Source organism: Sus scrofa, chromosome 7, assembly GCF_054392235.1.
Source record: "Sus scrofa isolate SSC_HxYL_T2T_F1_AM1 chromosome 7, Sscrofa_HxYL_maternal_Yorkshire_Landrace_v2.0, whole genome shotgun sequence".
In the NCBI taxonomy this organism is placed as follows: domain Eukaryota; kingdom Metazoa; phylum Chordata; class Mammalia; order Artiodactyla; family Suidae; genus Sus; species Sus scrofa.
In genome coordinates this window covers 12,279,591-12,856,306 of record NC_139389.1, presented here as the reverse complement: position 1 = coordinate 12,856,306, position 576,716 = coordinate 12,279,591, and the positions used below count along the sequence as shown (strand labels likewise).

Here is a 576,716-nt window from a genome sequence, read left to right as displayed (position 1 = left end):
CCAAGAATTCCTAATGCCACCTCAATCACAGCAAGGATCCCAGAAATTAAGAAATAAGTAATGCCATTTCAGCAACATGGATGGAGCTAGAGACTCTCATACTGAGTGAAGTAAGTCAGAAAGAGAAAGACAAATACCATATGATATCACTTATATCTGGAATCTGTATACAGCACAAATGAACCTTTCCATAGAAAAGAAAATCATGGACTTGTAGAATAGACTTATGGTTGCCAAGGGGAAGGGAGAGGGAGTGGTTCTTTTTTTTTTTTTTTTTTTTTTTTTTTTTTGTCTTTTTTGCTATTTCTTGGGGCCGCTCCCGCGGCATATGGAGGTTCCCAGGCTAGGGGTCAAATCGGAGCTATAGCCACCAACCTACGCCAGAGCCACAGCAACTCGGGATCCGAGCCGCGTCTGCAACCTACACCACAGCTCACGGCAACGCCGGATCGTTAACCCACTGAGCAAGGCCAGGGACCGAACCTGAAACCTCATGGTTCCTAGTCGGATTCATCAACCACTGCACCACGACGGGAACCGGGGGAGGGAGTGGAATGGATGGGGTGCTTGGGATAAATAGATGCAGACTATTGCCTTTGGAGTGGATTAGCAATGAGATCCTGCTGTATAGCGCTGAGAACTATGTCTGGTCCCTTATGATGGAGCATGATGATGTGAGAAAAAAGAATGTATGTATGTATGTGTAACTGGGTCGCCATGCTGTACAGTGGAAAATTGACAGAACACTGTAAGCCAGCTATGATGGAAAAAATAAAAATCATTATATATATTAAAAAAAAGATTTAGAGACCTTCCTTATAAGCCATTTATCTCTCTGTCAGCTCATAACAACACTCAACTAAAGTGAAAAGAAAGCTCTGCCCCCAATTTCCTTCCTCCTTCCCCTAACTCAACACGAGCCTCAACAATCTTTGGGAGACTATAACTCATGTTCCGAAGAGCATGGCGCCCAACTTAGGGCCTTAGCATGGTTGTAACTTTTCTCATTATCTCAGTCAATAATTGTGGTTCTCCTTTGAAATAATTTATGCTTGGGAGTGATTAGTTTGCTCTCTTTACATATTCATAGGTTTTTGTTAATTTATTATATGTAGCTATGTCTTTACCAGTTCAAAGCACCATTTTCAGAAGAATACACATTGGTTTCCTAATGGTAATATTTGATTAACCCCAATAAATGATCCAGCACATTGTTTGCTTTTAAAGATATAAATGTAAACATGGAGGTGAGTTCTCTTTCCAGAATAATTACAGTGGTGCCCAGGTGACTTAGCCAAAATATTCCTACACACCTAGGCCCGGCCTCCACTTTGGGAATCAGACTAGACTAATCAGGGACTCAGCCTCTTACTTTTAGACCGATAGCTATAAGTTGTCTAACTGCAAATGTCCCGACATTTCAGAAGCTGAGACAATTTCCTTTCATCTGTAATTATAAATGAATGAATGTCCATCTTGTATAATTTTAAGACAGAGTCAAAAAAAAAAAAAAAGAATTGGTAGCATAATGAACTATCTCGAAAACATATCTGAAAGGTAGGCCTATAAGCAGGTCCTTGGGGAGACCCATAAGGTCTTTTTTCTTTTTTTTTTTTTTTTTTTTTGCTGTTGTTGCTGTTGTTGTTGTTGTTGCTATTTCTTGGGCCGCTCCCGCGGCATATGGAGGTTCCCAGGCTAGGGGTTGAATCGGAGCTGTAGCCACCGGCCTACACCAGAGCCACAGCAACGCAGGATCCGAGCCGCGTCTGTGACCTACACCACAGCTCAGGGCAACACCGGATCGTTAACCCACTGAGCAAGGGCAGGGACCGAACCCGCAACCTCATGGTTCCTAGTCGGATTCGTTAACCACTGCGCCACGACGGGAACTCCCATAAGATCTTAAAATTGCCTACCACAGCAGAAATGATAGATATCAGGACAAGAGGATGCCAGGGAGATACGAAACATTTCTTTCTGTTAACTGTTGATCCGCTGTCCGTGTTCTCACATTTACTTTAGCATGATCCAGTCCACTGTAGTTAGAAGACCTAGGTTGTATGCCTGGCTCTGCCTTAGGCTTGCTACTTGGAAATTTTATATCATCTCTGAGTCCCAGGCCCTCTTCTGAAAAATAGGAATAAGAGTGTGCTCACTGTCCACCCAGGAGGATTTTCATGAAGATAACTTGTGTTAATCTTGGAACTCACTTGGTATCCTTAAGAATTCTCTGCCTGCCATTGGCAAATTAAGTCCAGGAGACTTCCCCAAAGCCTCCATCCCTTTATCCACAAAAGGCGGTGGATTTTGTCCATTCTCCTAGCTGTGTGTCACCCAGCCCCAGTTAGATTTGTTTCTTTTTATTATTTAGTTTTTACTTTTTTATTACTCAATGAATTTATTACATTTATAGTTATACAATGATCATCACAATCCAGTTTTATAGGATTTTTATCCCACAAGCCCAGCACATCCCCCCACCCCCAAACTGTCTCCTTTGGAAACCATAAGTTTTTCAAAGTCTGTGAGTCAGTATCTGTTCTGCAAAGAAGTTCATTCTGTCCTTTTTTCAGATCCCACATGTCAGTGAAAGTATTTGATGTTGGTGCCTCATTGTATGGCTGACTTCACATAGCATGATAATTTCTAGGTCCATCCATGTTGCTAAAAATGCGGGTATTTCGTTCCTTTTAATGGCTGAGTAATATTCTATTGTGTATATGTATCACACCTTCTTGATCCTCTCCTCTGTTGATGGACATTTAGGTTGTTTCCATGTCTTGGCTATTGAAAAGAGTGCTGCAATGAACATTGGAGTACATGTGTCTTTGCGAGTCATGGTTTTCTCTGGATAGATGCCCAGGAGTGGGATTGCTGGATCCAATGGTAGTTCTATGTTTAGTTTTCTGAGGAATCTCCATACTGTTTTCCACAGTGGTTGCGCCAATTTACAATCCCACCAACAGTGTCATAGGGTTCCTTTTTCTCCATACCTTCTCCAGCACTTACTGTTTATACACTTTTTGATGATGGCCATTCTGGCTGGTATAAGGTGGTACCTCATAGAGGTTTTGATTTGCATTTCTCTAATAATGAGTGATATTGAGCATCTTTTCATGTGTTTTTTTGGCCATCTGTATGTCTTCTTTGGAGAATTGTCTGTTTAGATCTTCTGCCTGTTTTTTGATGGGATATTTGTTTTTTTGGTATTGAGCTGCAGAAGGTGATTATAAATTTTGGAGATGAATCCCTTGTCAGTCGATTCATTTGCAAAGATTTTCTCCCATTCTGTGGGTTGTCTTTTTGTTTTGTTTAGGGTTTCCTTTGCTGTGCAGAAACTTTTAAGTGTAGGTCCCATTTGTTTATTTTTCTTTTTACTGTCATTACTCTAAAGAGGTGGATCTGAGAAGATGTTGCTGTCGTTTATGTCGGAGAGTGTTTGGCCTGTGTTTTCCTCTAAGAGTTTTATCATGTCTGGTCTTATATCTAGGTCTTTAATCCATTTGGAGTTTATTTTTGTGTACAGTGTTAGGAAGTGTTCTAATTTCATTCTTGTACATGTGGCTTTCCCAGCACCACTTATTGAAGGTGCTGTCTTTTCTCCATTGTATATTCTTGCCTCCTTTGTCAGAGATTAGTTGACTGTAGGTGCATGGGTTTAATTCTGGGCTTTTTATCCTGTTCCACTGATCTATATTTCTGTCTTTGTGCCAGTACTGTACAGTTTTGATGACTGTTGCTTTGTAGTATAGTCTGAAGTCCAGGAGCCTGATAACCTCCAGCTCCATTTTTCTTTTTCAGGATGTCTTTGGCTATTCTGGGTCTTTTGTGCTTCCAAACAAACTTTAACATATTTTGTTCGAGTTCTTGAAAAATGTCCTTGGTAATTTGGTAGGGATTGCATTGAATCTGTAGATTGCCTTGGGTAGTATAGTCATTTTGATAATATTGACTCTTCCAATCCACGAGCATGGTATGTCTTTCCATCTATTTGTGTCATCTTTGATTTTTTCTCATCAGTGTCTCGTAGTTTTCAGAGTACAGGTCTTTTGTCTCTTTAGGTAGGTTTACTCCTAGGAATTTTATTCTTTTGGATGTGATGATAAAAGGGATTGCTTCCCTAATTTCGCTTTCTGATCTTTCATTGTTCGTGCGTAGAAATGCTGTCAATTTCTGTGTATTAATTTTATATCCTGCGACTTTGCCAAATTCATTGATGAGCTCTAACAGTTTTCTGGTAGAGTCTTTAGGATTCTCTAGGTAGAATATCATGTCATCTGCAAATAGTGATAGTTTTACTTCTTCCTTTCCAACTTGGATTCCTTTTATTTCTTTTACTTCTCTGATTGCTATGGCTAGGACTTCCAAAACTATGTTGAATAGTAGTGGCGAAAGCAGACATCCTTGTCTTGTCCCTGATCTCAGCAGGAATTCTTTCAGCTTTTCGCCATTGAGAATGATGTTTGCTGTGGGTTTGTCATATATGGCCTTTATCATGTTGAGGTAGCTTCCCTCTATGCCCACTTTCTGAAGGTTTTTTTTTTTTTATCAGAAATGGGTGTTGGATTTTGTCAAAGGCTTTTTCTGCATCTATTGAGAGATCATATGGTTTTTATTCTTCAGTTTGTTAATGTGGTGTATCACACTGATTGATAAATCCCACTTGATCATGATGTACAATCCTTTGAATATATTGTTGGTTGTGGTTTGCTAGTATTTTGTTGAGGATTTTTGTATCAATGTTCATCAGTGAAATTGGCCTGTAGTTTTCCTTTTTCGTGGTATCTTTGTCTGGTTTTGGTATCAGGGTGATATGGTGGCCTCACAGAATGAGTTCAGGAGTGTCCCTTCCTCTGCGATTTTTTGGAAATAGTTTCAGAAGGATAGGTGTTAGCTCTTCTCTAAATGTTTGATAGAATTTGCCTGTGAAGCCATCTGGTCCTGGACTTTTATTTGTTGGAAGTTTTTTAATCACAGTTTCAATTTCAGTACTTGTGATTGGTCTGTTCATCTTTTCTATGTCATCTTCGTTTAGTCTTGGAAGATCATACTTTTCTAAGAATTTCTCCATTTCTTCTAGGTTTTCCATTTTCTTGGCATAGAGTTGCACATAGTAGTCTCTTATGATCCTTTGTATTTCTGTGATGTCCATTGTTACTTCTTCTTTTTCATTTCTAATTTTATTGATTTGAGTCCTCTCTCTTTTTTTCTTGATAAGTCTGGCTAAGGGTTTATCAATTTTGATGATCTTTTCAAAGAACCACCTTTTCATTTCGTTGATCTTTTCTACGGTTTTCTTTGTTTCTGTTTCATTGATTTCTGCTCTGATCTTTATGATTTCTTTCCTTCTACTGACTTTAGGTCTTGTCTGTTCTCTCTCGAGCTGCTTTAGATGTAAAGTTACCTTGTTTATTTGAGCTTTTTCTTGTTTCCTGAGGTAGGCTTGTATTGCTATACACTTTCCTCTTTGAACTGCTTTTGCTGCATCCCGTATGTTTTGGAGTGTCGTATCTTTGTTGTTATTTGCTTCTAGGTATTTTTTAATTTCCTCTTTGATTTCTTCAGTGATCCATTGGTTGTTTAGTAGCATGTTGTTTAGTCTCCACGGGTTTGTGTTTTTTTGCAGTTTTTAAATTGTTGTTGATTTCCAGTCTATAGTATTGTGGTCGGAAAAGATGCCTGATATGACTTCAGTTTTCTTAAAGTTACTGAGGCTTGATTCATAGCCCAGGATGTGATTAATGTCAGAGAATGTTCCATGTGCACTTGAGAAGAATGTGTATTCTCTTGCTTTTGGATGGAATGTCCTATGAATACTATTAAGTCCATCTGGTCTAATGCTTCATTGAGGGCCTGTGTTTCCTTTTGATTTTCTGTCTGGATGATCTGTCCATTGCTGTAAGTGGGGTGTTAAAGCCCCCCACTATGATTGTGTTATTGTCGATTTGTCCTTTTAAGGTTGTTAGCGGTTGCCCTATATGTTGTGGTGAACCTATGTTGGGTGCGTAGATATTTAAAGTTGTTATATCTTCTTCTTGGATTGATCCTTTGATCATTATGTAGTGTCCTTCCTTGTCTCTTAAAATCTTCATTTTGAGGTCTCTTTTGTCTGTTATGAGTATTGCTACTCCAGCTTTCTTTGGATTCCCGTTTGCATAGAATATTTTCTTCCATCCTCTCACTTTCAATTTGTATGTGTCCCTAGAAGTAAAGTGGGTTTCTTGAAGACAGCATATATATGGGTCTTGTTTTTGTATCCATTCATTCAGTCTGTCTTTTGGTTGAGGTGTTTAGTCCATCTGCATTTAATATAATTATTAATATCTATGTTCTCATTGCCATTTTATTAACTGCTTTGGATTTGTTTTTGTTGCTTTTTTTTTTCTTCACTTCTTCTCTTGTTCTCTCCTCTTGTGGTTTGATGACTATCTTTAGTGCTGCATTTGAGTTGATTTTTCTTATTAGTTTGTGTATCAATTGCAGATTTTTGGTTTGCAGTTATTCTGATGTTTTGATATAAGAGTCTATATATATATATATGAATGAGAGTGTTTTATGTTGTTGGGCTCTTATTTGCAAGTGCATCTCCAGTGTCCTGCATTTGTACCCCCCTCTTCTCATGATTTCTGATTTTGGTAGCATAATTGTGCATGGATGATTTTATATCTTTACTGTGTATATAACTTTACTGGTGAGCCTTGTCATTTGTGGTATTTTTGTTTCCTGTTGTGGCATTTTCTTTTTTAGCTAGAGAAGTTCCATTAGAATTTCTTGTAAAACTGGTTTAGTGTGGCTGAATTCTCTCAGCTTTTGCTTATCTGTGAAGCTTTTGATTTCTCCTTCAAATCAGAATGAGAGCCTTGCTGGGTAGAGTAATCTTGGTTAGATGTTTTTTCCTTTCATCACATTAAGTATATCTTGCCACTCCCTTCTGGCCTGCAGAGTTTCTGCTGAAAAATCTGCCGGTAACCTTGTCAGGGTTCCATTGCATGTTGTTTCTTTTCCCTAGCTGCTTTCAACATTTTCTCTTTGTCTTTAATTTTGGTCAGTTTAATTAATATGTGTCTCAGGGTGTTCCTCCTTGGGTTTATTTTATTTGGTACTCATTGAGCTTCCTGGATTTGAGTGAGTGGCTCCTTTCCCATGTTAGGGAAACTTTTGGCTATTATCTCTTGGAATATTTTTTTCTGTCCCTTTCTCCCTCTCTTCTCTTTCTGGCACCCCTATAATATGGATGTTGGTGTGTTTAACATTGTCCCAGAGTTCTCTGAGATTCTCTTCATTTGTTTTCAATCTTTTTTTCTTTTCTGTTCTGCATCTGTAATTTCCACTAATCTGTTGTCCACCTTGCTTATTTGTTCTTCTGTCTCCTGTATTCTGCTGTTGGCTGCTTCTGATGAGTTTATAACTTCAGTTATTGTATTTTACATCTCTTCTTGCTTAAGTTTTATATCTTGGATCTCTTTGCTCAGTGTTTCCTGTAAGTTATCCATCTTTGCCTCCAGATTATTTCCAATGTCTTGCATCATCTTCAGCATCAACAGTCTAAAGTCTTTTTCCTGGAGGCTGAGAATCTCCTCATCACTTAGCTGTTTTTTTGGGGGGTTTTCTTTCTCCCTCATCTGAGTTATAGTTCTCTGTCTTTTCATTTTTATAGGTTTTTGGTGTGGTGACCTTTTTACAGATAATAGAGTTGTAGCCTCTCCTTCTGCTGTCTTCTCCTCTTGTGGCTGAAGTTGGTATGGGGAGCTTGCTGTAGGCTTCCTGATGGGAGGGACTGATGCCTGCCCACTGGTAGGTGGAGCTGATTCCTATCCCTTTGGTGGGTGGAGCTTTGTCTCTAGATGGGATTAGAGGTGGCTGTGTGCCTGGGGGGTATTTAGACAGCCTGTTTACTGATGGGTGAGGCTGTGATCCCACCTGGATTGCTCTTTGGCTTGGGGCTTCTCAGCTCTGATGGGTGGGGCCAGATTTTCCCAAAATGGCCACCTCCAGAGAAATGCATGCTGATGATTATTCCTGAGAGCTTTGCTTCCAGTGCCCTTCCCCCACCACAAGCCACATTCACCCTGTTTTCCCAGGAGGTCCTCCAAGAACTGCAGTCAGGTCTGACCCAGATTCCCATGGAGCCTTTGCTTTGCCCTGGGACCCAGTGCACCTGAAAGTCTGTGTGTGCCTTTTAAGAATGGGGTCTCCATTTCCCCCAGTCCCATGGAGGTCCTGTGCACGAGCCCCATTCACCTTCAATGCCAGATGTTCCAGGGGCTCTTTCTCCCAGTGCCAGATCCCCACATGTGGGAGTTTGATGTGGGGCTCAGAATTCTCACTCCTGTAGGTGAGTCTCTGTGAACCAGTTAGTTTCCAGTCTGTGGGGCTTCCCACCCAGCAGGTATGGGGTTGTTTACATCATGTAATTGCCCCTCCTATCTCTTGATGTGGCCTCCTCTTTGTCTTCTGGAGTAGGGTATCTTTTTTAAGGTTTCCGGTCCATTTGGTTGAAGATTGCTCAGCCTTTAGTTGTGAATTCTGTTGTTTTTAGGAGAGAAGTTGAGCTCCAGTCCTTCTATTCCACCATCTTAATCCCATCCAGATTTGTTTCTGACCAGTCTCTGTTGCTCCTCTAAGTCCCCTTTGAACACAATCTTTTCCAAAACACTTTGGAACTTCCTAAGATGGCCTTCATCCAAAAAGTTCTGTTCAGCCCCTTTTTGATCCATACCCACGAGCCCTAAACTATACCAGTTCAACAAAGACTCAACCCCTTCTCCTAAAACTCTGCCTGGGCCAGAGCCTCAGGCTTCAGCTTGCCTGGAAGGGATTTAAGACAAGAAGATATGTGAAGGTGCTGTAAAATGTTATGATCCCCTGCTATTGTAAAGTAGCTATCATAAAGATCGTTTTAATGAATTACCCACCTTGTCCTTAAATTCCCTTTACAGCTTGTATGGTAGTAGTGCATTCACTGAACATTTTGAGGCAACCCATTCTGCCTTTGAGGCAACCATAGCTTTGATGGATGAACTGGGATCTGGGTACCTGTCACTCTTCTCAGTGTGGTCCAAGTGCTACTTGTCAATGCCATGTCTAACCACCCTACCATGTAATAACTATGAGTGTGTGTGTGTGTGTGTGTGTGTGTGTGTGTGTATACACACATATATTTCTTTTCAAAATCTGGTTTTATCTGTTTTTTCTATTGTTTCATACATATTGCCAAATTCTTTGTTGCTCTGTCTCTTCCCTCTTAACATCTCTAGTTTTTCTAACTTTTTGTAATAACTAATAATAATGACTAGTATTACTATTCGGCTAATAATTCGCCCCCCCTCCCACTTGACAAGATGATTATGAGTAATTTTGTGCCTTTCTTAATGAAGTTCTAAGTACAGACTAAGAATGGAAGTCTAGGTCTAGCTGATTTTCTTATCTGCAAGCCTGACACATGATCCATGAAAGAAATGAATTTTGTTTGATAGGATTTGTTCTTAGTGAATTGTCTTGGTTCCTGGTGGTCACTGCTTCTTCTCATAAATAATCCATTCCAACCTCTGAACTAGAATTCACTTCATTCTCTTTCTGTAAATCAGAATGTTATCCCAGTTTTTTAAATTTCCTTGTTCTCTATAATTCCTCAGAGGTTAATGACAATGATTCAGTAATCTCTTTAACAGCACTTCTCATTTTTATCTTTTCATAAAAGATGGAGGAGGAACACCATTTGAATAGAAGAATAAAGACATCTAACCTGTGCGCCTGGTGTGGACATTCCTTTCTGTGTAAACTTGCTCTTTCTCAGGTTTCAGAAATCTCTTTGAAAGATTGTTTACATTCTATAGTGCTTTACAGTTTTCAAAACTTTCACACACATGATTTCGTATCCTCCCATAATAATCCATTTTTTAATCCCCTATCCCTGTTTTTCCCTTCCCCCTTCCCTCTCCCCACTGGTAACCATTAGTTTGTTCTCTATATCCTTGAGTCTCCTTCTTTTTTGTTTTATTCACTAGTTTGTTGTATTTTTTAGATTCCACATGTAAGAGATATCATACAGTATTCATCTTTCTCTGTTTGATGTTTCACTTAGCATAATGGCTTCCAAGTCCATCCATGCTACTACAGATGGCAAAATTTATATATATGGTTTATTTATATATACCACAGCTTCTTTATCCATGAATCTGTTGATGGACACCTGGGCTGCTTCCACACCTTGGCAACTGCAAATAGTCAATGAAACATTGGAGTGCATGTATCTTCTTAGTATTTTGTTTGTCTTCAGATATGTATACCCAGGAATGGAATTGCTGGGTCATATAATCCAACCAACCATTTTTAGTTTTTTTGAGAAACTGCCACACTGTTTTGCACAGTGGCTGCACCAATTTACATTCCCATCAACAGTGTAGGAGGGTTTCTCTTGTCGCCACATCCTCCTGTGTTTTAAAACTTCCCAATGTGCATCACCCCCAGAAAAAAAGAGAGAACTATATTTGCCTCCACATATTCCTCTATTTTAGTTGGGTATAGTCGGTGGTATCTCTTCACTGGGGGAGAAGGCAAGTGTCTGCTGGTCTGCATTAAGACACGCTAACAGGGAAGCATATGGCCATTTGCCCAGTGCTTATCCCCACACTGCACCAAGGTTAACAAATCAATGAAAAGCAATGTTGAACCTAAACCTAAATGTTGAACCTTGTTAAGCATGAGGTCGTCACTTCCAGGCATCTTTATTTTACCAGAATCTGAATGAAAGAAACTCAACCCCTACTTCCATACGTAACACTGAAAATCATCTTTGTAATAACGGATCGTACTTTCAGGGAAAAGCAATAGCAGTTTTTAACTGTAAGATTATAAGGATAGATTCTGTACTAAAAGAATCTTTATTGAGATGGTATTGGAAGAAACTGTAATTTAAGTACCACGTTGCATTTGCCTTTGTTCTTTCAACAGGTTAGTAATTAACAGAAGTAGTGATTAACCTTGACAGAGAGTACACAAAAACGATAAATGGAGAGTGTGTTCAGTGGAGGGGCTCTGTGATGCCAAGCTTATTATTTTCAGTTGGAGCTAATTATCCTTATTATATCACATGACTCGCTTTTCCTGAATTATGAGTGGAAAAGTGCTGAATAGAAATTTTTCTCCAAAGTGCCCTCAACTGTGGATGGAAATGAAAATCACAAAGAATGACAATCTTGTTAGACCATAAGTTCGAGCATCTGTAAAGGGATTCTGAAGGAACTTCTCTTTTCAGGCTAGAGATAATGGCACAGGCTTACTGCCAAAATGATCTGGGTTGGTCTTGTTTTACCACATGGATGATGGGAGAAAAGAGTGAGATTCAGCCCCAGTCTCAAGGAAACCAGTGGCAGGAAAGGTAGAAAGTCTTGAGCTCTTGAAAAAGGCCAGTAAAGTGTGGGAAGGGGTGCTGTGTTTAGACACAGGGGCAAAGCAAATTCGAGGTAACTTCTTCATTATGTCCCCTTGGCCCAAAGGCCACCTGTGAACTGATCTGAAATAAGAGGCTTCAGTTTTAGATCCAGTCGCTATGCAATCCTTTATCAGACTTTCCCCCCTGTCTATTGCCCACCCCCCATGATAGTGATGCATATGAGCAAAATTCCACAGATGGTGCATGCTTTTATGAGCTCAGTCCTGAAATTTGGTTTGAAATTTCCCCAGTGTCCTCTGAGCTTCTGTCTTTGCAACAGATGCACTTAAATGTTAGCAATTTATTTGCGGCCTGTGCTACAACCAGAGCTAAAGAGGGGAGAGAGAGAGAGAGGACTGTCACATCATGATCACAACGGCTGCAGGAGCTGGCGGAGGAGAGCTTGGTTTCTGCGGGCACAGCCAGTAAGCCACATAAAAATCAATTTTGTCTTCTCCTCCAAATCAAGTCTGTTCTACGAACAAGACGTTAAATCCAATTATTCTCGAGGAAGTTCTTTGCTTTCTTTAGCCTATCACGCTTAGTATTCCCACATGACAGCATCTCATTTTCGGTTGTTACCACTTAGCAGGCCTCTAGATGTCGGAGGCACAGGAGGTAGAAATTCATGAGAGTCCAGAAAGAGGCAGATTCTTTTTAAGGACACCCGAGCGCTCTAAGGTGACTCCGTCTAAGAATACAGCACTGGTTCCAGAGTAACGGGTGAGTCAACTCTTTTGTTGAGTATGTCAACAGTTAGATGCTCATTTAGTTGCACTAAAATATTCTTGAACAGAAAGTTATGGGCTTTCTGTGTGGGTTTAGAAATGTCAGCCCAGAGAAGTAGGCAATTAACAAAAATACAATGCAATCTTCCTCTAAAGCAACCATCACACATGGGATTAGGGGATGATATGTCATTTCTCAGATAGGGCCATGCACTGATAGAAATTCATTTAGGTTGTTAACAAAGACTGGAGAAGCATCTCCAGTTGTCTAACTAGGATAAAACCCCATGGAGGCTTGTGGTATTACACAGGTCAGCTGTGTCACCAGCCAAGCCATCCAGATGCCGCCCTCAGCTCAGTGGTACTGGAGAATTATTTTACCCCATGGTTCACAACCTTCCATCTTTTTAAAAAAATTGAAGAATGATTGATTTACGGTATTAATTTCTGCTATACAGCAGAGTGATTCAGATACATATACATTCTTGTATGTATATATACACATACTTTTTCATATTCTTTTTCATTATGATTTATCACATGATATTAAATATAGCTCCCTGTGTATAGGACCTTGCTGTTTATCCATTCTGTACATATTAGTTTGCATCTGTTAATTCCAACATCCCAATCCTTTCCTCCCCAGCCCCCTCCCCTTGGCAACCACAAGTCCGTTCTCTATGTCCATAAATCTGTTTCTGTTTCGTAGATGTGTTCATTTGTGTCATATTTTAGATCGCACATATAAGTGATACCATGTGGTATTTGTCTTTATTTTTCTGACTTACTTCACTTAGTATAAGAATCTTGGAGTTCCCGTCATTGCTCAGCGGAAACAAATCTGATTAGCATCCATGGGGACACAGGTTTGGTCCCTGGCCTCACTCAGTGGGTTAGGGATCAGGTGTTGCCCTGAGATGTTGTGTAGGTCACAGATGCAGCTTGGATCTGGCATTGCTGTGGCTGTGGGATAGGCCAGCAGCTACAACTCCGATTTGACCCCCTCACCTGGGAACCTCCATGTGCCATGGGTGTGGCCCTAAAAAAAATTTAATTTAATTTAATTTAAAAATAAGAATCTCTAAGTCCATCCATGTTGCTGCAAATGGCATTATTTTGTTCTTTTTAATGACTGAGTAGTATTCTATTTGTATGTGTGTGTATATATATACCACATCTTCTTTATCCATTCCTCTGTTGATAGACACTTAGGTTGTTTCCATGTCTTAGATATTGTGAGCAGCACTGCCGTGACCATAGCAGTGCATGTATCTTTTTAAATTATAGTTTTGTCTGGATTTATGCCCAGGAGTGGGATTGCTAGATCATATAGTAACTCTACTTTTAGTTTTTTGAGGCACCTCCATACTATTCTCCATAGTGACTGCACCAACTTACATTCCCACCAGCCATGTAGAACACAATCCTCCATCTTTGATACAAAGCTAATTCTGTCACCTTCTTAATAGTTTTAGTTCACTTTTCCCACAGGGATCTTCATTAAAATGAAGATATTCCAACATCACTAAGTCTAAGTTTTCTATTGTTGTTATTCCTAATTAACTTGGTTGATTATGAAGTTTCTTTAACAGCCAGTGGTGCAATTCCGCCTCTGCCATGTGCTTCCTATATGACCTAAGCAAATGACTTAAATCTGATCCTCAATTCCCTCATCTGTAAAATGGAGACACTAATAGATCTTATTTCCAAGTTCCTTAAGCCACTGCACCAGAATATGGCAAATAGCCCTTCAGTAAGAGACTAAACTGGTATCTACTCTCTGCATACACACAGACTGGATCATAATGCCTGCCTGACATGTTTGGTCTCCAATGCTCTGGTTGGTGAGTACACAGCTGTAGGGAAATCAATCCATCCATTATTCTGGTGAAAGTTACTTTTCAAAGAGATTATATTAGATAATTTATAGAAAGCTTAGCCCTGTTCCGGGCATTCTGGAAGCTCATAATAAATGTTTGTTGTTATTTAGGGAGTTCCATTGAGGCTCAGCAGGTTACAAGCCTGACTAGTATCCAAGTGGATATGGGTTCAATCCCTGGCCTCGCTCCCTGGGTTAAAGAATCCAGCATGGCCATGAGCTGTGGGGTATGCTGCAGATGCAGCTCAAATCTCTCATTACTGTGGCTGTGGTACTGAGGCCGGCAGCTGCAGCTCCAACTTGACCCCCTAGCATGGGAACTCCTGTGTGCTGCAGGTGCGGCCCTAAAAGCAAAAAGCAAAAAATAAATAAATTAATTAATTAAAAGTTTGCTGTTATTTATCAAATAATAATTATTCACATTTATATGCATTCGGGTCATTTAAAGCATGACCTCATGCATTCCATAAGAATGCCAACATTTACGCCTGCATGCAGCATTATGCAAAGATGACAGTGCAGCCAGTGACAGTTCTCATTTGCAAAATGTTCAGTAGAGTATCAGTATGAAATCAGCTCTAAATGGAAAGTGGTTTTTCGAAAATTCAGATCTCCTCGTGTCACTGATCTGCTTCAACTTTTCAGTGGCCCCCATTACTCTTAGCATCCAGCCCAAATCTCACAAGACTCTGCAAAGCCCTGTGGGACCAATGGTGTCTTGCCTACTTTTCGTGCTGCCTCCCCACCCACATCTAAGCAGGGCTCCCCTCTGCCTGCAGCTATTCTTTCCTCCCCTCAGCCACTCCCATAGTTACCACCCACACAGCCTTCAGGATCCCAGTCCCATAGGACTCCCTCCTGGAAGTCTTCCCAGCTTCTGCATGCCTGAGTTGGATATCCCTCGGGTCTGATCGGCCTCGTGGAGGTTGTTTTGTGTTCTTTTTTCTCTATCCAAGAATTCTTTCTCTTTTCTTCTCCCTGGCCAGCTTGGGAGCACTGAATTCACCACTGTTGCACAGGGCATTTATGTACTCATGATTCATTTATGTAACGAATGTTATTGAGTCTCTAAATACGCAGTGCTCAATCTTCCACCCTCCGAAATGTGAGCTGCATAGCTCAAATGGGTTAGTAATTGAAAATTAGATTTTGCCTAATACACATACATACCATACTACTCAGACTGGCTTATTCTATTACCGTATGTCATTAGGAAATTCTAGGTGGAGGTCAAGGTTTGGGACATCTGCCAATAACTAAACAAGTCAGGTTGTGCTTTTACAATTAACCACAAAATATCTTTGTGGGTAGAGCTAATGAGAGACAATCTGGTGAGAGGGGGTAGGAGTTTCCCTAAGGCTGTATTTGCATAGCAAGTAGGCTCATTTATTCATCTGGGGTGCTCCAGGAGGAGAACGGAGCCCCTCCCAGGAAGTTATCCTGGTGCTTCCACCAGACTGTGCTCCTGCCACACCCTCTGTGCCCTGGTGAAAACTTTGGCTGGCTTGGAGGCTTGGCACCTTTAGCTTTCAGACTCCATGCTGGCCTCCAGCTTCCCACTTGCACTTCTCAATGAAGTGTGGAAAGCCAGCTTCCTGGAAATTCTAGAACACGGGGACAAAGAGAGCTGAACCTCCGGACGTATTTCGCAAAGCTGTTCATCCTGTGAAGGTAGATTGTCAGGCAGTCCTAGCAGATGGAGCAGCTGAACTGAACTTCAACACCTGAAACGCAGATTTTCTGATTAAGGGAATACGGCTTTGTGTTACTTGTTGACAGTTATGAGCTATAATCGTGTTTAAATCTCCCTGCAAACTGTATCTGTTATGCCAAAATCATTCTGCTTAGGTTTATAGCCTGCTCAGAAGGGTAAGTCCTGATGTTATTAGATTTTTAAACAGCTGAAAGGTAATGCTCAGGGATTTATGTCTGTGGAAATTTATAGATTTTGTGAAGTATATTCCTCAACTATAAAAATGAGAGGGACCAATTTTGTTTATGCTCTCAGTTTATTGTTTGCTTGGCTAAAAGTCAGGTCGCCAGCAACCGAGAGGATAAAACATGAGTCAATGGCTAAGAAAACTTTAAAAGGCTTAGATATAGCTGCTTTTAGCTTTCCAAATCACTGGTGCCCACTTAAAATAACAGATGCACTAAGATTTCCCTGGTGTTACACAAATGCTAAGGGCAGTGGAAGGCTGACCTTCTCATGCTTCTTAACAGTTTTCGTTCAATTATGACCCTACCCTGCAAATGCTAAGATCTGCTGGTGGCTTTTTACTGTAATTATTCTGCTACCATGCTCAAAGCTGGCATGAAATCAGTGAATGGAAGAAACAGGCTTTCCTTCTCTAAGAATATAAGGAGCCTGCTAATTTCTCCAACAGGACAGATTAATTGTAGCAATGTGTTAACCTAATTATGATAAGGATAGAAATAAAATGAATGTATAGGAATAAAATGTACTTGCCTAGGTACTGTTAATTTTGCCCCAGGGAGAAAGAGGTCTGGTGTCCATGTTTTCTAAAGTATTTTTTGTCTGTCTTCACGGCCTGTGGAAGTTCCTAAGCCAGGGATAGAACCTGGGCCACAAAAATGACCCCAACCACAGAAGTGACAATGCCAGATCTTTAACCACGAGGCCACCAGCAAACTTCTATGTTTTCTAATTTTTTTATCTCCAATCTGTCGGAAACAAAGATCAGATTGTTACAGTTACATTGTTATTCACCTTCAGGCAGACAAGCAGAGAAGCCGTGTCTGCCCCAGACTACCTCCAGCAAGGAGCACCCATGCTGGAAAGAAAGACCAGGGAGATGGTGTTGGGGTCATTAGTAGAGTTACAAGGTTAAGCTTCTCCAGATCTTCTCTTGCCCAATCACTGCCTAATCCTGGGGTTGCCATGTAGGACTTGAAGAGTGTCCCTAGATTGTCAAATTGATTGTTTTTAGTTTTTATTTTTTTATTTTTTACTTTGTTGTTGTTGTTATTGTTGTTGTTATTGTTGCTATTTCTTGGGCCGCTCCCGCGGCATATGGAGGTTCCCAGGCTAGGGGTTGAATTGGAGCTGTAGCCACCGGCCTACGCCAGAGCCACAGCAACTCGGGATCCGAGCCGCGTCTGCAACCTACACCACAGCTCACGGCAACGCCGGATCGTTAACCCACTGAGCAAGGCCAGGGATCGAACCCGCAACCTCATGGTTCCTAGTCGGATTCGTTAACCACTGCGCCACGACGGGAACTCCAAATTGATTGTTTTTAGATAGTACAGAATGCCCTTTCACTTGCCAAGCATTGTAAACAAAGGCAAGCGAAGGTCTGCCTGCTGGAGGAATGCAACAGTCACCTTGATGCTGTGAGGCAAGGGACTCCACCTCTCTGAATGGAGCTACTCAAGTTCAGGGATGGCCCAGTGCTACACATGACCTGCCTTGGCTGACCTTCTCCCTTTTGTCCACAAAGAGGTGTTTTATAGTCCATTGATTCTTCCTGACATGTTATAGTCCATTTGTTCGACTTTCTTCTTTTTTAAAATTTAACGTTTAACTTTATTATGATAAGAATCTTCATTGGGAGATCTACCCTCTCAACAGATCTATAAGTGTACCAAACTGAATTGTTAACCATAGGAGCAAGAGTATACAGTAGATCTCCCGGACTTTATTCATCTTGTGTTATTGAAATTTTGTGCCCATTGATGCTCAACTCCCTGTTTCCTACTGCCCCCTACCCCTTCTCCCTGGCAACCACCGTTCTGCTCTCCTTCTCTGAGCCTGACTGTGTTAGGTACCTCAAATAAGTGGAACTGTGCAGTATTTGTCCTTCTTTGACTGGCTTTCCTCTTCCTTTTGATTCAGCAGTAACTTTAAGACCCCGGGTTCAAGAGGTAGTGGCAGATAGTAAGTGGAACTCAAAAATACAAGCCACTTGAACAGTGACTTGATGTGGGGAGTTGATTTTATATTACACTTTGGAAACACACATCACCACCTCCTGAAGCAGCTATGCCACTGAGCACACTGTTCTCACTGACCCATGATTCTACCATGACCGGAGAGTCTTTGGACCTTAAAACCAAGGCTACTGACAGAATATTTTTACAATATTCTAAGATATTTTTACAATACTGAAGTTCTGTCCTTTATTCTCTAAATTGCTCTGTTTTATTAAGTATAGAATAGCTCTGTGATGGATCTGATGGTTGGGTCAGGCACAGACGTCTTCCTTGGAGAGCAGAAAAATTCTGGTTCCATTACAGGGGAACTTCATTATTTATCTAAATATTCTGGGGGAAAAAAGAGAATTTATTTTTGTTCATTCTGTTTTAATTGAGCAATAGCCTTTTACATGAAGCTCCATGTTTACTTTAAGATTTTGAGATGAAATAAATTTGCAGGAGATTTTTGGTTTTGTTTTATGACTTTTTTCCAGTGAAAAAAAATTTTCTAATTGGCATGGCCAAGAGTCTCAGTTAATTATGACTGTTAGCCTGTATGATGTAGTATGAGAGTCAATGGGGAAGTCGTTTTGACATGTACTCTAAATACACATCACTAAAATCATGATGAATAAACCATAATTTAAGTTCTAAATGATACTAAGTACAATATCCTGAAATTTAGGAATTAATTTACAAAAACATTTCAAATCAAGCTTTTTTTTTAAAGCAGCACCATAAATTTATTAACTTAAAAAACCACCTAACCACCTAAGATTTTTTAATTGAGGTATAATGAATGTGTAACATTATATTAGTTTCAGAGGTACAGTATAATGGTTCAATATTTGTATATATTGCAAAATTATCACCAAAATAATCTAATTAACATCTGTCACCACACAGAGTTACAAAAATATTTTGTTCCTTGTGATTGAGGACTTGTAAGATTTATTCTCTCGGGAGTTCCCTTCATTGCTCAGCAGTTAACAAACCCGACTAGGACCATGAGGATGCGGGTTTGATCCCCGGCCTCACTCAGTGGGTTAAGGATCTGGCGTTGCCGCAAGCTGTGGCATAGGTCGCAGACATGACTTGGATCCCTTGTTGCTGTGGCTGTGGTGTAGGCCAGCAGCTGTTGCTCCAATTCAACCCCTAGCCTAGGAACCTTCATGTGCCTCAAGCGCTGCCCTAAAAAGCCAAAAAGAAAAGATTTACTCTCTTAGCCACTTTCGAATATGCAGTACAGTGTTAGTAACTATTATCACCACACTGTGTATTACATCCCCGTGGCTTATTTATTTTCTAACTGGAACTTTGTACCTTTTGACCCCTTTCACCCATTTCATCCAAATTATCTTTTGAAATGTACTTTTTCTAGAGTCTGAGTAAAATATTTCCTATTACAGAATAATCCCAGTTGAAGAAATAAATGAAGTAAATGGGATACTGTTTATCTTACAATGATACTAACACAGTCTTTAATTCGTATTTTAAGCACTGAGTAAAATAATCTTATGGTGTCTCATCATCACAGAAAATCAGCTGAGTCCCTGAGGGAAGGGTTACTGCAGTTTCCTCCCCCACGTGGTGCATCCTTGGACATTAGCCTGGAAGGCATCTCTAAAGGTACTTAGCACTAATTAGCACTTTTTATAAAGATCCTCATTTGTGGAATTACTTACAGGGAGTCAGGCATCTCTTTAAAAGGGTGCTGAGTATTCTTTAGTAACTCATAGAGAAATGTTGGCAGCCATTTAAAGATAAGTTCCATTAAAAAAAGGAAAAACAAGAGTGGGGACATTTACAAAAATTTCTGAGAAATAAGTGTACGTTCCAGAAAATTCATGGTGTAAGTTCACTAACAGTAGGAGGAAGAGAACTGTGCTCAGATCTAAAAGACTTCTGCTCTGGTCTTTGTTCCACTGGGAACTGGCTGTGACATGGGAGCCCAGTCTCAATTTACGGAGCCTCATTCTCTTTACCTGAAAAAATGGGATGACTTCTTCCTTACATCGTGGGGTTACTGTGAGGATACAATGAAAAGACTGACGTGAAGTGCTTTGAAAAGCTGGGATCACTGAGTAAACACAACCTCTTCTTACAGAAATAACCCTGAAATGTCTGAGGTCATTGAAAAATAAATATTTGATTTTTTGTAAAAATCATATGCCATGAAAGGTCAGGCAATAAGTTCTATGGCTGTACTTTTTTTTTTTTTTTTTAAATATAGATTCTCTCTTTGTTATTTTTGGATCGTTGGGCACCTCTCCAATTCCCCCATGACCTCTTGAGGAAAAATGTTTGGTGTTTCTGGGGTTAATTTTAGTCAATTCCTTAAATCATATAAGCCTAAAAATTGAAATACAATCTTTTTCTAGAAATTCAGTTTAATGAGACACTTTCCAATCCTAGAACAGTTTTCTAGTCTCGACTTTTCTTCCTTTTTAAATTTTTTTTCAAATTACATAAGCAACATATGATTATTTTAGAAATTTGAAAAATAGAGAAAAGCAGAGAAAAAGAAAAGAAAATTACCCATAATCTCATCATGTCTTTGAGAAAGTTACCTAAAGCCATAAGTAAAAGACCCCTCTTCACATCACCAATCCCAATAATGCCAGAGACCATCACTGTTTTTCCCAGGAGTGTATATATCCTTTCGTACCTATCCAAACATTGCCAGCCCATCAACAGAACGTGCATATATAAACAACAATAATTAAATCCAATTGCTTGATAGTCTTCCAACTTTCTATCATAGAAAACCATAGCTTTGCACATATTTTTTCGATTTTGTCCATCTCGCCTTATTTTCGTTAACAGCTTATTAACTTGATTTACAGCTTTTATGTGTGTCCACAGATGGTAAGTGGCCTCCATTTGTGCTCTGGCCCCAGGCTCCGCAAAGGTTCGGGGCAGGGCTGCACCAGGGAGCCAGCTACAGCCTGTGCCTCCTGGTCCCCTGGCTCCAGCGGGCCCCCCAGGACCCCTTGCCGCCATCTTGCACTTCACGTTGGCCCCCAGTCCACGTCCTTCCTGGAAAGAGCTGATGTGAGGGAGAGGAGAAGCAGAGAGCAGAAGACTCAAAGGAAGTAGAGCAAAGGTGAAAAAGTGGGAAAGGGATCCAAAAGTACATTTTTTCCCTAACAATTATTATGACACTCTCTTAGAAAAGCGTTTTTAAGCATCCGTCCCTGCATTAGACTAGGAGCTTTTAAGGGCATCAGCTGGGTCATGTCCCGGGCACAGAACAGGCACTCAAACAATAGCTATTGAAGGGACTGAATGGGTGACCGAATAAACAAATAAGACTTGAAACCCTGCAATGCAAAGTACAGAATTATGGATCTCATAAACTGCAAGCAGACTTCTAAAACATGATGAGTAAGATGTTTTCTGCCACCTCATTTTACTTTTTGTCTTTTTGTCTTTTTAGGGCCACATCTGTGGCATATGGAGGTTCCCAGGCTAGGGGTTGTATCGGGAACTGCCAGCCTACACCACAACCACAGCAACACGGGATCCTAGCCGCGTCTGCAACCTACACCACAGCTCATGGCAAGCTGGATCCTTAACCCACTGAGCCAGGCCAGGGATCGAACCCACGTCTTCATGGACACTCATCGGATTCCTTAACCACAGAGCCACGACAGGAACTCCTGGCCACCTCGTTTTAGATATATACCTTCTGATACATTTGTGAAAATATCAGTAGCCTTAACCTATAGTCAAATGATGTTTACACCCTAAATATGACGACCAACATGGAAAGCTCTTGTGGAAGTTGTAACTGCCGTTTTAAATGAATACAGCCACATGTATAGCAGAGATTAAACTTTTTTTTCTTGACCCTGTGGATATTTTATGAAATTCACTGTTTGCTTTTGAGTTTCATGACATATCCTAGAATTGTGATGTTTGACCCTGTGATGTAATGCAGCGAGGAATCAAAAGACAGTGAGGTAAGGTTACGGGAGGATCTGTTCCTGCAATTTAAAGGCAGGTAAAACAAGTTGAAATGGCAGCCAGCATCTGGGAGAGCATTCTGCTGACAGACCCACAATGACCATCTTTATTTCTAGGATCAATGTTTACGTAATAAAAAGGAATCAGAACAGAAACACAAGCATCTCTGAAATTTGGGTTAATTTCTCATCTTGTCTGTTTTCTTTTCTTTTCTTTTTTTTAGGGCTGCACTCTTGCATATAGGAGTTCCCAGGCTAGGGTTCAAATTGGAGCTGCAGCTGCCAGCCTGCATCACAGCCATAGCAACGTCAGATCTGAGTCATGTCTGTGACCTACACCACAGCTCTGGGCACCACCAGATCCTTAACCCACTGAGCAAGGCCAGGGATCGAAGTCACGTCCTCATGGATACTAGTCGGATTCATTACCGCTGAGCTGCAGCGGGACTCTCTTCTGTGTTTTCCAATCAAAATATCAGCCATGCTGCTGGGCTTGGATTTCCATACCTATAATCCTATGTCTAAGGAATTTATCCTGAGGAAATAATCAGTAAGGTATACAAATATTTATGTGCAACTATGTTCAAAACACCATTGTTTCTATTAGTAAGACACCGAAAACCATCTCAATGTCCCATTCTAGGAGCCCAGATAAAGAAAGTGCAGAGTATCTGTAGGACAAAACATTACATAACGATTAAACATCACAGTGTAGGAGGACTTAAGATCATGTGGGGAAAATTATTATAGTATATTTCACAGCATGTTGTTAAAAGGAAAAGAACTGTTTATAAAACAGTATATATTATTATTCTACTGTTGTTTGAAAATGCCTAGATATACATAGAAAAGTAACTAGAAAGACATACAGTGATCTTTTATAGTGTTTTTCACTGGGTAACATTAGGAGTGGTTTTTAATTTTTTTAATTTTATTTTTTATTGAAGTGTAGTTGATTTACAATGTTGTGTTCATTTCTTCTGTATAGCAAAGTGATTCAGTTATACACATATATGTGTATAACTAATTTGCATCTACTAACCCCAGCCTCCTACTCCATCCTTCCCCAAATACCCTCCCTCTTGGCAATCACAAGTCTGTTCTCCTTGGCCATGAGTCTGTTTCTGTTTTGTAGATATGTTGATTTGTGTCATATTTTAGATTTCACATATAAGTGAGCTCACGTGGTATTTGTCTTTTTCTTTCTTACTTCACTTAGTCTGAGAATCTCTAGTTGCATCCATGTTGCTGCAAAAGGCCTTATTTCATTCTTTTTTATGGCTGAGTAGTATTCCATTATATACATATGTACCACATCTTCTTTATCCATTCACATGTCTATGGACATTCAGGTGGTTTCCATGTCTTGGCTCTTGTGAATAGCACTTCCATGAACATAGGTGCATGTTTCTTTTTGAAAGAAATTATGTCTGCATACATGCCTAGGAGTAGAATTACTGGATCGTATGGTAACTACCCTTAGTTTTCTAAGGAACTTCCATACTGTTTTTAATAGTGGCTGTACCAACTTAAATTCCCACCAACAGTGTTGGAGTGTTCCCATTTCTCCACATCCTGTCCAGAATTTCTTATTTGTAGACTTTTTAATGATGACCACTTTCACTTGTATGAGATGGTATCTCATTGTGGCTTTAATTAGCATTTCTCTAATAATTAGCGTTGCTGAGTATTTTTTCATGTGCCTATTGGCTATTTGTTTTCCTTCTTTGGAGAAATGTCTCTTTAGGTCTTCTGCCTGATTTTTACTTTTGCTTTTGTGCTTTTATCTATTTTATGAATATCCTACAATGAACTTGCTATCAAAAAATATTTATGAAAGAATTATATTTTGTCAGCATTTTAATTTGTCATGTTGAAGAATATCACATTCTACATGCAACTCCCTTTTACAGAGTTTCCCACCCAAAGTCCTCTTACCTACTTTGTATTATTTGGGTATCTGCCTTACTCAGTGGATTGTATGCTCTTTTTTTTTTTTTTTTTTTTTTTTTTTTTTTTTTTTTTTTTTTTAGGGCCTCACCCATGGCATATGGAACTTCCCAGACTAGGGGTCCAATTGGAGCTGCAGCTGCTGGCCTGCGCCACAGCCACAGCAACTCGGGATCCTAGCCACATCTGTGACCTACACCACCACTCACACAATGCGGGATCCTTAACCCACTGAGCAAGGCCAGGGATCAAACCTGCATTCTCATGCATCCTAGTCAGGTTCATTAACCACTGAGCCATGGCAAGAACTCCAGATTGTATGCTCTTTTGCTGGCTGAGTCTGTCTTAATTCTTTTTGATAGTCCTCACAGGAAATAAAAACCCATGAAGCAATCCTAAGATTTCTCAAAGGTCCAGACAAAATTAACCCAGAGAAATCCTGAATTCCATGCCACCACTGAACACATCTCTCCGACCTCTCACCTGGTATGTGTCACGAAGCAATCACAGAGGTTAAAACATAGTAAATATGATAAATCATTATAGTGATGGGCTCCAACTGTATCTGTCTAATTTACAAACATTTTTGTAAGCATTTTACTATTCGCTCTATAGGCATAGCACCCAGGGTTAAATAAATAGCAGATTAAAGATGTTAATGATCAGCATTTCAACAAGTCACCGTTAGTCCCTTGTTCAGAATTTAAGCCTCATCGTTACATTATTTCAAAGAGAACATCAAATCATTTTTATTTTTTTCCAGGAAAGGTTGCCACTTAGGGAGAGGATTGCACTCAGATGGGGGATTCCTGTGTTCTTCTCTAGGGGAGGGTGGGGGAAGGAAAGCTCATCTCTCCACCTGTGCCCTCAAGGGGCCCTGGTTGTAAAGATGCCATTGACATGCACCTTAGGTGATTTATGAGTCTCAGTTGGAGTCATGGTGACTAAGTGCGTTCCCTGGAGTGTCTACTGCAGCCTTAGACACCAGTGCACGTAAGCCTCTGGCAGGTAATTAGGGACAACACAACTAGTCTAGGCTCTGGGATTGTTCTGGTTTCAGCACGCCCAGCAAATCAATATGCATTAATCATTACATGCTTACTGTGAACATGATTCAGCCTCAGTGACTCATGGGCATCACACACAAGGCAATCTGTTGTGACTTGGGTTGGGCCAAAGAGTCCAAGGACTTAAGAAATGTTTTATGCCTAAAGGGGCAGAATATGCCCGTGCTGAGTGATGAGAGTACAGTGGTGAGGTAGAGAATGAATGCAAACCAATAAGGAATTTTGTGCAGCACATGGAAGCCTCTCTCCTAGCATTGTCTGCATGGCTAAGTTAGCACTCAGCAGAGGCTGCTTAGCATTGTAATTATTTGTCATTTATAGATTCCTGATCCTTCCAACTTTGCTCTGTGCTCCAGAAGGGTAGGGGCCATATGGCTCACGTCTGGGTCGCCAGCACCTAACACCCAGGCTCAGGGAGAAGAGCCCCTTGGCTTACATGGCAGATGACGGTTGTGTTTTGGTGATTATGCTGGGGCTCCTGGCAAAATCTGTTCTGCTGACCAAATAAAGGTAGAACTTTTAGAGGTGCTGTCAAGCTTGATTGCCCAGCGAAACTTCTTTGGCCTGCTAATCACTGAAAAACAGGCTCTCTCACTCATATGAGATTTCCCCTCCTTCCTGTTCTCAGCTAGAAATACCATGAGAACAGACTGTCTCACAGTGTTTTCAGATTTCCACTTCGAGTCCCTGCCAAAAGCAGGAAGTGCAGAAGTGGGCGATAATTCTTTTTTTCTTTTTAGAACACTTTATTAAAGAGTTTTGGTTGTTACTTGTTTTTCCCCCTGAACCTCATTAGAATTAATTTGAGCAGTACTTCGAATTTACATAATGATTTTCTTACAAGGCACACAGAGTTTTATTTATCAATGCCCTTTCCTAGTAAGGTAAAGTAGAAAGAGGTACAGAGGTACAGTATAGTACAGATTGAGGGCACCTGGAGGATTTTCTACTCCAGTTTTTTTTTTTTTAAGAAACTGATAAGAAAATTGAGACCTGGAGTTATTACCTGGGGTAGTTCTTGCTCTGTGCCGGTGCCTACCACTCCATTCTCTTGCTGTCATTCCCCTTGCCTCCCTGCCATGGGATAACGCAGTTGTTTCTCATGTCTTACATCAACCCCACCCAGCCCTCCCACCTATTCTGCCCACTCTGCTTCCCCACTTCTTACCCAGACGTCAACCCCTTAATTGGGGGTGGGGGGAATTGAAAGCAGGTCGCATCACGAAGAGGGCCAAGAACTACTGTGTCTGATGATACACTATTAAAAATAGAGAGAAAGGAGGGGGGAACAGGAAGGAGGAAAAAGAGCAGTAAAATATGAAAGCAAAAAGCAGGATAGGGAAGAGAGTACAGCTTCAAAGGGGGCCAAGGACCATGCTGGCCTCTCCTTTCAACACCTTGCATCTTCTCAACATCCCTGCTGAAAAAACTGCCCTGTGGGGGATGCCATTTGGTTCCACTTCCTGGAGGTTATTTACTCCACTCTGCTCTGCTCTAATGTTATCCCCGGATCTGATGAGCATATTGAAGCCTAAAGAGGTAAGTGAGTCTTCAAATTAAGAGCCAGAGAGGAAGCCAGAAGTAGGCTCAGTAGGTGCTATGGACTGAATTATGTCCCCTGCAAAATCCACACATTGGAGCCCCACCCTCAATGGGACTGTATTTGGAAACAGGGTTGTTAAGAGGTAATTAAGGTTAAATGAGGTCACAGTGATGGGGCCCTAATCCAGTAGGACTGGTGGCCTTATAGAATGGGCAAGATTCTCTTTCTCTCTCTCTCTCTTTCTGGGAATTCACAGGAGAAAGGACATGTGAGGACGTAATGAAAAGTTGCCCATTTACGGTACAAGCCAGGCAGGTGACTCTCACCAGAGATCAAATCATCCAGTACCTTGATCTTGGACTTCTCAGCTTTCAGAACTATGAGAAATAAATGTCTCTTGTTTGAGACACCCAATCTGTGGTATTTTGCTGTGGCAGTCCCAACAGATGGATTGTAGGTTATTGATAAAAACCAGATTCTGAATATGGCTATCCATCCCACACCACCTGGACATAACTTGTGGGTGTAATGGTTTCTCATCATTAGTCTGCACCTCAAGTGACAGACCTAAATTGAATTGTCCTAGGACCAAAACAAGGTGCCAGCAAAGGACAAGGTCACAAAAAGGCTGGCGATCACTCATTAATAGTTCTCAAGACCATGGTCACTACCCCAGATAAGGGTTAATTTACACACAAAGCTTTAGTTTCAGGGTGCCATGATTGCATGGGCTCCTTCCTAAGCCCTGAACCAGAGTCTGCATTTGTGGCTTTTTAAAATTTTTAAATTATAGCCCCCATCCTAAATTCTGTGTGCCTCATACCCCCACATCTCACCCCTGCATCCAAAAGTATTTATTATGCAGCCCTTATGCAAAAGCCTTGAGAATACAGTAGGGACCAAGATGAGGTCATCACAGCACAAACAATTGAGTTTCAGAGTAAATAGATGGATTTAGGGGAAAACAATCAAAATATGTAATAGTAGAGATGGGGGAAGAGGAGGAGTTTATGTCCCTTCACAAGGACTCATTAGATGGCAGCCTGGATCTAGTTTGCTCCTTCCTGGCCCCAAAGGCTCTGACGATGCACACTTCTCAACTGCAGGACAACATATTTATGAAGAATCTGCAGTGCTATGAGCCAGGAAAAGTACCCAGTATCTGGCATATGTCATCTCAATCATTCCTTACGACGTCCATATACAAGAAGGCAGTATTATCTCCATTTAGTGACAACACCGAAGCTCCTCGAAGTTGAAGAACCTGCCCCCATGGTGGAGCTCACTTTTTAATCAGGCCCACCGGACTCTAAAACTTGCAAAGCTTCCAGTTTGCTAAGCCTTCTACTGATACGCAACCCCACCTCCCAACTGAGGCTGGGCTGAGAGTAGGGAGAAGGTGATGAAGAGTGGGGCCAGGGATAGTCAAGCCTTCCAAATGATCACTGCACAATTCTCCATGTGGCATGCTTTTCACATCGCTTTTAACCCATGAAGGGCCTGACTTTCCAGTCCTGTGCAGGAGGGCAGCACATGAGCATAGGCTTCAGGCATCGCCATGCCTTTGGGGGCTGAGCTCAGAGATTTTTCTACACTCTGTAGGGCTTTGAGCTCTGTGTCATTAGGAATTTTAATTCACAAACCCCCTGTCTATTGATGCAGACTTTGGACATCTGATTCTATGAGAAAAGAATTCAAATTTTTTAAATGTTGGCACTGAATTCATCATGCTTGACTATAAAATCCTTACCCTGCAAAGCCCTTATGTAAGCTCTTTGGTGGAGGTTTCCCTGAGCAGACAGGGGGAAAAAAGCATCAGATGATGATAAACCGCCCTCTCCTTTGGCTAGGAGTGTGACAAAAAGTACTAGTATGACATGGAGTTTTTCTCCTTTTATCTTCTTAAAAGACCAACCAGAAATCCAGTGTGAAAAAAGCTAATGTGATACTAAGTTTGCAAATTTCAACTAAGAGTTCTGCAGTCAAGACATGGAAAAGTTTCCATAGCAACATTAGCTCCCATCTTTAGGATTTTCAGTCCTATTAAAGCCATTAAAATCATGCTTTTCTATATACAAGGGTATATGCAATGTGGTTGGATTTAAGGTTGAGGTTTATTTTCCCTGTTTTAATTATGAATGGTTCCCCGTGTAGCTTTGTGTGCCTGTTCCCTGAGTGGACTTTTTGTAAATGGATAGTATTAAAGCAGGTTGATGTCTTTTGTTCTTCTCTCATTTTTTTCCCTCTTATATGTTCCATTCCCTCAATATCCTGGGTGCTGAAAGGAGGGAAGAGAGCAGGCCAGACTGCCGTAAATGACACAGGGGATCCACCTTGCTCTCGTCATGGTGCCACCTCCATGCATCATGCAAAGCCAACCTCCTTAGGGAGGAAAGATGGAGAAGACAAAGACTATACATTCTCCCCAATGGCCACAGACTGATCTACTCACGTAGGCTGCCCCCACAGCGGGCTTCCTTATCACTTTTAAAAGCTAGAAAGGAAACTGGCTTTGCCCAGAGCCAAGAGTCAGCCAGCCCCAGGAGGAAAAAAAAAAAAAAAAAAGTCTTCTCAAACTAAGTCTGAGTAGAGGATCTGGTAAAATCCTGCATCAGCGGAAAGGGTAGTTTATGCTCCGAATTTCATGAGCTAGCCATAGAAAATCACACATGTAATGAACATTTCCTTGAAAAAAAAGCAAAACCTTAATAATTGTAGACTCTTGCTTGCAACGTGGAATGGTGTTTATTTTTCCAAAAATGAGTGAAGCAGATGGGGATGGTGAGGATGCCGGAAGATTCCCGTGAGTTCTAGTATGAAACAGTGTTGGACAGTTGGGGACATCTGGAGTGAACATGGGGGAGGGAAAAGCAAACATTTCTTCAATGTACTTTTCATCTGAAATAGTATCACGGTGTCATAGACACGCAGAAACCCTGAATGAAACAGACAAATGGATGTGGCAGAAGGCTTAAAGTGAAACCAGCCTGCAATGATCGGGGCTATTTTTAGCTTTCTAATGAAGAAAGCAGCTGTATTCAGAAAGGCTGTCCCTGGCTGCTTATGAGACCAATTTGTTCTGTTCCAGGGTTCCAGCATTTATCACCAATGAACCTCCCCTGGGATCCTCAGAATGGGGCCCCCAGCAGCCATTACCATGGATTTGAGTTGTTGTTGTTGTTGTTTTCCCTAAAGGAATTTGGAGAGATTCTTAAGAATCTTGGTGTATGGCTCTATTAGAACCAGAGAATAATACGCTAAATCATTGCCTGTTCTTTGCTCTCTCGGTGCAAACCTGGTCCCATGCACATCAGTTGCAAAGTCTTAGGGAGCAAAGGACAAAAATGCCAGCGTACTCTTTCAATGACCTAAGTGGCTAGTCTCTGTCTCTTTCATTCTCGTGGCTAAACAAGAGGAGGGAAGACAATAGACATTTCTCAGAAACTGAAAGGCAAGCCCTGAAGATGACCCACTTTTAGAAACAAGAGCCAGAGAGAAAGGGTGATTTACTGTTGTATGAAAGGTATTGAAGAGGTCGAGGTACCCTAAATGAGAGGATTATTATATAATCTGATAAAGTCTGTTTTCAGTGCCCATCCTGCCATCCTCTCTGGGGGCTACCCCATCCTACGTGCTCAGTTCTCCCTACGTGACGACATTTACACATCAATTATACACAGAATTTTGTCCAACACGTCAGGACCCACATATGACCTTCATTAAACTGCTCTTATCAGGCAGTAGAGTGTGTCCTCTTATTTCTAAATATTTAAATTGCTGGCAGAAATTGCCCATTATGTTAGCAAGAACTTGTGAAAATGTACCAGCTTTGCAAATGTGGGTTATAAATCACACCCGCAGATCTAAACCCTTCTCTGTCTCAGAAATGGGCTGGAGAAGGGCAATCAGGGAGTGGACAGAGATCCTCCCATGAGCAGCTTTAAGGGGTGGGTGGAAGCCATGGTTCCTTATCCTCTGTACCCAGCGGCAGGCTGTACGTATGTAAAGGTACCTAGATTCAGCCCATGAGAAACCAACAGTGGTCATTCAGAAGTGGGTGGGGCTGTGGGAATCATCAGCACATACCCCTAAGTTCAACCCAGACTGAAAGGAGTCCGAAAAAAAAAAAAAAAAAAAAAAAAAAAGTCTCTTCTGGGTGAAAAAGGAAAAAGGTACAGGAATGTACTGAGGATGGGAACAGATAAACAAGCAAACAAAATTATCCATAAATACCAAACAGTGCTACCCAATACTGGCCTTCCATCATTTGTAAAACAAAATGAAAGATTCCATGATATTGAAGTTTCCTTCCGATTCTTAAATGTGGACACGAGAGATGATGGAAAACTCCCCTGTCCCCCGTCCCCCCCATCAAAAGCTTTTGTTTTAATGTGGAAATCCTCTCGTTCTGTGGATATTCTTCCTCTAGCCCAGTAACGCAGCCTTGGCTACACATTAGAATCACCTGGGGAGCTTTTAAAAATACAAACACCTATGGAGTTCCTATCACGGCTCAGTGGTTAACGAACTCGACTAGTATCCATGAGGATGCAGGTTCGATCCCTAGCCTCTCTCGGTGGATTAAGGACCCGGCATTGCTGTGAGCTGTGGTCTCGGTCACAGAGGCGGCTCAGATCCCGTGTTCCTGTGGCTGTGGCCAGCCACTGTAACTTTGATTTGACACCTAGTCTGGGAACTTCCATATGCCATGGGTGTGGCGGGGACAAATAAATAAATAACTAAATGAAAAATAAAAATACAAATGCCCACACCAAAGAAGTCCAGATCAATAAAGTCAGAACCTTAAAAGTGGAGATACCTAGACTTCCATACCTGTGTAACCACCTTCACCTGCCCAGTCTAAATTCCTTCTTGTTTCTTCCTCACGGATATTCTGAATAGCTCATCAGGCCCCTCCTCCGTAGCCTCATTTAGGATCCAGGCCTGCACTGCTCATTATATCACACTTAGCCACAAGGGACCACTGCACCCAGGAAGTGTGGCTTATCCAAATGGAAATAGCTGATGATAAAATGCACACTGGATTCCTAAGACTTAGTGTAAAGAAGGTAAACTATCTCATTAAAATAACTTTGTATTGATTACATATTAAAACGGTAGCATTTATATATATTAGGCTAAATAAAATGTTAAAATTACTTGTATCTATGTCTTTTTACACTGTTTAATGTGGCTGCTAGGAAATTTAAAATTATTTATACAGTTCACTTATATTTCCTCTGGACATATTTTAAGCGACTGCTAATCATTCTTCTCTAGCGTTCTTTTCCCCACCTAGAAGAGTCCTAATTCTTTTCACTTTTTCTCCAATGTGAAGGGCTTTTTTTGGTTCTTCTCTGAACCTCTTTCACAGTGGAGCTAAGAGTACACATGCTTGGATTTAGGATTTGCTCAGCTCATGTCCAGTGTGGGGATGCTGAGAAAAGGAGGAGTGTTAGAAAACCTTCTCAGCCAGAAGCACTTTCTCCAATTCCTTTAGATCATTGCAAATATTCCCTTGGGTTAAGGTACTAGTTCCCCAAGAGCCTTGCAAAGAGTAGTGAGGGAAAGAGATACAGAACAGGTGGTTTTCCCATAGGAGTGTGCAAATCAGAAAGGACCTGACGGGTGGGAGTGGTGAGGGTGGGTAAGAATAAAACAGATTGGAGCCCTCACAAATACACAGAAAGCCTATGAGGATCTACAGCTCTCGTAGGAAGCTAGGGAAAGTAGAAACGTACTCAGGAAAGATTTTGTCCACTGAACAATTATGCTGAAGGAGTGTCCCACTCTTCAAAAAAAAATTTTATTTAATTCACTCTTTAGAAACAGGTAAAATAAGAGGTGATGATTCATTTTGCCAAAAAAGTCCTCCTTTTAGATAAAAATTGAGGAGTTCCCGTCGTGGCGCAGTGGTTAACGAATCCGACTAGGAACCATGAGGTTGCGGGTTCGGTCCCTGCCCTTGCTCAGTGGGTTAACGATCTGGCGTTGCCGTGAGCTGTGGTGTAGTTTGCAGGCGCGGCTCGGATCCCGCGTTGCTGTGGCTCTGGCGTAGGCCGGTGGCTGCAGCTCCGATTCAACCCCTAGCCTGGGAACCTCCATATGCCGAGGGAGCGGCCCAAGAAATGGCAACAACAACAACAACAGCAAAAAGACAAAAGACAAAAAAAAAAAAATGGCTCTCTTTTGCCTTTAAAGAGCAACTCCCCAGACGTATTTTGAAAAGACATTCCATTTACAAAAATTTTACTTAGGCACACCCACAGCATAGAAGGAGGCATCTTGGATGCCAGAAAGGATCAGAAGATTGTGAAAAAGTCATGACAGTTTTGCTTTGTGAGCTGTTCTCATCCCCCTGCACTGGTCTACATGCATCTCAGGATTTTGTTTAATCTTTTACCACTTGGTAAGTACTGTGCCTTCAGTCTCAACATCCAGCTCTCTGGCCAGTTCTTCCCTTGGGCCTGGGCATTTGGCAGGGGTTTTTTTTGTTTGTTTCTTTTTTAAAAAGTTGATAATTGCCTTAAATGCTGTGTTAGTTTCAGGTGTACAGCAAAGTAATAAACTCCAAATTACTTTCATATATATATTTTTTTAATTCTCTTCCATTATAGTTTATTACAAGATATTGAATTTAGTTCTCTGTGTTATACAGTATATTCTTGTTGTCCATCTATTTTATATATGGTACTGTGCATCTGTTCATCTCATACTTTCAATTTATCCCTCCCTACCTTTTTCCTTTGGTAACCATAAATTTGTTTTCTATGTCTGTGAGTCTGTCTCTGTTTTGTAAATAGGTTCACTTGTACTATAATTTTAGATTCTGTGTATATGATATCTTATTTATCTTTCTGACTTATTTCACCTAATATGATAATCTCTAGGTCCATCCATGTTGCTGCAAATAGCATTATTTCATTTTTTATGGCTGAGTAGTATTCCATTGTATATATACACCGCATCTTCTTTATCCATCTGTCTTTTTTGTTTTTTTGGTTTTTGGGGAGTTCTTTTTGCTTTCTTTATGGCCGCACCCACAGCATATGGAAATTTCCAGGCTTGGGGTGGAATGGGAACTACAGCTGCAGGCCTACATCACAGCCACAGCAACTTGGGATCTGAGCCATGTCTGCGACCTACACCACAGCTCATGGCAACGCCAGATCCTTAACCCACTGAGTGAGGCCAGGGATTGAACCCGCATCCTCATGGATCCTGGGTGGGTTCATTAACCACTGAGCCATGAAGAGAACTCCCTTTATCCATCTGTTGGTGGGCACTAGGTTGCTTCCAAGTCTTGGCTATTGTGAATAGTGCTGCTGTGAACATTGAGGGCCAGGTACCTTCTCAAATTAAAGCATTCATCTGGATATATGCCCAGGAGTGTGATTGCTGGATCATACAGTAACTCTATTTTTAGTGATTTTTGTTTGTTTGTTTTTTTAACAAATCTCCATACTGTTTTCCATGGTTTTATTTGTTTCTGACATCCCCTTCTGACCAAGGCACTCTTAGATGCCAGGGGCTCACTTTTGAGGTGCTGGTGGCCACCCTGAGGTCATCTTCCCAGCAGGGGACCAGCTGCAGGGTCCCAAGCACTATCTCTGTTTTCTCAACAAGTCATCATAGAAAATGCAGAGCAGCCTAGGGCAAAACCACATGGTGGGGACTGGCCCTCAGCAAAGTTAGGGCAATTCCAACCTACCGCCTCTGAGCTTTTCTTTACCCAAGAGAAGCTCTCATGTATGGTGGGTGCTCCCTTCCAGTCCACTCCACCAGCTTCCACTTCCTAACCTGGTTCTGTGGGTATAGCCCTGAACCTGAGGTCCATCTATCATTTCACACTTAGTATCTGAAGCGCCCCATTCTCACCTCACACTTTATGTTCCCTTTGATAGCCCTTCTAAGGCATGGACTTTCTATGACCCTGCACAGCATATAGCACACTGCTGGGCGAGAAAAACTCTGTCTCTTGTATGTGTGTGTCGCTATTCCTATAGAGATAAATCAACCTTGTATTGCCAAATGGTCATGATTAGCAACCTGCAAGCCCTGGTCCCAGGAAAACGGAGGACCTGCCCACCGCAGCTGGGGCAGACTTCAACTGCATCCTCCGGCCAGATAAACCACTCTATCTGGCCCATGATTTGATTTCTGCACCCATCACACTGAACTGGGATTCCTATTATAAGCCTATCTCCCCTTCTCCTTCCTCCTTGAGGGAAGGGAATGTGGGGAATGTGTCTCATTTCTCTCCTTGTCTTTAAACCTAGGATCATGCTGGTCACATATTAGCTAATCAATAAATGTTTAGCAAATAGGTGAACAAATTAAGTATGTTAATCAGCTCTGCCCTATTGACTGAAAAAGAGGTATCTCTTCGATCGAAATCAGAGATCGAGTTAGTGAGCCATTAGGAATATGAATATCTGAAGCGGAAATGACCAGTTTCTTCGGCTTAGATCTCTGTAAGAAAGTATACTGAAGGCAAAAAAAGGCCAGGCAGCTGGCCATTGAATATTTTCAATGCACAGCATGAGGTGGGAAAAAGGGCCGGGAGACTAGCACGCTTCCTGAACCAGGGACACCACGTCTTGTGAATGTGAAGAGAGGCAGGGGTTAGGTTTCAACAGGACAGTGCACAGCCCAAGGAAAGACTCTTTGGGGTCCAAGGGAGGGCCTTGGACACACAATGACCCGGATGTCAGATATGGTGGGGCCCTGAGACCAAAGACCAGGAGAAAGTGCTGAAGGAGACACCCAGTCCTCCAATCCATCACACTTCCTGTCTGTCAACTGTGACTTGAGACACAGGGTTGGCTTTTCTCATTGACCAGAGTTCCTGAGTCACTGACCAGGGGCTGATTGGAGCATGTTGAAGTGGGCCAGGGAATCAGCGACTCACCTCCCAGCCAGTTTCTCCTTTGCTAACACACCCATAAAGGTGATTCCCAGCACCAGTCATTCCCACAATGGGTCTCACTTAGGCAGCATCAGTATTACCTTGCTCAGGAACTTGTGCATGTTCTTGGGTCCACCCAGGTTTTTTATCAGAAACTCTGGGAGGTCCAGCCATCTGTTTTTTAATCAAGACTCCAGGGGATTCTGATGAAGGTTAGATTTTTTTTTTTTTTTTTCCTTTTTGGGGCTGCTCCCGCAGCATATGGAAGTTCCCAGCTTAGAGCTTGAATTGGAGCTACAGTTGCCAGCCTACACCATAGCCACAGCAATGTGGGATCCAAGTTGTGTCTCCAACCTAGGCCACAGCTCATGGCAATGCCGGATCCTTAACCCACTGAGTGAGGCCGGGGATCAAACCTGCATCCTCATGGATCCTAGTCGGGTTCATTAACTGCTGAGCCATGAAAGGAACGCCCTGATGCAGGTTAGATTTGAAAAACACCATCCTCAGAGACCCTAACCTGATCGCTCTGAAAGCTTGGTCCCCAGAGGATTCCAATTCATAGCTAAGGTTGAGAACAGTGGCTTATGGCTTCTATGCATTTTTGTGCCTTGAAGCCAGTTTTTTTCCTCTGCCTGGGCTTGTTACCTCTTCTCTAAAATGGGGATAAAAGTGTCTGATGTAGGGGGTTCCCGTTGTGGCTCAGAAGCATCCGTGAGGATGCAAGTTCAATCCTTGGCCTCACTCAGTGGGTTAAGGATCTGGCACTGTCGCAAGCTGCAGCGTAGGTTGAGATACAGCTTGGATTTGGTGTTGCTGCAGCTGTGGTGTGGGCCTGCAGCTGCGGCTATGCTTCAGCCCCCTAGCCCGGAAACTTCCATATGCTGCAGGTGCAACTGTAAAACAAACACCTTCGACGCAAGGTACTGAATTAGATGATTTCTTGAGGTCCCTTTCAGCTCTAGAGAAAATGATTTCTTGAGTTTTTAAAACAGAGAAGGAAAAAAAAGAAAAGAAAGAATTAGAAGAGGCTAGTGTGATGAAGAGCCAGCTAGCTAATGCTCCAAAAGACAAAGGCTTCTAGAGGTGGCCATGGAATATATTTAGTAGAATCAAATATGTGGGACAAGCAGCACTTAGTATCTCTCCGTTGGTGACTGAAACAAGCTTGCTTAAGATCTCAGAGGAAGATGTAAATGGATTTTGATGAAAGGACCATTTCAAAATACTTGCATATCAAAACAAAAGACTCTTTAGCTGTATGCAAGTTCCATGACAAAAACTATGCTAAGGGCTAGATCAGCATTTGACAAAGTAGATTAGCATGGGACAGGCTTGGGTCTTTGAGGGAAAACTTTGGTGTTTTCTTCTTTCCTCTTCAGCATCCCTCCTCTACCTTCTAAACAGGGGAGAATTCTGGGGACCTTTTTCCTATTTCTAGACATGCCAGGGACAAAGTGGGACTAGGCACACAGGAAAGTCTAGGGCAGGTGGTTAATAGCATAACTGGAAATAAAAACATAAACAATAGACTCATTGATGACCCAAGAAACAGAGTTCTGACTGGAAGCCAGGGCCACACCAAGACCTCACTAGGCCTTGCCGGGAACAGAGGAAGTATCCAAGTTTCTGTCTTCAAATGGGGCGAACCTAGTAGAACAACTGATTGGGTGGATGGGCCCTCAAGGAAGCAGGCTATGCCAGGCAGGGATGATAACTACACTGGCTCAAAAAGGACTCACTTTGAAAACTGCATACAGGTCATAGCTAGGGAGGGAAGGCAGGCTAGGGTTCAATGCCAGAGAAGAAGCGTCAGTCCTCCAGTCCATACACATTGAACATAAGGGGAAAGGTGCCCTCCTTGGTTGTGCAGTGCTCGAACTGGATAACTGTGCCTGGTGGCACTGCATGATAGCTAAGACATCAGAAGATATAATTAGAGGTGGCCACCTATTTCTTCTAGAAAATAGCTTTTTTTCAAGGCTTGAGATAAAATGCCTGTTACGTTAAAAATATCCACATGAAGGGAATGGATTTATCTTCTAATTCCTTTTTCCCTCCTGCTTTTTCCCCTTACCTTCTTATTCACTAGTTGCTTAGCATCTCAAAGTCTGACTGGATAACAGAGATAGGCCTAAGCATTAGCAAGAGCCATTTGAGATTTAATTAGGTAACCCTTTGGAGAATATGTTAACTTTGCATCACTTTGGCACAGAGTTAACACAGAGAGCTCAAATCTCTTATACCTGTTAATTTGATTATTTTGAGCTGAAAAAAGAAAAGCAGATGACTAGATCATTATGTTTTGCAAACTTCTTTTCAAAGACGTTATGCAAGAGCCCCAAAGCGTGTCCCAAATAAAATCCTGGAGATAAATGAAATCTCTATTTTCATTGTGGTAGTTACTAGTGAGTGCCGAGAGAATAAAGTCATTTCAGGAAAGAGAGAAACGTGAGCCAAAGGGTGGCTTGGAATGTGTCTTGGCATGAGATGGCCAAGATACAAAGAAAAAGAAAAATATACCTGGCATCTTGGCCACCATCCCTCCTTAGAACAGAACTTCATTTTATGGAAGACATAATTATCTCCTAACTTCTCCAAGGCTGGCTGTCGAGCTAATTCTATAGAGACAGGCTATTTAAATGTTCTAGGAATGCCTGCTGGTAGTGCTTGCATCTGATATGCATGGCCTCCCAAAGATTTTACAGAGCAGCGGGAACTGCAGTGCATAATTCTATGGAGGGAATAGCTTGTCAGACCTAAAAGTAGGTACCTTTTCCTTTTTTCTAATTCTATGCATATTTTGGAGACTGTATACATTTGCTTGTTATACTTATGGTTATATGAGGGTTAAGGCAGAACTCAGGCTGATCTCTGCAATAAGAAATAACTTAGTCATCTGGTGAGCATCCATACGACCTACAGCACAGGGCCTTTCAGCACAAGGGGTATTGAGTGAAAATAGCCTTGCTAAAAAGGCTCCTTTGAAACTATGGCTGTGCAAACTCTCAGGACAGGGGAAGCCTGTATGGGGGTGGATCTTATCTCCCACATCAGTCAAGGCTCCATCCCACTTTCCAATAGCTCCAGCTCATGGCAGAGCCAGAAAAGATTGTCCACGTGATCTTATGGCAACTTACATCTCTACACGGTCTCATAAATGGGACCCATGATTCTTGGTGGACAACAAAAGCATGAGCAAAACTTCCCAGGCTGTCATCAACTCATGTTATGTTCAGCAAGAAAGTCTGAATAACCTGGGGGTTGTGCCTTCATGATAATTCTGAAGATGTATGAGGAATACAGACATCTTGACTCTTCTCTGAATGCTTCCTGGACTCGGTAATCTACCCTCCTCTCCTCAAACATGGGAGTATGATGTTTGTGGTTCCGATGTTACATCTCAAGAACCCCAGAGAGGCCTCCATGTTCTAGAATGAACCTTGTCTGGGGATGGGGAGAAGGAGCGCAGAGGGTATCAGAAGAAAAGGAAGAGTGCCAGTTAGGGTCTTGGGAATCCCCAAGAAAGCAGTTCAGGAATAAACTCTAAAGGGGCTCCTTGCTCCTCCCTGTTTCCTCTTTCTGACAAAATGAATCAATGCTTCTCTCCTTTTTTTTTTTTTTTCTACTGAGTTTCAAAGCAGCCTCCACGGATCAGCATTAGCAGAGGCATTAGACACATCCGCATCTGAGAAGCACTTTAATTACAGTGAAGCTCAGAGCTCATCCTCCTCTAATCAGAGCGTGTGTCTGAGTATAGAAAGGAGAGAGACAAACACTCTCTTGGATGAGGATTTTCTTAGGGCTAAAAACAGACCCGGCAGTCACCAGGCCAGCACTGTCCTGCCACTTCCGGGTTGTGGGGGGAATTTCCTCCTCTTCTCTAATCCACTTGAACATCACCCCTAACCCTCTGCATCTCCTCATTTAGACTAAGAGAGGTGTGTGTGTGCAGGTTGCCAGTGCTTAAAATCAGCTCTGCCCCTTCCAGTCCTAAACTTGGGCCAGGTCACTTAACCAGTCCTCATCTGTAAAATGGGCACAGTAACCCTGCTTCCTGTGCAGAGTTATCATAAGAACTAATCGAGTTAATATATGTGCAGTGCTCAGAGCACTGGCTGGTGAGTAACAAACACTTAGGAAATATTGACAGTTATTCTGTTATAATTTTATGTTTTTCTCAGCATTACTGAGGTCTCTAGCGATAAATATTTTTCTTCATTGGGAGCAACTTTGCTAGTAGAATAGAATCTTCATGGATGACCAGTTGGGGATTAAATACATGTTCTATCCAAAAGAAAAAAAATTGTAGGAGTTTCCGTCATGGCCCAGCAGGTTATGAACCCAACTGTTATCCATGAGGATGTGAGTTTGATCCCTGGTCTCGCTCATGGGTTAAGGATTTGGTGTTGCCACAAGCTGTGGTGTAGGCCACAGAGGCAGCTCGGATCCTGTGTGGTTGTGGCTGTGGCTGTGGCCAGCAGCTGCAGCTCTGATTTGACTCCTAGCCTGGGAACTTCCATATGCTACAGGGGTGGCCCTAAAAAGCAAAAAAAAAAAAAAAAAATTTGTAGGCTTGAAACTTAGGTGTTACCCTAGTACAAGGGCTGACAAACTTTTTCTGTAAAGGGCCAGATGATCAGTATTTTAGACTCTGCAAGCTCTGCAGTTTCTGTGCAGTATTCTGATTCTGCTGTTATAGGGTCAAAGCAGCCACAGGCAATATGTAAATGGATGAGCAAGACTGTGTTCCAATAAAACTTTATTTACAAAAACAGGGAGCAGGGGCCAGATTTGGCCCACAGCTAGAGTTCTCTAACTCCTGTCCTGTCCCAGTTCCCAGGGTCCAAACCCAGCATGTTGACCTGACATCCTGCTGCTCATCCCTGAGACTGGCACACACTTGCTACTCACATTCTGATGATTTCCTAGTGAATGAATAAAACCTCCAGAGGAAAGGGTTTTTCATTCCTTTAAACACTGGACTTTGGGCACACATGTTCAGACTGTGAAGTGCACAACTGAAAAGCTCTGCCAATAGACATGACAAAAGAATTCCTGGGGTTGATACACCATGTCCATCCAAGGAGTTTAGGCTTTCTGGCGAATAAGTGTTAATTCTTAGAAAAAGAAAAAGAAACTGTAAGCAATCCACAACATTACAATCATAAAGCTTTGACTGCCTCAGATGTGTCAGTAATGGCTGGGCATCTTGTATCATTAGGCAGCCCATTCTTGAGGAGAGTGAGACTTGATACTTTTGCACATGCTTCTGGGTGTGGGGGTTGGGGGAGGGGAATTCAGTGATGAGTTGCCTCTGGAGTCAGACAGGCTCATGGGCCCTGTGAGCTTACACACATGACCTTCCCTCCTTCTGCTTGGGGTTCCTTATCTGCACAATGGAAATAGGAATATGACTGGTTCCATGGTTGATGCGAAGACGAAAGAGGATGCTATTCAGCCCATTGTCTATTTCACAAGCACTCAACAAAAACTAGTTGGACGATTTCTGGACCAGCATCTAGCCCTGGCTGAAGTCATGGCTAAGGGCAGCCTGGTCCTGATTCCGAATAGACAGTTGATGCCTGGGAAAGAAGGGGCTAAGAGGCGGTGCTCCCCACTTCCCTCCCACCTTTATTGAACCCCTTCCTTCTCTTCCCCCTCCTCCCTGGTGGTTTCCACATCAGCAGAAGATGGCAGTGTCCCAAATACTTTGGGAAACAGGCATCCTCAGGAAGCTAAGAAACAGACCCTCCAGAGTTCAAACAGGAGAGAAGAGGCACACACTGAAGTTTGCTTGAACAGGTCGTTAAGACCAGGGGCTCAGGGATCGCTTTTCCTAGCCTTACAATGAGCAGTCTCTGAGACTGTGAGAGCTAGTGAGAGGTCCTCTCTGTGCCTCAGTCTCCCTGTTGGAGAGCAGGAAATAATCAGCTTAAGACTGTCTCGGGTATAATTAAAACGAGGGTTAAAGCACTTCGCAAAAATAAAACATGCTCTATGTAGGGTGGCATCATTAAACAGTCATGCTTATACAGATAGCAGGATAACGATATAAGCCACCATAGCTCGAAAATAGTTTTAGGAACAGCTCTGCCTGGAGGCTGAATGACCTCAGAGCACCTTCTAACCGATTCTCTGTGACTACAGCACAATCTCATCTATTTCAGAATAACAGGGCAGAAGCCCATCTGAATTAGTGAAGAGCTGGGCAATCAATCCATCAGATCCAGCCCTTTTAGAAATTAAAAAGTGGGCCTAAAATAACCCAGTGTTCCTATGAGATGTTTGCTGAGAAACAGATACAAATTACATGCAATTGCTTGTACTTAAGTAGGTATATATAGAGTTCCAGGGTCCTGGAAAACTGTTTTATTCTCTTAGGAATATAACTTCAGCCTGCAGTCTCCGACCCCTAATCTCGGGGGTATCATTGTTGTTTTGTTTTTAGCTAGATATAAAAAGAATTCTATAAAGGTATTTCTTTATTTTGCTAGGCAAACCCTACCTTCATAGAGGCTGCACATGTAAACCTCAGGCCTACCTTAATCACCACGACTTCAAATGTATGGAATCTGCATTCTTAAGGGCTGTGGGCCCCCACACTGCAATTAAAATCCACGGGAATGCTGAGGACTTGGTTTGCGGCCTTTGCGGAGGGAGTGTGGGTTAGAACACAGGAACCCCTCACTTCCTGCTCCTTCACACTGACCACAGGGGCAGATGGCAGCTGGGCTGCAGAAAAATGCCTGCCATCTCTAATCAACCAGCTGGGAGAGAAAAGCAAACAAGGTGACTGGTTTTCTAGTCTGTGTGCGTGTCCAGGTCCATGGGAACTTTAGTCAAGGTCCAGACCTTTCATTCCTGGGTTGAAAGCTAGGGCCCTGTGAGCAAAGTCACGTAGTTTATTGGGCCCATTGGGGTTGCCCCTCAGTGACTCCTGGGTTGAATGGACCAGGGTTTGTAGGGAGCAAGGGCAAGTTCAGGATGGAGGTACAAATTCCACCCAGCAACTCCCACTCTCCCAGGGATGTGTGCTGGGGAGGAGAGGCATGGAGGGTGCTGGCCAATGCATACGGCCAAAGAGTTCATCCAGGGAGCTCCTGCGGTGGGGCAATGGTATCAGTGGCATCTTGGGAGCACTGGAACGCAGGTTGGATTCCCCCATCTGGCACAGTGGTTTAAGGATTCAGCGTTGCCACAGCTTCGGCTTAGGTTGCGACTGCAGCTCAGATCTAATCCCTGGTCCAGGAACTTCATATGCCTCAGGGCAGCCAAAAATAAAAAAAAAAAAAAAAAAAAAAAAGTTCAGACAAGAATCAGAATAGGAAAGGGGCTCGGCTGATGACAGCAAGGTGTGATCCAGGCTCTACCAGCAGTTTGCTTCCCATCACTCTCCACGGTCCCTAGTTCCAAGTCCAGGGCCTGTCACAGAGTAAACCCTCAATAAAGTGAGGGAGTGAATGAATGAATGATTGAATATTTGTAGGGTTTTTTTCTTTTTTTATCTTTTTAAGGTCACACCTACAGCATATGGAGGTTCTCAGGCCAGGGGTTGAATCGGAGCTGAAGCTGCAGGCCTACATCTCAGCCACAGCAACCCCAGATCCGAGCCAAGTCTGTGATCTACACCACAGCTCACAGCAATGCCAGATCCTTAACCCACAGAGCGAGGCCAGGGATTGAACCTGCGTCCTCATGGATACTAGTCAGATTTGTTTCTGCTGAGCCACAACGGGAACTCCTGAATATTTGTTTCCTTGTTTAATGAATGGAAGTTTCCAGACCACACAAAGCCATGTGTTGGCACATCTGGGGCAAAGCACATTTACAAGGGTTGCTGCAGAGGGAATTCGTCAGTGTGTGCCCTTCCTAAAATCGTTTGTTTAAGGGCCCAGGTTCTAAGTGTCACCGTCCACTCCTTGTTCAAAAGAGAGCCCGTCACGTTGCCTCTTCTGAGTCACAAGACTGTGAACTTTATCAGGGTCTCTCATCTTGCGAGTAGAAATGATCATTTTTTTAAGAGGATGATACACTGGGGGCAGTTCAGCTGTGCTGTAAGTCTGCTTTGCAGGATTAGCCAAATATTAGCTTGCATCCAGTAGATGGCACTTTGACAACGAAGGTCCCTGAACTCCTTAAGGAGTTTGATGATAGCTTTGGAAAATCCATCTTCACTTTTAAAATGAGAAGAATCAAGCCGCAATCCATAATCGTGGTTGTGGGTGGTCAGGATCTGGCTATAAATAATACCATAATTCTCCAAAGGCCCCTCATTTCAGCCCAAGGTTCAGGCAGAGGAAAAATTTCCCGTGAAAATCTAAGGCAGACCAAATCATTTCAAGTCCTGAGAATCCCAAAAGAAATAAGGTCACAGGGCCTTCCCTGGTGCTATGGTATTTATGTTCAGTGATTTCTTTCTCACCTGCTAAATATACCATCTGGAAGTGAGCTTACCATCTGGAAGGACTCTAAGTGGGTTCCAGATGGATCTCCCTTTGATCCAATCAACATGGACAAGAGAACACGAGGAAGAAACCCCATCCCGTATTCTGAGTTGGCTGCTAGAACATAAATATTTCAGCACATGAGCTAAAAGCAAATCTGGTCCTGATAGGTCAGGAGCAGGCTCTGCAAGAAGAAAGGGCAACTCAAGGGAAAGACAGACATCTGCAGAGAAGGGCCAGGTGGGGTACGACAGCATTTGAGGGACCCCCAAGGACTCGCAACACCATAGGTAGGTCACTGCCTGGGCGGACTGTGTCATCATTTCTGGTTTTACTTTGTTTTAACAGAAAAGGTCACAGTCACATTGCCTGGCACGTTCGAGAGGAGTCGAAGAAGAAAGTTAAAGATTAGCTCAATTTGTTCGCCCCATGGCTGTGCCAAGCGGCTACGTGCATGATGCTACGGAGCAGAGGAGATACAGCCAAGGGCAAGGTGCCTGATGCTTCTTCCCAGCAGCCCCAGAAACAGGATTACCAGGATGGGAAGGCAAAGAGAGGCTAGGGCAGCATAGTAGCAGCTCTATCCTTCCATGGCTCTAGCAATACTCACTTCCCGAGGTGGTTGTGCAGAATAAAAGTAGGCATAGCACCTGGTGCAATGCCTGGTACTTAGAAAATAAACTATGGGGTTGGTTTTCTTTTCTTTTTTTTAAGTTCAATAATGCCTTCCAGTCATAGTTTACAAAGCACCTTTATAACCTTCACGTATATGTGTGTCGTAATAACTTCACGAGACAGGAGGGAACTCTATTTTATTTTATTTTGCTTTTTAGGGCCTCACCCGCAGCATATGGAGGTTCCAAGACTAGAGGTCAAATGGCAGCTGTAGCTGCTGGCCACAGCCACAGTCACAGCAACACAGGATCCAAGCTGTGTCTGCAACCTATATTACAGCTCACAACAATGCCGGATCCTTAACTCACTGAGCAAGGCCGGGGATCAAACCTATGTCCTCATGGATGCTCGTCAGATTCATTAATCGCTGAGCCACGATGGGAACTCCCCTTTTTTTTTTTTTTGAATTTTATTTGTTTCCCTTTTTTATTGAACTATAGTTGATTTACAACGTTATGTTAATTTCTGCCATACGGCAAAGTGATTCAGATATTTATATATATGTATATATATCATATTATTTTCCATTATGGTTTCTCACAGGATATTGAATATAGTTTCCTGTGCTGTACAGTAGGATCTTGTTGTTTATCCACCCTGCATATGATAGTTTGCATCTGCTGATCCCAAACTCCCCACCCTTTCCTCCCTATACCCCTCCCCCTTGGCAACCACAAGTCTGTTCGCTCTGGCTGTGAGTCTGTGTTTGTTTCATAGGTAAGTTGACTTGTGTCGTATTTTAGATCCCATATATAAGTGATATCATTTGGCATTTGTCTTAGGAGGGAAGTCTTAATACTGTATTGCTCACGAGGAAAATGGTGCTCAGAGAGTTTTCATGAATTATCCAAAGTCACACGTTAGATAAATGGGGATATTGGACCTGAAAGTGACATGGTTAGATTCCAGCTTCAAGTGGTCTTTCTGCTATGCCAAGTACATCACCTTTTGTAGAACTTCAATGCTATTTGTTCCTTTTTTTTTCTGAACTTACTATAGTTGTGCATCTATGAGCCTAGAAAAGTGGCAAAAATACTGCGACTATGTAGTCTTTTTTCAGGTGTGCTTTTCGGGTTGTTCCCAGTAGTTACATATCATATTGAGTAAATGTTTCTGATAATTAGGAGATGAGGTGATCTGTGTTTGAGTGGATATGTCTCTACTCTGGACTGAAACAGTGAAAGTAGCAGGAGATACACAATCCTGATATTATTTAAAAAGAGAGAGAGAATCGCTACTATAATTTGATGCTACACATGAAATATGATTCACTATACATTTGGTAAATTGCATATAAAATAAAATACTTGTAGCATTTAAAATAGGTAGATAATGGTGTTACATAATTCAAATTAGAAAACAATAAAAGAGAATTCCCCAAAGGCGGCGTGGGGGAGAAATGTTTAATAATTATCCAGTGTTAAGGTATATGATCCTAATTTGTTCCTTACTTTCACTAAAGGCTTCTGGAAATTCTCCTCATAAGGCTCTATTTATGGAAAGCTGAAAAAAAAAAATTAAAGAGTGAACCGTTTTCAAGGGAGAATTTTCTGTGTACTTGGTCATAGTCTAATTTTTGCCCCAAAGATGGATTTTTTCCAGGCATGTTTAGCTGTTGGAACAAACCTGGATGCCTCTGCCACAGACATTTATTCTGTCTAATAAAAACATTGTGGAATTTGCACAACATATTTCAATACCCAGGAGGTTTTCATTTATTTCCATTTATTTATTTATATATTTAATCCTGTTTTTGAAAGGAAAAAAAAAAAAAAAGAGAGAGAGAGAGAGAGTAATAAAAACCAGAAGATAGCACCAGAGAGGCCTCAGTTGGAATCATTTTGTTTAGGGGTCTTCGGTATGTGTGGCGGGGAACAAAAGTGCCCCGTCCTTCTTGGCACGTGATGCACCTCGGGCTCTTTTGCAAAGTTGAGAGACTCAGAGATCTGCGGTTCCTGGTGGGAAAAATATGATTTGGCTCTCATAGCCTTTCCTTCCCTGGGAGTAGTGGTTTAATTAATGATGTTGGAAAACTACACTCAACACAGACACTATGGCAGTAGGAGGTAGGAGCAGCATAAAGGCCCAACCTCGAGTTGTGGGCCTTGGGCCAGTAGGAATGCAAGAGAAAAATGGTGCCATCTGCCCAGCTTCTTTAGGAATTGCTGCAGCCAGGCGACCAACTGTGGGATGCTGGTGCTTCCCCCTCTCTTGTGTGTTAAGACTGGTTGCCAGTGTTTCTCCACCTTTTGTCCCATCACCACACATTGCAAACAATAGTTGTATAAGGACAGTGAGGAGTATGGATGCGGTCCTTAGACCAGAGGTGCTGCTTCTAAGACCTCACTTCTCTCCCTCTCCATTCACAATAGCCAAGGAGACCAATTCTTGTGGTGTTTCTCTGACTCATTCATGGTACACTGGGAATGAACTTCAAATCTGGGTCCCAAGGAGAAAGGAAGAAAGAACAGCAAATTATATACATTTCTACCTAAAATGCAATTGAGGTTTGGGAACACTATCAATAAATCTCTCTCATTACCACTTTTCAATGATTCCTTTCAACTTAAAATATACTACTAATCCAGGGTTGAAGTTAGAGAAAGGAGACATGAAACTACCTCGGGTTATCCATGCAGTTGAAATATCCTGTAGTAATCAAGACATTCTAAAGTCTGGTCTTCAGTTTTGCAGACCTGGATATTTGATTTTTTTTTTTCAATGTACCTAGATTGAGGAAGGTCCAGTTCTCATTAACCAACCCTCTAAGGGACTGATGTGTAAATGATAATATCAGTTTAAAAGGCTGTGAAATTCCCTTACAGTACAGCAGGCTAGGGATCTGCCATTGTCACTGCAGTAGCTCTAGTCACTGATGTGGCATGGATTTGATCCTTGGCCCAGGAAACTTCCACATGCTGCATGCATGGCCAAAAAAAAAAAAAAAAAAAAAAAAAGGTTATAATAAAAGTTCTTCCTTTCTTATGGCTAAAAATTTTAAGTTTATCATCTAGACCACCTCCTTCTCAGTGTCAGAAAAGTCCATTTGGAACCAGAAAATTGTTTGGGGAGCAGAGAATCAGAACAAAAATAGCAGCTGGATAGCCTTTGGAGAATCTTGTGTAGGCCATGGGAAAGCCTGGCGAATGAGCCATCCTTGCCTTCTTTTTGAGTACCCTTCTCTAGTGATCATGATGCCCATGAATTCCAGACCCAGTGGCTCAGTCCTCAGACAATACTGAATAAATAATTACCCTCTAATTTTCTCTTTTAGAGATTCTAAGCAGATTATCCTCTATGGTATAATACAACTGATCAATTTAGTAAAATCACATGCTACTCATATGTCCCTGAGATTATAACCAAATAACTTCAAATAATCTTGATGGCTTTTCATATTTTCTCTAAGTGACTCCTACAGTTGGTCTCACCAGTTATATATGAATTCTTCATGTTGTCAAGCTGACATTTTCAAGGTCATGGTGCACCTTATTTCAGTTTACCTTACCAGCCCCCTCTGATGCTAAGTGGTGAACAAAGAGAATAAAATCCATATTCACCCTAATGTTGGCGGGTCACTGCTTTCTAATAAAAATTGCAGAAGTTAAAAAAAGCTACAGCTGTAGCTTCTTAATTCAACTTAACTAGAAAATAGACTAATTTGATTTAGCAAAAGTTTTAATCACAGCTTTTGTTTTTTAAAGCTCTGATTTAATGAAAACTACTCTGAATTGGAATGAGATCTCTATTCTGTTTCTCTCCTCCATTCACATTGGCCAAGATCATTAACCTCTCCAGGTCTCAGTTTTCTCATCTATAAAATGAGAATATTGAGCCAACTTACCTCTAGGGACCTGCCAACTCAGCATTTATTTTCTTTAATGTGTCCATCTGTACCCCTCAAGTGAACGAATTGCCATTTGCAGACAAGTAAGAGTAACTTGCAATAGTTATATGGTCCTGCCCCAATGAAACAGTTTTCAGTCCCTGAAACTCAAAAGCTTAATGATGACAAAAACAATAAACATTAAGTCCCAAAATTAGTTCTGTGTTTACCTTTAAAAATATACAGCCTCTCACAATGGGCTTGAATGAATGCCAATTATTTAAGCAGCTTTACTTGGCACTTAATACTTACTTGAGTTTGGGAGGTAAAGGGGAATTACTAAAGATAAAAACCAGTGTGGTCCCTGCCTTCAGAGCTCAGACCCAGCAGGAGATACAGCACATGCACATCTGCTCTGTAATATGGTACCAAGTAGATTTTCATATATGAAGCCCACTGAAAAAGCACAGAGGATGGAGCAATTAACTCTGTTTAAAAAGGAAAGCGGGAAGGAGGCTTCCCAGAGGAAGTAACATCTGAACCAGGCCTTGAAGTTTGAAGCAGAGAAAGACAGGGGACAAAACATGAAACAGTGTGGTCTGGAAAGAAGAGGATAGGGAGGATGGTGAGTCAGAAAGGGGAAGAACGGCCACAAGATATGTCTGGAAAATGTGATTAAGGATGTGAGTGGGCTTTGAATGATATGCAAAAGCTTGTGGGCTTCATCTTTAACCAGAAGAGTTCTAGTATTTGGGAGGCTAAAATGTGGTGTAGAGAGATTTTGAACAGGACAAATCTGGAGGTCCAAAGAATGACCTCGAGACTGTTATAATAAGCCAGGTAGCAAGTGATAAAGGTCTGACGATACCAGGAGGGATGGATTTGAGAGACATCCCAGAGAAAGAAGAACTCACACAAATTTGGCAGCTAATTAGATGTTGGAGCTGACAAGGAGGGGGGGCATGAAAAAAGACTCAGGCTTTGTTTATACTGGTGGGACCCACGTGACACTGGTTTATTTTATGCTTATAGACATTGATAACCTGTGCTCTACAGAAAAGTGGTATTTAGGAAAGTTAACTGAACATCAGAAAGGCCCAATATATAAGACCCCTAAACCAAAAGATTCTTAATATCTATAGACTCTATGTGGCAGTAATAAATTAATGACACAAGATAATTTAAATGATCCAAAGAGGGGTTCTCTCTGTGGTGCACTGGGTTAATGATCCAGCTTGTCTCTGTGGAGATGCTGGTTTGATCCCAGACTAGCACAGTGGGTTAAGGATCCATTGTTGCTGCAGCTATAGCATAGGTCCCATCTCTGGCTCAGATCCAGTCCCTGGCCTGGGAACTTCCACATACTGCAGGAGAGGCCATAACATAAAGTAAAATAAAATAAAATTCCAAAGAAACCATGAGCTTTTAAGAAAAAGGGGTTTTGGAGAGTTTACAGTTATGTTTGTTTAGGATTTTATTTACTTCCTGTGTGTCTTTTTGTTTTGTCTTTTGGTTTTTTTCCCATGCTTATGTGCTTGCATAAAATAAAGTTATTAGCCTTAGAATGGAAATGATGCAATAATAACACAACAGAGTTTGAGTTTGATCTCTGGATGAGCACTCCAACATTAAAAGAACCAGCATTTCTTCACCACACTATTTATGGTTTCAGGTGGAAGGTATGACCTCCAAAATCTTTTGTCTAACAAATGTTCAGGATTGAGTTTTCCCACAAATAGAAGACAGAGCACATAGTATAGGATGTTGCTGTTACCCTTGATCATAAAATGAGAAGGAGAAGCAACCAAAGCTGGCAAGCCAGCTAATACAATAATACTGCCCTTTTACCCCCAGAAAAATTACCACAGGGCAAGTACACACAAGTAGCATGCGATGATATTAAAATTAATTTTGCCAATAAAATGAGATAAATGTGTGCATAAGCAATTGTTCTAATACTCTTTATTGTTCTGCCCAATCCTCACAATAATAAGAGTTATTGTTCTTATTTAACAGGTGAGAAAATGGAAAAGATAAATAATTTGCCCCAAGATCATGTAGGACAAAGGGCTAAATTTTGAGCCAAGTAATCTAATCCCAGAATTTATGACTTTAACCTGTCTGCTATGTTTCCTCCAATTAAATTAGCAAAATAAATAATGATATGCTCATATGACCAAATATTTTGCAACATTTGCAACTAATAAACATTTAAAAGTAAGAACAGTTGCTTACAAAGGGAAATATATGACATATTGCTTTGTGGGTAAACTTATGAAACTATGGATAGTATAGTGTAATTCTCTTCAAAATTGTTTTATATATATTAAATACACACACATTACAGGCATAGATATAATATAAATCCACAATTTAATAGCAGTTATCTCTGGGTAGTGGAATTATTGGCAATTTTTATATTCTACTTAAGAATGTTTATATTTTTCATATTTTATAAAATAAACTATAAACATTGTATTTGAACTACTAGTTTCCAGGCCAACCTGTAAAGAATTTAAAAGTTTCCACTTCTGTCTTAACAATAAGAAAAAACTGCACAAACTAAAATTCAATGACTCTCCTACCCAAGATCCATCAGAGAACAGAGGTCACAGAGCAAATTCCTGCCCCTAGATTGGAAAGGCAGACAGATAGATACAGAGAATCACAGCTTACACGGAATAGAAGCCCCTGACAGGAGCTAGTTAACTATGGGAACACCTAAAACTGTAATTAATAAATTACTGGAGGCTCCCTGTATTCTAGCTTGAGAGTTAAAAATTTCTAGAAGCCTAGGCTTAGAGGGCCCCTACACTTTCCTGAGTTTTACCTCCAGGAACCCTACCAGGTTCACACTGTGAAAACAGAGGAAAAAAATCCCCTCATGCTTCTAGCAGGCGTAGGGGGAAATTAAACATTTTGAAATATGCCCAGAACATTCTGTTCCTTCAGTAAAGCCTACTCTCAAGGGAGATTGTTTAACCACGTGTAAATGACTAGGGTTTTACCAGATCATAATCAACCCAGGAGTAGGGAAATACCCAACTCCAGTCCTGCCTAGCCTTTGACATGAGGAAGGGAAATACCCCCTCAGGCTCACAGGAAGACTGAGACCTAATGATAAGGCACTAGAACACCTTCCCTCCCACCATACCTCACCACCACATCAGTTTGGGCTCCTGTACAGTAATGGGATTACAGCAAAAAGAACTATAAGTCTCAGATGCTATTTAAGTAGTCACTAGGAAAACCCAAAGACAACAAGGGAGGCAAAAATAAGGACATCAAAGGAAACTTGAGCCTCTGAGACCACAGTTATAACCAAGAGTTATAACCAGCCTAACTCCTAGCCAGGTAAACATAAAACCTCATGTTAAAGTTCTGTTTTTTTTCCTCAATTCCTTTTCCCCCATAGATCATGGCTAACTTTTAACAGAAAATTACAAGGCATAGCAAAAGGCAAAACACTTGGTCCGAAGAGACAAAACAAGCATCAGAACTAGACTCAGAGATTTGAGAATGGTCAGACCAGGAATACAAAAATTGCTTTGATTAATATGCTAGGGAATCTAATGGAAAAAGTAGACAACATGCAAGAACAGATGGGTAATGTAAGCAGAGAAATAAAAACTTTAAGAATGAATCAAAAGGAAGCGCTAGAAATAAAAAATACTGTAACAAAAATGAAGAATGTCTTTGATGGGCTCATCAGTAAAATAGACATGGCCAAGAAAAGAATCAGTCAGCTTTAACATACGTCAATAAAGACTTCCAAACCTGAAATGCAAAGAGGAAGAAAAAAGAATGAACATGACAGAATAAAATATATGACAACTGTGGAAAAAGTACAAAAGGCACATAAAGGGATTACCAGAAGGAAAAAAAAAGAGAGGAAATAAAGGAAGAAATATTTGAAGTAATAATGGCTGGGAATTTTCCAAAATTAATAATAGACACCAAACCACAGATCCAGGAAGCTTGGAAAACACCAAGTAAGATAAATACTCTCAAATCTACACCCATGTATATCATATTCAAACTGCAAAAAAAGAAAGAGAAAATCTTGAAAGAAAATAGAAATGAAGATAAATCAAAGAGAAAACAAAACCCCCTTACCTACAGAGAAACAAGTATAAGAATTATGTCAGACTTCTCTCCAAAACCATACTATCAAGAAAGTGGAGAGAAATATATGCATTGCAAGAAAAATCCAACAACCTAGAATTCTGTATCCAGTGAAATGATCCTTCAAAAGTGAAGTAAAGACTTTCTCAAACAAAAATTAAGGAAATGTGTCAAAAGTAGACTTGCCTTGCAAGAAATGTTAAAAGAAATTCTTCAGAAAGAAGGAAAATTATATAAGTCAGAAACTCAGGTCTGTATATGGAAATGAAGAGCATTAGGGAGTAAATGAAGGATGCCAGGAGCCACACGCACACTGAAGATGCAGCAGACCATGAGCCCAAAGTCACCTGCCAGTGTCATTACCACTGCCAGAACTGCATGAATGCAGGATTATTCTGCCTTAGTATTTTCTGGAACTGCCCTGTCTCAGAAGCTCTATCAGAAGCAAAAAATAGAAGAAAAAAATGGCTTTTCCTTCCTTTAGTCCATTTCCTATTGTTTTCCCATAAATAACCAAAATAGTCTACCCTATGACTATTCAGCACCATTCTTAACATTCTACCAAACTTAAACTTCCATATAACAAGAACAGTAGCAACATCAGGCATCCTCCTACTTGCACGCAACTATTGCCATTAAGATGAAGACATCCTGGGACTTCCCGTTGTGGCACAGTGGAAACAAATCCAACTAGTATCCATGAGGATGCAGGTTTAACCCCTGGCCTTGATCAGTAGTGGGGGGTGTGAGCTGTGGTGTAGTTTGCAGACGTGGATCGGATCCCAAGTAGCTGTGGCTGGGCATAGGCCAGCAGCTGAAGCTCCAATTTAACTTCCATATGCCATAGGTGTGGTCCTTAAAAGCCAAAAAAAAAAAAAAAAAAAAAAAAAAAGAGAGAGAAAAAAAAAAGAAAACATGAAAACATTCTCACCCTCTTTTCGTAAAGAGAAGGTGCAAAATCTTATCCATTACCACCTTGTCATCTGGGAGATATTAATGCTGCTTCTAGTTCAGTCACAATCCCACCTGGATATTTTATAATCTAAAGACCAATTGTAAAATTTCATCACCAACAAAACTGACAGACCTGTAGCTAGATTCCCCATTAAAGAGAGAGCGAGAAGACTCAAATAACTACCAACAGTCCTTATATAAAATAGGAGAAAGAGAAGGGAGGAGGAGGATTCGTTTTTACACACAAACAAGTATTGTGAGTTGAACTGTGTCCCCCCCCACCACAAGATATGTTTAAGCCTGAAGCCCCCAATACCTGTGAATGTGGCCTTATTGGGGAATATGATCTTTGCAGATAAAACCCAATTTAAAAGAGGTCATGCTGGATTAGGGAGGGCACTAGCATGGCTGACGGGTGTCCTTAGAGAGAGAGATTTGGAGACCCCGAGACACACCCAGAGGGAAAAAGGCCATGTGCGGACAAGGACAAGAGGGAAGTGATGCAGTTAGAAGCCAAGGAAGCTGAGACTTGCTGGCAACCAGCTCAAGCTGGGAGAGACAAGAGCCTTCAGAGGGAGCATGCCCCACCAACACCTTGATTTTGGATTTCCAGCCTTTGAAAATTGTGGAAAGGATCAATTTCTGTCTTAAGAGGGAAAAAAAGTTGTATTTGCTTTATAGTTTTTAAAAAGGGCCCCTGGGGTTTTGTACTCGGAACCAGGCTACACTTGGGAGTCTGGATCCCCTTCTCTGGCTTAGCTTAACTTGGAGCCTGTTTTTACAAGAACTCAATTACGCTTTTCATCCTCTAATCTGCTGTAACCTGCCTTGGTATCCGCTCACTCTTCAAACATAAGTCTAATTTTCAGGTAAACGATGAGCCACTGTGACATTAGAAATTTAATGAGGCGTTCCCAAAAAAAAAAAAAAAAAAAAGGAGTTCCCGTCATGGCGCAGTGGTTAACGAATCCGACTAGGAACCATGAGGTTGCGGGTTCGGTCCCTGCCCTTGCTCAGTGGGTTAACGATCCGGCGTTGCCGTGAGCTGTGGTGTAGGTTGCAGACGCGGCTCGGATCCCGCGTTGCTGTGGCTCTGGCGTAGGCCGGTGGCTACAGCTCCGATTCGACCCCTAGCCTGGGAACCTCCATATGCCGCAGGAGCGGCCCACGAAATAGCAACAACAACAACAAAAGACAAAAAAAAAAAAAAAAAAAGAAATTTAATGAGGCGTTCCCTTCATGGCTCAGCAGTTAACGAACCCGACTAGGATTCAGGAGGATGCAGGTTCGATCCCTGGCCCCTCTCTGTGGGTTGTGGATCCCAGGTTGCTGTGGCTGTGATGTAGGCTGGCAGCTGTAACTCCGATTCAACCTGTAGCCTGGGAACTTCCATATGCTGTGGGTGCGGCCCTAAAAAGCAAAAAAAAAAAAAAAAAAAAAGGAAAAGAAAATATTAAAATGGTTAAGAACATTCTGTCTATGCTTCTAGAACCACTCATTTTTTCATCTGAACCATTAATTTGTGTGTGTGTGTGTGTGTGTCTTTTTAGGAACACGCCTGAGTCATAAGGAAGTTCCCAGGCTAGGGTTCGAATCAGAGCTATAGCTGCCAGCCTACACCACAGCCACAGCAACGCCAGATCCAAGCTGCATCTGTGACCTACATCACGGCTTATAGCAACACCGGATCCTTAACCCACTGAGAGAGGCCAGGGATCAAACCTGCGTCCTCATGTATGCTAGTCAGATTCATTTCTGCTTGAGCCATGACAGGAATTCCTGAACCATTAATTTTATCTTTTAATTTTTACTCACCTAATTTTTACCTATCTCAGTCAGCATTCCAGCAGGGAACAAGTGACACACCAACATCAGGATAATTTTTGGAGGCATGAGCAGGGCATGTAGGAAGAACAAGGGATGGAGGAGAACCATGGGATCAGTGACCTTGGAGCCATTACTGCCCCTGGGGGCAAAGGGACTGGTGACAGGTAGATGCAAGAGTATATCTTAAAACAGATACTTGGATTCTACCATGTGGTAGAATGCAGGGTGCTAGATGCAGGAAATAGGGTAATACACACACCACTCCCTCCTCATGGGATTTGACGAGCAGGTGGGAGACACTCAACAAATGATGCCACAAATAAATATCACAGACAGTGGTAAAGTTCTATGAATGAAAGAAGAGGAGGCTGTAAGGGACTTTTGCAGAGGGCTGAGACCTGGTCCCTGCCAGTCAGGGAAGGCTCTCCTAAGAAAGTGATGTTAGAGCTGGGATCTACAGGATGCAGGGGTTTCCAGTTGCAGGAGTGGGCAGAGAGGGACATGTGAGATGGTGGGAACAGCACCTGCAGAGACCTTGACCTTGGAAAGCATGTGGCACGTTAAAGTCTCCAACAGAAGCCCAGTATGATTGAAGATGACTCCCAGGAGGTAAAGGGAGGGATGAAATCATGCCAGGTCTCAAAGGCTGGGTTGGGATTTGGAACCCACAGGAAGAGAGAAAAGTGACAGAAAGATTTTAAATGGAGATGCCAGGACCTGGCTTGATTTCTAAATGATTCTTAAAGACAAGGGCTGTAGCTTGCTTATTTTCTAACCTTACACACAATCGGTGCCTAACATATTTGTTGAACTGCACTTCAGTTCTGTAGGAAAAGTGTTTTAGAAATTGTGTTTAGTGGTAGAAGTGAACCGAGGGGCGGTGTGGAATTAAACTGGGGGTGAAGCAATGGTTGCTTTCCTTCCAGAAATCTGTTTTCTCTGATTACCATATGTTAGGGTCACAGAAAATGAAAAAGATACACTTGCTTAAAAGAACATAAAATCAGCATAAGGAAAATGTTACTTCTCATGTATTACTGGTTAAAATCAACTGCTATGAAATGAGACTGCCTGAATGCGAATCCTGGTGTAATTACTACTTACTAGCTACGGGTCCTTGGGCAGCTTACTCAGACTCTCTGTGCCTCAGTTTTCTTATCTGCAAAAGGAGATTTATAATCGTACTCATTTCATCTCTTAGTTGTGAAGATTAAGTGAGACTACATGAGAAGCATGTCAAAGACTGCCAGGCACAGAGTTAAGGGCTCAGTAATGCCACCTATTATTAATTGCCTGCAGATTCCCTGATGCGTATAAAAAGTTGCTTTCCCCAACTGTAAAATAATTTGCCCTTTAAAATGTTCCATTTCCTTGATTCTTAATAGTGGCTGTTGTTGATGTGTTCATAATAATTACATATAATGGCAAGATGAATTTTACGGAAATATTTAATGCATCAGGTTTTGCTGGGCTTATTATACTAAGTAATAAGATCGCCCCCCAGTATTAAATTGTTTTCTGATAACATTCTAGATAATGCACCTTAAGAAATTTTTTTTTTTTTGGTCTTTTTGCCATTTTTTGGGGCTGCTCCTGCAGCATATGGAGGTTCCCAGGCTAGGGGTCGAATTGGAGCTGTAGCCGCTGGCCTACACCAGAGCCACAGCAACTGCGGGATCTGAGCCTCATCTGCGACCTACACCACAGCTCACGGCAACGCTGGATCCTTAACCCACTGAGCGAGGCCAAGGATCGAACCCGCAACCTCATGGTTCCTAGTCGGATTCGTTAACCACTGAGCCACGACAGGAACTCCAAGAAATGTTTAAAGCTAACGTATAAACTCCTGGCACATAATCTTCCTTGATTTCCAGATCATTTGAGGCATTACTAAACATGTCTGGGGTTTCCATGAAGACATGGTTTTGCTTTTTTTTTTTCTTCTCCTCTTGCCCTCCTCTCAACTTGCAGAGAACTGTACATTTTAATATTTTGTTCTTCCCCACCCTCCCCCCAGATATTCCTTAGTGAAAATATGCACATCAGTGCACAAACATCACATGGATTGATTATTAAAGATTATAAAGGTTAAAAGTTATTCCTTAGCTCAGTAGACAAGATATTCATTCACCTTCTCGTAGCTCTAAAACAAGACTCCTGATCTGTCACTTTCATAAGTCATTCTCCAGTGAGTCCATGCCAGACAAAAATCAAAGAACAAGTTAGCACTGAACCGGTTACAGATTAGAAGTCAGGTGACAGCAGGCCCCATTGTTTCTTCTAGAATGTCCCCCAAGCTGGTACACTGCTGTGCATGGGTAAGCACGCCCATACTTGTTGACAGAATTATTTTTAGAAAGTAATGCTTTCCCATTTATAAAACCCAGAGAGAGGCAGCATGATGTGTAGGCGGTATTTCTCAGCCCCGGCTTCCGATCAAAATTACCTGTGGAGCTTTTAAAAATCTGCAGATGCCATGACCTCACTCTGCACCAAGGGTTCTCAGCCAGGGCTGCACACATGAATCACCTGGGGAGTTTTTGAAAACTAGGACACCTGCCAAGGGGCCCCTCCCCGACTGATGGCATCAGAACCTCAGGAGATTGGACCAAGAGAGAGGCATTGCTTAATCAGCACTCCAGGTGATTCTAATATATAGCCAGGCCTGAGAACCACCGATGGAGAAGGATTGAAGTCATTTATTCATTTAACAAATAATTGCCAGCTGCTATGATATGCCAGGCCTTGCTGGCAACATAGCATTGAAGGAAATAAACACTCCCTGCTCTCCTGCACTTAGAAATCTGAGGCAAAATCCTCAGGAGTGTGGACTAGGCAGCTGCAATTTCTAAAAGCTTATCTCCCAAGGTTGAGAATCAGAGGGTAAAGGGCCGGATTTGAATCTTGGTTCTTCTGCTTATTGGCTGTTTGATCTGGGGTAAGTTATATAACTGTTCCAAGCCTCTGCTTCCTTATCTTTAAAATAACGAAAAGCAAATCTTCCACTCTAGGGCTGTTATGAGTTTTAAATGAAAAAAAAAAAAATCGATAGAAATCTTGGTGCAGTAGCTGGTACCTACTAGGCATCCAATAAATGTTTGTTTTCTTTTTTCTTCCTCCTTTTCATTTCTCCCATTGTTCTTAAAGCAATATATGTGCTAAGTATGTGTGATGTACAATTGAAATACAAGACATTAGCCCTGGCTCTCCAGGAGTTATGGTGTAATAAACAATTAAAGAGTGGCCACCTCATACCTAAGCTATTCCTAAGTGTGTGCTATCAGCCACTTTTATTGCTGCAGCGTTTCTGAATGGAGAGAAATAATCACTGAGAATCAGAAGCCAGAGGTTTCCTAAAGAGGAAGAATTTAAGAGAGGGTTTAAAGGCGGGTAGGTTTTGCCAGTGGAAGAGAGGGGGAGGCATTGCAGGTGGAAGAAACAGTATGGCCAAGGTAACTTCGAAATGATACCTGAAGGTAGGTCATCTTTAAAGGTAACACGGATCCTTCAAACATTATTGGACACGTTTCAGCATGTTATTGATCATGAAGGTGGAGTCATCTTATCAGTGTGTGCATGAATAATAACATACGCATTTTATGTGTTTGATCATGTATGAGGTTTATGTTTTTAATGAGAAATGCATTTGTTTTACACACATATTCTAGAATATGTTCTTTAGGAAAAGGGTGCATGCATCTGTCTTTTTCTTGCATTCTCATTGGGTGTACCAGAGGCCTTCTTAGACATAACTCACTAGCTTCATAAATAACAATGAATTTTCGCAGCACAAAGAACAAAGAACTGAATCGAGATGACGTCATCCTCCCTATAGTGAATTTTCATTCAGGTTAACATTTAAGTCCTGCTGGAGGTTTGTCCACAATGGTTAGTCCCTCACCAATTGCAAACGGCCAAGCAAGTGGCTTTGCTTAAAAGCAAGCCTGTCTGGCAAGCAAGCGAGCACCTCGGTACAGCCGCTCCCCCGGAGGGCAGTCCTGTGTTCTGTTCCAGCTCTCCACTGCAAGGTCTGGGCCTCCACGCAGGCTCTGTGGACGGTGGCTGACAGCGTATCCCTCCTCTGCTGAGATTACTTGGAATGACCTACTTTGAAAATGGTGTGAACTCGGCCGAGTGCCGAGGTGTTAGGGGCAAACAGGCCTGCCCAGAGAGCTTCCGGCAGAAAAGAGCACGCTCTGTCTCGGGGCCCTTCCAGAAGCTGTGTGTCTGTTTTGTTGGGGGGGGTGAGGAGGTAGTTGATCTTTTTTTTTTTTTTTTTTTAGTTCCCAGAGCCTTGGCTGTTGCAATTCATTTTTAATGCTCTTGAAGTACCGGCTATTGATTGGCTGGGCCTGCTGTTACGTCAGAGAAAGGTAGCCAATCAGAGCAGGACTCTGTCTGCCTCTTTGCTGCAAACTGCTGAAGTTGTAATAAACAGGAACTCCAGGTTCAGCCTGGAACTGCTCTTTCCAGGGCAAAGCCGGGAGACACTCGGGGGCTCAAGGCTGAGTCATAGCTCAGGGACCTCCTGAGGCCTCTACCTTGGCCCCACGTGGAACGTTGGCTAAGCCTCCCTTCTGCCCAGATTCATTTTTCTCTAAGTGTCTGACTTTTAAAACCAACATGGATGTCTATGGGGCGTGGGAAAGGAAGAAACCAGAGAAGGGAACAGAAGTGTTGGTGATTCCATCACTTTAACTGATGACTCTAGAAAACCCCTTTTTTTTCTCTACCTTCAGGACTGCCTGCATAAAAAAAAAAAAAAAAAAAGGCTAGCTTTGAATCTAGGGAAATTATCGGCGCTTGGAAATCAGCTTACAAATGAGTTTTTTATTTTCCAAAGCAGCTGTCCTGAACTCAGAATAAGTAAATCCCAAATCTTTACCATGTTGACAGGACTCTTCTTAAGATGAAGTATTTGTTTATACACATATGAAGAGAATGGGAGCTGGCTTATCTAGTTTTTCTTCAGAATACTTACAGTGTGATGGTTTCTCTTTGTTGAATCAGCTTGAGCTGTTATCAAATATGAAGGAAGAAAGTTTACTTTAACTTATATTTGAACCTAAAATGGACCATTCAGTATTTAATCTGAAAACACCACTTAAAATTTAAGGCATGTAACAATTATGACATAACTGCCCAGAGTGCTTCTCTATTTTTTAAATATTTTATAAAAGTTGATTTACAATATTCTGTCAATTCACCATACAGCAAAGGGACCAGTGTGACACATATACACTCTTCTCACATTATCTTCCATCACGTTCTGTCACAAGGGCTTCTCTATTTGTTTACTTGTATTTTTTTAAGCTGTAAAGGTATTTTGTTTCCATGATTTTGAACCTTGAAGTCCTCTCAGTGGCCAAGGACTCCTGTGAAATCCATCACCTGCAATTTCACCCAAACATTCGGGTCTTTTTCAGACCTTAGTTTATGGAGTACAATCCATTGAGGACTAGGGAAATTTTCCTAAATGAAAAGCCTAGCAAAATGTTAAATATGGAACTATCACCCCCAAATGCATGCATAGATTCTTCACATAAATTCACAGTTGGTAGCACATTGGTAAATGTTGGCAAAAATGTACTATAAGGGTTTTAAAATAGAGAAAGATGAGCAATTTTTTTTTTTTAACCTATCCTGAAGTGTTTGGGATCTCTTTCATGCAACAGAGATTCTGGGGTGTTGGTACGGCCCTTCTCCCACTTGTTCAGTGGACAAACTGCATGGGGGAAATGAGGAGAAAAGGGGGGAACGTGTTCGAATTAGAACACGAGTTTGACACACGACAGTTGCTGGCTGTACTTCCAAGACAGTCCAGATCTTTACATTATCTCTGGCAAACCATCCTTTCTTTCTTCAACCTCCCTCCTTGGGGACTTCTGTCTGACAGATGTAGGAACAGAGGCTAGAGTGGAGCTGACAATTTTTTATCAGCAGGATCACCCACACAAGCCTCACCCCGCCCTGGGTTTTAATTTTAAAAGCTGAATGAAGGTAGTTGTGCTCAAGACGTAATGGCTTCTGGGCCCAAAAGACCCAGACTCTATAGGATAACAGGTGAGGGGGCGGTGGTGGATCAAACCCTAGACTGAGGATAGCCTTTTGGATTCAGGAGTAGGGCCAAGCTCTGAAAAAGAGAAAAGAATCTGCAGTGGAAGACAAAGTTAGGAGGCCCTGTGTCTGTTTGTGTCCTAACCTGGAGAGCAGTCGTGATAATGGAGATAGAGAGAGTTCTGTGGGCAGTTTAACCCGATGGGATGGAGAAGGCTAATCGGATTGAGCAGATATGTTTGTTCCTTTTTTTTTTTTCCCCCAAAAGAGTTCAGAGTGGCTTCCATTTTAATTTTACAGTCCAAGTAAAATGCTGCAGGCTTTGTGACATGATTGCTCATTGTTAGCTAATATTCATTAACTTATTAAACACCTGGGTGCATGTGATGCTGTGTGATGTGTCGCTCCCAAGAGTGTGGCAGCCCTGAAGGAATTTGTAGCGACAAACAAGAGGAGAAAGCTGTTTGTTGCAGGACCACACCTTCCTCCTCCTTTCCCCCATGACGTTTTGTAGATGTTTCTATTTAGAATGGCCATTTTGGCTTTCCCTAGATTAGCACAAGAGTAATAACTACAAAGAAGAAAAGAAGGGTCAGGAAAGGGTGATGGCTTGGGTCCCAGGACAAACCATGGGGTGCTTGAGCATCTCCCATAGTGTGGTAAACCCATCCTACGTGCCTGATCAAGAGACCACCCACCCACCACTCAAAAGTCCCTCTCACTTCTATTTTCCATCTGACACTGGGGTCAGAGGTTTTGCAGATGACCTGCCACTGTCCCCTCTGGAGTCCAGGTAGTCTGGCCTGCCTGGTGATTCTACTCGCCTCTTCTCTGTCCTACACATCAGCTACTTAACCACATTGAATTAAGTGGTAGTCAAAGGAAATACTGTAAGACAGATTGGCAGGGAAAAAATTGTCGTTAAAGATCCTAGGGATTGGGCAAGAGCAGGACTTGGGAAGGAACATCACTCGACTCTAGGGGAAGGCTTCCATTCAGTAGAAACACCATGAGCCGGAAGAAACTGATTCTAACTTAACGTCTGGGATTACCGCCGGTGTGAAGCCTTCCAAAGAGACAGGCAAACAGAACCCAAAGCATGTTTGGAGAAATGACTGTGATTAGATTTTGCTTCATCATCTTCTGCACAAAGAAGCTCGTTAGTGAGCAGACCATGTTAGTGTGGTCACATTTTCCCTGGGGTGTACAAGAACAATATTTCCTTGATGCCTAGCTCCCAGGAATATGCATAAGGGCAGATAGGAATCTATACCCAGTGCATAGAAACAGGAACAACAACAGTGCCAGGTCTTATCCACAAAGGGTAGTAGGTAACAGGGTACAAAGATCAATTTATGCTTAGCAGGGACTTCATATTTACTGGTAACAGAGCTATGGTTTGGCAAGGAATTCTCTTTACTTCCGTGATTGTCAGGGTGGTGGGGAGGATGGGTCTATGTGTTGCAGTAATGTCTAAACTGCATCATTCTGGAAGGATGCTCATTTCATCTAGGAGAGAGAAAAAAAAAGAAAAAAAGCAAAGAAAGCTTGGCCATCAGGTATCAGAGCTGCAGGAAAATGATTTTCTTATTTGGATTCTGTGCTGAGTTCTGCTGGCACCCCGCATCAAGATGAAATTAACAACACACTCCTCACAGAGAACTTAGCATCTAAAAAAAGCCCACATTGTGTCTTAAGCCTTTTATTACAAAATAATAGCAATCCCGAGGTTAAAGTTCCCACGGTTTTCTCCAAAAACATCTGTATGATTCTATATTGGGGGTGGAGGGGAGTGAATGTACATTCCACGTGGATCCTCTGTCAGTTCAAAGTGTGTTGAAGAACTAGGGCTTGAATATAAGCCTCGGTCCCCACCCCATCACACACACATGCTTTCCTCTCTGCACGCGCGCTCTGGAATTTAAAAAAAGAAAGAAACACCTTTTATGTTCACATTCATTGTCATTATTATTATTTGCTACATCTGAACAGTGTGACTCATTCCAACTCAAAGCCCCCAGGAGACTAGAAGAGGAAGGCTAAGAAGCAAATTCCATTCAATAAATTACTATTGAGTACTTACTATGTTTGGCTCTAAAGCGTGCCATCCCGCCGACTCTGTAGGGCAGATACACAAATAACCATCAGTCAGGGCCGAGTAGGTAAGATTCTTCCCAAAGTTGGTGAAAACATGGAGGAGGAGGTGCATCACCATTTGAAAAGACTCCGAGGTTTCCTAGGGACCTTGACAAAGGAAGAAGAGGAGATGGAAGCTAGGGTCAGCTGGGCCCTCCCCGCCGGGAAGCTCCAGGTCTGACAGGCCTGAATCCCCACTCCAGCCCCCCTGGAAGATCCAGCCCCCCCCCCCCGCCCCCCACCAGGTGCCCATGGTCAGCTGGGCATCGTTCGCCATTCATGCATTCCCTCCACTGAAACCCCGCCTCTTTTCCTGATGTCCACTGACAAGCGATGTCCTTATTACTTCAGGGGTGAGGGAGACAGATTACAGCCCAGTAAGGTGCACACTTTCAACTGAACATTAGTCATCTCTGTTTTTGAAAATCCTTTGGGGAGTTTCCATGGTGGCTCAGTGGTAATGAACCTGACGAGTATCCATGAGGACTTGGTTTGATCCTTGGCCCTGCTCAGTGAGTTAAGGAACTGGCGTGGCTTGTGAGCTGCGGGTTTAGGTCAAGGATGTAGCTTGGATCTGGCGTGGCTGTGGCCAGCCCCGATTGGACCCCTAGCCTGGGAACTTCCATATGCCCTGGGTGAGGCCCTAAAAATACAAAAACAAAAAAAAGAAACAAAGGGAAGAAATCTTTTGGGAGCTCTGCCTTGTTGCTTATTCTCCCTTTTGCTGACTCTCTTTCGGAGGAAGAGGAGAACCAAAAAAAAAAAAAAAAAATCAGACTTCCATTTATTTTTTTAGACACAGAAATGTCATTCTGTATTGTACTTTATGCTCTACCCTGGAATTGGGGCCTACTTTTCTTTTTCCAACAAATGATCCATTGATATATTATTTATTTTTTCTTTTTTTGCTTTTTAGGGCCACACCTGTGGCCTATGGAGGTTCCCAGGCTAGGGGTCAAATCAGAGCTACGGCTGCCGACCTACACTATAGCCACAGCAATGCCAGGTCCTTAACCCACTGAGCGAGGCCAGGGATCGAACCTGCCACCTCATGGTTCCTAGTTGGATTCATTTCCCTGTGCCACAATGGGAACTCTCAATATATTATTTTCTTGAAGATTGCTTTTCCCCCTCTGAGATAAATTCTTATTGCTATCATTTTATTTTTAACATGCCACAATGACAATTTTGCAAGGCAGCTCCGGAAAATGAAGATATTTTGTAGGGTCATATATTAGAAGACCTAGAAGAATCTTAGAGGTTTTTTAAAATACCTGCCTCATGTTTTACAAGTAAGAAAACTGAGGCTCATCTCTCCTCAAGTGCACGGACTGAATGGTGGAGAACTCTGCCAGTTTAGGGCTTTTTGTCCTGATGGTGAGAACTTCCGGTTGAAGGTGTAAGATTGGAGAACAAGGCATTTATTATCCCAAGTGTTATTTGGAATGTTGCTGGATGGCAAAGGTACTCACTTTTCACTAAGGGGTGCATCGTAAACGTAGCTTTTTTATTTTCTAGTAGGTGACCTCATAAGCCACCTACCACACCCCACTGGACGATAGGAACAATGCAGACTTTTCAAATAACAATATCTCCATCTCTTCCAGTTTTGTTGCTTTGACGGTGAAACACTGTCCATTTAAATTTCAGCTCCCCACTAGCGTGGGCTGACTAGACTCAGCAATCAACCACTATCTTAAGAAAAGCGTTATCAGGTTCTTACAGCAGAATAGGAGGGTCTTTCTGGACTGTTGCTAGATAGCTTCTGGAACATGGTAGAAACTGGCTATTCCACACACTGATGCCCATGAAGGTGCCGCTATTTCAGACTGGCCCTCTGAGGGTGACGTGCTGGCACCTCAGAGTGTGTAGGGGTATCTAATTTCTCTACATCTTCACTAGTATTTGGTGGTATCACTATTTTTTTATTTTAGTCATTGTGATAGATGTGTAGTGATACCTGATGATTTTAATTTGCCTTTTCCTAATGGCTAATGACATTGGACATATGTTCATGTGCTTATTTGCCATCTGTCTGCCTCTTTGGTGAAACGTTCCTTCATGCGTTTTGCCCATTTTCTAATTGGATCATTTGGTATTTTTACTGTTGAGTTTTCCAAATTCTTTACATATTCTAGATCCTAGGTCTTTTTAGACATGTGGTTTGCAAATATTTTCTCACAGTTTGAATCACGTCTTTTCACCTTCTAACAGGGTCTTTCACAGAACAAAAGTTTTCAATTTTGGTCGAGTCTAATTTATCAGTTTTTTCTTTTGTAAGTCATCCTTTGGTATCAAGTTCTTTGTCTAGCCTAGATTCCAAAGATAATCTCCTGGTTTGGGGGGGGGGGTTCTTCTGAAAATATATAGGTTTCTGTTTTATTTTTTTATACTGTATTTTCATTTTGAGTTAATTATCGTGTCAGGTCGAGTTTCCATTTTTTGTCTATAATTAGCATACTACTGTTCTAACACTATTCATTGTAAAAGCTACAGAGGTTCCTGCAGAGTTGGAATCTAAACTGTATAGCTCTTTGTCAGGTGATTACAGCTAAGGACCTTCAGAAGCATGAGGACATCTGGGTGTGCCCTGCATCCCACCGTGTCTGCAAATGGTTCTTCTTATGGGTTGAAGGTGAGGTTCTTCATATGAGGATGGTTAGGTGGGTGAAGCCAATATTCGTAGTCAGGACCCCGAGGTGCAGAAGGAAACCATATATGTGATCAGAACTCAGGTTTACACAAACCAAGGTGCCCCAGCCTTCAAAAAACCCCCATCCTTTCTCAATCCATCTACGCTCATAGAAGGGCTCAGGAGCAGCAATTGAGCTTGTCTCAGGGATTCAAGGGCCTGTTACCAAGGGGCAGGGAAAGGACAGAAGAGGCAGCCTCCATGGTGGACATTGACTCAGGAACTACTCTGCTTTTGGATGGCCCAATGGACTCCCTCCACCCCTAAGTATCCCAGTTGACTTAACCCTGTTTGTAAATAAAACAGGAGAACAATAAAAATACGTCGTGCTCTTTAGATGTGGGAGCAGCAAGAGAAAAATGGAAAAGAAAGGTGGCTTCTCAGGACAGCTGCACCAAAGTGCCAGTGAATCCAATCCAATTGTTGGAGTGAGAAAAATTCTCAGCAAGGAGTCCAACATCCTTTCCAAAGTCTTGGAGAAACTTTGCGTTCTCCTGCTCTTGCCATGTAGGGATTCTGGTCTGCTAGCTCTGGAGTCTCACTCTCTTCCTCTCCTTTCTCCTCTTCCTCTCTTCTTTTTCCTTTTCTTCCCCTTCCTCCTTCATCTTTCCTCCATGGAATCACTTTTATACCATGTAAAAAATCAATCAGGCAAATGTGTGGATCTAGTTCTGTGTTTTCTGGCCTATGTGCTGGATTACATTGATTAATTATTGAACCAGACTTGAATCCCTGGACTAAACCCTACTTAGCTATGGTGTATAAGTCTTTGTATATATTGCTGAATTCTATTTGCTAATATTTTGTTAAAGATTTTTGCGTTGTTATTCATAAGACATAGTGGTCTGCAGTTTTCTTATTTTGTACCGCTTTTGGTTGTAAGGATTATATTAGCTTTGTAGAATGAACTGGAAGTGATTTTTCCTTTTCTTTTCTGGAACAGATTGTGTAGAATTGGTATTAATTCTTCCTTAAACATTTGACAATTTCCAGTAAAACCATCTGAGCTAGGAGATTTCTTCAGGGAGAATTTTTTTTAATTACAAATTCAATTTCCTTAATGGGTGCTTGGGTTACTCAAAGTATATGTTTCATAGTTGGTGAGTTATTGTAGCTTCTGGGGGTTTTTTGTTTGTTTGTATGTTTGTATGTTTTTAAGAATTGGAGCATTTCATCTGTGTTGTCAGATTTATGAGGCTTTTTAAAAAATAATATTCCCTTATTATCTTTTTGATATCTGTAGTGATATTTTCTGTTTCATTCCTGATATTGGTCAGTTGTGTTTTTCTCCTTTTTTCTTTGTCTGTCTTGATAAAAGTTGTCAATTTTATTCATCTTTTTGAAGAGCTAAGATGTCGTTTATTTTCTCTATTGTTTTTCCTGTTTTCAATTTCATTATTTTCTGCTCTTGTCTTCTTATCTCCTTTCTTCGGCTTACTTTGGGTTTATTTTGCTCTTCTTTTTCTGTATTCTTGTGGCGGGATCTTAGATGACTGATTTAGGACTTTATCACTTTCATAAGATATGCCTTTGGTGCTATGAATGTCCCCCTCAGCACTACTTTAGCAGCACCCCACAATTTTTCTATGTATTATTTTAATTTTCATTCATGTTGATGTATTAATTTCTCTTGAGATTTTCTCCTTGGCCCTTCAATTATTTAGAACTATGGTGTGTAGTTTGCAAATGTTGGGAGGTTTTTTCAATTGTCTTTCAATTATCAATTTCTAGTTTAATTCCATTGTTGTTAAAGAACATATACTGTAAGATTTGAATTCTTCTAAATTTGTTGAAGTTTTTTTCATGGCCAAGGATATGGTTAATGTTGATAGATAGATGTTCGGTGCATGCTTGAAAAGCATGTGTGTTCTGCTGTTGTTGGCTGCAGTGTTCTGTAAATGCCAATTAGAGCTTACTGTTTGATGGTATTGTTGAGTTCTTATATTTCCTCGCTAATGTTCTGCCTGATTGTTTCATCAGTTTTGTTTTTTGTTTTGTTTTTGCTGTGCTCATGGCATGTGGAATTTCCTGGGCTAGGGATTGAATCCACACCACAGCAGTGACCCAGGCTGCTGCAGTGACAACTCCAGATCCTTAACCCGCTATGCCACAAGGGAACTCCCTGGTCTATCAGTTGTTGAGAAAAGTGATTGAAGTCTCCAAATAAAATTGTGGATGTATCTATTTCTCTTTTTGTTTATACCCAATTTTGTCTGGTATGTAGATATTTTAGATTCCTATATAATATCCCTGTCTCTGTTAGTTTTCTATGTTCTAAAGTCTGCACTATCTGATGTTACTGTCGCATCCCCGCTTTCTTTTAACATTTCCATGATGTATCTTATCTGCTCATTTTACTTTCAACCTGAAAATACAGTTATATTTGAAGCAAGTTTAACTTATGAATAGCATAACCAAGTCATTTTTTTAAAATCCTCTCTTCCAATCTCTATTTAGACCATTTACATTTAATGTAATTATTGATATATTCAAACTTAAGTCTGCCATTTTATTTAAGTTTTCTATTTGTGTTCTTTATTTCCTGTTTTCTGTTTTATTTCCTGTATTCTTTTTTTTCTGCCTTCCAATTGGTTATTTTTGAATTCTGATTTGATTTACTTATAGTATTTTTGAAGATCTCTTTTGTTCTAGATCTAAATAATTCATCATCGTCTATTATCATCATCATATTACCCAGCCAAGTATAGTGTAGAAATGCTACCTCTCTTTACATCCTCTTGCTCTTCCCTTTTAAGAAAAAATTTTTCTGAAGTTCCCATCACAACTCAGTGGAAACGAATCTGACTAGTATCCACGAGGACACAGGTCTGATCCTTGGCCTTGCTCATTGGGTTAAGAATCTGGCATTGGTGTGAGCTGTGGTGTAGTTTGCAGATGCAGCTTGGATCTGGTGTGGCTGTGGCAGTGGCATAGGCTGGTAGCTACAGCTCCAATTCACCCCTAGCCTGGGAACCTCCATGTGCCACGGCTGTGGCCCTAAAAATAGTTTTATTTCCTCTACACATATTTAGAATCAGACAATGTTGTAATTTTTGCTTCTCTGATCAAGCATAATTTAGAAAATTCAGGAAGAGAAGGAAAATCTATTATATTTACCCATATTTTTGCTTACCGACTCCTTCTTTCTTCCTGATGTTTATAGAACTTCTTTTAACCGTTCTTTCAGGACTGATTTTCTGGTGACAAATTCTCTTAGTGTTCCTTCATCTGAGAGCATCTTGATTTCACTTTCATGCCTGAAGAATACTTCCCCTGGAGATAAGATTCCGGATAGATTTTTTTTTTTTCTTTCAGCATTTAGTAATGTTGTGCTACATGATTTCTGATGAGAAATCCATTGCCACTTGAATTTTTTTCCCCTATAGGTAAGATGTTGTTTCTCTCTTGCTGTTTTCAAGATTTTTTTTCTTTGGCTCTTGTTTTTAGGAGTTTGACTATCATGAGGCTTAGAGGATTTCTTTGAGCTCATTCTGTTTTGGGTTTGTGTAGCTTCTTGGATCTATAGTTTTACATCTTTCATCAAACTTTGGAAGTTTTTAGCCATTATTTTTTTGGGGGTACTTTTTTTGGTCCTTCCCTCTTCTCTCCTTTCCTCTGTTTTCAGAGATGTTCTGATAACATGGATATTAAGCCTTTTATTATAGCCCCACATCTCCCTGTGATGTTTCATTTTTTTAATTTTGTGTATTTTTAAAATTTTGCATATTTTTAAAATTTTGTGTATTTTTTTTTTGTTATTTAGGTTGGTATTTATATTCTATCTTCCAGTTTACCATTTTTTCCTCTGCACACTCTACTATTCAGCTCATCTACTGAAACTTTCGCTTCAGTTATTGTATCTTTCTCTTCTAAAATGTCCATCTATGGACATTCCTATGTCCTTTGTTCTTTCCTATATCTTCTTTTTGTTTGATAAGGTTTTCTTTTTTGATGTGTTTTGTAATTGCTCATATAAGCATTTTTATCATGCTTTAAAATCTTCATCGAATAATTCTAGCATATTTTTCATCTAGCTGTTGCCATGTTCTGATTGTTTTCTTTCATTCAGTTTGAGACCTTTCCAGTTCTTGGTATGATGGTGTAGTGAATTGAACACTGTCTCGCATTAATTCATGTTCACCTGGGACCTCAGAATATAACCTTATTTGGAAATAGGGTCTTTGCGGGTGTAATTAGTTAATATGAGGTCATACTGCATTAAGGTGGCCCCTAAATCCTCATAGGGTGTCCTTATAAGAAGAGAACACACAGACACACACATAAGGAAAACAGCCATGTGATGAGACAGTCAGAGATTTTTGAAGTAATGTAGCTACAAGGAATATAAAGGGCCACCGGAAGCCGAAAAGAGGCAAGGAAGGATCCTGCCCTAGAGACTTCAGAGGATGCGTGGTCCTCTTGACAACTTGATTTCTGACTTCTAGCTTCCAGAACTGTGAGCGAATAAATTTCTGTCGTTTAAGCCACCAGATTTGTGATACTTTGTTATGGCTGCCCTAAGGAACTAATACAGACGTTATGACAAGTAATTTTTATTACAACCTCGACTTTTGGGATATATGTTATGAGACTTTGTATCTTATTTCAGCTTTCTGTTTTAGCTGGCTTCCTCTGACACTGCTCTCGGTGGGGGTGGAGGGGCAGACACTGCTTCATCACTGCCAGGTGAGGGTAGCATCTCGGTTCCCACTTGGCCTTGGTTGACAATCAAGGGAGGAAGCTCTTCAATTCTCCTAGGCCTCCTCTGACACCACCTCAGTGGAGAGAGGGGAGAATGCCTTGTTACTTCAGGGTAAGAGTATTAGTCTGTGCTCTCTATCTAGTCTCAACCAATCCTAGTGGTGGGACAGGGTTGTGGGGGGCGCAGTGGAGGAGTCAGGAGGAGGTAGCTGCTACCCAACAAGAGTGAAATTCCAGCAAGGGGGTTAGGATGCCTTGCTCCAGCCTGGTGATTGTGGAAATCTAGGCCCCTACTCAGCCTTTGCTGGTGGAGGTTGGGGGGGTCACAGGTTTTTTTCTCTAACATTTGATGCTAGTAAAGCCATTATTGTCTAAAAGTTCTCTGTCTTTCTAGACTGCCTTTTTCCTGTCCCTAGAGAAAGCAGACCTTCGTTTTGGCCTTTTTTGGCTGTGCCCACTGGTATGTGTGGGTTGCCAGCCTCTTCTACTCTGAGTCTGCAATATATAAGAAGAAAAGAAAACCCGGGGAGCTTATCACCGTGTCATCTCCCCAATCTCAAGATCCCTAGTGGGTCTGCTTTCTTTGCTTTCAGTCTTCTTACATTTGCTTTGTATATAACATCCAGGATTTTTTAGTTGTACTTAGCAGGAAGAACAGGGAAAAGTATTCTACTCCGTGTCCCTAAAAGTAGAAATCCTCTGAGCTCCTAACTTTTTATTTCCTTGACCTCCTCAACTTCTTTCCCTTTGTCCTTCATTCTCATCCAGCAGCAAAATCCAAACGTTGTAACAACCTAGTTCTCTGCCTTCTTCTATATTTAGGAAGCTAAGTATGAAGGAGAAAAAGTGCACAGTGGAGGAAAATGGTACACCAACATTCCATGGTATACAACTTCCAGTTGCCCCCATGCTGCCAGCCATTCCTGCTTTGTTTATCGTCAGCTCTCTGTCCCTGTCTCCCATTCCTCACAGAAGTCCCTGAAGCCATCTCCTCCAATCCCTTTTCCTAACATCTCACCACCCACCTCACTCTCACCTCCTCCCTCACAGAGAAAACAGAAGCCATTGGAGAGGATTGACTCTACACCTTCAATCTTGCACATATCTGCACTCATTCTTAACTTCCTCCCATGATGGAGGATGAAGTCTCTCCTTCTAAAGCCAGTCCCTGCCTCTGAGCAATGGAGCCCAGCCTGGCCTGCACACTCAGTAACCTTACTCATGAATAATTGCCTCTCTTCTAGTACTTCCTCAACATCACCCCTTCCTAATGTTTCATTAAAAAAAATCCTCCTGCTTCCCTGCTTATTTCCTCTCCACTTCTCTTTCCCATTTCAAAGCAAGGATTCTTAAATGTGCTTTCTCTCCTAGCTGTCTATACTTCTTGACATCCCATTCTTTCCTCAACCAGCTGTGGTATCACATCTTCCCCTTACAGTGTTTAAACAATTCTTGCCAGGATCTTTAAAGGCATTTATCACTGAAGCCATCAAACACCTTTCAACCTTATCTTGCTAGATATCTTTATAGTATTTGCACAATTGAACATTATCTTCTTTTTGAAAAAAAAAAAAAAAAAAAAACTCCCTTCTTTGGCCTCTTCTATTTTCTCTTAATCTCTCTGGCTACTCTCTTTAGCCTCTGCCAAGTTTCCCTTTTCTCTGTCAGTGTTCCCTATTTTAGGCTTCTCTCTTTTTCACACGAAGCCTGGACACTCCTCCAACCCTTGGTTCCTCACTCTCCTTATTCCCTACATTGAACACATCATCATATCCTTCATTCACCTTCCGCTGTGTATTACTCAGCTCGAGCTGCCATAACAAAAATACCAGACTGGATGTCTTAAACATAGAAATTTATTCTCACAGTTCTGAAGGCTAGACGTCTAAAATCAAAGTGTCAGTCATGATCAGTTGCTGGTGAAGACTCTCTTGCAGGCTTATAGAAGGCTGCCTTCTTAATTTGTCCTCACGCAGTGGAGTGAGAATGAAGGCTTTCTGGTGTCTCTTCTTATAGGGGAACTAATCCCATTATGCAGCCCATCCTCATGACCTCATCTAAACCAAATTATCTCCCAAAGTCCCCATCCTCCAAATACGATCCCATTGGGCCTTAGAGGTGGAGGGGTACTCAATTCAGTCCATAGCACATTGCTCTGATATTCTTTTACCTTTTCTAGCTCTCCTGCCATTTTTTTCTCGCCCCAGTTATTTATTTCACTAGTTTCCTAGCTGGCCTCCTTGCCTCCGTTCTCGCATTCAAAGCTAGTCCTCATACTGTAGATAGACTGATATATCTGAAGCAGAAATATAGCCTCCTAACTGCCTTGCAAAAAATACTTCAGTCATTTCTGGTAGACTTTCTGTACAGTCTACACACCTCAATAGAGCATGGAAATCCCTTCATCATTGGGCTTCTGCTTCTCTCTCTGGCCCATCTCTCTTTCCACCCCCTGTACTCAGTGTACCTCCGTAGCACAGTACTTAGGGTTTGCTGAACACCACGATTACTAAATGTCTTCATTCTCAGGACTCAACTTAGAGGTCGCCTCTTCTACCAAGCCCTCCAGGACCCTTAGGCTGGCTTAGTGCTCTTCCTAAGTAGCTCACTGTGTTTCCTTCCTTCATAGCACTTAGCTCACCTTTTTACCATTGTGTTTTCCTTTTCTGTCTCCCCCATATGGCTATGAGCTCCTCGAGGGCAGTAACTAGTCCTAACTCTTCACTCTCTTCCAAGCACATGTGCGATGCTGTACCCAAGGAGATGGTTCATGTTTACTTCTTAGGTGAAGGCCGTTTGGTGTAACTTCTGCTTTTATTGATGAAAAAAGTAACAAAGAGAGCATAAGCTGTCACTCCAACACAACCAAGCTAGCAAGAAGCCCAGAAACCAAAGAATGTCACTATCAGTGAGCCAGCTGTCAGAGTTTCCAGGTCCACCCTGACATTACAGAAAAAGATGACCTTCAGCCAATTATTTCACTTCTTTGGGGCTTCATCTGTAAAATGAAGGGGCTGGACTAATCACTTATTTTCTTTCTAACACTAACATTTTATAATTCCATTGTAAGGAGACCATAAATGTTTGGTTGGACTTTCTCAGAAATCACCAATTTGGGATATTTCTTAATCTACCCAGAAGAAATCTAAGGCTAATCTGGGTTTATAAAGAAGCTAGGCAATCAGGGTGTCACTTTACTACCTACACATTCCATTCTGTATTAATTTAACATTTATTGAGCACCTAGTGTGTACCATGTATATAATACTTTTCAGTTTGGACTCTTCGTAAGTGCTGATAAATAAAAGCAAAAAGGACAAAATTCTCTGTGATGACAATTTGACATATAATTTTCCAAAGTTCAGACAGAAACTCAATGACTTCATAGGGAAAAACTATAGAGAAGGCACTAAGAACTACTCTATTCAGTTGCATTTAGACATGGTTATATAACTGTTACATTGAACAAGCATGACTCATAGGATGTAATCAATCATAAAACAACACTTCAAATTTATTCCACAGAGTTAGCACTTTCTCTGCTCTTGGGTGAAATTTAGAGCAAATTTTTATTCTTCTAGTCACTTCCAGGTAATATATCCTTTGGTCAGTAATTAAAGTGTCTGGATTCATGTCACAGTAAAAGCATCAACATTTAGGCTTCTCCTGTCCCCAGCTCAGCCTCCTACAACAGGCTGCAGCTGCGGCAGGAGAGCAACCTGTATTCCCCCTTCTTCTGCATCCCTGCCCCTTGCAGTTTTCAGAAGATGATCTCACACTTCTCTGGGGTTAGATTACTGGAAGGGAGATGAGGAGAGGGGAACAGGAAAGTTCTTACTTATCCGGTAGTCTTGTGAAGACCTGATATCAGAGTTCTCTGGCCTCGACAGGTATTCAAAGTTGCCGCTCTTGTTGGTGTTCTATGAGGTTTTTGGAGATGCTGCAGGGCGGGGCTTCTCTCACCTGTATTTTCCTGCAGACAGATGAATACATCTTAATATGGCTGATCACCTACTCTTTCCTGGACCCCAGGAATCTGGTACCAACCCCAGCTTTTGGATTCATATGGTCACCCATCAAGATGGCACTCTTCCAAAGGATGCAAGATAACCCCTGCCTGCTTTCTCCTGTGGGTGACCCACCTCTGATCCCAGGGAACTGCTCACATTTTATTTGCCCCCAAAGATTTAGAAATGGGGGGGACCCAGCACACAGACTACTCTAGGCAGACCAATCCTCACCTCAACTCTCTAGTGTTCTATTTTTAAAGTACTTTCTATGTAAGGGGTTGAAAAGCCACCATGTAAGCAGATTTTGACAACCTCTCGTGCTGATTTTGCAAACGAGAATCTTATACTTCACTTTAAAACATGATATCAGTGTCTTAGTGCTTTAGCTGAAACTTTCATTCTTTTACACGTCTACCTACCTTGTGAGGCTAGAATGACAAATTTCAAATCCCATCTTTGATTTAGACTTGCCATGTCACCATGACATGTAGCCTTTTCCTCCCCTGGTTCTACCATCTAAGGGAAAGTTAATATCAAGTCTCAGTGTAATTTAAAGTACTTACTTTCAGAGTTGCCGTCGTGGCTCAGTGGTTAACGGATCCAACTAGGAACCATGAGGTTGCGGGTTCGATCCCTGGCCTTGCTCAGTGGGTTAAGGATCCAGTGTGGACATGAGCTGTGGTGTAGGTCGCAGACACGGCTCAGATCCCGTGTTGCTGTGACTCTGGCGTAGGCTGGCAGCTGCAGCTCCAATTAGACCCCTAGCCTGGGAACCTCCATATGCTGTGGGTGTAGCCCTAGAAAAGACAAAAAGACGAAAAAAAAAAAAAAGACAAAAATAAAATAAAATAAAAATAAAGTACTTACTTTTGTAAGCTGGAAATTGGATGTTATACTACTCTCCTAGGGCTAGCATAACAAAGTACCACAAAGTGGTGGTTTAAACAACAGAATTTTATATCTCATAGTTCTGGAGGCTAGAAGTCCAAAATCAAAGTGTCAGCCAGGTCACAGTCCCCCAAAGATTCTAAAATTAAGTCTGTTCTAAGCCTCTCTCTAGTTTCTGGTGGTTACTGGCAATCTTTGGCTTATAGCGACATCATTTCAATGTAGGCCTCTGTCTTCATGTGATTATTTTCTTGTATATCTATGTCTCTGAAGGATTTTTTTTTTTTTTTTAATGGCTGTACCCACAGCATATGGAAGTTCCCAGGCCAGGGGTTGAATCCGAGCCGTAGCTGCAACCTATGCCACAGCTGCAGCAATGCAGGATCCTTTAATCCACTGCGCCAGGCCAGGGATCGAACATGTGCCTCTACAGCAACCCAAGCCACTGAAGTTGGATTCTTAATCCACTGCCCCATGGCGGGAACTCCTGAAGGACCTTCTTGTGTGTGTGTGTGTGTGTGTGTGTGTGTGTGTGTGTGTGTGTGTGTGTGTGTCTTTTTGCCTTTTCTAGGGCTGCTCCTGCGTCATATGGAGGTTCCCAGGCTAGGGGCTGAATCGGAGCTACAGCTGCCAGCCTACACCAGAGCCACAGCAACATGGGATCTGAGCCGCATCTGTGACCTACACCACAGCTCACAGCAACGCTGGATCCTCAACCCACTGAGCAAAGCCAGGGATCAAACCTGCAACCTCATGGTTCCTAGTCGGATTTGTTAACCACTGCGCCATAACAGAAACTCCTGAAGGACCTTCTTATTAGGACATTAGCCATTGGATTGAGGGCCCACTCCAATCCAAGAGAACATCACCTTAATCTGATGATGTCTGCCAAAGCCCTATCTCCAAATAAGGTCATTGTATCCAGATTCTGAGTGGTCATGGATTCGGCAGGGAGTAGGGGTGGGGTCAGTGGGGGTGATGCTCCACAATCCAGTATGGGTACTGGGACAGTTTCTCTAGAAAGGGTCAACATCCGCTCACATATGATGTTGCATATTTTTTCCCCCAAATAATGTTTTTCAAACCAGGGGGATGACATCAGTTTTTGGAAAGGCCTGTGGCAGTGGGTAACTCTGCATTTCACTGGAGTCTGCCACACAGCAATAGTCATATTCATAGAGGAATATGACAAAGGAGGCAAACAAACAGCTTAATAAGCATGGGTACGTATCGTATGAGAGAAATCAAAGCAAGCTAAGAATAGCTACCCTAGAGATGAGCTAGCGGATGCTTTTTCCACAGCTGAATCCTCAGAGGGATGAAGTAGTATTTGTTGATTTTGCCACGTGACTTGTGAAAACAAAAGAGAGACAAAGAAGACAAATGACATTGTAATTTTGAGTGGTTTGACGGTAACTGCACATACTAAAGTTATGACAGCACTGGTAGTGATGTGTTGTTCTCTATGCTTACCCATTTTAAACCTCTGCAACTTTTTAGACCTTTTTCCTGAGCACATTCTCTCCCCTGTGCCAGGTCTTCCGATTTCCCAAAGCTGGAATGGCTGGTGGGAATTATTCAACCCTGTTGAAATAATGACATAATGTCAGGCGTAAGCCTGAAAGTAACTCATGGAGAACGTTCATGATGTCCATCAAAGCTGGGTTTTTTACATTAACTGCAAATAGAGTTGCTTCATGATTTATCAACTAAAGTCTATCCTGAGAAAATGTGGACTTTCAGAAAGGTGCAATGACTAGTTCCTTCCCCATGTGTCTTTTATTTCCTATCCATATACTCTTGCTAGTCTTGAGTAAATTCTTCTTAGACCTTTGATTTCACTTGGCCAAGGGTGCCTTTTGAAAAATAATAGATTTATCCATCCCCACTAATTCAATGAAATCATCATGCAACTTGAGAAACTTGGAATGACTTCTTTAAATAGCATGAATCTCAAAATGCTTTGAGACAATTGTATTTTATTTTATTTTATTTTGTCTTTTTTAGGGCTGCACCTGTGGCATATGGAGGTTGCCAGGCTAGGGGTGAATCACAGCTGCAGCTGCCAGCCCACACAGAGCCACAGCAATGCCAGATCCAAGCTGTGTCTGCAACCTACACCACAGCTCACGGCAATGCTAGATCCTTAACCCAGTGAGCAAGGCCAGGGATTGAACCTGCCTCCTCATGGATAATTAGTCATCAGGTTGTTACCTCTGAGCCAGGATGGGAACTCCTGATTTGAGAGATTTTAAATGATTGCTTTTCCTTCTGTTTTACATGTAACTACTTTTCTGACCCTGGCAAATGCCACCACCTGCCTACTTTTGTCTGTGCAAACAGTCTATGGATACTTATCTATTCTTTTGGTGCAAATGATTTGTGCCAAATTTAAATCTTCCTTTGGATAATTGTTTTCTTTGTGTCTTACTGTGTTATCGCGTCTTTACTGCAATTTGTATTTTCTTTTGTAAGACATTTGGATTCTTGTGAAAGTGTTATGTATGTAAATAATGGAAACAACACCCACACGATTACTTAGCTACTGTGGCTGCTGCCACACTTTCTTTTTGTTTTCTTTCTTCTTTTTTGTCTTTTTTTTTTTTTTTTTAATCACCATAAGAATAGTTCTTAGGAATAGAAATGATGTAACAGTCTTAAAGATATAGGCAGTGCTGTATTCTTAATTAAAGATTGGCCTCTATAACTAACTGATGGCAAGCCTGATTGTTTGAACTTCATGCCATTTTGTGGTGGCTTAAAACACAATAGCAGATGTCATGCACTTTGTATAATGTCCCACCATAAACTGAGCATGATGGGAGGTATAACACCATCAGTCAAAGTGAAATGGTTGTATGGTAATCATTATAGAAATAATTGAACTTCTATATGTATTGGCCTGCTTTTATAAAGTCAGGCCAGAAAGATTTTTTGCCACCTTGGAAAAAGGACCAAAAAGTACAAGTTATGCAAAACCACTGAGCCTGTTTATACTCAGGGGTCTTCTAGGACTTTTAGGTTATCTTTCACCTAAAGGCCTCCAAGAGCAGTGTTTGGAATCTCAAGGTCTACACAGAAGCAGGCCCATGAAATCCAGAGCCATAGATGTTAAGAGAGAGAAGGCCCTGCTTCCTTTGCTCTCTGCTGGCCTCCTTCTCTTTTGTAGGAGGCCTTGTATATAAGGCAGGCTGGGACCACATCAACACAGACCATGGGAAGGGGGAAGAAGCTAAGGTCCAGTGGGATGGAGGGGACAGCGTGTATCTTCAGAAGCTGGCCTGTCCCAGAAGGCAACTAGGTAGACCAGTATGCAGGGGTCAAAGGGCCCGGCTGTCTCAGATTAGGCCTGGCTATTTGGCCATCTGAGTGCATCCTCTCTGCTAGCAGAGGACAGTTCTAGAAGAAGGCCAGGTGACAATATTCAAAATCAGACACAGTTCCAGGTGTTGGGTCTGTTGCAGCAGCTCCCCAGCAGAAGCTGAGAAGGGAATAGGAAATCACATCCTGCTTTCTAGAAGAAGGGGCAGAGCAAGAATTTGGCAAAGCATGAGGACCAAGCTGAGGAAGCTGGGGCCCAGGGCTTGCAGGATCCAACCCCTGCAGAGAAGTGACGCACTTAGCTGAGAAGCTGAGGCCCATTGGAGTTGCAAGGCTTTAGCCCAAGTAGTAAGAGAACTCTGAGACTCCTGTCTACAGGAAGAACCAGCTTTCCAGATCTCTAGGCAACCAAACCAGTTTTGTCTATTAATAGGTCTAAGGCTGATGACACCAATCAGGACTGGCTCAGACTAGTTGGGGGCGACTGAGAGCTTCTAGAACTTTAATGTGCATAAGAATTACCTGGGGATCTTGTTAAAATGAGGATTCTGACTGGGCAAATCTGAGTTGGGGCCAATATCTTGAATTTCTAACAAGATCCCAAGCGCTGCTGCTGGTTTTCTAGAAGAGCAAGACTCAGAGAATCCGCACTTGCTATCATTTTCTTCTCCCTACCTCACGCCTTTCCACCCACTTCACCTGCCCAAACAGTAGCACTCCTTCTCCCCAGCCCTCCTCCCAGTCAGATCTGATCATCTTCTTGTCTTTTCTTTTTCCCATCTTCCCAACCCCGTTTCCCCCTGTGGCATTCCTCTGTCAAGCCTACCAACAGTAAAGGGAATTTCATTTAGGTACCAGAAGGGGCAAGAGGGCAAAAATGAGGGTTCTCCCCATTGTCAGCACACAACTAAATGCTTTTATGTTTGATAGAAATAATTAGTCCAAATTAATCTTTTTTTCCAGTTACTGTCCACAAAGAGCAGGAAGAATATCTGACCTTTCCCTCCTGATATAATCTAACAGTTAAGAAATTTCTTCTGACTCCTTGCTTTGACAGCGCAGATACTAAAGTTGGAACCGCTCAGAGAAGATGATCATGGCCCCTATGCAAATTTCTGAAGCATTCCATGTTTTAAAAAAGATATTAAAATAGACAGAAATTAATGGAGAAATAGACAGAGAGGAAACCAATATATGAAAGAGAGGAACCAATATAGAAAAAGTTTTAATTCTACTCCAAATCATCTATAAAAAGAATGCAAATCCAATGAAAATCCCAACAGAGTTTTAGTGAAACCTAATTCTAAATTTCAAATAAAAGAGCAAAAGTCTAAGAATAGCTCAGAAAAAAAAAATTGAAGATAAAAAATATAGAATGCAGGAAAGGAGTTCTCACTCTAGAAAAGCCCAAAACTTAATCTACAGCCAGAATTATTAAATTGGTATAACAATAGATATTCTATTTCACATGATCATAAGCAATTTTGATTTTTAGTTGTGTTCTTTGGATTTTCTGCACCAAACATGTACTAATTTTGTGGTGAGAAATAAAGCTAAAAAATACAGAGTTCCTATCATGGCTCAGTGGTTGATGAATCCGACTAGGAACCATGAGGTTGTGGGTTCAATCCCTGGCCTTGCTCAGTGGGTTAAGGATCCAGCATTGCCATGAGCTGTGGTGCAGGTTGCAGACACGGCTCAGATCCTGCGTTGCTGTGGCTCTGGCATAGGCTGGTGGCTACAGCTCTAATTAGACCCCTAGCTTGGGCACTTCCATATGCCGCAGAAAAAAAGACAAAAAAAAAAAGAAAGCTAAAAAATAAATGCTTTGGGGGGGAAAAAGGAAATCGCCTCCAAAGATTAAAAAAATCAGAATGGTGTCACACACTTAATTTCTATCCTTCCTTAAAAATACTTCTGTATATGGAATACGCCGGATGTCTTTCCACTTCCGGCCATAAGGGGTCGCCAGTTCCAGGCTTACACCAAAAAACAAGAATATGATGGGAGGTTAGTTACTTAAACCTCCTCAGACAGCTTTCTTAACTGTAAAACAGTGACATTAAGAGCTTTCCAGTTCACCTCAGAGGATTCGTTGTTGCAATTGCACAAGATAATATGTGAAACCACTTAAATATCAAACACAATCCAAATGCAAACTGCTATTGCTAGTAAGTATTTGAAATTGAGCAGTTGTAGGTTTTAGAATTTTGTACCATCCTGTGTTGGTTTGACTGGACTCTTTGAAGCCCTTTGTGTTCAACTGGTGAAGGGAGTGGGGAAAGCATAGTTTAAATCACGATCCCTCTCCCCAGGCCTCACCTCATTTCACAATTGGTTTTCGTTCATTCCATGACTTGCGTTTATTGAGTGCCGATATGTACTAGGGCCTGGAGTTATGCTGGTGAGGCAGATACTGTTCTTGCATGCATGAAGCTTATGGATTAGCAGAGCATTTGTGGACAAGAAAGTAGGCAAGTTCAAAATAAGGTGACCAGTGCTTAGTGTGGTAAGTCCAGGTGCCATGGAGCTCTTGCAGGGTCACAGCCCACGCTTGGATGATTACAGATGGTTTCTTCAACCAGGTAGTGAAGAAGGTGATGAAATGTTCAGAGGATGAAAAGAGTAAAGGAGAAGAGTGAAGGATGCTTGCAGATAGGGGAAGGGGTGAGGCAGCGTGTTCCAGGCAGAGGGAAGACGAGTACTGCCCCACGGGCAAGAAAAAGCAGTGGAACTACTTTAGCGTTGTTTTTTTTTAAAGCATCCAATCATTTTTTGATTGATTTCAACATTTCATAATGTTGCCTAGGCCAGGTTCAACATAGGCTCAGCATGACACACATTGTGATACATTTGCACATGACCCCCACAGCCCCCCAAGCCTCCAGACCACTCCCCTCCTGGCCTTTCCCCTTATTGCCTGGCCTTTCCTTTTGAAAAGATAGCACTCTGAAGAGGTGGAAAGAGGCTTTTCTCTTTTGAAGCAGCAGCATTATTAACAGAGAAGGAAAAGTCTCCCATGAGCTATGGCAAAATCCTGCAGATTGGTTTATGAATCACTGTAGCTTAGGCTAAAGCAACCTAATTTCCTGAAAGCCACTCCATGGCTTTAGGCTTCCAGAGGGGCATAAAGCTTGAATGATATTTACTCTTAGTTAAAATTAAATGAAATGGAAAAAAAAAAAAAACTCAAAGAGGAATTCTTCTGGGGTGATCATATCATTAAAGAGAAAAAAAATTAAAGGCTACAAAGCAATGTGGATAAAATGCATATATATATATTACATTAAAGAAGGTCTGGCAATATATATATCATGGTGTTAAATAGATAAATATCTGAGTAACTGGGTTTCATGTGATTTTTATACCCTTTTCATTGGGAAATATACACTAAGGAAGGTGCATGATATATAAAAGTATGATTTAATAAATTTTTATTAAGTGAGCCCTCACATAGCCACTGCTCAGAACAAGAAATAGAATATAGCCTAGAAGCCCTCCATTCACTTCTTCCCATTCATACCCCACCCTTACTTTAAAAATATTTTTTTTTTTGTTCCTTTTTTTAGAGCCCCGTTCATGGCATATGAAGATTCCCAGGCTAAGGGTCGAACCGGAGCTACAGCTGCTGGCTTATGCCACAGCCGCAGCAAGGCAGGATCCAAGCTGTGTCTGTGACCTACATCACAGCTCATGGCAATGCCAGATCCTTAACCCACTGAGCAAGGCCAGGGCTCAAAACCACATCCTCAGGGATGCTAGTCAGGTTTGTTGCCACTGAGCCACAACAGGAACTCCCTGCCCTTACTTTTATAAACTTTATTCTTTTTTTTTAGTTTTACCACCAAAGTGTATTATGATACTTACATGTATTTTTCTTTTCCTGTATTTTGAACTTTAAGTAAATGGGAGCAGATGATTTTTTAAATCTCTTTAATATTAGGTTTAGGTTTCTCAGTTTCATCCATGCTAAGGGTACTGTGGTTATTCATTTTCAGTGCTGTATGGTATTCCAAGGTTAAATATACCACACTTGACTTAGCCACTCTACTGCGGAGGGACAGTTTGACTTGTTTTCAGTTTGGAGCTATTATGAATAGAGTTGCTATTCTTTTGGGGCTCACATGCACATATTTCTATTGGATATATCCACAGGGGTGGAAATCTGGGTCACCAGATATGTGTATCTTTAATACATAACCTCAGAGAGTTAACCAAGCAGAGCAGTAGTGATGGACACTCCCTGCAGCTGTAGAGGAGTGTTCCCCTTGCCCATCACTGAAAGGTTGTATATTTTTTCCTTTAGCTTATCTGAATTTTCTGTTTTTCATTATAATAAATATCCATTGGTTTAATTAGGCAAAATGCTTTTCTAATATTTCTTAATTTTTTTGGGGGGGGGTCTTTTGTCTTTTTAGGGCCACACCCATGGCATATGGAGGATCCCAGGCTAGGGTTTGAATCAGAGCTGCAGCTGCTAGCCTACACCACAGCCACAGCAACATGGGATCCGGGCTGTGTCTGCAACCTACACCACAGCTCACAGCAACACAGGATACATAACCCACTGAGCAAGGCCAGGGATTGTACCTGTGCCCTCATGGATGCCAGTCAGATTCGTTTCCACTGAGCCACGATGGGAATTCTGAATATTTCTTCAATTTGTCTTTCCCAATGGGGATATTCTTTTTAAACTTTTAAATTGAAGTAAGTCATTCTTATAGAAAAATCACAGGTTTAATAGGTTATCACAAAGTGAATCCACCTCTGTATTCACCACTCAGGTCAAGAGATAGAATATTCTAGCTCCCTAAAAGCCATCTTCATGCCTCCTTCTGAGCATAACCCTTTCCCTCCTCACCAAAGGTAAACTGTATATTTAGTTGGAAGGTAGCTAAATGGATTAGTCTGTGTGGTTTTTGAACTGGATACAAATGGAACAATACAGGATACATTATTTTGTGTGATTTTATTTTATTTTCCAACATTGTGAGATTCATCCGTGTTGTTATGTGTCATGGTAATTCGTTCATTTTTCTCTTTTCTTGCCACAAGGAAGACATATTGGCCTAAGAGAACTGACCTACTCAACACTTTCAACTCTTGGGCTGTACTGACCCATGCCGCATGTGGATGCGAAGCCTTTACAGCCACTTGTATTTTTGTTTCCACACGAATAATAGGCTTTTGAGTTAGAGATGCTCTAGGGAGAGTGAGTGTGGTACCCCCCAAGCTGCCCTCTGATTTCTGTAATAATGGCTCCCCTTGGAATTGTCTCTCAGTGATAATGGATATTTTCTTTCTCTTTTCCTCCACCTAAAATGCAAAACAGTATCACATCCCCAGGCTGCACACTTTTATGTAAAACAGAGCTGTCACAGGATTTTACTGGAAAGTTGATTTATTTCCGATGATCATGAGAGTCCAAGGATAAAACTGGCATCTGGCCACAGGGAGAGCCCTTGACCTAGAAGCAGAGACAGCTTCAAAGCCGTGTTGGTACATAATGGAACAAGGCACTTTTAAACATGAATCAGAGCCTCGAAACTTTCTAGGGGAAAAAAATCCTAAAACTGTCCTCCAAAAGGAAAGGTAAAATCAATAGCTTATATTTTTTACTCTTTCAGAGAAGCAATGCTAACTCCTTCTACACCAAACAGCTGCTCAAATCTAGCTTTGGGGGCTTTTTTTGGTAAAGAACAAAGTGTCAATTGAGATTGAACTCTTAAAGCAGAATCTTGATATCAATCTATTTTTTTTTTTTTTTAAGCAGCCAAACAGGCTTTCAGATGGTAACTCTCCGAAAGGCTGAGTGTGAATGTATAGGAAACGCAATGTCTCCCCCCCCCTTTTTTTTTTCTTTAGGCTTTGAGATGTAATTATTAAATCTTCAAAGGTCCCTAGTGATATTAGCTAGATAATCAAATTTGGATCACAGGAATGAAATAACCTAAAGTGTGCCTTCATTACGGGTCTCCTCAAAATAATTCCTTTAAGATAATTCTGCCCTCCCTCCCCCACAGATCCGTCACTACACCATGGAGATAGGCAGTCAAATTAGCAAGAGGAGTCAAAATGGTCAGATCGGTTCTCAAAACAAAGGATGTCATGGGTAAGCACAACAGGCAACAATTTCTCCACCATAAAAGTAGAATAAAACATCACAGAAACCACATGTTAATAACAACAAATCAAAATGCCGAATAGAATCGCAAAATTTGGGAGACTTTATTGCTAACGTGGTTATGGAGAAGCTTACCAGGAAAGAATATTTCTTCAATAGCTGATTAAGAGTAGTTTTTCTTAGTGAACACAGGTACCCATTGGAAAAATTATCAGAAGGTATAGGTCATTTGAACAAGAGTATAATTAGTCTTGGAGAAACTCAAACTAAGCAAAATCAAGATTTTCATCAAAACATAATTTCTTAAATGTTTTGTATCCTTTCTTTCACTGAGAAGATAAAAATCTCCTTTTGCTCCCTACACCCCCCCCCCCCGCCCCATGTGTGCGCACGGTTCAACTGAGGCTAGGAGAAATTCTCAGACCAGGGTGGGCAGTTATTGTATAAGACTCCTCGTTCTCTTTTGCCAAGGCTTTTTAATCCCTATGTACCAATCTTCCCTGCTAGTTCATGAAAAGAGGATCCCAGCTGTGCCAAATCGTGTGATAGCTATATAATCTAGACACAATCCACAGGGGTTGAGAACAGAAATTAACAAATATATTTAAGCTTGAATCTTTAAAGAATGTCTGCTAGTTTCCCAAACATTCATGGACCAGAGAGTCTATCTTCTTGCTTGAGAAGAACACAAGAATGAAGATGACTATGAGAAAGGTCTTCCAGAATTGGATTTTGCTTATGCCAAAAATGTCCACCTTCTGTGGGCACTAAAGCAGAACAAACATTGGACTGAGAAATAGATGTCTTGGGTTCCAGTACTGAATTTGCCACCAACCAGTTGTATAATCTCTGCCAATTTCCTGCAATTCTTTGGCGGAGATTCCTGTCTATAAAATGAAAAAAAAAAAAAAGAATCAGATTCTTAAGGATCCTTCCAGATCTAGTAATTGTGTAAGTCCTATTTCTAGACCATGATTAAGTAAGAGACCACCCTCTCCTCATTATTCCACAGCCACTTGGCTTCATCAGTAACTTTTCTTTCTTGCTGATGCACCGAGAGGTGGGCCTGGGGTTGAGAACCTAACTTAGTTCCTGGTACCCACATCAGGTCACTTCTCAGAAGCAGGTCAACTGAATATGCCTTAGCATCCTATCTCCTTAGCTTCCTTTTAGATGGAGCCGTTATCGTATTTGGTCTTGTTCTGGCACCGAAATTCCCATGTTGTTCCATGGTAGCATTAAGCCAAAGCGAAAAGTATGAGAAAGGCCAGGTAGGTAGAGTGCTCCAGGCTGCCGTATCTGTGATGCTTTCTGGAGGACTTAGAACCCACAAATAGATGGATCGCGCTCCTTTGGACCTCTGAGAGTTACCAAGTGGGTTGTGTGCACATTTAATACTTGCAACTAGAGCTCTGAGGACAATTTGAAATAGTATGTTTCAAAACATCATCAATGAGACCTGACATGTGAAAAAATCTTCCTGCACTAAGAACTACGGCGGATGCCACACGGAGGAGCTGCAAAGTGGGAGCAAATCCACTCCATCCTACTATGAGCCCTTCCTGTTTTGTCAGCCAGCATGGTTTCCTAAATCTCAAATTGCAGCCGAACTGTTCTGCAATTCCATGGCTGGCTATTTCGGGAGCCTAACACAGCAGGACAAATGTGTACAAGTCCACACAGTATGACAGAAGAATTAAAAATGTATTTACCATCTGTTGGTAGTTTCCTTGTGGGACTCTTTTCTTTTCCTCTCCTGCAGCCATGAATAGGGTCGTCTTACTTCCTCTCATCCTCAGAGAGCAGAGTCCTCTCTTCATATCTTTGGAAATCAGGGCTACTCCCCACCCCACCCCCTGCCTTTGAATTTCCCAATCTGTTGAACTTTGGAAGTATTTCAGCATCAGCATTCTTTTCTTCAGATATAAAGTGGAGTGAGTCTGCGAAGGGGTGGCAGGGATTGGTATTTTTTTTTTGTGGCCAGGTTACTTTCAGATCCTCTATCTGAGTTCTGTCCACAGTGGCCTCTGGGAGGTGCAAGGGTAGAACAAGAGAAATCCAACACAGGTCAACGGAAAGGAAATTAAGTCCTTCACTTGGGCTTGGCAACTCACATGGGCCCTTCACAATCTATCTAGTCCTTACTCTGATGGGCTGTACCAGATGCAAGTCAAAACTTCTAAGAGGAAATGATCCTCGGAATGTGACCATGGACTTCAAGTGAGGGTCCTTCCAACCACGTAGCAGGGGGGATAAAAATCACAAGCTGGAGTAGAGTTTTGTCAGTTGGGAAACCAGTCGGGTGGTTCTGAAGCCATTTGGTTTATGGAGAAATACTCAATTCTCAATACGAATCCCTGGCTTTAATTTCTGGGATACTTGTACTATTCACTCATAAATAAAATCTAATGGAGATTAGTATTAAAATTGTTGCCTTAGCCAAAATATTAGAATGCAGTGTTATGACGTCAACTGGTCTATTTCGATCAGGTAGTGACTTGTTAAAAATTCCCAGGCTCCGTAGATGGATAACTTACCTTGGAACCAGTACTGGGTGACCTTGGGCTTTGGGCAGGTCCTCTGATCATCTAAGAAATGGGACGTGTGATCTTTACCTCACCGGAGAATTGTGGGGATTAGCTATGACGAAGTCCAAGATCAAGTAAATAGAATATGTACCACAATGCGGACAAGATCCATCGGTTTGGTTTTGGATGAGCTTCTCATGAGAGAAGTGTCGTGTGTTGTGGCCTAAGGCTTTGCACATCGGAGGTCCTGAAAAATATTACTGATTCATTAATTCATGTAATGGTTGATGAATCTTTAGTAGGTCTATCAGTGAATAAGACAGACAAGATCTCTGCTCTCCTGACAATAAACAAACAGGAAATGACTCAGAATGTTCTAAGGCAACACATCGATGGAATACTAGAGCAGGGCAGGGTGGATCAGGAAAACTGGGGGATACAATTTTAAGTAGGGAGTCGTGTGAATATTCAGGGAAAAGCACTCCAAGCAGAGGGACCAGTGAGTAGAATGACCCCGAGGAAAGAGAGCGCCTGGCTTTTTTTGCGGAACAGCAAAGGGGACAGTGGGGCTGGAGCTGTGGAGTGACAAGAAAAGAGAGGGGACACTGGATCTGAAAGACAAAGAGATTGGGTGGGGCCTTGGAGGCCATGGGAAGATTTTGACTTTGACTCCAAGTGGAAGCGCAACATCAGATGCTTTTGAGCAGAGTTGTGGCATCACCTGATGCAGATGCTCAGTCATGGTGTGAGCTGGTCCTGCCGGAGGCAGAGACAATGCAGGAGGCCAGTGCAATAGTTCTGATGAAGGATGGTGGCAGTTCAGTTTTCCAGGAGTAGCAGCCCAAGTAAGTGAGAAATGGTCAAATTCTGGATACATGTGGAAGGTAGAGCCAGTTGGCTTTGGAGGCAGAGTGGATGTGGGTGGGGGATGTGAAAAAGAGGAGTCAAGATGCTTTAGGGCCTGAGCATTTGGAAGGATGGAGCTGCCATTTACTGAGATGTGTGTGCAAGAGCTGTATTATACATCTCACAGTGACTCGGAGAGAACAGCTGCCTTGGGAGTGTGGGCTTGAGTGTAAGGCTTCCTTCTACCTGCTGGGGAAAACCTCTTGAAACAAATGAGCTCCCGGCTGTGCTTTGAAAGATGAGGCTCGGAAAGACTGAGGTTTTCACAAGTACTTTTGTAAGACTCAAATGCACAGTTTAAAAAAAGCATCAGTTCGGGGGTTGTATTTCCTCCTCTGTGCCAAACAGTTCATTTAGTTTTTTTAGTCTTTTCCTCACCCCCACCCCAACTCCACAGGCTGAAATGCCACTTCTGAAGAGCAGAGCTGCTGGTGCATCCTGGCACCAATAGAGGGAGCTGAGAAGGCCTCCGGAAGACCTCTGAGCTGAGGCCCAGGGCTGGACACTGCCTTCTCTCCAGCCTCTAGCAACCTCTGTGCTTCTGGCTAGAAGCCAGGTGTTTCTGGGAGGATGGGGAAGTGGTTCTAGAACTCTCTTGACAATTTTCCTATTCTACTGAAACTTTTGTTTATGGCCGTTGTCATGGGTAAAGGACCAAACACATATGCATCCAGAAGTGATCACCTGTGTGTATCCATAGAGGAAAGAGATAAGGCCCTAGATGTAAATAAAGAGAAGAAGGAAGAATGCAACAGATGGAATAAAGAGGGTGTATGGGGCTGCTATGACAAGTGACCACAAACAGGGTGGCTTAAAACAAGAGAAATGTACTCTTACAGTTTGGGAGGAGAGAGGCCCCAAATCAAGGCATCGGGCCTTGCAGGGCCTTGCTCCCTCTGAAGCGCTAAGGAAGAATTCTTCCTTGCCTCTTCCAGCTCCTGGTGATTGCTGGCCAGTCTTGGCTTTCCTTGGCTTGTGGCTAAATCACTTCCATCTCGGCCTGTCTTCGCAGGGCCTTCTTCCCCTTCCCTGTGTCCCCCGGTCTTAGGAGAATAGCGGTCAGGTGGGATTTAGGGACCACCCTCATCTGGTAAGACATCTTAACTAATTACATCTTAATTCCAGATAAAGTCACTCACTTTCCTAGGGTGCAAGGACTTCAACATATCTTTCAGGGGAGCACAACTCCACCCACAACAGAGGGCAACAGGAACTTACCCTGAGAGCCCACCTGTGGGGGAAAACACATAAATGGAGCAATAAAAGGAAAACAGTTACATGTGAAATTCTAAGTGGAGGTCAAATGGATTTGGGAGTAACAGGAAATATTAGATAAGAGAAGCTTTCACTTGGGATACGCTCTCCATCTGTGCTTATGGCCTTGATTTTTTTTTTTTTTTCCCTCTCAGAGTTAAAAAAAATACTGTATAAATAAAAAGAATAAGAAAATAGCACTTCTCTGACTCACACATTGGGCAGAGCCGCAAATTCTTGTGATAATCAGGAAAGACTCCACGGAAGGGTTGGTGCCTGAGCTGGATCTCGGAGGATGAGGATAAAATCGCCATGTAAAGGAGGACTTCCCAGATAGAGAGAAAGTATATGCCAAAGGCCCAGTGTCACTTCAGTGATCCACCCTTTACTGCCTGAAATAGGGTGAACAACCTCTCAAGGCAAGGCGCAGACCGTCTGCTTGATCTGTATTACTCAGAAACAGGATTAAATACAGGAAGGGGCAAACATGTTGCTGGTTTTAATAAATGCACACAGAAGCACACAGTAACCTAAAGAGACAGGAGAGCAGCATCTCTAAGGAAGACTTCATTCTTGGGCACATTTGCCAAAGCACAAATATGGAAACCCCACCCTCAGCCAGAGCTGGAGAAATCAAAAGGCTGATGTGGTATAAATTCCTCTGCCCTGATTGCATAAGGAGATCTGCCAACATTTTTTTCTCTGATATATTCCTTGCTGCACAAAGAGCTGAACTGGGTTTTTAAAACCTGATCGTGAACCGAGATAGGCAATTCTGAATCATCACCAGGATCTAGGAAAATTAACCCTCACCGATCTTCCCAGATAAGCACCCAAGCTTGCTGCCTCTGAGATCTGCTGCGGGGTTCTGGCTAGGTTCCTGTCACAGAGAGACTCCCCTTTTTTGGCATAAGAATGTACAAGATGCCAGTAAAGTTCACACTGGGTCATCGAAGGCTCTTTAAATGCACGGTGATTCATTGCTGGGGGTGGGGGAGCGACGAGAGGGAGGGGGAAGGAAGTGCTGAGCAGAGAGGCGGAGCGAAGTAATTATGAAATTGACTGCAGAAAAAGCTCGCGCTGGGAGTGACGGGGGTCACGTGTTCCTACTATTGGTATTTCGGCTACAACTTTCAAACCCGAGGCAGGGGGGAGGGGTCGGGAAACCTCACCTTGCCTCTTGATTGGCTTTCGGAGGAGATGCTTCAGATGCCTGGCATATTTATTAGAATTACAACGGAGCATTAATTTCTCTTTTTATCTGACAAAGAAGAAACGCTCTCCCATGACAGTCCGGTTAGCAGAACAAAAATCTGGCTGTACTGGTATGAGTGAACAATTTGTCTTCTTCTTCTTGATTTACTCCGCATTCTAGCTGACAGGGTCTTCCATTCTGCGCATTCATTTTGTACTTAAAAAGGGATTGTTTGTAATTTACAGTTTAAGGCTGAGGGCCATTATTCTGCGCTGTCAGAACGCATCTGCCGCAGGAGCATCGTTTCAGCCTGTGCCAGGGCACAAAGCAAGCCCTGATCGCCAGTCAGCTTGAGAGCTCCCTGGAGACTCCAGCCCTTAAACTTTGGAGAGGCCTGGCCCACAGGGGTTCTGCAAATATCAAACTGCCTGACAACCCCCGCTGAAATCCTGACACACAGTTTCCTCTTTGTGTCCAAAAGCAAACTTGGCCAGTGCCTCTTCTCTAACTCTTCCTCTTTGGGGTAAACTTGGTAAATTCCTCATAAAATAATTGTCTTAAACTCGGACCCTCCTGTGGGTCAGTTTTCCTAGCTGATGGGTGACTCAAGAAAAACAAACCGACAGAGCTTACAGCTAGATATTTTAATATCCTGTAGTTAGAGTCACAAAGACCTTCCCTCTTTCCCAAACAGTTTGATGTGTTTTGTTTTGTTTCTTTCAGTCCGTTGTAGCCCCTGATCTCAGTCTGCAGACACCCTAAGCTTAACCCCTACAACCCATCAACTGCCATCATCTTAAAGTGTAAACAGTGGTGGCTTTGGGCTTTGATTTTAATTTGGAAAATGTATTTCTTTTGAGGAAACAAAATGCCAAGATGTTAATGAAATGCTTTTAATAGATTTCCAAATGCTCCCAGCCAATACCAGGCAAAGTTCAACTCACTCATTCTAAGCCTCAAACTGTTGTTCATTTTCTTTTCCTGTAAGAAGGGCTATGTCCTATAGATGATTAAAACCATAAATTCTGTTATTTCATAGGTCATTACATTACATTCAGTCTTGGTTGTAGTTACATTGACGAAAATTTATCTAGGTCTTGCTTGAAAAATAAATAATAATGGTTAAAAATTATCTCATTTCCTTTTGACGTGTCCTATTAGACTAAGTATATGAGAAAGTGTTATATATAAAAAAAAAGACAGATTTCCTTTTGGTGGCCTTGATTTGTTTTCTAGTTAAGCAGCAACTGTATACTTTTCATTATTCATGCCCAAAGCCATCTGTCATTAAAAGGTAACACCCCCAACCATTCAGCCACAAGCTGCAAATCCAGCTATAACTCCAGAATACATAGCTTTCCATCAGCTTCCCAGGGTGGCACAGTGTCTGGGATCCTCTCTCCCCTTCTCCCCCCCCCAAAAAAAAACCCACACCAGATCTAACAAATTTTTAGTCTAACAGACAAATCTAATAAATTTCTATTTTGTGGGCCCATGCCAGATCTACCCAGGAGATTATTCCTTCACCACCAGCTTACTCTCAGAGATCATTTTAACAAAGGTTAAGGTCCATGTTATACACTGCAAGGGGGAAATCTCAGGAAGGTTAAAAAAAAAATAACCCAGTTATCTACTCCACTACTGCAGAGTCATGCCAGGATCTTAAGGTCTCCAATTAGTTCTTAGAACTAATTCCTGCACCTCCCCAGCCTCATTATTTATACCAGAGTGGTCCATTAGAAAAATAATGGACACATGTCATTTTAAATTTTATAATAGTCACACTCGGAAGTAAAAAGAAACTGGTAAATTAACTTTAACGGTATATTTTATTTAACCTGACTTAGGCAGAATATTTTCATTTTAATCGATACGAAAATTCTTGAGATACCTGTATATGTGTACACTTGTGCATTTGTGTGTATGTTCTAAGTCTGACATTTAAAGTGTATGTTACACGTATAACACATCTCAATGGCTGAAGTCATATTGAACAGTGCAGACCTATCTGAAAGCACTTGTTTTTGGTTTTAATTGTAGACAGAATCTTATTTAAAATTCCCTACTGTGTGTACTGTTACATCATAAACTGTTGGCAGATGTTTAAGTACAATGATTTTAATTTCACTCTTGACTAGTGGTGATGTCATTTTCATTACCCAGAAGCCTATGCTGCTACAGTTTGGTGGAGGGTCAAGAAAGATGATTCAGAAGTATGTACTTTAAGAGTCTCTGTGCCACAAACAGAGGCCAGTGACTTCAGTCTGGGTGTGGTGAGCTGACCTCAGAGTCTATTGTGTGAGTGGTTTTCACTTTTGTTTTTAGTTTATTTTACTTTTCTGGTGTCTCTAGCTTTATTTGTCAGTGCAGTCTAAAGAAAGTATATTGGTTTTGCAAGCACACTGTCATTTGCTCGGATTTTTAAATGACATGTGTGGGATAATATCTTCCTTATAATACCATGGTTAAAGGTCTGTCAGTGTTTCCATTAAAAATTCAAATCTTTGGATTTATTACCCAGCCATAACAAATTGCTCCAGGCAAATCTTTCTCTAGCATAGGAGGAAATTCTTTTTAATAATTTTTTTGTTGTTGTTGTTTTTGTCTTTTTGCCATTTCTTGGGCCGCTCCTGCGGCATATGGAGGTTCCCAGGCTAGGGGTCCAATCGGAGCTGTAGCCACCAGCCTACGCCAGAGCCACAACAACGTGGGATCCGAGCTGCATCTGCCACCTACACCACAGCTCACGGCAACGCCAGATCCCTAACCCACTGAGCAAGGCCAGGGATCAAACCTGCAACCTCATGGTTCCTAGTCGGATTTGTTAACCCCTGAGCCACAACAGGAACTCCTTTTTTTTTTTGTAAAGGCATATGGAGGTTCCCAGGCTAGGGGTCGAATGGGAGCTGCAGCTGCCGGCCTACACCACAGCTGCAGCAACACAGAATCCGAGCCTCATCTGCGACCTACACCACAGCTCATGGCAACGCCAGATCCTTAACCCACTGAGTGAGGCCAGGGATTGAACCAGCAACCTCATGGTTCCTAGTCGGATTCCTTTCTGCTGCACCATGATGGGAACTTCCTTTTTAATAATTTTTAAGGAGAGATAAATAAGTGCTTCTCACTTAAATTTACTTGTGATGTGTTTTGATATAGAAGGCCTTCAGAAAATACATGTTATATCTTTACATTGTGTTTGTTTTACAGATGTGAAACATTAATATTACCTCGGTGAATACATTCTGCTGAAGAGTTACACAGTTGCCCTCCCAGCACCCAAATTTGCAATGATTCTAGAATTTGATTCTCATATTTGTAAGTCTGATCAGTATAATGATTTGAGAAGGGCTGGCTCCATCAACTATGAACCTTTAAGTTTCATCCTGGTAAAAATGGACATTTTTCCAAAAAATAAGATTTGTTTTGCTGTGAATTCCTCACAGCAGATGGGAATGTCTTTACATTCTCGCGGCCTAGTTATGGTAGAAGCACAATGAATGGCTACTGATAAACAAGTGATAAACATATAAAAAAGGAGGTTGGCAATTCAGTCTGTCCCTATCCATATGCCCCTTATTTAAATATTCACCACATATTAACTTTTTTGAAAAACCTTTAAGACTGTAAAGAACATGCTGCTGGATCTTTCACCTCTATAATTTCCCTCATTTCTGAACACCTCAATGGAGTATTGTTATCATGAAATGACCTAAGGCTATGAAGGCACAAGCCACTTGCAAAACTTTTTTGAGGCTGAGCTCTACTATGTCTTATCCACCTCACAGGAGCCCTTGACAATGCAAACCGAGAGGGCTGTAAAAAGCATGAAAAATTATATACATGTAACTGAAGCATAAATCCTCCCCACGGCAAACATGAAAGATTAAGCCCTAAAGTTACTGTGAAAATAAACATGGTGAGAAGGTACATATCCCTTCACCAACAGATTTGACTCCAAATGAAATGAACTTATCTGATGCAGTATTGGGGTCGACCGGCCCCCAGGCTTTTGTATAAACAGGAGCGACTCTTACTTGCTTTCCTCTGGGTTGGGCAAACTTTAATTTTCATTGCAGAAAAACAAGGCATCTTTTTCAAATAGGACTGCTGAGGTCCACTTTCTTTTACGAAGCCAAGCCTAAAACTATAGTCTATTTAACGTCCGATCCATTTGGTTATTTCGTCGTTACAAGCTGGTAAGCTGTTTGCGTTCGCTTGTCTTTGTTTGGTTTTGTTGTGAACGATGAAAGAGGCTACTTCCCATGAAGACATATGCTACAATTAAAAATCCCTTACGACTGGGAGGGCCTGTACACTTGCTTGATTAAGTACTCTCGTGCTCCCTCTGCTGCCAGAAAGAAAACCTTCATCCTCAAGACCCCCGTGCTCGCCTTCCAGAGTCTTCTCCTGGCAGTGATAATGCAGATTGGTGTGAGCATCAGGGCCCTTCTGAAATGCAGTGCTATTTGACCAAAGCATAAAAGGGAATACACGTTCATTTAAAAAGTGCAAATTAATAAAAGAGGAAGGGCGAAAAAAAGAATAAATAGAAGAATTAAGTTCGGCAACCGGGGCCGAATTCCTCTAGACAGAGCCTTGTAGTTTTAGGCAGTTTTCTTTCCATTATAATGCGCTCAGGAATCACTTGAAAAACGCGTTCTGATTCGGTAGGTCTGGGGTGGAACTAGCATTCTGAATGTCTAAAAAGCCTCCAGATGCTTCTGGTGCTGCTCTGAAGACTATGCTTTCTGAAACAAGGTGTGATATGTAATTATTTGATATAAAACATACTTGAAAGGTCATTTGAAATCTTCAGAAGTAGATATTACCAAAACAGTGAAATAGATATGAGATAAACATGATTTTCCATGGTGTTTAGGCAATGCAGGACACAGATTAGGAGTACGGCTCAGCAAGCCTTATTTCTCAATTTCCTTTAATTTCCAAGTTTGACTTATGCTTGTATGAATATAGTATCAGGTTTATGAATAGGACCATAGTACTATATATTTGTTTACTGGCTTCTTGAAAGCCTTGAGTTTTTATTTGTATGAGAAAGTACTGTTTTTAAAGCATCAGTACCAGTTTTTTGTGATTGCACATTTAATATTTTGCCATCTGAAAATATAACATTTCAGTACTAAAGGTAATGAAACTGTATCATGAGTATTTTTTCCTTTTTAAAAACTGAAGTACAGTTGATTTACAATGTGTTCATTTCTGCTATACAGCAAAGTGATTCAGTTATACATACATATCTATATATATATGTATATTCTTTTAAAAAAATATTCTTCTCTATTACGGTTTATCCTAGGATATTGAATATAGTTCCCTGTGCTGTACAGTAAGACCTTGTTTTTTATCCATCCTATATATAACAGCTTACACCTGCTAACCCCAAGCTGTGTCATGCGTTTAATGTTTATGTTGGACCTTGCATGAAGAAATAGTTACAGATTTTAATGGCAGTTTATGGCTTTAACCTTAATGGCTAAGTAAGTAAATGACACAGTTCTTATTAATTGTTCTTACTGTTTGGGTAATAAACATATTTCGATTCCTTGAGGGAACATTTAAATTAATTGACTGACTCTAATCTGAATTATGTGTTTTAATTTGTTTAAGGTTGTTAAAAGACATTAACTGCATCAGTGTAATAATTAAAATATTAGCTCTTTTTCCCCCCTAAATTCTCTAAATGTACGATGTCTAAAAATAGAGTGGAGGTGGATTGGACAGGCTGCAGATTAGGAGTTGGAATGAAAACATCTCCGTTAAGCCAAAAACATGGCAACCAATATTTTCTGTTATAAAAATATTTTAGATGAATTTATTTTTTTATGAAAGCGGTCTGAAATTGAAATGAATAGCAGAAGTTCTCTGTTTATTCACAGGCCAGTAATAATAATAATACCTGCCTCACAAAGCATACGTCTTTTCCGTGCAGAGCCAGCAGCTTCTGCTCCTTTCAGAAACAGGCTCGGCCAACTGGGGGGAAGAGATATTACCCCGTTATAGTCTGAGATATTAACCTTCACCTTGATAATGCTTGTCAACAAACACAAGGCAGAGCCTTTTCAGGAAACTGATTTTAACTGTCCACTAGAGGCTGTAATGAGACCAACAATGTCACTTTAGACCAGCCCAGGGTTTAAACTGTAACCATCATTGATTTTTAAGTGAAAAAATAAAAGTTGTAGAAACGAGTCAACAGTAGTAGTAGTTTTTTTTTTTAAATAGCCACGTATATGTGCATGGTATTTCAAAATGCGAGAAAAAAATTATTTCCGGGGCTCTACACCTTCCTAGTGAGTGTGCTTATTTTTATTTCTGCAGCATGTTGGCTCTACAACACAGTTTTTGAAAAGCTGACACATTTCTCTTTAGTGATTTCTGTATCCTGCTTCAGTTGGTGACTAACCGTTAGGTCATAAGTAAATCCAGCCAAAAGGTTTCTCAAGTACAGCTTACAGTCAATGGTGGAGGCTTCCAGTGAGAAACTTACGTGAAGGGATCATGTTTCTAGTCACTTGGTTCTAAGCACCTGAAAGAGGTCAAATGCTGCCCCGACACCTACCGGTCTTTCCAGAATTATCTGCAGCCCGCAGAAGGCGCACTGAGCTCCCTTTAGCGTGGATGAACCTTCTCTTCTTTCCAGGCGCTACACCTGTTGGCCAGGTACCACCCCTCCCCCGTTCGAGCTAACTCTCGGCGGTGGTACCTGCGGAGGGGCGGGGTGGTGAGGGGTTGAGAACCGCACTTAGGAATTGAGTCCAGAGGAAGTCCTTTAGCGTGGATTCACGAGAACTGCCATTTGATGCTCGATTTGCTTTCTCTGTCTCCTGCACTGGTTACCTCATTTCCGATGAAATTAGTGATCCTGAATGGGCGGCGAGAGAGGTGCGCGGGTCGTCTACCCGGGTCGGAGCTGGGCAGATCCAGACCCAGAGCAGATTTCCGGATCTGCTGAAAGAGAAAGGAGGACCGGGAGGTCATCAGCTCTCACTGGCAGGAAAGGTCAGGGTGCAGGTGCAGACGGGGGGACCCTTAAAACTTTCCTGAATTGCACGAAAGGCGATCCCCGCGGCTCGGCGAGCTGGGTTCCGGAACGCCGAGGCGAAACCGGTTTGAGGGTTAACAAGCATGAAGATCAGAGTCAACCCTCCTAGACGCTTCACGGAGCGCCTGGGGACGAAGGGCACGTCGGGATCAGAAGTGGCCCCCCTCCCCTCCCCGCTGGTGTATTTCAGGGGTTCGGACTGGCAGATCGACACCCCTCGGAGAGTCCTCCGGGGTGCCCAAGTTGCACCCCGCTGTCGCTCTGTCCCCTCCAACTAGATGCAGGGACCCGGGGAGGCGCGCGAGGACCGACCGGTCACCACTCAAATTACCTCATCGCTTCAGCTCCCCGCCCCTTTCCCAAACCTGGAAGAACTGTCCCCTCCGGCTTGGGTCTCCCCTCCCGCCCCGCGGCCGCGGATCCCGGGCCGGTCTTGGGGAAACGCGCCGGCTTCCCCGGGGGCCGGGAGCCCGGGCAGGCAGCGCGCACCGAAGGGTTAAGGGCGCGGGCCGGCAGCCGCGCAGTGCGCTCGCGGTGCTCAGAGCGGCTCGCCCAGCCGCCCGCCGGAGGGTGCCCTCCCCCCACCCCCCCAAGTCGGATCCTTGAGCTGCGGCGGCAGCAGCCAACTGCTCCATATTTGGCTTCTATTACACATTTACATACTGGAGCGAGCGAGCGAGCGAGCGCGAGAGAGCGCGAGGGAGGGCGGGCGGAGGGAGGAGGGAGGGGAGGGGAGCCGGGGGGAGGAGGAGGAGGAGGAGGAGAGAGCAGAGTATACCGCAGACATCATTTCTACTACAGTGGCGGAGCCGTACAGGACCTGTTTCACTGCAGGGGGATCCAAAACAAGCCCCGTGGAGCAGCAGCCAGAGCTACAGCAGCCGCAAGACACTGTTTCTCTCCCTCTGCCCCCCCTTCCCCACGCAACCCCAGATCCATTTACACTTTACAGTAAGTGGCTATTTTTTTTTTCTCCTCTGATTCTTTCTCTCCCCCCCTCCCCCAATCCCCTTCTCCCCGGATTTAGATTCCCCCCCTACCCCCGCTCTCCCGAGAGGGGCAAAAGCAACAACCAGCAAACAAACCCCAAACCCCAATCGGCGGCACGGAAAACAGCTGGAAGAGGAGCGAAGGAAATCGACGCGTCGTGTTGTGTTGTGGTGTGTGTGTGTGTGTGTATGTGTGTCTGTGTGTACACATATAACCTTCCCCTGCTTCAGCCTTGCAAGCCTACATCCCCTCTCTGGGCGCAGGGACGGCCGGCAGGGGGGTTGCCAGGGCCGGGTGGGCGCCCGCTAGGCGAGGGGGCGCGCCCGGACTGGGGGTGCAGGCGGGCGGGGAGAGCGGCGGCGCCCCGCTCCGGCGGCTGCCGGTCGGGCTGCGAGTGCGGCGAGCCATGTCCTCCTCCCTCGAGGTGGCGTAGGGGGAGGCGGCGGCCGGGGGTCCCGCCGCCCCCTCCTCACCCCTCTTCCCAAAGACGGCGGCGGGATCGAGTGGGTCTGGAAGAGGGTTGGGTTTCCCCGCTTGGGGCCGCCCGGCCTCCGAGCCCCGGGGCGGGGGTCTCCCTGCGGAGGCAGGCCTGGCCCGGCGGCGTGTGGCTGCGGACCCGGAGGGGTCTGTGCCGGCTGCCGGGCCGGGACTTTGCGCGCGGCCGGGCGCCGGGAGCGCTAGGGGCGCCGAGGGGTGGGCGCCGGGGGGAGAGGGCATGCGGTGCCGGGAGCGCGGCTGGAGTGGCCGCGGCCGGCCCTGGCCGTCGCCGCCGCCCTGTTGGTACGGCCGCTTCCTGATCATGTGCAGCCGCCGCCCGGAGCCGGGAGCCCGCGAGCGCCCCAGCCCGGGCCGGCGCACCCGCCAGCGCCCGCGGCTTAAGCCGAGGAGCCGCGGTAGGCGCTGCCCTGCCCGCGCCGGGAGTGAACGGCTGCGCGGCTGCTGGGAGGGTGAATGAAGCCAGGAGGAGGGGGAAGGAGGCGGCGGCGGCGGAGGAGGCGCTGCGGGGACTGGGATGCGCCCTGGAGCCCCGCTGCTCGCTCACTCTGGGCCGGGCCAGAGACTCCGCCACTCCCGCGGCCGCCGCCGCCGCCTCCTACGTGGTTCCAGCGCTGCGCGCAGGCCGGTCCCGCAGGGGGCAGGGAAGGGGGCCGGCCGGGCGGAGCGAGAGGTGAGGCGGTGGTGGAGCGCGGCGTGAGTGTGAGTGAGTGCGTGCGTGTGTGAGTGCGTGTGCGCGTGTGTGTGTTTGTGTGCGCGGGGTGGGGGGAGGGGGGCGGCCGGGGCCGTCGCGGTGGGGAGGGGGCCCTCTCTGTGGCCACTTGGCTGACTCGGCAGCGCCCCGACCCCTCCTCGGCCCACCGCCCTCGGGCCGCCTTCCTAAACTCCGTGGCTGGTGCTTTCATTTTATTTCAGACCACGTAGGGGGCTGACTGGAAGCGACGAAACAATTCAGGTTTTCTAGGGAGATGGAGCAAGAACCTTAGTGGGGGGTGGCAGTAGGGTGGTGGTGGAGATCCTGCCAGAAAACAAACAAACAAACAAAAACAATCAGTTTCTAAGGACTGCGGGGTTCGGTTCAATCCCGTGGCTGCTCTGTTTTGTTTTGCTTTCTTAGTATATATTCCTACAGATAACAGGGTAATAGAAACACTTCGGAAGATTGGGAAATTGCTGAAGAGTAGTAAGGGCAAGAGAGAGAAAAAAAAAAAAAAAGCCAGTCGGAAGCTGGTTATATAATGCTCGATGTGGCTAACGAGAACGGCAAGCTATTTTTATTTTGTTTACCGTATGCTGTGCAGTAGGGACTCCTCCAAACTGGTTCAGTCCCCGAAGAGATCCTTAGCTTCCCTGTGAGATCCGCAGGATACAATTAGCAAAATTAGAAGACCCTATTACACCCACAGAATAAAAACTAATGGCTTAGAGTGGCATACTCCGTGCACATCCTGCGGTACGTTGTGTATGCAAATAAGGTCTCCTTTGGCAATCTAGTAGTCACATCCCAATGACATTTGTGTTTTATAATGCAGGCTGTTCTTAATATTTAAACATCATCGTTACATATCGCTCATAGCAGCGGGTAGTTACTTGATGGTTATTTTTAGGCATAGCTAGTTACTTTTTCGACAGCGTTAGCTAAGCCTTTCTGTTTGGAGCCCTGCAGTTCCTAGAAGCCCCTGTCTTAAGCCCACCGTGTGGTTTCTTTGGTGGGTGAAGACAGTTGGATCCTTGAGCTTTTTTTAGAATGAAGCATTTGCCTGAGGAAACCACCAGAGAGAAGGATGAGAAAATCCTGCATCTGAACTCTTGGAAAGGGGTTGCACTGTAACGGCTAATGCTCTGGCATTTAATCTCCTCTGATTGCCCTCTAACTGTGCCTGCATCAGTCAATATTTTAGCAGCTCCGCAGACAAATGGGCTAGAATGCCACGTTCTACATAAAGCAGAGGTTGAAGGGCTCCCCCGAACCTTCTGCCTGCCTGCCTTTCTCATCTTGTAGATACCTGTCAGCGGGTGTAGGTTTTCGCTGCACTTACTCCAGCCCTGATCACTCATGTAATTAGATCAGGCTGCCATGGCAACAGACAGTGTTCCTCGGTCCATTCAGGTGGGTTTGTCTTGTGCCTGGACTACTACCAAGTGTTTCATGCACAGTATTCGTGCTGCCCCGGCCAGATGAGAGACTTTACTATTTCAGTGTTGGATGGAAGACACTGCATGAGGCTTCTAGCTCCTCAACTTTTCTAAAAGGGAGACCAACAAGCTGTTCTTACTGAGTGCAGTATGTAAATGCATCTCCCCAGACAGTGAAAAGAGCCTGACAATCCTGCTGGTGTTTATTGTGAACAGATCAACAAGTATTTGGTACTTGTTAGAAACCTTTCAGAGCTGACTAAAGCAACATTTCTTTTGCAGTCTGTCTGGTGCCTTTGGCCTGGCCGGCACTTAACCCTTTCAGGTGCGAAAGAACTCATCCTTTAGAACCCAAGGCGCCCGTAGCCCTGACTGGTTTTCCAAAGGATTTATTCAGCCGCAGTAACTTTTTTGGGAAGGATAGCCCCTGCTGAGACATTTGAAAACTTTACAGCTATATCATAATAACAAAAAATGCTACCAGCAGTAGTAGGCAGCCATTCTGAATGTCTTCATTCTTAACTTGGACTTCAGGGCCTGTGGTGGTAAGTGAAAAATTTTTTGTCTCAGGTTGGAGAGGACACAGGCCTATAGCTGGTAGACTGATAAGGTCTGGTGCTTTTGCACGATAAACAGCTTGCGCTCTATTTGGGGATATAATTTAATGAGCACTTAATAATTTAGAGGCCAGCCTTGTGCTTTTTGCATTAGGGGATCACCTTAGTAAGCCCACTAAGCCAAGCAAAAGAATACTGTTGGGCGGGACAAAGAAAAGTAGCTTTGGTTGCTAAAGCTGTGTGTTGCTCTGGCAATCCAAATCAGAAGGGAGCATTTTAATAACTCCTATTTGAAAGAAAAAAATAATTAAGAATAATAATGTCTGCTAGTAGGAACAGGCTTACAGCCCCGCAGGTAAATTGGTAAATCTTTTTTTTTTTTTTTTTTTCCTCTGGGGCTAGGATTCAGAGAGCGACTCACCCCTCCTCACAGGGAGTTTATGAGTTTCTACCATTTAGTGAGTTTATGCAGTTGGTCACTGGATTGTGGCCTACTCAGATTAAGCTTTGCTGTGTTTAAAAATGAGCTATCATTTCTAGGAGATAAATAGATGGGGAGGCAAGGAGATAAAATAAAAGCACAGAAGTTTTTAAGTTTTACACAGCTAAGTTGGAGGTCCTGGATTATATTTTACAGTATGCAGAAAATCGCTTTATTTGTAGCCAAATGTGAACCTGTGTTTTTGAGTGCAGAAATAAAATCATGCTCAAATAAGTGTGAACCATGTACTTGATTGGGAACTGTGAAAGTCAGTATTTTCCCTTCTGGATTTCGTTTTAAGAGGGTTTGGTAAACAGATGTGATCCTTTATCAGAAATATTAGACCAAGGCTTCAGGGCCTCTGAATTGTCTTTTATCCTTGAAGAAAGATTCGAACTCTTTAGCCATCGGGTTATATGTGAAATGTCTGTAGCTCACCTTATGTTTCAACATACCTAACTCAGTTGTCTGGGAGTCCTGGGAAAGGCCAGCCTTAAGAGATTATTAAAATATTAATAAGCATGTTTCTGTGACTCCTGGTTTTGTTGTCGTTACAGGGTTTGATTCACATTCCATTTGTATAATGTGCCTTTATTTTTTTCCATTCTGAAATGTCAAGTGGATTTTATGTTTGCACTTACCTTGAATGACAGTTTTTGATGACTAACGCATGGTAACACCGGCTCATTTTGTTTCCTATGAGAAGTTAGTCAATAAACATGTTTTTACTAAAAGCCTGAAATCTAGTAAAGGTAGGAGTGAATGTTAATTCTTCTAAACTGTAGTTGTCTGCCAGTAACACATAGTTTAGGCTCTGAAAAGCTTCAATACCTGCATATGTAAGATGACATAGTACAGCAAGACAGAAGAGTATTTTTATGGGGGACATGGACGATTTGATTTCTCTTGCTTTTCATCTTTTGATATGTGCAGCTTAACTGCTTCAAAGAACAGACTTAGTTTTGCTCATACTTCCGAGGTTATGAGAATCAGGCTCTCCTTAATTTGTAGAAAGCATTGAAAATAATAAATCATAGAAATCCCAAAGAGAAAATCATTTTTGTTCTAGGGCGTTCCACACAGAGCTGCTGCTGCTGCTTTTTTTTTTTTTTTTTTTTTTAAGAATGAATTTTGTAGTCCTCAATTATGCTGTTCGGATTTTAGTTTCATTTAGTCCAGTTTAACAAAATCCTCACGCCAAAGTTCTTTAAGAGATGGTATAATAACGAGTATACTGAGTGCTACTTTTAGAGAATGTTTTTAAATGTTGGCTGAAAGAGTTGTATTTGGAGCAAGGTTTTAAAAACATGTAAATTCTTAAAATTGCAGGAGTGATAAAAAGGTTTAGGTAAATAATCTCTATGGAAATAGTTTTTAGAGCTCTTTTTCTTACTCCATAACTTATATATTTTTGTCTTCATCAGTATAGTAATGTATAGTATAAGCCTTATAAATCTGAACTTTTCATACTCATGTACTATACATATCTGTAACACAGGTTACCGTCTCAAATATACTAAAACAAGTTTAGAACTTTTAAAGACAAAAAAAAAAAAAAAAAAAACAAGCAGTATATTCTCCTTGACATATTGGAGGTTAGCAGAAATGTTTCATTGATTTTTTTTTATAACTTTTAATGCATCCCATTTGTGGAGTAATGAAAATGTGATGATAATGGCTATGGTGTAAGCAAATTTGTATCCTTAACCTGAAAATGACTTTTCAGAGGTTTCATTGTAGTGGAATCAGAATTTGAGACTTGAGAGGGCAGAGGTTTCCCCTGATTATGGTGTTTAGATTTGGGCTGAGAACTCCTTTTTCTCTACTTAGGTCCTCTTTAACTGACACGGTTTGAACGAGTTGTTTAGCAGAAGTTTTTAGTGCTAATTGTCATAGCTGCTGAGCTGTAAACATTTACGCTTCTAACAGTCAAAGAAATTTTTTTGTGTGTCACTGTGCATGGCACATTGTCCTTTATCACACCCTGAGCTTTGGCCTCCTCTCCCTGAAGTATTTATAGTATCTTCTGTATTTATATTATTTCTATATTTTCTTCTCATTACTGACTTTCACATTAGTATTATTTAGGCCATTTAATCTTCCACTATTAGTAATATTCCACTATTAGTAATATTGTGTTACGTTGCTCTGCTGGGCTTTTAAAATATTAAGTATTCCGTTTCTTTAGTGGATATGTATTGTATAAGTCTGTAAGCGATTTTCTCGTATATTATTGTTGCAACAAATCCACTCTGCTTTGCCTTTATTCTTGCGTTTCTTCTCTGATGGAACACAGCAAGTTGTCTTAACTCTTAATTACTCTAACTAGTGTAGCAACACAAGTGCTTTTGAAATAAGTAGGCATGCCAATGCGAGAGTGAATTAATATTTTACAGCCTTTGCCTCATGTTTGACTGTTCTCTGCACTTGAGCAGAGACTGTAATTTGGACTCTATAAAACCTTATCTGCCAGGTGATATGTAAATAGGATTGTGTGTGCACACGTCGATTTGCAAGCCAGCACTCTCTCAACTGTTAGCTCATAACGCAAGCACTCTGCAAATCCCTGGTCCCCGCACCTTGTTCACAAATGATGATCAAGTATTTTGATGCCTTATTTGAAAACGACGTTACTAGATAACACCAGGATCACCCCACCCCTTAAAACATGTACTGTGTGAGAGTAAACGGAATTCTGTGCGCTTCTATTTAACGTGACCCCTATTTATATTTGTAACTCAACAAACTTCTTAACGGAGGGATAGTGTCTGCTAAGGACTTCAAGGATGTTACAGTCCAGAACAGCTTTCTTCTTCCTTAACGCTTACTGATTACCTGTGGGGAAACCAAGGCCCAGAAACCTTACTTCTGCCTCTAGGTCCCAGGCATGCAGTAGATGCTTAAATAAATACTTGGTGAATGGGTTAGCTTGAAGGAAGCCTATTTTGGCTACTGTTCATTACTTTGAAAAGTGTTGGAAGGCAATCGAAATTATTTTCCTTTCCAGCTGGGCTGTGCTCTTAAAAATAGTGAGTGTGTATGGATGAAAATAATCATGAGATGTGTTGCCATGTACCCAAGGATAATTGGCTCACTTACCTGTTTACAGATTATTCACATTGGAGATCATATTCATAGCTCCAGAATAGTTTCTTTCTGACACCCAATATAATCCTGGGCCTTCTCCTTCCTACTGTTACCTGGCGTGGGCTTAGGAAACCCAAACTAAATTTAAAACCAGCCTAAACAAATATGCAGATCAGCTCCAGTAATCAAAGACTAAAAAATCAGCCCAGCCATGACCAGTTGGGGGAGTCTTTTATAATAACAGTGCTACCGATTCCATGTAATGTGGACAGTTGGGAACCACCAGTATTTTAAAATATTTTTTGAAGAGATAGGGCTGGCACCTATGTGAGCCGTTCAAGTCCTCACCTTCTTCCATTTCTATGCGTAGGTCTTTACCTCACAAAAACTACTACAAGCACCAAGCTCCCTGATGGAAAGGTATATGGAAGCTTGATTCTTTCTCTCTTTCATTCATCCATTCACAGATTCACTCATTCATCATACAGTGGGTAATTTTTCCTTAACCATGAACAGGATGTTGTGGCAGAATGAAAGTCAAGTAGACATACATTCAGTAATTAAATCATTGACAGTTTAGCGGAAAGTCTAGTGAGTCTGTGCATACTTAAAATTTTTTTTTTTTTTCCTGCATTCGATTCTTTTTCTTTCTATCCCATTAGACTGGTGTGCTAATAACTGTGGTGTTTCATGATTCTCCCTCAGGTTGCATGTTGATGGTATAATATATGCCTCATGAAAATTAGACTCTGGCTCAATTACTATTCAATCCATGCCCATTTTCACCTGATTGTCCTGTGATTACTCTGATGTGTTTATGAGGTGATTGGTTAGAATCATTACAGAAAAGCATGACAGTAGCTGGCGCACATGGGGCGACCACGCTCTTAATTTGATTGAAGGAATGACCTTTTTTTGTGTGTGTTGGCCTCCCTCCGAGCCCTATGGAATAGAACCAGACCTGCCTTTTGCGCTGGCTGGTAGCTGTGTGATTCTCAGAACACCATGCAAAACGTGATGTTCTTCAAATTTAGATGTCAGTGCTTGGACGCCTTCAGGTGGAAATGGTTCTTAAGGCCACGTGTTCTGTTTTTCATTTTGGATTTCCTCTTCTGCATCCCCCGGACCCTTGCAGGCCGATCGTGCAGCAGATCGCCAGGGTGTCCCATTCAAGCTGCAGATTTGTCTGTCATCGTCGGACGGCGGCGGCGGCGGTGGCGGCAGCGGTGGCGGTCCCCTCTTCCTCGTCCGCGGCAGGGAAGTGTGTCTCACATCAGGTGAGAGTTTTGCCTTGCTCTCTAGTTTCCATCCGAGGATAAAGCCTGACGTGGGAAGATGTCCTACTGGCCACGTTTGCGCCCTTTGTAGCCGTGGAAGATCTTTGCAGACCGTATGTGTGGGAATTGGAGACATCGCCGAGGTTTTTTTCAAACTCGGATTCGAAGGATCTCTCTTTTTGACTTCTTTGGTTTAGGAAGTGGTCCACGTTTGACTTTGCAGTGGCTGATTGTCGTGTGTTGGGCTCGAGCCCGGCCATATGCTGTGTCCCTTGTACCGAAAGCCGGTGAGAAATGTTTTGCTCCCCAATAGCTCTCTTAAGTCAAGGTTTTCACGTTTTTGGTTCTTGGTGGAGTGTGGCCCGTGTGTGGGGAGACGGGCTTGTTTGTTCAGTAGCAACCAGTGTTTGTTGGATCTTGAATTCCTCTGTGTCTGTTCGGATTTTACAACTTCCTGATTTCTTCGTGCACAGTGCATTTTTTTGACCTGGAGAGTCAGGCAGACACAGGGTATAGGCAGGGTTGATGACTCATGGTTCTGAGTTGCAGAGAAGACGAGGAAACTGCCTAAGTGGAGTCGGGAGAGCATGGAAAAGTTAGTTAGACGTGGGGGCAGCAAGGGCTTGGGAACCCTGGTCTTCGCAACTGAAGGAGATTGTGAAATACCTCCCCTGGTTCTATTTGCCTCGGGAGCCGTCCTGCTCCAGGCTGTGGAAATAGCTTAGTTCAGTGGCTCCCAAGCCTGGCTGGGCCCCAGAAGCACCGGGAGTGGTGAAAAAAGAAATAGAATGGGGACTCCACCCTAGACCTTCTGGATCCACATGAACCTGAATGGTCTGATGTTGTCGGCTTTGGGAATGGCTGCATGGGGTGGTCTCTGGGCGGCACTTCCTGAGTCATGCTCTATTTCCTTACTCTGTGAGAGGCAAGGTCCACTTTGACCAAACTTCCCATCCCCAAATCTGGATTTTCAGCCGATTTTTTTTTTTTTTTTTTTTTTTTTTTGCCCGCACCTGAGGCATATAGGAGTTCCCAGGTCAGGGATCGAATACAAGCCACAGCTGCAACCTACACCACAGCTGCAGCAACACTGGACCCTTAACCCATGACACCAGGCCCCGTGTGGAACCCTAGCCTCAGCAGCCACAGGAACTGCTGTAGATCCTTAGCCTTCTGCACCATGGTGGGAACGCCTCAGCTCATTTTTAAAAGGTGTTTACTTGCTTTGTCCAAATGTTCATTTTAAAACCGATTCACTAGATGACTTTAAATAAAGAGCCCCCTCTGTGCCCCTGAGACCCAGTTCTGAAGTTCCATATAAATTCCATGGTATCTGAGGTAAGAGCTTGAGGGTCTGGAACCAGCCCTTCTAGATTTAAAATCTAGAGCTGCCGCAGTGACCTCGGGCAGTTCTGTAACCTTTCTATGCTTCAGTTTCATGTGTAAGGTGGAGATAATGTCAGCTCTTTCTCTAGGGCTGCTATGAGGACGGAATGACATAATATTTGTACACTGGGCAGAATAGTAATTGGTATATGGTTTATGACCTATGAACATAAGCTCTCATTGTGATCATGTGATGGGGTGATTGTAACGTTCTTGTTTGGTGATGGTTGTGCCTCGAACATACATGACTAGGAATAAGTAAATATCCCTGTACCTTGGTCTTTGGACCAACTCTGTAGCCCTTTTTTTTTTGGGGGGGGGGGTCTTTTTAGGGCTGCACCCGCAGCATATAGAGGCTCCCAGGCTAGGGGTCGAATCAGAGCTGCAGCCACCTGCCTACACCACAGCCATAGCAATGCCAGATCCAAGCCTCATCTGCAACCTACACCACAGCTCATGGCAATGCCGGATCCTTAACCCACTGATTGAGGTCAGGGATCAAACTTGCATCCTCATGGATACTAGTCGGGTTCGTTACCACTGAGCCACGACGGGAGCTCCCTTGTAATCTTTTGTAGCTCTGCAAAGCCAATGAGCCTTGTATTTATTTTTTTCTGAATTTTGTGTTTGTTTACCTCTCTTACTGACACCGGATGCATATATGTTGGTGGGTTTTTTGAGGGGGGGTTTTGGGTGTGAAGTTTCATTCATATATGTTGTTTTTATATTGTAGGGTAAACTGATGACTTGCAGGCATAAATGAAGTGAGTTGAATGCCAGAAGTGCTGTGCCTCCAAAAGTGGGAGGAGTCAGTAAAGTCCTGTGGGGGGGAGCAGGGGAGGGAGGAAGTTATTACACACATTATATCCTTGTGAAATACGGAACTGGGAACTTTGCATTTTATGGGCTGTGGGTTGGGGGGGGCATTTTGAAAAAGGAAATAGAATAACTCCAGAGTTATGTGCCAAGGTAAGCGTCATTACGGTCTGCAAATGTTAGCTCTGTCAAAAGGGGGTGTGATGTCTTACTACTAATTTCTTTCTTAGGGGTAGGATCCATTTTAGGCGGAAAATCTTCACATTTAAGTTAGGGGGAAAATAGCGTACTTGCATGTGTGGTCCATACACATGCAATTTTTTTTAAACCTGCGGTGTTTAAAGAGAGTCATGGGTTAAAACAGGAATGTCTCAAGAATTTTATTGTGAAAACAAACAAACAAAAAACAGGCAGCAAACCATCCTGATCTCTCAGTCAATATGTGTACCTTATTGAGAAGAGGTCCACATTTTTATAGTGTATTAAGCAAGCCTATGTGTGGTATGAATACTCGTATTGTATTACTGACACAGTAGTGCGGAGTCACCTTGAGTTTTAAGCAGCTGACATTTTCTAGGATTGCATTTAAAGGGAGCTCAGAAGCATTAGCTAAACATTTTGCATAAATAATGGCCTCATTACAGGCCTCACAATTGATGGCTAAACGTGGGCAGGAAAACAGTATCACTCATGTTGTACTCTGTTAGACTCGTAAAGGTTTTAAAACAAAACCCGGGTCACACTTGTTTCTGGTGCTGGTTATTTTATAAAGATGATATCCCTATAGCAAGTTAGAACCTGCCTCGTTCACAGGCACTGTCTCTGTAAAGAAATGATTCATTCATTTATTCACCGTGTATTTTTTATACTACTGCACAGAGGAAGTAAAAGCTAACAGAAAGAGGTTATGTTTTTCGTGGCCAAGGAGGGGAAAGGAGAAATGCTCTGAAATAATAACTAATACAAAGCAGAATGGGGCGGGTTGTCCTCCCTGGGGTAGCTTCTAACACAGAAGGAATGCAGAAGAATGATGCTGAGTAGGATGAGGAGAAGAGACTTCGAGAAGGAGGGGCTGTTGGAGTTGAACCCTCAAGGCTGGTTAGCATGTCTGTGGGAAGAGATGGACAGAGTGGGAGGATGACCACAATAGCAAGCGTGCGGTATGTCACTGTCAAGGCCATTTTGATGGAAGCCCAGGTGCTGATGGATTTCTGAGTTGCTGGAGCCTGGCAGACGGTAGAAAGTGTGGGAATAAACTTGCTGAGGGGTCCGGTCTGGAGATAAATTTGGAGGAGCCATTGGCATAAAAGTGATTGAGATTGGGCTTTGGGTTCTTGTGCCTGGCAGCAAGTTTGACAGGCAGGCAGGGATGGGTACCTATCACGATGACGTCATCCCAGGTGGACTACGCAGCGAGAAGGTACGAGGCAGTAAGTAGGGCAGCAGAGATGGGAGGCTGGTGTGTTACATACAGCCTTTGTATGTTTCCTGTTTAAGGGAGGGTGGTGGAGAAATTGGGATGATGAATGGGTGGATAATTGGGATAATTGGGGGGGGGGTCTTCTCTAGATGCTCAGGCACCTTGGAAACTGAGGGCTGAACTTCAGCTCAGCGGAATCTTGTTGACACCTATATTCTTTAAGACCTCAAACAAAATGGAAACTTGAGCTAATATTAGCCAGATCTAATGTGTGTGTATGAAAATGAATGCTGCTTTTGAAATTCAGCACATGCAGTAGTATCTCCTTTCATTTAAACAAATGATCCCTCTATTTTCCTCTAAACAGTTTTATTAAGAAGATTTTCAGGGAAGCCCTGTACATAGTAACAATTTCCAGCCTTGCCTTTGATCTTTTCCACCGTGCATGTATTCATCTCTTGTGATGTGCATAAATCCTGTTTGACTCTGGAGCAGTTGTTCATTTGTGGCAATTCATTTACTTACTGTGATAAATCACATTAACGTGGGTGTGGCTCCTACCTTTATTGTGGACTCTTAAATGTGATGAGTGTGTTTGTGCGTACATGTGTTTGTATTTCCTTCCAGCTTCTAGCCACAGCTTTCCAAACAATTTAGCTTATTTCTACTTAATAGAAAATACAGAATTTTTTAGTGAGCCTTGGCTCTGGCGAGAAAGATCCTAAGACTCCATGGCTCAAAGTGAAGGGGAAGGCTGGAAATTATCACGTTATTTTGCTGTCACTGGGGAGTCTTTCCTGATGTAATTAGAGACTATTTGAGGATTGTATGAGGTTTTTGTTTTGTTTTGTTTTGCTTTTGATTTGAGTTATTTCGGTGGGCTGTCTAAATGGTCCAGAATGAGTCTATGACTTACCTGCCTCTCATAAAAGACAAGAAGGTTAGGACAGGAGTGATGGGAAGGAGACAACAACTCCACAACTCCAGTGGTCAGACCATGCTGCCTGCAGATATTTAATGAGCATCCAGCGTGGCCCTTACAGGAAATGATCAGTAGTCCATACGTCTGGGTATTAACTCTTTTCATCCTCACTGCAGTCCTTTGCGGGCAGGCACTGCTCTTATCTCCATTTCACAGATGAGGAAACGGAGGCACAGAGAGGGTGAGTAATTTGCCCAAGACTGCCCAGCTATTAAGTGGTAGAGTCACGCTGGACCCTAGCCTGTACTCTGTGCGCTGTCAAGACCTTAGCCCTGTCCCTAAGAAGCTTATAGTCCAGTCCAGAAGGCAAGGCGTGCCCAGGAGTAGCAGTTAAAGACCCATGGCAGAGGAGCAGTTAAAGACTCATAACAGACATTCTTAAGGGTCAGAATCCGAGAAGGTTCACAGCAATGAGCTTCCCTTTGCGCTGCTCGCCTGTCCCTTCGAAGTCACATACGAGCTGTCTTTGCGGTGTTTACTCTCTTTCTTTCACTCTTCCTCATACCTCCCTGAGATCCCTATGCACTTTCAATAATTATTAATTGAAGAAAATGATGACAGCGGCATATGCTTATCTGAGTCTCCGGGGATTGGCTTAAGTTGGGCTCCAAATGTTTGGCATCCAGAGGCCCAGTGAGGTGATGAACTTTTGACTCTTGAAAGAGCTTCACTGGGTCAACACTCAGCTTGCAAGATTTGGCCGATAGGAACTCATTCCTGTTTGATAGGTGGTGGTGATGGGGGTGGGGGTGGGTGGCGCTAAGTCCCAACGCCCAGGACAAAATGTGCGGGGAAAGGAGGTCACCCTTCAGTCCTGGCAGCCCTCAAAGCTCAGAGCTGGGGTCCCCTCCGGTCCCCGCCCCTCCCAGCCTCATTTTCTCACCTTCCCCGGACCCGTGGATAAATCTTCTCTCACTCATGTCACAGAATAGAGAGGAAAGACCATTTTTCTCTTAGTCTGCCCAGGGGAAAGTAAGAGTTTGCCTTTCTTCCGTTGAAGGAGAACTACCAACGTAGCGTATAGAAATACAGAATCGCTCTGTTGTGTCAAGTACACTGCCATTTAAAAAAAAAAAAGAAAGAAAGAAAATTACCACGGGTGTTTATAAAAAAAAAAAAAAAATGCCTTCAGAGGCAAGTCTTGCTTGCTAAACACACAGAACAGAAGGATTTGCGATTTACTCTCCATGCTCTAGCCTGGCAGCCCCAGCCTACAGCCCAGCTGTGATCATATGTGGTGCATTTTTATTTACAGATTAGGAGGCTCTGACTCTGACATATGACTAACGGGGAAGCTCCTCCCCTTACAACAGTTGTATGTCATCTGCTGCAGAGAACTAATTGCTTGGCAATTCCCCTTTGGTAATTCCCTCTTTATTTTCTGATGAGTTACTTAACAGTGATGGGCTTGTTGAGCGGAGCGTTGAGTTTAATGTGTGCTCCAGAAACTCCACGGTAAGCCTGGGGGATGTGTTTTTCGAATTCTGTTTAGCTTTACTGAAGGAACACTGAAACCATTATATGGCCTGTTAATATTTCACTCAATCCGAGGTTAAACTCGGAGCGGTGTGCCGTTTTCCAAAAGAAATCAAAACCAGGCTTCTTCTTCGTTGTCGTCGTCATCTTTTTTTTTTTTTCCTCCAGTGTGCCCCTGTGCGTTTGAAAATTATGAAAAAGGAATTTAATATTTATAGAATATTCAGTGCTTTTTTTTTTTTTTTTCAAAATGAGATTGCAAATGGAGTGGCTTCCTGGAACACCGAAGTGTGAGGGTGTGAGGGTGGCGTGGAGGAAAGCTGTTGCCCTGGTGTTTGGGGAGACCGAGTTTCTTTTAACCACCCTGCCAGGGGGTGCCCTGGCCCTTCCCTCCCTCACTCTCCTTTGCTGGGCCTCAGTTTCCCCATGTACAGTCAAGGAAGTGGGTGAATGACACCACCACTCAGGCCCCTTCTGTCTCTACCAGGGCACAGTTCCATGAATAGCTTTTATTGTAATTCTTCTCCTGGGCTCCCACCTCTCCCCCTACCCCTCCCGCCTGGAGACCTTTGGTCTGTCAAACATCATTTGCTGTTGTTTGACTTTGTTCGGTTTTGTATTTAATTAGAATTTACATTTTTGGCTATTATTGTGTCATTATTTATAAAGGAAGTCATAAGGGGTGCCTACAATCATCTATCACGCCTTTTCTATGAGTTTCAGACCTTATTACTCCCCTGCTTCTCTTTCCTCTTCTTTCTACCATGCCCCAAACAACATCCATTTCTGGAGTGGCTGTATTACCACTGGAAGGAATCTCTGTGCTAATTATGGAATAATTTTTTTTGCAAGAAGCTCTGCTCTTGCAGTAGCATCAAGGGTCACATTCTGCTTTTAATTTGCAAATAGAAATCCTTTGGATGCTTTTTGGTTTTCCCTGCAGGTGCCGATTTGAGGCTCGGGGCAATTCCTTCTTTCTTCTGCACAGGTTTTCTCAATCAGTGTGGGTCGCATTACCTTGTCTTTCTGGTTAATTTGTAAGCAGTTTCTCCTGATGTCTCTTGACTCATTGAATAGCGTTGTTAGGCAGCTGGTGCAAATAGAAGAGGTGACATTTAAGAGTGTTTTGTTGTTTTATTTGTTTCACAGGCAGAACGAAGGGAAGAGGCAGTCGGTTAACAGTGAGGGCTTTGAAGACAGGGAGATGGAGGGTTGAATTCGGGCTCTGGCTCCAGGCTGTGTGTCCTGGGCCACATTTCTTAACTCTGCGATTCTCAGTTTTCTCATCTGTAAGATGGGAAGGATGACATCTGTCTTACAGGACTGTTGGAAGGATCAAGTGAGGCATCCCTACATATTGCAAAGGATAGGATCTCAATGTGTGATTGAAGAGAAAGAAAGAGGGGGAAGGTGTAGAATTTAAGGGCGAAAAAAACCAAAAACGAAAACAAAACAAGAGCAAAGAAAAGAGCTGCGTCTTTGCAGGTACTCATGGTAGGAGCCCTTCAGAGCCCCTCATGGGCAGGTCTGAATCCCACATGGACCACTGAAACTGGGGAGAGCCTGGGCATCCACTGATCTGGCTGTAATGTTCTCCTAAAGGCCGACCGACGGGCTCCACGGAAGAGGGTGTTTGCTGCTATGCAATGAAAAGCAACATTACATTTTAAACATCTCTTGCCTATATTTTACAATAAGAGAACGCCAATAAAAGCAAAAGTTCCCTTTGATTCCACTGTCTCGGACCACACATCACACTTAGCTTAGATGTTGTCGTTTAATTCTTGACAATGCAACATGTATCTTTTTTTCACTTTGCTTTCTCCATTTACCATACACGTTCTCCGTCTTGACTGTACAGCTATCCTTTGCAAGGATTATATACTATCCTATTGAGCTGTTTTCTTTAAGTTTTCTCTTTGGGGACCCTTGAGTTTGTTTCTGATTGTTTGCTGTTAAAAAGCTGCAGTGAGCACCTTTGTACCCTTAAGTATTTTCTTAGGACATGATCACATCAGAAGATTAATTCCTGAGGTAGAGGGGCCTGGCTGTGAATTGCTTTCTGAAAGACAACATTTACGTTGTAACTGATGATATATGACTGAGTCTTGCTTCAACCTGATTGATGGTGGGTGGTCTTTTTTGGCTCATTTATTAGGCTTCTTGGTTTTAAAATTTGAATTCCTTGGATCCCACTCAGTCAGAGGATGTTTCCAGAGGTGCTTGTTTACTAATTTCCTTTTACACAATGAGCAAAAGGGAGTCTTTGATATTTCCTAACCTGTGTCTTAGTGCCCTTTATATGTTTTAAATACTGATCTTTAAATTTTAAAGTCACATGGGCTGCAGCTGTTTCCCCAGCGTGATTTTCTTTTATTGGGATTATGTGACTTTTTGCTGTATGAAGAGCTTCTGTAGGATGTCTCTCTTTTCTTCTGTGGTCGTACCCAGGGCCAGCCTGGAAGGAAGAGGGGAGGTTACCGTGGCTCATGTCCTGTACCAGGTGGCCGGCAGCTCAGCTGGGCTGGGCGCATTCTCGTGTCTGTCCTCCGTACCCCCTGGGAACTATTCCTATTCACTGTGGGACCCTAGGGCTGTTCTCTTACTGAGGGGCTCCTTGCCACTCCCCCTTCTCACCTGTTTCTCCCTCCTTTTTTTTTTTTTTTTTTTTTTTTTTTTTTTTTTTTTTTTTTAAGGGCCGCACCTGCAGCATATGGAGGTCCCCAGGCTAGGGGTCAAATCAGAGCTGCAGCTGCTATCCTACACCACAGCCACTGCAACATCAGATCCGAGCCAAGTCTGCGACCTACACCACAGCCCACGGCAACGCCGGATCCTCAACCCACTGAGCGAGGCCAGGGATCGAACCCTCAACCTCATGATTCCTAGTCGGATTCATTTCCACTTCTCCACAACACAGGAACTCCTGCCTCTCCCTCCTTGACCTTGATTCACCTTGGGTCAGCTTCCGAGGTGTCAAGTCTACCTCTGCCCACCTTTGGGGTTCTCTGCCCTCTGGACCCCCGTTTCTCTCCGGGAACTCTGCCATGGGGACCGTGCTAGAGGCAGGCAGCCTCCCTCACATGGACCTGGGGAGATCAGTCAGGGGTTCAGGCCTGGCAAAGTTGGACTCTTCTCCGAGGATCCTGGGTTGGGCTCATCACACTTGCTGCTCACTTAGTCCGACAGGCCCCCTGTTGAGGAGTGGGTGCCGTGGGTTTGGTTTTTATCTGGATTAGAGTAGAGGAGCCCACTGCTGCTCGGCTTCCCTTGCTGTTGCAGCTCTTCCCCGGGGAGAGATCCTTGGGTCTGGAGCTTCCAGGGGACAGGTCTCCAGGTCCGAACTGGGGCCAGTGGCCCAGCTGCATTGCGGTGGTTGGGGATCTACTGTCCCCTCCTAAATGGCCTTTCTAGGTATGCGCCTTTTCTGGTCCAACCCATTTTCCTTTCTGAAGCTAAAATGAACATTTCTTGCTGTTAGCCATCTGTTTGCATCTCTCTCTTCCTTCACCCCTGCCTGAATTTTCATGAAGTCCAGAATTCTTAACCTAGCTCAGCAGGTTTGGAGCCCCTTGCTTACTCTCGGGCCCTGTCACTCATCTGTTGCCTCTTATTCACTGCATCCATTAGCATGTCCTCCTTTGAAGCGCCTTGCCTTTTCATGTTATGTTCCAGCTTTTACTCATGCTGTTCCCCTTCCTTGATATCCACTTCCTCGCCTCCACCAGTCTGGCTCATCGCATCCAGTTTGTAGCATAAGCATCCGCATTGTAAGGGAAACACTTATATTTGTTTATTTATTGTTTATGATACAAATTGGATGGGATTCCACCTATTCCTATAGATTCTGACTTCTAGGTCTGTGGTCTGGAAGCAGCCTGGGGCCTAGTGGACCACAGTGGTGGAAAACGCTGTGGCATCTGTTGGTTTGAGCAGCTTCGTGCATCCCACAGTGGGTGATAAAGGTGACCAAAGTGTGAGAAGGCTGGTGCTCAGGAGAAGGAAAGGAGGACAGGAAAGGCCCAAGGATGAATGTTCCAGAACAAAAGCTACATGGAATGCAATGCTGGATTTGCTCCATGATTTTTCAGTTTTATATACTATACTTAAAAACACGCCAAACAGTATTCTTTTTGAACTTTAACACAGGAACAAAATTGCTTTGTTTTTGAGTGTCCCAAACTGTCTTTCTTTGTAATGAAAACAGTTCCCGTTGGCTCTCGATTACATGAGAGGATTCTTAGAAACACCACTGTCGGGTGGGATGAATGGGTGGATTTGAGGTTCACCTCCTGACGCCTGGCCTCTGCCTCCATTCGTGTCCCGTGGAGGCTCTTGCGACCTCGCGCTCCAACTCAGGTCAAAGTTCCTGGCAGCCTAATTTTCCCGAGGAGATCATTTTATCTGGAAGAGAGGCGTTCTGGAGTCTTAAGGCAGGGTTGGTCAAGAGAGGGTACCGTGCCCCCTGGACAGGGAAGCCTTGGAACCCTCTTCTGCGTGACCCTGCTCGGGGGAGTGAGAGGACAGTGCGACCACAAGGTACCTTCTCCTTTGAGGTGGTGCCTCTTCTCCTGCATATGAGTTTGTCCGGAAGTTGCCCTGTTGGTAGTTAAGTGAAAATACCTCTTCCAGGTGGAGGATGTCCATTTGTGATCGTTGACGTGAGGGTCTTTATGCTTCCCACGGCGGATCTGACAAGTATGGAGGAGGACGTCTGGCTTGGAAACCAAGTCCTGGGCCTCTTATCCACTGCGGCACCTCATAGCCTTTCCACTGTGTTCTGGAAGGTTCCAAGTGGGAGCGGAAAGGACTCTGGATGAATTTTGTTTTGCTTGCTCTTCCCCTTTCCAAGGCTCCATTTCCAGTTCACCACTGGAGCGGCCTTGATCACTGGGACCCAGACTCTTGAGAAGTATGAGCCCAACTTGTGGCTTTTGCAGGAGCCCATCTTTATTTAAGGAGCTGTGAAAAGAATGTTTCCTTTTGGTTGCTGCCTCTGGTGCCTGATCTGACACTTTTCCTAAGATTCGCAGGAGGTTTTTGTTTTGTTTTGTTTTCCTTTTATAAGTGGTCATAGGCCCATAAGACAGTTATCTATTATTTTTTGACAGGGGAAAAGATAATCTGGTTACTTATTTAACAATTTCTTTCCATAAAATGTTGCTTTCTATCGCATTTGAGGGAAATACAGGGATAGCATCTAAGCCTGAAATTTGGTGTTTTATTTTGGCTTTCCTGTTCTATTGAAGCTTCAGTAACCTTTTGTACCTTTCTTGGCTCCTCAGAAGAAACAGGTTTTTTATATATATACATATATAAATATATATATATACATGTATTTATATGTATATATATATTTATATATGTATATATTTATATTTATATATATTTATATATGTATATATTTATATTTATATATATATTTTTTCCATCTGAGTGTCGTCCAAATGAATGTACTATTTTAACAATCCGTGTAAACAGATACAAAAGAGAAAGACTGCTTTCCTTTTTTTCCCCTCTCAGCAAGCTTTATATCCATTTGGGTCATCCTGGAGATTAGAACAGGCCAATGTGTGTACAGAAGCAATGTGAAATGAAGAAAAATATTTTTGAGTGTGTCCTTGCAACATGGGTCTTGCCCAGGTGTATATGAGCCTTTTCCAAACAGTACTCTGGAAGTCGCAGTTCATATCATCTTTAAGTCCTGGAGAGAGGGTTATTAATCTATGGAAATGAACAAACACTAGCTGTTTGCTCTTCTGCTGTGCCGAGAACATTCAGTGACCTGACTGATCTCAGAGTTTCTATCTCTAAATGGTACAGTTTTTCTCTTTGCCCTGAAGTTTCAGGAAAGGATTTCCCCCCAAAAAAATTTTTTTTAAAAGCATTGCCATTTTCACTGTGCAAAGTCTTCAAAGATGTCACTGGGATGAAAGTCCTGTGTTTTCCTGTTTCTCTTGTAGGTAATCAAAACTGCCCTTTTCTCTTGGCGGTGTTTTGCCATTCTAGCCTCTGATTTAGTAAGTGCAGCCCATAAGAACCGCAGTCATCTAGACCACGTGAAGTATCTGGTGTGTCGTGGGTCTGCCTCAGCTGAGAATAGCCTATCCTAGGAGTCAGAGCGCTTCGGATGAATTGGTGCCTGGGATGGTCATGACAGTTCCTTGAGCAGAGGGTATCCTCTTCATTTCCTGGAAGAATCAACCCAAGAGGCTGACTGATTTGCTAGGTTCCCAGCGCTAGAATGCATGTGGCCTGTGCTGTCTGTCCCTCTGGCTTTCAGACAGGCATGAAGTTCAGTGCTCTTCTCCATCATTTGTGGAGCCAGGGTACCCCAGGCCGTATGCAGCTGTGTCTCAGAATCTATAAACTGAAGATTCAGACTTTGCTTAATTGGAGTGGCCCAATAGAGCAGTTTCGAGGTGGAGCTTGAAAGATGGAGAAAGGCAAGAATACAGCGCCTTGAATGTACGTACTCCCCAGGGCGCCTGGAAACATTGCCTCATCCATTTCGACGTTAGGAGTTTTTGTAGTGCCTGAGCCTGAACTTGACAGAATAGGTAGAGAGTGATTTTTCTTTTGCAGCCACTGCACCTTTAAAGTTGAGCTTCTCAAGCTATATTTCCTTTAATGCACCAGTGTCAGCAAGTTGAAAAACATCAGGAAATCGAATTGATCTTGTCTATGGAATCTTGAAATCCGATCTCGTCTTCTCTGGGAAGTTCTTTGCACGGGATGGGAAGGCGTGGCAGTCAGATAGCTCATTTCCGTATTGATAGGTCCCTGCTTCTTCATGCTTCTGGATGCTGCAGAAGAGGGTTAAGGAAGCTCATGCAGCCACGTGATAAATCAAATCCAGCATCAGGTTTATGCGTCCTGGTCTGGCGAGAGCCAGTAAAGGCCATCGAGTCGCTTTCCCGACGGGTATCTGCTGTCCTGTGACATCTAGCAGTTAGTCTTCTAGAAATCACCATCCATCTCTTGAGGCCAGAAGCCTGTAGGGTAACTGTGACGAAGGCTTTTCCGTCTTTGCAGAAGTCATGTGGTGGCTGATGACCGTGCTGTTGGTTTCAGAAATATTTGGACTCTTGACTCACTTTGAGTCTTCCAGACGCTCGATTTTATACGTGGAATCCTCCCTGGGGATTCTGCACGTGAGACGGAGGCCATCTCTCTTGTGGGCCTCCTCCCCTCAGTCTCCGGACAGCGTTTTCCTAGGAGCCAAGGCGCTAGAGCCTGGCTGGGGAGTTTTGCTTGGTGATGGAGAAGCTAAGAATGTTTCTCTCTAACAGGTCCCAGAGATTGCTGGTGGACATCCGTCCTTGCCCCAGGATCTTCGTTGGAAGTCCCCGGGACTTGGTGTCTGTGCCGTTCACAGTATATATGAACTCACCAGGAGGCATAATGCGTCACCATTTTGTTCTGGGCCACCCTAAAGGATGACACCCAGCTCCAGAGACCTCCTCTTGGACATCACCCCTGAGATCCAGTGTGTTAGCTCCCCATTGTCTGAGCTCCCTTTCCGACCGAGTGTGAGCCGCCTCAGGCTTAGGCATGCAACTGCTGAAAGTGCCCTTTGATCAGCCGGCAATTGCACACCTTCGTTGCTTTGAGCGCAGCGACTCCCTCTCTCACTCTTGTTGAGTCCTTACCCAGATACGCTTGAAAACAGGCACCAACCCATTCTTTCCATCTTGGCATCTGCCCACACGCTTAGTCCTGGGATGACCTGGAGCAGAGGCAGTGAAGGATGAATGCATCTTGTACAGACTTGTTCCTGCTAGTTCTAGCCTGTCTCTCGCCTCAGATCTAGCTTTTAAATCCTCGATTGGTTTTGGGTAGGAATGTGTGGATTGTTGGATTGGAATAATTTTCTCCCTGGGTTTCTAGTGTTTATATAAATAAATAAATAAATACACACACACACACACACACACACACACACGTGCATACAGTATATGTAGGTTCTATCATTGATATAAACAGCAGGGCTTATTTTAAAAAGTTGCCCTTACTTAAAGTTGATACAGAATAAAAATGTGAGCTTTTCTTTTTTTTATTATTAGTATTACAAGTTGTAACACAGCCAAAAGGTCTATATCAATGTTTTGCCAGGAAAGGGTCAAAACGGAAAATTTGCAACAAAGACCAATTAGAATAGAACCAGTGCAAACAGAAGCTGACAAATATATGCCCCTCGTTGGGAGTTCAGCCCCTGGAATGTTATGTAGGACAAAAGGAATGGAAGAGATATTTCAGTAACATTTTGTTCTGTGTCAAAAACCTTCTGAAATATAAATCTGCTGTGTATTGGAGAATGGATACAGCAATTGATTCAAGTTGAATAGCTTTCATTTAACTAGAATATCCCACAGAAAGCAGTTCTTGTTCTGACAGCCATATTTTTGCTTTTCTTGACTTAAAGAAAATTGAATTCATGTTTACATATTTTATAGGATTGTTTTATGGACAAAGACACAGGTCAAATCCCATCCCAGCGCACTGGCTTTTGTTATAGCAAATAGAAACATTTCTAAATGAAATAAAAACCATTTCTAAAAGCCATGGCCTGTGGCCCATAATAAGAATACTACACTGATATTATGAAACCATTTACAACGATCAATAATTCAGTTGTAGATGTGCTTTTTTCTTTTCTTTACTTTTAATTTTTAATTTTTTTTTGGGGGGGGGCACTCCTTTGACATGTGGAAGTTCCCAGGCCAGAGATCTAACCTGAGCCACAGCAGTGACAACGCTGGATCCTTAACCCACTGTACCACCAGGGAACTCCTCTAAGTCTTTAAAAAAATGTTTTTAGTCTCTTGCCAACATACATATCCATGCATGTACTTCACCGATTTGCATAGCAGAGTAGGAAGAATATGAATGTGTATAACAGGGGTCAACTTTATTTTGGACTTTCTGGAACAGATCACCTTTTTATCCTCCCCATGATGGCTCCCTGAATTGCTTCCAGTTACTGAAATTTCGTAATTGCCCACAACTCCATATGTGTCCGTCTAAGGATCTTGCCATGTCCACCAAACCCAGCCAAAAGCTGGTCATCAGTGCTAATGATTTACAAAGCTGAGCTTCAGAATTAAGAGCCCCCTGCAAATAGGGTTCTGTTCCTCCATTGCCACACTTTTCAAGGAGAAATTAGGTGCTTGTTTTGTTTTTGTTTTTTTTTTTTCAGTTCCCCAGATCATCCTGGGCTCATTTGCAAATAAGATGTTCGGCAAGAACTATTACTCCTGAAACTTTTTTTGCTCTTTGTGGCCTATGCTTCCATAGAATCTGAGATATTCCAGGTGCATTAAAGACTTACCTACAGAAAATTTTAGGGGACTCGATCAAAAGAACGCTTCTCTAGGAATAAAGGTCTTTTTAGGTTTTAGTCCTCCCTTCAAGGTTCTTAACTGGATATGCCACATATTTTATTTCCTTTCTGTATGTACATTGATTTACTACTTGGGTTTACTGTTTTCTATTTGGAAACAGCTTTTACAAACGAACGCATCTCTTTACAAATGTGAATTCCAGCTGGCTCCATTCTCACCTTGACTCTCGTTTCTGCTTATTGCTAGACCCCAGCTTCTCTTTCTGCTTCTCTCCTAGGATTTTATCTTGCTCAGCAATTCTTGTGTGTGATTCTGAATTCTATGGTTTGCGTTTCCTGACCAACCTCTCCTTGCCTCTGAGTCCATTTCCTGTACTTTAAGCTTTGGCATTCCATTCTCCGATCCGGGTCAAAACTGAAACTTCAAGTGCTAATAAGACTGGTCCTTGCCACACCATTGATTCTTTTTCCTCTCCGTTTCTTGTTTCTCACTCCACTGTTCTTTCTCAAAGATGCACCCTGATGTGTCGTTAGGGTGTCATTAGGATATGGCAGCTAGACTTGTGGCGAGCATGTCACAGTGGACACAAATATTGAACCATGATGTTGTAAACTGAAATGAATGTAATGTTATATGTCAGACATACCTCAATTAAAAAAAAAAAAAAAAGGAGAAGGGAAAAAAAAAAAGTACTTCACTTTGGTGGCCCTTCCTTAAGGGCTCCTGGTTTTTTCTCTTTCACTGATACACTCTGCAGCTCCAAACTGCAACAGCCATCAACAGGTCTTTGATCAACAGGCCTTTGACAAATTCGTTGTTTCTACACACGGTTTACAATAGTACACTCGCTACTTAAAAATAATTAAGCTTCTCTTCGTGTTCTTTGCTGGGGGTCAGGAACTTGACTTGCTTTGCCATCCCAGCATGCAAGTGAATCACAAATGGGTCCTCTGAACCAAATAATTAAAAATAGAGCAAAGTTTCTGAACCAGGCGGTTGGCAGAAAAGTCTGTACTTCCATCTGTGCCTGGTTAGGAAAATATTTCGTGATACTGAAATAGCATCAGCCTTGCTCTCTTTTGTGCGCGTGTGTATCTGGACTGTATGTCATTCAGTGCTCTGAAGGTTTGTTGCTATCTAATCTTATATATATATATATATTTATAAAGTCACTGGCAAGGAAATGGGACAGCCAGTCCAGGTGTTCTGTGCATACATTCTTTATTTGCTGGTTTCCGTGAAGGTTGGTCTCATTCTTGCATTTTCTCTTTAATGAAAGTTTTCTCTGACCATGTGTTTCAGAAAATTAGAGGGCATGGCATTTTAACTTGGGAATCTTTCTATCTTTTGCTTCTCTCTCTGCAAATAACCTTTGCTGCTAACTTTTAGGAGCTGTTCTTAGGTGAAATGCTCATGGATTTATTTCGGTTTGGAATGTGGGCGATTAGGAGTTTCTGCTCTCTGGAAGGCGATATATGCCTGCGATATGTATCAAACTCATAAACACTTTATGACTGAGGTACAGACATGTGAGTGACTGATTTTGGAGAAATTTAATCCTTCCACTCGGATTTTCCTTTATGCTCACTAGTAATCAGTAACTCATCAAATAGGATCAGTTCTGGCCATTTCTTAACCTGTGCTGATATTTTAAAAATGTATTTTCTATTTATAAGATTCTAGTTGCTCTGTAAAATAAAGATTGTTCCCCTCTGGTATTATCTATTGTAACTATCTCTCTTTATCCATGGAAACTCTTGTCTTCAGGTTGATTTCCTTTCTTCCAGGAGGTCTATTGCATTAAATAACAACTAGTGCTCAATAAATACACCAAAGGGAGATTAGGAATTAGTAAGAGAAAAGAAAGGGAAATGTCTTAATTTTATGCCTTTATTTCTCGGAGTTTCCTTATGCTTCTGGAGACTTGGAGCCTAAGCAGACTCTCAATATTTTGATAATAGAATTAAATACTGAAATCAACAGCTGGGGTTGACCATACTCACATTAACCGAAATCAAGGAAGGAGGAATATCTGTAATAAATGTCATTATTAGTGTAGCAGCTGATTCTTGAGTTGAGCTGTGAAGATCAAGTTGATGATAGTGTGAACACTTAGGTATTTTGTCATTTATGAAATTTAAAATGTAATAGTTTGATCGTTGAGGCAGTTTGTCATTCATGAAATTCAAAATTAAATAGTTTGATCCTTTGGGCAGTTTTTTTTTATCATTTGTGACCTTTAAGGAACTCTTCACATCTTCTTGTCCAACCTCCTCATTTTATATGCAACTTAATTTTGTTTATTTCTTGTAAACCTACTGTGTGCACAGTGCAATGCTTGGGGAGGGGGGAGACAATAAAGTTAAATAAATTGTTGGTCTGCGGCTTCCAACTGCTTTATCTTTTGATTTTCTTTTCAGTGTTACTTGGGGAGACGGCTTTTAAAGAGATGTACCTGGGTTTTGTGAACCATTGTTCTTTGCTAATGTAAGATATTAGGATGAAACATATTTTTTTTTTTTTTGCATTCTTGAGTACTCAAAAGAGTGAATGGTAGATGTCTTTTTTATTTTAAGTGATTTTTATTTTTTCCGTTATAGCTGGTTTACAGTGTTCTGTCAATTTTCTACTGTACAGCAAGGTGACCCAGTCACCCATTCATATGTACATTCTTTTTCTCACATTATCCTCCATCATGCTCCATCATAAGGGACTAGTTAGAATTCCCAGTGCTATACAGCAGGATTGCTTATCCTTTCCAAGATGTCTTTAAACTTTAATGTTCATGCTGGATTCATTCTCTTATGGGAGCTAGCTGACATTGCTAATACTAATTAGTCTCCCTGGAAAGACTCCTGGCTACTCAGGGCACACTTTTCATGTGGGAGTGTTCGGTTTGTTTCTCTCATTGATTTCTGCATCTTCTAGACAGCAGCATACAGAATTTCAGTTTTAAAAACTGCCTTTGATTGTCGATTGGTTGATTCAATAAATCATTTGGTTGAAGAATATGTATTTATGATCGAAAACCCAAGAAACAAGAAATGACTCACGAAAGGTCATTATGCAGGGGAACTATCCTTTTAATAATAGTAACGGCTAGCTGGCATACTGGGGATTTGGGGTGCGTTGGTCACTGTGCTGATCGCTTAATCCTTACAGTAAACCTAGTTGGTGGTTATTATCTGCACTCTGTAGATAAAGTAACTGGGTTAGTAGCTTGCCCAAGGTCACACAACTAGGAAGGCATAGGACTGGGATTCAACTCACACCATTTTAACTTCAAACCCTGTGCTCTTAGCTAATGATACTTCATTGCTTACCGCCCATATCATTGCGAGACTTGCAAAATTGCTTTCTTAGGAGTTCCTCTGTGGCTTAGTGGGCTAAGGACCCAGTGTTGTCACTGCAGTGGCTTGGGTTACTGCTGCAGTGCGGGTTTGATCCCTGGCCTGGGAGCTTCTCCATGCTGAGAGCCTGGACCAAAAAAAAAAAAAAAAAAGAAATTGCATTCTTAAATGCTGAGTGTCTGCAAAAGCTGAGCCACAAAACTAAGGTCAACTGTAAAGAATAAAGATCCAGTGAGCGCTCAAGTAACTCTCCACAAATTTCATAATCACCACGAATTTGATGTCCTTTCTCTGCCCCACCCCGCATCGAGTCACCCTTCTTCCCACTAAAGAGAAATAATGGTTTACAGCACTTTAAAAGAAGAGTACACAGGCATTCCTATTGTGGCTCGGTGGTAGTGAACCCAGCTAGTATCCACAAGAACGCGGGTTCGATCCCTGGCCTCGCTCAGTGGGTTGAGGATCGGGTGTTGCCAGGAGCTGTGGTGTAGGTCGCAGATGCGGCTCGGATCCCGCCTTGCTGTGGCTGTGGTGTAGGCCGGCGGCTGCAGCTCCCATTCGACCTCTGGCCTGGGAACGCCCATCTGCCACAGGTGCAGGCCTGAAATTAAAAAACAAAAAACAAAAACAAAAGCGCCCAGAAATGCATCCCAGCCAGATGCTTATTTTGTTTTCCCTCCTTTTTCTTGGCTCTCCTCCCTGCTCGGTCACCTCTCTTACTTCTTCCTCCTTTTTCTGGCCATCACAGGCCACAAAGAGGAACTGAATCAGACGTACAGAGAAAAGTTAGGGAGTGTTCTCCGCTGCGACGTCCAGGCCTAAGTGCCATGACTGGCCTTGGGGTTTGTGGCAGGGGTTGGGGGGGGGCAGGGGGAGACAAGAGGTTCTCTGGTGCTGTCAGATGGTATGTCCCCTCCCAAGCCAGGGTTGGTATGGAGGAATGCCTGCAAACAGCCCCTCCGAGGGGGTGGTTTGTTGGGCCTTTGCTGACACATCTCTAAAAAGCTTGTTGGGTTACAAGTCACAAATGTTAGCTCTACAGACATGTGGCCCCTTAATAAAGCATGACTCTTAAAATAGCGATACATTTTTGGTCACCAATGTGAGGGCACTTCATAACACAATCAAAAGCTGTTGAGTGGAACATATTAAGATAATGGAACCTTGTTGTCCCACAAGGCTTTAATGCTATCTTTCAGCAAGTGCTGATACTTGGTACGGCATGTAAAAATCAAAATGGGTGCGGGCCTGGTGGGAATATAATTCTTTCATCAGTTGGATAATACAGTCTGATAATTAACCTCATTAAAAGAAATCAGCAAAGGAGGCTTTTGTTTGTTTGTTTGTTAATCACACTCAGTTGCATGGAAGTTTTTCCAAGGGTCCTACAATTCTGTAGGAGAAGGTGGCAATTTAATGCAGTCCCAGCTATTAAGGACTTAGGGCTAGGTTATGTTTTAAGTTAACAAAAATAATTACAAAAATATGCAAGGAATATAAAAGATTAAAAAAAGAATCACATCTAGCAAAACATAAACATGCTTGGAGGGAGTGCCCTTCTTGGCTCGGCGGTTAACAAACCTGACTAGGATCCATGAGCATACAGGTTCGATCCCTGGCCTTGCTCAGTGGGCTAAGGAGCAAGTGGGTTAAGTTGCCGAGAGCTGTGGCGTAGGTCACAGACACGGCTCGGATCCCATTTTGCCGTGGCTGTGGTGTAGGCCAGTGGCTCTAGCCCCAATTCCATCCCTAGCCTGGGAACTTCCATATGTCGCAGATGTGACCCTAAAGAGCAAAAAAAAAAAAGCTTAAGGGGCATATGTTTGTATCTCTCTGTATGTAGTCATTTTTAACATACATATTTACATATGTGTGTATTGTATTCATATTTTTGCTATTGTTGCATGTGTTTGCATGTATAGATACAGTATGCACTTTATAGAACTTGTGTTAGGAGCCCATTATATAATTTGGAGCTTTAAATAAAAAGCAATATAGTCATGAGGTTCAAGCGTGAGTATGTGTCTGTCTATATCTTTTCTCTCTCATTTTTTAGCTTAGAGAAAAAAAACCTATGTTCCAAGATACTGATGCGCCTATTAACGAGCTTCAGATATGGAAAAAAAAGAGCTGCATATGACACTTTGTTGCAGTTTTATACATTGTCTCAAAAACATGCTGTAAAAATATGGAAACTAGGAAAATCTTGGCAGATGCAGCCTAAGAGTACAGCCGATTTAAAAGCTGCATTTGAGTATTCTAAGTACTCTTCTGTGACAGCTATTACTATAGGAATTGGCACAGCAAAGAAAATGTACAGTTTAATACTTTAGAGCAAATAATTGCTTAGGATGCTTTAAATAGCACAGGAAATGTGTAGAGTGTTTACTTGACATTTGTTATATTGAACACTAATACTGAAACAGATTCTTTGACCACAGAGAATGCCAGTGTAGGTGGAGTGGGGGTAGATAGGAGAAAAAGACAGACAAAAAAACAGCCAGCATGATTAGATAAAAAATTAAATGGCAAATGAGCTTTTTCATGATAGAGAGATACCAGGAAAAAAAAAAGTGCCCATTTGTTCGATCAAGTAGTCTTCAAGCTTGATAGCAGAAAGCAAAGTAAAACAACTCCTCGAGATTCGATGTCTCCTGGTTTTAAGGTCCTGAATTAGGCTTAAGGCCCTCTTCAAAGCCTTTCAGCCCTTGGCGACTCTGGTTTAATTTTTAAGGTCCTGAAAGCGAGAGGAGTGACCTCCCTTTTTATAAAACAGAAAGAAAAAATCCCCCGTGTTATCTTGAATCTGCACATGCTCCTAAGTGGTTTTTTTTTTTTTTTTTTTTTTTTTTTTTAATGACAGCTCTGGCGCCCTCATTTCTCAGTCCAGCTCAGTACTTGTGATTTTTTTTTTTTTTTTACCCCTGAATGCATCTTCTCTTCGCCCTGGCCAGGCACTGTTCCTGCGGGCTTTATCTTAGGATGGGGTCTAACGACGCAGTTTAGAGCTGCTGGGAACGCACAGCATTTCTTTTGGCCCCAACTGCCTGCCCTGCATTATGATTGAGCTGCATTTAGTGGGAAAAAACTGCTTAAACTTTGGGCTGCTAAACCCTCTCCCATTCACATGTATTTGAGTCAATTACACAGTATCTTAAAGGGAGTTTTCAAGGCATAGGTTAAAAACGCCTTGGCGTGTGTGATAGGTGCAAGAACGTGAAATCGCACGGTGTTAATGACACTTGTTAAAAGCCTCTCCCTTCTAGCTTGTCAACATGAGCCACTTTAAAATACCCAAGGGAATTTCAAGAAACAACAATTAAGAGTCAAAACTTCACTGTGCAGTGGGGTCCAGCACCCAGAACACTCCGGTGGAGAGGCTGTATTTATGACTCTTCCACTGACTTGAGAGTTGACCTTGAATAAATCATGTTTAACTTCTCTATGCTTCAATTAGCTTTTGAAAGATATGTGTGGTTGTGTATGGCCAGTGGGAAGGCAATAACTGAAGTTCACAGCAAAAGGAGAACTTGTAGGAAAATTTTATTAGAAGAGAGCAGTGGGTATGAATGCCAGCCTTATGTAGGGTACTGTTAATAAGTCTTGGTACACGTGACTCCTAAGAAAGGTAGGGTTTTTTCCCTAATACTCTTCTTATGTTTTGTAGAAGTAAAAAAAAATATGTATATGTATTGTTTCACCTTTTAACTTCAGAAAGCTTTGTTTTCTGTAAGTTCCACCTTATAAAAAGGGATTTTTTTTCTTTAGAATGTTTTAATTTTTTTTTTGGCCACATCCACCATATATGGAAATTCCTGGGCCAGGGATTGAATCCAGCCCACAGCTGTGACCTATGCTGCAGCTGTGGCAATGCCAGGTCCTTTCACCCACTGCATAGGGCTGGGGATGGAACCCATGCCTCTGCAGTGACCAGAGCCCCTGCAGTCAGATTCTTAACCCATTGCCCCACAGCAGGAACTCCTAGAATGTTATAATTTATATGGTAATCAAGCAATAACAAATTTCATTTACTATGCAGAGACATTTTTTTTTAAAGGAAATTCCAAGTTATTATTTATCATAAAATGTTTATTTCTTTTTAGTCTGTAGCTACCCCTGAGATGATCTCAATGGTTTTTCATTCATTTGGGGAGTCAGGAAGAAGAGCATTCAACATTTAATACGCCAAAAAAAAACACCCTGGTAAACACTAAAACACTGAAGTACCCATGTAATTTATATTCAGGGCATGTTTCCTCTTCCCAAGCATTTCTCAGGGCTCAATTGGAAGGACCAGAATCCATAGGAGAAAATAAAATATAACCATTGGTGACTGATGATCCAAGGAGGGCTTTTTAGTTAGTGGTACCCAAAGATGCACATCGTTGCATGAGGTTATGGGGTCTCAGTAAGGCAGTCGCTGATAGGTTCCCTCCAGCTTGGAGACCTCCACAAGGGATGGAAAGCTAGATTGCAAAATGGTGCTAAACCACATCTCCCAAGTGGCAGTTATTGCCTCAACTAAGTTATGTTGTTATAAAGAGGGCATAGGTAGTACAAATTGGGATGCCTGCCATTTGAAGGAACGATTCTGAGCTTTCGATGTTATTGCGAGTCGAGATCCTAGCTCCGGAGTCTCAGGTGGAGTTCTGCAGGGGGGAGGGGTCAAAAGAAGCCAACAGCTCCAAGTTTAAAGAAAACATTTCAAAAAAAGAAAAAAAAAAAAAAAAGAAAGAAAAAGAAAGAAAGAAAAAGCCAGAGAGAAAAGGCTTATAGATTTTAGCCCTATGTCCATGACTCACTTTCTTGTTGCCGTCTCTGTCCAGGTGTTACTCATTTTACCTGTGAACCCCACAGGAAGGCTCCTTGTGATGTTTCCTCTTTGGCTGCTTTGCCAAAAATATACACACCTTGGGAGAATCAGGGTGACAGAAAAGACAGAGGGCACAGGTTTTAAAATCCTGGTTCTACTGATAACAAACTCCGTGAGCAGATACTTTGTACGGCTGGGGGGAGGATGGTTTTAAACACCTGTTCTCAGTTGCCAGATGGCAGCCATCACCCCATAGAAGGGCTTTCCTTCGATGTGCATTGTGTTTGGCTTGCGGAGGTACCATTTGGATCAGCTCTCCCAGGCTTTTGGAAGTAGCTGTGGAGGTGTGACAGCCTCCTTAAGAATCCTTAGCCATTAGGACTGAATTCTCAGGAGAATGGGCAGGAGTGGAGGGCGTGTGGCGGGGCAGGGGGTGCCCGGTTATTCTGAAGCTGCTGTTCAAACTCATTGGCTTTGCCTCCATGGTCCGTTAAGAGTTGGACATCCCGGAATGTTGATGTCTCCTGGGATTCGAACACCAGCCCTGCCATTTACTGGCATGGCCAAGTTGCTTAATGCTTCAGTTTCTCCATCTGAAAAGTGGGGATTATCATCAGCATGAGGAGTAAATAAATCAGTATCTAGAGGGCACCTGGAATGGCCATTGGCACCTAGTACGTGTTATTTATGCTTTACTTACCCTTCTTGCGCTGTTGTTCTCCTTCGGGATTTTCTAATTTATTCGAATCGTGTTGAGGGCAAAGTACCAGGCATATAGGAGGTGGGGAGGGTGGAGGGGGGGTAGTGGGAGGGAGCCCCAGGGTAATAGACAGTGTGGACACAATCTGGTGTCCACCCAGGTCTCAGACGTTGCCTGTACATGTCATGTTTATTCCTGCCCACCAGGCTTTGCTCAGATTCTTCCCTCACCCCTCTGCCTTCACCTAGCCACATTCTGTCCTGCTGTGGTCTGGCATGAGCCTCGCTTTCTCCAGGACGGAAAGGCTTCCCCAGCTATTTCAGCCCAAACCAGTCTCTGTCCCCACGCCCCTCCGTCTGTGTACTTGTCTGCACAGCTCATTTGACCATGTCTTTATTGCTTCGTCCTGTTACTGAGATGTGTTGCTTCCCAGGCAGCATCCATGGGACGGGGGGCCAGGGCAGTGAGTAGAAAGAGCAAGGATCGGGTAGGAAGGGCACCTGCTTCCCTGTGGCTAATAAACTCAGCATGCCCAAGGCATTTGATCTCTCTCATTCCCAGAGCTTCTAGGTCAGACAGGGGGCTAGGGCAACTGACCTCTAAATTTGCCCTTAAAGCGTCATCATGTGAGAGTAGTCCAGATATGAATAAATATGAGTGGAGGCAGTGAACGAATGTCCAGTCACCAATTTCGTCTTCGTCCAGCTTTAGCTATTTTTGTGCCCGGTGGCATCTCTGCTTAGTGAACGGAGGAGACGCCTGTATTTTGAATGTTTCACTTTCATTGGGCAGAAATTTTATTCATTTGGATCCTTTCATGGTCTGAATTTATGTCTACCTCTGAGTTTCTATTAGTAATTTACCCACGAAAAAAAGATTTTCTGTGCTAAAAAGTCGTACAGATTATATCACAAACAAAATAGTAAGGAAAAGAGTACACAAGAAAGCAGTTTAGAAGTCCTTGTTTACATGCATTCATTCTATGTATTATAAATATACAAGCTTGGAGTTCCTGTCGTGGCTCAGTTGTTAACAAATCCGACTAGGAACCATGAGGTTGCGGGTTCGACCCCTGGCCTTGCTTAGTGGGTTAAGGATCTGGTGTTGCTGTGAGCTGTGGTGTAGGTCAAAGACACGGCTCGAATCTGGCATTGCTGTGGCTCTGGTACAGGCCAGCGGCTACAGCTCCAATTAGATCCCTAGCCTGGGAACCTCCATACGCTGCAGGAGCGGCCCTAGAAAAGACAAAAAAAAAAAAAATATATATATATATATATATATAAATATATGTGTGTGTGTGTGTATATATATATATATATATATATATATATACAAGCTCTCATAGTATGTGCAGTTAGTAATTCACTGCTCATTTTGAAATTTTTCTTTAAGTAGTTGAGTGATTTAAAACTACCTCTCTTTTTTATTTTCCTTTCTTTTTGTATTTTTGGGCCACACCTGTGGCATTGCAGAACTTCCCAGGCCAGGGATCGAACCCGTACCCCATCAGCGAGCTGAGCCATTGCAATGACAAAGCCAGATCCTTAACCTGCTGAGCCACAAAAGAACTCCTTCATCTTTTTTTAAAATTAAAATATAATTGATGTATAGTTTTATGAGTTACAAGTGTACAATATAGTATTTTCACAATTTTTTTTTTTTTAAAGGGCCACATGTGCAGCATGTGGAAATTCCCAGGCTAAGGGTGCAATCAGAGCTGCAGCTGCCAGCCTACGCCACAGCCACAGCAATGCCAGATCCGAGCCAAGTCTGTGATCTACACCGCAGCTCACAGCAGTGCTGGATCCTTAACCCACTGAGCAGGGTTGGGGATCCAACCTGTGTCCTCATGGATAGTAGTTGGGTTGGCTATAGTTGGGTTGGTTATTGCTGAGCCACAATAGGAACTCTGTTTTCACAATTTTTAAAGGTTATGCTCCACGTGCAGTTATAAAACATTGACCATAGTCCCTGTGTAGTACAATATATCCTTGTAGCTTCATTCATACAAAATAGTTTGTGTCTCTTACTCCCCTCCCCTCTTTCCCGCTGGGAACCTCCAGTTTGATCTCTGTATCTGTGAGCCTGCTTCTTTGAAATGACATCTCTTTTGAAGAGTTTATATTTGGGGCTTATTTTCTTATTTGTATTAGGCATCTTGTCTGAACCCAATTGACTGAGCACATACTGTTTTCGGTATGTTAGGAGAATTCATAGATATGGTGGCTGAAATTTTTAGCATCGAGTCTCACTTTGGAATTATTTATGCACTCATTTATCCCTCTTCCCTGATATCTACATCTGGATCCAAAATTGATTACTCTTTATCCTTTTTAAGGCAACTTTATGCTTTTACTAATATTTGCACATTTTAAATAATTAGGAAAGATTTGGAATTCACCCATCTTAATTTACTAGGGAAAGAGAGAGGGAGGGAGAGAGGGAGATGGAATGGAATTGGCCATTTATTTATGGCTTGTAACCATCTTTGTATATGAGAGAAATGACTTCATAATTGAGGAGGCTTTTTAGCCATAAACCACAATTTTTTCAAATGTGCTACTCTCTGGAAAAAAAAATAGCTTTTGAGATAGTATTTGCCATACAAGTTCAGACTAAGGAGGGGGCAAGCTGACTCTCTAATTAGGTTCCATATGGCTTGAAGTCTTAGGAGATCCACCTGAAATAGGACCCTGTTAAGCAAGTATTCTGTGTCATCCATAATCGTGTTCAAGAGGTCTTAGTAATTTACATTTAAAAATGATAATGGGGAGTTCCTGTCCTGGCGCAGTGGTTAACGAATCCAACTAAGAACCATGGGGTTGCGGGTTCGGTCCCTGCCCTTGCTCAGTGGGTTAAGGATCCGGCGTTGCCGTGAGCTGTGGTGTAGGTTGCTGACACGCCTCGGATCCTGCGTTGCTGTGGCTCTGGAGTAGGCCAGTGGCTACAGCTCCAATTCAACCCCTAGCCTGGGAACCTCCATATGCCGCAGGAGCAGCCCAAGAAATAGCAAAAAGACAAAAAAAAAAAAAAAAAAAAATGATAATGGGCCTCGTCCTCAAAGATGAGTTCTGTGACCTGAGATGCTTTCTGATGCAGCTTAGCAATGACACTAAGATTTCTATGAAAACCTCCTTTAATATTAGTGGGAACCTTCCCCCGACCCCCCCCCCCCAGTCCTAAGTGTAAGAGGCGCCTTCCTAGTTAGGAGTCATCTTAATCCAGTGATCAGCTTCCATGTTATAACCCACAGGAAAACGTGGGTGCTGTGGGGAAGGGGACCTTGGAGGACACAGGGTCAAGAGGGTCGAGACACGTCAGCTGCTATTCTTTAGCAAATATGTCCCCATCCTTCCTGCCTGTGTTCATTTGCTCCTTGTGTGCTTGGATCCGAATAGATCAGAAAGGGCAGCATTTATGGAGCCTTGCTTCTCAGAAATGCCTAAGCCTTACTTTGATGTTTCTCCTCTTTAAAAAAAAAAAAAAATGTGCACAAAAGTGCTGGCATGCAGGTGGTCCGCTTGCATGAAGATGACTCTGTCCCTTATCTGGGCCCCAATTTTGTTGGAGGGGAGAAGGTGGGAGTAGGTACTAGCCTCGAATATGTATCCTGAGTGCCCTGCATGGGATCGTTGACCTCAACGACCAGAAAAAGGAGGGAACCAGAGTTCAAAATTCTTTTTTCACAGGCTGTTTCAAGCAAGATGTTTTGCTGAACTTGGTTTCTGATGTGAAAACTGGACCGGGCTGTTGTTTTGTTTCGTCTGAACAAACCGACTGTGAGTTGAAGGCTAGAATGTTTCTTAAGCCTCATATCTTTCGGCAGTGAGTCATTTCCATGTTGTTGAGACATTTTCTAGCCTTTATTGCCGTGTGTAGTTCAGACTTTTCTCTGGATGTCTTGACTCCTTAAGCAACTCGCAATAACAAATTAACAATCACACTCCTCTGGAATGAAAACACGCAGTGGCGGAGTAATAAATAGCAGTTCTGGAAACCTGAGTAAACAGAAAACTCCGCTTTCGTGCTTAAGAAGGCTCTAGAGAAGGAGCGCGGCATCCAGCAGGTACAAGCAGGATAGGCCGTTTAAAGCACAAAGACACAAAGGTGCTTTTCATTGTAATTCTCCAAGGGATTGTGGTGTAGACACCATATGGCTACTCTCATTCTTTAAAACTTACCAAGGAAATTGTTTTCAATCTTCTGATCCTCCTTCCTTCAAATGGACCATAATGGATTAACAGGTTGGACTTAGTTAAGTGAGTTGCATTTATTTGGGAACCCCATAGTGGCCCAGGCTCCTCCTCTTCTGTCTTTCTCTGTTGACGCTGGGAATAGCCCTGGGCCTAGACCTTGGTGGGAAGGATGTGAATCAGCGCAGCCTTAAGACAGACTGCCGCCCAGGTCCTGCATGGCCAAGTGCAACCCTGGTCTGTCCCCATGGAGTGCCCCATTGGAATTTTTCAATCAGCATGAGATTGCAACTCATCAGCTCTGGGGGTGCTTCCCATCTGCCCTGTTTAAGGGGCTGCTGGCTCTGGTGATGGAGGGATTAAACATGTGATGTCCCAGGGGTGAACACGTGATGGGGTGCGAGGCCCTCGCCGTGAAAGATACGAGAGCTCCCTCATGACTATTCCTGCTTAGAGGACAGCCTTGGTGCCCACGGAATGTGAACACCTGGGGATTCTGAATTTTCCACCAATCACAAAGCTGCCTTAAAGAATTTGCTGAGAGTTCATGAATTTTCTCTCGATTCCTACTGAGGAAATGGGGCTAAGTGATTATTTTTCTCCCTCTGTGCCTGTTTTGGTGTCTCATGACGTGCGCCCATACTTCGCAAGTCCAGTTGGAAGGGAATGCTGTCCGCTTTGTGCTTAGGACGGGGATGCTAAAGGGGCTTTGCTCACCTGGCTGGAGGGGTTGATTTGACTGAACTTCCAGTCTGAGGCATGTGAGTCAGACAGAGGCGAAGATTCAAATGTTATGAACATGAGAAAAATCTTTTGAACATGAAGTCATCACAGTTGAGGTTACTTTGAACATTCCTCATAGTTGCTTTTATGATTTGTACCAGAATCGACAAGCTTTAGTTTTAGGCTAAAAACAACCATAGAGTAAAAATGGACATGAATTTGAAATTACACAATAGCCCGAAACTTTTGTATTACAGAAATGTTATACTGGGGTAGATATTTAGTGAAGCTCCTTGGCTCATGGGCTATTTTTTAATGGCTTTGGGGTGCAGGAATTTTGAAAGTCAGATTCTTTGTAATTTGAATTTCCTTCTAAGCAAGGAAGTACACTATGTTATTAATTTTTTAAAAATATATACTTAAAAGTTAAAATTGTGTAATTATCTTAATGCTCCAGAGCCTCTTCTCTGACTAAACATTGGAACTTATGCTGTTGAATGCAGGAATTTGTCCAGAAAAGCTTAAGGGAGTTTAGCCTACGCAGGGAAATTTGCTAGATTTATAAATAAAAGGTTTAACTAAAGGGATAATACATAATTTTATTTTATCTAAAAAGACTGCATTCGAGTTTTGTCTCTTAGTCCTTCTTTTAGGATTAATTAATAATTGTAGCTTTTTTTGATAGTTGATTTATAGTAGTAAGTTTTGTACAAGTTGACAGTGGGTAATGGAACTCATTTCAAGTGCGTAAGGATAGAATGCCTTTTAAAGGACCACAAAAAGGTTTGTGTGTGTGGTTTTTGTTTTTTGTTTTTTTTAATAAAGTGAAAATGAAAATGTCCCCAGCAGTGGCCCACCTGAGATCTTAAAATAGGCAAGAAATATAATATGGTAAGCCACTCTGTCTCTTAAAGGAATGACCTCTTCTACCGGAAAATAACTCTAAAGAATTCCAAGTTTAGAATTTTTAGTTGAAATAATTTATAAATCATGGCAATGTCTTTTAATCCTTAGTGGAATTCTCCTTTATTTCTAAGAAGCCTGCATAAATGTTTATATGAACATAACCTTAAGTATTTAAAATGTAGCATACCAGCCTTACTTAAAGACAACTTTATGCATGACAGTCCACATTCAAAATTTCTCAGATAAAAAATACTTTGTACCTTTTTTGGAAGAAAAATTTTAATGTAGGTTTTTTTTTTTTTTTTTTTTTTTCTTTTCCATTTAACTCTTACCGTAAGACCTTTTGAGCAGAGTAGGAAACTAGTATTGTTACACTTACTGCTAGTATTGTTACTCACACTTACTGCTAGAATTGGTACTCATAGTGGGGGAAGCAGCAATACATGCTCAACTGTAGCAAGTTAGATGCATTAAATCACTCATTTAAAGAATTTGAATGACAGGAGTTTCTATCATGGCTCAGCGGTTAACGGACCTGACTAACATCCATGAAGATGCGAGTTCGATCCCTGGTCTAGATGAATGAGTTAAGGATCCTGTGTTGCCATGGCTCTGGTGTAGGCTGGTGGCTACAGCTCCAGTAGGACCCCTAGCCTGGGAACCTCCATATGCTGTGGGTACAACCCTAGAAAGACAAAAACAAACAAACAAAAAAAAACTTGAATGATAAAACCTTAATTTTTATTGTAGAAAATGTTAATAGTGCTTAGTAAATCAGATATAGAGTCAAGTTTAGTTACTATAATAATTCAGATTGACACTTTTTCTCTATAATCTTAGACTTTTCCTGTTATTTGCATTTTTTAAATTATTATTTACTGTGGGTTTAGCACCCACATAAATAAGGGGAGAGGAAGCAAGAGAAATACAGGTGGGTGATCAGGCAAGGAGGCTGGACAAGGACCCTTTGATTGACACAATAATATGGTTGGGAACTCTGCATTTCTGGTCACTGGACTTTCTCAGAATGTGTCATGTCTCCCCAGTAACTGTGCTTACATGAGGCTGTTGGAATATGTGTTTTTCTGGAGAGGGAGTTGTAGCTTTCATTAGATCCTCAAAGAATGATCTGCCCTTCCAGAAGTCTGTAGGAACCATTAATATAGAATTGAAAGCTCTGGATATCTTCAGGGATAAGCTGTTGAGTCTGAGTTAACAGAAAACAAGCCGTGGGCTACCTTTTTTATGCAGTTAAGAATGACTGCAGCAACCATTAGTTGGTTTTCTATGTTTGTGAGTCTTTTTCTGTTTTGTAAATAAGTTCATTTATATATTTTTTTTACATTCTACGTAGATGGGGTATCCTATGACAACAAACTTTATGGTTACCAAAGGGGAAAGTGGGGGAGGGGAGAAATTAGGAGATTGGTATTAACATAGACACACTACTGTATAGAAAATAAACAAGGACTTACTGTATAGCCCAGGGACCTATAATATCTTATAATACCCCTAATGGAGAAGAACCTGAAAAAAATATATACATGGAGATATATATTTATGTATATGTGTATATATATGTACATGTGTATATATGTGTTAAATGTATATGCTATGTATATATTTATATTTATATATATATATAGAACAGAATTACTTTGCCATACACCAGACACTAACACAACATTGTAAATCAACTATACTTGGGTAAAAAAAAAGGTGACCATGACATGGCCACACATGCGCTCCGTTAAGGTGCCATTGCAAACACACCTGGTATCTATAGAAAATGCAGTGTGTTTAATTTGAAAGAATAAGAAAGTAGCGTCTTGGGGTTTGCTGCATCCCCATTTTGAGATGACTCGATGCGCTCACCTTCTTCTCAGTAGCTCTGGATTTTTTTCTCTGTGGGAAATTGCTCAGGGGGAGACAAATGAGATGCGTTTGGGAGATTGTGCAAGTGATTGAGTGAAGAGGGTAATCGCTGTCTTCAGAGACCTGTCTTCTGGTTTGCATTGGGGTTAAGACGTATGCAGAGAGGAATGGTTTGGAAATGGGGAGCTGCTGCCATGGGTGTGTGTCAAGTACGCATCGCACCTCCGTTTCCATGTGCACAGCATTGTACAGTTTACAAAACTGTACATTTGGATCTATGCTCGATCAGCTTAGACATTCCTTGTCTGGGTCCTGGCTCTGTCCCCGTGCTGGCGTCACATCTGGCCTGCACAATATCTGAGGAAATACTTTGTTGAATAAATGACCTCAGTAGGTTCTCAGGGCTGTCTTGTTTATAGGGACACAGCAAGTTTTGCCATTCCATCCTCTAGGCAGTTTTTTAACCTGGAGTCACATAGCTGGTAGCTAAAGGATCTAGGCTTCCCCTGTGCCTTCTGCTTTATCTTAACCCCAGTAATTAAAGTAGAAAAGCCACGTTTTGATCAACTGTGTTTTGAAAGAAGAGAGGGGAGAGCGGTTGTAACCCACAGAGTCTCAAAAATCATAGTAGCCTGTTCGATGTGTAACAGAGAAAAAAATCTTAAGTATCTCTTGATGGTGCTGTCAAGTCAGGTTTTTATAATTTAGCGGAAGAACAGAATACTCACCCCTTCCTTCTTATACAACCAGATACTTACTGAATGTCCGCTCTGTATCAGGCATCGTGTGTGTACGGGGCATATAACTGAACAAATGCAGTGCAAACACCTGCCCTTGGCGAGCTTACCTTCTCGTACAGGCACCAGGCTACTAGTAAATCTGTGAGTATGCGCTGTATTTCTGACAAAAATCAGAACAGGCTGTGTTAGGGGAGAGAGAGTGGTGGGATGGTTTTATTTGGAGGAGTCATGGAAAGCCTTTCATAGGATGGGACACTTGGGCAAAGACCTCAGTGATGTGTAGGTGGGGGGGGCAGACAAGGTGAGAATCAGGGGAGGAGCAAGGCAGGTGGAGAGAATGGCACAGCAAAGGCCCTGAGGTCAGGAAGAGCCTTTAAGTCTGGAGTGAGAGGCAAGAGGACTTGGATTTTGTTGTATGTGTGATAGGATACTGAGTTACTTTCCTAGGGCTGTCCTAACAAATTACTACAAACTTAAAGCCGCAGAAATTTGTTCCCTCACAATTCTAGACAGCACAAGTCTGAAAGCAAGCAGTCAGGCTCCCTCTCAAGGTTCCAGGGGAGAATCTTTCCTTGCCACCTGCAACTTCTGGTGACTCCAGGCATCCTTGGCTTGTGGCTGCATCACTTCATCTTTGCCTCTGTCTTCACTGGCCTTCTGTTCCGTGTCTGTGTCTTGTCTTCTTCTGTCTCGTGTAAGGACACTGGTCATTGGATTTAGGGCCCACCCAGGTAATCCACGATGACCTCATCGAGAGAGCCTTAACTTAAGTTCATCTGCATCTTTTTCCATATAAGGTCATGGTCACAGGTTCTGGGACAGGAGCACATCCTTGAGGGGCCCAGTATTCAACCCATTACAGGAACTGTGGAGGATGTTGAAGCAGAGGGAGTGATGGCATCTAGTATGTTTTAAAAAGAGAGCTCTGGTGCTGCAGAAGCACGATTTTAGGTGGATGAAGAACCGCCTGAGGAGCCTGGTAGTGGGGGGCTCTTGCAGTGGCCCAGATGAGATAAGGTTGAGGGGGGGATGGAGAAAAAGCATGGGTTTCAGTTCTTCAATCCCATGGGAGCAGGTGCGACTTGTTGATGGCTTAGAAGTAGTTAGGAAAGAAAGAAAATCCAGGATCATGGTGCCCTTTACAGAGAAGGGGAAGATGGTTTTGGAGCGGGAGCACACAGGGGCAGAGGTGGTGCCGTCCAGAGTTCTGTTTGGGGTATGTGAGCTGGGAGGAAGGGAGATGTTGGGCATTAATTTACACGCATGGATCTTCAGCTCGGTGTGTATATAAATTTGAGCTTTTGGAGTTTCTGTTGTGGCTCAGAAGGTTAAGGACCTGATCTTGTCTCTGTGAGGATGCGGGTTCTATCCCTGGCCTTGCTCAGCGGGTTAAGGATCCAGCGTTGTTGAGAGCTGCAGTGTAGGTCACAGATGCTGCTCAGCTCTGGTGTTGCTATGGCTGTGGTGCAGGCCAGTAGCTGCAGCTGCAATTTGAGCCCTAGCCTCAGAACTTTCATATGCCCAGGGCCTGGGAACTTTCATATGCTGCAGGTGTGGCTGGAAAAAGGAAAAATAAATAAATACATAAATAAATTTGAGCTTTGTCAGTCTCAAGGTGGGTGGCACTGAAAGACACCCTTATCCAGGAAGAGGGCTTTCCTGGCATGGAAACTACATTCATTAGGATGAAGATCACAGGGCTGATGACCAGCAGTTTCAGTCTCTCGGCCCAGCCCCTGGCATTTATGTCAATGCCTAAAGCAGGGAGGGCATGTGGGTTGCAGGCCACCAGGAGAACCTGGCTCAGTCATCCTAGACTGTCACAAATCCCCTTGTGTGGTTCATTTTTATTTCATTGTTATCATCATTTTCTTGGAAACCTTTCATTCTAAGCCCGACAAGCCTGACTGGCAGATTCACTGTCTGATAGGTCTAGTTTTAGATTATATGCTTTTTCTTAAAGCCGTCTTCATCTGTTAACCTGCATTCATTTTTAATCTTCAGGCTCCAATCAATAATTATTCACTTGACAGTTTTTGACAGTCTGCTGCTTCATGTAGCTGTTTAGCATGAATTCAAAAGGCGATTTCTCATTCTGCACAAGTGAAGTAAAGTTGCTCTTTCATCCTCTAATTTGGGGGGTATAGAAAAATATTCATGTTTACTCTGCCCTCGGGAGTTTTTGGTATAAAAATGCTTAATAAATATTTAATAATTTTCTCTATAAGAAGATCTGTAAAACATTAACATTTTCTGTTGCATTTTGCTTATGTCAGAAATTCACTTGAGAGTACGGATTTCTGTTCATGGGAATTGATACTATGAGGTTAGCTCCTCAACAAATGTTTATTGAATACTCATTGTGTGCAAGGCATTATGTTAAATGTGATGGGAAATTAGTACATGGCCCCCAGGAAATGTAGTGGTCATGGAAACAAAACCACTACCAAAATGATGATGGGTAGAAATACTTAAAGAATGATAATCTTATCTTGCTGCCTTATCTGCACTTAGGATAATCCTACTTGGAAATTCCACGTGAAAAGTAGGAACAAAAGTGCATGGTTATCTCTGTGTCTACATTATACATACACGCACATGTGAACACATTGTAGTCAAGGGCAAACCTACCCCAAGTCTAAACAGAAGGGGGAAATGTTCTTTTTCACCAGAATCATAGTGTTAGAATTCTTGGCAGTTCAGATGATCTCTGCCATAGCTGTTGGTTTACATTTTGATAATTTACCAATGAGCATGTAATGTTTAATTCTTAGTTGGGTTGTGGCACCAAACACAGCATTTCCAATGAAACACACTGCAAATGTGAAAGTAAGAGTTTTCCTTGGGAACGAGCAGCTCACTTACTCATCGGTTCTTCTGGGAGTAGGAGTGCGACCTAGAGGTTAGAAGTTCTGAAACAGAAGAAGGAAATCAGACCATGTGACAGTGAACAGGAAAGGAGGTGCTTAATACTCCCGCTCCTTTGCAGTGAGCTTGGCTTTTCCTCCTTGGTCTGGGGCCCTTTGGCTTCCCATATCCTGGCATGATTTAGGGAAGCAGGCACTGACCTTCTGGTGCCCTCTCTTTCATTTTACTCCAGGCATATTACTAAGCAAAATACATTGTCATATTTCTGTGGCTAAAGCGTTTCAGATTTTGGTACTGAGCCTTTGTATTTAAGCTTAATAGGGCAAAAGAGCTAGCATTTTGTGGACGTCACTGACCCTTTACCACAATTGAGGTTTTTTTTGTTTTTGTTTTTGTTTTTTTTTGCTTTTTAGGGCCCCACCTGCAGCATATGGAAGTTCCCTTGGCTGGGGGTCAAATCAGAGCTACAATTGCCGGCCTACACCACAGCCACAGCAACATCAGATCTGAGCTGCATCTGCAACCTACACCACAGCTCACGGCAACACTGGATCCTTAACCTATTGAGTGAGGCCAGGGATCTAACCCACATCCTCATGGATACTAGTCAGTTTTGTTACCTCTGAGCCACAACAGGAACTTCCACAATTGAGATTTTTATAGAAACCTTACATAAACTTCATTGCACCTGATGATGGCAGCTGAGCCGGTCACTAATTAGGACTATGAGTACTTGGCTGTTGCTCTTTTTGACTCTGCTCTGGGTTTTGTTTATTTATTTTTTATGGCTGCACTCATGGCATATGGAAGTTTTCTGGGCCAGGGATTGAATCTGAGCCACAACTGTGATTTACGCTGCAGCTGTAGCAATCCTAGATTGTTTAACCTGCTCTACTGGGCTGGGGATCAAACCTGAGTCTCTGTGGTGACCCAAGCCACTGCAGTCAGGTTCTTAACCCACTGCACCACAGTGGGAACTCCTGCTCTGGATTTTAGCTTATTTCATTAAATCTGCTGCTGATTTTCATTGTCTGCACGCACATGGTTGCAAATGTAACTCTCTCCTGAAGCAGCCAGTGCTTTGGCTCCATTGTCCTGTAAAGGCTGGGGAAATCAGTTGAAAAGAAGCTAAGGTAGAAGTGGTGTGTAAGCCACGCTGTCAGGCTTGCTCTCCATGCGCTCACCACCTTCAGGCCCTCAAGCCCAGAGATGGCTTCAGGTCTGTGCCTAGGGCTGGGTCACACAGACTCGGAGAATTAAGTGACATCTGAGCCAGAGCTGGCACCGTTATACCGACTTGCTAATAATTCACAATGAATCATCACTGATAGATCCTCAGGCCCCTGCGATTAGCACATGCTCTTTGTCAAGCTACCTGGGAATGTAGATAATACTTGGAAGCTCCTCTGTTGATTGATTCACCTTGAGAAATTGCTGCTCTCTGGATGCTGGTAGTGCATGGGTCATAGCACCCAAGTGTCCTCAAGAAACGCTTTATAGGGACTTGAGTAATTGCTCAGTGAGCAAGGAGCCAGAATAAGGAAGTGGGTTCAGGAGTACCAAGCCTGCTGCTCTGTTCATCTCAGGAGAAGGGTATCTTTCTTTCTTTCTTTCTTTCTTTCTTTCTTTCTTTCTTTCTTTCTTTCCTTTTTTTTTTTTTTTCTTGTCTTTGTGTCTTTTCTATGGCCGCAGCCATGGCATATGCAGATTCCCAGGCTAGGGGTCTAATCGGAACTGCATTCGCCAGCCTACACCATAGCCACAGCTACGCAGGATCCGAGCCGCGTCTGCGGCCTACACCACAGCTCATGGGAACGCCGGATCCTCAACCCACTGAGCAAGGCCAGGGATCAAACCCGCAACCTCATGGTCCCTAGTCGGATTTGTTGACCACTGAGCCATGACGGGAACTCCAAGGGTATTTTTGTAGTGGGACCAAACACCCTTCAGCATTGGCTATAGTTATCTCACTAGGGCGGTCTAGACAGTGAAGCTACTTTCTAACTCCCAACAGCTGTGACACTGTCCATATTCACTTTAGTATCTGTATTTCCCTACCTGAGCCAGCCCAGGCCCCCTTTTGAAGACATAATCTATTCTTAAATATAGATGAAGTATAGTTCACAGGTATTGGCTGGGGCAGGGGGCAGCAGCGGTGGTGGTGGTGGTACTTTGCTTTCTCCATTCATGTTGTAGGTTCACATTCTAATCCCTGGAGTTTTTGTTCTTACCATAAACCTCTGACTAGGCAATCTCTTGCCCCATTTCCAAGTTCCTGGTGGGGCGTAGTGGTGTCAATCTTCTTATACTCCTCACTGTACTCTTTCTAAGACCCTTGGACACTTTAATAAACGTCTCAGGAATTATACCTTCAGAGCAGGCACCGTGACCTGCTGAGCAATATGGAGGCATTCGTCCAGAGCAAGAGCAGGCAAACCACATTGGCCTGCTGCCTGTTTTTGTCAATAAAGTTTTATTGGAACACAGCCATGTCCATTCATTTATCTAGTGTCTGGGGGTGCTTTCGCAGTACAACCACAGGCCTGAGTTGAGTAGTTGCAAAAGGGATCGTGAGCCAACAAAGCCTGAAATTATTTACTCTTGGGTGCATTTCAGAAAGCATTTGCCAACCTCGGTCTATAGAATTTGCAAGTCATAGAATTGCAGCAAGTAAGAACTAGAAGCCCGCCCCCCCCCCCCCCCCCCCGCCAAATTCAGTGAGCACATGGAGGATTAGAGAAAGAATGAGACTTGCATAAAGGTCACGGAGGTGCTTAGTTGGAGAGCCAGAACCTGAACTCAGATTTTCCAATTCCTGGGGTAAAGACTGGCCTCCTGCTTTTGGAGGTGGGGTATTGTGAGTTTTACGGTTTACAGATGATCCACCATTACAACATACTGAAATAAAGCTTCTTGAGTGGCAGGAGCTATTTTCCATACTGACTTCGCCAGCTAAGGTCACCAGCCAGGCATCTACCAGACCCTAAGGGCTAGGGACACTGATTAATAAATAGCATCCTTTCTCTCAGGAAATGTGGATGAGAGAAAGAGTCAGGCATTTGCACATCCTTTCATTTGCAGTGTGTTAAATGTCATCTTAGGGCCACGGTCATGTGAAAGGAAGGATGTGTTTGTTCAGCCGTGAGGGGTAGGGGGGTTGTCCGATGTGGCTCTACAGAGTTGGAGACGTTTGAGTTGGGTCTCAAAAGGATGGAGTCCTTCAGGCAGACATTTGCAAATGGACGTGGCTTGGGGGCCTGTAGGCCTGAAGTCCAGTAGTTTGGGAATACTTGATGACCCACAGCCAGAGGTGTAGGGTATGTGGCAAGGGTGGGACAAGAAACCCAGCTGGAAATGAAGGTTGGATGCAAATTGTGGAGCCCTTGGCGTTCATGAGAAAGACTTTCGTTTACATTCTGGAGGTTTCTCACCTATAGATCTCAGAGCCCATGAGAGATTACCGTTCTTATACAGGAAGGCCTCTCTATCCACATGCATGGGAAACATTGTCCATAGATTTCATACTATCACTAACAGGCGTTCCCACTGTGGCTCAGCCACCTAAGGACCCAACGTTGTCTCTTGAGAAGGTGGGTTGGATCCCTGGTCTTGCTCAGTGGGTTAAAGAGCTAGCATTGCCACAAGCTACAGCATAGGTCACAGGTGGGCTTGGATCCAGTGTTGCTGTGGCTGAGGCATAGGCCTGCAGGTGCAGCTCCAATTCGGCCCCTAGCCCAGGGACTTCCACGTGCCACAAGTACAGGTGTACAATAAACAAATAAATAAAAAGATGTGGTACATATATATATATACAATGAAATACTACTCAGCCCTAAACAAGAACAAAATAATGCCATTCGCAGCAACACAGAGGCAACTAGAGATTCTCATACTAAGTGCAGTAAATCAGAGACAAATACCACATGCTCTCACTTATATGTGGAAGCTAAAGTCTGGCACAGATGAGCCTATCGACGAATCAGAAGCAGATTCACGGACATAGAGAAGAGACTCATGGTTGCCAAGGGGGTGTGGGAGGTTGGGGTTAGCAGATGTAAGCCATTATCTAGAGGATGGATAAACAACAAGGCCCTGCTATACAGCACAGGAAACTACATGCAGCATCCTATGATAAACCATAATGGAAAAGAACATTAAAAAAAAAATGTAAAAAAAAATAAAAAATACCCAAGACTACCCCCCCACCACCACTCCCCGCCAAGGAATGGATGAGAAAGGCTAAAGGGAATTTGCCATCCCTGGTCTTTGGAGTAGCTGTTTACAAATGCTGGTGGTAGTGGGTGCCCTCCCAACTGTGTTTCATTTCAGTCAGATGGTGTTCTTCTAAATCTAGTGATCCGGGGGCCAGCTCTTCAAGGTGGGTGGAAGTGAGAAATTAGAGTAGCAGTAGTATGTGCTGATAGGGCCAGTCAGAATTTGGCTATTACATTGTATTGAATTATTTTTAATATTCGAGGCCAGGCTAAGACATGATTCCTGCTATTTCCCATCATTTCTCTGTCTGCAGATTCTCACACGCGTGGGGGCTGCACCCACACGTAGGCACGCAAGACAGAAGGGCAGGGCCCTCACCAGGAGCAGTGAGAACACTGATCCAGATGTCGGGAAATGGGGGCTCTCGAAGTCTCAGCGCGGTCCTGTAGTTTAGTCATGAACTTGATTCAGTCATTAACCCTCCCACCCCCCCACTCCCCCCCCCCCCAAGCCCGGCTTTTTCTTCTGTGAATAAAGGCTCATCTTCACAGATCTGACTCCCTCGCAGGGTTACTTTGGCAATCGATTTTGAACAGATTATGAAGCACTGAGCATGTGAGCGTTGTTTTTAATGCTGCTGTGGCCCCTCTGCAACGTTGTGGTCATGGGCGTGTGACCTTGACTCTCTGGACCCCAGTACTACAAAACCAAGGCAACTGAATCTTGAATTCTTGTCCATCCAACATGGTGGGGAGATGGGGGCGTTCAGAAGCTGTAGGTTCAAGGAGTATTCCCCGGGGCAGTGCCTGGAGGGCTTGTGAAACCACAGATTCCTGCCCCCTCCCCCTGTTTCTTATTTAATCTGTTGGAGCCTGAGGATATGCATTTCTCTCCACCCCCCCCATGGTACTGATGCTGTGGTCCTAGGACTGCCCTTTAAGGGTGAGGGTGGGTAGTAAGAAGGCAGAACTGTATGCTTTATGAAAAAACATCCAACTGCATTTAATGTTAAGTGCTTTCGCCCCCCCCCCCAATACACACATGCACCAAAATCCCCTCCATTAGATGTTTTCTGAACTTCTTTCCTTTTCCTGAATATTTGGTTTCTTCTTGATACCTCCTCAGCCAGTGGAAACAACAAGTGACTTTGGGATTAAGCTGTCCTCACACATGTAGCCTAAATAATAACATTGAAAAATTGTTATTCCAGGGCATCAGCTCGAATCCAGAGATGCTTTTTCACACATGTATGTGCACCAGAAGCCAATGATGTCTCTTGGCTCTGTTCTCTTTTTTTTTTTTTTTTTTTTAAATTCAGTGAGTAAGCTAATTTTGTAGGAATATCTCAGAAAGCTATTCCTGCAAAGCCAGCATTGGTGAATTGAAATAGAGGAAGCAGTGCTGCTGAATGCAGTCTTACTGAAACTGCATCATGTGGAGGTCCTGCTAGGTCTAGAGAATTTGGACAGGAGCCCTCCTGCTTGTCCCTTATCGCTCCATGGTGTGGTAAGGTTGAGTTTGCTCACATGGTGTCTACTTTTGCAACCAGGCTTAATTCTTTCACTAGAGGGGATGAGTAAGAGAGAGAGTTGGCATTAATCGCTTCATCAACTGTTGGTGTGAGTCACCTCCTGCTTGCCTTATTAATTCAGCTGGAAGGAGGAGAAATCTTATCTCTGGTTCTGAGGCCAGCTTGGGCCTCCGTTAACTAGGATGCTCCCTTGGAGGGGTTCGTGTTCATAGTTTCATTCACTTATGAAGGGAATGAATAGATGGCGAATCTCATTATCCTTGCGTGTTTCTACAGAAATATATAAACGGAAACGTGTGACCTCATGATGTTTATCAATGATCAGATGCCGCAGGTGGGATGTTAGCCCTGGAAGGGCATTCTGTAGAAGGCGGTTGATTTAAAAAAAAAAAAAAAAAGAAAAGAAAAGAAAGAAAAAGAAAGGGTTGTGTTCGGGTTCGTACCTTCCCTGAATTCCCCTCTCCTTGTTTCCCATTTCATTAACAGAGGTGTGGAGGAAAGAAGAGGGCAATTTCCAAATTAAACTTGCCTTCGGTTCTTTTTTTGGGTTTAACGCAGTCGCTGGATTATTTTGAAACACAATTGTGTGTCTGTTATTTTCTACTTCTTACGCTCGGCTCACTCGTGTCTTCCTGTTTGGCTTGTACCTTCCCCTTCTGACTCAGTCTTCTCGATTTCTCTTCTCACTCGACCAGACCACTGTTCTTCCTCTGCCTTTGGCTTTTCTTACTTGGTCTCCCTTGCACGACCTTTTTCACTGAAGCATGTCTCTCTGTTCCCTTACAGAGAATACGGGTTATCCCCAAGCAGATGCTCCAAATGGAAAGTACATCTTTCTTTTAACTAATAAATTCATTTTTATTCAGGAAGCGTTTACATACAGTGAAATGCATACATCTCAAATGCGCAGGTCAGCGAGTTTTGATAACTGGATATGTCTGGGGAGCCAGCACCCTAATCTAAATACAGGGCATGTCCATTCACCCTAAAGAGTCTTTTTCTCTCCTGTTTGTTAGTTCCCATCCCCCATACTCAGCCATTGCTCTGATTCCTTTCGTGGTAGATGTGTTTGGTCTGTTCTTGAACTTCGTACAAATGGAATCCGTCAATAGATTCTTTTAAAATTGTTGCCTCCTTTTGTTTAACCCAGTCCAGTGCATACACGCGCACACGCGCGTGCGCGCGCGCGCACACACACACACACACACTGCTGTTTATTCATTCACTTGCTGATGGATTTGGGTTTTTTCCACATTTTGACTATTATGAACAAAGCAGCTGTAAACAGTCTTGTGCAAGTTTTTTTTGTGGACATACACTTTCACTTCTCTTTGGAGTGGAATTACTGGGACATAGGGTAGATGTGTAACTTTATGAGAACCTGCCTGTTTTCAAAAGTGGTGGTAGCATTTTCTGCTCTCTCCACTAGGATATCAAAGTTGCAATCACTCCCCGTCCTCACCAGCATTTGCTCTCCTCATTCCTTTTAACTTTAGCTATTTGAATGGTTAAATGAAGTAGTATCGCATGGTTTTAATTGCATTTCCTGATGGCTAATGATGTTGAGCATCTTTTATGTGCTTTTTGGCCGTTTGTGTATCTTCTTTTCTGTAGTGTCTGTTAAAGTTCCTTGACAATTTTAAAAATGGGGTCATTGCCTCTTTTTTGATGTATGAGTTCTTTATATATTCTCCGTATAAGTCCTTGGCCGGATGTATGTATTACAAGATTTTTTCCCAGTATTTTGGCTTATCTTTTTTTAAACTGTCTTTTGGGGTAAGCAATTTTTAATTCTAATATGTTCAAGTTATCATTTTTTAAAGGTATATTTTTTTTCTGTGTCTTTTTGGATCTTTTGCTTACCCTCTGGTTATTGAGATATTAGTAAATTTTACCATCTGGTTACTGAGATATTAGTAAGGTTTACCCTTTTGTTCCTGAGATATTAGTAAATTTCCTCCCAGAAGCTTTTTAGGTTAGCCTTAATATTTAAATCTGTGACCCATCTCAAATTAGTTTTAATGTATGATATGAGGTAGAGGTCAGGGTTCAATTTTTTTCATACATTTATTGAAATAATGTATGAAATACATTATTATTGAAATAATGTACGAAATAATGATTGAAAAGGTTTTCTTTCCACATCAGATTGCCTTAGTGCCTTTGTCAAAAATCAATGGACTATCTGTTCTGTTTCAAGACTATTATATTCCATTGATCTGCATGCTAAACTTATGTCAATATCATACTGACTTAATTAAAATAGCTTCATGCTATGTAAGAAAATGTGTGTCCTCTAACTTCATTCTTCTTTTTCAAGATTATTTTGGGTGTTTTAGAGCTCCGTCTAAATTTTATAATTGACTTGTAATTTAAACATTTTTATTTTTACCTTTTTTTGGTTTGATGTTTTGCTTTGGCTGCACCCATGGCACGCTGAAGTTCCCAGGCCAGGGATCAAACTCGAGCCACAGCAGAGACAACACCAGTCCTTAACTGCCAGGCCTCCAGGGAACTCCAGGCCTTGCAATTTTGTAAGAGACTTTTGGAAGTCTGGATTGCATTGGATTATGAGGGATCAATTTAGGGAAAAGTGACAGAGTCACACCATTGAGATTTCCAGTTCACATAGTCTCTCTCTCGCTCCGTCCTTTTGGTGATTAGTTCATCTCAATAATGGCTCCCTGGTTTGAGTGCAGAGGCGTTGCCTGTCTTTTATAACCTGTACCTGTATTTTATCTCTTTTTTTCATAGTGTCATACATTTAATTTTTTAGACTCTCATTTTCAAATTGTTTGATGTTTAGATAAGGAAATTCAGCTGATTTTTGTTTTGACCTCATGCCTTGTGGACTGCAAGCTTCACCAGTAAGTGAAGCTAGATTACCATGCCTTGTCTTAAGGGGAAAGCACTCTTTAACATTAACTATGATGTTGACTGTAAGTGGTGCTTTGTTGGATTGAGGAAATTTCTTTCTATTCCTAGTTTTCTCAGATGTTTGTTTATATCAGCAATGCCTTTTGAATTTTATGCATTTCTCTTTCTGCCTCTAAGAAGAAAGATATCGTACGGTTTTTTCTCCTCTGTGTGATGAATTACTTTGATTGATTTTAAACTTTAAACCAAGTTTGAGTTCCTGGGATAAGAACAAGTTTTATTATGCATTATTCTTTTCACCTATACTGAATTTTTTGGCTAATATTTTATTAAGTATTTTTACAACTATACCCATTAAGAATTGCCTTTAATTCTTTTCCGTTGTATAGTATTTGCTACCTTTCAGTATTGGTGTTATGCTGGTCTCAAAATGTGTAGTGAAGTGTTCCTGTTTTCACTGTTCTCTGAAAAAACTTTTTATACGATTCCATTTCTTTTAAAAATAACTGGTAAAACTCAATAGTTGAAGGCATTTGGGCCTGGAGTTTTCTTTGTGCAAAGGTTCTAAAAGTATTTAATTAAAATATGCAGCAAAATGTCCTCTCTTGGTTATAGTGCCGAGTTTTAACACATGTACAGAGTTGCACACTTACTACCACAATCAGGAACAGACAGTTATATCATAGTATGTGGAGGATTTTGATAATGAACTCAATTTTTCTTAACAGATAGCAGACTGTTCACATTTTTCATTAATTTTTAGTAATGCTTCGGTAAATTATGTTTCCATTTTTTCAAGAAACAGTTCATTTGATCTAAGTTGCAGAAGTCATTGGCATACAGTTGTTTGTAATGTTATGTGTTTATTGTCTGTAGGCTCTGTAGCGATATCACCTTTTCCATCATTCTTGTTTGGTGATGAATCTTGCTAGGGGTTAAAGAATGAATCTGGTTTTCTGTTTCATTGATTTCTACCGTTATGTTTATTATTTCCTTCTTTGCCCTTCCTTTGGGTATAATTTTCTCTCCTTTTTCCAGATCATTGATTTGAAATTTTTATTTTTTCTTTTCCGAGGTGTACAGGTACATACGTTTCTAGGGCTCTAGCTTCCTAATGAGTTATGTCTTCCTAGTGAAAACCCTTAGATTATTAGGAAATTTTTCTTTCGCTCTGGTAATTCTCCTTGTCTACAAGTCTGCTGATATGGATATGACCATAAGAGCTGTAGCCTCTTCGTTTAAAGATTGGGAGTAAATCCTCACGTTTTAGTTGTACCACACAACTTTTGATATATAATATTTTATTGTTATCTAGCTCAGTATTTCATTATTTCTATTTCATTTCCTCTCCAGTTGTTTAACGGTATTTTAATTCCCAGAAATATGGGGGATTTTTAAGCATTCCTTTTTTTTTTTCTTGATTGCCAAATGCATTTTCTAATTTACCTGATTGTGGCCATAGTTGTTGCCTTCATAATTTTGAGGCCATTTTGTTAGGTGCATATAAGTTCATGATAGTAAAATCTTCTTTATTGATTTTTTTCCTTTCGCCAGTATAGAATGTTCCTCACGGTCGTTTGTAGGGCTTTTTACCTTCCATTCCATTTGTCTGATATTAAAATTCTACCCTAGATTTTGTTTTTATTTTTGTTCATATTTTCTTTTTTTAATCTCTTATTTTCAACTCTGTTTTATACTTTCATTTTAAATGGGTCACTGTTTCTTTTTTTTTTTTTTTTCTCTCTACATGTTGTGGTGTATAGTTTAAATGCAGTACTACTCTCTGTTATTTGGTTAGTGACTCTACACCCACTTTTACTTATTTTATTTAAGGCTTTTAGCTAGCCTGGCTTAATGTTTTCTACTCGACATTTCTTTTTGCCTTTTTTTTTTTTTCTTTTTTTTTAAAGCAAAACTCCTTCCTTCCTCTGGATAGATGAAGGTTTCTTTTGCTCGTTTTAAAAGAATTCATTTTATTTTATAGTGTTTAGATTTATCTTAACACACAGTTCGTTTTTCTGAGACTTATCAGTAACTTCACTGTTCCCCCAATCACTCCCCACTTTGTAACCATTTGACCTTTCCTGTCTCAGTCTATTAGTTTTCCTAATTTTCTCCCTCCTGAGACTTGACAACCTTCTTTCCTCCAAGAGTTTCCCTGAATACTTCAGTTAGTCCGTGCATCAGTCTCCAGCCTGTGCAACTCTCCCGTCTTGTTTGGAACTAGAAATGAATGGTACTTTCAGAAAGTTCATGCTTCTGGCAGAGTGGCTGATTGAAATGAGGAGGGTGACACTGGAGACAGAGATACTGCTGTGGGGCCTGCTGCAAACATTCAGGAGAGTTTCAGAGGCTGCAAGTTAAGACAGTGGCAGTCAGAGCAGGAGGAGTGGTGGATTTTGACAAATGTGAGAGGAAGAGAAGTTGATGGTGCTAGGTCAGCATGAGTGGCAAATACATTAAGTTTCTTTGTCTTTTTTTTACCCTATTCCCTTCTTGAATTCCTGTTACACAATTTTTTATCAGGGTCTTGTTGGCAGAGTTAAACGAGGCAAGAGGTAAAATATATGACATATATCCTGCTATAGGAATGATCATTTTAAAAAATTGAATCATTTTTTTAAAAGGGCTAACTTCTCCATTTCTGTCTCAGGTGAATGACTGTATGAATGGACATAGGGAGGCTCGAGTGACCTAGAAGGAAGAAGTGTTTTGCTTTTGGGGCTGTTTTGTTTTGTTTTGTTTTTGCTGGAGATGCAATTATTTTATTTCTTATTATTTTAAATTTGAGCCACCAGTGGGACCTCTAGGTAGGAGATAATTGAATATATAAACGTCCAGAGCTTATGGGAGAGGGGGATTTGAAGGTAGTTAGTAAAACTATAGGGGATCTTCCAGGAGGAGGAGGCGATAGGATGAGAAACAGTAGTAATCCTTAAAAAAGCATTGATAGGATGGATTTGGTGGACGAAGGTCCATCAGAGGCATCAGGAGACCTGGTCTCTTAACCTAGCTCTGACGCTAGTGGGTTTACTTAACCATTGAAAAGCACTGAATTTTTTCAGGGGCTTCTCTTTCTTTTGAGCCCTTTCCCCTTTCTCCTTCCCCCATCTTCCCACTCTCCCCTCCCTCTCTCTAGTCTTCATTAATTCTGCAGATCTTTCTGGAATACCTAGTCTATGTCAAATTCTGCTCTAGGTGTTGAGGTTAAAGCATCAGATAAGACATGGCTTTTGTCATGTATCTGGATAAAACTATAAGTCAAAAAGATACATGCATCCCTCTGTTCATTGCAGCACTATTCACAATAGCTAAATGTCTGTCGACAGACGAATGCATTAAGAAGATGTGGTATAGGAGTTCCCGTCATGGCGCAGTGGTTAACGAATCCGACTAGGAACCATGAGGTTGCGGGTTCGGTCCCTGCCCTTGCTCAGTGGGTTAACGATCCGGCGTTGCCGTGAGCTGCGGTGTAGGTTGCAGACGCAGCTCGGATCCCGCGTTGCTGTGGCTCTGGCGTAGGCCGGTGGCTACAGCTCCGATTCAACCCCTGGCATGGGAACCTCCATATGCCGCGGGAGCGGCCCAAGAAATAGCAACAACAACAACAACAAAAGACAAAAAAAAAAAAAAAAGAAGATGTGGTATAAATACGCAATGGAATACTACGCAACCATAAGAAAGAACAAAATAATGCCATTTGCAGCAACATGGATACAAGTAGATATTATCATACTAAGTGAAGTTAGTTAGAAAGAGAAAGACAGATACCATCTAGTGTCATTTATATGTGATATCTAAGATATGGCACAAGTAAACCAATCTATAAAACAGAAACTGACTCACAGACAAGCAGAACAGACTTGTGGTTGCCAAGGGGAGGAGGAAGGGAGGGGGATGAACTGGGAGTCTGGGGTTAGTAGATGCAAACCGTTACATTTAGAATGGATAAGAAATAAGGTCTTACTGTACAGCATAGGGAACTATATCCAATCTCTTGGGATAGACCATGATGGAAGATAATATAAGAAAAGGAATGTGTATGTATATATGACTAGGTCACTTTGCTGTACAGCAGAAATTGGCTCGACATTGTAAATCAATTATACTTTAATTAAAAAATAAATTTAAGGGAGTTCCCTTCGTGGTTCAGCAGTTAACTAGGATCCATGAGGATGCAGGTTCGATCCCTGGCCTTGTGCTCAGTGGGTTAAGGATCTGGCATTGCTATGAGCTGTGGTGTAGGTTGTAGACACGGCTCAGATCCTGTGTTGCTGTGGCTGTGGCTCCAATTCGATTCCCTAGCCTGGGAACCTCCCTATGCTGCGGGTGTGGCCCTAAAAAGCAAAGATAAATATAAATAAATAAATTTTAAAAAGATACGGCCTTTGACCTCTGGTGCTGAGAGCAAGCAAAAAACTCAACCATTACTCTGTGTTAAGTGTCGCCATGCATGTATGTTATGGAAGCACAGGCAAAATCCGACTGTAAATCCGACTGAAGGGAGGGAGTCTGAGAAGGCTTTCGGGGAACATGTCCATCAAACTAAGCTTTTTGGAGTGAGGGGTAGTTTAGACAAGCAGCATGTGCAAAAACAAGCAAAAAAGTGTAGAACGGTACACAGATGGGCTCAAGGAGCAGCTGGAGTGAGGCTGGCCTGACAGCCTTGAGAGGTCCAAGGACTAAAGCAGGAGGGACCTGGTGTGCCAAACCCAGGACTTTGGACTTTCCCTGGAATGCAATGCAGTCCCACCCAAAGTCTTGAAGCCTGGATGTGAAAAATTAGGGGTGCCTGCTTTAGAAATCCCCTTGTTCTAGTGCTGTGCATTTGGTGTGATGTGGGACCAGGTAGTGAACAGGGAGACCAGAGGAGAAACGTTATAAAAATTCCAGGTGACAGAGGAATGTTTACTCGGTAACCGGAAAGCACCTGTTCCATGCTAATCGCTGGCCTCTGTGCTAGGCATCCCACCTGGACCCAGACAGACAGGTCCCTGGTTCTCCGGGAGCTTGTCATAACCGTGGAAGTGATGATGGGAAGAGCTGCTGGTTGGAGAAGTGGAAATGAGGCAGCATCCAGAGGACTTGATGACTCAGTAGATGTTGGAGGTGGATGCGAGGGAGGAGTCTCTGGTTTGGATAGCTGGGTCCACGATGCCACCACTTACTGTGGTGGGGGACCCAGCAGAGCTGAGCCGGGCCTCCAGGTAGAGGTGTCCAGCACATACTTGGATAATCAGGCCTCGAAGTCCAGAGGGGCCACTTTTTTACTAAATGGGTCTTTCACTTAGTAAACATGAACTAGATGTTTTACGTACGGGTTCCCTGATTCAATTTCAGTCTGTCTGTTATAGTCACTTCATCGAGAACCAGACTTCCTTATGCATCTCCCATAAGTTCGTCTGGGGCTGGGCAAAGGTTTTTTTTTTTTCATTTTTCTGGATAGATGTGGGATCCAGTCCCATGGCTTTCATTACTCACCCTCTGTCTGGTCCCTTTATCTCTCTTGTCCCAGTGGGAGCTCACTATCTTGATTTGACTTATTATGTAAATTGCTGTGGGCGGTGGTGGTCAGATTTGTCTGAGTACTGGGGCTTGTAGGGATTTTAGGATGATTCGATCCAATCTGTGCATTCTATAGATAAGAGAGGAGGCCTGGGGGAGGTTGTGAGGCTCCCAGAGTACTACAGGGCTGAGATTAGATCTCTCTGGTCTCTTTGGTCCTGCCTCCCCCTTACTTGGTTCCCATTGCAGTGCTTACGGAGCAGGGCAGAAATGTTCTTTGGTGCATATTTGTGCAGCAGTTTGGAAATGACTAAGCTTGTGTATGTAACTTTGAGATTTCATGTAAAGTTCGTCAAGAAGAAATCAGATGCCTTGAGCTCTGAAACCGTTTCCTGGGGTGTCACCCTTGAATCCGAGCAGCTCCCTCTGCCTGCACACACGCCTGCTTTGGGATGCCCTCCCAAGTCTCCCTGGAAGGCATCCTTTGACCCTAGGTGGAGAATCGCATTGCCCTGCCACTTCAAAGAAAAAGTCAAAAAGTGCAGAAACTACCGGCTGAGTGTGGGAAGCACTTCTTGGTTGGTAAGAGTTTCAAGTGCTAGAGGAGGAACGTGTTGAAAGGACATTTACTTTCATCAGCTCAGAGCATCTGTTTTTTATTCTTTAAAAAGAAGCAACACCTCGAATTATGGCAGTCCCTAGGCGAGCAAGCACTTGAGATTTTGATCTGTACAGATTCTTCGACGGAGTACCTCATCGGAGCTTTTAGTAGTGATTTGTAGCACTTGACTGGTTCTGCAGAATGACAGCCAATCTTGGTGGGGAAGGGGAGAGAGAGGCAGACAGAGCTGAGGAAATGCTCTGTGAAACGGCAAAGAAGCATCCCTCTCAGATGCGGGGAGAAGTGGAAACCGGGCTTAGCCGACCCTGGAGACCAAATTAAAGGCGATGGGAAGTGAACACTCACTCCGTGTTTTTTATTTTTAACTCGATGCCCACCTCCACAACATTCATGCAATGGGAGCCCCTTCATGGATTTTACCCCCCCTCTTTTATACAGATTGATACTTTTTTGCTGTGGTGAAACACACACAGCAGAAAACCTGCCGTGTTAACCACTGGTAATGTGCACTTCAGTGACAGTAAGTGCCCTCACGGTGTCGTAGGCCACCTCGGTCCTATCGCTCTAATTTTTATTTTAGGCCCAAGTTTTCCCAAGTTCAAATTGAGAAGGAGGGGAGCATTGCCCTTAACCCCACGACACGGCATAATCGCCGCGAGAATTAAAATCTCGGTCTCCGCCTCTTTTCTTTCTCGTTCATATGGTTTTGTTCAAGCCTAGTTGCAAAATTGTTCGTAGACGTCATAAAGAGAATTTTAGAGTTTTTAGGGAATGTAAAGATAGTTCTCTTCATTCTCCCATTTTTTAGGTTAGGAAATGAGTGGCCAGGGGGGACAGTGGCCTGCACGGCTGCACGTGGCTGAGCTGGCTTTCGCGTTCAGGTGCCCCATTCCCCGGAATCTCGTACCCAGGGCTCATCTGTCTTTAGTTTCAACATGTGTTGTAAAAATTCATCTGCGGTTTATTTTTAGGGTAATCTTTTTTCCCTTCTTCTTTCTTTGTGTGGTTTCTGTGTCTGGATTTTTTTTTTTTTTTTTTTTTTCAGTGGCGTCTTCAAACGGGAATTTGTTTTAAACAAGAAAATCATAACATTCCTGCTCTTCCCAGGGCTTCTCACCCTTGACCGAGACATACACTCCCTTCTTGCCTCTGTTCACATATTCCTTTATCCAGGAGGTGACTCCCCCCCCCCTTTTTTTCCATGTGTTTCGCTGATTGTAGTAAAATCCAAGTTGAAAGGTGGTAGTCATTTTCCCAAGTGGAGATTTTTTTTTTTTTTTTCCTCCAGCTAGTTTCTTCTCCTTCTTAAGATCTGTTTTCCACTTCCAATTAGGTGAAAATTCAGGGAAGCGGAGCCTTGCAGCTAAAAACAGAAAGTCTGCTGACCACTTTACCCCCTCAGGGCTGACCTGCCTGTTGGATCCCTTTCAATCCTCTCCAGCTTCTAAATTCCTATCAGCAAGTAGCTCTCGCCTCCTCTCCAGGCCCACGTTGGAGGTCTGTGGGAGGTGGTTAGGAAGCCGGGGGAGAGAAGCTGGGGCATATTGTTTGGGTCGACCATGGCAACCGCAGCAGTACAGGGAGCGAACAGGGCTAGTTTTGTGCTGCTCTGTCAATGGCCAGGATTCAGGCTTTATCTCTCGTCCTCTGCTCGGCACCAGACAATCTGATCTCCTGGTCAGCTTCAGCTTGGCCCTCCTCTCCCGCCCTTCTTTGATCCCATCCTCCGCCAGGAGTGGACACGGGGAGGGAGTCCAGAACACAGCGAGACGTGTACCCCGCAGAAACATCATGACCGCAGAGGCAGAACAGGGAGTGTTTTCTCCTCCGTACCCCAGATACAGAGAAGTGCATTCCCAGCTCCTTGCCAGCACTCGCTCTTAAAGGGGTGAGCTCTTCCCAAGAGCCTGTGCAAATCACCAGCTGGATCAGTGGGACGGAGCAGCAGCCGCGAGGAAAGTCAGAGACGATCCCAGAATGTGCTCAGTTAGGGAAGCCGAAACGCATGAACTGTGCCACATGGGTTTCATGGAAATGTCACTGAAGGGGAGAGTAAGCCTCCATTGCTTAATAATAGCTTATTTTTCCTTGACTCAGAATAGCTCTTCTTTTCATTCAACAGATCATTTTAGGTGTCATTCAGTGTATTTTAAGGAGTCTCTTTCATCCTGAGCAGATGAAGAATTTTATGTTATTTTTCCAACTCTGGACTGTGTTGCTTCCTCCCGGGGAATGGCACATACAGCTTTTTTTTTTTTTTTTTTTTTTTTTTTTTTTTTTTTTTAATGCGGATAAGCAAAATCTATGTGATAAAGTCCTGAAATTCGAATATTTTTCTGCTAAGGGGCACCGTAGATTTTTTTTCAACCTCAGGCCCGTCTGACATTTCATTTGGGGAAGTCTGAGGAAGTTGGTGAGGGCTTCTGTTAATAAAAACAAGTGCCTCTCTTTTTTTGCTTATCACCTCCCAGTATCTGCTCTGCTGGCTCCCGCAGTGTGGTCTGGCTTCGCTCTCCCTGGATGTCACATTGTGTTTTAGAACTCTCTTTACTATGACCCACAAACAGGTTTCAGACTTTAGGCTGAGGAGCCAAAGGTAAGACCATGAATCAACAGTGAGACAACATCTCGGCTTTTCTGACTTCAGCCTTCCCTGAAAGCCGCTTGGAATCTGCCTCTGAATTCAGCTAGATGTGTTTATTTCCCTCCTGCTTTCCTATCCTCTCCTACTTCCAACCTACTGTGTCCTACTCCCCTTTAATTTTAATTTTTGTCCTTTGAGTATCACTGATGGGGAAATAGTTACTCAGTTCGTCAGAGGCTGGGTGGTGAGGTCACAGATTCTGAGATTAGCCTGTAATTTGTAACCGTTTCAGACGGATGACAGCAAGATTTTGCTTGCTTATTTCTGAGCTGTTTTTGGTTGGTCTTTTAAATGCAGTTTAATAGTGAGTAATAAAGAAGTGGGGTTTTTTGTTTGTTTGTTTATATCTTATCTATCTGTCAGGGAGCTGCTGAACCCCGGAACACAACAAATCAGCAAATAGAGATGAGCTTCAGTGGGCATATGTCACATTTCTTGTCTGGTGGTGAACTGGACATTGCACAAAAGAAAACAAAAGTAAGGGAGTTCATGATGTGGCACATAGCAAATGAATCCGACTCGGAACCATGAGGCTGCAGGTTCGATCCCTGGCCTCGCTCAGTGGGTTAAGGATCCAGCGTGGCCGTGAGCTGTGGTGTAGGTCGCAGACGTGGCTCAGATCTGGCGTTGCTGTGGCTGTGGTGTAGGCCAGCAGCTATAGCTCCGATTCCATCCCTAGACTCCATGTGCCATGGGTGCGGGAACCTCCATGTGCCATGGGTGCGGCCCTAAAAAGCAAAAAAAAAAAAAAGAAAGAAAGAATGGGTTACATTTTAAAAATGTTTCTTCTGGCTGTATTTTCTTGACCTATTTGAGCTTTTCTGCCTTTGAAAAAATTCTAGCTTCAGTGACAAAGCAGGCCGTATCTAAGAGTGTACTTTATTTTATTGAATCAGAAGGGCAGTTCAGAGAATCAGAATTTTAGAGCTGAAAGGGCTTTAATCTCACCTCATGTTCTCATTTCACAGATGAGAAACCTGAGGCGTAGTGAGGTTTACTGACCAACCCTACAACACACAGCTTGTTTGTACTCAAACTAGGACTGAAAAAAACAGCTCTCCAGAGGCACCTCAGTGAGTGTTTTCTGTTCTTTGGACACAGACTTTGAGCTTCACTTAGAATTTTTTTTTTTTTTAAATTGAGATTATTTTTAACATTTTGTGGCCTTGAAAATTTATTATTTCAACTTAATTGACATATTGATGGCTTACCATATAACCTGGGATGTGTATATACATATGTTGAACAGATTTTAATGACTGCAGATGTGCCATAGCTGTTGGGTATTTTAATCCTCTTTAGAAAAAAGGTCTATTTGTTTGAGAAAAGCCCAGTGTTGTGTTAAGTACAGACTTAGAACAATGAAGCATCACCTCCAAGGTATTGGGAGTGAGGGTGGGAGGGGCAGGGAGGGGCCGGTCCTGTAGGCAGCTCAAACACATTTTTGTTCTAGCTTCCTCGCAGGTTAACACAGTAATTTATCAGTGAAGTCCTTCTTCAGCCAGACTCGCTAATGATAGAGTGATGTGTTTAGACTTGAAGGTTCTAGGCGCTGCTCAAATAAATAATGAACGTCTTCAATTTGCAGTGCAGGTGAAAAGTAAATCCCTGGGAGGTGGGACAGGTTGCTGCATTTTTGTTTGTTGATTGATTTTTTTTTTCTCTTTATCCTTTTTTATTTTTGGCTTTTCAGGGCCTCACCTGGGCACATGGAAGTTCCCAGGCTAGGGGTCAAATAGGAGCTATAGCTACCAGCTTACACCACAGCCACAGCAATGCTGGATCCAAATCCGAGTCTGACCTACCCTGCAGCTCACAGCAACACTGGATCCTTAACCCACTGAGCGAGGCTAGGGATCGAACCCATGCCACGTCCTCATGGGTAGTGGTTGGGTTCATTACCTCTGAGCCACAATGTGAATTCCTCTTACATTATTCTTTACATTTTTTTTTTTTTTTGTCTTTTTTGTCTTTTTGTCTTTTCTAGGGCTGCTCCTGTGGCATATAGAGGTTCCCAGACTAGAGGTCTAATCGGAGTTGTAGCCGCCCACCTACACCACAGCCACAGCAACGCAGGTTCTGAGCCATGTCTGCAACCTACACCAAAGCTCACGGCAATGCCAGATCCTTAACCCACTGAGCAAGGCCAGGGATCGAACCCACAACCTCATGGTTCCTAGTTGGATTTGTTCACCACTGAGCCACGACGGGAACTCCTATTCTTTATATTTTTTTAAATTGAAGTATAGTTGAGGTACACCATTATATAATTTTAAGGTGTACCACATAGTGATTCACAATTTTGAAAGGTTGTACTCCAAAAGGTTTTACTTTTTATATCCCCTTGTCACTTCCGTGGCATCCTGAATTGCTGTGCCTCTGGAACAGATGATAGGAGTGGGCAAACACGCTCTCCTTGTGCTCCTGGCAACAAGGAAGCATTGCTGGTGAGATGTGTCTGCAGAGTGGCCCCGTGGATGGACCTGATTCTGTTCCTTGGGCAAAGCTTCCCAGGGCCTCGTGGATCTCCTCCTAGTAGGTGGGGCTGTGAGAACAGTGCCCATTGGCTAATAGGACTTGACTACTTATTTGTACATAGGTGTAATGAAGAGGCTTCCTTTGTGTTGTTGAATCCAGGTTTGGTTTTGTTAGAAGTGTGTCAGCAGTTCAAAAGGAAGAAATGTTTGATCCGTTTGGGAAGGCACAGGTTGGCCATTTCTCTCTTGAGAGCAGCTCCACACGAGTAAATTCAAAACATTTGAAACAAACTAAACACTCTTCTGTCGTCACAGGACCACTAGCCTAGATGATGAGGTCAAGTCCTAACACAAAGTGAGGGACGGAAGAAAACAAATCAGTTCTAGGCTTGAAAACTAGCTCATTCCTTTACTAATGGAAAAACCTAGGGGAAATTAGGAGAAGTGTTTGGAGCCTCAGTTTTCTTCATCTGTAAAATGGAGATAATAATTCCTGCCTCATTTGTGTCTCGTGAGGATGAAATTTGCTGACATGGTGTCTATCTGTGGCGGGCATTTGTAAATATAGTTTTTCCCTACTCTTTTAAATTTCTCTACCTAAGTTTATCGACTGTAAAAAAGATGTTTTGCAGATGACCATTAAGCTGTGTTTTAGTTCTAAAACACCAATAAATTGTGCTCTTGGTAATAATCAGAGGAAAAACAAAATGAGGATTAAGTCCAGTGAGAGTTTTGTGTCTTTTATGAGAGATTTGGGGGAGAGGGGGCAACTGTAGGGCAAAAATTAGAGAAGAAGGAATTTTTAAAGAGGAAAAAAAATTAGGCTTTGCTCTCCAGAGATAACCCCCCCCAAAAGAAAAGACTTCAGTGCAAAGAAACAGCTAATAAAAGCTCGAAAGAGCTTTCAGTACCAAAAAAAAAAAAAGTGTTGTTAAAGAGATGGATAAGCAGCTGTACTCCAGCTAGCATCTCAGTAACAGGAATTTAAAGGACTAGACAGCCTGAGAAGGGCCCTCATGGAGTCCAAGGGCAAAAAAGGAAACAGATATTTAAAGAAGTAGAGATGGATAACAATTTGAAAATAACGGACTGTCTTGTCCTTAGAGTTATTTCATCCTTGGCACTTACTAACAAGTCTTCCCTTGGATTCCATGGGAATTGGGTCCAGGACCCCTCATGGATACTGGAATCCGAGGATGTTCATTCAATCCTGCTGAGCCGCTGTTCGCTCTTGGTTGAGTCTGTGGATGTGGAACCTGAGGTTATAGGGGTCCGACTCTATGCTAATCATATGCTAAGGATGTTTTCTAATTTATAACCTTGAGTACAATTATCTAGTGTTGTGTGCCGCTGTTGAAATCTACTTACCAAAAAAATGCATCCGTAGGTGTATTGGTCTCACGGCTCCCCACTCCCCACCCCGTGGGGGGCATTTCCACGTTATGGTGATGTTGGCACTATTTTAGTGCTGGGCAGTGTCTTAGAGCAAGATATACATGAGCTTTGCCAGACTGTCCCTAAAACTCTTATTGATGGGCGTATCATAGCCACATAGCAAGGGTGTTTAAGAGAGAGATGAACTGAGAAAGTACTGCACTTAAAACAACCCTCGTCTTTCCTTCTCTTAGCTTTAAGAGTCAAAACTAACTTTTTCTTGAAAATGAGAAGGGGTAAAGAACCCTTTTCCCACTGTTCCTGTGGGAAAGATTTCAAAACTCACTGGCTCCACCTAAAACCCAGAGGCTTTATGACAGCTGGACCTCTGACCAGTCGAGGTCCAAAAGTAAATTTCTTTCTTTCTTTCAAATGTTCTTCTCCACATGAGGAGGCAAAACTGTACTTCTTGAGAGTTCCTTAATAGTTATTCACTTTTCTTCATGTTTCTCTAGGAAGGATGTAAATATTTAATTTCGTGTACTCCTGGAATTAACTGTTTTCAGATAGTATATTGACTCAGAATATTTAAATACATCAAGTGCTGACATTGTTAGAAGGAAAAAAAAAAAAAAACAACCACACATCTTCAGGCAGGAACTGAAATGTGTACGTTTCCTAAATTGAATACAATAGAGTGAACATAATTTAGGTTTTTTTTTTCCTGGAGATTTATTGTCATTGCTCTGAAGTTATTACCCTGATATAGTAAAGTCATGATGCTCCCGAAGCTCATAATTCTTCTTGTCATCATGGCCTCTGTCATTTCCACTTTTCTTGGTTGTCATGTCTTAAAGCTCCTTTCATTTGCCTCTATCTGATCTGCTGTAAAGTTAAGGGAAACCAGATGAGCAAGCTTATAAAATCACTGGGCTGGATTGTACACCCCTCGTTCTAACCCCTTACTTTCCCCAGCTATTCAGTTTGGTCCAACGTAGTCATGGCCACGTTCTGGATGGTGACAGCTGAAAGATTTGGGAAGGATGGTTCAAAGCTAAATAGAACATTCGTATATAAAGTAAGAGCTGTCAGTGTGCACGCACGATATTTTAGACAATTAGTAAACAACCCAGTGAGCCTTGGATAAAATAAGAAAAGTAAATACAGTCACTTATCTAGTTAAACCCTTTGCAATTTAAGACGAAGCCACTGGTAAGACATTTCATAGGACTTTGTTTAAACTTCTGCTTTATTTTATTGTTTACTTCAAGGTATAGATGGAGGCCTGTTAGGTGTAGGCCAGGAGCTTCAGAAGCAATCTCAATGCCAGTGGGACCCAGGGCTCTGGATTTGTCCCACATCGCTGGCTGTCCCGGTGGGTGCTTCAGTAAACACCTGGACGACTGATGACTGATGGCATTTCTCTTCAACCCCTGTGACCCCAGGAAGCAGAGGAGAGGTAGTCATTAGAATGGTAGGGTTTGCTAGCTCTGCCACTTCTGCATCTAGTCAGCTTCTTCTTTTTTTTTTTTTTTAAATTAAAGTGTAGTTGATTTACAACATTGTGTTAATTTCTGCTGTACAGCAAAGTGCTTCAGTTATACATATATATACATTCTTTTTAAATTTTCGTTTTAGGGTTGCACCTGCAGCACATGGAAATTCCCACCATAGGGGTTGAATCGGAGCTGCAGCTGCCAGCCTACACCACGGCTACACTGATCCTAGCCACTTCTGTGACCTATGCCATGGCTTGCAGCAATGCCAGATCCTTAACCCACTGAGTGAGGCCAGGGATTGAACCTGCATCCCCACAGAGACTATGTCAGGTTCTTAACCTGCTGAGCCACAGTGGGAGCTCCCATTCTTTTTAGTATTATTTTCCAGTATCTGTCTCAGGATATGGACTGTAGTTCCCTGTGCTATACGGTAGGGCCTTGTTGTTTATCCCTTCCAGGTGTAATAGTGTGTATCCACTGACCCCAAACTCCCAGTCTATCCTGGCCCCTCCCCCATCCTCCTTAGCAACATAAGTCTATTCTCTATGTCTGTGAGTCTGTTTCTGTTTCATAGATAGGTTCATTTGTGTCATGGCTTAGATTCCACATATAAGTGATATCGTATAGTATTTGTCTTTCTCTTTCTGACTTACTTTACTTAATATGATACTCTCTAGTTGCATGCACGTTGCTGCAAATGGCATTATTTTATTCTTTTCCTTTTTTTTTCTTTTTTTGTCTTTTTTGCCTTTTCTTGGGCCGCTCCCCCAGCATATGGAGTTTCCCAGGCTAGGGGTCTAATCGGAGCTGTAGCCACCGGCCTACGCCAGAGCCACAGCAACGCGGGATCCGAGCTGCGTCTGCAACCTACACCGCAGCTCAGGGCAACGCCGGATCCTTAACCCACTGAGCAAGGCCAGGGACCGAACCCGCAACCTCATGGTTCCTAGTCAGATTTGTTAACCACTGCGCCACAACGGGAACTCCTGTTTTATTCTTTTTAAAAACTAAGAAGTATTGTATCATATATATGTACCACATCTTTTTTTTTGGGGGGGGGGCATACCCATAGCATATGGAGGTTCCCAGGCTAGAGGTTGAATCAGAGCTGTAGCTTCCAGCCTATGCCACAGCCACAGTAATAATGCAGGATCCGAGCCAAGTCTGCAACCTACACCACAGCTCACGGCAATGCCAGATCCTTAACCTACTGAGTGAGTCCAGGGGTCAAACCTGTGTCCTCATGGATACTAGTCAGATCCATTTCTGCTGAACCATCATGGGAACTCCTGTGTCCTAATTTTTAATTGGAAAAGATAACATAAGATAATAGTGTTGAAGTCATTTTAACAAAATAAATAGCCATGCCCCAATACAGTATAACTTTTTGTTTTATGTATTATGCTCCTCATTAGCAAACACAATTTCTGGAAAACAGGACAAAAATGGACAAACAAAGGTTATTTCCCTACTCTGAGGAATGTAATATTCACTCTGACACATCTGTTTTTATACTGCTAAATATTGAGACTAAGCTCTTTAATGGTATGTTTTTATGTTATTCTTCATTCAAATGTTTAAATTCCTTACTAGCAAAGCCAAAATTCTATTCGAAACACGTAGGAATCTTACATAGTTGAAATTTGTCATTGTTTCAAGATTTTTGACGTTAATATTTCTGTGCATTAGTGATCCTTGAGGATTATGCAAGGGCACCATTCTTTCAAGTTGTGTCATTAGCATGCTGGATTCCCAGTTTTTCTTATCCCAGGGTGGGCTATATTTTGGAGGCAACGCTGAGAAAGGACACTTGGGGGGCGGATGGTGAGCAGAGGCTTCCAGAGACTAGAGAACCTATGAATTACTCTCTGTGCTTTTCCTCAGTCCCCAATTTTCCAAGCCTTCAAGGATAATTAAATGCATTTCATAATAAACTAGGCTGAGCATAATTTAATCTCTCCCTGAAGGTACTTCAGAGTCTTGGAGTGCTCCGGGGTCACAGTGAACATCAATTACCTTCTCACGGTGGGTGTGCAAAAGGAGGTGGTTAACACAGTTCTGTTTCATGGAGTCTGGAGTGACCAGACCTTTGTTCTGTTATTATAGGGAGTCCAGGGTTAAGACTGTGGAACCAGCGCTTCCTGTTGAATTCTCAGGTAGGAGAGAGCATGTCATAAAGATGACCTCTTTGGTTTCGAGAGGCTGAAAGCTGATACTAATAAATCACACGGACGCGGCAGTATATCACACTTTTTTGTTTCCTTTAAAGCACTGTCGCACACCTTATCGGTCCATCGTTTGTTTCTTATGACAATCCTGGGAAGGCTGCAAGGCAGTTGGCATCTCGTTTTTGCAGATGAAGCTGAGAAAGGTTAAGTGACGGGGGAACGGTCTCATGGTATACATACATATAGGTGGCTGAGGCCACTTGGCTCCAACTTCAGTCTTCTCCGTAGCATTCCCGAAGGTACTACACCTTTGTACACGGTGACAGTTTTGAATACCTCCTGTTCTCTGTGCTATGGGTGTATCAACTCATTTAATCCTCGCAGTAGCCCTAGGAATTGGTAGATAGCAGTTCCTTTGGTTCATTATAATTACCGTGTTTAGAGAAGAGGACACAGAGGGGGCAGGGCATGCAGCTAGTGAGTGGCAGAGCTGAAATGCAAACGTGGGCTTGGGTTCCAAAGCCTAGCCCTTGCCATTATGCCACATGACTGCTTAGTATGCAGATATACCACCATTAAGAAAATCAAGAGAGGGAGTTCCCATAGTGGTGTAGCAGAAACGAGTCCGACTAGCATCCATGAAGATGCAAGTTTGATCCCTGGCCTCGCTTAGTGGGTCAGGGATCCAGCATTGCCGTGAACTATGATGTAGGTTGCAGATGTGGCTTGGATCCCACGTTGCTGTGGCTGGCAGCGGTAGCTCTGATTCAGCCCCTAGCCTGGGAACTTCCACATGCCACATGTGTGGTGCTAAAAAACAAACAAACAACAAAAAAGAAAGAAAAGAAAACCAAGAGAGATGCATCTCGATGAATGGATAAAGATGACATGGTGTATATGTATACAATGGAATATTACTTAGCCATAAAAAAGGAATGAAATAATGCCATTTGCAGTAACATGGATGGACCTAGAGATCATCATACTAAGTGTGAAGTAAGTCAGAGAAAGACATATCATATGATATGGCTTCTATGTAGAATCTAAAGAAAGATACAGATGAACTTATTTACAAAACAGAAATAGACTCATAAGACATAGAAAACAAACTTATGATAACCAAAGAGGAAAGGAGGGGGAGATATAGATAAGGAGTATGGGATTAACATGTATGCACTAACTGCTATGTTCGTTACAATTATGCAATTGATAAACAGCAAGAACCTATTGTATGGCACAGAGAGCTATATTCAGTATCTTTACATAAAGATCTATAATAGTAAGAGACATTAAACACAATCTTGAAAATGAACACAAAAGAGAGTTACATCTATAGGTATCTAACTATAAAGACCCATACTACATGTGGGATCATTCTGACTGAAGTTTTGAACCCAGATCTGCCAGTTTGAGATCTTAGGTCCCTTGGTTAAGCCTCAGTCTCTTCATCTCTAAAGCAAAAATGTAGAACATCCACTGTCTTTGACAGAATGAGATAAGATATGTGTAAAGCCCCTGCTACAGTCCTTACTCCTTTATTTTTTAAAGTGGTTGCTGCTATTGTTGCTATTATTAGTTTTTAAAGTTGTGTTGAAGTATTGTTGATTTACAATGCTGTGATAATTTCTTCTATCCAATAAAGTGGCTCATTTATACATATACACACATCCATTCTTTTTCAGGTTCATTTCCCATAGAGGTTATCCTAGACGATTAGTAGAGTTCCTTGTGCTACACAGCAGTTCTCTATTACCATCTATTCACCGTGGCCAAAACCATATGAAAAATTTTTAGGAGTTCACGTCGTGGTACAGTGGTTAACGAATCCGACTAGGAACCATGAGGTTGTGGGTTCGATCCCTGGCCTTGCTCAGTGGGTTAAGGATCCGGCATTGCCGTGAGCTGTGGTGTAGGTTGCAGACACGGCTTGGATCTGGCGCTGCTGTGGCTGTGGCACAGGCCGCTAGCTACAGCTCCAATTAGACCCCTAGCCTGGGAACCTCTATATGCCGCAGGAGCAGCCCTGGAAAAGGCAAAAAGAACAACAACAAAAAAAATTTTTAAAGAATAAGCTACTCGCATTTACTTCCCAATGTGTGACTATGTGTGTATTAATTGGGTCTAATTGTCTTTCTTGAGTCCTTAAAGTAGGCAGATCTTATAATTACATTTTAATATTATTAAACCTACCTATACTTCATTTATAAGTTTATTTCATTAGAGAGCTCGCAAGTTGTCTAAGGACCCAAAGTAATTGTCCAAATTATTTGTCAGCTAGTGTGTTTGTGGCTGTGATGTAGCTGCTAAAGTAGAGGTTCACATTTAAAAGAATAGTTGTTGTAAATAGGTCAATTATATGAACTATATAGAGCTCATTAGAAAATACACAGTGATCACCTTTTTTCTGTCTGAACACCCAGTGCCTAGAGCTTCCATTTATACTCTATTCTGACTGCACTTATTTGTTTTTGAAATTTCTTTGTTCGGGGTATCTTCCCAGGGACTATTTATTTATTCCCCTTTAATTAAAATGTTTTCTTGACATTGTGCTTTGGGCTGTAAGCTCTTTATAAGACAGGAACTGTGTTGGCTTAATGAATGGTACCTACTTAATAGATGGGAGTGATGATAACTGCTTAATAGGTGCTTTAACTTACCTCGTCTTTTTATAAATGCACAAAAATGCTTATCTTTTCATGTGTTTACATTACGAATAGGTACTTTTGTCATTTCTCCTTACAGAAAATGACAACACTACATATGTAGTTCCAAACTGTGCATATTTCTCCTTCTTTCCTCTTAGGAGTTTATATTCTTTCTGTAAGTAAAATTTGCAGAGTACGTGCTTTGGGCTGCATATTCCCGAGGTTCAGGGAATATAATAGCGAACAAGGCAGACCAGGTTCCTACCCTCAGGAGCGTTGCCATGAGACCTAATGATGACAGTGCTGAAAGGGGCAAGACATGCTTTGCTGATGCCAAAGGAATATTTCTACGATACTTTCCTTGAGAATCTGGCCAGAAATGGTTCTCCTCGCTACAGAATACACGATGCTTGTATCGTGTTATTGCATCATGCGCCTAAATGCAAGGAAAGACCCAAGTCATGTTTGCAAGCCCTAAAATAATTTGCCTTTTGATCCTTTTCTTTTTGTCTCTCTTCTTATCTTCCCCCTATTCCTTCGTGTCATTCTCGGTTTTCAGAGCTTAGCTTGTCCAATAGTCCTTTCCTAAAATGTAATCGGGTGACCCGAGGCAGGGGCATGGGTTGTTCATACAGCAGCAGCGTGATTTATGAAGGGGATTGGATGGGAAGGAGCTTGCCATGCCGTGTAGTCAGGTCTGACTTCAGACAGTGCCCCCCCCCGCCACTTTGTGTCCCGTAGAACATTCTGGGCAAGTCACTCTCCCTCTTTGTTACCTCCATGGTGTTGCTATTGGTATAAGAAGTTGCGATAGAGTGATTTCCTAAGGTCCCTGCCAGTGCTGCAATTCTGTAATTCATATATTCCTGAAAAGTTGAGTGTCCTTTTTTTTTTTCCCCCAATAAGTGGAAATCCATTTTTCCACTGAGCCTGGAAGTCTATTTTGCAATTATCTTCTCGCCTGGTTTTTACCATAACTCCTAACACTGTGGCTGCTCCAAGCCCATCAAGAGATTAATGACCTGTAAAGAATAAGGAACTGCTGGAGACCCTGTCAGACGTTCAGGAGAAATTTGGAGTTAATCTCTTCAGTGATGCGCATAAATAAATGTCCTTCATGTATGCATCCAGTTTCCAAGTGAAGGCATGACAGCGCTGGGCTATCGAGACTGGACAAAGTCAAGGTGCTGATGGCATTGAGCACTGAAGAGCGTGGTCCAGCTCAGCAGGATGGTGGTCTTCCTCCGAGAGGTTCTCCAATCAGAGCACAAATAATACTTTTTTTTTTTTTTTGACTTTTTAGGGCTGCATCTGAGGCATATGGGAGGTTCCCAGGCTGAGGGTTGAATCAGAGCTGTAGCCACCGGCCCACGCCACAGCCACAGCCACACCAGATCCGAGCCGCTTCTGTGACTAACACCACAGCTCATGGCAACGCCGAGTCCCTAACCCACGGAGCAAGGCCAGGGATCGAACCTGCATCCTCATGGATACTAGTGAGATTCATTTCCGCTGATCCACGACGACGGGAACTCCACAAGTAATACTTTTGAAAAACAACTTATTTCTCCATGCTCCCGAATAGTACCATTTTTGTCTTTTTTCAGTTTTTAATTTTTAAAAATTGAAGTAAAGTGGATTTACAATGTTTCAAGTGTACAACAAAGTGATTCACTTCTATATAAGTGTTATGTTGGTGTGTGTGTGTGTATATATATATATATATATATATATGTTCTTTTTTGGATTCTTTTCTATTATGGGTTATTACAAGATATTGAATATAGTTCCCTGTGCTCTGTACATAGTAGTTGCTAAATAATTCCATTTTTAAAAAATTTTTTTTTATTTTCTAAATAATTCTATTTTTGATGGTTTTCCTCTTGTTCTCCCAACTGTGGCTAAAAACTCCAAATGAGGAAACAAATGAGGACATTATCAAAAAAACCATTTTAATTGCCAGCATTATTCATCTTCTTTCCCATTGTTTTCTATCTGGAATGGAACAGCCCCAGGGCTTTGAAACTTGCTTTCCTATGACTTAAGTAGACTCAAGCATTTTAGTCCCGTAATACTGCCTGACTCACAAGCTCTCTCCTGAAGAGTATTGTCTTAATTTGCTCTAAAATACACCAGACAGGAAATCCCTGCTGCATATAGGAAAGGTATTGTGTTTACACACACACACACACACACACACACACACACACTCACATGCACACATGCACACACACCAGCAGGCATACCTGTTTCCATGCTTCCTTTCAGTAAAGCATCCAGAGAAAGGAAAAAGAGCTGTCTAAACCAGCTTTTGATGGTTGTCAGGTATCTCATCAGTTAGACTCAGGGTATTAGATTTAATTTTATGAAGTAGTTTATTGGTGGTTTTCAGATGGCACCGCATTTCGGTTAGCCTCATTTGGCATTGAGCAGGATACCAACTGCCACCAAGAATATTCTGGAGAAAGTGGACATAGAAGCAATCCCTTCTTTCCCCCATTGCCTGTATTGTATTTTTTGGTTTGCCTGTGTTGTGTTGAGTCAGGGTGGCCATATTCCATCAACAGCATGTTATAACTCGTCAGAAATCTTCAGCCTTCAGTGTTAATCTGCTTCTACCTTAAACAGATACTTCCTTAACCATTTCTGAATTTTGTTGGTGCCCAATGGAGAAGACGAAAGTTGGAAGTTGTGCCTGTCACTGAGATAGAGGCCCTAACCAGGGAAGACCTGAACTCCTAACTTGGTTGATTTTCTAGTACCGACTTACATCTGGAGTTAAGCTTAGAGCTTGCTATTTTTTAATTTAATGTATTTTTTTTTTTTTTTTTTTGCTTTTCAGGGCCACATCTGCCGCATATGGAAGTTCCCAGGCTAGGGGTTGAATCAGAGCTACAGCTGCTGACCTACACCACAGCCACAGCAATGTCACATCTGAGCCGCTTCTGTGACCTACATCACAGCTCACGGCAACACCAGATCCTTAACCCACTGAGCGAGTCCAGGGATCAAACCCGTATCCTCATGGATACGAGTTGGGCTCATTACCACTGAGCCACAACAGGAACTCCCTTGCGCTCTCTTTCCACTTAATCTTTCTGGGATTTCAAAGCGATTTCAAGAATTATTTCTTTATTTCCTTGTACTGAGTGTGTATTCTCAAGTATAGGGATGGACGGACTCCCAAGAGACAGACATTGCGTTAGTCTTTTTTTTAAACAAGAAGGTTTTTTAAAATTTTTTTATTATGAGTTGATTTACATTGTTCTGTCAGTTTCTGCTGTACAGCAAAGTGACCCAGTTATACATCTATACAGATTCTCTTTCTCATATTATTCTCTTTCTCATATTATCTTTCATCACATTCCATCACAAGCGATTGGACGTAGTTCCCTGTGCTATATAGAGCAGGATCTCATTGCCTATCCATTCTTTTTTTTTTTTTTTTTTAAAGATTTTTATCTTTTCCATTATACTTGATTTATGATGTTCTCTCAATTTTTGCTGTACAGTAAAGTGACCCACTCATTCATATATATATGAATATATATATTCTTTTTCTCACATTATCCTCTATCATGTTCCATCACAAATGACTAGATAAAGTTCCCCGTGCTATACAGCAGGATGTGCCTTTCCATTCTTAATGTAACAGTTTGCATCTATCAAGAAAGTTTTTTTTTTTGTCTTTTTTTTGTCCGATTCGTTAACCACTGAGCCACAACGGGAACTCCCCCATTAAGAAGGTTTTTTAAGGGAGTTGCCGTCATGGCACAGAGGAAACAAATCCAACTAGGAACCTTGAGGTTTCGGGTTCAACCCCTGGCCTCGATCAGTGGGTTAAGAATCTGGCGTTGTCATGAGCGGTGGTGTAGGTCGCAGACACGGCTTGGATCTGGTGTGGCTGTGGCTGTGGTGTAGGCTGGCAGCTGCAGCTCCGATTGGACTCCTAGCCTGGGAACCTCCATATCCTATGGTTGTGGCCCTAAAAAGCAAAAAAAAAAAAAAAAAAGATTTTTTAAAGTAAAACCACCACATGATAAAAAAGTCTTATGTTTATGGAAATTCATCAAAATTGTTTTTGCCTACTGCCTAGTTTTTTACTTGAGGTAACCACTTGTCATACATGTACACAAATCCCTGGAGCTCGAAAATAAATTTAAGAGCTAATGTTAGTGGTTAGTTCTCAACTCCTAGTGATATAGGAACCCAGTGACACATAATCCGCAAGAGGTCCCTGGAGGAACTGGGTTTTCAAGGGACTGTCACTTACCCTTGCTGCTCGAAGCATGGTGGCATTAAAGGCGACTGTATGAGAGGACTGTTTTTTTAATGCCTTATATTGTGTTTGGTGAGGATTCCTGGCCGAGGACTTGGTTTTTTTCAACCTCCTGGTTGCTATGGCAATCCTGATTTTACAGCGCTTTGGTGACCTCTATAAGTGCCAAATAAAGTTAGGTAAGATAAAGGAAGCCATGCGTGTCCTAAATATGGATATATAGATTGAATTTGTATGTATCTTTGTCGTCATTTCCCATGGTGCTTGTTATCCTCTGTGTGTGTGTGTGTTTTCTTTCATCCAGGCTGCTTAGGTAGGAAAAAAAAAAAAACAAAAAACAAAAAACCACACCGATTCATAGTATCATTGTCTTTTGTTTTCTCAGGGAAATCAGGTTTGTTTCTGAGTTCATTTTTCTACAGCCGCGGGTTTAATCTCTCTAGATAAATCTTTATTTTTCTTCCCCCCTCTTCCAGACACCAGGCACTTTGCTTTATTTATGTCAGGTTCCTCTCAGAGAACTAGGAGAAATGCCAGTAAGTTCGAAGGGCTCTTGAGTGGGCTGTTTCCTTGGTTTCTTAATATAGTGCCCTTTGCAGACGTTACCTTTTAGGTGTCTGAAGGTGATCGTAGAAGATTTTAAGATGGTACTGGTAAAAATCCAGAGAGTCTTGTCACCACCGATATATATGCACCCAACTATGAAGTAAACCCTGGTGCATATTTTCTTTTTTTTTAATTAATTAATTTATTTATTTTATTTTATTTTTTTTAATAATTTTTTTTTATTTTCCCACTGTACAGCAAGGGGGTCAGGTTATCCTTACATGTATACATTACAATTACATTTTTTCCCCCACCCTGGCGCATATTTTCTTATCACGGGAGTGGGATGTTTAAATCTGGAGATGAAGAGGGTTTTTTTCTGTTATATTAACGTAGATGTTGTTGCAGTGAGGTGAGTGGTGCTTTCAATGGGGCCTTTCTCACGGACTAGCCAGGAGATGGCTTGGCTTCCTGGTTGTAATTACATGCCAAAGGCCTGGTGGGTATTATTTTAGGAGTTGAGTTCATCATGGATTCCCCGAGCATGTAGAGTAGCACACCCTGATTGTCCATATTAAGATTGTAATTCCATCCCAGGTTGATAGTGTCATCATAGAAACTAGATGGAATTACAGCCCCAGGCACATTTTTGGAAGACGGCATTATTTATTGAAAATACTTTCTAAAGTCGAATACTTTTGTAAAGCTCCTGAAAGGTCATGGGACTTAGAAACACAACCTGGCCACACACAAGGTTCTTGGTAAGTGTTTGTTGTTTATTTGATGGACTTCATTTCTATCTTTCAATAAACTGGGTTTTTTTTTTTTTTTTTTTTTTTTTTTTTGGAAAGAAACCATCTGGGGAAGTTGTACTTAAGTAGTGGCAGGGCTTAAAAAAATCTTGCCTTAAAATGCTCATAAGGTTTTCTGCTTGTTATTGATGGAAAAATTGGCTCCCTGTATGAATACATTATTTAATCCCTTTTGTTCCAAGCCTGGAGTATAATATCGAGTGCTTCTCGTGGCCAAGAATCTGTATTTTGTACAGTCCGCCTATCCTAAGTAACTCCTTTTCTGTAAACTTCTCTTTCCAGCCTAATGCTCAAAAACCTGTGTCTCCTATCTTTGAGGTAGACCCCTAGGAGGTGACTAATGCTGCAACCAGAAACTTTGGCTGTCTCTTGGAAGATGGGATGAATGCCTTTCTGACTGGTCTTACTTAGGACGAGAACAATGAAGCTAATTCACTAATTCATGGTGTGTTACCAGATTTGAAATGGCCTCTGTTTTTCATGCCTCTGGATGTACTACTTCAGAAGACTCTAAGGTTGGAAGTTCAGAAGGAGACAGTATATATTTCAGAATCCGATATGGTTTTCAGATTTTAGACTCTGTTATTTACTGTAGGATGATTATATATAATCTGTGTTAAGACGGCATTACTGGAATCATTAGTGCCTGTGCCATCATGTCCTGTGAGATACAGTATCAGGAAGCTAAAGTCAATATGCTTCAAGGAATTTTTTTGAATTTGCATTTTTGGGAATTTGCAGACATAGGGGGAAGATTCTTCAAAAATTCAGAAGTTTCAAGGTAATTTGGTATTATAATATTTTTTAATATTCTGAAATATTTAAAATTATATAGAATTCTATTAATTGTCTATTCTTACTTTTTTTTTTTTTTTGGTCCCTGGACATGTTCACTTTTTAGAAGTTTGTACATAGAAAAGAGATGGCAAATAAATATATGGGTAGAGCTAAAGTCAGTGCTTTCTGCTCTCGGAAGAGTTTTTTTGGAAAAGAAAATATCTGACTTTGTGAAATCATATTTTTATTTAAGGGTTTGGTAATGTATGGAGACTGTTTCAGCTTTTAACAGTTTAAAGATTGAGCAATGACTGGCTTCTCTTTCCTGATTTGTTTCGATGCAGTAAACTCTTAACTTTTTTTTTTTTTTTAACCACCTGTAGTAAACATGTCATGTTAGCTCTGTAAACTAGATGCAGCTTTAACTAAGTGTCACTCCTTGATGCATCTTCCCATGAACAAAAAGCAGCATTCTCTTCTTTAGCTTCTAACGGGGAGTGCTGCCGGATTTTCTGTAAGAAGTTGACTTGAAAAGTGGTGGTTTTCTGGCGTGTGGTGTGGGTGCAGCAGCGATTCTGTGCCTGCCTTTCAAAATGTGCAAAGATGCATCCAGGTCTGTGGGTGGGGGAACTACCTATGTGCCCTCAGTCGTTACTCATTCAATTGTTCCTCACCAGTAAAGGGAAAACCCAGCGCCCAGAACGCCACTCGTTCTGGGTGGGGGTGGGGGTGGGGGGTGGGGGGTGGTGGGCTGCAGATGTCACTGTCATCTGACAAAAGCCTTCATTTTAGAAGAGTGTAGCAAAATCAAGTTGGATTCCTTTACTCTGAGTACAGATTACAAGCTAGTACACAGACGGCCCTAGGGATCAAGATGGAATATTAGAAGGAATGGAATTTACAAGGCACTCACATAGTCACCTGACAGAACAGCAAAAGCGTTACATTTTATTCCCACATAAGAAGTAATTCCTGGAGGCAGAAGCTGAAGGGTGTGTGTGTGTGTGTGTGTGTGTGTGTGTGTGTGTGTGTGTGTGTGTGTGTTGTTTGTAGAACTTCACAAATATATGACTCCATGGATCATTTGCTTGGTTTTCCAAAAGAAGATTTCATTCAGTTCACTTGATTTGTTCCCAGGAAGTCTCTGTCACCTCTAGAATATAAAGGTAAAGTAATGAAGAATCCTTAATTCTCTTAGAAAACCACCCTGAATGGAAGAAAGGTGACACCTAACTGCATAGAAGACTCTGACAGTATGGAGGTTGTATAATAAATTCAAAGAAATTGAATTACACATTCATTAAGAAGATACTATCTTTATTAGCAGAGACTAAATGATTCAGGTTTTACAGAATACTCAATACTTACAAAGTATTGGAAAAGAAAGTCATTGGTCTAGCATACCAGGAACTATGTTGAAGTCTCAGGCCTGTCATTAACCGTTGTGTGGCCTTTGGCTAATAACCTAACTTCTCTGGGCCTTAGGAAAATGAGGAAGTTGGATTATATCAGTGGTTTTCAAATGTGGCTTCAGAAACCCCTGGAGAATTCTAGGCCTCCCACCGGCCTCTACTGAATGAGCCAAGAACTTGGGGTGGGGGGGTGGGGGTGGCAGGTTGAGGCCCAGGGATCTCTCTGTTATAGTAGCTAGACTTTCAGTTCATGAAACCATTATATCAAATGGTCACTGAGGCCATTTCATTTCCTGTAAAAAGGAGCCCTTAGTCATTGGATGTGATCTGAGAAGGAACGGAGCCTCTACTAAGGAAAACTTTAATGTGGGAAGGGGGATGGATTTGAGCATCTCCAGGGGCCACTGTTTTCAGAAGAGTCTCTCATCTTCCCAAAGGAATAGAGATGAGAGCTCCATGAGGGGTGTGATTTTTAAACCCCCCCCCCGACCTTGGGATGGGGGGAGAGAAACTAGGAGATAAGAGAAAAAGAAGTTCCTGGAGTCAAAGATACTTCTGGATGTCCCTGCACCTTCAAGCCTTCCATCATGGGCTAGATTTGTCCACCCCAGGGTCTGCATCTGAGTTAACAGACACATGATGAAAGAGTGGCCACAGGGTCACTGCGCCAGACCAAGGAGGGGCCAGGAGAAGAAGTGTGGCATGAACCTGCTGGAGGCGCTGACCATTCCTTGGCATCAGGATGCATATCCTGTGCCCCTGCAGCCTGGGCACAGGGTGATGGGGGAGCGGGGGAAGACAGGGGAGTCGCAGGGACCCAGAAGTGGTGATCTCCATAGTGGCAGCAGAGCAGCCAGCCAAGAAGAAAACTCTGGCACTGGGTGCCAAGCATGTTTGCACTAGAATGGGGTTCAGAAACTCAGACAGAACACTGTCTGTTTTTAAGGGCTCATGTGAAAGGTTTGTTTGTCCTGAGCTTAAATCCAGGAGTCTGTCTGTCCCCAATGCCCTCAGGTAGTCCCCAAGCCCCTCCAATAAAATCTCCAAAATAGGAAAGACAAAGGACTCCGGTCTTCAGCTCTCTGAAGACGAGTAAGAAATTTTTCTTCTGGATGGTTCTGCTTGGGAATATTAGGGAATGCTCTCTGTCAAAAGTTCCTGCAGGAGAGTGAACAGAGGTAGAGAGTTGAAATAACCCGAAAGGCACTGAAGCTGAGAAACTGCCCTCTTTATCCGCACGGCCACAATTAGTTTTGGAAGCCTGTCCGTGGAGAGACTCAGGGTGTTAATTTAGAAAGCAACTGTGTTGGATGCCACTGGTGTGTTGGCCCGTTGGGTACCATATCTCTTCCACACCTTGTCCCAGTCCAAGGTGAAGAAAGCTGCAGCTCGCTTGAAGCCAGACTGACAAACGGACCTCCAGATCTGCACCCTGAATCCATGAGGAAGTGGTGGGTGACGTTCTAAAAGGATTTCTTTTTGGTAAATAACCTGGGGTGTTGTTGTTGTTGTTGTTGTGTTCTTGTTTTTTTGTTTTGTTTTGTTTTAAGGCCAGATGGAAGAAAGCAAATGTTGCCTTTACTTTAGTGTTTTGGAAACCTGGATCTCATCAACTTTCTGGTTGGTTTTGGCTGTCAAGGCGCCTTATGCCAGAGTCACTGCAAGCCAGGTTTCTGAGGTCCCTATTGACCTGTGTTGGCAGCCTCTTAAAAATAACTGTCATTGCAAGTTCAGCTAAAATATATAACGCAACAAATAAATACATATAAAGTATATGAATAGAAGTAGGAAAGTGTGGATTAACAGACCCCAAAGTATCAGACGTGCCATGAAAAATACTATAAAACACTCTGAGGAAGGTGCTTGCTCATGTTATGACTTGTCCAGTAAACGTGGAGGAGCTGACCCACTTCTCATGGTCCCTCATTTCCCATTTCTCCGCCGGAAGGTTCCGAGTAGCCGATCCCTTTTGCACACACACTTGTCACTGGCTTTTCTCAAGCAGGGCTCGTGGCCGCCGTTCAGCATCTCGATAAAAGAAATTAAGGGCCGCTTTATCATGCTCCTTTCTTTTCCTTCTGTGAGTTGTTCTTTATTGCTTTGGATGAGAAATCCTCGAATATAGAATTACAGAACTTTTGCTGGTTTTGAAAATGAAAAGTGAGAACTAGGAGCAGAAAGGAGAAGGGAAATGCTTTGGGGGGGAGTCTGATACAGATGTGAGCAGGTGTCGGGGGGCTCTCAAGGGGAACTTAGCTCTGCACAGAATGAGGTCGAGACTCAGTAGTTCTGTGCCTTTGATGGCTGTGTTGCACCCCAGGTTCCTGGGGACAGTACGGAGAAGAGGGGACAGATGATATGGAGCACTGTTTTCTGGGAGTTGTTGGTTGCACAGGGAGTTCTCATTTTCAGATCTTGGCTGTGTTCAGAGGGGATAAACATGGTTGCTTTCATCATTGATCTTTTTTTCCCTCCCCGCTTTTCCTTATCTGCCACGCATATATTTCTTCTGGCATTGAAGCACACGGTCCTTGAAATTGCTGACACATAATCTCCATTTCACATTTCCCTGGCACCGTGGTCTCACTGTAAATGCTCCGGGTATGTTCTCGGGAAGTTGCATAATTGCAGCAACTCTAGTTCACTGTGCAGTATGCTTGGTGACTAATGGCCTAATCAGGACTTGAAAAATACATAAACAGTTCAACAGCAGCCATTGATTCACTGAGCTCTTTTCGCCAGACGAGGGTGAGCTCATGGGAGCTGGAAGACGGAGGTGTGCGGCGGCGGTGGCGGCGGCGGCGGCAGCAGCGTCTGGGGTGTACTGAAGCCAGAGCGTTCCCGCACATCCCGCGCAGCCTTGCTCAGCAGCGGCACATCCTTGTTCATATGCATGAGTCTGGGGTGCCCCAGGCTTGTCCTGATTGGCTCTTACGCGGGGTTCCTTAAAGTGCGTTTACACGTGTGACACCTTTTTGCCTTTCCTCTAAATGCTGTTGGCAGTGGCAGCGCTGGAGAGGCAGCTGGTCTCTCGTGTCCCCTGTGGTGTCCCCCTTGATTCGTAAGGGAGAATGCCAGCGGAGGCCGTGTAAGCCGGACTGCAGGGCTTACCCCAGTGCACTGTTGATTGACAGGTTCTGTGGTCCTCTGCGGCACCTTTATTTCCAAGATGTACAGCTGAGATGCACAGAGATGCAGACTTTCAAAGGGACCGCGTTTCCTCTCAGAGGACCCCCAGGTGTCTGCTTGGAGCCCAGTCCAGTCAAGGAGGAGTTATAACAGTCATCGGTGTCGCGCCCCCCGCTTCCTTTGGAATTCGTTAGATAGCTCCCCAGTTCTACTCCTCGCCCCACCCCCAACCTTTTCCGGAGCAGAATTTTCTCTTCGCTCCACCTCTAATTTAATCTTTCAGGTTGTGGATGACGTGATCTCTAGATGCTCGCCTCTCCTGATGTCATATCTCAAACCATTCCTCAGGGAGTAATGAATGATGGACATTTGTGTTTTCTAAAATAATCGACTCTTTCCTTAGGCACATGCTGGTTCATTCATAAAAAACAAAAAGAGCCCTTTCACACATTCCGTGTCCCACATTCATGTAATACTTGCCCGTTTCTCTGGCTGTTTAAGAATGAAATGGCCAGCGGGCTTCTTTATGTATAAGCGTGAAGAACACTCATCAGTGTCATTAGTTTCACGTTAAGTTTTAAGGCACTGGAGGACAGGTACCGGGTTTCCATGCCTGATGTCCCTCACTCTCCCTTGGGTGACACCTGACCCTTACCCTGGGCTGCCCTGGGCCCTTCTTCCCTTGAAGGATCAGATGAATGTACTACACGTTGTGATATTTTTACCTTCCCGTGTTAGTCCTCCCAGAGGAATAGAAAAGAAGCTGAAGGAGGTCCTGCTGTGTCTCAGTGGCACCAAAGCCAACTAGTATCCATAAGGATGCAGGTTCGATCCCTGGCCTCGCTCAGTGAGTTAAGGATCCGGCGTTGCCACGAGCTTTGGTGTCGGTCAAAGATGCGGCTCAGATCTGGTGTTGCTGTGGCTGTGGTGTAGGCCGGGAGCTAGAGCTCCTGTGCAACCCCGAGCCTGGGAACCTCCATATGCTGCAGATGCGGCCTTAAGAAAGCACAATCAATTAATCAATCTGAAAAGTACAATAGATGAGAATTCATTGTGGCACTCAGGACGTTGTGGATTAGGGAATGAAAAGAAAGAAAGGGGCATTTTCACTGGCATTCTTAATTCATGATCCAACTGGGGCTCTTTAAAGCAGTAGCCTGATCCCAAGGCTGCCTGCAGCTCAGTCCCCTGCCCCTGCTCACAGGCCAGTTCTGGGGCTGCTCTCTCTGGAGAGCCGGGGTACAGAGCCAGGAGCCCCGACTGCATCATCCCGAACTTACTTAAGTTCTGCACATTCTTTTAGAATTTCATTATCTGGACTGCATGGGCGAGACCAGGGTAAACTACTCCACAACAGTGGAGAGCCAAGGGGGTGAACAAAAAAGAGGCATGAAGAGCTTTGGAAAATGTTTGGCATGTATTTGGTTATGTGTTTAATTTTTTTAAAAATAACAACCAGACGAAATCCTTAAAGGCATGACTTTTAAAGTTATTCTTCAGACCATGACATGAAGGACTCAAGGTGTGAAGCCACAATGTTTTTCAACTATAGCAACAATAAATTTCTTAATAGGCATTCAAGTTCAAGAAGCTTCCTACTCCAGCAGAATGAAGTAAAACCTGCTGGAAAGCCCTAGCCCTTTAACCTTCTTCAGCTAAGTCTTCCATTTCACTCAAGGGATGTGATACTTATATTAAGAGAGGAATGATTTGAATGTTCAGACATTACTGTGTGACCCTCCAATGAGTTCTTCCGATGGGCTAATAACTCAGTAGGTGCTAGACTTCTGTGTACGTGAAAGTTGCTGTCAAGAGCTGTCTACTCAAAACCATGTTCGCAGTGGCTTATGGGAAAGTTAAGGGATCTTCAAAGTGAATTTGAATTATCTATGACCTTTGCTTAGCACTTGAACTTAACCTCCCACACAAAAACTGACTCTTTTTTTCCTCCCTCCCTCCATTTCTACCTCCCTGCCTTACTTTTTTTTTTTTTTTTCTTCCTTTCTTTCTTCTTTCCCTCCCTTCTTGGTAAATTAAATTCCATAGGGGTATGTGTGTGTGTGTGAAATTAAAATAGTGATGTCTATTTTTATTCAAATCAGAAAGCTACTAGCATGCTGACTATTCAGATCTCTTAGAGGAAAAAAAAAATTCTGTAAAAGTGTATGTGAATTCCCCATCCTGTGTTTCTACTCAGCTTTCTGTCTTCGATTTCTCATTTTTAGCTGGAAAAGTGTACCAGCCAAAAGGCAGCCAGGTTCTCCATGCGGCAAAGCATATCAAACCATCTGTAGATAAAAAAAGTAACGTTTTGGCTTAAAAGCCACCTTCTGATACAAGACAGAGAGAAGATGATGGTGACGGAGACAGTAGAGTCGATGGCATATTGTTACTAAGAATTTGAAAAGATTTTTCCCACAAATAAATCAAGATATTCCATAATGGTTAAGACCTACGTGATACAAACATGTGCATTTTCTCAAAAATCGAAAGAAATTAGACAAGATACCCAAGAAGTTGGATTATGAAGTAGGAGTGCCAGTGAAACTCCTGAAAGTAATTTAAACATTGGCATAGACATGTTTCATGCTTCCTTTATAGCTCTCTCATGGAAGAGTAACTTAACCTGCATTTTTGCCATGTGACATCAACCCCATACACTTACTTCTATCATTTCTGACCAATAAAAGTGAAAGTAACTGAAGCCAGTAAAGAAGCCTTTTTTTTTTTTTTTTTTTTTTGCCATTGTTAAAGTTAAGTTGGCACTTGTGAGAGCTTTTGTATTGCCAGAATTTAGGAAACAAACAAACAACACTTTGGCTTGAGTGAAAGGTCTTTGAGGCAAATGGCCATGGAGGAAAGTTGCCAAAAAAAAAAAACTAAGTTCATCACCAAACACTTTTAGACAACCACGTTAAAAAATTTCACAGACAATTTAAAGTGCAAGGTAGATACAAAAAATAGGGTGTGATGAAAACAATGAATTAAGAGCAATAATTGAAGGGAGTTCCTGTCGTGGCTCAGTGTTTATTGAACCCGACTAAGATCCATGAGGATGCAGGTTTGCTCCCTGGCCTGGCTCAGTGAGTTAAGGATTCAGCGGTGCTGTGGTATAGGTCGCAGAAGCAGCTCAGATCCTGTGTTGCTGTGGTTGTGGTGTAGGCTGGTGGCAATAGCTCCCGTCGGACCCCTAGCCTGGGAACCTCCATATGCCACAGATTCGGCCCTAAAAAGCCAAAAAAAAAAAAAAAAAAAGAAAAAAGAAAAAGAGCAGTAATAGAAAATTATAAACAGTTATATCTGAATTTCATCCATTGCCTTTGCTTGCATTCACAATTACTGCAAAACAGATGTAGGTGAATATTTAGCTGCTTAAAAAGGAATTAGTTGTTTGATAGGACAAATGTCATGTTGAATTTACCTGAAGAGTAACCCTCAAAACACTCCTTTGAAAATGTGTCAACTTTCAGTGGTATCAGTGAAGCAGAATACAGGTAAAATGGGTAAAATAAACAGGATTTGGAGAAAAATCTTCACATATAGGTTTTTAAAGCCTTTTTTTTATTGTAAAGCCTTTTATTTATTTATTTATTTATTTATTTATTTATTTTGCCATTTCTACTCACGGCAACGCTGGATCGTTAACCCACTGAGCAAGGGCAGGGATCGAACCCGCAACCAACCTCATGGCTCCTAGTTGGATTCGTTAACTACTGCGCCACATCGGGAACTCCGGTTTTTAAATTTAAATTTTTTAAATTTTTTAAATTTAAATTTTTAAAATTATAGTTGATTTACAATTTTGTGCCCATTTCTGCTAATATACAAGTTTTTAAGAAACTTCTCCTATAGTTAATTTGACTGCCCTAATACTGTTTATGCATTTGTAGCAGCGTGCTGCAATAATAAGTTTGTGACAAAGCATTCCTGTAGTAAAATCTTTTTATACATGTTTGATCCTAGTCCTAGGACAGACTTGCCTAGAGGCTGCCTGGCTAGAACTTTCAATAAACACATATTGTGGCTTTTGATCTTACATATTGCAAAATCATCTCTAGGTAGTATATAAAAATTTACCCCCCCCATATTGTGTCTTTTTTTCCCATAGCTAAGCCATTTATGAAAACGCTACTTGAAACTGCTCCAGACCTAATGAGAGTGTATAGAGGGAAAATAAGCCAAGAACTGAAAAATAATTTCATCTCAAGTATTGTAATCAGATGTCTCAAGTATTATATGACTTTTAAAAATAAGCATTGTGGGCTAAGCGTTATATGACTCCCTGTCTTCTTATCTAGGTGGGGTTTTCAAGTATGGCTCATTCTGGGGGGGGAGAGGGGATTTAAAAATAGAAGACTCTCCCCCCCACCCCCTACATAATTAGTACCTGTTTCCAGCTTGGAGCCCTTCCCCCGCCAAGTTCATTGCTTGTCACCTCCCAGGACTCATCCACATTCCCCTGATTCACGCCTTATTGTTTGTTTACAGGTTTGTCTCCTGGACTAAGGTTGGAGAGCTTTTTTAAGGACAAGGACAAACCCTTGTTCCTTTTTGCATTTCCCTTGGTGCTTGATGCAGCACAGTCAGACCTTAACCATTGATTAAAAAAAAAAAAAATTGTTAGCTCATACGTGAAAATTAAAAGAGCCAAACGAGACAAAAGCTCAGATCTGAAATGTTAACCCCATAGTGTAGGGGGTGCCTGGAACACAGGATTAAATGAATATGATATTCTTGATCCTGGGGTGGAATCAAAGAAAATCAAGCACTAATGCCGGTGTAAAACATTTCTTTGTCAGCTGCATGTTCCGGAGGAGAGGCCAGTCTTGTAGTTAAATCTGTTCCAGAGATGTTTCCAACCAGAGAGAATCAGACTGAAATTCTTTGGTCACCACGAGCCATCCGCAACAGAAAATGTAATTTGTGAATTGGGAATATAGGGCAGGAAACCCACATTTAGATCCTTTTGAGTAGAAAAAAACGTGTATCCATTCTGCCCCTTGTACGGCTTTCTTTTATGGCCCCGGCACACTCTTCACCACTGTTGATTATCCTGCCGCATGGAGAGTGCAAGGGCCATATTTTATTCATCAATATCCTTGGGACCTAGCACAGAGTAGGCACTCAGCACGTGCTGCATGAAGAAATGAGATGTTTCGGGTGTCCCAGCCGCTCGAAGACATAAAACCAGTGCGAAGACTAATGAGAGTTGGTTTCAGATGCTAGTAACTTGGGGTTTCGAAATAAGGAGCGACTTTAGACATTATTTTTATAAAAGTGGGTTGCATCCCTGAGTGACTTGCAAAGTAGAAATTACAGTTACAGGATGTTCAGTCCGGCAGGGTCTGAAGCTGGATCCATTTAAGAGCACCGCTCCTGCTCTTCTCCACTAGCCAGATAAAAGCAGTGAGTGGAGGTGAGCAAAGACTCTTTTAGACATCTTAGCTTGGCTGTATTTTGGTCACATTGCAAACTCACCCACTCTTCCTGCTTCTGCACTGAAGGTGGTGTCATTACCTGATGAAGGTAACCTGGGTGGAGACCTGGTCTCCGTGCTGTGGTCTGTCTTGATGTTTTCATCCGTAATGCAACGCTTTGGAATTTAGTATTTTTACGTATTGGAGACAATGTGTAGCGATGTCCAAGTTTCTTTTCTCTCCCCCATCTTCTTCCTTGGCAGTTCCCCATTTTAAATAGCATGTAGGATTCATCTCCACCTCGCCCTGAAAACTCTTTCCTCGCCCCCTTCCCTTTCAGGTGTCAAGAATGCTTGAACGTCACATGTTCAAAACAAATTGAAAATGCAGTAGAAAAAAAAAATAATGTATTGGGGAAATTAAAAAAAAAAAAAAGTGCATTACAAATCTCCCAGGGGGAAAAAAAAAAACAAAAAAGAAAATGAGTAACACCTTCCCAAAAGGTGAAAAAAAGCATATTAGTGTGTGGCTACGAGTGTTGACTGCTAACAGGCCAATATCATTACATAAACGTGGAATACAAAAGGAATACAGTGTTTGGTTCCGGACCTTGGCCCTCAGTTCTTCAGAGTAACAGGATATTATTTACAGGCTTTATAAGAATATTGTGTACTTGGAGGCAGGGCTTTGAGAGAAAAATGTAAAATTCTGAAGTCTTAGAATTAATTAATACGGCAAGAGTAATGGAGACTTAATGTACAAAGGTTGCAGTTAAGTTGATCTGTTAAAATGCTAATGGTTACTTGTAGCTACCAAGGCTTTGTATGCTAATATTCCTGGAGAAACATTCTGCAGAGTCACCAGTCTCTGCAATTTATCTGAATAAATGGCCACCTCCGTCTAGAATAGACTGATGGTGATGCTGTGTATTTAATATCCAATCTTAGAAGCTGTGGGGTTTTCTGTGAAGATTTTATTTAGAACAGGAGCTGTGTGTTCCATTTACTGTTCTGCTGTTTTGACATTGAAGTGGAAAGTCTGAGAGGAATTAAGAACTACGTAAAACAGGATCTTTGAACATCCTTGTTGAAGTCATTTTCTTAGAGAGACCTTGTTGAGGAAATTTTTGTGTTTCTCTAGGAGACTGATTCCTTTTTGTGGGATGGTGGCTGTTTCCTGGGATCCGATTCCCAAACATCTGTTCTGCTGTCAGAGTCTGGCTTTCCATCAATCATCTGCATATTTGATTTACACCTTGTTAAACCTCGTGATGGAAAGGATTTTTTATTAATGATGTGGAGATCATAAATTTCAGAGCGCTTTAGAGTGTTCTTTGTAAGAGTCAAATAGCAAACTTTGGCTTTTATAGCAGCAAAATGGATTGTGAGCTCGCTGGCAGGCTTGGGTTGTGGGTTATTGTGGATCGGCCCTGTTTCCATGGCGTGTGGCTAAGAGTTGTGTAGCGGGGCCATTAAAAAAGGCCTGTGGTTGAGTTTTGACTTGGAGCCGTTGTAAAATGTCAAATGGACGGAATTCATGGGAAACTTAGTTTGAATGGGACCAGCTGCAGTGTACATGAAATGGACATGCATGTTGGAAGTTTCCCCCTCAGTTGGGAGAAACTGATGGAAAGATGGAGAGAGCAGAGAGGGCCAGGTAAGCTGACATAGGCCTTAGACCAGCAGATCTCAGCCTGGGACCCCTTTGAGCCCGCTGGGGACACTTGGAAAGGTCTGGAGACATTTTTAATTGTCAGAACTGGGAGCTGGGGGAGTTCTGGTGGGGACAGGCTGGGGATGCTGCTGAGTATCCTGCCAGGCACAGAACAGAGCCCCCAACAAGAGAATTCTCTGGCCCTCATGTCAGTAGTACTGGAGGTGAGAAAGCTTGACCCTGTCCCTTTTTGTAGTTGCCAAGGTGGTAAATCAGAATGTCTTGGTGGAAGGTGAGCAGATGAGTGCAGGTCTGAGTGGGGAGTGCAGGACAAAGGAGAGAGATGGATAAAAGACCTGGTAGGGTTGTTGGAAACTGGGCCATATCTCATGTGTATGCAGATGAACACTGGGGAGCCTGTCTTAGGTGTTTGGGAAGGCTGGAAAGTATGTGGGCTGCTGGGTCATGGCCTTTGTCTTAGAGGTAACCTGGGTGTTTGTTTCCTTTTCTTCGAAGAACATGTATTGGTTTTCTAGGGCTGATGCAACAAATGACTACAAATGGGTGGCTTAAAACAACACTGATTTATTATCTCCCAGTTCTGTAGGTCCAACCCAGGTCTCACCAGGTGAAATTAAGGGGTCAGCGGGGCTCCAGGGAGAAGCCACATCCTTGCCTTTTCCAGTTCCTAGAGGCCACTTGTATCCCTGGGCTTGTGGTCCCCTTCCTCCATCTTCACTGCAGGCAACACAGCATCTCCCTTCCTTTCCCCTGCATCCCTCGCTGGACTCCCTTCTGCCAGCCTCTTCCACTTAAGGACTGTGGTTACACTGGGCCCTCCCGTACAATCCAGGACATCCTCCTCATCTAAAGGTTCTTAATTGAATCACACCTGGGAAATCCCTTTTTCGATGGCAGATGATTGAATCACACCTGGGAAATCCCTTTTTTCCATGGGTTATGGGGACATCTTTGGGGGTGGGAGGGCATTCTTTTTTGTTTGTTTTTAATGAATTTGATTGACGTATAGTCGACTTACAAAGTTGTGTTAGTTTCAGGTATACAGCAAAGTAAGTCAGTTTTACATATGTCCATTCCTTTTCAGATTCTTTTCCCCATATGTTGTTACACAGTATTAGGTAAGTTACCTTATACTGTACAGTAGGTCCTTGTTCCCTATTTATTTTAAATCTAGTAGTGTGTATATGTCAATCCCAACCCTCTAATTTATCCCCCCTGCATTTCCCCTTTAGTAACCGTAAACTTGGTTTCAAAATTTTGTAAGTTCTTTTGTATCATTTTTATTAGATTCCACGTGTAAGTTATCTCATATGATACTTGTCTTTCCCTGACTTCCTTCACTTAGTGTGATAATTTCTACATTTATCTATGTTGCTGCAAATGGTATTATTTCATTCTTTTTTATGGCTGAATATTATTCCATTGTATGTATGTACCACATCTTCTTTGTCTAGTCCTCTGTCGATGGACATTTAGGCTGCTTCAGTGGGGCATTATTCTGCCTACCCAGAACCCATAGCATGTACCAGTGCCATGTTTTGCTGACTCAAGCTAGATATAGTGAAAAAGGTTTATAAAAATTGTTTATAAAAAGTGTTTTAGAAGCAATTTTTCTTCTTGTTAGTATAGTAATGTGACTACACTATACTAGAAGACATTTGGAAGATAAAAGTAATTGTTTAAATTGGCAAAGACTTTCTGATGGAAGAGAAACCAAGAGGGAAACATGTAGCAGGAGAAACTGCAGACCAGAGATTTTAAAAATTGAATATTTAGCAAGTACTCCTGTATTTGGGGAAGGCTTGTTCAAAATTCAGATTCCTGGGGTCGAAGTGCCTGGCTAAGTGGCTTAGGGGTGGGGCCCCAGGATTGCATTTTTTTTTTTTTTCTTTTTATGGCTGCACTTGCAGCATATGGAAGTTTCCGGGCTAGGGGTCAAGTCGGAGCTGCAGCTGCTGGCCTCAAACCTGCATCCTCGTGGATACTAGATACTAGTCGGATTCTTAACCTGCTAAGCCACAGTGGGAACTCCCCAGGGTTGTATTTTTAATAAACACTCTCCTGTGATATATTTAACAAAAAAGATTCTTAGGTCACACTTTGAGAAACAAAATGTAAACCATGATTTTAAAACGAAGACGTAAAATAATTTAGTGTAAAATGAAGCCATTGCATAATATTGATGTTAGGAGGACAGAGCAAGTATATTAAGTATATTAAATCCTTGGCATTCTTGTCATTTCAGTTTCTTTTGGAGGATTGTGGTTTGTTTTTGGCATATTTGCATCTGTATTATATCAAGCTGTATTTATATTCAAAGTATATAATGATTTTGACCCTTGATTGTTCTTGTTAAGACTGTCATCTTCTCTGTGTGATTAATTGTTATGTTGATATAAATGCGATTTGGGGCTTAACTAATATTCAGCAAGAGCTAATGACTCCTGGGAATGTCAGTGACTCGCTGAGTCCTTTGTAAATCAGATATAAGTGAGTTCTCATTTCAGGTTTGTGTGAAAACTTAGAGACAACATTCATGAATTTCTTAACACATAATAGTTGCTCCGCAAATACTAATTCTAGAAACAGAGTGATGAGTTTGAGCTTTTCTTGGGCTTTTCATTTTAGGACTAGAAACTTAAGAGTTCAGGAGTTCCCATCGTGGCTCAGTGGTTAACGAATCCGACGAAGAACCATGAAGTTGTGGGTTCAATTCCCGGCCTTGCTCAGTGGGTTGGGGATCCGGCGTTGCTGTGAGCTGTGGTGTGGGTCACAGACGTGGCTCAGATCCCACGTTGCTGTGGCTCTGGCATAGGCCGCCAGCTACAGCTTCGATTAGACTCCTCATCTGGGAACCTCCACATGCTGTGGGAGCAGCCCTAGAAAAGGCAAAAAGACAAAAAAAAAAAAAAAAAAAATCAAAATTGCTATCCAGTCCTTAAGGCCCACCTTTGCTATGGCATCTTCTCTGATATTCTCTCCTGCCCAAAGTGTTTTGTTTTTTTTTCTTTCCTGAAGTTCCAGAGCTCTTCTTATATTCTTTTGCATTTTTGCAAAGAGGTTGTTGCATGTGTGTATACACTCTCTTCCCAGATGGAGAATAAACTTCCCAAGGGCATGGTCCATCATACCAAATACTTTGTTCTCCAGACAAGCACCTGGCAGAACTTCTGTCCAAAGCACATGTTCAGTATGGAGGCTGGTGAACTGACTACCATTTCATAGACAATGATGGTACCGTCGTACAACTTCTCAAACATTGTTTCTCTCTTCTTTAGAAATGGAAAACTTTGCGATGACTTTTGTAGAGTTATGTACTTTCTTAGGTTCATGATGTCACGATATCAAAAATTAGCTAGAGGGAGTTCCCATCGTGGCACAGCAGAAACGAATCCGACTAGGAACCATGAGGTCGCAGGTTCAATCCCTGGCCACGTGCAGTGGGTTAAGGATCCAGCGTTGCCGTGAGCTGTGGTGTAGGTTGCAGATGAGGCTCGGATCTGGCGTTGCTGTGGCTGTGGCCTAGGCCGGCGGCGGTAGCTCCGATTAGACCCCTAGCCTGGGAACCTCCATATGCTGTGGATGCGGCCCTAGAAAAGGCAAAAAGACAAAAAAAAAAAAAAAAAAAAAAAAAAATTAGCTAGAGCATTTCCATCCCAAACCATGCTATAAAATTTGGCTGTAAATGTAATAAAATTCATTAAGTAAAAAAAAAAAAAAAAAAAAAATCACTGTAGTAAATCTACTTTGATGAGGATGGTTTGTTGTTTTTTTTTTTTTTATAATGTTTTTTATTTTTTTCATTATAGCTGGTTTACAGTGTTGTGTCTGATGAGGACGGTTTGTAATCTAGATTATATATTCCACGTGAAACATCCAAATGAACTGTAACATTGAATTGTTGGTATGTGGTTGTGGCGAGCAGAAGCCGTTATTATATATTACTTGGTAAAATTCATATTCATATCTTGTCAGTTTACAGTGAGCCAGAGATTAAAAATAACATTTGTTTCCATTTTAGTAACTGCCTTCCAAAATATCTCAAGTCATTTTATTTTCTTTAGCTTGACTTCTAGTAGTGTTTTTAATATATGGCCTTTCAAGAAGTAATGAAATGCATCAATGCAACTTGGCAATGCATAACAGGACCTGCTTCTAGGATTATTTTTAATGATTAAACGTCAAATGGAGTGTATTTTTTTTTGTTTTGTTTTAAACTCAAAATACAGATGAGCTACGTACACCCAGAAAGAAATCTGAGTGGAATATTGCTTCTTGGCCCTTTGCATTTTCCCCACATCTTTTTTTCTTCAGATCTCTTCTTTCTTGCCGATTCACAATGAAAGGGGAAGCTTGGTGGGGAGCGCAGAGCATGTTCTATTGATGTACGTTGCTCATTCCCCTTTCTCTTCCGTGCTCATTCGAGGGGTGTACTGTAGCGGTCCATGGTTTTTGTTGGAGGAGGATGGCCTTCAGGCCCGTGTTTTCTAGAGGCAGCTCTGGTGGCTTCTGGAAAGTTGACTGGAGGACCATGAGCGTGGTTGGAATGCTCCATGGTCAGGCAGCGGGGGCGGTGAGAGCAGAGGCAGCCGTGCTGGAGGGATCGAAAGGGCGGGATTCAAGGAGTGTAGCCACGAAGTTAAAGCGTTCGAGTTTGGTACAGCTCACTTGAGCAAGAAGGGGAAAGGCAGAGGTGTGGACGCTGGTGTTTCCAGTCTGGGCCCCTCCGTGATCTGGGAGAATCAGGAATGGGCTTCATGGATCCCATGCAAGTGACGGGCCCCCAGAATCTCTCCTATCCCCCAACACTGCTTCTCTGCTTTTTGTGAAGATCCCTTAGCTTACCCCTTCTTGGCTGGGGACCCTGGCTCATGGCATCTGCCACTTGTCCTGGGTGGTCTGGGGTATCCGGGGCTCAGAGGTGAGAACAGGGGTGTGTGGGCGCCACTGATGTAAACGTGGGGGTGAAACAAGTGGGAGTCCAGAGCTGTCCTGTTGTCTAATAGGAAAGGCGGTGTGAAACATGTTGCCCAACGGAGATTACTCACTTCGGATTTCAAGAGCAGTGGGAGAAATTTGGTATTTAGCAGGTACACCCGTTGGCCCTTCCCTCAGTAATGCCTGATTCAGAGAACTTTCTTTGGTCAGACAGCACACCGAGGGGGTTCTACCAAGATAGAAAAGGAGAACAGTGCTTCCTAAACTATAATTACTTACGTGTTGCCATAAGTAAATATTTAAAATACACGAAAATGGCAACATCAGGAAATATGACTAAGAAGTCAAGATGTGACACACCCTTTTGCCCCCACCTTTGTGGTTGTTGAAAATTTCCACCAAGAATGAGATATGCAAAGAAGTTTAAGGTCAGTCCGTGAAGCCTCAGAGAAAGGCCAACATTTTCATGGTCTTTAATTTGACAAAATTAAAATCCAGGGCTGGAGCTTGCAGGTGGGAATCCACTATTTAAGCTAGGTAGCCTGTCATAATTAGATATGCGCTAGTACAGTGGTTTCCCTTTCTTATTAACTTCTGTACGGGAGTTTGGCATGGTAACAGAACAAAACAAAACAGGTCTGCTCCTAGCCATGTTGTTTGCACACACACGAGCCTTGAATTTATTTGGTTTGAGAGAAAGGGAAGTTTGGAAGGAGAATGAAATAAATGCCTCATGAGGTGGGCATAGTCCTGAAGGTTCGTTATCACTTGATATTAAATTGTATAATTTTTTACAAAGTAGGTAGCGCAATTTTTTCTTTTTTTGTCTTTTTGTCCTTTGAGGGCCACACCCAAGGCTTATGGAGGTTCCCAGGAGCCCTAGCCACCGGCCTATGTCAGAGCCACAGCAACACCAGATCCGAGCCACGTCTGAGACCTACACCACAGCTCATGGCAACGCCAAATTCTTAACCCACTGAGTGAGGCCAAGGATCAAACCCACAACCTCATGGTTCCTAGTCGGATTCGTTTCTACTGCGCCATGACGGGAACTCCTGTAGCACCATTTTAAAGAGTAATTATAATACCAAGAATGAGCTGGATTCTTCTGTATCCTGTAGTCTACAGACTTTTTCAAATTCATTAAAAAAAAAAAAAAAAAAAAAAAAAAAGAACTCTGTGTTTGTGGCATTCATATTGAAAACAGAGGAGTTCCCGTCATGGCTCAGTGGTAAAAAACTGGCTAGTATCCATGAGGATTCAGGTTCTATCCTTGGCCTCTCTCAGTGGGTTAAGGAACCGGTGTTGCAGTGAGCTGTGGTATAGGTCACAGATGTGGCTTGAATCTGTCATTACTGTGGCTGTGGTGTAGGCTGGCATTTATAGCTCCAATTTGACCATATGCCACAGGTGCAGCCCTAAAAAGCCAAAAAAAAAAAAATAATAATAATAAAAGGAAAAGAAATCAAAAAGAAAACACTTCAGCGGGACCTGGGACTGAAGGTAACAGATGTCATTAAGAAGGCCCGAGCCTTGCGAAGGCACAGGATATGATCATTGGATTTCTGGGTTGTACCCCAAATCTATCTTTTTTTGCCAAGACTATATACCATCTTAAGTAAGATGGTATATAATCTTACTTCTAAAATCAGGTCACATTCAAATGGGTCTCATTTTCCCTCCTCTGAGAATGTCACAGGTACACCGGCACGCAGCTTCTCAGTGGACACCATTGCTTGTCCTATACAGGCCATTATTCTCTTTAAAAACATCGAAAACTTCTGACTGACTGACCCTGCTAATTTTGTTTAGTTTGGGGATCGAAGGGAAAGATGTTCAAAAATAAAATTGGTACACAACCACACTCCGGCATGCTTCCGTGTTCACTTAAGTGAAGAGCAAGAGGAGCAAACGTGATGTCTTGTGTTGAGCACTGTGGGAAGTGCCGTGAGAGATTCCCCAGAAGGTCTCGAGAACCCTTGCCATCTTCTGAGAGCTTTCAGAGATGAAACGCACACACATGAAGCCATGTCAGCCACCATGGGGTCATGCAGGAGGAGGCACTTGATGGGGGTCCCTACCAGAGGCACTTCATGAGAAGGAAGAGCTGGCCTAGCTCTAGAAGGAGAGACATCTTGAGCTGGGTGTTGGCAAAATGATGAAGACTAAGCTAGAAGGGTATTCACTATGTTTTGAGTGACGCTGGGTTAGCAGAAGGGAAGCCATTGATGGGAGAGGAATAATGGATGGAGATGTCTAGTGAGTGGAGGGACCTAAGGGTTTAGAAAGCAAGTGAAAAGGATAATACTGTCTCCTGGCCTTCCTGGAGTGCCATAGCGATGGCAGGCATTTCATTGCTTTTGTCTAATAAACGTGCCTTCTGAGGAGTAAAGCAGGCATATGAGTGGAGGGTACCTGGGGGGTTGTTGACACAACCTCATTCGTCCTCGTGACCTTTTAAGCATCAAAAGATTGGATTTTTACAGCCCAACCTGCACATGTGGCTTTTGAGTGTGACTTCATTTCCCACGGAATTACCCAGTCTGCCTTGGAAGGCAAAAAAATCTTCCTGCTGTGTACATGTATTGGGGTGAACTCTGAACCAGTTCCCTGAGCACCTCCCATGTTGCAGCAAGCAAGTGATGCGGGTATGTCATGAGTTCTGAATAACTGTCAGAGGAAGAATCTGGATTGCTGGCATTCCCTAAATGGTTAATTGGAAAGGGGGCAGCAGAAGGAGGAATTCAGAGAGAAACTTTCATGTCAGACATATAGAAGTCGGGGTCCTGAACCTGTCATTTAGTTATTTAGCCCCTGGAGTACCTTCTTTCGCCTCATTCAGTGTCATTTCTTCATACTATTACATTTTGAATGGATAAGCCATGAGGTCCTACTGTACATGGGAAGCTATATCCAGTCTCTTGGGATAGACCGTCCAGTCTCTTGGGATAGACCAGGATGGAAGACAGTATGAGAAAAAGAATGTATATGTATGTATGTATGTATGTGTGACCGGGTCACCATGCTGTCCAGCAGACACTAACACAACACTGTAAATCAACTGTACTCTAATAAAAAAATAGAAAGGTGTCCGCCATCTAGGATGGTTGTAAGTATTAATGAGATACTGTCATTCGAAGGCTTCACACTGAAATATTAGGTATCATCATCATCATCATTATTATTACTGCCTCTGTATATTGACACCTACAGACAACCAGTGTTGTTTGGTTCTGAACCAGATAATGGTTTATAATTACAGGTATTACTTCAGTAACTGATTTCATGAAACAGGCTTTTCTGAATCTCCTTGGAGGAACTTCAAAAGCTCATTGTTTTCAGTTCAAACTAATCCTCCCTAGATTATTAAGGCCTAGGTGGGAAGAAAGGGTTGGCCCAAGCCATCTAAAAGGTAGACCTTTCATAGGTTCCTACCCGTAGAATCCAGGTAACCAAATGCTTTCTTCATAGCTAACTCTGCCCTACTGCTGTCCCCTCAGGGTTTTTGTCATGGTCATGGCCAGCCTGGGTGAACACGCCTTGTGTAGACTCACAGAAGCCAAGGGCAAGAAGAAAAGGAAGTTCTGTGCTTTTCTTCTGGGAAGGATCTGTAGAGCTTAGAAGGTCTCTTTAGTTAGCTGTTCTCACTTTGAGGACCTTGCCTCCCAGACCTTTTGGGCTGAGCGAGGGGGAGCCTGCAAGGTCAGAGCTGTTTTCTATAATCGTACTAGGTATTCCCATTCTCTCACAAGGGGTTTTCCAGAGGCTACTTGCGGTGGAATGATGATGTGTAATGAACATTTAGGACTCTGCATAGCTCAGGCAGCTAATATTATCTTCCAGGAAGCAGTGCCTGGTGTTACAAAACCCAGCATTGAAAAAGACCCATCCAAAAGGCAAGACAAACCAATGCATTTTAATACAACAGCGTACAAAGGGTTCCTTGCTACGTTTCAGATTCCACTTTGCTGCCATCCTTGAAGCAACTAGCACGTGTCAAGTTTTGGCGTAGCAGGAAAGAACAACATATCACAACAAATGGAATCCAGAGGCACTTTTAAGAGATTTGTGGAATGGTAAAATCAGTGTAACTCTTCTCACTAGTTTTTGATTTTGAAAGAATACAGTTATTTTGCCATTTCATGTAACATGCAATGGGTATATGGTTACTTAAACTAAATGAATGAATACGTATTTCATTATTTCATTTCATTTTATTTCATCTTTTTTAGGGCCACACTCACGGCATATGGATGTTTCCAGGCTAGGGGTCCAGTTGGAGCCGCAGCTGCCGCCTTATGCCACAGCCACAGCAACAGGGGATCTGAGCCACTCTGCGACCTATACCATAGCTTGCAGCAGTGCCGGCTCCTTTAACCCACTGAGCAAGGCCAGGGATCGAACCTGTGTCCTCATGGATACTAGTCAGATTCATTTCCACTAAGCCCCAATGGAAACTCTGAATATATATTTTAAAATTCAGTTTTAATTTCTAATATGATAAATATCATTAAGTGTAATCTGTGTAATTAAAAGCACATTGGGGTCCTCGATACATTTTAGGAGTGTGAAGGGGACTTGAGATCAAAAGCTTTGAGAACCACTGGCCTAGTGTATTGTTTACCCCAGTGTATTCTGGTCAGTGCAGGTCTACGGGTTGCTTATTTCATCTGGAAAAAGTCTTCTGTGGTCTAATATATTTTGGGCCAAGATGCATGCTTTTTCCCCCTTGGAGATTTATCAGACATGGTAATACACCAGCGTCCCTCAAAAGTGTTTCCCAAATTTATCCCAGCCTTTTTTTTTACGTTGTGTTTTTAGGATAACAAAATGTTCCATGATAGAATCTGTCAGCTCGTTAAACACATCAGCTCATGTCTGATATGTGTTCCCCTCTTCTCATCTTACAAAAATAAAAAGCAGGAGTTCCTGTTGTGGCTCAGCGGGTTACAAACCTCCCTAGGATCCATGAGGATGCAGGTTCGGTCTTTGGCCCCACTCAGTGGGTCAAGGATCCAGTGTTGCCGTGAGCTGCGGTGTAGGTCACAGACCTGGCTGGGCTGTAGAGTTGCTCTGGCTGTGGCTGTGGCTGTGGCCAGCAGCTGCAGCTCCGATCCTGTCCCTGGCCTGGAAACTTCCGTATGCCACAGGAGCAGCCCTAAAAAGCAATTTTGGTCAGGTACTTTCCTTGAAATTCCTCCTTTATTTAGAGGAAGACCCATGACACTTTACCACCTAGTGATTAAGTGATTGCCTCTCTTTTTTCAAAAGAAAACCACTATGATCCTACTTTGCTTACAATCTTGGAAGCTGTTTTTAACTTGTTTCCAGATTCCTATGTTTTAAAACTCTATTTTAGACCCTTTTGTGTGTTAATTCGTAGCATCTGCTCCCATGTCATAAGACAGCATAATCTCATCTCCATACTGTCGTCCAAATTGCAGGTTAAGTCCCAGCAGCCTCACTCTGGAGGCATCACGACTGTTTGCTGTTTCGAAATGGCAAAAGTTACCTTCAGGGAGGCCTCATGCGCCTTTAGAAAACGCAGTGGCTTTTTGTAACCGAAAGATTTATAAATGGCCATGGATTGGGTTGTATTTCTTTTTACGAGTCTGTCTTCCCAGCTTTTGGCTGCCATTGGTTGTGGGCACAACCCTCACAGTTAAAACAAAAGTAAAGTACTGCACAGTGTGGATGGGGGCACGTGTTGCTGGCTGCTACTTGATAGGCATTTCCCTCCCAAAAAATAATGCTGCATTAACCAGAAACAGGCCTTTCTGACAGCAGTGCCGTTGGAAATGTGTGTGGAGGCAGAAGCACAGTGACCATTTCTTCCCCTTTCTGTATTTTGTGGGTCTGTGTCAGGGGAAGAATGGAAGAGTCTTAATTTATTATAATAATTAAATCAAAGGACAGCAGCCATTGTATTTTAGACAGCTCAGGAGTGTTCTCTTTTTTTTTATGTTTTGGTCTTGCCACTTCCTACTTAAAAACTTAATATTGTTGGAATCCTTAGTGACTTTCTGTTGCCAACTGAAAATTGGCTTTCCCTTAGTATTTTAAAAACTCAAGGCAGAATTTACGGTGGCTATCGTATTCAGTATCTTGCGCTTTTCCTGACCTCGTAGTAGTTTGAGAGAGCCAAGTGTGAAAGGACTACATTCAGTCTATAGGAATATATTAGAGCATTGGCAGACTGTGCTGGAAGTTCTTCGATAATCAGATCAGCTGGATTAACCAGACTGAGGTTACTCTTCCAACCACAAGAGGCTGCCTTTCCATCTTCTTTGACCATTGAGTACAGATGGTAATCTATTTGGGATATCAAAAATCAAAGAATTGTAGAGCTCTGTGGCAGACTTAGAAGTGCGGTGTGAAGATGCATATGCATTGTGTATCGCTGGTGTAAACCAGCGATACACAGTGTTAGCCCTTTGGACAGTATAAAGTCAACTTTCAAATATGCACATCCAAAGTAGGAGAATAGGTATTCTAGAGGGGACTTGACATGCAGTCATTAAGAGGCGAGGCTGTGGAGTCAGATGACGTGAGTTTGAGTCCTGTCTCCATCCCACATGTGTGGGTGTTGGGCAAGTGAGAGGTAACATCTCTGTGACTCAGTATCTCCGACTGCAAAATGTCATGTCAAATTTCCAGACAGCGCCTTGCACATTGTAAGTATTAGTTATCTGTTGATATGTAACCAATTGCCCTAAAATTTGGTGACTTCAAGCAACAAATATATACTATCACATTTCCTTGAGCAGGAATCAGGGCACACCTTAGATGGGTGTATCGGGCTCAAGGCCTTTCATAAGGTTATGGCTAAGTGGTTAGCCCAGGCAACAGTCTCATTTGAAGGAGGGGGGACGGGGGGTGTGTGCTGGGGATCTGTGTCCAGGTTCACTCACACGGATGGCAGCAGGCCACGTGGGCCCCTGCACAGGATGACCTCACAACCTGGCAGCTGGTCCCCCCCCCCGCCCCCGAGTGAGCCATCCAGGGCATCCAAGATGGAAGCCAGCCTACGTGTAACCTCGTCTTGGAAATGATGGTCCCCCACTCTGTTTACTGGAGGCAGAGGCACTCAATCCAGTCCATGCTCAAGGGGAGAGGATTCTCTAAGGGCATGAATACGAAGAGGTGGAATCAGTGGGAACCATCCTGGAGGCTGCCTGTAACAGTAACTGATGCTTTATCTTATACCATCTATCCACGAGTTGGTGAATTCTAAAGTCTATATCCATGCATCTACTTGCTACCTCACTAGGGCATCTCACTGGCCTCTTAAACGTAACATGGGAAAGTGGAACTCCGCTGGAGTTCCCATTGTGGCTCAGTGGTAATGAACCCGACTAGTATCCATAAGGATGTGGGTTTGATTCCTGGCCCTGCTCAGTGGATTAAGGATGTGGCGTTGCTGTGAGCTGTGGTGTAGGTTGCAGATGTGGCTCAGATCCCGCGTTCCTGTGGCTGTGGCGTAGGCCAGCAGCTGCAGCTCCGGTTCGACCCCTAGCCTGGGAATTTCCATATGCCATGAGTGTGGCTCTAAAAAAGACAAAATTAAAAGAGTAAATAAATAAATATTAAAAAGAAAAATGGAGCTCCCTGACACCATTTTTCCCAATTTCCATTCACCAGCTTCCATCTTGGTGAATGGCAACTCCATTCTTAGAGGTGTTTGGATTCAAAACTAGGAAGGATCCTTTTTATGTCTTTTATACCATTGGTCAACTTGGCCTTCAAAATATATTCAGAACTCCACCAGGGCCCACAGCCTCCTCCCCCGGTGTCACCTCTTTGGTCCATGTTTTGCATGTCTCACCTGAATTTTTGCAGTAGCCTAAGTAGGCTTTGTGTTTTCAACCCTGTGCTTTTATAATCTCTTTTTCACACAATGGACAGAGTGATCCCTTAAAACACAGGGCAGATCCTCATCCTCCTCCATTCAAAATTCTCTAGTGTCTTCCTATTTTACTTAAAGTAATAAGCCAAAGCCTCTGCAATGGCCTATAAGGCTTTTTGTGATCATAACGTTATTTTTCTCTATCTTATTGTATATGATGATGTATATATGTATAATAAATGCTTATAAATGTATATCTATGCAAACACATATTCATATGTTTTATTTATCAGTAACTTATTTTCTAAGTGGTGTAAGGGAGGGGAAATCTCTTTCCAAGCAGAAGGCTCAGGAGTTCCCATTGTGTCTCAGTGGTAACAAACCTGACTAGTATCCATGAGGACGCAGGTGTGATCCCTGGCCTTGCTCGGTGGGATAAGCATCTGGCCTGGCTGTGGCCGTGGTGGAGGCCAGCAGCTGTAGCTTAGATTCAACCCTTAGCCTGGGAACTTCCATGTGCTGCATGTGCAGCCCTACGAAGACAAAAATTAAAAATAAAAATAAATAAGTAAATGGAAGGTTCCTTTTCCAGTTCTATTTGTGGGTTGGAACACCCATTCCCCCACTGACGGGGTATTCCATCGTGAACCTATCACTCGCTTTCTATCTTTGTCTAATTGTTGAGTTTTAGGAGAGCTATCCACTTGATAGATCATACAAGATAAACTTGTGTTTGTGTTTGATTTGGTACACTCAGTTCTACACGTGAAACTATAAAAACAACTTGAATTACCATTGGGAACTCATTATGGAGAACATTTACTTATGTCCCTTTAGCTGATAGGTCAGGAACTAATTCTGCTTAGGAGATGGTGACTTAAATTTAAAAATCCCCTTAGCTGCAAAACTAAGCCTAAAACAAAAACAAAAACAAAAACAAAACCCAACCAAAAACAAACCCTCATGGCTTTGAGGCCGCTGGTTTTGATTTACTTTGGTATTCTGTACTTTGCTGCTTTGGCTGCTTCGAAGAAAATTATCACAAAAATGCTTATCAAATTTTAAAAGCCTGTAAGGATGTCATCTGGAGCGAAATCCTTGTTTACGTAACTCGCGTTCAGTGTTCAGGCATATCAATGAATGCTCTAGGCCTCTGGTGTTCTTTTCTCCCTTCTGGACTTTTAGTCTTATCTCTATTTATAACTTCAACTGGCAAACAAGAACCCGGCAGGCAAAGGAGATTAAACTCCAGCCAGTTTGTTTTGTGGGTGATGAGCAGCACTGCTGAAAAGTTTGCTGGAGCAGGAACGTGTACTGCAATATTTGCTTAAAAGGAGGTGTGTAGAATTTTCAGTGGTTTTCTTTTGATAAAAATTTTTCTCCTGCTTATTGCTCTATGTATAACTGAGGGTCAGCCATAAATCACAAAGTGAATCACTTCCAACTTACCCACATCCACAGAGACAAGAATGGAAAATCTGGTCTCTTAGATGAGTCTTTTTTTTTCTTCCTCTCCTCTGCAAAGAGTCTAAGTCTTACTCCTCTGGACACCTGGCATTGGCAGCCAGAGAAGGGCCTGGAGTTCATAATATATACCTCTCCCAGATAATTTTGCTTTACTCGGTGGCAAGAATATAATCCAGAAATGAAAATTTTTTAGGGCAAAAAATAGACAGAAAAAGAGAGAAAGGATGCTATGAGAAAGTATTGTGCTTCTGGTAAACTTTTCAAACCAGCGCATTCCTTTCCATTCAGTGACATTATGTCCATTAAGAGTCTGTTGGCATTGGTGAACTTGATGAAACATTGTAAATCAACTATACTTTACTAATAAAATAATAGAGTTGGTTGGCATGAGTGACTAAACCCAGAGTCTAATCAAACATCAATTAATTTGCTGTGTGGCTTTAAGAGGTCCATCAACCTCTCTGGGTCAGCAGCTTTATTCGCAGAAGAATCTTGGACTAGGTGACACAGACAGTTCCAGTTCTAAAATACCAGGACCTAAAGCTGGTAACAAATCAGAGAAATGCAGCAGTTTATTTTTAGTAAAAGAAGATTGATAGCAGCCAACAACTCTCAGTGGGCCCGCTTAAATCCTTCTCTCTCCAAATTCTGTTTTTACCAAAACTGTAAACTAAAGAGGGTTTGTCATGCTTTGAACTTCCTGGCTGGAGTTGATTTGTATCAATATGTTACTGTTACACATTTGAGTGGGAGCCCAATTACATTTCATGAAAACTGCTTAGGAAAAACTAATAAAATTGTAACAACCCCACTTTCAGTGGGTATTGATGGCATCAAGAAAACAAAAAAGCCTTTGCCATTTTCAGGCAGTTGCTCTTCTAGCTAGACTGAAAATATCATGGCCTTAGACTCCACTCACTTGTTTAAACATTAACCAGCAGTGGCTTTCTCGGGCCCCTCCTCGAAATCTTGAAGTGCCTACATGATTTGAACCAGGTACTCACAACCCCCCAAAAGTCCTTTTAAAAAACAGCGCACATTCTATAAAGTCATAGCTTCAGAAGGCTTTCAAGGAATTGATTATTCACTCAGCCACCAGTGAGGCACAAAAAGTGTACCCTCTCTCTTACAGTGGTGTCATTTGATGATGAGATCTTTGGCAGTTGCCTCAGGACCTTTGGCGATTCCTAGAGGGTTTAGAGTTACCAGGAGGATGCAGTCACTGTGGTTAGAGAATGGGAGTGACAACCTTCCAATGGGCTTTCAAAATAGGTGCCTGCGGAAGAGCTCAGAAAAGCCTCCAAAAGGATGCAGACATCGTTTGAAGACCATTTTGCAGGCTCTCAGATGCCCCTGGTTCAAAGTACAAACAGAAGGGTGGATTTAACCAAGCATCAGAAGAAGCTAGAACAGCACCCTGTGACAAGGGAGCCTCGGACGCTCCCAGGGCAGAAGAGAGCTTTTCAGAGTGACCTTGTCACACGCAGCTCTAGTGTGTAGGCTTTCTCAGCTGCTCTGAGTGGGGGCGAAGAGGCATGCATATCTTACCCTTTCATTTCATATTCAGTGTGTAAAGTCAAGGCTGCTTTCCAGCTTCGGGGGAGAAGGTGTTTTTCTAGAGGTCCCAAGAGTCAGAACGAAAACCCATCGATTACCTATTTGTAGTGCAAAATGGAAAATTTCCTCTCTCTCTCACCTTTTCGGATCGGTCTGACTAGCCCTTTGTTTAATATCGCCTCCTTTAATATCGTCTGAGACTTTAACAGGCAGGATCAGATGAATTGTAATTTGAAACAAAACTTTTCCCACTTTCTGCCCTTTATCCAAGCGTCTACTGTTTAAACAAGGGAGTTGAGCGTAAGAGAATGGCGCACCAGTAGCTCTATTTCAATGTGGTGAATCCTTCTTTCTGTATTTATTTCGGTGGGTAAACTTGGAGTTTTACGAGCACATTCCCAGCAGTAGGTATCATCATATCAAGATGCAGCACCTAGCCTAGCAGGTACTTTGTTGTCTTTCTCCCCCCGCCCCCCATCTCCAGTATTTTAGGGCACCATATGGAGATCAGTCGTGTGATAGCTGCATTCTGGTAATTAACATACTTGTTTGAGGTTATAAAATATACATCTGAGAAAAGCCAGGGATTTCCCCCTGAATATCAACTTACTGCTTGAAGTGGCATTTATTTTTCACTCTGACTTGGTGTTTTGTTTTGTGTTACTGCAGCATTCTGGAGCACAATGGAAGAGTTTATTTTGAGGCTTCAAAAGTAGTGCTGCTACAGATGAGGAGCAAGAGAGAAAGTGTGGACCTCAGCCTGCAGGAGCGGTCTTGAAAGTGATCTTGGGTAAGTCATCTGGAGACCTTGGCGTTCGTGAGCTTTCAGTATCATCAGCCATCATTTATTTGGTGTCCCAGAACATCTTACTTGGGCGCATGGCTGTTTCTCTACAATCTGAGCAGCAGGATGCTGAGAAAGTGTTGTCCTAGTAATGAAGAGCTGAGAGAGCCAACTCAGTTTACTTAGTGTGTTTGTTTCTGAGGTGTGCAGAATAACAGGATTTGAGCAGAATGCATTTGTGGTTAGAAAAGACAAAAGGTCTACCTTAGAGAACTCTTCAGATGTGGACATAGTAAGTAGAAGACTGTGTACCACAGAATTATTAATAAAAGTGAAATGCATAAACAGATAATTAGTTGAATAAATTGCGGTACTTGGATTCCTAGAACATCCTATATGTAGCAGTTCCCCCAAAGCAGGTAAATACATATATGTATATGTGTACACACACACACATATGTACTGACATTTGAAAAGCTCCAGAATCTATTATTATACAAAAAAGCAGCTTTGAGAAAAATAAAGGCACCAGCTAACCTAAAAAAGAAAAAATCACACCCCGCTGTGTGAACATGTATGCCAGATGCATATAAACCAAATAGAGTTGTGGCTCTCTTCAGGAAAGCATCTGAAATGTGCACACACTTGTTTCAAGTATATATATACACACACACATACACATACACACACACATACATTCATGGCTTTCTTTTGGTGTGTACAGTTAAGAAAGCAAATAAATATATGTCTTAAAAAACAAAAAGAAAAAACCACAACCAAACACACAAACAGCAAGCTGTCTCTTCTGTATATTCCGTTTGAGTCGAGCGCATAAAGGATAGGTCATACAAGAGGCAGTTGCTTCTGTCTGAGGGCAGGGGTGTTATCCTGTGTGGGGGGTACTGCGAGGAACAAGGTGCAAGGCGGGAGGCCTGGGGAGTTGCCAGATGCGGTTCCGCAAGTGTTTATGGAGAACCTTTTCACTAAATACGGTGCCCTGAATGACAGTCTTGGTTTGGCGGTGGGACTCAGGTTATAAAGAAATAATACAGGAGGTCCTGCTGTGCAGCACTGTCTAATCACTATGTCTCATCACTGATGATGGAACATGATAATGTGTGAAAAAAGAATGTATACATGGGAGTTCCCGTCGTGGCGCAGTGGTTAACGAATCCGACTAGGAACCATGAGGTTGCGGGTTCGATCCCTGGCCTTGCTCAGTGGGTTAACGATCCGGCGTTGCCGTGAGCTGTGGTGTAGGTCGCAGACGCGGCTCGGATCCTGCGTTGCTGTGGCTCTGGCGTAGGCTGGCAGCTGTAGCTCCGATTCGACCCCTAGCCTGGGAACCTCCATATGCCGCGAGAGCGGCCCACGAAATAGCAAAAAAAAGACAAAAAAAAAAAAAAAAAAAAAAGAATGTATACATGGATGTGTAACTAGGTCGCCATGCTGTACAGTAGGAAAAAAAAATAATGATGTATTGGGGAAATAAAGACATAAATTAAAAAAATTTTTAAATAAAATAAAATTAAAAAAAATAAAAAATAAAAAAAGAATACAAAAATTCTAAACTAGACACCAAAATAATGTGGACGTCCAAGGACGTTTTATCAGCCTAGTTCAGTGTGTTTCTTGGAAACGAGGCCTCAAAGGGAAGCCCAGTTCTGCTCACATATCTTGGTGACCTCAGACAACTGACCCCTCCTTTGGAATGAGTCACCTGTAAAAACACCAGTAGGCCCTTTCCTGATGTCCAAGGTCGATTGCAAATTTAAAATCCCACCGTTCACACTAATGAAGTGAATTAAATAATGATACCCTTTGGTTCCTGCTCATCTGAATTTATTTGCTCCGAGCAAACCATCACTTGCAGTGGGGCTCACTGGACACCCCCCCGCGTGAAGAAAAGCGGGTAGGCACCCAGAGTTCCTTCTGCCTTCTGGCACCGATCTTGCGACGGAGCCCTTTGGTCAAGGAAGCCTTGCAGTGTCTGGCTCATAATTTATTCCCTGTGCAGCTTTAAAGAAAACATGGCACAATGTTATGTGAACAAGATAGGCGAATAAACAAGATGGGTTTGTTCTGAAATGATCTATTTTTCTGTTGGGGATCTAACTGCTTCCTTCTCTGTGCTTGCTGTCACCGTGTTATGGGTTATCTGCCTGCCCTTTAACTTGTGGAGCCCCAAGCCTTGTTTTACGTTGTGCAGAATTTATTGTTTTTCTTTCTTAGTAAATAGCCCTTTTCCGAAGCAGTGCTGGGAAATGACACTTTAAATGATGCTCAGATGTCACTCTTGTTAGCAGCTGGCTGTCTGCTAACAAGAGTGGTGCATTATTTGGGTTTCAGAACAGCACTTTTTTCTCTTACAAATGTTAAATTGTGAAGTGCAGGAAACCACATGAATGCGGCAGAATGAAAATGCAAACCCGGCATTATCTGGAGATGCCAGTTTTATGATTCTTCTGGTGACATCTCCTCTGTGCAGTCAGCAGAGGAAGCCTCTTTACCTGTTTGGTGGTGGCCTTGTAGCTGTGTCTCTGTTTCATTGATGGCTTGTTCTGCTGAATCGGGGCCAGGGGTTGGTTAAGATGATTGCATGGGGCTGATTCTTTCCAAGTCCTGCCTGACCCCCACGCCTGGCTCACATTCGCAAAGTCTGCCCTGAATGCTTAGAACTTACTGCCTGGCCCCTCCTTAGGAACCCTCATAAAGATTAGAGCTTGCATCTTGAAAATGAAACTCAGTGGCTCTGTGTCGCTATGTGGGTTGCAGATTGCTTGAGGGTAGAAATTGGATCCTAGCCCCACCGTGTTTCTCAAAGGTGGTCTTTGCCCCAGAATCACCTGGATGTGTGTATGAGAGCTGCAGTTTCAGCAACACCAGGCTGGATGAGTCAGAATTTCAGGGAATGCTGAGCCCAGGAAACTCACCGCAAAGAGCTCTCGTGCACTGAGCTTTTGAGCCACCACCTGAGGCTACTTCATTCTCCTCTTCGCCTCCTCGCTCACAGCGGAGGGGCGGGTCCAGATCTGAGCCCATCACATCGTCGGTACCCAGGAAATATTTGCTCTTGATCTAAGCAGCATCAAACCATGATGGCTGCAGTCACTCCTCAGTCCCTTAACCGTGTCGGGATGTGAAGTCAGCATAGTCTCTGAACCCTAAGAACCCCTGTTTGTCTAAACGTGTGAAGTGTTCCCCTAGGTCAGAGGTGCCCTTGGAAACCTTTTTGTGTCTCTCGAACTCTTGACTTTTGACTGTCCCTAGTCATGGCAGTGGCCCTGATCTAGTTAGGGGAGCAGGGACGTCAGCTGCGGGTGATGGACCGGCGGGAAGAAGGTCTGAGGGGGGGCGTGGAGCCGTGGTGACCTTGGAGCCCTACCCTCGGCTCCCCCAGCCACACCTGCTGCCCTTGGCACTTAGTTTTGAATGGTATTTCTTTCAGCTCTCAGGGCTCGCAGGTTGTCCGTTTGGGTGGCAGGAGAGCGGTCCTATTGCTGGAAGGGATAAAGGCAGTGGACACACATCAAAGTGCCCACGATGGCAGCGGCAGATTCAGGACTTGAAGCTGAGGTTAACTGATGGCTGTGGTGACACTTGCCCCCCCCTCCGTTGGACAAGGGCCAGCCTGGCCTTGGATGATCCAGAAGACTGGTTTTGCTTCTGGTGCAGTTCCTGAAGGCCGTTGGGTGGATCCAGAATTGGTAGAACATCCGATGGTTAGTTCATATCGGAACCCAAACAGAAGAAGTCACAGAAGCCTAGACAGCCTGTAAGGGAACTGATGGGATAATCAGGAAATTTATTAGCTGTTAAGATCACCACCACCAAATGGGTTAAAACTTTCTTTTGGTAATTTTTTTTTTTTTTTTTTTTTTGACTCTTGCTCTGTCAAAGCCGAATTGTGCCAAAGTTGAATCAAGTTTGTGTTAAAAGGCACATTCAAGCACTGCGACAGGGAGACATCTTCTGGGTGTCCATCTAGTATTTTTTGTTTGTTTGTTTTGGCTTTTTAGAGCCCCACCTGAGGCAGAGGGAGGGTCCCAGGCCAAGGGTTGAATCGGAACTACAGCTGCCGGCCTGCACCACAGCCACAGCAACACAGGGTCTGAGCCGTGTCTGCCACCTACACCACAGCTCACAGCAATGGCAGATCCTTAACCCACTGAGCGAGGCCAGGGATCAAACCCGCAACCTCATGGTTCCTGGTCGGATTCGTTTCTGCTGTGCCACAGTGGGAATGCCTCCATCTAGTTTTGACTACGGGAAGTTTGGTTAGCAGGAAGGGGTAAGGGAATGGGCTGAGATTGGGCTTTTTCTCAGATTCTCAGCTAAGGGAAGGAAAAAATAAATAAATAAATAAGAGCATGCATTCCCAGAGCAATGTTAAGGGCAAAAGCGGCTTCTTAATATGTGCTTCTTGGAGATCTGATTAGATGTTCCTCTGCTTGGCTTCTTCCCAGTATCTCCTGGTGATACAAGTGTCTTTGAGCTCTTGCCGAAGGCTTTAAGCTGGAGGAATAACAAGGGAGAAAATTAAAGGAATGATAAAGCAAGTGATTTCAGCCGCATCCCAGATGCTGGCATTGGTGTTTTGGAAGTCTTCAGTGGCGCCTCGGATATTTCCTTACAAGTAACCATCCATGGTTGGAAAAGAGAAAAACTGGTTCTAAGAGAGCATTGTTTCCTTTGTGGTGCAGCAGAAACAAATCTGACGAGGAACCATGAGGCTGCGGGTTGTTGGATCCCTGGCCTTGCTCAGTGGGTTAAGGATCCAGTGTTGCCATGAGCTGTGGTGTCGGTCAAAGACATGGCTCAGATCCTCCATTGCTGTGGCTCTGGCAAAGGCTGGCAGCTATCGCAGCTATAGCTCTGATTCGACCCCTAGCCTGGGAACCTCCATATGCCACGGGTGTGGTCCTAAAAAGACAAAAAAATACTACTAATAATGAATATCCAAGGTGTCTTCAACCTGAATCTAAACCTGTGCCTGTCACTCTCCTGTCTCGCTTTACGAGTCCTTGTTTACAGAAACAGGATCACCAACTAGCCAGTCATTGATGCTGGTCGCCGTCTCTTCATCCCTTGACCACATTCGGCAGTTTTGCTCCTTAAATATGTTAGAGTCTTGGGAGTTCCCTGGTAGCCTAGTGGTTAAGGACCCCGCACTGTCACTGCTGCATCTCGGGTTGATCTCTGTCCTGGGAACTTCTGTGTGCCGTAGGCATGGACAGAAAAGAATGTTAGTCTCCCTGCTCTTCTCCATTTCCTCATCTTTGTTCTCTTGCTGGCCATTAGCATCATCGCCTGGACCATTGCAGCCACTCCAAAAGAGTATTCTTGCCTTAAGTCTTTCCTTTCTGTATTCCATTCATCCTGCTATTTTGAGAATTACCTTCCTACAAAAAGGGTCTGATTGAATTCTTCCCATTCCTGAAAATCCTTGCAAGTATGTGGAATGATGGTAAAGTGTTTCTAATAAAGAGTTAAGTGCAAAATTCAAATTTCAAAATAGCATAGAGATCTTGGTCACATAGTAATGATGAAAATGGGTGCCTGTCAACAAAGACTGGAAGTAAAGAAAGCAAAAATGAAGATGTTTGCTGTATGAGGGTGATTGATACTTCTTTCTTTAAAAATAATACTCTTTAGTTATTTTCCTTTTTTCCCCCTTCTTTTAATGGCCACACCCGCAGCATATGGAAGTTCCCGGGCTAGGGGTCTAATCGGAGCTGCAGCTGCAGGCCTACACCATGGCCAAAGCAATGCCAGATCCTCAACCCACTGAGCAGGGCCAGGGATGGAATCCACATCCTCGCAGACAGTATGTCAGGTTCTTAACCTGCTGAGCTGCAAAGGGAACTCTGTTGGTATTTTCCATAGTAATGAATGAATATGATCAAGTAAAAGGAAAAATTTAAAAGGATTTCATGAGCTTTTCCTTCCCTAGAAGATAAAATGTGAATTTCATTGCCTGATATTCGAGATCCCTAGGAATTCATTATCAGCCTATTTAAATTTCATCTGCCATTCTTCCCATCTCTCCATATAAAACTTGTTTCCTTTCTAAACATGCTGTGTATTTTTTTTTTTTTTTTGGCTGTGCCCACAGCATGCAGAAGTTCCCAGGCCAGGGATTGAACCCACACCACAGCAGTGACTTGAATCGCACCAGTCACAATGCCTGGCCCTTAACTGCTAGGCCAACAGGGAGCTCCCTAGACATGCTATGTATTTTGATAATCATGCCTTTCTTCATGTTGTTGATTCTTCTGCATGAAATTCTGTTTCTCTACCCCATGGACTCTTCATTCATTAAGTCCTAATGGAAATGTCCCTTCTTCCTCTACTGTGTACTGTGGTTCTTTGTTTATGTAGCTCTCTCTGTGGGTGGCTTATGAGGGTGGAGTGTGGTTTATTTTTGACCTTGTACTCCAAGTCTTAAGCCCATTCCTCACATAATATAGCTGAATAAATATTTAGGGAAGATGAGAAGAAAGGAAAGAATTCATTTATAAATATACAAGTAATCCTTGAGTTGAGATTTAACATTTTTGAGATAAACTCAGTGATAATTACTTTGTTGTAAAAATGACAAAAAGTAGATGTTTTTGGTTCAACAGGTTTTACAAAAGTCATTGAATTCAGCATCAGACCATTTTCGGTAAACTACGACAATTTTGGTGTTTGAAAATTCTAACCAGAGAGAATCACGGCAGCTTCTCAGTAGCCGTATTTATGAAGTTACTAGAAATGGCTTTTTTAACTGTTTGATGTCATGAAAATTCATATCGGCCAAATCAGAAATCTGAAGAAATAACACATTTGGTGCTGGCAACATAATGTGACTATGTGGATTTTTTTTTTCTTAGGGGAATTTAGAAAGCCAAGACAGGGTAGCAGGGGAGGACTAATGTAACATTTTCATTTCTGAAAGGCTATTCTACTCTAGAAATATGCTGTTACTATTTTTTCATTTCTAAGAATTCTGGTCGGTTAAAATATCAGAGGCGAAAAAATATCATGGCTTAAATAATATGAAAAGTCATCTTCAAAATTAATTTGGCAACTTTGAAATTTTCTTGTCAAAGGGAGGAGTAGGATGGGTTTTTAATATCGCATGTTAAAAATGCCACACACCAAAAATCGTTCACACTTGTTAGCAAGGAATTCAGAAAGAGATTTGATGGAGACAAATAAGTGAGGCATGTTACACATCTTTTTAAACAATATTTTGTCATCAGGGAAAGATTGTTTAATACTATATATTATATTATATTGTATATTTTTTGAATGTTTAGTGTATCTCATGATATATAGATTTCCTTAATATTTTAGAGTCTGTAAGTTGGGAATAGAGAATTTCAATTTGAGGTTTGCTAGGGGTTTTTTGCATGATATTCTTACCCAACTTTCAGGGTTTTTTTTGCCTACAAAAATTATGCCAAAAGTTGAGCCATCGTTAGATGGCCAGATTATGGAATTGGTCAATCAGTAACATTGACTGCTGATGAGATGTGTTAAATTCCACATTATACCTCTCAGCCTTACCTTAAATGTAAGTTGGCCTTTGTCTGTTTGGCACAGTGAGGAACCTTTGCTCAATTTTCTTCTCTTTCTATCCTGAGTATTGCATTTATATAAAAGCTCCACCCTTTGGCTGTCTAGACAATGCATCAGGAAATAGACTTAAAAGTTCCCTCTGTGGCACAGCAGAAACAAATCCGACTAGCCTCCATGAGAATGCAGGTTCGATCCCTGGCCTCTCTCAGTGGGTCAGGGATCTGGCATTGCCCTGAGCTGTGGTCGCACACATGACTTGGATCCTGTGTTACTGTGGCAGTGATGTAGGCTCCAATTCAACCCCTAGCCTGGGAACTACCATATGCCACGAGTGTGGCCCTTAAAAAAAAAAAAAAAAAAAAAAAAAAAAAGAGACTTGGGCTGAGATGGATGAATCACTATGAGTGATTCTCTGGGGGACTGTCCATGGGGCAGCAGCCTTTCCTGCTGACTGGTGCAGTTCCTTTACCAGGAGGTACTGGCCATCACTTTGCCCTTTCGTGAGAGCCAGTACTCCAGGGCCTCCTACGTACCTATGACAAAAAACTCCAGCAGGCAATAGACGACCACGGTGTTCATTACAGCTTCAGGCACTACCCACTGTAGTAGGTGCTTAGGTTAAACTGCCCTCTGCAGACCGTGCAGATGGGTCCACGTGGTGGTTCTGTGGCTGCAGCTTCCTGCGGTTGTTTAGCGTTGGTTAGCACTAGCAGAAGTGTCTGTAAGCCATCGTAGCCTCAATGAGGAAGTCTCATCCTGTGACTTGAAGAATCTAAGTACAGAACAGGATACTCTGATGGATCTAAAGTTTTAAAATCCAGCCCGGAGAGAACTGATTACAGTCATCATGGAGTTTGTTGTTTGTTTGTTTGTTTAAGTACACAATAAATCGCTATAATGCTATCGGGGATCAGTATAATGAGGGTAAGAGCAGAGGTGTTTGAGGCAGACGTCCTGAGTTTGACGTCTGCCCCTTACTAGGCGTATAATGTTGAGCATGTGACTTAACCTCTTGGGGTCTCGGTTTGATCCATGCTTGGAATAGGAGAAGTAAAGCAGCCTCTTTCAGAGTTGTGAGAACTAAGTGAGTTCATGCACATAAAGTCTTAACAAAATGTTAACTGTTATTGGGGGTTCCCATTGCATCTTTTTTTAAAATGATTTTTATTTTTTCCATTATGACTGATTTACAGTGTTCTGTCAATTTCTACTGTATAGCAAAGTGACCCAGTTATACACACACACACACACACACATATTCTTTTTCTCACATTATCCTCCATCACATTCCATCATAAGTGACTGGATATAGTAGCAAACCCGATTAGTATCCACGAGAATGCAGGATCAATCCCCGGCCTCGCTCAGTGGGTCCAGGGTCCTGCGTTGCTGTGAGCTGTGGTGTAGGTTGCAGACGGCGCTTGGATCCCACGTTGCTGTGGCTGTGGTGTAGGCCAGCAGCTGCAACTCCGAATGGATCCCAAGCCTGGGAACTTGCATATGCCGAGGGTGCAGCCCTAAAAAAAAAAGAAAAAAAAAGGCGTTGTTCTCACGCCACTTTCCTGGTAGTCAGTTAGATGATTCCTCCGTTGGTAACAAAATTTTTCCAGCCTTTGCCTTCCTTCAGAGGAGCTTGAGAACGTACGCTCAGTCAGGGAAGGGCAAGCTGGGTGAGCTCAGTTTGGGAGCATGAGGAAATTCGGTGGGAACACAGAGGTGTGAGAGATTTGGTCTCGCTGGGGAGTGGGAAAGACACGGAGGAGGTATTTTGAACTCGACCTTGAAGCCAGGCTGGGATCCCAAATGACAGAGGTGGGACAAGGCGTTCCAGACGGGAGGGCAAGGGACACAGGTGAGAAGGGAGGGGGCACTGTGTGCTGGAGGAACCCCCGGGACCCATCCGGACCCAGTGTGAGGTGGACTAATGAGAGATGGGGAGGAAGGAGGTTGATTTAATCATGAAGATGGAAACAGTAATTAATGGAAACTACTAATTGAATCTTCCACCAGATCCTGTGATTGGTGTGCAGTGTAACCAGTTCTGATCACAACTCCCTGTGACTTCATCCCCCTTTTACAGATGAACAATTGAATTAATTCCATACTAAGTGTTGGAATTTTTTCTTTTTCCTTTCTTTCTTTCTTTTTTTGCTTTTTAGGGCTGCACTTGCAGCATTCGGAAGTTTTCAGGCTAGGGGTCAGATCGGAGCTACAGCTGCGGGCCTACACCACAGCTCATGGCAATGCTGGTTCCTTAAGCCACAGAGCGAGGCCAGGGATCGAACCCACAACGTCATGGTTTCTAGTTGGATTTGTTTCTGCTGCGCATGATGGGAACTCTGGAATTTTTTCTTAAGTGATGGAGAGCCACTGAAGGTTTTGGAAGGGGAGCGGGTCATGATCAAACTTAGCAGTGAGTTACTTATCTGCTGTTAGACTCCAGTTCCCCGAAATTCAAGACATCTCTTACACTCCTGTGTGTTCCCCCCAGGGAGTAGCCCTGGACTTTCAACATGAGGGATGCTCCATAATATTGTTGGAATCTCTTTTAAAAGCCTCTCGGGAATTGCCATTGTGGTTCAGTGGTAACAAACCCAACTAGAATCCATGAGGACTTGGGTTTGATCCCTGGCCTTGCTCCGTGGGTTAAGGATCCGGCTTTGCCATGAGCTGTGGTGTAGGTTGCAGATGTGGCTTGGATCTGGAGTTGCTGTGGCTTCGGCGAAGACAGGCAGCTGCTGCTTCAATTCCACCACTAGCCTGGGAACTTGCACATGCCACAAGTGCGGCCCTAAAATAAAAAGCAAAAAACAGAAGCCAAAAACAAACAAACAAAAAACTTCCTCCATCAAACTTGGGAGACTTTTTTCTCTTTTGGCCTCGCCCAGGGCGTGTAGACGTTCCCAGACCGTGGTTCAAGCCCACACCACAGCAGTGACTCAAGTCACAGCATTGACATGGACGGATGCTTAACCCACTGAACCCCTGGGGCACTCCCTGGGAGACATTTTTGTACATTTTTCCCTTTGAAAGAGAAAACTAATTTAAGAATGGTTAATAAATCAGTTTCTTTGGGCCGGCCCATGTTTCATCTCATCTGATCCTTACAAAGATTTTAAAGAACAGTGAGCATGACGTTTTCCATTCAGATTTTATGTTATTATAATGGACGAGGCTGTTGGTGCTAAAGAGTATCACAGAGTTTGTAGGAATAAAGCTAGGATGAAACCCTTGGACTCGCTGACCCCTTGCCTGCTGTCACCCCCTACCTCTGTCAAGCCACTTCTGATTTCCAATCTCCACTAGGATTGTTTCTTCCACTGGCTTAAGGCCACTTTGCCAGCACTCTGCTGCTTTCAGAGAAACCAAAGCCCTGCAAGGACCTAATCTACTTTGCTGGAGTTGATGGGAAAGAAATTATTTTCAACTGTCCTCAGGACCAGCATCCTTCTAAATGACACTGCTGGCAGATGGCCATTTCTAGGAGCCCGTCGAAGAAGCCACTTGTGTAAGAGCCTGGAGGCCTTTGTTGGGTGGGCATGTAGAGTGACCTTGCACTTGACAGTAAAATGGAGTTAGGGAGTGAGCCCATTGTAAGAAGCCTAGATGCTTTGCTTCTTCCACCAGATGCAAACCGAATGTATTATACTAAAAGACACTTAGCAACTGGCACAGAGAAGAGTTTGCTTCCAAAGGCTGCCTGGAATTTGGAGTGACATTTAGTGAAAGGGGAAGTTCAAATCCAACTATCAAAAGGTCATGGCCAGTGAACCTTCAAGCGCATATTATGCAAATTCAACCCAAATCTGTATTTATTAACTTGACAAATACCGGAGTGGTTATCTGCTTTATGAAATTGAGTAAGACGTTCCGTAATATCAGATCCACTTAATGACTTTAAATCAGGACTTCTAAATATTTATCGCACCTGCGCTGGTTCTCCTGCACACAGACTGAGCCCACCTGCAGCTGCACCCCATCTGCAGGGGTGGACATGGCCTTCTCCATTTCCCGGTGAGCATCCGCGTCGGTCTCACCCCTCCCTTTGCCTGCACCACCCTCATCGAGCTCCAGCAGCCCTCTGGGTTCTTGGGAACCCAGCCACGCCTCCAGCACCCCACTTTGAAAGTGTCCTGAATTTGATTTTTAAATACATATATAATTGCCGTAAGTCTGTATAATGTCAAGTTTACCATTTGAACCAATTTTAAGTGTACAATTCCCTGGCATTAAATACATCCACAGTAGTGTGTAACTATCACCACTGTCTTTTTCTAGAGGTTTTTGATCTTCCCAAACAGAAACCCTTTACCCAATAAAAACTAACTCCCTGTCCTCCCTCTCCTAAGTTCTTAGTAATCTCTACTCAACTTTTTACCTCTGGGAGTTTCCTTATTTGGGGTACTGCTTCTACCTGGATTCATACAATATTTGTCCTTTTGTGTCTGGCTCTTCATTTACTTTTTTTCCATTTATTGTTATTTTTTTAATAGTTATTTCCCCAATACAATTTTTCTTTCTACTGTACAGTATGCTGACCCAGTTACACATACATGTACGCATTCTGTTTTCTCCCATTATCATGCTCCATCATTAGTGACTGGACATAGTTCCCAGTGCTGCACAGCAGGATCTCATTGCTGATCCATTCCAAAGGCAATAGTTGGTATCTATTCACCCCAAGCTCCCCAACCACCCCACTCCCTCCCCCTCCCAAAACAGACATATAGACCAATGGAACAGAATAGAGAACCCAGAAATAAACCCGGACAACCTATGGTCAATTAATCTTTGACAAAGGAGGCAAGAAAATAAAATGGGAAAACGACAGTCTTTTCAGCAAGTATGTGTTGGGAAACCTGGAGAGCTGCATGTAAATCAGTGAGACTAGAACACACGCTCACACCATGTATGGAAAATAGACTCAAAATGGCTTAAAGGCAAATATAAGACAAGACACCATCAAACTCCTGGAAGAGAACATAGGCAAAAGGTTCTCTGACATCAACCTTATGAATATTTTCTCATTGAATGCTTAACACAGTGTTTCAAATGTACTTTTTTGTAGGCACTTATTTCCAATACTATATTGTTTCAGTAATCTTCAATAAGATCTAATTCTTCTTCTAATTTAAGAAACTAAGTTTCTTAAATTATCCGAAACTCTATAAGAATATGGGTAAGCAGAGGCTAGAGGAATTTTTCTCGCATTAGTCCCTGAGGAAAATAACATTTCTAAGACAAAAGTCCAACTCTACTAGGTAGTTTCACGTTCCCTCTTTGTCGAAGACTCTTCCTCTCTTTGGTTTTAGCCCCTCTTTGGCCTGAGTTCTTCGCAGCATTTCTGCAAGCAGGCTTGCATTTCTGTAATAGCCCACTAAGAAGAGTCCAGAATTTTCTGGATTCCATCTTTTGACCAACTTTTCTTCTTCTTTGGGTTGATTTTGGAATTAATCACCCTGTCTACCTGTCTCTGTCCAACAACAGGCAGAAACATGTGATGGCTGCTGTTGGGAAGAAAAAATGGTGAGTCACAGCCCTCCTCTGGTCGCGATATTACGCAAAGCAGAAGTCTTCCTTTCTGCATAGAAGCAGAAGCAGGGTAATTTTACTGCAGCCGTGAAATTGTAGTAGAGGTGAACATAATTCTTCTTCTATTTACATCTTTAATGAGCCACAATTAAAAGTCGTGAGTTGGCGTGTCAGAGCGATTGTGTTATTTTCAGATTCCTATTCTAGCCACGGCTGCTGATCTAAGCTGCACTTCACTGCCACCCTGGAGCTCCAAGAGCCTTAAGAAGCCCCAGAAGGGGTGAATCTACTTCCTGCAAGTTAATGGAACAGTAATGACTTTCCGCTGGGCGCAGGTAGAGATTTGCCTCAAATCCCAGAAGCCTGTGAATCTCGAATCTTCTTTCAGGGTACATCTTTTTTTTTTTTTTCTCCTGGTGAAAGGGCTCTATGGATTGATTTCCAGTTGAGGTCAGAGCTTTTTCTCCCTTCTGATTTTCTCGGTCCATAATTAAGATGTACTGGAGGGCTGTCCCTGCGCTGGTTCCTGGTGTGGGGGAGGCAGAACAGCCCTTTCCCCAGCCGTGCCTGAACCCAAACCTAAGCTCATTGATTTCCCCCCCCCATCCATATTTAATTGTAATCACTGTGTTTAGTTACATGGTGACTCAGATCTGAGATACTTTCTTAGGAAGCTTTTGATGGGTTTCCAGAGAATGGGCATCATAAATTACTGTGGACGACAGGCTTTCCTGACAGTAGTAAAGCCACGTCCACGTCCTGGAATTCATTGATCAGCTCATCCAAAACATACTGTGTAAACATTTCTACCGTGGCCACCTGGACTCAGCAAAAATGGGTGTGGAAGTATTTACAATACACTTGAGGTTGAAGAGGATTGTAATGAAATGTATAGAGCCGGGCCAGGTGACCCCCCGCCTTGGGACGCATGCGTAGATGGGAGTGTGTTACAGTCGGGGCACAGTTGCCTCAAAACTAAGGCCACTTCAGCTTCAGAGCCTGTCACCTGAACAGGCCCCTTCTAAGGCCCGGGATCTAATTTTTGGCAGATGCTCTTGTGAACTCTTTAAAAGACCCACACCTTCCGCTACTCGCTCCTCCATCCCGCGCCTAACCTTATAAGCTTGGGACCCCACCAACTGGATCCACCTCTGATTAGCAATATGTAAAATGTGCTATTCATTTCCCCCTCATACCCATATAAGAAATTCGCCAAAATGTGCCAGTCCGACAAAACAGAGTAGAATGGAGAGGCTGGGCAGAGCCTTCAGTATCTTGACGAGTTGTTTCCAAAGAAATTTCTCTCTCGGACATCTAGCAAAGAATAATGCTTTTAACTGAGAGTAATTATTTCCTGAATTTCCCAAACTGATGACTAACAATTATGATTCACCTATTCCTGGGAATCCCCCCCTCCCTCCGCTGCAGCTTCCCATTTGCCTGGAGCATGTAAGGTATATGAGGGTTTAGTAAAATCGAACTACATAGCTTCTTATCTTGTCCCCACGCCACCTAGAGAAAAATCAATGCAATGGCTAATTTGTGAAACATTTTTTTTTTTCCTGAGCACGACATGGTTACTTGAGGGGAACTAAATCTCCTTGCTAAGCAGTCATTTGTTCGAGGGAACTTTGATTTGGGAAGCAGCTGTGGATTTCTGTACGCTAAATTGGTTTCTTTCTTCCTTTTCCAAAGAGTTCTTTTATTGTTCCAAGCCTGTTGTTAGGTATAAAAGCTAATTTCATTAGATTTTCTTTTTTCTTAAATGCACCTGGCATTCAAGGTATGACATTGCCTGCTGAAGTAGCCCTGTTACAGCCTGGGAGGAAAAGGTCCCAAGAAAATATAACTCATTTTCTAAAGAAATAATAAAGTATTCGACTACAAAAAGGTTTTAAATTAACTTATGATATTATTTATCGGCCGCTTGACTTCGTTATTTAGTTAAAAATCTTGGGGGGCTGTGATGTCATAGACTATTGAGAGTGAATGACAGTTGATGTGGGCAGAAGGTCCCCATGCCTGACGCCATGCAGAGTGACCCTAGAGTAGAAACAGCCAAATGGAATTTGTCACCCCCAAACCAGGAGCCCTGTTCCAGTGGCCTACTTGACAGTGAGACTTAACTTGAGAACCTAGCAGCCCCAGTGAAGCACTAGGAAGGGGGAGATGCAAGCAGACAGGATGCTGCAGAATTGGAAACTAGATTCTTGGGTGGAGGAGGCTGGTCCCACAGTCCAGGTCTCAGTTCTTGCTCTGCCACTACTTTTGTGACCTTTGGCTGGCTGTCTCCGTGGGCAGGTGACTTACTGGGAGACCTGAGCACTGCCTGAGGCTAGGGTTGAGCCCTGGAGTAACTAACTTGCACCTGGAAACACTTGCCAAGGAACCGTATTTCCCCTGCGCAGCCTTTGCCCCTTGCCCTTCTGCCAGCAGGAGGGCCTGCCTTTGTCCTTGCGCTCAGTGCTAGGCTGGCTTCCTGGCCACCTTCCCATGTTTTCTCCAGTCGTATCTCCGAGAGGCTTCTGGAAATGTCCGAGGGCCAAGTTTTCTTTCTTGTTCAGAAGCCCTCTTACAGTGCCTCTCTCGGCAGATTCGAACGTATTTATTTATCTTACCACTGTCCTACTTCAAGAATCAGATATGATTGTATTTGGTTTTGCATGACTTCACGCATCTGAATGAGCCTTTGTCATCCGCAGTGTAGGTTGAGTCTGAAATACCTGAGTCGTGGCCAAGTTGCTGCTTCATTGTTGAGTTAACACTTGCTGGGCTTCGGTCAGATCCTCAGTTTCTGGACACTGTGTAAGAGCAGCTCGTCTCAAGAGTTTGCTCATCAAGTGGTGGAGACCAGTGTGAATATAAGGACAAACCACAGAATCACAGTGACAATGGACATGCACTAGACTTTTTCGGAGTGCTAAGTACCCGAATACTGTGCTAAGCACTCTGTGTGCCCGAAGTGTGTGTGTCCACATACACACACACACACACCCCAACCATGAACAATAAATGTTAAATTCTTACAACAGCTCTCCGATAGAGGAGTGATTGTTATCTGTCTTCTACAGATGAGGAAGACTGAGGCCCAGAAAGAAGTAACCTGCCGAAAGGTACACATGAGGCATGCGTTGGATTCATGTTTTTGCTGTAGAGACAGCTGTGTTAGTGGGAAGTAAGAGCTGAGTTGATTGCTGGCATGGATGCCAGAACTCGATAGAGTTCACTTAGATGAGATGAGGGGAGAAGGTGGTTTAAACTGGGTTTAATCGGAAGAAAGAAAGAGTCTTGGTGGTGTGAAGGGGAGAACAGAGGGCCATTTCAAGCTGGAGAGGATTCCTTGTCAGGATTGGACGTACAGAAGCTGGACAACGAATGGGCTCGGAAGAACGTCCTGCCTGTGATGGCAGCTAAGTACGAACGAATGCAATGCACGAAGAGCTACTGTGTTCGCTGTAGTGGAGGCACTGCGAGAATTAATAGGCGGTCAACCCCTTATGAAGTCTCTCCAGAGTGTAAAGACATGTTCGTAACAGAAGTGTGTTAGTCTGCAAAGCAAACAAGAGGCAAGCACGAACGTCCTGCCCTTAGGAGATTTCTCCTCGGGGTCTCTCTCCCAGATGACATGAGCTTCGCACCCTGGCTTTGAGCTGTCACCGTCTTTGCTTCGGTTTCCATTCATTAGCTCTGAGTCGTAAGTCTGTCATCACTCGAAGCTGCTCAGGACGTACTCGCTCCAACCGCCCCCTCGTCCCCCCGACAGGGTGGGAGGGTTGCCTTTTCCGACATGTCTCTCTTGTCCTGGCAGCCGTGTTTACACACTCTAGTGAGCAGGTGCCTCTCAGGGAGGGGGCTGTGCGGCAGCATCTGGAGGCAGACACGCAGCACAGTGGCAGCCCCTCGAGGGCTCCAGATGGTAGGCATCAGGTAAGAGATTTAAACGTGGACAAAGACCTGGAAGCGAAGTGGGGTGACCTGGATTTGTGAGTACGTGGGGAAAACAAATTAAAATAAGGAATTGTGTGTCTAGTAGGTCATGTTTATTTCAAAGGTTTTGCCCTCCCAAATAGGAAGAAGACAAAAAACAAAACAAAACAAAACAAAAAAACCTGGGAGGGATTTCCCCAGGCTTGTCAATGGCTAGTTTGTTTGTGTTTCATTAATGAATTAACTGATTACTTTGTTGATAATCCCCCTTGTTTGGAAAAGATTTATGGCAGTGCCTTAAATCTCTAAATCTATCAAATAAGAAAATCTTAGGAAGTAGCCAAGTTACCAGGCTGTACGTGCCTCTTTTTCAGTGTTTCTTTATAGCAAAATGATTGTGTATCATTAAGAGAGTCCAAAAGTGAGTACTGAATGTATTGGCAGTTCTCAGCTCTTTTCCACTTTTCAAAAGATGCTTTTCCTTTAAACTTGAGATTGCCTCGCCATTTCGCATTTTCTAGTTTCTGCAGAGGTCAGTGTGTGTGCCACGCTGGTGCCGATGCAGTAATTCTTGGGTTTTGTTTTTCTTAAAGCCCCTCCTGTCTTTTGGAGCCCTGTGAATGCAGCACCAGTGGGGGGCACCCCCTCTGACTGGGGGGCTCTTACTGCTTTCCCAACCACTCCCCCCCCCATCCCCGGGCTTTAGTATCCGGTCTTGCTCTGCTTCGTTGCCTGGTTCCCTGGAAGCTTAAGTGGTTCTGGGTCATTGACAAAAATCTTGCCTGCAGGAATTCAGATCAGAAGAAATTCAGGAGAGCAAAGACTCAATCTTCTGCAAACTAATCTCTTGGATAGACAAGTGTAACCTAGCGTTTACTTCCTGCCTTAATTTATCAGGCATGTTGCCACGTGACATCCTCTTAACAGCTCTGTCTGTGTGGAGGGGGTTGGGGTCGGGGTGTTTATTGACAGAAACAAATTTTGCAGGCCACCCTTAGTAGGTGACAAGACTATCTCGGTTCCTCTCCCACTGCCCCGGGCTGGGAGGGTGGAATACCTCCAGCTTGTGGGACACAGGCCAGGGGCTGGGGGTGGTACTGGGGGCAGTGTAGGAAGAACCATGAGTAGAGGAAATCCATTCTTCCTTGACCAAATAAAGCAGAAAAGGAGCCTTACCCTGGGCAGGGCACCCCACTGAGAGCGTTACCTATAACGTCCTAGTTAAACCTCACAACCACCCTGGGAGATGAGCCTTCCTGCTTTTGTTTTACAGAAAATCCAAGACAACAGTTAAGTGATAAGATCAATAGCCACCCCAAGACAACAGTTAAGTAATAAGATCAATAGCTACCCTATGGTATATAGGGCAAGGGTGCGAAACTAGACCAACGTTTAGTCTAACGTTCAACTCACACTCTGCTTTCAAGCATGTGAGTCTTTCGTCTTTTCCTTTCCTTCTGATGTCAATTTTTAGTTATTTTTTATGGAGAATTGAGAAATTCCTCAAAGGATGTCTAGGGGAAAGAAGTAAAAGTGTCTGAACCAAAGCTGCTACTGATGGGCCATTCTAATGAGGGGTCTGTGGCTGAGCTGAGAAATTTCCCATCAGCCACCTTGGGGTTTCGGAACACTGGTTTTACTCATTGAGACCCAAGGAAGGGAGCATCCTGCAGAAACGTGGATCCTGAAACCAAGGATCCAACCGAGGAGGGAATCCAGTTGACTTCGGAGATTGATGGGGTGTCCAGGGGAACCTCCGGGGTAGATGTGGGACAGGTGATTTAGCCTTGGAGTGATTTGGGATTTCGCCTTGTGACACCTGTGCGATGTGTTTGGCACCATTTCAAGAGCTGACCAGAGTTGGCATTAATATCTGGGGTCTCGGGTGGCAAAGATGGGTGCCACAGAGTGGGAGCAGATAGTGAGATTTACACACGAGGTGACCAGATGTGCCCATTTTTCTAGACCCATCTCTTCCTATATGTAAGGGTGCTGTATGCCTTCTGAAGCATTATGGTCGTGATACCACCCGAGCTGGGACCATTCGATATTCAGGGCAGTGGAAAGAAGCATGGGCTGGGGGTCCATGCGCGAGAGGAGACTTCACATCGAGCCTCCGTTTACATGTGAGACCCGGGGCAAGTGAATTCATTCTCTCAACAATGAAATTGGGATAATAATCAGGCCTCATAGGACTTTGACATGTAGAGCAGTCAGCACGGTGCCTGACCCATAAAAGTGCCTAATTGTTATTATCATCTAGGAGTATTGTATTGTTACTGTCTAGGAGCAACTAAGAGCACGGGTGGTCTTTTTTATTGTGATCGTGAAAGCCACGGTAGACCCCTGAAAGAGTCCCTCCTAATTCAGCAAGAGAAATCCTTGACATTTCTGCTACAGGAAAAATGCAGATTACTGCTGGGTGCATTTCTGGCGGGCATATAAGCCATTTGCATAATGAAACCTCTCTAATATTATTTCTATTAATAGCCATGCTTGTAAGTATCATCTGACCATTTTGTATTTAGAATCATTCTATGAACACAATCTCTTTTATTGGCCTGCCTTCTTAATATCTTCTGACAAGTCTCATTATCTCCTTACCTTCTAGTCTAATGTTTCTGATTTCATGAAGGCTTCGGCTGTTCGTTTACTACCGAAGCAGCTCATTTTTTGTAATGCCTGCTTTTAATGTCAGAGCTTGGGAGGTGTGAGCCTTACTTATTTTCTCAGGTGCAGATTTTCAGATGAACATATAAAGCTCTGGAAAACCTGGTACTTGGAGAAGAGGCTGTCTCTACCTTTATGCATTGAAATGATTGCTTCCATCAGCTTTTCTCTAACGAATCTCCTGTGGGTCAGCCTACCTGGTCTTCAGCATATATGTTGGTGTGTACATTTGGCCCACACTGTCATGCACTCTTTTAGGCCCTTGGATTTGTTTATCTGTATGTGAGGTATATTGTTAAGTGATAAGGCTGATGCCCAAAGTTGGCCTCCTCACTTTAGCTTACCAACAGGATGGCTTGGGGTCTCCCCTGGGAGGAACTCCCCTTGGGCGTATGTGATTTTCTCCTGTTTGTCTCTGACCCCCAGCAAGAGAGTCACAAAATACAGAGAGGCTCACATAAGCATTGAAGGAATGAATGAGTGAGAAAGACCTCATGGGTTCCTGTGGTTGGAAGGCAGTTGCCCCAGCAGGAGGAGTCTTGAGACCCAGTCTGGGTCTGTGATGAGTCTCTCGATGCAGACGTGGCTAATAAGACAGGAAAAGGAGTTCCCGTCGTGGCGCAGTGGTTAACGAATCCGACTAGGAGCCATGAGGTTGCGGGTTCGGTCCCTGCCCTTGCTCAGTGGGTTAACGATCCGGCGTTGCCGTGAGCTGTGGTGTAGGTTGCAGACGCGGCTCGGATCCCGCGTTGCTGTGGCTCTGGCGTAGGCCGGTGGCTACAGCTCCGATTCAACCCCTAGCCTGGGAACCTCCATATGCCGCGGGAGCGGCCCAAGAAATAGCAACAACAACAACAACAACAATAACAACAACAACAAAAGACAAAAAAAAAAAAAAAAAAAAAAAAAAGACAGGAAAAAACAAGACAGGCCCCCTCTCAAGAAGTATCCCCGTCCTCAGCTTGATAATATTGAATAAAGGGTCAGGATTTTTTTTTAAGTTTTATTGAAGTATAATAGATATGCAAGGTGGTGATCACTTCTGAATCAGGATTTTTTTTTTTTGAATTGGCCTTTCTGCCAAGGGGTGATAAAGGCTCTAGGCGGGCAACATTGATAAACAGTTTTTTTAAAAATCAGGTGTTTTTTTTTTTTTTTTGGCCTCTTTTTTTTGGGGGCTGCACCTGTGGCATATGGAAGTTCCCAGGCTAGGGGTCAATTAAAACTGCAGCAGCCAGCCTACCCCACAGCCATAGCAGTGCCGGATCCGAGTCACATCTGTGACCTACTTCACAGCTCAGGGCAACACCAGGTCCTTAACCTACTGAGCGAGGCCAGGGACCGAACCGTATCCTTATGCTTACTAGTGGGGTTCATTACCACTGAGCCATGACACAGGAATTCCAAAAATCAGGTTTTATGTTCAAGAAAATCTTACTGCCTTTCTGTTTGTTTTAGAAACGTGATTGTACTGATTGGTCCCCTTTGATTGCCACTAAGAGAATCAGAAGCAGCTTCAAGGAAGTGGGCATTTTGCTAAGGACACCAGGGTCTCTTCTCATGGATTATAGGGAAGTGTGGGGTAGCTGGGCCTTCGGTGCTGGAAGACAAAGTGAGCAAACAAACAAACCAAAAACCCACAATCCATGGTGTATCTGGGTTTGAGTCACAAACGGGACTGCTCCCACCTGTGTGGCTAGGCAATTTCCAGAAAAACAGATGCTGAGTAGGCAGTCCAGTGCATGTCTCTACTGAGGTTGTACCAAGGGTGTGTGATTGCATCTTTACTTGTACTTCTGTTGAAGATCTCGTGATCATTAGTGCTAATATTGCTGGAGGAGAAAAATTAATTAGGATGTCTATAGTTCTGATGTGGTAATTTCTGCTTGCAAGGCTCATTAACATCTTTGCTCAGAATGATCAGTTCTCTTGTGGTTGGAAGATGCTATAATAACCCAATGTGTGGAGCCATTCTTCAGCTTGTTCTTATTTCTTCTTCAAACCTCTCTTCAGCTTGTTTCCACGAGTTGACCTCCCCCAGGGGGGCCTGGGTGGTCCAGCAGAGCTAAGTCACAGGGTCTGTCCCTTTTGTGATAAGATTTGCCGAGCGAGGATCTTGAACTCGGAGTCGTGTTGGGTGACGCTGATGCGGTGGTTCAAGAAGCAGATGAGAAAACATTTGTAAGGTTGATGTCAGAGAATGTTTTGCCTATGTTCTCTCCCAGGAGTTGGATGGTGTCTTGTCTTATATTGAAGTCTTTAAGCCATTTTGAGTTTATTTTTGTGCATGGTGTGAAGGTGTGTTCTAGTTTCATTGATTTGCATGCAGCTGTCCGGGTTTCCCAGCAATCCTTGCTGGAAAGACTGTCTTTTTCCCATTTTAGAAAATCATGGACTTGGAGAATAGACTTGTGGTTGCTTAGGGGGAGGGAGTGGGATGGATGGGGAGCTTGGGGTTAATAGATGCAAACTATTGCCTTTGGAATGGATTAGCCATAAGATCCTGCTCTGTAGCACTGAGAACTATGTCTAGTCACTTGTGATGGAGCATGATAATGGGAGAAAATAGAATGTGTACATGTGTATGTAACTGGGTCACCATGCTGTACAGTAGAAAAAAAAATGTATTGGGAAAATAACAATTAAAAAACACTTAAAAAAAAAAGAAGCAGCAGATGAGGCGCCTCCTATAACAGTGAATGTAACGAAGGAAAATAAATTCACTGGTTTAAATTAGGGGGGGGAAAAAGGATCTCTGAAAAGCCTGTTGAAGTGGTCATTTAAAGATTGGGTAAACTATGCAATACAATGGTACGTTTCTATACCCTTCAAAATGCAATAAAATGGTACATTTCTATACCCTACCCTGTTGTTTCTGTCACATCCTGCAAGGCCACATTGAGTTCATTGCTGGTGTCATACAGACTTAGAGCTCGTGTGATCTCAACTTCTACCTTCAAAGGAGGAAACAGACCCGAAGAAAGACAATGACTCGACCAGGAGTTCAGACTAGAGCCAGAAATGGGTAGATAGGCCCCAGATTCCTGTCCTGGAACCTCTTTCTGTCATTTCACGTCCTGTTTCCGAAATGACCATTTCCAGGGCCATGGCTCCCACCGTAGCAGGGTCTCAGCATCTCTGATCCTCTGCCAGGGCCTCCATGACAAAGTACCACAGACTGGGTGGCCCAAACAATAGCCATTTGTTTTCTCACAGTTCTGGAGGCTGGAAGTCCAAGATCAAGGTTTCAGCAGGGTTGTGTGTTTCTGAAGGCTCTCTTCTTGGCTTGCAGATGGCCATTTTCCCCCTGTGTCTTCCCAGGGTTTTCCCTCCCTGTCTGTGTCCTGATCTCCTGTTGTGAGAGTACCAGTCAGAATGGATTAGGACCCCACTCATAGCACCTCAGTTATCTCTTTAAAGGCCCTTCCTCCAAGCACAGTCCCATTCTGAGAAACTGGGAGTTAGGACTTCAACCTGTCCATTTGGCAGTGGGGCATGGGAGGGGTTGGGGGGGTGGTAGGGGAGGGTTGACAGCACAATTCAGCCCATCACAGTATCAGGAAATGGATTTGATTCATTCACTAAATTCATCATTGATTATGGATTATAGTCATTACCCAGACTTTTTTGTTTTTGAATGGTATAGAAATGTATCATTGTATTGCATAGTTTACCCAATCTTTAAATGACCACTTCAACAGGCTTTTCAGAGATCCTTTTCCCCCCCTAATTTAAATCAGTGAATTTTTATTTTTTTATTTTTATTTTTTATTATTATCTTTTTTCTTTTATTTTCCCACTGTACAGCAAGGGGATCAAGTTATCCGTACATGTATACATTTTTTTTTCCCCACCCTTTGTTCTGTTGCAACATGAGTATCTAGACATAGTTCTCAATGCTACTCAGCAGGATCTTAAACCAGTGAATTTAAAATGCTAATGCCATGGAGTTCCCATTGTGGCACAGCAGAAGTGAATCTGACTGGTATCCATGAGGACGCAGGTTCCATCTCTGGCCTTGCTCAGTGGGTTGACAGATCCAGTGTTGCCGTGAGCTGTGGTGTAGATCACAGACTTGGTTCGGATCCCATGTTGCTGTGGCTGTGGTGTAGGCCAGCAGCTGTAGCTCTAATTCGACCCACCCCTAGCCTGAGAACTTCCATATCACTGGGGTACAGCCCTAAAAAGCCAAAAAAAAAAAAAAAAAAAAGCTAATGTTTTAAACATAAATGTTCTTAATTGCTCACTCTGTACCAGGCCTGATGCTACCCCCTGGAGAGAGCTCTGCATACAAGACACACTTCCTGCCTCTTTTGAGGTTAGAATCTGTCAGGGAATGCAGACAGAAAAAAAAAAAAAAACCAAAAAAACGGGATTTGTGAAGACTGTTATGAAAGAGGAAGTACAGATGCCACCCCTAGATTCTCTTCAGATCTTACATGGGGGCAAGGGTGCCATAGGGTTGGCTGGTCATTTGCTTTGCAGTGGGTACCGGAGTGTTCGTGTGTCTAGAATGTTGATTCTAAACCAGAGAGCAAGACACGGTATCAGTGTGTTCATTCCAAATATATTCTTTCATGGCCAGAACGCTCACTCAGTAACTGGATTTCTTATGTTTGCTCAGTGCATTTTTTTTTGGAGAGGGGAGAGCTGCTATTTTTACCACCTACTAGTGTTCCGATGGCTGCATGATAAAACAGCTCTACGCTGAACCCCATCTGTCTCTCCCCTGGGCCCACATCTTAGTCGTATTTTTGTCCCGAATGGCTGGCGGAATGCCTGGCATTTAGTAGGTCTTCAGTAAATATTTGCTGAATCAGTGTGTGTGGATTGAAAAATCGCCTACTATTACTAGCTCTCTGCACGTGATCCGTGCCTCTCCAGAAAGACCGTGGGCTTCTGAGCTGGAAGACTGTGAGTCATCATGAGTCTGTTTGACTCAGCACCTTGTAAGTGACAGGTAGCTTATCCGAAATCCTCAAGCCCCTGAACTGGCCAGTCACCCCTGCATATAGGTTATTGCACAGGCACACATTAAAAATGTGATCTGTGCAAAATAGACTCGCCGACATAGAAAACAAACTTATGGTCATCAAAAGGGAAAGAAGGGATAAATTTGGAATTTGAGATTAACAGATACACACTATTGCATATAAAAGAGATAAACAACAAGGACCTAACATAAAGCACAGGTAACTATATTCAATATCTTGTAATAACTTATGATGGAAAAGAATCTGAAAAAGAATACATATGTATAATCTATGTATAGATATATATGTATATATACATTATATGTGTATATATATGTAATTGTATCACTTGACTATACAGCTGAATCATTGTAAATCAATTGTAGTTCAATTAAAAAATTAGAAATTTAATTTCAAAAATTATCTCAGTGTCCTTCTCTTGTGGCGCAGCTGGTTAAGGAGCTGGCATTGTCACCTCAAGCAGCTTGGGTTGCTGCTGTGGTGTGGATTCAGTCCCTAACCCAGGAACTTCCACATGCCACGAGGGTGGCCAAAAAAAAAAAAAAAAAAAAAAAAATCATCCTTTGGGGTTAGTGGATGCAAACTATTCCAATTTGAGTGGATAAGCAATGAGGTCCAACTGTATAGCACAGGGAACTATATCCAATCTCTTGGGATAGACCATGATGGAAGCTAATATAAGAAAAAGAATGTATGTATATGTATGACTGGGTCACTTTGCTGTGCAGCGTAAATTGGCACAAGATTGTAAATCAACTATACTCTATTAATGTGAGAAAATGGAATGTGTACATGTATGTGTAACTGAGTCACCATGCGGTACAGTAGAAAAAAAATGGACTGGGGAAATAACAATTTAAAAAATATGTATATGTATGTATGTTTAAAAAAATAAATTTAAAAAATCATTTCAAGGGGAAAAAAGTAATCTGTGCAGTTTACCCCTTTTCGACATGTGGACATACGTGCACATTTCATTCCTTGCCCCCCAGGGTCGGTAGTGCTCTCATCTCTGGTTACTTCGGCTCTCCTCACAGCTGCCTGCATCTCAGAATCCCAGAGAAGTGAATTAAGGTGAACTTTGAAAGAAGGAAGAGCTGTAGCTCGCTTGATGGACGTGGGAGTGGGAGTGGGAAGGTTGTTCTAGGCAGAAAGATGGCATCAAAGAAGGCTGGGCTGTTTTTCCATTTCCAGTCATCGTTGACCGTTTTTACTGTTCAACGTTTTTGAAAGTGTCCCCTGAACCTCAGGGCTGTTCGAAAACAAGCATTGCATGGTAGAGATTATGTCAAATGATAAGAGATGCATTATATGATCAGTGGCAGACATGAAGGTTGAAGCAGCAGGGTGATGAGAATTTAAACATACAGAAAGTCAAAAAATTCAGATGGTAAAGTTAAAACTGCCGGCGTGACTCAGTCCCCTCGGGCATATGGTAGTAGCATTTTCTGAATCGTGGCATAGTCTGTTAAATTTAAGCCCTTGTTTTTGCAAAGTCGTCCTGTCAAGGTTGCAATGTGAGCAGTAACTTTAAACTCGCATGGTTTTTTTAAACCTTCTTCTCACCCACAGTATATGCTGTTGTAGCATTTGTGCACTGGAATTCGGTATTGCTTATGAAAATTAAAAAAAAAAATCTGCAGCAGTGCTCGGTCTGTGGTGCATAATCTATGTGACTTTATGAAAAAGAAATCTTATCTTTGCTTGAACATGACCTCATACTGAAACAAAACACAGCCGCCTTCCCTTCTAATATATATGTGGCAAAATACACGCAACATGAAATTTACCGTCTTAACCATTTGAGAGGGGACAGTTCATTGGCATGAAGTACATTCATATTGTTGTGCAACCAGTACCATCATCAGTCTCCAGAACTCTTTTCGTTTGCAAAACTGAAATTCTGTACCCTTAAACAACAACCCTCTCTTCCCTCCTCCCCCAGCCCCTGGTAACCACTGTTCTGCTTTCTGTCTCTATGAATTTGACTATTCTAGGTACCGCATATAAATGGAATCACACAGAATGTGTCCTTTTGTGACTGGCTTCATTTGCTTAGCTGATACACTCTTAGCAACAGCTTTATTTTGTGTATGTGTGTGTGTGTTAAAACCTTTTACTTGAAAACCTTTATTCTCAAGCCAACCAAAAAAATGGAATGTTATAAGGTCACCCCGCCCCACCATCTAGCACATCGAACCATGAGTGACACGTTTCCATATTTGCTTTTGTCCAAATGTTTTAACATAAATGCTAGACATAATGCCTCTTGCCACTCACTCACTCTTTTATCTGCCACTGTTGTCACAACAGACAACACAACGCAAGGTATCTTTTGCAGTGTTCATTTATTCCCAGAGGGTTTGGTGAAGTGAAAGTGTTTGGTTATTATATTCAGGTCAAAAAGCCGATTTTTCTACCAGTTAATTTAGTTTGGAGACAGACCTAAGTGAGCAGGAAGCAGAAGAAAGGGTCTCTGGCTTTGCCAAGGGGACAAGGGTGGTCCCAAGAGGGAAGTGGGGCTTGGGGACCACTCAGCAACAGCTTTATTGAGATATAATTCACATACTGTGATTTAAAACTCATCCTTTTAAAGCATACAGTTCTAAGGTTTTTAGTATTTTCATAACTCATATATATGTATTTTTTTCTTTTTACAGCCACACCTGCAGCATATGGAAGTTCCCAGGCTAGGGGTTGAATGGAAGCTGCATCTGCAACCTACGCCGAAGCTTGTGGCAATGCCAGATCCTTAACCCACTAAGCAAGGCCAGGGATTGAACCTGTATCCTCAAGGATACTATGTTGGGTTCTTAACCCACTGTGCCAAAGGGGAACTCTGAATATATATATCTACACATATATTTTTTGTCTTTTTGCCTTTTCTAGGGCCACACCCTCGGCATATGGAGGTTTCCAGGCTAGGGGTCTAATTGGAGCTGTAGTCGCTGGCCTGCGCCACAGCCACAGCAATGTGGGATCCGAGCCGCATCTTTAACCTACATTGCAGCTCACAGCAACGCTGGATGCCACTGAGTGAGGCCAGGGATCAAACCCACAACCTCATGGTTCCTAGTCGGATTCGTTCACCACTGAGTCACTTGACGGGAACTCCCTGACATGTTTTTGAAGAGAGTAAATTCAGTACTTTTTCTTAGTTCTCAAAAATGCACACATGGTTTTTATCTGGTACGTCCAGTTATAAAAATGCCATGAAATGAAGGCAACTTTATTTCATAAAGCGGTAGGGATAGATTTCTGGATGATGCTTGGTTTGATTTAAGTTTATTCAGATTACCAAAATATTTTTGTCAGCATGTTTGCTTTCATTGAACATCTTTACTTTGCATCCTGGCACCAGCAATATGTGATTATTTATTATTGTTCTCCTGGGGGGTATTATTTGCTTGCAAAGTTTTATGATGATTGTGACGAGTTAGCCAGAAATTGAATAGAACTGGAGTTTCTTTAAGTCTGGATTTGTTCAAAGACCAGTTTTGAATTGACTGAGGCTATAGATGGAACTGGCGCTTGAGTTATTTGAGGTCTGGAATCCCCAGTGGCAAAGAGGATATTTTGGTCTGAGTTAGAAAAATGACATTTCATGCTTATCTACTTCTGGTGGGAGTGTTAATTGGTACAAACATTTAGGAAAACAGTTGAGCATTATCCAGTAAAGATGAGTGTGTATACCCTATGCTTAGGCAATTTTCCTTTCAAGCTTCTTCCCTGGGAAATCTTCTGTTCTGCTGTCTATCACAGCTTTTCATATATTAATAACGGTTTACAAAATAAACCCAAACCACCCAAATGTTTCTCAAAGTAGAATGAATAAGCAAATTGTAATATAATCAAATAACGGAATAGTGTCTACAAATGGAAATGAAATGATCTCAAACTAGGTAGAACAATACAGATAAATTTCAACAATCTAATATTAAGCAAAAAAAAAGTTAGGTTGTGCTGGAGTTCCCCAGTGGCCTAGTGGTTAAAGGCTCTGACACTGGCATTGCTGTGGCTTGGGTCACTGCTGTGGCATGACGTTGATCCCTGGCCCAGGAACTTCTGCATGTGGCAGGTGCAGCCAAAAAAAAAAAAAAAAAAAACGAAAAAGTTAGGTTGCAGAAAAATTCTTACAATATGAATGAATCTGTTTGTAAAACTTCAAAAATATCCGTAACTAAACAAGTAGAATTTCATCCTGAGACAGTTAAGAAAAGGGTAAAAGCCTAGAAAGACATGTATTGAAACTTTTTCCCTCTGTCTGAGAGTAAATGCGGAAAAGAAGGCTACTAGCTATTTCTGCCATTTAAATGTGCCTGTGAAATTTCTAAATACCCTGCATAGTAAGTAACTCTTTAAAATACCATATACACGCTACACTAGCAGACGAAAAACCAACAGAAAGAGGACTTGGTAAAAAACAAATCATGCATAAAGAATATTTGTCTTTAAAACAATTTCACATTCCTGAAATAGAAGTTTCAGAGAGAAGCTTTTTGTGAATGAAGTTAGATTAAAGGATAGAACTAAAAATAGAGCTGAAATTTTTAATAAATGGAAATTAGTCCAGATCCTAGTCAGTATCTCCTGTGTTCAATATGAATTTTTGTCACTCTGTTAAAATATCCCTGGGCTGGGCCTGTTCCCGTATCCCTTGTACTCGGTTTGGTTACCATTATGATCGTCACTATCACTTTCTCCCACCCATCATCATCATCACGACCATCAGAACCATTACTACCACCACCACCACCATCATCACCATCATCACCACCGCTGTCACCACCACCATCACCATTACTACCTCCTCCACCACCACTATCATCACCATCATTACCACCACTACCACCATCATCACCACTATTACCACCACCACTATCATCATCATCATCATCATCACCATCATCACCACCACTACCACCATCATCACCACTATTACCATCACCACTACTATCATCATCATCATCGCCAACATCATCGCCATCATCACCACCACCACCATCATCATCACCACCATTACTACCACCACCACCACCATCATCACCATCATCACCACCACTGTCACAACCACCATCACCATTACTACCTCCTCCACCACCACTATCATCATTGCCATCATTACCACCACTACCACCATCATCACCACTATTACCACCACCACTGCTATCGTCATCATCATGGCCATCATCACCATTACTACCTCCTACACCATTACCACCACCACCACCACCATCATCACCACTGCTGTCACCACCACCATCACCATTACTACCTCCTACACCACCACCATCATCATCACCACCATCACCATCATCATCATCACAACCATCATTACCATTACTACCTCTTCCACCACCACCATCATCACCACCACTACCTCCACCTCCACCACCATCATCATCACCACCACTACCTCCACCACCACCACCACCGTCATCATCATCACAACCATCATTACCATTACTACCTCTTCCACCACCACCATCATCACCACCACTACCTCCACCACCAACATCCTCATGACCATCATCACCATTATTACCTCCTCCACCATCATCATCGTCACCATCATCACCACCACCACCACCACCACCATCATCATCAACTGCACATGTGATTTTTTGAGCCCTGAGTTAATAAGCTTCTTACAGGCATCCCACTGGATACAAGCTTGTTCCTGCCTCAGGACCTTTGCTTTACTGGTCCCTCTACTTGATTTTTAACCCTTTCCGATGACTCACTCTCTCTCTTGATTCAGGTATCTCTTCAAATGTCACTTTAACTGAGATAACACCCCCATCATTTTCCATCCCTTCAATTGGTTTAGTTTTTTTTTTTTTATTGCACTTAACATGTATTTCTTTGACTCTCTTCTTCCGCTAAAATCTAAGAAAGACTTAGAGTCTATATAAGTGGAGGCTTTGCCCACTTCTCACTCTAGTGACTCCAGCATTTGGCACTGGGCCCGGCACATCTAGAAGCCTAGTAATTATGCATTGAGTGAATGAGTGACTGAATCATTTCAGTAACTCTTTGAGATAGATATTGCTACTAGCATTCTCCAGATTTAAAAAAAAAAAAAATAGAAGTTCAAACAGCTTCAGCTTTCTGTCCGTATTCACTCAGCTGGTAAGGGGTGGGGGCTGGAATTTAAAGCCAGAGTGTCTAACACCAAAGGCTGTTCTAACTGCACAACTTTTCTGCTTTCTGTCATCTGTCACTGATCCTGATGTGACTTTTTTTTTTTTTTTGCATAGAGCATCTTTCCTTTATTTTTCAGATGAATGCACCTGAATGCACCTTTATAACAAATAATTATGTCCCCTTTTAGAACTGTTTTTGTTTTGCATGTGCAATGATTTCCTCTGCATTTCAATTTTTTTTTTTTTTTGGTCACCTTGCCTTCTCCAGCTAACACGCCGTGCTCTGTTTAGTGCCATTGTCTAGGCTTGGAGACCACAGCGGGTGTGTAAGAGCAGCAGACAAGACCTTGAGTGGCAACAATTTCTAGATAACCCACTGAGTTGCACTATCTCTCAAACGCGTGTGTCATTGGACCATTTCTGATGGTATCTAATGACCTTGTCTTCAACATGTGCTACCTTGTAATCTGCACTCATTTGTCACTTCTCTGCCCTGTTAGATTTACTGAAACAACATGGATGGAGACAGCGAAATAAATGCTATGGATGCCTGAAATGCTTTATTTATTCTTTTCATTTTCTTTGGCTTGTTTTGGGATACAGGTGCCAGCTTGGCAATTAAAAATAAAACAACTAACGTTCCAAAACCATGGTTGTCACCCTTTTTGATGGAACCTCAGATCTAGACAGGGCCCCGGAGCATTCTCATTTGGTCAGTGAGAAGAATATGCGATCTTGCAGGAGGAGTACATGCTCAGAGTGAGCAGAGTGGTGGGGGCTGGAAGCTGGGCACCCCGACTCCATTTCTGGGGCTCCTTCCACAGAGCTGTGCTCACCCAGCTGCAAAGCCTTAGGTGCCACGGAAGACTGACAGCCTTTTCTTGGATCACGTGTTGGCTAAATTCTTAGCAGCAGCTGCTGCTCTCCTAGGTGATCTGGCTTCCTTATCAAAGCCATCTCTTTTTATGGAGTTCTCATGCGCCTCAACCAGTTAAGAATCTGGTTTTGTCACTGGAGTGGCTCAGGTCACTGCCGTGGCACAGGTTTGAACCCTGGCTTAGGAACTTCCACTAGAAAAAAAAGCCACCTCTTTTTGAACTTGGTGACCGTGGAGGATTGTTGGCAGAGCTCAAATATCACCTTTAGGGCTCATGTTAGCTATTGCCCAAACTTGTCAGAATCCTAAGACATGAGAATCTTTTTTTTTTGTTTTTAACTTTTTTTCGGGGGGGGGGGGTCTGCACCTGTGGCATATGGAAATTCCCAGGTTAGGGGCTGATTGGAGCTGCAGCTGCCAGCATATGCCACAGCCACAGCAATGCCAGATCCAAGCTGCATCTGCGACCTGCCCTGCAGCTTGCAGCACCGCTGGATCTTTAACCCACTGAGAGAGGGGCTTGGGATCAAACCTGCATCCTCATGGATACTAGTCAGCTTCTAAACCTGCTAAGCCACAACAGGAATTCCATGAGAATCTTAATCTCAATGTGTGTGTATATGTTTGTGTGTGTGTGTGTGTGTGTGTGTGTGTGTGTGAGTGAGAGAGAGAGAGAGAGCGAGAGAGAGAGCGCTAGAGACAGAAAGAGAAAGAGACTAAATATGAATATTTAACATTTTGGAGACTATACAGCCTTTGAAAGACTTCCACTTTTCCTCTGGCATGGGAATAACTTCAAATAACGTTTTTCCTAGTATAAAAGTTTTTTAGGTGTGTGCGTGTGTAATTATTGTTTTAAAACCAAAATCATACTACTGTTTATTGAGCACTTATTTTGTTCCAGCTCCTGTCCTAAGTGCTTTACTACGCTATGAAATTCGATTGTCACAGCAACACAGCAAGGTCATTGCTGTTGTCAGGCTGTCTGAGAGATGAGGGAGTTGAGGCTCAGAGAGGAGAAGCTGCTTGCCCAGGGTTGCACATCTTACAGGGACAGCGCTGTGATTTGAGGCTGTGCAGTCTGAGTCCAGAGCCTGCTCCATCTCTTGTTCCCCTGATCACAGAAATAATGTACATTCACTTAGAAAAACTGGAAATTCAGAAGAGAATGCAGGGCAAACAAGATCACCATGGATATTCTTAGTGGTTCTCGGCATTGGACGGTTTGGGAGCTGCCTAGACCCTTGGTCCCTGCATCATGAACATGTCGCATTGCCATTTCATTTCCACGTAGCATGATTTTACTGCCTGTATAGTTTCACATCTCTTAGAGATGTTCTAATTTACATAAGTAACCTAATGTGGGGAACATTTACTTCTGCAGAATTTTTTGCTATTGTTAGTAAGGCTGTGCTGGATTTCCTTGAACGTGTATCTTTTTTGGACATTTCTGATTATTCCTTATGATTCATTTCTAGAACTGGAACGGTTGGTTCAAAGAGTAAGAGCTTTTATAAGATTTTTTTTATATATCTTATTAAAGGACTCTATTTTAGCATTCGCCAACCATGAAAAAGCATGTCCACGTGTCTGCAGTCTTGGACAACACTAAGTACTATAATTAAGCAACAGAAACAAAGAAAAACTTGCTAATTTGATAAGTAAAAAATTGCATCTTATTTTGATTTGCTCTTTTTGGTGTGGTTTTGAATGAGTTTGGATATTTTTTCTGGTTTTCTATTTTTATATTTCTTTTTAAATTGGCTATGTTCTTTGCTTATTTTTGTATTAGGACATACATCTTTAACTCATTATATATATTACGTATATAGATATTTAGACACATTTTACATTAAAAATATTAACCCTGCATCAATGATGATATGTCTATGTCACTTTGGTATTTATCTTGAATTTTATTTATGGTGATTTTGATGTACGGCTATTCAGAATGTTTGTGTAGTTAAACATATTAATGATGTTATATGGAATGCCTTCCATTGAGTAGGATCAGTTAAATATTTATGTGTAATTTCTTCTAGTCTTATTACTCTAGGCTTTATATTTAGAGGGTTTTTTTTTTCTTTTTGTCTTCTTAGGGCCGCACCTGCTGCACATGGATGTTCCCAGGCTAGGGGTCCAGTCGGACCACAGAGCCACAGCAACGCCTGAGCCACAGCAATGCCAGATCCAAGCTGCATCTGCAACCTACACCACAGCTCACGGCAATGCCGGATCCTCACTGAGAGAGGCCCGGGAGCGAACCTGCAACCTTATGGTTCCTAGTCAGATTTGTTTCCACTGCGCCGTGGCGGGAAATCCTAGAGTTTATTTTGATACGTGATCTCAGGCATGAGAACCAAATGATCCTTTGCCGAATAGTTTATCAGTTCTCATGGCCATTTATTTCATACTCTTTTCCCTACTGATGGGAAATGCCACCTCTATCATGTACTAAATACTTTTAAAAACCTGAGTATATTTCTGAGCTTTATATTTTGTTCTCTTGAACTTTGTGTTCTTGCACATTAGTTGTGGTTCTGAAGTTTGAATAGTTTGTAACATAAGCAATCTTAGATACTTTCATATAACTCCCCCCCCCAAATTTCTGAGCTATTTTCAGCCTATGCATAATTATTCTTCCATGTGAGCCTAAGACTAATTTGTTCAAAAATTTTTTTCTATTTTGTTTTGTTTTATTTTATTTTATTTTAATTTCTTTTTAGGGCCACACCTGCAGCATATGGAGGTTCCTATTCAGAATTTTAAATCCTGTTTAAAATCTGAACTCCCTATTCAGATTTTAAAACATTTTTTTTCAAGATAAATTTTAGTTGCCTTAGATAACATATGTTAAAAACTTTTATTCAAATGTAGTCGACTCACAAAATTGTGTTCATTTCAGGTATACAGCAGAGTAAATCAATTATACATATACATACATCCATTCCTTTTCAGCTTCTTTTCCCATTAGGCGAGCACAGTACTGAGTAAATTTTCCTGTGCTATATGTAGATTCCCATTGTCTGTCTATTCTATGTATAGTAGTGTGTATATACCAAACCCAACCCCTAATTTATCCCTCCCCCTGTGTTGCCCATTTGATAAACATAAGTTTGATTTCAGAATCTTTCAGTCTAGGAGTTCCCATTGTGGATCAGTGGAAACAAATCTGACTAACAACCATGAGGACACAGGTTCGATCCCTGGCCTTGCTCAGTGGGTTAAGGATCTGGCGTTGCCATGAACTGTGGTGTAGGTTGTAGATGTGGCTTGGATCCCACGTTGCTGTGGCTGTGGTGTAGGCCAGCGGCTACAGCTCAGATTGGACCCCTAGGCTGGGACCCTCCATATGCCACAGGTGTGGCCCTAAAAAGACCAAACCAAATCAAACAAACAAAAAAACCCACCACCACCACCAACAAAAAATGAAGAAAAACCCCCAAATCTTTGAGTCTGTTTTTATTTTGTAAGTTCTATTGTATCATTTCTATTAGATTCCACATACTAGTGATCTCATGGTCTTTGTCCTTCTCTGTCTGACTTACTATGATAATGAAACTGGAGAGTATTCAAGTCTCTACACTCCTGCAACCTTTGATCCATGTGCACAGTCTTATTAAGACTTTTATTGTTCCATAGCTTACATTCCTGTTTTCACGGGCTTTGGGTAGTTCTTGCTAAGTTTTCCTTAGAGATTTTGCAGTGTTGGTTATAATTGTGCATTTGATCTTTATTTCCCATATATTCTTAGCTTATTGCTGGCTTATAGAAAACTATATGTTTATGTTTGTGTGCATGCAGGTACACATGTGTATCTTTTAATGATTAGCCATTTTATTGATCTCACTAAGTTTCAGCACTCTTTCGGCTAACTTCCTTAGATGTTCTAATTACAAAATAATTGCATTTCTAATGATGAAAATATTTACTCCTACATTTCACTGTTTTTAGCTTTCATTTTTTCTAGACCATCCCAATGCCATGTTAAATAATACTGGTTGAGCAGATATACTTGACTTCCTCATTTTAATTATTGACTCCTATTTTTAACTTTTTTATTTTTATTTTTTATTTTTGTCTTTTTGCCATTTCTTGGGCCGCTTCCGCAGCATATGAAGGTTCCCAGGCTAGAGGTCCAGTCAGAGCTGTAGCCACCGGCCTACGCCAGAGCCACAGCAACGCTTGATCCGAGCCTCATCTGCAACCTACACCACAGCTCACGGCAATGCCAGATCCTTAACCCACTGAGTAAGGCCAGGGATCGAACCCGCAACCTCATGGTTCCTAGTCGGATTCGTTAACCACTGAACCACAACGGAAACTCCCTTTAACTTTTAATATGATCTTGGCTTTTGGTTTATGGCAGGTATCCTTTATTGTGGCATGTAATTAGTAGCATTCTAATAGAATTTTTTTATAAAATGTGTCTCAACATCTTTTTTAATTTTTTTTTTTGTCTTTTTGCCATTTCTTTTTTTTTTTTTTTTTTTTTTTTTTTTGTCTTTTGTTGTTGTTGCTATTTCTTGGGCCGCTCCCGTGGCATATGGAGGTTCCCAAACTAGGGGTCGAATCGGAGCTGTAGCCACCAGCCTACGCCAGAGCCACAGCAACGCTTGATCCGAGCTGCGTCTGCAACCTACACCACAGCTCACGGCAACGCCGGATCGTTGACCCACTGAGCAAGGCCAGGGACCGAACCCGCAACCTCATGGTTCCTAGTCGGATTCGTTAACCACTGCTCCACGATGGGAACTCCTCAACATCTTTAGTAATGATAGTTTTTTTTTTTTTTTTTCTATTGAACTGGCAATGCTATACATTGCATTTATGTATCATGTCCATTTCTGGAAGTTTTGAAATTCCTTGCCTTCCAAATTATTTGACAGAGGTCCTTTTTTATTTTTATTTTTAAATAAAAGCCCACCTCCCTCCCACCTACAATTTTTTTTCTGCAAAAATTTCTCTGATCAAGATTTTTACGTCTTTGTGTGTGTGTGTGTCTTTTTTTTTTTCCTTACGGCCTCACCCGCAGCATATGCGAGTTCCCAGGCTAGGGATCAAATCAGAGCTGCAGCTGCCAGACTACACCACAGCTACAGCATTGCCAGATCTGAGCCACATCTGCAACCTACACCACAGCTCACGGCAATGCCGGATGGTTAACCCACTGAGCAAGGCCAGGGATTGAACCTATGTCCTCATGGATACTAGTCGGATTCGTTACCACTGAGCCACGATGGGAACTACAAGATTTTTACTTCTGAAATTAATATTAAAAATTTTGATTTTTCTATAAAATCTACCATTTCTATATTTAAAATTTTATTAACATAGAGTCACACACTACGTATTCTTAAAATTAAAAATATCCTCAATATTTTTGGCTTTATCCTACTTCACTTTTTTTTTTTTTTTTTGATTTGATTGTTTTTTCTTCAGAGCATTAGCTTAGCTAGCAATAAATCTATTTTACTTCTGGATATATATATATTTTATGGCCACAACCACAGCATATGAAGTTCCTGGGCCAGGGCTTGAATCTGAGCTGCAGCTGTGACCTACACCACAGCTTGTAGCAACGCCGTGTCCTTTAGCCCACTGTGCTGGGCTGGGGATCAAACCTGTGCCTCCACAGCAACCCAAGCTGCTGCAGTCAGATTCTTAACCCACTGTGCCACAGGGGGAAGGCCTACCTATGTTTTTTTTTAAAGACCACCTTTTGAAATCTTTCCTATTTAAATATTGGAACTTGTGTATGTCATTATTTTTGTGTTTTACCTTCCTTTTTCTTTCCCTAAGTGCTTTCCCTTTTCTAATTTCTTGAGTTGCTTGTTCTTTTGTTTTGAATTTTTCTTGATGAAAATATTTCAGGTCTTTACCTCTGCGTGTTGGTTGCTTACATTTTTTTTTTTTTTTTTTTTTTTGCCTGAGCCACGGCTTCTCTGTATATTTATTGAACGTTCACCATCATATTGAGTGCCTGCTACATAAGCCAGACAGCTGGAGGCAGTGGTGAACAGACCTATTTCTTACCTGGATGCACCTAACCGTCTGGTAGGGAGGGCAGGTGAGAGAAAAGGACAAGACAGGAGCAGATGGTGGTGGAGTTCCTGTCGTGGCTCAGTGGCAACGAACCCAACTAGTCTCCATGAGGACTCGGGTTCGATCCCTGGACTCAATCAGGGGGTTGGGGATCCGGCGTGGCCGTGTGCTGGGGTGTAGGTCGAAGACTTGGCTCAGATCCTGCCTTGCTGTGGCTGTGGTGTAGGCTGGCAGCTGCAGCTCTGAATCGACCCGTAGCCTGGGAAGCTCCATGTGAAACATGAGAGGCCCTAAAAAGTCAAAAAAAAAAAAAGCAGGTGGGGGTAAGCTCTGTGAAGAGAGTACACAGCATAAGGATGGAGGTCACTTGGAGAGGGACAAGGAAAGCCTTGCTGAGGATGGGTCTCGGAACAGCGCTCTGGTTGCTTACATTTTGATTCTTCATGTTCTCTTATCTTTATTGTCTCAATCTGCAATTGCATAATGTAGTGGTTCTCAGACTCTAAACCTCTTTAAGAGGGATCCATTTTAAAGGTACACGTTTATTTGAATTGTTTATGCTTTTGTTTATTACTGGGGGGTTTTTACTGCCTTGTAGTTACAGGATCTTAAGACGTAGTAAAGTTGCTTTGATGTCCTGGTATATGCTTCGTTTTTGTTAATGTTCCGTGAGTCCCTGTACCAGAAGAAGCGTGCTCTAATTATCAGCTTTATCGAGTCACCAGATCAGCCTTGTTGATGGTTTTACCCTGTTTCTCGGTCTCCTTATTAAATTCTCATCTGCTTACTTTTCCAAGGACTAAAAGCAACAGCGTAGATTTCAACAATTCCATTGCATGTCTTTTAGCCTCTGCTTATTTTATACATTTCCAAGCTATGTTACTTTGGCATATATAGTCTTCACTTTTCCTTAGAATGTACCCTTCATCAGGAAAAATGACGCTTCTGTTGAATGCTTTCAATATTTAATTCTGATTTTATAGTAACATTGTAACTTCTGCTTTTCAATGTGCAGTTTCCTTTGCCCCAGTCCTTTCTCTTTTAACTTTCATGGGTTTCTTGCAGATAGCCTAGAGGCCATACTTAATTTATGACTCTACCTGATATATATTTTTTTTTTGCTTTTTAAAAGAGAATTAATACCTACCTTCCATGTTGATATACTTGTTCTAATTTTTGTCATCTTTTTATTCTTTTTCGCTTTAATGATTCCTTGATGTTTCCATCATTTTCCACGTTGTGCGATATGACTTCTTCTCTAAAAGTTTTCGTTATACAGTATGTTTAATTTTCTAGTGATTAAATTTGAAAAACATAACCTGTATTTCTGTATGAAGAATGTAAAGAAGCTTACAGACCATATACCTCCTTGTATAAAATGAGATTAACACATTTTCATTCTCCTTGGGGATTCTGCTTTCCCTTTCAAAGATATAGACAAATAGATGTATATAGATAGATATTTTGACCCAGTTTATTATTATTTTTGAAGTATTATGTACATTTTCTTATAAGAATTATCTAGATAACCTATAATCTGTTTTCTACCTGTATCTAGTTTGTAATTTACCTGGTGTGGTTACATATAAACTCTTTTAAAGCACCTTTTGCTTTATTTTTAAAAATTAAACTTCTTGCTTGACTAGAAACTTCTTCAAATAATGTTTGTAGGAAGTATATTTTCTTTTTTCTTTTTCCTTTTTTTTTTTTTCTTTTTAGAGCCACACTTACGGCATATGGAAGTTCCCATACTAGGGGTCCAATTGGAGCTGCAGCTTCAGGCCTACCCCACAGCCACTTAACCCGCTGAGTGAGGCCAGGGATCGAACCCACATCCTCACGGAGGCTCTGTCATGTTCTTAACCCACTGAGCCACAATGGGAACTCCCGAAGTATATTTTTTTATTGATCCTTTGTATTCAAGAAAGCCTTGTTCTGTTGCCGCAACTATGGCACAGGTAGAAACTACGTGTGTGTGTGTGTGTGTGTGTGTGTATTTCAATGTTTATTAATTTTTTATTGTACAGAATGAGGGTTTTGCTTCGATCCCTGGCCTGGGAACTTCCACACGCCATGGGTGTGGCCAAAAAATGCATTGTTCATTTTTTAGCTCTCACACCTCAACAGAAAACTTTAGCTTGTAATTCTTATATCAAAACCCTTTTCCATCAGAACTGTACAATTTGTTGTTTTATTTCTTCTGTTGTCACATAGAAGTCTGAGGTCAGCCTGATTTCTCTATGACCTGGGTACTTGTATTTTTTTCCCATTGTCATTTGATGCTTATGATCTTCCTTCCTTGATCAAAATTCAAAAGTTTCACCAGAAAGTAAGTAGAGGACAACTTTCATTAATTTATGTATGTGTGTGTGTGTGTGTGTGTGTGTGTGTGTGTGTGTGTGTGTGTGTGTTTCAATTTTTATGAATTTTTTTTCTGGTACAGAATGAGGATTTTGCTTCCGTTTTTTTCTTTGAGAATCAAGTATTCAGTTCAGTTCAAAGAAGTTTCCTTACCTCTTGCTTCTGTGGTATTGTGGTTACCTCAGGAACCACAGTTATCTTGGCTTCCTACTCTGTCTTCAGTATCCATTCTCATTTATCTTATTTGGTTATCCTTTTTGACTTTTTGCTCTCCATTCCGGTGGAGTTTTTAAGTGTGTTCTTCACATCACTGATTTGATTTTCCAGAGTGTTGTCTTTCCTTTTCATTGGTCCTAATACAGTTTTAAATTGTACTTTTAAAAACTGAGCACTGAAAAAATTCCTAATTTTTTTTTTTTTTTTTGTAATTCAGTTTTTTTGTTTGTTCGTTTCCTCCACTTGTCTTACCTTATCCTTCTTGTCTTGTTACAGGGTCTGGGCTTTCTTCCTCTTTCTTTTTTTTTTTTTTTTGCAAGCAGAAGTCAGATCTTCTCTGAAACTGATTTCTATTTCCAGTAGTAAATCTTTTTCAAAATTCTCTTCTTGGAGTTCCTGTTGTGGCTGAGTGGTTAATGAATCCGACCAGGAACCACGAGGTTGCAGGTTCAATCCCTGGCCTTGCTCAGTGGGTTGGGGATCCGGCATTGCCATGAGCTATGGTGTAGGTCGCAGATGCAGCTCAGATCCCGAAAAGTTGCTGTGGCTGTGGTGTAGGCCAGCAGCTACAGCTCCAATTCGACCCCTAGCCTGGGAACCTCCATATGCCATGGGATTGGCCCAAGAAATGGCAAAAAGACCAAAAAAAAAAAAAAAATTCTCTTATTCCTTCATTTCTTGGATGTTTTGTGCCTTTTTTTTTTTTTTTTTTTTTTTTTGCCACATCCACAGCATGTAGACATTCCCAGGCCAGGGATCAAACCTGCACTACAGCAGCTGCCTGAGCCACAGCAGTGACAATGCTGGTCCTTAACCCACTGAGCCACCAGGGAACCCCACTCGCTCTGTGTTGTTTTGTCACCAAGTCTTTATAGACCAAATGTTGCCTATTTTTGGTTTACTCATCACTGAGTAGTGAAAGGTCTAGGCCAGTCTAGAATTTGTTCTTGAATGAGCCCTGTGCTTTCTGGAAAAGAATAGATTTGTTCTCTCAGTCTGAAGCTGGAGGCTTGGTTCTTATCACTTTTCCAGACCTGATGTGTGTTCTGGCAGCTGTACGGACTAGGAGGGAGCTGGGGCCATGGGTGGTCTCTGTTGGCATTCCTTGTCACACGGTTTGTGCTTGGTGTTGGCTGAAGCCCCTGTACGCAAGACAGTTTTCTACTCCTGGATTTGTCCCTGACTTTAGCTTCACTCCAAGCCCTCTGTGTAATGGTACACGAATCCTTCTCAGGCCAGAGCCCTGCTGTGTGGGGAGACATCCCACAAGGCACTAGGCAACCACAGGCATGGCGGAGCTCACGCTCGGTTCTCCTGCTTTTGTGCCTTCTGAGTGCCAGTGGCCTGGAGCCTGAGAATCTCTTTATTTCCTAGCCAGCCCTCATCTCTTGCTTCCCATCTTCCATGTTAGGACTATTAGGTACCAGATTCCTGTAAGGATCTCTTGTTTTCTGCTCTTGTTCAAGGAGACCCACAAGTCACACCTCTGGATCAGCCTTTCATGTTAGGCCTTCCACGGTCTAGCCAGGAAACACGTCTTACTAGTGATCTGAGACCCCTCTCTATTTTCTAGCACTGGCGTAACATCCTTTTGATAGTCCATCCTAGATAGTAGATCCTCTTGTTACTGATGTTGAGCTTGGGGATGGGTTCTAAAGGCAGAGAGCATGGAGTGGACAGCGGGAAGACTTCTTGAAGAAAATCTGATACGCAGAGATCATTCTCATACATCAGAGATACCTTGATTCATTTCCAAACCCCAAATGAAGACGACTTTGAATTTTACCAAACATTGATGGAGTTCTTTGAAATGACGAACTCCCCCAGGGCACTCAGCACACAAGGTAATTTATAAAAGTTGGGCTTACATATCCATCATCAGACACACAGTCTTTGTATATACTGAGCTACACCTGTATCCCATAATGGTACCCACGAGGGGTCAGGCTGCGTGGTCCAATTAGATGCAGAAAGACATGTGAGCAGCTGCCGGTCACTTCACCTGCAATGATGCCGGGGATTCCAAGCGATGCCCATTTCACCCTGTGTGCTTTTCCTGGCGGCTGTGGGTCTGGTTTTCCAGTCTCGCTGGAAGCTTCACCCTAGAAGCTTCACCCTAGAAGCTTCAGTGATCCTTGCAGTCTGTCTCCTACAAGGAAGAGCAGGAATGCCAACATGTTTGCAGGAAACAAAGAACAATAGTGTCACATGTCTTTGAATAAGCGTAAAAAAAAATAATCCTCTCCACATCTGAACACAATGTCGTCAGAAGCAACAAAACAGAAGTGAAGTGCACACGGGCAGAGGGTGGGCCAGAGCTTAATGGATCCAGAGGAGCCTTATTTACTGGCTTGCATTTTCTCCCTTTCACTGGTGGAGCTTTGCTTATTGTCAGCAAAAGTGACTCAGGAAAGAGAGACCTTGGCGGGGCAGAAAGAGAGAGAGAGAGAGAGAGAATGTGTGTGTGTGTGTGTGTGAAAGTGAGAGAAGACAGAAGAGGAGCTGGATTGCTTGCTTGCTTGCCAGAACATCCCGGTCATAGACAGTTCTAGAACAGAGGGAAGGCAGTATTGCTGGGACTGTGGGAAGAGACTTGGCTTGCAGACAGTCAGAGGCTCCTACCGAAATGTCACTGTGCCTGTGGCCATTTCAGCGGGGCAGTCATTGACAGCATAAGACCAAACTCCTGACTTCTTCTTCTATGAGATGTTAATCACTCATTTCATGATACATTTATATATGGGGGGGGGGCATGGTAAGAAGAAAGGTGTAGAATCTTGTGGGCTAACCATGGGTGGAGGAAACTTTGTCTACAGACAAGGGTAGCTGCCTCTTCCTTTGCAGTCATGGGTGTTTCAAACTATTCATGGGTCCCCGCAAGGACATGTCTTGAGCTGTGTTCCTGTGATGGACCACATTAGGGTGAGGGATGAATTTCTTAGAGACGTTGCGTGTGAAACATGGTCAAAGCGCCATCATCAGGGATCAAGAAGACATGATTTGGGAATACACTTCAACTGTGGTACCTTTGTTTTCTACAAATACATATTGATGGAAAGCAAGAGGAGGGTCCTACTGATAGATCAAAGTTGCCTATTTTCAGATTTCACATGCCAGATAGAAATAGACCTGGCTTGTCCAGCTCTCCCTTAGCTTTTTCCATCCTAACAGTCAGTGTTGAAATTATACATCAGGAGTTCCCATTTTGGCTCAGCAGAAGTGAATCCAATTAGTGTTCATGAGGATGCGGCTTTTTTTTTTTCTTTCTTTCTTTCTTTTTTTTTTTCAGGGCCACACCCACAGCATATGGAGGTTCCCAGGCTAGGGGTCTAATCGGAGCTAGAGCTGCCGGCCTACACCATAGCTACAGCAACACCAGATCTGAGCCACGTCTGGGGCCTACACCATAGCTCACAGCAGTGCCAGATCCTTAACTCACTGAGCAAGGCCAGAGATCCAACCCACAACCTCTTGGTTCCTAGTGGGACTGTCTCTGCTACGCCACGACAGGAACTCCAGAATGCGGGTTTGATCCCTGGCCTTGCTGGGTGGGTCAAGGATCCACCATTGCCGTGAGCTGTGGTGTAGATCGCCGATGGCTTGGATCCTGAGTTGCTGTGGTGTGGTGTAGGCCAGCAGCTGCAGCTCCGACTGGACCCCTAGCCTGGGAGCTTCCATATGCTGTGGGTGTGGCCCTAAAAAAAAAAAAAGAAAAAGAAATTATACGTGACTATAACTCTGACACTTTGGAACAAGATTTCCAGGGCTGCCTATGACAGCATATCCCTGGCCTTGGAAGCTCCCTTTGTCATCCAGGTACCTACCCCATGTGCCAGAGGTGAGGCTTTCTTAGCAGCACCAGGCAGGGAGAAGAGTAAAGAAATACTGATTGAATGTTGAATATTGATTGCCTACACATGTTGTGCTAGGTGTTCTAAATCTATCATTTCATCTAATCCCATGACTCTTTGAAGAACTACCATTATCATGCCCATTTTATGGCTAAGGCTTGAAAGTTTTTATAACGTCCTAGACTGCATTTTAAGGCTCATCCTGGGCTCTTTGACTCGATAACCTACATTTCTCCTACTGTACCACACTGACTCTCCTATTGATTTTCTTTACCGAGAGAGACTGTAAATTCTCCTACCGATCACATCATCCAAAAGTCACTTGGAATTCCCATTGCAGCTCAGTGGGTTAAGAACCCAACATAGTGTCTCTGATCCCTGGCCTCCCTCAGTGGGTTAAGGATCTGGCATTGCCTCAAGCTGTGGCATAGGTTGCAGATGCCGCTTGGATCCCGCGTTGCTGTGAGCTGCGGTGTGGACCTGCAGCTGCAGCTCCGATTCGACCCCTAGCCTGGGAACTTCCATATGCTGCAGGTGTGGCCGTAGAAAGAAAAAAGCAAACCAAAACAACCAAAAAAAAACAAAAGTTGCTTATCCGAAAGCTCCAACGTCTCTATTCCTGAGCTTCCCCCTTCCCCGAAGCGTCCTACCTCTTTTCCAAGCTTCTTGAGCAACTCTGACCTGTAAATGGTACCGCAGAATGAGGGAGACGGGATGATGTGTCTGCCACGCTGGTGAAGTGCACACACACATTTTAAGGATAGCCTTGGAGCAGGGCAGGGGTCCTGACCAGCGCTTGTATCCCCCTGCTCTATTCTCAGCAAATCATCCCCTGGCCTTGGAAAAGCTATACCCACTCTAAGCCCTGGCTTCTACATCTCGGTTTCATCTCAAGTGAAGCGGTTAGAGGAAAGCATGTCCCCAGGTCCATTCTAGCTCCCAGACTCTGCAATTATATGCATCGTGAAATAGGAAGCCTGAGCACATAAAACAGAATTTAATGTTGTCATAAAATGTAACTTACACAAGTGAGTTCATTGAACACACAGTTCATGATACATTTCATTGATATTGCACCCAGTGGTAATTGGGCATGAATAGAAGCAGTTCTCCTAAATGACCCTAATTTGTATTACTTTTATACAATTAAAACTTTGTATCATTTTTCACTCCTTGATTTGCTTGCTAATGCTAGTAATTAGTGAAGATTTCTTTCTCCCAATACAGTATGTAATATGATACATACATGTGTGTGGATATAGTCTGCAGAGTATCACATGTAGACATCCTGGCTCCCACCTGTCACAGCTGGGCTTCCCCGTATCCCCCCCTCCAGAACCCAGGTGTGAAGCATTTTATTTTTGTTTGTTCTTTTTTTTTTTTGTCTTTTTGTATTTTTAGGGCCGCACCTGCAGCATATGGAGGTTCCCAGGCCAGGGGTCTAATTGGAGCTGCAGCTGGTGGCCTACACCACAGCCGCAGCAACGCAGGATCCAAGCCGCGTCTGCGACCTACAGCACAGCTCATGACAACGCCAGATCCTTAACCCACTGAGCAAGGCCAGGGATCAAACCCGAAACCTCATGGTTCCTCGTTGGATTCGTTTCTGCTGCGCAACGATGGGAACTCCATTCTTTTTGTCTGTTCTTTTGAAAATAGATTTCCTTGGAGTACAAGTGACTTACAATGTTGTGTTAGTTTCAGGTGTACAGCACAGTGAATCAGCCATACAACCATAAAAATATAGATATAGATATACTTACTTTTTCAGATTCTTTCCCCGTACAGGCTATCACCGAGTATTGAATAGATTTCCCTGAGCTATATGGTAGGTCCTTGTTACTGATCACTTTTGTATGTAGTAGTATGTATATGCCAATCCCAACCTGCTAATCCACCCATCCCCCTACCTTTTCTCCTTTGGTAACCATAAACTTAGTTGCAAAATCTTTGAGTCTATTTCTGTTGTGTGAATAAATTCTTTTGTATCATTTCTATTAGATTCCACATATTAGTGATTTTAGATGATAGATGCCTTTCTCTGACTTACTGCACTTAGTATGATAAGCTCTAGGTCCAACCATGTTGCTACAAATGCCATTATTTTGTTCTTTTTGTGGCTGCGTAATATTCCATTGCCTATATGTACATCGTCTTTATCCAGTCCTCTGTGGATGGACATCTCGGTTGCTTCCAGGTCTAGGCTGTTGTAAATAGCAGTGAACCATTTCCTTGATCCCGTTCTTCTTTCTCTTTTTATTGAGGGGTTCTCGGGAAGCACTTGAAACTGCTCCCCACTGTCTTCTCGCCATGTTCAGACCTGGTCAGAGGGCCTTGGCCAATCTCCCCTCTGCGAGGTCTTGTCCCAGGAGACAACCAGACCCGGGGACTCCTGGTTTGTGGATTCGGCTTCCGTGGCCCTTCCCACCAGGTCCTGGTGCTTCCAGAGGAGACTGTGCCTGCAGAGGCTGAGCTGGAAAATCCTAGCAGAGACACAGGGACCAATGGGGACCCAAGCCCGCGTCCCTCATGCCACTGTTCTGAGATCTCCTGGGGTGCTGCTAGCAGGCGGTCCCCTTCATTGCCTTCCATGAATCCCACCCCGTGGTGCCCTTCCCACCCTGCTGTCTACCCCAGTCCGGTTGCTTCTTCCCCTTCACTCTGCCTGGCACGCCATGCCTGCCTGGCTTCTGGTTGGAGCCTCCCGTTCTGTTGTGGTTTTGCTCTCGCCTGCCTCTCCAAACCTTGCCAAAATGTGAATATTTGATTTGTCAAATTCTGCCCAGACCTCCAAAAGGAGCCTGAGCCAAACCTAGGGCTTTGCAACCCCTCCTCCCCTTAGTTACGGTGGGGCCGGGCTCTCTCTCTCTCTCCAGTAGGTCATCTGCTCATTTCAAAATGTGCCTCTCCTTACTGGAAATTTGTTTTAAATTAGCCTCTGGCTGCCAGGGGCTCAAGGCTGTGCGAAGTCAAGGCTGTTGGAGGTTTCCCCGTGAAAAATCCATCACAGGCAGACCACGGAGATCCTGCTGGTTCGGCTGGTCCCAGATTGCCACAATAGAATGAATATTGCAATAAAGCCAAACACACAAATTTTGGGGTTTCCCAGTGCCTATGTCAGGTCTGCCCTGCTGCAGGATGGAGGGTGGGGCTGGGAAGGGGAGGTGGCACTGTGAGGAGTGGCCTGTGATATCTCTGGGCTTCCTGGATCAGGGGGAGGGGGAAGGAGAGGAGAGGAGCAGGGATGCTGAGAAAAGAACAGTACCAGAGAAGGACTATCCCCAGCCTGCCTGTAGGGGGCGCCTGGCTCCATGGCCCGAGGCCACACAAGCTTTGAGAAACTGGTGAGAACCTGGCTCTTCCAGTTCCCAGTGACTTTTAAGTTCCCAGTGATGCCGGCCCTTAGCGGGTGTGGCTCCTCAACCTGGGGCTGCATTTCACTACCCTTGGGAACCACAGTGTCCTTTCTGATATTTAAGATAGCAGTGTGCCAGCCCTTTTATATTCATTGTCTCGTAATTATTATAACCTTATCCTCTCTGACCGTACTTCCTGCTCTAGACATGAATCACCGAGGCTCAGTTAGAGGTTTTGCCCGTGGTCATAGTGGAGTATGAACCCAACCTGCGATTTCAACGGATTTCTATCTTTACGGCAGGCCCCAACATGAAGAAAAATAAGCTTTTAAAAACAGGGGAGTTACCCTACCCTGCCTCCCCATTCAGCAGGTTGGCTGCCCGCTGATGCTGGAATGTAAAGGCATCTAAAGCTTTGGATTCCTCAATTTAACAGTTGAAGGTTTAAGCGAATATTTTTTTAGGAGGGAAAGCCATGAACCCCATGCATTCATATTAAAACAGTGTATCTCACTGGTATTAATATTGATAGAGTAAGAGCGGAAACGACAAAGACGTACACAGCAGAAATCCCTGGGGCTTAAGAGCAGGCACCTTAGGGGACAAAAGGGGAAGGATCCGGTGACAGACTTTACCTACTTGATGATTGGAGTCTGGACAGCTCTGCTTCACCTTCCTCTGGGATCAGAAAAATAGATATTATATTGGCATGTGCTTTGCCGTTTATGCTTTAGCTCACAAAGGCTAGCTTAGCATGGGGGTGAGATCCATCCCCTTGGCGTGCATTTTGAGAACTTGAAGGGTGACGCTTTGAGACCCCTCGCTCGGAGATGCAGGAGAATTTTCTCATAGAAACAGATTCCGCTTGCCAAATAGATTCCGCTTGCAAAAAACCTTCTAGTTCTCTTTCTCCTCTGAGTTATTGAAACAAATAGATTTTACATGTCTAGCTGGCTCGTGGACTGCATCCTGTTAGAAGGTCAGAACAGAAAAAGAGGGGTGTTAGCCATGTTCCTGGAAGAATAAACTCGAAGACTCCTGGGGAAACTCTGGGTTCCACCTCTCATCCGGGATCCTGCAAGCTTGTTTTTTCTCACTCTTGGTGTCACATCCGTTCTAGGACTGAGCAGCTTGCTGTGGGTGCCTTGTGCGAGTGGAGACGTTAATATGAATATCAAGCATTTTATTTTTAGTTTTGGCATTTTGTTGGGGGTTTTCCTTTTTTCCCCCTCCTTCCTTCCTTCCTCTCGCCCACCCTCCCTCCTTTCCTCCCTTCCTCCTGTAATAATTTCCTCCCCCCCAGCTTTTTTATCCTTCCTTCATCCTACCTTACCTGGCCTAGATAACATGCATTCCAAATTGTATTGAGAGTTTGCAGGGAGGCAACTAAGCAACAGGCCCAACAGCTGGGTCATTTTCTAAGAATTGAAGGACGTAGCTTCAGTTTCCAGGTCTGGCTTTGGTGGGCTTGGTGAGAGCTGCTTTTTAACCCTTCTCAGCTTGTGAGCTGGGGGGCGATGAAAGTTGCTGCTTGATTCATAACTTAGAAGTGATTAAACTTGTAAAGTATTTTGAGGTCTTTTCTTTCATTCATTTATCCAAACAAACAGTTATCATTGAATGAACAGTGACTTTGATTTAAAAACACTCTACAGACATAAAACACTAGCAGCTTGTAGATAGCCTCTTTTAAAAAAAATTCACTCTCCTAAAGGAATTTCATTACCAAATCCTCATGAATCTTGAACCTCAAGAAGAATAATCCTTGCCTTTGTTGGAGTTTTAAATTTAGACTAATCAGACAATAGTGAAGCATTCTGTTCAAAGCATTCCTTTTAGAATACCCATTTATTATGCTCTGCTCTTAAGAAGAGATGAATTTGATTAGCGTTGAACATTCAGTCGATATTTTTGCATAGCTAATACCGGGGAGAAATTTTCCAAAAGTTGTGCCTGCTGTTTAGTATTATTCTATAGTCAGCTTTTAATTATCTGTACTGAAGGAATCTAATCAGTGATATGACTCCAAAATCATTTCCTTCGGCTTTGGGAGGCATCGCATGTATGATGCTCTTATTTACCTTCCATAATGGTTTCACTGAGACCCGTGTTCAAATTATGCCCGATTCTTTGCACACACAGCTCCTCCAAGGAAGGAAGGAGGGTATGGTTCAGAAGTATACTGGGGGTTAGGGGAGGGTCCACTGGAATTTTCAAATTTGTTACAGATAAGACACAGTATGAATCAACCTGATTATTCATCTGGATTATTAAATAGACGCTAATAGCCAATAATTCACTGCAGTTGCGTAAGGAAGCAAATACAAGAAACCGCTTAAAAGATTTTTCATGCGTGTGTATTACTGTTGCCCAGTTTTGCATTTTGAGCCGCTGTGGGCTGGGTGTGTCAGAGTGGTGGTTCTCCCCCCCAGGGTGCTGGGGTGCAGATGGGGAGGAAAAGGGAGGCAGGCTGGAGCAGCTGCCCGGCTGTCCAGCTCTCTAGCCCTGCTCCTAGAGGTGTGCGCCCCCATCAACAGGACAGCCGTTCAGAGAGCGGGAAGGTGGCCACGTGGCCAAAAGTATGAGAGAGGAAGAGCCTAGAGGAATGCATGGTCGGGTGGTCCAGCTTGCCGGAATGGCGCCTTTGCAAAGTCTTACTGTAAATGCTTAGCTTTTTTTCATACTTTGTGCGTGACAGTGGCGAGCATAACCCTTGATGAAGATTTGTCCTCACACGTTTTTGGTCTTGCGAAAGAGCTGCCCATGGTGCCACTGTAGTATCTGATGCTTCCTCCACCTGGTGGGCGTGACTGCATTTCCCAGAGGAGTTTAAAGGGATGTGGGGAGGACTAATTAGTCCCTCATTAAGCACTTACAACGAAGTACGATAATTCTCCTGAAAAGATAATCTAGTCGCTGAATAGAAAGCCAGACACATTTTTAACGTGACATCAGAAGACAGTCATTTTCAATAAAAAGCTTTTTGTAGTGGTGGAAAATGAGTGTTTTAATAGGATCTTTACAGTGTTACAAAGGGATCCTGTAAAATGTGATGATTTCAGGATTTTTTGCTGATCTTGAAAGCTGTCTGATAATCTGGAATTCCACCTGAAACAGGCACATTTTTCATCCCTTCCTGTTTGTGAGCCTCCAGCACCAGATACAAAATAGCAAGATTGTGTTTACCAATCTCTTAGGAGAAAATGAATGGGAGTTGGAGTGCTCGCTTGACCAAGGAAAGGCTGTTTCTTAACACTGCCTGGCTAGGCTCCAGCTCACTGGCCGAAAAAGAGATGTTATCACGGGTGTGATTAAAGTAAGACCTGTTGGCCGTGCTTAATTAAATCAGTGTGAGAATCTAAGAAGGAGCGTAAGACGATACTGATAGACAACAGAAATTCTCAAATAGGTGGGTTAAGGCACTAGTGACATTTATTTGTTGGTTTTACCTTTAATTAACTCTGGTTGCTCAGAGACACCCACTGGATAGGTGATGGGTTCTCCTCCTTCCCTCACTGTCTGCATCTCACACATCTCCCTGCTTGTTGGGATTAACCAGTAAGAAAGAGACCAGCATGGAGAAAGGCTGCAAAAACATGGTCAAGACAGTTTAAAATTCATAGAGTGGTTTCCACCAGTAAGAAATGGCCGTGAGGGAGAAAGCTGAAACTGTTGACAGTAGTAGCCAAAGCTGACCATGTTTCACCAACTGTCACCCAGGTCCCTGTTGCTGTGGATCAAAGGTTGACTAGGTCCTCTTCGGATTAACTTCGGGGTCTACTGTGGTGGTGTCCTGCCACTGTTACCATTATGCCAGTACGGGGTTTGTTAAGTTCACTGCCACTCTTCGAGCCCTTAACTTGCCAAATCTACACCCAAATCCAGCCAGGTCTGTAGAGACACGGGGAAAGATGTAGAAGTGGATGATTTGAATCTCAGATTTGGAGCCAACCAAGGTTTCAGGAGTGCCCAGCTTTGACCTTGGTCTTATGGAGAGGGAAGAAGACTTTTCCTCTAAGCCTAAGCCCGGCAAAACCTAATTACAGAGATTTTGTTTTTTATTTTGCTCTTTTAAAATGAAAACTCGTGTACCCATTGTGGCTCAGTGGTTAACAAATCCAACTGGGAATCATGAGGTTGCGGGTTCGATCCCTGGCCTTGCTCAGTGGGTTAAGGATCCGGCGTTGCCATGAGCTGTGATGTAGGTTGCAGACGTGGCTTGGATCCTGCGTTGCTGTGGCTCTGGTACAGGCTGGTGGCTATGGCTCCAACTGGACCCCTAGCCTGGGAATCTCCATATGCCGTGGGAGTGGCCCAAGAAATGGCAAAAAAGACAAAATAAATAAATAAAATAAAATAAAATAAAAACTAATAAGGCCTTTCTTCATTTGTTTGTTATCTCCCTCTCTCTCGTAAGATTGAAGGAAATGAAGAATTCTCTCAATTTGCCATAGTTTTGTGTAGTTTAAGTTTGTACGTGACTTCCTATTCCAAGTGGGCAGTTGTGGTCCCTGGGAACCTTTGTATTCTAGAACATTCTTTGACACCTTTGGTGGCCACCTTGCTTAAGAATTGAGTGATTGGAAAATGAAACCATGTGGCGCCTTCAAATCATTTGTCTTCCATCCAATCTAAGTGATTAGTTAATGCTCCATTTGCAGGTAGAAAAATAAATGTATCTTAGTTATCATTTGTTATATTTAGTGAGGAACAAAGTTTAAACTCACTCATGTGAAAGTTAGGTATAAGATGTTTATTTGTATATTTTGAATATTCGTAACTTGGGCCTATGAAGTAAAAACATCAGCTTTAGATCACATAAATCCCCTTGATTTTAAAATAACTTAATAGTTTAAAAAATGTTGGGGTGCACTGCTCGTAGGAGTGTAGATCAGCAGAGCCATTTTGGAAAACAATTTAGCAGTATTGTGTAAGAGTGAATATTCATAAACCTTGTGACCCAACAATTTAGCAGTATTGTGTAAGAGTGAATATTCATAAACCTTGTGACCTTCCTAGGCAGTGCCCCAGAGAAACTTGACTTATGGGTATTGTTTCTCCTGGAAACAGCTCTATTTCTGGTAAAAATAAATGAATAAAACTAAAACTAGAGACTAAAAGTTACAAAAATCCAGTAGCAGAAGAACACTGAAAAATTCACACAAGGGAATATTATACAGCAACGAAAAAGAATGGCCTACAGCTACTGGCAACATAGTTAAATCTTAGAAGCAACAGTGTGTTAAAAAATTAGCCACAGAAGACTACATACAATGTGATAGGATTATTTATAATGTTTAAAATCACACAAAATTAAGTGGTTTATTTTTGGGAATGATGCATGCAAAACAGGATTGTGGTCACCCTGGAAGAGAGCTTAGGGAAGCAGCAAATAGATTGATGCATCAATATTGGTAATGTCTTACATAAGACTATGGGTTTATGGGTACTCTTTATTGTTAGGTTTCATGGATTCTCTATGTATTATGTGCATTCTTTTGTAGGTGTCAAATTTTGCATGATACAAATACATTTTTTTTGGATTAAATTTTTTTTTCAGCTTTGAAATATAATTGAGGAGTTCCCGTTGTGGCTCAGCAGTTAATGAACTCAGCTAGTATCCATGATCCCTGGCCTCGCTCAGTGGGTTAAGGATCCGGCATTGCTGTGAGCTGTGGTATAGGTCACAGACATGGCTTAGAACCCTTGTCGCTGTGGCTGTGGCTGTGGCAATTTAACCCCTAGCCTGGAACTTTCATATGCTGCAGGTGCCACCCTTAAAAAAGGAAAGAAGGAAAAGAAAGAAAGAAATACAGTTGAAATTCAGTACTATGTCAGTTTAGGATATCCAGCATAATGATTTGACTCTTGATATATCCTGAAATGATTACCACATATGTAGTTAACTTTCAAGGTCCCATATAAATAGATACAAAAAAGAAAAATAGAAAAAAATTATTGTTTTCCTAGTGAGGAGAACTCTGAGGATTCATCTCTTAACTTCATCAATATCAAACAGCAGTGGTGACTAGAGACATGTTGTAATGATTAGGTTTGTAAAATATAAGTATTTTTATGGTGATAGCAAAAGCCAGAATTTTCCCGTGTTGCTCCCACATTCTACCTATTTCGTATCATAGTCTCTTTTTATAGTCCCCGGTGTCTTGACATCACACAGGAGTGACTAGAATATGTGGTCCAACCCAGAAATCCCTGGGGTTGTTTGGGTAGCTGGGGATACAGGTGAGGCTGACGACAATGCCAAAGTGATGAGTTTGGGGACACAGAGCCCTCTGTCCTCCTCTTCCCGCTGGATGCCTAGAAAATCTAGGGCCATGGCGAAAAGAGAACCCATGAAGTCAGGCTTGGCGTGACCTCCTGGAAAATCCCTATTTATTGGCCCAGCAGTGACAAATAGTTCCAATGTGGACGATCGGCTTGGAGAGCTTCTTATGAGACACTTGGTTCTTTGCTGCCTCCTGCTCTTTTCTGAGCAGAACATGGTCTTTTGAGTGAGGTGGGATTTGGCATGAGGATGATGACGTCAGAGGTGATGCAGCCAGGCAGATTGTCCCAGGCTCCAAGGCTTATTAGTCTTAAAAAAAAATTAAAAGCGGATATGTGAGAAACTGGTCCAGGTGGAAATAAAAATGACAATAAAAGTGGGAAACGTATGCCAGGACTGCTGGGGTGCTTTTCTGAGTACTAAAGTTCTCTCCTGCTAAGATGCATTATTGCCGAAGGGCTGGCCAGTGCTGGGGGATGCAGGGGGCGACCTCTCCAGGGAGTCGTCCACTTATTCAAACCCAGATGCGTGGGGTCACACGTGTGACACGCCGCGTGGTGCAGGTTGCGTCTTACTCTGAATTTCCACTAAACGAGTGTGTGGAGTCAACACCCAGCTGAACAGTTGTCCTGAGAACACCCAGAGGCCCCTGTGCCGCTTGGTATTTTTCAGACTAATGCTCAGACAGGAAAATGTGCAGAATGTCTATTTTCTAAAATAGTTTCAACATCTTTTATGTAATGCTGATGCATCTGGAAGTGAAAATGCTAAGAGTTTCATTTCACTAAAAATGGATTTTTTTTTCTTTAACCTTTAACCTTGGAAGACTCTCAGCACCATTTTCACTGTAGTCTTACGAGTATCCACGTGTGTGCGTTCACTGACCCATCAAACCAGTCTTTACCGAGAATATTGAGGCTCAAAGACATCTGCAGGTTGTCATGACAAATGCAGGGACCTGGTCAGTGATTCTAAGGATCTCCCAGTCTAGAAGGGAAGATGGATCATTCATCACATGTCAGGACAAATACAGTATATGTGGAAGCAAGTCACAGAGGAGGTGACAGCTGAGCTGAATCTTAAAGGGAGACTAACATGTGAATGAGAGGAAGCGCGTTCCCAGTTGAGGAACCAGCATAAATAGAAACGAATTTTGCTTTATACATTTCTAAGAATTCACCAGATTTTATGACACAAATGCAAGCATCACAGCAATGAAATTAATAGGAAATTCAGATAAAAATTATCTAAGTAAATTAAGACTTTTTTTTTTTTTTTTGCTAAATTTGTTTGCCTTACCTTTTCATCTTAATTGCGTTGCAGAGAACAATATCGTTACAGCCAATGCATAGAATTCTAATTCAGTTTAAAAGTTAAGAAGTGAACGTTGAATCCTTGGCCAGACTCAGTGGGTTAGGGATCCAGCGTTGCTATAAACTGTGGCGAAGTTCACAGATGCAGCTCCAATCCAGTGTTGGGCCGTGGCTGTGGCAAGGGCCTCAGCTGCAGCTCCAATAGGACCCCTGGCCTGGGAATTTCCACATGCTGCACGTGCAGCTGTTTACATTTAACTAAATTTAGATAATTTGGTGTTTAGATAAATTTTGATGAATTACGAGTTTGGGATTAACAGGTACACACTACTATATAGAAAAAGATAAAGACTTACTGTAGAGCACAGGGAACTATAGTCAATATCTTGTAATAACCTGTAAGTGGAAAGAATCTGAGAAAGAATTGAGGATAGAACTCTCCAAATACAGCAATGGTAGTACTTCTATTTCAGTAATGCCTAGTATATAAAATACTTTAGGATTTGTTATTTAAATCAGCCATGCAAAAGAAAGAGCAACGTAAGACTAAATTACAAGTTTTGCAAAAGAAAACATTACCAGTACATGCTGCTTTACTGTGTCCTGGTTTTATATTGTAAATAATTCATTATTAAATTATTTTTTCCCAAAAAACTGATGCAAAATTGTCTTGCTGCTTTTCCCCTCTTTGCATAGTCTATTAAATTTTAGCAATTCTAAATCAGAATAGCATCTAATAGACAACACATGGGATGTGTTTGCTATTAATTCGCATGTTTTATGGCATATTCATTAGACAAATACATAATATTTATAAAGTGTGTCCAGTAATTAAAAGAAACGGATGAATATGTATTACTGTCTTGTTTTTTTAGCAAAAGAAATAATCCACCGTAAGCGTTTCTAATTATTTCTGCTAAATATTTAGAGCACTTCAGTGATAATATTTGTTGTTTCTCTCATTTAGACTTTATAGATAATTTTTTGCACAGAGTTACTTCTTTTCCATTGAAGCGTCTGTGCCTCTACACATGTATTGCAGATTATTTGAAACAATAATTTGCCCATCAGCTGTAGTGAATAAAGCTCTCCTTTCTCCTTAGTTTGATGAGGGCCTCTCGGATGACCTCTCTTAGGGCCTTACAGCGATGCCAGTGCTAATTTTAATTGAAGTTTTAATAGGAAAAAGTGTTGGCAAATAAAACTGTTAAATTTGAAGCATGAATTACAAATTCAACTTGGTTGCCCTAACGATGATGTTTAGAGAGTGCTTCCAGTAGGCTGAGCTCCATGTTCTACTTATGTGTATTATTTCATTTTCCCAACTACTTGGCGAGGTGGGTGGCATTATGCCCATTTTCCAGATGAGTTTGTAACCATGAGGCCTCACAACACTTATTAGTAATTTTTTTTTTTTTGTCTTTTTAGGGCTGCACCTGCAACATATGGAGGTTCCCAGGCTAGGGGTCGAATTGGAGCTGCAACCGCCGACCTACGCCACAGCTCACGGGAACACCGGATCTTTAACCCACTGATTGAGGCCAGGGATCGAACATGCATCCTCATGGATACCAGCCAGATTCATTTCTGCTGAGCCACGATGGGAGCTCCTAGTAATTTAAATATACTACATTGATAATATATTTTATCAAATATGTAAACTCTGGAGCTTTATACACATTACATACATATCTATACACACACATATATATACACATAAATGTAAATCCTCTCTTATTCATTCAGCAAAAATTTATGTATTGACTATGTGTCAGGCTGCTGTGCTAAACTCTGGAGATAGTGAGATCAGGTATACCCACCCCGTCTTGCCTGTAAGGGACTTAACAATGAACTTGGAGAGTTCAGTGGGAGAGATGAACTTGTCACTAAGACACAAGTCCAAGAGCATATGCTCATGACTTTAACAGGATTAGGTAGAGGATTGTAGAAAAAAATGGGGAAAGAGGCCCTCAGCTTCCCAGAAGATATTAGACAGGTCTTCACAGAAAATCAGCCAGAGCTCCAACACCTGAAGAGTGAGTCTGAGTTTGAAAAGATGATCAGAGGGAATTGTGCCGAGGGAACAGAACAGACCAGGGTGTGGACAGGAGGCAGAGCCAGGCAGGCTTGGTCAAAGAGATTCAGAGGGGCCGAGGGTCAAGTGTGGCTGGAGGAGGGTCACTGACGGCTGGGGTCAGATCACAAGGAGCATGGCCTGCTGTTCAAAGGAGGGCAGACCTTATGTGTGTGTGTGTTGAAAAGCCATCAGCAGATTAATTCAACACTCCTTAAGTTATAATAAGGGATGTCCTTCTCCCCTCCCTTCCTCCTTTTCTCATTTATTCACTCAGCAGATGCTTAGTGAGTGCCTATAACATGCCCAGCATTGTGTCAGACACTGAAGATAAAAGCACGGGCAAGAACTAACACATCTCTGCCTTCCTGGAGGCTTACTTCTTAGCTAGGGAAAGAAGCATTCATCAATTAATCTAGCAATAACAACAAAGGTACCATTACAAAGGTGATCTGTATAACAGGGGAGAGAGGGAGTCTATGAAGTAGGGGCTAGTGAGCTGGCCAAGGAAAAGAGGATTGAGCTGAAAGAGGGAAGAATACAAAATCATTGGTTGAAGAAGGTGGATGATTTGAGAAGTCTCAGCAAGGGGGGGGGGCGGATCATGTGCAAAGGCCCTGAGGCCTAGGAGAGCATGGTACTTCTCAGGAATTAAAGGTAAACCAGAAACACTGTACACAGCCTGGGAAATGCAAGGACTGGGCCCTGGGAGTTGTGGTGAGAATCCAAGCTCAGTAGAAAGCCACTGCTGTAGGCAGGCCCTGAGGACAGGGTGTAGGGTGGCAGAGGGTGGAAGCAATTGAGAGGCCAACGGAATAGTCCAGATGAGTCGTGAGGGTGGGCAGCCTAGAGTGGAGGTGATGGTCAGGAGAGAAAGAGAGGTGTGTGCTGGTGGCAGAATCAATGGCTGGATGGTTGGGTTCCGGGCGTCATTTGGAAAAGGAAGCTGTCAGGATGACGTTCGTGCCATTGCTGAGCTAGGGAAACACAGGAGAGTCCGCAGGATCCACTCTGCTTGGATTTCCAGAAAACTTTCACAGGAGGCGGAGGAAGTCGAGATTGGAGGTTGGCCGTGGAGAATGAGTAGGCATTTCTGTTGGCAGGGAGGGGAAAGGGCATGCAATTCAGAGGAAATGGTGTGTTCAGAGGCACAGAGGCTTAACCAGAATTGTGCAAATAAATAACTACGTTATATACACAGGTATGACAAACAAATGACTATGTGATCCGCAAATAACTCTGCTGGTTTCTTGATAACACTCTAGTCTGTTTTGTGTAGCAGTCATCCTAAGACCCATAGCAGGTGGAATTTATAACTAGATTAAAATGTTTAAGTATCTTTGTCACCATAGACATATTATAAATATATAGAAATTCCTCTCTTGACTTCCGTGGTTTAACTTAGAGATTCACCTGTGGCTCTTGATTTTCTCATCTACCTTCTTTCCAATAAAATGTATTCATGTGGGGAGAATTTGGATTTTAGGTCTTTTTCCTTGGTGCTTTGGCATCTGGATTTGGGATCAATTGGCATTTTTCATTTGCTGAAATAACTATAAACTTACTCCTGATGGAGATGTGAACATGTTGATTTTTGTTTTGTTTTGTTTGCTTTTTTTTTTTGGTCTTTTTGCTATTTCTTTGGGCCGCTTCCGTGGCATATGGAGGTTCCCAGGCTAGGGGTCTAATCGGAGCTGTAGCCGCTGGCCTACGCCAGAGCCACAGCAACGTGGGATCCAAGCCACGTCTGCAACCTACACCACAGCTCAGGGCAACGCCGGATCCTTAACCCACTGAGCAAGGGCAGGGACCGAACCTGCAACCTCATGGTTCCTAGTCGTATTCGTTAACCACTTTGCCACAATGGGAACTCCTGAACATGTTGATTTTAATTTAGCTTGGGAACTCAAATCAAAGGACAGTCCGATCCCAAAAGACTTGAGTCATGCGAAGACTTAGGTGACATGTCAACTCTAGGGAGAAATAAGTTGACGTTGATTTCCTATTTAACTTTTCTGTAAGAGTACAAGAAGGTCAATAAGTCAGTTTTGGAGAGATGATATAGCACCGGAATTATGAGCGTGGTTTCTGTGAAATACAGTGGCTTAAATACTGCCTTTAATATCCACTGGCCACACAAGTGCCCTGTTCTCTTGTCAATAACAGAGGTCATAACGCTGATTGGCTGCCTCACAAGGTACGATGGAGTCGGGTATCGTATGCAGAGTGTTCGGCCCGTGCCAGAAACGTTGTCTGTGTTCAATAAATGTCCACAATGACCTTGAGTATCACTGACACCATGTTTCACCTGCGTCATCAACAGAGAGGACAGAAGGTTTCGAAAGTGAAAGTCAGGCAGTGATGGTAAATGCATGGGATGATCTTGCTTGTCTCCGTGGTTAGAAGGAGCCTTAGAGAGCATCAGCTTCAGTAATGCTTCTGACACTTTCTGGAGAGGAACCAACTGGTTTTCATTCCTCGGAAGTTTGGGGATCGTTAGGCAGAGAAGGAGGGGGAGGGATGGGATCATTTTGCTGGTGTCGTGCCTAAGGTCAGGAGCTGGGATGGGAACAGTAAGCGCTGGGCAGAGCCCTCTCATCTGCAGAGATGAGGACTTACTTGCTATGTGTCGGCTTGCTGAGGTTTTGACCTTCTGAATTAAGACCTGTGTGTGTGCGTGTGTGTATGAGAGGGGGTGGGGGGGAGATTATGCAAATGCGTTTCTCTTTTCTGAGAATTCAGCTCATGTGAATGGAGACCACAGAAAACTGCCTAACTCAGTGGGAATATTGTTTTTCTAATTACAGGTCTAGGCATTTTACATTGAGTTTCTCCACTGCCTCCCTTTCTGCTCAAGCAAAATCTGTGCGAAAAAGATCTGCTGGGAAGGAACCAACTGCTTGGGATTCTCCATTGTGATGAAAGCACGTGGTGCAGGTAAATATCTCCGAAATCCTTCCCCAGCAGTAACTATCATTTAATCGTAAAATCACCAAGATCCTGGTGGGGAGGTATACATATTTATTCCTACACACACACACACACACACACACACACACACACACACCCCTATATCTTTAGATTCATGTCTTCTCCATCTGTGTATTCTTTCTGTCTCTTTATAAAAATGGAACCCTTTCTTTTTTGTGAAATCACTGACGATGAGAATGACAAGGCATTGATAAGAAAATGATAATTCTGATGATTGTGTTTATAAATCGTGTCCGATGGTCGGAAACAATACAGCGTATGTTAGCTCTCAACCTTTTTGTTCTTCTAAACAGTGCAACAATGAATATTTACTTGTTCATAGCACAGTTATTTATCTACAACTTGATTTTTGAGGATTATATACTATACCATTGAATACATATCCTAAAATACACTTAATTGATGCTCTCTAGTTGGACTTTAAGTCTCTTCTATTTTTATTTATTTATTTTTTCTTTTATACTACCCAAACTGTTCTTATGGCTTCGTGTTAGTTGCCATGGCTTCCTTGGTAGAGTTCCTTAGCAGTACGTTGTTGCATTTAAGTTTTCAAGTCTTAAGACTCTTGATACTTGTTGCCAAATTACTTTCCAATAAAGTCATACCAGTTTATATTTCCAGAGGCTCAGTGTATGAGAGACCTACTTCCATACAATTTTGCTGGTGCTGAGGATTTTAGAAACGAAAAGAGTCTTTGCCAATTCATAATGAGAAGTGGTGTCTCCATGTGTTGGGTTTTTTTGTGGGGCGTGGTGGTGAGAGGGAACCACTTATTGGTAAATAACACTCTTTTGAAGAACCTTTCCTCTGTAGACAGTAGCATGCTTGAAACTTACCAATAGCTGACATTTGAGAAATAATACCAAATCAAAAGGCGTGGAAGGATCCTGGAGAATTTTAGGTTTTTTTCCCCTTGTTTTGGTCAAGTATGCATAGACACGCATGAGATCGCTGGATGCTTTTTCAATGGAAGACAACTTAATTTTTCCATTTTTAATAAGAATAAAAAGAATAAAAAATTTAATAAATAGCCATCATTAAACATGGGCCTGAAGTAGCACTGCTCACTACTTAATATGTGGATGGGTGCACACACATAATTTATGTGTGTGCATATAACTATACTTGCATATACGTGTGTGTATGTCTATGCACATACATATACCATCCAACACTGGGAGTCTGATGAAATACGATTATGGCATCGCCATAGGATTCACAGGCTACCGATCACAGTGGATAAGACTGCAGGCTCCAGGCTGCCTGGGCTCCAATTCCAGCTCTTCTTTTCTTGAGGTGTGACCTTGGGCAGGTTACTTTTTACAGCTCGGTGTCTACACGTTGATCAAATTTAGATAATACCCCCATCTTGCAGGGTGTCGTTGCAAGCAACTTTATGTGAAATCATTAAAAATCCTATTTCAAGAGAATATTTAATGATAGGAGAAAATGGTTATGATCCAAGCAAAAAGCAAATTATAACACCAACCGTGGTGTAATCCCATTCTTATAAAATTGCTTTTTCTCCTTCTTCCTTCGTTTCCTCCCCCTTTGGGATCCAGAGAAGGTGCGATATATTTCTGCATGGCTTTCATTCGAATTAACAGTGTAATCCCAGTCCTGGAGAAACGGGAGGTCTGCAAGTCAGAGAGCTGTGAAGTTGATGATGTCTATGCTGCCTGACCAGTGGGGCCCTTGATGCAGCCCTTGTATGAGAGCAGAGCCTTCTCCCAGTCCCGGGCTGCCTTGCTCCTGAGCTATAGCGAGTGCCTGGGTCAAGCCAGCTTCCTGGCCTCTTGGAGCCGCCCTGAATGTCTAACCGTCCATCTCCAAGTATGAGCTGCCCTACTAGGCTCATCTTATTCTCCTCTCATTAAATACATGCAAGAGAAGTTAGAATCAGAGACCCCCCACCTCTTAGGAAATCTGTACTTGATCCTACTTAAGCACCAAAGGAAAAACTGTGAGGTGTGAGTCCTTCACCCTTAAGCCACATCATAAGGTTGAAACAGAAGGAAAAAGCCTCTGAGCATGACCTGGCATTAAGGAGACAAACCCAGTGCTTGTCTGACTTCGGTTAATGCTTTTCACCAGAGGCTCTGCAAATCTTGTCTGTGTGCATTTGTTTTGGCCCAAATTTCCAGTCTAATTTGAACAGCTTTGTACTTTTTTCAGTAAAAGAGGAACATCTGAATTCCTAATTAAGATGGTTTTGCTTAAGAATTCCTCTTGAATGGGCCAGAAATTACTCTCCTATGAATGAGGAGGAAGACGAAGAAGAAAAGGAGACTTGTATTTATGCACATACATCTATCATTTGAACAAAACTACTAAGTTCATAAAGGGAGAAAGGACAGCAAAGGTGTCAGCAAATACAGTGCAGGGAAAGAGTTGTGTCCTGCCAGCCCCCAGTGAGTGGCAGGAGAAAGGCCGAGCCTCTCCTTGGTGAGGATGGTGATAACAGTACCATATGGAACATCTGGAATTTGGGTAGCACTTCGATTCCTCCCCAACCGCAGAATCAAAAGGGACTCAGACACAGAGGAGGAAGCAGTTCTGTTGCTCCGCATTCCTGGCTGGTGCACAGAAAGGCAGGCGTGTTGATTATTAGGGACTTACCAGGATGAATTTCTGCAGGGAGGCCGAAGAGTGGGGAATAGTTAACCCTATGTGACAGCAGTTTGGGGCTGTCACCATGAGCCAAGCCATTTTTGCAATCATTTGGAAAATTGCTCTGCAGGACCAGGCCAAATCATTGTTGAAACTCAATTTCCAGAGTCCTGCGGGATCTTTGGTGTGTCTTTGCGCTTTGGCAGTATAGAGCAAGAGCACAGGTCTTGAAATGGAAGAAACTAAGACGATGTCTTTTTATTTTTTTATTTATTTTTTGGTCTTTTTAGGGCCGCCCTTGCGGCATATGGAAGTTCCCTGGCGCAGGCTCAAATCGGAGCTGCAGCTGCAGACCTGTGCCACAGCCACAGCCACGTCAGATCCAAGCCGCATCTGTGACCTACACCACAGCCCACAGCAATGCCAGATCCTTAACCCATTCAGCAAGGCCAGGGATCAGATCCATGTCCCCATAGACACTAGTCAGGACCTTAACCTGCTGGGCCACAGTGGGAACTCCCTAAGATGGTGTCTTTAAATGCTGCTCTCTTTTAGTCATTTATCCCTCATTTATTCATTCGGCAGTCTCTTTGGGGGCTACTAGGTACTAGCACAGTTCTAAGCACTGGAGATTATGGACTGGACCATGGTAGACTGAGGCCTGCCCTGATGGAGTTTGCATTCCTAAGGGAGATACAGCAGTAATCTGACTTGGGTGAAGAGGGGCGCTGATCTGGCTCATTCTAAAAGGAGGCTTAGCGTGCGTCTGAAATCAGAGAGTGGAGAGATCGATGGAGAAGGACCTGTTGATCTGGAAGGCATAGGCAGAAAGAACCAGAGACTCATCAGGGGCTGGCAGTGAGAGGGTCATAATTGACAGCAGGACTGGATTGGGAAATGAAGAAGGTGCAAGTGCGAAACCTGGCTTGGCTGGATGGATGCACAACTGCCAGGGCCAGTGCAAATCATGCAGCCATTGACCTCTCAGTTCAAGGGATGAGAGAAATGCATGCTATTGACACTCTGTATTTTAACAAACTCGGAGAGGAGTGTCTTACTTTATGGCTAGGCAAACCTTTTAAAAGAGGGGATGGCTCATGGTGTATTCTTTTTGGAGCCACCACCCAAAAGGAAGAATAGAGGTGGTGGCTTCGCCAGAACACATGTACCTTTTCCTTCAACATTGGCTTCCCTGTTCTTACCTTGGCCACCATCGTTCACGTTAGAGAGTGGGATTATTTATACCATGAATTCTCCCTTCTGTGCACAAGCACACTTCACCTTATTTAGTTGACTGTAAACAGCTTTAAGTTCGGGATCAAAATAATAGTCTCTCCAGTTGTCACCTCTCAGCCTCTTTAGTATTTTGGTATCTTCCATTCAACTGGTTTGTGGGCTTGGGTACCCTTCCTCCTTCCATTTCCGGATGCTCTCAGTGGTCTCTTAAATGGTAAAATCCACTTAGAGATTTATTTTATCTCCTGTGACCTTCACCATGGTTTGATAAGGCTACTTTTTTGGCTTTGGGTTTACTATCATTGAGGGACCCTTTTTCTCTATATTTTTTCTCCCGAGTCAATTGCTTTATTCTGGGGTTCAAACTGCTGCCATATGTTTTACTCAAATGCTTTTTCCTTTCTTTGACAAGTGCCGTTCTTCAGTCTAGTTGTCCTTCCCACTCCCCAGGCCAACCCATCCAAGCCCCAACACAGCTATTGGGATTTGCATGGATTTCCACAGTTAAGAAAAACCCTATGGATATGCCTTCAGTCTTTTTGATTGAATGGATATCCATAGGGCCTAAAAAGGACCGCACCTGCAGCATATGGAAGTTCCCAAGTTAGGGGTTGAATTGGAGCTGCAGCTGCCAGCCCACACCACAGTCACCGCAATGCAAGATCCATGTCTGTGGATCTACACCACAGCTCACGGCAACTCTGGATCCTTAACCCACTGAGCAAGGCCAGCGATTGAACCTGCATCCTCCTGTATCCTAGTTGGGTTCATTTCCAAGGAGCCGCAACAGGAACTCCAATATTCATTAAATGTTTAAAATAGAGATATTCTCCATGATTATCTTTTAGCATAAATATGTGCATCCCTTTTCCACTCCATTTTCTTCAACCTGAAGGTAGTCTCTATAACTCACAAAAAGTTTGGGGGAAAGTATAATTTTGAGACACTTGAAGACTCAAGGGTACATAGTGTTTTATGTGTAGGCATAGCTTTTCAGAATGATTTTGGAGTGTATTAGAGTATCTAAAATAATTTACTAGACTTCTGTACAAAGCATTTTATTCTTGCAAAGGTTGTGTGAATAATATAATTTACTGTGTCAGTGTGCAAACAGTCTCATAGTTCTTTGACTTTTCATGAAGTAAGGTGAACTATTTTATCATCTGATAGAGTCAAACACATGAGAAAATGGTCGATCCCAAAGCCTTCTGGCTCACTATTTTATTTCTCCATGATGGGATCTTTATGCAGAATCCCTCCTTTTTTTTTTTTTTCCTTTTTTTTCCTTTTTAGGACTGCGCTCAGGGTATATGGAAGTTCCCAGGCTGGGGGTCCAATCAGATCTACAGCTGCCCGCCTACACCACGGCCACAGCAACTCAGGATCTGAGCCACATCTGTGACGCACACCACAGCGCACAGCAACACCGGATCCCCAACCCACTGAACAAGGCCAGGGATCGAACCTGCATCCTCATGGATGCTAGTCAGATTCACTTCCACTGTGCCACAGTGGGAACTCCGAGATTCCCTCCCTTCTATGCTGCTGTCAGTGTTGGCAGACTGAACTATTCAAAGTGTGAGCAATGACTGCAGGTGGAAATAGCAAAATTACTTTCTTTTTTTTCTCTTAGAGTTCATCAAATGACATGGAGCATTTCCTTTTTTTTTATTATTTTTTTGGCTAAATTCTAGAGCATTACAGTATTTAGCGGTGTGTTCTAGTATTTAGCGGTGGAAGGGTGCATGAAGATCATTTAGGCCCCTTTGCCCACCCTGACCCAAGACCTCCTGACTATCATTAGTGCCTTTCACTCTGCCAGGGTTCATACAGCAAGTTTATGGATTGTTCATTGTTTGTTGAAAGAACCATGATCATTATAAGATTTAGAAAGAATGCACAGAACTCCTGGAGAGTCATGTCCTTTTTGTTTGAATTAGTGAGAAACAGGAGGCTCACGCCCCAGATGAGAAACAATATCACGAAGGATTATCTCTTTCGATTAAACGAGAAGTGTATCTTGATATTTATTTAGATTTTCACTAAGTGTGTGCGTAAAAATTGGGACGGTAATTTCTATGACTTGGCAATTCTGTCTCACGTGTTCTCTTTGGAAGTATTCCTTCTTCTCCCTCATTTTTTTTTTCTTTAAAATGAGGACAAGAAGTCACTGTGAGAATTATGTACATATAAATTTTTAGACCGTTTCCTAGCCTGACACACCGTTAAAGCATCTGCTACTTCTCTTCTGTTGTTCTTCCTTGTTATTTCACACTTTTTTTTTTTTCCTGGTGGAGATTTTCTTGAGTATCTAAAATAAATAAATATAAACCAAACAAAACAAGAAATTCAGTGCTGGTATCATAGGCTTTAGAAGGTGGGGTTGTGTTTGCTTCCACTGGCAGAGATGTGATTGTCCGAGTGCATCTGTGGGCTGAACCCAAGTTCAAGTGGAACGCCCTAGGTCTGGGACCAGGGGAGCTTTGAACAAGGTACCGACCGACCCCGTGCCTCCAAGTTTTATATCTGTAGCATGAGTGGGTTACTCTCTGAGGCTTCTTCCACTTCTAAAAAAAGATCATTGTCTTACATCCTGGATGTGTTAAGGCTTTGAAGTCCCCGTGGAAAAGAACCTGTGAAAAGTCCCAGTCACCGTATAGTATCTTCTCTCTGTACATTCATATATATGTGTTGAGTGTTTTTTTTTTTGTCCCCCCCTTTTGGGTTTGTTTCCTCTTTCATGCTCGGGTGGAGCTAATGACCTTCTCCTCCAGTGATGACGGCAAAACAAAATAAAACAAAACGAAACGCTTCTTTCCTGCACAAAAGCCACCCCCTCCAGATGCTTCACGCCGTAAGCTCCTATTCAGACGGCACAGAGAGCATCACTGAAATACAGCCATCTCTGGAGTGAAATTTGGCAGCTGTGTCATAGTCAAGCTGCAGTCCTTATATGACAGTTTGGGGAAAGAAGTGAGACAGAAATAGCAGATTCCAAAATAATCCAATTAAAAGAGCTGGGAAAGTTGAGTTGGGCAACAGGATGGGGGATGGGGTGCCCTGACATTAGTTTAGTCTACAGGTTCGGCAGGGTGGATTTCAACCCCAGAAGCTTGGTGATGAGCATAGTTAAGGATCTCCTGCACACACCCCAGAGAGGGGGCTTGTCTCATATCCGATGGGGCTCTAATCTTGTGATTTTTTTTCCCCCTCCCTTTTCCTCGTGGTCTAATTACCGGCCTGTGTTGGCACATAAACAGAGCTGTCTTTTAGAACCACCTCCTCTTGTTGCCCCCTGCATAGGATAATATCATGGTGTGCAGTATTTATGACATCAGAACATACTATGGTGAGAAGTTGTTATGTGAAGGTACCATTTGAATGGCTCAGGCAGGATGAACTTGCAAGATCGGCAAGGGCAGCCCATCTCTTTTAATTTCAAGATCTTGGCAAGAACCCCAGTGGCAGGGAAGAAAGATTCCAGAAATGTGCCTGGTAGACGAATGCGGTGGAATACAAATGTAGAATTCTTTACGTTTTCTGGAGTGGGAGGAACCATCGTGATAAATATTTGAATAAGAACTTGGAAGTGTAGTGGGGACAATTGAAAAATACTAAGCAGTGTGCACAACAACAATTTTCCCCAAAAAAAGGACTGAGGAAAGATTTGTCAACGCAGAAACAATCAGATCATTGAATAATATGATGTCAGATTTCTCAAAAGGGAGATGTCAGGGAATAAAGGAAGCAGATGCTAAAGGAACCTGGACATTTTAATTTAACCAGAAAAGAGAGAACTTAACCAAATACTCACACATATGTATATTATGTGCGTGTACTTTTACAGAATACGTAAAAAATATATAGAAAAAATTTAAATATATAGTATCATTTAGAAGCACATAAAATCTTTAGGTAATGAGCAGAGTTCTGAATTCTACTGTTAGAAAATGGAACCAAAATTGAATGCAAGGAAAATTAAATAAAATTCACATCGTGGGAAAAAATGAGATTTGGTAACAGAAATTCTGATTTTGAGTTTCAGTTGTGTGATTTATTTGCTTTGTGACCTACAGGAAATCACTTAATAGCCGAAGGCCTTTTTTTTTTAGTAGTCTATGAAATAGAGATAGTTATATGTAACAGGAGTGCTGTGAGGATCAAGTGGTGGGAATGCATAAAAAAGTATTGTGTGAATTGTAAGGCCCTCTACATGTTATTTCTGTAAAATGCACCATTTTTATAGTATGGAGAAATTCTAAGGGGCAGTGATCACCTGTGAGAATAACTTAGAGGACCAGTCACACAGAGGAAACGTCTGTGAATTTGAAAACATACGTGAGGAGTTTCCGTTGTGGCTCAGCGAGTTAAGAACCTGCCATAGTGTCCGTGAGGATGTGGGTTCAGTCCCTGGCCTCACTCACTCACTGGGTTAAGGATCCAGCATTGCCGTGGCACAGGCTGGCAGCTACAGCTCTGATTTGACCTCTAGTCTGGGAACTTCCTTATGCCGCAGCTGCAGCTCTCAAAAGAAAAAAAAATATATGAATTATTTTTTTTTCTGCTCATTTTTCTGGCCCAGAAATTCTTTTATGTTTCTGGGATTTTTCTAAAAATTTTCCAGCCGGCTCTGTTCATGGAATTGTCCACTCTCTGTTGAGCTAGAAACCGCAAGATTTTATAGTAAATATTGCCTCTGCGTAAACCTTGAATAACAGGCTAAAGAAAAAGTAGGTCGTTTTATTTAATAATCCTGATCTCAGGAGGTTTGGGCAGAAGTGCGGGGAGGTGGGGGTGTCTGTGCGAGGGATAAGAGTCAGGATAGTGGGATGCTGAATGGGGACGACTTTGCAAGGGAAAAGGTGAAAGAGAGTCAGTCTCTACCAAGTGTGGGCTGGGTGTTGAAATTCCCTTTATGCCCCAGCCCATCTGTCTCATTAGCCTCTCTGTCTCTTAATCACAGACTCCATGAAGTGTCTACTTGGCTTTTTCTTTTTTTTCTTCTTTTTGGGCGTTTTATCTTATTCCCCTACAGAAGTGAATGAAAGGGAGTCACCTGGCTTAGATGCTGTTTGTGTATTCATATGCATCGCGGGGAGTGGAACAGACTATATTTGTAAGTGGATATTAGCACGGGGGCCGATCTGTATGCGCAGGAGTGTTTTTGTGTGTTGCACTCATGAATACATGTGGTAATCCATAGACACGGCGCATACGCACATTTATTGTACACACCCTTCCATGGAAAAGACACATTGACATTAATCAGAAAGGGTGACATAACATAGTGAAAGTAAAATCCTTTCAGCAGGGTTTCCTATTACAATCAAAATGCTTGATGTCACATTGTGTGTGCGGGAGAATTTGCTTATTCATCCTTTAGAACACTAGTAGGAGTTAAATATTAACAGGTTTAAGTGTCAATAAGTGTCTAAAAATACACATTCTCTATTGTGTGCAGGACTTGCAGTGCAGACGTGTCTCTGCTTGCTTGGAATTCAGAATGCTTTGGATCAAGAAAGAATGTTGCAGAGTGTAATTTGTGGCAGAAAATGTGCCCCGATTGTTTGTTTATTATTCCCGAGGATGTTTGCAGGACTGAACTATCACATGTAGAAAAGAACAGCTTTGTTTGGAAAATACTGTAGGAGCAGTACAAGCAAATTGAATTAAGTAAAGAAACTTAGGGAGTCCGTCTTTGATGGATGATGCTTCTTATTTGTTCTTCATTATTCCCTGTGAAGGAATAAAAACTATGAAATTGGATTTGAAAACTGGATTAAGACAAATGGCTTCTCAGATTTTTTTTTTTAACCTTAACTGTTGACAATTTTTCTAGTAAAGCACATAGTCACCATATAAAGAGTCTATGTTTACTACATTAAATCTTCCTAAAAAGTGTGCCCTTGAGGTTTGATTTTAGGAATTAGCTTAGAAGTTGCAGAGCCAGGGCGTATCTGCTGTGTGATGGTATGTATCTCTAGATATTTTATATGCCCACTCTTTTTATAGAGTGAGCAGTGAAGTTAAAAAGGATCAAAATACTGTTTTTCTTAGGAAAGTCCTTCCTTCCTACCTATCACCCTACTTTTTCTTCTTCAAGTAAAACTCACTATATTCCCATTTGACCCATCACTCTACAGTTCTCCCCCGATATCCGAAAGTAGAGCATTCCCGTTAAACCTGTTAAGTTGTAAAGTGACTTAAAGCGGAGAAGCAGATACCTTAGGACAAGTCCTGCTCACATCTGCACAAAACAAACAGATAAAGCAGAGATGCTCACAGACACAGTTCAAATCAATGGTGTCTTGATGCTGAGGTGCTCAGTAGTCGTTCCCAGGAAGGAGCTTGGAGGTGCTGCCCTTGCTGCTGGGGACACCCACTGCAGCCGGGACAGTGGCTTCAAAACCTATGCTGAGGAGTTCCCGTTGTGGTGCAGTGGTTAACGAATCCGGCTAGGAACCATGAGGTTGCAGGTTCAATCCTTCACCTCACTCAGTGGGTTAAGGATCCGGCATTGCCGTGAGCTGTGGTGTAGGTTGCAGACACAGCTCGGATCCTGCATTGCTGTGGCTCCAGCGTAGGCCGGTGGCTACAGCTCCAATTGGACCCCTAGCCTGGGAACCTCCATATGCTGCAGGAGCGGCCCTAGAAAAGGCAAAAAGAAAAAAAAAAACCCTATACTGAAATTATTTTCACGTCTTACCTGTTTTCATAAAAGCCAACATTCTCTTCAAGTTTCTTTGCATTAGCTCAAACAGGTGCTGATGTAGGTCTTTTATAAAAGGGAAGTATCATAAAGTGAACTTTCGAATAGTGGGGATGCCCCTCTCCTCCAAATACGTTTATAGGGACTTACAGACTTTCATGGGAATGGATCTCTATTAACTAGGCTATAAAGCTCTTGAAAAGGGGAACTGTTTTACTTGCTGTCACTCTAGCAGTTAAGACAAGGCCCTAATCATAGTTTGTTGAATGAATGAATCAATCGATGGATCAGACTCCTACTGTGCACTTATCATTGTCTTAGACTTGAGAGACGGGACGAGGGAAGATTTATAAGAAGTTTGAGATATGGTCCTATCTGCTCTAAAGTGGTATAAAATCTAGCTGAGGATTGGAACAACTTGAGCAGTCAAATAAACAATGAATTATAACGCAAAGAGTAAAATAAATACCCATGAGTCCATACTGATATAAATATATAACTGAATAAATAAATAAGTAGGGCAAAAGAGACAACTTCCTTACAGAAGAATTCCAATGACCATTTCTTAAAATGAGAGGAATAGAAAAGCATCCATTAGAACACATAGTAGTAATTGCCATAGGAAGGTTCCACTGATGGATATTAGAATTAATAGGCAAAAGTTTAAGTGGAAGCAGTATTTGCAGAGTTTCAAAGCATCTCTCTCCAAAATATTTAGGAGTTACAAAGAGAAAAATGTTAAGTCTACCTGGAGAATCCTGGAGATAGCACTTTAGCTGAGTAATCAAGGTTCATCACCGGCTCCATCATATGAAGTGCCAACAAGGACACAGCACCTCTTTGGTCCTTCCCAAAAAAGGTATGACTTCACTGTCATCGGGAGAAAATATCAATCAAACCCAGTCAAACCAGTGCTTTTCACAGACGTCCAAGTTCTTTAAAGATAAGGATTAAGGAATGGCCACAGATTGAAAGAGGTGAAAGAGATGGGGCAACTCAATGCACGATGAAATCTGAGATTGGATTCTGAAGCAGAGAAAGAGCAATAGTGGAAAAATCGGTGACATCCTCATACATTCTACAGTTTAGTTGACCCAAGTTAATTTTCTAGCTTTGATCGCTGTTCTTTGGTTACATAAGATATGGACCTAAGGGGAAGCTGGATGAAGGGTACAAAGGAATGCTATTGTTTTTGCAACTTTCTGTAAATCTAAAATTTAAGAAAATCTAGTTAAAGGTGCAATACCAAGCCACAAGAAGAAAGTGCAGAGCTATATATGGCAGTATACAGCTAAGAGCTTGCAATGGAGGGGCCAGTGCTGGACTGAGTGGGTGTTGAGGGGAATGAGATATGGCTGGAGATGAGAGTGGAAGAGTTTCATACAAGAAGAAAAACTATTTGCAGCATGAAAGAAAGGGTAGAGATGACAAGTGGGGCATACTTCGGGGTTGTTCTGTAGGGGCAACAGGAGTGAAAGCATGACCTGTGACCTGCGTGGGGTATGTTGGGAAGCTGGCCGAGTGATGTGCACACTTTTGCTGGAGCTCAGTGAGGAGGAAAGCTGGCCAGCTTTGGGGAAGAGAGAGTAGAGGATCCTTAAAACCTGGTGGAGGAGTTTGACATCAATACAGCGGGCGATGCTGAGTTGCAAGTTGCAAGTTGTCTGAAGAGGTGACTCAGTGTCCCAATCTATATATGCATTTGGCGACGGGGTATCCAAGGGTGGCTGGGCTTGGGAAAGATGGAAGTCGGTAGGTTAGGAGTTAGAAATAGGTAAAGGAGAGCCTATTCATTGGAGGCCTGGGTTAGGAAGGATGGGGTGGGGGCAGAAAAGGAAGAGGAATCAACACATCCAGAAGCTGCTGAGGAGGTAGAACCCTAGAGGGCAGTGACCAATGAAGGGGCCTGAAGGAGGAGGAGCTGATAGTAATTCCGGGGTTACCCTTGCAGGTGGATGGTGCTGTGTCCATAACTGAAGTCATTCACCCAGCAGATATTTGCATGCCGACACTGGAGAATGACATATTCCAGGGGAAGAAGGAGGATTAGAAAGAGTATAAACTTGCTGTATAGCACAGGGAACTCTACCCAGTATTCTGTGATGGCCTATATGAGCAAAGACTCTGAAAAAGAATGGATTGTGTACATGTCTAATTGAACCACTGTGTTGTACAGCAGAAATTGTCACAACATTGTAAATCCACTCGACTTCAATAAAACTTTAAAAAGTAAAAAAAAAAAAAAAAAGTATAAACAGGAGTTCCCGCTGTGGTGAAGGAGGTTAAGAAACTGACTGCAGCAGCTGGGGTCACTGCAGAGGTGCGGTTTCCATCCATGCCCTGCGCAGTGGGTGAAAGTGGCTATGGCATAGGTGGCAGCTGCAGTTCAGATTCAATCCCTGGCCCAGGAATGTCCATATGCTATGGGTACAGCTATTAAAGAAAAAAAAGGAAAAGAAAAAAAAGAGTATAAATACTGCCTGCAGTGAGACCCAGAACAGGAAGGTCCATGCTTTGAACTGGACTGAATGAATTTATACATGAGCAGGTGAGACCCAGCAAAAGGCTCCCTGTCCTCCAAAGAAAAAGAAGGGAGGGGATTTCTCTGTTTTTAACAGCAGCCATGAACAGTGTTAGAATATTTTTCAAGCTGGCGTTTCTCTCTGCTTGATAAAGATTTCAAGCCTACTGTTCACACTCAGCTCTCACACACACACAAAAACCTCTCATATTAAATCACCATTTTACAGAGGAAGAGCCCATACATACTCCTTTAACTCTGCCAAGGTAGAGGTCCCTGGACCCCAGGAGTCCCAAACATGAAAGTTAAAATACCATAAAAGCACCATGAACTTGATAGGAGAAGAAAGAGAAAAAGTAAGCTTGCATGCTTCGTTCAAGCTCCCAATCTCCAGGTGCTGTGTCTTTTTGACTTGTTTGGTATAACGTGGCCCGTTGAGGGGACCCATTCGTGGTGAGTGTGCTTCTGGGTGGGTTTCACTGTGTCATTCTTCTTTTCTCTTGGGCCGATCTCTCAGTTTGTGTAATTTAGGAAAGCGTTTCCGTAGCCTTGATTGCCTCGTTTTCTTCAGTTATTACACACATGTCCACCCATAGCTCAAAAAGGACAATATCGTCCTATCTCTGCAGCACGCGGGTAGCCTCCCCATCAGCAGTGTCCCCTTAGAATCAGAGTTGGTCTTGGGGCTTGGGTAACACCAGGCGAGGGGCCGAGTTGTGGGTGTCACTACTTTGTCCACCCTTGGACCTCCTTGTTTGTTTATGGATGACTGTCACTGGTTTATGTCTTAAAGGTCTTTGAAGGTCTCCCTTCCTCTCTTGGTCAACGAGTTATGTTTCTAATGCAGCCCTTCTTTGAAAGCAAGGGGTTCATTTAGGCTAAATGAACTGTATTGATAGTAGGCAACTGAAGAGAGGGTCAACCCTTTTATGCTTAACTTGTAAATGGAAGTTGCTTGGCATTCTTAAAAAAGAAGCCTAAAACCGCAGTGGTTCTGATTCTAGCCCAAAATTGAGTATCACTTTTGCAGCACGTGAGCTGACACTTCAAACATCTTTTTAACAATGTACACTCTCCATGGCATGTGACTTGCCTATGGTGGATTTAAAACGTGTTCTAAATGGCGATATGTTTCCTAATATGAATAGATGTTTTGTGGGAATGTAAAAAGAAATGACATCTTTTGTAGCGTGGATTTTGGCAATGGCAGAACACTCTGGAAAGTGACTACCAGGGCCCTTTATGAGCCTGCTGTGGAGGTGCATATGTTCAAACTGGCAGGATAAAGACTCTTTTTACGTCCTTTCCAACTAATGTATTGACTTTAGGATTTTTTAATAGGACACATGTTTCAAAATTGTAATTGTAGTCAATGGTTCTATATAAAGATTCCATGGAGAAATACACAACTTTGTCCGGTGGGTCTTTCCACCGTCCATAGATATCAGTCAGTTTTCTTTCCTTCTCAGAGTGCCCGAAGCTTTTGAGTCTCGTTTTCTTTTGGCAGTAGAAGTGGAAGTCACTTGCTGAATTTATTCTCCAAAAAAAAAAAAAAGAGGTTGCAGGGTAAAGGCAGGTGGAATCTCTGCTCCGTATCCCTCAGCCGAGTTCCATGAGGATTGGGAAACCTGTCAGGCCATCCTTTGTCAAAGAGGTGGTACACACGTATCATACAGGTTAATTCATTATTTCTTTTTTTTTTTATTCTTTAAAATGTATTGAAGTATCATTGATTTACAATGTTGTGATAATTTCTTTTGTACAGCAAAGTGAGTCAGTTACACATGTACACATATCCATTCTTTTCCAAATTCTTTTCCCACATAGACCCGTCACAGAAAATAAATTTCTCTGTGCCATACAGCAGGTTCTCATTGGCCAATCATTCCATATACCTCAGGGTACAACTGCCAGTCCCAAGTCCCCAGTCTGTCTTTCCCCCCACCACCTTTCCCCTTTGGTAACCATAAGTTTGTTTTTAAAGTCTGTTTCTGTTCTGCAAATAAGTTCATTTGTATCCTTTTCTTAGATTCCATATATGTGATATCATATGATGTTTGTCTTTCACTGACTGACTAACTTCACTTAGTATGATAATCTCTAGGTCCATTCAGGTTGCTGCAAATGACATTATTTCATTCCTTTCTATGGCTTAGTAATATTCCATTGTATATATGTACCACATTTTCTTAATCCATTCCTCTATCAATAGACATTTAGGTTGCTTCCATGCCTTGGCTGTTGTAAATAGTGCTGCAGTGAACATTGGGGTGCATGCAGCTTTTCCGATTATGGTTTTCTCTGGAAAGATGCCCAGGAGCTGGATTGCTGGATCATGTGGTAGTTCTATTTTGTTTTTCTGAGGAAATCCCCACACCATTTTACCATAGTGATTGCATAAATTTACAATCCCACAAACAGTGTAAAATGTAAGTATCATTTTTGTCATAAAAATGATATCCTAGTTTTCTTATTTCTTATTTCTAGCTGGTTTAAGGTGGTACCTCGTAGTAGTTTTGATTTGCATTTCTCTAATAATTAGTGATGTTGAGCATCTTTTCATGTGTTTTTTGGCCATCTGTATGTCTTCTTTGGAGAAATGTCTATTTAGGTCTTCTTCTGATTTTTTTTTTTAATTTAGCTGAATGAGCTGTTTGTATATTACGGAGAGTAATCCCTTGTCAGTTTAATCATTTGCAAATATTTTATCCCATTCTGAGGGCTGTCTTTTCATTTTGGTTATGGTTTCCTTTGCTCTGAAAAAATTTTTAAGTTTAATTAGGTCCCATTTGTTGATTTTTGTTTTATTTTCATTATTCTTAAGTGAATCTGAGAAGATACTGCTGTGGTTTATGTCAGAGAGTGTTCTGCCTATGTTTTCCTCTAAGAGTTTCATAATATCCAGTCTTATATTTAGGTCTTTAACCCATTTGGCGTTTGTTTTTGTTTATGGTATTAGAGTGTTTAAATTTAATTCTTTTACATGTAACTGCCCAGTTTTCTGAGCACCACTTATTGCAAAGACTTTCTTTTCTCTATGGAATATTCTTGCCTCCTTTGTCCTACATGAGTTGACCATAGGTGCATGGGTTTATTTCTGGGCTTTCTATCCTGTTCCACTGATCTGTATTCCTGTTGTTGTGCCAGTGCCATACTTTTTAAATGACTATAGCTTTGTAGTATAGCCTGAAGACAGGAGCCTGTCATTATTTCTTAAAATACCAGGTGGGAAGTGCATCACCGTTTAATCTCATGGGCTTTTCAGAGATGAAACAAAGAAATGAGGGAGGAAGGTACCAGATAATTGCTGTAGAAGGAACAAAGCTAAAAAGCCAAGTTTTGGGATTAGACAAAATCTGATGAAACTTATATTAAAGTTTTATTATACCCTATAACAGCTCAGTGATGAAATATGGGTGATATTTACAGAGCCAGAGGTGGGGACCGGTTACAAATTCTTTCCCTTCTTCACTCTCATCTTTCCTTTTTTAGTTTCTCTTTTCCTGTTTCCCATTAGAAGCAAACTGAACGAATGAGTGAATGAATCAGAGAATGGAGTGAGCAAGCTTCTTTTAACAAAATTCAAGGGATGGCACTTCTGTGAATTTTGTCATAAGAAAGGATATCCTAGTTTTCTTATCCAGCACATGAACTTCTGCAACCCTCCCCTACTTATGAAATCAGAAAATGATAGAAAGAAGCCTTCTCAGCAAAGAGAAAAGTGAAAGACCTAAAATCCTGCATTTGACACTGTAGATGAGGCCCTGAGATCCCCAGAGCCCTTGTTGGCTTAGAAGGCCACTCAAAGTCAGGTTAATGATTTAACAAGTTTACTTATCAAGTTTCCCAGCTAGATTAAACAGTGTAAGAAGCCTTTCCTGTATTAAATGTACAGACCAGAGTGAAGGGAGGAGAAAAACAAGAAAAACTCAAAGTGATATAAAAATCTCAGCAGGGTGGGGCCATTTCGTTTAGAGACAAACCAACTTAGTGGATTGTTCAGGACAGGCAAACATAAAAGAGTTTTCCTAAGATGCAACAAAGTGCAGAGGGCAAGGATGTTGCCATTAAGAAACAATCCCAGCTCTCAGGGTGGAACAGAATAGAAGTTTCTTTTTCAATCATGTTACTTCTAACTTGGGGTGTTCCACAGGTGGGGTGGAGGTATCCATGTGCTGGTGATTCCAGATGCAGAGTCCTTCCATCGCATGGCTCAGCCATTCCCTAGGGTCACTGGGAGAGCTTAAGGCTCTCCTGCAGCAGTTTGGCCAGCGGTTGGAGGCAGGGAGAGAGCGTGACTGTTCTTGTGGGAGGTTTTGTTAGCATTTGCAGTGCTCATGGTTCTGTTTTGCATCCCTTTGGCCAGAATCAGGCACAGGGACATACCTAACTACAGGTAAAGGTGGGACATGTCAGCCTGTCTGTCAGGGAATCTGGCTTGTTGAACACGAACCAGCCTCTGCCATGACTGGATACCTTCATGAGCTGGATGTCATCCTTTACCTCCATCCTAGCCACACCCTGGGTGCCTACCTGGGTAGGTACCTAGTTCTTTGCCAGATAGCACACCTCTGTCTTAGGAAAATCAGGATCCCACTGAGTATATGAGGACTCTTCATCCTTCAAACCATCTTGATCTGAACGTACCTTCCCTGATGTTATCTTCAATGAGAAGAACGATCAAGCAGTCACATGGGGCTGCACATGGAAAAGCAAAGAACCTTCTGCCTGCTGCCCACTAGGAGATGGCGCTCGCACCACCACCCCAGGCTTTTATCCATGTCATGGATCAGGAACCCGTTTCTACTGTAGTTCTTCCACCTGTGCAACCTAGGAGGTGAATCCTGTTCCTGATAACAATGCTAAACTCCAAAGGAATTCCTGAAATTATCCCAGTCCTTCCAGATGGCTCATTGTGTTCTCTTCTCAGAGTGTGGTTGTGGTCCCCATTCCACTCTCCCAAGATTATATCTCCCATCAAAACTCTGAAACAAGTGTTGATTCAACTGAACGGTTTATTAGCCTCTGTCAGATGACTGTACACAGGAAGCGAGGTTTGGGGAGAGGGGTTGAGGGTTAACTCTGTAAAATTATTTTCATGCTCTATTACATGGGCTGAGATGAAGCTTTTAGATGGAAGGTGGGGGTGGTTATGGGGAGCATGTAGAAAGGCAGGCAGGTGCCACCACAAAGAACTTGAGAGCTCCAGGTAAAGGAGAAACCCTCTTCTCCCTCACCTTCTCCTACTTCTGGTACCTATTATTCCTTGCCCAGCACAGAGACAGCTTGTTTGAGAGCTGTCAGTACTAGACTTTGTCTTCATTATGGCCTTCATAGCTCTTGTTTGCCTTCCTACCGAATCAAGCCGTGTTTATAATATTATTTCTCTGAGAAAATGAGTTTGGAGTTCCCAACAACTGACTTACAAATGAACTTTGTGTACGCAGCTCATTCATAAGTTGAGGACTGCCTGTACCAGGCATGGAACCCAGAGACAACATTTATCTGTGCTTTATCAGTATGGGCTTGTCAAGTTAGCTTATGTTTACTTTTCTTTGCCTTCCCTTTGATGATAGCCTTGCTCTTCAAATTTGAGACTGTCTTTATGTATTGAGAAACATTTCCTTTGGGGTGCCTCAAATTTTCTTGTGAAATGGAATAAAGATTTTCTTTTATCTACCGATTTATCTTCAGTGGGATTCATGGCTAAGAAAATCTGTTTCACGGGCCATCTTTAAATTGCAGAGAAATTGAGAAACATTTAAAGGAAGTGGAGGAAGAGAATAATTCTTCTGTCGTATTACCCCGGAGTGTCACATAGCTTGCAGTATAATTGCTGTGTTGGCTTGTAAAGGTTAAAGAACTCTGAAGTTTATAGTTTTCTTCTGTGTGTGTTTCACAAATAAAAGGGAAAATCCGACAGATCGCAGCAAAGTGCCATGCTAACAAAAAAGTTTTGAGCATTTTACAGTTTGTCGTCACAGAGACATACCTCATGGACTTTTAAGTTTGCTTTTACAAATACCTGATCAATCAGTTATTTAATCCATGGAGCCCATTTGCAGATTACAAACTTTATTTTTAATCTGTATGTGCGCGTAACATATGCACAGAAATATTCTTGCCAGCATTGTATTGTAAAGGAGCTGGAACCCTGGTCTTGGAAATGCTCCTTCTTAGGCCACTTGCTATTCACATGCAAGTCAAAGTTTCTGCTGTTAGCCGAGCAGCTGACAGAATAGGATCACAAATGCTACTGATGCTGCCTAGGACTGTGTAAACTTGGCACAGGTAGACTCTCAGGTGGATGTGCTTCCATGTTACAGAGCATACTGTGTTTCCTCCACCCCTTAACCATGCAAGCGTAGCCTGCAACAGTAAGAAACTGTTTCAGCTGTTATTCTGATTTGTATTTGCAGACTCAGACTTTGATGCTAGTGGGCTTAACATTTAGTGAATAGCAGTCATGTTTAATGATCTTTCCCTTCTGTTTAAAGCAATACTGTAGCCCATGCAAGAAACATTGCCTTTTATGGGAGGTCCCATCGTGGCTCAGCAGAAACGAATTTGACCAGCATCCATGAGGACGTAGGTTCGATCCCTGGCCTTACCATCTCACTTATGTAGGCTTCTTTGTATTGAACCACAGCTTGCCATTCAATTTCTGTAAAACCTTTTCGGAAGTATTAGTCGATTAATGAACATTTACCATCGGGGTGATCTGGAATCTATGAGGACAATGTGGGGATGGCAGAAAGAGCATTGGTGTTGCTGTGAGCTATGGTGTAGGTCGCAGACATAGCCCGGATCCTGATCCCTTGTAGCTGTGGCTGTGGTATAGGCCGGCGACTACAGTTCTGATTAGACCCCTAGCCTGGGAAATCTCCATATGCCTCAGGTGCTGCCCTAAAATAAAAAAATAAAATAAAGGAAAGAAACATTTCCTTTGAGTTTTAAGGTTATCTATTTTGTCAGGTCTCTTGATGGTTTTGCTTTACTGTCAAAAGTGTGAAAATAATTTTGATGTTATGCTCTTTCTGCCATCCCCACATTGTCCTCATAGATTCCAGATCACCTCGATGGTAAATGTTCATTAATCGACTAATACTTCCGAAAAGGTTTTACGGAAATTGAATGGCAAGCTGTGGTTTAATACAAAGAAGCCTACATAAGTGAGATGGAAAACACTTTATGAACTGTAGACTACTATATAAATGTGAAGCATTTGCAATAAAATACTCTCAGGCTTTTACTGAGTCTTGACTGTCAAAATATGTAAAAGACAACCTATATTTTCTGTAAGTGCACTGGCTGATAATGTTACCAGAGTAGCTAGAAGTTACTCTAATATTGCAAGAGAGAATTTAGGGGAATCCAGAAATCTAAAATTCCAACAAAAATCATTAATTAAGGAGGAACAGTTGAAATCACCTCTTGAAGACCCCCCCCCCCCAAGAAGCATGGTACCATCTGAATTTTTCAACCTTATCCAAGCAAAAGCAGAGTAGGGCGTGGTACTTCTTAACCTCTAGATGCAAAAACATGCAATACTGAGTAAAGAATATAAATCAGTAAGTGTAATGCATTTATGGCTTATGAGCAGGCTCCAAGTGTACAGATTTCTAGATACTTCATGATACATGAAAGCTTTATGCTTGTTATTCAACTTGAATGTTCTACAAACTTCTCTTAATTTCCAATGTCATGAAAAATCCTTTCTCTCTCTTTCTAGACACCTCCCCCCACCCCCATACCAGCCAGAGTCAGGCAGTTACCAGCTCTAAAAGCGCTTGCATTCATTTGTAGATTATATACACCTAATGGGGTTGGCACCTCTTCATGGAAATTGGGCCCAGTGGGCTACTTTACAGCCACTGAATGAGCTTGCCTCGGTAGAAGTTTATGTTTTATAGCTGACACGCCATTGACCAGAATAACCTGTTATAAAACATGATGCTTCATCATTTTTTTTTTTTTTTGGTAGCTTCAGCCCTGAAAATTGAAGCTTTGAAACATAAAGAGACTTTACGAACATTCAGACTTTATGAACCCTCTGTTTTATAATGGTTTACATGGAAATTCTTTGAGCAATGCGTTCATATTCAGTTCCTGGATTGCTGAAATAGTAAAGATATTTTGTGGGCATTTTTTCTGGGGGGGACAAAAGCCACATTACCCAAAGACCTTCAGAATCATGTGGAAATAACAATAATACAATGTGATTATAATATTTTAATATATAATGCAATATAATATATATATAGTAGGATTATTATACAGTATATTGGTTTTTGTTTGGTTGTCCTGATGAGTGTTGCAAGTGAATAAACCGGCATTCTGATTTTTTAGCTTCAGTATACCCTTAAAAACACTGGTGGAGTTCCCGTCGTGGCGCAGTGGTTAACGAATCCGACTAGGAACCATGAGGTTGCGGGTTCGGTCCCTGCCCTTGCTCAGTGGGTTAACGATCCGGCGTTGCCGTGAGCTGTGGTGTAGGTTGCAGCCGCGGCTTGGATCCCGCGTTGCTGTGGCTCTGGCGTAGGCCGGTGGCTACAGCTCTGATTCAACCCCTAGCCTGGGAACCTCCATATGCCGCGGGAGCGGCCCAAGAAATAGCAACAACAACAACAAAAGACAAGAGACAAAAAAAAAAAAAAACAAAAAACACTGGTGACCTTTATTGGAAAAAGTTGGTTACCTGGAGCCAATAGTATTATAAGGCTACTTTAGGTAAGTATTGGCACGTTTATCAGATAAATCAAACGTCAGATGCACTGCGGGGAATGGCTTTTCAATATGTTCTTGCAATTTATTCCCCAAAGAAAATGAGTTTGGCTGTTCCACGGAGCAATCGGGAGGGTGTGTGTTTTTAGGGCCTCTGACCTCGTGGTGCAGAGAAGCCAAAAACCAATGCTTCAGAATGCCCCCAAGGTATTTTTTTGGGTGCTTTAAACTGGGTCTAAAGGGCCCGTCCACCTTAAAGCTTTTGCCTGTGAAAGATCAAGCAGAGATTGATTTTTACCCACTGTGCACCTGGGGAAACAGACGGCAGTGGCTGAGATTGAAAGAAGCAGAGAGAAAGGAGAGGAAAAATAACCTCCCTGGCACCCACCTGGGAAGGGCTCCAGAGGAGGGGTTCGATGTCGTCTGATATTCCTAAGTGAAGGCACTGTGCCCATCAGGCTCTCTCACCCAGGGCAGACGAAGCGTGTTATTCCGGAGATGGGAAGCAGGAAGCCTTGAGATCCGCAGAGCTCACATCTTCCTTTTCAAAATGTACCATCCGGTACTTTTTACTGTATTCACAGAATTGCGCAACTACCTAACCGCAGGACATTTTAAAACACATTCCTCACCCTCAAAAGAAACCCTGCACCCTTTAGTGGTCAATTCCCACTCTCCTCCAACCCTTTTGCCCCCAGCTCCTGGCAACCGCGCGTCTGTTTGCTTTCCATAGAGATTTGACTCTTCTAGACATTTCATGTGAATGCAATCATACAGTAATGGACTTTTATGCCTGGCTTCGTTCACCGGGTCCGTCTACACTGGAGGTTGTTATCCGTTCTCAGGGCTTATGAAGAGCATGCCTGTTCTGTTGTGTGGGTAGACCACATTTTGTTTACCCATTTGTGAGTTGTTGATCGTTTATTTCTGCTTTTTGGCTGAGATGCATAATGCTGCTCTGAACATTCCTCAGCAAGCTTTTGTGTGGACATGCTTCTGAGCAGTTATGAATTGGGGAAAAAAGGGAATTTTTTTTCCCTTTCGTACATCTGTTTGCCTCACTCTTGTTTCTCCACTTTTCTTACCTGTCTCACTCTCCTAAAAATAACTTTCCTCGAGCATGTAGTTATGGAAGAGTAAGAGTATCAATTAACGTCTGCGAATCACCCACCCTCAGACCCTCTTCTAAGCATCGTATCTGAACAGCATTTCTGAGAGAATCGTCCCTTTACTCACGTGGTGGTTGTGGCTTCAAGAAGCTCCTGAAGCCTGAAGTCACTTCCACTGGGCAGTTGGAGGCCCTGGGGTTGGACTCACATCTGTTTTACACTTAATCACAGCGCTGTCTGTTGCCTCCCTCCTGATAATATTAACGCAGGTCATGCACCTGTTCATCTCTTAGAGAATTTTCTTTGCTTTATGAGCTTTTCTCTGATCCTGAAACTTAAGGAATGTGGTCTAAAGACTCTTCATCACATGCCTTTGGCCCTGGAGCAAGCATTTGTGTCCCTCTGACAAAACGATTATGATTAAGAGTTCCTGGTGTGGCGCAGTAGAAACGAATCCGACTAGCATCCATGAGGTGGCGGGTTCGATCCCTGGCCTCGATCAGTGGGTTAAGGATCCAGCATTGCCATGAGCTGTGCTGTAGGTCGCAGATGTGGCTTGGATCCTGAGTTGCTGCAGCTTTGTTTGTAAGCTGGCAGCTATCGCTCCAATTTGACCCCTGGCTTGGGAACTTCCTTGAGGGCAGCCCTAAAAAGCAAAAAAAATTATGATTTATTCCCCTGTCTGTTGGAGTGAGGGGGCATCTTCAAAGGCTGGTGCTGCCTGCTGTCAGGTCAGTCTGACTCCCACCAGCCACTCACCTTAAGACTTGATCCCTCCTTCACTTGAGCCCCCGGCAAGTCCAGCCACACCTACAACCTGTGTATCACCTTGAACCAATATTCTTTGGGCCTTTGTGAATCTTGAAATCTCAGACTCAGCAATTCCCTTCTGGTCATGACCTATGGGCCCCCTGCTTTCCCTCCCTCCCGTGGAACCCGGTCACCACCCTGTCTTCCTCCCCAGCGCAGGTCTCATGGTTTGTAAGTTTCACTGTGCTCTCACAATAGCTGAGTGTCACACAGTCCCTTCCAGCCACCAACCCTGGGTGACCCCCCACCCCTGACACAGCTGCGCAGCAGTCCCCGAACCCAGCATATCCATCCTGATGTCAAGTCTTGCTCTTCAGTCTGCGATGGGTCCTCGTGGCTTCTTCTCCAGCAGATGCCCTGTCACATTTCCCAGGGGGACTCATTCCAAACTTTCTCTGTCTCTTCAGGACTTGCCACGACTCCCCCTTTCTATGGAGGAACACGTATTCCTCCTGCTTTTTGAAAATCTCCGGGGGCCCTGCCATGCCATCTTCACCTCTGGCCTTTGCCCATGCTGTGCGTGGACCCGGTCTGCAGTCTTAGACGTACAGGTGATCTGATCTCTGGTATCGCTTGAACTCTGTGCCAGGGAAGCCTGCCATTGAGGATTCAGGTTTCTGAAGGCCAGCTGCGTGGGGAGCCTGAGGGTTATAGACCATTTCCAAAAATTCTTTTAATTTGATTTTTCAGTTGCTCTAAGCTGTGTACAAGCCACACCGATTGCTCACTCCTGCTCTCCCCTCCGTGAACACAGGAGAAGGGAACCTGAAAGGTGTTATTTTTCTCATCTACCAAAGGGGCAGTGGACGTTTTTGACTGAAGTTGGGGGTGACCTGTGCATTTCAGCCACCCCTGCCCTCCATCCCATCAGATGGACGTTGGAAAACGGGCTGCAATGGTTTAGGAAAGTCATAAAGCTGGGGGGGTGGGGTGAGCCTTGCCAGCTTTTTTTTGCTGTCGTAGATGTGGGTCTTCAAAGCAATCCAGAAAGTTCTGCTTGACCAGAGAGGTTAAAAATATATGGATGTGCTGTAATCTCTGTGAAAGGGTGGACATGAAACGTTGGCTTTGAGTCCAGGATCCTGTGTTTTTTGCTGACCCATCACCACGGACCAGGCTGTTCTGCCTGAGCACCCAGGATTCCTTTAAAGAGGAGTTGAAGCGGAGCTGGGCGGTGCAGCTAGGTCTCCACGCTTTCATCTTTGTGCCTCCTCCCCTCCACCCCCTATAGAACAAGCACTTAAGGGGATGTTTGATGAATTCACTGTAGTGCTTGTCTGGACGTTTTTATAACTATTTTGTTCTAAATTCAACTGATGGCCAATGGGAGACCTAACAATTCAGTGAGTACAAATAGACGAAATTGGTCTTTGTGTCCTGCCGATAAATCTCAAGGAACCTGTCTAGCTGGCACGTCTCAGGCTGCAGCAGAGGCCAAGTTTAAATGAGCTGTGAGGACTGAATCAGCCATGTGGTCTTGGAGGTAGCCCTGCCCACTCGGGGTGGGGGGGCGCTCGTGGACAGGGGGGTGTCTTTCTCAAAGGCCCTGATATAGGACACTTAGTTGAATGCATCTGTTTTGCCGAAGTTCAGTCAGTCTCTTGGGTGATCCCTTGTGAGGGATTTTTTTAATGTTATTAATTTCTTTTTTTTTTTTCCTCCTTTTTTTTTGCCGCACCCACAGCATGTGGAAGTTCCCCAGCCAGGGATCAAAACTGAGCCGCATCCATGGCCTATGCCACAGCTGCAGCAACTCCAGATCCTTTAACCCACCGCGCCAGGGATTGAACCAGTGCCTGCACAGAGACAAGCTGGAGCATTAACCCACAAACTCCTTAATTTATTTCTTAGATCGACTTTATTAAAAATGACCCAAAAGAGGCGTTCCCACCGTGGGACAGTGCGTTAAGAATCTGACTGCAGCCGCTCAGGTCGCTGCAGAGACACAGGTTCAGTTGCCCACCGGGCACAGTGGGTTAAAGGGCCCCACAGCGTAGGTCACAGCTGTGGCTCAGCTTTAGTCCCTGGCATGAGAACTTCCATGTGCTGCAAGTACGACCATTTAAAAAAAAAAAACCAACAAGCCATCCAGAATCAGACAGCATATTTTATTCGCTTCATATTTCAGTATTCCTGTCATATTTGTTTCTCTTTTCTTTCTTTTGATTGAAAGAATTAGCTAATTTGTTTTAAATCGTTATGAGTGCAAAAGGGTCCAATAAGACGTACATGGAAAAATGTCTCTTATTTCTGTTCCTAAGCCACCCAGATTCAGTCCTGGTGGTAAGCTCCATTACCGTTTTCTTGTGGATCTCTCTAGGGATATTTTATAACTATAAAACATAAACTATAAAATATCAATAAAATATAAAAATATATCAATAAAATATAAAAATAGGGATATGTTATAATAAAAAACACAGGCGTAAAAACATGGGGTTTTTTTGTTTAGGTTTTTATTTTTTCTATTAGAGTTGACTTACACCCTTCTGTAAATTTCTGCTGTACAGCAAAGTAACCCAGATTCATACATACATGCATATAGATATTTACATTCTTTTTCTCACATTATCCTCCGTCATGTTCCATCACAAGTGACTATACAGCAGCAGTGCTTATCCACTCCAAATACAATAGTTTGCATCTGTTAATCCCAGACTCCCAGTCCCTCCTACTCCCTCCTCCTCCCCCTTAGCAACCACAAGTCTGTTCTCCAAGTCCATGAGTTTGTTTCTTTTCTTGCAGCAAGGTTCATTTTTGCCATATATTAGATTCCAGATATAAGTAATATCATTTGGTATTTGTCTTTCTCTTTCTGACTTACTTCACTTAGTATGAGAATCTCTCATCCCATCCATGTTGCTATGAAGGGCATTATTTTGTTCTTTTTTATGGCTGAGTAGTACTCCATTGTGTATATATACCTCATCTTCTTAATCCATCTCTCGATGGACATTTAGGTTGTTTCCATGCCTTGGCTATTGCGAATAGTGCTGCAGTGAACTTGGGGGCACATGTATCTTTTTCAATGGAAGTTTTGTCCAGATATATGCTCCAGGAGTGGGATTTCTGGGTCATATGGTAGTTCTATATTTAGTTTTCTGAGATACCTCCATAACGTTTTCCATAGTGGTTGTACCAATTCACATTCCCACCAACTGTGTAGGAGGGTTCCCTTTTTTCCACACCCTCTCCAGCATTTATTTGTTGACTTGTGAATGACGGCCATTCTAACAGGTGCGAGGTGGTACCTCATAGTAGTATTGATTTGCATTTCAAACATAATGTTTGTACCATACACACTCTTCTGTTTTCCACCTTTTTTTCACCTAACCGTGTATCCTAGAAAACCTTTCTCATTAGGACCTAGGGAGCAGCCTTATTCTCTTTAGTATCTACATAGTATTCCATTGTATGGTTTTGTCATAATTTATTCAGCCCCACAGTGATGGGCTTTTTGCATGTTTCTAATCATTTTATACGATACACAATGCTCCAGGGAATTACTTTCTATAAATAGCATTTTACATGTCAGCCAGGATCCCTGGAGGAGAAATGGATACAGTAGAATCGTTGGATCAGAAGGCGTGTGCAGTTTTAATTTTAGCAAACCTTGCCAAATTGCCCTCCGATTTGGCATTTGTGCTAATGTATGCTCCCATCAGCTGTGTGTGGCTCTGTGCCTTTTCTCCACAGACAGTGTTATTAAACGTTATGATCTTTGCCAATCTACGAAGTGCAAACTACTGTCTTTTCGTGGCTTTAATACGAGTGTTGCTTGTTATGGTGATGATTGAATGTCTTTTCATATGTTTCAATGCCATTCCTATTTTCTTTTCTGAGAAATGTGCACTGACTTTCATTGCCCGTTTCTTCCTGGGTTTTTGGTCTTTTCCAGCTAATTCATTTTGGGGAACACAAAGTAGCTCCAAAAATGTCATCCTTTTGTATTTGTTCATTTTTTCCATTTAATTTTGACTTCGTAGGCTTCATTCTTGTATAATTTGTTGGTCAGATTTTGTCGTCTTCCTCCTCAGACCTTTTTTGGGGAGGGGCTTTTAACTTTTTGGTATACTTGAGGCCATCTCCACTCAAACATTCCATTTTAAAAATTGTCTCGTGTTTTTTTCCTGAGGACTTTTAAAATCATAGCTTTAATGAGATATAATTTATATACCATAAAATTCAGGCTTTTAATGTGTGCCGTGTAGTGGTTTTAGTGTATTTATAGAATTGTACAACCATCGCCACAATCTAATTTCAGAACATTTTCATCACCCCAAAAAGAAATCCAATACCCATCAAGCAATCACTCCCATTCCCTCCACCCCAGCCCTTGGTAACCACTAATCTGCCTTCCTTCCCTATAGATTCGCCTGTTCTGTCCATTTCATGTAAGTGGAATCGTATGATGTGTAGTCCCATATGACTGGCTTCTTCCACTTTGCGTCATGTTTTCAAGACTTATCCTAGTACTTTCATGTTTTCATTTTTTACATTTAACTTTTTGGTTGCTCTCTTTGGAATTTATTTTAGCGTAGGCTCTGAACTAGGGATCTGACTTTAGTTCTTCCAAGGGGCCATCCAATTATTGAAAGCCCTTCTTTCTCCTCCTAAAATGCACCACCAACTCTGTCCTGCACTCTCTTTCAGTATATATTTGGGTCTATTCCTTTTCTATTGATCTTGCTTTCTGTTTGTGTTCCAGTGCATATTGACTTAATTTCCAGAGCTTTATAATATTTTAAATATCTGGTATGCTAGTGTTTCCTTATTTCATGTTGCATGATTTTTTAAATGTTTTGGCTGTGCCCATGGTATGCGGAAGTTCCCAAGCCAGGGATCAAACCCGCACCACAGCAGTGACAATGCCAGATCCTTAATCTGCTGAGTCACGAGGGAACTCCTGTTGCTCCATTTTTTATGGCTAGTCCTGCCTATTTGTTTTTCCATGTGAACTTCAGCACGTGGTATTTCTGAACATTATATCAAGTTTATTGATTAATTTGGGAAGAATTAGTGATTTCCTCTTCAGAGACAAGCAGGGTAGAGCTTTCCAGTTGTCATAGCCTGTCGTTCAATAGTGTGAATTTTTTTCTTTACCTAGATCTTGTGTATTTCTCATTGTTTATCTCTAGGCATTTTATATTGTTATTGTCATTTTTTTTTTCAGGGCTGCACCTGTGGCATATGGAAGTTCCCAGGTTAGGGGAAATGGGGCCACAGCCACAGCAACAGGGGACCCAAGTTAAATCTTCGACCTACACCACAGCCTTAACCCACTGAGCGAGGCCAGGGATCGAACCCGCAACCTCATGGATACGAGTCGGGTTTGTTTCTACTGCTCCACAATGGGAATTCCCATTATTGCCGTTTTTTTTTTTTAAAAAAGGGATATCTTCTTTCCGGTTGTCACTTAGGAAGGCTGTTGACTTTTGCATATCACTTTTGTTAATTACCTTGCAAAATTCTCTAATTATCTGCGTCAATTGTTCCCGCCGACTCGCTCAGATTTGCAGTCGGGGCGTATGCAAATAATGATCATTTTACTGCCTCTTTCCCAATTTAAGACCCTTTGTTTCTTTCTCTTATTTAATTAAGCCGGCTACTTCCACCAGAACAGGGTTAAATAACAGCGATGGTGGCGAAGAGCCTCCCATGGGTCCTCAGTTTAATGGAACGCTTCCCACGTTTCCCCGTGAACATTGAGGCTGCCTTGGGGTTGGGCATGTTTAATGTTCATCGGGCATTTGCAGGGCTTTATCATGAGCAGGACGCCTTTTGGAAATGCTGGATCTCACTGAATGGTGTGCAGGGACATGAGGCATGCGCTGTGGGTGCTCCTGCAGTGATAAAACACTAGACTGATTTTCCTCACCAGCATTGACAGGAGCTTGAGTGGGACGTCCACGCTCCAGAGGAAGAAGGCAGCAATTATACTTGAATCTCATGCTATTTTTCTTTTGCCAATCAAGTGCAAAGACTCCGAAGCTGGAGGAATAGGTAGCACCATGAGGATTTACTAAAAGCGAAAGGAGAAGAGAAAGAAAAATGGATAGAAAGAAGAGGTAAAAATAAGCACCTGTTTCCTCACTGTCCCCCCACATCGAGCCATATGATAAACCAAAACGTTTCTAGGGTTTTTTCTTCCTAAGTATTATTGCTAGAAGAAAGGCACCAAACACTGATTACCAGCATGTGTAATAGAGTCCCCGTAAAGGCTTAGAAGAAAGAGTGAACTATTTTACCACGGGGAAGCAAAACAGACTACTAAAGAGTTCCAAATGTTGAGAAAAGACTGAAGGGAAAAAGAACGCCTGGGGAAACATGTTTACATGTTGATTCCTTTTGATGTTGCCTTAAAAAGAGTGTTTTGATCTTTTTGCGAAGCGGTATTGTCTGGGCTAACCCCGAACCTGACATTACTCTAGTAATGAATATGAGGACAGACTGTCCCCCGCATTAGCAGAACTAGAAAACAAAACAAAAGACAGCAGCAATTGCGGCTTTGATGCTTGTTGGAAACATCTAACATCCAGAGTTGGGGCAGTTGGGGTTAAAAACAAAAGGAGTTGGACTCCATTGAGAGAGAAAGAAGCATCTGGGTGGTGTTTGGGACCCACTACAAGATCATCTCTATGACGTGCAAGAAATAGAGAGCCTTGGGAAGCCCCCAGACTGCAAGGGGTTGGGGGGGGCCCACTTGGTTGATTTTGGACACGCACATCTGCGCTTGCACCTGCTGGTCTCATGTCAAAATCCCATGTGTCGTTTTCACGTTCCAAGAACTACTGGGCTCTGGGCGAGCGTCCTAGGCAAGTCTTCTCACCTTCTTGTTAGGTGGGAGGTTGAGGAGGCAAGAGCCAGGGCTTGGAACAGAAGAGTCCACCTCTGCCACTTGCTGTGTGACCTTGACCAAGTTCCTGAATCTTTCTGAGCTTAGTTTCTCACCTGTAAGTCGTTCGAGAGTTTCGTGTAGGTTTGTTAAGAGATGTGGTGCCCAAAGCACCCAGCACAGCACGGGATCTGGGAGAGAGCAGTTGCTCAATAAGTGTTGAGAGATGGACCAGGGGAAGCAAGGGCAGAGGGAAGGAAGGAATTCCATGCATCGAGTGCCACGACCCCAATACGCAGAGGGTTCTGGGGAAACGCCTGAAGGAGTATCATGTTGGGACCAGGGGTGAAGGTGCATATAGGAAAGACTTCTCAGAAAGATGCGTTCTGAAGACTAGGCAGGCATGATGAAATAGGGAAGAGCTTCTAGGTAGGAAAGAACACATTTTCAAAGGCATGGGCATAAAGGAGTCAAGGAATCTTAAAGCCAGGGTGTTTGTTGTTTTGGGTTTGGGTTTTGGTTTTTTTGTTTTTTGTCTTTTTAGGGCCGCACCCGTGGCACATGGAGGTTCCCAGGCTAGGGGTCTAATCGGAGCTCTTGCTGCTGGCCTATGCCAGGGCCACAGCAATGCCAGATCCAAGCCCCGTCTGCGACCTACCCCACAGCTCACAGCAACACCGGATCCTTAACCCACTGAGCGAGGCCAGGGATCGAAGCCGAAACCCCATGGTTGGATGTTTGAGTAAGTAGGTATGGCTGAGTCCCAGGTTATGCGTGGGGAGTTGTGGGTAAAGGAACAGGAGAGACTGTCCGCCCTGGCACTGAGTAGGGTCCTGTTTGTCATGTTGGATTATGGTTATGATGGTGGTGGCCAGAAACCTGGAGGGCCCTGTTGTATTTGCATTTTAGAAACATGGCAGCAGTATCAGGGTGGTGGGTTTAGGGACCAGAGGGAGGAAATGAGCTCCAGACCATGGCAGAGAGCCCTTCCATATTCCCCTCAACTCCTGCCCAGGGCCGAGCACATAGTAGGTTTTCAGGGAAAACTTCCTGATGGAAGTTGAACAAAAGCGGTTGTTTTGCCGGGATCCTCTTTTCCACGATTCATTCATTTTATCATTCATAGATTATTCTCCTGTGGATTTGCTCATTTCCCCCCAATTATTTTTGACCCTCGATTAAATTATCTTAAACGATTGTGTGTTGTGGCATAAGCTCACCCTAATCTATTTATAATTTATTGTGCAAGCATCTGTCTCATAAAAGATGTCTTCTTATTTAAAGGGCGCTCGCCTAGAACTGCATGAAAATTACCAATCACAGTGATGCCCTCTCCCCCCAGAAATGGGAGGATAATTGTTCTGAGGGATAATCGTTGCCAGCCTTCAAGGCTTTAGGCTTTGCCCATGCTCTTTTCCAAAGCTTTCCCTGTTTTCAGGTTCTTTCAAACCTCCTGGTGCACTCAAAGGAGAAAGCTCTAAATCCTTTCAGCTCCTGATTGACTTCAAGCAGAGCAAGCTCACTGTCTTATTTGGGGATGATGAGACTCTCCTAGGTAAGGTGGCCAAAGCAGTAACGGTGGTGGCCGCAGACCGTCGAGGGCCAAGGTTAGTGCCAAATGGAGTAAAAGTCCTCTGTTTGGACTGGATGAATAAACAGCTGTGATTCAGAAGCATGGATGGCATTTTCGATCAGTCAGTCAACTCGTATTCCTTGGGATTCCATGATGTGCCAAATACGAAGGGTAGTACAGCAGGGCAAACGAAAAACGGCCCCTACCCCCGGTGCTAGGTTCTAGTTATTTTAGTAAAGTAGATTAGAAAGAAACGAACTGGTCAATTGCAGTCCATTGTGATAAGCAGTCATAGAGGGACATAGAGGCGTGGCAGAAGCATCCAGGAGGGGACCTGACTTGAGAGGCCAGAGAATACTGCCATGAAGATCCAGAGAGTTTCTGAAACGAGAAAAGCAGTATGGATGGAGCTTGGAGGGTTTAGGGATGAGTGCTTTGATAAGGAAAAAAACGGAATATGATGGGTTTTATTATGGATTTTTAATAAGTCTATCCAATCAGCCTTTGAGGTGTACAGTGTTTGGACTGTATGCTTGGCTGCTATCATGAAAGTCACTAGGGTCAGGTCTCTTGTCAGGACCAAACCATCCTTTTTCTTTACTGTGTGTCTCAGTAAAGAAAGCGGAAGCTGAGTAGTCTCTTTGAAAAGATTTACAAGTCATGGTTATCTGTGCAGTTGCCCACAGCAGCTTCTGACGTGGAAGCCGTTTTGCTGTCTGGAGTTTCAGTGATTTAGTATTAACATCTTCTGGAATACATGGAGCAGCCCCGCCCTTAGACCAAAGAGCCCAGGTCAGATTACTCTCAGTGAGAATTCAGTGTATGGTCCAGGCACTGCCTGTGAGTAGCTGGGGAAACGTAAGAGTTGAAAAGCACTGGCGTGGACCAGCAGGTATGGAGGCCTCAAGGTGACAGCACTCCAGAAGACTGTGGTCTGACCAGTCCCAATGGCCAAGACTGGGTGGTGATAACCATGTTTCTGTCAGAGCCAAGGTGAATGTTGGAAGCGGGCCCATGGAGGTAGGCTTGGGGAAAAGAGGAGTATCTTTTACAAACTCGGAGTCTGGAATGGCAGCCCACGTCCATTCTTAATTCTTGCTTTTGGCAGCCATGTCCAGAAGAGAGAAGCGAAATGTCTCTACCTTATCAACTGCACCTTATTCAAACTACACTGTGTGAATCAAGGTGCCACTTCTGCTCTCTGCTAAATGAAGGGTTTTCACAATGTTCTTTCATTTATAGCAGCAGAGGGAACGTTTACCAGGAAAACACATTTACTGCTAATCAAGGGGCCCCTTTCAGGTTCGTTGACCATCTTTGGGGCCACACAGCCTCCTCGGAATTTTCAGGAGCTACATGCTCCTTAGAAATAGCGTGAGTTGGTCAGAGATGAGCATGAGTTGTTTGGGGTCTAGGAGCATGGAATGCTTGAAATATTTAGCAGGGCAGGATTCTTCTTCTGTACTTTGATTGTTGTTTCCAGAGCCAGCCTCTCCAGGTACAAAGAAGCAGCTTTGAGTGGCAAGAAACCCCTTCTGGCTTGTCATCAAGAGTGTGTCTCCTTGGAGAAATGCTTTAGTTCTGTCTCCTTGGTACCCCACCAGAGATGCACATGGCGCATTCTCATACACACTCCAATGCATTACCTAGCTAAGAGCCTGGGCACAGCCAGAGAGGTGACTAACATAAACTCTTTTTTTTTTTTTTCAACTGAAAGACATTGCTCTTTTTGCTCTGCCTCTTGAATATGACATCCCTGTTTTTCGTTTATTTTCAGTCTCCCCAAAAGAAATGTCAGTTTTAACTAGAATCGCAGACTGTTAGATCCGAAAGGGACCCTATAGATCTAACATGTCCAGTTGGAAGTGCCTGCTGGATTGCCATCCGAGATGCCCAGCAGGTGTTCTGAAAAATACATCTGGATCTTGGAAGAGAAGTCAAGGCGAGACTTGTGGATTTAAGAGCCACCCACATAGAGGCAGTAGACAAAAGGCCTGTGATGCTATCATTCAGCTGCTTCAAACCTCTGACGCCCCTTCAGATTTTGCAGAATCATCTCCACTTACTCAGACAGGCCTTTGGGACCCTCTGTAATTGGCCTCCACATTTTTTCCACCTCCTCTCTCATGGCCACGCCCCTCCCCCCATGCACGTCCAACTACAATGGTCTGTTGACCAAATCAAGACACATATGTCTGCTGCCTCTCTTTTCTAAAGCTCTCTATTCTCCTCGAATCAGCTCAAATCCCACTCCCTTCTGGAAGCCTTCTCTCTTAAATTCAGGTGGTAAAAACTCAAAAGGAATCCTGGGGCCTGTGATGAGCTGGAAAGACTAGATCTCCTCCTTTACTGGCCACAAGTCTCATGTGAATTGCCTAAAATAGCCTTGTACTTGTTCTAAGGGACAGTGGTGGTTCTGGACTGGCCTCTCTCATGGCACAGGGATCCATCCTGATAACCAGGAGACATGTGTGTGGCTTCCGCCTGCACTAAAATGCATGGAAATATATCTGATTTTCTCCTTTTCATCCTTCAGCTACATTATTTTCTTTCTTGATGTTTCCTTTCTAAGGAAGTTGTATTGAATTTTCCTCCTTGTGAGGTCACACCAATTTTTGAGTTAGACTGCGGAAGTTCTTACCCCAGCTCCACTGTCAGCTCATTGGTTCATTTAGGCAAATTACATAAGCTCTACCTTCATTTATCATCAGCAAAGTGGGTCTCAGAATAACACACCTGTTTTGTATAAGGATATGTAGAACTTAACATCCAAACATTTTGAAAAATGTTTCAAAATGTGGAATATAGGCATACTGCTTTACTGTTGCTCCCATACTGCTTAAAGTCAAGAAAAATTTTTTTCACTCCTTCTTGGTAATTTAATATAGACGATGTCATATTATGTATTATATAACAACTGCTGAAGCTGACATCAGGAGAGATGAGCCCATATTTTGGTTCTGAATTACTAGCCGTGTGTCTGTTACTGAATTACATAGCCTTTTGGAGCTTCTTTTTCCTCCTCTGTAAATTATGAGTAATGATGTGTTGCTATCTGTTAGGGTCATTGAATGGTTGTATTCGGCAACTGTCATGCTTGCAGCAATATGTACCACAAAGAGCATATTCCACAGAAGCCCTCAAGGTTCCTTTTGTGGCCTCATACTTATACACTAAAGAAAGAAATCAAAAATACATCCTGATTCTCAGATACCTCTTGGCTTGCCCCGAATGTGCAAGGGATAAAAAAAGGAGGAGCAGAGATATGCTGAATGTGTAGAAGGGGGTGCAAAGTTGGCAGGAGGCTCTGATTGATATCTCTCCTATCCCGGAGTGGAAAGGGGTCAAGTTGACATGCAGATTGCGTGGGGGCCACGTGGCCAAAGCTGAGAATGGATGCAGGAGGGAAAGCAGTGGAAAGAGGCCATGACATCATGACAAAGCTAAGTGACAGTTGGCCGGGTGTGGGCAACCTGTGGAATGGGGGCATATTACGGGGACGACAGGGGCCTCCGTGGGAGTGGGCTCAGCTTCCCACACTTCCTCTCTTAAGCGTGATGGGGAGGAAGTGGTGTGATGGGTTGAGCAGCGTCCCTCCAAAACACTAGTGAAGTGTCCTAGCCCCCAGTATCTGTGAGTGTGGCCTCATTTGGATGTCGGGTCTTTGCAGATGACCAGGTTAAGATGAGGTCATTGTGATGGGCTCTAATCCCAAATGACTGGTGTCCTTATAAAAAGAAGGAATTTGGACACCGACAGAGAGAAGCTGCAGAATGCCATGTTACAATTGAAGCTACACTATCCAAAGCCAATGAACGCCAAAGATGGCTTGCAAACCACCAGAAGCTAGGAGACAGGCAAAAGCCAGATCTTCCTCCTCACAGCTTATCTCAGAAGGAACCAAGCCTGCTGACACTTTGATCTTGGACCTCTAGCCTTCATAATGTAAGACCGGAAATTTCTGTTGCTTAAGCCCCCCCAGCCTGTTGTGCTTGTTCAGGCAGCCTCAGGAAACTAATACGGGCGGGTGGGCCATTTCGCCAGACCCAGCTGTTTCTCTGGGACACTCAGCCCACGGTCTGGGTTTTATGGTGAGATTACACATGGTATGCATTTGTTGCCAGTGTAGATTAAACATGACAAGCTTTGCTGTGGTTTGGCTTTTGAAAGCAAGTGCATTTGAAGTCTAATCTCAAGATTTGGAGTTGACTTAGAATGGGGTTTCTTAAAGGTTGTAATTACTTCGCTCCCATTACCTCCTGTAAAGTCCGTTTATGTGTGCTTGAGAAGGAAAAAAAAAGTGCAATTGAGCTGTATATTTCAGCCACTTACTCAAAACCTTGTATTTGGCTGTTAGATTTCCAGCCTTGGACCGTTTCTTGGGAATATTTGGTGTTTGTTGTATGGTTAAGTCGGCTTCGGTTAGAGGTTTGGCAAGTCCATGCTGAAGAAAAAGGCTTTTTTCTTCTCACGTTGCTTGGCCTTGGCTTTTCTTTCTCTGAAAGTTGCTGGAACTTCTCTAGCCACCCCGCCTCAGTGGGGGGTGGGGGGTGCCTCTTTCCTCTTTGGGAAATGTTGATTTATATTGTACGAAACATTTGTTTTTCAGAGAAACTTCCATTTCGACATTTTGAAATAGTTGGTTCTGATTTTTTTTTTTTTTTTTTTTGGTCTTTTTTCTATTTCTTTGGGCCGCTTCCGCGGCATATGGAGGTTCCCAGGCTAGGGGTTGAATCGGAGCTGTAGCCACCGGCCTACGCCAGAGCCACAGCAACGCGGGATCCGAGCCGCGTCTGCAACCTACACCACAGCTCACGGCAACGCCGGATCGTTAACCCACTGAGCAAGGGCAGGGACCGAACCCGCAACCTCATGGTTCCTAGTCGGATTCGTTAACCACTGCGCCACGACGGCAACTCCTGGTTCTGATTTTTATATGAAAAAATAAATAACCTTGTCATGGAAATGCTCTGAGGGTACAGTTACATAATAATTCTGGGCATCCCTCCCCACCTTATTAACAGGAGACCTCACCTCACAGTAGTTTTCTAAGCTGTCATGGCTTCTAGCAACTTTTCCCAAACTCCATGAAAACACCTTGCAGATAACGGTGGTGAGTTGCAAGTCCACTCTTTTTATGTCATCAGGAATTGTATGGGGCGATTTCATATCCCTCCCTCACCGTTGGGGCAGTTAAGGTTCAGAAAAATGGCAAAGCTGAGACTGAAATTCGGGAATTCCTGATGCCCAACCAATGGAATGCTTGTTTTCTCTGCCTTATTATTGCAGTCCAGGGTAGTTGAAACAGGTGGGGGTGGGGGTGTAAGGGCAAGAGAGACAGAGGGGCTTGGTGGAGAGACCACTCGGCCTCGGGCGAGAAGACCTGGGTGCCAGCCTTGCCTGTTGCTGTCTGACACATGGCCCGAGGGCCTTGACTTCTCAGGGCCCTCGGGGACGTCGGGGAGCTTAAACAGTCTATGCTTCATCCCGAAATGTTTAGGGATTAAATGATTTTTCTGGGATTTGCTTGGAGACAAAAGACGGACCATGAGTTGAGGCCTATTGATGCTGGGTAATGAATATCCCAGGTCCTAGTGAATGACTCTTGTGTGTGTTTGACATTTTCCATTAAAAAACAACTTCAGAAAGAAAAAAAAAGTATGCTTCTAAAACGTGTACCTTTAGATTGTCCCATCATCTCTCCTACCGTATGCTATTGTTTAGCTTGCTTATTTCTCTGGAACACAAACACCTCAGAAAGCAAGCAAGCCCTTTCCTCCGGTCTGATCCTAGTAGATATATCAATAGGGGCTTTTTGACACCTTTCTCATTTTTCATTTTTTAACAGATAGTGCGATGGCTGTGCTTTCATACTAAATTCAAAATCTGCTCTCTGTTCCTCACCCGTTTGAATTGTAGAAAAGAGTACAAAGGATTAGAGTACTTTAAAATAAATCTCAACTAATTATACATACGACTGCATTCACTAAATGTGAATATTTTCAGGGCTTTCTTTGCTACCGAGTGCCACCTGCTCGTGATGTAAATGGGCACAGATTTAGTGCCATTAAACAAAACACAGCAACTCTTCTCCTATAGCGCAAACTTCTGCAGGGCCTATTTTGGAAGTGGGAAACTAATTCTAGTGTTCCCTTGTTAGCGCCTGGGCCTGTGTCAGTCAGTCCACCAGGTTGAACGCTTGAATATTTTGCAGGCTTGCCTTCAGTGTAGCTGGCAGAGACGTTGGGATGAAGTGGTTTGTGTCTCATAAGAGTCCTTATCAACTCCATGGCATTTGCACTTGTGCCAGCAATTACCAGGCAGCCTGAATTAAGGACTTCATGCCATGGCTTTTGCAGCTCTTGAAGGAGATACTTTACTAAAAGTATCTTAAATAAATAAATAAATAATAAAACTACAGAGAGAGAGAGGCAACAAGAAATCTCAAAATGTTCTGTTCTTGGCCTATACAATGGTCTCCCCAGAAGCCATTGGGCCCCATTTTGCTTTTTGAAAGTTAGAAGGTCGTTTAAGAGGCATCCCTTCATCTCCTTTCATCTGGAACATTCGTGATCTCTGCAGATCCAAAGAGGGTGTTTCTTTGGAGATGTATGAACGTTAAAGCAGCATTAAAATCCAGCAGGAATTATCAAACTCTTTCCCAAGAAAGCCTCTGCGAGCGTCCTCATCTGCTACATTTGGAAGATGAAAAATCCCACAGCCTGAAAGGGCACATTTGCCATGCTCGTAGAAAAATGATTTCCTTCCAGCCACCCCTTTGTCTCCAGATATCTCGACCCCCTCCCCCCAATGCTTGAAGCCCTAGCCGATCCATTCAAAAAGGAGGAGGAAGCAGCTTATCTCTCCTGAAAGTCCTTATTTTTCCTAATCGTTTCTCCTCCCTCCACCCTTGCCCTAAATTCCTTTCCATTTTGCCCTTTCAAAAACTCCTCCCTCCTCACAAAAGCTAAAAATAATGGTAATGCTTTCCAGTGATCCTCCCTTATTGGTATCTCAGATGCAGGCTGCAGGCAAAAAGGAAACCCTTCATTGTTGGTCCAGCTCAGAAGTGCGTGTTTACACATCTTGGCTCACCCCAAGATGTGCAGATGCAAAAGTCATCTGAGCGTTTCACTCTCACTTGAATCCCAGGATCTTTTCCTTGGTGTCAGAACATGCCGAGATGCTTGGCACATACCTGCTAAGATTGTAGGCAATGGCCCGCCCTATAGCACCCCCGAGATAGGTGCATTGACTCACGAAGGTCCTCTAGCTGTGATTTTGGGGGGGGGGGGTCCCAAATGGCTGTGATAACATAACAGACTTTAAACCCTCATCGTTCCCTGTATAGCACAGGGAACTGTATCCAATCACTTGTGATGGAACATGATGGAGGATAATGTGAGAAAAAGAATGTACTTATGTGTATAACTGGGTCACTTTGCTATACAGCAGACATGGACAGACCATTGTAAATCAACTCTCATAAAAAAAGGTTTTAAAGAAAAATAAGAATGATTAAACAATGAGGTCCTGCTGTATAGCACAGGGAACTACATCCAATCTCTTGGGATAGAACACGATGGAAGATAATATGAGAAAAAGAGTGTGTATACATATATATATATGTCTATGTATGACTGAGTTACTTCGCTGTACAGCAGTAATTGGCACAACATTGTAAATCAAGTATATTTTAATAAAAAAAAAAAGAAAAAGGTAAAAAGCAAACAAAAAACCCCCAAATGTTATTTAGTAACAACTGCAGACAGTCTTGTTCTCAGGAGTGCATGTGCCCACCTGCAGACAAGGGCCCTGAAGAAGGGGGGAAAATTGCAGGCTGAGTCTTGCGAGCAGAGTTCCCAGTGGTGCGCGATTCCGCGCCCTCACTGGGCTGGACGGCCTGCACAGCTGGCTCTGGTTACTGTGGGAACAATGCAAGGAAGGCCGTTGTCACATTCCTCCGGGGTCAAAGGCACAGCCTTCCTAACACGCTGAGTCCCTGCTGGCAAAGGGAAAGCCCAGCAGCCTGGAAGCAGAGGCTGGGAGCCTCTGAAGGGTTTCAGAAATCCGCTAACGCCCTTGTTTTACTGATTGAGACTCTGAGACTCAGAGAAGTGCTGGGATTTCTCATCATCAAGTTGATGGCAGTCCCGGGCCTGGAATGTTTCAGCCTCCCAGTGAAAAGGACTTACTGGTAAAGACGATATATTGGGTGTGTGTTCATGTGCCCTGATGGAGTCAGCTTCAGGAGTGACCGTCTCTGTTTCTTTGGGCCCAGGACATTTCAACCCCACCAGGACGAGTCTTAGCAGCACATAGCATCTTCGGTGACCCTCGGGGATGTCACTGGCTTCTAGCCCTGAGCCCAGAAGTTGGAGTTAATTTTTAAGTGCTCATGTTTAACTCGAGCATGAAGCTCTAAAAGCACTCCCGTCGTAATGCTTGAAAAACAGCGAAATTCCTCTGAGCTCTGACCACACTTGAACTCTTTCTTTAGAAAATAGCTGAAATCATAGCGGTTAGACACATGCAAACAGAATGACTGGATACAATGTGTCACATATGCCCTGGTTGGAGGCACATTGAGGAGTTCAGCGTAGAGGTAATTAATGATGCTTTTTCTTTTTAGCACGCTTTCCTGCAGCGGATCTTATGGGACCTTCCTTTAGCATACGTGCCAGCCGATGAAAGATTTTATTTAAGATATTTCACTATTTTAAAAAGACACACAGAGGAGAAAAAAAAAAAAAAAAAAAAAAAAAAAAAAAAAAAAAAGGTGCCTTATTCCAGAGTACAAAGAATTAGAAATGGCATTTCTACACATACACTTCTAGATGATGACATCAATTTTCCCTTCACGGGAAAAGGCACCATAAATTACTTTTTCTCAGAAAAAGTGCCGCTAGGGTGACAGGCTCTTTCCCCAGCAGAACAAGGGGTGATTGTGGCAGGAACGAATGCTCAGAAACTGCCGTGGCCCCCCGTGTGCCTGGCGTGGCCCATGTGTTTGAACGTCATTCCCAAAGGTCACGTGTGGCCCGGCCCCTATTTTAATGCTTCCCTTTGGTAAAGAATTTATTCTCTATTTCCCGAGGACCTTTTCCAGGTATTGATACATGATTGTAGTTGTGGGCTGTTTCCTCCCTGTGACTTGCTGTCTTTGGCTACTCTGAAGGCAGCTAGGGCAGGACTTAGCAGAGGTCCCCGCGGTGCCCGGGCAGTGGAGGGCTACCCTATTTCCCTCCACGCAGAGCCCCGATGCAAAAACACTCATGCCAGAGGCTTGTCTTGGAGTCCTGGGACGAGCCAGGGCAGGTGTGGGGGAGGGGAGATGATCATTTCTTTCCCCTGACTGAGGCACAGTGCTCTCTGCTATTTGAAGAGAGCAATTTAGATTTATATTAAGGAATGAATAAATAGGATGCAGTGATGAAATCTCATCTGGAGTGAATGCAAATCGGGTATGCTAATGAGCGCGTGGCCCTGTCTCACATTCGAGCCTGGGTGCTTCTCCGTCTCCCCCCTTCGCCCACTAGCTGCTCCAGAGCAACTGAGGCCCTGAGGAAAGGTTATCTTTGAAAAAAAAAAAAAACCTGTCAAGGTTGCACTTCATATTAGAGATGCTTAAAGCCCTTGGACAGGCCATCAGGTAATTCTGGGCGGTGCATATTGAAATTTTTCCCAGATCTCTTAAGGTCGTTTACATGGATGCAGCTATGAAATCGATCAGTCAGTACCTAAGCATTTTGCTGCATATCATTGTTTGATGCAGCGAGAAAGTCCTTTTGGTTCCATCCGAGAGTCTCCTCCTCCTTTCTCTCCTTAGAGGTTTGGGTGCTCAGGGCAGGAGCCAGAAGTCTCCACTGTGAGCCATGCCAGCGTGTAGTTTTTGCACAGTTACCCTTACAAGAATGGGAGGCAGTTTGCCTGTTTGTTAAATGGGAGGCTGGACCCGAGGGCTTTCTGAGGTCCCCTCCAGCTCAAACCTTCTGCCTGCTGAGATTCAGCGCGACAGGATGCGCCAGGATGCCGGTCCGCCTGCAGCACTGTCCTTGCAAAGTCCCTCCCTCTCCCTGACCAACTTTCTCACCACCAGGGCATGAAGTTGGCCTCGGAAGAATTCCAGGTCTGGCCGAAGGTATCCTGTCCTCGGGAACAGCTTGCACACCCCCTGAGCACCCTCTGCCCTCTCCTCTAGTTGCTGATGACAAAGTAGGTCACGAGAGGTTGCCCCCTTTCCAGTTACCAGGAGGGGAAGCCCCCAGGGCTGAAAAAGGAACAGATACACCATAGCTCCAAAGAAGGAAACAGAAAGAGATGCATGAGAAAGGCAGTGAAGAAACGGGTGAGCCTGGCCCGGTGCAGGGGACAGAATCGGAAACCTAGGAAGGAGATGGGACGGCTCTCCTGGGCCTCCCGCCATGGGCCAGGGGATCGTGGGACTTGCGGAAATGGTGGGTCGCCCTGTCTTGTTAGTGGGCTCGGGGCAGAGTCCCCCCTGTGGACTCAGAGATTCTCCAGTGGCGTCTGCAGAGACACCGCAGGCCCATGCACGGGGCTTGGCCTCGCTCTTTCATCTCTGTTCTCTGTCGAGGTTGTGCAGATCTTGTGTTCTCCAAGCCAGATGGCCTTGGACAAGTCCCCTGATTTCCCTGAAGCTAACTTTCCTTATCTGAAAACGAGGTTAATCGTCCTGTTCTCAGTCAGCCTCACCGAATGAAGGGTTAATTTGACCCTCCATTCCACAAACATGCATCGAAGACCTCCTCGGCGGAAGAAATTCACAAGTAAATGTGTGAGACAGTTATTCCAAGAAGAGGAATAAAGCCCATGCAAAAACCCTACAAAGGTGGAGTTCCCACTGTGGCTCAGTGGGTCAAGAACCTGACAGAGTGTCCATGAGGATGCAGGTTTGATGCCTGGCCTTGCTCAGTGGGTTAAGCGTGGTCACCAACAATGTTGTAGGTCACAGATGAGGCTCAGATCCCGCCTTGCCAGGGACGGTGGTGTAGGCCAACTGCTGGGGCTCCGATTCCATCCCTAGCCCAGGAATCTGCAGGTGTGGCCAAAAAAAGGAAAAAAACAAAAAAACAACAACAAAACCCCACACAGATAACTTCTTGGTGCTGGTGGTGATGGTGTCAGCTGGACAGTTTCAATAGAGTGACTCCAGAGCCTAACTGCTTGGGTTTGAATCCCAACTCTGACCTCTTGCCCGTGTGAGTCCAGGCCCTTTCTTAGCCTCCTTGTGCCTCCCTGTACCCATCTGTATGTACCATGGGGATGATGATTGGCGACCCTATGGCATTGGGCCGTCAGAGAGCCAAATTTAGAGCTAATATTTGTAAACCATATTACAAATATGTAATTTGTAATAATACTGTGTATAATACTGTCAATGTGAAGTTCAGAGCAAAACACTTAGGCCTCTGAGCTCGTTGGCTGGTATGCTTTTTCTTGCCTTTTAAAAAAATGAAGTCATCGCTAAAACGATGACTAGGACATGGTGAGCAGTCTCCCATATTTTTTTTTTCTTTTGTCTTTTTGCCTTTTCTAGGGGCACTTCCCATGGCATATGGAGGTTCCCAGGCTAGGGATCTAATCAGAGCTGTAGCCCCCGGCCTACGCCACAGCCACAGCAACGCGGGATCCCAGCTGTGTCTACGACCTACACCACAGTTCCCAGCAACGCCGGATCCTTAACCCACTGAGCGAGGCCAGGGATCGAACCCGCAAGCCTCATGGTTTCTAGTCGGATTCATTAACCACTGCACCACAACGGGAACTCCAAGTCTCCCACATTTACTCCCATTACTGTTATTGATTATTTCGCCGTGGGTCGTGACACTGGTGCTGGAGGGCGTGTTATTAATGAGTGTACCAGGTGTGCTCTCTCTTGATCCTCAGCTTCTCGGGCCCTTGTGATCGTACGTCCATTTCTGTCCTCCTTCCTGTCTTAGGAGTCTCTGGAAGATGCATCTTGCTTTTGAGAGGAAAAGCAAGAAAAACATCCTGTCAAAGATTTCCTTTTCTTCCCCCCCCCCCCCCCGCCTTTTTTTTTTTTTTTTTTTTTTTTTTTTTTGAGGTTGGATTGGCGCTCCTCTCACGCCGAACAAAGGCTTTGCCTTGCAGGAAGGATCTTTCTGTGTTCCACGTGTCATCTGCCTTTAAGGGTGTAATTTGTTTCTGATGTATGCAGGGTGCTCCCTCGAGAAGGCTTTGTTGATGATGCACAGAGGCCTCCTGTATTGATCGGTGATGGAACGCTTCTATAGTGGGTGAATGAGGTCATTCGCATCGTGTTACTCGCGTCCGTGACCTTGAGGCCTATCGGATGACTAAGCCACATAGGTGGATCCCTGGTTACCGAATGTCCTTGCTTAAAGGTACATCACTGTGAGGGTGACGAATGGTTTTAAAGAAATGACTGCAAGCGAATTGCATGCCCCTTGGTGAGAGGCAGTCTGTATTTAATAAGCTCTGAGGCCACCCAGGCTTTCCGTGGGACTGTAGGGGCTGGTTTTCTCGAGTTCCTTTATCTGTGCTTCTCTCTTATCGCTTCTCATTAGATTTCACTTCTCTGTTGAACTGCCGCGACAGTGTATAATACTGTCAATGTGAAGTTCAGAGCAAAACACTTAGGCCTCTGAGCTCGTTGGCTGGTGTGCTTTTTCTTGCCTTTTAAAAAAATGAAGTGGGGTGGGACAGAGCAGAAGATGAAAAGATTTTTTTTAATACAAGAAAAGAGAGGAAGTAGGCATGATGATAAAATCTGCATGCGAAAAACCCTGTTCAAAAAAGGAGAAGTGAACTATATACTTAGCTATACATTCAATCTGGACACATGCGTCAGCCTTGCAAATAAGAGTTTCTATCCACTAGCATCCCTGTGGTTGCACACCAGGCCTTATGACATTGGAATAGGTTGCAGCTCTTAAATGAATAGACATTCAGCAGGTGAGCAGGTGAAGGGCCGAGGGGGTGGGGGAAGTAGTGGGGAAATGGTAGGTTATAATAGTTATTTTGGCATCATTGGGTAGCACTCAGCTGTTTTGATGTTTATCCATAATAGCAAATGCTTATATAGTACTTACTGTGTACCAATACTATTCTGAGTGCTGTTTAATATATTAATCCTTTAATCCTTGCAACCATTATTATGCAAATTCAGTATCACAGAACAGTGAGGTTCAGGAATTTGTCCAAGGTCATTCGAACCCAGGCCTTGTCTCCAGAGTTGGTGTCCTGACCATTTAAAACCTCTCACTGTCTTGAGGGCTCAGAGAAGAAGGGAATTCCTGTCCCCAGTGGATAAATTTGGGGGGCAGGTGGAAGGAACGTAATTCTTTCGAAGGGTTTCTTCAAGTATCTTCATCTGGCAAGTTGCCTTTAAGCTCATCATGATCAAATTGGGTGACTCTTCAGCATCACTCCTGGGAAGTAAGATTTTTTTTTTCCCCGCCCAGTCAGACGTCTGTTTTTGCCTGTACCCTGATTATATTCTGATTAGAAAGTAATCGCTAATATACAGATACTCAGGCACTAGAGCCTTCCTCTGAGGGTGAGCTGAGAGCTGGCTTTTGCTCTTGGTGGCATCACATTGCAGAATAGAAACACTTTTTTCCCGAAGCAGTTGGCGAGGCCATTGATTTGCAGAGTAGGAGAGCAGGGAAACGAAACGTTCTAGACAGCTTTAACATTTGCCAGCGCAAAAGAATTTGTTAGCATCTAAACTGGGGATGGTGCACACTTAAAATGATCTGGAATAGATTTTAACTTTTCTAAAAGATAATAGCAATCTGGTAGTGGAGTCAGAAGAGGCACATTTTTCCTAAGTCATTTAATTAACGCCTATCTCTCAAGAAAAACTTCATCACGAAACAAACCCAACCAAGTCCTAGGGTAGCTAAGGTCAAGTGAGAATGGAAGGCCGGAGTGAGTAAATAACCAAGGTCATGGAAATCATCAAAGAAATAGATGTATTATGGATGCACCACTTAAGATGTTTATTGACCAGTGCAATAATGATGTGTTTTTGACCTGTGATAAGTGTTGAAATCCATCCAAGCCACAAGCCTGATTTGGAGGGTCCGTGTGGAATAACAAACTCTACAGAGTCTAGAGCTCATACCCAAAAGGCTCTTCACTAATTAATAAACACTGGCCTCGTGGCTGTTACTTAATAGCCTAATTGCAGCGCTGTTGGCAAAACTGCCGTCTTTCACTGCTGATGAAGGGGGGCGGGGATGTTCTCTAAAAGAGATTAAAAGGAGAAATCATGAAAGTAACTTTTTTTAACGAGATGCTCCAAAATAGATACATTTATATTTGGGTCAAATAAACAACTCCTGAGAAATCTGTTTATGATGATCAAGCAAAAATCTTCATGAGAGACTTTTCCCCAATCATTGATTACGATCCGTTTCAAACATATGGAGACATTGAAAGAGTTGTGCAGTTAACACCCATATACCTACCATATCTAACTCCTCCTTTGCGCCTCAGTGTCCCCATCTGTACAATGGGGATAATGCTAGAACCCATCTCATTGGGAGAGTTAAAGGAGTTAATATTTGTAAAGGAATTGGAACAGTGACATCATGTTTATCGATATTATAGAACATCTTTCTAGAATGTTGCTTATTGTCACTGTTACTGATTTCACTGGTGCGTTGTGAAATTGGGGCCACAGGACAGATTCTTAATGGAGGGGCCATTTGTCTTCGGTCCCCTGTTAATTCAAATTCTGACACTGCCCATTACTGACTGACTGCGCGCAACCCTGAAAAACTCACGCTGCCTCTCTGTGCTTCAGTTTCCTACTCTGTTTGAGGATTAATGAGTTCAAACGTCTATAGCTCTTAGAACAATCTGGCCTGGGTTTCCATTTGAATTCCATTCTGTTATCTTCAGCAAAATAGTTACATCCTTTCTTTTTCCTCCTTGCCCTTATCTGCAAAATGGGAATGAAACTATCGAACCGCATGGTGGGGATTCAGCAAAATACTATGTGTCACAGAGCACCGGGAAGAAATTTTTCCAATCATTATTAACTGAAGTCCATAGTTAATTCAGATTTCTTTAGTTTTCACCTGATTCCTTTTTCTGTGTCAGGATCCCATCCGAAACACCGTGGTACCTATCATTGTCCTTTCTCCTGAGGGTCCCTTGAAATGGGACGATTTCTCAGACTTAAGATGACCTTGACAATTCTGAGGAGCGCGAATCATCCATTGGGGTTTCCCCCACCTTTTTGTTAGGATTAGAAACAGGTCAGTTGAATGGCATTTAACGAAATGACTGATCAGTACGCCTCTGTCATGAACGGGTATTAAGCTGCCATTTTCTTCACATCAGCGAAGCGGGGCACATGCTGTGGATGCGCCTTATTGTGACTTCCTGTTGATGTTGACCTTGATCTCCTGGCTGAGATGGCGTTTGTCCTGTTTCTCACTATAGAGGTGCTCTTTTCACACACACGCCCCCAGCCCGCTCACCTGCCGTCTTAGACGGACTCTTTGGAAAGAATCTCACTTACCACCTACAGGATGGGGAGCTACGTTTGGCGTCTTGAGGGCAGTGTGTCTACATGAATTAATCCGAATTCTTCTGCACAGGTGAATACAGGCAATTTGTCTATTCTTTCCTATTTATTTACTCAGTCATTTCTTTGTATCGGTATGAACTCAGGGGTATTTATTGGTTGTAAGCCAATACTCTGTTATTTATTTTATTCCTTAAATTCTTCCAGTTGTTTTTTTTTTATTTATTTATTTATTTATTTTTTGTCTTTTTGCTATTTCTTGGGCCGCTCCTGCGGCATATGGAGGTTCCCAGGCTAGGGGTCCAATCGGAGCTGTAGCCACCGGCCTACGCCAGAGCCACAGCATCTCGGGATCCGAGCCGCGTCTGCAACCTACATCACAGCTCACGGCAACGCCGGATCGTTAACCCACTGAGCAAGGGCAGGGATCGAACCCTCAACCTCATGGTTCCTAGTCGATTCGTTAACCACTGCGCCACGACGGGAACTCCATGTTTTTTTTTTTTTTTTTTTTTTTTTTTTTAAGGGCCATATCTGCAGCATATGGAAGTTCCCGGGCTAGGGGTCAAATCAGAGCTGCAGCTGCCGGCCTACACCACAGCCACAGCAAGATCAGATCTGAGCCATGTCTGCAACCTATGCTACAGCTTGTGGCAGTGCCAGATCCTTAAGTCCTTGAGTGAGGCCAGGGATCGAACCCACATCCTCATTGATCCTAGTCGGGCTCTGAACCCACTGAGCCACGGGAACTCCTATATTGTTCCATTTGACCACTGGTAGATCTTTTGGGAGTTATTAGGAATATTGTCTGCTGTATTTCCTTTGATAGGCTCCCATCATTGTGTTTTGAGGTTTGGGATTTTGCTTTTTTTTTTTTTTCCCCCTAGCATTCCTTCCAGACTCATCATGAATATTCCCTGCCCCAGTCCTAGAATTTGCCCTTTGTAGGATCCCTGGTTCTGTTTATTGGGAAATGACATTAGAAACCAAGGTCTGGATTCCCACTGTGGCTCAGCAGTAACGAGCTCACCTGGTATCCATGAGGACTCAGGTTCGATCCCTGGCCTTGCTTAGCGGGTGAAGGATCCATCCTTGCCATGAGCTGCGGTGTAGGTTGCAGATGTGGCTTGGATCCCACGTTGCTGTGGCTGTGTCGTAGGCCGGCAGCTACAGCTGTGATTGTACCCCTAGCCTGGGAACTTCCATATGCCACAGGTGTGGTCCTAAAAAGACAAAAAGAAAAAAAAAGAAACCAAGATCTGGGCAGTGGGGCTTGCGGAAATTTTCTGCTCAACAGGTATTGGTTGGGGTTCTCTTGTGGTGTGGCAGGTTAAGGATCTGACATTGTCACTGCTGTGGCTTGGGTCCCTGCTGTGGCTCAGGCTTGATCCTTGGCCTGGGAACTTCCATATGCCTTGGGAGTAGCCAAAAAGAAAAAGAAAAAAATCTTGGTTTCCTCCCTCCCTCCTGTGGAAGTTTGGCACAAATAGTAGTGAGCACCCTTGCACCAACCAGTCCTCCTTAGTCACTTACCAGGTCTTAGCCAGGGAGCCCAGCGCAGTGTAAACCACTGGCTAGCATCAGCCCCGCCAGTCACATCAGTGGATTTCCTTCAGCTCCATCCAGATAAGACTCTCCACTGGGCTAAGCACTGTGAGAATCATCTCTGCCCTCATGGAAGCCAACCCTCTAGAATCCAAGAGAGTGCAGTAATATCTAATTGCCATAGACCTGTATGTTCATTGCAGTGCCATTCCCAATAGCCAAGACAGGAAACAGTCTAAATGTCCATAAACAGATGAATGGATTAAGAAGATGTGGTACATATATACAATGGAATACTACTCAGCCATAAAAAAGAACAAAATAATGCCATTTGCAGCAACATGGATGGAACTAGAGACCCTCATACTAAGTGAAGTAAGTCAGAAAGACAAAGACAAATACCATATGATATCACTTATATCTGGAACCTAATATACCGCACAAATGAACCTTTCCACAGGAAAGAAACTCATGGACTTAGAGAACAGACTTGTGGTTGTCAAGGGAGAGGGGGAGGGAATGGGATGGCCTGGGAATCTGGGGTTAATAGATGCAAACTATTGCACTTGGAGTGAATAAACAATGAGATCCTGCTGTACAGCACAGGGAACTATATCTGGTCACTTGTGATGGAACATGATGGAGGATAATGTGATAAAATGAATGCATATATATATATGTATGTATGTGTGACTGGGCACTTTGCTGTACAGTAGAAACTGATAGAAGACGGTAAACCAACTGTAATGGAAAAAATAAAAATCATTAAAACAACAAAAAAGCGTAAGTGCCATAGAAAATGCGAACATAGAAAAGCTAGCACCATCTAAGAGCATTTGACAAGGGCATCCTATACAAGATTGAGCTTGAGTCAGGTTCATTCCAGATGAGGAGCCTGGAGGAAAAGATGCAGAAGGGTGAACAGCTATCTTTTAGCAGATAAGAAAAGGCCTGAAATTAAGGAAGGACTTTAGCATTGGGGCTTGCTTTCAGCTGTGAAATGGGCTTTGTTAATCTTGGGGGGCTGAGGGAAATAGGCTTTAGCCAGGGGGGTGTGTTGGAGCCAGCCTGCATCAGCTGTTATGAGCCAGTTGGTAAACTTTTAGGAATTTTGAGAACAAGTTGGCATCACGTTGCTAGCTTGCAATCCATCGCGATAGGAGTGTTTGCAGAAATCTTGGCTCCTCTTTCCCTCCAAGCTGGTTATTGAACATTTTCCTGCTTAGCAGTGGCTTTTGCTAGCTAAAAATCTGGTATATACCCTAACCCTGAATTGACTTTTTACCTCCAGCAGGGATTTTATATATATATATACACATCTCCCTTCAGGGCTTTGAATTCTCTGAAAAGAACTGTCCCCAAAAATAGTTTCAATAGAGATGTGTGCCCGTGAATGAAAATTGCCTTTTACTGCATGTTAGCCAAAACTCTGAGTCAGAAAATGCTGTTCGGTTGGGATATTTGGGACCCTATAATGGCCCTTCTGGATAACTGAGTTAGAAACTGACCCAGCCTTCCTCCTGGTTTCCAGTGGGAGCAGATCTGTCATCCCCTGAGAGGTGTTATCAGTGTCATGTATCAACAACGCAGCCGTAGGACTTTCCTCTTGCCTCATGGCTGGGCTGGCTTGAAAGAACCTTCTTATTTCTTATCAGGAATATGGGCAGGAGCGGTATCATTTTCCTTCAGCGGAGAAACCGTGACTCAGCGCCACCCTGCAGGTGACGCGGCCCCCATTAGCTTGACTTTTGCAAGGAGGTCAGGCTATCTGAGTAATCCCGGGAATAGTGCTAGGCAAATAGGAACAGTTTTCATGAGGTCACCTCTGGTGCGTGGTCTGTGGCATTGCGTGTTGTGCAAAATTACGTTTCAAAAGAGTCAACTAAAAGTGGTCAAAAATTTTAAAAAAATAAAAAATAAATAAAAGTGGTCAGACATGTGTGACCAAGGAGAGGAGGGTTAGGGAGGGAAAGATTTTTCATACCTGCAACTGGAGATTGTTAGTTTTCACCATCATCCTGAAAGGTAGAGTCTCTTTGCTTTGATTACAGGGATTTCTTTCACCTTTCTCTGCTCTTTCCCAAGTCCCTCCATCTGGTAGGTAAACCTTCCTACTTTTATTCTTACGTGGCATTGTCTGTATTCCTGATCCACAGTCAAGTTGAATCTCTGAAGATGTAACATTTAGAAAAGAATATCGCAGGTATTCTGGCTGTATCACAGATCCTAAGTGCCCAGTTCACTCTGAATCATAGGAGCCCTCAAATTCTCGTTTAGCCAAATGATTCCTAAATGTGGAGGCTGTCAAATTTTAACTGACTTCCTGGAACTCTCAAGCCCGATTGTCATTCCTCAGCTGCCCCCTGTAAACCAGCCCTCTGTCTGCCTTAGACCTCCTTGGGATAACTTGGTCCAAACAGATCACCTGAAAAGCTCCCTTCGGGGGCCTAATGATCACAAGCCTTTTTTTTTCTTTTTTACAGCTGCACCCGAGGCACGTGGAAGTTCCCAGGCTAGAGGTTGAAATCAGAGCTGCAGCTGGGGCCACAGCCACAGCACCACCAGATCCGAGCCATATCTGCAACTTACACCATAGGTTAACACTGGATCCTTAACCCACTGAGCAGGGCCAGGGATCGAACCTGCATCTTCACAGAGAGAGAATGTTAGGTCCTTAACTCACCGAGCCACAGTGGGAACTCCCGAATTTATTATCTTTAAGGGGACTGTTCACTGATGTTAGGTAGCTTCACGTTGTTGTATAGCCATCACCATCACCATTCATCTGCCAAATGTACTCCATCTTCCCAGACGGAAACTGTGTTCCCTCTCAGCACTGACTCCCCATTGCCCCTCCTTCCCAGCCTGGCAATCATCCTACTTTCTGTCTCTGATGACTCCAGGACTCATGTAAATGGAGTCATATAGTATTTGTCCTTTGTGACCAGTGTATTTCACCTTTTTTTTTTTTTTTTTTTTAAGGGCCACACCTGCGGCATATGGAAGTTCCCAGGCTAGGGGTTGAATCAGAGCTGCAGCTGCCAGCCTATGCTACAGCCACAGCAATGCCAGATTCTTAACCCACTGAGCAAGTCCTGGCATCAAATCCACATCCTCACGGGAGTTCCTGTTGTGGCACAGTGGATAGGAATCCAACTGGTATCCATGAGGACGCAGGTTCAATCCCTGGCCTCACTCAGTGGGTTGGGGATCCAGTGGTGCGGTGACACAGTCACAGACACAGCTTGGATCTGGTGTTGCTGTGGTTGTGGTGTAGGCCGGCAGCTGCAGCGCTATTCAACTCCTAGCCTGGGAACTTCCATATGCTGCGGGTTTGGCCCTAAAAGGCAAAAAAAAAAAAAAAAAAAAGGGTGAGAAATCCACATCCTGGTGGATACTAGTTGGGTTCGTAACCCAATGCGTCACAACAAGAATCCTCAGAACGTTCTTCCCTTTTAAGGCTGCATAATACTTCATTATGTGTATAGACCACATTTTGTTCTTCCACACCTGAATGCGTCTGCCTTTTGGTTTTTGTGAATAGGGCTGCTGTGAACATGGATGCACAAATGTGTGTTCGAGTCCTTGCTTTCATTTCTTCTGAGGTTGCGGGATCATACAGTAATTCTATGTTTAATTTTTTAAGGAACCATCATGCTGTTTTCCATGGTAGCTGCACCTGTACCATTTTACATTCCCACCAGTAATGCACAAGGGTCGCAGTTGCTCCACGTCCTGGCCAGGTTGTTATTTTGGGGGTTTGTTTGTTTATAATAACCATCCTAAGGGGTATGAAGTGATGTCTCATTATGGTTTCGATTTGCCTTTCCCTAGCCATTAGTGATGCAAAGCATTTTTTCATGTATTTATTGGCCATTTGTATATCTTCTTTGGAGAAATGTCATTTCGGGTGCTTTGCCCATTTTTAATCAGGCGGTTGGCTTTTTGCCATTGCAGAGGTGTCTCCCTGCTTGCTCAGATAGTTGACCACTTCTAGAGGCTATTGAGCATTTATGCAGAGTTTGCTAGCGCAGCCCAGTCCCTTTGCGCCTGTGTCATGCAGAGAAAAATGCACAGACACTTGCCATTCTGGAAAATTCCACCTGACCTTGAAAGATTTGCCCTTCCTGTTCCTTGTGAAGGAACTTCAATGGTGGATGCTGCAGAAATAAGCCATTGATGGCTTTGGGATACCATGTGATTCTGTCATCTGATGTTTCACTAGGTAAAAATATAATCTCTTTTGGGGAAAAGGAGGGAACAGATATTTTCTCTTCTAAGTTCCCAATATAGTGATATTTTAGAGCAGGGGTTGATAAACTCTGGCCCGTGCACTGTATTTCACCCCCACCTGTTTTTATAAATAAAGTTTTATTGGAACACATCCATGCCCATTTGTATAGGATTGTCTGTGGCTGCTTTTGTGGTACAGTGGGAGAGCTGAGTGGTGGTGACAGATTGTCCAGACCCACAAAGCCTAAAAAATTTGCTATCTGGTCCTTTACTAAAAAAGCTTGCCAGCCCTTGACTATTGTAGGCTTTTAAGAGGTACCATTTTTTTTAAACCATAGATATCATATAGTGATGTTGACTGCTGACTGTTCACGCTCTACTTGAGCAGCTTGAAAACTATAAAGCTCACATAGATATAAGCTATTACGGCTTCTAAGTATTTAGTGAACTCCAACTTTGTGTCCAGAACTGTGTTCTTTAATTAAGCCTTTGTTATTTGATTGGGGCAATAACTTTTTCATCCAGCATCCCCAGGGCTGCTGCCAAGTGTAACTGAGCTGGCAGTACTTTTTAAAGTCACAGTAGCTAACGCTTGCCTTTCCCCTGCAATAATCCCTGTTGATACTGAACTTTGGTGAAGCAGCTCTGATCTTTAGCTGCAGTGAGAAGAGTTACACTGCAGGGACGTGGCCCTGAAGCGTAGAGCACCGAAAAACTTGCTGCCTTCCACCTTAAAAATAGCATCCTGCTTCTTTTAGCCTTCCCTCTCCACCCCAAGTCAGAGGTTCAGCATTGCTAAGGCAGGGATGGCCAGTTTTGGAATTTTGAGATCTATGGGGTTGCCAATTTTGTTCTGCCTTCTGGTCAACCTTTTGGCCATTCATGCAATGAATGTATGCTAATTGCTAGAAGAATTGTTAAGGTGTATGGGCACTGACTTTGAGGAGTTTACGTGGTGTGTTTGGCCAGTTCAAGAATGTTAAATTTAAAACATTATATGTATTATGCTTTGGAAAGTCTAAACATGCACCCATGCTCATACTCACCCACAAACACAGGACCCCCCCTCAAGGAGATCCTAAAGCCCGGAGTGACATCTCCCAGAAGATGTTTTCTTATGTAAAGTGGCAGGGTAACCATTTTGTACAATCCAAAAAGGATCCCAATAATGGATAAATCTAGTGATGTGTCACACTTTGCTGTGGATATAGTATTTATCTTAAGGCAAAATAGAATCCTTGTCACATTTCATAGTCTTACTGCCCCAACTGAAATCTATTAGTAAAGCTACAGGAGTTGATTGGAATAGCGCTGATATATTAAAAACTTTGTAGCCCTTTTCCTTTAGAAAAGGAAAGCTGTCCTCTTCCCCCCTCCCCACCATAATCTAATAATCAGTATTTCTCTTCCAGATCTGGCCCTTTATCCTGTAGTGATTACTCTCCTTGGAAACCATTACCAAAATACTGTCTTCTCCTTAAGTTGTAGGCTTTCATGTTGAAAAGAATCTGATGAGAATCCCTTTACAAATGATTTTCTTCAGTTGCTATGAGGATACTATTTCCTTATTTTTTCATTTGTATCTTTTTACTCCTAAAGAACAGATCTCTATGAATTTCATGGCATTTATTTACAATTCTCTTCTCAATTTGTAGACAAGTCTTGGAATTCAGATATTGCCCTTAGAACGACTTGGGGGTTATTCATGCACTCAATAAGCATACCTCCTTATTTGTGGTCTGATGAGAATTTATTCATTTCTGCCTACTTTGATTGTCTACCGTATAGGCCAGGCACCAGGCTAGATGTTGGGAAGATAGAAATAAATGATATAAATTCCTTGTTCTCAGAGCTGGGCCACAACTCAGTGGGGGGCGGGGAGAAAAATTTACAATAGAATATGAAAAAATGCTTCTTGTAGAGGTCTGTACAACATGCAATACTAAGTCTGGGGAATTTGTATGCTTACTTAAGTCTTTCAATTGAATTAGACTGTGGATAAATGCATCAGATGAGAAACACATATTTCTCTACTCTGAGGTAGTAGATGGAAAAGTTGAACGAAATGAAGTGCATCTGTGATAACCCACAGCCCCCAGCAAGGGCCCTGCCCTTGTGCTATGGTTGTTCCTGCACGTTCTTCGTGTTTGGGTCATTAACGTTGCATTGGGGTCAGATGAAAGTATGCGCCCTCTGCCATGCTTTGATAGCTGAAGTCAAATACTGATCATTTACGATCCTCTGTGCCGCCGATTGCATGCTGGTGGCTCATAATCAGAATGATGTGAAGTAATTGTCAGAGCGACTTGCCGAGGCTCCGTTTTGTGTTGGTGCAACCGTCAGCGCTTTTGGTCCTGCTGCTCGGCCTGCCCCTAGCACCTGTTGGGTGTGGCAAAAGCAGACTCGCCATTCAGTGTTGTCCGTGACTTCTGTTCTGTCGTCCTCACTTGCTGCCCTCGTATATGTTATAACCTGAAAAACAATGACCTGAAAAAAGAAATATCCAGTTCTCTAGGGAAAGCAATTGCTTATCTTTTGTGTTTGAGAGAATGCTGGGGCTGTCATATAAACTTCACATGTATATTACAACGATGCTTATCTTTTTTTCCTTTGGTCTTCAAACCCAGACAAAGCTAGCTCTGCATTCTTGCTTTGTCACCTGTTGGTTATGTGACCTTGGATCGGTCACTTGCCTTGAACCTTGTTTTCCTTATCTGCACAATGGGGCTAATGGAACGTGTTCTACAGAGATTTTTATGAAGATTAGAGATGGTAGATAAAAACTTGCCAGCATGATTAGCCATCCAGTAGATGTTGTGGCTGATATTTAGGAATCCATTGTGTGCTCAGGATGACATTATGCAATGGCAAGACAGAATTTTCCAAAGCCAGTAGTCCAAAAAGATATTGTAAGGGTGGAATAGAGAGCACCAGCCCAGTTTTTCTGGCTAGGTCATGTTTACCCGAGATGCACAATTGAAGGAGGATATTAGAGTCTAAACCCTCATTTTCTATGGCCAGGTCTGCTAGGGAGAATGTGCTCTGGGCCATTCCATGCCCACCATCAAAGGATGCAAAGGTGCTTTTGAAAGTGTATTTAAGATAGTGTATCCTTTAGTTTGGTCTGCATAAGGAGATGTTTTATAGCACGCAACACAGCCTGGCCATCTGCTTCTCATGGAGAGAGCAGGGAGCACAAGAGAGTGAAGGAGAGCAAAATCTGTCCCTTTGAGACGTTCATGGTTAGATCAAGGAACATCCCGCCAGCCCCGGAACTGTACATCAAAAGAGATCCGTGAAAATAACCCAGTCTCTATTCCACCTTACAGCAAAGCCCCAGGTGAGAGTTGAGGAAGTGATACTTTCTCTGACTTCATCCAGTGCTAACATTTAAGGGTTGAGTTCCTATCTCCCAATGTTGATTCTATTTCAGGTGGTCAAAATAGAAGAGTAGAAATCTCTTCGAAGAGCGTGACCGCCCCCCCCCAACACACATCGTCACTTCCCCTGAAATTTGCATAAGCTGGACAAGGCGGGAACTTTTAGGGAACTTTTATTGGAAGGTAGCATGCGAAAGGGTTATCACCTGTGCATTCCTTGTGGCGTCTGGTTTCATAAATCAAACTGTTTCTCTGCTTTTTGATCGCTGCAGGGTTTTCCAGCTGGTATCTGATTTGGCATTTCTCTGCTGCCACAGTATGTCCTATCTGTCTTTCTCTGCTGCCCCCTGGCCATCCCCCACCTCTTGCGTGTTTGTTAGAGCAGTGTTGGCAATACTTTCAAGAGTTATGTTCGTCACCGGAAGAAGAATTCACTCTACACTCTTTGTTGATTGTGGGAGATATGTCTAGCACCCCCAGTTTCCCTCCCAAAGCGGTCTTTTCCTGGAATGTTGCTGGTCAGTCACAGTTATAGACGTGGCGCAGTATTTCTATCAAGGACAAGGATATGGCATGCAGCTCAGCTCAGCTGTATCACAGAACGTTTTCCCAAATCAACCTTTCTCTCGGAGAAGGAAATCAGACATGCTAAGACGACACAGACCTCCAGCTCTTGATATCATCTAAATACAGTAAATTCTGATTTAAGTCTTCAAGTTCATGTAATGTGATTATAATTTTTAGGTTCACTCAAGAGTCTGCAATTTTCCATTTACTTTTTCTCTGTCATTAAGTAACCACCATGATTGGACCCCAAAACAGGGACACTTCTATAACCTCAAACTTAGGATTTCATACTGGAAATATGCATCTCTAGTCACCATTAGCCCTAGTCTTTAAAATGTTGTCCCCTTTCAGTGTATTGGAAACTCACTATTGTGATTTGTGATATGATTTCCTGCGTTATATGTACTCGTTTGTATTTTTCTCAGCTACACCCACTCAAACCAAAACATTTTTTTGTTAAGATTTTTGATACTTACACAAGCTGCCTTTATCCATTCTGATGAAAATGTAGAAGCAAAAGAACCACACACCACCACAGACTTGGTCATTTCTTGTAAATGTGGGGCATTTTGATAGATTCTGTAAATTCAACAGATAGATATTTAGTGGTTCAGTCTTTCAGGGCAGTACCCTCGAAGTCCTTAAAAAATTAGGATGGAGATGGATTTATTGATGTTAAAAGGTTTATAACATTACAAGTAAAATAGACTGCAGAATATGAATGATCTTGTGTGTTATGAATAAATTGTATGTATGTATGTAATTTTGTATATATAAAATGTACTCTGTATAACTGATCAGAGGAGAGAGCCTGGGACCAAAATCTGGAAGCCAAAATCTTCATCGTGACCATTAGTGGGACTTTTAATGATTTGTGTTTTTTTTTTTTTTTTCTCCCTTATCTGCATTACCTAATTGTTCACAGTAAACAGTTATACTTTGTGCTCATTTTTCTCAGCTCATTTTGGGGGGTGGAAGAAAAAGAGAACACAAGTGCTCACATTTTTGATAAATCATGAAATTAAAAAAAAAAAAAAAAGCTCTGCTGTGCCTCTTGTCCCAGATCTGTAGATGTGTTGTAAACGGCATTAAAACGTTTCCTTGTTATTAAGTCTGTTCTACATGCCCAGTGCCACACGGAGAACTTGAAACAAGACGGCATGCAAATTAGGAAAAGGTTCGGAGAGTTTATGTCCCTGGAATCGCCCAGCTGGTGGGTGACCGAGCTGAGACTCAGACTCTCAGGTCTGACTCTGCAATCCGTGTTAGGGTCTCAGTGAATCTCACCATGGCCCTCTTGTCTGCCATGAGGGCACAAAGATGAATGTCTGCGAGCGGATTATAAAGTGTTGCTTTAAAAAGAAGGTGCCCGGGGACCTGGGCGGGGGGCGTTAATCCACAGGGACCATCTCTCCCTGCTGCTGTTGTTGCCCTGTAGTATTTTTAATTAGAGGGGGGACTTTTCAGGAGGCAGGATCACAGGGTCTCAGTAGCCCTCCCCTCTCCTGGCTCAGCCTGGCAGTCAGGTAGTTCTCTGTGGGACTGTGAGGTTGGGTCGCGCAACCTGTGGCCAGTGGCCACTGCTGAGGAGGAGACTCTCAGGATAGCCCTCGTGGCTGCAGCGCTCTGTTCTTTTAGGGGAAAGGGAGGGAAAGCAGCAGCCTTCTTACAGCTGGAGACTTAATCCCAAATGCTCTGGGAGGTTGTGAAATTTGCCAGTTTCCAGAGCTAGACTAGAATGGCCCCCTTCCCTCCTGAACCTGCAAAGGTATCTTTAAAACAGTCTCTGGAGAGGTTTTGAAAACTTGGATCCCGAGCTTAGTTCCTTACGTGATGCAGATGTATTGGGCCCGCGGCTGTCACTCCCTTATCTCCCTTTGTCGTTCGGGCTTCCTCTTGCAACGTGCACATCAACTGGGTTCTTTCCCACACTTTATCTCAGGCACCGTGGCTTCCTCCCGGGATTACTCAGTCCGCCTGATATGTGGCCCCCGGCGCCTCTCTGCCAAGTCCACGTTCCCAGAGGAGCTTAATGACCGATCCTCCGGGGTTGTTGATATTGGGGCGGGGGATGGATGGAGTTGTGGTTGCACCATTTCGGGAGACGGCAGTGTGCAGTAATGGGGTGCCCTGCTTACTTGTGAAGATGGCTTCAGTTAGCCCTATTTCAAGGGTGTGGACATTTTTAAAGATCCATCGAAAAACCGATTTCCCAGATGCCACAAGGTACGCTTGAGGGTTAGGCTATTCCAGATGGCTGTTCTCTTGCTCTCCGCACATTCCCGCCCCTCCCCCCACTCAACCAGGCTCCGCTTCACTCCCAGGACTATTCAATCCTCTTAATTACAGGGCGTAAGTAGCCCCTTGTAACTGATGAGCCCACCTGCCATCCATTCCCCCTAGAAATGGTAGCCTCCTTCCCCATCCATCCCCCCTCTAAGTGGTAGCTTCCTTGCCCATCAACTCCCTCTATAAAGGGTCGTCTCCTTGCAGAGGAACAAAGGTTGCTGCCTTGTCCTGCCCACTGTTGGCTGCTGCACACGCAGAGGTGTTGCTCCAGGGCCTTTGTGTAAGGTCCCCACGTCCAGAAAACCTGCTGTCTCCGGGGCTGGGCAGCTACAAGGCTTGCAGATCTGTGGGGTGCATCGCGCAACAAGGCTGCTTTGCCAAAGGCTTCTACATCTTGAGATAAAGGAACCATGAACGAGATTATTCTCTACATGTTAATTGTTCTGAGCTGTGTCTTTAAAATTCACGTATTCTGCCAAGCGGGCGGTTGTGCCGTCCTTTCGGACATTAACTGTGCACCTAGTAAGTACCGAAGGGCCAGGCTCTGGGGTTCCTTAGCTCTCCGTTCTGCATACCCGTTCTACGAACCCATTTATAGAATGGGTTTAATGTTTTGGTTTCTATTTTCTTCTCTTGCAGTTTTCCAAAGAAATTAGTCCGTTGTCTGGGTGAAGAGAAACCCATCTGCTGTTTCCACAGGGTGAGTGAGTCTTTGACCCTTTTATGTATGTGTTTTACTCACATGACTTGATGAGCGCGCATTCTCTGGACGTTGTCTTTCACCTGGAACCAAGATGTTCTTTCTACTCATCAAGTCTCCCCTTCTCTTTGGAGAGAAAGGTTCCCCCTTGTGTTTTCCTGCCATTTCTTTTGGCGGTCTGTAGGTTTTGTGTCTTCTGAGTTGGTACCACCATTGCTGTCGCCTTGTTCAGCTGGCAGACAGAATGAGAGGGGAAGTTTCTCTTTGTTTAGTGGCTGTTGCACAGAAACACGGCCGTGGGCAAGGAGAACCCATGCGTTTTGTTCCTGTGATACACTGTTTTAATGCCACGAAAGAGAATAATAGGATGTGAGCGCTAGATGGGACCTTACAGCACATGGAGCAAAGCCCTTACGTTACAGAGGGGGCAGCCAAGGCCCCAAGGGCTCTCCCCACCCCCCCCACCTCCGCTGTCTGAGCCTAGAGTATAAGAGAGGCATTTGACTCTCAGCTGCAGGGGTCCTGCCCCCACCTCAAAGAGCTGTTCTCGGAGGATGCAGAGTTCTAGGTGGTTCAACATGATGTATTACCAATAAGCCAATGCTAACATCCCTTCGAGGCAGGTGGCAGGCATGATGCTCTTTGCCGCTTCTCTTGTAGTCATTATACTTGGCTGCTCCCGAGAGAGGTTGATGGAGTGGAAGAACCTAGAGCATTTCCATTATGGACCTCAACTGAGAGGGCGTATTTTTTTTTCCCCTTCCTTCTTTCCCAAACCACACCGCATTTGCAATGCCCTGTCACGTGCTGAGACCCGGCAGTCCACCTGTTCTGCAACGAGAAGCCGACATGCACCTGCAGGGGCATGCTGGCCAGCTGCGGAGCAGCACACCCCCACTTGGGGCTGTCTGCACCTGCAGAATGACGCTTAGCAGGTTTCTTGCCGGGCTGTGCAAATTTGGCCCGCAGTGAAACCTTTCTTCACTATTTAAAAAAAAAAAAAAAAAAAGGATTTCTTCTGTGAGCGCAGAGTTGTGAGGAATGATAGAAAGTGTACTCAGATGGGATCTCAGAAGGTGCACCTGTCTGTGGATCTTTGGAGATGCCAGGGCCAAACCTGGTTCTGGGTCACGTGCATTTAGGTTGGTGTCCTGAGTGCCCTTATTTCCAAAAACATCTTCTCTCATCTGGAGATGGGTCTAAGGGTCGTATTGAGAGCCTGTGATCATCACCAGCTGTATTCACTTTATCCTAAGGGGGGCTTCTCTTCTGCCCTTAATGGAGTCCCTGTTAAGGGCACAGAAATAGTCTGCTTTCTACCAACATACTGTATGCAGTTTAAAACAGGGATTGCTGGGGGTTCCCATTGTGGCTCAGCAGTAATGAACTTGACAAGTATCCATGAGGATGCAGGTTCAATACCTGGCCTCACTCCGTGGGTTAAGGATCCAGCATTGCCATGAGCTGTGGTTTAGGTAGGCAGCTGCAGCTCTGATTCGACTCCTAGCACGGGGACTTCCATATGCTGCAGGTGTGGCCCTAAAAAGACCAAAAAACAAAAAAAAACAAAAAAAAAAACAAAAAGCAAAACCATGGATTGCTGATTCACTGAAGGACTGTCTGCCTGTTGATGATGCTAAAACTGATATCCTCTGTCCCGAGACACTCAGTATGCATGAATTGTACATCACTAGGTGTGTGAACTTGAGGGTTTCCATTTCCTCATCTTAACCCAAGAATAGCCCCAGAGGTTCATCCCCAGATGGCACCGCAGTACAATGTGGGACATTGCTCCCTGGGGCATCTAAGATCTCTGTGGAATTGAGAGCTAAGACTAAAACAGGCGGCAGTTAAGGGCCTTAGGAAAAGGAGGAGAGTGCCAAATTCCATGCCTGTTGTGTTATATTCTCTAAATAAGGAATGAACTAGAGGGGTGGGAGGCGAGAAACGGCAGTGATGAACTCAGGACCCCCTGAACGCCTGCCAACCACCTGCAGCAACCTCGGCTGCCTGCTGGGTTATAAGGAGCTGGAAGGCAACAGCTGGGAGGCATCAGGTCCTCACCCCCAAAACTACAAGCAGTTTGCTTTTACTGGTGGCGGAACAACGAAACACAGAGCGAAGCCAGGAGCTTCTTAAAACACAACTCAGAGGCTGATCGCTGCACCATGGGTTTGTACCACCCAGGTTCACAGGCGGCACGCATGTCCGCCTGGTAAAACCTGAATTTCCTGGGCTTCACCTCATGGTGTGTGGCGGGACGGCTGCATCCGGGGAGCAATGCTGCTGCCGTTTCCAAGCTCGAACAGCCCTCGCATCGATGGTCTCCCTTTAAGGGAAATCTAGGGAAATGATCTTGCCAGAGCTGAGATTTTTATTTGCTAGAGGCCAAGTAGCGATGGCATGTGTTGGTTCCATAGCAACATGTCTGTGCAGCCAGAAAAAAAAAAAAAAAAAAAAACCACAATGACTGTGGCAGCCAGGGTGTCCTGGGCAGGAGGAGCACATCCCCAATGGCCTCTTTTATTTTCCTTTCCTGGCCCGCCTTTCCCCTCCCCGTGGAGTGTGCGCTGCGTAATTCGTACTATCTCTGCTCTTAACACTTGCCTCCTGTCTCCACCGAGCTGAGGACTTGATGAGGGGGAAGGCAGTGTCTGTAGCAAAATTCAGTCCCTCGCTGCCCTCGCAAGCCCAGGTCAGTGGAGCGTCTGTCCTTGTCATCTCCCTCGTGGCCAGGCAGCCCCCGCAGAGTGGCACCGTGCTCTACGCTGCACTGCCTGTGCATTGAGGTCAGCTGCTCCTGGCCGGAAAGTGGGCAGTGACGCAGAGCAGTGTGAAATCTAGGGGAATGGAGGACCCATGTAATGTGCCCCACGGGGACTGGGGATACCCCTTGTGGGGCAGAGTGCGATGCCAGGTCCAGTAGGGCTCCACCCAGAAATCCTGTGCACACGGCACATCTTCTCGGACCTTCCATCAGAAGTGCAGTTTGTTTGTTTCTTTTAGCTTTTTTCTTTTTAGGGTGCATCTGTGGCATATAGAAATTCCTAGGCTAGGAATTGATTGAATCACAGTGGCAGCTGCCAGCCACAGCCACAGCAATGCCAGATCCTTAACCCACTGAGCAAGGCCAGGGATTGAACCCTCATCCTCGTGGCTGCTATTCAGGTTCTTAACCCATTGAGCCACAGTGGGAACTCCCAGAGGTGCGGTTTCCAATTGCAGTCTCTGCAGTGTGCGTGGCTGGGGTTTTAACGTTTCTCATGCTCTTTGCTCATCTCTAAAGTCCTCCAGGAAACCCTTGTAATCACTCTTGGTTTTCAACACATGCTTTTTCCCCTCCGACCTCCTGAAGCAGTTAAAAAAATCCTTAGCATCTCTGTGACCTTTGGCTCGTATTTCCTTTTGTGATACACAAGGCTGGGGAGGCCTGAGTGGTTTCTCTAGGTGGAGGGTAAGGCCTTCGAGGTCAAGAACCGTTTATCTTAGTCTTCATCTTTTTTTTTTTTTTTTTCTTTCTTCCCCTTGTAATGTTCACAACTGAGCCCTCAAGATAATAACCATTGCCCTGAGTACTTCCTGGTGATAACCTATAGTCTCATCCAGTCTCAGAAGGAAGCTGTGTGGCAAGTGTGTAAATACCTGGAGCATGCTTTCCAATTCTTCAGAGGAAAGATAAATTCAAGAAATTCTTTAACGGGGGTGGGTTTTTGTTGGTTTTTTTTTTTTTTTTTTTTTTTTTAATTGTAGATACGAAATCACAAGGTAAGACTATCTACAGACTTCACATTTCCTCTTCCTCCTCTTTGTGGTTACCAACCATGAACGGTGCACCCTAGGGTTTTCACAGTGGCACTGAAGGGGCCCCTCCCTCCCCCGTATCCTGCCCGAGAGTCGCTCCTTCTGTTGAACTTGGCTCCTTGTACCTTTGGGGCCAGCCTTCCCAGACAGACCCCTAGCAATGTCGCTGGAGCTATTACATAAGAGATGGGATGTTTTCCTTAAGGGAACAGGTTTGATGGGTGAGGATAGAAGTTCCTAACTGAGTTTTGGGGCCCGTTGGGGCCTGTATTGTATAAAACCTTTGCCAAGAGTGCTCTTCCTTCCCCAAGTCCTGAGCCCGCTGAGAAATGACAAAGGTCATAGGGCAGATGATGCTACTGGGGTGGCGGGGAGCACAACCCGAAAGCTGAAAATGAGTGTCCTTGGGCAAACGTTCAGAACCCTTCAAGCCTGGCACACAGCATCTCAGATGAACTCCGAGGCTGTTCTGCAAAGGAAGAGGAGGAGCCGGGATTTATAGGAGTTGTTGCCACCAAGACCAGGTAGTCGGAACCTCACAAGATGACTGTTAAAGGAAGAAAACCGTTTTTCGATGGGGTTGTTTTGCAGCTGTGTTGTATGAGGTGTGTATATTTTTGAGATTAGGCCCTTGGCTGATGTAGTGTTTGCAAAGACTTGCTTCCATTCTGTGGGCTGTCTTGTCTCTCTCTCTCTCTTTTTTTTAATCGTTTCTTTGCTCTGCAAAAGCTTTTGAGTTTAATTAGGTCCCATTGGGTTTTTTTATTGTCATTATTCCAGTATGAGAAAAAGGATGTGTGTATATATACATATGTATGTGTGTGTGTGTGTGTGTGTATATATGACTGGGTCATTAAGCTCTATAGCAGAAATGGAAACAACACTGGAAATCAACTATACTCATTAAAAAAGGAAGGAAGAAAGAAAACCAGATATCTCAAGGAGTTTAGCATTTTTCTACATAGGGGAAGATGCAAGAGTCTGGACTCGCTGAAATCATTCCTTTGCTGTGCACCTCAGCTCTCTGAGGCCAGCATCCTGTGCCTTCTCCTCCTGAGTCTCCTCGGGGGCACCGTTAGGGGCCCAAGGGCCAGCAGCCGTAATGTGATGGCTCGATGGCTGCACCATCCTTACCTGCCGATAATGGCAGACAATATTTTTCATTGATAGAGCCAGGATGAACCTAGGCGACTAAGGTAATTGAGTTAGAAGTTGGATCTTCGGCTGAATCCAAAAAAAAAAAAAACACTTCCCTCGTTCCCTGGGCTGGGCCAGCTCACAGTCTACCTGCAGGAAAGCTTTGAGTCTGCAGGCCACTGTCTGTGTGAAGAAAGAAGGACAAAGAGACCCCAGAAGCACCCCCCACCCCCATGCTCAACATTTTCACTCTACCCAGGGGAGTTAAGGCACCCCAAGGAGAGGCGTGGTCCGTGCTGGCTTGAGACCCCAGCCAGGTACCTTGCTCCACATCCTTGAGAAAGAAGGAGGAGGGAGCAAGAGGCCAGGAGGATTTCCCGTGGAAAATAGGGCGGGGCGGTGTGTTGGCCTCTGGCTCTGCTTGTGTCTCTCACTGTCTACCCTTTAGTCCCTCTGGCCATCTCACCCCTTGGGTTTTCTTCGTAGCTCCTTGGTTTGTGTATCTCTTCACTGGTTTATTGTTAGTCTTCTCTGCTAGAACATGAGCTACGTGAAATTGGAAACCTCATCAGTATCGTTAACTGCTGTATCCCAGTACTTAAAGCACATAGGAGGCTTTTGATACATACTTGTTGAATGAATACATGAATTGTTCCATGCTGCTTCTTAACACTTGTTAGTTGCCTGGATGTCCCTGTGCCCCCATCTTGCCTGGCACGTACCTTTTCATGTCCTAAGACTCAGTTCAGTTGTCACACTGTCTAGGGAACTTTCCAGCGTCCCACCTTCCAAGAAGGGAGCATCTTCTTAGTTGCCAGGAATTGTGCATGTGTGTGTGTGTGTGTGTGAGTGTGGATCTGGATCTGGCTCTGTAACACTTCATTTATTTGCTCGTTTATCCCCTGTACTGGATTGAAAACTCCTTGAGAATTACACAACCTTTTATCCATCCCTGTTGCTCTAATATCTGCCATGTAGTAGGTGCTCAATAAATGGTATTAGCCTTGTAAAATTACAGCCATGTGCCAGGCACTGCTATATCTTGATGCTTAAAATAACTTTCTAAGTACCTTCTGTGTATCATGTAATTCTCACAACAACCTTACAGGAGACATTTTTAACTCTCAGCTTACGGATGAGGACACGAGGGCATATAGATGAAGTGACCAGCCTATGGTCTCTTAGCTTGTCTGTTTCCATAGCTGTCACTGTCGGTTGACTCTCAGAGAATGACTGAACACATGGACAAATGAATGAATGGGAATCCTAGAAGCCCTGGTGTACATCCTTAAATAGGGCCACAGTCATTGGCATCAACACAAACAAGTGGGACGTGCTCACCAAGCCAGTCTTTGATTACTAGTGATTGACAAAGAATCTCAGGGCAGTGGCTGACAGAGGTCCCCAGACAAATCCCTAAAATTGTTTTGTCACTCTTGTACTTAATTCCTAATTATCCATGCCAGCATAGAGGTATTAGTGAATGAAAGTAAATAATTGTCGTTAGAGTGGTGGGATTATTTCTTTGAGAAAATGCTAGTAAGTCAAGTATGGGTTGAACAGTTGCTGTGGGCAAAGCACACTGCTAAATTTGGCATTGGGGTGGGGAGGTGTGGTGTGGGAAGTAGGAAGAGAGTTAGAGGGTGCAGAAGGGAACCCCAAAGAGGATAATCTCAGGTCACTGTGTTTAGGAGGCTCTTGCTTAGTTGAAGAGGCATGATAACAGGTAACGTTGAAGAAATTAAAGGGCAGTAAATAGAACTATCTCAAGCCATGATGACACGTGATTGATTGCCAAATGGTGACATTAGAAAATGAAGGCTGCCGTGTGAGTTGGGATAGGATGGGTTTAGGCTGTAGAGAGAGTTGATCCTAAACTCTCAATGGCTTAACAGAGTAAATGTTGCCTTCTCCCTCGTACAGTGTCCACGGTGGGTCTGGTGTCTCTCCAGGACACTATGCTCTATACCTAGCCCCCCAAATGCAGGCCACACTGAGGTGCTTATCCTGCATCCAGAAGCTTCCTTCATGGTCACAGGGGAGGAGACAAACCCTGCAGAAATGCGCCCATGATGAAATGCTTCAAAGCTTTATCCTGGAAGGGACCTGTGTCACCTGCTATGTTCCAGACCGTGCACTCAGCCCCTGATGCAGAAGGTCCCATCTTTGCAGTCCTCTCGTTCGTTTTTCTTGTTCTCCCACCCAGCATACAGTAGTGCTCAATGAATATTTGTAGAGTGAAGGAGGGAGTGGACAGAGGAAGGAGCCGTCCCTCACGCCTGATAGTGTCTATATCAGGAATGCACCTGACGGCCCCCAAAACCCCAGACTTGGAAAACTTAAGCCTGACTCAGAGGTATTTACTGAAATTATAAGAGCATTAATAATAAAAAAAACACAGCTGACATTAATTAACCACAGTGAATGGAAAATCATGAAGACATGGGCAGATTAAATCCAATTAAGTTGGGTGTTGAGCTGCTGCTAACGCCTCAGCCTTCCAGCCTTCAGCCCTGGCTTCACCCCATCACTGTCCACAGCTCGACCTCACAGTATGTGTGGTACCTAGCACCAGCTGCCATTCCAGCCTTGCTCCTCTTTTTTTTTTTTTTTTTTTGCTTTTTGCTATTTCTTGGGCTGCTCCGGCGGCATATGGAGGTTTCCAGGCTAGGGGTCGAATCAGAGCTACAGCTGCCAGCCTATGTCACAGCAACTTGGGATCCGAGCCGCGTCTGCAACCTACACGACAGCTTATGGCAACGCCAGATCCTTAACCCACTGAGCAAGGCCAGGGATCGATCCCGCGACCTCGTGGTTCCTAGTCGGATTCGTTAACTATGGAGCCATGACGGGAACTCCTAGCCTTGTTCCTCTTAAATGAGGTTGAGATTGCTTAACTCAGCTTCTTGGTTTTTAAATGAAGACAGCAGAGATTAACCCATGACCTGACCCCCCCACTCCCCAAATACATCAGGCTCTCCCACTCATTCACTAGCTGCCTCTCATCCTGGGGTTTAGCAGATGGCCGCATCCAGCTCGTGATCAATGGAAAAGGGGTTCCAGACAAGGGTGAAGCAGAGCAGCCCAACGTGAAAACCAAGTTGGAAGCTCTGTGTATGAATCACCATGGAAAGTGGCTCTTTCAAAGAGAGAAAATGGGAAGATGTCCCTGGAAGGGTAGGGTGAGGTCATAGCACACACGAGCCAGACCAAAGAGTGGGGCTTCTCAGCCATGTCTCCGCATGTAGTATTTGAGCAAGAGAAACCTACATACCAGGAGGACCCCTGACCACAGCCACTGACAGATTCCTAGATAACGGCACCTGTTCAGTTCTGGTTTTATGCGGGGGCAGGCGGGTCCTGAGCCGTCTGCTTGTCACTGTTGCAGTATGGACAGGGTGATGCTGTGTGGAGAGTCCCAAACAGGAGGATGGTAATCACTGGAGATTTTTCCACAAGCTGGTGATATAACCCATCTGTGTTTCGGTGAGATTAACTTTACAACTGTGTTCACAACCCAGGAGTTAGTGGGGAGAAAAGCAGAGATGGGGACCCTGCCTGGAGGTTATGTGGGCAAAAGAAGATAAGAGTTGGAAAACTGGGAGCATTATAAAGGGACAGATGTAGCAGCTACCACAAGGAAAGAGGAGACTGGACAGGATGACTGGACATAAGAGACAAGGGAGGGAGTTGGAGCAATAGCTTGACTTTTTTGACCCCAGGTGGCTACGGGAGGCATCCTGTGTTATATATATATTTTTGAGCTTATTTTTGTAACAGTGTCGTTCAGTGAGTTGCGGGTTCTTGGGTAGAATTGGGGGAGATCCTTAGCCCCAGATGAGCTCTTTCGAGTACCTGATTTTTGTCTTAACCCCAGCTTTTTCACATATCTGTTCTGCCTTGCCTGCCCCAAGGTTTAGGATCAGTTCTTAAATCAGCAGCCAAGTCCTCAGGCTGAAATTTCTTCTCTATCCCAGCCCTCTAGTGGAGATAAAACGGTTTAACGTGGACGAGACAGAAGCGTTAAATGTTGCCGCATCTAGCCCGATCAGAGAAGGCTCACCATCCATGCGGTGAGAGCTGTTTCTCTTTCCTGCTGCTTTGCCTCATTACTAGACACAAGCTCCCCACAGCTCTGGGAAATGCCTGGTAATGCTTTGCTGACTTGTCAAATTTTTGCAAGCTGACAGCTCTTCTGAGCTTCACGAGGCCACCGCTTACCGCCTTCTCCATCTTTTTGGTCCAGCGGGAGAGTGCCAGTTTTGATTTGAGAGAAAGGAGCCAGAAGGCTGTTGGTTGGGAGAGAGGAGGAATGGATCACATTCCCGTTTTACTTTCTGGGGCTCGTCATGTCACGTTTCACAGGCGCCTGTCTCTAGTGGCAGAGCACAGTCTAATGAGAGAAGCCAAGTGCAACTTGTGCACCGCAAGATCCCAGGAACCAGAGTGAGTGCATGGGTGCCTAGGATTCAGGAGTCCATCAACTCCAGGTCTCTTTTCCTTGAATCCAGGCTGGAGCTGGAGAGATGCTAGCAGGGGAGCAGGCAACTCCTAACCACCTCCCTTTCTGCTCCGCTTTCCTCGTGGGTCTGGCAAGCAGGCACCTCCAGCCAGAGGTGCAGAAAGTGTGATGAAGAAGGAAGGCTTCAAGTCACCGTTCCTCTGCCTCGAATGCCCTTGACCCTTCTTCTGATGCTGCCCTTGGTGGGTAGACCCTCCTGCTTGCCCAAGTTGACAGCTACTGTTCTTTATGAAAGCTTTGCCCCCTCTCCAAACTGAGCAAGGAATAAGATCCCCCATGGCATTCCTCCTCATTCCAAGCTGTCCTACCAACCCGTAAAATCACCATGATTTTGTTAGATTGATTCTTAAGTAAGATTCCTTTGAAATAGCAAGACGATCGGAAGCCTCTGGCGTGTCTGCGGTGGGGGATGGGTGTACATTTAAACAGAAAGGCCGAACTATTTATAGCCTGTGATGTGTTGCCTTTCAGGGAGAAGGTAGAAGTCAGCTTTGTTTTGTTCGTCGTCTTGTACAGTTTCAAGTGCAGTTTCTCACTGGTTACCAGAAGACTTTAAACGTTTTGAGTCTCCAGTGGTATCTATATTCTTTTGATGTACTTTGCAGAGAAATTCAAGCAGGAGCAGGCTTCAGAGTAAGCTCACTAAAGCATCTTGGGCTTTTTGATCACTTTCCATTAGCATGAACAGTAATCTCTGTCCTGTCGGATTTTGTTTGAAAGGGCGTTTGCTGTTTAATGACGATAAACATGTTGCTGGGTGTTTGAAGACGTCTTCTCAACTCGAGGACTGAAAATTTCCTACGTGAGGTTAGCTCAGTGGTCAGAGAGGGGATTCTCAACGCCCCAAATGTTTCCCTAGCCATTGGCGGACCTTTTGAAAGGTGCTGGCGCTAAAAAACAGAACCCGAGTAGATAATGCCACTGGCAAAGCCTTCTGTTTCAATGCTGAGTCCCAGGGGGCCACATCGTTATTGCTACATAGTATTTAGTTAAAGGAAACCTGAGTGTAAGGAGGACACGTGATCACAGCCACTAACACATTCCTAGAAAGTGATACTTGCTCATTGCTCGTTCAGTGGTGGTGGAAGTGGCACAGGGGGCGGGGTCTGAGCCCCTTTACCCAGCACTGTTGTAATGCATATTCCACCTTTGCTACTGCCTCTGGCTCATGTGCTCACTCTGACTTGCAGGAGGGAGGGTGTGCCAGCTGCTCTTGGCGTTGAAAAACCTATGGGCAGAACCCTGACAGAGCAGATCACAGGCCGGCCCTGGACTTTGCTTAGCCCATTCTGTTTCTCTTCACTTTCTGACATATTGTGAAGGAAAAAGAAAGGCTTGTATTCTGAAGCTATTGCTATCTTAAAAGAGAGGGACTTTGGGGAGTTCCTATGGTGGCTCAGTGGTTAACGAACCCGACTAGGATCCATGAGGATGGGCGTTCGATCCCTGGCCTCACTCAGTGGGTCAGGGATCTGGCGTTGCCGTGAGTTGTGATGTAGGTCAAAGACCCGGCTCAGATTCTGTGTTGCTGCACCTGTGGCGGAGGCCAGCAGCTGTAGCTCTGATTCAGCCTCTAGCCTGGGAACCTCCAAATGCCATGGATGTGGCCCTAAAAAAAAAAAAAAAAAAAAAAAGAGAGAGAGAAAAGAGAGAGAGGCTTTGAAATGTTGAGAACTTGGAAAATTTTTTGTCATTTAGTATTTGAAATGCCGAGAGTCTATGGAGTACAGGTTCCTAATAGAGAACAGCGAAGAAAGCATTTGCTTCCCTTTTAATTTCAAGCGCATTCCTTTCCGTGGAGGTGATGTTGAGGTGTTCCTGTGTCACATTCAGCTCTGTCCCGGGTCTGTGATCATCACACCTCCCAGGGCTCCACAGCGTCCGGGTCAGCCGTGTCTTCTGTGGGACTTCTTTAGGGACATGTAAGCAGATGGTGCTTTCAGAGGAGGGAGGACTGGGGGTAGATGCTGGTGAAACCTCTCCTGTTGGCCTGGGTGGCAGGACGTGTGAGCAGCTGGCTTGGAGGGTAAGAACACCGCTGTCGCTGGGATGCGGAGGGGGGCGGGGGCCCTGTGTGTTCCGCTGCTGGCTCCCACCTGGTGGCCTTGGGGTGTCCTGCCCTGTAATTAAACTTACCCTTGAATCTGCACCAAGATTAGAGGGACCTGGTGAGGAGCAAGAGGGGAAAAGAGGTCAGAGCCTCACCCTCGGTGGCCCAGGTGCAGGGAGAAGCCAGCTACCTGGAGATTTCTCTAAGGATGAGCGGCCACTGGACGGTGCGGAGACCTGACTCTCTCACTTCCTGCCAGTGCTCCTCAGACTCCGTCCTGTTTGCTCCAGGCCTCCACAACCTCACTTTGCTTTCCCCTGCTCCCAGATGGCCACTTTTGCAAGCCGATAGGTTATCCATTTGAATTTCTGAGATCATGAGCTAGTAGTTCGGAGAAGCAGGTGGACGTTTCGGACCTTGCGCGTGGCTGGGATGGTTCTGCAGGAGGATAGCGCGTGGAAGGGCATCTGAATAATGGAGATCAAGTGACCTGCAGGCAGTGTCACCTCGTAACCCCTGGTCCTGCAAGAGCCTCGATTGAGCTCTTTGATGCAGTCGCTCCTGTGTTGCAAGACAAAAGAGGTTTTGGATAATTGGTAGCATTGATGTTTTTGCTCTTTGTCTGTTTCTGTTTCTGAGAGGAACAGGAGATTGAAGCAGTTGCCCTGTTAACTCCCATGAGAGGTACCGTCTCTGAATTGCCAAGTTAGGATAATTCGATTCGCATGCGAATGCCCCCTAGTGGCGGGCATGGTGCCCTTTAAGATGGCCTGTCCCTATGGCTGCTGCTTCCCAGCTCCAAGGAAAGGAAACACCTACTTCCCAGGAGTTGAGAAACGTGTCCCATCAAGTCTGGATTTCTCTCTTCTGCTTGGTCTGCTACAGAAATCCAAAGCTTTGTGACCAAACAGAGAGCGTGGTGCTGTTGCTTCATCAAATGAAGATAAATTTTACATCTGTGGCACATCGGCAATACACGCTTACAGAAGCCTCTTTAAAGCTTTGATGTAGATATTTTCATGGCCACCCAACTCATGGAAGGAGAATTATAATATAGTGGGCAAGTCCTTTGCTGGCTTTCTACCCTTGAATAGACAAGCTTTGTAAAATGTTAAAATCTTCTCAGCTGCTTAGTTGGCCAAGGCACAGATAGTTTTCCTCACTCAGAAGGTGGATAGTTTTAACCTTTTGCTGACTATAGCTTTAATAGAGTTTTATGTAAGGAAAGCATTATTCCCTCACAGTTGTCTTTGGATAAATTGTGTAAATTATGTTCTGGTTTTGATAACTTTTTTTTTTTCCTAGTTGTTTCAGCTAGTCAAGTATTAAATGAGTGCCTAGTGTGAGCTTGTTCAGTTGCATGGGGAATCTTGTAAAAATGCAGGTTCTGGAGTTCCCGGTGTGGCTCAGCAGGTTAAGAACCCAATCTAGAATCTGTGACGATGCGGGTTTAACCCTTGGCCTTGCTCACAGGGGTTCAGGATTCGGCATTGCTACAAGCTGCGGCGTAGGTTGCCGACAAGGCTCGGATCAGGTGTTGCTGTGGCTGGCTGTGGCTGTGGTACAGGCTGGTAGCTACAATTCCCACTTGTGGATTCCTGCTGAGGATGGAGGAGAAGGGAGAGGTGGTCACCAGGCCCATTCCCAGGTTTTTAGCTTGAGCAAGTGAGGGAATGAATGTGTTGTTCATAGAGAGGGGGCCCAGAGCTTTGCAAATGTCAAGTTTAAGGTGTGCAGGAGACATGCCTTTTTTAAAACAATTGTGGTAAAATGCTCATAAAACGTGCCATCTTAATCATGGGTAGATGTTTGGTTCAGTGGCGTTAAGTACATACGTGTTGGGCAACCAGTCCCCAGAACTCAATGTCATCCTGCAAGACTGAAACTCCATATTCATGAGCCAATAACTTCCCATTCTTCTTCCCGCAGCCCCTGGCCAGCACCATTCTACTTCCCGTCTCTATGTTGCTGGCTCTAAGTTGATGACGCTCAATACCTCTTATAAGTGGACTCTAGACACTTCATATAAGTCATCCTTTTGTGACTGATTTCTTAGCACAGTTTTCTTAAGGTCCATCCATATTGTGGCATGTGTCAGAATTTCCTTTTTAAGGCTGTATAATATTCCATTGTGCACATAGACTCCATTTTGTTCATTCACACTTGGGCTGCTTGCAACCTTTTGGTTTAGGTGAATAATGCCGCTATAAACATGGGTATACAAATGCCTATTCGAGTTCCTGCTTTCTGTTCTTTGGTAGTTTTGTTTTTAATGTTTTTGAGGAACCGCCAGATGGTTTTCCACAACAGCTTGCCCCATTTTACATGCCTAGCAGCAGGGCACAGAGGTTTCGGTTTCCCCGCATCCTTGCCAGCATTTGTGATTTTCTATGTTGTGGATCGTAACTCTCTAAAGGCGTATGAGATGATGAGACATCCTTTTTAGTGGATATATCAGGTAAGGTGTTGTAATCTTCAGATCTACAGATGAAGAAGAGGTTGAGGTCTGAGATATACAAGTTCACATTTAAGCTATCGTCCCTCCTCTCAATGAGTTTTTGGGGCCAACTTGACGGTAAACATTTTAAGGACTTAGACATTCATTTAAAAGAATCAGATCTGTACCTCAGCCGGTTAGCATGACAAACATGTTTGAAGTCATCTGTAAATGAACTTCAATTTGCTTCTACTTTCATTAGTATGTGAAATAATTTATTTGTGACTTCCATCTACAATACCAGTGGCTTCATCATTTGAGCCACTTTATAAGTCCTCTCATAGAATTTTCCAGAACACATTATTTTGATTTCGATCTAAGTCCTCTGAGATACGATATGTTTTGAATCTATCTGTGATGCTGTCACTGGAAATTTTATCCCAAGCCACAAATATCACCCATTCCTATATCTATTGATTACATGTTAAAATACCTTCCTGGCCAAAACAAATCACATAGCAAAGCTCACAGTTCATGTGAGAGTGGCTACGGGGAGGCATGATATATTGGGGCCCATTACTATAACAATATGGGTACCAAAGAATATTATGGAGAGATTTTTTTTCTCCATTCTTCCAGTAAGTATGTATTCAGGAGCTATACAACTTAACCACTTACTGTGCTGCTTTAGAAAGCAATCTTTAAAATGTTTTTTTTATTGATAATGACATCCAGTGTTTGCAACTGTAAAGTCGTACTCCCAAGAATAATTACTAGCTAAATCTCTTTTTTTGCTGTTAAGAGAGAAAAACAGCAATTCTGTTAGGTGACTTTTGTAAGCATGCAAAACTAGCTTTGATGGAGGTGGTTTCAAGAGAATGTTTTCCATAAAGAGTACTTTGTTGTTTAAAAAACATATTTCAGAGAGCAACAAATAGAAGCTTCCTATGGACTCAAAAATCGAGGAAATTTTGTCTTTTTTCAGGGGTGCATTTGCGAAAAACCCTGCCTTATAGTCAGGCATACATGGTAAGTTATAAACTTGACTTTGGAGATTTAAGTGTCAGAGCTTCCATGCAGTAGAAGTCCTTACTTTTACTCAGAAATGTTGGTTAAGAAAAATGCTTGTCCTGCATGTTTGAAGTTCAGTCTTTCTTACAGGCAAGAGGAACCTTTGAAGGTTCCTTCTGACTGTGCAAAGATATGATTGGGTGATGCCTCTTAGCCATCCATCCATTATTTATGCATTAGTTTCAAGCACTTTCTATAGTGCAGAAGATGTCTAAGTACAATGTAATAGAAAAGCTTTATTTTTATCAGTTTGCCAAACCAAGGCAAAGAGTAGCGCCAAGATAGTAAACCAAAAAGTGTTGTATTACCTCAAAAATGGGACAAATCCAGTTTGAACGTTCTTGACCAGATCGCTTTAGGAATTGAAATCCATTATATTTTAAGACTCAAACCCTGGCGATCTGTTTCTGCAGCAATAACTTGGGTAAGGAAGACAAGGTTCTAAAGCCGCAGCCTTGATAGAAACCATGGGAGGAGAATATGTATTTGATAGCTATCTGGTCATTTGTCGACTCGTCCATCCATCTTTTCATTTATTTGTACCTTTAGGAACTTAACACAGTGTCGATCAATAATCACAGGCGTGCCCTCTACCCTCTTAGTTAGCATAAAAGAGAATCAGGTGCAAGTAAGTACTGCCAACATGTTTCTGCCTCTTACCTCAAAGTGAGAAGCTCTTTTATCCTAATGAGGCCCCCCTGGACTAAGTTCATCACTGAGACGCCATCAAAACAAATAATGGTGTGTTCATTTCGCATCTTTGACCTGGGAATTGCCAAGTGCTTTCTGAGCATTAACTCGTCAATCCTCCTAACACTTCTGAACAGGCTCATCAAGATTCTTGACTTCAGCATATAAATGGCTTCTGTGTTTTCCAGAGAATCTGAATGTCTAGGCTACCAGTGAATAAGGAGTGAGAAAGAGGATTAAAACTAAAATCATCCTTTTCTGAATGACTCCCTGGTGGCCTAACCTACCCATAAAATAGCTTTATTTTTCTGGAAAGAAAGGAGAATGGGGAGGTATTGAATAAAACCAGTCTAGAGAACCCCCAAATGACCATTTTTCTTAAAACACCTTCTTCATCGGATTTGGTACTTAATACATTGATGAACTTAAATGATTCTGCCTGCTCACGGTCGCCCACATGGTGAATCACAGCAAGTGGATGAATGAAAACACATCCCCAGCTCAAAGGCCAAACCTCTTTGTTACCCTGGAAATAGTTCTCATTTTTCCAGGGCTTCGGATGGGCCTCCATTCCAGTGTGACTCGGCTTACAATAAACCCTGATGCCAAGATTTTTTCAGTCAGTCCCCTGCCAAAACCACGATGCTCTCAGCCTGGGAGTAGGCACTGTCCCTGTCCCACAGATGAGGTGAAAAGGAGAATCACAAAAAAAGGTTCTTTCTTCCAGGAGGAAACGGGACAGTGTACCCCTCACTGTGACAATAGCGTTGGCCATGCCTGGCTCTGGGGAGGCTGTTATGAGAAAGCAGAGATGTTTATAACGCACTTCGTCTGGCGAGTAAAGCAACACTAAAATGACTTAAGTGTTTAAAAGCTAGAATCACGGTGGTTTGTTCTCAGTCATTTGCAGTTATCACTGAGACCCTAATTTGGCTTCTCCCTGACAGTGCTTTTGGAATAAGGGCTTGGTGACCATGCACATGGGCTAGTTAAAGTACAGTCTTTCAGGAAATTTTAGTAGTCTGTAAACAGTCAACTGCAGTTTTAAGGAACAAAGGCTGCTTTTTCAGCAAATCTGGCTTGTGTTCATATTAAATCCCATTACCCCCCCCCGCCTTTTTTTTTTTTTTTTTTTTTTTTGCAAGGGGAAATCTCAAGATCTCTTTGCTGTGTTTAACTTCCTATTTTAGGAGGCTGCCAGCGGTCTCGTCTTTTCCTATGAAGCCCACAGGCGGTGTTCCCATATTAACTTTTTAAGGTTTGGGATGTCCAGCCTGACCTAATGGTGGAAACTCAAAAACAGTACTGATACGAGCACCCCAGGCACACCCAATAGGGACCTTTTCCACACTGTTTACTTACTTCTTGGTTAGGAAAAAAGAAAAAGCCTGATGGTATGGTGCTGGCTGGTGAAACGTGGCACATGGTAGGCATACTGATGAGTCAGGGTTGACACCTGGTTTATGGATGTGTTGGTAGCCTTCTTTCAGTGAGAGCTGGTTGCCTACCTGGTGTGTATCTAGGTATCCTGGCTGCTCACAGCCGAGAGGCAGAACTTCAGATTGTTTCTGGCTGAGTTTTGGCCCCTCGCTTGGTGGTCCAGGACTCTCGGAAGGAGTACGTAGGTAGCTGATAATGACATGGAAAGCAATAACTGTGATCTCACTTGGAAAATAGAACTAGAGCTACCAAAGCTACCAATGTGGAAGCAAGGGCACTGAACACAGGAAGAGATGGGCTCTTTGTATCATCTGGTGCCCCAGCCAACCGTGCAAAGTAGGCTACCTGGTCCTTCACCTCTTCCCCACCAGGACCTTGGCGAAGTCAGAAAGCTATCGAATGTTGGGACAGGAAGGAGGTCAGGTGTAGCTTAACTGCATTGGAAGTTTCATTTAACTCTGTGTCGTTTACACAAGGTGGACCTGGCGCCGGAGCAGTGGAGACTTTCATGGGGTAGCAGTTCGCATTGGAGCCCAGCCTGGCGTCTGGGTCACCTGCTGGCCTCTGCCAGTCTCTACCGGCCACCAGAATAAATTGTCACCATCTTCTTTTTCTTGTGTTCCTGGACTTTGCTTTATAGGCCTCTAAATGTAAGATGGAAACTGTGATCATGACATGCAAACATCTCACAGTAAAAATCTTGGGGTACCAACAGAAAATAGGTACCAGCTTTCTCCAATTTTTCTGAGCCACTGATGGTAAGGTGCACCGTCGATTTAATGATGAGTGTCCTGGGGGAATAAAAAAAATACTATCACACTTGCTCTCGTGAGGTAGAAAACAAGTCCTATGTTGAGAAATGTTAAAACATGGGCAGTGAAATTGAGTGGATGTCACATGTTAGCTCTATGTGTTATCCACAGGCTCTTTTCCCCACATGTGCCCGTTCCTTATGGACATGCTTTTTGTGAAGCCCCAGAGAGTCCTGGAGTGAATGCTGGCTTCTCATCGTTCGTGTTAATAGGGATCAGTGCAGGGCTTCAGAAGAAAAAAAAAAAATCCAGAAAATTCATGTCTTGCCACCTACACTGCTCGCTAGTAGCTAGGCTGGTAACTGAAGTTTCATTGACCATATGTTTCAACCACAGTGACCACATTTCTCACTAAGAAAGGTCCCAAGTGTGGAGGAAAAGGCGTGAGATTGACGGCAGGTGGAGGCAAAGGGGAAGTGAAGAAGCTGGGTGTTCTACACACCCTAGATCACTTCATACAGTGAGAAGTGTACAATGTATGGATGGGCAGAACTTGGGTTCTGCGAAGAGGAAAAGAGTCCTGGAGAGGGATGATGCTGGTGGTTGCACAACAACATGAGGGCACTCGATGCCACTGAACTACCCGCTTTGGAAAAAATGGTAAATTTTATGCTCTTTATTTTGTCACAATTTTTGAAAAAGTGTATATGTACGTATACGTGCATGAATACTGATAATAAATGTTTTCCATGGGTTTGGTGGAAATAGTTTAACCCATGTCACCCATCTATCTATTGATCTTTGTTCTCTCACGGTCATATATTAAGCCCCTATTATGAGTCAAGACCTGTGCTAAATCGTACTGTACAATTGAAAATAGAAGATACTCTCTGTCCTTGACTTATTTACAAGTTAATTTACATGGCGTTCCCGTTGTGGCTCAGCGATAACAAACCCCACTAGAATGCATGCGCATGCAGGTTCGATCCCTGGCCTTGCTCAGTGGGCTAAGGAGCTGGTGTTGTCGTGAGTTGTGGCGTAGGTCACAGATGGAGCTCAGAGCTGCCATTGCTGTGGCTCTGGCATAGGCTGGCAGCTGCAGCTCCGATTTGACCCCTAGCCCAGGAACTTCCGGATGTGTTTAAAAAAAAAAAAAGAAAGTTAGTTTACATGAATACCTACCTCCCACCATGGTGAGGTGAAAATGAATGTATATATGGAGTTAAGACAGTTTCCAGACATGCAGAGTTGTGGGGTGATCTCAGCACTGATGGAGGTGAAGGATATGAAGGGCTCACCTTTTAAGCGGAGGGACAGCTTAAAGCATGGGGCACAAACAGCATGGTGCATAATGCATGCAGTGAACAGTCGGTACTCCATTATTGAGGGCAGTATGTTACATGGTCAGTGGGTTGATGAGCTCATGGGGCTGCGAAATAGGGGGAGCAAAGTGTAAGGGGTCTCATAGACCATGAGAAGGATCTGAGACTCCTCAGACCAGTGGAGGGAAGAGCACTTTCTCCAGTGGCCGAAGCATGTCTCAAAACCCCCAAACTCCCATGGGGCTGCCTGCAGAAGCCCTTGGTGGTAAAGGGGGGAGGGCGGGTGGCGAGGAGGGGGAGGAAAAATCAGTAGGTCAAGGTGAATGGTCTCAACTTTATTTAATGCTTTGGGTTTCCATATAAGATTTCATTTGAAGGCAGGGTTCCGGCTTAGAAGAAAACAGTTGAAAAATCACTGTTGGTGGTAAGGAGGAATCACCCAGAATTATCAGAGTTGGTGACATTCTTCTGTTTTAAAAAATCAGCATTCAGCATTCACAGCAGTGAACCTGTTTTCTCCATTTCTGAGCCTCATCTAGCGGCACTTTGCACATGATAAACATTTAATGTTCAGAGGGAATTATTTAAGGGATATGACTTGTGTTCTGTTGCCATAAGGGGGAGTTTAAATAACATATTGCCCAGTAACTCAAAAGCAATTTGTAGAAATATAAACTAACGTTCCCTTATGTAAAATTGTACTGAAATCATTTTTTTTTTCTGAGCTTCCTGTCTGTTGTTGAGACATTAGCTTTTATAATTTGATGCCTTGGACCTGGTTGACAACACGGATTTGGTATGTGGGATTGAACTTTGTGGAAAATCACAGTTAATTGTATTTTTAATGCTTAAAAGGATATTCTGGGCAGGTTTTGTTTCTTGGTGGACGATAGCCAGAATCCTACTGTTTTTCAATTTGTTTAAATGCAACAGCTTATACAGCATATGTACATGTTCAGTTGAAGATAAAGGATATCATTATTTTTAGCCTGTTACAAAGAAAACCACATTTTTCTCTTAAATCTCTTGATATAAAGTAATTTGAACACAATTTCTGCACAAATCATTTTCAAGAGATTGGCTGTCAAGTGTATTTTTTTTTTTTTTTAAAGTAGCACTCTCGTAAGAGCCAATGAGACTTTGCAAATTTAGATATATTCTAAGCCTGGAATGCGGTTGAAGATGTCAGTTTTTAAACAGCACTTTGAGAAGTAGTTAGCTTAAAAGTATCGCAATTCAGAGCACACTGAGAATGATTTTGAAGAGTAAAGTCTTGATACACTGCACGAAAGTTGACAGATTCCCTACAGTTAAGAGACAAGCAGCTACAACTCCCACTTGTGAAAACTTTTCTCATCTAACCAACTTCTGACACTGGCCTAAGAAAACCTCCAGCAAATTCTTACTCCTTTCGAGCTCCTAATTACTCAATTACACAGAAATTCTACCAGTTTCTTTATGCGGTAATACAGATAGAGAGTAAGAGTATTGCAGGAGTTCCCTGGTGGCTCAGTAGGTTAAGGATCTGGCACTGTCACTGCTGTGGCTCTCATGACTGCTGTGGCACAGGTTTGATTCCTGGCCCGGGAACTTCCATATGCCACAGGCATGGCCAAAAAGAAAAAAAAAAAGAATAATAACGTTGCTGCCCACTGCCTCTAGTTTAAAGGATGAATACATTAGATCTATGAAAAATGACCAGACTGAATTGTGTTTTTCCTTCAAGCTTGGTGTGTGTGTGTGCGCCTGTAAGTGCACACACATGGCTATTTGAGTGCACTGGTTAAAAGAGGAAAAAGTGACTTGAAACTCATTTCCCAACTTCCCCATTATAACCAATATGCTTTATCAGTTCTCAGTTTTTTCTGCTTTTCTGCTGTGGTGGAAAGGCTTGTGAATGTGCCCCCTGCTTTGATAGGCAAGGTGACAGTATGTAGGTGTTGTGTCCTCTACTGCAAGAATCCGAATGTATAAGCATGGGTGTTTTTGCCTGATATCCTTGGGCCCTGCTGATTGCAATGATAGAGCTTTGTAATCACATTTAGACGTCGGATGAATTTTACAACCGAATGAAGTGTCTGTTTCCTCAGTGATTGTTAGTTTTGTACCCCAATAAAGGTGTTTCACGGCCTGTTGCCAGTCTTAGCACATATTGGAAAGAATTACTGCCCTTTTCCTACCCCCCTCTCTCTGAAAACTCTCCCCAGCTACAATCCTGGAGTCCCGTCCCACCTTTCTGAATTCAGATAAACCCCTGAGGTCCACTTCCCTTGCGTGGGTGGGTGCATGCATGCGTGCATGCACGCACACACACGTCCAGCAGAAAGAAAGAACTGTGACCAGTAGGGGCAGTGCCCACCCTGAGTGCTGGAGAGGATGTGAAGTTGCTGTTTTCCCCATGAGTCCCTGTACCAACTATATGACTGCACTCATGACCACTACTGAGAGAAACAGCATAAATGATACAGACTTTGGGGTTGAAAACACTGCCCTGAAATCCCTTCTCGACCGCTTCCACATTTCGTGATCTGGGGCTGTTGCTGAATTCCTCTACAGTCTTGCGAGTAATAATACTAATAATACCAATAATAATCTTCTTTCCCACGGTTTCGGGGAAGATTAAATGAGAACTCAGTTTGGGTTAGGTCGAATATGAAATGATAAAACTTAAAAGAGATAAATGTAGGTACATCCCTAACTGCCTGCAGGTGGGGAGGTGGCAGGAAGCACTGGCTTTGAGACCCTGAAGAGTAAGTAGCAATCTTGATGCCTGCCTGTAGGCCCCTGGCTCCCCTCCTCACCTGCATGTTAGAATCCTGTTGCCTGGGCTGCACCCCAGACCAATTAAGGGAGGATCTCTGCAGGTGGATTCCAGGTAGCAGTAGTTTTAAAGCTCCCCAGGTAAATTCAGGGTGCAGCCAAGGCTGAGCAGATGATGCTTTAGAGGGCTTTGAAAGTCTCCACTTCTTCTACTGGCTGAATGAATGGTACCTAGGGTTCCATAACCTATACTTTTATTCGGTTTGCTTAAACATAGCAAGGACTCAAGCATCATGCTAAAAGTAATTATATCTGACTTAGTATGAAGTGGATTAAGCGCTCTGCCAAGAGCCAGTATTAACTGGCAGATATTGGGGTGGGAACAGGGAATAGGATCTCTGGAAAGCTGAGGGCAGGAGCGGCTCACTAGGGCAGAAGACACATGGAAACAAATGGCATGAAAATAATGAAGAACCTACTTCGATTTCAAGCAGTGTCAAGCGTCTTGTTGCTTTTGGAAATGAGGCCTTGCAGAAGCATCACCAAGACCTGGTTGACTTCCCCCAAAGCTCAAGATTCTTGAACACGTGCTACATCTTCAAAATGCAGGATGAGGAAAAAAAGGTCCTTCACTTGTTACTGTAACCAAAAGTCAGTTAAGTTCATTTGCAAAATGATACATATTTTTAAGGGGGGGAAAAAAAAACTTTCAAAAAGAGAATGGACTAAAATCACTCCAAATTCCAAACCTCTCTGACCTCTATTCCACACATGGGGCTGGGGCAGCCAGAAAAGAGACAGATGGGATACTTGTGGAAGGATGAACTTGGACCCTCACACCATATGCAAAAAATTAACTAAACTGGATTAGTACCTCAAATGGGAGGGCTAAGCTATTAAACACTCAGAATAAAACATAGAAATAGATCTTCATGACATTGGGTTTGATGATGGATGCTGAGATAGGACACCCAAAGCACAAGCAATGAAAGGAAAAAATAAATGGGATTTCATCAAAATAAAAACTAAAAAAGCACTACCAAGTGGAGTTGCTATCATGGCTCAGCAGAAACAAATCCAACTAGGAACATGAGGTTGCGGGTTCAATCCCTGGCCTCGCTCAGTGCGTTAAGAATCCAGCGTTGCCATGAGCTGTGGTGTAGGTTGCAGACGAGGCTCATTTCTGGTGTTGCTGTGGCTCTGGCATAGGCCAGCGGCTATAACTCTGATTCAACCCCTGGCCTGGGAACCTCCATATGCCTCGGGTGCAGCCCTAGAAAGCAAAAGTAAAAAAAAAAAAACAAACACAAAAAACAGGCACCATCAAGGAGTTCCCATTGTGGCTTAGTGGGTTAAGAACCTGACTAGTATCCCTGAGGATGCTGGTTGGATCCCTGGCCTTGTTCAGTGGGTTAAGGATCTGGAGTCGCCATGAGCTGTGATGTAGATCAGACTCTGCCTGGATCTGGTGTTGCTGTGGCTGTGATGTAGGCCAGCAGCTGCAGCTCCGATTCAGCCCCTTGCCTGGGAACCTCCATATGCTGCAGGTGCAGCCCTAAAAAAGAAAAGAAAAAAAAAAAAAAAAAAAACAACCCACAAATGAGAGAAAATATTTGCAAATCATATATCTCATAAAAGTCTAGTTTCTGGAACATGTAAAGACTCTTAGAACTACACAACCAAAAGACAATTCAATTTTGATTTTTAATTTTTTTAGAGTGCAGTCCAACTCTTATTTTGGTTTATTTTATGGTCACACTTGTGGCATATGGAAGTGTCCAGGCTAGGGACTGAATCCAAGCCACAGCTGTAACCCGTGCCACCCTGTGGCAATGCCAACTCCTTTAACCCACTGCACCGGGCCGGGGTTCAAACTCACACCTCCACAGAAACCCAAGCCACTGCAGGTGAATTCTTAACCCACAGTTAAGAACTCTGACACCTCAGTTTTTAAATGGACAAAGAACTCGAGTAGACCTTTCTCCAAAAAAAAAACATACGAATGAGTCATGAAGCACCCCGAAAAGATGCTCAGCATCTGTAGTGGTTAGGAAAATGCAAATCAAAACCACAATGAGATACCACTTTATGTCCATCAAAATGGCCATAATAAAAGGTTAGGAAAATAACCAATGTGGTCAAGGATAGGGAGACGTGGCAGCCCCCCTTCAATGCTTTAAAATGGTGCAGCCACTGTGGAGAACAGTTTGGCAGCTCCTCAAAAGGTCAAACCTAAAGTCACCATGACCCAGCCGTTCTGCCCGAGAGAATTGAAAGTGAGCGTTCACACCAAAAAACATGTACAGGAGTGTTCACAGCAGCATTCTTCATGAGGGCCAAAAAGTGGAAAGAACTTGAATGCCTTATCAGCTGATGAATGGATATCCAAGATAGCGTATATACGTGCAGTGGAGCCGGGATTCAGCCAAAAGGGGAAAGAGGTACTGATCCGTACTGCAACTTGGATGAGCCCTGAAAACACGATGCTAAGTGAAAGGAGCCAGACCCAAAAGGCCGTGTATCGTATGATTCCATGTAGATGCAACATCCAGAAGAGGCAAATCCAGAGAGACAGGATGCAGATGAGGGGTTATCAGGGGCTGAGAGGAGGAGTGGGTACAGAGTGACTGTTTAGTAGGTGTGGCATTTCTTTGGGGGATGCTGAAAGTCTTCTGGAACTAGATAATGGTGATGGTTCATGAATGTAATAAAACCACTGAATTGTACACTTTAAAAATGATTAAGATGGCAAACGTACTGTTAAGGGAATTCTTTCCTTCAATTATATATCTCTCTGACTCCACCTGTTCAAAAGTGATGCTGACCTTTGGCAAACAATCCGTTTAGCCATTTCTAAAGGTCTTATTCCAACACTTAGCCTTTTTTTTTTTTTTTTTTTTTTAAATAACAGTTTTATTTTTTATTTTATTTTATTTTTTTTTGTCTTTTTGCTGTTTCTTGGATCGCTCCCAAGGCATATGGAGGTTCCCAGGCTAGGGGTCAAATCGGAGCTGTAGCTGCCAGCCTATGCCAGAGCCACAGCAACTCGGGATCCGAGCTGCGTCTGCGACCTACACCACAGCTCAGGGCAATGCCGGATCATTAACTCACTGAGCAAGGGCAGGGACCGAACCCGCAACCTCATGGTTCCTACCCGGATTCGTTAACCACTGCGCCACGACGGGAACTCCTCAACACTTAGCCTTTGTAATCTCACTCTTAGACTTTTTTTCCGTCCCGTGTGAACTTCTGCAGGGAGTCGTCTATGCTGTCTTCACTTCTTACCAACACTTCATTCATCACTCTTCGTTAGGCTTTGGTCCCCAACAGAGCCGGTGGAAACATGACAGTCATGTCAAACATCCATCTGCAGATTCTTTCCTGACCCAGAAAGTTCCGAGTCTGCCCACCCAGCAGCTCAGTGCCTCTTGCGTCCCCCAGGAGGCCTTCCAGTTTCTAAAAGGCGAAATCAGGTTTCCAGGGTGGCAGTTGATGTCCTCATCCACCGCAGCATCAGCCCAGACTGTCAACTCGTGGGAACACAGGAGAGAACCTACACAGCTTGTCCTGGCAGGCCCAGGTGACTCCCGCAAACTCAGTGCAGTGAAAGTCACACACGCGGAAACGTCCATTTGTGTGAGAAGATGTGATGCTATCACTCACAGAACTTGAGTTCTTTTCATTCTGGCGAAGAGTCAGCTCTGATATCCTTGGACATGGATCTCTGAGCCTACGCAGTGGTCCAAAGGAAATTCTCTTCACCATTCTTTTCATTTTTTTTTTTTTCTCCCTCTCTTTTTCTGCTGGGGTCAGCAGAAATGGGAATCTTTTTTTTTTTTTCTTTTTAGATGAGTATTATGATGATGATTATACTGAAAGACCTGTACCAGAGGAATGCTGCGATCTGAATTAAAAATAGCTTTTTTCTGTCCTCCCACACACAGCACTTGAGTGCTCTGAATGCCTTTTATAAATGCAGACTTTCTGCCTGGCTAGATAAAAGAAGCTGTCACTTCATTTCCATAACGGAGTCATTCCCGGGAGAATTCCATTGTTTTAGCAATAGAATTTTTGTAAAAGGCCTCTTATTTTGCCTGAAAAAGGTAACAAAAATGAACTTTGGAGAGCTTATTCGACACAACAATTAAGGAGCGAGAGATTTTTCTCCTCTTTTGATATGTGAGGCGTTCTAAGTGTGTGATATTAGGATAAACCCCGAAACCTGGAAGATGAAGGTGGCAGGGAGAAAGCCTATTGTTCTTTCTCCTAATAGGAACGGGGGTGTGTGATTCCCTAGAATGTGGGTTCCAGACACATGTGACAAACAGGTGTCTCTAATTCTAAAGTTTTAAGTATTTATTTTTAAAGCGAAAAAGGAAACTTCTAGGATGCTTAGTGTGTAAGGAAAACTCTTGTGATTTTTAATGAAACCTGATCATCAGGTGTTTTAATTGAGTTTCAGGACTCTGAAGGCCAACTGTGACTATCTCTTGACAGGGTCCTGTGCTTAGAAAATAATGGGTTGATAGCATCCTTTATTTGACCTTAAAACATTGTAGCAAGTGGAAGTATAAGTCTAAGCTTCTACTCCTCACCCCAGAACAGGCCAAGAAATCAAGAGAGGAGATGTTGGAGGCAAGGAACAGTGACCTTATTGGGAGCCAGCAGAGCAAGAAGGTGGTGGACTTATGTCCCAAAGAACCATCTTGCCTGAGGTTAGAATTCAGGCTTCTTCTATATGGAAAGAGGAGGGAGTACAGTCAAATTTTTCCTGGTTCCCATCAGCCTTCATAGGGGATGTGTTCATTTCTTCCTTCCTGTAGTCATTCACAGGTGAGCCTGGCCAGGATGTTTCCTGTGAGCTAAATAAAGGGTTTTTTTTTTTTTTTTTTTAAGCTTAATTCATTACCTGGGAGGCAAGCTTCCCAGAGATGCGCCATTATGTATAATTGAAGCTTATAGGCAACATCCCTTTAGTGCTTAACTTATAATAGAAGACAAAGGTTCTTCCCGGTCACAGAGGAGAAACTTGGTTACACAGCATTACTTATAACTGGTTCAAGCAGGCACGGGGGTGTGTGCCTGCTCCCCAGCCTCCCTCCCCTGTACCCACCCCACCCTCCACCCAACGGATCTTCGCTCCAAATATGGTATCAAATCTTCAACTCTAAGTTCACAGGAAAATAATCATTGTGTTTGTTGGTACTTTCCCGGCACCAGGTAAACCCACATCAAAGTCTCCCTGCCTTTGGTGTTTCAACAGGTAATCCCTAGATTTAATGCCAAGTGGTATTTCTGTTACTTGGTATTCACAGCTGAGACCGTTGAAACTTTAGTTTTAAGCTAGAATAGTTTTATTAAGCCTCCTCTAAAAGAAGAGAAGTTTTCAATAGTACCTTTGTCTTAGAATACTTTTGTTCTGATTGCATCAGAAAGTTGTGATGCTTAGACAACAAGGCAGCTACCTGGAATAGTATAAAAAGAAAGAGAGATTAAAAATATCGAGTTTATAGTTTTTGGCTTTTAATTTAATAAAACAGACCAAAAGACACATGAGGTTGATTTAATGTAGTTACAGAAATTGTCTTGGTCCAAACATGCACAGTTGGGTAGTTAACAGCTGCTGCCGAATTTGAATTTTAGGAAAGAATTCTGTTTTTAAAAGCTTTGAATAGGCTTTCATCATGTAACAACACTATAACCTTTAAAGCATGGTTGGAGGTCCTGGTTATAGCCATGCTTTTACATAGTAACTTTTCATTAAATGATGAGGAAGTTGTGGCTTTGATAGACTGCTTTCAAAGTTCAGTTTTTAATACCTTTGGTGACTTCTGTTACTTGTCGCTGTGCAAAATGATGGGGCTGGGAGAGTATCTGGCAAAATGATGGAGCTGGGAGTGTATGTTGATTCTATCTTGTCATTTTACTTTGACTCACTATTTGGTATTTTGTGAAGTCAGGCCAAATAAAATACTTGAGGATATTAGTACTGTGGCAAAAAGAGAATGAGAGGCACATACTTAATTTTCTTTCTCATAAAAAAGAGAGCAAATTGAACAGAAATGGAAGGGCAGTTGTTGCTTGCAGTGGTTACTCATGGGCCATAACACCTCATGATTTATCAACACTTTCTAAGCCATCAAGGCATGAAGCACAGGCACTGTCCCCACCTCCAGGTACTTCTTGGACCCCTAGGCTAATCACTGACCATCTCCAGCAGACAGGAACAAAACTCTCTTCCCAGGAGAAGGTATGTGATGACCCTGGCAGCCTGAAAGGGACTTGTAACCCAGGGGGTGTGTAGTCGCTTCTCAATCCAGATCGTTTTGTCTCCTGGGCTGCAGTGTCTTCTCTGGGGCTTCACCAGCCCCCTTTGGAAGAAGAGTATTAAATAAAGCCAGGGAGAAATTGTCGATATGGAACACATGCCATGTTGGTCCTTAAAAATCGTAATTTCCTGGAGCTGTCATTCTATGGCACTTTTTTTGAATTTGATTTTTGTTAAAATATAATTGGTTTACAGTGTTGCACCAATTTTTGCTGTACAGCAAAGTGACCCAGTCATCCACATACATACATTCTTTTTCTCATGCTATCGTCCATCATGTTCTATCCCAAGGGATTGGATGTAGTTCCCTGTGCGGTACAGTAGGACCCCATTGCATATCCATTCTGAATGTAATAGTTTGCATCTACTAACCCCTAACTTCCAGTTCATCCCACTCCCACCCCCTCGGCAACCACAAGTCTGCTCTCTATGCCTGTGAATCTGTTTCTGTTTTGTAGAAAGGTTCATTTGCACCATGGTTAGAGTCCACATGTAAGTGATATCATATGGCATTTGTCTGACAGAACACTATAAATCAACTGTAATAGAAAAATAAAAATCTTTTTTTTTTGTCTTTTCATCTTTTTGCCATTTCTTGGGCCGCTCCTGCGGCGTATGGAGGTTCCCAGGCTAGGGTTCGAATCGGAGCTGTAGTCACCGGCCTCCACCAGAGCCACAGCAACACGGGATCCGAGCCACGTCTGCAACCTACACCACAGCTCACGGCAACACCAGATCCTTAACCCACTGAGCAAGGCCAGGGATCGAACCCGCAACCTCATGGTTCCTAGTCGGATTCGTTAACCACTGCGCCATGACAGGAACTCCAGAAAAATAAAAATCTTTTTAAAAAAGATATGGTACATATATGCAATGGACTACCACTCAGCCCTGAAAAGGAATGAAATAATGCCATTTGCAGCAACATGGATCAGCTAGAGATTTTCTTTCTGACTTATTTCACTTAGGATGAGAAAGACAAATACCATATGATATCACTTAAATGTGGAATCTATGGCTCTTTAATGCAGATTAGGTATTTCTCTCATATGTATTTTCATTTTATTCTTGATATGCAGACATGCTTTTCTCTGGATGCATAATTGTATTTCTTAGCAAATTTTGCTTTAATACCAGTAAAGAGATGTAACCAGCATGCAAATATACACCCCCACTGGGTCTATATGCCCGTGGATAAAGCCTTACCTTTTTGTGATAAGCTGTGCTGATCATAGGAGACAGTAGCATGGATCGACATGAATTTTTTTTTTTTTTTAAGTGTGGTTGTCGGATTTTGTCAGCATGTTTATTTCTCTGTGTTCTTTGGGCAGATGGGAATTTTAGTCTTCATAACCTAAGCACAGACCAGTTCATATCACTAGGAAATGTCCCAAGCACATGCTAGATTTTCAAGGACTGCCAGTCTGGAGAAAGATTTTGCAATGGATAAATGACACCAATGATCAAGTGCTGATGGAAAAGGGATGGTGGGATGTGATAAACAAATCAGATTGTTGAGAGTATGTTAGGTTTGGGTTTTATCCCATTCATCTGCTCCCTCCAGCTCTTCTGGAAATCCGACTGGATACCTCTGCTCTCAGGAAAGTTCTGCACTGCCCTAGCCATTCCTGGGGGAGGGAGCGTTGGGTCTCCCTGACCGCCACCGAGGCTCCTTTGTGAGCAGGATGGAGACAGAGGCTCTGGACCTGCTGGGCTGGACTCAGCCAGAGGAAGCGTTTCTGAATTCTCTGACTGGCAGCAGCCCTGGCTGCTCCTCTTCTTCCCTCAGAAAATAGGAAGAGTCAGGAATTCCCGTCATAGAGCAGCAGAAGCAAATCTGAGTAGGAACCATGAGGTCGCAGGTTCAATCCCTGGCTTCGCTTAGTTGGCTTAAGGATCTGGCATTGCCATGAGCTGTGGTGTAAGTCTCAGACATGGCTTGGATCTGGCATTGCTGTGGCTGTGGTGTAGGCCGGCAGCTGTAGATCCGATTCGACCCCTAGCCTGGAATCCTCCATATGCCACAGGTGCGGCCCTAAAAAGACAAAAAGACGAAGAAAGAGGAAAAAACGAAGAGGCAGCTTTAGTCCCGAGTTGGAAAGAGACTCTTGTAGAACGTTCTGTCAATTGAGCAATTTCCCTATTGGTTCACGTCATGATTTTTCTCCAAGTCATCCGAAAGGAGCTCTCCTGTTTGGTGGCTGCAGGGTAAGGAGAGTTGAGGATACATCAGAGTGAAAGGAAAATACCACATTCTCAGTCCATTCATCAACAGGTATTTATCAAAGTGTTACCATGTGCAAAAGCTCTAAGAGGCTTCCCCAGAGAAGACTGACCGAGACCCTGCCTGCAGAGTTCACTGCAGTCTGTCTGGGGAAATGGTGCCTGTTTTAGTATAAGGACTGAAATGATGAATATCCTAAGGAAAAGGAATAAAAATCATAGGCATTCACAGCTTCCCCCCCTCCCAATAAAGTACTTCTGATTGAGAAAGTTGTAGCACAGAAGGATTAAGGAGAGAATGATGGAAAAAGTAGGATTTGAGTGGGTCTTGTTAGATCCAACTTGATTTTTTTATTTTTTCCTTTTGTTTTTAGGGCCGTACTCATGGCACACGGAAGTTCTCAGGCTAGGGGTGGAATCAGAGCTGCAGCTGCCAGTCTACACCACAGACACAGGGATCTGAGCCGTGTCTGCGACCTACACCACAGCTCAGGGCAATGCCGGATCCCCAGTCCACTGAGCAGGGCCAGGGATCAAACCCATATCCTCGTGGATGCTAGTCCGGTTCATTAACCACTGAGCCGCGACAGGAACGGGAGCTTTCAGAGATGAAGAGAGAAGCCCAGTTTGGCTGGTACAACATGCAGAAGGGGAGAAGATGGAAATGTGTTGGGGCCAGATGATGAAGGCCTTAAGCATCCGACTTTAGATTTTCAGCAAGCCGTAGGAACAAGCAAAGGTATGGCATGGAGAAAGATGTAATATTTACATTAGGATCCAACAGCGATGGTGGCTCAGATGCCTTTCAAGGAGAGGACTGAAGGCAAGAAGACCAATTAGCAGGCTGCCGGGAGAACTGAGTCTGAACCAGCATGGCAGCGTGGGAAGAGAGTGCAGGCTTGATGGGACTTGACAACTGACGGGTTACGGAAGAACGAGAAGACAGTGGTGCCTTCAGCATGAATCAGAAATTGAAGAGGAGGACCAGTTAGGGGGTAGGGGTGGGGGTGGAATACAAGTTTTGAAACAGACATTATTTATATTGCATCTATCCACCAGCCTGTTGGGGAAGATGCCGTGACCACCGATTTAAGAACCATATGCAATACAGGAGAATTATTACAGAAAGATGGGAGTTCCTGTCATGGCACAGTGGAAACGAATCTGACTAGGAGCCATGAGGTTGCGGGTTTGATCCCTGGCCTTGCTTGGTGGGTTAAGGATCCGGTGTTGCCATGAGCTGGTGTAGGTCGCAGATGCGGTTCTGATCTGGCGTGGCTGTGGCAGTGGTGTAGGCTGGCAGCTGTAGCTCCAATTAGACCCCTAGCCTGGGAGCCTCCATATGCCACTGGTACAGCCCTGGTAAAAAAAAAAGGAAATTATCAAAGAAAGAGAAGAGTGTTAAGCATGTAACCTTGAGGAGTATATATCCTAGGGTTAGAAGGAATAACGGCAAGGGACAAAGGCTAAGAAAGAGGAACAGCAGTGATAAAAGGAACACCAGCTATAGTACCATCTCAGAAATCAAGAGTACTGGGACATTTTGGTTGCAAGAGACAAATAAAACTTAGAGTGATTTAAGGGGGAAAAAAAAGAATATATATTACTTTTCTGTTGCTAAAAAACAGATGATCGTAAACTTAGTGGTTTAAAAGCACCATTTTTTCAGGTCAGAAGTCTGGCCATGGCTCAGCTAGATTCTCCACTCAGGCTGAAGTCAAGGTATTAGCAGAAGTGCATTCTCATCTGGGGCTCCAGTCCTTTTCCAAAAAGTCATGTGGTTATTGGCGGAATTTATTTCCTTGTGGCTGTAGGACTTGAGGCCCTTGTTCTCCTGCTGGTTATGGGATGGGCAGCACTCTCAGCTCCTGGTGCCCATCCCCAGCTCCTTGCCACGTGGAGCTACTACCCCCATGCTCCTGGCCAAACGTGTTCTTTCTCGTTTTGAATCTCACTCCTGGAAAAGTCTGTCCCTTTGAAGGGCTCACCTGCTTCAGTGAGGTTCACCAAAGGAGAATCTTTCCATTTTAAGGTCCATTCGTGTAGGACCTTAACTTGATCTGCAACATCCTTTCAGAGCAGCAGCAGACATACTTTAAGCCTGTTGCCTGCTCTGGAGCTTCAGTCTCGTGTGGGCTTTCCTTACAGGTGGGTTTTTTTTTTTTGTTTTTTTTTTTTTTTTTAAAAAAAAAAAAAAAAAAAAAAGCTCTCGCAAGTTCCTGTTGTGATGCAGCGGAAACAAATCTGACTAGTATCCATGAGGATATGGATTCCATCCCTGGCCTCGCTCCAGGGCTTGAGGATCCAGCATTGCCATGAGCTGTGATGTAGGTCTCAGACGCAGCTCTGATGTGGCATTGCTGTGGCTGTAGCTCCGATTCGACCCCTAGCCTGGGAACTTGCTATGTGTGTGGCACTAAAAAAGAAAAAAAAAAAAAAAAGGCTCTTAGTAGACCATGCTTCCACAAAGAGGACACCTCATTCTGAGTTTCAGCCAATCAGAGAGAGGCCTTTGATTAGCAAGGCTTGGGTTGCATGCCCGGCCCTGCATCCAGTTGTCATGGAGAGAGGAGTGTGTGCTCTGTTTCCCCAGGCCTAGATCATATATGTCCAGCTTTGGACCCAAGGCCTGAGGTCAGCCCAGCCCAGAAGAAAACGGGGGAGAAGTTGTGCCAAAAGGTGCAGTTTAGGCAGAAATGCTAGTCTGCTAAACACAAGAGAAGGGAACCTGAAGGAACTACTTTATGAAATATTGTAAGAGTCGGTTAGGAAATGGCCACTGTGTCTAGAAGAGAGGGGGCCATTCCTGGCCTTTGCAAGAGAAGGAAGTTCACTTTTCAAAGGTATTGAAATCAGACCTGATGAAATAACAACATTACATTAATACTCTATTTTAACATGTTTTATGGTGAACGTGGGAGGAGTGACAGCCATTTGGGGATGAATCAGGTCTGGGGAGGGTCTTTTCAGGGGTAGCAACGACTGAGTATGTTGATAGGTTGCAAAGACATTTCTGGGTGGTGGGGAGGTTGAAAGAGAGAAGGAGGGCGGAAGTGACCCCAGTAGGACCTAGAGTCAGTGGGAGACAGTCTAGGAGCCGCAAAAAAGTTTTCCCAGATGATAAAGTAGTGTGGCCTTGTTGGGTCATTTGTCACTTCTTTGGAATAAACAGGTATCATTCCTGCCAAGGCGACCATCTTAACGGTGATTCAGTATACTCAAAAGATCCTTGGCCTCTAACTGTGTAATGAACAGACTTACCCTTAGAGCAGTGGTTCTCAAGGCATGGCCCTTGGACCAGCCGTCTCAGCATCACCTGGGAACTTGGTTGACGTGCACCTCTCTGGCCCCACCCCTGACCTCCTGGGTCAGAAATTCTAGGGATGGGGCCCAGCAACCATGGCTTCAGCAGACCTCCAGGTATTTCTGAGGGCAGTTCACGTTTGAGAACCACTGCCTCAGAACACCCGCTTCTGCCCTCCCCATACTACAAGGGTGTCCTATGAAGTGGCTTTTGAAACGATGAGGAATCAAGGATAAAGGTTCCTGGGGATGGGGGTTGGGGGGGGGGTGTACATCTTGAAAGGTGATGACAACTTCAGAAGCCATTAGTGACTAAAAACGTAATGGATTGTAAGAATGGGAGAGAGAAGGCTACATTACAGCTTCATGGTTCTCGACTTCATGCAGGGCTTTCCTTTGGATGATAGGCATGTAGGACCTTGGAGTCCCTGGAGGACAGAGGAAAGTGTGAAGGGCTTCGATTATAGCTGTAGAGTAGGGCTTCCTTTGCAGTAAGGGTTAAGGCGTCGAACTGGTTTTGCATATGGATCATTTAACTTAGATTCAGGCTCTTCTACTTGACACTGTTCGGGAGCTGCAAAAGAAGGGCACGGCAAGGTTTCTTTCATCAAGGAGCTTATAAACTTTTTTGAGCCTTTCAAGACTTAAATAAATCCAATGGGGTATAAAAAGACGATGTAGGAGAGGGCTGCATTGAAAAGGACCTTGGGTCAGAATGCCTGATAAGGACCGAAAGTGCTGTGGGCAGTCAGGGGAAGGAGAAATTGGCATCGTGTCATTTTCATCCCTGGACAGAGGATGGAACTGTCAGCCTGGTATAATATCCCAGGTGTGATGGCGGGGGTTTTGGACCACTCGGCTTCAAAAAGTTTTTCTTCTTGCTCTTTCTTTCCCAGGTCTCCCCAGCTTGTCAAAACGGCTAAGTCAAAGTGAGGGCTTGTATTTCTCGATTTTGAACTTGGAGGATGATTGCTCTTTGGGGTTCTGTGAGAAACCGGATAGGTAGAAGATGCTACATTTTATCCTGGGTCTTACATGGAAAGAGACTCAGAAGTTTGCCGTGCTCATTTCCAACAGACTTTCAAACTTGCTCCATTCATGGGAGAACATGAATGAGCCTGTCTGAGGATGGCTTTGTTGGGTAGCAGGAAAGTGGAAAAATTAAGTTGTACCAGCTCTGGGGTGATAGGGAACAAGAAAACACTTCAGATGAACGCAACATTTCCATTGCTTTTTATGTCTTTGCATCATGCTGCTTACCGGGTAAATATGCAGGTACCAAACCAAGCACCAAAGAGAAGGCGCACAGGCTTTTTTTTTTTTTTTTTTGCTGTTTCAGTCCAAGGCGGAAATAATAAAAACATCCCAATAGTCAAGAGGAAGCCAGCCAATTTGGAACTTAATACAAGGTACAAGAAGTGCTTTTTATTTATGTCTTAGAAGTTTACGTGTAACGTGATCTGCGTTTAGCCCGTTTGGAGGAAGGTTTGTTTTTTTTAACAAATTGGTGTATTTCTGTAATTCAGTCTTCCACTGTGCTCTTTAAAAATTGAAAGTATAGTTAATGGACAGTGTTGCGTTCTTTTCTGCTATGCAGCAAAGTGACTCAGTTGTACCTGTATATACATTCTTTTTTATATTCCTTTCTATTATGGTTCCTCAGAGCATATTGAAAAGAGTTCCCTGTGCTGTCCAGTAGGTCCTTGTTGTTTGACCATTCTATGCGTAATAGTTTGCACCTGCCAATCCCAAATGACCCATTCACACCTGCCCTGCTTCTTCGCAACCCCAGGTCTGTTCTCTATGTCTGTGCCTGTGTTTATGTTCTGTAGGTAAGTTTATTTGTCATATTTGAGATTCCACTTGTAAGTGATACCATATGGTATTTGTCTTTCTCTCACTTCACTTAGTATGGTCATTCCAAGTCCATCTATATTGCTGCAAATGGCATTCTTTCATTCTTTTTCTGGCTGACTAGTATTGGGGAGGGTTTTCTTAGCTCCAGCTGTAGTGCGTGGGTGTTAACAGGGAGCCTCGTTTTATTTCACTGTGACAGTGGGGTGACTGAAGATGCATTAAGAAGCCAGAGTCTTCCTTTCTTGTCGCATCGAGTATAATACCTGCGTTGAGTGATGTTCCACTCGCAGAAATTACTAGTGTTTGTTGCTCTGCTGGCCCGGCACTTAAGAATCATTTCTTATTTCAAGGTATTGAGAACAGTTCTGACGTTCATTTGTTGATCAAAGAGACCAAAGGAAACGGCCGGGGGGGAAAAAAGATAAAAATCACAGAAATTACTTGTATAGGTCTAGTCAGATCACATAATGCCGAGGCTGTTCCCTCTACCTGGAAACTCAGTGCCTGCCTAGCACCTCCTCTTTGCCTTCCCGGTTTAAGTCTTACTTTTGTAAGAAAACCCCTCCTTCTGAATGACAGCACCCCATGATGATTGCAAAGCATGGTGTTTATTTTTCTTTCTTAAGGCCTATCCAATTTTTGAACTTCATGAATCTATTTAAAAGTGGTATACTTTGATTCTTTAAAGCCTTTCCCTTGAGGCCACAAACTCCATCAAGGCATTGTCCTTTGTCTGTTGTGTTCACCAGTGTGAACTTAGCACCTGGTGGATACAGTAAGCACAGTAAAAATTTGTCCGTGAATGAATTAACAAGAAAGCACTTTGCACACTTGAAACGAAGATAATGTTGTATGTCAGTTACACCTCCGTTTGGAAAAATAAGCATTCAGTTTGCCGGTGGTCTAGTGGTTAGGATTTGGTGGAAGTCACGACTGTGACCCAGATTCGATCTCTGATTTGGGAACTAAGATTCCCCATTAAGACACTACAGGCTGCAGCCAAAAAAAAATAAATAAATAAATAAAAGGAAAGCCCCTCGTCAAGTGAAAAGTCATGGTCAATTGTAAGAGTAACAGACACCTCCTTTCTTCCTTCTCTCTTATTTTTTTCTCTCCATTTTTTTAATTCTTCATTTTAAGGTCTGCCGGTCACGTTTTGCAAATTGCAAATCTAAGACGCGGTATTATTTGTTCGCGCCTTTTTTTACGACGAGATCACACTTTCCTCTTGAAAATAGGGCTGCCCACACGGTGCGACCACCGGGATTCCCTTTTTTTTATTGCGCGTGTGCTCATGATGTTGAAAGGAAATCGTGGCCAGCACTGATAGGTCATTTATTTGGGAAGCAAACGAGACTCTGGCATCGCACTTGAATGCCATGTTTCTTGTCGTCCTCAAAGCCACTCGTGTATGTCTCTATACCTCAAGTGGGCTCCTCAGGAATACACAAGTCAAAAGGCCTTGATAATATTGGCCGAGGAGAAGTTGTTCCTGGCCCTCGCTTACAGGAGGAGAAAAAAAAAAAAAAAAAAAAAAAGAAATCCAGGTGTGGAAAATATTAACAAGATATTGAGAGTAAACTCAGTCAGGCTATGAATAGGTCTTCTCTTTAAAAGCAACAAACCAACAAAAATCACCCAGTGCTTCTCTGGCAGGACCTTGCCATGCTACTTCTGTGTGTGCCATGCTTAGTGGGTGGACATGGCAGAGAACCAAGGGGGAAATTTCACAGCCCTGCAAATGCCCAGGGCCCTCGAGAGACTGCACACCAGCAACCCCAGGGAGCTGTGTGGCGGGGACCCAATCCTGATGGTCCTTAGCCTGCCTCTCCCCCGTTCTTCATCCCCTCTTCCTCTTCGCTTCCTGCTCCTGGCCTTGACTTTCTTCCTCTCAGAGATCCCAGATGCCTCTGTTTGCAGTCCTTTATTGCCCTTGACCCTCCATGGAAGGGGAAGCACTTGGGTGTTGGGGTGCCCTGGGAATGGCAGATGGCAGGTGCCTGGCCCCCGCTGGCTTTCATAGTCTGGCTCAGAGCTCAGTTAAGGCTTCTGACTACTCACAACACGTTGTGTTGATGGGCGCATTTCTCCTTGGGAGCTGCGAGCACTCTCTGCCAGAGGGATCTTATTCACCTTCCCAGCCACCCAGTGAGGTAGGAAAGTGGCAGAAGCTGACAGTCCCCCTCCCTCCTTTTTGCAAGAGAGTCAACTCAAGTGGCTTAGGGGGAAGCCATGTTGCAAGTGTGCATCTCAGCCGGGATTGCATCTGAAGGTTCCCCGGAATTGGCTCCAACTCGATGGCGTCAGGGCAAGGCTTGGCTGTACCACACCATCTTCTGGGACAGGAGTAGAAATACTGCATGTCTGTTTTTAAGCAAAGCGTACTAGAAACGGGTCTTAGGCGCATCTTCCATCAGGCTGATGGATCTCGAACTTCATTTGTGGAGAGGACAAGGGGTTTGATGATGCATTCACCTTTTTCTTTTGCTTCTGTTCTGTTCCCACACTAGGTATCACTCCCTTCTCTGTGAGAGGAAGAAAGAACAGGCCTGGGCCCAGGAGCGCTCCAGCTTTTTGTGGGACGTCTCCATGGTGAAGGACAGGCTGGGGCTACCTGTGAACAGCGCACAGTGAATGTTGTAAGTTAATAAGAGTCACATCCGTGGTGGCTTTGCCTTGCAGCGATGTGTGAGTCACCAGGGGCACGGGCCAGGGTGCTGAAAGACTATGAAGCTTTGGCACTAGGTGATCCTCCAATTAGTTTCTTTTTTTAGGGGAGAGGTTCTGTTTTCATTTGCCGTGAACTTGCCTTTCTCTCAGCTTCTGCGGGGCACTGCTCATTAGCTCCTTCTGGAATAACAGCGTGGAAGACAGTGCTTCTTTCACTGTAGGAACACCTGTTCTCCTGGAGCAGTATCCGATTTCGAACAGGCTCTTTTAAACTGGGCTATGGCCGTCCTTTTAGGTTGGTGGGTAAGGGAGGTTAAAATCCTCCAGTCTCAGGATTCCCAGCCAGGGTTTCCACCCTGTAGTTATTTTATTTACGTGCAGTTTTTGATCAGAAGGAAATGTTTTTCTGGCTTTCCAAGATCTGAGGTATGCATGTACAGTCAGCTGTTGAGGGTGTTTCTCTTACTCAGAATTGGCTGATGTATTGGTTTTTATCAGACTCCCGGGTTGGGATTTTGAGATGCGTAGTTTTTGCATGTCATCTGCTGGTCACCTTTCTGGGGGGGATTTTTAGGATCCAGTCATGGAAGAGCCAACACATGAAGGGCTTTGCGGTATGACGGGTTTGCTCAGCATTGCTGCTTTCCAGAGATTTTATTTCATTGCTAGGCTGTGTCATTAAAAAAAAAAAAAGTTTAGAAGAGTTTTGACCAGAAAAGAATACAGCTACAGCAAACCCAGGATGGCCAATGAACATAATACCTTCAAATTTTAGAAAATGAAGAACCAATTTCAACTAGGTTTTTTATGTATGTGCATAAATACATATTTATATACAGATATACTTAATATAGATCATATATTTGTGGGTGTATGTATTTTATATACATAAATACAGGTTTAGCTGTATATACACATATGTGTGTATATGCATGTGTGTATGTGTGTGCGTATATATATAAAGTTGTCAGCGTCTTAAAAGTCGGGAAACTTTTTCAGTCACTTATTACCTGTTTTCTTCCCAGTTGCAGAAGTGATTTTGAAAGAGCAAGGTTCAGTAAGACGAGGGCATATATCTAAGAGAAAGAGCATTTACTGTTTGAAAAGAAAAATTTCCACCGAATTTTTTCTTGAAAAATTTTCCACCGAATTTTTTCTTGATTTTCTAAAAATGGATCCTAAATATGTATATTTATTCATATTTCCTAAAGGTTAAGTAGTCCTATTAAGAGCAGCTTCTTGAATTCACAGTCTCTCAGAACCTCAGAGGAAATGGGTGACGGGAGATGTTGGTGTTTTCATGGGCTTTCCTTTGTGCATATGATCCCCTTGGTTCTGGTGGAAAGTACACAGCTCCTGGAATTACTGACCTAAATTCTTTTCCTGGTCCTGGGGTCATGGTCAAGTAAGTTTGCAACCTTGAGCAAGCCGCTGAGCTCCACGAAGTGTTGGTTTCTAAGTTTGTAAGTTGCTCCATGTTGCTTGTTTATTGATGAGTTGTCATCTCGGTTTAGGGTCCCCATAAGGAGTATCTTGTGACACTCTTGAATCTTACCCCCCTCAAAAAAAGTCTCTTATTCTAAAGGTTTGTATCACTATTAAGGAATAATTAGTGGGCCCTGTTACATCTGAGTGCTACAGTAGCAATGAGTTTTTCTCGCAACTATTTTCCTAACCATGTAGCCAACAGAATGCACATCTGGTGATTTTTTTTTTTTAAAAGCATTGTTATCCTGGGGCACAAATGTCTTATGGAAAAGGGCTTTAGGTTTCGGATTACATTGAAAAGAACAGTGTGTGGTTACTATAATCAAGATAGCTTTTGTTTTGAATCTGGTGGAATGTGTGTGTGTATGTTTAATTATTGCTTTGAACTGCTCATGTGATACCCTGCCTGACCTCAAACATTGAGGTTTCCAAAGAAGTTCTGAAGGGTAAACTAAGATGCCACATGGCCAACTTAAAGTCATTTTAAAATCCTTCTGTAAATGGAGTGGGTTGAGGGAGAGAGGAAGAAAATGCTAAATCCCTTTGAACTCCTAAGGACCTTTTCTTCCCAATTGCATTTGCTTGGGGAAGTGGAGGAGGTTCCAGTTTTCTTGGTAAATTTTAACATTTATAACCGTTTGTAACCTTGGTGCATTTGTACAATAATGAATTCGTATTTTCCCCTGACTTTGGTGTCCCGGGTGCCCCGTGGCTGTGCCATGATAATAGGGAAGGCTGGAGGTTTTCAAAGGGCGTGTGCTTGCCCATGATGGGGTATGATGTTGGAAATAGAAAGATTTGACTGCTCATCAGGGCAGCCATTGGAATCCGAAGCCCTTGCAGGCTGTGCCCAGACTCACCGCCTTTGTGGTTCTCCTTTGCTTGTCACCATTAACCAGCTCTCAGACCTGCCACCATCTTTCCAGCAGATGGACTTGACTCTTGAAAGTGCCTCAAACTGGCTCCAAGATGTGGTATTTCATACAGGAGAGGAGTGACAATAAAACTGACCTAGAAGTCAGGAGACCGAGGTTTTACCCGTGATGCTTCCGTTAACTATATACCCTTGGCCTCCCCAGAGCCCTGGGGACCCATTTTCTGCTGAGTACGTGAGAAAGTTGAGTTAGAAGAATCCCCAGCACTCATTTCAGTGTCTAAGTATCAGTCTTAGGTGACACCAATTGGACCTTCGTTTTACCCTGATTGGCAGCTGAAAGTCAGTGATTTGGCACAACCTCAATTAACGAATGCTTTTTTTTTTTTCCTTTTCCAGGGCCGCAGGTATGGCATATGGAAGTTCCCTGGCTAAGAGTCAAATCAGAGCTGCAGCTGCTGGCCACAGCCACACCAGATCTGAGCTGCATCTGCGACCTACACGATAGCTCAGAGCAGCGCTGGATCCTTGACCCACTGAGTGAGGCCAGGGATCAAACTGGCAACCTCATGGATATGAGTCAGGGTCATCTCCATTGCGCCACAACGGGAACTCCTACAAATGCTTTTGAAACATTGAGCACAGTCTTGTGGTTAAAGAGAAAGAAAAAAAAAAGCATTATGTCATCTGTCAGACCACCAGCTCCCCTTTTCCTCAGGACCCCCCTGCCCCCAGGCACCATGTGAGAAATTGCCAAGTGTTCATTTTAAGTGCTTTCTAAGAATATCGTTTTAGTCATTTCAATTTAGGACCCATACTAATGGGTATTTTTGAAGATTAAATATGAGCCATTCTTGAAACTTAACGTTTTAGAAACCATCCACCTCCGTATTCAGGTATTACCTAGGACATAAGCAAGGAGGCAGTGCTCTAGGTTGCTTTCCTGAGCTTCTCAGCTTCATTAAGTAGGTGTTGTCCAGCCGTCTCTTCAAAGCAGCCTTCCCTGACCTACGAAAAATAGCACCCATCCCACCCTCTGAATCCTCTGGCCTGTGTAATTTTTTAAGTACCCACATGTTATAAGTGTATTTGTAATTGTCTCCTCAACTAGACTGTAAGTTCCACGCAAGCAGGAATATTATTATTATTATTATTATTATTATCATTATCATGATTGTTCCTGGTCAATCCACAACACCTAAAATGCTGCTTGGTCTGTCGTGGGGTGATGGGCACACAGTTAGTATCGGTTGCGTGACTCTTTTAAGGACAGAGTAAATACACACCTGGGCTTCTCATGGGTGGGCCCAAGGCATTAGGAAAAGGATTATACACATGCTTCTGATGAGAAGTGCTTTAATCCGATAGTACTTTGGTCAGGTAGAGAGTGGCATCTAGAGACTAGTTTATTGCCTAGTCCTTGGAAATAGATGTTAAATGCTGGCGATGTATATAACTCAGTGTTGGAAAGGAACCATTTGTTTAAAAAAAAAAAAAAAAAGCTTGCTTTATAGAACTATCAATAGAATTGGGGGATTTTCTGATACTTTCTGCACTGTTGTGTGTTTCTTCTCCTTTTCTGTTTGAGTGATTTGCTTTATGGGTGGTTTGTGAGCAGCCTGTCCTGGCATTCTGTGAAAGATGGGGTGGGGGGGTGGGGGGGGCTTGTGTCTCGTGTTTACATTGATTTCTAAAGTGGGAGGCAGGCTTGGCGTGCTGAATGTCCCTAGTACCTCCTCGCTGACTGGAGAGCAGCGTTTTCATTTGCTTTCCTTTTGGCTGATGCAAAATTGGGAGAGAAAGAAGAGTGTGCAGGTACCAATTAAGTCCCTCTCGTGTCCCCATGGTGTGAAGGGGAAATTGACAAGAGCTGTCTCAGGGCAGCATCAGCCTCTGTTGCTGTTGAGGATGGCAAGATCGAGGTTACCTCAATTTTCTGTCTTTATCGACCCCACCCCACCCCCCCCTTTCAGAGCACCTGCTCTGAGTGCTGGCATCCCATTACACCTAGGAAGAGATGGAAAAGACGAGAACAAACACCTCTGCGCCTATTGAGACAGCATTATGCTGTCTTTATCAGCTTGGAAAAATGGGAGCTGAATTTCTGGTCTCCAGAGTGAGGGAATTACACAGACACACTCTAATAAGAGCAATTGGGGAATTTCCCTATGTGTCTGTCAATTGGTACCTTTTTAGATTTGCCATCTGTATTACCAATTTTTTTTTTAATGCTCTGCTCTCTAGCACTATCATAAAAAAAAAAAAACAAAAAAAAAAAACGAAGTAGATCAGAGGATCAGAAGGAAAGGGGAGATTTTACTACTCCATAAATGGGGGGAGGAAGTCTCAATTTGTACAATCCTTGTTTCGAACAGCCCGGCCAGGTGGCCTGTATGTCACAAAGGCAAAGGGGTTCTCATAGGCCACGCAGCTACTCTGGGTGCTCTTGGTGTAGCCTTAGGTTTTCCAGAGTTGTCTCCTTTCGCCCTTTTCTTTCCCTTTTCCAGACGTCCTCCAGATGCTTCTTAACTGAAGACCTCCCTCCTTCCCAGCCATTGCTGCCGGGGGTGGGAGGGAGTGGTGGCCTGAGCTGCTGCATCTGAGAGTTGATGTCAGCCCTACTTCCTGAGCCACTTGGCAAAGGGCAGCCCTTCCCCGGCACACGTGTCCCCTCGGGGTTCTCTCCCCCATGTGCTCAGCCTCCTCCTCTCCGCATCTCAGACCCACCCTGAGAGGCTGTGGAAGGACAAGTGTTTACGTATCTTCCACGCTCCTCAGTTCTGTGAGCAAAAGGAGGGCACTACAGCCTGGTCGGACTGCTTGCTAGCCGAAGAGTGCTGCAGGTAAAAGGTTTTATGTCCTATTTAAGCCTGGAATGCACTGAATGAATCAGATTCATGACAAGACAGTGGGGTACCAAGGTGTGCTGATGTCTGTTAGGGAAGCAGGGGTGCGCAGGCTGTACTCACTGCCCTCTGGGGTTCGATGCCAGCCAAGCCCTGGGGGGAGGGGTGGAGTCAGGTTCCCTAAAAGAGGGGATGAGGAAGACTCCTCGGACTCAGGACTCCAAGGAAGGCTGGCTTCAAAGACCACTGAGTATCTGAGCTGGGCCTCGAAACTAAGGTTGGATTGGGACCTATTTATGTGTGCTTTGAGAAGGTAGGGGAGGGGAAGATTCCCTTGTGGCGCAGCGGAAGTGAATTCAACCAGTATCCGTGAGGATGTGGGTTCGATCCCTGGCCCACTGCGCCATGAGCTGGGGTCAGGTCGCTTGGATCCCAAGTTGCTGGGGGGTAAGCCGGCAGCTCTAGCTCCGATTGAACCCCTAGCCTGGGAACTTCCATATGCCGTGGGTATGGCCCTAAAGAAAAGAAAAGGAAAAGAAAAAAAGAAGGTGAGGGAGGGAGAGAAGATTTCACTTGTCTCTTTAGCTTGTCTTCTGTTCAAGTGCTTCTTCATCTGGGCAAACGAGACCTTGATGCCAGAAACGTCCTTTCATGAGAAATGATGTGGTATGGCCACTGGCCAAGATGTAGACTGGGCGTTTGGAGCGCTTGGGAACCACTTCTCTTTTTGGGTCATTTGATGTACTTATAGGCAAAAGCCAAAGCAAGAATGTGGGCCACTTAAAGGATGCTTTCCCAACCCTGAAAAATACAGTGTTCTCAGCTGAACTTGGGACAGAAACCACCCCTGAAACTAAAAATGCATTTCTCACGTGGTGTATCTTTTGAAGGGTTTGCCGTAGAAGAATCAGTGTACACAGAAGAAGGAGGGGCAAAGTGATGGGGCAGGGGTGCTGTCCTGGAAGGGGAGTGTTAAGCCCCTGGAAAGTCTCCCAGACAGAGATCAAATAATTCCCATACTTTGAACACCTTAGAGGTTGATCAGCTCTTCCATCTTCATTATAAGTAGAAATGAATGTGGCTGTATGTAGCCACATAAATATGACTGGTGTGTGTCTTTTCTCCCCAAGTACATCATATCATAGTATTTACATCATTTTCCTTACTCCTCTTAAAAAATGTTTCCCCTTTGCGTTCCTCTAGAAAAAGTGAGGCACAACCAGGAACTAAATGACATTGTTTTGTCATAAAGGCAAAATGAAATCTGCCGGTTCCCATCAACAAATAAAAATTATGAGAACTATGTCTAGATACTCATGTTGCAACAGAAGAAAGGGTGGGGGAAAAACTGTAATTGTAATGTATACATGTAAGGATAACCTGACCCCCTTGCTGTACAGTGGGAAAATTAAAAAAAAAATAAAAATAAAAAAATAAAAATTGTTCCTTGGGACTGAATGTAAAAAGACAAAGAGATAATGTCATTCTTGTAATTCTGCACATTTTTCACTTTTGGAAAACAATCATTTTTTTTTTTAAATCAGGACATCCTTTAACCCCTCCCTCCACGTATATATTCCTATTACATTTCTCGTGCCAGCTATAGAATAAATTATGCCAGGTGGACTCTTAGAAGACTCAATCCATCTTCTCCATATCCTGAGGATTATGTTCATCATTTGCAGACCCTTGAATAACAACATTCCGTGATTCAGAGAAGGTCTTTTTCAACAAATACACACTGTGTTTTAGGCGAGGTAGAAAACATAGCTGTTGGAAAACTATGGTGGAGGACGTCAGTCTTTCGATGTCATTTTTCTGTCTGTGCTTACATTCTGAAACGACTTCCTTAAGCAGAATCCCCCAAAGGGGAACTATTAACGGGATATGAATGGCAGTCTCATTCTGAATCTGTTTATTTCCAAAACTCCATTAAGCACTTGTCAGGCTCTTGGGACTCAGCCATCTTCTTCCACCGCTAAATGTCACTTCTTTTTCGATACCTTTATCATGCACGTCTGGTGACTGCCTCCCTTCGAGCCATGAGTGTGTAGCCCTGGGATGGACTTGTCCACAGTGCCAGCAGAATTCACTGATCAAGACCCCTGCCCGGGTGCTAGGCTGTGGTACCACATGAGCCATCCTCACAGACATCAGGGTACCGTGTTTTGCGTATCTGGAAAGGAAAATGCTCTTGCTAACACTGTTCCCTGAAAATTTCCATTAGGTTGCTCCTCATTTCATTTTTTTTTTCTCCAAGTCTTTGCAGCTTGCATAGAACTAGGAAAAAAATGGTAATTACTCCAGGGCTAAAATCCAAGACTTTGATAGGCAGTCTTCATGTCTGCAGCTCCTGCGAGTTGCTACCCGTTAATAGTGTTGGGAAACTTTCCCCGCAGAACAAAGAGAACTGGACCCAAAGATTGTTCCCTCCTTCTACCGTGGCAGGCCCTACTTTCCCAGTCTCCTTTGTCTTTTCCTCCTCGTCCTCCAAGGAAAGGGGGTATGAGAGGAGGATGCTGTTGTTGAGAACTGGGACAGCTATTGCCTGTGCAAACAGATTTCTTTTCCCTTCTCTTTGGCAGCGTCAGTTGTTTTACCTGTTTCTGGTTCTCCTCTTTCTGCTTATGAACAGCCTCCCCGCCGCCCGCCCTTTCAGAAGACTAATAAATTAAATAGACAAATGTTAGTTTTTGCATATCTACTAGTTGGTGTCATTTGGAATGGAGTCATTCAGCCTCTGTCTGCAGCGAGTCTCTTGCCGCTTCTCTGTCACCACTGTAGCAAGTGCAAGTGTGGCTTAAAGGATGGTATGTCAAGGTGAGAGCTGTCCACGGGGTACTGTTGGTCTGTCACGCCTTCAGTGCAGCAGATTAGCTGCCAAATGGTATCTTGTTGCTGTCATCGAAGTTTACAGTCCAGGTTCCCAGCTCTGCTGGCGATCTATTTCTGTGCCCCAGCAATGATGCCAGTTGTCCTAGCAACCTGCCGGCTGGCGCTTCCCTAAAGGCAAGCTGGGGAATCGCAGTGGAAGAGGGTGGCCTCTGGAGGGTCAGGAGGGAGTTGGCAGTCACCTTGCTCAAAGAGGATTTTCCATTTCCTTCATTCGGGCAGGTCTCCAGGAGGAGGATGTCACTATCGTAGGGGTGTCACTTACGCGGGCTCGTGGACCACATGGTCTTGCTGGTACACACGGTGTCCTGTGGAGAATAACAGGTTGATGAATGGGTAGCCCAGGCAGTGTGGGGGGAATGCCTGGCCAGGGTCTTAGGGGATCTCAGAATATCAGATGCTGTCCGTTTTCTTGTGAGTTGGGTTAATGTTCCCATGCTTAATCAGCCCTGGTGTTCAGAGTTGGGGACGTGGGTAGATGTTTGGGAGGAATCAGAGGTCAAGGGAGGTTAAAGGGAATTGCCACAATAGTCGATCTTGGCTTCTTTCCTGTTGACAGGTCTGGCCTGAAAGCAGTTCCGTGTAACTGGAGCTCTCTGAATGGGCTCCGTATGCAGCCTTGCAAAGGAACACTCCTCGCCTTGTCCTCTTCTCCTTAATTACTCTCCTCCTCCCTTTATGCCAGATTAAATTGGCACTAAGTGACTTTTTCCCCCTCTTCTGGTTTGCATCCAACAGAACGCAGATGCTTGATATCTTAAAGCCACTAACATAGTTGGCCTTGCCTGGATAACGTCGCAAATGGGCAGTCGGTTGACAATGGATGTCATGGGGATGTTACTCCATAGCCAATTCATCACGGAAGCCCCTAGCCGGTGTCTTTGGCTGGCATTTTCTCCGAGAGTGCTTCCATCCCTGTTGGCATGGAGATGTCAGGACTTTTTTTTTTTTTTTTTACAAAGTCAAGGTGGGTCCACGTGCAAAACTTGTTGGGTGTGTGGGGAACCAGGGAATCTGGTGAAAGGGTTTCCCCAGAACATGGGGAGCCCACAAAGGACATGCAGTATTATTAGTACCTTTCATCACGGAAAGAATGCTGGTACTCTCAGAGACCTTTCAGCCCTTACTCCACTGAATGAGCGTGCGTAGCCGAGATAATAGCATTATGCCCATGTCTTCTGGATGGCGAAGCCAATTAGGGTTGTAACTGAACATTTCTAGCACACTTTATGTGCTCAAAAAATATTAATGCCCCCCTTCACACCTAGAATCAGGATAGGTATTGAAGTTCTGGAACTGGAATTAGAAGAAATAGTATTTGGACGAAAAAAGAGTATCTGAGGGAGTCGTTTGTACTTTCAGAGCATTCTGTGTTTCCAAGATGTTTCTTAAGTAAAATAAATCCGTTTTGTTTGACAAGCATGTGGCATGCCTTACAGGTCATTATTTTAAGTCATTAAAATGGTTTAAATGGTAGAAGACATTGTGTGTTCCTAGAACAAGAAATACCTATTAGGTGCCTTTTGATACAGTGGAGAGGCAGAGTTGATTTCTCCCCCCCCCCCAAGGATCATCATGTAACTCTTAATTCAATATTTAATGCTAAATATTCATCATTCTTCATGGTACACAGGCAGTGAAGTCAGTTCTCGCCTATTGATATGAATAATAGATACAGAATGTGAATTACATTAAAGTTAGAAGATTAAAATCCTTCTCTAGGTTGGTTGCTTTTCAAAAAGAGATTCAGTAAAGCAGATGATAGCCCAATTAGGTCTCATGAGTGTCATGCTTCATGCTTTTTTCCCCCCACGACCTATCTAGATATACAGTAATTGGAAGAACATCTAGAATAGAAAGGAACTGTTATCTCTCTCTCTCTCTTGAATTTGCTCTTGTCAGTCACGGGGGTAGGTGTGAATCGAGCTATTTATAACTAAGGAGAAGATGGGGTTGCCTTGGGCTTGGTCCAGGAGCAGACGCATCAGGCTAAGAACGGACACATGGGTTTTCTTACTCTTCCCACCCCCAGGACCACAGGCAAGCTTTCCTTCTGTGTGCTTTTAATTCCCTGCCTTCCAAAGGGAGGTAGTTTTCTTGCTTCCATTTAACAGCATCCCAAGTTTATAGGGATTTGTCCCAAATAAGGGCTTTTGGACTCATATCTAGGTTTGGATCCTAGACCTGCCATTCGTTAGCTGAGTGTCCTTGGGGAAATTGCCCAACTTCTCTGAGTCCTATTGACCACCTTTGTAAAACAGGGCTGATCACACCTATGCCGCAGGACTGTTGAGAGAATTAAGCTAGATAATGTGTATTAAGTTTTAGCCCAGTGATTGTTCCCTAGTAACTGTGCCAGCTGTAATACTGTTAGGATAAGAACTTTCCCAGAACACAATTTATTGTGTTGTGATGTGTTGCTGAAATGAACAGGTAAACAGTTGCAACTTGCTAGTCTCTTTGTGGTAGAGCTGTTTCCTTGTGGATTGTCACTGATGGCCACTGCATTGCCAGGGAAGCCCGTTATGTATCGTCAAAGTCTTCTGCTTCTTTGACATATATAGTAATTACGACGGTGAAGGTGGTAACATTTGTCAGAATTATCCATGTGCATATTCTGAGGGGCCTTGGAATTTTAGGTGAATTTTTTAGCATTAGTCAAACTGAAAGTCACAGTGAGTTGGGAAAATATGATAGTCTCATCTATAAAAGGAGTAGGGAGATTCCCAAAGGTTATCGGTATGACTGGAACACTAAAAAAGCAAACCCTTAACATATTTTGATGTAGTTACCATGTTTAGGTGGTGATAGGTAAAAAATTACCTCAATGGATTCTTTGAAATTAAGGAGAAGCTAGAATAGAGGCATACCTTCCTGTCTCTTCTTTCAGCAAATGTTTACTGAGTGTGTGGAGCTATAAGTAAAGCATCCACAGAAGCTAAAAAGAGCTTCCAGTCGCTAGGAGGAGAGATGAGGAAATAAGCAACTCCTTTGCAGTATGGCTAGGGCTCTTGTAGTGGTACCCAGAGGATGCCAAGAATGCAAGGCAGCATGGTATCTTCTGGGGTCAGGGAAGCCTTTATCCCTAGACCTGAGGGATTGACAGGTGTTAGCCAGGAAATAAAGTGGACGTATCCAGAAAAGAAACTCACGGACTTGAAGAACAGACTTGTGGTTGCCAAGAGGGAGGGAGAGGGAGGGAGTGGGATGGACTGGGAGTCTGGGGTTAATAGATGCAAACTATTGCATTTGGAGTGGGTAAGCAATGAGATCCTGCCATATAGCAAAGGGAACTATACCTAGTCACTTATGATGGAACATGATGGGGGATAATGTGAGAAAAAGAATGTGTATATGTGTGTGACTGGGTCACTTTGCTCTCCAGTAGAAATTGACAGACCACTGTAAACCAACTATAATGGAAAAAATAAAAATCACTTAGAAATAAAGTGGATATATCAGTAGGCATTTGATAGAACAAGCCACCCCAACATTTAGTGGCTTAAAATAACAAACGTGTTATTTCTCATGATTCTGTGATTCAGCTGGGCTGCCCTAGCCTAGCCAGCTTGGCTGGGACTGGTTGGTCCATGATGGTCTCACTCATGAGTCTAGCTGTTGTAAGACTGGTTGCGATGGGGGAGGTTCCACTTGGACAGCTTGTCCCTGCTCCATGTGGTCTCTCATCCTCCAGGAGGCTAGTCTGAGCTTGCCTGTTGCAATCCCGGGGTTCCTAGGAGCAGCGGGAGAGGACAAACTCTGGCACCCAGGGCTTTTCAACCTCTGCCTGCAAGATCTTTGCTACTTTGCCTGTGGCCACAGCAAGCCACCTAAGTCCAGATTCGAGGGATGGGATAAATGTCAGCTTTCGTCGCATGGTGGACAACGTGTGCCAGGCTCGGAGATGTTCTCGTGGCAAGTTGGAAAGGTGCAGATAGTCCAGCGTGGCTAGGATAGAGCAGGTGAGAGGGGGCAAGGGAAGGGACCAGATGACGAAATGTCTTTTCAGGAAGCTCCGCAGAGGAGTTTGGAATGTGTCTTGAGGACGCAAGAAGCATCTTTGAATGATTTTAAGCAGGATGTGGACATAATCAATTAGAATTCAGGGAAGTGTTCAGAGAAACCTCCTATGGATTGCTGTAGAAAACCAGCACTGCAGCTAAGTGGTGGCACCAGGTTGTCATGTGCCTTCTAAACAGTGGGACCAGAAAAGAGGATGGAGGTCCTCCAAGGAGAGGAGGAGGCTCAGGTCTGTGTAACGTCTGCCAGGAACACATTAAAGGGGTTGGATCTTGATGCAACGCTCATCACATCACTTCCTGGTGGGATCCACCCTGGCTCCTAGGTACCGGGTCTTCTCAACAAGTATCTGCCACAGGGCTGACGGAAAGACCCAGAAAGAAAGTGTCTTCTCCTCTTGGGTAATACTACAGTGTCACTCCAGCTGAAGACTCCTCTTTCCAACATATTTCCTGTGACCTCAAAATAAGTATGTTCCCCAAAGTCCCAGGGTCCCCTGAAAAATCCTTTGCTACCCGCATAGGAGACCACGGCTCATCCATTAATTCAAAGGCCAACCTTTGAACTGTGCTATTAAGTGTCACTCTTTAAAAACACTAAAATAGAAATGACTGTTTCATTTCACTAAACTTAACTCACCGAGACCGAGAACTTGTGGTTTTTCACCGGTCCGTTTGGGAGCCGGTTTGTTGTCACCGAAACTGCACAACATTGGGTGGGAGTCACGGGGCCCCGTTCAGGCCTCGGGGTTACAACTCCAGTATTGAAAGTGCTGTCTTTCATAGATTAAAAAGTGAGGGCAGGGGACCCCTCAGTTGCATTAGGCAGATAATAATTTACCATGTTTCCTTTCTAATTTTCCAGTTAAAAAAAAAAAAATGGAAGAATGAAGGATGTAGGTAGGGTGGTGCAGGCTGCTGGGGGTGGCCTCTGACTTCTGGTCACCTTGTCTTGAGGGACACCTTTCCTGGCCGGGTCCTTGGCAATAGGTGGGAATCAGGAGGGTGGAGGAAGAGTCAAAGGAAGCCTGGAAACCCAGAGCATAATCCTCTAAGGGGAGGCAGGCCATGTTTGTTGTTCAGAGTCCTGCCTTTTCCCCACTTGGAGAGTTGTCGCAGGCTTTAATAAACCATCCTCTGATGAGGATACCCAATGGTCTTTGGTCCTCCTTGTGTGCTCACTGATGCAAGTCCGCCCAGGCTGGAGGCTTCGCACCCGTGCCTCCAGGGGCGAGCGCCAGGCACCACTCCCTGGATCAGCTGCATTTTCAGGCAGGAGAAGGTTCGAGAAATCCCGACGCTGGGCCAGAGGCCCACAGTGTTTGTGGGCTGCTTGAGAAACAGCCAGCCTTTTGGACGTTTGCATCCGAAAGTCTTACACAGTCAAGTTGGAGAACGGATCGAGGTGTGCGGATGGGGACCTCGTCATTTAAAATGCCCCGATTTGGCGAGCCTCGTCATCCTGTGAAATGGACATGAAAACATGTCATGTTTGGGAATTCTTGATCCCGCTTATTTGCTTTAATAGCAGATCACGGCACAAACACTGACTCATGACATCCGACCCTGAAAGGCAGATGTGGTTCGCTGTGCTCAGCCCGGTTTCCAGCACAGAGTCTAGAAAAGTGCCAGGTGAAGGATGCAGCCCAGCCATGTAGGTAAAGGAACTGCCCATATTTTCTCTCTACAAACCCATGACCAAAGAGGATTAATGAAATATTAATCAAAATAACACATCTTGCTTGACAAGCACTTACTCAAGCGTCCGAGCGTGTGTAGCGTATCGAAGGAGGAAAATAAGAATCTTATTTTTGAAAGCGGGGTGAAGATGCAGGTGTGTGTATCCTACCACCTGTGGATTAGTTCACTGGGTTTTGTCGGCTTATTTTCTCACCCACCTGCACTTTCTGTGGCACCTGAAGCAGTGTACCCAGGCCAGTCCGCCAGCGACACGGCACAATCAAAGTTAACACTGGTAACAGCTTCCTCACTGTCGCTATTGAAAGTCATCCCTTGACACAAGCGTTGGTTTAAAAAAATATGTTAAAAAATTTTCAAAGTAAACATGTTTTTAAAAATTTAAACGGGGGGGGAAAGAACGAGCACAAAGACGAAAACCACATTCTGTGCATACACTGTTTTAAAAGTTTGAGTAGGACACTCAAGTCCAAATGAGGGGGACTTTCTATGAAGCTATCCTTGGCTAATAAAGCCATGCGTCCCTGTGAGCGAAGGTCTGACAGAGGGTATAAGGACAGTGATCCTGGTGTGTATTCTGAGTGTCTCAGAGAGAAGGGCAATCTCGATGCAGGGTGTTGCTGCATCTCCCCTTTTTTATGTATGTTAGCAACTCCCGATAGCGCAGCATCCGTCTGTCACACACCCACACACGTCCCTGGCATGCTCTACAGAAGGCAGCCCAGCTACAGAGAGGCAGCTTGACTCCAGAGAGCATGGCATCTTTATGGTCTGCTGGCTCTCCAGCCCCAGATTCTATCATGTGGCCAGAAGGTCATAGCTTCTCTTCACGTTACAGCCCCTCTGATCCACTCTCTTACCTGTTTACACCATTCTCAGATCTAGATGGTTCAAACCCAGCCTCCCATCGCAGCTGACTTCATGGAGAACTCTGAAGCATATATATTTGCTTAGCCCATCTCAATCTTAAATATGTCATAAACTGACGTATTTCAGTTTCTGAGACCAGGAACTCCAGATGGGTTTCCACGATGAAATAGGTAGCCACAGTCGAATGTTAGTTAGCAGAAGCCGTGTGGATCTTCTGATAAAACTCCTTTCTGACTGTGCTGTGACTTTTTGTATTGCTGGGAGTGTTTCCGACAGAAGTGGGGAGAGTTGGGTTGAGGTAGCAGAGCTAGGCGTCTTTGAAAACCTGTGGCCATAGGTCATGTGTAGCGTGGGGAGCATTTCTAGGCAGCACAATTTGATGTCAGTGGTTCCCGCGGACCTGATTTTCACTATCTGGCCTCCCTCTCCTCCTGGTGGACCTCATCTTCCGCCCTCCCAGATGCCTCAAGTCGCTTCATGCACCTTGGTTGACCTGTAGAGAAACATAGCCAGATAAAGACATATTAAGCTGATAGAGATCTTGGCCAGGATAATTGCATTTACAAGGGCTCAGAGACCCAAGGGTTGAATTTTTTTAATGGTGGAATTTCAGCTGTTCCTGCAAGGAGATCTTTTGGGTGTCATTTTTTTTTTTTTTTTGGTCTTTTTGTTGTTGTTGTTGCCATTTCTTGGGCCGCTCCCGCGGCATATGGAGGTTCCCAGGCTAGGGGTTGAATCGGAGCTGTAGCCACCGGCCTATGCCAGAGGCACAGCAACGCGGGATCCGAGCCGCGTCTGCAACCTACACCACAGCTCACGGCAACGCCGGATCGTTAACCCACTGAGCAAGGGCAGGGACCGAACCTGCAACCCCATGGTTCCTAGTCGGATTCGTTAACCACTGCGCCACGACGGGAACTCCTGGGTGTCATTTTTTCAAACATATTAGGAAGCAAGCAGCTGCCCATCTAATCAATACTTGTTATCCATTCTGACTTTTAGGCAATAATTTTCCATATGTAATAACTAACAACAATCTTTATAATACTCTAAAAACTTTGCATGTAAATTTGAAGCTACGGAATACTTCACCAACTTTCTTTTTTTCCCTCCAGTTTAAAAAAATTGTGATAAAATACACAAACAAAATTTACCATCCCAACTGTCTTTAAGTGTATAGTTCAGTGGTGTGAAGTACATTCATAGTGTTGGGAAACTATCACCACCATCCCAAAAGACTTTTCATCTTGTAGAATGGAAACTCTGAACCGTCAAATGCTGACTCCCTCCTTCCAGCCTCTGGAAGCACCATTTTGCCTTCTGTCTCTCTGGGTTTGACTCTTCTAGGGATCTTACCCAAGTGAAATCCTACAGTATGTGACTTTCTGTGCCTAGTTTCATTCATTTCACATAATGCCCTCAAGGTTCATCCATGTTGGGGCATGTGCCAGAATTTTCTTCCCTTTTTTTTTTTTTTTTTAAGGGCCACACACACAGCACATGGAGGTTCCCAGGCTAGGGGTTGAATCAGAGCTACAGCTGCCAACCTGCACCACAGCCACAGCAACATAAGATCCCCAACCCACTGAGCAAAGCCGCATCTTCATGGATACTAGTCCATGATTTGTTTCCGCTGCACCACAATGGGAATTTTCTTGCTTTTTAAGGCTGGATAAGATGCCAGTGTGTGTATACACCCCATTGTGTTGATCCCTTCATTGATCAGTGGCCCCTTGGGTTGCCTCTACCTCTTGGCTATCATGAACAATGCTGCAGTGAACATGCATGGGCAGGTAGCTGTTCAAGATGCCTCACCAGCTTTCTTTCATGGGCTTGCTAGATACAGTTGCTTGAAGAAGAAAGACATACCCTTACCCCTCTTTGAGCTTTTTTTTTCCCATTAGTACTAGGTAGATTTTCTTTTCTTTTTTTTTTTTTTTTTTTTTTTTTGCTATTTCTTGGGCCACTCCTGCAGCATATGGAGGTTCCCAGGCTAGGGGTCGAATTGGAGCTGTAGCCGCCAGCCTATGCCAGAGCCACAGCAACGCGGGATCCGAGCCGCGTCTGCAACCTACACCACAGCTCACGGCAACGCCGGATCGTTAACCCACTGAGCAAGGGCAGGGACCGAACCCGCAACCTCATGGTTCCTAGTCGGATTCGTTAACCACTGCGCCACGATGGGAACTCCAGTACTAGGTAGATTTTCTGCCCAGTAGCATTATATGAAGTATCTTCTGGCCATGATCATTTAGTGGTTAGTACTCTGCCTTATAAAGTACCTTCTCTGCCAATCTCTCACCTGATACCCGAAATGCCATTATTAGTTTTGTCCTCTAGGATTGAGCAAAATCTTCCTCTTGATTCGCATTAAAATGCAAATGACCCAGGGACAGAGGCCGCAGATAAGATTTTAGCATTTTTTTTAATCATTTATATATATATTTTTTCTACTGTACAGCATGGTGACCCAGTTACACATACATGTATACATTTGTTTTTCTCACATTACCTGTTCCATCATAATTGACTAGACAAGAATTTCCAGTGCTACACAGCAGGATCCCATTGCTAATCCATCCCGAAGGCTACATTCAGCATCTACTTACCCCAAGCTCCCAGTCCCTCCCATGCCTTCCCCTTCCCCCTTGGCAACCACAAGTCTATTCTCCAAGTCCATGATTTGCTTTTCTGTGGAAAGGATCCTTGGTGCCATATATTAGATTTCAGATATAAGTGATATCATATGGTATTTGTCTTTCTCTTTCTGACTTACTTCACTCAAGATGAGAGCCTCTAGCTCCAACCATGTTGCTGCAAATGGCATTATTTTGTTCTTTTTTATGGCCAAGTAGTATTCCATTGTGTGTATATACCACATCTTCCTGATCCAGTCATCTATTCAGTGGACATTTGGGTTGATTCCATGTCTTGGCTATTGTGAATAGTGCTGCAATGAACATGCGGGTGCATGTGTCTTTTTTAAGTAGAGTTTTGTCCAGATATATGCCCAAGAGTGGGATTTCTGGGTTATATGGTGGTTCTATGTATAGTTTTCTAAGGTACCTCCATACTGTTCTCCACAGTGGTTGTACCAGCTTACATTCCCACCAACAGTGCAGGAGGGTTCCCTTTTCTCCACAACCCCTCCAGCATTTGTTATGTGTGGATTTATTAAAATGGCCATTCTGACTGGTGTGAGGTGGTATTTCGTGGTAGTTTTGATTTGTCTTTCTCTAATAATCAGTGATGTTGAACATTTTTTCATGTGCTTGGTTGACCATCTGTATGTCTTCTTTGGAGAAATGTCTATTCAGGTCCTTTGCCCATCTTTCATTTGGGTTGTTGGCTTTTTTGCCGTTGGGTTGTGTAAGTTGTTTGTACATTTTAGAGTTTAGACCCTTGTCAGTTGCATCATTTGAAACTGTTTTCTCCCATTCTGTAAGTTGTCTTTTTGTTTTCTTTTTGGTTTCCTTTGCTGTGCAGAAGCTTGTCAGTTTGATTAGGTCCCATTGGTTTGTTTTTGCTTTCATTTCTGTTGCTTTGGGAGACTTTGTAAGGTTGCTTTGCCTATGTTCTCTTCCAGGAGTTTGATGGTGTCTTGTCTTATATTTAAGTCGTTCAGCCATTTTGAGTTTATTTTCGTGCATGGTGTGAGGGTGTGTTCTAGTTTCATTGATTTGCATGCAGCTGTTCAGGTTCCCTAGCAATGCTTCCTGAAAAGACTGTCTTTTTCCCATTTTATATTCTTACCTCCTTTGTCAAATATTCATTGACCGCAGGTGTCTGGGTTTATTTCTGGGTTCTCTGTTCTGTTCCGTTGGTCTGACTGTCTGTTTTGGTACCAGTACCATGCTGTCTTGATGACTGTGGCTTTGTAATATTGCCTGAAGTCTGGGAGAGTTATGCTTCCTGCTTGGTTTTTGTTCATCAGAATTGCTTTGGCAAAGTAGCAGGATATAAGATTAACATTCAGAAATCAGACGCATTTTTGTGTGCTAACAATGAAATTTTAGAAAAGGAATACAGAAATACAATACCTTTTAAAACTGCACCCCCAAAAATCAAATACCTGGGAATACACCTGACCAAGGAGGTAACAGACTTACATGCCAAGAACTATAAAACATTAATCAAGCAAATTAAAGAAGATGTAAAGAAATGGAAAGATATTCCATGCTCCTGGGTTGGAAAAATTAATATTGTAAAAATGGCCATACTACCCAAAGCAATCTACAGATTCAATTCAATCCCTATCAAACTACCCAGGACATTTTTCACAGAACTAGAACAAACACTCCAAAAACTTATATGGAACCACAAAAGACCCAGATTTTAGCATCTTGAGGTGAATTAGTTTAACCAGATCCTATCTTAGAAGCTTTTTCTGTCTCCCTCCCTAGAACTTAATTGTTGGCTCCCTGTGACATCTGTTTATTATTTATATAATAAACATGTGAATATGTTTATAGCCTTGCATTATTACTGCAAGTGTCACCCTGTGTTAAAATCACTCATTTATGGCAGCATATCCATCTCCCATAACGGCAACTAAGTATAAAATTTCTAAATTATGTAATTCAATAATTCATTTCTAAGAGCTCTTTTTTTTTAAAAAAAAAAAAGCATACTTTAGATAGTAAAAGAAACAACTAAGATGGGCGATAGTGGCTGCTCCTGAGAAGCAAGACTGATGAGTCAGAAAGGGGTGAATAGGGGTACTTGTCATCATAAGATTTGTAATAGAAATTGATATTTTAAACTTTCTGTTGTCGGTATTACAGTAGTTGAAACTCACATCATTGCTGCTATAGAATGAAATTAGAAGTCAGGAAAATTTAGTAAGTTTGCTCATGTCATTTGAATAGTAAGTCAAAGAACCAAATTTAAATTTTAAAAAAAACTACTCATTTATATTTTGCTTCTGCTGATAGGGAAGGACAGGACCCTTGTATAATTTATGTTGGTTTTTCAGACACTAGTAAAATGTTACACACAGAAAGCCCCAAATAAACCTTCCTTCATTCTTAAGGCATTTATTGAGTGCTGACTCTGTGTCTGCGAGTGAATCTTAAAATTCACCACCTTTCTAGAAGTTTTGGGTAACTGAAGAGCAACCCTGTCCACTGCACAGCTTGGGCAGACTTTAGAAACCTTTAAATACACCTTGCTATATTTTTAGGTGCAGAGACTTGATCTAGATGAGTCGTTCAACCTCTCAAATCATTTTCTTTCTTTCTTTTTTCTTTTGCTTTTTAGGGCCGCACCTGCGGCATATGAAGTTCCCAGTCTAAGGGTCCAATCGGAGCTGCAGCTGCCTACACCACAGCCACAGCAACGCCGAACGGAGCTGCCTCTGCCCCCTACACCACAGCTCACGGCAACAGCAGAGCCTTAACCCACTGAGCGAGACAGGGGGATCCAACCCGCGTCCTCACGCATCCTAGTCAGGTTCGTTACCACTGAGCCACAACAGGAACACCCTCAAATCATTTGCTGCCATCAGTCTACCCACTTTTCTTCTGCTTCTGTTCAGAAGTAGCATCAATCTAAGTAAGTTGACATTCTTCAGAATGAAGACAATGAAACGATGTCCCTTTTATCTTCTAGAAGTGACTTCTAATGTTACTCCTTTCCCCCCTTGCTGCTAAGGAATGAATCAGCATACATTCTCAAGCGGTACTGAAAAGCTCGGTATCTCCAGCATCAGGCGTGGACGTGATATAAATGCATGCATTCACTTAGCACATGAACAGCAATCTCCTTAGAAAAGGGGGCTGAGCCTTGACTCCTTTGGTTAATGTGCTCTGCATGGGCTTGTAACTGCATAGAACCCTGCATACTAGCAACTCCTAACTCAGGGATACCATACACTACCTTACATAAGCCCCCCTTATAAGTAATGATTATTCCCCTGTAAATGAATTTATTTATCCTAAACGAAATTACTCCTTTAGGCTCCAGCCTCAGAGTCTGTGAGTTTTCAGTGATGTTACTATCCCGGCTAATAGCAAACAAATTATGATTTGAATTTATATTATTGTTGTCACCGTTAGTCTATGGTTATTGCTGCAGTTCTCTATTTGGTAGGTAAACAGAGTGAAATATTCAGTAGCCACTAGATGGAAACAGAAATTGGATGTCTTTACGAAGACATACCCATGTTTTAGAAGGAACAGAAAAAACAGGAACAAATGGAATCGTTAGACAATCTTTGAATTTTCTCTTAGGTGATAGTTTGGCTTTTTCCCCAACTAAACTTTTGGACAGGGTTGTTAGCAGGTAATAAAGTTTAAAACCAACTTGTTTGAAAAAGCTTTTGCTTCTGGCTTTCTCATACTCCTACTTTAATGCAATAGGAATGAAAGTTACAGGAACGATAAGAGCAATGTGCCTAAATACTGCACGACAGTAAATAGCTGTAGTGAATTTATGCCCATCGAAAGGGAGAATTTGAAACAGATGGCTTTTGATTAAAGGTATTTCCTGTAACAGATTTCAAGATGAAATTGTTAGTGCAGGAAAGATGATTATATAATCTTTCTTTAAAAACACTGGTGCCGGCTGCCTATTTTTCTCTACTATCCTCCCCACATCAAGGACCACCACTCCCTCTTCTGTATGTAGAGTGACAGTTCTGATGGATAAGGACAGACGTTGAAATCTGACACAGGCGATTGCACCATGCATCCCTCTGGTTTGTTGATGGGGAACACATTTCAGTTGTAGAGTAACTATGAGTCACACTAATTCCTGGTCACGTTGCTACATTATCTTCATAAATAATTTGCATCGTGGGGTGTTTCTGCATATCTTGTGTGTTTTCATGTTATTTTTAGCTAGGGTTTTTTTTTTTTTTTTTACAATAACAATTTTGTAAACAGACTAATCAAGAAACCTCCTCCAGAGTCAAGGAAGCAAATGCTGGGAATATGTGTGGGTCTGTCTGCTTTCTTCGCAAAGCATCTCCCTTTGCTGCTCTTCTTGCTGCTCCTGCCATTACTTTTCGTAACTTTAGTTCTTTGGAATTTCCATTCCTTTCTTTTTCCTTAGGCATCAGGACATGGCTGTTGAAGTAATTTATGTCCTAAGAGGCTGTACCACAGTGAGCTAAAGCAAGCACTGGCTTTTGTGGGAGGCCCTGGCTATTCTAGCTTTAACAAGGAGAACATGATTGGAAACTTGAATTATGAGATGGAAAGAGTGTTAGCTCTTTGATTTGAAACAAATCAGCCTTTTACAAGTAATCTCTGCAATAGCTTGAAGAGTTAGGAAATGACAGAGTAGCAACGTAACATACCTACCACGTGGTTGTTGCTCATAGATGTTCAGCGCCGTTGGCATTCGGTTGTTTTCTTCCAGAATATTTTCTGTGCATACGTATACAGGGATGCAGCTTTACAAAAATGGAATCATAATTGACAGATGTTTCTGAACCTTCTTTCCTCCCTTCACAGTTATGTTGTGAACCTCTTTCCTTGCTGATAAAGGCAGGTCTTTAAAATATGTTGATGGAGCAGGAATGGACTTCCCGTGTGGCTCACAACATAAAATATGTTGATGGCTGAGTTTTTCAGTGCTTGGATATAAGGGTGAACATTCTCTGACTCCACCAATGGTACAGGCCCCTTTGTCCTCTGTCTTTTTCTCTTTCCTGCTGGGCCCCCTTGCAGGCCTCTTGCGCTGGTCTTACCTGTGGTCAGATAAGAAACCTGAATGAGGGAAAACCTAGGAACCCTAGGCGATGGCTACACTCTGGTGGCGTTCTCTCCTCCTGGTCAGGACTTGTGGGAAATGATCATGCTTCCGTCTTCACCTCCTTCAGGCACCTCAGCGTGTCTTTTCCTGGAAGGCTTCCTTTCCCGGAGATTCCTGGTATCCTCTGTTTACGTTCCCTCAGGGCTCATGACTCATGACTCATAACCTCACCTGTAGCGAGCTTCCACTTCTCTCATGTCTCTAGCTTGGCCTGGACCAGCGAAGACTCCTCCTTGTGCCTCCTTTTGACTCCATCATGTCCCTTCCCCACTGTCTGGAGGGCGCCGCTCACCTTCCAGATTCCATGTTGAAATCCCAACCACAGTCCCAACACCTCCTCTCTTGACCTGCAGGTGACTTGTCAACTCGTAACCTTTGTCTTGGGGTCAAGTGCGGTGCTCTGCTGACACTCTTCCCTGGCTCGTTCTACCTCCAAACCTTGCCTGTGCCGTCACCTCCATCTGCAGCACTGTGTGCCCTGCCAGTTCTTCACCCATGAGCCAATGCCTGCTCGTCTTTGAAACCCTGGCTGGGAGTCATCTGCATCTTTTCTGATGAACTCCCTTGGACTCTAGCCAATATCCAGAAAGACAACTGGAGGGAAAAAACCGCAAACAGCTGATAGTACATTTTTTTTTTTTAATTAACAGACTTTAAATTTTTAGAGCAGTTTTACCTTTACAGAAAAATGTATTGAAAAGTACAAAGAGTTCCTGTATTTTCTGCCTCATGCACCCCCCCCCCATCACAGTGCTCCCTGTTATTAACCTCTTGAGTTGGAGTGGAACCACTATTGATAGACTTGCTATTCACTGAACTTCAGAGTTTCCAGTAGGGCTCATTCTTTCTGTTGTACAGCCTGTGGGTTTTGACAGATATATGCAATGGTATGTGTCCACCATTGTAGGATCACATGGAAGAGTTCCACCACCCTAAAAATTCTCTGTGCTCTATTCGTCACCCCCTCCTGACCCCTAAATCCTTCATCTTTTTGCTGTCAACATAGTTTTGCCTTTTCCAGAATGTCACATAGTTGGTCCAAAAGGCAAAAAGGCATGTAGCCTTTTTCAATTGGCTTCTTTCCTTTAGTAATACACATTTAAGGATCATATCTTTTCATGGCTTGATAGCTAGCTTCTTGTATCACCGAGTAATAGTCCAGTGCATGGATATACCACAGTGCGTCCATTCACCTGCAGAAGGATGTGCTGATTGCTTCCAGGTTTTGGCAGGTATGCATGAAGCTGCTCTAAACATCCAGGTGCAAGTTCTTATATGAAGTATGTTTTCACCTCCTGTGGATAAATACCAAAGGAGCGTGATTGCTGGGTCATATAGTAAGAGTATGTTTCATTTTGTAAGAAACTGCCAAACTCTCCGCCAAAGTGGCCGTACCATTTTGTGTTCCCTCCAGCAGCGAAGGAGAGTTCCTGTTCATATTCTCACCAGTATTTGGTGTTATCAGCATTCTGGATTTTGGCCATCCTGATAGATATGTAGTGGTGTCTCGTTGTTTTAATGTGAAATTCCCTAATGAGATGATAGGGAGCATCTTTTCATAGGCTTATTTGCCATCTATAGATCTTTTTTTAGTGAAGTGTCTGTTCAGATCTTTTGCCCATTTTTTAATTGGATTCTGTGCTTTATAATTAGAGTTATTTTTTTCTGTAGCTCTGTTTTTGCTGTTATTTCTTTTGTGCATCAAGCTGGTTCTTACTGTGCTGTTAGATGAATGCTACTTGAAGGCATGCTTGCCTTCCTTGGTAAATCCATCCGCCTCCCAGAGTGATGTTTGCTTCTGAGTTGTCCTGAATGTGTGCTTTGCTACCTTGTTATGTATCCAGGCCAATTTGTTCTTAAAATATCCAAGAGCAAGAACCAAGACCTTAGAAGATGATGGTTTGCGTAACATAGTTCACAGCGTTTATGTCCATGTCTGAATCTGGTTTTAAGTTTCAGAAATTCCTTTGCATTAATTCCTAAATTTTACTCTTTGCGTCATGATTTAGTAGCATGTTTTTAAATAAAATGTTGTCTCTGATGTCTATTTAGTTTTACCTGCTGTCTGCAAAAAGTTGTTCGAACTTCATCTTGCTGACCTGCTAAAAGCAGTAAATCTATGGCAATAAGTGACAAGTGTAGGCTGATCCGTATACAAGACCAGGAATTGCCTGTTCGATATTTGCAATGATAAGTAAAGTGGCAGGACATCAATACTAGTGAAATTTCTGAATCATTCACTACACTGTAGATAATGCAGAGCTTCCCAGCCCAGTTTGTAACAAATGGGCTACTGGTGTGTTAGCCTTTGGACGTCCTTGACCCCTGATGCCCCAGAGCCCCTGGAAGGGGGCTGACTGTTGATGCTGGTATGCTGCTGCCCAAGTGTTACTTTTCTCTGTAAGTTGTGCCACTAGAGAGAGTGAGGGAGACAGAGGACAAGGCCCTAGCACACCGTGGCTTAATATAGAGTGGACTAAACAGTGATTGAGAATTCACAAGTATCTAGTTCATTGTCAGCTCTCTGAGAGCAGAGATTTTTGTCTGCTTAAATTAGCTCACGGTTCTCTCCTCACACCTGAAACAGTGTTTGGTACATAGTAAGTGCTTAGTCACTATTTATCGATTTAATTCATGAAACATACCTGAATAATAAATTCATTGACCATGTCACAACCCTCTCTGTTCCTCAGTTTCTAGAGATAGAAGTGTAATTTATTTCCATATAACAGATGGTAATGTGTAGGTCAATAATAGGGCTCTTTTTTCACCCCCAACAAACAACTTTTTGTTTGTTTAGAAAAGCTTTATTCATAATCGCCAGAAATCAGAAGTCACCCAGGATATCCTTCAGTGTGGTGAATGAACAGACATCAGACTATCATACATTCATACAATAGAATATTACCCAGAACAAAAAGAAACTATTGATACATGCAGTATAAAAGAATTCAAATGCATTATGCCATCAAAGAAGCCAGTCTCAAGAAGTTACATACATACTGTATAATTCCATTTACATGACATTCTGGAAGTGGTGAAAAGACCTGTAAGAATGAAGAAAAGATTGGTGATTGCCATGGATAGGAGTGGAGCAAAGGTTTAACTACAGGGCTGTGTGAGGGAGATCTTGGGGGCACTGGACCTGGTCTGTATCCTGATGGTGAAGGTGTTTATATAAATCTACACAGGTGTTAAAACTCGTAGAACTGTACACCAAAAAGCCAATTTACTGTAAATACACTTTTTCGAGAAGAATACATTGGGGGTAAATGACACTATGTCACCTCTTTGCCTCAACCCTTATCACCAACTCCCATTTCCCTGGGGCTGCAACTGAATTTCAGATTTTCAATTTTATGGATTTCCACTAAAACACAAATTAATGGAGAAATAAGTATTTTATTAGGATGGCATTCACTAAATTAAATGGTTAAAAAAATATAACACTAATTTTTCTGTGTATTCCATGTGCTAGGTGGAGTCTCAACAAAACCAACAGCTTTGTATTGAAGTTTAGTGGACTTACCATGTTGTGCTGGTTTCAGGTGCACAGCAAAGCGGTTCATTTATATACATATTCAGTGATATATTCAGTAAAAAATATATATATATTTTTCAGATCCAGTCATATATGAAAAATATATTCACACAACACATACATACTCGTTTGCAGATTCTTTTCCATTATAGGTTATTACAAGGTACTGAATAGCGTTCCCTGTGCTATACAGTAGGTCCTTGTTTAACTTTTTTATGTATAACAGCGTGTATCTTTTAATCCCAAACTCCTAATTTATCCCTCCCCCACTTTCCTTTTTGGTAACCATAAGTTTGTTTCCTATGTCTGTGAGTCTGTTTCTATTTTGTGAAGTTCATTTGTGTCATTTTTTTTTTTTTTTGGCTTCCACATGTAAGTGGTATCATAAGATCCTGGTCTCTGACTATACTGTCTAGCCACTTAATATGATCATCTCTAGGTCCATCCATGTTGCTGCAAATGGCATTATTTCATTCTTTTCAGGGCTGAGTAATATTCCATTGCATACATAGACCACGTCATTATTCATCTGTCGATGGACATTGGGTTCTTCCACGTCTTGGCTGTCGTAAATGGATAGTAGGACTCTTGCCGTGGCATAGTCTATAGCGTGGTGCTGAGTACAGAGTAGGGATCCATTGGTTCTTCCTTATGCTCTCTCTTTTGAATTATTTTTAAGTACAGGTGATGGTAGTGACGATAATGATGATGACTGTGATGATAAAACGCTATTTAATTTGCATGCAGTTGATAAAATAGACTGCCTTGAACTGATACAATCCTCAGAGCAACTCTTAGGCATGTATTTCCTTCTATTCCCATTTTAATAAAAAATGAAACTAGTGCTCAGAAAAATTAAATGCGTGTGTAAGATTACAATACAAATGGTATGTAGCATAACCAGAACTTGAGCCCAGGCATTTCAACTTTTTACTTCAAATCCCTAGGACTTTGCATTATACAGTTTAGTCTAGATTCACTTTAAAGACTTAGACCTCTTTCAATTAGGCTCTTATTTGATGCAAATGATGGTAGTAAAGTCAATTGAAGAATGCTTAAATGAGATCAAAGTTCCCAAACCTTTTTTGAAAAATGTAACCAGCTAATGGTAGGCTTCAGCCAAATGCCAATGAGAACCTTGCAATGCAAAATCTTGAGGCTCTGAATTAGTAGTGGAGTTTTAACGTGAATTCATTGTTGAGAACATTTTCCAAAGATAAAATGACAAAAGCATAAACCTACATGCTATGCCAACTTGATGAGGTGAAATGGGATGAGAATAGATGATATACTCTGAGAACAAGAAAATGGAAAGAGGCAGGTTTACATGGATCCTTTAAATACATTGACTGCCATCCTTTTAACGGGAAGAAGTAGCTTTGAAAATCTCACACCAGAGAGAGGGGGAGAAAAACTTGCCAAACTCTCTTCTTTTTTTAACTCTATTGTTTGAATGTTCAGTCATTTGGTCTATTCTGGTTTTGATTCACAAATGAGTTTTCAGAAACTACCTTCCTCCTTTTTTTTTTTTTAATGAAATATTTAACTTTTCCTCTGAAGACTGACACCCCGTCTCTGGGACCTGAGAGGGATCCCCCTGAAGCATTCTGTTTTTGTCAGCTGAGTTTACTTGTATACTGTCTACAAAATCTGGAATGGTTTTCTCCTAAGGTACAATTCATTGGCTGTTATGGACGTCACATTTTCATCCCTGTATTTATGAATTCTCCAAATATTTTTCGAATGCCAGTCGCACAGGCCCTGTCCCAGGCGAAGGAAATAGAATCTTTGGCCTGAAAAGGTTCCCAGTTTTGACTCTGGTTCTCGCTCCACCAGACCTCTTGTTTCTCTTCCACTGAATTCCAAGCTGTGGATACAAGTGAATGCTGCTTTTTACAGCATTCTCCTCCTGTAGCCCGCATCCCATCTTGCTCATTTACCTACATTACAGAAAAAAGGCAAAGGGATCAGTGAGTCACTTGATTGGCTTCCCGGGTAGAGGATGATGCTGAGAGGGCCCTTGGCATGGCCACGCCCCGTGCGTGCTAGAGCTTTCTATACATTGAGGGGGAAACGTATCTTTGGCACCTTAGGAAATAAAGAAAGGAAGACTAAAGACAGAACACAGGGGGGATGACAACCTCTTAACCTTTTAAAACAGCTGTGTTTCAGTTCAGTTTGTTCCCCTTTGCTTTGAGAAGGGGGTGGGGGAAAGAGAGGTAACTCTAATTACAAAGGCCTCGTTCCTTTCAGCTATACTATTTTCAATCCTATATAATTTGTACAGCTGAAGTGGTAAAGTGCTTGCTTTGAAATGTGGAGAGAAGGGCCCCCCCCCCCTTTAATGCTTAGGAAAGGTTTAACAAAAGGACTTTGATTTAAACAAAAGGAAAATTCTCCAGGGCCTCATGATTGGTATCCTCAAGAAGGAGTTTGCTTCCCCGCAGTGGTGGCCCTTGGAGGAATCTGCTCCTCTTCCCCTCCCCCTGTCCCCTGGTTGGTGTTTTTCCTCCTCTGGGATCCAGTGTGTTCACAGACCACCACTGAAGTGGGGTGCAAATAGGCTAGGATGAAAGGCATGACTGGGTTCCTGAAAGGGCCCCTCCAGGTGGCTCAGGAACAGGATGGGCTGCATCCCCTGCCTGGCAAGTCCATTCCCAAGACGGAACTTGATCCCCTGGAGCTGGAGCAGCCTGGCCAGCATTCCTGCAAGGTCCCTAGAACGGGGCAGAAGCTAGTTACTGAACACTGAGTCTGAGGCCAGGCGACATGGACATGTCATTTCAAATACGATGCAAAGGCGTCTTGACACACTTTGAGGTGGGTCTCGCTCTGTCCATGCTGCAGGGAAGAGAGGCTAGACAAAGCGGAAGTGAGTCAGCTCAAAGTTACCCTGCTAATAATAAACATGCTGGTTTTGACCCTAAGTCGGTCTGAGTAATAAAACCCATGTCCTGTTCACCACGGCACATTCCTTCCCGTGAATCAGAAAGCAGTTTCTGGGGAAGGTGGTGGCAGAGGCCACATGATCGTGGGCAGTTGGAAGTCCTTCTGTCCTCCTCCTCCTGTTCTTGAGGAACCTGTTTGCATGTGCGAACACACCGCGTCAGTGATGGCTCCAGCCCTTTGCCTGTGTAAGTCCAGATGCGAAAAAGATTAACTGGACAATGGAGACAATACTTAAATCCAAAGGTTTGCTATCGTCGTGGGAGGAAAGTTGCACAAGAACCCTGTTTTGTTTTTTTGCTTTTGCTTTTTGTCCCTGTGTTGACTATAGCACTGCTGCAATAATCACCCACAGGTTCAGGTATCATCCATTGCCTTTATTTTGTGATTTACAATTATTTGTAGTATCAGCTCTTTTCCTTTTTTCCTCCCTTTCTTTTTCTTTCTTTCTCTGTCTTTCTTTTCTTCTTTCCTTTTTTCTTTTTTTTGCAGTTGCGTCCCAAACGCTTATTTCATGGCACTGACTTGATATTTTCCATGGTACCATTCATGACATGCAGTGATGAGTCATTTTTAGAAAAACAGGTATAGAGTGTAATATGAAAATAAACAGGTCAGCAAACATGATTCTCTTCCTCACTTTTCAAATTCTACCATCCCCCCTCCCCCCAGGGTCCTGTCCCCCTTATTGTTATTTCTTTAGTTAGCAGCCCCTTTCTCAAGCACAATCTTATATGGAACCTCAATATATATGACTGATAAAGGAAGATTTCGGTAGTATGATGTTTGTTAGATTTCAGTGTGTAATGCTGACTTATAAAACCAAGACTAAAGAACAATGAGGCTTTGTGATGAACACAGAAATTTGAAATCGGTGTTACAGATGACAGCTGCAGGCTTTTCTAACTTCATTTTCCAGTTTATTCCCTTTTGTTGATTTTTTTACAATATTGTTGCACAGTATTGAGAAAATCTTGGTTCCCTAAAATATAGACTTGCAAGTAATAAAAGGGTATTGTATTAAAAAAAAAAAAAAAAAAAGCTACCTTGCAACCTCAGGATATTTTTTCACTTAAACTTATCCACTTAAAACTTACTCACTTAAAAGGAAGGGTTGAAACAGCTTCTTTCAAATTTGAAATCCTTCACAATATGAAACAATTTGCATTTTTTAATTGGTAAGGCTGCACTTTGGGGAACCAATGATCGCTTCCTCAGCTAGTCTGCATCTTCCATTAAAGGCAGAAAACACTTTTCAAATGATAATATTAATGAGATGCTCATTGATGTCTTTTAAAAAAAAAAAAAGAAAAGGAGAAAACTCGTATAAGGATGGGGGCCCATCTCTGTCTATTCAGTTTTAGAAAGCACAGTTTACCTTGTTTTGCATGGTCCAGTCTTTGAATTTCATACCGATGTTGTGCTACATCATGGTACCTGGGTCATTTCAGTGCCAATACCTCAATTTTGTTACACCATTTTATGCCACAGACTTGTTATGCCAAAATTCTCTGAGGGCTGTGTAGTCTGGCCTTGGTCGGTTCTTGAACGTAATACTCCCAAGCCACGCTAAAATACTGACTTGTAAAATTTCATGTGAGTGGCCACAGGAAGACCTTAAGGTTATATTTGAAAAAGGAGAGCAGTAAGAATGGAGCTCCAACCTTTCTAACTAAAGAATGGCCATATATGTGCTGCAGTGACAGGAGAAACAGTATTTTAAGATGTGCACAAATCTGGCAGTGAGCTGGTCCATTGGTCAGTGCCAATCTCCACCAGCTCAGATTGGAAGTTGCCTTGCATTACCGGGATGATTAAGAATCTCACCTGTGGAAAACTCGGCTGTCATCTCCTTGAACCCTCACCACGGCAACAACAAAATCAATTAAATAGTCAAGTTATGGAAACTTACTATCAAAATGGAATTAAGGAAACCTTTCATGCTAGTAAGGACGCTTTAGCATTCTCTCCTCCAGGGATGATGCTTTGGGAGCCCCACACACCTGCCAGAGACTTTGGCCTCGAGCTTGAGCCCAGCGCCGTGGTTTCCAAACCTCAGTGTTCAAGATAATTATTGCACATGGTGGTATAAACAAAAACCTACTATACTTTCCTCGACGGGTCGTCTAGAGGGACCTTTGTTCGTTCAGGAAAGCTTACTGAGTGCCTTTCCCGGGCCAGGACTGGGTCATAGCAGTGAACAAAGTCGCTGCCTCTGAGACGCATCCTTGTAGCGTAGAAGAGCAGCGTTAAACAAGCGCGGCGTAGGTGCTGTAAGGTCAGCTGTGATGAATGAGCTGACATGCTAAGAAGAATCGGAGCGATTAAAAAAAAAGAGAGAGAGAGAGGAGCTGCTCCCTTAGCCAGGGAGAGACAACGTTTGAGCAAGATTGTAATGAAGGGGACACATTCTTCAATCTGACAGAGGAGACGCATTCTGGATCGGAACAGGATCGCCTCTGGCTGGTGGTTCAGAGCACAGAGGCCAGTGGGCCAGAGCAGAGAGAGTGGAGAACAGGAGATAAGAGGGAGTCTCGCAGCTGCGGTCAGATGATCTGTGGCCTCCCAAGCCTTGATGAGGACGGGGATGGTAGATTTCACCAGACACATGGTGGGGAGCCACTGAAAGGTCTGAGTGGAACTGTGTTAGGATCCAGGGGACACCTTAAAATCTCAGATAGAATTTTGCTTCCCCCACACACACACATTTTGTGCTGGATGGGAACTTAAGAACTAACCCCTTTGTTTGTTTGGGGTTTTTTTGTCTTTTTGCCTTTTCTAGGGCTATTCCCTCGGCATATGGAGGTTCCCAGGCTAGGGGTCTAATTGGAGCTGTAGCCACCGGCCTACCCCACAGCCACAGCAACTCGGGATCCGTGTCACGTCTGTGACCTACACCACAGCTCACGGCAGCGCCAGATCGTGAACCCACTCAAGGCCAGGGATCAAACCCGCAACTTCATGGTTCCTCGTCAGATTTGTTAACCAGTGCGCCATGACAGGGACTTAAGAACTAACGCATTTGTTAAGTGCTGTTCTACCATATGACACATAGAAGGCTTTGTATTCATTTCTAATAGCCGAAAAAACTGTTTCAAAAGTTTTATCTATTATACACCTTGCGGTGGAGTTCTTACTAAAGAGTGAGAAAGTTAATTTAAAAATAACATGCAGGTGCTCTGAAGCCCCTCGGTAGAATGCTTGGGATTTTTAAACAGGTATGGGAAAGCCACATGCTTCAGTAAAGATTAAATTAGAAAACGTATGCAAAACTTCTAAGACTGCAACTAGCACCTTCATGTTGCTTAGTCAGTGTTAATTCTGGCCTTTTCTGCTCTCTCTTCTTGGTCTACACCTTTGCCATTTGCTGTCTGGTTATGATTGTTGGTCATCCTGGTAAACCATTTGCTTACGGAAGAGACTGAGTCACTCAGCAAACTGCCCGCTTCTAGTGATAAGTACTCTCATCAGAAAGAAGTGATACTCTCTTGGTCTGTCCGTATTGCTGCAAATGGCAAGATTTTGTTCTTTTTTATGGCAGAGTAATATTCACTGTGTGTGCATATATGTGTGTGTGTGTATATTTCACATCCTAATCCAGTCATCTTTCAGCGGACGCTTAGATTGCTCCCACATTAGAGGAAGAGTTCTTTGTCTGAAGGGTAGTGGACCCTCTTTTGGGAAGACAACTCTTGGGACTCGAGGGGCAGTAGTTGAACTGATTTTGTAGCAGCTCTTTAAAAAAAAAAAGGATGTTGCCTCTCTCTTCTGTCCTCAAGCTCATCTTCCATAAAATGGCACCTTTCTGTGACTTATCCAAGTTACACTGGTCCCCTTGCTCTACCTCAAGGGCTCCACAAGCTTTGGAACGAATGGGCTGATGCCCGATCCCCGTAATAAATGTTTAACATCACTTACCTGTTGATTTGTGACATGGAGAGGAAACATTTTATTGAAATTAAACAATAGCGTCTGAAAAAGTATTTAGGTTAGGGTTTAGGTCGAGGGTTGTTTCAGTAGGAGAAGGTTTTGAGATTTAATGATTTGCTAATAAAACAAATAATTTATTTCATGCCAGTAAGTGAAGCAAAATGGCGTGTGCAGAAGACCTACCTGCATATGGGCAAATTTTCAGAGCTTCACTCCTAGGAATTCTGTCTCAGAAAGTAGAGTTTGGCAGACTTTTCGTATTATTAAGCACCCCAAGTCGACTAACATAGGGAATGTGAAATTTAACAAGTACCCCCAAGCACACTGGAAAAACAATTGACTTCCTGCTGGAATATTAATTTTGTGCTATAGAAAATACCAAACAAAAGAGTTCCCGTTGTGGTGCAGCGGAAATGAATCTGACTAGGAAGCAAGGGGTTGTGGGTTTGATCCCTGGCCTCACTCAGTGGGCTAAGGATCTGGCGTTGCTCTGGCTGTGATGCAGGCTGGCAGCTGTAGTTCCGCTTCGACCCCTAGCCTGGGAACCTCCATATGCCTCGGGCGTGGCCCTAAAAAGCAAAGAAAGAAAGAAAGAGAAAATAGCAAACATGTCCAAAAGTAGATCATAAGCTCCCATGTCCCCATCACCTCATGTCAACAGCCTAGTTTCATCTACCCACCCCCAACCCCACTTCCCCAGACTGTCTTGAGGCAGAGTCCAAACATCATACCATCTACAAATATTTTAGTATTTAGATAAACCATTGGGATTCTTTTTCTCATACAAAGCCACGATACCATCATCACACATAAAAACCAATTAACAATTCCTTAGTGTCATCAGCTATCCAGTCAATGTGTGTATTTCCCTAATTGTCTTATAAATAACTTTTTGTTATGTTGTAGGATTTTTTTTTTATAGTTTACTTGAATCAAGTGTCAAATAAATGTCTATTTATGTCCCTTAATCTTCTTTTAAGCTACCGGTTCCATCTCTGTCTTTTTGAATGTTACAGTTTTTTCTATTGAAGAACTAGATAATGTGTCCAGGAGAACTTTTCACCATCTGGATTTTGATGGTTGTGTCCCGGTGCTGGTGTTAAGCATGTTCCCTTGTCTCCTGCACCTCCTGAGGACTAGACAGAAGTCCTCAGGCTTTGTTTGGTCTCTTTGCTTTGTGTTGCCCGACGGCTTCATAGTTGGTCTCGTCTGTCCATCAGGAGGTCACCGCTTAGTAGAAACTCCTTTGGCAGTGAGATCTTTGCTTCAACTCAGAGATTTACAGGGGATTGCAAAATGGTGCTTGTCCAATTCTGTTATTCTTGGTTCATTCATAAGCAGAAGTCAAGAAGAGAGACTTCCCTCGTCCACTATTTGTTTACTCGTTGCTTCAGATTTGGTACGAAAAGCAGGATAAATACTTGCTTCTCCCCCCCCACCCCCTTTTTTTCACCAATTTGCAACACAGTTTTTTTCATCATCTTCCCCCCAGTCACCATTTTTTTAAAGTATTACCGTAAACTCGTGAATTTAAATATATCTATCTGATGTGTTTCAATACCTCATAATTTTTAACCCTTATTGATGCGCAAATGGCCTCATTTTGGCCATGGATTGGCAACCTGTTTAGTTTGGCTGCTGAGTCCTTTTCATGCAATACTAGTTGCTGTCTGCTGGTTGCCTCGCTTTCTACTAGGACAGCCTGGTCAAGACTCATCTTGTACATGTCCTGCCTCTGACCTGGGGTCAGCTTTTTTCCAAGGAAATCTGGTTCCTATTAGTGAGAATTGGTGTTTGGAGACCACAATCTGGGTACGCACAATGCCTGGGTTTGTCATTGTTTCTCAGCCTTCTCAGTGGGTGTAGCCAGAGTGAGGAAATAACCCGTCCCTCTCTCTGTCTCTCTCTCTCTCTCTGTATGTGTATGTATGTAAAAACATGTGTATATACAGAGAATGTGTGTGTATGTATATAGTGTGTGTGTGTGTATACTTTTAAGATAAAACACATCATGAGTGTGCACTGGTGCACACTGCAGAACTCTTGACCTCATCCATCTTACATCAGTGTTTCCTCTTTTTTCAAGCTGAAAATAGCAGTTCTCAATCACACCCAACGCAGTTTACTCATTTACTTCATTCCCCATAATTTCCAAATAACAATGCCAGGGACACCCCAACAATATGCTTACTAAAAGCCTTGTACTTTTTTCTCCAGTTTTGGTTTGGTTTTTAGGTCCATCGAGTTAGGGGTATACAGTTACCGGTATACAGTTTTGGGGGGTCTCTTAGAACAGTTCCTCTCTGTGTGTTTTGGCCAATACCTAGATAGACATTTTAAGTTCATTGATTTTATCCGAAATGTTTTAGAGGCTTTTAGAAAATTATTTTTGTTCAACGTTATTTGAAAAGTAATTGTCATTTTTTTCTGACATCAAACCTACAAAAACAAGGGGAGTGGTTGAAGTCTGTCTTTCCTTCCTGTCCCATCTATCGTCTCCTTTCTCTATGCGTGACCATTTTAATGCATAACCTTTGTTTTTCAACATCAGTACTTATAATATTTAGGTAGGTTTTTATATTTTTTGCTATAGTGGATATATTTATATGAATTCCTTAATAGAATAATCTTAATATCCCCCATACTCTTTTTTTAAACTATCTGTTAGTTTCCTATTATGAGCAATACTGAAATTCCATATATATGTATACGTGTGTGTGTGTGTATATGTCTTTTTAGGGCTGCACCTGTGGCATATGGAAGTTCCCAGGCTAGGGGTCTAAATGGAGCTGTAACCCCCAGACTAGGGGTCTAATTGGAGCTGTAGCCGCTGGCCACAGCCACAGCCACACCAGATCCAAGTCGTGTCTGTGACCTACACCACAGCTCATGGCAATCCCAGAGCCTTAACCCACTGAGCGAGGCCAGGGATGGAACCCACAACCTCATGGTTCCTAGTCGAATTCGTTTCTGCTGCGCCATGATGGGAACTCCTGAAATTCTTATTATTCAGCCATTGAAGTGAAGGAAGTCATGCCATTTGCAACCATGTGGGTGGCATTTGAGGGGATTAGGCTAAGTGAAATAAGCCAGACAAAGACAAATACTGTATAAATGTGGAATCTTAAACACACAAACAAAAACCAAAACTCATAGAAAAAGAGATTAGATTTGTGGTCACCAGAGGTGGGAGGTGGCAGATGGGGGCATTGAATGAAGATGGTCAGAAGTTACAAACTGTCTATTTATAAGATTTAAATAAATCCCAGGATGAACTTACAATGTGATGACTCTCTGTTAACACTTCCAGCTGGTGTCGCTAAAATTGGTTAAGAGAGTAGGTCCTAAGAGTTCTCATCACAAGGAAAAGAATGTTTTTCCTTTTTTTGTTATCTCTGTGAGATGACAGGGATTTGTTTATGTGTGAGTCAGGTCATCATGCTGCACCCCTAAATGTACACCGTGCTGTATGTTGATTACATCTTGGTAAATGGGGGAAAAAATACTGAAATTCCAGGTGACTCTTGCTTCCTCTTCTCTCCTCTCCCCATGATTTGGTTGAACGTAATATCCTTTTACTCTCCTGCTTAGATGGACATGAGTGACTTTATTCTTTTCTCTCGTGTTCTCCCTCCGTGTTCTGTCTATCACTGTTCACAGACCTTATCAGGGCCTAAAGAGCACATCATAACCACTTCTGTCTCTGACTTTGTTTCCTGCTCTCTCCTCCTCCCTGGCTCTGCCCCAACCGCAAGGCCTCCCTCCCCATCCTCCTACCCCAGGATCTTTGTATCTTCCTTTCCTCCAACCTGAAATGCTCGTCCCTAAATCACTACATTGCTTTCTTAGGTTTTTGCTCAAACGCCACTGTCTCTCTTGGGCCTCTCTTGACAGATGTTAAAAAATGGTCATCTAGACCACTGCTCCAGCCCCCTTTCCTGCTGTATTTTTCGCCTTAGCATTCATCACAATTTAACAGAAAACATTTCATCCTGAAGCTTTTTGCTTATTTCCATGAGGACCAGTAATAACTTTACATTGTTCTTTCCCAGAGTCGAGTACAGTGCCTGACAGATGCTCAATAAATATCAACTCAGTTGGTTAGGAGAGTGGCAGTAATAATAAAAGATGAGCATTTATTAAGCAAAACGAATATGTCAGGCACTGTACTACGTGGTTTATATTTATTAGCCCCCCAACCATCCAGTAAGGTGGGTATTATTACTCACCTTTTGCAGACGAGCCCCAGAGAAATTAAGTACTGTCCTTTAGGTCTATCGCTGAGTAAGGGAGCCAGACCATCAGCCTTGATGGTCTGTCTCCAGAGCCTGCATCCTCAACTGTGATGCTCACCTGCCTGTTAGGAGACAACATTAGTTGGTCCTGGGGGGGCCCTTGCCCCCATCAGTCCACACCCCTGTCTCCTGCTGAGGTCATCCATGATTTCCATGTTGTTCTGTGTCACTAGATCTTTTTGCGAGTTTTATAGCAATAGTTCTCATCATACTTGATAGCACAACAGCTTTGCAGTGCTGCTCACGCCCTCCTTTCTAAAGGTATGAAACCTTCCTCCCCTTGGCTTCCTTAATGCCATTCTTTTTCTGGTTTCCATCCTGCCTTTCTGGTCCTTCCTTCTTCTTCTTTTTTTTTTAAATTAAAGTATAGTTGATTTGCACTGAACCAATTTCTGCTGTACAGCAAAGTAACCCAGTCATACATACATATATATATTTCCTTTCTTATATTAGGGTCCTTCCTTCTTTTTTTTTTTTTTAATAGCTGCACCTGAGGCATATTTGGAAGTTCTCAGTCTAGGGGTCAAATCCCAGCTGCAGCTGCCATGTGCCACAGGCACAGACAGCAACATGGGATCCAAGCCACATCTGCAACCTACAGCACAGCTCAGAGCAACGCCAGATCCTCAACCCACTGAGCAAGGCAGGGATTGAACCCACGTCCTCATGGATACTAGTTGGGTTCATAACCTGTTGAGCCACAACGGGACCTCCTAGGGTTTTTCCTTCTTACTGCTGTTTTCAGGTGTTTCTCCTGAAACACGCTGGTACCTCTGAGTGCTGGCATTCTACACTGCTTGATCCCTGATCCATCCACTTTTCAAGTTATATTTGCCCCCTAGGGGACCTCTTCCCAACTCACAGCTTCTTGATGCCCCAAGACGCCTCCATTTATATCTCCAGGCCATGTTCCTCCTCAGTCTTAGACCTGTCTATCCAGCTGTCTGCTCAGCTGCACCATTTGGAAATCCCAAAGGCACCTCAAGTCAACATGTTCAAGGCCAAAGTTAGAAGCCTCTCCATCCCACCAAACCTCATCTTGCTCCAGAATTCCCCATTTCACACATCATCTGATTTCCCAAGACAGATATGACTGAAATTCACCCTCAAAGTAGTTCTCTCTCTCTCTGCATCTATCACCAAGTCCTCCTGATCCCATATCTTAAATCTTTTTTATCTTTTCTTTTCTTTTTTTGGCCACCCCAAAGCCTGTGGACTTTCTGGGCCAGGGATCTGATCCGAGCCACAGCTGTGATCTCTGCCGCTGCTGTGGCAACACCAGATCCTTCACCCAGTGTGCCAGGCCAGGGATCGAACCTGCATCCCAGCACGTGCTGATCCCATTGCATCACAGTGGGAACTCCTTGAATATCTTTTGAGTCCACCCCATCTCTCCTTCTCCACTGCCACCATCCTGGTCCATCTCTCTCTAGGAGCCCCAACTTCCCGGGCTTCCTGTGCCCACTTTCCATCATCCTGTGCTTTTCTCTGAGAGCTGTTTTCACATATAAGCCTATGTATTGGTGTGATTGTCATTAATATCGTTTCTCCCCAAATACAGCGTACTTGCTCCAAAAGTAGGGACCATGCCTAGTTTCCTCCTTCACACCTTAGCTCCGACTAGCACAACTCCTACTTGGCATATCAGAGACATTGTTGAATGTAAAAAACAATTGAGATGCATCACACGATAGGCTGAGGTCAAGGGCAAAGAAAGAACATTCAAAAACAAATAGGCAAGTATGCTGTGCAGTATAGACTCATCGTGAATGGATGGTTATTGATAATACTGATGGGGTCTTCAGAGAAAGGTTCCACCTTATTATTCTCTATTTTTAAAGGCAAGCACCTAGAGGTAGCATTATGAAAGAGAGCGATCTTGGAAATGTTTCCATTTGGTAAGTAATGTTTTAGCAAGTGAGCAATGATTAAGTTAATTTATATGAATACCTCATTTCCCAATAATGCAGGTAAATGTTTATGTCCAGCTGTGAGCACAGATAGCGCCTTCTCTCTTATTTCTGCCAATGGAGGCCAAGAGGCACAGATCTTTGAAATTATGGTGAGTAGGGAAAGGGGTTTATTGACCTGCCTGCCATCACCTTTCCTTGATCACAGAAGAATCGCCAGAGGGGCTGAAAAAGGGGCAACAGGAGAAAAGGAGAAACAGTAGGAATCTTGGATAATCCTCCACTGGATAATTCAGATTTAACTGGGTCTGTTTTGATGTGTGCCCATGTTTCTTTACATGGAAGAGGATGAACCCGCAAATAGTATAAATGCCAGCTTTTGAAGGCTGTTGGATAATGCAACCCATAGCATATGGCATCAAATTAATTTGGGGTTTCACTTGTCTCCGTCTGATTTGGGCTCATTGAATTATGAGATAATAGTTTGGCATCCGTGTTTGCAGTACTCTTTGTAAGTTTCTCGGTTTCGCAAAAATTCTCTGAGGTCAGAGGATGTGTGGTGACCCTAGTTCAGCGAGTGAGGAAATAGAGGCATCATGCAGATGAGCACTTTGCCTGAGCTTTGGAAATAGCTGGTCGGGCAGAGCCGATGAGAGCCAGGCCTGCGGACTGTGGCTCTCGCATCACCGTTTCTGCCTTTCCTTTGAGTGCTTTTCTTGCTTTCGTTCTCTTTCATGCCGTTGAATGCAACCTGTCCCATCCTGCTGCCCATCACAGTTAGAAGGAGGAAGGAATTTAAAACAGGATGATTGGCTGGACAGTAAGGAGTGGCACAGCTGAATCCCATCAAAACATAAATGTGCCTGCAGCCCCAGTGGTGTTAAAACTTGGCAATGATGTCTTCTCACGGCTTCACCTGGCCTCCACATGGCAAGGAGATGCTTCATCCGGGCAGACCTCTTTCTCTGTTGACTGTGGCATTTTGCTGTTTTCTGCCCACCTCCAGAATCGCCTAAGGAGGTTTGGCCTTTCTTATAGGCAGCGCTAAAATTTAATGTTGAACCGTTGTTTCTCCTGTAGCCCCCGTAGAATTTGGGGTCTCAGCCAGTTGTGTTAAAGTTGCCAGTCAAGAAGCCTTCCAAAGGTGTGGATCACCAGTTACCTCCCGGCACATCTGTTGTACTAAATGCTAGTGGCAGTAGGAACTGTTAACTCCGCTGCCCCGTGAAAGTGCAAAAGGCTCAACACTTGATTCCATAGTGCGTCAATCTACTTAGGTGATTACTTTAATATAGACGTTGCCAGCGTTTCTCCAAAGCTTCACCGAGTTCCTAAATCGGTCACACAAAGGGGAATAATTGGGCTCAAAACCCGTCGCGTTATCTGTTGCATCAAGGCTGCAGATAAATGCTGCGTGGGAAGGGCCTCCTTTGCCTTCTTTTGAGCAGAATATTATTGCCATATATTCTCTCTGAACTGAGAGGTGAGGATTGAGCTCCGCTCTGCCTCAGAAAATATCAAGAGTTTTAAAACATTAGTTTTGAGGGGTCGGAGTACATAGAAACTCGTAGCGTTTGAATGTCAGCCCAGATGTTGGCAGGCTTCCATTCAGATTTCGTCGCGAGTGAAATGTGTACTCAGCAACGAGGTTCAAGCCCTTGGTCGTTTATAAGCAAATCTCTCTGCTTTTTCTAACCCATTGCAAGAAGAAAAAGAAAAAAATAGGCTAAGCAAATCTTGTGGTGGTGCTTATACGTGCAGAGGCATGCATGAGGCCTCTGCATCTTCCAAACTTGGAAAGCATATTTTAACAGCACGAGTAATCTCCACGTTTGATCTACATCAGAGCATCTTTTTTTTCTCTGCCTCGCATGCTTTTTAATTATATAGTTTAAATGTTTTACCTATTAAATCTGTTTGGTCTTCAAGCTGTAAACATCACCAACAGCTAATAAGCTTTAGGAAAGAAAAGGAAATTGACATTTAGTAGAGAGGTTCCACAAAACCAATGAAAGGCTATGCAAATGAGCTAGAACAGACCGATTTGCATATCCTTGTTGGTTTCAGGATGATATTCTCAGCAGGAGCCTGGCAGACTTGCCTTTTTACCTCTTGGGATGATGCATGTACTAGTGTTGCAGCGCCCTGCAGGGTCAATTTAACAAGTGTAACATTGTGATTTTCCGTGAGCTTTCTCAGAACCACTGAGCAAAATGTGGCAATAAATAGTGACAGAGGAAATCGATTTTTTGAAGTAAATACTTTGAGAGGACAGGGGGTAGGGAAGGACGTTCTGTCCGTCTTTAATGTTGCCAGCCTAGGGTGAGCAAGTTTGGGTATTAGCGCCACTGGCATTTCAACATAAATCTATACCCACCCATCCCTCTGTTCTCCTGTTAGCCTGACATGCCTGCTTTTGCCACCATTCGGTTAAAATAATAGATAGTAGCCTTGTGGCTGAGTTGTGTGTTTATTTAATTAATAGTATGTATTGCCAGACATTGAGACATGGTAGCGTAATTGCATAGTGGCCAGGATTTTAATATTGTCAAGACGGGGATTTGAACTTGGCATCGCCTCCCACCTTGGTTTCTCACCCATAAGTGAGAGATGGCTGTGAGCATTAAATGAGAGCGAGAAGGCACTGCCTGGCTTGAAGTCAATGCCTAATAGATGGTCTCATTATTTTGAAATGCTTTCCAAAGGATAATCAAGTTTGCTTTTATAAACGCAAATTTTTGTTTTTTTAAAAAAAATCAAGATAGCTTTCAGAAGAAAAAGGAAATGAAATTCACCCCTGAAGTGGACTTGGAGAATTTTAGAGGGTCTTTTCCAAGTTGTTATAAAACACCTCTGAAGTAAATTTGCCCATTTCTGCCCACACCAATCCTATAACATTCCAGGAATAAAAGCTGCACTTGAGTTTAAAAATAAAACGGTGGAACAAACTGAATTAGAAGTCCTTGGCAGACATTCCCCCCCAGCAGAATGTTCTTTCAATTGGTGGTATCGCAATAAAAAAGAAGATGTATATTTTTTTTGTAATCTGCCTTTCTTTCCCTTCTCTGCCGCCAGTTGTATTTCTTTATCTTAAAAACCCAGTAGGCTTGGACTTGACCTCCCCGTCCCTGTGATAACTGCATTCCCCTCTCCACTCCCACCTCCCCCGCCCCCCCCCCAAATAAACCACATCCGCAAGGACCCTCCTTCCCAAGAACTCCTGGAGCAGACCTTCTTTGATACCGTATATGTGCATACTGGACCGCACGGAGCAAGGTCGGAGCAACATGAGAGGGCTCTGCTGTTTTTAGTTGCAAAGGCTGCCAAGAAAGCAAAGGGGGGAAAAAAAATCTCCAATGTATTCACATCTCTCCGCCTCTTATTTCTTCTGTAAATATTCAAACCCTTTTTGGAGAGGCTTTTGATAATGTGTTATCCCAGCAAACACCACGAACCTTGGATGTACTGAGTACTCCCAAATCCCATGACTCAGGAAAGAGCAGCAGATAAAATGCAGTTGGCACGGTTGGGTAGAGAATCTTGTTACTATACACACACACACACACACACATGCGTGCACGCACACACACGTACACCCCAGCCACCCCCACCCCTATCATCACCATAGGAATTATGTAAAAACTAGACAGTCTCGTCTCCCTCACCCCGGCAGTTGCATCTTTCCCAAAAATGGAAGGGGAAAAAGCTTTCTTTGGCTGAGCCATATGCAAAAAATTATGGAACATCTGTGTAAGTAACAACATACAACAAGACAAATTATTGGTGGTAAAAGGCAGAGCCCTTGTTTCAAAATCATGTCTGGAGGTAGTGTGTATATACAGACCCTTGCTTTGTGCTAATTACACATAATAACTGTCAGCTTTGGGGACTGCAGGCTGGGCTCTTCAGTGACTCGTGGCCTTGGGAGAGCGTGCCTTTCTTTTTCTTCTTTTTTTCCTTCTTCCTTTCTTCTTTTTGGTTCTTGTTGAACACACTGTATAGCTTTATTTCAATAGTTGCTATGATCTGGAAAACTAAATCAGAAACGTGGGTGATCTGGTGGCTCAGGTTTGGAAATGTCCTATTGGGCAGATGTCCCCCCCCTCACACCCTCCCGGCCCATCACCCTGATCTGACAGTCTTCATCCAGTGCTAATCGGGGGGTGTGGGAACGGGGTTCGAGCGACTCTCGTCAGTCAGTTTCAGGAATTCTTTTCCTTTCAACATGTAACTCTGTTCTCAGGCTCAACACCCACCATGAAAATAATGTCATTCCAGGCACATTTGGTTGCTTTACTTATTCTGAGACTCATTGTGATTTTTGCCTGAGTGACAAGCCTTTCAGGCACATGTACTTTAAAACATGAGGAGGTGGTGCCGGTGAGAAATTTGGGGAGTCCCCAGTCAATAAAGAAGGAGTTTGAAAGAGCTGGGGGATGTCTCTTGATGGGGAAGAAGTGGTGGGACAGACTCTAGGGTTTCTTAGGAAGAGAGACAGCTCAGAACGTGCCCCCTCCTTTCTTAGAAACCCCTAAGCTCGGGGTTCCCGCTGTGGCACAGTGGGTTAGGGATCTGGTGTAGCTGCAGCTGTGGCATAGGTCGCAGGAACTTCCCTGGCCCAGGAACTTCCATATGCCATGGGGGCTGCCAAAAGAAAGGAAGGGAGGGAGAGAAAGAGAGAAGAAACCCCTAAGCTCTCAGCGCAGAGCAAGGAAGGGACAATCACAGTGACAGGTGGCCAAAGCGCTCCCATCAGCCTCCCCAGCCCTTCCTTCCTTCCTCGGCTCCCCATCAGTAGCCCATGTTCCCACCAATCCTCACTCCCATTGTAATTCCAACATCCCCGGTGCATTTGCTTCCAAGGCCCCCCCTCATTCTGACCCAGCCCGTCAGAATCCTCCCCACCCGAGGACCCAGCTCACACCCCTGTCTCCTCTACAAACCCTTGCAAATGCGAAGCGGGCCAGTCTGTCCCTTTTTTGGGCTCCCAGATCTCTTTGTTATTTGTATTTCTTTGCTATTTATAATACTTAGCCTGCTGATAGTGGAGTTTGCTACACTGTAGCAGAAAAGGCAGTCCGGGATGCCTGTTAGACATGCAGGCGCTGGTAAGAGGCTACCCAGCTTCAGTCCCCCCTCCTAGGGCATCTGATAGCGCTGTTATTGGGGTGAGTATCTAACTTCTCTGTCTAGTGTCCTCATTTGCAAACCTGACTTACTAATAGCTCCCTCACAAAGACATCCTGGGGGTTGAAGGAACTTACAGCTCTTAGAGCACAGGGCGTAAGCACTTCAGTGCTAGGGGTAGTCGTCCCGTCTCCCAGAGCAAAGAGACCACATCTTGGTCATGCATTTAGCTCTCGCCACTGCACTTTACATGTAGAAAAGACTCAATCCATGAACATCAAGTCCGTTTAGCCGTATAAGAATCTGTTCACTTGAGTCAGCTAAATAATTCAGAGTACAGCAAACCTCGCCTCCCACAGCCCCATCCCTGCAGCCACTGAAACTCTGTGAGGAATCAGAGTATTTCAAAACAGCCTCAGAGCCCTGTGGAAAACATGTCCAGTCGTCTTTATGTGTCTGCTTTCTCTTTTGGGTGCAAACACTCAGCAGAGCCCGATTAGAAGGCATGCGTATGTATGCAGCATTATTTTGCAGAAGCTGAATGAAAGCACGGGAGTTTGTCCTGCCTGCTGGTCGTGTCTGTCCCAGGGCTCAGTGCTCTAAGCACTGGAGGCAGTTGAGGGCCCTCGGAAAATGGAGCCCTTGGTGTTCTTCTCAGGAAGCATGTACAGCAAATCCGGAGGAAAAAAATCAGAGTGCGAGCCTCGTTTCCTTAGCGTCTTTGTAATAATATTGTGTGTTTGTCAGGGGGAGGGGAGGTATGAGTTTGTGTGTGTGTTTAACCTTCCTATAAAGAACAAGAGCATATCTCCCCTCGGAACCAGCCAAGTCTATATGAACTTTATCGGGTTCTGATTTCAGCCCGCCTCCCCCAGGAGACATGTGGCCACATCTGGTTGTCACAACTGGTGAAGCGCTAGCAGAATCGAGTGAGCAGTGACCAGGGATGCGCAGAACACCCCCCACAGCAGAGAATTATTCAGTACAAAGTGTCAGTAGCACCAAAGTTGAGAAACTTTGTTTACTTTGAACCTAAAAAGAGCAAGATGATTTCCTGGCGAGGGATGCATGTGACACCTGCCCAGGAGAGAGCCATGAGCCTCCTGGCAGGCCATGGGCGGGGAGGGGGGGGTGCCTCTGGACCCAGATTACGCACTTGTGCAAAGACCCCTCCCACTCTTCCTCCCCAGGAAATCCTGTTCATGAAGACAGGCTTCATAGGGAGAGAAAGGCTTCCTCTCACTTTGTCCTTGGCTGGCACATGGGTCCCTTTAACTCAATCCTGCCTTGTATTTGCGTTTTCACTTCCAGTTTCTTCGTTTTATGATTCCATGAAACAAGATACAGGTAGAAGTTGGAGAAGGGTTAAAGCAGCAGGAGGGTCCTGGGTGGAGGGAGAGGGAAGCAAGAGAGCCAAAAGGAGAGAGAGAGAGAGAGGGAAAGAGAGATGCACAAAAGATGTACAAATGGAGACTCGCTTGGTGTGGTGGTCCTCGAGTTTTCTGCTGAAGGTTCTGCCGCCAGTATCTCTCCATCCTTCACACACACACACACACACACACACACGCCCCAGCACCACATGCAGGCCAGGTGGCTCCTGCTTACATACATGGCTTGGCGCTTTTACTCTTTGGCTAAGCCTGTTTCACACATGAACAACACAGCCTCCTCCCAAAGATTTGTCATCCATCTGCTTGCAGAAGGGCTGTCGGCTTCCCTCCGAAAACCGGTCCAATCAACATTTTCCTTTGGCCAGCGTAGCTTACCAGCAGCTCCTCCATAAGGTCCCACATTGCAATCTCTCATTCTCATTTGCCTGGCTGGTTTCGCCCTTCTGTCCTCTCTGTGTCGCCCCCCCCCCCCCGCCCTCAGCCCTCTCCTTGCCTGTTAAGGAGCCCTGTCAGAATGAATGACAGAATCAACTTCCTCCCCCCAAACGGCTCATGACTCATAACGTGCAAGCAGTGTTGCCTTCTGTCCCTACGAGGTTTGCAGCTTCTCCCCACGCACATGATCCCCCTCCCGGAGTGAAGTAGCGGATGGATGCCTGGCCCCCACGCTCTCCAAGCTACGCCACTGTCGCAGTATTGTGGGCAAACATGCCACTGAGTCTTCCCTCCTGATCTGCTCCAGCCCGTCCTCTCGCATATGCTTGCCGCAGACCGCGGTTAATACCGGTCTGTGCGCATCTTGAGGCTCGCTCCCGAAGTCTCACTCCTCTGTCATCCTGCCAATGCGGTGCCACTTTCTCCTCGTTCCAGGACACTGGCAAACGAGGCATAGGAAGTGGACCCCCTTCTCAGCCATCGGAGCCCTGTCTGTGGTTGAGTGAGGGGAGCGTGGGATGGGCATGGGGAGAGGCCTTCTCCCAAATGACTTCTTGTTCCTAAACTTGGAAAAAGCAAGTACCAGAAGTAGGGAGCGCGCTCTTGAGAACCGAAAAGTAAATCTAATCATAAACTCACTGGTCTTTATAAGATAAGTGTCCAAGCAGAAGCCTTAGGGACCCAGATTGCAATGGAAGGGTTTTATGGGAAAAAAAATGCAAGAAAACAAAAAAGCCCAAATCTGATGTTATGAAGGAAAAGAAGAAAATCTGAAGGGTGGTTAAGAAGGCATATGGGAAATTTGCAGAATCCAAAGGCTGCGAATGATGCTTTTCCATGACCTGTAACCAGACTTTCCGTTGCAGCGTGGTAGCATGTCTGGGTAGTGAGTTGCGGGGGTCAAAACACAGTTAAAAGACGGCTGTACAAAACGGCATTTAAAACTGATACTTGAGTGAGGAATGCACGTGCCTGGTGGGGAACAGCTTGACACCGTGAAGGGAGGTGGGACCCCTTTTCCCAAGCGTTTGTGGGTTCAGAGGGTGTGGCCCTAAAAAAGGTGAATTTTAGAGTTCCTGCTCCAAAATTCGTTACCTGAATCAGATCAGTTGTCACGTGACAACACTCTCCTTTTATGGCTGTGTCATTGGCACGCGACGGTGTGTACGTTTAACTCCCACATGTGGATTTGCTATGTTGATACATTTCAGTATGATTGCCCCGCAGCGTTAGCGAACACCTTCATCACATCCCATGGTCGTCATTTCTTCCTTGTGGTGAGAACAGCTAAGATCTGCAGACAACAGAGTGGTGGGTACCAGGGGCTCGAAGAAGGTGAAAAGTGGGGATGTGTTTAAGGGACCCGCTTGCAACGAGGAGGTAATAAATCCTGGCGCTCCAAGGCACAGGACAGCGGTGACCGTCGACAGCACGGTGTTCTAGACACAGTGTCAGGGTGCGAAGGATGTAATTTTGTAAGCACCTTCCTGAAAATAAAGTATTTTTCAGCAATAAACCTTTCACATTGCTAGTTTCCCTCTGCCTTAGGAAAAGAGGAAAAAACTAAAATAAGACCTCAGTGGCCAAGGTTAAAAAAATGGAGAACGCAGAGATGATACAGATCAAAGAAACCTCTCTTGGTGAAGAAAGGCACCCTCGCCCCAGCCCCTGTTGCCATGTGTTGATCTAGGTCCCATGTCCCCACCTGAGGAGGCTTTCTTGGGAGGAGAAGATACACAACCGGGTCTTGACATAAAGATGTGGCTCGTTGTGTGGACTCCATTTCTGATGTGCTTGGCAAGTTGGCATGACCTCTTACTATTGCTGCCACTCGTTTTTTTTTTTTTTTTTTTTTTTTTTAATTTACTTCAAATCCAAAATTAAGGTCACTAAAGGGGAGGGTAGAAGGGATAGACTGGGGATTTGGGATTGGCATATGCACGCCGAGGTATATGGAACGATTAGCCAAAGGGGACCTGCTATGTAGCACAGAGAATGCTACCCAGTATTCTGTGATAATCTACTTGGGAAAAGAATCAGAATGGATATATGTATATGCATGACTGAGTCACTTGTTGTACAGCAGAAGTTATCACAGCCTTATAAATTAACTATACTTCAATAAAAGTTTTTTAAAATCCAGGTATTTTATTTCACTCTTGAAAGGGTAAATTTTATTAAATAATTTTTTAAAATTTGAAGTACAGTTGATTTTTGATATTGTTAGTTTCAGGTGTACAGCATAGTGATTCGTTTGTGGATTTGGGCTTCGTTGCAGATTATATCCCATTATAGGTTATTACAAGATAGCATAATTCCCTGCGCTATGTAGTAAATCCTTGTGGCTGATCTATTTTCTGTTATAATAGTTTGCATCTGTTAATCCTACACTCCTAATTTCTCTCTCTCCTCCTCCCTTTCCGCTTTGGTAACCGTTAGTTTGTTTTCCATATCCGTGAGTCTGTTTTGTATATAAATTCATTTGCAATATTTTTTAGATGTCCATGTACAAGTGATGTCATATAGTATTTATCTTTCTCTGTCTGACTGACTTCACCAAGTGTTAAATTCTCTAGATGCATGCTATATTGCTGCAAATGGCAACATTTTCTTCTTTTTTATGGCTGCCCTTCAATTTGTTAGGGAGACTTCCATGAAGGATTAGAAGTAGGGTTCACTGATGCAGAGTCACCAGGGCTAGAGGGACAGGGGAACCCTTCTCTGCTAAGTCTCATGCCAAGAAGGGGAGGGGGAATCTTTTCAAATCAAAGAGTCAAGAACATCACCAAACAGCATTATAGCTGTCTCGGAGCTTCTGTTCATTGAAGGCAGAGATTTCAAAGGTGTTAGAAGAGGAGACGCATGTACTCCAGTGTTCACTGCAGCACTTTATACAATAGCCAAGACATGGAAACAACCTAAATGCCCATCAACAGAGGAGGGGATCAAGAAGATGTGGTATATATATATACAGTGGAATATTACTCAGCCATTAAAAGGAGAAAAATAATGGCATTTGCAGCAACATGGATGGACCTAGAAATTATCATGCTAAATGAAGTCAGACAGTGAGATACCAATATCATATGCTGACACTTACATGTGGAATCTTAAAAAAAGGACACAATGAATGTCTTTGCAGAACAGATACTGACTCACAGACTTTGAAAAACTTAGGGTTTGCAAATGAGACAAGTTGGGGGGTAGGGGGATGCCCTGGGGGTTTGGGAAGGAAATGCTATAAAGTTGGGTTGTGGTGATCGTTGTACAACTATAAATGTAATAACATTCATTGAGTAATTAAAAGAAGAAGAGGGGAGAGGACAGGAGCTATTGTGACACCAGGCAGGTGGAGGAAAGAGAGTGTGACCTGGGGCTTTGGTGTGAACAGTATCACACGCCCTCACTTAGTACGCACAACCCCCTCTCGCTCACCCCCACGATGAGCCCTCAGCGTGTCGCCAGAGGACGTGTGCCTATTTCTTGGTGCAGAGTCTGCCCCCGTGTCCAGCCATGTGGCCAGTCCTCTTTAAGAACTGCTGGCAGCAAGCCAGGGCAGCTCTGCTCCAACTTGAATTGAGAAGGAATATGACTTTGCCACTTTTTTTTGGACACGCAGACGAAAAGCAAGCCCTCTTGTCCTTCGGAAGCGAATTGTCCTATGGGAGCATTGTTTCTGCAACAGGCACTGAGATTCGAATATTAGAAGAAATAGATGTGCAGTGGCCACCAGATGGGCTGAAAGGTCCATCGTGGCTAAAGCTCTTGTTTTCCAAGTTTATTTCCGGAGAAAATCTTCAGTTTGGGACTTAGCCATGGTTGGTTTGCATTTGTCTTAGGGTGTTTGTCCTGATCCTGCTGTGGTACGTAGGAGTGAGTGTGTGTGTGTGTGTGTGTGTGCGCTCACGTGTGAGCACAGTGACTCCCACACGTGTGCTTGCACACTCCCCTCCCCCGCACACGGATGAGGCTTTGTATGTGTCTGTCCCAGTCTCCTCCCTCCCCCGGGCCTATATATATCCTTGCCTTACAAAATAGGAGGGGGTTCCCATCATGGCGCAGTGGGAATGAATCCACTTAGGAACCATGAGGTTGTAGGTTCAATACCTGACCTCGCTCAGTGGGTTAAGGATCTGGTGTTGCAGTGAGCTGTGGTGTAGGTCGCAGGCATGGTATAGGCTGGCAGCTCCGATTGGACCCCTAGCCTGGGAACTTCCATATGCCGTGGTGTGGCCCTCAAAAGCCAAAAAAAAAAAAAAAAAAAAAAAAGTAGGAGGCAGTCCGTGTTTAACTCTATAGCTTTTCACATTCAAAATATTTTTGAGAAATGTCCATTCAGAGGAAAAAGAATGACTCCAACTCCTGAGGTCTGAGTATTTATACATTACCCTTCATCTTCTCATCTCAGAGCTGTACTAATCCATTATTTTAAAATTTTGTATTTTAGGAACTCCCCTTGTGTAGCTCAGTGGGTCAAGAATTCTGCTAGTGGAGTTCCCACTGTGGCTCAATGGTGGTGAACCCGACTAGCATCCATGAGGACCCACGTGTTGCCATAAGCTGCAGCACAGGTCACCCATGTGGCTTGGACCGGGCATGGCTGAGGCTGTGGCGCAGGCCAGCAGCTGAAACTCCAATTCGATCCCTAGCCTGGAAACATCCATATGCTGCAGGTGTGGCCCTAAAAAGAAAATAAAAAATAAAATCACATGCTTTAGTCCTTGTTTCTCCAAGGAAAGGTGCCCACATGTCACTGAGTGCGGTCAGTGTGTTTGCTTCTTTTCTTCCTTCTATGTCCTCGCCATGGTTAAAATGATGCCACCGCTTGAGACGTGGGGGACGTGTGCTGTGTTCATTTTCTTAGGTGCACGAGAACGTCTGTCTTCTCCCACCATATCAGATACAAACCTGGAACGGGAAGGCCAGAAACAACCCTTGTTAAAAAGCTCACGCTACCCTGGCGACTTGAGTTAGATGACCCTCATACAAAGCTGTCCCCTCTCCTCATGTGCTTCTAGTGACTTCCAACTGGGAACCTTATGGTTTCACATGGAAGTCAAAAAGGAGAACACGGATACCCAGCCAGCGTGAGGGGTTTTTTTTTGGGGGGGGGGAGAGTTGTGGTTTTTTCTGTTTTTTTTTTTAATGCTGTAAGGCAGTAGCATGCATATATCACATGTAAATCAGGGTCAGACAGGGTGACAGTCAGCTATGCCGCTAATGAGAAATTATGCAAAATTAGATGGATTATGTACACGTTTTCAGCTTTTGTCTCTTCGCAGTGGAGATCTTTAATTAAAATACACAGAAGAGAGGCCCAGGGTGTAACTGTTAGATATTATGTGCTCTGGTTGTAAGGGACTACCCTTCCCAGTTATTTTTATGGGTCATTCTGTCCAGTGGCAACTTAGAATAGACAGCCATCCCCCAGCTTCCCAAAAGGAATGTCTGTTTTCTCACTTTCTACTAATTACTTCAGGTCTAAGAGTAAGGACTTGTCACAGAGAATGCAAATTAGTCAGTGTCAGGGTACTACTAAATGGGGATTATTTGGGTCTGAGTTTGATCCACTTAGGGCAGAGTAACAAGATCACTGACGAATGGCCACATCCATGCACGCTGTGTAGACATACAGAACACCAGCAAAACTCCAACATCATCTTCCTAATACTCTGTCTGTTGATAATAAAAACATATAAATATTACTTTTTGTTTGTTTTTGTTTTTCTTTAGGGCCACACATGTGGCATATGGAAGTTCCCAGGCTAGGGGTCACACTGGAGCTGCAGCTGCCAGCCTACACCACAGCCAGAACAACGCGGGATCTGAGCCTCATCGGCGACCTACACCACAGCTCACGGCAACACTGGCTCCTTAACCCACTGAGCGAGGCCAGGGATCAAACCCGCGTCCTCACGGATACTAGTCAGGTTCGTAACCCATTGAGCCGCAATAGGAACTCCCAAAACACATCTTTTGAATCATGCTCCCCCATCCTCGGCCTTTTAAGAGATGCCGACAGTAAATGCATTTTAATATTTATTTAGGAAACTGGCAGCCTGGGACTGTTTCACAAGATAGCTCATTTGTTTGCGAGTCCCCAGAGACAGGGCCAGTCATAACATCGTCTCTGGCCACCTTCACAACCCTAGCAGCAAAATGCAGTGGCGGACACTCTGCCTTGAGGTTCAGAGAGAACCCGGGCGCTGTTGTCATTTCCATTTGAGTCAAGTGATTTAGCGAGGATTCACGGAATTTGACTTCATTTGTGGTGTCCTCTCCTTCTAAGAGTGCATTTTTATTGCAGCAGAGTATTTGTGGGCCATATCCAAGGCAGCAGTGCGGTCGTGTGTGTGTGTGTGTGTGTGTGTTGTATAAAAAGTGACTGTCCCCCCAAGCCACCCTCTGTCCTTGTAGGTCACTGCACCAGAGCAAATGTGCTCTGACCGTGTCCAACTAGGCCAGAGAGTGAGGCTCACCCTTGAACAGCGCTGTAGATAATAGGATGAGCAGTTACTTCTCTGTCACCACGTGCCCACACTCCCGCTGCCCTCCACGGAGGTAGAAGAGTGGACGTGGCTAAATGCTGGCAGAAAGCCCTGACATTCCTTCAGAAGTGTTGCCGGCTTTTTCTCTCCCAGCCGAAGCTCACTTGCCCCAGCACCTCAGTGGCAGCCCCGCACACCTCCAGCTCTGCTTCCTTTGTGTACCTTTCCCCTCAAGGCTCCTCTTACACCCTTGGTTGTTATATTTATTGATGGGGGCCGACCTGGGCCTCACAGCTCTGAGAATGGCACCCCTGAGGCCCAGTCCTTTTCCCCATGCACCCAGTCATTCCCCCCCGCCCCAGTGATGGAGAATATCCCTTTTTTATTGCAAGCCATAGGGACATTTTCATTCATTCCTTCTAAATATTATTTTAAAATTTAGACCGTCGATCATTTTGTAATGTATAAAAATGCTGAATCACCATGTTGTACACCTGAAGCTAATAGGTCCATTATACCTCACCTTTTTTAAAAAGCTGAAAATTTAAAAGTACTTTAAAAATTGGATGATCACTGGGTGAGTAGATAGTAAGGGCATGATGATAAGATAAGCTTGGTTGTTAATTACAACAATAATGACTACAGTAGATAAGTTACTGAGCATTTATTATGTGCCAAGCATTGTGCCGAAAAAAAATTTTTTTTTTTTGTCTTTTTGCCTTTTCTAGGGCCGCTCCCGCGGCATATGGAGGTTCCCAGGCTAGGGATCCAGTCGGATCTGTAGCTGCCGGCCTATACCAGAGCCACAGCAACGCGGGATCCGAGCCGCATCTGCAACCTACACCACAGCTCACAGCAATGCTGGATCCTTAACCCACTGAGCAAGGCCAGGGCTCAAACCCGCAACCCCATGGTTCCTAGTCGGATTCGTTAACCACTGAGCCATGACGGAACTCTATTTTTCTTTTATTTGATGAACACCTGAAGAACCTATTATATACCAAGTATCTTTTGGTGGCTTTAGGACAGACAGCATTCATTTCTCAATCTTTAGCTGTGCCAGAGCCGTCTGACACACACTTCTGTTAATCACCCTGGCTCATGATTCCTTCCCTTCAATCAAGCATTCATTCACACAGGTTTTAACCTCAAGAGCCCTGAGGTTAAAGATGGATTTAAGATGGGGGGTGGTGTTCCTGAAAAAGTGGACATTGAACCACATCTTTAAAGAAAGTATTATATTCTAGACTGGACTAGTGGAGAAGCCTATTCTAAACATGGATGTCCCATTCTCTTCTGATTTGGATCTTCTTGACAACAACCTAAAACTTAGAAATCCTGCATCAGTTACTACGCATCATTCCCTGCTCGACTTACGCAGTCCTGTGCTTCGATAACAGTCTGTACATTGTCAAAAAGTACACAGTTATGTAACTTATTGTTACCGAATATAATTTGATTTGAATTGATCAGCATTGCTGGTGCAATATTCACTAGTGTTGTATAGATTCTGATTTTATTTTGATTATACTGTTCTGCTGAACCTGTGTTATTTATTTGGCATAGGTCTGTGTACAGAGCCCTGTGGCATGGAATGGCAATATCCTTTATGTATGAAACACTGATAGTTTTGATTAGCTTCTTCGGGATAGAGACATGGATTGGTCCTTTGAGCTCAAATGGCATCATTTATTTGGTATCGTATTCATAAACTGAAAAACAGGGTGGGCCATAAAAAAATAACCCCATATGTTAAAATAAGCATATAATCCAATGCTTTTTTTATGCTGATTTCCCTTAAGAACTGTGGCTGAGAAATTGTTGTTGGTGTTTCTCTTGCCTTCATGATAAAAACCCTTCCAAAACTCCTATCTGTGTTATCTATGCAGCAAACTGGGGATGCTCACTGCGTTGCCGTGCGTTGTGGTATAGATTACAGACGTGGCTCAGATCCCGCATTGGAGTGGCTGTGGTGTAGGCGGCCAGCTGTAGCTCCAGTTCGACCCATAGCCTGAGAACTTCCATAGCTGCAGGTCCAGCCCTAAAAAGACAACAGCAACAACAACAAAAAAGCCACACCGGTACTGGGTTCACAGGAAAGTAGATGTGTGATGCAGTATTAATTATTGGGCCAGTAAAATGTCTCTAGTTTAGGCTTTTGGAGAGAAAGTCATTTTACATTAATTTGACCTAAATTACGGGATCCTTCTAAGAAAACAAGTTGTGTTGCTTCAAGGCATATAAGTTGTTGACTAAAGGTTGTTTCCAATTCATAAACACAGCTTGACAGAAACTGGCAATGACCATTTGTTATCAGCACAGTTAATGCAAAAATGGATGCTCGGAAAAGCCTGATGTTTTCCCATGAATAAATGAAACATCTGCCTACAATCCTATTTACGTCACTGACTTATGTGCTGGTCCCCTTTTCTCTCACCATGCATAATTCTCCTCACTCATTTGAGGGGAAGGAAAAAAAAAAAAACACAATTAAAACTTTGCTCACCTTCTTTTTCCTGCCTCGAGATAATTCTTGCTTCCCGAGGAGATACGGAGGGAGGAGGCTTTCAGAACCCCGTGTTGCTCCTTCCTTGAAGCAGGAAGGCTCTAGATAAAAAACAGAGCCAATGACGTTGGTATATTTATTTTGGCTCTAACTAAGGGTTGGTTTTTTTTTTTTTCCTATTAATAAAAATACTACTTTAGTGGTTACCGTGGGGAGGGGCTAAGAAGGGGGTTGAGAGACACAAACTACTATGTATATAATAAATAAGCTACTAGGATATATTACACAGCACGGGGACAATAGCCCATCTTTTGTAGTCACTACACATGGAGTATAACCTTTAAAAATGATGCATCACTGTGCTGTACACCTGAAGCTTAGAGTATAAATCAGCTACACCTCAATTTTTTAAATACTTCAAACTTTAAAAAAATTCAAAACATCCATAAATAAAAATAAAAGCAAAAAGCTGAGGATTAAAAAAAAAAATGTCACTTAACTTACCTTGTCTTCATCAAACGGGCAGAGGGTCAATTAAAATTGTCATTTGTGGTGTCCGGGCTCCTCCCCAAGGCTGGAGTAGTAGGCGTCACAAAACTGGGCAAAACTCACTCGTGGGTCCTTTTTCTCAGCTGCTTCTGCCTTTGCTTCCTACAAAGCTCTCTTTCCCAGCTGCCTGGGGAAAACGAGGACTTTGGTGTTGAAATAACTCCTCTGGAACCTACAGTTGTGCCATAAAAACATCTGTGCACACACGAAGTGTCATCCTCTTGAATGGTCATGTTTCTTAGTGAATTTTATTTCTGTGCCTCGTGAAAGGTCCATGTTAAAGATGCCCCTGGCATGAGTCAGTACACGCCACTGGGACACACATCAGTGAGGTCTTCTGTATCAATATCCAACGTCTGTGGAAGCGGTCTCCAAAATTTGCATTCAGTTCCTTTTATAAGAAATTAAGTTTTGTAGTTCCTGTTGTGGATCAGCAGGTTAAGAACCCAACCTAGTGTCCCTGAGGATGCAGGTTTAATCCTTGGCCTCACTCAGTGGGTTAAGTGATCTGGCATTGCCGGGAGCTGTGGTGTAGGCTCGGATCTAGCGTTGGCTGTGGTGTAGGCCAGCAGGTTGCAGCTCCAATTCGACCCCTAGCCAGGGAACATCCATATGCTTCAGGTGCAGCCCTAACAATAAAAAAAAAAAAAAAAAAAAAAAAAGTTTTAAGAGATACCTTGACAGAGACATAAAAGAAAAATGAATTACTTGTGTTAAAATTATATATGCCTCTATACCAACTGTTGTTGCGCTGCCTCATATGCATTAATTGGCCATCTTTTATTTTATGTCATCCTTCGTGTTTTAAAATGATCGTTTTTGTTGGCAAAACCAAGGCATGAGGTCACTTGCCAGAGGACATGGCTGGTATTGTAGGTAGGCAGTTGGGTCCCTGGGAGAGTCGTCGTAAAAAGGGAAATGAGACTCCTGGTGAAGGGTCTGAGGTGTAATGACCTTTGCCTTCTAGAACCTCCGAGAGCCATACTTTGAGTCCATTGTAGTGAACACAAACCCACAGATCCTTAAATTGTACAGTCTTATTCATTTAACGCGAAGGAGCCCGAGAAATGGACTTATTAGGACATATTCCAATCTAGCAGTATATTTAGCAGAAGAAAGGCCAAAGGTCAGCATCTCTTGCAGAGGCTGCGAACTGTATGTTTTCAATAAGCGGCTCTCAGCTTCAGAAGGCATTTCTGTGTTCGGATAGATGAACACACAGGAACTCAAATCGAGAGGCCCCGAGTGAAGAGGTGCTACTGGGTTTTAGTTCCTTGTTGTTTTTTCAGCCGGGTGTTTTGAAATCAGTGGCTGCTTCATAAGCTGATAAAGCCGTGCGTACAAGCTGGAGCCACGAGAAGCGGGTTTGAGTAAGTCTAGACACTTGGTTATCTTCTGTCTAGCATTCATTTGTGTCGTGGGCGTCACACCCGGAGGATTAGTGTTTCGTTATGCAGAAGCTGTTTTATCTTTGGCTTCCTTCTAACAGCTCAGCGTGAATTCTGAGTGGGGAGAGAGAGAATAAAGGCCGGGGCTTTCGTGACTTTGGGGATCCCACCAGAACAGGCTGGATGGACTCTAACAGGGACGGCTAAGCATGACACCCTCCCTCTTTGACAGGTGACTTGGTTAGATACGTCTTGCCACCTCATTTTGTGGAGCGTGTACCAAGGAATTGACCAGGCTTCCCTGAACAGCGAGATGAGAGGGTAGAAATTCATCTCTGTATCTCGTATCTCACACCTGGCATAAATGATAACCAAGAATAAGGTTTCTGTTGAGCCGTGGAAATCTAGGAGCCTGGGGGACCCCTGTGTGTGTGTGTGTGTGTGTGTGTGTGTGTGTGTGTGTGTGTGTGTAAAATCACTGCCTGGTCACATTTTAATTAGCTTCTTTAGGCTCCAGAAAGCAGTGCGATTTTTAGCCCCCAAATTAAGCATCTCTCCTACAAGCAGCATTCTCTTTTCAAAACTTAAAATGATTTTTCCTTACTCTCTGACTTCCTGAGAGTATGTTTCACTTTTAGAATGCCTCCAGGAATGGAAATTAACCCATTTGCCCAAAAACCTGCCTCTTTAACATCTCCTTCCTTAAGCTGCATTCTTCCAAAGGATATCTGGGCTTCAGGCTAAATTCAGTCGGTCCTCGAAGTCAGCACTGGGTCAGGTGGAAACAGCCAGCCTACCATCACACATGCAGGCTTTTTCTCCGAACACCAAAATATCATGTCATGTGAATTAAAAAAAAAAAAAAAAAGCTAATTAAGATGCTGTCAAGACCAAGATTTCCAATTCTGTCCTAGTATGGATTTCTCCATTTCAGTCATCCATTCATTCTCTTAACCCACTGACTTAGATTCATTCATCCATTCATTAAACATTTGTTGCCTACAGTATAACTGCTAGAGAGGCTTTTATTGCTAGGTTCCTGTTTTATGGATATGAGCCCACCGTACAAGAGGGTCAGACTAAGAATAGGTGGATGTAGTGGAGTTCCCGTCGTGGCACAGAGGAAACAAATCCGACTAGGAACCATGAGGTCACGGGTTCGATCCCTGGCTTCGCTCAGTGGGTTAAGGACCCGGTGTTGCCGTGAGCTGTGGTGTAGGTCGCAGACACGGCTTGGATCTGGCATTGCCACGGCTCTGGTGTAGGCCAGTGGCTACAGCTCCGATTAGACCCCTAGCCCGGGAACTTCCATATGCCGCAGGTGCAGCCCTAAAAAAAAAAAAGAAAAGAAACCAGTTTTTCCTTTTGAAAGGCAGTGTGGTATATGGTAAGAACAAGGATTTAAGACCCAGATAGGGAGTTCCTGTTGCAGCTCAGTGGGTTAAGAACCCAGCATAATGTCTGTGAGGACGAAGGTTCGATCTCTGGCCTTGCTAATGGGTTAACGATCTGGCATTGCCACAAGCTGTGGCATAGGTCACAGATGCGGCTCAGATCCTGCATTGCTGTGGCTGCAATGTAGGTAGCTGCAGTTACAGTTCAATCCCTAGCCCTGGAACTTCCATGTGCCACAGCTGTGAAAGAAAAAAAGAAAAAAAAAAAAAAAAAAGAACCAAACAAGCCTGGGTTTGAATCTTGCCTCCGTAATGCACTGGTTTTACCAGTTTTGAGGAAGTTCTTTTGAGCTTCAGATGGTCTTTAGAGGGAGTGATCATTCTTGCTTGTAGGGTTGTGTGAAGATGAAAGATGAAACATGCAGCATCGGAACTCCCGTCATGGCTCAGTGGTAACGAACTCGACTAGCATCCATGAGGATGCAGGTTCGATCCCTGGCCCCTCTCATTGTGTTAAGGATCCGGCATCGCTGTAGATGCAGCTCAGATCTGGTGAGGCTGTGGCTGTGCTGCAGGGTGGCGTCTGCAGCTCCATTCAACCCTTAGCCTGGGAACTTCCATATGCTGCAGGCACGGCTCTAGAAAGACCAAAAAAACAAAAACAAAAATCACGCATTATGAGAATTGGTACATTTAAACCATTCCAGCCAAGTGTTACTTCTCTTGCCTTTTCTTCCTTTTCAAGCTGGTTTGGGGAGGAGCCGGAAGAACCCCTTTCCTCTCTCAAATAGAAGAGACCTCATCACCCCACCACTTGAGGCCTCTCAGACTTGGCTTCACCTGCAGCCCCCACAAGGCAGCAGGTCTGAGTCTGTGCTTCCCGAGCTGGGTGGCAGGTACCCAGCGTTGCAACATCACCTCAGAGCCTGAGTTTCCCGCTGTGCCCAGCGTTCATCCACTTTGATGACGCCTGAAGCTCCCAAGAGAGACAACAGTCCCCTGGAGTGGCCTGGAGAGAAGCAACCCTACCCCCCCCCCAGGCTCTCCCCCACAGGACGCCCGTTGTTCCATTGCCAAACTCCTGACCTTTGGGGAATTTGGAAATTTACTACTCTGTGGGGGGAAAGAGACAAAGAAATCCAAGATGGAGCGTTACAGAAAGTAAAGGGCTTTTATTATCATCGTGTTGAATTGGGTTTGGATTTTGCACACCCTTCAGATTTCTGAGGGTGTGGGTGAGAGCGTCCTAGGAGATTTAATTAGTTCCTTGAGAGGTGCCGAAGTTTGTGACACTGGGGCCCATTTTCTTTTGTCCGTGGAGGTGGGGGACGCTGGAAATGAAGTTTCTGAAAAACCGAGACTGTTGCCATGGATAGAATTGTATGGATATTTGAATACAGTTAAGTCCTCTGTAAAGTTTGATTTTGTTGTTTTGTTTTGGGAAAGGGGAAATTAAAGTTAAGTGTCCATCTGGGCAGAGAGGCGTGGAGGCAGACCAGTTAAGGTGTGATGATGGGCTTCTGAGTTGAGGAAGGAATGGGTTACTGTATTAGCAAACCCTTAGGAGGGAAGAAGACACAGGAGGCTGCCGAAGGCAGTGTCTTAAACTTAATAGTCGCTCACAATTAAGACCTGACTGACTTCAAACTCCATTTCGAAATAAGCTAGCATCTCTTCTTACCTTTGAGTGTTTGGATGCAAGGTCTGGACTGGATGCCTGGAAGCACGCACAGCAAAAGGGAAGGCTTTTCAAAAGTTTTCTGCTACCAGCAGAGTTTGTGTTCCGTAATTCACAATTCAAGGAGTCAGCCTTTACATGAACTCAAAGATGAGAACACCTCTGCATTTGCATCCAAGATCCAACAATCCTTTTACTGCCTTGATGTAGCAAACCTATATTTTATGCATTTAGTCATGTGGTCAACTGATAATGAATAGCTCCCCAGAGCAAGATCCTAGGAGATGGAGAAATGAATTAAAACATAGAAGCTGACCTCAATCAGGCTGATAGTCTACTAAGGAAGGTAAGACATATGTATGCATAATTTAAACACAGAGATAACATGGGTAATTATAATAGGAATCAAGAGAGATTGGATTCTAGTGGGTGGAGAAATGTTCCTTCCTTTTGAGGAAGTCAGAGAAAGGCATGAGATAGAGCTAAGCCAGGGCTTTGAATGACTAGAAACCCTGGTCCCCTCTCTTCCCACGGTGAGCCAGCAACCTCCACCTCCATCCACGCTGCGATGGCATCCGTTTCTCTCCCAGGAGGTTTATCATCCTTGCGCCTCATCGTTCTTCTGCATCTCTACTCTCCCTCCCTCCTATTTTAACCCCGCCCCCCCCGCCCCCGATGTCTTAGATCCTGATGCAGTCAGCAGGGATGTGTTTGTTTGTTTGTTTTTTACCTTCAAAAAGCATCTGGGTGAGGGTTTCTGGATTCCCACTTGTCTTCATAGGAAAATTCCAGGTCCTTGTTGCTATGACTGTGTAAACTGGCTCCAGGTTGCAGCAACAGGCATACTGTCAAGGGCTTTCACTGAGCATTACCCGTGAGTAGGACCTGCGTTTCCCATTTTTTTGCATACTGATTAATTTATTACAGATCTGCCATTGACTTGAATTCAGTATCGGTGTTGAAGTAACGTGTGGAATTAGTAAGATGAATAGAGACAGCCATACCCAGAGTCAATAAGACATGGAAATTGGTGATGTATAACTATTATTGATTAGGCCTCATAGAAGTCATTTTCAAGAGCATAGACTGTAGCTAATATCAGCTAGCATCCTTTAGATTTGTATTTTTTAACTATTTCATATCTTCCAGCATCCGACATTCTCATTCAAAGCAACTACTGTTAGGCCTAAGAGAGCATTGAACTCAGATGCACTCTGTTCCACAGATGTTGTGTATAACCTGAATATATGTGATTCTGATTTACTTGTTCATTAGAAGCTCCCAACTTAAAGGAAGCTCATGAGGTAGACTTTGAAAAATGAAGGAGTTCCCTTCGTGGCTCAGGGGTTACCGAATCCGACTAGGAACTATGAGGTTGCAGGTTCGATCCCTGGCCTCGACCAGTGGGTTAAGGACCCGGCGTTGCCGTGAGCTGTGGTGTAGGTTGCAGACACGGCTCGGGTCCCACATTGCTGTGGTTGTGGCATAGGCCGGCGGCTGCAGCTCCAATTTGACCCCTAGCCTGGGAACTTCCATATGTTGTGGGAGCGGCCATGGAAAAGACAAAAAAAAAAGGCAAAAAAAAACAACCCGAAGGAAAATGTAGTACAGCAAAGGATGTACTGTTTTCTATCTGAATTTTGTGCCCATCACCTTTGCTCAAGCAGGGGACCCTGTGTTAGAAGGCATCTTCTTAAGTGGGTTTAGATGATGGTTTCATTCATCATTTCCCAAATATTTGTTCCATGAAAAAAAAAAAAAAAAGGCTGGACAGAGCCTGCAAAGTGAATCTTTAAAATCCCAGTGCAAGGCCGCCTTCCTGATTCTCATCTTCGTAAATCAGATTTACTCTTCAAAGGCCGTCTCAGCTTCTTCTCCCCCGTCAAAGGCCTTTGAGCACTTCTTTGGTTCTCTAACTGGCTTATGATAGTAGGTCTCATATCCTCCACTGGATAAATCCCTTCAAGGGAAGAGACCTCGGTTAAGCACACAGTGGAGTCAAGTGTTTTGAAATTGAAAAAAAAAAAAAAAAAATAAGGGGAGAGGACGATGGCTCGAAGTCATCTTGCCCAGGGTCACAGAAAATAAGAGGCCAAAGCAATATCAGAACCCAGGTCCTGCCCCTGACATCAGCCTCTGTTGTGACACACCTGGCATTTGGTTCAAGCACTTTATACATTTCTGGCGATGTGATACACATCCTCTCCAGCCAGAGGACGTGAACCCACACTCAGTTCTCGAAGGGTTCCTCCTAAAGCATCCTTTAGAGCCAGCTTAAACCTGCCCCTTGCGTTCATGGACCTTTTCTCATCTAGCATCATGGTGTCCGCCCGGACGTCACTTCCACAGAAGGCCAGCAGGGGGAGTCCACGCGTGTGGAATTCTATAAAACCAGCTGTGTTTTAAAAACCCACAGACTGAGTAAGATATGTGAGGCGAAGGGGCCAAAAAGAGCCTGGCTTCTGCATGTCTGAGAGCTTTTTTAAATGCTCTTAAAAACAACCCTAGACCTCCATCGACCAGCTTTTTAAATTGTATGCACTGCAAGTCAGATTCTTAACTAGGTTTAAAAAGTAGGTACGCAGTAACAACTACAATTACCATGTTTGTTAGTTTGTTTTTTTAATTTGCTTTTTATTATTGTTGTGCTTTGTATAGAGAAGACAAAAGCAGAGGCAATTCTGTAGAACAGGCAACCACTCAGGGTAACCATCTCCTGCTGATTCGTAAACGTCGGGGCAAAGCAGAGTTTGCTTTTTGGAAAATAAATGTCAAAGCAAGTCAGAGTCATTTATTCCTTAGCAGGAAATATCGATCTGGTGACATTGTTCGATTATAATGACTGTTTCTATTGTGTTCAATGACTGAGGTATATTTAACCAATTTGGGTGAAGAATGGAGCACATGGCGCCATTGGATTGTCTAAACGTTAGCAGCCAAATGATGTTTTAGCCAGTTCATTTGTTCGGTCACCAGTATGTATTAAGCACCTACTGTGTGTCAGGCATTCTTCTGGGTGCCAGGGTAAGAGATAGGGTTCTGGAGTTGGACACATTTGGGTTCAGGTTGCACTTGTGCTACCTACTAGTTGTGAGAATTTGGACAAGCTAGTCAACTATATGGTCCTTCTTTTCCATACAGCCATAAATGTTGTTCTGAAAATTAAAGACACAATTATATGTCATGAATTTAGACAGTGCCTATCAGATGGCAAGCCCTAAGTTGCATGAACTTTTGTAACCATCGTCATCATACTCCTTGTCCTCATCGTATTTATGATATATATGTATTTAAAATAATTAGATTTGGAGTTACCATTGTGGCTCAGCAAGTTAAAAAGCCGACATAGAGGAGTTCCCGTGATGGCACAGTGGTTAATGAATCCGACTAGGAACCATGAGGTTGCGGGTTCAATCCCTGGCCTTGCTCAGTGGGTTAAGGACCCGGCGTTGCCGTGAGCTGTGGTGTAGGTCGCAGACACGGCTCGGATCCCAAGTTGCTGTGGCTCTGGCGAGGGCCGGCAGCTATAACTCCAATTCAACCCCTAGCCTGGGAGCCTCCATATGCCACGGGTGTGGCCCTAGGAAAGGCAAAAAGACCACAAAAAAAAAAAAAAAAACACTAAAAACCCGACATAGTGTCCATCAGAATGCGTGTTCAATCCCTGGCCTCACTCAGTGACTTAAGGATCCAGCATTGCTGAAAGCTGCAGCATAAATCTCAAGAGGCAGCTCAGACCCAGTGTTATTGTGGCTGTTCCAGTTTGACCCCTAGCCTGGGATCTTCCATATGCCGCTGAGTGGCCAAAATAAATAAATAAATAAATAAGTAAATCTATACATACTTGATTTAAGATTTTTATTATAGTTGATTTACAATGTTCTGTCCATTTCTGCTATACAGCAAAGTGACCCAGTCACACACATATATATGTGCATTCTTTTTCTCACATTATTCTCCATCATGTTCCATCACAAGTGACTGGATATAGTTCCCTGTACTATACATATAGCTGGATCTCATTGCTTAGCCACTCCAAATGGAATCGTTTGCATCTACTAGCCCCAAACGCCCATTCCATTCCCTCCCCCTCCCCCTCGGCAACCACAAATCTGTTCTCCATGTCCATGAGTTTGTTTCTTTTCTGTAGATAGGTTCATTTGTGCCATATATTAGATTCCAGATGTAAGTGACATCATATGGTATTTGTCTTCCTCTTTCAGACTTAGTATAAGAGTCTCTAGTTCCATCCATGTTGCTGCAAATGGTGTTATTTTGTTCTTTTTTATGGCTGAGTAGTATTCCATTGTGTATATATACCCCATCTTCTCAATCCATTCATTTGTCATTGGACGTTTAGGTTGTTTCCATGCCTTGACTATTGTGAATAGTGTTGCAGTGAATTTAGGGGTGCATTTATCTTTGTAAATGAAAATTTTGTCCGGATATATTCCCAGGAGTGGGATTGCTGGGTCATATGGTAGTTCTATATTTAGCCTTCTGAGGTACCTCCATGCTGTTTTCTGTAGTAATTATACCAATTTGCATTGCCACCAACAGTGGAGGAGGGTGCCCTTTTCTCCACACCCTCTCCAGCATTTGCTATTTGTGGACATGTTAATGATGGCCATTATGACTGGTACGAGGTGTAGTTTATTTAAAATAGACACTAAGGAGTTCCCTGGTGGCCAAGTGGTTAAAGGATCTGGTGTCGTCCCTGCTATGGCGCAGGTTTAGTCATTAGTCTGGGAACTTTAGCATGCCATGGGCATGACCGAAAAAGCCAAAGAGATGCTAACTCATATTTCCCTGGGCTGTATATACCATCCTAAGGATACATTCAAGGAGTATACATTAGGATACCTGGAAGACAGTACTTTTCTTCTTCAAACTCCCATCCACCCTGCAGCCTGTTGTCCTTCTGCAATCCTATTCCTGGGATGTCACTGAGGTTCTCCCAAGCACCTTCCCGCAGGGCCAGGCCCCCCCCCCCCCCCCATCACTCCTGTGTTCATGGTGTGACTGCTAGACACCCTTCTGGAATATTTCATCAGCTCCTATTTCTGCCCTTTGATGTCAGAAGGGTTGGTGATGGGGCATTCTTTTACTCTCATGCCAGCAGAGGTAGGGAAAGGAGTCCCCTCCCTCCTGAATATTATAATTTCTCTTTTTAGATCCTAAATCGTGGCAGGCTCATATTGTCTGTGACCCCACGGTCCCTCCCCACTGCCGCCACAAGAGGCTGGGTTGGGAGGTGTTCCCCCTGTTTATCCCTCCTTACCAGCACCTCTGTGCCCCCCTCCAGCGTCCCCCCCCGCCCAGTTCCACGGACCCTCACCTGAGAGTCAGATCCTTTCTTAGACGGCAGGCCGTGGAGAAGGTCCACGCAATGCTGACCTTTCAGATATCCATGAAGACAAACAGGCAGAAACCAGACAGGCCTCTATACAGACACAGCATCTCTCCACCTGCTTCACGCAGACGTGCACATCCGCAGGGTGAGTGTGCAGCTCACACCCTCCCGCTGGGCTTCCACCTACACGTGATACAGTGAGAAGCTACTGACCTGGTATTTCAGAGCATAGGTTTCTAGCCTCATTCCTTGACTGGCTGACAGTTCTGTGCCCTTGGGCGTTTTAGGCATCTCACTTCTTTGCTTCTTTAACTGAAGTATGGTTTTTTTTCTTAGCACCTCGCAGTATCTAATTGAAAGTGACACAGGAGCAAACAAGATACTGTAAGTGAAACTGTTTTCAGCATCCAAAGGGTGATACGGATATTTTTGAGCAACATGTCCTGACGTATTCTGAGGACACACTGACCATGAGAAGGTCATTTTAGTGACCTCTGCGTGCCCCAGGGAGAGGGGTGACCACCATTTCAATGTCTGCATAGGGACTGGTTTGCTCCTCCATATTCCGCTCCAGCCATTCCATCTATATATTTTTTAAGATTTTATTTTTTTCCATTATAGTTGATTTACACTGTTCTGTCAATTTTCTACTGTACCGCAAAGTGACCCAGTCATACATATGTATATATTCTTTTTCTCACATTATCCTCCATATTATTTTGCATCACGAAGGCATAGCCTCAGGGAAGAACATTTTTAAAACACATTGGAATAATGTGCTTCTGTCCTTAACCTGAAGCTAAAACTTTCGGATAAGGGTAGTGCCTCAGAATGTGATCATTTAAACTGAAGCCAAGGTAACCATCATTATCACCATGTCCTCGTCCATGACCTTGGCCACATCATATGTCTCTCTGAGCTGCACCTTCCTCGAGCGTGATCACTGACTTCCTCCGGCTATGAACCTGCACCAGCCTGATTGCATAGGCAGGTAGGACGAAAGTCGGACCCTCTAGTGCCGTCAAAGGTTATGAATGCATCACATGGGTTAGGTTCAAACTCATGAACCTTCACGTTTCCTTGAAAATAGAAAGTGAGGCATTCCCGTCGTGGCGCAGTGGTTAACGAATCTGACTAGGAGCCCTGAGGTTCCGTGTTCGATCCCTGGCCTTGCTCAGTGGGTTGAGGAGCCAGCGTTGCCGTGAGCTGTGGTGCAGATCGCAGACGCTGCTTGGGTCCTGCATTGCTGTGGCTCTGGCGTAGGCTGGTGGCTACAGCTCCGATTCGACCCCTAGCCTGGGAACCTCCATATGCTGTGGGAGCGGCCCTAGAAAAGGCAAAAAGACAAAAAAAAAAAAAAAGAGAGAAAATAGAGGTGACATGGTTAGTAGTTTAGGAAATCCACACTAGAGCTTGCCCAGAGTCTCCTCTTTATTCTTGAAAAGCTGTTTCGCTTGGGTTCTTCTTGGTATGATTAATTTCAAGAGAAAGGAATCCAAAAATTCTGTCTACTTCACCATTCCTCCAAGGCGTCTAAAACTAGGGTCCTGTTGTTTGCATTAGAGAAGGAAAACTATAGAAGCAGAAGAAAAAGACAGGAGGAGTGGTTTCAAGAAACCAAGCATTGAACCATCAGCTTCATTTGCATTTAAAACCAAAGAAAACATCGCAGACACACGTTTATAGTTTTTCCCTTCCACAAACAGGACTCGTAGTAAATGCTCCTTCCCCTGCTAGGGAAATTCACTGTCACTTCATGAAGTCGAGAGCAGGGTTAGGGTCCCAAAGCCCAGTTTCCCTTCCCAGCCCCCAGTTCCAGGGCCTTGCCCCATGTTCTGCCTCTTCCTTCTTTCATCTCCAATAAACATAATGTCTTCATCTGAGCACTGATTTCATGCGTGTTCTGTAAAGGACATTAGCAGACTTTGCACATGGGATGCATAAATATTAGCCCAGACCCGGGACAGGATGTGCTGGCAGTGGTCTGCGGGAGGAGTGGAGGGCAGGAGCTGTGGTTATGAACTTGACGGTCCTCCAGTCGCCCATGGCAACCAGGAACCGGGAGCTGCGACCGCCAGAAGGAAAGCTTGGACGAGTTCACCTCTGAGATGGTTTCTGGTCTGGCGCTCACATTTTATGAAACCCGGGCTTTATACAAACAGGTTGTTTTATTGCTTCCTGCATGGCCAGTCTGTTTGATTTCTTTGCCCAGCTCCCTGAGAGCATTCTGAATTACAGCTCGGGTAATTTCCATCCACAAGGCGCATGACGTCATAGTGGAGGTTGGGGAAACCGTGTCAAACGGTTATTAACCAGAATGCAAAAAAGATAGGTTGGGACATTCAAATAAAGGTGTTTTGGGATAAAATACGAAAGATCACGCAGGTCCTAACTTGCCCTGTATCATCGTTTATAGCATACGGGCAGGACTTTTGGCTTTTATTACTGTGTTATAAATAGATGGCTCCTTACGAGCAGAGGCTGTCGTTAATCAAAAGCTGGCTAGCAAGTTTTGTGTGCCTGCTGATTAACCTGGAGCAGATTTGTCTTCTGACAGGCGCGCGGGGGAAACGGGTACAAATGCACTTCATCCACCAATCAGCGTCTTGCTTCAGAGCAAAGCACGAGGTGGGACTGTGGGTTCCTGCGTACAGGTCCCCTGTGGTATTCCGCGAGATCCCAATGCGAAAGGCTTGCTTTAGAGAAATGAGACAAATACCAGGACGTCTTCCAAGCTTAGTGCAGTGGATTATGGGCTTAGATGCTCAATAAATACTGTTAAGTGAAGGGAGAAAGTTTCCTAGACTAAAAGCAGGCGACTGGAGAAGTGATTACTCTGAACACAGAATACAGTGCGTCCCTCTCTCCAGCCTGTACCAGGAGCCCCTTGCTTGCAGCCATACTCCTGGGGCTGGCATTTCACAGGAAGTGGGTCCGAAAACAGCCCGCTTGGAGTGTGTGTGTGCGCGTGCGCGTGCATGCGCGCGTGCGGGGTGGGAGCTGGTGACACCGCTTGAACGCAACCCAAGGCTGTGAATCCAAGGAGAGGACCACACTAGGCGGGCTCTGGTCTGCTCCAGTGAGCTTGGACTTAAAAGTCAAGTAGGAGGCTGAGCCTGTGAGCCCCCCCCCCCCACCCACAGAGCATTGAAACAGCCCGATCCAGCACGTCTCCCGGCCTGTCGGATCGGCGCGTGTGGTGTGTCTTGGTGAGGTTCTCGGACCCCAGAGCAGGTGTGAGCCACATGCCCCTGTGTCCCTGGGGGCTTTGGGAGGGGCGGGGTGGGACAAGAGGGCACGTGCCACCCAAAGCAGCTACTCTTGGAAAATGAGAAAGCCCAGCCAGTTTTCACTCTGTCCTCCCCTTCTTTTGTTCTTTTCCTCTGTCTCTTAAACACTGCGGCTTGAAAGAACTCTCCAAGAAGCGAGTTCCAGGGAATGCTTGTTAGAGGTCACGTGGAAGCCGAGAGTAATGGGCCTCCTTTTTTGGCCAAGAAGTGAAGATAATAAGGATGGTTGTATTTGCGCCTCCCCGCCCCACCCTCCCGCCTCCCTTTCACCTACTCCTGTTGATCTCATTCACAGTCAGTTGCTCTGGATCCGTATCAGGGATGGACACACTGACCAGCAAAAGGCAGAATTCAGCACATTATCCCCCCACCCCCACAAATGTGAACATCTCTTTTAAATTTGAGAGTATATAATTTCAATATTTTGTTTTCTCAGTAGACATTCAGTGCTCCCTCCAGTATCACTATGTTGTCATATTTATTTTAAGCCTTTTTTTTTTTTTTTTACAATCAAGACTCCTTTAGCCCACAGCAGGGAGAGTATTTTATTTTCTTTACACTCATTTCAAGAGCTACACCAGAAGCCCACAAGTGTCACATGCATCCCTCGCACGCATAGACCAGCTGTTCCTGGTGTCTGTGCTGCTTTCAGGACCAAGAGAGTTTGGGGATGAGCTCCTGTTGTGTCTCAGCGGGTTAAGAATCCAACTAGTATCCGTGAGGATGCAGGCTCCCTCCCCGGCCTCGCTTCGTGGGTCGGGGATCTGGTGTTGTTGTGAGCTGTGGTTGCAGACGCGGCTCGGATCCCGCGTGGCTGTGGCTGTGGCTGTAGTGTCGGCCGGCAGCTGCAGCTCTAATTCAACCCCTAGCCCAGAACTTCCATATGCTGCAGGTGCGGCCCTAAGAAAAAAAAAAAGAGTTTGGGGGGACAGGAGGATAAAGAAGTGGTCAGAGGATGGCCCTAAGAAGGAGCAGTGTGATAAATGTGGTAGAAAAGTGGCTTAGTTTCAAGATTCAAGAGCCTATCAGCTCCCCCTCTTTAGGAAGTGGCAGAAGCCTGACCCTCTAGCCAGGAGCCCAGGTCCCAGAACACCCCCCTCTGGCCTGCCATCACGTGAAGCAGCACGAAATGCCTTACATCTGGGGAGGCTGTGCCTCATGTCCACAGTGGGACGTGTTCTGTTAGGTGCGGGATCTGACAGTTCTGCTTCCTGCCAGAGCCCCAGTCTTTCTGAGTGTTGCGTGTGTATGGCTGTATTTATATTTATATGTTTATAGCCATACACGCACGCACATGTGCAGCTATGCATGTATATGCATAGATAATCAGCAAGACATTGCAAATCCAAAACATGGTTTTAATAGAATCATAAAAAAGTTTTTATCAACACATCTGAATGCAGCCCAGGATAAAGCCCCCTCCCTCATTCGGTTGGCAAGAAAAAATTGTAAAACCTTTCTAGAGACGGAATTCACCTTTTAGATGCGGCGGGAGGGAAGAACAGTCTTGTTTGTGATTCCCTCGAAGCTTAGAAACGCTGCAGCCCGGACTTCCCCGAGCTGGAGGGCCCTTTTCACTTTCTGGAGGATGGAGATGGAAGCCGTGCACTGGCAGGAGCCAGCTCTGACATCAGGTGCTTTCAGCTCCTGCTTCATGTCAGCGAGGGCCAGAAGCTGCATACGTGAGAACCGGAAGGTTCTGGGCTCGTGGAAACAGTTCTCACTTGAAGGAGACACAGCTTTGTCCTCATTTGTCGCAGCCAAGCCTTGTGTGCCTGATAGCCCTCATCCTAGGCAGGAAGCATCTCAGAAGTAGCGTGTCTCTCTCTCTCTTCTGTCGTTTTTAGCTTGTGGCTTGCGTGTCTGCTGTGACCCAGAAAATTGCTATAAGCCAGCTGTCTCTAATTTTTAAAAACAAGTTGGGGATGAACAGATACATGCTACTAAGTATAAAATAGATAACCAACAGGGCTGTCCTGTACAGCTCAGGGAACTTTATTTAATATCTTGCAATAACCTATAATGGAAAAGTATCTGAAAAAGAATATATATTCTATATATATAGTATATAGAATTGAATCATTTTGCTGTACACCTGAAACACGGTATATCAACTATACTTCAATTTTTTGAAAAGTTAGAAAACCCATAAAAGCTTTCTGAGCAGATATACATTGTTGCCCCTGTTTTATTACTACATTAAAAGGGCAAATAAAAAGAACGGGAAACAGTCAGAAATATGCATACCGAATACTCTAAACTCTGGGGAGATAAGTGACCAGCCAGTTTGAGGCCTAGAAACAAATCATGAGCAACATAGAAGGTCATATCTTCTTCAGCCTCATGGGTCAACCAACCGAGTGAGAAGACATAGCAGCCTGAGATTTCAGGATCAGTTCTCCCTGGGGCAGAGCTGTTGGCTCTACAGAGAGAAACATAGGCAGCTGCACTCATAAGATTTGAACATGGTACAGTCGACCCTTAGATTCCTTAGAGAATTGGTCCCAGGAGCCGCTGTGGACCCAGCACAAATACCAAAATCCAGGGCGCTCAAGTCCCATGGTCCACCTTCTAGGACCTGTAGGTTGCACATGCATGGATTCAGCCAACTGCAGACAGCGTGTAGGTTAGTTGAATCTGCGGATACGGAGTGCTGACTGCATGTTGAATGAAAATAATCTTTGTATCAGTAGCACCAGCAGTCCAAAGCCACGGTGGTCAAAGGTCAGTTGTCCTTTTGTCGCAGCTGCTGGGACCTGAACAGTGAGAAAGAAGCCAGTATTGATTATTTTCCTCGTTAACTAGAGATTCCAAGGGTTTCCGCTAGGGGGCAGGCCTCCCGCTGGAGGCAGCACCTGCAGAGGGTGTTTTGGTTGATGATCTCACCTTTCTTTCCACCGTCGCATTGGCTCCAGCTCAGTCTCAGGCACAGCTCTCCCTGGGTGCACTACAGAGCAGTGTCCTGTTCTAGGACGCAGTCTTACGGGTGGAGAAGGAGTTTATACTGGCAGGTAAAGTATCAAACTGTTGTCAAGGTGAAGTCCGCATCCTCACCAGCTGCTTGACTCGCGGAGACAGCACCTGTCCACATCACAACGACATGTTTCATGCACCTCGTAGAAGAGAAATTGACCCCCTTTCAGGAAAGTAGCACATTGATGAAATAAGCTTCCTGTTGAGCTAACCGGACGTAGTGTCCTGATAACTTAGCAGTTACTTTCTGGTCCCTTTTAAACCAACTTTTATGCTTTTGTGAGAATCTGGCCAAGGTATTAGAGGGAGAGAACGTGGGCGTTGACTGGATCCTTAGGGCTTCGTCCAAGAATTTCCATTGTTTCTTCCCCTCTCCGTTTGGTATTTGTAATGAAAGGGAACATCCTGCACTTGATTCCAATTCCGAAAATCGAAGGTCTGTAAAGAGGATGTGCATCCAGAGAGGAAAATGCATTCATATGTCCAACCTTAGATAGATAGATAATTGGATAGATGAATACAGATACTGAGCACCTGACTTGTCAAATGTTTTTCGCATGTTCTCTTTTTGCTCACCTGATTGCTTTTTAAATGTCATTAATTTGCCTTCTGATGTTTGTGTACAAAGGGCGTGCTCCTTGACTAGTGAGCATGTGAGCAAGGTTAAGAGGTAAAGAAGCTGGCGCAGGCTTGGCGAGGAAGATGCTGAGCTTTGTGCTGGACGTTTCTGGGCTTCGTAGGGGCAGCCAGGCAAGATATAAGAAGCTGGGAACGTGAATGTGGAGGTCAGCCACGTGGGCGTCTTCAGTCCAGAGCTGAGTGGTCAAGTTCTGCGGAGACAAGGCCGCCGAGAGAAAGCACTGAGCAAGGAATGACATAAACCAAGGACAGGATTTGTGCTAACAGAGGAGGCAGGAGCGAGGGAGGTGAAGAAAGAGTGGTCAGCGAGCTGGAAACTTCAATCATCAAGCTCTCATCAAACCACAAGGAGACCGGCGTTCCCGTTGCGGCTCAGTGGTGACGAGCCCAACGAGTATCCATGAGAACGTGGGTTCGATCCTTGGCCTCGCTTAGTGGGTTAAGGATCCGGCGTTGCTGTGAGCTGTGGTATAAGGGGCAGACGTGGTTCAGATCCTGTGTTGCTGTGGGCATGGCGTAGGGCCGGCAGCTGCAGCTCTGAGTTGACCCTTAGCCAGGGAACTTCCATGTGCCACAAGTGTAGCACTAAAAAGCAAAACACAAACGAAGAAACAAAACCCACCAAGGAGACAGATAACAGGAAGTGATCTGCTGCAGGGCTCAGATATCAAGGCTTCACTAAAACCCAGCCCCCTCGGCTGCCCTTGGCCACGGCCCCACTTCTCCTTTCTCTGCCCCCATGTAGAACCATCTTTATTGGGGAAAGAGTTGGAAAGATAAATCCGAGGAAAAGATCACCCATGGGAAGCTGCTCTCTGAAGCCAGGAGCAGAAGTCGCACAGGCTGACCATTCTTACGATGGAGGCATCCCCCAGCTCAGAGGCAGCCCCGAGCTCATGTGCAAGTTCCGAGAACAGGGAGCACGCCCAAAGGAAGAGCACCACCTTCCCCCAAAACATACCGTATGGTTTCAAGGGCTTTTCCCCTCTTAATTCAACATACTGGAACTTCTGCCACTGTCCCCAGGGTCCCAAGGTGCCAACACACACACACATACACACACACACACCACACTTCTAGGAAAGGGAGTGAAAAGGAACTTCTTGAATCCATGGATGGACGTGCACAGTCATCTCAGACGCTTTGTCTCATGGGTGGTGGTAACCAGGGAGTGGCATTTAAGCACTCAGGAAATTTCCATCCATCCTCCATTTTTTGACATAATTAGTGACTTCAGCCTGTGTAAAGAGCCATGCAAATGTGGCTTCAAAGCAAGTCTGTCTAACCTGCTGTACCTGGACTGTTCCCCTCCAAGGCAGCCCCTGTGCAGACCGTGAGAATCACTGCTAGTTTTCAAGGATGAGATTTTTTTTTTTCTTCCCTCCCACAGCGCATGGACGTTCCCCGGCCAGGGATCAAATCTGAGCCAGATCTGCAAGCTACACCACAGCTACAGCAATGCCGGATCCTAGACTCCCTGTCGCAGTGGGAACTCCTCAAGGATGCGTTTATAAAATTCATGGGGAACTAATATGTATATCACATCTTTGTTTGAATGTAAGGACACTTTAAAATAACTGTTGCATCTTTTTTAAAAGGAAAAGGACATTTTAACATCCCCCAAGTGGGAATAATATAACCTCAGAACGAATCACAGAAAATTGGTGATAGGATAAATTTGCTATACCATATTTTTGGTTCCATGAATTGGCCCTGGTCCTCAGACCAGCATGTGAGAAGTACTGGGCTAGAGTGTTAGCCGACAAAAATGACACCAGCAGGAGTAGACCGTGACCTTTTGGAGTCTTTCTCTGACTTGTAATGCTTGAAGCTTCTTTTTGGTGCCAAAATAAAACTTTCCCTGCCCTCTCCCTCTTCTAGACCGTAAGCTCTTTGGGGACAAGGACAATACGGTATTCTTTTTTTTTTTTTTTTTTTTTTTTGTCTTTTGTTGTTGTTGTTGTTGTTGTTGCTATTTCTTGGGCCGCTCCCGCGGCATATGGAGGTTCCCAGGCTAGGGGTTGAATCGGAGCTGTAGCCACCGGCCTACGCCAGAGCCACAGCAACGCGGGATCCGAGCCGCGTCTGCAACCTACACCACAGCTCACGGCAACGCCGGATCGTTAACCCACTGAGCAAGGGCAGGGACCGAACCCGCAACCTCATGGTTCCTAGTCGGATTCGTTAACCACTGCGCCACGACGGGAACTCCCAATACGGTATTCTTAATCATCTTTAGCACAGAATCAGGTATGCAAGCGTGTACCATAAATGTTTGACGGATGAATGAATGTTCTGAAGCAGCGGCAGAGGGGGTGGGGGTGGAGAGTGCCATGGTCAAAAAGATCAAAAAACCAGATGTGCTTGTGGGAGATGTCCATCCATGGGGTCACTGAAGAAGTCCATGATTGAGGGGAAGTCAAATAAGGAATGCCAGTCAGCCAGGTACCCAGAACATCCATAAAGGCTGAAAGTGACTTGAAAACTGGGACCTTGAATCAAGCAATAGCCATAGCAGATGGCCAAGTCATCTGGGCCTGGCTATGTCATTGGAAGAGAAGGGATTTTTTTTTTTAATTTTTATTATCATTGATTTACAATGTTGTGTTAAGTTCTGCTGTACAGCAAAGTGGCCCAGTAATATATATATACATTCTTTTTTTCACGTTATCCTCCATCATGTCCCGTCACAAGTTCCTTGGGCTATACAGCAGAATCTCATTGCTTCTCCCCTCCAAATGCCACAGTTTGCATCTACTAACCTCAAACTCCCAGTCCCTTCCCACCTCGGCAACATAAGGCTCTGCTCCAAGTCGATGAGTTTTTTTCTTTTGTAGAGATAGGTTCCTTTGTGCTAGGTATTATGTTCGAGATATAAGTGATAGCATATGGTATTTGTCTTTCCGACTGACTTCATTTAGTATGAGAATCTCTAGTTCCATCCGTGTTGCTACAAATGGCATTGTTTTGTTCTTTTTTATGGATGCGTAGTATTCCATTGTATATATGCACATCTTCTTAATCCATTCATCTGTGGATGGACATTTCAGTTGTTTCCCTGTCTTGGCTATTGTGAATAGTGCAGCAGTGAACATAGGGGTGCATGTATCTTTTTCAATGAATGCTTTGTCTGGCTATATGCCTAGGAGTGGGATGGAAGAGAAGGGACTTTTGAATGAAGATGGAGGAAGCAGTTGTACCTGCCTGGAATGGTGAGAGATGAAAGGGCTGGGGGATGAGCTGGAGTCTGCAAGGGGCCGAGTGAGCCTCTCCTGGAGGGAACATCTTGAACGAAAGGTTGGAGAGGAGAGCTGCTTTTTGCTAGACCTGCTTAATCAGAGGGCAGAGATGAGGGTTAATGCTGAGTGAGCAGGAAAAGAACAGCAGCCCTGTGGGGAGAGAATGGAGGAGAAGCGAAATGGACGCTTACAGGTGTTTCTCTAACTATAAAGTGTATAGGAGTCGCCTGGCCTTCTTGTCGAAATGCACATTCTGGTTCCATTGGCCTGGGGGTGGGATGGGACTGAGGTTCTGCATCTCTAGCAAGCTCACCAGTGGTGCTGATGCTGCTGGTTTGTGGACTACACTATGGGTAGCAAGTATTTAGGTCACAGAAGAGTGTTGAAGGGGCTCCGCAAGCCCAGGAACCAGTTAGAATATGGATGGAAAATTCTGTTGCAGCTGATCATTTCTGCTTCGTGTTAGAGCAGGAAATCCCAACAGCAGCACTCTTGACATGTGGGCCCAGACAGGTCATGGCTGCAGGTGGGAGGTGGTGAGTGGGGGCCGCCTTGTGCATTGTAGGATGTTCCGCAGCATCCCTGGCCTCTACCCACTGGAAGCTTGGCAGCACCCCACCCCCACCCCCTGCCCCCACATTTGTGACCACAGAAAGATCTCCAGACATGGCCAAGTGTCCCTTGGGGGACAGAATTTCCCCTAGTTGAGATCCCATGGATTAGAGGGAGAATTTACACATCACACACACACACACCCCCTCCTGTCTTCTGGAACCATGAGGCAGAAATGACTTAACTCTGATATACTTAGAAGGCAGCGTGCTTTTCATGATTTTGGTCTTCAGAAGTGCGGAGAAAGTGTTTGCTTCTCATTTGACGGTCTGATTACTTGAAAGTGTGCTCAAACCAGCGCCTCGGCCCCGTTTCCCTGCACTTTGAGTAGAGCAGTAGGGACATTGCTTTCCAAGAAAATATTGGCTCAGTAACGTACCAGCATTTTTTTTTTTTGTCTTTTTGCCTTTTCTAGGGCCGCTCCCACGGCATATGGAGGTTCCCAGGCTAGGGGTCCAATCCGAGCTGTAGCTGCCAACCAGAGCCACAGCAGCGTGGGATCCGAGCCACGTCTGCTACCTACACCACAGCTCACGGCAACGCCGGATCCTCAACCCACTGAGCAAGGCCAGGGATCGAACCCGCAACCTCATAGGGTTCCTAGTCGGATTCATTTAACCACTGAGCCACAACGGGAACTCCCATACCGTCATTTCAAGTCATCACCACACACCCACCAAAATTGTAAAATAAGATGGAAACTCCATGATCTGTTCTCAGGATCCCAGTATTAGTCATTCACTCCTGACTTCTAAGAATTTGTCTGTATCCATCCACGGCCACAGTGAACTTTCCTTCTACCACCTCTAACAGGCTTCCCAGCTCCAAGGTCAGTCAGTCGACAATCTCACAAACCCTGACAAGGGGGGGACAGGTGGGTTAGTTTTTCTCCACCGTGGTGAACGTGTCCCCGAGGGCCTGGGGGCCCAGCTTGGACTGTCCGTTCAACGTTCTCTTCAAGCCAAAGACAACTTAGCTCCAAACAGGATCTCATCTCAAGCTGAAACAAAAATGTACATCATGTCGAAAAGCCTTCTCCAAGTGCTACAGTTAATAAGCAGTGTTGTGTTTTTTCTGGAAAAGCATGTATCTAGCCAGGCATTCTTCACATTTTTCCCAGGATTCAGTCATAAAATCATTTGAGACATATTGCAAGGATAAAATGTGTACATATTTGATAAAGGGCAGTGATTTTTTTTTTCCTTTTCTGCTATATAATTCCCCAAGGATGGAGAAAAACAAGCTATGGGGGAAAAACATGTGTATGCATGAGTATATACACACATGTGTGCACACAGATGTGTATATGGTTTGTTTTTCCCCTGATGGAGTGTGTGTGTATGTAAAATACCACTGTATAAAACAAATGATACACACACACAAATCCGTTTTCACCGAGTGCAAGAATCTGGCTTTTTTCTTCACCATTACAATTTCATTTAGATCGGATACCACACACCTTTCCCTTGGCTTTGAATATGTTAGATCCAAAGGACAGAATGCTTCCTAAACATGCCCACTTGCCTTATAGCATCTTAGGGAGTCAAGTGGGATTGTGTTCGGATCTGGTTAATCTAGGATGTTGTGTTCGTGTGTGTGGAGATTCCGTGTGTGGTCAGGAAGGGAGCAGGGCGGTGGGGGTCCTTATCCATCCATGCAGACAAGGATGCAGCACCATGGGCTGCACTGCTGACCAAAGGATGGAGAGAAGTGAACCCAGATGTTGATGGTTTGCAAAAAAAAAAAAAAAATTCAGACCATTAACACAAAAGCAGTCATGTGTGGTGGGAACTAAGGAACAGTGGCCTTGGATTTCTGGGTTTGCGTCCTGGCTGTGCCACACACTAGATTGTGGCCTCGGCCTCCCGTCACATTTCTCATCCATTAAATGGGGACAATGAAACTCAATATAGTAGGAGTCATGGAGACTCAATGAGCTAGTCCAGCAAACCGTGGGAACCTGGCAGAGGACCACACACATGCCAAGGGGCCTTTTTTTCCTCGCAGATGTTATTCTCATGTGAGTTCTTGCTGATCCCCACACGTAATACTTCTGAGTCAGACTAAATTTGGTCACAGATCATGGCAGAGTAAATCAGCGATAGATCAGTTGGAAACTCTGGGCTGGTAATGACTTGATGGTAGGTGGTGTGGTGGTTTGTGTCTGTACCTGTAGTGCTGAATAATCCTCCTTGCTTTCGGAATTCTAGTTCTCATCCCCTTGAGAAAAAGCTGGAATGAATGCCATAGTTTAGCTGCTGACTTAGGGATGACAGGGGTTCTGATTTGTAGCAATCGTGGACTTCTGTGATGTAAATACTCCCACAGGGACCAGTTTCACCCCATCAATATGACATCACCCAGTGTGGGGTTGGGAAGGGATGAGTAGTCATTTACCAGTAGGTGGTATTCCCACTAGGCTAGTAGATCGAGTTAGTCTCAACCGTATAGATAATAGGGAAAGAGGGGAACATAATTAAGGAGTGATGAGTTTTGAAGATAACTTGTTTAATTGCAAGTTTCTGTAATTTCATTTTTAATAATGGTTGTGTCTAACCCTTGGCTCACACCGTTCGCCTGTGCCGGCACAAGCTGGCTGCAACAAGCCATTGTTTCTCTTGGGCTACATGAAAGCACAAACTTGAACCATGAGTCAGCAAGTTCAGGACCATCCTGGAAAGCCAGCCTGGAAAATGCAACCATAAGAGGATTTTTATTTCTGTGGACTTTGGATGAGCTGTCTATTCTTGGTCCCACCTTTGCTACCGTATTTCTCTTTGGCTACCAAAGTTCATATTGGTTTATGAGAACGGTTTATGGATCCAGTTATTTGGGTTAGCATGTGAAACAGCGTCAACTCTTTAATTATTTGAGGGATAGTGAAGACTTAGAACAGAATTATATAGGGTCTCTTTGTTGGCCATCAAGAGAAGAATTTGTAACAATTCCCAGGAGAGAAGAGTAATTTTTCTTCTACTAGCCATTCTAAAAGGTCCAGGAGAAATGGCCATTGGGTAACAAAGGATAAAATTGTAGCCCATTTTTGAAGTACATGCTTGGGAAAGGGACCTTCCGATGACCTGTACCTTGTGACATGACGGATGCCTCGTGTCTGACCAGCCACGTTGTAACTGTGGCGAACTTGAGAAGCCCAGCTAGGACCACAGAGCAAAAACATTTAAAGGCAGCTTTTATTCAACACCACCAAAAGACATAAAGCCAATAAAGCCAATGTTTCAGATACTAAATTCTTTTTTTAAAGAATTATAATATTTGTATAATTACAATATTTATTGATTTATAATATGTTCAGGTGTACAGCACAGTGATGCAGTTATACATGTATTTTCAGATTCTTTTCCCTTATAGGTTATTACAAAACATTGAGTATAATCCTCAGTGCTGTACAGTAGGTCCTTGTTGGTTATCTATTTTATATATAGTAATATGTTTTTTTAATTTTTTGGCCACACCCAAGGCACACGGAAGTTCCTGGGCCAGGAATTGAATCCAAGCCGCAGCTGCAACCTATGCCACGGCTGTGGCAGTGCTGGATGCTTTAAACCCACTGCATCAGGCTGGGGATTGAACCTACACCTTCACAGTGACCCCAGCTACTGCATTCAGGTTCCTAACCCACCGCACCACAGCGGGAACATTAGTATTTATTTTAATTCCCAAATTCCTAATTTAACCCTTCCCCTTTGGTAACCATAAATCTATTTTCTATGTCCGTGGGTCTTTTTCTGTTTTAGAAGTACCTTCATTTGTAACAGACACTAAATTATTAACTTATTCCTAGATGTGTTTCAGAATTGGGCTTTTTTTGAAAAGGTGTGTAAAAAGACTAAAAAATTTAGAGACCCGGAGTTCCTGTTGTGGCTCAGCAGTAATGAACCTGTCAAGTATCTGTGAGGATGCAGGTTCGATATCTGGCCTCACTCAGTTGGTTAAGGATCCAGGGTTGCCATGAGCTGTGGTGTACGTCACAGGAGTGGCTCAGATCGCACATTGCTGTGGCAGTGATGTAGGTTGGCAGCTATAGCTCTGATTCAACTCCTAGCCTGGGAATGTATATATGCCGCAGGTGCAGCCCTAAAAAAAAATATATATATATATATAGAGAGAGAGAGAGAGACAGACAGACACACATGATATTTGGGCCAAGTATATGTTTAATATGGGCGGGGGGATTACAGAAAAAAAGGTGATGGTTCCATGTTAGATTCTCACATTGAAAATGTATTATATGTCATTGTAGATTAATTGCAAAAACATATTTTAAAATTCAATCCCAATTAAATATCGCATTTTGTTTTCCTGAGCAGGGCTTAAAACATTAAGGTCATCGTCCCATGATTTTCAAACACACTGGTCACCTGTCAGGAATTTGGTAGATGAATTTGCAGGCAAATAACATTCAGGCAGATAACATGGTGGTCGAGTCCCACATTTTAAAATAAAACAATTCGGAGTTCCTGTCGTGGCGCAGTAGTTAACGACTCCGACTAGGAACCATGAGGTTGTGGGTTCGATCCCTGGCCTTGCTCAGTGGGTTAAGGATCCGGCGCTGCCGTGAGCTGTGGTGTAGGTCGCAGATGTGGCTCAGATCCGGCGTGGCTGTGGCTGTGGCGTAGGCTGGTGGCTACAGCTCGGATTGGACCCCTAGCCTAGAAACCTCCATATGCCGCAGGAGCGGCCCTAGAAAAGACAAAAAGACAAAAAATAAATAAATTAAAAAAATAAAACAACTCACCATAGTTCTTTCGGAAAATTTGTAAGTCATATGCTGTTTTTGTGTTGGGAAACTGTGTGCTCTTTTAGTAGTTCTAAAAAACATTAGTCTTCATCAAGCAAAAAATGTCCACCTGTTATTTTTTTGCTTCTGAATTGACTCCGATAAACTAAGATTTTGAAGATTCTTGAAAGAAAATCATTCTTACTTCTTTTCCGTGTGTTTGTAGGGAGGGGCCCTCTAGGGTCAGGGCTCTCACATTTCCAGCAGGGCAGCATCATGTGGCGAGCCTGTTGAAACTCAGCTTGCTGGAGCCACCCCTGAGTTTCTGATGGCTGGTCTGCCCTGACACCGGAGAATGTGCATGTCTAACAAGTTTCCAGGTGATCCAGATCCTCCTGGGCCTGAAGGCCACTCTTTGAAAACCACCTCCTCGTGGTTTTAGAGACAGAGAACAGGTTGAGCAAATGTCTAGCCAATCCGTAGGCATAAAATGACCATTCACAGCTCTTCAGGCATTAAGCATTTGAAGCGGGGAGGGAGGAAACGGGGCTATTTTAGAAACCCTTAATTTATAACTGGCAGTTATCCAGTCTACAAACTGCTCCCAACTCAGTTCTAAGGGACTTTGAAGACTAGCCCATTTCTGCATCCTTGGGTATGAGCTGGGGAGACCGCGTTCTGTCTTTGCTCTTAGCAACCCTCCCCACAGGTGGAGTCCCTTCTGGGAGCATTGGAATCCTCCACCCCCACCCCCCACCCCACCACTTGCATAGGAAAGAAGCTTGTTGATGATTGCCAGCTAGCATCATTTCTAGGAGCCAGGCAGATGATGCTTTCTGGCAGGTACTTGACCACTTCTGGAAAGAGTTGCCTATTCCCTCTGGGGGATCAGAATTTTCTGCCCTTGAGCTCTGTCTCCCTCCCTGCTCCTCCTTCCAAACTCGTCTCTCAGATGTCACTGATCTTTGGAACTGGCTGCTGAGTTTTCATTTGGAGAATCAATCCTTGGGCAGCTGGATGAAGGCAGCCCTAGGCCCCCAGAGGCCAGGTGGAAGCATCAGGCTGCAATGAAGAATGCTGACTTCAGAAGTTCCAGTTGTGGCTCAGCAGTAATGAGCCCGACTAGTATCCATGAGGATGTGGGTTTGATCCCTGGCTCCACTCAGTGGAATATGTATCTGGCGTTGTCATGAGCCGTAGTGTCGGCTAGCAACTAACAGCTCCGATTGAACCCCTAGCCTGGGAATTTCCATATGCTACAGGTGCGGCCCTAAAAAGACCAAAAAAATAAAAAGGATGCTGACTTCTCCTCTCTGGGCTGCTGGGCCTCGAGGGTAGAGAAGGAATGGATCCAAAAGGGATGAGAGGCTTGGAGGCCCCAGCAAAGCTCCCGTCGTCATCTGCTGCCATGCGTATCCTCCTCCTACGTGCCTGGGGGTCAGGGTCTGGTTCATAGAACACGGTGCTTTTCCAGAGCCTTCCAGCAACTTTCTGAGCCAGGCTGCTCCCTGAAAACTCTTTTGCCAGGGAAGCTGTCAGCCTCCAGAGTTCCAGTTAGAAAACCAACACTTAAACAGATGTCCTCTGCAAGAAGGAACACATAACATGATTCATAAATCCGTAAATCCATTGTCCTTAAATTTCTCTGTCACAGAGAAACTTAGTTTAGAAAGTGGATTCCAAACCTTTTTTTTTTTTTTTTTTTTTCTTTTTTGGCTTTTTATGGCCATACCCATAGCATATGGAGGTTCCCAGGCTAAGGATCAAATTGGAGCTGCTGGCCTACACCACAGCTCACGGCAACACCAGATCCTTAATTCACTGAGCGAGGCCAGGGATGGAACCTGCGCCCTCATGGATGCTAGTCAGATTCGTTTTCGCTCAGCCACAGCAGGAACTCCCAGACCTTGCAGATCAGAATCCTTTGGGGTATTTTTGAAAATAAATTCTCTTGGCACCAACCCAGAACGTCCAAGTTCCATAGGTGATTGAGGCTGTCTGAGAATCTGTGTTTCCTGCAAGCCATGATGGTGATTCTGCAGGGCAGCGGTGCGTGAGAACTTGTGACTGAGCGAGGCTCAGTTCTGATGGTGATGCTGCATTACAGGAGCTTCAGAGAAGAGTTTCTTTAGGAACGACCAGAATCCATAACTGATCGTTTTGATCCTAAAAGTGTTCTCCTGCTTTTGAAAGACCTTCGTAATGATTATTTGACGTCCCTGACAATGCTCCTGGGAGGCAGAGGACAGAATGTGTATCGTTGGCACCATTTTCTCTCCCAGATCACTGCTAAGGAGTGGAGCCAGAACAAGACAGGAGCCTTCCTGTCTTCCTTCTTCCCATGATCCCAGCTTTTGTTGCTTGCTTTTCCAAGTATTTGCTTTTGAGACGTTGAGTCTGTCATCTTGCTTTTCACGCAGGGATGACTGCCATTCACACAGATAATCAGGGCATAGGCAAAGGTGGAGGAGGAAAACCAAGCCAGAAGCTAAGTAACCTCCAAAAGGTCCCACAGCCTGGGTCCTAAACCAGAGAGTGAGGCCAGAGTCATCTTTTGCACAGCTGAGCTGTTAAGGAGAGAGGATAAAATCCAGCATCCCAGAAGCAGATAAGTCCATGAGAGGAAGTTATTTGCATGCATAGCATACAAAGACATGTACAAGAGGAATGTATGCATGCCACTGAGATCCAAGATCCAGGCCACGGAGGGTGATAGAGGCTTGTCAGGAAGGGGATAGGGCAGCAGACATGGAAGACGCAGTGATGAGAACACCAGAGATAAGGATCTCTATTGCCAGCACTTGGGAAGGAAACCAAGAGTTTGGGGTTACAGATTATGGATCTCATGTTATTCAAGGACGAGCCCGAGGGTGGTCCTGAGTGTGCAGCTCAGGACCAGCTGCTAATTTAAAGTCCACAAAGCGCAGATTAGACAGATGTTACATACGCTTTGTTACATCACCTTGACCAAGCCTCACTTTCCTCCACCGTCGAATAAACAGTTGGCAAATCCCTCATCTGTGTACATTCCTCGCAGGAAGGAAATCCTACTTTGGCAGATGACTAGCAAGAACGTGGTTCCGTGCAGTGCGAGGGTGAGGGAGGTTGGCAGAAGGCGAAGGTACGCAGGACCCTCCAGGGGCATGCAGTTGAGCAGTTCGTTGCAGCACGGTGAAAGCACTGCCATCCCACGAGCACGTGGGCTGGCCCCCCGCGTCTGGAATCGATCAATGCCTTGCACGTGGTCCTCTTGACTCCAGAGCGTTCAGCTGAGGCTCTTCTTTGCTGCCGTTGTTTTCTTTTTCACCAGAGGGACAATGAACAGAGGTGTGCCCCACGCTAGCGTCTTCCGCCGTGTTGTTCTTCCAGCGAAAGGAATGCCAATAAGCCCAGGAACCCAGACAGCTGCCACCTCTTCATTGATTCCGTAGTTTTATAGCCTTGAGGAGACAAGCAAATGAAGGGCTCTCGAGACAAGAAGGAAGTCAAAAGAGCTTGGGAACTGGGTCCGTAGGAAATGCTGCTGCGTGCAGTGCCTGCCACGCAGAGTTCCTCGTGCAGTGGCTTCTGGGAATGTGTGTCTAGGTGGCAGTTTTCCCTGTTGTCAGATTTCTAAATGTTCATGTTTTCCATTGGCCACCGAGGCAGGCTCATGTCTTTAACCTGGGTACCCTGGGCTTGGGAAGAGAGAAGAATGATAAACATAATTGTGTCTATGAAGATAGCATTGATCAGCATAAACTATGGAATGGAGACGCTCATCTGTTTTTTTTTTTTACCTGTAACGATGATAATGTATTTCTTATAATCATATATCCAGAGTTTACTTGCATGTACCCTGTCATTTTATTTTATCTTCACAAGTCCATGAAGTAGCTCCAGATGCTGGAGAACACAGATAACCTTGGCTTAGAAACACTTAGTAACCTGGAAGCAGAGGCAAAGACATGCTCCATCAACACACATCCTACTGGTTGGGCTTTGGTGAGAACTCATGGCCTCCTGGCATCTCATCTTTTCCTAATTCCATTGAATTGAAACCGTGGCTGAAACTTGGCCTCCATCTACTGTTGTCGAATAGAAGCGCAGAGACCGAGTTTTGGGTGAAGGAGGAAAAGAAAGCTTTATTGCTTTGCCGGGCAAAGGGGGCCACAGCAGGCTAATGCCTTAAAGACTGCCTCCTTTGGGAGAGATTAGGAGATGGTTTTATCACTGGGGAGTGGAAAATAGGGCGACAGATAAGGATCAGGGTAGAAGCAAGCTTGTACTGTCTTGCAGAGCTGGTGTTTAGTGGCCCCAAGACCGGTTCTGGTGGCCCTCCTTCTTCCTGGAATGAAGGCTGCTTCATCAAGCAGTTCTTCCATTTGTTGGGGGGTTTAGTTCTGCAGAAAGGCTAGGTATATTTCCCGAGGAGGAACCAGGACCCTGCCCCTAGGCTATACTATTGTCTCTTGACTGTCTCTCCCTGGTCTCTGCATCTGCTCCCTCCCCGGATTAGCAGCTGCCCTTTGGAACTCAGGGAAGGTCATGGAGGCTAAAGCTTATTCCCTAAAAGCAAGAAATGGGGGACACAGAAAGGCTTGTGTGCCTAGGAGCCTCACAGGCACTAGCTCGGTTACAAAACCAACAGCACTGACTTGAGCCCAGCCAGAAGCCAGATTCAGACTTGAGCCCACTTTTTTTTTTTTTTTTTTTTTAATTAGAATCATTCACCTGGTGTCTGGACTTAAACTGAAGTTTAGGTTCTTGGTGTCTCAGCGCAGAGGGAATTGGGCAAGAGATAAAGTGAAAGGCAAGAAATAGATGTATTTATCCAAGAAGACAGGACACTTGTGAGAGATATAATCAGGCAGGCAAAGACGGAAAATTAGATGGGCTACATTTCTATAAGCCAAGGAAAGCAGGGTTGGGAAAAAGACTGCCACTTTCCTCTTTCTTCAAGGGAGAGATCAGGCTTACTTCATTAGCTGCTTCTTCCGTATCTGGTAAGAGAGTATTTGACCTTATGAGGTCAGACTAGGACTGTTATGATGCTTACTCAAATCAGCAAAAGGGTGGTAACACATGCTAAAATATGTTGGATCCTCTCAGGTGTCTATATAATGAGGAAAGTCATCTTGCTCTTAAATTCCTCTCCTTCGTCCTTAGAATCATGATCTTGCTGAGCTTGTATGCAGGCCTCATTTTATCTTCCACTTGATGACCTGAGACAGAGCTCCCACTTTTATTTATGGCTTTAGGAGCAAGCTTGCCTCATTCAGATGGCATTCTTAAGCGATTATGAACTTACCGGGGAATCCCAAAGTTCTCTTGGTTCCCCCCTCTGTGGTCCACCACTGGGACTTCTACAACTACCTGTGTGACTGTCCTACTGCATTCCTACCAGGATGATTCCTGCTCTCTGCTATGGTCCATCAAATGGCAATAAACATCACTTGGGAACTTGCCAGCGGTGAGAACCGCTGACTTCCTTTAAAAGGTACACACTAGACCTGATCTAATAGATTGAATGCAAAGTGGCAGAATTTTTGTGCACCTGAGTTCAAAAGCAGAACACCTCCCTGTGGTCTTGGGTCTTGAGAGAGTCCATCTGTATCGCCAAAGTAGATATTATTCTAGTGTTACTCAAAAGAACAAACCTCTGGACCCTCCGTTGTTTCCAGGGACTTCATGTGTTGAAGAACTACTCTCGGGAAAGTTCTCTATTTTAGTAGCTGAGACCTTGGCAAGAAGTAAGTCGATTACACATCAGGAGTAGTGCCCCACTGCTGCTGCTGGGATCCTTCCCAGGACCACAGCTGGCAGCATCACCCAGGACCTCCAGCCTCTTTCACTTTGGCTGCAGGTTCTTTGGTTGGGAGACTCCATCAGTGGATGGGGCATCTTCATGCTCCCCTGTGCACACCAAGCTTTGGGTCCACTTTGCCTAGCTTGAAAAGCAGGATGCTTAATGGTCAAGGATATGGACTTGGGGTTAGAGGAACCCGGGTTCACACCTGGGGTTCCTCCTCTTGTTGGTAAGTTGTGTTTTTCTCTCTGAATGAGTTTACTCATCTGGGACTCTAAAAATAGCATCTACCAAATTTGTTGTGAAGATTCAGTTGGGTATGGGATGTGTGTCATGCAGTGATTGCTCAATAAATGTTGGCAGTCAGTGATACCGCTTGGAGATATCCTCATATAAAAGACCCTGACAGAGGATATCTGATAACCCAATAAGATATTTTATGGAGAGAGAAGAATTAAACACAGAGGGACCCTAGGACCACACCGTCTATTCTAGAGACTGTTTAAACTGCTAATGTTCCATGAGGAACCAGGCTGGACAGTCCTCAGCTGCGGGCACTCCCTTCTTCATTATAGTGCAATTAGCATCCCTGATCGGTCCCTGCCCATTATATTCTAGTCATGTCCCCAAGTTACTGTCACAATCCAGAATGCCCAGGCTCCTCTTGAGATGACCCTCCTTGGTCAAGAATCTCCGGCAAGCACAGTCCAAGCCTGGCTCTGAACCGAAGTAGCATGGCACCACCTCCACCCAGTGGCCAGTGGAGAGGCTATCTGTTCTGAGCATTCAAAGGAAGAAGTTCTGGTCTCTCTACCTTGTCTATTCCATTCAGTGCTCAGGCAGATTCTGCCTCCAGAGAGGCTGTGGCTGAGCTTTCTGATGACCCTGCAGAGAGCAGCGGGGTTTACTGCAGTGAGGGGCTGGGAGGACCTGACTTTGGCTTCACCTGTACGCACAGACTCTGGGCAAGATTCTTGATTAGTTGAAGTGCTAGTTCGTGACCTCCACTGAGCCACTGATCTCCCCAATGAATCTCTAATTCATCAGTTTGCTGGATCACTTATTCCAGACGCATTTATTCAACAAACATTTATTATGAAATCTCTTGTGATACAGGTGCTCTTAGACACATCATATTTACAATGACTAAGACGTGACCCTTGTCCTTAAAGGAATAATAGGTAAACAGATCTTTGAACATGTGATAGAAAGGAGTGGTGTTCTGTTGCTATTTCAGAGGCACCCAGTCTGTCAGCCTGAAGAGTTATGCTGATTGTTCTGTATGTACCTCTTTTAGTCCTGACATGCGTTTCTTTCTTTCTTTTGTCTCCCGTTATACTCTATATAAAGGCTAGTCCTCCTTCCCCTGAGAGCAGGTAAGAATAGTTCAGGACACTCTTCCATTTGCTCTCTTGACTTTCTAGAAGAACACAACATCCTCCCTGCCCCGTGTTGTTTTCTCACGCATGTCTCCTTATTTTATGTAAAATGTTAAGTTGAAGCCTCAGTCAGATCTGAGCAAGAATGTTTGAGTACTCGAATGCTGACTTTCGGGTGCCTTTGCAAAGAGGCTCAAATGTTCTCCTCCACCTCCAGTCCCAAATTCCCTTCTTTCACCTTTAACGGGCTGTCACCTCTCCCCGGCAGTCTACCAAGCAGCAGCAGAAGCCATGCCGAGAGCTGGATGCAGGTATCCGTCCAAGCAGTCTGACACATTGTCATCTCAGGAAGGGCAGGACCAGGAGGAAGACTGATGGATAGGAATTTCGAGGAGCCGCCTTCACTTAATGATTTTTGCTTAGGTTCCTGAATTGTGGCTTCTTTGCCAGAAAAAAATAATAATAATAACAATCCACTAATGCAGATGGCTATGAAGCCAGGGATGTGTCATTGTGTGTGGGGAAGACAGCTTGTTCTCTTAGAATGAGCATCTGTCTCTACCTAGAAGCACTTTATCTTGTGGAAGATGAAGAGGCTTCTGGGTGAAGGAGAGGACAAGAGACCCAACCGGAGATCAAGATAGGAAAGGCTGTTGGTGATAATCAGATGCATGGACCCAAATCCTCTATCAGGAGGGAAAATGAGTTTGAGATTCGCAGGTTATCAGAGAAATGTTTGCACTTACTCTTTGAATGAGTTACCAGCTTATTTCTCTTCGTTCCTGAAGGCAAGGTCATAATTCAGAAAAGCTGGACGTGTTTGTGAGATGAAGGAAATGACTTTGGTGTGTCTGTTCAAGTCACCAAATCAGTTGAGGTGTACTGAGCACCCCCTGCGCATAGATCGGAGAGTACCTTCCATGCCAAGTTGGTCGTCACTTTATCCTAGAGCCAAAATGGGAAATTAACAAATGGGGTTAGAAAGAAACTGTTACGTTATGTCTCTGTATCCTTTGTGTGATTGGCACTAGCCAACTCAACTAGCCCCCATCCTGCTCCTCCATGGGTCCATGCCCCTGCCCCGGGCCAGACCATATGATATCCCAGGAACACTGAAGCAGGATCATCCCCACTGTTCTTTCTTCAAAACTCAACATTGCTGTCACCTCCAAGGAGTCCACCCTGATTTCTCCCACCCCCACCCCAGGAGGCTTACCGAGTCATGCTGTGCTTCCTGCCCATGAAACCCATCATGTGGCATTTTGGCTATCTGTTCCCTTGAGAGTGTCTGCCCAGTAGGTACCGCACACTTGAAAACAAGAACCGTGTCTTCTAGAGCTTCTATTTCATGTGCCTAGAACAGATTCCAGCGACCGCTTATTCAGTGAATGGGTGACGTCTTGAGGCTCACAGACGTGGAAACAGCTATGAACAGATGCTACCCATTTTTGTTCCTTGTCGTCTGTGTCTTTGGTTCTATTTTATATCTCATCTCATAGTCACTCCAAGGAAGGTCACACACTGCTTTTAGAGCACCTTCTAGGGATTCACCCGTGTTCAGTTTTTGTTTCATCCTGATTCTTTTGATATGGAATCTGTGTCCCAAACAGTCAGTGGACGAGTATCTTTGAGAGCTTTGACTGTCTTGGACACATGGAGAAAGTCAGAAGAGGCAGGGGTGTATCTGAAGACCCATAGGTACAACTATCTGGTAGTGAAAGAGATGGAATCATCTTGCTATTCAAAATGTGGCATCGAAATATTGTTAGATAAGTCGCAGCAGGGTACATGAGTTTCTTGAATTACCAAATAGAATTTAAGACAGAGTGTAGAGAGCGTACAGGCCACATTCTTCATGTAACCTTGGCAGGACCATTGCTGGTCCTGAACTGGCCTTGGCTAACTTTGTGTTCGCAGATGAGTAGAGTCACCCCAGATTTTCTCTTTAAGTGGAGAATTCCTTTACTGACCCAAGTTCATGACAGTAAAGTGAAGTAGCCTGTAGTGGGTATTGCATTCATAACCTTTTCAAAGACAGGTTAATCTCTTTTTTTTAATGATTTTTTTTCCATTATAGATGGTTTATAGGGTTCGGTCAGTTTTCTGCTGTACAGCAAGGTGACCCAGTCATACATATATACATTCTTTTTCTCACATTATCCTCCATCATGCTCCATCATAAGGGACTAGATGTAGTCAGTTCCCAGTGCTTCACAGCAGGATCTCAGGTTAATCCTTTTTCTGTGCTCGCACACTGGCCTCTACCTTGTTGGCCAAAAGAGAGCACCCCAAGTCAAATTAATTTCCTTGTGTGTTAACCCCAGCATCCATGTGAACAAGAATGATGGTACCTTACCCACTGTTGTCTCCAGGTTACTAGCTAAGTGCCAGGCACTTAGATGTTAAATAGATAAATTATTCAGGAAAGGCTATTAGCAGAATGCTCTAATGACCGTAAACAAGAAAGTGTGTGTGGGCAACTTATAGTTTAAGAATTATGTTTTAATAAGTGGTGAATTATTGGGGTATACATCCAATATTAATTGTCATCAATAATGGATGAAATATTATAAGCGTTTACTATGAGTATTAAGCTCTGCTGCCTCTCCCATTAAGTGAAAGACTAAATTTTATAGTTTGGAAAAAGACAAGGAAATATAATTTAAAAGTGCATTTAGTAGCATAAAGAGCTCAAGGGGATTAAGTTCGGTGTCACAAAGTATTCCCAAGTAGATGTCCTTGAGTTCTGCCTGAGTTCATACGGAGTGTGCCATGAATAAAAGGAAAAAAAAAAAAAAAAAAGACAGATCATAGCTATTGCAATCCTCTCCCTCCCTCACCATCAGAGGGACTCGTCCTCTGCTTGTCTAGCCTGCCCTCTGCTGTGGGATCAGGAAGCAAATGATGAAGCTGAGATTAGGCCAGATGGCCCTGCAAGAGATGTACAGCAGTGGTGAGGGGGTGATGAGAACACCCAGTGTTGGGGGCTTCTAGGAGAGGGGAGGGTGAGGTGAGAGGCAAGATGAGGCACCATTGCCACATGAATTGGAACTTGGGGCAGAGAGGTATAAAAAAGGTGGTTTAGGCGGTCTTTGTGTGCTGGGCACCAGAGCGTATTTCCCCACCCTCCCTTCCACCCTGCCCTCCATGCCGCCCCAGAAAATGTTGGCCAAGACCTAAAAGCTTGGAACCAGCTCTCCCTGGTATCGGATTTGCGTTTCCTTTAAATGGGACGTACATCACGGAAGGACCCCTACATGGGTTTATAGCCACAGACATTGCAAGTGCCAAGGAGGAATGGGAATTGGAAAACTGCTTTACAAGAGCTGTGGAGGTTTTAAAATAGATGGTTTAAACATCCCTGTCCTCTCACCCTATCCCTAGCTGCTGCTGCTGCTTTTTTTTTTTTTTTTTTTTTTTTTTTTTGGTCTTTTTTTTGTCTTTTTAAGACTGCACCCACAGGAGTTCCCGTCGTGGCGCAGTGGTTAACGAACCTGACTAGGAACCATGAGGTTGTGGGTTCGATCCCTGGCCTTGCTCAGTGAGTTAAGGATCCAGCGTTGCCGTGAGCTGTGGTGTAGGTCACAGACTCGGCTCAGATCCCGAGTTGCTGTGGCTCTGGCGTAGGCCGGTGGCTACGGCTCTGATTGGACCCCTAGCCTGGGAACCTCCATATGCTGCGGGAGCGGCCCAAGAAATGGCAAAAAGACAAAAAAAAAAAAAGAAAAAAGAAAAAAAGACTGTGTCCACAACTGCCCGCCTACCCCACAACCACAGCAATGCCAGATCTAAGCCGCATCTGCAACCAACACCACAGCTTATGGCAATGCCAGGGCCTTAACCCACTGAGTGAGGCCAGGGATTGAACCCTCATCCTCATGGATGTTAGTCAGATTCGTTTCCACTGAACATGTGATGGGAACTCCTCCACCCCTAGCTTCTTTGCATTGCTAATTTTCTTAGCTAATCCTATTTTCCAGAAGAGCAGAAACTTCCAAAGACATGTTTAGTTCCTCGGTGGGTAAAATTCCTGATGGTAGCCAATTACCAATTAGTGGAGCCTCAACTTAGGCTGTTTGATCTATTTTGAATCAACTTCCATTCTGTATAATGCAGGGCTGTAAAGCTGTGAGTATAGACATGTATCAACTTAGAAATGTCAGTGGCTCTTAGATTGAATACGGTATTAATAAGATGCCACAAAACTCCATGGGCAGCACCTCGGACTGGCGAGAGGTTTGGTACTTACCTGAGAAATAGTGGAGTCCTCCTAAGGCCAAGTGTGTGTAACCGGGACGATAGAGTTGTCCATTCTGGTGGAGCGGGAGGCCAGGTCACGGGCTCATAGAAGGTGCTTTATTGTCGCTGTCTTTCATGTTCAGGAAAAAGTCTGTGGCTTGGGTGCATGGGTACCGTGTAAGCTGGAAGGAGGTGGGTGGTGGTCCCACTGCACGATAACGGAATCCCAGTGGCTAGATGATGAAGTCAGTCCTTCAGCCACAGAGAGCATGGTACACCTGTATTTACCACAGGGCAGAGCAAAGCACCACAAACTGAGTGGCTTAAACAACAGAAACGTGCTCTCACAGCCCCGGGGACTAGAAATCTAAAATGAAGGTGACGTCAGGGCCATGCTCCCTCTGCAGGTGCCAGAAAGGGTCTGGTTCAGCCTTCTCTGTTCCTTGGCTCATGGCAGCCTAACTCCAGATTTCCTCTTTGTAGAAGGACACCAGCCACCTGCGCTTAGGGGCCCATGGTCTGACCCCATTTTAACAGCTTACATCTGCGACAGCCCTAATTCCAGAGCGGGTCCCATTCTGAAGTACAAGGCTCAGGACTCCAACATACGGATTTAAGCGGGACACCACTGGGCCTCTCCCAGAGCTCGCGAGTGATGGTTTTGAGGGGTCGGGCTGAGCCCAGCAGCCCGCCCTTCGTTCACCAAAGTCCCCTTTGGGGGAGAGGAGTGTCGAGCATTCATTGATTCAGGGAACAGGGCCCCCTTGGGTCTGTGATGTAATCTCACCCTCCCCCAAGAGCTATTTATGGCCTCCAAGCCTGAGAACACGGGGACGCGCGTGCGCAGAGAAGACAATCAGCCAGACAGGCTTCTACACCCACTTAAGAGCCCTCACAGCCATCAGTCACCCAGCCCGAGCACCGCGTTCGGTTTGACATCTGAAATGTGTCTGGCATTTTCGGGTAAGGAAGTCTTTAAAAAACATCACGTGGATGCCAGTTCCTTACTCTGTCTCTGAAAGAGCCCAAACACAGGGATCCAGATACAGGAACCTGCCGAAATATCAGAGCATGAGCAAGCCTCTAAATAAGCCTGGAACCAGGACACAGTCTGCTGCCTCATCATATTGAAGGACTGTTGAGCTTAGTTTTTCATACTATTGGCCCACCTGGCATGCAGGAGGCACCCCTTGAAAGTTTGTGAACAGGTGCGAGATGGAGTCTCAGTCCCGTGGGCTTGGGTCATAAAGGTCCCTCTTGGTGGGGGGGGGGGGGGGTGTGTGAGTGGGCGGGGGGAGCTTGATGCTTTGTTTCCATGGCAGCATTGCACTGTGCACGCACTCTCGGCACATTGGGGAACTCACCAGTCAGTGATGGACAGCTGGATCGCCTCCCCAGCGCAGTCAGAGAAGTTCACGTCCTGGCTTGTCAGGAATCCTGCAGCACACCAATGCATGTTTTCAGAAAGCAGAAACATGATATTCCCCACCAGGCAGACGTCCCCTGTCCATGCCGGCCCTCCTGTACTTGCTAATTTTGCTCCCTCTTTCTTGTTTTCCTTTCTTCCCTCCCTTTTTGTTGTTATTGTTATAGGAATCTTTATTTTCTTACCGTATTTTTTGCCACACCCATGGCATGCAGAAGTTCCCAGGCCAGGGATTGAACCTGCACCGCGGCAGCAACCCAAGCCACTGCAGTGGCAATGCCAGATCCTTAACCTGCTGTGCCACCAGGGAACTCCCTCTTCCCTCTCTCTTTAGTTCCTAAGCCAGTTAGTATATCCTTTCAAGACCCATCTTGAGGAGCTCTTCAGAAATGAGGTGTCTCTACCTACCTGTGTACCTGTGCGCAGACTCAGTTGCTGCCTTCTCATCCCTGCCAGCATCTCCTGGACCCCTTCTCTGTAGAGCCATCTATTTCCCTGCGTTATGGTGACCTCTACACATATCTGTCTGCTAATAAGATGTGCAGTCTCAACTGCATTTTTTTTTGGTCTTTGTTACCCTAATACCTAGCCCTGTGCCCAGCTAGCACAAATGAGGTGTTCATTACAGGGTCACTGATAAACTGACCACATGAAGGAGTCTCCACTGTGCTTATGTTGCATTGTGTCATGAAGGACACAAAGAAATGTGATGGGAGGACGTTCTTCCAAATAGTTTATTTACATTGTAGAAGATAAACCATATATTCATTCTAAACAAACAGCATCCTTTTTTTTTTTTTTTGTCTTTTTCTAGGGCCACATGTGCAGCATTTGGAGGTTCCCAGGCTAGGGGTCTAATCGGAGCTGTAGCCCCCAGCCTGCGCCAGAGCCACAGCAACATGGGATCCGAGCCGCATCTGCGACCTACACCACAGCTCACGGCAACATTGGATCGTTAACCCACTGAGCAAGGGCAGGGATCGAACCCGCATCCTCATGGTTCCTAGTCGGCTTCGTTAACCACCGAGCCATGATGGGAACTCCAAACAGCATCCTAGTTTAAGAAGTCAATAGTAGTACAGGAAAAAGAGCACTGCTCATAGGCTCAGAAGGTTCGGAGCCCAGTCTTGGCTCCACAAGTTTTCCTGTTCTGAGACCACGGGATGTAACTTCTCTGACCCTCAGTTTACTGATGTGGAGCCTGGGCCTAATGGCAGTCTTAAAGGATTATTATGGGTGTTGGCGGGAATGATGCGTGTGAGCTTTGTAGTGGTAAAGCGATGTGTACATTAAGGTATGTGGTGGTTCTGACACAGGGCACCATGCGAGTTAGCACAGGCGAGCAGTAAATGGTCTGAGTCTCTAGGGGGGAAGGGGGCATAGGCAGGAGATGCACTTGACCCAAGCTTCCAAGACCAAGGCGATCTGGAATGGGCAGAGGGAAGGAGAGCGGCCTGAGTAGCAGCACCCGGTGGCGATGGGCGGGGTGTCTGGGAGGGACCCGTGGCCGAGCCCAGTAGCCAGCACAGAGGGCTGATCGCTGGTCCCGAGACTGCTCTCCCCATCATGGCATGTAGCTGGAAGGCGCTTAAGGCTTCACTGTCACCAAGGGCGCTAAATCGCTGGTCCTATTCCGTATACACGCTGTGATTGATAATGATGCTTCATTATAATAGAGCTGGAACGCACTCCGCTGCCGTGAGAAATCGCACGCCATTCCCCAAGCCCACCACACCCTCTTCTGCCATCACGTCTACACGCATTCCTCACCGGGTGTGGAAACAAGGTCCTGTCCTCTGTGGCCGCTCGTCTTCACAGGATTAACTATAGATCCTGTCTTCTCTGTTCCCGACGGCAGACCCACTCGTGCTCAGTCTTTTTCCTGTCTGTTCCTAGCACTGTTCCCCCCGCCCCGCCCCCACCTGCACTGGAGTAGCCGTGACAGCACTGTGCTGGGACACTCTTTGGTGCCTGTCTCGCCTGGAGAACAGGGAGTGTAATCTGTCCACCTGTGGCCCTCTGGCGCCTCACAGAGCCAGGATGATCTGATGCCAGTAGGTGCTCTGTGATTGGAAGGGAAGGTGGGAGGCAGGAAGCCCTCTCCAGACTCTGGACTTAACTTGCAAGATAGGCAGGCCCTTTGCCTTAGATCTTGCCAATAGGAAGAGCCGTGTCTGGATGACCATTTGAAAATGGACTTGATGGAGTTCCCCTTGTGGCTCAGAGGAAATGAATCTGACTAATAACCATGAGGACACAGGTCTGATCCTTCCCACTCAGTGGGTTAAGGATCCAGTATTGCCAGGAGTTGTGGTGTAGATCACAGACAAGGCTCGGATCTGGTGTGGCTGTGGCTGTGGCGTAGACCAGCAGCTGCAGCTTCGATTCAACCCCTAGCCTGAGAACCTCCATATGCTGCGGGTTCAGCCCTAAAAAGCCAAAAAAAAAAAAAAAAAAAAAGGAAAACGGACTTGAGGGGTGGTAAGAATGGGCCGTGACCATGTGACCAATCAGCTGACTTTTCTACAAGTCTTTGGAGCAGGTGCCTTGTTCAGGCCAGTGAAATGGCTTCAGACTTACTTCTTTTGAGGTTAACATATCTTTTGGCTTTGGGCAGAAACATTAATCATGTGGCTTTTTTTAATTTGAAGTTATAAATATGATCCATTATGACTTGATTTATTTTCCTCTAGTTTTTTCTTTTTTATCATCTATATATGTGTATTTTTTTCTACTGTACAGCATGGTGACCCAGTTACACATACATGTATACATTCTTTTTTCTCACATTTATTTAAATAGGCAGAGTTCTTATGGTATAATTCTTGATACTGGAAATTGATGAAAGTACTCATCAAAGGAATGAATGAATGATTAATTAAACAATTTTTGAATTAGCTGACTAGATGCCTAGCCTAGATGGCAGGTATCTCTGTGTACACTTTTCACCCTTCAGGAATGTGTACCATTCTCTGTGCACAGCAACTTCCTTGAGTTGAACGTAACTACAGTATGCTCATGCTTTTAAATCGAGCAATTTTAAAGACAGGTTATTTTGAGACCAAAAGAACAGAACGTGGTGTCAACATCTTGTTTTTCAAAGAAAAAAAAAAAGTGAATTCAGAGTTTGCCAACTATTATTCAAGTGGCAGAAACATAATGGAAATGGCATTTTTACGAAATGTATTTTGGAATCCTTGGTTTTTAAGTAACGAAGGGAAAACTGTCTGGAAAAGCTACAGTTTTTAAATTCAAAGGAAAATAATACGCTGGTGTGATTGACTTTTACTTTTGAAGAAACTCCATGTGTGTGTTGTGGGGGCGGGGGTCGTCCTTCAGTCTCCTTTTTTTCCACCAGCCCATCCCCGCTCCCCAAGTCTCATGTCAGCTCTTTCCTTCCTGTCATTACCACGTGGGTTTTTTTGGATGGGGCCTTAACCTATGATCTCTTCAAATTCATTGAAAAAAATTGGCTGATCGATCATGACCTCTGCTGGATTAAGTGAAATCCTGTGGGTAGACGGACTAGTCCAAATACAATCCCCACAGACCCCAAGCGAATATTCTCTTTCATTTCTGATATGCCGTGGGCACCAAGGAAGGATTTAGTCCAAAGTGCCTTGGGGGTTTTGTTCAGTCCAGGGTGTAATTTTTACCTCCATTGCCTATAGCCATCTCCTTGACTTTATGGAAAGGGCTTTTTTTTCCCTAATGAAGCATGAAAATTGATTGTAGCTTGCCAGGAGGGTTCTTCCTAAGTCTTAAGATATTAAAGATTTCATGAGAACCACATGAAGAATATCTTCCTGAATCATTTACATTTTCCCCTTTTGTAGGCTTATGTAACCATGCAGAAAATCTAATAATAAGTGTGCTATTAGTGTTCTGTGTGCCATCCTGCAGGCAGCCGTGCTGTGGGGGTAAGAAACACCAGTGCCCAGGGTTTGTGGCGAGCATTAAATTGCACCGTGTCTGAAGTTAAACCCTGTTGGAAACTCTACAGCTAATTGGACAGAGAGTCCATTTTTGTCAGGCTTTTTCCCCCTCTCCCCGATCCCTCTTTCTTTTTCTATTGAATCTTTTCTTACAGCAGAAGGAAACATAGAGGCCATGGAATATATTCACTAGGGAATGTGTTGTCCAGAGCAGGTAGCTGGAACTATTTGGAGTCTCTAATCATTGTTGGTCTAACACAGGTGATGCTGACCCATATCAGAGCAGGGCATAGGTGTTCCCGTTCTGGCTCAGCAGGGTAAGAACCCGACTGGTACCCTTGGGGACATGGGTTCAATCCCTGGCTTCACTTAGTGGGTTAAGGATCCACATTGTGGTGTAGGTCAAAGACGTGACTCGGATCTGACATTGCTACGGCCTAGACCCGCAGCTGCAGCTCCAGTTGCACACCTAGCCTGGGAACTTCCATATGCCGAGAGGGCAGCCCCAAAAAGAAAATTAAAAAAAAAAAAAAAAGAACGGGGCACGGACAGCTCAGGGTGGATTTGAGAGAGCCCTTAAGTTATTGACAATCATAGGAGGACAATAAAGAGGAGAAAACAAAGATACAGATGCTATCAGGGGAGTTTCCCCAGTACTTATTTACATATCACAAGGAGTTGATACTGCCCAGCCTGTCTCATGATCCAGAATTGAAGAAAGGGTTCTATCTGCGTCCTCAGAAACTGCCGTGATCATCCAGGTGAGAGATTGACAAGTGAAGGATTTTTAACCTCTCCTCTTTTTGTAACCAGGCGTGGAGGGACATTGGGTGGGCAAGGAATACACGTTACCTGTAGTGGATAAAGGAATGGCAGAATCATTGACAGCTGTGTCCTCAGAGACACTTTTCCCACAGATAGTTGCTTTGGACTAAGCATCAGGGCTGTAGTTCTTAAAGTTTAACTACTTGTGCTTGGGGAAGAAAAAAAAAGTTTTCTATTGAAGATGGCTTAGTCATGGGAGTCAGTGAAGTGGAGCTTGGGCAATAATTCGTCCTTTCCAAATCCTTGTGCCTTCCTGATAATCCCAGCGCTCTCGGTAGTACACCTTTCTCCTGGGTGTTCTTTTCTTTTTTTCAATTTGGTTGAAGTAAACTGATGTACAGTGTTGTGTTAATTTCTGCTGTACAGCAGTGATTCAGTTATATGTATGTTTCATATTCTTTTCCATTATGGTTTATCACAGGATATTGACCTTATTGCTTATCCATTGTGTATGTCATCTGCTAATCTCAAGCTCCCAGTCCTTCCCTCCCGCTTGGCAACCGCAAGTCTGTCCTCTATGTCTGTAGGTCTGTTTCTATTTCATAGATAGGTTGATTTGAGTTGTATTGTAGATTCCACCTATAAGTGAGATCATATGGTATTTCTCTTTTTCTGTTTTACTTCGCTTAGTATGATAATCTCTGGGTCCATCAGTGTTGTTGCAGGTGGCATTATTTCATTCAATTTTTATGGCTGAGTAATATTCCATTGTGTGTGTGTGTGTATATATGTGTGTGTATATGCATGAATGGATAAAGATGTGGTGTATAGATATATATACATCTGTCAATGGACATTTAGGTTGTTTCCATGTCTTGGCTATTGTGAGTAGTGTTGCTATGAACATAAGGGTGCATGTATCTTTTCAGATTATAGTTTTGTCTACATATATGCCCAGGAGTGGGATTACCGGCTCATATTTTTAGTTTTTTGAGGCACCTCCATATTGTTTCCTGTAGTTGCTGCACCCATTTACAGTCAGTCCTTTCTGACTGTTGATGTTCTTTCGATGTCATGTTGGGGTCTGGGCACATCTGGGCTCTGTTTGCTGGGGGCAAGGGACTGACCTGATTTGATCCAGCCTCTCTCATCTGCTGTCCTTGTGGCACTTCTGCCAAGTCACCAGGTGTGTGGGAGAGCAGGTGCCTTTTCACAGCCCACCCGGGAAGTGTTCTTCCAAAGCAAAGTCAGGGCTCACTACTGCCCCGAAGCTGGTCAGGCTTTGTGCATTTCTGTGCAATTTGATGTTTTCAGGGGCTCTGGCTAATGCCATGCTCTCCTCTTTTCCTTGGAAAAATAGAAGAAAACGTGCAGGGGTTCACCAAAGGTGTTATATGTTGAACAGACATATTTCTTTCCTCTGGAAGCCTCTCCTTCAACAATATTCCTATAATATTTGTGTGCTGGGGTTTTCTCCTTTTATCCCAGCCCCCAGCTTATCTCCACGTCAGACAGAGGTGGGGACTGCTGATCTGGAGGTGCACGGTACCCTCCAGACCCCACAGCATCCTCTCAACACTGTGAACCCAGAGTAACATGCTGCTGTTGATGCATCACCATTTATACCTTTGGAGACATTCTCTCTTGAATTGTTGCTCACTGGGACCTATGATATTTCATTAAGGTCCAGAGGTGCTCATTAAAACAAGCATCAGAGAGCAGGCTAGTGGTAACTCATCACTATGAATCCAAGAAAGGGCTCTGTGGAACTTATTATAGAAGGCATTTATAGATTGTTAAATTAAAGGATTAGTGTTGGGCTAAACCGTTTTTAGGTTAATCAGTTGTGGGAAACCAGATTTGATGTTGAAGCCGACTTGCACTATGGTTTTACAGTAAGAAAAGTTGTAAAGTGTCTGTTTCTTCTAGTAAACCCTCTAGCTTGCTAATTGACTATATTCTGCAATTTTGCGCTTAACTGAATATGATTTTGTCCTCTAATTTTGTTACGTGTGAGTTTTATTTTTTCCCAACTGGATTGTAAATTCCTTTTTTAATGGGGACACTGTCTTTTTTTTTTTTCCCCTTGTTCCTCATCCTAAAAGCTTCTGGTGCCATTCTAGGTGCACAGCAACTGTTAATTTGTTTATTGAGTGATTGCTACATCATTAGAATGTCATTTCAGTGGTATCATGTGGTTTATGTCATGGTGATTCCCATGCAATATTGTGTCTATTTATAGAAAGACACTGGCATTACATGTTGATGTGTAACTAGGTTGTAACCTGGGGTAAGAAGAGTGCTACAAAGTTCCTAAGTACATTGAGGAGATAAACAGGTCTAACCTGGGTGTGATGCCATTAACCTCAGAAAGAAGTGGTTTCCAAACTACCTCCAGGAATGGGCTGGATTCCACCACCGAGAAACGTGGGTGGAACAGATCCAAAGCTCTGTTTGTCATTTGCCTTCCACTTGGCCATTGCTAATGATTGCCTTTTGCTGGTGCACGACAACACGTCCGTGAGGCAGACAGAAAATGAAGGAAGTAGCAGTTGCGTCCATGGAAAAACCAAGGCACAAAGAGTACGTTAGATCATCTTCAAGTTGTGGCCGGATGACCTGTAAGTAGAAGCATAGTATCTAGCCATAGTGGGCATAAGAAAGACATGATGGTTGCAGATTTGAAGGAAAGGAATGAGCCTGAACTGTAGCTAAGACCAGAACATCCTCTCGGGCCTGGTCTAGGATCCTATCACATGCCTGCTCCCTGCCATAGAAAGCTCTCGTCCCTACCTTCTCCACTCTACCCCAGCCACATTTTCATGGTCTTAGCTTTTTTTTTTTTTTTTTTTGTCTTATTGCCTTTTCTAGGGCTGCTTCCATGACATATGGAGGTTCCCAGGCTAGGGGTCTAATCGGAGCCATAGCCACTGGCCTACACCAGAGCCACAGCAACTCGGTATCTGAGCCGAGTCTGCAACTTACACCACAGCTCACAGCAACGCCGGATCCTTAACCCACTGAGCAAGGCCAGGGATTGAACCCGAAACCTCATGGTTCCTAGTCAGATTCATTAACCACTGCGCCACAATGGGAACTCCTGGTCTTAGCTATTAATACTACTATAAAGGAGTCCATGGATAGCATACATGGGCCCTTGGCATCTCAGAAATGACACTTACTTACCAAATGGAACCCACTTCCTCAAAATGGACAGGTTTGGGTCTCAATGTATAACAGACTAAATGGAGTTACCACATTTCCATGGTGGAGGGATTTACGTGTTTGCAGTTTCTTCCTGACTCACCCATCTCTTCCACCTGTGCGTTTTCTCCCCTGTTCTCGCTCCACTTCTTCTTCATCCTCTTCTTTTCTCCCCGTATTTTCTGCTGCTTTTAATTGCTTTTCTCTGCTTTCTCACTGGTCTGGCTCTGGGTCTGAGGAGGCCAGGGCTGTGAGAGGATTCCGGCTCTGTGCCAACCTTTCTTCCAAAGCACTCTCTTCTCCTTGGCATGCACTGAGATGTTCAGTTCTTCTGTTTTTCTAATATTCCTTCCAGCTTTACAAAAGAGAAGTAGGTCAGATTTGCAAAATGCCTTGACTAGTTGATTTAAAGAAAATGTGATTTAAGAAAATGTGTATCAACAACATGATGTAGAGCTAACTGGCTTTTTGCCTCTGGCCTGCCCTGGATTTAATCAAACAGTCATTATATTACAGAAATTTTGCAGCATCACTTGGTCCAGTAGAGAAAGAAGTCAAATGTTTAAATATTGGTGTTTTGAAGAACAGATTAGCATATTCATATCGTTTGCTATGCATTTCCTCTTTCCTGACCGACTGAAATGGGACTAGTATTAATTAGAAATATTAACATCTGGGAGTTCCCGTCGTGGCTCAACAGAAATGAATCTGACTAGCATCCATGAGGACGCAAGTTGGATCCCTGGCCTCGCTCGGTGGGTTAAGGACCTGGCATTGCCGTGAGCTGTGGTGTAGGTCGCAGGTGCGGCTCGGATCTGATGTGGCTGTGGCTAGGGCATGGGCCAGCAGCTACAGCTCCAATTTGACCCCTAGCCTGGGAACCTCCATATGCCCCGGGTTCAGCCCTAAAAATACAAAAAAAAAAAAAAAAGAAAGAAAGAAAGAAAAAAAAAGGAAATAACATCTGTGAAGCTCATAAGGTTTTTTGGAAGAATAAACCCTCACCCACATGCTTAGAGAAAGTCAAAAGCATAAAATGAATATAACTGCATCATTTTTAGTTCCTATATTCGCCAGTTTAGCATATACAGCTGCTTGAATAGATATTCGTTTTTTTAATTTACAATGTTGATTTAATATAAGGAATGGTTGTTTTGCTGCAACCAAATTGCCCCTTACAACATAAATATTTTACTGACTGCAATAGCACAGACCTATTAGCTATTCATTTGTAATTAACTCAATATTTGTATTCCATTGGACATTTTTAAGGCGATTATGGTTCCTTCTTGTAAGGAAATTGTTATTCTTGGAGTATGGTTTATATGATTCCCTTGCTTTGCAAAACCATACTTTCTAGGTAGTATGAAAGCAAATTGAGCCCTGTTCACTCAAATAAATTGCATTTCCCTGATTTCTTTTTTTTTTTTTTTAATATTTTTTTTATTTTCCCACTGTACAGCAAGGGGGTCAGGTTATCCTTACATGTATACATTACAATTACATTTTTTTCCCCCAGCATTTCCCTGATTTCTGAGGCTCTAAAATGTCAACTCCCAGCGTTGGGACTGTCTTACCCACCACCACATACCCCAAGCCTGCCTCCGAGGATGATTCCACTCTTAGGACTCAAGTGATACTTGCTGATTGATTAAGATATAGTTCAGGGAGTTCCCTTCATGGCTCAGTGGTTAACAAACCCGACTAGCATCCTTGAGGATGCAGGTTCAATCCCAGGCCTCACTCAGTGGGTTAAGGATCTGGCATTGCTGTGAGCTATGATGTAGGTCACAGATGCCGCTCAGATCTCATGTTGCTGTGGCTGTGGTATAGGCCTGCAGTTGCAGCTTTGATTTAACCCCTAGCCTGGGAACTTCATATGCCATGGGTGAGGCCCTAAAAAGACACACATACACACCAAAAAAAAAAAAAAAAAAGGATTTAATTCAGTTAACTTATATGCCAAAATCACTTACCAAGGGCTTTTGACAGTTACAAATTATGCTGTAAGGTTTTTCCAGTTTTATTTTGTCATGCCTTTAACTAGCTTTAAAAAATAGTTGATTCTGGAGTTCCTATTGTGACACAGCGGAAATGAATCCAGCTAGGAACCATGAGATTGTGGGTTCGATCCCTGGCTTTGCTCAGTGGGTTAAGGATCCGGCATTGCCATGAGCTGTGGTGTAGGTTGCAGACATGGCTCGGATCTGGTATTGCTGTGGCTGTGGTGTAGGCCAGCAGCTATAGCTCCGAATCGACCCCTAGCCTGGGAACCTCCATATGCCGCAGGTACAGCCCTAAAAAGACAAAAAAAAAAAAAAAGTTGATTCTATCCCATAATTTGAATTACAAGACAGTGTTAAGCGAAATAAAGTAGAATTTGAAACTATATATTCAGAATTATTTTAATTCGGTAAATATACATGGGTAAATGTGAATTTTTAATACATGTACATTGAATATTTTATATATATACATGCCAAAAATAATCAAAATATAAATAATGGATATATCATGTTGGTAGGATTATGAGTAATTTTTATATTTTGGAAGTTTCTGTACTTCCAAATGTGAGCATATTTTATTTTTGTATTAGGAAAAGCAAAAATATGTTAGTCCTACGTGACAAACACTAGTTTTGGTGATAACGTAGACATCTGAAAAAAAAAATTATGTCTTCTCTCATGGCTGTCTCAACTTTTCCTAAGACCATCTTTGTGTGCTAGTTGTTTTTAATGACATTACTCAGTTTTTTTGCCTTTGTTCTCGAATCTTTATAAAACCAATGGGAGAGCAGTTTTAGTAGCTTCTTTGTTTTCATAGAGCTGTACCGTTCAGAGCTTTGATGGTTATTAGTGAAAAAAAAAGAGTGGACCCAAATGAAGAACAGTTGCATTTAAAGAACATGTCCAGGGCAGTGTGCTTAATGTGGATAGAACAGCTCCTCCTAAGCTTGATGGCAGGAGCAGTGGTGCTGCCATTCCTCATCTGGGTTGCTGGGAGCACAACCTTTTTTTTTTTTTTTTAATTTTTTTTCAATTTTTTTCATTACTCAATGAATTTATTACATTTATAATGTACAGTGATCATCACAATCCAACTTTATAGGATTTCCACTCCACAACCCCAGCATATCCCCCCACCCCCTAAACGGTCTCCTTTGGAAACCATAAGTTTTTCAGAGTCTGTGAGTCAGTATCTGTTCTGCAAAGAAGTTCATTCTGTCCTTTTTTTCAGGTTCACATGTCAGTGATAGCATTTGATGTTGGTGTCTCATTGTCTGACTGACTTCGCTTAGCATGATGATTTCTAGGTCCATCCATGTTGCTACAAATGCCAGTATTTCATTCCTTTTAACGGCTGAGTAATATTGCGCTGTGTATATGTACCACATCTTCTTGATCCACTCCTCTGTTGATGGGCATTGCTGTTGTTTCCATGTCTTGGCTATTGCAAATAGTGCTGCAGTGAACACTGGAGTACCTGTGTCTTTTTGAGTGATGGTATCCTTGAACCAACCCTCTGTATCCATTCTCTCTTCTGGACATTTATAATACCCATCGCGTGCAGGATTCCTGCAAGAAACAAATCAGATGATCATGGATTTGAAAATGCTTTGCATGACAATCCCAACATTATCATCACCAGCATTATTTCCCATCTAAAAAGGCAGAAGAGCCAGGGAAATCTGGAGGCTTTTTCTGCCTTGCCCTCCAGCCTGACGAGTCAGAAGGTAAATATCAATATTGCTCTTCATAATGCACAGCCTGAGAGTTCATGACAGGTGATTTCTTGGTTTCCGTTAGCATTTCAGAGACCATTATACACGGCAGTCATCCTTTGCGGAGGGAGAGAAAAACTCATTTTCCAAGGCAAATAGTCCAAGTCAAGGATTCGGTCCTGGTGGAATGAAATCAAGAAGGGTAGTTTATCTTTGAGCTAAGCTAGCATTTAAGCAGATGTTGGAGATTGTCAGAGATGCTCGGGGGGAGGGGGGGGCGGGGCGGCGAGAGGTATTGAAGCCCTGTGCCCCCTTTGTACACCTTTAAAGGCCTGCAATTGCCCAGAAGCTGAGAGTAAAACAGTTAGAGGTTAACAGACGTGAGAGGTTAACCCCATCTTCCCCATTCACCGAGTGAGCATAGTTGATCACGCAGTGTAAGCTCGTGACTCTGCTACTCCATGGCTCCTGCCTTTTATTTGAAAGGATGCATGTTGTCCTTCCAAACCTTGGGGCCATACCTAGGGGACAAAAGAGTTCTGTTGGATATTTGGGTTTATTTGTCCTTGGGCGTGAGTAGAGATATTACTGGATGTGGAGCAGAATGCGGGAAACCACATACTGCCTATCCCTCTGTTACCATTTTCTTTCTTTCTTTTTTTTTTTTTTGGTTTTTAGGGGTGCACCTGCGGCTTATGGAAGTTCCCAGGCTAGGGGTTGGATCAGAGGTACAGCTGCTGGCCTACATCACAGCCACAGCAACACAGGATCCAAGCCACATCTGAGACCTACACCACAGCTCACAGCAACAGCAGATCCTTAAACCCACTGAGCGGGGCCAGGGATCAAATGGCGTCCTCATGGATACCAGTGGGGTTCGTCACCGCTGAGCCACAACAGGAACTCCCACTGTTATTTCAAATATTAAAAAAAGAGGAGTTTTAGAAGACTAGAGAGCCAGTTTGAAGTTAGTGTAACACACAGGGGAAAAGCTTCCTTCTGTTTTTAATGGCCATAGAGTGATTTGTAGGGTGGAGTGTGGGGCTGTCCCAGGTAGAGGTAGGTAGTTTCTTTTTTCTCATTAACTGAATTTAGTTTTATCAATTTAGTAATATCTGCTCGTTCCAGAGGTTATTCTGTTAAAGCATGTGGGAGCAAGTTTTATGGCTACAGTATATCGATTATCTTGCATACATATTGAAAGTTGTTAAAGATACTTTTTAACATTTCAGATGCTGACTCATCCCCCAGATTTGACAATCTTTGTTCAGCACTCTTTAAAACATCAGTGCAAATTAATACAGTTTTGTAGATTAACGTCCTAAAATGCAGATTAAGATAGGTGCCAGTTAATGCACAAAACAGGAAAGAAGCATGTGTCACGAGGTATAGACCTCTTTATGTTTTTTTATTGTTTAATATCTTATTCCTTGAGTGTGTGTGATTTGGGATTAGATGTGCCAATTGGAAAACCTCAGAGGTTCAGAAATGCAAAGACATGTGAAATATAAAATTACATTCATTTAATAGATAGCATTGGGCATATAAAATATGAACCTCCATCATCTATCTTTAGAAGCAGAAGATTAAACAGAAGTGTAATTAATTTGCCGACTCTGCTTCCCTTATTGAGACATTTATTAATGTTGATCTTTAATCATTAGTTTCCTTATCTGTAAAACAAAGTCTATTATGACTTTAAGGTCCATTTGTAACAGGATTAGGTGTACTTCCATGCTGCCACCACCCCACGCCCACCCCCTGGCACACACACCCATGCACACACGTGCAAAGACTAGGAAAATTAGACATTTATTTTTCTCTCACATGAAAGAGGTTATGAGGCAGGATTCCAGGGCCTATAGGGCAGCTAGCCAGGGTCAGGGACCCAATCCTATCAATTCTGTTTTACTTTTCCCAGTATATCTCTCATGTACAAAATGGCTGCCTCCGCTCCAGCCTTTCCATTAGTATTCCAGGAGAAAGGAGAGAAGGAGAAAGGCCTCGCCATCTTTTCAAAGATACTTGCAAGAGTTAACATACCACATCGTTTACTTCATGTCAGCTAGAATTTAAGACTCATGACACCGCACTGCAAGGGAAGAGGAAGACGTTAAAGCTTTTCTCAGCTGAGAGGTGACATGTCTAGTTCAAAATCAAGGTTTCTACTTCTAAGCAAAAGAGGGAGAATGGATATTTGGATGAGGGATGATTAACCACAGATTTTGAGCTCAGAAGGGCATGATCTCATGGACCTATGTGTTCAAATATGGATATATAACAAGTATATACAAATCAGGCACCTGGAACAATATGCCTTTATTAAATAAGCTCTGCCCCCTTTTTCAGACCTGAGGTTGTATTTTTAGGGCTCGATCAGAATCCTTTGGTGGATTTGTGTATGTGTATCAGAAACAAAATTGTTTCTGCAAGGTGTGATGTGTATAAACACAGTACACAGTCATTCAGCAGTTTAGAGCTGCCCCTGTCCCTCCCTCCCTGCTCCCAGGGTCAGCGTACACAGCACAATGTCACCCCACGCTGTCACCACTTCCCATGATGAATAGTGACCGGGAAATGTACGCTTTCCATGAGTTGTATGTACCTACTAAGGTTACTAGTAAGTGCAGCTCTTTGTGTTATGCTGCATGGCTTGTCAGCTAAGACAGGTGCGGTGGCGGAGGAAGATCCCCCTGGGATAACTGGCGGAGAAAGTCACGAAGAGTTACAACTCTCTGGTTTTGGCTCCATGTGGAAGATCATTCTGGAAAGTCAGAAAAGAAGACATCACACATTTGTCTTTTATAAAGTTGTCCCCCATATTAGTAGCTAATTAAAACCAGGAGGACCCTTCTCTTGTGGGCTAGACTCTCCACAAGATGTGTGTGACTATGTCACGTGGTTGTTAACTTGGAGGTTGGCATCTGTGTTATTCAACGCCCTCCGTATTAAGTGCCTCTGAGATTCTTAACCAACCGAAAAATCCAGGAGTCCCTTTTGTTATATTCTAAGCCCGTTTGTGCTCCTGATTGTAGCAGAGAGGTAAGCTCCTAGGATGCCAGAGGCAGAATGTAGCTGGGTGGTGGGTTCTGCATTAATGCGGCACTGCTGTGTGATATCATATCGTTTCCTAGGAAACTGCCAGCATCCGGCTAACCTCCAGGAGGACAGGTGATCAGGAAGGTGGAGGTGGTGTTCGAACTGTTATTGTTGTTTTTAACAGGCAGACATGTCATGAAAACTCATTGCAAAGGTCTCCTTTCATCTATCAACAGGGCCTCATAGGTAATCACAGGTAGTCATCTGAGATGAGTTTTGTTTTTCGTTTTTTTTTTAATGTTGCCGTGGGTGCAGCCAAGATTAGCCACAACAATAAACATAATCCCTGATGCTGAGAAGAGGTCAGAACGAGTTGAACGTCAGAGGAACAAATAAGGAAACAGAAAAAAATTTTTTACATCGGCATCCGTGGGGATGGAACATAAGGGGGAGTCTGAAGGGACCCTTCCCCAGCAGGTGTATAAGTGGATATGATTAATATCTAGATGCAGACAGAAGCAATTCTACCTCAGTGTGGGGAAGCAGGAAGAAGTTGCTATAGCAGGAGGAAGGGAAGGAAAAGAAAAGGTAACTGTTCAATATGAGGTCGTTTCAGATTGTTTAGACGTAGCTGGATTTCCACTGTCTCACCTCAACACTCCTTGCAAACAGTTTGCAAGGTTTTTTTTGTTGGTTTTTGTTTTGGTTTGCTTTTTAGGGCCACACCTGCGGCATAGGGCGATTCCCAGGCTAAGGGTCTCATCGGAGCTACAGCTGCCAGCCTACGCCACAGCCACGCCAGATCTGAGCCACGTCTGTGACCTACACCACAGCTCACAGCAACGCCGGATCCTTAACCCCCTGAGTGAGGCCAGGGATCGAACCTGTACCCTCATGGTTCCTAGTCGGATTCATTTCCGCTGCACCACGACGGGAACTCCATTTTGCAAGTTGAAATGCCCTGTGTGACTATCGTCTGTGCTAGGAATTGATCTGAATCGAAAAGCAGATGAAAAGTAAAATACTTTTTCAAGAGCTTTTCTGCTGGGTTTACACTGCGATTTTCTTCCAGTAGTAGATGTGGCGAAGGCCAAGGAAGATGAAGCTCCTGCAATGTCATGCAGGTGTTTCTCTGGTATAAAGCAGAAAGAAGAAACGCTTTGAAAGCCAGGAGTGCAGCTTTAGTTCCCCTTAACTGTACCATTTTTTAAAAATCAGTGCTGATTTACATGCTACACCTCTGTGCTTTGCATCCACGCCACGCACACCCCTAGCTGAGCAGCAGCTTGCTGGAAGGATTCCGTGTAATCCTCAGCGGGGTCTCCACTTCCGGATGGGAAGCTCTCTGAAGGCAACAGGCACCAGGTCATATGCTATTTCACAGCCCACAGCCCTGCTGTCTGTGGTCTGTAGAGTGTTAGTCAAATAATATCAATGAGCGGGTCACTTTCTCTCTGATGCTGGGGTGTGAGTAGAGGATCTCACACCCCAGCAGTAAGGGTGTGAGCAGTAAGGCCCCAGTTCTCTCTCAGGCTATGGGGGGGGGAACCAGGCTTTAGTCTCGCAGCCTAAAAATATCCAGAACTTTGGCATGAAATCATCTCAAAAATGGTGCCCCATACTTCGTCACATACAGGGAGTTCCGTTTGGGGAGTTACTCTTTGTAAAGCAGATGCTCTTCGTAGTCTGACTTTGATTTATCCGCTGCCCAAGTGCTAATGGTGAGTGAAATTAAAATACCAGGAGGTCTTTGTGGTCGTCGTTCAAGATCCACCTTTAATTGACTCTAGATGGCGTCCTTCGTTAACTGGACCCTTTGAAGCTCGAAGCTTGGAAATTAAAGCCAAGCCCCTGCCGCCGAAATGCATCATCTCACCATCAAAATGCTTTCTAGGGCTGCTTGATGTGGGTGCCCTGAGAAATTCCCACTGACCTGGGAACATAGCAGGTTGGAACTGTATTTCTGAGTCACTTACAGATTTTACCAGGTCTCATGGCCCCAAGATGTAGCTGTTAACTCTGGTTCTGGTAGTTACCCCAGCGGGCCCCGCAATTACATTGTGTGCCCCTTAACCTGGGGTGAAATGGAAACCTTACAAACTCACTGCTCCCTGCAAGTCCCCACCCCAAGTCAGTCCAAGAAACAAGGCAGTGTGGGAAGAGAAGTGGCCAAGAGGGGGAAACCTGGGGACATTTTGAGAATACAGTGAAAACCAGCTGGTTTTAGATGATGGAGGTGGAAATACCCCCACTGCCCTGCCACCCTGGTTTCGCTCCACTTGAAAAATCTCAGCAGGAGCTCAGTTCTCTGCATGGAGGAAAAACCCGTCCTTCTTCTGTGGTCGGACTGACCGTGTTGAAGAGATCGATTCATAGCAAAGAACATCAGCTTGTGCTTATGGTTTTGTAAACCCTGGCTTATGTCCCACCTCATACTTTATTTACGCTCAGTGAGACCTTGAATAGACCCTGAGTTTTGCTGGGGACCTTTCAGTGGCACATCCAGCACCAGAAGAACCCTGTGAGCGAATATGAAGCACTCAGGATTATTACATGGCGTGACACTTAGTCCACCCCGGAATTCATTTGTGTGGCACATATTTAGCTTGTGCCTCTTGCATGTGTGTTGGGCACATGGCCACGGCATTAGGGTTGGGGAAAAGAAAGACGTTTGCTTACCATCAGGGATCTCAGAGTCTTAGAGGTTTTCTGTGTCTCTTCTTGCACTTCTAAAGCTGAACAGCCAACAGACATCGAGTAAGCATCCATTTTTCCAGGAAAAAAAAAAAAAAACCTCTATTAGGGATAAAATAATGTAGTAAGGGAGATAAGAAAAACAGGCAGGGGTGCCCTGGAAATGGAGGTGATTTTGTTCCAAAGGAACTGGACATGTACGTATGACATAGCTCTGTGCTGCTACCTATGAATCATCTCATTTAATCAGATATGATAATGGCAACTAGGGGAGTGCTGCTTAAATGAGACGTTCCACGTAAAGCACCAGCAAATAGTAACTGCTTTTATGCATACGAGCCATTGTTATTCCTACTCCTTGTTCATACATAGTAGGCACTCAGTAAAGCTTAGTTTGGTTTTTGTTGGGTCTTCTGTTTGACTGTATGTGCCGCATGTGGAAGTTGCCAGGCCAGGGATGAGAACTGCTCCACAGTGGTAACCAGAACCACAGCAGTGACAGCACTGGATCCTCAACCCACTGAGCCCCCAGAGGATGCCAACAGAGGCTTGTTAAATGAGGGATTAGGGGATGAAATTAAATGCCTATCTATACCTACACTGAGTATGATATCTATACGGGTAGGGAACTTTGCGTAGGATGAGTGAGGATAAGATCTCCACAGTATATACCAACAAGAATGACCTCAAATCTTAGCTTAACTGCCAAGGCTTCAAACCTGTTTCTCTGCCCAGCATCACCCTTCCTTTAAAAAGAAATGACAGCAGTCTCTCCAAGGTGCTGCCGCCAGGAAGAGGCACGGGTCCATGTCCTTCTGTTTGACCCTGGTGGGGAAGGTGGCGGTAGGAGATGCAGGAATGAAGCGATGATGCTGGTTACGGAGGGGGGGAGCCGAGAGAGTTGGGACCAGGACGGGAGTGTGTGAGCCTGTGAAGACAAGGCTAACAGGCGGCCACTTGAGCAACTGTCCTGGGATGTCTCCCAGTGCCAGCCCTGTCCTTCTGAAGTGCCAAGACATCTTGTTTTAGGGGTGTAACGCTCCAGATGGTTACAAATTGCTCTGAGAGCCAGGCCTCCAGGGCCATCCACTCAGGAGAACTAGTTGCTGTATTTCTCCATCATCACAAGCTGATTCATGTAGCAGGGGCAGGGGGATAGGAGTGGACTCCGTTGTCTCTCATGGGTGCTTTGGTTTGAAGCAAGCTCTAGCAGTTCTGTGGGGCCCTAGGTGCTAAAAGTCTGCAGCTATGACCAGACCCAGGAAGGCTGACTGGCCAGCTTCACAGCGGGAACTAAGGAATCCATGGAATTTGCTAGAGTCGCCCAAATTCACCAGGTAATTATGCATTCCATGTGACCCTGCTTCCTTATGGCTGGTTACATAGCCTCAAAAAGGCGAAACGCCTTAAGTGAAGGATTCCTGGGAGTCCAGAAACACTGACCATTTAAGATCAAAAGTTCCTCACTGAAGGTTGGTGTCCGAGGAAGAACCAAATACGAGGATTCATACAGCGAGTTCAAACGGGACAACTGCTTTGTGGGTCTGACATTAAGACAGTTGGAGGAGGAGGGGAAGTCTGGGAAGAGGAAGGACAGTGGACTCTTCCAGGAGGGAAATTTATTACGGAACCTTAAAAGAAAAAAAAAAATCTGCAAGTTAAAGTTGAGAGTCCTTTTGTTTATACCCCAAAGGCTGCAATGTCCTCTTCGTTAATTTGTTGATACAAGTTTTAGAGGCCGGTTACATTTTTAGCATACAATCTAGGTTGACTCCCAGAGTGCTGCCCTTGAGGCAATCCATCAGAAATTTCCTCAAGGCTCTGGAAGAGGGGATAAAAGGCATATTTTAAAGAGTGGGTGTGTATGCGCAGAATCTGTTTGTTTTAAAGAGATCTTAAACGCTGTAGAAATAATTAGCCATGTGCACGAACCAAAATAATGAATACCAAATGGTACAGTATCCTTTCTGAATCCTGTTTCACAGCGAAACTTGAATGAAACATCAAGTTCTGTCTCCTCTCTGTCTCCTCCATGTTACTCCGGATTTTATCATCATCACTGGTCCCCCCTTGGCTGGGAAGTTCATGTCCGTGTGTAGAAACATCCTCCAGGTTTATTCATCCTGACTTTCGGATGCTTCGTGTCTTTGAGTATGACACCACTTGCTCTCCATAGGGGCCCAGAGAAATAGTAACTACCGAGCATTTTAATTACCTGAAATAAACTAAACGACTATTAGAAATGTGCAACATCATTGAAGAAGCTGCAAGCTACCTGGTCCCGAGGGGTCATTTATCTGAAATAGGCAAAGACATTCTCATTTGCCCAATGCATCCTTCTTACCTTGGTGTGTTGGCTCACCACGAATTAACAGGACTATTCTAGAATCCAGTTTTCAACCTCAGGGAAGGACCCCAATGATGTGTTGGGATGATGGAGACAGGAGAAGGGTGTGTGTGGTCTTTGCTGTATATCTTCAAACATAACCCTGTGAGATGATGGTACTAATAATTTGCATTACCTTTTACCAAGTTTACCATCAGAGGAGTTGGAATTGGCAGAAGGGCTCCCGTGAATGAGCCTGAGGCTTAAAACCCGGTTGAAGAAAGAGTCAACCCCAAGGGCAGAAATTTCCAGGAGGTTTACTTCCCTTCAACTGAAACATAATCATGTTCCCTGGCTCTCAGGGCACTTGTATAAAGCCCATCTGTTTATTCAAGCACCTCCTTGACGATGTGGGAGTCTCAGCCAGTGTAATCCCAGGCATGAGATTTCCAAGTGCTGAATATATTATTCAAGGACATAATTTTCCGTTGACATATGTAAATTTAAAATAAGCTCATCAATAATGTAGATTTCGCCACTGAGTCTAGAGGCTGGAAAACACGTTTAAGGAGCCCCGTTGTGGCTCAGCAATAACGAACCCGACTAGTATCCATGAGGACGCCCGGCTCAATCCCTGGCCTCACTCAGTAGGTTAAGGATCTGGCATTGCCGAAAGCTGTGGTGTAAGTCTCGGATGCAGTCTGGATCCCATATGGCTGTGGCTGTGGCATAGGCCTGCAGCTGCAGCTCTGATTCAACCTCTAGTCTGGGAACTTCGATTTGCCACAGGTACAGCCCTAAACACACACACACACACACACACTTAAGATGTCACCTGATACGTATATCCATTCCCCACCTTGAAAGTAGGTCTGTAAAACTGTTCTCTTTGAAAACTGTTCTCATCTATGGTTGTAGGGTTTCATCCAAAGGTCATTAACCCAAATTCTGAGTCAGTTACCGTTTAGAAGCTCACCAGTGCTTCTGCTGTTCAGGGTGGCTCATTGGAGCCCTTTCTTAGTGCACGTCTTGCTCGAGTTTCTCTGCCCCATTTAATATAGTTGATGTGTTTGTTTTCTTCCACGTTTCCTCTCTCACCAAAGTTGGGTGTTGCTCTCCCTTTTTACTCTTCTTTTTGCGTCTCTCTCCCAGCCGCAGCTTCCCTCCCGCAGTATTAATCACGACTTCTAAAATCCTGGGGCCCCCTCACCTCCTCTCCATTCTCCCAGGGGAGAGATGATCCCTGTCTGTCTTGGATCCTTGTAAAACTGGATGAGTCTTAAACTCCTTAACCTCTGCTTCTCCAGAATGATGCCCTTCGTCTCTCACTCACCGCAGGGATGGCACTGTCCCCTTCTCAGACCCGCTGGAGCACTTTTTTTGTTTTTAGGGTCGCATTTGCAGCATATGGAAGCGCCCAGGCTAGGGGTCCAATCAAAGCTGTACCCACCAGCCTACACCACATCCATAGCCGTGCAGGATCCGAGCCGCGTCTGTGACCTATACCACAGCTCACGGCGACACCGGATCCTTGACCCACTGAGCGAGGCCGGGGATCAAACCCGCATCCTCGTGGATACCAGTCAGGTTCGTTACTGCTGAGCCACAAGGGGAATTCCGAAGTTATCTTTTACAAACGGAATAGCCAGAAGTAAATATAAACCTATGTGGAATTGGTGTAAAATCCATATGAACTGGGGGTTCTTGGCTTTAGGCGGAAACCAGCATGTGAGGATGTTGATGGAAAAGATACAGAGAAGAAGGTATCACACCCCATTGCACAGTCACCCACAACCCTGTTTATTAGTCGATCCCGTGATGCCTGCTCTTTCAATCTAGACCTTCAGAATATCAACACAGAATGCAGGTGTGTTTGGGTTTTTTTAGGGTTCATCCCAAATATGATAAAATTTTGTTTGCTCACATTTATCGTCCTCCAAATGTTTGACAAATACCTAATGTAAAATCGATCTTGCTGGGTTTTTTTTGTTTTTTGTTTTTTTGCTATTTTTTTGGGCCGCTCCCACGGCATATGGAGGTTCCCAGGCTAGGGGTCGAATTGGAGCTGCAGCCCCCGGCCTACACCAGAGCTCACCGCAACGCCGGATCATTAACCCACTGAGCAAGGGCAGGGATCGAACCCTGGACCTCATGGTTCCTAGTCAGATTCATTAACCACTGTGCCATGATGGGAACTCCCGATCTTGCTGTTTTTGAGCTACCGGTAGAAGCAATCCCTGGTCCAAAAGCAGTTTGTACATAGTATGCTGGGATTTCTTAAAAAGTCAGATAATCTAGGGTTATCTGCGTAAGTTATGTGCTTTCCCCTCAGAGAAGGTCAAGCAGCTTTCCTGGTGTCATTTCCCTTGTCCTGATGATTCTTTGGTTTCAGGGCCGTACACACGGTTCTCAGTCGTTTCCAAGATGAGAAACGGAGGCATTGTGACACAATCCAACCTCTCGGCCAAGGAAAATTGAAAAGTACCACAGGGAAAAACCCACAATTCCTTGGGCCTTGACGAAAGATTCTGAAAGGGGTGTTCACTGAAGGGCAAAATAGATCACTCTTCCCAGAATGCTGCCAACAGCAACGAGATGATGCTCGGAATTAAACACAGCCCTGGTTTCGTTCACCTTAGCTTTGAAACGCAACGAGAAAGAAGCGTGGAAACTTTTTTCCGCTAAAAGCCAAATGAGGTCAGAAAAACCTAGTGTTTAAAACTTCTCCGTCAACAGGATGATCAGAGAAGAGGTAAAAAAAAAAAAAAAAAAAAAAAAAATCCATGACCTGTGCATTTGTTTTAGTCCCTGATTCTTTTGTTCAAAGAGTGGACACTGGGCAGGAAACATAGGGGGGAGAAGGAAATCACTTCTTGAGTGTCTCCCGTGTGTCCAGAGATGAGAAATCCAGGCAGTTGCTTTGTCTGCTCTGCGTCCCACAGATTATAAGCACGCGGAGCTTTCCAAGCAACACGCGTAAATGACTTGTTTCAATGGGAGAATGACGTCAGCACGCTTGGGAGGAGAAATGGAAGGTGGTCCCAGGGAAGGAGTGAACCCCATCAAAGGCACACCCCAAGGCCGCCCTGCATCGGCTACTTCTAAGCAGTGCTCTCTGCGGGCAGGGGTGCTTGGAGTCATAGCAGCAGGGGGAGGGGGCTGCTCCAGCCACGAGTCTCAAGGATGGGTGAGGACCCGGGGAGCGGAACGGGAGAAGCCATGCCTTTCCCCTTGGATGAGGCGCTGCTTTCCCACCCATCTCATCCATCAGGGTCAAAACGGCTCTTTGTTGTTTCTTAGCTTAGAAGAGCCTGTGAGGAAAGTGGCAGATGAGTCACCTGCCACTGGGGGTCGATGTTCTTAGCACTGAGGAGCGTGGAAGGCGGCTGGAAGCACCACTGCGTTGATTGACTTACGGTTGCTCAGCACTCCTGGTTCAGTGGCGTCTGTGGGCCACAAGGCTGACTGGTCTCTGCTCTCAACCACCTGAAGCAAACCAGCATCTGGCCGAGGGACCAGGCTGGGGACCCCTTTAGGTGCAGCCAGTTAGAGGCACCTAAACAGTAGACAGAGGTCTTCATTGAAATGCATGCCTCTCCACCAAAGGAGGGAGGGGGAGGACAGCAGCGCACAGCAGGATTTGGAGGCTCGGGTGTGCCAAAGTCACACAGTTAGAGGACATGGGAGCCATCAGCACGTGGGGCCTGGTGGCCAAAGCTGGCTGTGTGCCTGCTGTAAGATGTGAGCTGAGGAGACCCCGTCGTGGTGCAGCAGAAATGACTAGGAACCATGAGGTTGCAGGTTTGATCCCTGGCCTTGCTCAGTGGGTTAAGGATCTGGCGTTGCCGTGACCTGTGGTGTAGGTTGCAGACGCGGCTCGGATCTGGCGTTGTTATGACTGTGGTGTAGGCCGATGGCTACAGCTCCGATTCGACCCCTAGCCTGGGAACCTCCATATGCCGCGGGTGTGGCCCTCAAAAGACGAAAACAAAAAAGACAAAAACAAACGAAAAAAAGCAAATGTGAGCTGAACGAGGTGGTCATGGCTGCACGGAGCTTCTTGTTTCTCGGAGACCTGGGAACCTGCCTACGGGAGAAGTATTTCTTGTCCCTGTCACGGCCCAGATGACATCAGGCTCCAGCTGGCTTTGCCTCTCACCTAGAGGCTGGCCTCTGAGCAACTTCGGGCATCTTTTGGAGCTCTGCCCCCCGAAATCATGGGAAATTAACCTATCCTCTGAACATCTCCCAAAAAAACAACCGAAAACCTAGATTTTGTTTTCTGGGAAAAGCACAGTTCAATAAAAGCAAATTCCATCTGGGCCGACACATAAAATTGGAGCTCAGGACATGAATAGATGGTTCTGGAACTCGGCATCTCATTTGCACTTTTCAATAGTTGGAACGGTTGGAGGCCTTAGAAATGGTGTGTCTGGCTTTATGGTGGCGCACCTGCTGTGTGTCCAGCCTTGTCCTTGGTGCTGGGGGTGGCCGATACATAAAGGAAGGTGTACCTCCCTCTGAGGACTTCGGTTCCAAGTGGTGATGCTCAGTCTCTGCTGAAATTCCCACCCCCGCTTAGGCTGTATGACCAGGTGGGCTTGGGGTGTGGCCTGACCAGCAGGATTTTGAAAAATCTCTCCAGGTGTTTCTAGTATGCTGGTATATAGTAGGTTCCCAGTCGGAAGTGCCGGTCCGAATCACAAGAGTTTTTAAAAATAAAGAGTTTTTAAAAATAAAGATTCTTGGGTCCCAACACGGATCTGCTGAAATCTCACCAAACTACAGGGCACGTGTATTTTTAGAGTCACAAGTATATCTGATAACCGACCCGGGGAGCGTTCCTTGCAGCGTGTGCATGCATCATTGTGATCTAGAAAGTGTGCTACTTAGAGTAGTTTTAATTTCTTCATTCTCATAGACAAAGCCATTTTTACTCACTTGCACAGTGGCCAAGTGTCTCTGTAGTTCTTTGTAATGAGAATTTCACAACAGTCTAAAGCTCCCAACCCCCCATCAGCTCTCTCCCATGCCGAGCTCTTTTCCCTGTCATGTTTCTGTCAGAGAACTTGTTTTTCAGCCTTGTTAAAATAATCCCTTTCGAGTGGCATATTTTTTTAGACCCCGCATCTAGACGTGCCTACACCGCCCTCTTCCATTCCCGAATTCTGACTCGAACTTTTCCCATCATGCTTCTGTTGAGCCACAAAGCCACCAGGCTTGGGGTGTGTCTGGCTATGGTCGTTTCCACCAAAGATCTCCTATCATCCTGCGATTCCTTCCTCGTGAAAGGGCCCCACGTGGTCCGGGCCATCGGAGTGGGGGAGCTTGTAAATCCATGCATGTAATTAAAACATCTCACACACTGTCCTTGAGGAAAGTTTCAAGTCAGCTGTGAAATAGAAAACAAAACCCACCTGTCTAAAGCTTTACCTGTGCCTGTTGGTGGCTTGTGTAAAGCTCCCGAGCTGGTCCCTTCTCCTCACCAGTGGAGAATTTTCTGGGGACATCTGGAAGCAAATACTTTGTATATTTTGCTAAATACATGGATGATGCGTTCCCTTTATCATTTACGTTGGAAATGTTATGAATTGACTCAGTCACTGCTTTTCTGCTCACCACCGCACCCCCAATAAGCTAACCACAGCAAAAGGCAAGCAAACTACTGACTTTTCAAGCCTAGAGAGGCAAGAAAGATCTCACTTATGGGGACATGTTCTTATGAGAAAAATAAGTGTATCAGACATGAAGATAAAAGATATAAGTTAAACGGGTGCATTTTTCTGACTTAACATTAAGACATTTCTCTAAATGGGAACTTTTTTTTTTTTCTTGTGTACTTTTGGAAAAGCCTCACTTAGGTTTAAGAAATTATCTCAAACTGAAATCAGGGTCTTTGCTTCCACTTCCCATTCGGAAGTACACTCTGGGACAGATCAGAAAAGCAGTGGCCCTCAGCACCCGTCTGGGACTGTCTGTGGCCTCCGTCATGAGTTCGGGACGCTCACAGGAGCCGAAAACACTGAAAGGAGGCCCAGCTGCCCTGCTCTCTGCGGGAATTAGATTGGAAGGAAAGCGTGTGCATCCTAGGAACCTTAGACTAAAGCAGAACTTTTCCAACAAATCAGTCGGGGCGGAAATAACAGATCTGCTAGAAAAGGAACACTCGCAAACCTCAAAATGAAAATACTGTGTGTCATACAACGCAAATACTGCATCAGGTTGACGGAATCCTCAGAGTACTCTGGCCATTCCCCATCGTCTTCGTAGAATTAAGAAGAAAAGAGGTTAATATGGACATAGCTCCACTTCTTAGCTGACTTGGGGGTGCGTACCCCACACTTGGGGACTAAGTGCTCATGATACGGTCATCTCATTGAGTGGGCGCGTTTAACCCTGCAGGGTAGGCCTTCGTATTATTCTCACTTTAAGATGAGGACTCAGAGCCTTGGGGGAGGTCCCCTGCTGTGACTCGAGCCCCCCTACCTCGCCCCCCCCCCAAGTCTCCTACTGGGTATAGCATACATTACCTCCCAGGAGCCAAAGGCAAAGACTAGCCCTTTTGGGTGGGTCAGGGTCAAATTTCTTACTCCACAGTGGGATGGAAAAAAGGGCAGGCATTCCCATTATGGCTCAGCAGGAACCAACCCCACTAGTATCCATGGGGATGCGGGTTCAATCCCTGGCCTCGCTCAGTGGGTTGGAGATCCGGCGTAGCTGTGAGCTGTGGTATGGGTCGCAGGTGCAGCTCAGATCCTGCATGGCTGTGGCTGTGTCATAGGCTGGCACTGCAGCTGCGATTCCACACCTAGCCTGGGAATCTCCATAATGCCTTGAGTGTGGCCCTAAAGAGGCAAAAAAAAAAAAAAAAAAAAGGACAGGTGTGAGGCTTTTTACCCCATGGTTGAGACATTTTGAAGAAGAATTGACACTGCTATGGGAGTAGCTGAATATAGCAGTTAAGTGGCTCTTAGGCCTGGAGACCTGGTGCCAAACAGCAGCACCAGTATGGAACCAGACTGGATGCTGGTTTCAGAAAGTGATAAAGGGATGTCACAGCATCTAGGTGAAGATTCCCTTGGAGCCAAAACGGACATTCAGGCAGGAGAACTTGTTGAGATTTTCTGCAATAGACGTTGTGCTTTCTCACACACGGCGTCTTATTTCATCTCACAGCAGCCTTTCGAGAACATTATCATCACTCACAGGTTACAGATGAGGAAACCGAGGCTTGGAGAGGTTCACTGTCTGCCAAGGCTGCAGTGCTAGAGAAGGAACTGGGCACCGACTTTCTCGAATTTCCATTTGTCCTTTAAACATTGGCCTATTTGGAGGATAGGCATTGGGTGCCTCCAGTTACAGCGGCATTATTTATGGTCTCTCGTTTGCTATTCGTGTCTCAAATAAAATCACTGGCCATTTTTTGTGTGTTGATCATGTCGCAGAGAGTCTCATTAAGGCATGGGTAGTCGGAAGAGGTTAAATAGGAAAGGGGTGGATTTCATTTGTAGTGAGTAATTGCGTCTAAAGTGTGTACCATGCTCCAGGTTCAGATCAGCCAGAAAGCTTCTATTGATACTGCAGGAAGAAACAGCAGTTAATACAGACAACCCCAAACCAAAAACGTAAGCACATCTGAATTTTATGTGTGAAGGTAGATGGGACAGACCATTTGTTCTGCAGGCAAGCTGTTCGTCCCGGTAGGGGGCAATATATATCATTGCCCTCGTATGGATTATTTTCTAGAAGAAGTTTTACAGGCTTGGGAAACTTTCTGAGCTGCGGAGGTGAGGCAAGGAACCTTTTAATTAGAGATGGTTCTGCCCAGCATCTTTGCCGCGATTGCCTGGCACATGGGTTGCAGGAAGTAACCCCCCGGGAGAGAAGCCGAGGGAGGAAAGCGTGTGTTTTTAAGACAGATGAAAATATGTCCTGCTGTCTAGCACTAGGAACTGTATCTAGTCCCTTATGATGGAGCATGATAATGTGAGAAAAAAGAATGTATGTGTGACTGGGTCCCCTTGCTGTAGAGGAGAAAATTGACAGAACACGGTAAACCAGCTATCATGGAAAAATATAAAAATCACGAAATAAAAAAGAAAGAAAATATGACCCAGGGTGAGGCAGTGGGGGCAGGAGGGCCCTTCTCAAGAGAGAATCATAGCTTCAGCAGCCAGTATGTACAGGTTGTGCAGTGGGCCAGGCCGCGGGCTGTGTTCGGTGCATGCTTGAACTCCCAACAAACCTTAAGACCCGAGTTACTGATATAATTCCCATCATAGAGTCAGGTACACTGAGGCACAGCTGGCAGGTGAAGGAGCCAGGATTCCACGTCTGGCAGCTGGGATCCCAAGCTTGTGCCCTCAGCATCCTTGATGGGAGGTCCTTTGATGCCTGGAAGCAGTTAACTCTTAGGGACATCTTTCTCTGGTTCTCCAGCCTGCTGGCTGGGCACTGCCTTGTCCCATGCAATTCTCTAAGAACCCCATGAAACAGAGCTTGTTACTCTCTCCGTTTTCTTCAAGAGGAAACCGAAGCTTAGGAAGTTGGATATCTTCCCTAGAGTCACCAATCACCGAAAGCCAGGAGGCTCCTTACCACACCCCAGTCTCTGCAACATCAAGGTCAACCATCTGTGGATGGCCCATCAGTAAGAGCTGTGGAAGAAAGCACCGGACATCGCCACAGGCATAGAATAAGCAAAGCCCATTTTCGCTTCCATCTTTGACCAGCTTATCACCTCCGTTCATGGCTTATCTCAGAAGTCCTGCCTCCAGGGAGGAGTCTCTTCCTCCCAGACCCTAAGTTAAAGGAAAGAGCATCCAGCCATTCCGGATGTCCCCTATGCGAGGCTGTGGATGTGACGGTGTGCCTCTTTCCGAGGGCGACAGCATCCTTCTAGAGAGAGCGTGGCGTTCCTGTTGAATGAATACCTGATTGAGTTCATGGTGCTGAGCCAGGGCGAGGAGGAGCGATTTGGCAGCCAAATTCCTGGCAGCTCATTCAACGTCCTTAATGTTCCACCAGCTTCATGCTGGGCCGCCTGCGAGCCCCGGGAGAGGCTGCGGTAATTACTCAGCTTTTTGATTGAAAACAGCTGCAGGTAGCGTGCCCTCCCATTGTCCGTGTTGCTGGTGATTGGGAAAGACTTGGGGCATCTTGGGCTCCACCGAGCAGCCTCATTCTGGGGGGGAAAGAAAAAATGGAGGCAGAGCGTAGATTTTCCCACTTGCTCCACTTTTCAAAATGAACCATTCGTCTCTTGAGGGCCAGACCTCAGCCACCCATTCAGTGAGTGTGAGTCATACCCCTAAAATTAAAACAAACATTTCTTTCCGAGAGACCTCTTATCTTGGCTGATCTTTCTAGCTCGTCTCCCTGTTCTTGCTCTGCTTGATTTAGGCTGCTTTCAATAAAATTGCTGCTTGGTAAATACATGGTCCTTCCCGTCGATCCAAAGACAACCAGCAGCGTTTCCTTGGGATGAATGCGCGGACAATCTGGACGTGGTTTTGGAGGATGGGATGTGGATTTTTAGAGGCCTTCCGGTGTAGCCCACATCTTGCAGGGCGTACTTGGACTTCCTGCTACGGGAAGTATCTGGGGTTCATAATCTCACAGGAGAATTTGTGCTTGCGATGGAATCTCTAAGTCCAGATGCCTTTCAGAGATAGAGTATTTTATGTCCCTCTGTCATGAGTTCCATTTTTGATCCAACCCTGTATAATCACATCCAAAAATGGAGAAGGCGATCCGGAAACACTTTGCCTTATGGTAGCCAGCTTCGAAAGGTGACAGAAGAGCAACACAGGATAAGAAGTGTCAGCCAGCAAAGAAAAAGAGCAGCCCTAGAATCCCACAGGGTTATGAAACTCGGTCTCTATCCAGCGCAAGGAACTTACAGTCTGGTGAGAAAGACGCATGAAAATCGTAAAAAGTGCAACGAGCAGATCTCCCGTGTAGCACAGAGAACTCTCCTCAGTGTTGTGTGATCATCTATGTGGGAGAAGAATCTGAAAGGGAATGGGTGTGTGTTCACGTATGATTGAGTCACTTTGACGTACAGCAGAAATTATCACCCTGTTGCAAAGCACGTGTACTTGAGTAAAACTTTAAAAAATGGACTGAGGGAGTTCCTGTTGTGGCTCAGTGGTTAATGAATCCGACTAGGAACCATGAGGTTGCGGGTTTGATCCCAGGCCTTGCTCAGTGGGTCAAGGATCCGGCGTTGCCGTGAGCTGTGGTGTAGGTTGTAGACGTGGCTCGGATCCCATGTTGCTGTGGCTTTGGTGTAGGCTGGCAGCTACAGCTCCGATTGAACCCCTAGCCTGGGAACCCCCATATGCCATGGGAGCAGCCCTAGAAAAAGCCAAAAATAAATAAATAAAATTTTAAAAAAAAAATGGACTGAGGAACGAGGCTGCGGTCTTCAGTGGCCTTGTCAAGGTTTTAGACGTGATGACAAAGGAAGTCGTCACCATGGGGCCCATTACAGCCGAAGGATGGAGCAGGCTGCAGTGTTAGCCCAGGCGGGCCTGCGGACAGTTATAGGATGGAGCGTGTATAGGAGAGAGCAGGATATCAAGGAGCACAGAGGGGAGGTGCCATTTATGAGGGAGTCACCTCCATGCTAAGTCACCTTGAGGGAGTCACCTCCATGCTAAGCCTCAGGGTCCTGGCCTTTACAGTGGGAGGGTCATACACTAGCTAGTGTGTGAAGCATTGCTGTAATTTGCACACAGAAAGCCTCAGGGACCCCTGTCCTACCTGCTTTGGGGACACGGGGTCCTAGAAAGTCTCAGGGCCTTTGTCGTCCAGAGGATGGAAACGTCGTACAGTGTCCTAGAGATGGAAAGACCCCAGTAGGAGGGACGCCAACCTGGAACTAACAAGGAGCAGTGACTTGTTCGTTTGCAGTTATCCAGAACCTTCCACCTCTGAATGCCTCGAGACCCTCTCTGGAGGCCTCAGCTCCAGAAAGGCCTCTTTCCGACTTGATGGAGGTGTTCGGTTCTCCATTGGTAAATCTGGGCCATTTCATTTCCTGGAGCCCCAGCCCCCCTGTAGCTGCTAGAATCCACCTAAGCCCCGCCAGCTACTGCTGGCCCTTGGCTTTGCGGTGTGTAGCAAAGCTTCCGAGGTGTGTGCACGTAGAGGGCTGGCAGCCTTCCCTGAGGAGTGTGGAAAGAAGATTCTGCATTTCCCCGCCATGCCTTGGGGGACTCACTCATCTAAGTATTGTGGGAAAAAAGCAGGCAGCCTAGAAAACGAACCCTGACTTCGACTTACCCCTTCCTGACTGCCACGTGCAATTTAGCATCTCACCCTCCTGTTGATTCAGTCTGGATATGTTGAGTGGCCCTCAGGCTTCGGGGTGTGAATGGCAGGGCCTGTGCATTGGGAGCTATTATACATATAATCCCTTCCGTCATCGAGTGAGGAAAGAAAATAAATTCTCACACATCCACGACTTTCTCTTTTATGTAAATCACAAGTGTGAGGGAAAAAAAAACAAATCCAGCTACTGGAAGGGATTGAGAGTTCGAAGATACTGTGTTGAATGGATCATGGAACCAGGAGAGACGAGCCGCTCGTCAATGTGCGTGGAACCTAGGGATTCAGGAGGAAGCATTTGCTGAGCTACAGTTAGGATGGCGACCATTCATTGAGTGTGTACATGACGTCAGGCACTGTGTATGTTAATTCCTCCCCCCTTTATAGGCAGAGGTACTCGTTATAAGATTACACTCTGTCGAGACACTTATTTCCTGAAATTGGACGTGTGTGTGATTTAGAATAAAATAAAAATTAGATTGAAAGAAAGAAAAAGATTGCATCGGCAGCAGGAGGGAAGCCAGGTTTTCTTTCCTTTTTTTTTTTTTTGAGTTTTTCCCTTTTTTAATGTTTATATGATTTGTAAAGGTAACTTTCCATTTCATTCCTACAAAATGTTGGCGATATTCCCCCTGTTGTGCAGTACATCCTTGAGCCTGTCTTAACACCCACTAACTTGGACCTCCTACTCTCCCACCCCTATGTTACTCCTCCCCACCCCACCCCTGTAACCAAAAGTTTGTTCTCTGTATCTGGGAGTCTGCTTCTTTTATGATAGATTCACTAGTTTATTATCGCTTTTAGATTCCACATATAAGCAGTATCATATCCTGTGAATCCTCCTCTGTCTTTCTGACTTATTTCACTTAGCATAATGCCCTCCACATGCATCCACGTTGCTGCAAATGGCAAAAATCTCATTCTTTTTCATGACTGCGTACTATTCCCTTGGGTATATACCACATCTTATTCATGTGTCAGTGGACACTTAGGTTGTGTCCATATCTTGGCAATCGTGAGTAATGGCTGCTGTGAACTTTGGGATGCATGTATCTTTTCAAATTAGTATTTTGGGATTTTTTTTTTTTTTTTGGATCTATGCCTAGGTGTGGGATTGCCAGATCACATGGTAGTTCCCTTTTTAGTTTTTTTGAGAAACCTCCACACTTTTCCACAGTGGCTGCACCAATTCACACTCCCACCGACAGTGTAGGAGGGTTCCCTTTTCTTCACATCCTCGCCAACATTTGATATTTGCAGATGAAGCCAGGTTTTGAACTTGTCCTCTGCCTACACCGCAGCCTCTTCTTTCTACTGCTCTGTGTTCTTCTCCTTATCAGTACTAGTAAGAATATTTGTTACCTTCCTGCCAGGATTAGTAATAATAACTATATTAGGGAGTTCACATCGTGGCTCAGCAGAAACACCTCTGACTAGTATCCCTGAGGATGCAGGTTCCACACCTGGCCTCGATCAGTGGATTAAGGATCCAGCGTTGCCCTGAGCTGTGGTGTAGGTTGCAGATGCGGCTCGGATCCCTCATTGCTGTGGCTCTGGCTAGGCCGGCAGCTGCAGCTTCAATTTGAGCACTAGCCCGGGAACCTCCATATGCCTTGGGTGTGGCCCGAAAAAGACAAAAAAAAAAAAAAAATTTATCCTGACATTCCAAAGATGCTAATGGTGGTGAATGCTAAATGACTTCTGTGCTGTGAGATCTCACTGGGATGCTAAGAACATTCATTGAGAGTCAAAAGTGACAGCTTATTGTGGCCTAACCCCAATTCTAACCAGGATCCTGTGACCAGTTCTTTGCATCAGAGCAGTTCCTCTGCCCTTAACACAGTTCACTCTGGAGCAGGGTGTGGACGGCCAAGGGGAAAGTCTCAGAAAGCACCTGTATGGAACTGTCCCCAGCCTTGGGCCGGAGCGGTGGGTAAACAGAGAATCAGGCGTCCCAGGGCGGCTCATCTGACACGCACGACCCTTCCGAGCAGAAAGGCATTTGCTTACGTATTGAACCAGGGCAGGCCTTGATAGAAAGGCATTTCCAGGTTTTCTTAAAAACTCAAACTCAACGTCTCTTGGACAATTCATTTGGGACCAGTTTCCATCCAGATGGTTATCCCTTCAAGTGATTATTTTTCCATCTTGAGCCTTTCCAGGAATTCCAGCTCGGGCAGGCTGCCAGGGGACACGGCTGCCCAGATGCTACACTGACATTCCGAAGGAGCCAGCTTCCAGGGACAGCACAGCCCAGCCATGGGCCTTGACCCTCCACCCTGCCCTCTCAGGCCTGAGTTCCTGCAGACACGGACATAGGCCATGTCCCCATGCAGTGGACCCCACCACAGGACAGGTCTCCCTGTTTTTCCAGAGGTAGCAAAACCCCCTTAAAACACCCCCCCCCAGCCCACTTTAACAATTCTGATTACTTACTAATCTCTACTGTGCACAGTTAGCCCTCAGTGGTAAGGAAACTCGACTAGCATCCATGAGGACAGGGGTTCGATCCATGGCCTTGCTCAGTGGGTTAAGGATCCTGCATTGCACTGAGTTGTGGTGTAGGTCGCAGATGTGGCTCGGATCCAGAATAGCTGTGGTTACAGTATCACCTGGCAGCTACAGCTCTGATTCGACCCCTAGCCTGGAAACTTCCACATGCTGCAGGTGTGGCCCTAAAAAGACCAAAAAAAACAAAACAAAAAAAAACCCACCCCCAGTGTCACTAGCATCACATGGATGAGATACGATAATGGCAGAAGCTAGAAACAGAAGAAAAGCTTTGCCCAGGCTTGATCTGAAGCTTGTCCGTCTCTTCTGCTGTCAGGAAAAGCAGATTACTCATTAGGGACGAGGAAGACAGCAGTCTGGCTCGGTGCCAGGCAGAGGAGTTGCGTGGAGGAAGGACAGCGAGAGCGGCTGGGCCCCTTGAGGAGTCCCCTCCAGCCTCTCTGTCCAGGAGATGGGAGGTTGCATCGGAAGAAGAGTTCCCTGTCAGCTTGATGCCCTCAGAGCTTCCCCAGCCAGGGAGCACCCAAGTGTGACTGTTCTTACTGTGGATTTCCGTGTTTTCATGACGCTATTACACTTAGTCATTGTAGTCTTTGTCCCCAAATTTGTAGATGAACAGCCCCCACCCCCCAAGACTGTTCCTCCTGGTGCTAGTGGTATTAAGATGGTTTTGCCTGACCTCAGCCCACTCTCATCCCAGCAGTAAGTGGTGGTGGTGCATCACTGTAGTGACCCTGGGGTCCGCACCCCTCTGCAGACTCGAACTCACGTTGGGTGACCCTAGAGGGGAAGAGAGCCTGGTGACAGCATGAGAGTGTCCATGGTTCTCCACGTCTGACCCGTGCAGGAGTCTCTCTCTGGGGTTTCCACACTGCTGTGACCGGGATCACCACTAGGGGGCGCCTTGAGCTCGATGCTGGCTGATGCCAGGGGTCCCTGGCTCGCTGGCCTGTGAAGTATGAAGAGCTTGATCTCCCTTGATCAACGCAGCTCCTAACCCGGATGCCACGCCCTCTGCAGTCCCTGATGCGTGATGCGTGCTTGGTGCGGGTGCAGCAGTGCCCTGGATGGCTTCTGCTTCTCTCATCACTGTGAGCTCTGTGTCTGTAAACTCTGCCTCAGCGCTTGGGAGAGCAAGGCTCCCTAACCTCCTGCGGCAGCACAGCCCACTTTAACAATTCCGATTACTTACTAATCTCTACTGTGCACAGTTAGCCCTCAGTGTCTGCAGGGGTGGGGGGTGGTTCCAGGAGCCCCTGCGTATAGGACTATCGGCGCATGCTCAAGTCCCTGACTTGTCCTCCGGGTAGAAGGTTTAGCATCCGCGGATGGCAAAGTACCACAGTATTTACTGAAAGAAAAAGGGAGAAAAATCCGCGTGTAAATGGACTCATGCAGGTCAAGCCTCTGTTGTTTAAGGTCAACTGTATATCAGTGTAATTCTCAGTCCTGTCTGGGGTCCAGCCCTCCTTTTCACCCCATCACTCCACCCTGGATATGCCCGCCAGCGCTCCCCTGGCTTTAGGACTTTGTGGTCGTACCCATGCCATATAGTATTGCAGTCTTTATTCTCTTTGGGGGAACCCTGTGCTTTTTTTTTTTTTTTTTTTTTTTTTTTTGATGAAGCTTGTAGTTCCACCAACTTTTAGGCACCCTATCCAGCTGTTGTTGGTTCGTATGGAATGGATGGTCAAATAGAAAATCCCTAGGCTTTTTGATGTGAACTATTTATTCTTAAGTCAGATCTCTCCAACTCTGCCGCTAGGGCTGGGTATTTACTTTCAGTCTCATTAATCTTAATTTTTTTTGGTTTTGTGCTACCCACTTCCAGCTTTTCAGGACATATTTGAATATGAATTGGAATAATGTATTAAGCATCCCTTCCAGCCTTCTGTTACCTCTAAATATGATAACCAAAACACTAATAAAATGTGGAACAGAATAGGACTAAGAATAGAGTGCTCACATACCATTTCCTCCCCACTGACATTGAACAATTAAGGTCCACTGTACATACTAGAAACAAAGTAAGTGTTTGATGAATGAATATATGACCCACTTCCTTTGGGACATGTTTGTTCAGTCAGCCATCAAGGTATCTAATGATGCTATCATCCAGCCCACCTTTGTCCATCCTGGAAACTTGAAGGTCAGGGTGGGGCCTATTTTTAATATTTAACCTAAATGAAGTACCTTCTGCCCTTGCACTACATAGATTTTCCTGTTCAGTAATTTAGTAAAACAAGAGGTGTGCGTGTCAGGGCTTAAAGAATGCTTGCCATGTCCTAGTGCCCTCTCCCATCAGGCCAGGTGTTCTGTCTCCTAAATGGTCATATGGTTCTTCCAGAACTGACATAAGCTCACCAGGCTGCATTTCCTCCTCTGTAAAGCTAAAACCCTGCCTCTGCTATGCTTGGACATATGTGCCAGCATCCAGTGGGAAAAAATGCACAACCAAAAAGGTGAGAATTCTGTTTTATTCAGTGGACTTGATCAGGACTTAGACCCAGAAGACAGCTTCTTAGAGGGCACGGAGAGGCTGCTCTGAAGAGGTAAGCCAAGATATTTAGAAGTTTTTGCAAAAACAAACAAGTCGTCGGAACATCAAAAGAGAACTATTTATTAAAGAAAACCAGCCACCTCCGCTGAATGAATTCACCACTTTTCTGTGTGTGGGAAGATACAAGAGTCTGGGCTCATTGGAATCCTTCCTTTGATATGTACCTGAACTGTCTGTGGCCAATATCCTATGTTTTTCCCATCCCGAACCTCCGCAGGGTGCACACTTGGGGGCGGCTGCAGTGTCTGATGGCTCGATGGTTGCAGCATCCTTTGTTGACTGATACGGCGGGCGGCATTTTTCGTCCACATCAGAAGGTCATGGGAATTCACTCAAACTGAGAAGCTCGCAGGGTAGCGGGTGGTGGGCAGAGCAACCCAGTTGATTGCTTTGACCTTGGAAGGCATTTCTAGGACTGTATGTATCTGATTCTAGGAGAATCTTCCATTCAGAGCAGTTGGTTGTCATTTTCAGGACTTGGCATCTGGCGGCATCATCTCATTTTCCTATCACTTCTGACACAATCTGAATCCTCATTAGTGGGGGGGGGGTGAATTATAACAAAGATACAGGTATGGGGCTTCCTAATTAAAGTTTGTTTTTCTCCCTGGAGATGACTGAGTCATGTGTAAAATTTATGGTGATAGCCTTTTTAAAGTGTTGCCCATAGTTCTTGAAGATAGAATCCGAAGAAAAGAGGCATCCATTATTACTGAGAATTGTATTGAGTCTAGGTGACGGACCCCAAAGTAAACAGCTGAGTGCTGTCTAAATACCAGCTGCTTATCTCCAAGGCTCTGTCAGTTCCGTGTGCTCACAGCAGCTAGTTTGGTTTTCCAGCTGCCCCACTAGAAGGAGGCCGGAGGTGTTTATTTGGGAGGGTATTCCAGCAGCCCTTGTTGTGCCTGTGACTCATCTGGAGGTTTTGTTAAAATGCAGGCTCTGAATCAGGAGGGCTGGGTGGGGCCTGGGATTCTGCATTTCTCAAACTGCTGGGGGTGCTGGTCCAAGGACCACCCTTGGAAGAGCAAGGCCTTATGCCACGGAGCTAAATTTTAAGATGATGATGGAGAGAGATGCGAATGTCTATATAAAGAAGCTTAAGATGAATGTACTCAGAACAGTACATTCAATGTACCCGAAATGAATTTGTCATGATCCATCTCTTAACTCTTTGTTCACTTTTCCTTTCCTAACAATAATGTTTAAACCTACGATCTGCATATATGGCTCTTTGGCAGTTTAGGTATAGAATCCTGTGTGGCCCCGTGTTTCCAAGAAATCTTGCTGTTGTGGCAAAGGACATCCGGAGGTGACCTCCTCACGGGCCCAGAGGAAACACTGTTTGAGCACAGAGAAGGCAACTGGGGACACAGAGGGCTTTTGTCTGCAGCTAGAAAGAGACCCTAAAAGCAGACATCCACCCTCCTTTTTATTTCTCCCCTTCCTGGTCTCTTTTTCTCTCCCTTCTTTTTCCCTGAAGTGACTTCCACCTGCATAATTTACCTCTCCATTCTTTTAATCCAGTGTGCCAGGGACCTGGTGGTGTACTGTGGCGCCCTCTCGTGGTGGTTCACTGAAAATACATCAAGACACAGTCCCTACCCTCACAATGATTTCTTTCCCCTGATGACAGTACAGGGAGCTCAGGAAACAGAGAAGGGACACATACTCCGGAATTAGAGAACCTAGTCCCCAAGCTGCAATGGTAAATAAGAGACATGGTCCTTTTAACTGTAAGAGGAGGGTGAGTCAAAATTTGTATTAGTCTGGCCCCAGTCACACCAGTTAATCTTTGTATACTTAATATAGCATTAGTATTCTCTAGAAAAGATGTTTATCAATGGACAGCTTTTCAGAAAGATATATTTGAATTTGTGTGTCAAGGCCAATATGTTTGACTGGTCATTAGCAGAAGACCAGTCATAGCGTCTGTACCAAGATCTTTAGGGCCAACTAAGCCAGTGTCTCAAAAAAAGGGTGTAAATAAACGCAAGCCCTACTGAAAATCAAGTCAGCATTCTTTTTCAAATTCCCTAAAGCTGAGTTCTTTTTTAAAAAGTACCTTCGGAGGGGTTTTCTAGTTTTGTGTACGGTGCATTCAGTTGTACAGGCAATTTACATTTGCATTGCTAATAGACCTCGTTCTGAACATGTTTGACATTTTGCTTGGCTTTGAAAGGACTTTTATGCTGCTGCTTTTTCTTCCCTAGAGCTGCCTTGGGCTAATTAACCTATTCCCTTACTGGCTGGGCCTACTATATGCAAATAGTCTCATTCCGGATTCTGACATACTACTCTTGCATGAACATCCCTAATGAAATCCTGTGGGGTTTCATTGGATCAGTGCTACTGTGGAGCCAGCAGGGGGCGCATGGAACAGTTCCCTTTGGGTCCATCTCTTAAAAGACTTCTCTCCCAGTCCGTATGGGATGTGAGACTTAGGCAGTCCTTTCTTGGAGTGACTTTAGAAATGAAGATTATTATCAGAACTTTTTAAGCAGTGAGAAGGGGCAACTGTCTTTAATTTTTGTTTAATTTTATCTATCATTGTTTTGAACATAGCACTGACATCTTAATCAGTTTGCACATATTCAATGTAAATTATGTGCCATGTTCTTCATAAGAGGAAACTGTACAGAACACAGTTATCTGGGACTTACAAAGCCCTGGGTCAAGGAGGTAGATAATCGCCATTACTTTTTTGACAGAGATATTTCTTCATGAATATTTTTGCTCTTTTTACTTACTTTTTTGTTTCTGCCTCAGTCTTAAAAGTGCCTCTCTTGTCATGTGAGCAATCCTATTTCTTATCGAAATGTCATTTGTATTGAGACCCCAAATTTCTAACCTCCACCTCCTTGAATGCTTGGTCAAAGTCAAGAAGGATGGAGAACTTTTGTGTCATCTGTCCTTTTGTCATGGTGTTCATTAAGGATGTTGAAGCGAAAGCAGCAAGGGCCACTACATCATTGGCAAAAAAAAAGTTACAGATTGGAGAAGGGGGTGTGTAAGCTCTAAGGAGAGAAGTGGGATGAGCTGGCGCAGGAGGGGAGCATAGGAGGGCAGAGAGAGAAAAGGGCTGTGTTATAAGCCAGGGACACTGATATTGCTTCAGCACAGATAAAGGTCATATGCTGAAAATTGCTGCCTTATTGTGCCTGTTTTAACTTCACACCGTAGAAAAGAGGTCTGGGTTGGAGAAATGCTAAAACCCAGGGCCTGGATTCTCAGAGCCCAATCCTGCGCCTCCCCAGGATCACAGCGTGTGGCCTGTAGGTGGCCCTCACACCTGCCACCTGTTAGCCTGGTTCCTCTTGGTTCCATTAATGACCTGCCTCTTGCCAGGTGGGCATCTGTCTGCCCACACACGCCTGGTAACTTAGAGTTGTGTGGTTTCTGAGACACTGAGATCTGTGTCCCTGAAAACTGGCTCCAGGCTCACTAATGATACGTCCAGATGGAAACACACATGCCTGATGGGTCCGGCAGAGGTTTCGTCTCTAGGGTTAAGGGTGGATTGGCCCTTTCCAAGGAGAAGGGGGTGGAAGGTATAGGGAGAAAATTCAAAGACCAGAAGGGAAGTTAGAGGCAAAGGCAGAGCAAGCACGTCACCCTTATTAAGAAGAGCCTCAGAGTTCCCGTCGTGGCTCAGTGGCTGGAGAACCCGACTAGCATCCCTGAGGACACGGGTTTGATCCCTGTCCTCGCTCAGTGGGTTAAGGATCCAGGGTTGCTGTGGCTGTGGTGTAGGCCGACAGCTGTAGCTCTGATTGGACCCCTAGCCTGGGAACCTCCATGTGCCGTTAGTGCGGCCCTAAAAGACAAAAAAAAAAAAAAGAAAGAAAGAAAGAAAGAACACTTTGGATGCATCAGCCTGAGGATCGCACTGATTCTTCCCTCTTGGGCACCCAGGGCACATGGAGTTCTCGTGCAAGGGTTCAGATCCAAGGCGCAGTTGCAACCAACACCGGATCCTTTAACCCATTCTGCAGGGCCAGGGATCGAACCTGTGTCCTGGCGCTGCAGAGACGCCACGGATCCCATTGCACCACAGTGGGAACTCCAGTTGCACTTTCAACCATAACTGTGTTCAAGGTTTAACTGTCACAGATTCCTTTTGGCTTTCTGTTATCATGTGAGTAGCTGTACTGGGAATTGTTTGGAAGCTTGTGGGGTATAGAATTATTTGGGGCTGGCTCTGCTGAGCTGGCCTATGGAAAGAGAGAGTGTGTGTTATGAGTGTGTGTGTATGTTAGGGAAGAGAGAATTGTGGCGGATCCCATATGGACCCAGAGTCAGTGGAATCTGCGTAGCATCTATGGCAGGCAGATGAGGAATCAGGGGTAACTATCAAGTCCACGGAGGACTTGGTTTCTCAAAGTCCGGGTGGGTCTGTCTCTGAGGGCAGGTCTGGCTGACCCTAATGGGTGCCATCATCCTTGTGGGCTTCATTCCAGTTTTCCAGCCAGGTAAAGAAGAGGCGAGGAGTAGAAGTGGCATTTCTGGAAGGAAAACTAAGAAACACAAGTGTCCACTCTCAAGGAAAAAAAAAAAAAAAAACAGGAAGAAAGGAGAGAGGGTATTGAGAGATGTCTTAGGAGATTTGCTGAGTCCATAAAAAAGGCTTTGACTTGCTCCCTGTCTGAATGGTCCTTCTGATGAGCTCCAACAAGGCCGGTGTGTCACCTGCTCTGACCCTGGGGCGAAGGAGGGGATTTCACGTTGACACCAGCAGCCTAGTCGGAGTCTCTGGGAGCACGTTCTTTTCTGGTGCTGATGTTCTGATTCCCTCTCCCTCTTCCCTCTCTTTCCTCCTCCTCTTACCCTCATCCCGATCCTCTTTCCTTTCCCCAGATTCCAGAGCGGCTGCTGGCGGATCGCCCCCGCGGGGAGATGATTCCTCATGAAGCGCCTGGATCCCCTACAGAAATCAAATGTGACTTTCCGTTTATCAGACTAAAACCAGAGCCAGCCAGACAGTGAAACAGTCACCGTGGAGGGGGGACGGCGAAAAATGAAATCCAACCAAGAGCGCAGCAACGAATGCCTGCCTCCCAAGAAGCGCGAGATCCCCGCCACCAGCCGGCCGTCGGAGGACAAGGCCACGGCCGTGCCCAGCGACAACCACCGCGCGGAGGGCGTGCCATGGCTCCCGGGCCACGCGGGCGCCCGTGGCCACGCTGGCGGGCGGCTCGGGCCGGCGGGGCCCCCGCCGGAGCTCGGTTTACAACAGGGAATAGGTTTACACAAAGCGCTGTCCTCGGGGCTGGACTACTCCCCACCCAGCGCGCCCCGGTCCGTCCCGGCGACCACGACGATGCCCGCGGCGTACCCGCCCCCGCAGTCCGGGGCCCCGGTGTCGCCCGTGCAGTACGCCCACCTGCCTGCGCACCCGTTGCAGTTCATTGGGTCTTCCCAGTACAGCGGGCCCTACACCGGCTTCATCCCTTCCCAGCTGATCTCCCCCACGGCCAGCCCCGTCACCAGTGCGGTGGCCTCGGCCGCGGGGGCCGCCACTCCATCCCAGCGCTCCCAGCTGGAGGCCTATTCCACGCTGCTGGCCACCATGGGCGGCCTGAGCCAGGCCTCGGGGCACAAGGCTGAGCAGCCGCCGCCGCCGCCACCGCCACCGCAGCACCTGGGCAGGACTGCGGGGCTCCTCCCCCCGGGGTCCCCACCCCCCACCCCGCAGAACCAGTACGTGCACATCGCCGGCTCCCCGCAGACCGCGGCGCGCCCGGCCTCCCCGCCGGCCATCCCCGTCCACCTCCACCCCCACCAGACCATGATCCCGCACACGCTCACCCTGGGGCCCTCCCCGCAGGTCGTCGTGCAGTACACCGACTCCGGCAGCCACTTTGTCCCCCGCGAGGCCACCAAGAAAGCCGAGAGCAGCCGACTGCAGCAGGCCATGCAGGCCAAGGAGATCCTGAACGGGGAGCTGGAGAAGGGCCGCAGGTACGGGGCGCCCACCTCGGCCGACCTGGGCCTGGTGAAGGCGGGCGGCAAGGCCGTCCCCCACCCCTACGAGTCCAGGCACGTGGTGGTCCACCCCAGCCCCGCCGACTACGGCAGCCGGGACTCGTCGGGCGTGCGGGCCTCTGTGATGGTCCTGCCCAACAGCAGCACCCCTGCCGCCGACCTCGAGGTGCAGCAGGTCACCCACCGGGAGGCCTCCCCGTCCACCCTCAACGACAAAAGCGGCCTGCACTTAGGGAAGCCCGGCCACCGATCCTACGCGCTGTCACCTCAGCAGGCCCTGGGCCCCGAAGGAGTGAAGGCTGCTGCCGCCGCCGCCGCCGCCGTCGCCACACTGTCCCCCCACACGGTCATTCAGACCACGCATAGCGCCTCGGAGCCACTCCCAGTCGGACTTCCGGCCACGGCCTTCTACGCGGGGACCCAGCCACCCGTCATCGGCTACCTGAGCAGCCAGCAGCAAGCGATCACCTACGCCGGCGGCCTGCCCCAGCACCTGGTCATCCCCGGCACCCAGCCCCTGCTCATCCCCGTCGGCAGCGCCGACATGGAGGGGTCGGGAGCGGCCTCGGCCATCGTCACGTCATCGCCCCAGTTTGCTGCAGTGCCTCACACGTTCGTCACCACCGCCCTGCCCAAGAACGAGAACTTCAGCCCGGAGGCCCTGGTCACCCAGGCCGCCTACCCGGCCATGGTGCAGGCCCAGATCCACCTGCCCGTGGTGCAGTCGGTGGCGTCCCCCGCAGCCGCGCCCCCCACGCTGCCTCCCTACTTCATGAAAGGCTCCATCATCCAGCTGGCCAACGGGGAGCTGAAGAAGGTGGAAGACCTAAAGACGGAAGACTTCATCCAGAGCGCGGAGATCAGCAACGACCTCAAGATCGACTCCAGCACCGTGGAGCGGATTGAGAACAGCCACAGCCCAGGCGTTGCGGTGATACAGTTTGCCGTCGGGGATCACCGAGCACAGGTAACATTCTTGCAGATCACGCAGGTATGGGGGCATCCTGCCCTGCCCGCTCTCATAGCTTCCGGGCACGATGAATTTCTTCCAAGAGGCAGACTTGTCTGCAGCTAGGGGGTGATAAAGGGTTTTTCATTTATACCTAGAGGTTAGACTCATCATCTTCCCACCCCATCCCCTGAGAGAATTAAGCCCTAAGGCACCAAGGCATCCGCTGTTTGTAACAAATTAACTTTTCTGCATGTCAGGTATGGCTGGTAGCATATCATTTTCCCAGACAAATATGAAAATCACTGCTTGAATTTTTTTTTTTTTCTTACTGTTGTTCTGTGGTTGAGATGGGTAGCCCTGATTAAGAAGAGTCATTCTGGGAGCTCCCACTGTGGTTCATCAGGTTAAGACCCCGAGGTAGTCTCTCTGAAGATGCGGGTCCAAGCCCTAACCTCGCTCAGTGAGTTAAGGATCCTGTGTTTCTGCAAGCTGCAGTGTAGGTTGCAGATGCGGCTTGGATCCCGTGTGGCTGTGGCCAGCAGCTGCAGCTCTAATGTGACCCCTAGCCTGGGAACTTCCATATGCCAAAGGTGTCGCCCTGAAAAGAAAAGTCAATCTGCCTTTTTATTTTTTATTTTTATTTTTTTAGTGGTCAGGAAAGGACAGTGTTTGTCCAGAAGAAAATGTTAGGTGGCCAGAGTCACCAGGTCCCCTTACAACTTCTGTGTTTTAAAATGTAGGTTTTGTTGTTATTTAGCTATGGCGAGCGCCGCTGCCATTGAAAAGATCCCCCACTATATACTCAGATCCCAAAAGGAGAGGGTGTGCCCTGGAGAATCGCCAGGGTCAGCTAGGAGGCACAGGGATGGAAGAGAAAACGTGGCCAGAAGCCTTTACTGTGGTTTCAGTGAGAAGGAGCCAGGGAGGCAGGGTAGGTAGATTTAGGATTGGCTAGTTTGAATCATCTCAGCAGGCTCTGGGCTTGGGGCTGGCCCTAGGTGCCTGGTACCTGGCCCTGGAGTGGTCAGGGCAGGAGTGATAGTGACCCTGTGAGCACCCGCTAGAGGAAGTGGCTGGGATGTGGGTGTTTGCTTTGCATACAAAGGACATTCTCCCAGGCAAGTGAGTTGTTGGTTGTCTCTAGGAATTAGCGAACCCAGGGAGGGGCAGTCCCTCCAGAGTCAGCAAGGCTTCAAGATGTCAAAGCATCAGATATAGAGAATAAAAGGCATGGTTGATATCTGGAAAGTCAGGCCTGGGCTTCTGATAAATGGAACCCCAAGGGCCGGTTGCTGCCAAGCTGAGTCACGTTAAAACTGGACTGTGATCAACTCTCTTAATTCCCATGGTTCCTTCAGTCCATTCTTTTCCAGTCTCTTAAATCACTTGAATGCATTTATTCTGCCAGTTTGTATGGAAACAGCAGTTGCATGCCCAGCTTGCTTGGAATCCAACAGAATTGCCCCGCACCCCCACCCCTCACCCCCCAGGGTTGGGAACTTCCTTGGTTGGGGCTGGAGAGCATCACTCCCTCTGGGAACGGTTCTGTCCAGGACTTTGCGTGGTTCCATCCACGCCTTTGTGACAGCGCCTCCTTTAGGTTGAAATGAGCTACAAAATGGTCATGGCATGGTTGGGATTCAAAGCAACTAAAACCAACAGTGAAGACAAACTAGTTAATGGCTTGAATTGTGAGTATACTTTTTAAAAGATCAAGTGAGGTGGGAGAGACTGCTTTTTCAAAACGTTTTCCAGAACTGCTTGTGCACAGTGAATGTCAGGGGGCCTGCGTTGCCAAGAGCTTTTAGCCCCAAAGACTTTTTTTTTTTTTTTTTTTTTGATGGTGAGCTGTTACCATAGGCTTTGATAAGGCCCAAGAAAGTATTCTCAACATTCTAATTCTAAAAAAAGAAAAAGAACAAAAATCAGGATATTTGAAAGGGGGCATCATTATTTAGGACCCACTACGCATTTGTAAGTGCTGCTTACTCTCACCTTCCTACATGGATTGGGGTGGCTACTAGTCTTTAACAAAGCTGTGTTTTCGTAGACCCCAGGTAAAGCCTAGAAAATAAATAAGGAAAAGTAAATGTTTTTTCATGGTCCTTTTAATCCTGAAAGCGTCAGTGTGAACAGAGGTAGGCAAGGAAGGAGAAGGGGTTGTTTTGAAAGGCACCAGTCTCCTCTCTGGCACCTCTTTCAACTCTCCGTAAAGAGCAGCTCTGAGCTGGGAGCTTCATCCCCAAAGCCTGGTAGCCTCCGCAGAGCCCCAGATGCCCAATTGACCTGGCAGTTCTTAGAGAGGAAGCATCTCCCTGGGTCGTCCGTGCTCCATACTCTGCAGCGTGAACAGTTAAATGATCAAGCCATTGGCGTCCATGTGTGAAGTGTCCTTTCCTCCCCAGCAAAGATGGACAGGAAGACCCTGGGCAGCTCACAAGGGTGACTTGGGTTTCAAGCAGTCGAAACAGGAGAGCGGGGCTCTGACACAGCCTGTGATCTGTCACTGTACCCAGAAGCCTATCAGAAACAGGCTGACATCATCACAGCGAAAATACTCCACCAGCTGTGTTGGCGGCATGTGACAGGAGCAGAGTCAGTAGAGAATCAGAGAGAGAGGGCGAGGCGGGGAGAGGGAAGGCAAGAGAGCATGAATGTCTGGATTGAATTTACGCTCCGAGGACGGAGGGCTTCCCTCCCTCCTCCGTGTGGCTCTCCGGTTCTCTCCCTTGGCCTGGAGAGGCAGCCCCTGTCTTCTCAGCTGGTTAGAAACCACTAACACGTGCGCCCATGGGGAGGTGTAGAACTCTGCCAAGTGTTCAGCTTAATTAGCAAAATCACAAAGTTGCCTTGGGGAAGTTGAGGAAGGAAAGGGGAGGGGTGGACAGATGGCTTTAGCCCCCCCCAGGCACGAATCCTGCACAGCGGCAGGACCACCGCAGGGAGGCTTGACCTCACACCCTGCCATGGGCATCCTCAGTGAGTGCAGAGTGGCAGGTATGGAGAAGCCAGGATCTTGGGGTCTGGTCAGCCGAGAGATGGGAGGTCTCACCTCTCAGCTCAGGGTTTTCTCGTCTCTAAAATGGGTAAGTGATTCCTTAGAGAAGATCACGTCTGTTTCCGTAACCCTTCCCTTTCCTGCCTTGCAAGCAGCAGCCCTTGTAAGATTTACCAGCGTCCACTAAGCAAAAACCAAAGAGGGGTGAGGGGACACGAAGGAGAACGTCCCCCACGTCATGCTAATAGTGCGCAGACCTAAGGGGAAGGAAAGCCATCCTGTGTAGAGCCAAGGGAGTTTGCCTGTGAAGGATTATTTTTAGGAGCGGACTTCCTAATTGTTATGGAAAGATGCCTCCAGGGCGGTCTTCGGCTGAAGCGCCAGATGAGGCACTGTGGGAGAAAAATGCTTTCACGTATGTGTCACCATCCCTGTGGTTTTGTCCTACCCGTCCTGTCCCTTGTGGCACAAGCAAAGCAGCCTTGCCTCCCCAGCTCCCCACCCAGGTGCTCTTGAAGAACACAAGTGCCGTGTGCACTGCAGAAAGCCTCTTGGTGGCCCCCTGGTGAAAGACCAGTAGCACCACCCCAGCGGGGGGAGAGTCACAGCTTCGGGCATGCGGTCCTCTCTCGGCCCTGGTGTTTCTGGCTGAGAACCCCCGTGGACAGCAGAATGACTTCCCTTGGGCCACACTCCCAAATAGAAACCACTTAATATTCTCCAAGTTCAAGGCCATAAGTCTGTGATGCATCCCAGAAGGACATTGCAGGGGCTAGCATCAATGCGGAAGCCAATGTGATTCAGCAGGAGGATAGAGCATTGTCTGCTTGGGTGGGAAGGAGATGAGGTGGTCGGAAAAGGCAGGACCTGGAGCCAAAAAGACCCAAGGCTGAATCCGTCCTCCAGCACTCCGTAGCATTAGACTGTGCAAATCTTGTACAGATTATTGCACAAACGCTTCCTGGTGCAAATTACGTGTGAACCTTGCATTTGGCTTACATCGTGGTATAGAGAATCAGGCTGTTGTTAGAATGAAAGAAAATGCATTCAAGGGAACCAGCGCGGTACACAGAGCACGTCGTAGGTCCTCACCAATGTGGGTTTCCCTTGCCTGCTTCCACTTGGGTGACTTTGACCCTGAGAAGAGAAAGGTTAGCTTCTGAAAAATGAATAAAAGCCTTAAGGCTCTCAGAAGCTCCCATTGTGGCTCGGTGGTAACGAGCCCGACTAGTACCCATGAGGATGCAGGTTTGATCCCTGGCCTCACTCTGTGGGTTAAGGATCTGGCATTGCCATGAGAGTTGTGTAGGTCATGGACTTGGCTCAGATGCCGTGCTGCTTGTGGCTGTGGTGTAGACCAGCAGCTATAGCTCTGCTTGGACCCCTCACCTGGGAACTTCCATATGCTGCAGGTGCGGCCCCCCACAAAAAAAAAAAAGAAAAAAAAAAAAGGCTTCATGCTCTCAAAAGAGTTTATGGAAGGAGAGACAGTCCAGAAAAGTCTAGAAAGAAGGCTGAACTTTCCCAATGAGCCCTTTTTCCCCTGCCTCTCTTCCTGTGGCCTGTCCCCTGGATGGCCCAGACACGTCCATCCTGCTGTTCCTGTGAGGGAGGCAACGTGACTGCACGTCCGCCTGCGTGCATGTGATACAAGCTCTGCTTTTCTGAGTGTGAGCTGGCCTGGTCGGATGGTTAGGTGGTCCAGCCCTGCACATCAGTAAGAGGACCGGTACAGATACAGGCGCTCACATACCTCTCTTTTCCAGAGAGGATCTTAGCATCATGCCCACTGGGTACCACCTGCCCAGGATGGCCCCCCTGGGGAGCCCTCGGCTTCCAGCTGGCCTGTGAACAGTCTCTCCCCTTCCTTCCATCTCACAGTCCCCAGGCTCAACTTTTCTGAAGAGTACACAAAATTTTGTAGAATTGGAGTAGATTATGAAGTACTGTTGTTGACTGCTTCTTCCTCAAGTGCTAGGCGTCTTTTGTTATTAGGGCTGTCTGTCACTTCCCAGATTCACGAGGTGACTGCTTTCTTTTACCTCCTTAGTGGCTACTTAATATTCAGTGCCATTTTCTTCTCCTGACTGTCCCCATGTGTGTGTGTGTGCATGCACCCTCACACGCTCATACAGCCTATTAGGATAACCTGCTCATTGCACGTCTTCCAACGGCTTTTCTTTCATTCCACTGTGTTTTAATTTGGCTGCTGTGTTCTATGAGCCATCAGTGGCAGCATTATGTGTTTAATGGATTAGCCGGTGCCTAAAAATAGCCAGAGCCCTCATGCACACAGCACAGAAGCCTGTGTAGTCCCTTAGCAGCCAAGGCAAACCGACTTGCCAAACATTTTCCGTGTGGGGCTTGGTGGAAATGAGCCCTAATGAGTCAAAGACTAGATAGTGGCTGCCCTTGATGCAAAGCTCATTACTGGGCTTGGGGTCCAGTTATTGGTGGTAATTCTCTCAACTCTAGTGCCGGAAAGGCTCCAGAGGAGAAACGTTATCAAACACATTTTCGTTTGCGAGTCTGTATATTCTCCACATGACCCCCCCAAAAGAAGAAAAATGCTCTCCTTTAGCTTGTGTGTGATATGTGCCCCCGACTTGGGAATCTTACGTGTGTCATTGAAGATCCTCTTAGATGATTATTGTTTACAGCTTTTTTTTAAATTAGGTGTTCCCATCATGGCTTAGTGGTTAACAAACTCAACTAGCATCCATGAAGATGCGGGTTCAAGCCCTGGCCTTGCTCAGTGGGTTAAGGATCCGGCGTTGCTGTGAGCTGTGGTGTAGGTCACAGACTCGGCTTGGATCCCGCGTTGCTGTGGCTGGCGGCTACCGCTCTGATTGGACCCCTAGCCTGGGAACTTCCATATGCCTCAGGTGTGGCCCTAAAAAAAAAAAAAAAAGACACAAGTAAAATAAAATTATATTTTATTGGAGTTCCTGCTGTGGTACCGTGAGTTGAGAATCTACCTGCAGCAGCCCGGGTCGCTGCAGAGGTACAGGTCTGATCCCTCACCTGGCCCAGTGGGTCAAAGGATCCGGTGTTGCCATAGCTGCGGCGTGGGTCACAGCTGTGGCTGGGATTCAGTCCCCGGCCTGGGAACTTCCATATGCCATGGGTGTGGCCATGAAAATAAAATTAGACTTTATCATTGAAAGTAGTTCTATGTTTACAAGACATGGAGCAGAAAGTACAGAGTTCCAGACCCCGAGAGCTCTCCGCTATTAAAACCTTGCATTTTGTGGTACATCTGTGATAGTTGACGAGCTCGGTACTTTGCATCGGGATGCACTCTGCGCTCCACGTGCAGTCGGCTTTGACACAGGGGTGCGATCACGTATCCAGCCTTACAGTGTCTCACAAAGTTTTCCCACCCTGAAAAGCCCTCACCTATTGGCACTCCCCACCCCCACCTCACCCCCGTGGCAACCACGGACCTGATTGCATCTCTGTGGTTCTGCCTTGTCCAGACGGTCATGCAGCTGGACTCCTGCAGTATGTAGCTTTTCCAGACTGGCTTCTGTCACCCCTCAATGTGCATTTAAGGTGCCTGCAAGACTTTTCGTGGCTTTGAGGGCTCCTTTCTTTGTAGCACAGAATAATTGCCCATTGTTCTTGAAGACACACCTTTGCAGACCCCAGGGGAGGAGGGCTGCGAGATAGACCATGTGCCCCAGAGCTGCCCTGGTCACCTGCCAAGCATCCCAGCGGGACCTCCCTGCAGTGCAGGCTCTGGGAGCCAAGCGACAGTGTGAGAAGCAGCCAGCTCATCCGTCACAGGGGGCTTGTGTTTGGACGCATCTCTGCCCTGGGATGTGGGTTTAATGAACAGCCTGAAATGCTTTCACCAAAGACTGAGTCAGGCTTAGCGTGAACGTGGTGAAATGTTTTAAATAGCACACTCACAGATACGCTTCCCCTCGACGGAAAAGGCATGCCTGTTTTTCTTAATGGTTTTTGAAGGAAATGGGTCTGTCCGCTCGCCCCTCCATCCTTGTGCCAGGATTTTCAGATTTTCTGCTTGTGGAGGATATAGTCGTGCAGACTGGCCTTAAGGAAGCAGATTGGCTTTTCTCTGCAGGTAAAACAGGACCAGAAGACCAAGCTAGGAATTCTCAGTATAATTGTTTCACCAAAAGCAGGACGTGGTCACTGAAACCCAGCTTCTGAGCAATGTCCTTGCTCCCAGATCTGGGCAGAATTTGTACATTTGGGATATGCTCAAGCAAAAAAAAAAAAAAAAAAAATGTTTTGTAAAACAGATGCCCCTCACATTTGTGAAAACAGGGATTCTCGTGAAGGAAAAGGGAGGCAGTTTTAAACAACAGACGTTTCGTTTTCTTTATCTCTTGCTTTTGGCGTCATGTACATATGTGTGTATAGAGACATAGCACCAATCTCTGGTTGAAAAATACAACCAAACAGCATAAATATGTGTATATGTATACAGTATTTAGATACAATAGTCCTTAACTAAGTATCTAGAGGGATTTTTTTGCTGAACTTCAGAGCTAAGAAGGAACGTAAAAGCCGGTCATTTGCCAGATCAGGAAGGTGACATTGAATCAATAATTTTCAGCCCCGAAGGGAGGATGTGTTGCCTCTGTCTTGGTTTCTCCAGCCTGAGTGGAAGTTGCAGGCGATGGGTTCAGAGGGGTTGGTTCAGCGGGGCTGCAGAGAGGGAGGGGAAAGGCAGATCTCCCTTAGGAGTGGCAGCGAGGGATGGGTGTGCTGGCAGCAGCAGGGGGAGGGCAGGAAAGGGCCCAGGAGGATGTGGGAGGTGATCACCCCTGAAAGACAGAGGGACCAGGGGCATCCAGAGATGAAAGACAGGGGCCTCAAGCTGACAGCAGGACAAAGGCTATTCATTGCTCCCATTTTATCCTCCAGACTGCTTTAAGTGTTTGGAAAAGGAGGTATTTATGGGATGAAAAAGTGGGGGGGGGGGGGCGTGTCGAGCTGTCAGGAGTTATGTAACAGGCTTCCCTTCTCTGCGGTTCGGCCTCTGTGAATGTATCTTCACGGGGGTTCAATCAGAGACTGCGTGAACTCTGATGGGGTCATAAAAGGAATGATTAGCACAGCCCAAAGAGCGAACAGGAACCTCAGGATTGAAAGTAACAGAGTACAGAGGCAGGGAAAATCAAGATAAGCTCAGAATCTGACAGCGGTGTGGGGAGCGAGGCAGCCATGGCTGAGCCCGGAAGGCCACCTGTTAGGGGGTGAGCATCACCCAGGAAGGCCCTGCTTCTCTCCCTGGCGGGGACCACAAGCCGTATTTATCCCTGGCTGGTGGGGAGCCAGGCCAGGCGGAGCCTCTCCAGCGTCTCAACATCGACCTCTGTTGGCCAGTCATGCCATTGCCATGTTTGGACGTTCTGAAGGCAAACCCTGAGCTCAGTCTTTCAGATTTGTTCTGAGCACCTGTTACAGGCCAGGCAGTATTCTGCATCCTGCGGATAAAACAGGGAGCAAACCAGACAGTAGCACAGCCCCCATGGAAGAGACAGTCTTAGGGGAGTTGTTGGGAAGAGGTGAGAGAGACAAGTAGCTAAGTCAAGAAAATAAAACATTCCCTTCCCAAAGGAGGGAATCGCAGATGCACAGACCCAGAGGCACAAGTGCCTTTGGGAGTGAAAGGACCAGCAAGGGGACCAGTGTCCCTACATTCCCGGGAGGACGGCGACACAAAGACCACGCCAGGCTCGTTCATGGTGGCTTTTTCTCCCAGTGAGAAGGTGGAGTTGCTAGGACCGTGGCGATGGAGGCCGTGACAAGTGGTCTCACTCCCGATGTATTTAGAAGAGTGATAGGATTTGCTCACGATTTGGATGTGCATGGTGGGGAGAAGGATCTGAGTACCTTGGGTACTGGATGCCTGGGCCATTGACTTGAACGCTGAAAGAATGGGGGATGCCATGTTCCTGGAGGTGGGGAGGAACACAGGAGGCACCAGAGGGCAGGACCACATCAGGAGGTCTACTTGGGACGCATTAAGGTTGAGCTGCTAATAGATATCCAAGTGGGCATCACCAGATAACATGGTTGCCACCATATGGTGGTGGTTATGGTTTTGCATGCAAGTTCTGGTTTCTCATTAAAGGCAGGACCAGGTCTTAAACAATAAGTCCCGAACACGTAGCAGGTGCTCACTGTTAAATTTTGAGCCTTGGTAACACTGCAGCCTAGAATGTGAACACTTAAGAATATGTCGAAGCTCTCAGTACCAGCGGGAGGCCTACGTGGACCTCAGGTTCAAGGAATTGAGACTCATTTTTCCTGGTTTAAAGTGACATCATGGGGAGTTCCCATTGTGGCTCAGCAGAAACAAATCTGACTAGTATCCATGAGAATGCAGGTCTGATCCCTGGCCTCACTCAGTGGGTTAAGGATCCGGCACTGCCATGCACTGTGGTTCAGGTCACAGACACAGCTTGGGTCCTGCCTGGCTGTGGCATAGGCCAGAAGCTGCAGCTGCATTTCCCTAGCCTGGGAACTTCCATGTGCCACGAGCGCAGCCCTAAAAAGCAAAATAAATAAAAAGGTTAAAAAAAAAAAGTGACATCATGTCCAAAAGTCCCCCATCTGTTTCGCCTTCAGGATGGTACCCGTTGGCACTGACAGCATCTTTTGAGGCAGATAACACTTCTGTCCAAGGGATTTTCAAGCTGACACACCCAACCATGTATATTTGCACGGAAAAATCCCTCAGTCTGATTTCTTCATTAACTGTTAATAATCAGTTAACCTTTAAGAATGTTTATGTCCTTCTGACAGACTTAATTATGAAATAAAAATAGATGTGTTATGACTGCTTTAGTGTGCTTGACTTGAGATACGTGCAACAAGAGTTTAACTTTCACCCAAGAAAGGAGTTCCCGTCGTGGCGCAGTGGTTAATGAATCTGACTAGGAACCATGAAGTTGCGGGTTCGATCCCTGGCCTTGCTCAGTGGGTTAAGGATCTGGTGTTGCCATTAGCTGTGGTGTAGGCCGTCGGCCACAGCTCTGATTCGACCCCTAGCTTGGGAACCGCCATGTGCTGCGGGAGCAGCCCAAGAAATGGTAAAAAGAAAAGAAAAGAAAAAAAAACTTTCACCAAAGAAAGGAAAATAACTTATTTTAGTTCATGTATATGCAGATCCTGCCCCCCCCCAAAAAAGTGTATTATCTAGGTAATTGAGGTTACATAATTGAGAAGGAGGTAAATATTCTTGAAGAGGAATAATTAGAAAAATAACATGTGATCTGAGCTCCCCGCCCACTGCTTATAGTAATGAGATTATCTGAATCTTTTGCTCCTAATTTTTTTTCTTTTTTTATGGCCACGCCTGTGGCACATGGAAGTTCCCAAGCCAGGGACTAAACCTGAGCCACAGCTGCGACCTATACCATAGCTGCATGCGACCCAGGCCAGATCCTTAACCCACTGCCCCAGGCCAGGGGTTGAACTCCCGTGCCCCTGCAGTGATCCAAGCCACTGCAGTTGGATTCTTAACCCACTGCCCCACAGAAGGAACTCCCTTTTCCTCCTCATAGGTGTTGGCCTGGCTGAGGGTGTGGCATCTTTTCTCAGGATGGCAGAGCTCTTTTGGGAAAAGACAAAGCTGGAATATAGGAGAAAGGAACCAAAGGCGAGCCTTTGAAGTGGTGGAGATTTTCTTAGGAATTCAGGTTAAAATAAATCCCATTATCATCAGCTCTTTTTCAGTGAAGAGTATTTTCTCAAATATTCTTCACTCTTCCCTGTTACTTTATGTTCATGAATTTTTAGCTAGGCTGTTCGAGTTATCAACCACCTCACAGCCTTGAATTCGAAGACCTGCCTTTGGAGTTTTGAGATGAGGGAGTCAGGAAGGACCTTTAAAATGCCCCCAAAGGTTATGGTATCCACAGCAAGAAACGTCTGCATCTACATCATAGCTTACGGAATCACCAAGGCCTTGAAGACATTTCTTCCTGATGAGTCACCAGATACTTGGCACCATGCAAAAATCTTCAGGTAGATTTTGTGCAGTAGTAGTTATTTGCAGAACGTGAATATCGGCTGCTCTGAGAAGTGTGTATAATATGGCTCACACAGCAAGAACCTGTCTGTTCGTAGGTGTTGGGCTGTCTGTTTGCAAGATTCGTCCCAAGAGTAGGGGATCATCTAGACAAAGACGCTGAGCAGTCCCCGGTTGAGTAGGACTTGTTCTTTCTGCTCAGCATAGGATGCTAATGGCTCTAAGAGGTTCGCGACAGGGAGTTCCCATTGTGGCGCCGTGGAAACAAATCCCACTGGTATCCATGAGGATGCAGGTTCAATCCCTGGCCTCGCTCAGTGGGTCCCAGGATCTGGCATTGCTGTGAGCTGTGGTGTAGGTCACAGACGAGGCTCGGATCAGGCGTGGCTGTGGCTGCGGCGTGGGTCAGCAGCTGCAGCTCCGATTCGACCCCTAGCCTGGGAACTTCCATATGCTGCAGGTGCGGCCCTAAAAAGCGAAAAATAAATAAATAAATAAATAAGCGGTTCATGACAGGATTTATGGAGCCGGCTCCAGGTCCATCCTCCCATGTATAGAGGCTAGACTTATATGGTCAAGATGTAAGGCTGATGCTCGTTCACTGTTTTCTGCATCATGAAAAAAATCCACGACCTCAGGTCACTGGATCCAATTTATTTCATGTAACATCCATCACTGGTGGGGTAGTGGGAACATGAAGTTCATCTCTTCTGGTGGTATCATAATGCCTTTGTTCCCAGGCGCAGAGAACTGCAACATAGGAAAAAGAAAATGGGTTTGGGGACCAAAAAGACTGGGGTTAAATCCCAGCTGCATCAGTTTATAGCCATGACATTAGTCAAGTGATTTAACCTCTCTGAAACTATAGTTCCTTATTTGTAAAATGGGAACAACAGGACTTTTCACTAGTACATTATGAGCATTAAACAAAATACTCTTTGTAAGTGTGTTCCTGAAGGTTTGACAGAGAGTAGACACTCAAAAATTTTTAGTTCTCTTTGCATCATTAAAATAGCCCAGAAAAATGAAAATTTCCCCAGATAATACATTTATATGAGCTCGTGTCCACACACACACAAACACACACACACTACAGTAATAGGCTTCCGTATAAATTCATTTAGTTGTTCTAAAAACATTTATGCCTCCGTTAGAGCAAATAAAGTGTATCATTCAGGAAGCGTGTCTAGAACTAGCTCGATCATTGTTCTCAAAAAAGGCAAAGTAAGATAAATAGGAAAGCCATAATCCATGGAAATTACACGGAAATTTACTACTTTTAAAGTGGGATGTTTTAATTACTTAGGTATTTCTGTACCTGTGTATAAATTCAACAGAACAGTGTAGGTATTATATTGTGTTTAATCAATAACAGTTGCCCTTCCATGTCCATGGCTTCTGCATCTGTGGACTCGACCAAGCACAGACTGAAAATATTTATGGGAGAAAAATTCGGGAAAGTTTCAAAAAGCACAACTTGAATTTCCCCCACACCAGGCAACCGTTTGCATTGTAGTATAAGTAGAGTAGAGATGATCTGATGGATACAGGAGGATGTGTGCAAGTTATCAGCAGATACTAGGCCGTTTTATACAGGGACTTGAGCATCCTCAGATGTTGGCATCCATGAAGAGTCCTAGAGCCAGTTTCCTGTGGATCCTGAGGGACCACGATATTATTTTAATTTACTCACTTACCTACCATTTTCATTGTTCTTTGCTCCTCCCTGCATCTGCAAACTTCCATCTGTAGTCGTTTTTCCTCTACCTGAAGACTCTTTAGTATTTTCTTTAGGGCACATCTGTTCATGGTGAATTGTCTTAACTACTGCTTGTCTGAAAAATGTCTCTGTCTTCATTCTTGAAAGATCTTTTTGTTCAATGTAGAATTTTTGGTCGGCAATTCTTTCTTATTCTTCAGTACTTTAAAGATATTCTAGTAGTTCCCATCGTGGCTCAGCAGTAGCAAACCTGACGAGTATCAGTGAGGACTCAGTTTTGATCCCTGGTCTCGCTCAGTGGGTTCAGGATCTGGTGTTGCCATGAGCTGTGGTGTAGGTCACAGATGCCGCTTGGATCCCACGTGGCTGTGGCTGTGGTGTAGGCCGGCAGCTGCAACTCCGAATGGACTCCAAGCCTGGGAACCTGCATATGCCACATGTGCAGCCCTAAAAAGACTCTCTCTATAGATAGATAGATATACAAAAGACAAAAAGAAAAAAAAAATTCAATCTCTCTCTCATTTTTTTAGAGCCACACCCGCAGCATGTGGAGGTTCCCATGCTAGGGGTCCAATCAGAGGTGTAGCTGCTGGCCTATGCCACAGCGACGCAGGATCCGAGCCGCATCTGCGACTTATATCACAGCTCATGGCAACACCGGATCTTTAACCCACTGAGCAAGGCCAGAGATCAAACCTGCAACCTCTTGGTTCCTAATCGTGTTCGTTTCTGCTGTGCTACAATAGGAACTCCCACTAATGCTCTCTTTAACTGTGCTTATTCTGTGGGAAAAGCCATTGCATTCTTGATTTTAGTATTTTTTTTTCATCTGGAATTTCCATGGATCTTTTAAAAATAGATTCTAGTTCTCTATCAAAATCCTCATTTGTCTTTAATCTGAAATATTATAAACATAGTCATTTTAAAGTCTGTATCTGATGACTCCGTATCAGAAGCCACTGGGGGTCTGTTTATATTACCTGTTCTTTCTACTGGTTTTTTATTCAGCTCAGCTGCTCGGGAACCTTCTCCCAATTAAAAATGGAACATCTTTTATTTGGAAAATTTCTTGAACTGTGGAAACAATTCAAGACTTTAATCCAATTTTAGGGACAAAGAGGATTAAAATCTGAGCTTCAGACATTGAGAGGGCCTGTCTGCTTCTGTTTCACCTTACTTGTAGATTTCAGTGCTTTTGGGGGGTCCCAGCCCCGAAGTGCCCAGTTCACTGGAGAACACCCTCATGTCTTGCTGAACTCCATTCCCTGCCCCCTGAAACGTAACCCCCATGCTCTTGAGATTACTTAAAGCCCACTCAGTTTCTTAACTTCCCCACTTTGGAATCTACTAATACCCTTGGGGGGAAATAGCACCACCACCATTCAAATCTCTGGCCATCATTTCCTGATCAAAAGCCAGTGATTTTTTTTACTGTCTTATTTTCTGGCTACTGCCATCAGGAAAAAAAAAAAAAAATAGTTCTTTTACATTTGGTCCAGAGTTTGCTTGGTTTTTTGTTCAGAGTGTTTAGTTGTCCTCAGCAGGAAGGTTGGTACAAATTACCTAGCCTGCTGCACCTAAAAAAAAAAAACCATTGAAAACGTGACTGTTTAAAATTACTTTATGGTTTGCTCTCTTTTTTAATACATAGCATAAAGTGGAACATAATAAATTTCCATGAAAATGAAACTGTTCAAACTTGAAATGCATTTCACCCTGATGGAATGACAGTGGTAAGACTTCCATCACACCGTTCGCAAATCCCCGCGCACCCACACCTCCCTGCCTTTGTTCACACAGCCCTGCTTCCAGGGACACCTTTTCCTTGTACCCATTCCTCTCTTCCAGTCCCACTATTTTTTAAAACTCAGCACAGTGTGCCCTCATCAAGGATGCCTTCCTTACCCGCCTCTTCCATGCCTTTCCTCTGCCCTCCAACAACTTAATCCAGCGCCATGCGTGACCACCCCGCCCCGTGACCACACTTGCCACATCCTCCGGAGGTGATTGTTCCTGTGCCTTTTTTGCCCATTTGATTAGGAACTCCTTTGAGACCAGGACCGCTGTTTGCAGCGCGTTCCTTATCACAGCGCGCGGCACATGGTAGCACAGAGAAAATAGCAGCTATTAAAAGGATACCCGGCTTCCCTGGCTTCCGATAGTTGTTTTTCAAACAGAAAAGAGATGGATTTGAGTACCTGGGGCTTGAGTGTGTAGCTGGGCTGAGCGCTGGAGCTGTCTGTATTCATTTCACCATCTACCCAGCCGTGTCTTCCCCCCAAATCCTGCCCATCCTTTGGGTCCTAGGAGCCCTCCTTGCTTTCTCCGGCCGTCACGGATTCTTCTCCCCCTAAATTCCTAAAGTACATATTTATTTACCCAATAAATATTATGTTTCAACCATGTACCATGTGCTAGGTACTCTTAGGGGCCGGGGCCACAAGTGCTAAACACCTAAGTATGTAGCTCACGGAGCTTAACACAGTCTAACTCTGATCCTTATTTAGCCCTGTCATCCGTGAGAATAGCATCTCTGCCGTGGGCTCGTAGAGCATGAGACCAGACCTTCAAAGGGACCTCATGTGCAGGGCTAAGCCCAGCACTGAACCCTAAGTAGCTCTTCCGTCTTCCTGGGGGGGTGGTGTCAACTTTGTTTTGACAGAGACCAGCTATAGCGCTAATACACAGTAAAACAGTATTTTGAATACTGAACAACTGTTACTGGCTTCTCCCCAACATCTGTATTGGGTAAGTCCAGATCTGGCAGAAAATGAAGTGCCCCGTTGGCACGTGTTGGTGGAAGAGGTTTGTGCAACTGTCTTATTTTTTTTCCACTCGCCTTCTATGCGTGTGTATGTTTGTGAACAGGTGTATATCAAATCAAACAGGAATGAAATGTCTTCATGTTTTTCCCCCCTTTCCCCACCCCGCTCCCTGTCTCTCCCTGTTTCCACAGGTCAGCGTGGAAGTTTTGGTAGAGTATCCTTTTTTTGTGTTTGGACAGGGCTGGTCATCCTGTTGCCCAGAGAGAACCAGCCAGCTCTTTGATTTGCCGTGTTCCAAACTCTCCGTTGGGGATGTCTGTATCTCACTCACCCTCAAAAACCTGAAGAACGGCTCTGTTAAAAAGGGCCAGCCCGTGGATCCTGCCAGCGTCCTGCTGAAACACTCAAAGACCGACGGCCTCGCGGGCAGTAGACACAGGTATGCCGAGCAGGAGAACGGGATCAATCAGGGAGGCGCCCAGATGCTCTCCGAGAACGGCGAACTGAAGTTTCCAGAAAAGATAGGATTGCCTGCCGCCCCCTTGCTCACCAAAATCGAACCCAGCAAGCCCGCGGCCACGAGGAAGAGGAGGTGGTCGGCGCCGGAGTCCCGCAAACTGGAGAAGTCGGAAGACGAGCCACCTTTGACTCTTCCTAAGCCTTCTCTCATTTCTCAGGAGGTTAAGATTTGCATCGAAGGCCGCTCTAATGTAGGCAAGTAGAGGCCGCGTGGGGAAAGGAAATCGGCCCTCCTTTATCATTTGTATCCAGATTACTGTACTGTAGGCTTAATAACACAGTATTTACATGTTATCCTCTTCCTTTAGGTTTCTGTTATAACCTTGTCATTAGAGTTACAGCTGGTGTTGGGCAGGAGACGGTGCATATGCTTTTCCCACGCGTGTCTCTTGGCGGGTGGGCAGCTGGGGGCCAGGGCAGGTGCAGCCCAGGCCCCGGGCGCGCATCCTGGTGGAAATGAAGGTGGCCCCACGGCACCTGCCTTTTCTAGAGGCACAGATGCACCCGAGGGGCGCTGACTTCCACCAGTTTCAGGACGACGGTCTGCAGGAAGGGAGCTGCGGCGGGGTGGGGGCGCGTGCTTGTGGGGGTGCTGGGGTGCCACCGGGCCGAGCGCGGGGCTCTTTTCTCTCTGCCGCCCTCTGCCTCCCTCTTTGCTCTCAGACGGGACTGGAGGTCCCGGGGAATGTCCTCAGGAGGTTCTCCCATGCAAAATCCACATCAGGACCCCAGCTTCGGGGCATCCCAGAGAGGCATCAGACAGCAGACGGAAAGCTAACCGTGTAAAAGAACGTTTTTTTGTTTTTGTTTTTTTTTTTCCTCCAACATATTTTACAATAAAAGCAACTTTTAATCCTAGAGATATATATTTCCCCCTATGGGGCCTGACTGCACTGATATTTTTTTAAAGAGCAACTGCCACCCGTGGGATTTCGTTTCTGCTTTACGAGTGCAGTGATATTTCCGGGGCGTCGTGGCGGGCAGGGCAGCCTCCGCTGGCATCGCTCCCCACTGGGGGGGTTGGGGGGGTGGGTGGGCAGCGGGGGTGGGGGAGAGTGAACACCCGCTCTGGTCTCTGTGCAGTGTTAGGAAAACCAATCAGGTTAAATTGCAATGACTTCCCTCCCAAGAGGTAGACGCAAACTGCCGTTCAAGAGAGCCCAGGAAGCTCTTCGTGTCCGGTTTGCAAATCTTTTGTCTTTTAACTCTAGTACTGTTTATAGTTCATGACTATGGACAACTCGGGTGCCACTTTTTTCAGATTCCAGTGTGACATGAGGAATTAGATTTTGAAGATGAGCATATATATATTACTATCTCTAAGCACTTAAAATGCTGTTCACACTTTATTACCAAGCATCTTGGTCTATCATTCAACAAGTACTGTATCTCACTTTAAACTCTTTGGGAAGAAAAACAGAAAAAAAAACTTCAGTTACTTTCTTTTTTTTTTTTTTTTTTTTTTTTTCCAACACTGTAACTACATTTCAGCTCTGCAGAGTTTCTCACGGAGCAAGATTTGAAAGTTTCAATGTGGTTTAAAGGGATGAATGTGAATTATGAACTAGTATGTGACAATGAATGACCACAAGTACAGCCTGCTAGGAGGCACTCTTCACTTTGATGTTTGAGAAAGAATTAAAAGCATATGCAGAGCTGGCAGAGGAACTGAGAGGAAAGGGATGGAAAAAAGAATACTCACTTTTGTCCAGTGTTTTTCTTTTTAAGATGAACTTTTAAAGAACCTTGCGATTTGCACATCTTGAGTTTATAATTTGTGTGATATTCCTGCAGTTTTTATCCAATAACATTGTGGGAAAGGTTTGGGGGACTGAACGAGCATAAATAAATGTAGCAAAATTACTTTCTAACCTGCCTAAACTCTAGGCCATTTTATAACATTATGTTCCTTTCAAAAATCCATTTTGGTCTTTCTACCGCATCTGTCACATAAAACCAGGTCTTAGCAGGACAACTCTGAGAATTTTCTTCAGATTCATTGAGAGAGTTTTCCATAAAGACATTTATATATGTAAGCAAGTTTTGTTTTTTGTTTTTTTTTTTTTTAAAAAAAAACCAATTACGTTATGGTCGTTGTTATGAATGTTATTTTCAGAATGACTTTTTTTTCCCATCAGAAATCAAATCAAGATATAATGTTTGGTACAAACCCAGAAAGTATATTTCACAGTTGAAACCTTTTGTTCCCAGAGATCTGAAATATTGTTTGTGGGTTTTGAGTGTGTATCTTAAAGTGCTTTTTAAAAAAAGTTTTTTATTATAAGGAGGGAGAAAATTTCAAATATTCTTACTTGGAATGACTGCAATGAATCTGAACAAATACTTAATCTTTCTTTTACCATCGAGAATCGTACTTTTTTCCATTTTCCAAATTACAAAAAAAAATTCTAATGTCAACCCATTTTTTTGGCTCTCTAGTATTCCTTCACATCTAGCTCTCAGCAGAACTAATGATTTTTGTAAACCATTTTCTGGGGTGTACCAAAAACATTTGCATAGATTTAGAGTAGCTAGAACCAGTCCTGGACTTTGTTTGATTTTTATTACCTTCTCAGCATGCTAGCAGAGAGCTGGGTGAGTCCATTCTTGCAGTCACACTGCTTACTTAGTGCTGTATTTTTTTTTTTTAATGTTTCTGTTTAGAGAACTTGCTTAATATTCCATATATTCTGCTCAGGGCACTTGCAATTCTTAGGTTTTGTTTCTCTTTTTGTTCTGATGGTAAGAGGAATACGGGGCTGCCATATAGACTTTGTCCTCAGCTGTACCACTAATTCCAGCAACTCACGTGGCCTCGGAGAAACACCCATCATCACCTTTTGGCTTCTTTCGAGTATGGAACTAACTGGATCCACACCTCCAACACTAAAATGGGAAACATGTACATGGTTCGGAGCAATAGAAACATCATCATCATGTTTGTGCTTCTATTTCAGGTATAGGAATTATCAAATAATTGGTTCTTTCTAAACTTTTGTCCCATTTCACGTTCCTGCTTCTTTAGCATGTGCAATACTTTCTGTGCCAATAGCGTCTAATCCGTGTGCTCTAGAGAAAGCTCAGACCCTTTGGGGTTTTTCCTTATTCGGTCCATCTTTCCTGTCCTGGCCAGAGAAGGGCTGGAAGGAAGGAGCCAAGAAGGGGACTGCCTCCTGCTGCGCGTTCCCCCTGCCGCGGATGCCGAGGCCCGGAGCGGGGTGCTCTGCGGCGCCCCATGTGTCTGGCCGTGTTGCAGAAAGAGCAAGCAAAGGAGATGGAGGGGGAGAACGGCACTCCCCCCACCAGCACGAGGAATGGTGGACGTGGAGGGAGGAGGCAGAGGCCTTTGTAAGACGCACTCTGGAGCCATAGAGCCAGGATCCACCCACGGTCCACGGTCTCTTCCGAGAGCGGGCAGCCCCCTCCTCCTCCTCCCTGTGTCCTTGGGACTTGGAGCCGCACCTCCGCGCGCAGGCAGGAAGCGTGGCCTGCTGTGCACGCTCCGGGCACCCGGCCAGCAGCTGTGGAGGGGGCCCCCTGCGCACCCTGGTCACCGCTCCTCTGTGGCAGCTTTCTCTTCAAATAGGAAGACCATCCCGAGGACGGGGCCCTCCTCTTGTTTGCAGACGTTGGTGAGCCCCGAGGCTCCCAGAGCAGCCTTTGTCACCACCCCTGCGTAGCAGACCTGACAGGGCAGGCGTAGAAATTCTTCGGTGCCGTGCAGCCTGCGAGGATCAGCTGTGTGCCTCGTACTGTGTCCACTCTGCAATATTCACCGAACCCGTCTTTCGTTCTCTCTCTCTTTCCTGGTTTCCCTTTTTCGACTAATAACAGCAGGCCTTTTGCGTTTACAGTGGAACACAATCACCAAGAAATTAGTCAGGGCGAAAAGAAAAAAATAATAATAATAATTAACCAACAAACAAGAACCTCTCTTTTTAGGGATTTCTACATATATCAAATGACTGTTCCTTAGAATGTTTTAAGAATTATTTCAGTTTGTCGGGGCCACCTTGGGGGCTGGGGGCGGGGGGGGGGGGGCGGCGAGAGAGGGAGATGGATGCCATTTACCTCAAATCTTTTCAAATGGAAATCCAAATTGCGTTTTCCTTTGGACCGTTCAGGATCATTTTCTATGTCGGTTAGCTTTTTGTTTTCTCCGACTCCCCCAGTGTGGTTTGGGATGATTTGTTTCATTTGGTTCTTTTCTTCCTTCGTTGCTGTCCTCCATCCCGTTTCTGACTCTGGACCGTGACCCTCTGTGTTTTCTGTTAGGTGAGTGTGCTGGGTTTTCTCTCCCACCGGGAAGTGGCAGCACCCCTCCTTCTCCCCTCTAAGGAACTCTGCAGAACCTTTCACACTTCTAACTCAGGGACGGGGCTGGCGTGTGTGTGGTACACTGGTGTGTCCAGAAGCAGCACTTTGGCTGTTCTGGAGTAGGGTTGTACAACGTCAAGGAATGTTTGGATTTCCTGCATCTTGTGGATTCCTCCTTAGATACTGCATAGATTGCAATATAATGCTGCATGTTCCAGATGAACAGTAGCTCCTAGTAATCATAAAATCCACTCTTTGCACATAGTTTGATCTTTACTGAAATACGTTGCCAAAATTTATTTTTGTTGTGGTGTAGCTCTGGAATTTTTTTGTTTTGTTTTGTTTTTTAAGAAAACAATTGACAATACCCTTTAACATCTGTGACTACTAAGGAAACCTATTTCTTTCATAGAGGAAAAAAAAAATCTCAGATGCTTTTGAAGACACTAATGCCATGCTATTTCAGATCTGGGTGAAAAAGCAGAGCTCTGGGGACTGAAGGCCAGGCTTTTGGAGCTGTGTCGTTGTCATGACTACTGTTTCATGAACTGCAAGCAGCTCAACAAACCCAGGTCTGTTTTCTCCTCCAGCCCTTTGCACTTCCTATCTCCTAGTCACCCGTGACAATCCCAGGTGAAAAAAAAAAGGGCCAGTCGTCTCCATGGCCCAATCCAGCTTCTTTGGTGATGATATGAAAGCAAAGGGGATTGTGTGTGTTGGTTTTTAAAGCAACGTGGAGGGCTTTGTTTGCAACTCAGAATTTCTGAAACGGAGAATTTATGAATACATCCAGTAATAACTATATGGAGAATATACTTTTTTTTTTATAAAGCACATGCATATGCCATTGTGTTGGGTTGGTTTCCTCTCTTTTTTCCACGGACAGTGTTGTGTTTCTGTTGATAGGGAAACTCCAAACTCTTTGCACACCTCTACTCTGGAGCTGAGATTTCTTTGACGTAGATGACCTCGCTTCAAATATATAACCTTACTGATAGGATCTTTTCTTGTAGCACTATACCTTGTGGGAAATTCTTTTCTTTTTTTAATGTACACCTAATTTGAGAAGCTGAAGAAAAAAAAAAAAAACTTTGAAGCACTCACTTTGAGGAGTACAGGTAATGTTTTAAAAAATTGCACAAAAGAAAAATGAATGTCGAAACGATTCATTCAGTGTTTGAAAGATATGGATCTGTTGAAACAGTGAGTTTCATACCTTGTTTGTATTAAAAAAAAAAAAGCATAAAGGTTGAAAGTTACATGTTTTTTGTATATAGAAATGTGTCATGTCTAAATGATCAGATTTGTATGGTTATGGCCTGGAAGAATTAGTACGTAAGAGGCTCTTCAACTATACTTATGCTTCCTGTTTTTGTTACATAGAAGCCTCTTCTGAGGAAGAGCACCTCTGTATTCTGCAATTTGAGAATACTGTTCATTCCTATGCTGAAAAGTTACTTCTCTGAGCTCCCTTCTTAGTTTAAACTCTTAAGCCATGGCAACTCCTTTTTCTTCAGAGATGATGTTTGACATTTTTCGCACTTCCTGTTCCAAGAAACCCAAAGAATATAATTCTGAACAAGAAGTGTTTGAAACAAGGGATCCTAGCTACCAAGAAAACGGGACTCATGATGAGGACACATACACACACACACACACACACACACACACACACACACACACACACGTTTCAGCCTTCTTTCCCCCCATACCTCATTTCAATGGGGGGTAGAGCATGAATTTCAATGGAAATGCCTCGTTTGATTTTGGTTTGATGTTGCTTTTTTTTTTTTTTCCTTACTATTAAGAGGCCAAAATAAATGTGGAGTAACTTCTCAGAAGAGTCATAGTCTGTCCAGAAGTTAAGCCAACCAGCAGAAACTGGACAGCTGAGGGGCTACTGAGGCAGATCCCCCTCCAGTTCTTAAAATTCAGAATCTCAGCCCCTCCTTGACCATGACATGCCATGTTCCTGGTAGCTGACGTTCACCTGTGCAAGGGCGGGAGGGAACAGGGGCTTTGGTTTTTCACATCCTCATGACTTGCATACACATGGTTCAGCTGTATTAAGATTAAGTGCATTTGGCCAATAGGTAGTATCTATACCGAATTTCCGCCACTTTTCTTCTCTGAAAGGACTCCAGTCTTCCACTGCAGATAATTGGAGACGTCACCCAAGTTTTCTTTCCCTTTAGTTTGTTCGTTTGCTGTCTGGATGGCCGATGAGCCGGTCTCCTTTTCCGTGGCCAGTCTCAAGGCCCCCTTTGGAAGCGCTGTTTACAGTAAAATCCTTGCCGAGATCCCATACTGTCCTCTGGAATGACCAGTCTGAGCGGTTACCGAGCTGGGCGGGGAAGGTCCCGCTGGTTCTTCCACGAACCACCGACTCATGAAACGATGTGGTCCAGGAGCGGGGCGACTTCCTTAGTGGGTGAACATGACACGTGATCACCTGTGCATTCGGTTCTGTGAATACTGCCCTTGTGGCCTTGGGATGGGTGGGGGGGCGGTTTCTTCCTCCTCAGCCTTCCTTGCTCCCTGTGAACCCAGACTAGTGTCAGCTCGAAGGGTGCCGTAGCGCCCTGCCAGTATGCGTGGTGGCCTTCGGTGAAGAGAGGAGTCCTCATTTCTAGCCACTGGGGTCCTGGTCCCAGAGCCATCTCTGAGATGCTCATCGTTGTGTTTTTTTAGCATGAGGTCCCCGCCGCTCCACACTTCCAAGTGTATGCCTCCCACCGGCCAAGGGAAACGAGACACACAGAGCTTTGTGGGCACGATCAGACTGACATGGCCAGTACAGAGGAGAACTAGGGAAGGAATGATGTTTTGCACCTTACTGAAAAGAAAATTTTAAGTGCGTACATAGTTAAGAGCTTTTATTGTGACAGGAGAACCTTTTTTCCATATGCGTGCATACTCTCTGTAATTCCAGTGTAAAATATTGTACTTGCACTAGCTTTTTTAAAACAAATATTAAAAAAATGGAAGAATTCATATTCTATTTTCTAATCGTGGTGTGTCTATTTGTAGGATACACTCGAGTCTGTTTATTGAATTTTATGGTCCCTTTCTTTGATGGTGCTTGCAGGTTTTCTAGGTAGAAATTATTTCATTATTATAATAAAACAATGTTTGATTCAAAATTTGAACAAAATTGTTTTAAATAAATTGTCTGTATACCAGTACAAGTTTATTGTTTCAGTATACTCGTACTAATAAAATAACAGTGCCAATTGCAAACGTGTCCCTTGCCTTGTGTCCGGTCCTGGTTGAGAGACGAGGCAATGCTGCCGCCTCCTCATCTGCTCTGATCACCGGTTTAGGGTGGTGGCCGGTGACATTAAGGCAACGCCTTTCCCACTCATTTTCAGGAGTGGGGAGGTTTGGTTATGCCTGAGATGAGATTGATACATGGCATATCTCAGTATCTGGTGTCCTGGCTTGTTCTGTTCACGTGTAATTCTCCTAGATGAACCTTGCTGTTTTTATATGATCATTTTCCTTCTCAACAGAATTTGGCAGCTTCCTGGGCTCATGTGGCATCAATGATACACTGCTGCATAATTTTGCTGTAGCCTGGTTAGGGGTCGGAGGATGGAGAGTTCGTTCGTGTTTGCTGTAGTTCATGCCTGTTAAAAACTCAGAGGTGTGTGCTGTGCCCAGTCTCGGATGTGGCTTTGCAGGTGCCCCAGAAAGTAATTAGCCCCAAGCAGGTGAAGCCCTCTGCTCCCCTCTGCATGTGTGGGTGTCGGCTCTTTCCATTCGTAAGGTTCTGCAGAGCCAGAAGAGACCTGGGCATTCAACGAGGAGCTGTCACTTAGCTCAGAGACAGGTGTGTAACTCCTTTCCTGTTACTCTCTTCTTGGCTAGGTGTCTGGGGACTTCTCCTTTTAGGACTTAAAGAAAGCTGAGGTCCTGATGCATTGTGAATGCTAGTGCGTGAAAGAACACCGGCATGTAAATGAGCAGCGATTAGCTGAGCCTGGTGCCCCAGATAAAAAGGCTGACCGAGTCCTCACCCTCCAGAGCAGGCTGGGTGGACAGGGGCAAGTCTGGCAAAGCAGTCGGAATCAGTGCCTTCCCTGTTGTTTTAATATTAGATGCTAACAGCCCTGGCACATGTGGGGTCCCATAGCTGTGATACTTACCTGAACCCATCAAACTGATTGCAGAAAAACCTCTGCTTCGCATGCCGTGATGAGCCAGACCTTGACCTTGACACCAGTAAAGCACAGCGGGAGCCCACAGGTGGAGCAGCCCAAGGTGAGTGGCATCTAGTCAAGGGCTCTGCCCCCCGCCCACCCTGGCACAGGAAGTGGCTCCAGTACGGGTGCCCCCATGCCCACTGCTATTGGAGGCAGGGATGAACTCGCCAAGGAAGGTGCTTCAGAAGTCAAACTCCTGCTTCAAAATGACCCTGACGTGTTTCTGCCATGACTTATGTTTTACTTCCCTAAAATCCAGGTGAGCGAGGGACCTGCCTCGCTGCCTTTTTGAAAGCAAAGAGCAGAGGGTCTGCCACATCTCTGCACAAGATGGATAAAAGTGGGTGCTCATCACTGCAGAGAAGACTGTCCCAAGAGAAGCCATGGTGCGCTACAGCCTGGGCACAAAAGGGACACTGCTGACCCCAAGCTGAGACAGGAGTACAGAGAGGGACGCTGTTGGGAAAGTGTCCTTACTACTGATGCCTTTTAAGGGATGTAAGGCATCTCCCTCCCTTTTCTCCCCTGCTTTGCAACAAAGAATCTCTTAAACTCAAGGGCTCACGTGTGAAACACGCCTTCCGCAGGGTGAGCGGGGCGCTCGTACCTCGATGAGCAAGCAGGAAGGGTGCAGGGGCTCCAGCAGCACCCCCACATCTCACTCGATGTTCAACATCCTTCAGACCCTCATCTCAGCCCTGTAGCTGTTCGTGTTTCTCCACGTACAAGAAGTACCCTAAATGGATTGAGGGGGAAAAGCATTACCAGGGAGTTCAAGTTGCTGGATCTCTTAAAGGTCATCTTATAAGACCAAACGTGGACCTGGGAGTTCCTGGACTGAGGATTGGGTTGGATTCTGCGTCGGGCGTCCATCACCACGGACACATCAGGCAGGTAATCCGCCCTTGCTCAGGAGGACCGTGCGGCCCCTTGCTGTTGCTGCAGCACCATCAAGGGTCTTTTCAAAGAAAATGGCCTCTTGTGTCTGCTGCTTTAGCCTCGTTTAAAAGGAAATAAAACACACCGGGCTGCCCACCCATCCTCATCCTCAAGGAATGCTTCCAAAGACGTGGCCAGTCGTCACCCATTTCTTCTGTGTTCACTGTTTAAAACAAGTGTCACAATGGACGGCCATGGGATTCCCGCCAAGGCCACCGGTCCTTTCTCCAAGAAAGTACCACTGTCACCAGTCAATGCATGGACGGTGATACAGTGGTGCCCAGTGGCCATTCGTGGGGTGTAGTCACAGCCCTTCAAGGGAACAGTTCTATCGCAGATGCTAAACCAATGCCTTTCAGGAAGCCAATGGTCAGGATCTGGGCTGCTTTTTCAGTGCCACTCTACCTGCCACCGTCTGGGTGGATAACGCTTTCCATGAAAAGATCCCACCAAACTTCAAAATAACGGAGTGTCTCTTTAAGAGAGAGGCCAGCCTGACAGGCTGGGCCTGCGGAGGGAGAGGGAGGAAATGGAAAAAAAACAAAACTAAATGAAAAATCAAGACAGAGACCACTTCCCTGAAGCCGTGACAGGGGACCTGTTCCCAAAAGGCATGTGTCAGGAAGGAGGGGGAAAGGCGTGTGCCATTACCTCAGGGAAAAGCGACACTTCAAGGTCACGGCCCGGTCATTGCTCTCGTTTGTTTCAAGCAACCACCATCTAGAGGGAGAGAAGGCCAGTTCCTGCGGCTGTGGCCTGGCCTGTCCCATCCGGCACCCCGCCCCGGGAACCTTGACCGCTAAGAGCCAAGGATGAGAAGACGGCAGAAAACCCCCAGCGCCCCTGAAAACCTGCTTCCTACAAATGCAAACTCCGCACTCAAGCAAGTCTTAATAGCATTATATTCAAGTGAAACTGTTTTCTTTAAAAAAAAAAAAAGAAAGAAAGAAAAAGAAAAAGAAAGAAAAAAGAAAACGGCGCCAAGTGTTAGTTTTAACAATGAGGTTTGGGATCCCGGGCAGCTGAGCTCTGACCGCAGATCCAGTGAGGGCCCTGCTTCTGGGCCCCTGGACCCAGGGGAGCCCCGCAGGCTCCAGGTGACAGGAGCGAAGGGGGTGGCCTTCAGCCATGAGGATGAGCGGGAACCTCTGCCGGCACCGGAGGACGGAGGTGGGAAAGCAGGCGTGGACGGGGACGCTCCCACCCGCCCGAGGCCGCCTTGTGCCCGAGGTTAGCTGAACACGGTGTTGTGCTGCTGGGTCACCCGGATGAAGGTCGCCCTCCGGCTGAGCTCTTTGAGTTTGGCGGCCCCTACGTAGGTGCAGGTAGACCTCAGTCCCCCGAGAATATCCAGAATCGTGTTCTCCACGTCCCCTTTGTAAGGTACTTCCACGGTCTTGCCCTCGGAGGCTCTGGAAGAGAAGGGAGGGGTTTGTTTTTTTTTCTTTCCATCTGGTGCTTCTCCCGCAAGACCCCAGCCAGAAGGGGTCTCAGCCTGAGCCCTTGAAGCAGCGCCAAGGCCCCGGGCAGCTGAACGCCCGCCGCCCCCTGCCCCCCTGCGGGCCCCACCCCCAGGTCTGACCCAGAGCCCCAGATCCCTACAGGATGGGGGGACGCCCTCACAAATGACCCGACCCCACCCCCCGCCACCGCTCCTGCCTGTCCTCCCCAGTCACCAACAGGACAAGCCCAGATGGCCCCCGCTGCCTGCTCTCCCATCAGTGGCTCCAAGGGGACATTCAAAGGAGGAGGAGGGGACAGAGAAAGGGGACCACATCAGGGCTGCTGGGGGACACAGAGTCCTCCACCCATAAGAGGAGTGGCTCCACGCGCACGGCTGTCTTTCCAGGCCCTTGCTCAGTCCCTGCGTCTACACGAGCCACCACCCCTGGCAGGCATGAGGCCCCCACGAGGTGGAACCAGAGCAGAACTAAGGACCTTCACAGCTGGAGGCTTCAGGGCTTTGGTTCCTACCTTTCACGTTTGCAAGGGGACACAGAGAACTTCAGAAGGTCTGGCACAGGGCATGAACAAGTCAGCTACATCCAAAGGTCCTGGCTGAGTTTTGACTCACTCCTCACAAGGCCACCAAGCAAGGCTGCCTGGTCCCCTTACGGCTAGATGGAGATACGGCCCAGACTTGCTTTCGGAGGGACAATTACTCAAAGGGAATCTTCAATCTGTGCCCATCTCCAGCCCTCATTGAAGGGCCACGTGATCTGGAAATTCTACCAACCCAATTCTGGAACCTTCTTTAGCCGGTCTCTTCAGCGAAAAAACAGCATCTGTTTAGCAACAGCTCATTACCTAGCATTTCAAAAGGGTATTAACTCTTGTCCATTGAAGTCCACACATGCAAGACTACCCTCTGGTGAAATCTGGCTACCTAAACCATGAGCCAGACCCTGGGCTGGCCTGGGGGCTGGTCTATGGGACCCAGCTCCCAAAGCCAGTCACTGGCCACAGCCAGGATGACTCACAGAACTGTACATGTGGCCAGAAACCAACACAGGCACATGTGCCTGAAAGGATGGTCGTTTCATCTTTTTTAAAAAAGAGATTTCCATGGCCTGGCCGGGGCTCCCTGGACATTAGCCAGCTCCTCAGCCCCGCTGCTCTGCTAAGTGCTGATGACACCTTTTGCAAGTCATTTATCGTTGACGCTCAAGTCCTCTCATCTGTAAAACGAAGGTCTTTGATCTATCGCTCAAGGATAGCATGAGAACTAAGTGGGTAATGACTGGGAAGGAACTAGCAAAGCATAAATAACTGCCGTAATTAAAGAGACTGTCAAAGCAAGAGAACCAGTCTCAGGAGGTGAGCACGGTGGTGAGGCAGAGACGGGAAGACAAAGAAACGCAGCCGACAAGGCTCAGGCGGCCTCTGGACTAAGGTTCTGACTTCTTCGGCACTTTCCTTCCTTGTCTAAGATTTGCATCTGCTTCCGAAACTGACTCTTCACACTCTCAAGTCTTCCCCCCCGCCCCGGTCTTTTTAGGACCCCACCCACAGCATATAGAGGTTCCCAGGCTAGGGGTTGAATTGCAGCCATAGCCACCAGCCTACACCACAGCGAAGCAACACCCTCCACCTACACCATAGCTTGTGGCAATGCCAGATCCCTAACCCCCTGAGCCAAGGCCAGGGATGGCACCCACATCCTCATGGATTCCTGACCCACTGAGCCACAAGAGGAACTCCGAAAATCTTCTATTTTCTGTTTTGTCTAAACGCTGCTGGAAATCACAGATGACTTTTCTCTTGGCTCTTTGGCTTCTGTTTGTGCCATAACCTGGCCGGCCTTCTCTACCTACTTTTCTTAGAACCCCAAACAGATGCCCCAGCTCGAGGGCAGAAAACGTACCACAGGCAGAGCATCGGGCTGTCGTGGAATTGCAGCAGCTCCACTCCCAGCCCAGCACACAGGAGACGGGCCCGAGCTCTTGAGTGGTGACAAGTGCTGCTGGTCAAACATTAAGCTTCTTGGCCAGATGACCAGGTCGAAAACTGAGGCAGTGAACCCCTCCCTCTCCCCTCGACACACTGTACAACCGCCCCCATCAGTCACCACGCGGGAGGCAGAGGGCCAGCTGAAGCCGCGTCAGAGGGTGTCTGTCCCTCTTGTTCCGTCGGAAGGTTCCAGGACGAAGGTATTAACAAAGTCCTGTCCTCTCCCATCTTGTCTTCCCCACACTCTGTCTTTATTAAGTTCCCCCCCCACCAAAGAGGGAAAAAAAGACTGGAGTCAGCCTACCAGCACCAAGGAAGAGAAGGGTGGCCGGCGGGGGGACCCCACTCCTGCCGGAAAATGTCAGGGAAGTTGAGATTTTCACCTCCAGCCTGGTCCCAACCTTACACAATGCACCTGAATCCTACGTCCTCCTGATAGGCTTTTGGGTGTGGAGTAAGCAGTAGGAAAGAGTGGGGCCTGAGTTTCCGTCCCAGTGCCTTTCTGTCCCAGAAAGGCCATCAGCCCCCTCGCCGTGGACATCCTGAGGATGCAGGACCGGCCTCCTGGCGCTGCTTGTCATCAGCACCAGCGCTGATGGCCAACTCTGCGGAGCAGGGAGAGGCCGGGGATGAAAATCTGTCACGACTGTCTTAAAACACGTGCCGACATTTCCAGTGGAAGTGAAACTGATGAGCGGCCACGAGTATCCCTTCAGCAGTGACATAATTAAATGCTGCCTGTGTCAACTGTCAGAGCCCAGAGGCAGCTGAGAGCCCTGGGGGAGCTACCGCAGGTGACACCCGACAGCACTCTTCCAGAAAGGCCTGGCCTCACGTGCACGTCCTGACCACACCTTCAACCCAGCTCTTCCAGCCTGAATCAGCTCAGCTCCACCCCTGGCTCGTTCAGCGATGCTCCTGCCCTCCCCGGGGAAGGCTGGAGGGTCCCTTCCAGGGCTGGTGGAACAGGAGGCAGCCCCTCTCACACACACCCCCCGTTCCAACTCACCCCCAGACCGTTCCAGGACCACAAACACAAACACTGCAAAGGCTAGTTGGAGAAAAATTATGGCTATCTTGAGAGAGGCAAGATGGTTTCTAGCTCCTTCCAAACAGACTCACATGCACTGAGACCTAGTTCCTTCCCATTTCTGTAAGAAGCCAGGGGAATGGACCTCATCAGTGACAGCTGCCCCTCCCCCAACTCCTCACCCCCCGCCCCCGTGCCCCTACCTGTACTCGGCGACCCCTCCTGAGTGTTTCTTCATCGCGGTCTCTGAGCTCATCCCGTAGAAGAGCTTGAGCTTCTGCCCGTTCCTCTCGATCACCTCTCCGGCGCACTCCGTGTGGCCTGAAAACATCCCTCCCAGCATGACAAAATCGGCTCCGGCTCCTGTGCCCCGACAGTGGGGACAAAAGGAAGCAGCAGAGAAAAGAGCTCAGAGGACACTGGCTGTGGAAAGATGTGAGTACAGCTGAGTCACCCTCCCTCCTCCTGGCAACAGTCAGAAGAAAGCCCAACCTCCCCACTTTGGGAAAAAATGAAGAGCGGACGGGCCCTGGATGCTCCAAGCCATGAAATCAGCCTGCTGATGGTGAGTGGTTAACACACTGGGAAAAAAAAAAAAAAAATCCTTGGTGGTTACTGATGATTCCTGACTACCTTCCAGAAGTCTACCTCTTCTAAGATCAGAACAACATTAAGCACTGGGTAGCACCTCAGCACTTGCCCGATCTCACACTTGACGCCGCTGCCATGTCATCGGGCATCTGGTCTACCTGAAGCTCAGCGCTCTCACTCTGTACAGATCATGAAAGGACCTCAGGACAGATAGAACCTGCTAGAGACTGGGCACGAAGAGAAACCTGTATGTTTATGTGCATGTGTGCGTGTCTTTATGCACGCTTGTGTATATATGCACATCGTGTATGCACACATACAAGTGTGTGTATGCACATATCCTGTGAAACTACCCGCACCTCTGTGGTGATAAACACTTGACTTCCAGAATAAATAATACGCCTATTATCCCTGCATGGCATGAAACTTCCAGGACAGGTCCAGAGGGGCCTGGGGTATGGATGCTGCCTTTGTAGGTTATGTTGGATCAGGACCAGGAACAGTTGGAAGAGCCAGGCTGGCTCACTGCTATGTCCTCCGCATATATCACAGCACATGGCAGACGTGGTGAACTAGCTGTCAGGAAAGCAAAGGTGTATGTGGAAGCAATAGAAATAGCCACTGCTCCCCATCCTGTTCATGGATAACAGGCCGAGGCCCCCCATGGACTAGGAGGTTAACAACAAAACTGCTGCATCATCTCCTAAGCCCTGTTGAGGGGTTACACTCAAAATAGGATGTCAGGATACAGACATATTAAGTTATCAGGACAAGGACAAGGAAGAGCTAACACAGGAGCCCCTGAAACACGGCCTTGACCGCGTCCACCTGTTCACTTCACTATTTACAAGCGGACTCTGGGGTGTGCACTAGGCATTACAGAAAGGCAGGCTCTGCGGGGCTGGCCCCTGGGCCTGGCAAGCAGGCAGGCGAGGCAGAAGAGGAACCCTCTACCTGGCAGCCAGCTCTGCAGACTCTTCCCTGCAGGGTCCCGCATCCACCGGCAGGCTCCTTGGGCTCCCCGCCATGATTATAATGGGGTAGGGGACAACGAGTGTCCTGCCAGGCCTCCTGATGACCACACCCCCGGGAGCCGATGTTAACAGCAGGAACACGGAGCTCAGATCCGTTCAAACAATACTTTGAAGTGGCTTCTAATTATTTTCCTTTCTGAATACTCTCATGTCCTCTCCTAACCAGCATGTGCCCTGACCCAGGCCCTCTCCCTCCAGAGCAGTGGCTGCACTTCCTGGAAGGGAGCAGAGGCGGTAAAGCCGCCAGAGCACCAGTCCAGAGGCCGCCCTGGGCAGAGTACCAGGTGTGCTCTAAGAAGGGAGCCCGGAGCGAATCCCATCAGTATTAGGTACACGCAGCTTAAACAGCAACAGCAGAAATGTCCTTGCCTGATGATCCTCAGAATAAGGAGCAGGGAACATAGTGCTGCAGCAAGAGTCTGGCATAGTCCCTGCTGTGCCCCTGACTGGGGGACCCCTAGCCTTGTCACTTGCCTCTTAGGGCCTCAGTCTCCAGGCCATTCTCTGGGGTTGCTACAAATCCCAGCTGCTAAGAACACTGCCCCATGTTTCCTTTTGTCATTATCAGTGTTCTAGAAATAGCAATTTAAAAAATGAACTGAGGAGTTCCCGTTGTGGCGCAGTGGTTAACGAATCCGACTAGAAACCATGAGGTTGCGGGTTTGATCCCTGGCCTTGCTCAGCGGGTTAAGGATCCGGTGTTGCCATGAGCTGTGGTGTAGGTTGCAGATGCGGCTCGGATCTCGCGTTGCTGTGGGTCGGGCGTAGGCCGGCGGCTACAGCTCCGATTAGACCCCTAGCCTGGGAACCTCCATATGCCGCGGAAAGCAGCCCTAGAAAAGGCAAAAAATAAAAATAAATTTAAAAATTAAAAAGAAAAAAAAAACCTGATGTCCAGGCCTAAGAGGAACTCCAACAGCGATACAGCAGTCACTGAACACAGGTGAGGGAAGAGCCCCTGGTGTCCAGGGACTGCTAAGGCAAAAAGTTTCCCTCCACCAAAAAAATAAACCAACCACAAAGCTGGCCCGGGGGGGGTCGGGAGGGTGGGCCAGAGGTGTTTCATCGGAGTTCCCAGGCTGTGCAGCTGCTCTGAGTGCTGACCCAGCTGCCTGCGCTTGGCGAAGGCTCACTGGCAAGCAGAGGGCACCCGGGGCTGAGATGCTGGACCTCCCAGGGCTTCCCCAAGAAAACACCTGGCTGGAGCCAAATGGTCCAGCCCCAGGGATTGCAGCCAGACGCTGCTGCCCCCTAGTGGGAAATGTGCTCCTCAGCACCTGGTGAGAAACTGGCCTGTCCCTCCTGAAGTTTCCGGGCATCAGATCTGAAACACACCTCTTCCACATGAAGCCTGAGCCTTCTCAACCTTGACTCCTGGGCCAGGACTTCACCCACACCTGCCTGCAGGATGCTACCCCCTCCATCGATCCCTCGCCCCCCCAGCCTGCTCTGCCACCAGCCAGAACTCAAATGATACCAGGATTGGGGCCAGCTGGGGCTGAAATCCAAGGAGAGGAAACTCAGGATGGGCCCTGAACTTCCCCACGCACCCGCCTCAGGGAGCTCCCTCCCCCCCTGCAGTCCCTTACCAAAGGCTTTGGCGACATCTCCTGGACACGTACAGCCTCCGTCCTTCAAAGAGAAAAGAGCAAAGAGGACTCAGCAGAAGCTCGGCCAGGCTGTCTCCCTCCCCACGGTGACTCTGAGATATCTGCTGGCCCCCTGCCCACCCCCCCAGCACACACCCTCAGAGCCCAGGCTCTGCCCTCAGCCCGGCACCATCCATTCCCCAGCCCCCTCAGTCCTGTTTCAGGGGTTCACCACCGCCTGCTCTCCCCCAGGATGCCCGGAGAGCTGAGCGGGCAGGGCCGGGACTGGACCCCACCCTCCACCAGCCCCTGCACACCATGTCATACCATCCAACAGTCACCTCTGCCCACTGCCTCGTGCCAAGTGAGATTTATTTAGCACAGGAGCCCAAGTATTTCATGAGCCAGAAAGGGCACTGAATTCCCTCCTATTTCCCAGTCCCTCCACCTGTTGGCTACTAACCTTCCTACAAGGTACCAGTTTCCATGAGTCCAACACGTGTTCCTGACACCCATTTGACCCACTCAGAGCGCCCCTGGGCTCTGGTTCAGTGTCTGCCAGGATGGCCTGTCACCCTGGACTGCCGGGCACCGTTGGGCCATAAGGGTTATGTTTCAACCCCGGGGACCCAGTATGAGGCCACCAGGATACAAACCCAGTGTGTTTCCTCACTACCACGAGAGGCACACGATGACCAGGCTGCTACTGGCAACAGGGCCTGAGGTCTCAGGGGGAAAAGGCCAGCGAGGGTGGCCTGGGGTGGCAGGCCACCCAACACAGAGAGACAAAAAACTGAAGCATCGGGATGCCGGGTCAGCACATGGGGCTGGCACCACGGGACAGAGCCCAGGGCAGGTCTCAGAGGCAAGAGCCCATCCCCAGGAAAAGACACAGGAGACCCATTGTCATGACAGCAGGAAGGTACATGCTCCCCGAGAGCTGGAGGGTGTCTCGGTGGACCTGAGACAAACCCCTTTACAAACAGCATCTCCAGCTGAGCATGGGGGTCTCTGTGATTCAGTCCTTTTCTGATTTGCTTTGGGCCGGTCCCTCCAGAACCTAGACCTCAAATACTGCTTCACTGCTGCTTTGCAGTTCTGACCAAAAGCAAGGTGTGACGGCTCAAGCTTTTGCTTGTATGAGTATGTATTGACTGCAATCGTCTCCTCCATCAGGTGCCTTATTCATGGTGACTTCTTTGACCTCGGGGGGGGGGGCGTGGGGTCAGGAGGAATGGTCATTTCACAGGCAGTCCCTCCATATAAGGTACTGGCCAGAGCCCTTCAGGGAAGACGGTCCTGGCTCCAGCTCCTAGGATCCTGCTGGTGCTTCAAAGCTCCAGGAATGTACTTTGCCTTCCAAAGCTGCGACCCCTCCAATGCCCTTCCCTCGATCCGCCAATTATTTGTAAAGTGCTTTGTCCCTTTATCAAAACCAGTTCTCCACAATAGAGGTTCAAACTTAAAACCTTGAAAGAGGAGTTCCCGACGTGGCGCAGTGGTTAACGAATCCGACTAGGAACCATGAGGTTGCGGGTTCGGTCCCTGCCCTTGCTCAGTGGGTTAACGATCCGGCATTGCCGTGAGCTGTGGTGTAGGTTGCAGACGCGGCTCGGATCCCGCGTTGCTGTGGCTCTGGTGTAGGCCAGTGGCTACAGCTCCGATTGGACCCCTAGCCTGGGAATCTCCATATGCCGCGGGAGCGGCCCAAGAAATAGCAAAAAAAAAACAAAAAAAAAAAACCTTGAAAGAGTAAATAAACGCATGCTCCTGATAAAACAGTCCCTTTTAGACAATCTGACGTTTAGAAAAGGTGCAGTGCATGCACACATACATACACGCACACACACACACACACACACACACTCACACACACTCCGTAAGTCTTTGGCCCACTCACTTGTGGATGAGTAGCCTGTGACTGCAAAGGTCCCACCACTGAGCTCAGCCATGGGGTCTGACTCAGAATGCCTTTGCTTTTGTGACTCCACCCCCCACCCCCCAGCAAATGCGCTCTGCTCTTTCCTGGATGGGCCAAGATCTCCAGAGTTCATAAGAATTCGCGGATGTGCTGCAGAGAAGAAACCACACATGGGGCCCTGCCTGCTCGCTCTGCTGGGGGAGGAGCTATGAAACAGACAATGCAGGGCAGAGAACCTGGACTGCAGCTTAACCCAGTGCAACCCAACATCACGTAACGCTTCAGGACCAAGGAGTCTGCTCCCGACTACCATTTACAGGTCATTTCCAATGATGAGTCCAGGCATCCTTTCATGCTCTCAGGAGGCAGAGCAGTAGGGGGAAACCTTGGCAATCTGAGACACACAGTTACTTTCACACGTGAACAAACATGCATGGCTGCAGGGAGTTTAAAAAACAAACAAACAAACAAAAAAAACCAATGCTCCTTGAAGCAGACACATGCACCTGTATGTTCACTGCAGCACTATTCACAATAGCCAAGACAGGGAACAACCCACATGTCCATCGACAGATGAATGGGTTAAGAAGATGTGGTATAAATACACAATGGCAGACTACTCAGCCATAAAAACGAACAAAATAGTGCCATTTGCAGCAACATGGATAGAACTAGAGACTCTCATACTAAGTGAAGTAAGTCAGAAAGACAAATATATGATATCACTTATATCTGGAAGCTAATATACGGCACAAATGAACCTTTCCACAGAACAGAAACTCATGGACTTGGAGAAAAGACTTGTGGTTGCCAAGGGGGAGGCAGAGGGAGTGGAATGGACTGGGAATCTGGGGATAACAGATGCAAACGGTTGCCTTTGGAATGGATAGGCAATGAGATTCTTCCGTATAGCACTGGGAACTATGTCTAGTCACGTATGATGAAACATGATGGAGAAGGATAATGTGAGAGAAAGAATGCATACATGTATGCGTGACTTGGAGTTCCCGTCGTGGCTCAGTGGTTAGCAAATCTGACTAGGAACCATGAAGTTGTGGGTTTGATCCCAGGCCTTGCTCAGGGGGTTAGAGATCTGGCATTGCCACGAGCTGTGGTGTAGGTCGCAGATACGGCTTGGGTCCCAAGTTGCTGTAGCTGTGGTGTAGGCTGGCAGCTACAGCTCTGATTAGACCCCTAGCCTGGGAACCTCCACATGCCTCAGGTGTGGCCCTAGGAAAGACTAAAATAAAATAAAATAAAATAAAATAAAATAAAATAAAATAAAACAAACAAGTGTAGGAGTGACTGAGTCACTTTGCTGTACAATAGAAAATTGACAAAACACTGTAAACCAGTTATAATGGAAAAAATAAAAATCATTTAAAAACAAAACAAAAAAAAGTGAATATTCTAAGGATCACTAGTTTTGTTTTCTAGGAGTGTTACGGTATTTTAGCAGAAAAGGCATCACATGACATGAGTGGAGATTCGATCTGTGAATTGTCAGCAGCACTTTATCCTAGAAATACTTGCCCGTCCCTAAAAGAAGGGTCGGTCAATCATGCAGGCAGTGGACAGAGAACCCAAATCAAGCACCAACTATGAACCATGGACTGTCACAAACTTCATTTTTCTATTCAAACACCGCAAGAACCTGAGGCTGACATTGTGTAGGTGAGGAAAAACCGAGAGGGAGGCTCAGAAAGGTCGCATGACTTTCCCAAGGTCACACAGCTATAATAATGATAGAACAAGATTAGACCCATCAGCTCCAAAAATGTCTAAAACCTACACACCAAAACACGAGCAGTGGCTATCTTAAAATGACAGTTCCATAAAAGCAAAAATGAACAAATGGGACTTCATCAAATTTATGCACAGCAAAGGAAACCATAAACAAAATGAAAAGACAACGTACGGAACCAGACAAAGTATGTGCAAATGATGCGACCAACAAGGGCGTAATTTTGAAAATACACGAACAGCTCATTCGACTCAGTAACACAAAAGAAACCCAACCAAAAACTGAGCAGAAGACCTAAAGAGCCATTTCTCCAACGAGGGCATACAGATGGCCACAGACACAGGCGAGGATGCTCGTCATCGCTCATTATCAGAAAAATGCAAATCAAAACCATAGTGAGGTACCACCCCAAGCCAGTCAGAATGGCCATCATTAAAAAGCCTACAAGTAACAAATGCTGGAGAAGGCATGGAGAAAAGGGAACCCTCCTACACTGTCAGTGCAAATGTAAACTGGGGCAGCTGCTATGAAGAACAGTATGGAGGTTCCTCAAAAAACTAAAAATAGAGTTGCCATATGAACCAGCAATCCCACTCCTGGGCCTGGGCATATACCCAAAGAAAACTGTAATTCGAAAAGACACATGCACCCCTATGTTCACAGCCTATTCACAAAATAGCCAAGACATGGAAACAACCTAAATGTCCACTGACAAATGAATGGATAAAGAAGATGTGGTACACATATGCTATGGAATACTACTCAGCCATAAAAAAGAATGAAATAATGCCATTTGCAGCAACATGGATGGACCTAGAGATGATCATACTAAGTGAAGGTAAGTCAGAAAGACAAATACCATATGATATTGCTTATATATGGAATCTAAAATATGACACAAATGAACTTATCTACAAAAGAAAAACAAACTCACAGACAGAGAGAACAAAATTGTGGTTGCCAAGAGGGAAGGGGCGTGGAGGAGGCATGGATTGGGAGTTTGAGATTATCAGATGCAAACTCTTATATACAGAACAGATAAACAAGTCCCTACTGTACAGCACAGGGAACTACATTCAATATCCTGTGATAACCCATCATGGAAAAGAGTATGGAAAAGTACATATATGCATAACTGAATCACTTTGCTGTACAGCAGAAATTAACACACTGCAAATCAACTACACTTTTTTAATAAGTGTTTTAAAAGCCATGGTATTTCTAGTAATCTTTATTTCCTTTATATTTCTAACTTTTTCTAGGCTAAACCTACTGGTTGGGGGAATTTTTCAAGCCTCAAAAAAATTTCTTTGCATGACTTTTGCTTAGGCCTTTGCAAATAATGGTCTAACTGTTCCTCAACTACTACATTAAAATCAACCAAATTAGAGGAAATGTGCTGATCCATCCTTCTTTCTGTGCAGAGGGTCAGGGAGTGGGTGTAGACAAGGAGGGTTTGGGGATTCCTCTGAATCAGCTCCACCTCTATCATTCCCTCCTCAAACTCAATAAGCAGGCTCTCATGCACTGATTAAAATGTTGGCTTTGAAAAAGAAAGTATGTGTGTGTGTGCATGTGTGTTTGTGTGAGAGAGAGAGAGACTGGGTCACTTTGCTGTACAGCAGAAAATTGATAGAACACTGTAAACCAACTATAATAGAAAAAACAAAAATCATTATTAAAAAAAAAGGTTGGCCTTGAGTAGAGACAACAGTGACCCCGGCCAAACTCTTCATAGAACATTTTTTAGGTCCTGTGAAGCACTGCCAAGTCCGAGCCATTTTTTGTATCAGTGGGCAGTGGACTCATCTGTTTGTTTAAATCCCTTCCCTTCCTCCAGGTTCACCAGGTCCTGACTCTGGAGGACATGCGTGGGGACCCTGTGGGCAAAGGACGAGTTATCAGCACAAGTTAAGCTGAGGTCCCCCCATGCAACGTGGTGGCAAAGGCGCTGAGCAGGGGTCCTGAGCCAACCCTGCACACTTGGCAACTTCAGCGAGCCCTTCGCCCTCGCAGTTTACACATTTTCTCAAGGGCAGGAGTGGAACATTGGAGATGAGCAGACCTCGGGTTGGGTGCAGGCTCTGCCCTCTATCAGCAATGCGATGCAGAAAATGCTACTTAAGGTCTCAAAATGTCTGTCTCCTCATGGGGTGTGGGGGTTAATTTCACGTGTCAACTTGACTGGACCACAGCAACTAGATATCTGGTCAAACACTGTTCTGGGGGTTTCTGTGAAGATGTCTGGGGATGAGATTAACACATGAATCAGGAGACTGAGTAAAGCAGACTGCCCTCCCTATGGTAGGTGGGCCTCATCTAATCAGTTGAAGGTCTGAACGGATCCAAAACACTGAGCCTTCCTGACTGCCTGCTTTTGAACTGGGACACTGGGTATTGACTCCAACTGAAACACTGGCTCTCCCTGGCCTGTGGGCCTTCACAGGCAGACGGAACCACACCATCAGTTCTCCTAGTCGCCAACTGACCCTGCAGATCTTGAGACATCTCAGCCCCATCACTGCACAAACCAATTTCTTCTATTAAATCGAGAGCTGCACACCCACATATACATGGTATGGGTTCTGTTTCTCAGGGAACCCTGATACACCTGTCCAATTACAGTAACAGCTACCCCTACTTAGATTGTTCCAAGGACTAGAGATTATGTGTGTACCGTGCCCAGAAGATGCTCAATATATGACAGAGATTGCTTCCTCTAAAGCTGTTTCCACCTTTAGAATTCTCTCCTTTGTGTCATGTTCCCAGCAGATGACAAGACAAAATGAACGGGTCACACCTTCATCTTCGCCTCCCCAGGGGTATCCTGGATTTCTCGGCCCTCTGCCTCTCAGAAGCCCACATGGGCCACAATAAAGAGAAATCTGGTTCGAGTCCAGCCTCTCAAGTGTAGCTGATGCTCCGTGCTATGACTTCCCTCCAAATTTCAGGGGCACAGCCATGTCACTTCAGCAACAGAAGTGTAAATGAGACAGCTGGAAGAAAACGGGACAAAGTGGCAGGAGCCAAAGAGGTGATGGTTTTCCAGTGGGTTTGACTCTTGCTAAGTGGGAGATACCAGCTTGTTAATCCCATTAGACAATGGGGCGGGGGTAGAGCGGGAGGGAAGAGCTGCTTTGAACCCCAAGACGTTTGGTGGTTAGAAGGAATAAGCTGAACTCAAGGGTGCGGAAGCTGTTTAAGCCTACGAGCCTCCCTGGGTCTGCTGAGTTATGGTGCCACAAGGAACTCCCGGAAGCTTGAGAGGCCTAGAACAGAGCCTTCCCGGAGGCTTCGTGGCCCGCTGATGCCTTGATCTTGGACTTCGGGCCTCCAGAACTAAGACAGCCTGGTTTGAGTCCCCCAGTCCGGGGTGCTTTGTTACACAGCCCAGCAGGGTGACTGGTGGCCCTCTCCTTTCTTCCAAGCTCCCCACAAATGTACGTCCTGCCACCCACCACCTCCGGCGGTGGTTATTAACTAGACTTATTACTACTATGCTGCCTCTCTCACCACAAAGTAAGTAAGGAGCAGGGCCCATCCCTCTGCTGAATGTCACCGCTGGGACCATGCTGCCTGGCTCACCCCTCAAGCCCACAGGATGCCAACAAGGCTCCCAGACCCCTCCCCAGCCCTGCTCCGACACTCACGGAGATAATGTGCCCCTTCAGGCCATGGGCCGAGTCCGCGCACTCGATCACGGCGCTCAGCTGGGGGTAGCCCACCCCGGTCTTGGTGCGGGTAGTACACACGGAACCTGGATGAAGGAGGGGGGTGGGGGGGGGCGAAGAGAGATGGTTATAAACCAGCAGAGCACAACACAGACTCCAACATGAAAGTTCCCGTCAGGACTCAGCAGGTTAAGAACCCAGCCCTCGGTATCCATGAGGACGTGGGTTCGGTCCCTGGCCTCGCTCAGTGGGTTAAGGATCCAGCGTTGCCGTGAGCTGTGGTGTAGGTCGCAGATGCAGCTTGGATCCCGCGTTGCTGTGGTTGTGGTGTAGACCTACAGCTGCAGCTCCGATTCAACCCCTAGCCTGGGAACCTCCACATGCCCCGAGTATGGCAATTAAAAAAAAAAAAAAAGCCTCCAGCACTGCCACACAGCCCAGCCCCAACTTACTGGGGCTACACTTTCCATGGTGGAGGGAGGGGCGTGGTAGGGCTGCCCCGCAGCTCAATGGAGGTGGTTGTCACCGCCACCGTCTGGCCACACGTCCCCTCAGGGCCTCACCACCATTCTCTGCGGATGTCCAGGACATTCCACTCTACACCTGTCCCTCTCACTCTCCCCTACGATGTCAGCTCCCACTAACTGACTGTGTTTAAAACGTCATCTTTCCCACCTTCCTTCACTTTCCACATGACCACAGGGAACCTCAGCTTCTTCCCGTGACCTTGCGCTCTCTTGACCTTCAACTTCAGTCACACTGCTAACTTCTCTCAGCCTCAGTGCCACACTTCCAAGGTGGAAATCAAAGCCTTTGCCTCGCAGGGCTGCGGGGGACTCAACGGCTGCAGGATGAAAACCGTGCAGGCTGCCATGAGGGCCCGAGTCAAGGGCACCAGCACTCCGGGCACCCCTGCAGCCACCCTGACCTGGCCCTGGCCTTCTGTTCCTCACGCACTTGAGGTCATCTCTCCCCCACCCCTGGTACCCCCCATCCAGCCTGGACTCTCAGGTCGGCTTCCACTGCAGGACTCACACCAGCCACCTAGAGGCCTTGACCCCCGCAACCTCTGCCCTCCCCATGGTCAACGCCGGGCCTGGCTGCCCATCTGCAGGGGATTAGCCCAGCCAAGTCATACCAAGAGCACCAGCATCTCCAGCCGGTCCCCATGCTCAAACCCCGCCGCCACCCCCCCAGCAGGTGAGCGCCAGCCCCAGCATCACCTGGATCAAGCTCCTCCCCCCATCTCCTCCCACCCCTGCTCCCCGCACTCCAGCCACACGGACCTCTCGCTCCTCCCTTAGGGATCCTCTATACACGATGCTGTCTCTGCCCACGCGCGCCCCCCTCTGAACCAACCCCCTGGTCTGGCCCTTTCTCATCTTTCAGGCTTCATCTTAAATGTCATGGCCTCAGGGAAGGTGTTCATCCCCACACTTGCTTCCAGAGGAGTATTTGAATAATTATTTGTGCAGGAACCCAGGATCTGCTTGCTGGAGAGAAAGCTCCACGGATGTTCACAGCTGTTGATGTGGCGCTAAGAACAGAGCCTTGCGCATAATAAAGGTGCTGGAAAGAGTGGCCGTGAACGCCAGAATGAATGAGTCATCCACGGCCCTGTCTCCACTGCTTCACCACCACCACTCATGCAGCCCCGCCTGGATGTCTGGTGGTGCCCGCCCATGGGGCGCCCTGTGGCGGTACAAAAGCCTGGGTGAGCTCTCACTGCCACCTGCCCCGTGCCTCCTCTCCTGTTCCCCACCACCGCCAGGGGTCTCCCAGCTTCCCGAAAACCTCTCCCAGGGGTCCTTAGGGACAGGATAGGAGAACCATGGCTACACCCCCAGACCTGGCTCCAGCAGGGAAACCCGGACTGGAGAGCCACCTTCTCCTGCATCTGGCTGCAGGGTGGGACCAGCTCCTTATGCCACTCACTACCCTGGGGCCAACGACCCTTCCTCTCCACCAAGGCACCCCTGCTGTAGATGGGCACTGCACGAGGCACAACTGGAGTTTCATGACCTCTGATTCTGGTCCAGAATGCCTTCCTCCTTTCCCACTCAACCACCAGATCCTGCGGAGAGCAGGGACGCCGGCTGCTGGGCCCTGGAGCTCAGCACAAGGGAGGGACAAGGTGTGGGAGTGGTCTTGACTAACCCCCAGGTTGAAAGGAGAAACCGGGTCCCTACTTCCTCCAGGCCCAGGAGAGAGGGATCAAATTTTTTTTTTTTTTCGGCTTTTTAGGGCCGCACCTGCAGCATATGGAGCTTCCCAGGCTAGGGGTCAAATCGGAGCTGTAGCCGCTGGCCTACACCACAGCCACAGCAACACGGGATCCAAGCTGCGTCCTACACGGCAGCTCACGGCAACGCCAGATCCTTAACCCACTGAGCAAGGCCAAGGATTGAACCGAGTCCTTATGGATACTAGTCAGGTTCGTTACTACTGAGCCACAACGGGAACTCTTTCTTTTTGGGGGGTGGGGGGGGGTGGCGTTTTTAATGGCTTTTCCCCAGTTGCCAGGAGTTGTTCTGTAAGAACCTTTTTTTTCGGCTGTCATTTAGATATACAATACCCAGTGTTTCTATGCTAAAGAATTCGTGAAATGTAAGCATCCTCTCCCATCAATTTGCAGAAGTGGCTCCAATACATTAGGCTCAAAGAAAGCCTCTTACTCCCTTGCAGCACCTCTGCTCCAAAGAGACAGCCTGGGAGGCGCGCAGCGACAGTGGGAGCACAATACATCTTTGGAGTAAGAGACGGTGTGTACAAAGAGGATGTACGTGAAGAAAACAGGTGCAGCTGGAGGCTCGAGGCTCCATCAAGAACAGCCAAGGGCCACGAAGACTGCTTCCGTACCTTACGTCAAGCACAGCTCACACCCAGCACCACAGCAACTGGGAGACAATACTTATTTGATGAAACAGGTGACTGGTGCATGCTCTGCTTTAGGGGAAAAAAAGTCTTCCTGGTCTATTATCAGCCTATTTGGCTCCACCACAAGCCTGGTCATCACCGCCCATCCTAAGTGGGGAGTGAGCTCTGTAAGCAAGAACTGGGCTTCATCCTCGTTGACTTTTCCTTAACAACGGACACTCAGTAAAGACCACAGCTGTCTTTCCTCTTGCTCAAAAGGTTACAAAGTGGCTTAGATGAATGGCAACATAAGAAGCCCCATCCCAAAGCTCCTGGTGTGTTCAAAGCTCAGAGGTTTTCACGAGCCTACAGGGCACTTCTTCCCCAGGTGTCTCTTAGTGTCCATTCTAGGCCCTCAAGGCTGACAGCCAAGGCCAGGTCACAACACAGCGATGCCCTCTGCCGCCTGGCAGCATCTGCCCACACTCTCTTCTTGTTCTGGTTTATGGTTGGCCTCCTTCTTGGGAGTGTCTTCTGAGTGGTCAATCTTTGCTGGTTTTTATTCCCAACTGAAAATGTCTTTCTTTCCTCCGCTCCAATTTTTGTGTTGGGTTAATAACAGATGTGCAAGGAAGGCTTTTAAAGCGTGGCAATGAAGAAATTAAAACTATGGAAGCTCATGCTCCTGTCTGGCCAAAGGGGACAGCCCACACCAACTGGCCCAAAGAGAGCCACCCAGGACGGGGTAGGAAGGTTCCACCTCGTTCCTCCCCTCAAAATGCCAGTGATGGTCCTGGGAGACAAGGCCTGGGAAGATGCAACAAAATCAGAGATGCATGTGTGTCGGGTGAGGAGTCTAAGGCGCTAACTGTCTAGGCCATGGGTCAAGTTCAAACGTGGCCTCAGTCTATGTGCCATGATTAGGGTCCCTCGAACATTCACAGAAACTTGAGTCATTCACGTCCATCATCTGTGCCCAGATTCTTCACCCCGGACCTTCCTCCTCAAGGTGAATGGGATCATTCAAGAAATCTCATTCTTTTCTTCTAGGTTAATATTCTGAAACCGAAACCTCACCTTCGAACCACATTCAAGCTCATTCAGAACTTCCCCAGAGGCATCAAAGGAGCTCCATGATGTTTCTAAGCAGGAGCCTCTTTTGACCAGAAGCCCAAGGACACTTTTCCAAAAGAAACGTGCTTTAAACTCGTGGATGGATCATGTGCAGGTTCCTTTCTGAGCATCTCCAGTCGCCAAGCCCCAGACCCCAACGATCCCCCCACAGACCCTCTGCTGAGCTCCCATCACATCTTACCTGGTCCGACTCCCACTTTGATTATATCTGCTCCAGAAAGAATAAGCTCTTCCACCATCTCTCCCGTCACCACATTCCCTGCCTGGGACAGAAAGAAGACAGTTGGTGATCATGAACTGCTCTTGGTGGGACAAAAATGAGTGATGGAGGAACTCCACACCAAACACAAGGATGAGTATGTTCTGAAGCCACTGGGCAGCTGGAGGACAACAGGGGGAAAAAATGGGAGAACCCCACAGACCAATCCCCGAATCAATTTCAAGTCTGAAACTGGTGAGCTAGAGTATTCTACAGGTTTTCCTTCTTTTCTATTAACAAGAGCACAGAACCGTATGATTTTAGAACTTCAGGACACCTTAGACCATCTAGGTCAGGGCTTGGACATTTCAGTGATGGACAAAACAAAATCTTACAGAGAACCTGAATACATAAAATAAGCCATGAAACACTCAGCAGATTAAAATCATTATTGTTCATAATGTGTAAACCTCCTGAAACTTCTGTGAAACTCCAGGAACCCAAGATTAGGGAACTACTGGTCAGCTCACAGTTGGGAAAATACACTGGTATCCTACCCTAGGGTCAGTGGTTCCCACTGAGCTATGACAGGGCAGACAAACCCTTAGGGACCAACAGCCCTAGCAGGTACTTTGTTATCAGAACGTGAAGCTGTGGTCCTAAGAATAAACACATAAGCCACGAAGTGGCAGAATCTAAAACCCAAAAGGATGCATCTGCTTTAAAAATCATACAGGGTCTTTCACTGCAGGAATCTGGGAACACAAAACAGCCCTTTTCATTACCACTTGGTGCCCTGCGGATTCTTCAGCGGGTACAGAGGATACTTGGCAAGATGCCTGTCTGCATTTTCACAACTGTGCAAAGTCTTATCTGGGGAAATGTATCCCCTAGCTCATGCCACTGATTTTCTGGCATTGAAGCCCCACGTGTCTTTTTGCTGAATTGATTCCCAGAGGGAATTTCTCTTTTTCCACCCAAAGCGGTTTTTCACTTTGTAGAAAAGGATCTTGGAAAAGGGTGATGAGGAGGGCTCAAAGCTACTTTAATCCCAACAGCATCTGACAATGGAAAATGATAGAAGGCCCAGAAAAAGGACAGGAACATATGAGAATATAGTATCTGACAAAGGTGGCATTACATGTCACTGAGGAAAGGACCAATATTTCAATAGACAGAGCTGGGGAAAGGGATATTTTGGAACCAGATACAGATTGTCACTCAAACTTTTCACCAAGATAAGCTTCAGATGGACTAAAGAGTTCAACTAAAAGTTGTCTCCTTCTAGATGTAGAAGAAACCTTTGAATATTTGTAATAAGCGCAAAAGTGGGAAAAAAAGTCATAAAAATAGATCTACATGAAAACAACAAACCTTTGTACATACAAACACACACATTCATCATCAACAAAACTAATAAGCAACCGGGGTGGACAAAAGTATCTGCAAATGACAAAGAGTTTCTAACATCACCAGAGCTTTTCCAAGTTTATAAGAAAAAGGCTAACACCTCATAAAGTAACTGCCGAAGGACATGAACTAATGAAAGAAATAAAAAGGGCCCCGAAAACACAGGAAAAGTATTCAACATTGCCAGTCATCAAATTTAAATGCAGATGCCAGTGTGGCACCACTTTTCACTTAACACATCATCAATGATTACAAAGACTACACACTGGGAGTTCCATCGGCTCAGCGGTAACGAGCCCAACTAGTATCCATAGAGATGAGGGTTCGATCCCTGGCCTGACTCAGTGGGTTAAGGATCTGGCATTGCCGTGAGCTGTGGTGTACGTCGCAGACGAGACTCAGATCTGGTGTTGCTATGGCTGTGGTGTAGGCCAGCAGCTACAGTTCCGATTCGATCCCTAGCCTGGGAACCTCCATATGCCGTGGGTGTGGCCCTGAAAAGACAAAAAAAAAAAAAAATCTATGGCCCATCCATGTGCTGTTTCGAGATTAGTTTGACTCCAAGGGAAAATGCTTCGCACTTTCAGGACACTGTGAGGGAAAGAGAAAGAAAAGGTAAACCAAAAATAAGCACGTGTGTAGATGAAAACAGATACCAAAATTCTGACAAATTATGTCTGGGTGAAGGAGTATTCTGACTTTTATTAACAATTCTTGCTTACAAATCTCCAGATTTCACGGGAGAAACAGCATTACTTTTTTTTTTTTTTTTTTTTTTTATAGGGCCACACTTGTGGCATACGGAGTTCCCAGGTTAGGGGCTGAATCAGAGCTACAGCCACCGGCCTACACGCACAGCCACAGCAAAGAGGGATCCAAGCCCAGCCTGAGACCTACACCACAGCTCACAGCAACGCCGGGTTCCTTAAGCCACTGAGCAAGACCACGGATCGCATCCTCATGGATCCTAGTTAACCTTAACCACTGAGCCACAAAGGGAACTCCCTGCATTACTTTTATAATTAAATGTGAGAGCTTCTGCCTTTCTTTTTTTTTAAAGCGCAGGATCAGCATGAACTTTGCACCTGAAAAAGAACTTAGTAGGAACCCAAGAAACAAGATGCCCTCATTCTTCCTCCCTGGTTGACTGAAAAATTCAAAATAAATTTTTAAAATGAAATTAATTAAAAAATTGAGTAGTTAAAAATTTTAAAAAGAAGCTACTATAAGTTCCCTACAGGGTTTCATTTTCATTGTGGATTTCCCCTCAATCCGCTGCAGCCTACAAACCAAATTTTTGTTGTTGTTGTTGTTTTTTGCTTTTCTAGGGCCACACTTGCAGCACATGGACGTTCCCAGGCTAGGAGTTGAATCAGAGCTGCAGCTGCCAGCCTACACCACAGCCACAGCAATGCAGGATCCGAGCCTTGTCTGTGACCTACACCACAGCTCAAGGCAATGCCAGATCCTTAACCCACTAAGCCAGGCCAGTGATTGAACCCACAATCTCATGGATACTAGCTGGGTTCTTAACCCACTGAGCCAGGCCACTGATTGAACCCACATTCTCATGGGTACTAGCTGGGTTCTTAACCCACTGAGCCACAACAGGCATTCCCATTTTATTTAAAAAGGGCCCACTTTACACCAAATAAGTTAATTCAAATCAGCTCAAGATATACAGCGGAAATCAGTACAACACTGTAAATCAACTTTCCTTCAATAAAACATTTAAAAAGGTGAAAGGAAAAAAAACATCAGGTCAGGATGGACATACCAGGTACAATCATGTGAGGTCACAGTAAGTCTAAAAGTCTGGAGGAAGCTGGTGGTATTTTGAGAGCCCAGAAGCTCCCCCAGGTGTCCTGGGTCCCCTGAGCGTCCTGCAGGGCTCCTGAACCAGAGAGGGAGGAGCATGGAAAAACCCAGAATGATTACGAAAAATGAAGACTGTACAGCAAGAATGCAGATGACTGGGAGAGAAGACGGGAAATTTCCACTTGTAGAACAAAAAGCTGTCTGTCCACATTTGAAACCAAGAAGGGCAAAGAGGAAAAGACAAATTCAGAAATGCAGAGTTCCCGTCGTGGCTCAGTGGTTAACGAATCCGACTAGGAACCAACCATGAGGTTGCGGGTTTGATCCCTGGCCTCGCTCAATGGGTTAAAGATCCGGCATTGCCATGAGCTGTGGTATAGGTCGCAGAAGCGGCTTGGACCCCACATTGCTGTGGCTGTGGTGTAGGCTGGCAGCTGTAGCTCCGATTAGACCCCTAGCCTGGGGACCTCCATATGCCTCGGTGTGGCCCTAGAAAACACAAAAGACAAAAAAAAAGAAAGAAAGAAATGTGGGTGACAGAGACCAGGGGAGTGTGGTTGGGGAAAGCCCACCCACAGCCTAGGAGGCCGGCAGCTCGGGGTGGGATGGAGGTGGGGGCAGTTGGCCGGGGGCGATTAGTGAGCCCGCCGCTTATCTTGGCCCGAAGCAGTTCCTGTGGGGAGCAGATACCAGAGGCTCCGATCACTGACCTCATGTGACAGCATGTCAGCTCCATCATGACCGGATGGCCACAGAACACAAGCTACGGACCATCTGGTGGGCACCAGAGCAGGCAGGGGGAGATCTGAGCTAGGCACCCCCCTGCTCCTCACGTCAAGGACAGGTGTGAAGGCCCAGGAAAAAAGACGTAAAAAGAGACAAAACACACGTCAAGTACTTCAGTACCATTTAAAAAAGTCTTCTGGGCAAGAACCAAAACCCCAAACCAAAACCCAAGTGGCTCGCACTCCTCCAGCTTTCCCTGTGGCAAAAGAAGTTCACAAAGCCCTGGGGTTCAAAGAGGGTCCTGCCACTCGCCGTGTAATTTCAAGAGAATCGCTTCAACTCTGAGTCTCCATTTCTCCTCTATAACGCGGGGCTCATAGACCCACTCGTCATTGTCACCAGAAGGCTTACAAACTTCACCAGGAATCCCTGCTGTGGCACAGCAGGTTAAGAATCTGACTGCAGGAGTTCCTGTCGTGGCTCAGCGGTTCATGAATCCAACTAGTATCTGTGAGGACCCAGGTTTGATCCCTGGCCTCACTTGGTGAGTTAAGGATCTGGCATGGTCGTGAGCTGTGGTGTAGGTTGCAGGTGCAGCTTGGATCCCGCGTTTCTGTAGCTGTGGGGTAGGCCAGCAGCTTCCGCTCTGATTTGACCTCTAGTCTGGGAACTTCCATATATGCCGTGGGTGTGGCCCTAAAAAAAAAATCTCTGAGTGCAACCGTCCAGGTCACTGTGGAGGCTCGGGTTCAACTGGTGACCTATGCCACTATGGCTGTGGTGCAGGTCGCAGAGGCAGCTCAGAGCTGTGTTGCAGTGGCTCTGATTAAGTCAGCAGCTGCAGCTCCGAGTCAACCTAGAGCCTAGGAACTGCCTGAGGCCGCAGGTGTGGCTATAAAAAGAAACAAGTAAAAGAGAAGTGGCTTGTCCATGCAATGCCTTTTCCCACAGGACCTGGAAGAGACCCAAGAATACAGCAATCCCTTTCTTTCCTGAAAGCCACCAGGCAAAGGCCCAGAGGACTGGTCCTCTCTGCTAACACCCAGCATCTTTATAGGACCCTTTTCTGCCAATGACATTTTCTAAAAATCCCTGCTCCCCCCACCGCTCCCACCCCCATGGCAGTACTTATCTTAGGTGAACGGCAAGAAAAAAGGGAGTCCTCCATAAATTCACGAGGTGCCGGGCGCAAGAGGCCACAAGGGCTCACCCCCAACCTGCCAGGCTCTGCCAACAACACTTCTGAGCACGCCTTCCGTTCACCGCATTGTAGCAGCAGGATAACATGCAGACTCGTACCCTATACCTTTCTGTTCCCAACGCTGGACAAATGCACCCCCACAACACCTCCAAAAGTCATACGATGAATTGTATTTCTAAAATACCGGAGGTTTTGGAATGAATGACAGACCTCAAGGTCAGTGCAAAGAACGGCTGAGAAAAGAACATCTACCTCGCCAAAGCCTCCCAAGCTTTGCTGGGGAAGCCACCGCAAACAAGAACTCATTGCCTGGGCCAGCCCGCAGGCGCTGCAGAGCCACTTGCTGTGGCTGGCTGCCCAGGAGCCATGGGAACTCTGGGACAATCTCCCTCCCACCCCATCGCAGCAATACACAGCCCCTGCCCTGGCCACACTGGCCACAACGCCCTTTCCTTGTCCTGCCAGCCCCCTCCTTCCTGCACCACCTGTCTCCCCTGCTCTTCTCCCTGGGGCTGGAACATGGGTCCCCAGGCTCCAGAGCAGGCAGCTGGCTCAGCCCTGGGAAGGGGCAGCCCTGAGCTAAAACTCACAGCCAAACGTGAGACGCGTGAGATGGGAGCTCTGGGGTTCCAGTGGATTTCTGCTATTCCTAGCCTTATTTTTTAAAGCGGGACGTGTTTTTCCTCTACTTAAAACAAAAATGAATACCGCCCCCCATCCCACCCCCTCTTCTCCATCAGTCTCCACCTCTGACCCAGTTCTCAGAGCACTGCCCGCAGTGGTACCCACCCTCAACAAAGCATCAGCCCATCCGAACTATTTTTATCCTCGATATCCTTTCCACAGGCCACAAGAAAGAGATTCAGAAGGGAGGTGACCTCCCCAAGGTGCTCCCCCTCATACAGCCACACCGACCTCAGGAACGCTCCGCAGAGTACTGATGGTACGACCAGCAGCAAAGTGCAACAAGAAGTCGAGGGCAACAGAGGTGTCTGGGAAACAGGATTAAGATTCGTTCCAGACACAGTGCATCCCCATTTAGCTTCCACGATATAATGCGGGTGCGTCGCAACGCACTATGGAACCAAAGAAGACTCGAAAGATGTACCGTAGGACGGCCATTTATAGAAGGTTCAAAAATGAGCAAAATTCAACGTGTTGTTGAGAAAGGCATCTGTAGAAGACAAAACCAAAGACATGCAGGGAAGGAAAGGACCACCAGCCAGCATGGGGCTTTTGTCTAAGGTGGGAGCAAGGGCTTCTGAGTGCAGGTACGCCAAAGGGCTGCTTCTTTTAGGACTAATTATTAAGCATCCATGTTCTGTGCACTTGTCTGTGTATATGTCATATTTCACAACTAAAAATGTGAATTATTAAAGGCAAAGGAGTTTCTGTCATGGCTCAGTGGTTAATGAATCCGACTAGGAACTATGAGGTTGCGGGTTCGATCCCTGGCCTTGCTCAGGGGGTTAAGGATCTGGCGTTGCCGTGAGCTGTGGTGGAGGTTGCAGACACGGCTGGGATCCCGCGTTGCTGTGGCTCTGGCGTAGGCTGGTGGCTACAGCTCTGATCAGACCCCTAGCCTGGGAACCTCCATGTGCCGCAGGAGCAGCCCGAGAAAAGGCAAAAAGACCAAAAAAATAAATAAATAAAGTGGAGCCATTAAATGCATACTTTGATTCCTAACCCTTACTAAATTAGTAACTGACTCCTCTACCCTCAAATGCCAACAGATATAAAACATTTATTGCCCCCGGTATCTCCAGAGCCATCAAAACACTGGCGGCGACCTGGAAAGACCTGGAACCACCTAAATCCCAGAAGAAATGTCAACCGCAACCTCTGCCTTATCTCGTCCTCACCAGAAGGAATCGACAAAGGACTCCTTGCCCTGCTCAAAAATGTATCCTGCTCTTCCCACCATCTCAGTCATCACCACCCAGGACTGATGCTCAATACCAAACGCTTGCAGGGCTACTGTGTCCCAGCCAGGGGCAGGGGACTTGTGCCCTCCTGGGGGGACAGCTTTCTCTTTGCTCAGCTTCCAGATGATCAGGAGCAGAAAAGCCAGCTGGGGCCTCATAACTAGGTACCCAGGCATCATCAGGACATGACAAAGAGGACCTCATCACCCTCCAGCACAGCCTGAAGAAGGCCAGCCGCCCCACCTCTGAACGGGGGAGCAGGAGGGAGTTCCTGCCGTGGCTCAGCGGTAATAAACACGACTAGTATCCGAGGACGTGGTTTGATTCCTGCCCTCACTCAGCGGGTTAAGGATCCAGCGTTGCTGTGAGCTGTGGTGTAGGTCACAGGCACGGCTTGAACCTGGCTGTTGCTGTGGCTGTGGTGTAGACCAGCAACTGCGGCTCTGATTTGACCCCTAGCCTGGGAACTTTCATACATTATGGGTGCAGTCCTAAAAAGACAAAAAAAAAAGATTCAAAGCTTAGGATTCACCATCTGTGGGAAACTTGGGACAACAGTTTCTGCTCTTTTCAGAGATGTAGAGAAGGAACAAATATAACCCCACAGAAACGAGAAACGTGGTAGGTACTCAATAAATGGGTGTTCCCATTATCAGAAACACGACGATTAAAAGCACTGTTGGGCAGCAGAAAATGGATCTGTTTCCCACCCAACTTCTGACATGGCACAACTGCTTGACTGCGACATTCCTTGATGCTTGCTTCTCATGAGACTGGAAAGCATAAAAACACTTATCTTAAAAAAAAAAAAAAATCCCTAGGGGAGTTCCCACTGTGGCGCAGTGGGTTAATGACCCAGCTTGTCTCTGTCTAGGCACGGGTTCAATTCCCCAGCCCAGACCAGCAGGTTAAGGATCAGGCGTTGCTGCGGTTGTGGCCTAGGTCACAGCTCCGGCTGGGATTCAATCCCTGGCCCAGGAACTTCCAAACGCTGCAGGTGCAGCCATAAAAAAAATTTTAAAAATCCTTGGAAAACCTTAACACAAGATTTTAACCCGGTCAATAGCAATACTAATTCCTATCTCCCAACCTCCATACAATGACGAAATGTTAGGAGAAATTAAAAATTTCTAAGAGGAGAGTTAAGTAAACGATCTAGTGGCCAATCAGTCATTACCATGCTAATTAAGACCAGTAAACACACACAATACAGATTTTCCAAAAGCCCAAATTTAACCCTGAGCTTCTAGCTCATTTTTCTGTAAATCCATGTTTCCAAGCAGTAATAGATATATATTCTAACTAATGAAGGTGTTAAAAATTAGAAAAAAAAAAAAAAAACCCAAAAGGTAGGAAAAGGGAAAAATAAAGATTCTAGTTAAAACAATACACCAACTGATTTCCAGGTAACAGTTGACTACTATGAAGTGTTCCTACTACGGATTTCAACTCTTTCAGCAGCGTTTTCCACCGGCCAGGAGAGTGAGGCAGAGATGACACACATACGTTAAATTAAAAGCTACATTTAGCTTTTTTCAGCGTTGTTTACTTTTCTGTTTTGGGGGGCGGTTCTTTTTTAGGGCTGCACTCGAGGCATGTGGAAGTTCCCAGGCTAGGGGATGAATCGGAGCCACACTTGCCGGCCCAGATCACAGCCACGGCAACTCGTGATCCAAGCCTCGCCTGAGACTTAGACCACAGCTCACAGCATTGCCGTATCTCCGACTCACGTAACGAGGCCAGGGATCAAACCTGCATCGTCATGGACACTAGTCAGATGCGTTTCCACTGCACCACAACGGGAAATATGTTTCTATTTTTAAAAATATACTCTTTGTTACGGAGTGACATAGACCTTGATTTAAACGTCTCACATGATGGAGTTCCCATCATGGCTCAGCAGTTAACGAGCCTGACGAGTGTCCATAAGGACTCGGGTTCGATCCCTGGCCTCACTCAGTGGGTTAAGGATCCAGCGTTACCGTGAGCTGTGGTGTAGGCCAGCAGCTACAGTTCCGATTGGATCCTTAGCCTGGGAACCTACCTATGCTGCAGGTACGGCCCTGAAAAAACAAAAAAGATTTTAAAAAATTGAAAAAAAAATAAAGGTCTCGCATGGTTGAGGAAACATCTGATACGTAGCAGAAATGATGTGTCGATCAGATTTTGTCTTTCTGCAGGGCCGAGCCAGGGTTTAGATGCCCATAGCTGCTGCCTGTCCTCTTCCTGCCAATTCTCAACTAGTCTTCTGCTACGAAAGCACCAAAAGCTCTGGGAGGACACAGCACACACCCCCCAGCCCCCCACCCCATGGCAAAACTCTTCTCTGCTTCCCCATCAGGGGAGGGTCCCACCAAACCTACCATGATGGTGTGTTCCGGAAATTTGGCACGGACAAGCTTCACGAATTCCACAAAATGCTCCGAGTACCCATTGGCCACATCCAGGCAAATAAACTTAACCTGCGGCACAGCTTCCAGGATGCTGCTCATCTTTTCCAGATCATTCTTCCCACTGCCGGAACTCACGGCAACATGCTGTACCAAATAATCCAGGAGACAAAAGATACAAACAGTAAGTAGCATCCAGAAGTCAGGCCTTGGTTCCATCCACTCACCTGCTATGGGGACAGTAGAGTGACCCCCTGAGGTGCACCCTGATCAAATACACACACAGCAGACCAGCTTAAGAAACACAACATGTGCCTCATGTGCGGCCCTAAAAAGCAAAAAAACCAACGCAAAAAACAAACAAACAAACAAACAAAAAAACCCCACTGGAGTTACTGTTGTGGCTCAGCAGGTTACAAACCCGACTAGTACCCATGAGGATTTGGGTTTGATCCCTGGTCTCGCTCAGTGGGTTAAGAATCCTGCATTGCTATGGCTGCAGCCGTGGCCGGCAGCTGCAGCTCCAATTCGACCCCTAGCCTGTGTATTTCCATATGTGGACGTGCAGCTCTAAACAGCAAAAAAATAAGAAAGAAAACAAAACATACAACAACAGAGGTCTTGAGAGGATTCATTTGTTCAGTTGTCTCAACTGACTCCATCATCTTTCCTGACATTAAACTGCATACACCCTGAGCCCTGGACCTCAGCACAGAACCTCACCCCTTGGCTTTTATTTAATTTCCTCAAGCTCTCCACATGGAACTCAGAACTGGGGAGCGGCTGGTGTGCACTCTCCCCCCTGGAGGAGAGGCAGGAAGCCTGAGGGTGCCTGGTCAGCTCAGGTCCTCGCGCCAAAGCCTCAGCTGTCACCCTGAGCATCCCACTTGGCGGGGAAAGATGTCCACAACCCCTCTGATCAAACTCTTTCCTCTTTTCACTTTTGCTCCCAATACAACACTCTAACAACATGCAAGCTGTGACGTGCGTGGGTTTCTAAAAGTCTCAGGGTTTCTGTTAAAGTCAAAACGTCCCAAAGTGCAGGAGTGAATGAGCCGGGAAAGATCCTTCTCATCTGCTCTTGGATGTGTTTACATCTGAAGCCACCACCTCCTCCTCCTCCGTGACACCCTCCCCTCCAGCCTCCTCGGCACTGCTGCCCTCCAAGTCGCCCCTCTCTGCTCCTCTCACAATCGGCCCTTTGGTTTTGAGAAGTGGGTGCCTAAGCCGGGGGACTGTGCCCAAAGTCAGCATCTCACCTTCTATGAGATACTATTTTATAAATTTATATAATATTTCTATGTGAATTCCTATCTCTAAACAATAAGCCACAGGAGTTCTCATTGTGGTGCAGGGGCGATAAACCCAACTAGTAGCCATGAGGATGCGGGTTCGATCTCTGGCCTCGCACCGTGGGTTGGGGATCCAGCAGAGCCATGAGCTGTGGTGTAGGTTGCAGACACAGCTCAGAACCCGTGTTGCTGCGGCTGTGGTGTAGGCCAGCAGCTGCAGCTCTGATTTGACCCCTAGCCTGGGAACCTCCATATGCCACAGGTGCAGCCCTAAAAAGCAAAGAACAAAATGAAACGAAAACCCAGAAACAAAACACCCCACGATTCAATGGTTTTTAGTATGTTCAGAGTTGCACAGCCATCATCACAAACAACCTTAGAACATTTAACCACCCCAAAAAAGAAATCCTCACCCCCTTTAGCCCTCACCCTCAAACCTCCCATCCCCAGACTTAGGCAACCACAAATCTACGTTCTGTCTCTATAGGTTTGCCTCCTCTTGACATTTCCTGTGAAAAGAAATCATATGCATGGCCTTTGGTGTCTGGCTTTTTCAATGAGCGACATGTTTCCAAGGCTCCTCTGTGCTGTAGCATCAATCAATACTTCACGCCCTCCTTTCATAGCTGGATAGTCCACTGCAAGGATGTACCAGAGTTCACGTATTCATTCATCAGCGGATGGACAGTTGGGTTGTTTCCACATGTTGGCTACTCTGAACATCTGTGACATGATTTTTTGTGAACACGTATTTCTCTGTCAGCTGGGTCTATACTAGGAAAGGAATTTACTAGGTAATAGGGTAGCTCTTAGGTTTAACCTTTTGAGGAACCACCAAACGGTTTCCCAAAGCAGCTGCACCATTTCACATTCCCATCGGCAACGGAGGAGGGGTCCGACGTGTCCACATTCGCGCCCACGCTTTTTCTTATCTGTTGGATGAAAGCCATCCTCGTGGGCATATTGTTTATTCGGCTCCATGATAAACAATAGTCAGCTCCAATTATAATAACAACTCATTATAATTAGGTGTTTCTTCTACAGCCAAAAAAGCATGTTCAGAATCAACCCCATTCCCTGGCAGGAAACACTGCCAGGGCTTCCATAAGCTCTCAGGATGGGACACTTCACTTTCCTAGGGGGGAAAAAACAGATATTCCTTGCAGAAAATCCCTAATATTTTAAACCTAGAACACAGAACAGGTTTCCTCGGCAAACTCCTGGCGATGATGAAGGGCTGGGGTGCTGCCACTGGCTTTCCCCAGTTTCTCTGGGGACTCTTATGTCTTATCTATCGGCTGCCAATTCAAATCCTTTTGACAACCCTGAACATTTTCTTCCCCGGCAACAAATGTGATTATAACCAGGGCGCAGTCCTACCTGCAGGCATTCTGGGTGATTAGCGGCAAAGAGCTTCCAGTCATCCAGGGTGTAATGCTTGTGAATTGCTGTAAACATGGAGTGCTAGGAAACAAAACAGCACCATTAGGACACGAAGGCAAGGGAGCCCCCTTCCGCCTTCCTCCATCTGGCCGGGGAGATCCACCACCCAGACAAAAGCATCCACCTTCCTGGCCGTTCTTGCTTTCTTTGCTTTGACTATGCTCCCAGAAGCCCCAGCGGAGGAAGGTCGAACCAGGAAAATCACCAAAGCAAGGTTTCCATTCTCATCCAATCAGACAACACAGCCTTCAAGACTTTGGAGGCAAAGCCAGCAGAATGGGGGTGGGGGCTGGGGGAGGGGGATAAGGGCGCAGTCTCAGAGCCCTGGTCCAGCCCACACCTGACTGAGGCCAAGAGCAAGAGAGAGCGGGGTGGGCCCCCGCTCATCAGCAGGCAGCCTAAAGGGGCAGCCCGCTTCTTCTTCGTCAACCCCGAGAACCCCACTTTTACCTGAAAGCTTTTGTGCTCCCGACCCAAACATTTCCTGCTAAAAGCTAAACCCATCAGGCACTTGGTGTTCTTGGGGGAGGGGCGTCCATGAATCATCCTCCCAAATCTCTATCAACCCAGCAGGCACCCACTCAATGCTGACTCGGTGCAAGCACTCCGCGTACTTGCTTCTCAGAACAACTCTGTACGCAATTATTAGCTTCCTGGGCAGAAATGGGGCGTAAGACACTCAAGCTTCAGAAACTGAACAACTGCTTGGCCAAAAAGGGGCAAAGGCCAAGTCCAACGCCAACCGGAATGCCGAACCCCAGGCTCTTCCTCCTGTATCAGGACCTCGCTCCTAACTTCCCTGGGTCTAGTTCCGCATCTACAGTTTCCTACCCTAAAGTTCTGTGACTTTATTAACTTGCCGTAACTCAGTGGATCCAAGAAATAGAAAATTCACAGACCCACACATGGTCAGCTATTTCAGGGCACACAGCCTCACTCGTGGGGAGTTTTTCCTGGGCAAATGAAAGAGCGTAGCAAGTCCTCCATTTTCCATGGATATATGGAATCTGATACATATGGAACCTATATACATGCAATCTGATAAATGAATTGATCAGGAACATGTACTGCTCCCAATGTCTATGCACTTTTACCCTAATCCATAATTCATTCTGATCACAGAGCAGGGCAAGGTAAAGATAGGGAGGGGAAAAAAAATGTCTAAATTCCTTTAGCAGTTAATTGATTAGCCTCTGGCCCAAAGCTCAGAGGGGGTTGAGGGCAGAGAGAGGATGCAACTGATCCTGGACTCAACCTCCCCTAGTCCACTCCATTGTGTGAGTCATAATTGGTTTGAAAATCTTCCTTCTAATCACTGGCCAGTAATGAATCCCAGCACCTCCTGAGGTTAGGCATGCTGCCCACAGCAAGAAGCTCTTTCAACTAATTGGATTTATCTTTCCACTTGGCAGGCATTGTCTGTGGAAAAGGATGCACAGGTTCCACGCATCAGAAGCATATCAACAACGAATAAGATGCACTGAGCCTCGGACACAAATGCAGACACCGATGCGTGAGACGAAGGTTCTGCCCACAGATAACCTGCTCTTTATTTGTCTCAAGGCCAGGATACTGGCCACTCCCTCTACAGGCAGCGAGACAGCAGTTGGCTAAAGGGACTTTGAGCTTGTACGCTTAGCTGTCACAGTTTAAGTTGGGAGGCAAGTCCCTTGTTGTGGAGTCCGTCTGGGTTTGAATCTCCAATCTGTGTCTCCAGGGCTAAATGTCTTGAGCCCGTGACTTCTCCTGCCCCTCTCTGCCTCGTTTCCTCATCTGTACATGGAACTTGGTAGAGATGTGACCATGTCATACACGCTACATCCAGTGCATGGCACCTAAGTTTTCTACATAATGATGTAATAGGTGAATAAATACTACAGAAGAGATGAAGCAGTTCTATCTTCATTTTAAACATGCTGAGAGTTCCCATCATGGCGCAGTGGAAACGAATCCAGCTAGGAACCATACAGTAGCGAGTTCGATCTCTGGGCTCACTCAGTGGGTTAAGGATCCGGCATTGCTGTGAGCTGTGGTGTAGGTCACAGACTTGGCTTGGATCCTGCGTTGCTGTGGCTGTGGCGTAGGCCGGCAGCTGTAGCTCTGATTCAACCCCTAGCCTGGGAACCTCCGTATGCCACAGGTGTGGCCCTCAAAAGCAAAAACAAAAATAATTAAAAAAAAAAATAAAGGTGCTGTCATTCTTCTACGAACAGGACGCACATCTTCCTTTAGGATATGGCACACTGTCTGACTTCTTTTGTAGCTCTAATTTCCAAAACCGTCATGGGCATCTTCAAGGAAGACACAGATACAGATCTAGAGCACCTCATTGAACGCCAGGTCCAGACTCCCCGTACCTTCCGACTGGACAGAGAAAAAGAAGGGCCTCCAGCAACAATCAGACTCAGAACTAAATTGTTTGGCCACAGCAATGACCCAGAGTGTCTCACTTTTCCCCTCTTCCCTGTGTCTGAGCAAGTCCTAGGTGAGCTCCTGACAACCTGCTCAGTGCGAGCAGCAGAGGGAAAATGCCCAGCATCTTACCTGTGACATCACCACCGCCATCTCAAATGTCCCCACGGTGTCCATGTTGGCCACAATGATGGGAATCCCTGAGTAGGTCTGCTTCGAGTTTCGAAATGTGAAGGTTCGCTCGAGATCCACCTGTTGCAAAAGAAAACAGAAGCCCTTGGTTCTTCATGTGATTTGTGCAGAACTTCTAGAGTTGAGCATGAATAGAAAGACACAAAGAAAGCAAATGTCCTTCGGCCCCTGGATTCTCTTAGGCGCTGGGCCACATGTTCTGTAGACAGGTGAGTTCCCGAGGAAACAGAGTCATGGGTCGTTATACAGGTATAAAATCTGAACCAAGCTCCTTGGCATCCTCAAGCCCCAGTACCACTGGATGTTCTGCCATGAAGCCCAGCCTCTGAATCGGAAACTCTCTCCTCCAACAGCTGCTCCCATTCCCCTGCCACCTTCTGTCCCCAGCCTGGTTCATCCTAGACCTAAACACCCACACACAAGGCACTTTTCCCCATGTCCCAAGCACGGGTGGGGCAATTCACCTTCTGGGAAAATCCAGCCCACTCTTCCCTGCCAACCAAGGCCTTCCCTTGAATTCTCACCTGCCCAGAGAACTGGCCACTCCAAATTAGCCCCGCAGCCAGTTGCAACCCATTAATCCCTTCTCCCTTCGACCTTCTCAGCTGTTTTGTGACTATCAGCATCTTTCAAGAGCTGGGAGGAAGTGCACGGCGGCCCTCAGTCTGTGCCCAGAACCACTTGTTCCTCTGACTTGCAAACAGCTGGAGGGAGGGGCCCTCAGCTTCCACTGTAACTCCAGCTCCAGGGCATGTATGAGGGCCTCGGCTAGCAGGACTCCATCTCAGCTGTGTCACCGTGCGGCATATTCAATTCCCTGTTTCATTTCTTTGCTTTTTAGGGCCACACCCATGGCACACGGACGTTCCCAGGCTAAGGGTCAAATCAGAGCTACAGCCGCCAGCCTACGCCACCGCCCCAGCAACTGGGGATCTGAGCCAAGTCTGCGACCTACACCATAGCTCACAGCAGTGTCGGATCCCTGACCCACTGAGCGAGGCCAGGGATGGAGCTCACATCCTAGTGGATACTTGTAGGATTCATTTCTGCTGTGCCACAACGGGAACTCACTATTCGCTGTTTTAAATATTCAGCACTGTTTCCTTAGCTGGACCCCAAGGGATACGGACTCTCCTGGAAGTGGGCGCATCCCCCAAGGAGAACGGGCAGGAGGAACGCAGGTATGAATCGTAAGCTTCTGAAAGCATGTAGACCACCACTGATCCCGGCTCACTGGGGACAGCAGCAATAATCACTTCCTACCAGTGTTCCTCTAGAGCCTTCTATTCTTTCTCATTGCAAGTCATTTTCACTTTGCTACCAACATGTCAAAGCACCAGGGGACACCTCAGGTTTTTTAGCCTTTTCGAGCCTCTTTCTCCTTCACACACAGAAGGCTTCCTGGGGGAATGAGGTCATCAATACGGTGGCACTGGCCTTCAACAGCCATCGGGCGGGGACCTGCGATGCAGGAGCTCCTCCCTCCCCAACCTCTTTCCCTGCCCAGGTGCTCAGTTCAGTGAAGCAAGTCGGATCCCTTTCTGAAACTGCAGGGGTCTGTTCACAGCACCCTTCTGTGCTCTGAATGACCCTCCAGCATGCTGGCTTCGCAGGCTTCAAACAATCAGAATTCCCTGGTCTTCGCATTTCTTAGGCGCCTCCAAGAAGCCTGGGGACAGCTGCCATACCTGCCACGGGGCCAAGTTCACAATGGGCTTTCCTTGGCACTGCCAAACCAGTACATGAAACACGGAGCTCTGTTCCAGAAAAGGACCACCCTGACACCAGACACCTCCCCTCGCTTCTCGTCTGCATGTGTCAGGGTCTAGGAGGCCCTTAATTCTAGGGATGAGAAATAAAATATTTTCCCCCACCTTATCCACACACACACACACACACACACCCAAAATAGACCAGTGGTTCCCGGAGCGAGAAATAGTTTAAATATTCCAGCCTCCCAGGAACAAAACTTGGCATTTCATCTGCCCCAGCTGGTCAAGGCACCAAATATAGCACCTCCGAGTTCCCTCTCTGCGAAGCTGGTACGAAAGGGCACAGAAAGTCATCAGCCGCCGCTCCCCCACCTCAAAAGGCCACGTCTCTGCTGTTCTTTACCTACGCCTTTGTCAGAGCCCTACGGCCCAACATTTGAGGGCCTGAAAGCACAAACGGAGGCCACCTGTCACATTTCTAAACATCTCGACGCTCTGAGTCAAGTCTAAGAAGCTGCCAAGTGAATTCTGTCCCGTCCTCCTACTCTGAAGACACCATTCTCTTAACGACCAGGAAAGTACATCATGGGACCCAGCCCTGGGCCCCATCCGTACCCCCCTCTCTTCCCACCCGCATCCTCTGTGCACACCGACACCCCAGTCTGGACACTGAACTCCCAGCCCACACGTCCATCCCCCCACCCCATGGTCCCCTGGCCACTCTCTGAGGTCACAGGTGGGCACGTCAGCAGCATCCCTGGCCCTTGGGAAGCACACCTGGGGCATCACTTGACATCATCTGGGCAGGAAATCCAGGATCCTGAGCATCTGGAGCCCAGCCTAGAGGAAAAAGGCCCTGTCTTGGCTCTGTCCAGTGAAGAGCATACAGGGAAGCAGAAGTGGGGCCTGGGGCAGGAGTTTCTTTTGCTTCAATCTATGGACGATATTAATGAAAGTGATTCTCTTATTAAATGACTCATTATCTGTCTCACCTGTAAACTGTTATTAGTCACCATGAAGACAAGGCCTTTCATCCCTATGGACCTAGTGGCTCAAAAAATGATGGATTAAAGGTCTGGCTAAGGGGTAAGAAGGAGATTGTTTTGGCCCCTCCCTTCCAGGGTAATGCAGGGGTCCTCAGCCTGGCCTTCTGATGGTGCTCAGGATCCTGGAACTTTCCCTATTGGGAGTCAGGATTCAGAGACGTGCGGGCAGGAAGCCACAGGGTTCCACAAGTGCTAAGGCACTGGTGGCCAGCCCAGGGCATCTCCGTGCACATCAGAATCATGGCAGGATGATCCCCCAAAGTCCACGTGCTCAGGCCACCCCAAGTTTAATAAATCAGAACTCTGTGCTGGAGACAATGTGTCTTCTGGAGGGTCTCTCCAGGTGAGATTCAGATGCATTCATTAAGAACTAGTCAAACCCTCCAATGGTATGGAGCAAAATGCACAGAGGCTGTTATGGCTTGAACGGTGTCTCCCCCAAAAGGCACTGAAATACTAACCACGGGTACCTGCAAACGTGACCTTATTTGGAAATAGGGTCTCTGTGGCTAAGCAACATAAGATGTGGGCCCTGTTCCAGGATGGCTGTGTTCTTATGCAAAGGGGAAGTTTGGACAGAGACACACAAAAAAGGGAGAATGCTGATGGAAGAGGAAGGCAGACGTGGGAACGAGGCATCGACAAGCCCAGGAGCACCCGGGTTGTGTGTTAACAACCAGAAGGTAGGAGAGAAGCAAGGAAGAGTCTCTCTCAGAGGCCTCTGGAGGAACCAGACCTGCTGATCCCTCCATCTGGGACTTCCAGCCTCCAGAACTGTGAGACAATACACTTCTGTTGCGTACACCCCCGGGTTGTGGCACTTGGTTACAGTGGCCCCAGGAAACTGATACAGAGCCCAGGTAACAAAATAATTAGCCCGGAGCTTGGATTAGAAGAACCCAGGCCTCCTTTCTCCCCGTCTGATCTTCTCTCTTCTTGGTCACTGTCTCATTCCTCTCGGGCCAGCCTGTTGTCCACTGAGGCTGGAGCAGAACTCACTGGACCACTGATGGAAAGAAACACCAACTCTGAAATCTTAAGGAGACTGACCACTCCTTGGGTCACGTCTTCTCGGTCCCAGGTCAAGCACGTGGCCAGTTTTCTTCTGCAACTTCCTTCACTGCTGACTTCCACCATTCTGGTTGTGTTGTTCAGTGTGTAGGTTTTTAAAATCTTACAAGCTTAAGGACTGGGGTGGGACACTGGGACAAGGGATGGGTCCCGGGGAAGAAAACGCTCAAGGAGTCAGGGGATGATGTCATCTCCTCAGTGTGTCAAAGAAAGGTCTTATCCAATCAACAAACATGTCACTTCCTCAGAAAAGACTACGCAGATGCTCCCAGGCAGCCGTGTGGCCTTCTATCCCAGGGACTCGGAAGACCGGAGGACAGGCAATGCATGGATGGTTGGGGGTGATTGCTGAGCTGGTTCAACCACATAGGCTGCCTGAGTTATTGCCACCTGTACCCCTTGCCTCTGGGAGCTGACCTTAAATTTATTCTGTGACACCTGCGGAAGTGCCCTCAAGGGAGCACTAAACTTCTGCGTGGGAGGGCACACTGCCTTTCTCTCCACTTCCTGCCCACTGTCTGATGATCCCGCAGCAGGCCTGGCTCTGAGCAAAACCGCTGCAGCGAGGAATCTTGTCGACAGTCAAAACTCTCCCTTCCCAGCCAGACTCTGCTTTCCCAGAGTATGTTTGCCCGCCAGGCTCCAATGTTTTCTCTCCTGGCTCTACTCAGATCTGCTCTCTGGTGAGGCTCAAAGTCCATTTATCATTTAGTTTCGAGTTTGCATTTGGGTATCATTCTGCCTGGGAGCATACACTTTATGATTCTCCCTAGTCCCACAAGGCAGTTTTTTTTTTTGTTTTTTTTTTTTAATCTGTGTACCAGAAATCTCAGGCATCCACGAGCAAATGGTGAAAACCGTGAGGGGATTCAAGGTCTCTGAAGTCGGCAGTTGGATGATGGAGGGTCCAGACAGGTGGCTAAACCGTGACAGCAACCAACTGGAAAGGCAACACCAGTTAACTCGGGTTTCCAGGCAGGGAGCTGGCAAACTCCCACAAACACGGAAATGTGAACACACCTCTCAAGGGCACAGAGATCTCACTGCTACACGAACACGTAGATTGCAAGGGGCCATGGGAAGCTGGGTGGCTAACAGTTTCAATCCGCCCAAACTAGGAAACTAAACGAGGCATATGACATCATACCCTAGAAAGAGTAATTCGTCCTATCGCATAAACCCTAAATGACTTACCGTCAAGAGGTTCCTGGTTCAGAAGTTCTAAACATATACCTTTTCTTTTTCTTTCTTTTTTTTTTTTTTTTTGTGTGTGTGTGTGTCTTTTTGCCTTTTCTAGGGCCGCAACCACGGCATATGGAAGTTTCCAGGTAGGGGTCTGATCAGAGCTGTAGCCGCGGGCCTACATCACAGCCACGGGGGATCCGAGCCATGTCTGCAACCTACACCACAGCTCACAGCAACGCCAGATCCCCAATCCACTGAGCAAGGCCGGGAATCGAACCCACAACCTCATGGTTCCTGGTCAGATTCGTTAACCACTGAGCCACGACAGGAACTCTTCATTTTTCTTAAAAGGAGTTTCTCTCTACTAAGTGAACTGTGACCATTTAGGCTGCTGAGGCCCCCAAATCATCTGTCTGCCCAGAATAAACACATCTTGTCTTGGCCTCAGGCACCAGCTACACTGCTTAGACTTGAGGAAACTCAGGCCTGCCACCCCAGCTGTTGATTTTGCTTCTAAGTGTCTGCCCCACTCTTTGGCACCTGCAAGGGCATGATGAAGGACCAGACTGGTCAGGAGCAGAGCTGACCAATCAAGGATGAGAAGGATTAATCATCAAGGGTGCGACCACCTGCTTGAGAAGGTGAGCTGGTTCTGGTCACTCGCAAATCAAGAGGCTTCCTTAATCCACGCAAGCCCTCGACTGGCAGCACCAGGCACTGCACTTAAGAGTCAGGCCTGGGCACAGGCAGGCAGCCCAGTTCCTGCAAGGGGATTTATTTATGGTCGTGCGGGGGGGAGGGGGAGCAGCAAGCTGGCTCAGCCTCCCCCTGTTTACTTTTGCAACCCCAGTCTCCAGACCCAGCAGTTTCCCCTTCCTCTCCAGCTCTCAGCCCACCAGGCAAAACCACGGTCACCAGCACCCACTCCTCCAGGGAACTCTGTCTTTCTGTGCAACTAGTTTATCCTTCAAGATTTGACCTTTCCCTGCCCCCCACTCCCTATCTCCAGGCCGGCCTCCACCTGTCGTCCCTCAGGCTTTGCTTTCACTAAGGCACAACTAGCACAACTGACCACCCCATTGGTCCCACTGCCCCCACTCCACTGCTTTCAGCTTCCCAAAGAACTGGACTGGACTGCAGCTGTCCAGTAAGAGGGTGCCACCAGGCACAGGTCCCCAGCCTCGCTCTCAAAAGGTCACCGAAATGCGGAAAGTAAACGTTGAACTTTTGCCCTGGAGTTGCCCTGCTTTTCAGACCTTTAAAAAAATTCCATTGCTAGACCTGATCCTAAAGCGGCCGGAGTTCTCCGCACCAGGAAACACTGCCAAAATCTTTCCTCTCCCTTTATACTCCGGCTCCACCGTATCATTTTCTCTCTATAAGCACACCTCAACCCCCATCCCCCGCCATTCTTTCTAAATCAGTTGACCACCTGATCTTCGCTACCCTAGGATCAAGTTCTGTGTGTTTCCCCCTTGCCCACTCAACCGGACGTATTTAGAATTTTGGGCCGGAGCCCGGGCCCTTAAAGACACCTCCTGTCCTTGCAAAGAACCAGCTGGCTTTTCCTTTTCACGGTGGTGCGAGGGCAAAAGAGGTCAGCGTCCCATCCATCTCCAGACATACTAAAAAAGCTGGCAATGTTGGCCCATTCTGGCGCCTTGCACCCACCTCCCTCGCGCCACACGGGGAAAAAAAAAAAAAAATCCCACCCCAATGCGGCTATGAAGGGGCCCACCTCGGCTCGGCTCTTGAGGCTGCTTCGCTTGGGTCGGAGAAGGACATCCTTGAAGTCCAGCTTGAGGTCCGCATCTATGCGGGGCATGGTGCCGAGCGGCGCGCTCGACCAGAGGGGCTGGAGCCCGCAGCTCCTTCCTGCAGCGCGGGCGCCGGGGGAGGTGGGGGCCGGGAGCGGGCGGGGGCGGGGCCCGCGGAGGGCGGGGGCGGGGCCCACAGAGGGTTGGGGCGGGGCGGCGCCGCGAGAAGGCGAGTTGCTCGGCCCCGGCGGGTGCCTGCGGGCCGCTGAGCGCGCACGCTGCGCCCTTCTGGCCTCTGGACGCCTCCGGCCCCGCTAGACCCGCCCTCTCGCTCCGCCGGCCCCGCCCCTGACCCCTCCCCGCGCGGGAGACCTCGGTGCGGGCCAGAAAGGATAGGCGAGATGGGGAGAAACCAGGCGCACGCAAGAAGTTCGCACGTGTGACATTTTAACCACCTCCCCCCTCCCCGCTCCCGTTTCTTATCGCCTCGCTTAGTACGGTGACCGAAGGGTGTATGGGGAGGGGGGGTTAGGGAGTGAGGGGGAGAATTCACAATGTGCTGTCACCAAGGGTACGGCCAAGACTTGCCCTGTGACCTCCTCACCCAAGGAAAAGTCCACTCCTTGAAAGGTTTCCCTTCTCCTTTCTCTAATGTCAAGCCCTAATACTCAGCAGATGCTGAGTCACACCGCCCACGTGCCAAAAACTAAGAAACCCCTGGGAACTGGATAGAATTAAGAGTGTGGGCAGGTGAATCTGTTTTGCAGCATTGGGTTTGTTGAGGCATTTTTAGGATCCCTTTGGATGTTAGGGACTGGTTTGTTGGTTGGTTGGTTTGAAGTCTACAGTTGGCACAGATCCTGGGTTCAGGTACCTGAGTCCCTTTGAGTTATTGGTGATGTCAGTTTTTTGTGTTTTGTTTTGTTTTGTTTTTTGTTTTTGTTTTTTTTTTGCTTTTTAGGGCTACACCCTCACATACGAAGGTTCCCAGGCTAGGGGTCTAATCGGAGCTACAGGTGCTGGCGTTCGCCAGGGCAACACCACATCTGAGCCGCATCTGCAACCTACACCACAGCTCACCAATACGCTGGATCCTTAACCCACTGAGCTAGGCAGGGATCAAACCTGCAACCTCATGGTTCCTCGTCGGATTCATTTCCGCTGCGCCACTACAGGAACTCCGATGTCAGTTTATTTTTAATTCACTTGTTGACCACACCGAGCCCTTCTTATACACTAGGAATGTGCGTAAGAGCTTGGCCTGCACCACCTTCTTCAATCTCACAACAACCCAATGAAGATGTTTTGCGGCAGCGTAGCTAGCCTCTCTCCACCTGTGCCAAATAGAATCACCGAGACAGAGTTTTGGGTGAGGTAAAAAGGAGTAGCTTTTACTACTTTGCGAGGCAAAGGAGGCCACAGCAGGCTAATGCCCTAAAGGCGGTGCCCTCCTTTGGGAGAGAATAGAAAGGGGTCTTACAGTTTCCAAGTGGAAAATAGGGCCACAGAGGAGTTCCCATCGTGGCACAGTAGTTAACAAATCCAACTAGGAACCATGAGGTTGCAGGTTGGATCCCTGGCCTTGTTCAGTGGGTTAGGGATCCGGCGTTGCTGTGACTGTGGTGTAGGTTGCAGACATGGCTGGGATCCCGCGTTGCTGTGGCTCTGGCGTAGGCTGGTGGCTACAGCTCCGATTCAACCCCTAGCCTGGGAACCTCCATATACCGCAGGTGCGGCTGTAGAAATGGCAAAAAGAAAAAAAAAAAAAAAAATAGGGCCACAGAAAAGGATCAGGGTGTATACAAACACAGGTTCTGGTGGTTCTTGAGATTGTCGCAGCTTGATCTTTTTTGGAATGAAGAATGTTTCATCAAGTAGTGACCATCTTCCATTTGGGGGGGGGGGTTAGTTCAGTAGAAGAGCTCAAAGATACAGTTATGCATACCCCTTGAAGGGGAACCAGGACCCTGCCCCAAGGCTACACTGCTCCTCCACAGTCTCTGCATCCCCTTCCCTGATTAGCCTGGGAAATTCGTTGGAACCTGCCCTTCGGAACTCTGGGAAGGTCCAGAAGGCTGAATGCAGCCTCGTTCCTAAAACAAGAAATGGGGGACACAGAAGGGCTTTTGTGCCCAGGAGCCCCGCAGGGCCCTGCTCAGTTTCATTAAAAGCCAGTTTATAGATAAGGAAAATGAGGACCAGATAAATAACTTGCCCAAGGTTGCAGCAAACAAACATAAATCTCTCGGTCCTTAAAACTTACTGGGACCTTAACTAAAGCTGCTTTTGTCCTAGGACTGCTCTCTGCCTTGGCTCAAACCCTGACCCCACCACTTTCCAGCTGGCTACCTTGGGGGCGTCACTTAATCACTCTAAACCTCAGTTTTCTCACAAGTTGAATGGCGAAGAAACACATTTAATTCTATCCTCTCCCAGGTTTTTGTGAGAATTAAATTGTGTGGGGTGCGTGTCTCATAGCTACTCAATAAACGGTAGGTCTTTATTTGGGGTCACATGTTACATTATGTGCTTTATGTATTTCTCCTCGAACTAGACAGCTAACCTCATGAAGGTATTTTCTTTCAGTTGTCTGCAAGCTTGGCCTGTTCTCCATGAACTCATATTTGGTATGACTGAATATAAGGACACATCACAATATTTATTTAACACAAATGTCTGCAAATGATTAAGGTCTCAGCCCATCCCACTTGCCCTCATCATCCTTGCCTCACAGGAAGTTCTTGAAGTTTCCTGGATGGGAAATGAAAGCTAACTGGGAGAGAATGAAAGTTGCCACAATTAGTTGGGCAGATAAACTATTCATGACCCTTATTGTGAGCCAGCCAGAGGGGCTGCTGATTTTCAAAGTAGTGAGAGGGAACTTAATTCTGAAGTTCCTAATTAAAAAAAAAAAGTAGTAGTAAAATATAATTTCTATATGGTACAGTTATTTAAAACTGATTCTCCCAAGAGGGAAAAGAAACTAAACTTGTGAAGCATCTGCCTGGGGTTAAAGTACAGGGGTGAATGCAGGGGTGAATCGATGTTAGTAAAATGTCTTAAAGGGACAGTCTCCTTCATTTGATCTTGCTCACTTACTGGGATAGTCCCTCTCCTCTTGGTTTCTTCCCCACTCCCTTTCTATTAAAATAGAGACAGAAGTTCTCTTTGCACACTCCATTCCCTTTCTTTCTGGAATGTTCCATCACAAGTGCCCTCTTCCCAGGCACAAAATCATGTTCCAGGGGTCTCCGCTAAAAACTGAGAAAGGTAGCAGAGAATTATTTTTTTTCCCCTACAGTTTGTTATTTTAAGCTACAATCTTGCCAAGTCTGCACATGCAGAGTTGAAGTAGTCATAATGAACCCAAGCAGGGCCCTGTGGGGCTCCTAGGCACACAAGCCTTTCTGTGTCCCCCATTCCTTTTTTTTAAGGAATAAACTTCAGCCTCCAGGACCTTGAGTTCCAAAGGGCAGGTTCAAACAGTTTGCTAATCAGGAAAGGAAGGGGATGAGGAGACCACCGGAGAGGAGCAGTCAAGAAACTTTGGGGCACGGTCCTGGACCCCCTTCCAGGAATATAGATAACAGTATCTTTGAGTTTTTCTGCAGAACTAAAACCCCCAACAAATGGAAGATGTTAATGAAGCCTTTTTTATTCCGGAAAGAAAACCACAAGACCACTGAACACCAGCTTTGAAAATAATGCAAGCTTGCCTCTACCCTGATCCTTATCTGCAGCCCTATTTTGCACTCCCCAAACTATAAAACCACCTTCCAATCTCTCGGGGGCGGGGGCAGTCGTAAAGGCATTAGCCTGCTGGGACCCTCCTTTGCCTGACAAAGCAATAGGGCTATTTTTTTCCTTCACTCAAAAACTCTTATTTCCAAATTTCTATTCAGCACCAGTGAGCAGAGGCCAAGTTCCAACAACAATAAGAACATGAGGTTCAACCTATTTATAATTCTAATGTATTAGATTTATGTTATTTAAATACATGGAAAGATTTTATTTGTTAAGTCAAACAATTGAACCACTAAAAGGAAAGTGAATATGTTAAATTTAAATATGCAGTATAACATGTTTACAGAAATTTAATTGCATTTAAAAATAGGACTAAACATTTTCAAAGGCTTTTTTTTCTGGCAATTTGTAACCTTTTTTTTTTTTTTTTTTTCGCTTTTTAGGGCCTCACTCGAGGCATATGGAAGTTCCCAGGCTAGGGGTCCAATCGGAGCTACAGCCAGGCTACACCACTGCCACAGCCACGCAGGATCTGAGCCACATCTGTGAAGACCACCGCAACTCATGGCAATGACAGATCCTTAACCCACTGAGAGAAGTCAGGGATTGAATTCTCACTCTCATGGATACTAGTCAGATTCATTTCCACTGCACCACAACAGGAACTCCTCAAAGGCTTCTTGATTGTGAAATTTGCTAAACTTAGAATAACACGGTCAAGAGTTTGAAATCTGAAAGTTAAAGAACTTAGGGTTTTAAAAGTGTAACTTACAAGAAAAATTTAACAGTTGTATCCATTTCTGTTGCTATGCAACAAATTACAAAAAAAAATAGCAGCTTTAAAAATACAGTTTCTATAGATCAGAAGTTTGGACTTAGTTGTGTTCTTTGCATCAAGGTTTTATCAGGCTGCAATCCAGGTGTTGGCCAGAACCTCACTTAGGGAAAGATCTGTTTCTAAATTCTTGATTGTTGTTAGAAAACATTTCCTGCAGCTGCAGAACTGAAGGTTTCAGATTCTTGCTGAAGGCCTCTCTCAGCTTCCAGAGGCTGCTTACAGATCCCTATAGGAGATCCATATAGGATTCTCCAACATGTCCATATATTTCCTGAAAGTATGCTCCTTCAGAGCTGGCAATAGAAAGAATTTGAGTTTGCTAGCCAGGTGGAGTCTCTTTAACAAAATGTAATCACTAGAGTAATATTTCATCACTTTGCCATGTTCTGTTGGATATGAAGCAGGAGCTAGCTGGGTCCCAGGCTGAGCAACTGTAATCTGTTCCCTGTGAGCAGATAGTTCAGGATAAAGATGCTAGCAGGAGCAAGGAAGAGCATCTTGCTTGAATAAAAGGTAACACCTATTTTTCATTCTTGAGGTCAAGAAGACCTCCAGAACTACACACTGGAACAAAGGTTCTTCAGGGGTCAGAGAAGGGAAGGGACATCAGACTACAGTGCCACCTGTCAACTTCCCAGAAACGCTTGCGCTAGGATCCATCCTGCTAAAAGATGGGCGTGCACGCAGGGGTGGGGGGGCTGCATCAGGCCAAAGGCGGGCTCAAGGCCAGACGAAGCAAGATGATTGGCCAGAGGAAGCCCAGAGGACCGCCCCCATACAAGTGGTGTAAGTGACCTCCAGAGCACGTGCGACCTCTTCCGCCCTTGCTCTTTCTCCCTCTGTCTCTCTGCACACCCCCCACCCCTGCAGAGCTTGCCTGTGCCCCGCCACCCCTACCTTCTCTCTCTTCTCTTTGCACTTATCTGCTCCCTACCCTCAGCCTCTTTGCCGAATTCTTTCTCTAAAGGGGCAAGTTCTGAGGACCCGTATCAAGAGGTGAGGGTTTAGGGTTCTCATTCCACAGCCGCCTGAGAACAGATAGAAGCACCCTACCTGGGGTCCCACCCACACTCAACAGGAAGGGAGGATAAAGGAGCATAAACTCCTGGAGTTGGGGATGAGAGAGGCAACCCTAGGGGCTGTCTGTCACACCAGTTTTTCTACTTTTTATTTTTTCTGTTCCAGGATTCAAACCAGGATACTGCATTTCCTTTAGTCCTCAGCACCAAGAGCATTCCTTTTTTTTTTTTTTTTTTTTTTGGCTTTTTGCCTTTTCTAGGGCCACACCCGCAGCATATGGAGGTTCCCATATGCTGCAGGTGTCTAATCGGAGCTGTAGCCTCCCAGCCTATGCCAGAGCTACAGCTCACAGCAACACCGGATCCTTGACCCACTGAGCAAGGCCAGGGATCGAACCCGCAACCTCATTGTTCCTGGTCGGATTCGTTAACCACTGAGCCACGACGGGAACTCCCACCAAGAGCATTCTTAGTCTCTTCAAATTTGTGACAGTTTCTCAGACTTTCCTTAACGTTGTGACTTTGACTCTTTTTTTTCCTTTTTTTTTAGGGTTGCACCCAGGGCATATGCAAGTTCCCAGGCTAGGGGTCCGATCAGAGCTACAGCTGACAGCCTACACCACAGCCACAGCAACGCAGGACCTGAGCCAAGTCTGCGACCTACACCACAGCTCACGGCAATGCCGGATCTTTAACGCACTGAGCGAGGGAGGCCAGGAATTGAACCCGTGTCCTCATGGATCCTAGTTGGGTTCATTAACCGCTGAGCCACAAAGGGAACTCTCAACTTGGACATTTTTGAAGAGAGCTGGTCATAGATTTTGTCCCTCAGTTTGGGTTTACCTGATGTCTTCTTAATATAAGACTTTGGTTGGTGTTCTTTCTGTGGCTTGGTGGTAACAAACCCAACTAGTATCCATGAGGACGCAGGTTCAATCCCTGGCCTCACTCAGGATCTGGTGTCTCTGTGAGCTGTGGTGTAAGGTTGCAGACTGGGCTTGGATCCTGCTTTGCTGTGGCTGTGACATAGGCCAGCAGCTGCAGTTCCGATTCGACCCCTAGCCTGGGGACTTCTATATGCCACAGGTTCAGCCCTAAAACAAGCAAAAACAAACTTGGTTATAATTGTGTATGTGTGAAGGATACCACGGAGGTGAAACAATCTTCTCATTGTATCATATCGGGGGGGGGGTGTCATGATATTAATGTGACCTCTTACCCATGATGTGAAACTTGAAGACTTGGATAAAGTGGTGTCTGCCAGGTTTCTCCACTGTAAGGGACCCTTCCCCTCTCAAGGCTCTGTTCGCTAGAGGTGAGGCACTAGGTCCAGCCCACACTCAAGAGGAAGCAGTTTAGCTCCACCTCTTGGAGGGAAGCGCATCAAAGAATTCATGGATGTATGTTAATGCCACTCAGTAATTAGGAAATAAATTTGGGGAGATCGTTTGAGGCTATACAAGCATATCCTATTTCTCACTGAAGTTTCTTCTACGAATATTAGCATTCCTGACTGAGAATTTTTTATCATTTGTTTTTTCACAGCAATGCCAGATCCTTAACCCACTGCACTGGGCTGGAGAATCAAACCCACAACTCAACAGAGACAACATCACATCCTTAGCCCATGGCAGAAACTCCTTGTCCTGATTTTTGAATGAAACTTTTCCCAGGCATAGCATTCTAGGTTGATAGTTGTTTTCATCAGCACATTGAAAATCTTTTTCCAGTGCTTTTTTGGTCTCCATCACTGGATAATGAAATCAGCTGTAGATCTAACTGTACTTCCTTTATTTTTTATTTATTTATTTATTTTTGATGGGGGCTGCACCCACGGCCTGTGGAGGTTTCCAGGCGAGGAGTCAAATTGGAGCCGCAGCCGCTGGCCTATGCCACAACCACAGCAATGCAGGATCTGAGCCGGGTCTGTGACCTACACCACAGCTCATGGCAACACTGGATCTCAACCCACCAAGCAAGGCCGGGGATCGAACCCGCGTCCCCATGGATGCCAGTCAGGTTCGCTAACTGCTGAGCCACAGCAGGAACTCCTTTATTTCCTTTAAAGGAGAAAGTGCTATTGAGGCTACAACCTCTCAGGGATTTCCCCCTTTCCTTTCTGTTCTGCCTCTTCCGCTCAGTGGTCAAACAGCCCTCTTTGCACTCGGCTGGGAAGTGGGGAGAGCTGGGACTTGTGTGTAAATCCCCCTCATTCTAACCCTGATAGATGAGTTCTTTGGAGTCCCAATTTAGTGTGAGGAAGGTCTTCTATCAGACCCTCTTACTTGCTTGGGGGCCGAGATCTGACTTCTCTCCTTCACCTGAAAGAGACGCTGAACTCAAGTAGAGTGAGGGGTGTCAGAAGTGCTCCCAGGGTACTTGAGAGGTGTGATGCTCTAATAATGCACTCACCCCCTCCAAGCACTGTCTTTTGGCCAAAAAATTGACCCATGAGTTTCCCAGTGTCTTTTTAGGGCCATACCCACAGCATGTGGAAGTTCCCAGGCTAGGGGTTGAATCAGAACTACAATTTCTGGCCATAGCCACAGCCCATGTGGGATCCAAGCTGCCTCTGTGACCTATACCACAGCTCATGGAAATGCCAGATCTTTACCCTGCTGCATGGGGCAGGATTGAACCTGCATTCTCATGGATACTAGTCAGGTTCATTACCGCTGAGCCACAGGGGAAACTCACTCCCAGTGTCTTCAGTTCTGAGCAAGCCTAAAGGAGTTGTTATTTGAAGCCCAGTATTTTTCATTATTTTTAGAGGGAGAGTTGATCTGTATGACCCAGCCCAACATTAATCAGGAACTAGAACTCAACGCTTGACTTAATCACTAAATCCCTGTTTATAAATTAACAGTGACTGGGCCAGCTAAGTCATTGTCAGACACAGGTTTGAAGGTAAAGTAGGGCTACTGCTCCTTCCATTTCTTGAGTGATTGCTCTCTACCTGCCCCTACAGGAAACCCTTGTCCTGTTTTTTTTTTTTTTTTTGGCTTTTCTTGGAGCGGCATATGGAGGTTCCCAGGATAGGGGTCTAATCAGAGCTGTAGCCACCAGCCTACGCCAGAGCCACAGCAACGCAGGATCCGAGCCATGTCTGCAACCTACACCACAGCTCACGGCAACACCGGATCCTTAACCCACTGAGCAAGGCCAGGGATCAAACCCGCAACCTCATGGTTCGTAGTCGGATTCGTTAACCACTGCACCACGACGGGAACTCCAAAGAAACCCTTGAAGTGCATTGTCTCTTTGGATTATCCAAACAAATCTTTGAGATACAGCCTATTTTTATTTTCACTTAACAGATAAAGAAACAAAGCATAAAAGGGTTATTCAAACTAGGGTCTTCCTGACTTCAGACTTGGTCTAGGCACTCTTGCTTACAGTGCCTCCCAAAGAAAAGCAAAAATCTATGTTGACTTGGATAGAATTAAAGAATTGTAACTATGTCTTGGACATCTATGGTGAACTACTCTATGACAAAGCGAGCAAGAAAATGCAATGGGGAAAAAAGGCACTCTCTTTAATAAGTGATGCTGGGGAACTGGACAGCCACAGGTAAAAGAATCAGATTAGAACATTCTCTAACACCAGACACAAAAAATAGACTTAAATTGGATTGAAGACCTAAATGTACGGCTGGATCCTATAAAACTCCTAGAGGAAAACATAGGCAGAACACTCTTTGACATAAATCACAGAAATACCTTTTTTATTTTTTTGGCTGCACCTGCACCATACGGAGGTTCCCAGACCAGAGACTGAATCAGAGATCGGCTGTGGCAACACTATATCCTTAACCCACTGCTCAGAACCCAGGATCAAACCCACACCTCAGCAGTGACACAAACCCTTAATCTGCTGTGCCACACAGTGAGAACTCCAATACCTTTTTTGATCCACCTCTGAGAGCAATAAAAATAAAAACAGAAATAAACAAATGGGATGTAATTAAACTTAAAAGCTCTGCACAGCAAAGGAGATCATAAAAAATGAAAACACAACCCACAGAATGGGAGAATATCTTTGTAAACAAAGTAACTGAAAAGGGGTTAATCTCCAAAACATAAAATATCTCACATGGCTTTATATTAAAAAAAAAAGCCCAATCAAAAAATGGTCAGAAGATTGAAATAGACATTTTTCCAAAGAAGACAGATGGCCAAAAGGCACATGAAAAGATACTCA

The 576,716-nt window shown here is 44.5% G+C and overlaps 3 protein-coding genes and 5 long non-coding RNA genes across 14 annotated transcripts; 1 reads left to right on the top strand and 7 right to left on the bottom strand.

Moving 5' to 3' along the window:
* Positions 1 to 85,777: 85,777 nt before the first annotated feature.
* LOC146401200 (uncharacterized) lies at positions 85,778 to 90,878 on the bottom strand. Its single transcript, XR_014809670.1, has 4 exons — positions 89,471 to 90,878; positions 87,737 to 87,974; positions 86,912 to 87,226; positions 85,778 to 86,086 (listed from the first exon to the last, which is right to left on the bottom strand). It is a non-coding gene; the product is annotated as an uncharacterized LOC146401200 (long non-coding RNA).
* A 3,300-nt stretch (positions 90,879 to 94,178) lies between these two features.
* LOC146401199 (uncharacterized) lies at positions 94,179 to 98,783 on the bottom strand. The gene is made up of 2 exons (XM_084970324.1): positions 98,514 to 98,783; positions 94,179 to 98,054 (listed from the first exon to the last, which is right to left on the bottom strand). Exons 1-2 carry the CDS (start codon positions 98,781 to 98,783, stop codon positions 97,887 to 97,889), a joined length of 438 nt encoding a protein of 145 aa, XP_084826450.1. The 3' UTR covers positions 94,179 to 97,886.
* Positions 98,784 to 107,125: 8,342 nt separating this feature from the next.
* On the top strand, positions 107,126 to 524,212 carry ATXN1 (ataxin 1). 2 transcript variants are annotated; one of them, XM_021099771.2, is made up of 8 exons: positions 107,126 to 107,171; positions 161,126 to 161,230; positions 204,844 to 204,964; positions 264,980 to 265,109; positions 325,491 to 325,551; positions 363,755 to 363,883; positions 498,560 to 500,654; positions 516,328 to 524,212. In XM_021099771.2, exons 7-8 carry the CDS (start codon positions 498,720 to 498,722, stop codon positions 516,856 to 516,858), a joined length of 2,466 nt encoding a protein of 821 aa, XP_020955430.1. In that variant the 5' UTR covers positions 107,126 to 107,171; positions 161,126 to 161,230; positions 204,844 to 204,964; positions 264,980 to 265,109; positions 325,491 to 325,551; positions 363,755 to 363,883; positions 498,560 to 498,719; the 3' UTR covers positions 516,859 to 524,212. The 2 variants fall into 2 exon arrangements, with proteins under 2 accessions (XP_020955430.1, XP_020955435.1); XM_021099776.2 differs by lacking the exons at positions 107,126 to 107,171; positions 161,126 to 161,230; positions 204,844 to 204,964; positions 264,980 to 265,109 and adding an exon at positions 325,034 to 325,373.
* On the bottom strand, positions 272,768 to 287,509 carry LOC106504330 (uncharacterized). The gene is made up of 3 exons (XR_001297722.3): positions 287,352 to 287,509; positions 276,467 to 276,588; positions 272,768 to 274,745 (listed from the first exon to the last, which is right to left on the bottom strand). It is a non-coding gene; the product is annotated as an uncharacterized LOC106504330 (long non-coding RNA).
* Positions 412,063 to 419,031, bottom strand: LOC146401198 (uncharacterized). The gene is made up of 2 exons (XR_014809688.1): positions 418,929 to 419,031; positions 412,063 to 414,842 (listed from the first exon to the last, which is right to left on the bottom strand). It is a non-coding gene; the product is annotated as an uncharacterized LOC146401198 (long non-coding RNA).
* LOC146401197 (uncharacterized) lies at positions 433,918 to 435,808 on the bottom strand. Its single transcript, XR_014809683.1, has 2 exons — positions 435,467 to 435,808; positions 433,918 to 435,336 (listed from the first exon to the last, which is right to left on the bottom strand). It is a non-coding gene; the product is annotated as an uncharacterized LOC146401197 (long non-coding RNA).
* LOC146401196 (uncharacterized) lies at positions 462,248 to 467,454 on the bottom strand. Its single transcript, XR_014809684.1, has 2 exons — positions 466,400 to 467,454; positions 462,248 to 465,189 (listed from the first exon to the last, which is right to left on the bottom strand). It is a non-coding gene; the product is annotated as an uncharacterized LOC146401196 (long non-coding RNA).
* A 2,789-nt stretch (positions 524,213 to 527,001) lies between the features above and the next one.
* GMPR (guanosine monophosphate reductase) lies at positions 527,002 to 567,058 on the bottom strand. Of its 6 annotated transcripts, none has more exons than XR_014809648.1 (9): positions 566,897 to 567,058; positions 560,085 to 560,204; positions 557,478 to 557,561; positions 554,779 to 554,952; positions 543,667 to 545,399; positions 541,126 to 541,422; positions 533,811 to 533,853; positions 530,800 to 530,959; positions 527,002 to 527,528 (listed from the first exon to the last, which is right to left on the bottom strand). XR_014809648.1 is itself a non-coding variant. In XM_001929120.8 (9 exons), the coding sequence occupies exons 1-9, from the start codon at positions 566,981 to 566,983 to the stop codon at positions 527,348 to 527,350; spliced, it is 1,038 nt and encodes a 345-aa protein (XP_001929155.3). In that variant the 5' UTR covers positions 566,984 to 567,058; the 3' UTR covers positions 527,002 to 527,347. The 6 variants fall into 6 exon arrangements, 2 of the variants coding, with proteins under 2 accessions (XP_001929155.3, XP_013832904.1); XM_001929120.8 differs by having other exon boundaries at positions 541,126 to 541,232; positions 545,318 to 545,399; XM_013977450.3 differs by lacking the exon at positions 566,897 to 567,058 and adding an exon at positions 560,669 to 561,026 and having other exon boundaries at positions 541,126 to 541,232; positions 545,318 to 545,399.
* Between the last annotated feature and the right edge of the window lie 9,658 nt (positions 567,059 to 576,716).

Coding starts and splice junctions, on each gene's coding strand:
- LOC146401199 (XM_084970324.1), bottom strand. CDS start 98,783: ATGGAGCAGTTGGCTGCTGCCGCCGCAGCTCAAGGATCCGACTTGGGG. Junction 98,055..98,513: donor GGAGGGGACAGTTCTTCCAG/GTTTGGGAAAGG, acceptor TTTCTCTTTCAG/CAGATCCGGAAATCTGCTCT.
- ATXN1 (XM_021099771.2), top strand. CDS start 498,720: ATGAAATCCAACCAAGAGCGCAGCAACGAATGCCTGCCTCCCAAGAAG. Junction 500,655..516,327: donor TCGGGGATCACCGAGCACAG/GTAACATTCTTG, acceptor CTGTTTCCACAG/GTCAGCGTGGAAGTTTTGGT.
- GMPR (XM_013977450.3), bottom strand. CDS start 560,770: ATGCTGATAGTCACAAAACAGCTGAGAAGGTCGAAGGGAGAAGGGATT. Junction 560,205..560,668: donor GTGGCCAGTTCTCTGGGCAG/GTGAGAATTCAA, acceptor CTTTTGCAACAG/GTGGATCTCGAGCGAACCTT. Junction 545,400..554,778: donor TTCCGGAACACACCATCATG/GTAGGTTTGGTG, acceptor TTTCTGTCCCAG/GCAGGGAATGTGGTGACGGG.